Source organism: Dromiciops gliroides, chromosome 2 (assembly GCF_019393635.1).
Source record: "Dromiciops gliroides isolate mDroGli1 chromosome 2, mDroGli1.pri, whole genome shotgun sequence".
Lineage (NCBI taxonomy): Eukaryota > Metazoa > Chordata > Mammalia > Microbiotheria > Microbiotheriidae > Dromiciops > Dromiciops gliroides.
Window position 1 is genome coordinate 210,974,740 of NC_057862.1, and position 511,523 is coordinate 211,486,262.

Genomic DNA, 511,523 nt, shown 5'->3' on the forward strand with positions numbered 1-511,523 from the left:
GGGTTACAATCTATCTGCAAAAACTAGCTAACCAGAACGAAGTATTCCTAACCCTAATTTCCATAATTATTCTTTGGGGTCTTAGCCAATCCTCCCTAATATGGACATAGCTCAGGAACGGACCTAATTGAGACCAGCTCAGAGTTTCCCTGAACCATGTGATTTTGTTTGGGGTGGGGTGGGGGAGAGGAGACTTTTTTCCTCAAACAAGTCTGGAGGAGTATAATTTGAATGGTGACTATTATATTCTTATTGAGAGGAGACCATTCCCCATTTCCTCACAAAAGTAATCTAGATATAGTAGATATGTCATTAAGACATCACTAGTGACCAACTAATTTTTAAAATGCCAAGGATGTTATTTGAGTGGTCAAAAATTGACTAGGCATCAATTATTAATAGTCCCTGGACATATTCAAAATGTTCAGCTAGACTATGCTTTTTATTGTCAAAATGTCATATCACAATGGACATATATCTATTCCTGCTATCCATAGTCAGTATCACTGTGTTGTTTAGTTGTTTCAGTCATGTCTGACTCTTTGTGACCCCATTTTGGGGTTTTCTTGGTAAAGATAATAGAGTGTTTAGCTATTTCCTTCTTCAGCTCATTTTACAGATGAGGTAACTAAGGTAAACAGGGTTAAAGTTACTTGCCCAGGGTCACACAGATAGTATCTGAGGCTGGATTTGAACTCTTGAAGATGAATCATGATTCTAAACCCAGTGCTTTATCTACTGCACCACCTAGCTACCTCAGTAGCATTGTAGACAACTGCAAATGTCATTTTCTCATCTAATGAAGATATAATCTTTTGTCATACAATAGATGTGGGCCAGGCCTACCTAATTCAGGCCACTCTAGTGGTTCAGGCTTGAGAATGAGATGAAATGAGACACTCACAAAAGGGGGTTTACTTAACCATAACATGGGAAAGATATTCTAGCAAGGATAGAGTTGTTGTGGGAATGCAGTGGGACCCCAAGAAACCTAAAGATCTCAATCCCCAAGGAATCCTTAAAGGAAACCTTACCAAGGGAAAAGCAGCTCTGTCTCTTACCTCAGGAATAAAGGGTGGGAGAGCACAACCCTGGTAGCTGATGAGCAAAATCAAGGTCTGCAAGGTGATATGCAAGATATGAATGGGTGCTGCATATCTTACTGATGCTCCATTATTCCAAAATCCCCTCCCTATTGTTTACATTTCCCTCCCAGTTGCTTTGTAATTCCCTCCTCTTTGTTTTGTAAACCTACAAAAGATCCGGTCTTCTCTTACTCCAGTGGGATGGCTTTCCATAGTGATCTGGCCCACCTACCCCCATATAGTCCTCTTTCCTAATAAATCTCTTTTTATTTTACAAGATTCTTGATGAGCCTCCATAACCCACCCACCCCCAGCCCCATCCAGGCTGCAAGTCCCCCCAACAGAGTGAAGTATATGCAGCCCCTGTTTTCTTCATATAGAAATACATCTGGCCAGAAGAGTGTATGAATTCACATAGCTATAAAACATCTATCAAGTCTGACTCTGGGCACTCGGCCCTGTCAAGTGTGGGCACTGATTCCCTCTGGGCTGGCCTCTTTATTATGTAGGTGATTGGAAAGCCTTGCCATTGGCTTAGGCCTTGGCTTCAAAACCAACAGTCTAAGGAACAGCTCCCTTTCATTTAGCCCAGTCTATGTGGTAGGACCGTTAAGAGAAAGTAGACCAACCTCTATTGATGTAGGAAGCAAAAAGGGTTAATAGACAAAACCTAAGATCCAAGCTCTAATTCAGATGTTAGCTCACAAGGGAGTTAGATCCCAGTTAATGGATAACTAATGCTAGGTTATCATACACCACAGTGATCAGTACCCATAATGGGAACAGAGGGACTTAGGCCTTGGAGACCTGAAGACAATAAAGGAATTGACAGCCTATAGAAATTCAGATAGTTCATGAAACTAGTCATGGGAACCAGAAAGAAACCATGCACACAGAAAAGGGACACAATTTTGTCCCCAGATTCACCTTATGACATGTAAACCCCCAAAACACACCTCCACGAGAAAAAAGGTAACCCATCTGGGGGGGGTTGGCTTAGGACCCCAGGAACTCCAAATTAGGATAGGCCCTCCCCCGTACCTCCCCAAGGTGGAGAATATAATAATGAGTAGGACAGGCCCCCCCTCTGTACCTCCCCAAGATGGAGATTATTATAATGAGACTGATAAATCAATTTATCCATACTATAAATATAACTGTCTTTCCTTTCCTTATTTGAGAGATACCTTTCCACTATTCTGGTTTTCTCCCTGTGATCACCCACAGTATTGCAATAAAATTTGGGAAACTGAGTTACTGAGTCTTGTAATTCTTTTGGGACAACTCAGGATCAATTTGCCAGCCCACATCGCTATAGCTTAGTAGATATTGCTCCTAACACAATGGCATGGTGCATGGTCACAATTAAGTCTCTTTGGATGAGATTTGAAATGTTTGAGGATTGTTGCCCATGCTTTGCCATTAAAGGGATCATATTGACAAATTTAGATACGATCTTTTCTCAGAATTGTCAGATTTTTTCATTGTGATCTATGAAGGACCTCCCACTTTCTGCCAAACATAGAACAATGTCAATCAGTTGTGCTCTGATATAAAACAATGTTCTCTCCTTACTTAGACAGGTAAGATCACTTGCCTTATCCAATAAAAGGTTTCTTTTCATGAAACTATGATCCAAACACATGAAGTGTTTGACAGTTGGTGTTTGATAACAGAAGCTTAAGTAGAACCCCATGCCAGTTTTTTGTCTTCCATATCAATAAAATCCCGGATCGATTGTGACCTTTGCTTACTGTATCATTAGATGCAATAATAAAAACAAAATGCTGCATCCTTTCATGGGCTATATTCTAACTGCCTCTACTTTTTATACCAACTAGACTAAAAACTTATCTGCTGATTCTCTAGTTTACTTTTTTTTTTTTTTTTGGTGAGGCAATTGGGGTTAAGTGACTTGCCCAGGGTCACACAGCTAGTAAGTGTCAAGGTGTCTGAGGTCAGATTTGAACTCAGGTCCTCCTGACTCAAGGGCCATCAGAATGGAATGTTTGATGGCTTGAAACAGGAACTACACTGGCCTGAACTAAGAGACAAAGCCTAGTTTTGTTGTTCATTACTCATCTAATCACATACACTTGAACTGTATCTCCTTCTGATGGCATCCTGCTCATCATTTCTTTCACCGTTACTGTTGCTAACTGTAAGGGAGCTTATATTCTTTTTTTTTTTGAGGGCAATTGGGTTAAGTGACTTGCCCAGGGTCACACAGCTAGTAAGTGTTAAGTGTCTGAGGCCAGATTTTGAACTCAGGTACTCCTGACTCCAGGACCGGTGCTCTATCCACTGTGCCACCTAGCTGCCCCAGGGAGCTTATATTCTAAAAGGAAGAAACAACATGCAGAGGAAACAAAAGAAGTAGAGGGTGGATGGCAAGACCCAGATGTTGGAGGGTACAGCATGGCAAGGCAGATAGTAAGTCCAATATTATAGTAAGAATTCATACTTTTGGTTAGACTTTGTATTAGATTGGGAAGGGAATAAGCATTTATATAGCACCTACTAAGCACTTTATAAATCTCATTTGACCCTCACAACAACCCTGGGAGGTAGGTGCTATTATTATAGTTGAGGGGACTGAGGCAAACAGAAGTTATGTGACTTGCTCGGGATCACACGGCTAGTAAATGTCTGAGGTGGGAATTAACTCAGTTCTTCCTGACCACAGGCCTAGCAATCTGTCTACTACATGACCAGCTGCCTCCTAATTTGTTTAATCACAGAATTGGACAGTTGGAAGGGACCTCAGAAGCCTGTAAGGCTTCAATGACCTCTGAGGTCTCTTTTAATTCAAAGGTTCCATGATTCTTTGTCTTTATGCTACAGAGTAGGTTCCTGCCTAGGGTGGGAGTTTGGATTATAGAATGTCTAAGGTCTTTCCTATTCTGAGGTTCTAAAATATTCAAGGTCTGGGAAACAGATTCTTGCCCAGGAAGAGGAGACAGGAGGCAAGAAGCAAAATATTCTGTCTGTATACCTTAGAGGAGGCAAGCAGATCGGCTAAACAAAAATAGACTTGAAAGTTGACACAGTGGATCCTACTTTAATAAAACTCAATATTTAGAACGAAAATGTTTCAAACCAATAATTGAAAATTTAATTCATGTTAAAAGAGTATCCTTTATAAAAGATTCATAGCCAGTTTTTTTTTGGTTGTTTTTTTGTTTTTGTTTTTAGTGAGGCAATTGGGGTTAAGTGACTTGCCCAGGGTCACACAGCTAGTAAGTGTTAAGTGTCTGAGGCCGGATTTGAACTCAGGTCCTCCTGAATCTAGGGCCAGTGCTCTATCCATTGCGCAACCTAGCTACCCCTACAAGTTTTATTTATTTTATAATAAAGCAATTTAGAATTATGCTTTTTTTTTAAAAAAAAAAGGTGACTAAACTATTCATACCATTTGATTCTGAGATTCTGCTGATAGGCATATGCCCCAAAGAGGTCAAAGACAGAAAAAAAGGTCTCATTTTTGACAAAATATTCATATAGTACTTTATATCATAGTGAAGAATTAGAAACAGAGAAGGTGGCATCAACTGGGGAATAACAGTGATAAATTGGAGAATGTCCAGGGAAGGAAACCAGGAGAGAGAGAGAGAGAGAAAGAGAGAAAGAGAGATGAATGGATGGATAGATGGATGGACGGATGGGTCCGGGTATGTGTGTGTGTATGTGTGTGTGTGTGTGTGTGTGTGTGTGTGTGTGTGTGTGTGTGTGTGTGTACGTGTGTGTGTGTGTGTGTGGTGAAAGGACAGACAGATGAATAGATGAATGGATGAATAGATAGATAGATAAAGCATTTACTAAGTACCTAGTATGTATCAGGCATGGGTTGTTGAAGGACATACAAAGACTGGTTAAATAAGTTAGGTATGTTAAACCTGAAGAAAAGAAGACTTAGGGGGCATTATAGCTGTCTCCAAGTATTTGAAGTGCTATTACAAGGGGGAGAGAATAGATTTTTTTCTTTTGGGCCCCATGGAAGAACCAGAAACAATGAGTGGAAGTTGTAAAGGTGCAAATTTAGGAGTGATGGCAGGAATAACTTCTTATCAAGTAGAATTGTCCAAGAGTGGAATGAAGTTCCTCAAGAGATGATGAGTTCCTTTTGCCTTGTGGTTCTTTAAGCAGAGACAGTACACCACATGTTGGGTATGTTACAGTGGGGATTCCTTTTGTGGTTGGCTGCTGAGATGCCTTCTCAAATCTGTGACAAAATCTGTGACCAAACAAATTGCGGTGTATAACTATACAAATGTATAGCACATTTCTTATTGCACTGAAAGAAACAGCAAATGTGAATCAATCCCTGCTACTAGCATCCTCAATACGATCTTCTTTCATCACTCTAACAGATTGCCCCTCTCAATCATTCATTCTCTTTCTTACTTTTATAATCTTCAATCTCCTTATCTACTAGCTTCTTCCTGCCTACAATCTTGCTCATCTCCATCCTTAAAAAAGCCTTCCCTATCACCTGCCATTCCCTTAAACTATTATCCTATGTTACTCTATTTCTCAAGCAAATTCCTAGAAAAAGTAATCACTACATTTATCTCCCTGGCTTTTCCTCAATTCTTTGCAACCCACCTTCCAGATTCAACTTAGACTGATCTGTCTCCAAAGTCATCAGAGTTCTCTTAAGTGGCTAATTTTACTGTCTTGTAATGATGATGATAATGATTATAATAATAATAGCTAATATTTATGTAACATTTACAATGTGCCAGGGACTGTGATAAGTATTTTACAATGATCTCATTTGATTCTCACAATAGCCCTGCAATTATTATCTCTATTTTACAAATGGAGGAAAAGAGAGGTGAAGTGACTTGCCCAGGGTCACACAGCTTCCTTCCTGACCCATTTTCCACATTTGCCACTGTTGAGCACCCTCTCTTCTCTGGGTTTTCAAAACACTGCTCACGCTTGGTTCTCCTATCTGCCTGACTCTCCCTTCTCAGTCTCCTTTACTGGATCATTAACCATGTCATGCTCACTAACTGTGGGAATACCCAAAGACCTGTTTTATGTTTTCTTCTTTCTTAGTGACCTCATCTGTTCCCAGTCATTATGCAAATGAATCCTAGACCTATGTATCCTTAATCTCTCTCCTTGCCCCACACCACCAATTACCTAGTGGACATTTTAAATTGTATATCACCTAAGCAAATCAAACTTATCATGTCCAAAATAGAAGTCATCACATTTCCTCTCTTCTTAACTTCCCTATTTCTTTCTTTTTTCAAGCAACAAACATTTATTTTATTTTTTCCAGTTACATGTAAGGGTAGTTTTCAACATTCATTTTCATCAGATTTAGAGTTCTAATTTTTTCTCCCTCCCTCCCTCCCTTTCCTCCCCCCTCCACAAGATCACAATCAGGTTATATATGTACAATCCACAAGTGTTCTTTTTATCAGTTCTTTCTGTGGGGGTAGATAGTAAGCTTCCTCATTAGTTCCTTGGGATTGTCTTGGATTATTGCATTGCTGAGAGTAGTTAAGTCATTCACAATTGCTCATTGAACAATACTGCTGTCACTATGCACAATGTCCTCCCAGCTCTGCTCACTTCACTATACATGGATGTTCATTAGTCTTTCCAGGTTTTTCTGGGATCATCCTGTTTGTCATTTCCTATAGCACAAGACCATTCCACCACAATCATATAGCACAGTTTCTTCCATCATTCCTCAATTGATGGACATTCCCTTGATTCCCAATTCTTAGCCTCCACCAAGAGTTGCTATAAATATTTTTTGTACAATTTTCCCCATTTTCTATTTTTCATGATTACTATTGTTAACTGTTTCCCTTCCATCCTATTCCCTTCCCCATGTTATTTATTCTATTATCCATCTTCTTTCATCCTATCACTCTTCAAAAGGGATTTGCTTCTGTCTGCCTCCTCCCCCACTCTGTCCTTCCTTCTTTTGCCCCTCTCTCTTTATGCCCTTCCCCTCCTATTTTCCTGCAGGGTTAGAGAGATCCCTCCACCCAATTGAGTGTGTACATTATTCCCTCCTTGAGCCAATTCTGATGAGTGCTGGCTCATTTATTGCCCAGATTAAATAGATTACTCCACCCAGTTGGGTGTGTCTATTAGTCCCTCCTTGAGGCAGCTCTGATGAGTTTAAGGTCTTTGAGCCTTTTCTGATGAGTGTAAAATTCATTTACTGCCTTGCTCCTCTCCCATCTCTTCCCCAACTCCATAGGCCTTTTCCTGTTTCTTTCATGTAGGATTTCACCTCTGCCCTTCCCCCTCCCCCAGTGCATTCCCCTCATCCCTCAATTTAACCCTAAGGATGTCATCATGGGGTAGCTAGGTGACACAGTGGACAAAGCACCACCCCTGGACCCGGGGGGGGGGGATCCCAGCCAAAACCCAGCCTCAGACACAAGACAGTCACCCACTGTACGACCCCAGGCATGTCCCCCGACTTCAATTTTTATAGTTCTCTAGGGTCTTGTATTTGAAAGTCAAATTTGCTATTCAGTTCAGGTCTTTTCATCACGGATACCTGAAAGTCTTCTTTTTCATTAAAGTTCCATTTTTTCCTCTGAAAGATAATGCTGAGTTTTGCTGGGTAGGTGATTCTTGGTTGTAATCCCATTTCCTTTGCCCTTTGGAATATCATATTCCATTCCTTATGGTCCTTTAATGTAGAAGCTGCTAGATCTTGTGCTATCCTGACTGGGGCTCCACAGTACTTGAATTCTTTCTTTTTGGCAGCTTGCAATTTTTTCTCCTTAACCTGAGAGCTCTGAAATTTGGCTATAATATTCCTAGGAATTTTCTTTTTGGGATCTCTTTCTGGAGGTCATCAATGGATTCTTTTTTTTTTTTTTTTAGTGAGGCAATTGGGGTTAAGTGACTTTCCCAGGGTCACACAGCTAGTAAGTGTTAAGTGTCTAAGGCCGGATTTGAACTCAGGTACTCCTGACTCCAGGGCCGGTGCTCTATCCACTGTGCCAACTAGCTGCCCCCAATGGATTCTTTCAATTTCTATTTTAGCTTTTGCTTCTAGAATTTCAGGGCAATTTCCCCTGAGAATATCTTGGAAGATGATGTCTAAGCTCTTTCCTTGATCATGATTTTGAGGTAGACCAATAATTTTCAAGTTATCTCTCCTGGACCTATTTTTCAGGTCAGCAGTTTTTCCCAGAAGATATTTCACAATTGCCCTCTATTGTTTTATTCATTTGGATTTGCTTTATTGTGTCTTGGTTTCTCATAAAAGTCACTGGCTTCCATTTGTTCAATCCTCATTCTTAGGAATTATTTTCATCAGAGAGCTTTCATTTGGCTTTTCAAGCTGTTGACTTTTTTCTCATGTCTTTCCTGCATCTCCCTCATTTCTCTTTCCATTTTTTCCTCTACCTCTCTAACTTTATCTTCAAGGTCCTTTTTGAGCACCCCTGTGGCCTGAGACATTCATAATTTTCTTGGAAGCTTTAGATATAGGGGCCCTGATGTTGACATCTTCCTCTGAGGGTGCCCCTTGGTCTTCCTTGTTACTGAAGAAACTTTCTATGGTCCTCACCTTACTCTGTCTGCTTGTCTTGCCTTTCTTTTACTTGACTTTTGGCTCCTTAAAGTGGGGCACTGTTTCCAGGCTGCAGTATCCCAAGCTTAAGAAGTCTCAGGTGGTATGATTTAAGGAGGATCATGTTCTTCACTTGCCTGGCCTGTTCCCTGATCCATAGATGACCCCAGACCAACTTGCTAATCAGCCACCTTTGTGTGTTGTGATCGTCAACTCTGACAAGCCTGTGCTCCTCCCCAACCTGGGATGTTGCTACTCAAACCTACCTCCTGGTTCTCAGCAGGGTTGAAAAATACAAGTTCTGCCTCAGCACCAGCATAGACCCCTGTAGTCTCCCCCCTGCCCAGGGCTCAGCCCTCTCACCAGACTGTGAGCTTAGTTCCAGATAACACTGGTGCTTCAGCTGATTCAGAGGCTCTGGGGGTCTCCTTCTCTGGTGAGGCCTTCCTGGGACTGAATCTGTGTCAGGGTGACTGTGGGGTTGGGCTCGACTCCTGTATCAGCACAGCAGCTCCCTCCTTCTGAACTTCCAAGCTCTTCTTGGTTAGAAGATGATTTCATCACATTCTTTTGTGAGTTTTGCTCCTCCGGGCATTTTCTTATGGCCTTATTTGGTTGTTTTTGGAGCAATTGTGGCATGAGTTCGAGAGCTCACTGCCTTTCCTCTGCCATCTTGGCTCTGCCCCAACTTCACTATTTCTGTAAAAGGCACCAGCATCTTTCAAGATGTGCAGGTTCACAGTCTCAATGTCATTCTCCACTCTTCACTTTCATTCACCCCATATAATATGCTAAGTTGTCAAATCTTATTGTTTTTATCTCTACACCATTTCCTGAATCATTCTTTTTTATCCATTCATACAACCACTACTCCAGCATAACCCTTCATCACCTCTTGCCTGAACTATTTCTAAAACCTCCTAATCTTCTTTCCTGATTCATGCTTCTCCCCTTTCCAATCCATCTTCAACATAGTTGCCAAAGAGGTTTTCCTAACACATGGGCCTGATTATGCTATTCCCCTACTCCATAAACTTGGTGGCTTCCCATTCCTTCTAGGATCAAATATAAATCCCAGGAGCAGCTAGGTGGCACAGTGGATAGAGACCGGACCTGGATTCAGAAGCACCTGAGTTCAAATCCAGTCTCAGACACTTGATACTTACTAGCTGTGTTGGGCAAGTCACTTAACCCCTACTGCCCCACCAAAAAAAAAGAAGAAGAAATATAAATCCCAGTGTTGACATTTAAAGCTTTTCATGGGGAGCAGCTGGGTGGTGCAGTGGATAAAGCACTGGTCCTGGATTCAGGAGGAACTGAGTTCAGATCTGGCCTCAGACACTCGACACTTACTAGCTGTGTGACCCTGGGCAAGTCACTTAAGCCTCATTGCCTCGCAAAAAAACAAAAAACAAAAAAGCTCTTTATAACCTGTCCCCAGACCAACTCTCCAGTCTTATTACACATTACTCCCCTACACTATGGTGCAACAAAAGTGACTTTCTCACTTTTTCAGTCATGTCTAACTCCTTGTGACCCCATTTGGGTTTTTCTTGGCAATGATACTGGAGTGATTTGCCCTTTTACTGATGAAGAAACTGAGGCAAAGAGGGCTGATTTGCCCTACATCACACAGCTAATAAATGTCTGAGGCTAGATTTGAACTCAGGAAGATGAGTCTCTTCCCATCCAACATTGCATCCCATCTCTGTGTCTTTGCAGTCTGGAATTCACTCCCTTCTCATGCCCATCTCTAAACTTCCCAGTTATGTTCAAGCCTGAGCTCTACTGCTACCTCCTACGTGAGGCTTTTCCTGATGCTCTCAGCTGTTAGTGCCTTCCTTTCCAAATTACTTTGTCTATTTCTCTACACGTGTATATTACTCCCTGATAGATTGTAAGCTCTTTGTAGACAAGGCTGCTTCACTTTTCAACTTATAGCTCTATTGCTTAGCACAGTGCTTGACACACAGTAGGTTCTTAATAACTGCTTGTTGGTTGATTCAGAGAAGCAACTGAGGACTTTTACAAAATTGTGCAGAATGAAATAAAAAAACAAAATATGATATACAAAATGACAATAAAATAAAACTGAGCAATTTAAAGGTATAATGTTCAAACTTAGCACTAGTGAAGAAATGAGAATTTGCACCTTTTTCTTTATTGAAGAGGTGGGAGCCTGTGGATGTAGAATGTTGAATGTGTTGTTGGGTACAATTGACATGTTTGGTTATTTTATCTGAGCTGTTCTTTTCTTTTTTTAAATCTTTGTTACAAGGGAAGTCTTGATAGATGGTAGGGGAGGGAGAGACATTTTTATAAATTAATGTAATATAAAAAATAAAGAAAATCAATTTAAGGAGCAGCTAGGTGGGACAGTGGATGAAGCACTACCCCTGGATTCAGGAGGACCTGAGTTCAAATCTGGCCTCAGACACTTGACACTTACTAGCTGTGTGACCCTGGGCAAGTCACTTAACCCTCATTGCCCTGCAAAAAAAAAAGAGCATTGGGATAGGAATTAGGAGAGCCTAGTGTCTGATGCCTGCTCTGCCACTCCCTAGCTATATGTCCTTTGATGAAACACTTAACATCTCAATCTTGTAGAATGGGGACAGAAAAGTTTCCCTTCCTACCTGATAGAATAATTGTGAGGCAAGATGCTATAAAAGAAGCAAAAGTATTTCAAAAAGTATGCAATCATTGCAAAAAATAAAGTTTTACTGAAATAATATTTCAGTTACAAACATTTTATTTACAGGTTAATTGTGAAATGAATGCTCCTATTGCAAAAAAAGAAAAAAAATCAAGGTCCATCTATGTTTACTGACTAATAATAGAAAGATATACAGTTGTCTGTTGGAAATGGTCTGTTTTATGCAGGGTTGAATCCCAGTAGAGACATCAGCAACCCTGAAGCTTTGAAAAACTGTCATTAATTGGAAAGAGAAAGTGAGGTGAAGGGGGTGGGCATTAAGGGGCAAATCATAAAACTTGGTTTTATTTTATTTATTTATTTTTAATTTGCGGGGCAATGAGAGTTAAGTGACTTGCCCAGGGTCACACAGCTAGTAAGTGTCAGGTGTCTGAGGCTGGATTTGAACTCAGGTCCTCTTGAATCCAGGGCTGGCGCTTTATTCACTGCGCCACTTAGCTGCCCCATAAAACTTGGTTTTTACCACATTATTATTATACAGCAAAGTAATTTTTTCAGCTGCCATCAGTGTACGGCCATTAAAAAGGTCACTATTTCAACTGTAAAATTTATATAAAACAGCAATTGTGATGTCCCTTCAGTTTTCCCTTTCATAGTATTTCCTCTTCATTGATCACAACCTGACCTTCTTTGGGATCATTTGCTTCCATAGATAATTTCTATGCTGCTCTCCCCATTAGAATGTGAGCTCCTTGAGGGCAGAGATTATATTTTTGCCTTTCTTTGTATCTCTAGATTTTAGCAAAACTTCTGGTGCCTACAAGCATATGATAAATATTTGTTAACTAACTGACTTTGAACCACAATTCCAATTTCTGTTTCATGACTCTTACCCGGATCTCTGGATTCTTCTTTCCCCAGTAGTCTTTTTGACTTGCCTCTGGTATAACATTCTGATGAGTCTTTTAGATTGTGGCTAAGATAAAGTCCTTTTCCTTCAAAATAATGATCTCCCCGCTTTAGGGTCCTTAATCAGCAGCATGAACGTCCCCATCTTTTTATTGGGCAAAGACCTGATAGTGATGTAATTTATTTTCTAACAATAATTCAGCAATAACTGGGCTATATAATTTAATTCCTTGCAAGTGCAGAGAGTAGGTTCTAGACATTTATTCTTCTCTGGCCTAAGGAGCTAGGATGATGATAACTGATGATGATGATGAAATTAGCAAATATATGCCTTGTGTCTGAGGCGTTTTTCACTATATATTTTATTTTATTTATTTTTGCAGGGCAATGAGGGTTAAGTGACTTTCCTAGGGTCACGCAGCTAGTGTCAAGTGTTTGAGGCTGGATTTGAACTCAGGTCCTACTGAATCCAGGGCCATTGCTTTATCCACTGTGCCACCTAGATGCCCCCATGTCTGAGGCCTTTACTTGACCCTGAACAAGTCAGGATCACACAAGCTAGTAAGTGTCTGAGAATAGATTTGAACTCAGCACTTCCTGATTCCAGGCCTAGTGCTTTATCTACTAAGCCACTGACCTGCCCCCAAACATAGGTAGTATAAACACTAAATAAAGGTTTTCTGATTGATTAAATGAATGACACTGCTTAGTATGTTAACCCCCTTTCAAACGTCCAATTCAGAAGGCTCAAAAAAATGAAGACGTTAAGTCTAGATGACTAATAAGGTGATCCCTTGTAGCTTTAAATTTATCATCCTCTGGCATAGAATCCATATCAGGGCATATAAAGAACCCAGCTTCTACCATTAAATAATCCTTCTTAAAGTTCTGTTATCTCAGTCACTTTGAGCTATGCTGAGGACATGTTGTCTCCGGTTGGCTATTCAACATAAACATTTAGTGATGTTTTTCATAGCCCTCGCTGTATGTCTGTAAGTTAATCCACAATGATACTTCCCTTTGCTATTTTTCATGGGGAAAAATGTCAGTCTCTTCCCAGATTGTTTCATAGTCTCCCACAATTTGTTTTTGTTTTTCTTCATATCTCAAGTTCTTAGTGTCTGGTATGTAGTTTATTGTCATCGTTGTTGTTCAGTCATTTTTAGTCATGTCCAACTCTTTGTGATCCCATCTGAGATTTTCTTGGCAAAGATGCTGGGGTGGTTTGCATTTCCTTCTCCATTTAATTTTACAGATGAAGAAACTGAGGCAAGGAGGGTCAAGTAACTTGCCCAGGGTCACATAGCTAATAAGTATCTGTGACTGGATTTGAACTCAGAACTTCCTTCATGTAGGTCCCTTACTCTATCCACTTTGCCACCTAGCTATCTTTTGGTACATAGTAAGCCCCTAATAAATTCTTACTAATTGACTGACAATTCTCTTTGCGATGTGGGTAATGTTATGCAAATTACCTAGGGCTGTTTTGGCATTGCCCTATACTTGAGAGAAGGTATGTGTGCATATGTGTATATGTGTGTGTAACCTTTTATGGTTACAAGGTATTTTCTCATAAACTATCTAATTCAATCTTTATAATGCAATGCCACATACTAGGGTGAGAAAATATTTGTACATATGTATCTATATACACATATATCCTTTTATATATGTGTGTATATTTGTACTTGTGTATGTATACACACAAATATCTTTTGTGCACATATATATCCTCTTATAGTTACAAAGTATTTTATGAAAAATTATCTAAAATGTCTAATACAACGTACTTTATCATAAATTATCTAACAGCCCTTTGAGGCAGACAGTGGAAATATTACACCTGTTTTACAGATGAGAAAACTGGGGCTCCAAGAGGGTAAGTGATTTGCTCAAGGTCACACAGCAAATGTTAAAGATTTAAACACAGATTTTCTGACTGTAATAAGTACAGTGTTCATTGCATTACAATATTCTGATTCTACCCCCACCTATGTCATAGAATCACAGAATTCCATAATTATTAGATGTTTTCTAAATCTTCTAGTTCAGCTCCCTGCTCAATACAGGTATGTTGTTTAGACTGTCTCTGACAAGTGGTCATTCAGCTCTAAGACCTCCAGGGCGATGGAGAATTCGCTTCATAAGGCAGCTTTGTTTTTGGCTTGTTAGGAAGTTGTTGGGTTTTTTTAATACTGAACAGAAAGTTCTTTTTTTGTAACTTCCATTCATTGGTCCTAGTTCTTTCCCCTGGAATGAAATAGAATTAAACCTAATCCCTAATTTCACATGAATGCCTTTGACCTTTCCTTGGGATTCGGACATGCTAAGTAGCATTCCTCGATTGTACAAAAAACACCCATGCATGCAAAACATTTGTGCTTGGAAATCTATTGCATCTGGAGATGGAGCTAATGCCCAACCGAAATACATCATTGAGTTTAAAATCATCCATCAGCAGCTGCAGCAGTCCTAACTATCCATCAAAACCATTTGGAGTCAAGTTCTTGGCATTCAGAATGACAGCCATTTTTCACAGTCTCAGGGCAAGCATCTGAAATTAAAATGTCCAAAGATCAGAAAAACAGAAGGTGACATTTTGTTGGACTTCACAAGTCAATAGTTTCTGAGACACGAGAATTTCTCAGTGTGTGTGTGTGTGTGTGTGTGTGTGTGTTTGTGTGTGTGTGTATGTGTGTATGTGTGTGTATGTATGTATGTATGTATGTATGCGTATTCATATAGAGGAGGATGGGGGTGAAGGAATTTAACAAATAACTGAAACTCCAAACCAATCTCATCTTGAACACTTGCTAAGATTTTGCTACGAACGTCAAACAAATAGACTTCCTGTTCAGCTTTCTTCAATATAAACCAAGCACCTTCCTCCATGTCATATCTGTGAGTATAATACAGTGCTTAGCATAGTCAGTGCCTGGCATATAGCAAGCACTTAATATATCTGTATTGATTGATTAATTGATGCAGCCAGGTATGTCACAACATACGGTATTATTTTTTTCTTGTTTTGGGGGGAGGGGTGGTGGTAAAGATGCCTTAGAGATTCCTTGAATTCAAGGAATTCAAGTTTCCTTGAATTGTAGCAGGAGGTTAGAATCTGGTAGCTAATTCATTTAGATAATTTATTAAGAGTAGCTAGCTGGTTTAGAAGAAGCTAAAAGGTGAGAAAAAAAAAATTCAGGTTCCCATAGGAAGCTATGGGCATTCTGTGATTTATAAAATGTCATACACATAGTAAGCATCAGAGGAATGTTTTGAATCTATGTCCTCTTGAGGTCATTCACAGAATCACAGCATGTCAGGGTTAGAAGAAAACTCAGAAGTTATTTTGACATTTGTCCATCCCTTCAACCTTAAGGGTGGTTTGAGGCTCCCTGATGTTATTGCATGGTGTAGTAGAAAGGGTTTAGTAATCCAAGAATATCTTCTATAATATCTGTTGTGAAGTCTCTCTCTATAAAATATTGTAATACCATATATGCTATTATAATGTCACATATGTTAATATGTGATATATATTATATTACTATGTAATATAATCAATCTATTAGTCCAAGAAAACCTTCTACAATTTTGTGAAGTCCGTCATTGTCTCTTCTCCAAACTCAGGGCCTCTCTATATATTCCACCATCTTTTTTTCTCTTCATTCTGGTTTCAGAGGCTGAACTGACCCTCTCCTTTGCCAAGACTAACTTCTCTACCAGGGGCTCTGATCCCATCCACTCCCTTCTCCTATGTGACCTCTAATGACCATTCGTTCTTGTTTGGTCATCTTCAATATCTCCCTCTCTAAAGTACCCTTCCTCTCTTCTTACAAATACACTCAAGTCTCCTCTACTCAAAACAAAACAAAATCCACCTTCCTTTGACCCTGTCAACTCTTCATGCTATCATTTTATTCCTTTCCTCTTTACTGCCAAACTTCTAGAAAGAGTGGTTTACATTATTGTCTGAACTTCTGTATCGCCCACTTATTCTTTGCAATTTGGCTTCTTTTTGTTTTTTGTTTTTTTGTGAGGCAATTGGGGTTAAGTGACTTGCCTAGGGTCACGCAGCTAGTAAGTGTTAAGTGTCTGAGGCCGGATTTGAACTCAGGTCCTCCTGACTCCAGGGCCAGTGCTCTATCCACTGCGCCACCTAGCTGCCTGCAATTTGGCTTCTTTCCCCACCATGTGAGCTAAAAAAACCTCTCTCTGACCTCTTCATCACTAAACGCAGTGGCTATTTTTTTTTTCCAGTTCCCATCCTGGATGTCTTCTGTGCTGTGGTTGTACTGAGAACCCTGTCTCACGCTGTACTGTCAGAATTTGGGTTAATGATGATGATACTTTTTTTTTTTTTTTGGTGAGGCAATTGGGGTTAAGTGACTTGCCCAAGGTCATACAGCTAGTAGGTGTTAAGTGTCTGAGGCTGGATTTGAACTCAGGTCCTCCTGACTCCAGGGCCAGTGCTCTATCCACTGCGCCACCTAGCTGTCCCTGATGATACAGTTCTAAAACAACCTAGGGATACATAGATGATATGGCATTTGTCCATCCCTTTAACCTCCAGGGTGGTTTGAAGCCCCCAGACATAAAAGCCTGGTGTGATGAAAAGGGTTATGGATTGAATGCCAAGCCCTCTGAATTTGAATCTTTCTTCTTGATTTTATTAGCCAGGTGACCTTGGGTAAGTCACATAATTACTTTAATCTTCTGACTCCCCATTTATAAAAAATTATGTCAACAAACATTTTCTTTAAACACCAGTCTCTCTCCCCTTCAGTACATTCTCCATTCAGCTATCAAACTAATCTTCCTAAAGTATGATACTGACCATTTTGTCCCCCTATCCAATCAACTCCAGTGGCTCCCTATCACCTCCAGGATAAAATATGAAATCCTCTGTTTGACATTCAAAGCCCTTTATAACCCGGGACCTTCCTACCTTTCCAGTTCCCTTACATTTCACTTCCTGTCATATGCTTAGATCCAGTGACATTGGCTTCCTTGCTGTTCCTTGTACAAGATGCTCCATCACTACACTCTGCATTTTCACTGTCTACCTGCCTGAAATGCTCTCTCTTCCCACCTCTCTCCTCCCTTCTAGCTTTCCTAGATTTCTTTTTTTTTGGGGGGGGGGCAATGAGGGTTAAGTGACTTACCCAGGGTCACACAGATAGTAAGTGTCAAGTCAAATTTGAACTCAGGTACTCCTGAATCCAGGGCTGATGTTTTATCCACTGTGCCACCTAGCTGCCCCTCCTGGATTTCTTCAAGTCTCAGATAGAATCCCACTCCTACAGGAAGCCTTTCCTAATCTTCCCCCTCTCCCCAGAAAGGGCCAACGGCCCAGGGTCACATAGCTAATTGGCAGAAGAGCTTGGATTTGAGCTGTTATCATTTGATCCCCAATCCAGCCTTCTTTTTGCTATGCATTATTTGCTCTGGTTCATTTATTATGATTTATGTCATTATTTTACAGTCAAACCTAGTAAAATTATACCAAGCATCATTTCCCCTTCTCATTGGGATTGTTTCCCTTTTTTTACATCTTTAGAATTTAATTCCTGAGCTTATCCCACCACTCCTGGTCTGACTTCCTCTCAAGTATTTTAGTCCATGGGAACATCTTCGTTTCAGGGAGGGCTAGTACCTCTGCTGTGAGGATGTGTCGAGCCCTTTTCAGGGCTGCTTATCCACCTTTCTTTTTTTGTTTTGTTTTGTTGGGTTTTTTTGGTGAGGCAATTGGGGTTAAGTGACTTGCCTAGGGTCACACAGCTAGTAAGTGTCAAGTGTCTGAGGTCAGATTTGAACTCAGGTACTCCTGACTCCAGGGCCGGTGCTTTATCCACTGTACCACCTTGCTGCCCCCTGCTTATCCACCTTTCATGTCTACCTGTCTCCCCAACTGTCACCTGGAGCTCCAAGAAGGTGTACCATGGGTAGTAGCCATAGCCTTGTAAACTTTGGCAAACAGGTAAATCAGGTTGAGGGTAACTGACAAGCCCCAAACCCATCAGTGAGTTAGGGAGATGCCTGACCCAAGCATGTGGCAATGTCCCCTGGTAGAATGGGCGGACAAGAGCAATTTGTTCCAACAGTTATGAAGGCGGCTGAAGCAGGAGCGGTGGAGCACTCAGACATTGAAAATGCCAAGGTCATCCACTGCATCCTGGGCCATCATCAGTGGTTCTGACTTTTGTCCTGCCACTCATCTTGGATGATTCTGAAGGAGAGAGTGAGGCTGATGACTTCGTGCATCTCTGCCTCACTTAAATCCAATTCACGTGCAAGTCAAACCATCACCTTGTGATGTCACTGGTCCTCTTTGAACATGAAGGACGGGGGCAGCTAGGTGGTGCAGTGGATAAAGCACTGGCCCTGGATTAAGGAAGACTTGAGTTCAAATCCAGTCTCAGATACTTGACACTTACTAGCTGTGTGACCCTGGGCAAGTCACTTAACCCTCATTGCCCCACAAAACAAAAACAAAAACAAAAAACAACAAAAACAAGAAAATGAAGGATGAACAACAAGCACTGGGGATACAAAGAAAGACAACAGCAGTGCCTGCCCTGGAGGAGCTCACAATTTCTTAGGGGAGACAACTTGCAAACAGCTATGTACAATTGAGATTTACAAAGGATAAATTGGAATTAATGTCAGGAAAGGATTTTTTTTGTAGAAGATGGGATTTTAAGTGAGACTTTTTTTGTTTTGTTTTTGTTTTGTTTTGTTTTGTTTTTAGGTGAGACTTTATGGAAACTAGAGAAGCTGGGAGACAAAGGTGAGAGTGGAGAGAGTTCTTGAGATGGAAGACAGTCACTAAAAATACACAGATATGAGAAATAGTGTCCTGGATGAGGAACAACAAGAAAGTGTGTCATTGGAAAGGTAGAAGGAGGCTGGGTTATTAAAGGCTTTAAAAGCCAAGCAGAAGATTTTATATTTGATCCTAGAAGTGATAGGGAGCCAATGGAATTGATTGAATAAGGGGTCTGACTTGGTCAGACCTGTACTTCAGGAAGATCAATTTGATAGCTGAGTGGAAGATAGACTAGAATGAGGAGGGACTTGAAACAGGAGACCAACTTATTTTAATTGTTCAGGCATGAGATATTAAGGACCTCTATCAGGATGGTAGCAATGTCAGAAAAAGAAAGGGCTTACATACATAAGGTCGTAGACTATGAAATAAAAAAGATTGGACATGGGAGAGCAAAGTGCCAAAGTTGAAGGGGCAGCTAGGTGCACAGTAGATAAAGCACCGGCCCTTAATTGAGGAAGACCTGAGTTCAAATCCAGCCTCAGACACTTAACACTTACTAGCTGTGTGACCCTAGCCAAGTCACTTAACCCTCATCGCCCTGCAAAAAAAAAATGTAATGAGGAAATACTTGACAAAATAAATAAAAGTACAAGAAAACATAGATGACAAAATTGAAGATGACACCTAGGTTGTGAGCCTGGGTTATTGGGAGGCTAATGGTACCCTTGAAAGTAACAGAGAAGTTAGAAAGAGGGGAGGTTTTAGGGGAAAAGAGAATGAGTTCAAATATCCACAGGACATTTAGCTCAAGATGTGCAATAGACAGTTGGAGAATCAAGACTGGAGGTACAGAGAGAGGTTATGGATAGATAAATAGATTTGAGAATCATCTGAATGGGGATGATAATTGAGTTGATGGCAGCTGGATCACCAGCTTAAAGATCATGAAATGAAATAGTGTAGAGGGAGAAGAGAAGACTCAGAAGAGAGCCCTTGGAGACATCAACAATGAGCAGGTATAACCTTTATGAAAATCCAACAGAAAAGAGCTCATTCAGACAAGTAGAGGATCCAGGAGAAAGAAGTGTCTTAGAAACTTAGAAAGAAAAGAATGTCAAGGAGAAGAGGTGAGAGCATCAAAGGCTGTAGAGAGGTCAAGAAGAATGAAAATGGGCGGGGGAGGGGGCAGCTAGGTGGTGCAGTGGATAAAGCACTGGCCCTGGATTCAGGAGGACCTGAGTTCAAATCTGGCCTCAGACACTTGACACTTAATAGCTGGGTGACCCTAGGAAAGTCATGTAACCCTTCATTGCCCCACAAAAACAAACAAAAAAACAATGAATGAAAATGAGAAAAGGCCATTTTGTTTAGGAATTAGGAGGTCACTAGTAACTTTGGAGAAAGCAGTTTCAGTTGAATTTAGTCTAGAAGACAGGCTGCAGAGAATTAAGAAGAGAGAAAGAGAAGAGGTGATAATTCCTGACCTTCCTACCTCAGAGGGATGAAATTAGATAATGCACATGAAAGTGATTTGCAAACTGTAAAGCATTATCATAGTACACCAAGTAATAAGTATTCAATAAAGATTTCTTGATGGATTAATAATTGATTGAGGTTTGATCACCCAATTTCATATATGCCATCCAAAAAAAAAATTGGCAGTGTCCAAAGATGAAGAAGCAGGAAAATTGGAAACTCTGTACCGAGTGTCCTCTAGAAAAAACAGACTGAAATCAAGATTATGTTTAGGACAAATTTAGACATTCCTACATCCCAGGACAGTTCAAAGTACATAGATTTTCAGTTTTCTGGTGACCCATATGGCAGTAGAGAGAGACACATGGTGGGTGTGAATAGACTGCACATTATAACATAAAAAATGACTGACTGGAGAAATAGCGTAAAGAAAATGAATTATCACTAAAGAAAGAGGTAGGCAAGGTATATGGCAAAAATAAGGAATAACAACAGATGGACAGCCTAGGCATTGCACTAGTATCCATGAAACATTAAAGGAATTAGAGGGAGGCCTCCAGTGTATTAGGTGAATCATCCAAGCAGGTTTTATAGAAAAACAGTCAATAATGACCAAAACCCCAAACAACGCCCCCCCACCCCCGCCAGTTCTCCCCACCCCCACCCCCACCCCTCCCCCTGCCTCAAAATCAACCAGGCATTCAGTATCCTATATGTCAGAATAGGGACGTTTTGAGTTTGTGCTTAACATAATGACCAGGATTTGGCACATATTAAGCCCTAAATAAATGGCTGTTAACTAATTGATTGGTTGTGATCCAACAGTGAACAAGAGACTATTGCAGAGTTTATCTGAGAGATGGAAGAACTGAGTTGGCTACTATTCAATCCCATCTCACCTGTGAAGGTTTGGAACAGAATACAAACCTCTTACTTGAAGAAGGCTATTTTCCTAATTACTGAGCTTCCTGATTTTGAGGATAAAGAGTCTAACAAAGCCTATTAAAACATTGACAAAGACTTCCTGAATATCAAATAACTTTGTCCAAGAAGTATTTCAATGATTTATGTGTAAGAAACCCCAGAAATGTATGTTTTTAAATACCCATGTGCTTCTCTCCTTACAACTCCCATTTTGCTACAATCATCCCTCTTCTCTTCTTACTATATAGCATCTGACATTCTCCATGGCTGATTCCTATTTTTCTTAATTCTTTTATTCTGCTTCTCTTTTTACCTGTCCTCTTCCACTTGAGTTAACTGCTTTCTTGTTTTAAATCCCTTCTCAAAATTCTCTTCCTCTGTATGGTCCTTCCCATCTGTTTTTTGTAAAAATTCTTTAAAGCATATTACTCTGGCTTAAAAGCCCACATCTTAAATTCATCCAGGCTCCAACTAGCAGAAGTGGTACATATTTTTTCTTCAGGGTTATGAAGTAGGCAAAGCTTCCTCCACTAAAGTCCTCTTCTGATACCTCACTGTGCCTTGAAGGTGATCCTGAATTCCTAAAGGGTCAGAGGAGTCCAAGTTCTGGCAGAATCAATCTTAAAGCATTTCTTTTTTTAAAAAAATTTTATTTCTTCTTTTCCTTTCTTTTCTTTTTTTGCAGGGCAATGAGGGTTAAGTAACTTGCCCAGGGTCACACAGCTAGTACTTATCAAGTGTCTGAGGCTGTATTTGAACTCAGGTCTTCCTGAATCCAGGGTTGGTGTTTTATCCACTGCACCACCTAGATGCCCCCTATAAAGCATTTTATTTAAAAATTTTTTTTCATCATAAAGGTATTTTATTATTTTATAGTTACATGTAGAGATAGTTTTCAACATTTGTTTTTTATAAGATTTCTAGTTCCAAATTTTTCTCCCTCCCTGCCTTCTCTCCCCCTTCCCCAAGACAACAAGCAATCTGATATAGGTTATACATGTACAATCACATTAAACATATTTCTGCATTAGTCATGTTGTGAAAGAAGAATCAGAACAAAAGGGAAAAATCTCAAAAAACAAAAACAAAAACAAAAAACCAAGCAGAAACAGTATGGTTCAATCTAGATCCAGATTCCACAGTTCTTTTTTCTGGTTGTGGAGAGCATTTTCCATCATGAGTCCTCTGGAATTATCTTGGATCACTGTATTGCCGAGAAGAGTTAAGTCTATCACAGTTGATCATCACACAATGTTATTGATACAGTGTACAGGGGCAGCTAGGTGGCACAGTGGATAGAGCACCGACCCTGGATTCAGGAGGACCTGAGTTCAAATCCGGCCTCAGACACTTAACACTTAGAAGCTGTGTGACCCTGAGCAAGTCACTTAACCCCAATTGCCTAAAAAAAATTTTTTTTTTTAAAGATACTGTGTACAATGTTCTCCTGGTTCTCCTTACTTCACTCAGCATTAGTCCACTTAAATCCTTCCTCATTGTGGGGCAGCTAGGTGGCACAGTGGATAAAGCATTGGCCCTGGATTCAGGAGGACCCGAGTTCAAATCCAGACTCAGACACTTGACACTTACTAGCTGTGTGACCCTGGGCAAGTCACTTAACCCTCATTGCCTTGCAAAAAAAATTTAATTAATTATTTTTTTAAAAAGTCTTTCCTCATTTTTCTAAAATCTGACTGCTCCTCATTTCTTACAGCACAATAGTATTCTATTACATATACATACACACACACACACACATATATACATATACATACCTCAGTTGAAAGAAAAATAAAAATGAAATTTGTCCTCAGGACCATTCCTTGCCCAGGCAATGCCATCATATTGTCCATTGTGGTACCTATTGGAGAGGTGAAAGACTATAGGTGTAGAATCCTGTACATGTTGCTGGGTACAGTTGACAGATTGAGACTGACCTCATGATCTTTGAATTTAGATTGTTTTAAGCCTCACACTAATGATTATCAATGTCAATAATTGGGGGGCATATGAGATAAATCTTTTGGGCTCAAGTGAATGAAAATTAATTATACATGAAGCCTAAGACCTTAAAGAGTGAACATACAGATCACCAAAGACCAATGAGATATGAAGCTTTGGGTTCTAATTTTTATCACATTTTATATATATATATATATATATGTGTGTGTGTGTGTGTGTGTGTGTGTGTGTGTATGTATATATATATTATACACACACACACACACACATATATATAATTCAGTGTTAATTGTCTCTGAAAACAGCTGACTGGTTGTGACCATCTTGCCTTTAAAGGCTGCTTAGTCTTTAAATGTCAAGTCCATTTAACACTGTTCTTGATCCTCCCCTCTGGAGCTAAACAGAACAATCCTCATTTCTCTTCCAAAGGACAATCCTTCAGATATTCAAAGACAGCCACCATGTCCTCGTATGGGTTTTTATTCTCTAAGCCAAACATACCCAGTTTCTTTAACCATCTTCATATGCCATGAACACCAGGCTCTTCACTATACTAGTTGCCCTCCTCTGGACAAAATCCAACTTTTCAATTTATTTAACTTGTTGCAGCCAGAACTAAACATAACATTCTATCAGTCTTGTGGTCTCTTCTGGATGCTGCTTGAATAATTTCTTGCACACTTAATTTCTTTTTTTTTTTTTGAGTCAGTTTAAATACTACTTCTTCCTCAAGAAAATAATAGATTTAAGCCTGGGAGGCTTTTCCCAATTCTTTTAGAAGACGCAAAAACACTTGCCTGCACCAGCAAAAGGCATCTCAGGTTTCTATTGTTTTATGACCTCAGCAGAAGAGTCTTTTGAAAGCCAAGGGCCAAGCTCTTTAGAACAAAAAGTAGGGTCCTCTCAGCTATCCCAGCCTTGAGCCTTAGTCTTTTCTTTGAATTTCCTTGTGTGGTCTAGTGGCTTGGGTCCCCTTGTCAGAGATCTCACCCTAGCTCACGGTGAGCATGCCTTAGACTTCCCAGATTCTCATCTTTGAAGATGAACCTATTAACCAAGGGATGGTTATTTGCCCAATAATGACCAAAGAGCTCTAGAGTTCAGAGTGCCCAGGACCTCTTCCATTTTTTGTGCAAATGAGTTAGTAAGAAAAGACTCTACAGCAAACTAAGCCTAGAAGGAAAGATAAGTGACTGGATGCATTCCTGACTCTAGCAAATGAAGATACAGCCAGTCCAAAGCCTCAGAAGGGACTTCCAGGCATGTTCTTATGATCCCTTTTTTTGGCACCTATGTCACATTGCTCATTTACATTGAACTTATGGTTCAATAAAATTCTCACATCTTTTCCAGACCAGTTGTTCTTTAACCATGCCTCTTCCATCCTACACTTGAAATGTAGATTTTTTTAAAGCCAAGCATAATGCTTTACATTTATCACTATTGAACCTCATTTTATTAGATTCAGTTCAATGCTTTTGCATGTCAAGGTCTTTCTGAATCCTGATTGTCAACCTGAGGTTTTAGTTATCACTTCCAACTTTGTGTCATTTGCAAATGTGATAGGTTCAACAACTTTTCTTTATCCAAGTCATTAATAAAAATGCTAACTCAGGGCCAATTCTAGATCTTTGGGGCACTCCACTAGAAACAGCTTGCCAAGATGACAGTGCAACATTAATGGCTACTCTTTGAGTCAATTCATTTAACTACTTCTAAATCCATGGAATTGTACAACTATCTAGTCTATATCTCTCCATTATTTCTACAAGAATAGTATGATATGATTTATCAAATATCTAGCTAAAATATAGGAAATTGACTTCTGCTATATTCCACTGACCTATTAGTTCAGGAACCCTGACCAAACAAATTGTAACGATTGGAATGACGCCACCTGCTGGAGACTTACTGTAGAAGAGTTCTGCCCATGAAGCGAAGGTCTTTGAGGGCAAGACCAGGAGTCTTTTCTTTGGTGTCAGGAAGTGACGCGGGCTAGTGGGAGGAGGAAGGAAGAGACTGGCGCTCAGTCTCGGGCTCTTTCCTCTGGACTCTGGTGGAGAGCGGAGCGAGAAATGCGCTCTCCCTTTAATAGATAGATGAATGTAGGCCTTTCTCTCTCTTTACCAAATTCTTATTCTCCTTAATAAATGCTTAAAAGTCTAACTCTTGCTAAAGCTTATAATTTATTGGCGACCACTCATTAGATATTTTAGACAGACTAGCTAGAATTTTAGCCCTTAACAAAATAAACAAAAAGAATATGGTTAGTCTGATATAATCTATTCTTGTTTTGTTTTTTTGTTTTTGGGGTTTTTGTTTGCAGGGCAACAAGGGTTAAGTGACTTGTCAGGGTCACACAGCTAGTAAGTGTCAAGTGTCTGAGGCTGGATTTGAACTCAGGTCCTTCTGGATCTAGGGTCAGTGCTTTATCCAGTGCACCACCTAGTTGCCCCTATAATCTATTCTTGGCAAGGATATGCTGGCTCTTTGTTATCACTGCTTCCTTTTCTAGGTTTTACTAACCATTTCCTTAATGATTTATTCTAAAAATTTCCCAGGAATCGAAGTGAAGCTCACTAGTTTATGGTTTGCTGATTCTGTGTTCTTCCCTTTTAAAATGAAATATTTGCTTCCCCCGCCCCCCACAAGCATTTAGCATTAAAAAATATTTTCAGATCTGCATTTACTACTACCTTCCCTCTCTACTCTGCCATAATAAGAAAGCAAAAAAAGCAAAACTCTTGTTAACATGTATAGTCAAACAAAACAAATTCTTATACTGGTCATGTCTGAAAAAATAGTGTCTCAATCTGTATTCTGAGTCCATCATTTCTCTATTTGGAGGTAGGTAGTAGGTTTCATTTTGAATCTTCTTGAATTGTGGCAAGTCATTGTGTTGATAATAGTTCCTTAATCTTTCAAAGTTGTTTTTTTAAATAATATTGCTGTTATGTAAATTGTTCTCTGGTTATGTTTACTTCATTTTTCATTAATTCACACAAGTCTTTCAATGTTTCTCTGAAACCACCCCCTTCACCATTTCTTATAGCACAATAGTATTCCATCATACCCTCTCTTTCCTTTCTCTTAAGATTATCAATATATAACAAAATCACCCCCAAGGCCTGTCTATTTAGACTCCCAATTCCTCATCTTAGTGCTGGAGAGTAGGGTTCAGAGGGGACACATTTATCATCTCCCTATATTTGTATGTAAATATTTTATCCTTATTTAGTCCTGTGTGATTGTTTATATGTCTCTTAACTCCTGTGTTTGAACTTTAAAGTTCCTATGCAAATTCTGGTCTTTTCATCAGGAATGCTTGGAATCCCTCTATTTCATTAAAGATCCATTTTTCTGCCTGTAGGATTATAGTTAATTTTGTTCTAAGTTGTTCTTGGCTGTAAGCCTATGTCTTTTGCCTTCTGCGATAAATTATTCTTTTCACTTCTTTATATTATTAATGGTTGCTAAATTATATGTGATCTTGACTATGGCTCCTGAATATTTGGCTTTTTTTCCTCTCTGGCTGTTTTTAGTATTTTTCTTTGATTGGAAGGTCTGGATTTTGGCCCTAATATCCTTCCTTCCTTCCTTTACCCCCTCCTTCCTTTCTTCCCTCCCTCCCTCCTTCCTTCCTTCCTTTCAGGATGAGATGGTTTTAAATGTTGTTTGTTTGTTTTTCATTTTTCTGCTTTGCCCTATGACTGTAAGAGATTGGTGTCTTTATTTTTTATTTTTTTGAGTTTTTGAAATACGATGTCAAGGTTCTTCTCTGCAACATGGGTTTCAAGCAATCTAATGATTCTTAAATTATCTCTCCTAGACCTGTTTTCCCAGTTCAGTTGTATTTGTTATGAGATGCCTTATCTTTTTTTTTTTAGCAACAAACATTTATTTTATTTTTTTCCAGTTACATGTAAGGGTAGTTTTCAACATTCATTTTCATCAGATTTAAAGTTCCAATTTTTTCTCCCTCCCTCCCTCCCTTTCCTCCCCCCTCCACAAGACTGCAACCAGGTTACATATGTACAATCCACAAGTGTTCTTTATATCAGTTCTTTCTATGGGGGTAGATAGTAAGCTTCCTCATTAGTTCCTTGGGATTGTCTTGGATCATTGTATTGCTGAGAGTAGTTAAGTCATTCACAATTGCTCATTGAACAATACTGCTGTCACTATGCACAATGTCCTCCTAGCTCTGCTCACTTCACTATACATTGATGTTCATTAGTCCTTCCAGGTTTTTCTGGGATCATCCTGTTTGTCATTTCCTATAGCACAAGACCATTCCACCACAATCATATAGCACAGCTTTTTCCATTGTTCCTTAATTGATGGACATTCTCTTGATTCTCAATTCTTAGCCTCCACCAAGAGTTTCTATAAATATTTTTTGTACAATTTTCCCCTTTTCTCTTTTTCATGATTACTATTGTTAACTGTTTCCTTTCCATCCTATTCCCTTCCCCATGATATTTATTCTATTATCCATCTTCTTTCATCATATCCCTCTTCAAAAGGGATTTGCTTTTGTCTGTCCCCTCCCCCACTCTGCCCTTCCTTCTTTTGCCCCTCTCTCTTTATCCCTTTCCCCTCCTGTTTTCCTGCAGGGTTAGAGAGATTCTTCCACCCAATTGAGTGTGTACATTATTCCCTCCTTGAGCCAATTCTAATGAGATTGAGGTCTTTGAGCCAATTCTGATGAGTGTTAGGCTCATTTACTACCCAGATTAAATAGATTACTCCACCCAGTTTGGTGTGTGTGTTAGTCCCTCCTTGAGGCAGCTCTGATGAGTTTAAGGTCTTTGAGCCTTTTCTGATGAGTGTAAAATTCATTTACTGCCTTGCTCCTCTCCCATCTCTTCCCCAACTCCATAGGCCTTTTCCTGTTTCTTTCATGTAGGATTTCACCTCAGCCCTTCCCCCTCCCCCAGTGCATTCCCCTCACCACTCAATTTAACCCTAAGGATGTCATCATGGGGCAGCTAGGTAACACAGTGGACAAAGCACCACCCCTGGACCCAGGGGGATACCAGTCTCAGACACAAGACAGTCACCCACTGTATGACCCCAGGCATGTCCCCCAACTCCAATTTTTTATAGTTCTCTAGGGTCTTGTATTTGAAAGTCAAATTTGCCATTCAGTTCAGGTCTTTTCATCATGGATACCCGAAAGTCCTCTTTTTCATTAAAGTCCCATTTTTTTCCTCTGAAAGATTATGCTGAGTTTTGCTGGGTAGGTGATTCTTGGTTGTAATCCCAATTCCTTTGCCCTCTGGAATATCATATTCCATGCCCTCTGGTCCTTTAATGTAGAGAAGCTGCTAGATTTTGTGCTATCCTGACTGGGGCTCCACAGTACTTGAATTCTTTCTTTTTGGCAGCTTACAATTTTTTCTCCTTGACCTGAGAGCTCTGGAATTTGGCTATAATATTCCTAGGAGTTTTCCTTTTGGGATCTCTTTCTGGAGGTCATCAATGGATTCTTTCAATTTCTATTTTAACTTTTGCTTCTAGAATTTCAGGGCAATTTCCCCTGAGAATATCTTGGAAGATGGTGTCTAAGCTCTTTCCTTGATCATGGTTTTGAGGTAGACCAATAATTTTCAAGTTATCTCTCCTGGACCTATTTTTCAGGTCAGCAGTTTTTCCCAGAAGATATTTCACATTGCCCTCTATTGTTTTATTCATTTGGATTTGCTTTATTGTGTCTTGGTTTCTCATAAAGTCACTGGCTTCCATTTGTTCAATCCTCATTCTTAGGCAATTATTTTCATCAGAGAGCTTTTCCATTTGGCTTTTCAAGCTGCTGACTTTTTTCTCATGTCTTTCCTGCATCCCCTTCATTTCTCTTTCTATTTTTTCCTCTACCTCTCTAACTTTATCTTCAAAGTCCTTTTTGAACACCTCTATGGCTTGAGACTAATTCATATTTTTTCTTGGAAGCTTTAGATATGGGGGCCCTGATGTTGACATCTTCCTCTGAGGGTGCACCTCAGTCTTCCTTGTTACTGAAGAAACTTTCTATGGTCCTCACCTTTCTGTGTCTGCTCATCTTGCCTTTCTTTTACTTGACTTTTAGCTCCTTAAAGTGGGGCACTGTTTCCAGGCTGCAGTATCCCAAGCTTAAGAAGTCTCAGGTGGTATGATTTAAGGAGGATCAGGTTCTTCACTCACCTGGCCTATTCCCTGGTCCTAGATGACCCCAGACCAACTTGCTAATCAGCCACCTTTGTGTGTTGTGGTTGTCAGCTCAGACGAGCCTGTGCTCCTCCCCCACCTGGGCCACTGCTACTCAAGCCTACTGCCTGGTTCTCAGCAGGGGTGAAAAACCCAAGTTCTGCCTTAGCACCAGCCTAGACCCCTGTAGTCTCTCCCCTGCCCAGGGCTCAGCCCTCTCACCAGACTGTGAGCTTAGTTCCAGACAATACTGGCACTTCAGCTGATTCAGAGGCTCTGGGGGGGGGGTCTCCTTCTCTGGTGAGGCCTTCCTGGGACTGGATCTGTGTCAGGGTGACTGTGGGGTTGGGCTCGACTCCTGTATCAGCACAGCAGCTCCCTCCTTCTGACCTTCCAAGCTGTTTTTGGTTAGAAGATGATTTCAGCACATTCTTCTGCAAGTTTTGCTGCTTCAGGCATTTTCCTATGGCATTATTTGGATATTTTTGGAGTGATTGTGTCATGAGTTCAAGAGCTCACTGCCTTTCCTCTGCCATCTTCACCTTTTCTTTTTTTAAGTCACTTGACATTATTTTAGTATTTCTTGTTGTCTCATGGAATCATTAGCTTCTATTTAGTCCATTCTAATTTTCCAGAACTTTTATGCTTGGGTAGGGTTTTGTTCCAAGCTGTAAATTCTCTTTCCAAATCTTTCTTTTATAGCTCTCATTTCTTTTCCCATTTTTCCCTGTCTAACACTCTCACTTGGTTTTTTTGAAAGAATTTTTAGCTCTCAAAAAAACCCAAACACCTCTTGCTTCATCTCTTCCAGGATGTCTTTTTGGATTTGTATCCAAGCTATGTTTTACACTAAAGCTTTGCTTGTAGATATTTTAGTCACTTTCTTCTTCTGGCTTGTGTCTTGAACTTCCCTGTCACCATATTGTCTTTTCATGTTGAAATTCTTTTTGTTTGTTTACTCATTCTTCTAGCCTCCTTCCTGACTATGGACTTTATGTTTAGGGTTGAACTCTGTACATTTCTGGAGAAAATTTCTGAACTGATCTTGCTACTGCTTTCTTGGAATATTGAATGTTATACTAATCGAGGATCTCAGGGGTAGCTCAAGCTGGGCACCTATAAGCTTTCAGTACCCTGAAAGTGGTTACATCCAAAAAATAGTCTAACTGTTGCTCTCCTGGGAGCTCTACAAATTCCTGATTTGGGTTGGGGTCTGAGCATCATGCCTATGGGGTTGCACCTGGTTGGAGTTCCAGTAGATTGCTACTGGACTAGACCATTATCAGTCAGCTGAAAAGCTCTGCTGGTTCGGAGTGACAAAAATGTAGACTCCATTTTGGCCTGGTCTTGCTGCCCTGGTTATTTTCCTACAAGCTTCAGACTGGGTTGGGAGCCAGAACTAAGACCTTCCCCCTGCTTCCTTCCCACCCCCAGCTTCTGGGAGCAGAAAAACATTGCTGCTGCTTGCTTCAGAACTTGTTCTTTACTTGGTACACAGCCTAGGGCTCATGATTGCCCTTCACCTTAGAATAATACCTCTAGGTTTAGGTCCCCTCCTCAGTCTGCCATGCATTTGTGTCCTACGACTGGGTAGTAAGCAGCAGTCCTGCCATTCGGCAGCTATTCCTATGACCTGCACAAGTTTAGGCCCCTTTCTGTTGGATTTGGAACCCCTTCTTGCCCTGAAGCACATATTTTTCTCTGTGCTGGAATGCTCATACAGCGTGCACACTCCTGGCTAGATCCCAGTGTCTGCAGACCTCTCTTTCCCTAAGGCAACCTAGGTTGGGGAAAATGACTAACTGTTATTTTTTTCTTGGATTTCCCAATCAGGACTCAGCCTGGTACATTTACTAGATCAGTTTGGTACAGTTGTGGGGGAGCACTTGGCTATATATCTTCCTGCTGCTCTGCCATCTATGATAGTGTATTTTCAAATATTCAATTCTAAAATGCCAAAGAAACAGCTTGTATCATAAAGGGTAGAATGATAGATGTGCATACAGGATGTGCCATGTGTGCCCAGGCACACTATAATGTCTTGAAAATGTTATTTATTTCACTTTTGACTTGTTAAATGTGGTTGTTCATTTTTTTAAAATTAAGTTTAATTTTTTGGTTTGATGAATAAAAATAATGGCTTTTATGATTGAATATTCAATAAATGCTTGCTTTAAAACACTTCCCTAAATGTATACTCTCATGAAATACATTGTACAGTCTTCTGGGTCAAATTTTGGCCTTGGATTTAGAAAGACCTTGGTTCAAGCCTCACCTCCAATGCTTATTAGCTATGTGATCATTGGTACCTCACCTAATCTTTTTTTGATTTAAAAATTTTTTTTTTCACCTAATCTTTCTGAGCCTGGGTTTACTTATCTAACAAATGAGGAGTAATAATGCCCTGTATTGTCTACCTCACAAAGTTGTTAGGAAGCTTAGATGAGACAATATAAGTAAAGCATTATATAAATACAAACCATTATTGCCTGATAAAGAATTCAGTTTCTATATCTCTCCCCCTTCTTCCTTTTGCTCATTTGCAATTAACTTAATGTTTCCTGTGCCCTGCCTATACTATGGGATGGAAATTTAATATTGGAATTAAATTTCTGCCTAATTTTAGAATAGTTTCTTCATTGACACATGGGACTAGTCATTTTATGTACTTTTACTGAATATTTTGAACATTTTCTCACTGGAATGTGGTGATAGAGCAGACTCCCTGACTTTCAGATCTGTATCTAGAGAAAATTCAAATCACTTGGGGTCTCTGAGATTGATTTTTAATGGCAAAAGAAAAAAGGGGACAAAGATTTTTTTCCATTCTTTTTCCTGAAACCCAGTACTAACCTATGGCTCTAGATCTGTGTTCCTAAGACATTCTGATTGATTTAAGTTCCAGAGACAAAATAGCAGTGATCAATAGGCTCTGCTCCTGAGTAGGAGTGGGAGTGGTGGGTAAGGCTAGAGAAATCAGCAGGAGTCAGCCATTTTTCTTTCTGAGAGTGGACTGTGGCAGAAGTGGCTTCAAATGGTAAAGATGCTAAATTTGCCTTTTGTAAAGGGATATGGGGATATAGAGGTGTGAAGTAAGTATAGGTAACTGTGTGGCAAAGGGTAGGTGGGAAGAGGAACAAAAATTTGCCTGTTATAAGGGGATCAGAGTGCTACATTGCTGGGAGGTCAGGTATAGGTATATAGTATGGGTAACTGTGTGGCATGGTTATGTGTGTGGAGATTCCTTCATTGATTTCCTTGCAATGGAGCATGTTAGAACTGTGCCTGAAAAAAACTTATTTGGAAACCAAACTATGTGTGTATATATATATATATATATATATATATATATATATATATATATATATATATAGAGAGAGAGAGAGAGAGAGAGAGAGAGAGAGAGATTTATACATACCCCCCCCCCACACACACACAGTATGGAGGTGTTGCAATCTTCATCAATAGAGGAAGGACCTATAATAATGAAACCATGGCTGACTGATTCAAAATAAAATAAAGTTAACTTTTTTAACTATAAAAAGAATATTCCTTTGGCTGAGGTTTGCAGGGTAGATTAGATGGGTTAGATCCTGGAGGCTAATGAGGAGCTGAACTAGGCTGAGTAACCATGGAAATGGAAAGGAGAGGCAGTGCAGGATAATGGAAAGAGCATTCAACTTATGTGCCTTGGAGCAAATCATTTCAATGCTTTCTGCCTCAATTTTCTTGTAAATTGAGGGGGGATGGGCTATATGGTCTTTCAAGTGTCTTCCATAACTAGGTGGCACAGTGGATAGAACACTGAGCCTGGAGTCAGGAAGATCTGAGTTCAAATTTGGTCTCAGATATTTGCTGTGTGACCCTGGGTAAGTTATTAAAAACAAAAATGTCTGTTTGCCTCTGTTTTTTTCAGCTGTGAAATGGAAACAATACCACCACCTGCCTCCCAGGGTTATTGTGAGGATCAAATGAGATAATGTTGTGCCTGGCACATAGTAGGCAGTGTATAAGCCCTTATTCCTTTCCCCTTCCCCAATGTTCTATGGTTTCATGAGATTAGCTAGCTTGAGGAATGCTTCATAGACTGATAGAATCATAGATGTAGAACTAGAAGGGACCTGAGAGTCCATCTAACCCTTATCCTTCGTTTTACAGGAAAGGAAGCTGAGGTGCAAGGAGTTTGATTTTCCCGGGGTCACACAAGTAGGAAGTATCTATGAGAAGCGGAGTTTGACTTTACCCAAATACAAAAACCGTGCGCCTTCCATGGTGCTATAATTGCCAGAGCGTTATGCCAAGGCATTTTGGGGTGTCCAAGAATAAGAAGAATCCTGGTGTACAGGTGATGTAGTGCTGGCAGAAGCAGGGCTTTGTGGTGAAAGAGTGCGCTATATGATAAAGGACTTGGTGAGGCAAGAACGGTATTGCTGAGAAAGGTAGAGGCTGGGAGCTTTGGTCTTTCAGTCTCAGCTCTCCTCCCTTGGCATCATCAATCAATCATCAATCAATCACTCAACATTTATTAAATTTTGTTTTGTTTTTCATTTTTTGCAGGGCAATGAGGGTTAAGTGACTTGCCCAGGGTCACACAACTAGTAAGTGTCAAGTGTCTGAGGCCGGATTTGAACTCAGGTCCTCCTGAATTCAGGGCCGGTGTTTTATCCACTGCACCACCTAGCTGCCCCCATTCAACATTTATTAAGTGCCTGCTTTGTGCCAGGAGCTGTACTAAGTTCTGGATTCACAATAAGACATAAAAGAAAAAAGTCCTTCCTCTCAAGGAGCTTAGAGTCTAATGGGGGAGACAACATGCAAGCAAATGTATCCAAAGCAAGCTATAAACAGGATAAATAGTAAATAATGAACAGAGGGAAGACGCTCGAATTAAGAGGGATTGGGGTGTGGATGTGGGATCACTGTCATGTGTATGTGAGGCCATTTAATCAGCAAACACCTGTTAAGTGCCTACAGTGTGTCAGGTACTGGGAATACAAAAGCCAGACCAGAATCTTCTTATCTTTTTGGAGTTTATGTTCTGTTATGATTCTATTCTTTCTATGATGATTATGGTTTCTTGGGTCAGACCAGATTCTTAGTTTATATTGCTTCAATACCCATAGAAAGTATGCACTGGGGCAGTGGATAAAGCACCGGCCCTGGATTCAGGAGGACCTGAGTTCAAATCCGGCCTCAGACACTTGACACTTACTAACTGTGTGACCCTGGACAAGTCTCATTGTCCCACAAAAAAAAAAGTATACACCAGTACTGGGGAATCAATCAGTGATGAAAGTTAAAATCAGAAATAGCCTAAAGTATGTCAACTGGATCAGCTGAGTTTGCTTCCCACTCTTTGTCCTAAGAAATGAGTGCCTTAGAACACTTGGCAACCTGTGACTGTTATCCCCCACTTCCCTGCCTTCCCAATCTCTGTCCTTTCCCCTGACCTTTCTGTCTCTAAGAAACTAGGACTTTCCTGATTTTTTGGCAGAAGGTGAAGGGTCAGGACTCCTTGAACCATGAGACACATGTAAGGATTCTCTCTCTTCCCTCATATAAGGATTCAAGTCTAGGCAATAATTTAACAATATTTAACAAACAGTTCATTGTGCCAAGAGCACTGGGCTGTGACCTGTAAGGGATTTACAAAGGGAGAAGACATGATCCTTTTTCTCAATTGGTGCCTCTTCTGAGACTGCCAGCATGGATGCTAAGCAGTGCCAAATGACTTGGTTTGGGATAGGGAGGATCCTCAAACTACCATGCCAGCCAGCTTCAACCATCTGGTCCTCCAATCTGAAGACATTCTAATTCTGTCTTCAATGCATCAATACCATTGTTGGACCATCTCACGCCTAAGTAGGTTGGAACCATCATCTTTCATTACCGCTACCCATCCCTGTGTCTAAACTGCTGACCAGGTAAAGGAGACAGATAGAAGTGGTTCTCTCATTTCTAATCTTGTGGGTAAGTGAGAATGCTTTCTTTTTTCTGTTGTTTGACTGGTGTTTATTTTTCCTTTTTTTTAAAAGCAGGAAATCAGAACTCAGCCAACGATGTAAAATCAGTTCGTTAAATGAGCTTGAACTGGGGGAAAATTTGGAATAAAAAACCCATTCCCTGAACAAATGAAATGAAGAGGCAACCAGGCAAAGCAGGGTAAAAGATGGTTCTCCTTCCCATCCATAGAAAACCCTGACCCTTTAACCCTGATCCAAATGAAACTCATTTTTCCATTTCTTCAGGCCAACAGCTTCTCAGTCTTCATTAAGTTTGAGTGAAACAAGGCATTTTCCTACTTAATACTAAGGGAACCTGGGGGATGGTAGCCAGGGTGTCAGTTTCTATTGGGAAGAGCTTTCAAGCTATTTAAACTCCTGGAAAGACGTGCATCCATATTTATAGAGCTATGACTATACATACATGTTATACATATAAGCCGCTGTCAGAGCAGATAGTACTAAGAAAAAGAATGTGATACAAATGAATCAGACGAAAGAAGACCGTATGTCAGGAAACTGTAAGATTAGAATTTTTTAGAGTGAAACATTGAGTGAGAAAAAGTAATTCGCCCAAATTCATGAAGTCTGATGAACTTACCTGTTTTTTAGCCTTTTTATGTTTTATCTGTCTGAAATCTAGATCCAGAATCATAACCTCAGCCATGAAGCTTGGACCCAAGACCACTGGCTCCTTTCTAGAGGTCATCAGCTAAATGAGTTTGGAAATGGAAGAAAATAGCATGTGTAAACTACTCCAAGAGCCATGTTGATAAGAAATGTGAGGCAATACAGCCTCCAGCAGGGCCAACTCCACCCCCCCCCCCAACCCACCCCATCAAGGCAGCACCAGACACAAAGGTCTCCTATGGTTCTAAGGGTACCATTAGTGAAGCACCAGGTAAACGACCAGGGCCTGTAGCCACTGGAATAAGAAACCAGAGACAGTGCCCCTTACACCTTGGGAGCAGAGCTCAAATTTAAAAGAAAGGAAAAGGGCCCCCCAAAAGATGAGCAAAAAACAATGAAAAAAGTCTAGTCATAGAAAGTTATTATGGTGACAGGGAAGACACAAACTCAGAAGAGGACAAAAATGTCAAAGCACCTATGGGCAAAATCCCAAAGAAAAAAGGAATTAGTCTCAAGCCCAGAAAGAGCACATGGAAGAGCTCAAAAAGGAGCTTAAAATAATTTAAGAGAGTTAAAAGAAAAATTGGGGAAAGAAATTAGAATGTTGCAAGAGAATTATGAAAAAAGAATCAACAGCTTGAAAAAAGAAAGCAATTGCTTAAAAAGTAGAACCGGCCAAATGGAAAATGAAATATACACAAAGGCATCCCCCAAAAGAAAAAAGACCTATTTGTACAAAAATTTTGATAGCAGCTCTTTTTCTGGTAGCTAAGAATTGGAATTCAAAGGAATGCCCATAAATTGGGGAATGGCTAAACAAGCTGTGGTATATGATGGTGGTGGAATATCATTGTGCTATAAGAAATGACAAGCAGGATGACTTCAGAAAGGCCTGAAAGACATATATGAAATGATGTATTGTTAAGTGAGCAGAACCAAGACAACATTGTACACAGAGACAGCAATATTGTTTGATGAAAAACTGTGAACGACTTGATTATTCACAACAATACAATGAACCAAGACAATCCCAAAGGACTAATGATTAAGCATATGATCCACCTCCAAAGAAAGAACTGATATTGATTGAACACAGACTAAAGCATGCTATTTTTTACTTTATTTCATTTTTCTTTTATTCAAGTTTCCTTATATGAAATGACTAATATGGTAATGTTTTACATAAATTCACATGTATAACTCACATCTGGTTGCTTACCATCTCAGAGAGGGGGTAAGGGAGGGAGGGAAGGAGGGATAAAATTTGGAACTAAAAACTATAAATACAAATATTAATTATTAGAAAATGAAAAAGAAAAGGAGATATAAAAATCCACTGAAGAAAACAACTCCTTAAAAAGTACAGTTCGTCAAATGGAAAAGGAAGTACTAAAACTAATCAAAGAAAAGACCTCCTCAAAAATTAGACTTGGGCAAATGAAAGCTAATGACTCTATGAGATATCAAGTCAATCACACAAATTCAAAAGCAGAAAAAATAGAAGAAAATGTAAAATATCTCCTTGGAAAAACAACTAACCTGGAAAATAGATCCAGGCAAGACTATGTTAGAATCATTGGACTATCTGAAAGCCATAATCAAAAATAGGATCTGGAGAGACAAGAAATTATTAAGGAAAACTGCCCAAATAACCTGGAACCAGTGGGCAAAATAGGCATTGAAAGAATCCACTGATCACCTCCTGAAAGAGATCCCAAAATGAAAACTCTAAGGAACATTATAACCAAATAACCATCAGGTCAAGGAAAAAATATTGCAAGTGGACAGAAAGAAACAATTCAAATAGTGAGGAACCACAATCAGAATTACACAGAACTTAGCAGTTGAAACTTTAAAAGACCAGAGATCTTTGAACATGATATTCCAGAAGGCAAAGTAGCTATAGATACAACCAAGAATGACCTACCTGGTGAAATTAATCATAATATGTCAAGGGAAAAAATGGTCATTCAATGAAATAGAAGGATTTCAAGATTTCATAAGAGTACCAGAATTGAACAAAAAAATTGATCTTCAAAATCAAGACCCAAGGGAAGCCTAAAAAGGGATAAAGGGAAAAGGGGGAAAGAAAACATAAGGGATTCAATGGAACCAAATTGTTTATATCCCCACATTGGAAGAGGATTCTTGTAATTCTTAAAAATTGTGCCACTAATAGCACAGCTAGAAGGAATATACATAGACAGAAAGTATGGGTATCAAGTGAATTTAAGGGAATGACATGAAAATAATTAAGGAATGAGAAAGAGGAGTACACTGGTTATAGAAAGAAGGAATAGGTAGAATGAAGAGGCATGAAAAACCTATAATAGTGGAGGGAAAGATGGGAGGGTGGGTGATGGGCATCACTTGAACCTTACTTTCATTAGTATTTGCTTGAAGAGAGAATAAAATGCACAGTTGAATATAGGAATCTATCTTACCCAAAAGGAAAGTATGAGGTGAGGAGATTAAGTAAAGTGGAAGAGGGTGGGGGACTGATAGAAGAGAGGGAAGATGGGGAGAGGAAGTAGACAGAAGCAAAATACTGTTGAGGAAGGAAAGGGTGAAAGGAGAGAGATGACAAACAGGAGGAAAAATAGGATGGAGGGAAATACACAGTAGTCATAACTGTGAATGTGAATGAGATGAACTCTCCCATAAAACAGAAGCCAATAGTAGAGGGGAGCAAAAATCAGAATTCCACAACATGTTGTTTATAAAAAACACAATTGAAGCAGAGAGACACACACAGAATAAAGGTATGGGGCTAGAGCAGAATTTGCTATGCTTCGGCTGAAGTAAAAAAAAAAAAAAAGCAGAGGGTGCACTCCTGATCTCAGAAAAAGCAAAAACAAAAATGGACCTAATTAAAAGAGATAAGGAAGGAAATTATATCTTGCTAAAAGGTACCATAGACAATGAAGTAATATCAATACTAAACAACCATGCAACAAGTGGTATAGCATCCATATTCATGACCAAACTAGAGATAGAGAATATTACTAAATGTAAAAAAGATAATTTTTATTAAGTTAAAAGGCTTTTGCACAAACAAAACAACTGCGACAAAGATTAGAAGGAAAGCAGAAAGCTGGGAAATAATCTTTATAGCAAGTGTCTCTAATGAAGGCCTCATTCCTCAAATACATAGAGAACAGAGTCAAATTTATAAGAATACAAGCCATTCCCTAATTGATAAATGGTCAAAGGATATGAACAGGCAATTTTCAGATGAAAAAATCAAAGTTATCTATAAACATATGAAGAAGTTCTAAATCACTTTTGATTAGAAAAATGCAAATTAAAACAACTCTGAGGTACCATTCCACCCCTATCGGATTGGCTAATATGACCAAAAATGAAAATGATAAATGTTGGAAAGGATGTGGGAAAATTGGGACACCAATGCACTGTTGGAAGAGTTGTGAACTGATACAACCATTCTGGAGAGCAATTTGGAACTATGCCAAAAGGGCAACCAAACTGTATATGCCCTTTGATCCAGTAATACCACTACTAGATGTGTATCCCAAAGAGATGTTTAAAAAATGAAAAGAACTTACATGTGCAAAAATATTTATAGTGCTCTTTTCAGGGTGGTAGACTACTGAAAATTGAGGGGATGCCCATCAATTGTGGAATGGCTGAATAAGATGTGGTACATGATTGTAATGGAACACTATTGTGCAATAAGAAATGATGAACAGGCAGATTTCAGAAAAACTTGGAAAGAATTACATGAACTGATGCAAAGTGAAATGAGCAGAACCAGGAAAATATTTTACTCAGTATCAGCAACATTGTGTGATGATCAACTATGAATGACTCAGCTCTTCTCAGCAACACAATGATCCAAGATAAATACAAAGGACTCAAGAAGGAAAATGTTATCCACATCCAGATAAAGAACTAATGGACTCTGAATTAAGATTGAAACATACTTTTTCCACTTTATTTTTTTTTCATGTTTTTTTCCTTTTGTTCTATTTCTTCTTTCACAACTGTGACTAATATGGAAATATTACATATTACATGATAAAAATATTACATATTTTACATGATTGCACATGTATAATCTATATCAAATTGTCTACCATTTTAGGAATGGGGGAGGTGAGGGAGGGAGAAAAATTTGGAACTCAAAATCTTGTAAAAATGAATGCTAAAAATTGTCTTGACATGTAATTGGGGGAAAGTGCTATTTAAAAAAGAATTATAAAAAAGAGAAAAAAAGAAATGTGAGGAGAAAGTTAAGCACTTGAATTATCATCTGTATCCCCAAAGATATTAGCTTGGGGGAAGAGAAGACAGCAGAGGGAATGTCATAGTGTGAAACTTACTGATGAATACTCTTAAGCATGAGCTCCATATATACCTTTTATCGACATAATTGTTTCCATGTTGTCTCCATGTAAGTTCTCTGATATCAGAGACTATTTTTCACCTTTTTTGTATTTCTTACTAAGTTCAGAGTAGATATTAAGCATGTAGAAAGTACTTGATAAATGTTTACTGAGTTGACACAAACCTTTTTTAATCTGCTTGGTTTTGGGGAAGGATTTCTATGGACCAGATCTTTGATTTTATTGGAATAGGAAACTCTATCAATGTAGAATAATATTTTCCCTTTTTCCTTTTTTTTGGGGGGGGGAGGGGGGCAAGGAGGGTTAAGTGACTTGCCTAGGATCACACAGCTAGTAAGTGTCAAGTGTCTGAGGTCACATTTGAACTGAGGTCCTCCTGAATCCAGGGCCGGTGCTTTATCCATTGTACCACCTAGCTGTCTGATATAGAATAATATATAGTCTTAGATAGTTTCCTAGGCCACTGAGAAGTGAGATGATTTTCTCAGTTTCACACAGTCTATATATGTTGGAGATGGGAGCTCAAACCCAGGTCTTCCTGATTTCAAATCTATCACTCTTTCTACTATCTCCAAAATACTCAATCTTAACACTTATCCCCCAGGTGGAAAGGCCTCCCTTTCTTTCAACCTACAGAAGTACTGACCACCCTTTAAAGTCCAGTTCAAATCTCACATCTTCCAAAAAGCTTCATGAGGCCAGCATAGCTCACTCTGATCTTTATTCTTCTATTGTTTTATGTCTGAATCACTGCGTTGGATGGGAAGGGAAGGAGAAGGGAGTAAGCATTTATATAATATATAAATATATTATTATAAATATATAAATACATATGTGCCAGGCACTATGCTAAACACCTCAAGAATAATATCTCATTTGATCCTTGCAACAACCCTGCAAGGTAGGTGCTTATCCCCATTTTACAATTGAGACAAACAGGTTAAATGACTTACCCAGGATCACTCAGCTAGTAAGTATCTGAGGCCAAATTTGTTTTCTGGGTTGGTTTTTTTTGGTGAGGCAATTGGGGTTAAGTGACTTGCCCAGGGTCACACAGCTAGTAAGTGTTAAGTGTCTGAGGCCGGATTTGAACTCAGGTCCTCCTGACTCCAGGGCTGGTGCTCTATCCACTGTGCCACCTAGCAGCCCCCTGAGGCCAAATTTAAACTCAGGACCACCTGACTCCTGGACCAGCACTCTATTCACTGAGTCTAGCTACCTTTGAAAACTATGTCATCCTGCTTTGCATTGATATTTGTTTGTTTCATGTGCATCCTCAGTCTTGGCTCCTCAGTTTGACTGGGAGTTCCCAGAAGGGAGGGACTATATCTAACATTTCTTTTGTATCACTCTGAGTGCCCAGTTGAGACATACACACAACAACTGCTTAATATGTACTTACTGAATAATTAAATATTCAACTCATGTTGCTGTGCCCTTAATTCAAACAGTGAAATAGGGCTACTTGCTATAGGCTTGGTCACCAGATCATCAAGTTGGTTAGATTTGCTAGAATCAATAGGTCTGGTGAGTGCCTGGAGTGTTCTCCTCTGAATAAAGCATATAAGTTATAGTGCATGGATTTTGTGATCTATCTTTTGGCTCCTGGAGGAGAGATAGAAATAGCATTAAGAGAACAAGATTGGGAAAAGCCAATATATTATACAAAATGTACACAGAAGAGGCCTATGTTGAAGGCAACATAGGTGTGAGGGCATTGAGGAACCCTTTCACAAGAAATGGGAAAGAGGAGAAGATACTAAAGACACTGAAAAATTTCTCCAATCCTATTAATACCAAAAGAAGGGGCCCAAGTTAACATCCAAAACCACTATCCTATATTCCCATTTTCCAATCTATATGTACTTTTTATGAAAATGATATATACTTTGAGGAAGGTATTAGTAGGGAATAGGAAGATTTTTGCATGCAGTATCCCACAGGAGACTATGTCTTTGCCAACATACCATTGACTGAAAGATAAAGGAAATACAAGATCCCACTGTGCTCATTATTTGTTGACTATGAAGAGTTTTTGACCCAGTAGAGGAAAATGCTACCTTAAGTGATCTCTGAAATAAGATGTCTCATATCTATCCTTGAAAGACATTAACAATAGAATGACTTTGGTTGATGATCCTGATAATTAATGTTGGTCAAGTCATAAAGCAAGGAGATCTATATTTGCCAAATGTGTGTTTGAGAAGATTCAGTTTGGAATCCAAATTGAACAGGGATTCCCTATAGATGGTGGTATCCTCTAGATCCTTATGTTTGTGGATGACATCATACTGGCTGCATCAAGTCTCAAAATATTGTGGTGCTTCCTAGACAAGGTAACATAACCACTTAAAAGAGATTGGCCTAACCATCCACATAGGAAAAAAACAAGTGGATGAAGAATGCCCATTGTCCAGATTATAACATGCCATTAGATTGACAACCTCTAGAGCACATCCATCATCAGTTTTGATTCTTGGGCAGATAGTATAAATGGACAATAAGGTGGACCCAAAATTATACATGAGAAAAGAAGACCAGATTGCCTCTGGGAAATTGCAAACTCCTTTAATGACCCCCAAATTTTCCCTTAAACAAAGATCTATCTTTTTGAAACCTATATTCTATTGATTTTGACTCACTCAAAGCTAATCTACTCATGGTTTTGAGTCATGGAATACTGCCCTCTCCAAAGAATTAAAAGTGATTCTCCCCCAAGCTAATAGAAAGGTTCATCGTATATATGAGCGGATTGTGAAACAAAACAAATAAGGAAATCCTCAGAAGGACTGAAGTAATGGATGTCATCAAAGAAATGTATGATTAAAAAAAGACGGGCTGGTCTTGTGGAAAGAATGACAGAAACCTGATGAATAGCCCATGTTATTCTCACAGTGTAAGAAGTGTTTGAGGAAGGTTCACATTTTGTCAGCTACAAACCTATGAAGGACGTGGGCATGAGTCACAAAGAATGCATAGCCTTGATTGAGTTGCAATCTGAATCTCTGAAGGTAATTTCCATATTCTATTAAAAGACCACAGATCCACTCGAATATTTTAGTATACTGCCTGCTATTTTTTAAATAGTAGAGGTCGCCAGATGAGTAAACTCTTGATAAGTGACATGTTAACTGTACTTATGTAATACTTTCCTCTTTTCTCTTTTAAAACAAATATTTATAGTTAAAAGGGATGGGCACAGTGAAAATTATGGAAATTGTTCCCAGTTGCCTTAGGTAACAGGCAGACTCCCAGAGATTCCCAGCTACAACCTGAAGTGTGATCCCTTCTCTGACAGAGACTTTGAAAACTTGATAAGAGTAATTGAACAGTGGTTGAACAATTTCACTTTTTACTTTTGGCAAACAGTCATTCATACCTCTTTAAATGCTTTGACTAAGCCTTCAGAGAGTGGTTCTTGCTATGTTTAACAGAGCTTAATAATCCCATCAAAGATATATTAGAATTATGAAATGTAAAAATATGCAATCGTTTTGTGGGATTCCCCAGAGAGGTCTTGGCTTTGGAAAGATGGAGTTAAATGAGAGAGATTCATATGTAAAGCAGAAACCTAAGACCCACCAATAACTTACATTATTTCAAAAAATAAATTATATATATATACATATATATGTATGTATGTGTGTATATATATATGTGTGTGTGTGTGTATATATATATATATATATATATATATATGAAACAGGGAGGGAGAGAGGCAGAGATAGAAAGACAGAGATAAAGACACAAAGAGTCAGAAAACTAGAGACAGAGGTAGAGAGATGGACAGAAGAGACAAAAACAAAGAGAGACAGCAAAAGAGATGGAGACAGAAGACTGAGACAGAGAGACAGAGTGGAGATAGAGAATAAGAGGCAGAAGAAGCTTTGAGGAGTATCATCTCTGGTATCAGAGAGAAAAACAAATTATGGGTTCAAGAAAGAACTTGCACTGGTAGTTAAGAACCAAGCTGTGGAGAGGAACAGGTACAAAGAGCATAGCTGAGCAACCTACCCAGAAGAGACATTACACCCAGGGGGATGCAGTGTGAGGACCACATCAGAACAAAAAGTACATTAAAATTCCAAACTTCCCTATTCAGACACTTACTAACTGTATCACCCTGGGCAAATCACTTAACCCTGTTTGCCTCAGTTTCCTCATTTGTAAAATGAGCTGGAGAAGGAAATGGCAAACCACTTCAATATCTCCACCAAGAAAACCCCAAATGGGGTCATGAAAAATCAGACAGGACTGAACAACAAAAATATATGCTACATATGGTTTGTATATATTTGTTTCCTTTTTGTCTCCCTCATGAGATTGTGAACTCCTTGAGGGCAAGGACTGTCTTCCCTCTTATTGTATTACCAGTGCTTAGCATGGTGCCTGGCACATAGTAGACACTTGATAAACACTTATTGACTGACTGGCTGGCCCTTCAGTAGCAGAGGGATGAGTTTTCTGGGCTACATGTGTTTACTATGTGTGTGCCTCACTATCAGTACACTCTGATAAATTTGTGTCCAATCCTTCCACCAATGTTGCAACTATTTGTGGGTGAGGCCATCCTAGGTTTATGGGGAAATAGGTTTAAAGCTACTATTCTTACCATGCCATTTGAGTAAATGTCTTTTCTCAAAGTTAATTTTGTCTCCTGGCTGACTATCAAAGGTAAGCTCTCCGTTAGGGTCTTGTGAGTTACAGTGCTAGGGGGTATGAACCTTCATGTAGTAGTCACCTGAATGGGGACCCAAACTGTGACAGTGTCTAAGTTCCTCTAAATGCCAAAGTGTAAAGAGATTCCCAAGGGATACTGCAGATACTTTCAGAAAATGTATATGAAATTTGAGTAGGGTGAGAAGATAGGAAATAGAAAAGAATATACATGATAAAAATAGTAATAATATGACACTTCTATAAATATCATATTATTACTGTTAAAGTTTGCAAGGTGATTTTTCTCTTAAAATCCCTATAAGGTACTTAATATAATTGCTAATATTCCCAATTGTTACCTATGATGAAACTGAGATCCAGAGAGGTTAAGTGATTTGCCCACGGTCACACATCTTGCAAATGTCAGAGCTAGGATTTAAACCCAAGTTTCATTCTAAGTCCAGTACTTTCTATACTACGCCATAGGAGAAGGACCTGATTTTTTCTGTCTCTTTTTCAGTTGTGCCTGATTCTTCGTGACCCCATTTCAGGTTTTCTTGGCAGAAATACTGGAATGGTTTTGTCATTTCCTTCTCTAACTCATTTTACAGATGAGGAAACTGAGGCAAGAAGAATTGCCTAGAGTCACACAGCTAGTAAATATCTGAGGCCAGATTTGAACTATGGAATATGAATCTTCCTGACTCCAGTCTCAGAGCTCTATGTACTGCACCACCTAGCTGCCCTAGATCTGCTGTTCATCTAGCAGTATTTTCATTCTTTCTTTCTTTTTTTTTTTTTTTGCTGGGCAATGAGGGTTAAGTGACTTGCCCAAGGTCACACAGCTAGTAAGTGTCAAGTGTCTGAGGAAGGCTTTGAACTCAGGTCCTCTTGAATCCAGGGCCGGTACTTTATCCACTTCGCCATCTAGCTGCCCCCCTAGCAGTATTTTCTATTGGTTGTTTTGAGATGAAATTATCATTATATGTGATATCTTGGTTCTTACATTCTAGTAGGAATATGCTAAAGAACAGTTAAATCTTACTCATTTGAATTAATTGAAGGGACTGCTAGTTTGAAGGAATGAAATAGAATAAAGAACTGTTGTTTTTCATCTTTGTAGCCTCAGTGCCCCAGGGCACATGGTCTTGCCAATTATAGATACTTCATAAATGATCATTGACTTAAGTTTGTTAAATTGGACTGGAAAATCTGTGTTGTAGTGGAGAGGGTACAGAATTTGGAGTCAAAGGACCTGGGCTTAGACTCCCAGCTCTGCTATTTAATATTTGTGACCTTGGACAAATCACTTCCCCTGCCTAGATCCACATTTCCTGCTCTGTAAAATGAGGTTTTGACTTAGAAGCCTTCTGAGTTCTTCATCAGTTCTAAGTAATACATCCTGCATTTAAAGAAATGCAACTTTAGTGGATTTAGGAATACCCAATAACTGGAACTACAATCACAAAGTATTACCAAGTAGAGCTACTGCTGGGCCAATTTTAATGACTAAATGGGATGAATTTTTAATTAACACATTGTTTGAAAGCCAATAGATGTTGCTCATGGACTTGAAAAGTGTTTTTTCTTCAGTTGGTTAAATATCCCCTTGGCCTGTATGTTTACACTGATAAGAATATGTGTTTATGTGTATGTATGTATAATTTTTCATATATGATGAAAAAGTAAATAGCATCTTAGCTTTCATCTAAAAGATTACAAATCCTGAGGAAGCATAATAAAAAAGGGGGGGGTACTATATATGTCCAGGAATATAGGCACATTGTTAAGACTAATGAAATCATGAAGAGCTCCCTATTAGAGTAGATGCTTCATCAATGACAACATCTGAATTGTTCATTTCAAAGAATGTTACTGAGTTTGGGATTTTTCATAACTATTACCTACCAAGACAGTCTTTTTTTGTATGTCTCATGGTGGTAGTGGTGATGGGTGTATATATTTGTATATGTTTTGGATGCTGGGCTTGTATATGAACCCTCTAGAAATGGGAATACTGAGGGAAGACTCTTTTCCTCAGCCAATCTGTAAATATAACAGCCAGATTCATAGATTACTAGAGTTTCTGAGCTGGAAGTCATCCAATTTAAGCCATGCAGGAACAAGTTTTGAACTTAACCTATGTTCAGATACTAATTATCATCTCTGGCTCTCCTCCCATGACATCACTAAAAAGGATGATCTAGTCTATGCTCGAAGACTTCAAGTGATAGAAACTCACTACTTCCTGAGACAGCCCTCTGTTACTTTTCCATCACTCTAATTCTTAGGAATTCTTCATTTCAAGCCTGAAATCTCTCTGCAACTGGCATACATTGGAAGAGAAGCTACAAAAAGGAATGGAAAGCACCCCTGGCTTTTAATCGGCATTAAATTGTTTAATTTTTTCCAATTATATATAAAAATAGTTTTAACATTCCTTTTTAAAAATCTTGATTTCTAAATTCTTTCCATTCTTGCCTCCCAAGCCAACTCATTCAGAAGGCAAATAATTTGATAAAGGTTATACATGTTGTAACGATTGGAATGATGCCACCTGCTGGAGCCTTACTGTAGAAAAGCTGCGCCATGAGGTGAATGTTTCTGAGGACAAGACCATGCGTCTTTTCTTTGGCGTCAGGAAGTGACGTTTGCTGGTGGGAGGAAGAAGGGGGAGCCTGGCACTCTGACTCACTCTCTTTTTCCTGAGGACTCTGGTGGAGAGTGGAGCTAGAAATGCGCTCTCCCTTTAATAGATAGATGAATGTAGGCCTTTCTCTCTCTACCAAATTCTTATTCTCCTTAATAAATGCTTAAAAGCCTAACTCTTGCTAAAGCTTATAATTTATTGGCGACCACTCATTAGATATTTTAGACAGACTAGCTAGAATTTTAGCCCTTAACAGATGGCTGACCACAAAGAGGAAAGCTGAAACCTCCATCTTCTGATCTTCCAGTTGGGTAAGAAATTTCCCCTACCCTGTCCCTTTAAATCCAAAGTACTGCTGAATTTCGGGTGTTTTCCCTTTAAATTTTTTCAAATGGACCTTTTAAAATCCCTAATTACCCTATTTGTGATTTTAGTCTGTTTAACCAGACAAATGGAAGTTAAGATCATGTTAATGCTTTGTTTTTGTGGATTTTCTATTTTTATTTTTATTTTTGTTGGAGGAGCCAGCAAGGTGCTCACACAAGGGAATATAAATATCCCCCCTCTCTCAGCCATGCTTTTTCAGAGAAACCTCGAATTCCTGCATTTTTTCAAATTCTAATGCTGAGAGGTTCTCTAATTTTGCATGTCTGGAGGCTAGGACCCAACCTCTAGAAGCCTTTAATCCCTTAGCTGTGGAGGAAGTGGCAGAAGGGGAACCCAGGCCTGAGTTCAAAATCAAGTCTGATTCAAATTGCCCTGGTCCCTCCCCTCCTCTCCACACCCCACCTTCTACTCCTCCCATGGCCAAGCCCATGGATTCCCCTGCCGGAAGTCCAGAGATCTGATGCACATGTTCAGATTTCTCTACCTGCATTTGCAGCTTCAGGTTCAGCCTTTCCCCAGCCTGGCTGTGCTTCTGACTCAACCTTAGAAAACCCTTTAAATTCCAGATATGCTTATTTTGTTCATAATTTTGCTTATCTGCTTTTGTCTTTAATTAGTAACCTTCTAAAGCATTTGTATTATGAAAGGACTGACAGACAATATAGAGGGGTTAAAGAAAATAACCTTAAGCTGAATAAGAATGACAATCATCAACATAGTTCAAGACTCCACTTCTTTTGCCATGGAAGGGTATATATTTTACAGAAATGTAGACGTAAGCAGCAAGGTATTGATATGAGTATTGGAGATTTTAGATATCGGAATCAAAAGTGTTCTGAATTCACTCAGAGTAATAGTATCAATTCAGAGGTCACATAGGATTTCTATGCTATTACATCTACATTTTGAAATTAATGGTATGGGTTTATTTTCATAGAGATTTTCATGCTTTTGAGATTGTGTTTTATACTTAGTTTTTTAAAACAAAGAATATTGGTAAAAGCTTTTTATAGTCATGTGATCAAGTTTATGTTTTATAATACTCTTATTAATATTAAGTTCATATTCATTTAGATTTCCCTAGTTTGAATTTCATTGTCTTTTATTGTTCCCATGTGTATTTTCTTCTATTTATTCATCTATCTAATTTAGAAACAATGCAAGATGGTTTTGATTTCATAATACAATGTTAATTCTAGGAGTATTGTGCTCCCATATTCTGAGTTGTTTGTTTTTGCTATTTTTTTTTCCTCTCAACTGATTTGATCAAACTCTTTAAAGCATTTCCCTGGCAAATTGGTTGCCATGGTAAGTGTAAATTGAGTCTAGAAGTATTATTTTTGATAAGCATATTCCAAAAAAAAAAAGAGGGTAACATTTGTAAAAGTTTTCTTTTTTCAAAAAAAAGTTTTCTTTGAGATTGTGTTGTGCTTTAACTTATATTTGAATATGTTTCACTTTTTCACAAAAGTAATTGTATACTAAGTAAAAAAGGGGTATTATTTGAAATTGTTGCATAATTATGTATTCTGAATCAAGCTACATTCACATTTTTTGCGATCACTTATTACCCTCAATTTTTAAATCCATATGAGACTTGAATTATGGGAACTTATCATTTAAGACATTCATTGCCTTTATTCTGAGTTATCAGATGCCAATTGGCCAAGATGCCATCCAATCACAAGAGGAATACATGCAAAAGCAGACACTGAACTGTCACATGAGGGGAGACATGCATGAAGTCAAGATATGGCCGAGGGAATGGCTTTTGACAAATGTTGAGGTTGGATTCTCTTGGTTTAATATTTTATTCTCTTTTCCCCCACAATATTGTAGAGATGGCTGGAAGTATTGATCCCACCCATCTCACTTCTACACCTGGCTTCTATGCCCCCTCCTATACGCCTGATACCATGGACATCTCAATCCCATGCATCTGGTTAAGTCTGACTCAGTTTCCTCCAATATGTTCAGTGGCATGGACATATATTCCATCCACCTATTTTAAGTCTGGCATACTGCATGGGCAGTACATATTGCTCAATTGTGGGAATGCTCATATCCTATCATTTCTCTGCTCTTTTATGGTAAACCCCCATAATTATCTCAGGTGTCATGATAAATACACTGTTGAATTTGGCCTTGACATCTGTTACCAATTATATTAGATTTTTAAATTTCTCATAATGGCATGAGGATAATTAGGCAGATGATGCAAAAAGTGATGAACAAAGAAAAAAATTATTTTAAAAAATTAATATCACAGCAATTGTCTTCTCAATTAACCTTCTACAAGGGGGGACTATAGTAATATTAAGTTTTAGAGAATGTTTCAATTTTTGTTTTATTATATGTTTCATGTGTAACAGCTAAGATTCTGAATTCCCTTAGATGTGTTTTTGAGAACTTTCATTGTTTGAGTTGATTATTGACAAAGCTATTTTAAAGTTGTGTTAAGCTCAATTTTGTAGGAAATGTTCCTAGCTGATTACCAGCATCCACACATCAACTCCCGAAAAGATTTCCATTCCAAGACTACACCTAGAGGACATCTGAGAAAAGACTTTCAGAGACTTTAAATCAACAGTTTTGTTTTGTTGTTGTTATTGTTTTTTCTCTTTCTGTTATAATATACACCATCTGTAACATGTACTCTCTGCAGAGGCCCTCCCTTTGCAAGACCAATGTCCAAGCACCAGTTCATGAGGACAAAAAATCGCCCCTCTGGACAAAACTTTCCTCTCTCCCTTTTCTATATTGTTATTAAAATATTGTTAGTTAGCGCAGGTTATTATATTCTGTTATTTTTGACTGTTTCATCAAGGAAACGCCCCGTTTCTTGAAGAAACAAAGCAGGGACTGTAATGATTGGAATGATGCTGCCTGCTGGAGACATACTGTAGAAAAGTTGCACCATAAGGTGAACATCTCTGAGGGCAAGACCATGCGTCTTTTCTTTGGCGTCAGGAAGTAACGTTTGCTGGTGGGAGGAAGAAGGGGGAGCCTGGCACTCTGACTCACTCTCTTTTTCCTGAGGACTCCATAAAGAGCTAGAAATGCGCTCTCCCTTTAATAGATAGATGAATGTAGGCTTTTCTCTCTCTCTTTACCAAATTCTTATTCTCCTTAATAAATGCTTAAAAGCCTAACTCTTGCTAAAGCTTATAATTTATTGGCGACCAGTTATTAGATATTTTAGACAGACTAGCTAGAATGTGCAGTCTTGCAAAATATATTTCCATATTAGTAATGTTGTGAAAGAAAACACAGACCAAAAAAGAAAACAAGGAAAACAAAGTTTTAAAAAGTGTGCTTTAGGGGCAGCTAGGTGGCACAGTGGATAGAGCACGAGCCCTGGATTCAGGAGGACCTGAGTTCAAATCCAGCCTCAGACACTTGACACTTACTAGCTGTGTGACCCTGGGCAAGTCACTTAAGCCTTATTGCCCTGAAAAAGAAAAAGAAAAAGAAAGTGTGCTTTGATCTTTATTCAGACTCCATCAGTTCTTTCGCTGGAGATGAATAGCATTTTTCATCATAAGTCCTTCAGAATTGTCTTAGATCATTGTATTGCTGAGAATAGCTAGGTCATTCACAACTGATCATTGTACAATATTGCCGTTCTTAGGTACAATATATGGTTGTGCCTACTTCACTTTGCATCAGCTCATGTAAGTCTTTCCAGGTTTTTCCAAAAGCATGCTGCTTATTCTTTCTTTCTTTTTTTTTGGGAGGGGGGGGCAAGGCAATTGGGGTTAAGTGACTTGCCCAGGGTCACACAGCTAGTAAGTGTCTAAGGCTGGATTTGAACTCAGGTCCTCCTGACTCCAGGGCTGGTGCTCTATCCACTGCGCCACCTAGCTGCCCCTGTTCTTTCTTATAGTACAATAATATTCCATCACAATCATATGCCACAACTTGTTTAGCCATTCCCCAATTTATGAGCATCCCCTCAATTTCCAATTCCTTGCCACCTCAGAAAAGGCTGCTATAAATATTTATGTACATATAGCTCCTTTTCCTTTTTTTAAAAAAAAAATCTCTTTGGGATACAGACCTAGTAGGGTTATTGCTGGGTCAAAGGAAGCAGTAACATTAATATTATAAATATGAGCAATTTAAAAGATTTTAATAAACAATTTATGTAATACTATAAAGACAAACAACTTTGAAAGCTAAAATAACTATGATCTATGTAGTGACTATCTAAGATTCCAGAGGACTGATGATGAAGCATGCTATCTACTTCTTGGCTGAGAGGTGATGGATGCAGGGCACAGACTGAGACATCTATTTTTTTTTTTGCAGGGCAATTGGGGTTAAGTGACTTGCCCAGGGTCACACAGCTAGTAAGTGTTAAGCTTCTGAGGCTAGATTTGAACTCAGGTCCTCCTGAATCCAGGACTGGTGGTCTATCCACCTCACCATCTAGCTGCCCCTGACACAACTATTTTTGAATACAGCCAATTAGGGAATTTGCTTAAATATGCATATTTATTACAAGAAATTTGTCTCTTTTTTCAATGGGGTAAAGGGTGGGAAAGAGGGAAAACAGATGTATTTTTATTTTTTAAATTAATTTAAAAATGAGTATTGTAGCCAAACATTTTTCTTCATCTGCAAAATGAGAATAATAATAGCTAATAGCGATAGAGCACCTGAAGGTTTTAAAAGTGCTTTAAAAATATTATCTACAGCTCTCCTTAAATCATACCACTTTGGAAGAACTAAAAACTTAAAAATTCCTAGAAGTATCTCTGAAAGCAGCTACACAACCCCCAGGAATCTTGGGACAGTGCACCCTCCACTCTGGAAGCAGTGCCCCACTTTAACAAATAGTTAAAAGTCAAGAAATAGGCTGGAAAAATGAGCAAACAGAAAAAAATGCTGACCATAGAAAGTTTTGGTGACAAAGAAGATCAAAATATACCCTCAGAAAAAGATAAGGCTTCTCAAAAAATATCAATTGGTCTCAGGCCATAGAATCGCTGAAAAAGGACTTTGAAAATAAAGTAAAAGAGGTAGAAGAAAAATGGAAAGAGAAATGAGAGTGATGCAAGAAAATCATGAAAAAAGTCAACAGCTTGGTAAAGGAGACACAAGAAATACTGAAGAAAATAATACCTAAAATATTATCTAATATAGTTCAAACCTCATGGCAACCCTGTGAAGTAGGTACTATTAGTATCCTCATTTTGTGAATAAAAAAAAACAGGCTAAGAGAGGTTAAGTGACTTACCTAGAGTCACACAGTGAATAGATATCTGAAGCAGAACTAGAAGTCAGGTCTTTCAGAATAAAAATCCAGTACTCTATGCACTGTGGCAGCAACTGCAAGCAAGCAACCAGTAGAATCAACAGCAGCAGCAGCATTGCTACCACTATGAACCTCAAAGTACCATCATTACTATCACCACTAACAATAACCACAGCCATCACCACCAACAAAACAATCACAAACCACCACCAGAAACAACCACAAACCACCACCACCAAACAATAACAAAAAAAAATCACAAAGCACCATCGATGGCAACCCTAAATAACCACACCACCAATAGCCATCACCAACCACAAACCACTACCAAAAACAATCAAACCCACCACCAACAGTAAACACAAATCACCACCACCAGCAACAACCACAAATCACCAATAACAAAAACAATCACAAATTACCACCAACAGCAATCCAACCATAAATCAGCAACAGCAACCATCCACCCAGCCACCACCAAAAACAACAATCACAGACCATCATCACCACTACCACCATCACCAATAACCACAAACCAACAGCAGCAGCAGCAGCAACAACAACAACAACATCTATTTCCCAGGATTCTTGTGGGGATCAAAATGATCCAACAGATATAAGTCATTTTGTAAAACTTAAAACACAGATCTCCCCTTTGGAACCAAGCAGAACAAAGTCAGAGAATCACCAAACACAAGAGCTTAAAGGCACTTCAGAGGTCATTTAGTCTAATCCCTAAATAGAATTCCTCCTAAGATACTTAACTTTCAGATATTTAAAGACAGCTATTGCATTGCTCCTAAAAGTCTTCTCGTTAAGTATACTAAGTTCATTCAAATTATTTTTATGGCATGGTTTCCAGTTTCCTTATTATTCTGGTCATTCTTCTCTAAGCATGCTTTAGATTGTCAAAATCCTTCTTAAAATGTGACTTGTCATCTTCCTCAGACCCCAGGACACCTGTCTCAACCCAAACTCTCTGAATCATTCATATTCTGTGTAGTGGTTGGAGCAAAACAATTTTGCATTTTCCTTAATAAATAATGAGTCACCATGTCTTACCAAAAGAAATAACTTAAAATTCATTACAGACCAGTGTGTGTGTGTGTGTGTGTGTGTGTGTGTGTGTGTGTGTGAAGAGGTGTCATGGAAATTCCATTATAATGAATAGGAAATAGCCGGAGAAAATGGTTTTAATGTATGCTACTAATTAACAGTGCCATAAATTAACCAAGGCATAGGTTAATTTGATGGTCTCTGAAAATACACTGGAATTGGTTCATTATGTTTCTTAGTCATTGCTTCATAAAAACACAATAGAGAAATTGCAGGGACAAGGCATGTGCCTTATTCCCTGGAAGTACCTGGCAGGTCTCTTCAGGTTTTTTCCTCTACTAAATACACTTAGGGCCTATTACTTTAATCAGCAGGGAAATAATTTGATCCCTCTTTAGAGTTGTGGGTTTGTTTGATTTTTGTATTAGTTCTTTCAGCCCATAAGGAAATTACACTTCTGAATAGGATTTTCTACTTTTTTCAAATTATTTTAATACCCATTTTCTAGTTTTGAGAATCAGTTCTTGAGGAATAGGCAGGGAAGGTGTCATTATTCCTATTTGACAGGAAAAGAAACTGAGTCACAGAGAGAATATTTTACTTCTAAACAGTTTGTATATCTATGATATTTATCACACGTATAAAGAGCCTAGAGCTTACTCAGGACATTGAGATATCATATAGCCCCTCCCTCGTAGTGAATTCTCTTCTAATGGTTACAAAAGCATAAATCTAGACAGCCTTCAGGAAGTTAAGGTATTGTTATCCCTATTTTATCTCAGTTCAGGGTTGGGGCCCAGAGAGGTAAGTCTACTTGCCTAGGGTCACACAGATACTAACTAGAGAATGTGGAGTCCTAACATGACACTTTTTCCAACTTCCAGTACTGCACTTTCTTCACAAGAAAAATATGGTAAACATCATACCAATTAATCACCCATCCCAATGTTTTCTTTATCTGACAATCAGGAAATCTTTCCTTATGTCTACTTTATGGAGCACATTTTCCTTAGTGTCTGCCATTTGGCTTTTGCTATGGACAGTGCTGAAAGTGGCAGTAGCAGAAGATCTCTAGCTGATGAGAACTCAAAGGAAGTTGGAGGTCAGGCCTAGTTGCAAAGGGTAGGATGTAAAAGGACCCCCACATCTGTATAACATTTACTTGGAAACAAACAGAGAACTATTTGTCTACCTCAGCACCTTATTGCTTAACTTAGCACCAAACTAGAGAAGTCTGATCCCATTGACCTTGATTCTTATTTACCTCCTTGGACTTATTTGGGGCTTCTGATTTTAACACTGGCTTCTATTCAGATATTAATTGCCTCCTAGGGCCCTCATAGTACTGTTGCAAATGTCAGCACCATGGTCAGCAGTTGTGGCAAAGCTGAGAGAGGCTGATGAATTCAGCACTAAGGCTGGGGATAGCAACATTATTGCCACTATTCACTTTGGGGACCGTATTCCTGGGAGGAGCCTATTAGGAGAACTTCCATTTCAGTAGTTGTAGTGAGTGACCTTAATGCAGTTGTGAATCACTTCCCCTCAGCCATGGTGTACCAGAAGGTAGCATATAGCTAGGATAAGAACACATTTTCTCTTTGATTTAGTCTCTCCTTTACTGTATCCTCAGATTTCCTCAATGTACCTCTCACCTAACTTACATCAGAATCCAATTGCAATTTTTAGTTGTTATCATATTTCCCTGGCTGAGGCAAGTATCCACAGGTATTTCTTTAAACATGAAAAGAAAAATAACTATATGACACTGTGGTGAGGAAATTTCACTTTTTCCATCTTGCCTCTCTGCTCCATGCATATCCCACTTCTTCCCGTAAACAAATTGCAATGTGGTCTCTGATTACTCTACATATTCAAGAGGAATATGAAGTCAGAGAGGTTAAATGATTTGTTTACTGTCATGCAGAGAGTAAGCAATAAAGCCAGAATTTGAACCCAGTTCTCTGCATCCAAATCTAGTATTTTTACACCAAACCACTCTTTTTCACACCATGCCTGGAGCACCCCAAACAGCTATCTTGTCTGTGCCTATTCCTTAACTGCTTAATGGAGTCATAATATTGTGCCAAATGTGTCCATTATGAAATCACATTTCAATAGTTTTCACTGCTGCAGTACAATCATTTAGTCTTCCCTGGATTACTATCATATCACACTCACCCAACACTTAGACCAAACCTCTTTCTCTCTGCTCAGATTCCAGAACCACTCCCAAATGCCTGCCTCACTGCAAATGATCTCTGCTCCTGCTAAACTGAGAAAATCATGGTCATATATCATGAGCTTCCTCTGCATTTCTTCCTCTGAGAATCTCTGGTTTTCTTCAAAATTCAACTCAAATGCCACCTTTTACAAGAAAACTTCAGATCCCTCGAACTCCACTTTGTATTCATTTTGCAGATCAAGAAATGATATGAGGTGAAGAATGCTGACTGGTGAGCAGTGCTTGTTGCTCCATATTGACTGGCCCCCATGTTTGTACTCAAACTTCCTCAGTTCGTCCATTGAGCCATGAATTTCTCCCTAGTCAATACCTTTTGTTCCACCCTTGGGGGAATGTTTCCTTTCAAATATGAAGAACAAGGAGAATAGGAAGTGAGATCCTGTTAATATCTTCTCCCTTTTCTGCCCACTTCCTGGTACTCCTCCTCCACCCACCCACCCTCAGGCCAAGGCAGACTGATGACTCATTGGTTCTAGGTATTGGTCTAGATTAATTTGTTCCCTTCCTTGGGAAGGCTATAAAGTAAGAATCAATAGAATCTCATTTGTTCACTCTAAATCCCCAGTTTTGCCGGGGAAGGTTCTAGCAGTAGTAATATTTCTTTCTCTCTCTTCATTAGGAATCTCACCATCCATTGGCTTTTTCCTATTCCTGATGAGCTTTCTTGCACTACCTACCAACTCTACATCTCTAAACCTTTCTACTACATCACCCATCCTCTCCCATTTTGCTCAAGTTTCAGAAGATGAGATGTTTTCCAAATTGCTATGGTATGACCTAGATTCCATCTTTTCCCATTTCCTTCATAAAGTAACCCATTTAATTATTCTTTTTAATTCCTATATATTGGCTCCTTTCCCACTGTTCACAAGCATGATCAGGTCTCCTTTTTTTGTGGGGCAGTGGGGGTTAAGTGACTTGCCCAGGGTCACACAGCTACTAAGTGTCAAGTGTCTGAGGCCGGATTTGAACTCAGGTCTTTCTGACTAGAGCTTTATCTACTGCGCCACCTAGCTGCCCCCATGATCAGGTCTCTAATGCCTTAATTCACTTGACCCAATGATCCCCTCAAGCTATTATTTTATATATTCTCTCTTTTTTGCTGTCAATTTCCTAGTCATCATGGGCAGCTAGATGGCGCAGTAGATAGAGCACCAGCCCTGGATTCAGGAGTACCTGAATTCAGATCCAACCTCGGACACTTAACACTTACTAGTTGTGTGACCCTGGGCAAGTCACTTAACTCCAATTGCCTCACCAAAAAAAAAAAAGAAAAAAAATTCCTAGTCATCTGTTCTTCAACTTCCTCAACAATCCCTCACCCCTTACAATGAAGCTGCTGACTTTACCATTCCACTGAAATTGGAGAAGAAAATGAAATGAAGGAGGATTTATTTAGTGCTTATTACATGTACCATGCTAAGTATAAGTACAATGCTAAGTACTGAGGATACAAAGAGAAAAGTAAGTGGTCCCAACTCTCAAGGAGCTGGCATACTAATTGGAAAACACATAAAGGACGATTCCATTATTAGTAGATGGAAAGGCCAGGGAGTATTTAGATTATAGTAGGTTCTGTGGGAAGGCCTCAGTGACTTGGGAAGCAATGGCAAGACAGATGGATCAGCATTTTTCTGAGAGTTGTGTCTAGTGTCTAGTGGCAACTGGGCACTGGGACAATGGATGTATGGTTGGAGGAGAGGATCCATAGCTCCCTGTCATGGAATCTGGTGGCATTGGATCTTCTGGTTGTCACTGATCCTGGTCCTAATGGTCGAGTCTCTTACTAGCAAACAGGTGGAAGAAGGGGAGATCTACTAAGTAACAGCAAGAAAGTACCAAACTTGGACAACAGCTTTAAGAGTCCTCTTGGCTGGAGGATTCATGCAAGAAATCCAACTTTTACTTCTGCTTCTTTGTGGTATCTTGATTCCTCTGGGGAGAGGTCCAGGGACCAACAATCTTACTAAATCCATTAGTCTTTTCTCAGTCCTTCCCTTTCTCTTTACTTATATTATAACTGCCTTAATTCAGGCCCTCATCATTTACCATCCTGATAATTCCAATAAACTCCTAATAACCCCCCCCCCACACACACACAAACACATCTAGGTTCTGATTATATTTGTGTAAAAAGTGTTTTGTAATTGTGTTCATATGGTTCCTGGGTTTGTCTTGGCAAGTAGACTCCTGAATATTTTATATTACCTACAGTTATTTTATTTTTTTACCATATTAGTCATTTTATATAAAAAGACTCAAGTGAAAAAAAAGAAGAAAATGCAAAGTAGCAGGCTTCAATCTGTGTTCATTCAATATCAGTTCTTCCTCTGGAGGTGGATAGTATGCTTTATCATTAGTCCTTTGGGATTGTCTCGGATCATTGTATTGCTGAGAGTAGTTAAGTCATTCACAGTTACTCATAGAACACTAATGTTGTCACCATGCACAATGTTCTCTTGGTTCTGTTCACTTCACTATACATCAGTTCATATAAGTCTTTCCAGGTTTTTCCTGAAATCATCCTGCTCGTCATTTCCCACAGCACAATAATATTCCACCACAATTACATAGCACAGCTTTTTCAGTCATTCCCCAACTGATGGGCATTCCCTTGATCTCTATTTTTTTCTTAGCCACCATAAAGAGTTGCCATAAAAATTTTTGAACAATTTTTTTCCTTTTCCCTTTTTCACAGTTACTATTAACTGTTTCCCTTCATCCTATTCCCTTCCCCATGTACAGTTATTTTAAGTGGAATTTCTCTTTCTATCTCTTGCTGCTGGACTTTGGACTAGTCTTTTTATTAATAAAATGCTGGCATTATTAATAAAAGTATTAATTACCAATAAACTGTCTCAGGAACTTTTTATTTTGTTTTTCTTTTGTGGGGCAATGAAGGTTAAGTGACTTGCCCAGGGTCACACAGCTAGCAAGTATCAAGAGTCGGAGGCCAGATTTGAACTCAGGTCCTCCTGAATCCAGGGCTGGTGCTTTATCCACTGTACCACCTAGCTGTCCCCTTATCTATCTCTTTTATCTTTCTCTAATTTTTTATCTTCTTAAAAATCTCATCCCACAAGTCCTTGACAGAGGACCTTACTACGATAGGTTCTTAACAAATGCTCATTGCCTGGAACAGAATTAAATCAGAGGCCTCCAGTAACTATTTCTTCAATAAATGAATGGATGAATGAATGAACATCTGGGTTGCAGTCCTGATTTCCGCACTTACTAGCTCAGATTTCTCTCTGCTACTTTCTGTTTATATGCCTTCAAGCAAACCACTTTCCTTTCTCTGGGTCTCAGTCTCCTCATCTATAAAATGGGGTTATCCTTTCACCACCTAAATTATAGGTTTGTAATTTGGCAAGCACTATAGAAATATGAGTTATTTATAAAGGAAGTAGTGTCTTCTTATATTGCCTTCAAGATTTAGTCCAGGGGGCAGCTAGGTGGTACAGTGGATAAAGCACTGCCCCTGGATTCAGGAGAACCTGAGTTCAAATCCGACCTCAGACACTTGACACTTACTAGCTGTGTGACCCTGGGCAAGTCACTTAACCCTCATTGCCCTGCCAAAAAAAAAGATTTAGTCTAGCATTGGGCTTCTGGCAGTTGCCCAGTAAGTACTCACTGGTTGATAGGGGAATAATTGAGAGGGGAAACCTACACCCTGCAATATGAGTTGTTGTGGATTGACTACTCATAGCCCCAGTTGCTTTGCCATCTGATATGCTGAAATGCGCAATTTTCTTTAAAAAATAAATGAAGTCATGATTAAAGACAATTCCAAAAGACTCATGATGGAAAATGCTCTCCACATCCAGAGAAAGAACTATGGGGTCTGAATGCAGATCGAAGCATACTATTTTCACTTTTTTTGTATTTTTTTTTCTTTCTCATGGTTTTTCCATTTTGTTCTGATTCTTCTTTCACAGCATAACTAGTGTGGAAGTATGTTTAACATGATTGTACATCTATAACCTGTATCAGATTGCTTGCTGTCTTGGGAGGAAGTGGGAGAGGGAGAAAAATTTGGAACTCAAAATCTTATAAAAATAAATGTTGTTGTGTGTTGATCAACTGTGATAGACTTGACTCTTCTCAGAAATACGATAGTCCAAGATAGTTCCAAAGGACTCATGATGGAAAATGCTCTCTAAATCCAGAAAAAAAAAAGAACTATGGAATCTAGATGCAGATTGAACCATACTATCTCTTTTTTTGTTTTTCTTTTTTGAGTTTTTTCCTTTTTGCTCTGATTCTTCTTGCACAGCATGACTAATGCAGAAATGTGTTTAATGTGATTGTACATATACAACCTGTATCAGATTGCTTGATGTCTTGGGGGGAGGGGAGGGAGGGAAAAAATTGAAACTAGAAATCTTCTAAAAACAAATGTTGAAAACTAACTCTACATGTAACTGGAAAATAAAATACTTTTATGGAAAAAATAAATGTTGAAAACTAATTTTAAAAACCTAGTAATTTAAAAAAAATAAGTGAACTCTGCCATGTGTCCACTGCATGCTTCAGAAGGAATACCTAATTACATATTTAAGTGTAAGTCCGGAACCACCTCCCTCTCTTGGGCAAATAATAACCTGCCTAATTGTGTATTGATCTAAGATACATTTTCTCAAGTAAATAGCAAATAGTTCAGAAGCATCCTAATTAGATCTTTACCTCTGAGATAGTAATGGCCTTGCTCTGCTCCCTGGGGTGAATATTAGGCTCTGTATAAGCTCAGACAGAGGATGAAAAACAAAGAGGAACACCCCCCCCAAAAAAAAAATCTCAGTAAATGAACTGTAAGGATGATTCCCATGGGCCAGCCCAGAATATATGGTCAGGTGCCTCGACTCAGGAGGAGCAAGAAGACTGGCCATCCCATTCTGAGCAGGGCAATCCCTGAAGGAAAGTCCCCTGGAGAAAATGAACTGTTGGACTGTTTTTTTGTCTTAAATCTTGCTTGGGCAGAAGTACAAATTTAGAAAAAGACCAGTGGCCTCAAGGGGAGGTGTTTTTTTCTACCCAACTAGCTTTCGCCTGATAGCTTTGTATAAATGGAGAAACCTCATCCAACTTATTCGTTGATGGGGAACTGCAAGTCCCATTGTCTGGAAGGAAGGTAAAGAGGGGGTAGTTAGGTTCACATAGTCAATTCGATTTCTTTTTTTCTCTTCTGTACTTCTTTAAAAAACAACAACCCACTTACTAGCTGTGTGACCCAGGGCAAGTCACTTAACCCCCATTGCCCCACAAAAACCCCACAAAAAACCAAAAACCAAAAACAACAACCTAACAACTCTTGTTTTTATATTACCTTCATTTCCAAATATATCTCCTTCCCTCTTCAACCCATTCCTTGTAATAAAAGGAAGGAAGGAATGAAGGAAATAAGTATTCATTAAACACCAAATATATTCCAGGCACTCCATAAAGCATTTTACAAATATTATCTCATTTGATCTTCACAACAACCCTGGGAGGTAAGTGCTATTATTTGTTCCCCATTTTACAATTGAGAAAACTGAGGCAAACAGAGGCTAAGTGGCTTGCCCAGGTCATAAACCTAGTAAGTGTCTGAGGATTGATTTGAACTGAGGTCTTTCTACCTCTAGCTGTTCAGTTGTTTCAGTCATGTCCAATTCTTCATGATGCCATTTGGAATTTTCTTGGCAAAAATATTAGAGTCATTTGCCATTTTCTGCTCCAACTCAATTTACAGAGGGGGAAACTGAAGTAAACAGGGTAAAGTGATTTGGCCAGGGTCACATAGCTAATAAGTGTCTGAGGCTGGATTTGAACTCAGGTCCTCCTGACACCAAGGCTGGTACTCTATCCACCTAGCTACTGCTTTTTCTTATCTATCTATCTACCTATCTATCTATCTGTCTGTCTGTCTGTCTATCCATTCATTCATTCATTTATTTGTCTATCCATCTATCTGTCAGTTTGTTTTGGAGACAATTAGGCATTCTAAATAAAGACAGAGGCTGCTACAAACTATGACATCCAACTCCTTCTTCTCCAATTTGTGTTGAAGAAATGGTATTTCAGAGTGGGAAGGGACTGTAAAGATAAATAAAGTCCAGCCCTTACCTACTCTGGAATCCTCTCTACATTATCCCAAATAAATTGCTATCTAGCAACTGTGTGAATACCTCCAAAGATGAGAAGGGAAGGGAAGGATTAAGGGGAAGAAATACTCATTTACTGAGCACCTACTATGTGCTAGGCATTGAGCTGTGCCAAGTACTTTGCAAGGAAAAAAATCGTTTAATCCTTACAACAACCCTGTGAGATAGAGGCTATTATCATTCCCATTTTGGTGTATGGAATATGCAGGGAGGACTAGCCTTCTGAGCTCTTTTCAGGGCTGCTCATCCAACCCGTCATCCAGCTCTCATCTGTGACTCCAAGAGGCTATAGCATGTGCAGTAGCCACACCCCTGTAAAACCATCTCAGCAGATGGGCTAAACCAGGTGGAGGGTAACTGACGGGCCTCAAACCTATTGGTGAGTTAGGAGGATGTGTACCCCAAGCATGTAAAGATGTCCCCTGTTAGAATGAGTGGATGAGAAACAATTTGTTTCAGTGGCCATGAAGGCAGTTGAAGCAGGCACTGTGGAGAGACTAGAGCTCGGTCCAATATCAAAGACACCAAGGTCAACCACTGCATCCCAGGCTATCAGCAGTTGTCCTGACTGTTGTTCTGACATTCATCCTGCCAATGGACTTTGATGACTCTGGAAGAGAGAGTGAGACTTATGATTTTGTGTAACTCTGCCTCACTTAAATCCAATTCACAGGGAACTGAAATCATCACTCTGATGTCATTGATCCCCTTCAAAAACGAAGGACAAACAACACAATAATACCCATTTGACAGTTGAAGAAAATGAGGCAGGCAGAAGTTAAGTGACTTGCCCAGGGTCACATAGCTAGTATGTGAGACAGAACTCAAATTCAGATTTTCCTGATTCTGTGCCCATCACTCTATCTATTAAGTCACCTAGTTGTCTATGAGTAATTTACTACTACCTACAGAGGCAACCCCATTCCATTTTTGGACACTTCTAGTTATTAGGAAGCTTTTTATTACCTCAGCATAAGAACTACTTTCTGTAGAACACTTTCTCTAATCCTCCCACCACTCCACATAGCTGTTAGCAACCCCCTCGAATGTGTGTGTGTGTGTGTGTGTGTGTGTGTGTGTGTGTTTACTAGGTGATACAGTGAATACAGAACTAGCCCTGGAATCAGAAAGATCTGAGTTCAAATTCTGCCTCAGGCACTTACTAGCTACATGATCCTGGGCAAGTCACTTGACCCATATTTGCCTCAGTTCTGCAACTGTAAAATGGGTCATATTGGAGAAGGAAATGGCAAACCACTCCATTATCTTTGCCAAGAAAACCATATGGAAAAAGTTCATGGGATCATGTAGAGTCAGACACAACTGAATAACTGAAAAAACAACACACATATATTTAATTTGTGTACATTGGATCATGTTGTCCTTCCCCATAGAAGGTAAATTCCTCAAGATCAGGGACTGTTACATTTTTTTTTCTTGGCATCCTAAACACTAACCCAGTACCTGTTATATAGTAGGCACCTAATAAATACTTGATTGAATAACTGATTACCTTGAGCTGAAGTCCTGTAAGATAGAAATTGTTCTTCCTTAACACCGCTGTCTACTACTTCTAGCTTTATTCTCTAGGACCAAACAGAATCAATCTCCCATAGGAGAGCCCTTCAAATAATGGGAGACAGCAATTAAGCTGGCCCCCCAGTCCCCAAACTAAATATCTCTAACCCAAACTAAATATCCCCAACTCCTTCAACTGACTTATAAGAAATCAAGTCTATCATTTTGATCAAAAGTCAGCAACTCACAAATAGAACTACTTTAAAATGCCCAGTTCTGACTTCTTTCCCAGGTAACCCAGTGCAACCACTCACATTTGAAGCCTTGGGATCCATCAACCCTCTAAGGGGAGGACAGAGCCCCAATGCTGAGACCTGTGGGGATCAGGGCAGCTTAGACCCGGCCAGCTTAGGGAGTAACCCAAAGGCAGAGGCGCCTACTAACCTGCTCCTCCCCTTTTCTCCCTCTAAGGGCAGGAGACTCCTTGTGCATGTGCAGTGGATTCTTAATGAAATGAATTTCCAATAGCATCTTTTTGCAGCAAGTACCTGCTTTCTTCTAAAGGGAAAGAGTTGCTGCTGTTAGGCAGGCTTTGAGCTGCCCTTGGCTAGAAACTCCTTTCTACTCTTTACTTAAAGGCAGTTAGGTGGCATTGTGGATAGAGTGGACTGAGAATTAGAAAGATGAGTTTAGGGGCAGCTAGGTGGCGCAGTGGATAGAGCAGCGGCCCTGGACTCAGGAGTACCTGAGTTCAAATCCGGCCTCAGACACTTAACACTTACTAGCTGTGGACTTCTCTGCAAATACTGCACCTTCTGTAAAAACCAGCCAATGGAAGATTGGGAGGAGGGTTTTTTGACTTGGATGTAGGGTATAAAAGTAGCTGGAGGTGCCTCACCCATAAAGACACCCTTTCTTGCAAGATTGTTCAATAAACTGCATTCCTGCTTATGACATAAGTCGGGTCAAGTGCAACGGTGAGGACCATTGTTTCTCACACTACGTTTCCTTTGTAACTTTATGCATTTTATTCATTTCAAAACATGATTTAGAGAAAGCATTCATAGGTTGTTGCTGGGGTTTTTTCCCCCAGATTGCCCAGAGTGTCTATGTAGGGGTGCGCTAGAGCCTGCTTGAACCAGCTCTCCTGTTAATTGTTAAATTTTCAGTGTGAGCATTTATACCCTAGAAATCAATAAATGCTACAAATTAGAGCTTGATTTATTGTTTTGTTGATTTCTAAACTTAAGAAAGTGTTAATAACACAGATTAAACTGAAAAATGTTTTAGGCATGAGGTTTTTTTTTTTTTTTTTGGAGAACTGGTTATTAAACATTTACTAGAACACCACTGAATTAACCATGACACAAAAAGAGGATAAAAAATCTGAGATAGGGATGGAGTTCAGGGATCCCAAATTATCCCCATCTCCCACCCCCAAATTCCATAAACAACAAACACCTATTCCCTCAATGCCCTGTTGTCAACTTTACTATCTTTTTTTTTTTTGAGGGCCAATGGGGGTTAATTGACTTGCCCAGGGTCACACAGCTAGTAAGTGTCAAGTGTCTGAGGCCGGATTTGAACTCAGGTACTCCTGAATCCAGGGCCGGTGCTTTATCCACTGCGCCACCTAGCTGCCCCCTACTATCTTTTCAAAAATATCTTTTTTTTAGCTTTACTATTTTAAAGGAAATTGAGCTGGCAAACTAATTTATAGTAAGGTATGAATGACTAATAAAAGCTTATAGTCTGATATAATGAAAAGAATATTGGATAATAAAGCTCCATTCTGGTTTTGGACACTTCTAGTTATTAGAAAGCTTTGAGATCTTGTCCAAGCTTTATCACAAACTTACTCTTTGCCCTTGGGTAAGTCACTCTTAGGGCTTTGGGTTCCTCCGTAAAACAGGAAGGTTACCACTGGCCCTCCCTACCTTATAGGGCTGCTGTGAGCATGAAATAGAATAATGTATATGAGGCATTTTTATTCTTACAATTGTATGCAAAATGATGGAATTAAGATGATTTCTTTCAGGTAACATTTCATGGTTTACTTTATGGCTGGCTCACCCTCTCTGGGGAATAGTTGAAAAAAGAGGAAAAATGGAGAAGAAATCCTGACGCATAGACTAATCTATTATGGAAAGAAGCTCTTTATTATAGTGGAAAGATCACTGGTCTGAGAATCTGGAGGACTGGTCTCAAGCTCTGAGTTCTCTCTCAGGTGATTTTGGGTTTAGTCTCTCACCCTCAGTTTCTGATTATTCTACATTTAAAAACTCCAGGAAATAGAGTATGTGTGTATGTGTGTGTATGTTTGTGCATGTAGGGAATGCATTACATGCATACATGTATGTATGTGTGCCTATGCATGTGTGGAATGTAATACATGTGTGTATGTATGCATATGCGTGAGTGTTTGTGTGTGTATGTGTGTATAGCTTTCTGGTAGCCATCATTAAAGGCAACTCTGCTTATGAGTGAGGCCAACCTTCCCCCTAAAGGGTGACCTTATTTCTTAGAAACTGCCCATTGACCAAGAATCATGTATTTTTCCCATCAGTTATTCTACCCCAGGGACTATGTCTGAGTCAATGGAAAAGGGACGGGAAGTGCTAACTTTGAAGATCTCCCTTACAGGAAGCTAAGAACCTCTGGTGCTTTGACCAACATCCTGGTTACTAATAGCAGTGGAGGTAGAGAATATTACAACAAAAAAGTCAAACACTTCTCAGTCAACAGTTTTAACTTCCTCCCTCAGTTTAGCAAACCTAAGCTTATTTGACTTTGGCCTCCCCCACCTCCTACATACCCTGTACCTTGGCCTCTCCTGGTCACTCTCTGAAGGGTGGGAATAAGCTTTAAGGGAAAGCTAGGGCCCACTAATCCCTAAACTGGTTAATCAGGCCAGGAATAATGAAGGGTTGACAACATGGGGTTATGTAGGAGTTTATCTATCCAAAGCCAAACTCAGGGACAACCCTTGGCAAAATTGTGAAGGAAGAGGGATTTTTCTTGGGACAAAATTTTCCTATAATGTCTTTCCCTCTTCTCTCCAGTTTCTACCTCCACTCCCACCTCATCCTCAACAACTTCAGGTATGTAAGTTTCTATCCAAACCTGTTCTCAGAGCCATTATTCACATGAGGTCATATGTAAGGTAAGGAAACTTAGCCAATCAGTTAAGAAATATTTATTTAGCACTTTCTATGTGCCACACACTGTGTTAAGCACTGAGGATACAGAGAAAGGTATAAGATAACCCCCATTCTCAACGGGTTCACAATCTAATGGAGAAGACAACATGCAAATAGCCATGTACAAGCAAGTTATATACAGGATAAATTGGAGATATCAATAGAGAATTAAGAGGGGTTAGGAAATACATTGTTGGTGGAGCTGTGAAATGGTACAACCATTTTAGAAAGCAATTTGGAATTGTGCAAGTAAAGTACCTAAAATTTCTATACCCTTTGAACCCCCTTGTATATAAGTCTAAGTCTCTATAAATATGTCTACTCATGTATTGATTGTCTACTGTGTGAAAAATACCATATTAGACACTGGGGAGATACAACATTTGAATGAGGCATGAGTTCCTGTCTGCATGGAGCTTACAGTCTGGTAGAGGATATGACACATCTAGAAGTGACTATGGTATAATACATGACAAACTTGTATGAGAACTTAGTGGGAACATATATACATATATGTATATGTATCTATCTATCTATCTCTCTATATCTATCTATATCTATAATGCTATATGATAAGCCACAGTTTCTATACTTATGTTGCTTACATTTGTGCTTTAAAGGATAGTTAGTAATTCAACCATATAGGTAAGCTAAATTGAGGTAGGGTAGGGAATGTCAGACTCTCCAGGTATATAAAACAGCATAAGCAAAGGTCCAGAGGTATAGAGAAAAAGGCAAGCCATGTTCAAGGGATAGAAAGCTGTTCAGTTTGGCAGGAACATAGAGTGTGGAGGGGGATAATAAAGCTGGAATAGTAGGATGGAGAGTAGGTGGGGAGCCCTGAATGCCAGATTAAGGGACTTACATCTTATTTGGTAATCAATGGAGAGCCATTGAAAGGTTTTGAGCAGAGCAGAATGCAATGACTAGATTCATGTATTAGAAAGATAAAGAAAGATCAATTGGTGAGGTGAGAGGTGGCCAATCATCTGTGTAGATGCTAATGATGGTCCGGCAGTGGGAGTTGAGAAGGGATGGAGGTGAGAGATATTACAGTGATAGATATACTATTTTAGCTATAATAGATAGACTACATATAATATATTACTTATAATAATGTAATTTATAATTTCAATTTATAATTTACAAATATTTATAATAACAGAAATAATATAATATTTTTTATGTAACATAGGTGCTAATGGGTAGATACTAATGAGATTCTGGCGGTGGGAGAGTAGATAAAGGATGGATGCAAGAGATATTACAGTGATAGATTTAATATATTAGATATACAGTTATCCCTTCCACATTATGGCTTTCCCCATCACAATTTCGATATACCACAGGTAAGCATAAAAAATTAAATGAGAAGGGGCAGCTAGGTGGTGCAGTGGATAGAGCACCGGCCCTGGAATCAGGAGGACCTGAGTTCAAATTTGACCTCAGACACTTGACACTTAATACCTATGTGACCCTGGTCAAGTCACTTAACCCCAATTGCCTTACCAAAGAGAGAGAGAGAGAGAGAGAGAGAGTTTTGGGGGAGTTTTGCAGAAGCCACAGATGACCGACAAAGAACAGCAGATGACACACAAAAAGTTTAGAAACTTAGAAATGCACAAAATATATGCATAGTATTGTATAACATCAACATTTTATCTTTTAATACCATAATAATTCAGACATCTTCTCTGGTACAAAGGGATGGACAAAAAAATTTTACATGAATTTTCCTGATTGTGGGGACACTGTGCCCCTCACCCCCAAAATGTGGAAGGAATAACTTTAATAAATATATATGTACACATATTATAAATTTAATAATATAAATAATAGAATATATTATGTGCATGTGTTATATATAAATATGTGATGTTATAAATAATATATTATGTACCTATTATATATAATATATTACATCCATCTCTGTAATATCTCACGCCCATCCCTTCTCTACCCCAGATCTCATTAGCACCTACTTGAATGATTGTAGTAGCCTCCTTACAGATTTTCCTATCTCAAATCCATCCTCCACCCCACCAATCCAGCCTTCTTATGCTGTTAGACATCACATATATATGTATATATATGCATACATACATATATAATATATATAAAAACATAAGAGATATTAGAATTAGTGATCAATTGGATCTAAGAGGTGAATCAGAGGTAACACTTGGATTCCTAGCACAGAGAGGCATGTCTTGGAGGAAGATGATAAACTTGGTTTTGGCCATGGTGAGTCTGAGCATTGAGTGGAATATTCATGAAGATTTAAATAGGAGTCATGGACTTTAATGAAAAGTGTGACACTTTAGACTTGAGATGAAGGGGAATGAATGGTTTGGGGAAGTATTGGCAGCTACAGGGTTTTTCACTATTCCATGTCTGGGCTCAGGCCCTAAACAGCTTAAGCCTAAACCATTAGCAGTTCTGAATGTCCCAAGAAAGATTTTTACATGTTACTGTTAATGGTTGATGAAGAAAGGAGCATTCTGTTAATTGGAGGAAAAACTCACTAACTTTCAACAGCCAAAAGGTATTAATTACTTCTGGATTGGGTAAGAAAAGGGAGAGATGCCCCTAGCAATGAAGTTAAAGACATGATCCCCAAGCTGCCCGTCCAAAGGAATCTCTCCCAGCAGGATTTACTGCCTCATTCATGAAGCTTGTCAGCATATGGAGCTAACAATCCCTGACCTGCCTCCTTCCCTCATAAGGTTTTTGTGAGGAATAAATGAGATAATAAGTGAGAATACTTTATAAACTGTAAAGCAAAATACAAAAAATGAGAAGATGATTTGTTCATTCAGCAAACATTTATACGCACCTAATAGCAATAGAGCATTGTGAAGGTACTAAGGAAGATGCTAAACATAGATAAGAATTAGTCCCTACCCTCATGAACTTATAGTTAAGTCGTAATTGTGAGTGGGAAGAAATAAAAACATACAATTAAGATTCATCATATTACATAATAGGATAATAGATCCAGAACTGGAAGGAATCTCTGAGGTTAACCCCCTCACTTTTCAGATGAGGACACTAAGTTCAAAGAGGTTAAGTGATTTGCCCATGGTCATACATCTAGTAAACTGGGGGCAGCTAGGCAATGCAGTGGATAGAGCACTGGCTCTAGAGTCAAGAGGTCCTGAGTTTGAATCTCACCTTGGACACTTAGTAGATGTGTGACCCTGGACAAGTCACTTAACCCCAATTGCCTTAAAAACATCTGGGGCCGTCTCCAGTCATCCTGAAATGTATATTTTGCCACTGGATTCAGAAGACTCTGGAGGAGAAAGTGAGGGTTGATGACCTCACACAACCGTGCTTCACTTAAATCCAATTCAGTGCAAGTCATGACATCATCCAATGTCATGGTCCTATTTGAGAATGAAGGACAAACAACAACATGCTAGTAAGCATGAGAGGCAGTCTTAAGTCAGGATCCTTGACTTCACAGCCAGGGCTCATAGGCTTACAGCTATAGATCTGGAAGGCACCTCAAAGGGCAAATAGCCCAATCCTCTCATTTTACAAATGAGGAAATTACATATGAGAAGGTAAGTGACTTGTCTAAGGTGACATAGGTTCTAAGTGTCAGGGGTATGATTTTAACATGAGCCAGTGCTCATTCACTATACCTCACTTCTTCCAGCTACATTGTTGTTCGGTAGTTCAGTCATGTTTGATTCTTCATGACCCACTAGACAATATCATGCCAGTATTATCCATGGGGTTTACATGGCAGAGATACTGGAGTGGTCTGCCATTTCTTACTTCAGCTCATTTTATAAATGAGGTAACAGGCAAACAGAGATTAAATGACTGGCCCAGGCTCAAACAGCTACTAAGTGTCTGAGGCTGGATTTGAACTCAGGTCTTCCTGACTCCAGACCCAGCACACTATTCACTGTGCCACCTAGAAGTTTGCAAATCAAAGTGTCATGTAAGGTCCAAAGGGGGAGAGTTATGAACTACTGGGGGACCAGGGAAGGATACATGGAAGTGGTGGGATTTGAGCTGGGCTTTGAAGTATGGATAGGAATTCAACAGGTAAAAAAAAAAAGAGAGAGGTCATTCTAGGCATTAAGTATAATGAGTGAGGCAATCAATCAACAGGCATTTTGTAGTTCTTGCTGTTCTAGGTGTTGAGCATACAAAGACAAAAATGAAACTGTTTTTCCCCCAAGAGGTTTAGATTCTATTGGGGAGACAATATGTTACAAAAGATACTTGAGATAAATTCCAGGTTAAATAAAATAGAAGGTTAGAGGTAGGGAGAGAGGTAGGGAAGAAACAGGAAAGACTTCATGCAGAAAGAAGTGCTAGAGCAGAGTTCTGGAGGAAACAAGGTATACCAAAAGGCAAAAGTGAGAAGTGCATGCACTCAAGGCTTCCATGGCAGAATGGACAGTGTTGGACTAGAAATCAGTATGGCTAGATAGAGGAACATGGGTTCACTCATTCCTACTGAACTTGATGCTTTAAAGCAGCTGATCATTGGATTCATGCTCATTTGTTATCTGATAAGGAGAATGATTGATTACACTTTAGGTTTGTGGTAGAGCCAGCTTGGGCAAGAGCTGATTGTTAACAAATTTCTACTTCAGTGTGAGCATTTACACCTCTGAAATCAGCAAATACTATATATGAGGGCTTGATATATGAAGAAAGTGATGGGGAAATGTCAGTAATGCAGATTAAGTGTAAAAGTGTGTCCTGACTACATGTTTTTCCTTTACCAGAGATCCAGTTTTTAAATCAACATTTACCAGCACCCTTCGATATCATTTTTCAAGAGTATTTAATATTAGTGTGGGGACCATAGTCAACTAAGCCAGATTTCAACAATAGTTATTTGGGGTTTGCTATGTCCAAGGTGTTGGTACTGTGTCCAACTAATGAGGTTTCAGGGGCTTTGTGGTGCTTCAGTTGTTTCATTCTCAAAATTGCCCTCAAGTATTCCTTTTTCAAGGTAAAGCATCCTGAACTGCCTATGGATTTACATGCATTCTGACATCCCCTTACATGTAAAAAAAAAACCCCAATTTTTTCACATTGATTTTTATAAATGATTCTTAGCTTTTGAAGTGAATTGGACCCCTTTATCAGCCCAATGAAGTTTTTGGAGTCTCTTCTCAGAATAAGAGTTTTAAATAATTGAAAGAAAGGCTGCACTTTAGTTAGAGGTTAGGAAAATAATGATTCTTTTCCCCTTCCAAATTCATACATTTTGTGAAATCTCTCCACAGTCCCCTTAAGGATCTTAGGGACCCCAGGTTAAAGACCCCTGCACTAGGTTAATGGAAAAATACCTGAGCTGGATTGCCCCACTTAGACTGATCAGGTAGGTGATCAAGACTTCCATTTCTCCACAAGTCCATCAGAGAAAAAAACATAAGGGAAATGAGTCATGTCTCAAAGTTCTTTGTCTCCATAAGGTTATGGAAACATTTACTTGAGGGCAGCCTGTAGATCCTGGGACCTCGGGATAGATAAATACTGCCTGAGTGTCCAATGACCACGGAGTCTTACTGCAATTGGGCCCCTTTGTCATCCATGGCCTCTGCCACCCACTCTCAGGTGGGTACAGACTGAGAAGCTGATGGATTAATTGTAATGGTATATGTTGAATAGTGGTGGATCAAAGAGACCCGACTTCAGAGAGAGCCAATAGTTGTGGGATGGGAAGTGTATAAGAAGAGAAGATCCTGTGGAAGAGTGAGAGGAGGCTTTCTTAGTAGAGGCTAGAAGGTATTGTGTTGCAGGAGGGGATGGGGAGGGGCAGTGTATTGCAATGGAAAGATAGCTGACTCACAGAAGCAAAACACTTTTGTGGAGGGACAGGGTGAAAGGAGATAGAGTAAATGTCATGGGAAGGGAATAGGATGGAGGGAAATACAGTTAGCAATAGTAACTACAAAAAAAATTTGAAGCAAGTTTGTCACACAAAGGCCTCATTTCTCAAACACATAGAGAACTGAGTCAAATTTATTAAAATAAGAGCTATTCCCCAATTGATAATCAAAAGATATGAAGAGTTTTCAGATGAAATAATCAAAGCTATCTATAGCTACATGAAAAAAATGCTCTAATTCACTATTTTTTAATTTTTTAAAATTTTTTTGGCAGGGCAATGAGGGTTAAGTGACTTGCCCAGGGTCACACAGCTAGTAAGTGTCTGAGGCCAGATTTGAACTCAGGTCTTCCTGAATCCAGAGTCAGTGCTTTATCCACTGTGCCACCTAGCTGCCCCCTCTAATTCACTATTGATTAGAAAGATGCAAGTCAAAATAATTCAGGGTACTACCTCATACCTATTGGATTGGATAATAGGAGAGCAGAGGGAAATGACAAATGTTGTAGGGGATGTGAGGAAAATGAGACATTAATACAATACATTCATTGTAAACTAATTCAAACATTCTGTAGAGCATTTTGGAAGTATGGCCAAGGGGCTATAAAATCATGCATACTCTTTGACTGTGACAATTGGAGTGATGCCCCCTGCTGGAGAGATACTATAGGAAAGCTCCACCATGAGGAGAAGGCATCTGAGGGCAAGCCATGTGGCTTGGAAGATCAGTTCCTTGGTGTCAGGAAGTGATGTTTGATGTTTCCGGTTTAGACAGAAGGCTTATGGGACAAAGAAGGAATGAGACTCTCTCTCTCTCTCTCTCTCTCTCTCTCTCTCTCTCTCTCTCTCTCTCTCTCTCTCTCTCTCTCTCTCTCTCTCTCGTTCACCAGGACCTCATGGGGAGTGGAGCAAAAATGCTGGCTCCCTGAAATAGATAGATAAGCCTCTTTCTCCTTACCAAATTCTTATGCTCCTTAATAAATGCTTAAAAGTTTAAACTCTTGCTAAAGCTTCTAATTTATTGGTGACCACTCATTAGATTTTTAGACAATATAGCTAGAATTTTAGCCACATAACAGACAGCAACAATTCAGATGGTGACCATGAAGTATTCATTGACCTAGTCACTACTAGGTCGCTATCCAAAAAGAGATTAAAAACCAAAAAGTTAAAGGACCTATATGTACAAAAATATTTGACAGCCCTTTTCTGGTGCAAAGAATTTGAAATTTGAGGAGATGCCCATCAATTGGGGAATGGCTGAACAAACTGTAGGATAAGATTATGATGGAACACTATTGTGCTGTAAGAAATGGTGAGCAGGATGCTCTCAGAAAAACCTGGAAAGACACCAGCTGATGCAAATTGAAATGTACTGATAACAAAGTAACAGCAATATTGTAAGATGATCAGCTGTGAATGATTTAGCTATTCTCATCGACACAATGATCCAAGATAACTCTGAAGGACTTTTGAAAAATGCAATACATCTAACAGAGAAAGAACTGATGGTGTCTGAATACAGATTGAAGCATAATTTTTTAAGTTTCTTTTTCTTAATTTTTTTTTGTCAATTTTCTTTCACAACCTAATATGGAAATGTTTTGCATGACTACACATGTACAACTTATATTGAATTGCTTGTGTTCTTAAGGGGTGCAGTGAGGGAGGGAGGAAGAGAATTTGGAACGCAAAATTTTTAAAATGGATGTTTTGGGCACCTAGGTGGCACAGTGGATAGAGCACTGACCCTGTAGTCAGGAGGACCTGAGTTCAAATGTGGTCTCAGACACTTGACACTTACTGGCTATGTGACCCTGGGCAAGTCACTTAACCATAATTGCCCTGCCCCCCCCCCACAAAAAAAGGATGTTAAAAATTGTTTTTTACATATAATTGGGGAAAAATTCTAAATAAATGGAAAAAAAAAGGAAAGAAAGATAGCTGACTCAGAAACCAACAGAGCTGGGTTCAAATCCTACCTCTGATGTTCATTCCTTGTGTAACTTTGTCAAGTCACTTAATCAGTTTTCTCATATGTAAACTGAGTGATCGGAACTAGACAGCCTCTGAGGTCCTTTCTGAGGTCACCTCCCATCTATTTACATACATACCACAAACCTGCCAAATCGATATTTCTGAGACACAGGTCTGACCACACCACTTCCCTAATCAAGAAAGTCCAGCTACTTCCTTTTGCCTCTAGCATAAAATACAAACTCTTTTCTTGACCATTTCAGGCCTTTCACAGTCTGGCTCCTGGTTTTTTGTTCATTGCTCCTTCACTCAGTCTACTTTCTACTGTTTTACTTGCCGTTCCCTGCCCAAAACATTTCATTTCACATCTCTCTGTATCTTTGCAATAGCCGGTCCCTGTAACCTGAAATAATATTCTCCCTCCTTATTTCTGCCTCAGAGAATTCCTATCTTTAAATCAGCTCAAGTGCTACCTTCTACAGGACATCTATCCTGCTAATCCCTGTCCTTCCCCACCCTCCCACACTCCTCCACTCCCCTCCCCCCCCCACTCCCACTGAAATTACTTTATATGCATATGGTATTGATTTTGCTAGGCCCCTGGGGAGAGGTGGCGTGGGAAGAGGAAGAAGGAAACCAGAGCACTTTCCATCTTTTTCCCCACCAAGGACCCCCTCTCAGCTTTGGATCGAAGCATTTGTGACCTATATCTCCACCCCAGAGCCCCAGAGAAAAGTACTTAAAGCTGAAGTTTAGCCTATGTTTCCTTATCTGTGAAATGAGGGGGTTCCCTTCCAGCTCTAACTGTATGATCCATTGGAAGAAATAAAGAAAAAAAATCCTATCCTTTCAAAGGGGCAGCTAGGTGGTACAGTGGTTAGAGCACTGGGACTAGAATCAGGAAGAGTCATCTTCATGAGTTTGAACCCAGCCTCAGACACTTAGTAGCTGCATGATCCTGGGCAAGCCACTTAACCCTGTTTGCTTTTGTTTCCTTATCTGCAAAATGAGCTGGAAAAGGAAATGGCAAACCACTACAGTATCTTTGCCAAGAAAACCCCAAATAGGGTCACAAAGAGTCAGACATGATGGAAATAGCTGACCAATAACATTCCTTCAAAAGCTACTTTTCTGATTCCCACTTTTTTGTTTGTTTGTTTGCTTTTTAGTGAGGCAATTGGGGTTAAGTGACTTGCCCAGGGTCACACAGCTAGTAGGTGTTAAGTGTCTGAGGCCAGATTTAAACTCAGGTACTCCTGACTCCAGGGTCGGTGCTCTGTCCACTGCGCCACCTAGCTGCCCCGTGATTCCCACTTTTAAAAGTGATTTCTCCATCATCAAATTTTCCAAGAAGGTTTTGGGTCAATCTTCCTCTTTATCCCTATCACGCTGTGCTTTGTTCCATACTTGTTAGTATTCATGTAATGTTCTCCCTCTTAGAGTGTAAGTGCTTTGTAGGGTGAGTAGATAGGCTGGAGGATATATTTGTGGCTTTATTTACAGTTTCATTGGGATGGAGAAAACATTTAAGAAGTTGTACACTAGGTATTATCTCAGGCAAGCTTAATGTGTCATATTTATGACTTAGATTTTCTAAGCCAAAGGCAGTGACCACTATTAGGTGAAGCTATTAAATTTTGGTTGATATTTTTATAGCTGCTTTATGTTTGGAGAAGCCACACTTAGGAGATTCTCAGGTTACTGTAGATTCTGATGTCCCATTGTATCTTGGTAAAGGGTCAGAGTCAAATTGTCAGCAGCTCAGCCTGAAGATAGTACTGAAAACCTCTGTTCTCTGCAATATCAGGGGGTGGGGGCTCGAGGTGGAGGAGGGACAGGGAAGCAGGAATATACAGCCATAGGCAGATAGAAGGCACTTGACATGAGGAGGAAATATCTAGTACCCTCTATAAAGCTTTAGAAAATTCTTTTATATTACTTTAAAAGATCTGTGTCCCTGTTGGTGTAGGGACCCTGGACAACTACGCCAGACTTTAACAATAGCTATTGGATGCCTGCTATGTACAGAAGCCTGTGCTAGGTTGTAGGAGACAAACAATATTTAGATGATCCAGTGATCTGTGCTCCCTTTCCTTATGGAAATTACGGTCTGATAGAGGGATGATATATCAACTTTGTTCTTAAAAGATCTGTCATATTTTAGCAGAGCTGGTACTCCTTCCATCAGTTCAGGCCTCAACACCTCCTATATATAGTCTTTGTGAGTTGCTATGGCCAAAAAATCCATTTCTCTGCATGTAGCCTGGTAATGAGCTTCTCATGACTTAGTCCCGTCCTTAGGCATTGGGCCTTTGGTAGGACCTGCCTGCTGGTGTGGCCTTGGAGAACCTGGGCCCCAGGATGAGGCATCTGACTGGGACTTTGGTAGAGGAAGACACCTAAGTAAATACAATAACATATGGTAAGTGCATTAGAGAGATTCAAAACAAAGTGTGGAAAGCTGGGAACTGACAGGGACAATCAGAGAAGGAGGGAGGCAGTACAGCATAGAATCTGGGACCGGCCAGCAGAAAGCCTTGGTTAAAGCTCTGCCAGGTGTCATCACAAATGCCTTGGCCTTCGTGAACTCTGGCTTTCTGAGCGGTAAAACAGTAGGAGTGTGCTAGATGATCTATCTCTAAGATGTTTTCCAGCTCTAACATTTTATTTTCAATTAAACAAACATTCATTTTCTCTCCCTCCTACTGTACCTCCTCCACTGGAAAAAAAAAGAGAAAGAAAAACACAACTCATCTAACAAATATGCAGAAATGAAGTAAAATAAATTCCCACATTGGCCATGTCAAAAATCTATGCCATTCTATCTTGTGAGTCTGTCATCTCTTGGTCAGGACTCAGGTAGTCAGCCAACAGTCAATAAACACTTATTAAGCACCAGCTGTATGCCAGTCACTTTGTTAAGTTCTTAGGATACAAAAAGGGGCAAAAAATAGTCCCTTCCCTCAAGGATCTCATAATTTATGCTAATGAGTAGCATGTTTGGTGATTGCATTGATTAGATTCTTAAGTATTTCAAAGTTATCTTTACAAAGTTATTATTGTATAAATTGTTCTTCTGATGCTGCTCACTTTACTCTGTATCAGTTCATGCAAGTTGTCTTGGGTTTCTCTAAATCCCTCATTTTCATCTTCTTCTAATAGTATTCCATTATATTATTATACCATGATTTGTTCAGCTGTGCTTCAGTTGGTGGACACCTCCTTGGTTTCTAGTTCTTTGACATAAGACATATCCACCATTTTCTTTTTCTTTTCTTTTCTTTTCTTTTCTTTTCTTTTTTTTTTTTTTTTGGTGAGGCAATTGGGTCACACAGCTAGTAAGTGTCAAATGTCTGAGGTCGGATTTGAACTCAGGTCCTTCTGAATCCAGGGCCGGTGCTCTATCCACTGTGCCACCTAGCTGCCCCATATCTACCATTTTCAAGAGCAGCTAGGTGACACAGCAGATGGAACACTGGATTTAGAATCAGGAAGACTTATCTTCTTAAGTGCAAATCTGGCTTCAGACACTTATTATCTGTGTGACCCTGGGCAAGTCACTTAACCCTATTTGCCTCAGTTCCTCATTTATAAAATGAGCTAGAGAAGGAAATGGCAAACCACTCCAGTATCTCTGCCAAGAAAATCCCAAATGGGGTCAACATAGAATCAGACACGACTGAAATGACTGAACAATTAAAAAGATTTTTCCTGTGAGATATGTGTGTGTATGTGTAAATATATATATAGCATATTTATACACAGGTGTATATGTGTGTGTACATACACACATATGCATCAACTTTCTAGTGATAGGACTCTCTGTACCGAGCTAGACTGATCCTTTGGTGACAGGCATAGTCCATTATTGGCTCTACACTGAAAGCCAAGGACCTGCCAGGGATTATGCTCTGCTAGCATAACCCTTGAGAACCCAGGGTCACCTCTAGGCCACACTGAGGCACTAGAAGAGGATGTTAATGGAGGGAAGTGTTTGAAGACTTCTAATGACATTAAATGCAAGCTTTCAGCTAGTCGATTTACAGACATTGTGACTAGGTTTCATTTAAAAATCCTAGGTACACTGTCCCAGGAAGGTATGGCATTCCCTAAGGTGACGATCTCCTAGGCATGAAGTGATTGGGAAAAGCAAGTCTAGCTTGAATAACATGTCAAAAATAACGATCTTGTTATTTAAAGCTGAATTGAAGTGAAAATCCTATAGAAGCACTTCTGGCATCCCCATTAATACCATGTGGGCTCATTATGATGGATGGTGCTAATAAACACCCAGGGAATAAGAAATGATTGATTAGGCCATTACTTTAAAGTGTTGCTGAAAACTGCCTTGCAAAGTGTACTTGCGTCTCTGTAAATGAAAAATGTATGTTCAAATAGTGTCAGTCGTATTAAATTATCTCCCTTCTGTCAGAGTATATGTAAATTTATGTGCACATCCACAGCGCAAGAGTAAGGTGGGGTATTTTATATGAGCATGCATTTACATGGTTAGGGATGCATCCCTATTTATAGTTACTATGAATAAAGCTGGTGAGCTCAGTTTGTTAGCACACAGTACTTATGAGACCAGTATCTTAGGTTGAGTCCCATATGGACCCTTTAGCTATGCTTTATTTAGTGGCCACAGGGTGTAACCTAATCTCAAACAGCTGTCGTGCAAAAACATGTTCTTAGTCACAAGTGAAAATGAGCAATGGTCTAGGTAGGTCTGTGTCAGCCCTTCAGCACTACCGGAAAAACACCAAAACACCCTAAAGGGCATGTCCTATAGGCAATGGGATATCATCTTTGAAATCAGTAATGTTTAATACACATATTAATGTAATTCAATGGTAAAGACTCACCACAGTGCCTGGTATGTTGTAGGCACTTAATAAATGCTTGCTGACAATAACATCAACTAATGTTTGCTATAGGTAGGAATAATCAATAAAGTGATCAAATATGATTTTATTTACACCACCATTTTTTAAGGCTAACTAGGTTTTTTTAGACTAACCAGGTTTATTTTAAATACGGTTTTCTATCTTGATTAATGAAAACAATGGCCATGTAAATGACAACATATTTAAATGCATATACCCTGCATTTCATACCAACAGGCCAGCAAGACACCAGACAGCCAAACCTTTCATATCATAAGGTTTTTAATATACTATTACCTGTCACAATAAACAAAAGTATTAAAAAACAAAAGCATAATCATTTGTTATTTGATTTTTATGTGAACATTAATTATAATTATAATATGATTCATTAGTTATATTTAGTTACAATTTATATACAGGGTGACTCTGAAGTAAGTCTCATTAGATAATATGTGAGCTGTTCTTAATAGGGCAATATAGTAAGATAACAATAGCAATAATAAGAAGAAAATAATAAAAATAATACAAATATAGTAAGATATCTATTTTCTGTAGACTTAGAAGGGCCCCAAAATTTCTTTATCAATGGAAATGGTATTTTTTTCTTATTCTAGTGACTCCTCCTCTAAGATGGGGGCAATGCCCCTATATTTATTGCTCAGAAATGCTTTGAGGCTAAGTCGAGGAAGAATTTCACATAAGTTGCTAATTGGATGATTAAATTCTAAGGCAGCTAGGTGATACAGTGGATAGAGCGTCAGGCCTGGAGTCAGGAAGACTCATCATATTAGTTGTATGACCCTGAGGAAGTCACTTAACCCTGTTTGCCTCAGTCTTTCCATCTGCAAAATGAGCTCAAGAAGGAAATGACAAACCACTCCAGTATCTTTGCCAAAAAAACAAATAAAACAAAACAAAAACGCAAAAAAACCCAAATGTGGTCATACAGAGTCAGACACAAATGAAAAGAACAACAAAATCTTCTGGGGTTTAGGACATCTGGCTGGTTAGAATCATTTATATGATTGGATTAAGTAGACTTTGTATGAGGACCAATATAAGTAAAGCTAATGAACACTAGCAAGTGAACTTCTTGATAATATTTTGATTCCTCAGAGTCTGGAATTGTATCCATTTTTATCTAAAATGCTTGGTTTTGATTGGGTTTGGATAGGTAAGTTTGATAGACAGACAAGGGGATTCTGGATAAGTGAGGCATTTCTAGATTTATTTTCTAACTGGAAAATGCGATTTCATGTCTCCTTGCAGTACACCATTTCTGTTTAGTTGCAAGAATAACTCATTTCTAAGGCAAGCTAAATGCTGCCTCTCTGGAGTCTTGCTGGGTATATCTAAGCAGTTTCCGGGCTTCACACCAGAAGCATCCGTTCTAAATGTAACACGTTTTACATAACCAGTAAGCTCCAATAGACAACTGGTGCTTTCCTTGGTTCTGGTTCATGGACACTCATACTGAGAACAGGCAGAAAGTACAAGAAAATATAGATTTTAGGATAATTGCTATAATTTATGTATAAAGGTAATAAAACACATGTTTCATGATTAGCTAGGACAGAATGTGAAAAAAAGGAGGTATTTTTAACTTGGACACTGAATGAGCCAATTTGGACCCAGAGAATAATAAAGGTATGAATATGGCAATACACAGGTAGAGTATGATGATGCAATGTGGCATGGTGGATAGGGAGCTGACCTTGAAGACAGGAAGATCTGGGTTCAAGTACTTCCCCTAAAACACATTGACTATGTGACCCTGGGTCACAACCTCTCAGTAGTCTAGGCAGCTCTCTATATTGGTGTAAGGAATGTACTAACCTGGGAGTTCCCTCTCCAAATGAGTCACAGATCTAGTGCCTATTGTTACATAGGTAGGGTATGTGTTCTCTTGGTATGTGGGAAATACTACTTCTCTCCCACCTCTGAATTAACAGGCTTATCTTGGTTAATTCCCCACTCTTCAAAGCCCAGTTCATATGCCATCTTCTCTCTGAAGCCTTGATTGAGGTTCCAACCTGTAAGTAATCTTTCCCTTATCTGATCTCTTAATACTTGGTCTTCATCTTATACACTTCTCCTCCTATAATCATCATCATTTTCTTTACCTGAATTATTTTTATATTTCATGAAAACAAAAGTATATAATTATAGTACCTAGTGCACTGGGATTAAGTGATTTCCAGTCACACATGCACTATGTGTCAGAGGCAAGATTTGAACCTATGTCTTTCTGACTCATAGGTCAGTTTTCCACCAACTACTCCTGCCATCCTTGAAAGGTAGCATGTAGCTGGGCATGGTGCCACACCCATATGATTCTTGCTACTGGGGAGGCTGAAGCTGGTGGACCAGATGAACTTGGGAGTTTTGAGCTACAGTAGGGCTAAAGATGATGGGGTTGCTACACTAAATCTGGCAACAATATAATGAGTCCACCAGGGGTGGAAACTGCTGAAGGAGGGATGAACCAGACCAGGTCAGAAATGGAGGAGAGTAAAGCTTCCTCAGCAATCAGCAGTGGGATCAAGCTCAAGAGTTGGTTATTGCACTTCAAGTCAGGATGAGATGGAGAGAAAGAAGGAAGGAAGGAAAAAAAAGAAAAGAAGAAAGAAAAAAGAAACAAAGAAAGAAAGGTGTGACGAGTAAAATCTAATGTGTGTGTTCTTACCTGCTCCCCCCTCCCTGCCCAGTGTGGGAAGGAAACTAGCTAAGATTTACTTTTTTTTTTTAATTTTTTAATTTAATGGGGCAATGGGGTTAAGTGACTTGCCCAGGGTCACACAGCTAGTAAGTGTCAAGTGTCTGAGGCCGGATTTGAACTCAGGAACTCCTGAATTCAGGGCCGGTGCTTTATCCACTGTGCCACCTAGCCGCCCCTAAGATTTACTTATAAATTAGAAACTTCAGCAATAGTGTTAGGATCTTAAGCATTTATTAAAGAATATTAGAAGTTAGTAAAGATAGAACACGTGGAGTTCAGAAAGATAGCCAAAACCTATCTACTCTAGGGTTCAGAATTGACTCCTTCTTCTTCTTCCCTCAGCCACCAACCTGAGGTTCTGGAAAGAAAGAGGCCTGAGCCAGGGAGCCAGCCTCTCTTCCTACTTCCTGTCTCCCTCCCCCAGAAGGGGAGGTCCTTCAAGCTGATTGGTTGAGGGTGGTCTCCTGTTGAGGTTGTAGTCCACAGCCTCTGAGAACAACACCCCACTCAGGGCTGACCAGGTGTAGTCTTGATTTAATCAACCTTAAGTAGGTTCTCAGTCAGTCTCATCTAATTCAATCAGTTCTAAATCTATCTTCAGGTGGGGCGCCGGCTGCAAAATCCCATTATTTTCTCACAAAGGACAAAAGGAGGGAGGGAAGGAAGGAAGGAAACAAGGAAGGAAAGAAAAAAGGAAAGAAGAAAGGAAGAAAGAAAAAAGAAAGGAAAGAAAGGAAAGGAAAAGGAAAAAAAACCACACAAATGAAGCACTCCAGACGTCCTGTTAATCTCTTGCTCACTGTACAACTCCTTTTTCTAGGTGTATATATCCTGGATGATGTCTTTGATGTTATTTCTTTCTTTCTTTCTCTCTTTTTTCTTTCCTTCTGTTTTGTTTTTTGGTGAGGCAATCAGGGTTAAGTGACTTGTCCAGGGTCACACAGCTAGTAAGTGTCAAGTGTCTGCGGCTGGATTTGAACTTAGGTCCTCCTGACTCCAGAGCCAGTACTCTATCCACTGTGCTACCTAGCTGCCTTGATGCTATTTCTTAAACATAAGTCATTTTTGATGCATTGTAGTTTATTTATTTTTATGTTGCTTTTTGGAGGATTTACAGAAAGACATGGACAAAAGTCATACTAGTGAGCAGGTGTAGATTGGTTGCAATCTGGTCCTGGATCCTTTTACAGTTTTGTCATGCACTTTACTCATAACAACACTGAAAGATATGTCATGCAAATGTCATCACCCCTATTTTGCAGATGAGAAAGCTGAGGCTTAAAGTAGTTAAGCAATTTGCTTCTGGTCACAGAGCCAGTAATTGTCAGAGCTGAATTTAAATTGAGATCTCTTGCTCTAGATAAAGAAGTTGTGCCACAAGAGCTTGCAGTCTAATTTTATTTTCTAATTTTATTTATGCAAGAATTTGTTTACTTATTTATTAATCCATTTTGTTTATTTATTCATACAAGAATAATATAGGCAGAGCAGATGTAGAAGGGCTGCAATCCAGAGGCAATGGCCTGTAGCTAATGGAGAGCATGGCTTGGGGTTAAGAAAATGGAGGTTCAAGTGCTGATTCTAACAAGTGCTGATTCTAACAAGTATTGATGGTGAGTCTAGATAAGACACTTGATATTTCAGGCAACTCTCTTATGACTACAAATTGCAAAGCAGTTGCCAATGTGTGTTGGTAGAGGGAGTTTCCACACCAAGAATTCCCTAAAACAATGGGCCTATTTAAAAAAAACGCATAAGCCTAGTTTTTTAAAAAGCATATCTTTTGCCTTACTAGAACTTATACATGCTTCAAGGGCAGGGGCTGTGGCTTATTCAGCTTTGCATTTTCAGTAGGGTCTCAGACAGTGCATTACATACAGGAGGATGCCAAGTGAATTTGGTTTGTCCTTCTTTTAAATACTGGAGTGCTAACAACCATAGGTAAAAACTATCAATGTAGCTAAATTAGACTTATCTTAAATTCTCTAGTTCTTGTATACTTTGAAAATTATTTCCCCATTCATTAGCTCATTTAATCCTCCCACTAACGCTGGGATAAAGGCTGAGCATGTACTATTTAACAGATGGGGAAAGGGAGGCCCAGAAAGGGCAGAATGACTTGCAACAAAGTGAATTCATGGTAGACCTTTAACTGGAGAGATAATGTGTGACCTGACTCTAGCACATTTTGTACTCTACTGCCCACCCCCCCCCCTCTCTCTCTCTCACACACACACACACACACACACACACACACACACACACACACACACACACACTGATATGCTGTGATGATTGATGATCCAAATGGCAGGTGAACAATAGAGAAGGCACTTTGGCACTTGACGCAGTGCCACCCGAGTTCCAGCAGACCACCTATGGGGAGCAAGCCTTTTCTGCCTCATTCTATGAGCTCTTTGTGGATCAGCTATTGTGCCTGCTTCCCAACAGTTGAGATTAAACCAAGTCCCTCTTCTCATACCTGAGGTAGGGATAGACAATTGGCAATGACAGATCATAGGAAGCATAAAAACAATAGCATTTATATAGCACCTACTCTGTGCCAGGCACTGTGCTAAGCATTTTTACAAGTGTTATCGCATTTGATCCTCACAATAATCCTGGGAAGTAGGTGCTATTATTATCACCATTTTATAAATAGAGAAACTTAGGCAAATAGAGGTTAAGTGACTTGCCCAAGATCACACAACCAGTATCCAAGGCCATATTTTCCTAACTTTGGACTCAGAGCTCTATCCACTGTGCCACCTAGCTGCCCCCATGTCACCTAGCTGCCATTTTATAGATGATTAAACTGAAGCATCTCGATGTGTTCTGCCAAGTCCAGGGGATTGGTCTCACTTGACTCTCTACTGTAGGTATGAAATTGATGTATAGTTAACTCTAAGGAAGACAGATATCTTTGTTGTTATGTCAGGAATTCCAAGAAGAAATTGCCAGCTTTGCCTCTTGCTTCCAATGTTTTTGGTGTCACTGGAACTTTAGGACCACTCACATAACTGACTATGGGTTGTTGGAGACTTGATAGGAGTTGGTAGGATGAATGAAAATTGGTGCAAGTATTTATCCCGCTATGTCAGAGAAATCCTTTATTTTTTTGGAAGGGGATGGATGGACAGATGCTGCCTGTGCCCTGAAGGAAGAGTAAATGAAATTGTTATCCTAATTCAACTAGGAGAAAAGGCTGTCTGGGCATGGTGGTACACACCTGTAGTTCCTATTTCTGGAGAGGCTGATGCTGGTGGATTGCTTGAGTTCAGGAGTCTGGAGCTGTAGTGGGGCTAAAGCCAATCAGGTGTTTGCACAAAGACTGACCGGCACCAGTACAGTCAGCTCCTGGGAGTGGAGGGATGTTAGGCTGTCTAACTAGTCCTGGTTAGATAAGCAGAGCAGTTTAAAGTTTTTGGTGCTGATCATTTTGGGGGTTGGGCTCATGAGTGACCACTGCAATTCCAGCCTAGGCAAAATAGGGGAGACTGAGTCTCCAAGAAAAAAAAGGGACCAAAAAAAAGGACTTGAGGAAATGCTAGTGAACTTCCACAGGGAAGAGTGAGTCAGAGAAGTCCCATAGCTGCAAGAAACACCCCTTTTGCATACCTGTGGGGCTTCTTAATGGGTAAGCTGAAGAGCGTTACTAGCCTGGAGAAAGGTTATGATCCTTTATATAATATATGATAATATAATATATTATATTTAATATGTTATATATTATGTCATAATATAATATATACGGTTATATCTATACATATATGTATAGATACAAACATCCATGTGGTTATAATGCGCGCGCACACACACACACACACACATAAGACATCCTAAGCCAATAGCAATAGTGATGGAAGCCTCAGGGTCAGGGTGGAGACTCACAGGAATGGTCCAGTGTCCAGAGTCCCTGGACCATGCAAAAGTACTTTGTTCTTAAAGATTTCTGGAAATCTATTTCACCTCTCAACAACCAGTGTGGAATGTCATACCTATTTGTGTAGTAGGGACAGGGATACCAAAATGACTCCATTTTAAATTTCCCCCTGTTATTTACCTTGCTATCCTGTTCCACTTAAATTTTTTTTTGCTATTTGACTGAAGACTCTTGCCTGGTTTGTCAAAACCGTTTGCACTAGGATGGGGGCATCAGTCTAATTTTATCACCACAGCTGCTGTGGAACCTGAGTTACAGAGGAATTTCAAAAGTGAGAGAACTACCCATTACACAATCTTTTTTTCCTCCATGCCTATTTGAATTAAAATCCAGTTTACTATCTCAGTTTGGGCCTTTGGCACTTCCCACCTGTGTTACTATAACACAAGAGCAATTAATAATTTTTTCCCAAACTCAGGCATCTCATTTGCTGAGTTCCAAATTGGGTGTAAGAGGCGTGAAATCACATCCTATACTAGAGAGAGAATTTGTTCATATAATTGCTTTGAACTCCTAACCATTCTTGATTTTCTTTGTTTTTAAAAATGTTTGTTTTATTATTTTTTCAAATAACAAGCCTTCATTTTCTCTCTTCCCATCTTTTCTCTCCCAAGTAAACAAACAAAAAACGGCAAGAAAACCCTCACAGAAAACAGAAACTTAAACCAAAGCAAATTGTCACATTGACCCTGTCCAAACACCCTACCCATTTTTTCTGGTAAAAGTATTTTATTATTTTCCAGTTACATGTAGAGATAGTTTTCAACATTTGTTTATATAAGATTTCCAATTTCAAATTTTTCTCCCTCCCTCCCCCCTCCCCTAGACAGCAGGTAATCTGATATAGGATATATATATAACATTAAACATATTTCTGCATTAGTCATGTTATAAGAGAAGAATCAGAGCAAAAAAGGAAAAACCTCAAAAAACAACAGCACCAAAAACAAAAGAAGTAGCATCCATATTCCATAGTTCTTCTTTTTTCCTGGATTTGGAGAGCCTTTTCCATCATGAATCCTTTGGAACTATCTTGTACCATTGTATTGGTGAGAAGAATCCAGTCTATCACAGTTGATCAACACATAATGTTGATGATACTGTGCATAATGTTCTTCTGGTTCTGCTCATCTCACTCATCATCAGTTCATGCAAGTCCTTCCAGGTTTCTCTGAACTCCTCCTGTTCATCATTTCTTATAGCACAATAGAAGTCCATTACATTCATATACCACAACTTGTTCAGCCATTCCCCAATTGATGGGCAACCCCTCAATTTCCAATTCCTTCCCACCACAAAAAGAGCAGCTATAAATATTTTTGTACATGTGGGTCCTTTTCCCTTTTTTATGGTCTCTTTGGGAAAAAGACCCAAAAGTGGTATTGCTAGGTCAAAGGGTATGCACATCTTTATAGCCCTTTGGGCATAATTCCAAATTGTTCTCCAGAACTGTTGGATCAGTTCACAGCTCCACCAACAATGCATTAGTGTTCCAATTTTCCCACAGCTTCTTCAACATTCATTATTTTCTTTTTTTGTCATTTTAGCCAATCTGATAGTGTCAGGTGGTATCTCAGAGTTGTTTTAATTTGCATCTCTCTAATCAATAGTGATTTAGAGCATTTTTTCATATGGAAATAGATAGCTTTGATTTCTTCATCAGAAAACTGCCTGTTCATATCCTTTGACCATTTCTCAATTGGGGAATGACTTGGATTCTTATAAATTTGATTTAGTTCCCTATATATTTTTAAAATAAGGCCTTTATCAGAAGTACGGGCCATAAAAATTGTTTCCCAGCTTTCTGCATCCCTTCTAATTTTGGATGCATTGCTTCTGTTTGTACAAAACCTTTTTAATTTAATGTAATCAAAATCATCCATTTTGCATTTCATAATATTCTCTATCTCTTGTTTGGTCATAAACTGTTCTCCTTTCACCCTACCCATTTTTAAAGGCCACCTCACCTGCCCATTAGGGCCTCACTTAGCCCTTTGCTCCTTTCTAATAGACTTAGCATCTAATTATTGTATACTATCCTTGTTTGTGTCTGTTTTTTTACTCCTCTGTTAGTTCTCTCCAAAAGATCAGTGACCCCAGTTTATCTGTCATATCTTTTGCAGGGTCTTGCATACATTGGGCATTTTATTTTTTTATTACTTTTTTCAATTGACAGGCATTTATTTTCTCTCCTCAATTCCCCCTCTACTGAAAAAAAAGAAAACCAAAATTCTTGTAATACATACATATGGAAAAGCAAAACAAATTTTTACATTGGCCGTGTTCAAGAGTCTATGTCACATCCTGCACCCTGAATGCCTCACCTTTCTGTCAGAAGGTAGAATGCTTTATTATTGATCCTCTAGAATCATAGTTGTTCATTACATTGATTCAAGTTCTTTAGTTTTTCACATGTTTGTCTTTATAATGTTATTTTTTAAATTACTTTAAAATTATGTTATTTTAAAAGTACAAATTATTCATGTTTGGCTTGTTTCACTCTGCATCAGTTTACACAAATCTTCCCAGCTTTCTCTGCAATTATCCCTTTCATCATTTCTTATGGCACAATAGTATTCTCTTATATTCGTATACCATACTTTGCTCAGTCATTCCCCATTTGATAGGAACCCCATGGTAGGCATTATACAAAGTTTGTTAGACAAAACCTTCTCTAAGCCTCTTTGATGTATGATATCTCATTTAATCTTCATGACAACTCTCTGAGATAGCCAGGTATTATCTTCTCCTTTGGACAGTAGAAGAAACCAAGGTGCAAAGAAATAATATGAATTGTCCAGAGGTACACAATGATTTAGTAGTGTTTAGAACTATAAACAAGATCTCACTGAAAACCTGAGACCCATTAGTTATCACTGATTTCAATCTCTTCGTCCTCTTACTCATATAAGATTCCTTTGATTCTTATATGGAATGAATGAATGAGCAAATTAATGAACGAACTAATGAATAAATGAATGAATGAATGAATGAATGAATGAATGAATGAATGAATGAATGAATGAAAAAGTATTAGTTATGCACTTAAAGGCATTAGGCTGGTAGGTGTTGCAGTAGATAGAGAACCAGGCCTGCAATTAGGAAGATGTGAGTTAAAATCTGGCCCCAGACTCTTACTAGTTGTGTGACACTGGGCAAGTCACTTAACCCTGTTTGCCTCAGTTTCTTCATGTAAGGGCCATATTTAATATGGGGAGAGTTAATTGGGAGGCTAGTTGTAATATTAGGGTAAGAGAGGAGATTAACAGCCTCTTTTCAATAAACAAAACAGGGTTTATTAATTGGAACAAATTTAAAACACAAGTGAGGTTAATATAGCTAGGGACAATGAAAAAGGGAATAGGGGAAGAGCCCAGCTAGCCTTGCTTCAACACAGACTCACCACCACCCAGAATTCGTAGTTCCAAAGAGAAACAGCTGCACAGTGTTCCCCAGGTGCATTCTGAAGAATCCCCCAGACCATCATCTCTCTCCCTCTCTCATTCTTGCAAGAGTGAGTGTCTCCTTCCCAGCTTCCTCCCAGAAACCCCCACGCAACTGAAAAACAGGGCTGACCCCTCCCCTCCTCCCCGCACAGAGCCCCAAGCTAATTGGCTAGCAATTTTGATTGACAAAACTAACAGACCGTTCTACAGCTTCAAGCCGACCAGCTTCTGGATGCTAAAGTCACCTGACTTGTCCTCACCAGGCCCCTCAACATGGCAGGGCCTCCCCACAGCACAATCTGGCCAAGCCCATGCAGGCATGCAGGTGTCTGGCACAAGGTCAGCATGCACGGGCACGCCCCAGTGCTTCTCATTTTAGCCAAAGATGGGGTCATAGAAACCCCAAATCACAATCAATTCTCCACACTCATCTGTAAAATGAGCAGGAGAAGCAAATATCAAACCATTCCACTATCTTTGCCAAGAAAACCTCAAATGGGGTCACAAAGAGTCAGGCATGACTGAAACAAATGAACACCAACAAGGCATTGGACTAAGTAGTGGAGATACAAATTAAAAAAGCAAAATAGTTCCTTCCCTCAAGGAGTTTGCATTCAAATAGGAGAATATTATACATATGAGGGGTGGCCAGGGGAATCACAGGGATGATGAGATGATCCATAGGATGGTAAATGAAATAACCCTTTCCAAAAGCAATGGTACCTACTGTTGATTTGATTACTATGCCCAGAGTAAGATGTGGAAAAAGAAAATTGTTACAGGAGAGGAAGGGCAGATGGCAAGATGGCCTGGGTGGGCGGCTGGGTGGGATATAAAGCATAGTCTGGTCTGCTTAGGGACCAGCTAGATATAGTATACTAGATAAGTTATGACTCAGGAGGAATTTGAAAGTCAAGTAGATTAACATGAACATAGATTCAGTCAGTGCACTAATCCAGGTGGGGAGAGGCAGGGCAAGAGACTAGATCAATATGTGACTGGAATGTGAAGCAAAGATCCACACTGAGGAGCAGCTAAGTGGCATAGTGGATAGGGTATTGGACTTGGAGTCAGGAAGACCTGGGTTCAAATCTTGCCTCAGGCATTTATTTGCTATAAGGCCCTACCTAAGCAAGTCACTTAAATTTCTCTGTGCCTCAGGTTACAACCTGTTCCTCCCAAGGATCTCAAGGTGAGATGTGGAGATGGTGGTTGTTGGAGGGACAAGCAGCACACCACTTGGGTTTTGGAATCTTGTTCACCCAGGGGTAGCTACAGCTCCAAGTGCAATGCTCAAGTTGTCCAACTGTTACCCGTACTAGATTTGAGAAGTGGCAATGGTTTAATGCAAAGTTTCTTAAACTGTGGGTCACAATTGTGGGGCCTGCAAAAAATTTGGCAATGGTAAAATGTTATGGATTCCTATTTTATATACCTTTTATATATGTAAAAATTTTATATATGTAAAAATTTCTTAGGTGAAAAGGGTTCATGAGTGGAAAAAGTTTAGGAAGCTCTGGTTTAGTTGATAGAACCTTGGAGTCAAGAAGAGCTGGGTTCAAGTTTTACCTCTGACATATGCCAGCTGGGTAACTTGGGGCAAGTCATTTGCCCTCCCTGGGCTTCTGTTTCCTTATCTGTAAAATGAAAGGGTCATCTTAAATGGTCTCAGGGTTTTCTTCTAGATCTAAATCTATGCTCCAATGATCCTAAAATAACATTTTCAGCATGCCATATCCTTACTAAGGTGCCCCAATCACCTACAGAATTAAAAATAAGACTCCTCTACCCGACTGTCAAGAGTACACATCTACCATAATTTGGGCCAACTCTATATATGCAATCTCCTTTCCTACTATTTACTTATAAGTCTCTCTCTAAACCAGTCAATCTGGTTTCACCAATGGTCTCCGATAGACATACTTACCCCTGCTTGGGTATCTTTGTTCATGTGTCTGGTCCAGCCTAGACTGCCCTTCCACCTCCTTTCCACCTAACAAAGTTCTTTCCAGTTTTCAAGACCTATTTCAAGTTCCAGCTCCTTCTGTGGCAGTCACTGTGAATTCTCCCTTCTCTATTGCATTTACAATTTGAACTTTACCAGGTAGTACTTGATTATAAAGTCTTATATTAAGCTCTAATTACTTTTAATGCACTAATTTAAACTTTTCCAGTTAGGCCATAAGCTCTTTAAGTGTAAAAACCATGTCTCTACTTCCCTTGTGTGCCTCACAACCCCTAACCTAGTGCTGGGCACATGGTAGGAGCTCAGTAAATACAACTTAATTCATTGACTGAATTCTTTCCCCATTAATTAAGATTTCTCTGTTTCATCCTTTCTGGCTCTGACTCTTTAATGACTAATATCTATATAATGCTCTGTGATTTAGTAAAGTCAAGTCAAGCATTTATTAAGTGTTTACTATGTATGGGCCAGGCATGGTTGCTAAACAATGAGGATACAAATACAAGCTGAAAGATAGTCACCGCCCTCAAAGAGCTTATGGTCTAATATGGGAAGACAACACATAAGAGAAAACTGAAAAGGCAGGGGGGGACCTGGTAGAGAAAGTTCAGACAGTCAGGAGTACAGCCTAGAGTTGAAATTTATAAGCCTAATTAAAACATAGCTGGCATGGGCACCCCCTAGAAAATGGAGAGCCTGAAAAAAGGAAAATAATAAATGTTGGGGAAGCTGTAGAAAAATTGGACCACTAATGCATTGTTGGTGGAGCTGTGAACTGATCCAACCATTCTGGAGAGCAATTTGGAATTATGCCCAAAGGGCTATAAAAGATGTGTATACCCTTTGACGCAACAATACCACTATTAGGTCTTTTTCCCAAAGAGATCATAAAAAAGGGAAAAGGACCCACATGTACAAAAAATATAGCTGCTCTTTTTGTGGTGGCAAGGAATTGAAAATTGAGGGATTGCCCATCAATTGGGGAATGGCTGAATAAGTTGTGGTATATGAATGTAATGGAATTCTATTGTGCTGTAAGAAACGATGAGCAGGAGTTCAGAGAAACCCAGAAGGGTTTATATCAACTGATGCTGAGTGAGATGAGTAGAGCCAGGAGAACATTGTACACAGTATCATCAACATTATGTGTTGATCAACTGTGATAGACTTGATTCTTCTCACCAATACAATGGTACAAGATAGTTCCAAAGGACTCACAATGGAAAATGCTCTACAAATCCAGAGGGAAAAAAAAAAGAACTGTGGAATATGGATGCAGATTGAACCATACTATTTCTTTTGTTTTGGTGCTGTTGTTTTTCTTTTTTGAGGTTTTTCCCTTTTGCTCTGATTCTTCTCTTATAACATGACTAATGCAGAAATATGTTTAAGGTTATTTTATATATTTATATATATATATATGTATATGTATATATATATATAAAACCTATATCAGATTACCTGCTGTCTGGGGCGGGGGAGGGCAGGGAGGGAGGGAGAAATATTTGAAACTAGAAATCTTATAAAAACAAATGTTGAAAACTATCTTTAAATGTAACTGGAAAAAATAAAATACTTTTACAATTAAAAAAATTTTAAATTAAATTAAATTTTAAAAAGAAAAGAAAAAAAATGGAGAGCCTGAGAGGAGGAACCATGCAATCAGAAGGAGAGGCTGAAGGAGTGGAGGGTACTTCCAATATGAGAAGGCCAGGAATGAAGTAAAACTTACTGGGTGAAGAGGTTTCTGTGATATATAGTAGAGAAAATCCTGGGTGGCATCAGGAGTTACTGCCTCAAGTGGGATGAAAACAACTGACAAAGGACTGTCCTTGAAACAATCCTGTGAGGTATGTAGTGCATGTATCCTGCCGCCGCCCCCCCCCGCCCCCCCCCCCCCCCCGTTTTACAGGTTATATTTTAAAAGGGAAACTGAGGTCCAGAGAGATCAAGGGACCTGTTGATGGTCACATGGCTTGCAAGGGTAAGAGATGGTGTTCCAGCCCAAGTCAGAAGACATAGGATTTAGAACCAGAAAGGATCTTAGAGATCTTGAAGTCCAACAACCTTATCTCTTTTTTGCCGGACAATGAGGGTTAAGTGACTTGCCCAGGGTCACACAGCTAGTGTCAAGTGTCTGAGGCCAGATTTGAACTCAGGTCCTCCTGAATCCAGGGCTAGTGCTCCATCCACTGCACCACCCAGCTTCCCCCCAACAACCTTATCTTAAAGCTGAAGAAATAGCCTCAGAGAATTTAGACAACACCAAGGTCACACAGCTAGTAAGTAGCAGAGCTAGAAATCAAACTCAGCTCTTTGACTCCAAGTCCAGAGCTCTTTGGGTGACACCATGCTGCTTCTTTAATAATATATGACTTCAGATTCCCCCACCCCCAGCTGCTAGAATAAGTGTCTATGTCAGTGGTTTTTACCTAGAGTGAAAGAGAAGCTTCAACCAGACAGGCAGAAAATGTTGATTCAGGGCTGGGCAGAGGCTGGATAAAGCCCTGGTGACCTCAGACTCATAACCATCCCTCCAGAGTGACCGCCTCATTCCCAGGGCCCCTGCACATCACAGAAGCCAGTTAAGCATAGGGGGCCCCTTCTAATCTCGAGAATCTCCCTGCCCCCTTTGCTACCCTTTTTTTTTTTTTTTCATTTCAGCTCAAAGCCTGCGCCGAGTTGGCAATTAGCTCACAATAGCTTTTGGGGACTGAATGGTAAATGCTGTCTTAGCTCTTAATAACAGGTCAATAATAATGATAATCAGAGCTGACATTTATATAGCTCTTTAAAGTTTGAAAAGGGCTTTACAGGCATTTTCTCGTGTGACCCTCATAGCAACCCCGTGAGACAGGTATGGCAAGTGTTCTTATACCTTTTTGGAGAAGTGAGGAAACATGCCTCAGAGACATTAAGTGACCGGCCCCTGCTCACACAGATGGAAATGCTGGGGGCATGAGATGCCTAGATCTTCCTGACTTCCAGACTGTCTAGAACTCTATACACTGCCTCTTTTTTTTAAGTAAGGCGATTGGGCTTAAGTGACTTGCCCAGGGTCACACAGCTAGTAAGTGTTGTGTCTGAGGCTGGATTTGAACTCAGGTACTACTGACTCCAGGGCCAGTGCTCTATCCACTGCCACCTAGCTGCCCCTATCCACTGCCTCTTAAATAAGGTCAGTCATCCTTACTCTTGCTTAATGTGTGCTTCCAAAGGATCCTGTTGAAAATTAAATATAGTTTTTTGTACCCATCCTCCTACAAGATAATAAACAGGTCAGAGACAGCAATTATATTTCCTACAATTTGTTCACCTAGATCAGAGAAGGCTATGTCTGCCTCTCCTACCAGAAGTAGGTACCTCACAGAAACCAGATCAGAGAATGGATAGGAAAAACATAAATAACAATTTATTTTGTCCCAAGAAGAAATCATGATCATATGGAGACCCTTCCCAAAAGGGCTCAGGGACTCCTTCTTTCTGAGGGTATATAAGGTTTTCTTTGTCCATGGGTTACAGTGTTATCGGTCTCAATAGTATGATAAATTCAACCCAGAAGCAAAGCAGTTTAACAATTTCAGTTATAACAAGTATGGAGGAAATACAGAAGCATCATGATAAGATTCCAGGATTCCAAAAAAGAAAAGGGTTTGGCAAGGATGAGAACGCCCAGATGTCCCCATAAGATAGGGACTTACTATCCTGAGAGAAAAGAAATTACCAGGTAGGGAGTACTAATCTGCTATCCGTCTGGAGTCAGTTTGGAGTTCAACTGAAGGACATTTTGCTCCTATTAATCCTATGAATCCAGGGTTTCATAAAACTCCCTTGGATAATAAGGCACCTCCATCAAATCCAGGTGATCCATACATTCATATTGCCAATCCCTTCTCAGTTTCCCAAGGGCCTGGTTCACCATTCAGTGCCTTTACAAGACTGTTGGATTTTGAGATAGAAAGAATCTCAAAGCTCAATTAGACCAAGCCCTCTCATTCTACACATGTGGAAACAGACCCAGAGGCATGAAGTAATTTTTCCCAAGTCACACAGAGTTGGCATTAGAACCTAGGTCCTCCTATTACAAATCCAATGTTCTTCCCACTAAACCACGGCTTCTTATCTCTCTTAGGGAAGCACTGTGATATAAGGGGAACGACATCAACCTGGATAGATGGGAGAGCTGGGCTCTAATCCTAGTTCTGCCCTTTTCCTTCTCTGGGTCTCAGTTTCCTCATTGATAAAATAGTGGGTGAACTGACTAGATGAATTCTAAGGTCCCTTTCAGATCTAAGATTCTAAAATCTATGACCTTACTTTTCTTTGAATTCTGTTCCTTTCCTTGCTCTTTAAATACTTTCCCTGGAGGATAATAACCAGGTAGGAGCTAAGCACTAACTCATACCTTACTATTTTGCTACTCTGAGAAAAGGTTGATAGGAGTATGGGTGGAAATCATTGGTAGTAATGGGTATTTCTGATTATCTCTTGGTTTCAAATCTCCATGCCACTTGGTCTGGCATCATGCCTCGAATTACCATAGATATTTGCAAGTTGGGTGTAATTCACGACTAGCTAGAGGACTATACAGAAACACCACCAACAACAACATAATTTTAAGGTATACACAGAGGGAGGTGGGGGAGAAAATGAAGATAGGGTTAAGTTTCTATTAAGTATGCTTCATCTGACTTCCAGTGCCCTTCCTTGGAGTTACTATTAGACACAAGTTGGAGACATAATTGGGTCTTTTTTTTCTCCACTCCAGTGTACAACAGTGAAAGAAAGAATAGGCCTGGGAAAGACACCAAGAATGGGCACTTTCTTGTTCAAGTTCTTGCTACACTACTATGGGCTAAAAGCCATTTTGTAGGTCATACTAACAAAAATGCCCTTGAAGAAGGGAAAATAAGACAGACTTGTTTTTAGGTATCAGGTTTGGAGATTTTTTTTTCTCCCCTGACAACCTTTTCTTTTCTCACTGGTGTGAGAGTTCTCTCCACAAATACAAATTGCCATCCCTCCACATTCATGAAAACATAGCGATATAGAGGAAAGAGCAATGAAGTGGGAGTCAGGAGATCTAGTTTCAAATGATGACTCTGATATCTCATAGATGTGTGATTCTGACCTAGTGACTGACTGAAGCCCATATCAGCCTCACCGTATACATTTGTAAAATGGTAATAATAACATTTAGATTGTATTCCTTACAGTGTTGCCATGAGGAAAAGGTTTCAAAAACCTTAAAGCACTATATGAATATGTGAGTTCTTTTCCTTTTCATGAGTGGCTGGTTCCTCCCCAATTCATCATCTGGTAGTTAAGTTTCCAATAATGAGCCTCTCTTAATTTAGCTGTTCTTTAGACCAGAAACACATGATCGAGACTCTTTTTCAATGCCTTCCTAGCTTGTTAGGTCCTGGGAGAGCTTCCCTTCCACAAGCCTTTGACACCTCTGTCCTTAATCATTCTAGCAGAACTGGATGTATAGGTAGATTCTATTACACAATGGGGCAGATGGGAAAGGAATTTTAGAGGAAGCTAATGTCACTCATTGAGAGAGATAGAGACAGAGACACAGAGACACAGACAGAGGCAGAGACAGAGACAGAGAGATAGAGACAGAGAACAGAGACAGAGACAGAAACAGAGACAGAGACAAACAGAGACAGAGAGACAGAGACAGAGACAGAGAACAGAGACAGAAACAGAGACAGAGACAAACAGAGACAGAGAGAGACAGAGACAGAGAGAAGAAATCAAAGGATTCCAGATTTAGGGCTGGAAGAGACTTTTAGAATGATCAGAAAAATGATACCCAAACAGGGAAGTGACTTATCCAGGGAGACACAAATAATAAGTATCTGAGTCAGAATTCAAATCCAGGTCCTCTGGCTTCAAATTCAGTGCTCTTTTCAACTACATTGTGGCAACTTTTTTTAAAAAAATAGGAGGGGGAAGTTGTAGTAAAAAGCCCCTGATGGTATATGTAAAGAGTTCATAGGTATGAGGATGTATGCCACAATTTATTATGCATGAAATAAAGAAAGATTTTTGTTGCAGTACAACCAAACATTACCCTTTGCTTTTTATTATCGTGAACTAGAGACTACCAATGTCTGCCAAGGAATTTTAATGTCAAAATTTTAATGTCAAACCAAGACAGAATAGCAGTTGATTTCAGAAAAGCAATTGTGTGGAACTTATGAAGAAGCTTATCAGCAAAAAATTCCCTGTAGAGACAAATCTACAAATATAAATCCTTCACAGAAGCCCATCAATTATTTTTGTTCATTTCCCAACAGTGGCCTTATGGAGTATGTGCAGTAGAGGTCTAAGACTTCTATCCAACTGGGGTGTAAAGAATAGCTAATATAATTATCATTATCAGTTACTAGGTTTTTTATACTCCAGCATAGGTAAGCTGGAGTGGTACTACCATGGGTACCACTGAGTAATCCTCATTTATGAATGACATCTTAACACAGTCTATCTGGTATACTTCCTTTTCTCTTCTCCTACCTACCTTTCCCTTTCCTTTTTCCCCATTATCCCTTATCTTTGCCTGTGCCTCAGGCAGCTATGCTGTGTAGTGGATAGAGGGCTGGGTCTGGAGTAAGGAGGCCTAGAATTCAAATCTGGCTTCAGATACTGACTAGCTGTGTGACCCTAGGCAAGTCACTTAACCTCTGTCTGCTACTCTTGTAAAATGGTGATAATAACAGGATCTACCTCCCAGGGTGATTGTGGTGATCAGATGAGATGCTTGTCTCCTTCCCTAGACTGGCCAGTAGTGGCTGATGATTCTTGGGCATTATGCTTAGCCCCACTAGTGATACTACAAGCCTAAAACATTATTATATCTGAATAGCTACCAAACTCCAATTTTCTTTCAAGCCTAGGCATGCTGATTCCCCAGCTGCCTCATTGAAAAATCATGCCCACTCCTCCATCCTGCCCTCAAGTGCCACCACCTACAATTCTCTTAACCCCATCCTCTTCAGCTCTATTCCTCTCAGATCTCAGCTCTGCTCATCCTTTCCATCATGCCTTCTGGAAAATATCCTAATTTCTTTATTTTTAAAATGGAGTTAATACTAGTTGTAGCTAGGTGGTACAGTGGATAGAGTGCTGGGTCTGGAGTCAGGAAGGCCCATCTTCCTGAGTACAAATCTGGCCTCAGACACTTATTAGTCATGTGACCCTGGGCAAGTCCCTTAGTCCTGTTTGTCTCAGTGTTCTCATCTGTAAAATGAGCTGGAGAAGGAAATGGCAAACCACTCCAGTACCTTTGCCAAGAAAACTCCAGATGGGGTCACAAAGAGTTAGACATGACTGAAAATGACTGAACGACAACAAATACGGGTTGTATTAATGTCTTCATTAGGTTGTTGTGAGGATCAAATGAAATAATGTATATGACTACTTTATTTTTTTTTATGACTACTTTATAACAATAAAATACAAGTAACTTCACATTTCTGAATCTTCATTTCCTCATTTGTAAAATAAGGATAGTAATACATATACTATCTTTCAAGATTGTCACAAAGAACCTATTTTATAGACCATCCTTTGAAATGCAGGCGGGTATAATGAAAGGAACCCCAGATTTGGAATCTGGAGACCTGAGTTAAAATCTCAGCTCAGTCTTGTACAAAATGACTAATATGGAAATGTTTTACATAATTGCACATGTGTAACCTATATCTGATTGCTCACTGCCTCAGGGAGGGGGGAGGCAAGGAAGGGCAGGAGGGATAAAATTTGGGATTCAAAACTATAAATAAAAATGTTTATTATTTTAAAAAAATAAATGTGACCAGTAAGAAAAAAAAACTCAACTCAGACTCAGCTCTATGTCCACGAACAAGTCATTTATATTCACATATCATAATTGGGTCAACCATTTCCCAATTGTTGGATATCCAGTTTTTTGCCAAAAGAGAGAGAGAGAGAGAGAGAGAGAGAGAGAGAGAGAGAGATGCTATAAATATTTTTGTACATATAGGACTTTTCCCCTTTTTTCAATCTCCTTGTGGGTAGAGGCCTAATAGTGATTATTGGGTAAAAGGGTATGCACAGTTTAGTAATTTGGGGGGGGGGGCTGTGGTTCCAAATTGCTTAATTGGGTTTTTTCTTTTGTTACAAGGGAAGTATCACTGCCAATGGGAGGGTAGGCATTTGGAAATTGCTGTGATGGAAAAATAAAAGGCATCATTAAAAATTAAGAAAACATCTTTTTTTTTTAGGAATGCACATTACAAAACAAAATACTATAGAAATATGAGCTGGGAGATACTGCTGCCGAATAAAGTACCTATTAATGTACCTGAATGAGTTGTGGGAAACAGTGGTCTGGGAAGACTGAACCAAACCCTAGGTCAAGGAAAAGAGGACTTATGCTAAAGAGTCGAGGTGAGGGCCCCTGTTAAAGAGTTGAAGTGACCAATAGTAAGCAAGAGAAATAGCTCTCAAAGGGTTGAACCATATGGAATGTCCACCTCATCAACATCCAGGGGATTTAGATTGTTGCCAGAGTAGATCAAGACAAATGGTCAAAGGGCCAGGCAAATACAACTGGGGGACCAATGAAACTGAGAGAGCAGGGGCAAAGCAGGAAGGAGAACACACACACACACACACACACACACACACACACACACACACACCAGCAACAGAAAAGGAAGGGCTTCAATACTGAGTCGATTCCTTTCCTCAACCTCAACTACCTTTATACTCCTTTCATCCTGGTTAGAACTCATCCTCAATGGGCCTTACCTGGAGACTTGAAGGTGAGGATGTTGGCACACCTGGTTGTCCGGGCACTGGGCATTGAACACAGAGGTGGAAACAAGCAGAAATGTTCTTACTATGTGACCTTGGACATAATATCATAGATTTAGAGCCGAAAGGGACCTTCAAGTCCAACCCCCTCATTTTATAGGTAAGGAAGCAGACTGAGCAAGTTTAAGTGATTTGAGTCAGTAAGCACGTGAGGAAGGTTTTTAACTGAGGCCTTCCTGAATCCAAGTCCAGCCCTCTAATCACTGTATCACCTAGCTACTTCCACATGAGATAGTCATGTATCTTCATAGGCCTCAGTTTCCTCATCTGTAAAAGAAGGAGGCCTTTGAGGTCACATCTAGACCTAAATCTTTTCTCCCATGACAGCATTCATTCTCTTAGTAATCCCTGGGCTGCTCTTTTCCCCCTTTTCTTTGGACATCCTCAAAAGCTAAGCCGTCGGGGCTGACAAAGAGAATATCCTCTTAGAACCTCAGAATCATGACCTTGACGGTTATATTGTCCATTCCCCACTGAAATACTCTTGGGTCGAGTACCAAACAAGGCATATATGAAATAAGGACATCTGTGTGTGAGCACCATCTTGTTACTATTCTAGAGACCCACAGAACCGCAGTCCTCAGGCTCTGCCTCCAAAGTTCCATTTCTTGCCTAACTCAATGTGATAACATTATGAGAAAGTAGAGTTTCTCATTGAGAATGCATTGGGGGAAAAAAAAAGAGAATGCATTGGGGAGATCCTTTCAGAAAGTTTATTCTAGCAGGATCCATAACTTCTCTCCTTTGTACCTATAGGATACAATGACTCCTATGTTTTTTTTTTCGTTTTTTTTTTGCAGAGCAATGAGAGTTAAGTGACTTACTCAGGGTCACACATCTAGTAAGTGTAAAGTGTCTGAGGCTGGATTTGAACTCAGGTCCTCCTGAATCCAGGGCCGTTGCTTTATCCACTGCACCACCTAGCTGCCCCCGACACCAATGTTTTAATGGACATAGGAATAGAGAGAAGCAGTATGAGATAGTGGACAGAGAGTTATCCTGGCACCTAGATTCAAGTCTCACCTCTAACACTTGGGTGATGGTAGGCAACTTAACCCCTCAGTGCCCAGGGCAGCTCTCTCAAACTATAAGTTGCAGAGGTGTCAGTCTACATGGGTAGAAAGGATCTCCTTATTAGAAATTCTCTATACTAATGAGGCCATAGAGCTGGTCCTCTTCCCCACTCCACTCCCAATAAATAAGCCTTTTCTTTGGGTAAAAAGTGTGTAGGAACGATGGTGGCATCCACAGCTCTTTTCAAGAGCAGTAGTCATCTGTTCTGCTACCTTAACACCCCCAAGAAAATCCCCAGCATTGTTGAGTTGAGGCAACATCCAAACCCAATGGTGATAGGCAGGACTAGACCCAGGAAAAATTGTGAGGCAGTTGGGGTGAATTTTTAGGGCTTTTCCATTCATATGAGAGCCCCCCTCCCCTTCTTCCCTTTCAGCACCCATCCATCCCCAGGTATACAACCCTTTCTCCCATTCAGAACTTCATCCCATGTTGGTGCTCAATACTTTGATGCTTCTTTAAAATTATTTAGGTATAGAAATATGTTTTGCATGACTCCACAAGTATAACTTATATCAAATTACTTGCCTTCTCAGTGCAGAGAAGGTAGGGAGAGAATCTGGAACTCAAAATTTTAAAAACCATTGTTAAAAATTATTTTGACATGTAATTGGGGGAAAATAAAAAAAACCTAAATAAATAATTTTAAATTATTTAGTCTCTCCTTTGCCCTCCCCGAAGCCATTCTTTTTTCCTGTTGTTTTTCTCTACTCCATTAACATTTACTAATCCTGTGTCACTTTTCCTGGGGGCTGATAGGTGATATGCTAAATGAATAATAATTTGAGATAAGATTTTAATTATTATAACAGTTTATTCTAAAACCATAGAATACTAGGGAACATTTAGTCCAGCCCCTTCATTTTATATTAAATTCCAGAGGTGCAGAGACTTGTCCAAGGCCAAATAGTTAATAAAATGGTAGTCATAGTAATTAATTTATTCAATAAGCATTTATTAAGTACTGTAATGATTGGAATGATGCCACCTGCTGGAGACTTACTGTAGGAAAGCTCTGCCATGAGGAGAAGGACTCTGAGGGCAAGCCATGTGGTCAAGGTCCTTGGCATCAGGAAGTGACATTTGCTGGTGGGTACTATCTATCAAGGCTACCAGCCAATCAACTTGAGGAGCCTCCCATTTCTGGGAGGAGGACACGAAGTAGGAAGTGGACTCTGGCAGAGGGCTTTTTCCTCTTTTGGTTCCTGACCTCACCATGGCAGGTCAGATGATGGGATCTCTTAGAAATAGTTAGGTTTTTGCCTTTCTCTCTGATCCTAATGCTCTTTAATAAATACTTAAACATTTAAATACTCTTGCTAAAGCTTATAATTTATTGGCAACCACTCATTAGATTTTAAAATAGTATAGCTAGAATTTTAGCCCCTTACAGTACCTATTAATCAAATGAGATATCTATAAAGCACAGTGTTTGGTACATAGTAAGTGTTTAATAAATCCTTTCCTTCCATATTGTGTGCCAGGCACTGTGTCAAGTTCTAGGTTCATCCCCACATATGCTCCAGGGAAAGTGCTCCAATCCAAACATAGCTACAAAGACAAAAATGAGTAGTCCCTGCCTTCAAGGACAGAAGAAGGTGGTCAATGGTGAGGAACAGTGGAGGTGGAGTAGAGGAGAAAAACTGTTCTGTAGTAGAAAAAGCATTGACTCTAAATCTTCCTTCATTTTGTGTAGATTGTCAGTTTTACTGTCATGGAGTTGTGAAATAAATAGCTCCTAATCATTGCTTTTATTTAATCTTCATTGGTTGTGAATTCACCTTTTATTTTTATTTTTTGTGGGGCAATGAGAGTTAAGTGACTTGCCCAGGACCACACAGCTAGTAAGTGTCAAGTGTCTGAGGCTGAATTTGAACTCAAGTCCTCCTGAATCCAGGGCTGCCCACTCATCTTTTCATTTTTGATATTGATAAATTGGTTTCTTCTTTTTTTAATCAAATTAGCCAATGTTTTATTTTATCATTTTATTTTTCAATAAAACAGCTCCTAGTCTTATTTATTAGTTCAATTGTTTTTTGTTTAGTTTCAATTTTGTAAATCTCCTTTGATTTGGGGGATTTTTATTTTGTTATTTAGTTGGAGATTTTAATTAGTTTTCTAATTTTTTAGGTGTATACCCAATTCTTTGATACACTCCTTCTCTCTTTTGTTGAGAAGAAGCTGAGGGTTCATATGCTACCTCTAACACTATCCTTGTCACCTTGGGCAAGTCATTTAACCTCTCTGAGCCTCAGGCTCCTTATCTGTAAAATGAAGAAATTGGACTAGATTAGAGGTTCTTAACCTTTTTGTGACATTGACCTCTCTGGCAGTCTAGTGAAGCCTATGGACACTTTCTCGGAATTATTTTTAAATGAATAAAATAAAATACATAGGATTACAAATAATCAAATTACATTGACAAAACTACCTATTTATATCTATCTAGTTATCTATGTTTATATCTATCTATCTATATCTATTTATCTATAGATAGATAGATAGATAGATAGATATAACTAAATGCATGTTTAAAATTCACAGACTTCAGGTAAAGAATCCCTAGACTAAAATAGTTTCTGGGATCTCTCCCAGATCTAAAACCATGACCCTATGAGAGGTACAAAATACATACAAAGTAAATGAGAGCCAGTCTTGAGTCAAGAGAGTTCAAATTTTGCCTTGGACACATACATACTGTCTGTGGGACCTTGTATAAGCCTGTTTAAGGCTACAAATTATACAGTCATCACAAATCTGCACTGGTAGATAGAATTCTGAACATCAATGTAATAATAGCTCTACACACACACTTGGAAGAGAGAGAGAGGGAGAGAGACAGAGACAGACAGAGGGAGGGAGGGAGGGAGAGAGAAAGAGTGAGAGAGAGGGAGGGAGAGACAGAGAGAGAGAGAGAGGAGGAGGGAAGGGGGGAGTAAATACACAGTAAATCGTAGCAGTTGAGCTGTACCTTAAAAGGAGTCAGGATTCAAACCCATGTCTTCTATCTCTGTTCCCATTGTGCTCCCTGTACTGTCACATTGCACCATCTAATAAAAATGAAGTTCCCAGGGCAGCTAGGTGGCGCAGTGGATAGAGCACCACACCGGCCCTGGATTCAGGAGGATCTGAGTTCAAATCCGGCCTCAGACACTTAACACTTACTAGCTGTGTGACCCTGGGCAAGTCACTTAACCCCAATTGTCCTGAAAAAAAAAACAATTAAAATAAAGATCCCAGCTGATAATTACTCATTAGTGTAATCTGAATACCAGGCTCCTAGGGCAGTGGTTTGTTCAAAGGATTTCCTCTAAAGATCCTTTAATTGTGTCTTAAGCAGTAAATAATTATAAAGAATACGTTAATTCTTTCCCTACTACAAAGTATAATATATTAAATTACCCTAGGGGTTCATGATGAATTTTTGTTGTTGTTGTTCAAAGGGGTTTGTCAGGAACCACTGCCTTAGGGCTTATTTACTAGAGATCATAGAATGGCAGAACTCAGAGGAATTTGTGAGATAATCTAGTCCCTAGTTTCTTAAACTGTGAGTCTCCACCCCATATGGAATCGCATAACTGAATGTGGGGGTGGAGAAAAATATGGCAACAATAAAAGGTTATGTATACCTATTTTATATACCTATATATCTGGGGTGATGTAAAAATTTCTTGGGGAAAAATGGTAGTGGAAAAAGTTTAAGAAACCCTGATCTAGTCCAACCATTCCTACCCTCTGCCCATTTTACATATGGAGAAAATGAAGTTTCCCAAGGTCCTAACTGCTAAGTGACTGTTGTTCAATCATATACAATTCTTCATGACCCCATTTGAGCTTTTCTTGGCAAAGATACTGAAATTGTTTGCCGTTTAATCTCTAATTCATTTTATGGATGAGGAACTAATGTAAACAGGGTTAAGTGACTTGCCCAAGGCCATGCGGTAAATGTTTGAGGCTGGGTTTGACCTCAGAAAGATTAATCTTCCTGATGCAGGCTCAGCATTCTATCCATTGTACTACCTAACTGCTCCTAAGTGGCTGAGCCAGGACCAAAATCCTGGTCTCCTATTTGCCAGTCCTAGCACATTTTATCAATCCACTATTCCACACTAGGATGTAGAGTTAGGGGGAAATACATGTGCCTTCAACAAGGTTTAAAATTATACCCTCTGTCCACTGAAGACTTTGAGCCTTTATTCTAAATAGGGGACTGCATTTATCAAAGTACCACGAAGAGGGAAGAATTTCTTGGCATGTCATATATATGGGCACTTAAAAAAGTCATATCACAAAGTGTCTTTCATTGCACCCCTTGTGGCATCCTAAAAATTTCTCCAGCCTGCCTAGCTGGCACCTCTTTTTTTTTTTTTTAGTGAGGCAATTGGGGTCAAGTGACTTGCCCAGGGTCACACAGCTAGTAAGTGTCAAGGGTCTGAGGCCGGATTTGAACTCAGGTCCTCCTGAATCCAGGGCCGGTGCTCTATCCACTGTGCCACCTAGCTGCCCCTAGCTGGCACCTCTTAAGTGGCTGTCTTCCTTGCTTAACTTAGATCCTAGCTCTGGTAGAATGATTTAGGGCATAGATGTCAAATATGTGGCTGAGAGTTCACACATGGGCCACAACACTACTGACTACTCCAAAGCAGATTAAAATGTAATTGGGAAATGCCTAACAAAATAAGCAAAAATACAACAAAACATAGATAATGTTAATATATGGTTTCCTAAGTCAATATGCAGCTCACATGCATCCTTATGAATATTTTAGCGGTCCCTTTGACACCACTGGGTCAGGGCACTGTCAATTCCTACATCACCTGCTTGTGTCATTGCCTGGGTTGACAGCAGAGTTGGGGGGAGAGGGGAGGGACCTAAGGAACTCCTCTGAGTCAGGGTACCCGTCTTAGACAGGCTAGAGAAATTCTCAGATGCCAGGTCACTGAATACAGCTGGCAAGGGTGTGACTCCTGGGGATTGGTGATGTCTCAGGTCAGGTCACAGTGGCAGAGATGGAACTTTTGGTGTTAGAAAAGGGTAGGCTGTCTTCCTGGGACAGATGCCTGAGTCCTTCCCTGGGGACTCCTCTCTCTCTGCTTGTTTGTGTTCCCTGCTTCACTTGAGGCCTCTGTGAAAGCTGCTAGGTTAATTAGCAGAACAACATATAAACGAGGCCCAGCTCCCTTGAGGATGCTCATTTTCCCTTAGAGTCAGAGGCTGAGTAGACTCCATCTCATGCTCAAGTATTCCTCCTCAGTTGCTGTTACTTTTCCTGGTTTAGTGCCCTAGTCAGCAGTGTAATTGTTCCATTGCCAACAGTCATTTCCCCTCTTATTCCCTGGGAATGCCTCAACTTGAGTATTTCCTATATCGCCTGTTTGCAAAAGAACGATAACCTTGCTCCACTGTCACTTCCATACAAATTAGAACTTTAAAAGGTCTGTTGAAGGGAATTTAGAACACAGAATGTCACAGCATAGAATATTAGCAATGGAAAAAAACTTAGAAAATACATGCCAGAACTTAGGACATTGAAATGTTAGTCGGAAAAGAACTTAGGACTAAGAATTTTTAAAAATCTAACTAGAATGAAACATAAGGGATCATCTTAACCCAACTCCCTTATTTTGCTGATCGGGAAACTGAGGCATAGGGAATTTAAATTCAGCCCCTTCTTTAAATTTGATCCTTTTCTCCTTTTGCTAATGGGCCTTCTTTGGAAACTAGTTTTCATTTAGGCCTTTGTTAATTGCAAAGCAGGTCGACAGTTCGCTGTTCAAGTTCAGCCAATCAGATTTATTTCTTCAATCAAATACACTTCCAAAAGTGTCTCCCTCTTGGATGGGAGGGAGGCAAGAAGACCTTACACCATCATAAGGGGCATCTTTTCTTCCCTGCCTTCCCTGTGTTCCCATCTGGAGGCTACTCACATGTCTTGGATGAGATGGGAGTCATAAACTGTATTCTTTCTGTTGAGATGTGGAACCATGAGGCCTTACCATCTGCCCTGCCTTTACTGCCTCCCCTCTTTCCCTGAGTAAGGGCTCCTAAGCCTCACCATTCTTCAATCCTTTCACCCTTAGGACTTTAACTCTTTCCATCTGCCAGACAATTGATCTTCCTTTTAATGTGTTCTCTTCCCCAGTTAAAGCTCCCAGAGAGTGAGGGACTCTTTCTGCTTTTTTATTCATATCTCCAGAGTTTAGCACAGTACTTGGTACATGGTGAACATTTAATAAATGATTTTCTATTTCTTAATTCATTCATTCACTCTTGAAACAGCTGCAGACATTGTCTCTTCCTACTGCAAAATGAAAGACAGGCACAGGGTAGATCTTAAGTCCCTCTTAACAAATATAGGAAAAGGAGCATAGAACTTCAGTATGGGCTCTTATTCAAGATTATGAAAGTGAATTTTATTGATGTATGCTTTTTTTTCTTGTCTTCTGCAAATGCAGGGTTAAGGACATATGCGTATGTGTTTATATACATGTGCAGTGTATATATAAAATTATAATAATAACTAACATTTATATAGCACTTGCTATGTGTCAAACACTGTGCTAAACGCTTTACATTATCTCATCTGATCCTCATAACAACTCTAGGATGTAGGAATTATTATTATCCTCCTTTTACAGATGAAGAAATGGAGGCAAAGGGGTTGTGACTTGTCCAGGGTTACATAGTATCTGAGTCTAGATTTGAACTCAGATCTTCCTGACTCCAAGTCTAACACTCTGTCCATTGTACCACCTAATAATCATTCTAGCTGCCTAGATAGATAGAGATAGAGATAGAGATAGAGATAGAGATAGAGATAGAGATAGAGATAGAGATAGAGATAGAGATAGAGATAGATGGATGATAGAAATAGAGATAGATGATAGAGATAAAAATAGAGACAGAGACAGAGATAGAGACAGAGACAGAGACAGAGACAGAGATAGAGATAGAGATAGAGATAGAGATAGAGATAGAGATAGAGATAGAGATAGAGATAGAGATAGAGATAGAGATAGAGATAGAGACAGAGACAGAGACAGAAATAGAGACAGATAGATAGAGTCTGGGATTGGGACTTGACCTCTGATTTCATTGATATTGGAAACTCCCTCTCCAATGTAGTTTAATACTTTTTCTATAATTTGTAGTCTTAGAGAGTTGCCTAGGCTAGGGTTTCTCAAACTTTTCCCACTCACAATCCCTTTTCACCCAAGACATTTTTATGCAACCCCAGGTATATAGGGATACAAAATAGGTATACATAACCTTATACTGTTGCCAAATTTTTCATTACCCCCACATTCAGTTATGTGACCTCATATGGGGTCACAACCCAGTTTAAGAAGCTTTGGCCTACACTACTGAGAGGTGCTTTCCCAGGGTTGCACAGACAATACATATAAGGGGCCTAATTTGAATACAGAACTTTCCAACTTTAAGGCTGGCTCTCAATCCACTGCCATGTTACTTATACTTTCCCCTCCCCTCTTCAATGTATGTTTACAAGTTACAGAGCAGTCTTTCATTTGTCCTTTTGAAGGGTTTAATTTTTAATACTAAAAAATGGAGCATTTTTCTATTACTGTGCATCAAAAGACTAACCACTGAGCTAGGAAATGAGAGGGTACAACGGGAACAGCTATTAGAAAAAGCACATCTCTATCCAGGTTCCAAACTAGCTGTCTGGCTCCTATCCATTAGCTAGCTCCAAATGCACAGACTGGGCATGTCGAGGATTTCCCAGGGTCTGGTGGCAGATAAATGTGCCTTAGAACTACAGGACGATAATATGAACTCCTGGCAAATTTCCATCTTAGATAACAGGCCTGGAACTTCTTCTCAGAGGCAAGAATTTTAATCCCCTCTTCAATTCCTCCTGACCAGCGCCACCCCAGTATTCCTGCAGCTAAACTATTTTCACAGAAGCAAACCCAATCATCTCAATGCAAAGGCTAATATATTTGCCCTTGGCTGAATTTCTTGAATGAGACTTAGATCATAAACAGCAAATGAGTGTCTCTTTATCACTGCCCCAAGCCTAACTCCTGTGAACTGAACCACCTTTGTAAGTTAAAGTTGTTGTTGAGATGTTTAAGTCATGTCAAACTCTCCGTGACCCCATTTGGGGTTTTCTTGGCAAAGATAACTTGGAGTGGTTTGCCATTTCCTTTCCCAGATCATTTTATAGATGAGGAAAATTAGGTAAATAGGGTTAAGTGACTTGCCCAGGGTCACACAGCTAGTTATGTGTCTGAGGCCAGATTTGATTTCATGAGGATGAGCCTTCTTGATTTCAAGCCCAGTACTCTATCCACTGTGTTACCCAGCCACTTTTGCAAGTTCCAGACACATTATTTTCACCTTTCTCCAAAGGTAGGTACTGCCTTACAAAGAGCCAAAGTGATCACTGTGAGAACCCCTAAGGATAGATTTATTTACATCTTTTTAGGTTGGGCATTTGACTAAGCCACTAGGATCCAAGGACAAGTTTTTGAAACTGCGTTGTCAGGGACCGCCACTGGTCCTGACTGTGTAATGCCTTTTCCTAATTAAACACTGTGCCCTTCCTTCTGCTGGACCTTTTATTCTAGATGCCAAGGGCCATACCACTAAGGAAAACAAAACAAAACAAAACAAAAACAAACTAGAAATCCTGTCTAATGAGAAATGATGTAGTGAAGAGTATAGCAAAGTACTCAAAAGATACCAGGGAAAAAGAAATGATGAGGCAGCCAGGTGCCTCAGTGGATAGAGCACTGGGCCTGAGATCAGGAAGACCTGAATTCAAATTCAACCTCAGGCACCTAATAGCTGTGTGACCCTGGGCAAGTCACTTAACCTCCAATTGCCTTAATCCACTGGAGAGGGAAATGGCAAATTACTCCAGTATCTTTGCCAAGAAAATCCCACAAACAGTATTGGCATGTCCACATGGTCGTGAAGATGTGGACACCACTGAACAACAACAAAAAGATATAATAGAATTAAAATCTGGAAGTGAGGAACTTAAGAGATCTGCTTGTTCAATTTCCTCTTTTTATATATGAGGAAACCGAGAACCAGAAAGGAGACTTGCCCCAGGTCACAAAGTGGCAAAGACAGGATTCAAATCTAGGTCATTTAACTCATATGTAAACCAGGAAGAAATAGCAATTGAAATAAACCAATTGATCATTTATTAAGCACCTACTGCATTCAGAGCACACAGCTCTACATTAAGAGAAAAGAAAAAAGTTTAGACAAGGCAACTCTTTCTCTCTGGTAACTGACTGCCCAAGACCCTCAAACAGAGAACTATAATATACAATATTACTTTAGTAGCACTAGGAGGTGATGATGAAAGCCAGGCTCATTAATCTTACCATCCAAACAGTCATTCCACATCAGTGTATTCATTAGAGAGGTATATAACAAAGTGCTGTGGACAGAGGGTCTAGGAAAGGGAGAATCAAGAAAAGTTTCAGAGATAAGGAATCATTTGAGAAGGGCTTCAAAGGATGGGAAATGGGCAAAGATGAAGAAGGGACATTCTAGGCATAGGAAATATTCTGAGCAAAGGCATGGAGTTAAGGGACCACAGTGAATGTTCAGAGATTCATAGAGCTATTTAATTTGTCTAGAATATGGCATGCCGGGGGCAGCTAGGTAGTACAATGGATAAAGCACTGGCCCTGGATTCAGGAGGACCTGAGCTCAAACCCGGCCTCAGACACTTCACACTTACTAGCTGAGTGACCCTGGGCAAGTCATTTAACCCCTACTGCCCTGCAAAAATAAAATAGAATATGGCATGCCTGGAGAGTAGTAATATGAAATAAGCCTGGAAAATTATCATGATAGATTATTATTATTATTATTCAGTGAAAATTAACCTTTATTCAGAAAGCAATCAGAAGCCAGTGAAAATTTTTTAAGCAGAAAATCTATTCAGATAAAGGGTTCTAAATCCTTGTAATATGAAATAGCTCTCTAGAAGATGAGGGGGAGAGGATGTAGTAGGGGAATTTAGATCATATAAAAACAAAAGATATCAATAAAACTTTATTTTAAAAAAAACTTCTAGCAGTAGCGTAGAAGATAAATTGGCACAACATGAAAAAAAGATAAGACTTGTAAAGAAACTAGGAGGATGGTAATAAAAGCCTGAACTAGGGTGCTAGTAATGGCATAGAGAGGTGGGAACAGATTCCAGAGATGTTGTAGAGAAGAAACTAACCAAATTCAGTTTTCATAGTATCCAGAAACTTCTTGATAGGTTAGAAGGATTAGCCAAATCTAATGAGATGGCATTTGATAGCTATAAAAGTGCAGTGCTATGCTTGAATCCCAATATCTACTTGACAAGTGTAGAATGGAGGAAGGATGACTAGACAACAGTATATGAAAGCGTAAAGAGGATTTTAGTGGAATGTAAGTTCAAAACGAGTCCCCAATGTGAAATGGTAGCTAATGTGGGCTGCATTAGGTGAGGCTTAGCATTCAAACTGATAATCCTGCTATATTCTGAGCTGGGCAGACCACAACTGGAGTATCATGTTCGTCTCTTGGCATCATATTTGAGGAATGACTTTGATAAACTGGAGTAAGTCCAGAGGAGGATGACCATGATGTCAAGGACACTGGAGACCATGACACAAGAGGAATATGTGAAAGAAATGAGGACCCTACCATCCTCCTAGCCAACAGATCTTGCCCATTGAGTCTGGTCTCATTTTTATCTTTGTATTATTCATCCTGAAGAAGAACAGACTTAATGGAGGCAAATATAGCCATCTTCAAGTGCTTGAAGGTTTTCAGGGGGAAGATGGATTAGGTTTGTTCTGCTTGGGCCCAGAGGGCCCAGAACTAGAAGCAAAGGATTGAAGTAACAGAGAGATGATTTGGACTTAATTCCTTACAATTGGAGCTCTCCAAAAGAGCCTGCCTCAGGAGATGGTGAGGTTCCAAGATTTTTAGATGGAGGTCAAATAACCCACTTATGGGAAAGGTTACAGAAGAGATTCTTGCTCAGGCACAGGTGAACTTCTGAGGTGATTCTGTGGGAGAAATGAAAAATGGTGGAGAAGAAAGACCCGAAAATAACCCCAAGGTTATGGACAAGGGTGAAAAAATGTCACTGGTGACTTTAGAGAGTTGTCTCACTATTGATGGAGGCGGTAACCCAATTTCAAGGGAATGAAGAGAGAGTAGACAGTGGGCAAGTAGAAGCATTAGGTGAAGAGGACTTTTAAGCAATTTATCAGTGAATGGGAAGAAAAAGCTTATTTTTCTAAAGTATAAATCTGACCATGTTACTTTCCTTGCTAAATGACCTCTGGTGGCTCCCTATTGACACCAGGATCAAACAAAAAACTTCTCTGTATGGCATTTAAAGCTCTTAGTAAGCTGGCCCCTTCCTACCTTTCCAGTCTTTTCTTTTCTTTTCTTTTCTTTTCTTTTCTTTTCTTTTCTTTTCTTTTCTTTTCTTTTCTTTTCTTTTCTTTTGTGGGACAATGGGGGTTGAGTGACTTGCCCAGGGTCACATAGCTAGTAAGTGTCAAGTGTCTGAGGCCACATTTGAACTCAGGTCTTCCTGACTCCAGGGCCAGTGCTTTATCCACTGTGCCACCTAGCTGCCCCCTCCAGTCTTTTTTATACTTGACTCCCTTCCACACTTTCTGTGATTCAGGCATGCTGGTCATCCTGCTATTGCACACACAGGACACTCCACCTCCATCTAGTCTCTGGGCTTTTTCACTGGCTGTAACACATGCCTGGAATTGTCTTCTTCTCATCCCTCCCTCTTAGTTCCTCTGGCTTTCTTAAAGACTCAACTCAAGGAGGTCTTTCCCAGCTCAACCTCTCTTCCTGTACCTATGTCTTTTCTTCTGAGTTTTCCTTCCTTCTACTATATATACCTGGTTATTTACAAGTTGTCTTCTCTGTTGGAATATAAACTCATTTACTTTTATTTTTGGTTGTTTTTAATTTTTGCCTTTATTTTTGTCCATAGTGCTTGGCACATAGTAGAACTTAATAAATGCTTCTGGACTGACTAATGGATAGACTAGAAGGATGAAGGGAAAGATTATTTTTTATTTCTTAGATGACCTGAACATGTCTGGGGAGGAGTCAGTAGGAAGAAAGAGACTGAAGATGCATGACAGAGAGGGGATGACTTCTAGAATGAAATTCTAGAAGACAGTGATAGTTCAAGGCTTGAGTAGAGTAAGTAGAGATGTCTTCTATAACCAGAGGGAAGGTGAACAGTGGTGATGCTGAGAGATATTTAGCAATGGAGGAGGGGTGCTGAGGAAGCTCATGGCAGATGGCCTCAATCTTCTTAGTGAAGCAAGGGTGCAGTTGGTAGCACCCAAAAGATTTGGAACAGTCACTGTGGGAGAAGACAGAAGGATTCAATAGGGGTAGAGGAGAAGGCTTGTTGAGCAGCAGGGAGGGCCCAGATGTATTTATGTAGTGTGAATTTGTACTAGCTTGATTTGGTGATTTTCTCCATCAATGCTCAGCGGCCCTGGAACAGGAACAGAGAAACCAAATCTTGGTTGTTACTCAGAGATGACGGTTTTAAGAATATCAGAAGTTTAAGGGATTTTGGGATATAAGCCACTGAGGCATTTAAGCTGTCAAGAATGGATATAGAGGAAAGAGAATCCAGGCCAGAGAAGATGGACTAGGAGAATAGATATTATTTAAGGGACCGAATGTCGTGACAAGGGCAAATAGTAGCTTTAGGGTGACAGTAAATAGGAGGTTAATATGAGTGAGGGAGAGAAAGAGGAAAGGCGGTTATAAAGACTTCAGCGCAGAGTTTATTTGTGAATTTCAAAGTAGAGCTTCTCTTTCCCAAAGCCTGTCCTTCATTTAGACTTCCTTATTTCTATTAAGGGCACTCTTATCCTCCTAATCGCCCTGGTCTGTGACCTCAACTCTTCCCTCCCCTCCAGTTGCCTTGTTGATTGAAGGAGCAAAAACCCTTCACTTCATTCTGAAACCAAAAAGAAACTCCAAATACTGACCATTTCACTCAAAGCCATCCTTTCATTGCGGTGACTGGAGGCAGAGTTCCAGAGCACAGCACCAGGTTGATGTGAGCCCCCTCAGTTGCATATGGGCCAGCAAAGAGTGCTGGTAGCTCACCTCTTGCTAGAGGGGAAATTGGGGAGGGCCAAAGCAGTAAATGCAAGTTGTATGTCAGCTTTGTGTAGGAGAAATGGCATTGGATTTGGAATTGGAAAATTAGGGTTTGAATTCGGCTCTACCATTTGCTAACTGTGTGACCATTTGTAAAAGGAAGAGGTTTGGAAAAAGTGGCTCTAAAATGTCATGTACCTATATACAGCTAAAGAGGGCATCGAAGGACCTAAGTGTAGGTCAATCAGAGGTTGAGAATGTAGCTGGGATATAAAGCAGAAGTGGAGGAATCAGGCAGACAGGACCTGGGAAGCCCCACCTGACTGCATGGGAGCTGATCTGCAGAACTTATCCAGGTCAAATCTACACAGAAGCTGAGGGATACAGGAATAATTGATGAATTTTCCTTCTGTTATTTATCTTTTGTTCTCAGCTAGATCATAAGCTCCCAGAGGGCAAAGATCACATCTTCTACTTTTTGGTATCCTCAGCACTAGGCACAATGGCAGGCATGCTCAATCAATATTTGTCCAATGAATAAATGAATATGATTTATATCATTCCAACTGGTTGACCCATCAACAATTATTAAGAAACTTCTAAGTGCTGATGCCATGGAGGAGTGGAAGTAGCAGATAGAGTCTAGGTGGTACTGTGACATCCAACCCTTCCTTTGAGGCTCAGCTCAAACTCCATCTTCTCTAGAAGAGTCTTTTCTGATCCTGCCAGTGGGTGATCTCCTGCCCCTCCCCCATTTCCACTGTACCTTTCACAGCACTAAGTTGATGTCTCTGTAATAGACTTAGACGTTTTTGTGCCCTATCTTGTTATCTCTACTAAAATGTTAACTCCTTAAAGACAGAGACAATGCCTTATTCATCTTTGTGGCCCCTTTCACTCTAGGACCTTCAATATAGAATGACCTATTTTAAAATCTTTTTTTTTTTTTAATGAATGAATTTACAATTTTTTGACATTTACCTTGACTAGTACTCTTGGTTGGGTTAAACATGAATGGGGGCGGGGGGGGGGAGTGCAGGTGTGGGTGTGGGTGTGTGTATGAGATAGATTGTCAAAAGAAATGGTTGCCTCAGGATAAAGTGTTGAATTTTGTAAGTGATTTGAAAGTCTCAGTGTTCTTTTTTTTTTTTTGGTCAGGCAATTGGGGTTAAGTGACTTGCCCAGGGTCACACAGCTAGTAAGTGTTAAGTGTCTGAGGCCAGATTTGAACTCAAGTACTCCTGACTCCAGGGCCAGTGCTCTATCCACTGCACCACCTAGCTGCCCCCGTAAGTCTCAGTGTTCTTAATCTAAGAGCCTCAAAAATCTCAATTTAGGAGTCATTAACATGTGAAGGCCAAACACTGTTGAAAACTAAATATGGACTTGAAGTTACCCATGATGAATTTTCAGTAGCTGTTCTGCTCTTGGTTTGCAGACATAGTAGGAAAAGCTTATAAACTACCTGAACACTTACAGTACTAATAAATAAGGAACACAATTGCCACTGTCAGAAATGCTGATGGAAGTTGGAGGGGGCCAAGGAAATAATTTGTGCAATAAATCCTGTGAATTCTCATTAAGGTTTTCAGACAGCCTAAAAATAGAAATTCCCAATAATAGCAAGTATACATCATATGTGGAAAACAGAAAGGATAATGTAGAAATTTGTCAGCTAGGAACCCAAAGTTATCTATAAAGTAACAAGCAAAAAGAGGCTATGTGCAGCAATGTTTCCCAGCATACATGGCCGTGTAGGCCAAAGAGCCAAATTTAATTAGACAAACATTTTAAAGTGGAAGTACTGAAAAATTTCCCCAACTTCCTTCTATTTTGAAACATAATTAAAGTCAGTAGGAGAAAGGTCAGGTGGGATTTAATTGTTAGTCATATTCTATATCTATATTATTACATAATAGATGCATAATTTCATTACATATTTTATTATTAGTCCTGTTTTCTATAGCTGCATTTAAATCTATATAACAGTATATAGATATAGTATCATAATATATGTCATTATTATATTATATAATAATTGTGTTATATATCATAGCATAGATATATTATTATATGAAATAGCATACAACAATATTATATGACATAGAATATAATAAAGACATAGTTATAAATGTAGATACAGAGGAACTAATGATCAAATTCTACCTGACCTTTCTCCTACTTACACATACACACATATGTATGTATTATATAGTTGTTGTTCAATTGTTTCAGTTGTGTCCAACTCTTTGTGATCCCATTTGGGGACTGGTTTACAATTTCCTCCTCCAGCTCATTTTACAGAGGAGGAACTGAGGAAAACAGGGTTAAGTGACTTGCCCAGGGACATACAGCTAGTAAGTGCCTGAGGCCAGATTTGAACTCAGGAAAATTAGTCTTCCTGACCCTAATTCTGGCACTCAATACACTGTGCCACCCAGCTGCCCCAAATATATACATATATAAACAAATGCATGCATACATGCATATGTATATGTATGTAATATCCTATTAGATGAAGTGACTATTAGAATATGATTACATATAAACAAAATGAGATATTTGTAAAGCACTTAGCACAGTGCCTGGCACATAGTAGGTACTATTTAAATGCTTCTTCCTTTCTTTCCTTTCCCTTTTCTCCTGAAAGAAATAATGTCTGCCCTGTTCAAATGACTTTGGGGAAGGCTTTTCAGAAGAAACTTTACACGCCCTGGCCTTGTCTCTTCTTTATGATCATTAATGATCTCAGAGGAATATTGTATAACAGAGGAGGTATGTGTGTGTTGGTGTCCTTGGCAAGGTCTCTGGGAGCCAGTTACCATATTTACTGTATTACGTCTCCTACACTTTCCCCTGACATTTTCCATATAAGATAGGGGAATTGTACAAGTGTCTAGAACCTGCTGTATGCACCCTTAACTGAGAGTAAAGGAGACAAAGTAATTTGCTTTAAGTTCTCTGTGTGAAGGTGCCTATGTGTTACCATTTTTTTTTTGTTAAAAAGAGAAAGAGGGATAAAAGAAGAGAGGGATGGGAAAGGGGTCATTTCCAAAGTAAATGGGAAGGAGGGTTACATACAGAATTTCCTTTCCTTTCAAGTTTCAGGCTTTAGACTTAAGTATTTTTAGTTCAAGGAAGGAAGGACCAGTCAAGTGTAGCAGTTCCAATTCATTGTTCTGTCTCCCAGAAAAATTAAAGGTACCTTGTTTCCTCTCTGGTAGTTATCACAGTATATCTGATCCAGTTCAGCATAGCAGCTAAGGGAAAGTAGGTGAGGGGGGAAATACAAAGGAATGGAGCAGAGAGGCAGTTTGGAGAGTGAAAATTAATGAATACCAACTCATTCTCCATTCCCCTGACCTAAGTTATTATTAAATATATTGTCCTCTTTCTTTTTCTTTTTTTTTACAGGGAAAATAATTTTATTAGCATCTGCAGAATAATGAACTTCTCTAGGGTAAATAGTTCCCTTCGACACCCTAAGCCCTCTCCACCCTCAACAGCAGGAATTTGTTGACCATGACTGTACATGTATAACCTATATCAGATTGGTTGCAGTTTTGGGGTCAGGGAAAGGAGAGTGGCAGAAGAGAGGGAGAAAAATTTGGAACTCAAAATCTTATAAAAATGAATGTTGAAAACTATCTTTACATGGAATTGGAAAAAATGAAATACTATTAAGTTTCATTTAAAAAGAAATGTGTTGACATAGTGGCAAAAAGAATCGTTTTCTCAGAGGGCCCCATCTGAAAGACCCCCTCAAAATCCATTTTAGGCTACAAATGAAATTTTAAATAAAAAGTTGTCTTTGGAAGATGTCCCTTGGGACTGAGTTGACTCACTGGTCCCAGGCCAATGGCTGTACCGTCCACTTTCTTGCTGCTGACTGAACCTGGTCTGGACCACTTGAGTGGGTTCAGAGTCAGGGGTCCTTTAGTGTAGAAAGGAGGGGATCCAGTGTCCCAGCCCCTTGGCCCAGGTGGGGTTTTTAATTTTAGACTCCTCAACTCAAATTTTCTTGTTGTTGTTTAGTCATTTTCAGTCATGTACCGAGTCTTCATAACCCCATTTGGGGTTTTCTTGACAAAAATACTGGACTAGTTTGCCATTTCCTTTTCCAACTCATTTTACATATGTAGAAACTGAGGCAAATAGGGTTAAGTGACTTGCCCAGGATCACACAGCTAGTAAGTGTCTGAGATCAGATTTGAACTCAGGTCTTCCTGACTCCAGAACAGGCATTCTATCCACTGTGACACCTACTTGCCAATTCAAACTAAAATTAAGGTACATTCTGCATTATGGGAAGTGTAGTCTTTGTTACTAGATGTTAAATGGATTGATGTTACTAAAATCTCCAAGGAGTATTTGGCAGAAGGGGAAAAAGTGTGTTCCCAGGAATGAATTTCTTTGTACATGTGTATTGGAAAAGGTAAATTACCATTAGATGGGGGCAGGATAGACACAGTCAGATTACCCAACAGGGACATTCAAATCACAGATTTAGAGCTGGAAGAGACCTTAAAAATCACTTGGTCCAGCCCCCTAATATAACAACAAAGAAACTAAGGCTTCAGAAGGTTAGTTGACTAAGCTATAGTCACACAGCTAGGAAGAGAGAGGAAGAAACCAGGAATTAATTTATTTAGTCACTCAATCAGTAAGTCAATATATCCTGACAACCCATGACATTCAGAGCACTGAACGAGGTATTGTAGGTAACATCCAGAAAAAAACAAACAAACCCCAAAACAACAAAGAATAAAATGCTAAGTCCTTCACCACCTTAGAATTTATAATTCCAATTTTACTGTGAGCATGTAGACAGACCTTTGTGTTCTTAGATGAGTCTGTCCAGTGGCAAATGTATGGTGCACAAGATGGGTATAATTCAATATCTCATCTATAAAATGGGCCAGGATGATCTCTAAAGTGTCCTTATTATAAGGACCAAATGCCAACATTTTATAGAATCAAATAATTCAAATTTATCAAATGACACAAAGAGTGATTTCCTCTCAATAACTCCATGAAGTAAGCTGTATAAGTATCATTATCACCACTTTATAGTGGAAAAGCTATGACAGAATCCACACTCTGACACTTATTAGCCCTGTGATGGGAAAATCAGTTCTCTGAGCCTCAGTTTCTTCATTTGTTAAACTGGGATAGTTGTACTAGCTCTGCCTACTTTATAGTGTTATTGTGAGAAAATACTTTGTAAGCCTTAAAGCACTCCAGAAATGGGAAGCATTAAACATGAATTCTGGGAAAACTGAAACTATAAGGAATTAAGCGATTTGCCTGTGGATACACAGCAAATAGGAGCCAGCCGGCAATTGAGAGGAGTTATCAAATTCCTCCCAATGCCTTCCTTTATAGAGGGCAGAAATGGAACTTTTCGGCTTTCCTGCCTCCTCTGGTGTGTTTCCACTTCCAACCCCACCATTAAATTGTAAGCTCCTTGAAGGCAGGGACTGTCTTTTCTTTTTTCTTTTCAGTGAGGTAATTGGGGTTAAGTGACTTGCCCAGGGTCACACAGCTAGTGAGTTGTCAAGTGTCTGAGGCCAGATTTGAACTCAGATCCTCCTGACTCCAGGGTCTGTGTTCTATCCACTGTACCATCTAGCAGCCCCAGTCTTTTTATTAATTGTATCCCCAACCCTTAGCACAGTGCCTGGCTCATAGTAGTTTCTTAATAAATGTTTATTGGAGTAGATTGGATTGGATCCTGTGATTACAAAAGTCTGGTGATCTATATCACTATATCATATTGCCTCTATTCAAAGAACACAGCCACTTTGTATTATAGTATATGATTATACTTCCTGACTCCAGCCCCAGCATTCAGTGTGCTACCTAGCTGCTTAAATGGACAATCTCCTCTCTCTCCACTCCAGGGACCTGTGCTATGGAAACCACCTTTATTTCCTTTGAGAAAGCTGAGATGTTCAAACCATCCCTCCCCTAGTGTATGCTTGTGTGGCTCTACTCAAGAGGAAGGGTCACCTACCATCACTCCTCGAGGTGCCTCTAGTCCTGTCTGGTGCTATCTCTTGCCCTCCTAGCCAGCATCCTGGTCTTTTCCACAGCTGCCCTGATCTCAGTTTTGCCTCATCTTTATCCCTCTTGATGTTTACATTCCTTTGCTCAATGCTTCCTAGCATTTGCCACTTCTCCTCAGGAGATAGGGCCCACTCTGAAACAGATTGCTATGGCAAACCTAACTTGGATGGCAGATAACAATGCTATAGTTCTTTAACACCTCTGGGATCTGACTGGCTCTGAACTATTTATACCTTCTGTTATTTTACACCAATAATCCAGAAACCACTGGAAACCACCAAAAAAAATAGGCTCTGGAAACCACCTTTATTTCTTCCCCCTACCCAAGATGGTTAAACCATCCTTCCCTCCTGCTTGGTAAAAACCTTCCACCAAATCTTTCTTAGAATATGGAAATGAGCTGTTCCCTTTCTATATGCCTATCTGGCTCCTATAATCTCCTAAATGAATGCTCTAAGCCATACAACTGATTCCTGAAACTTCTTTGAGAATCTTGGAGAGAAGACCCTCTTGTAAGAAGCTAGCGACTGTTCTCAGTACTTACATTTGTGATTCTTAACAATGCTGTGAAAAATATGTCTATATTACGCAGAAAGGAAGGCACAATCCTGCCCTAAGAGCAGAGATTCATGCTCCCACTACAATAGCTATCTGTCTTGTATCCCCACCTAGTCTCTAAGTATGAGGTCAGGGACCATATAATCCCTGTATCTCCTCTGGTACCTAGCACAACAATATGCACCCATTGTGCTCTTAATACATATCTCCTAAGTGAATGAATAATGCAATTCTAGGCCTGTCTCCACAAAGTCCTACTCCAATGGTTTCATCACATTGAAGATGTGACCTGAGTTTTTTAAAGCAATGACAATGGAATGCAAGATTGGCGGGTCCTATTATGTTGGAAAGACTTCAAATGTGATACTGGTAACATATTGTATCTGCTATTTGAGAATCAGCCTAGTTTTGCACAGAGGGGCTCATCACTACTAGGCAAGGCATTTAGTGATAAATTGTTCAGCCATGGCAACCCACGAAACAAAGAAAAATAGAAAATGACCTATGTAGCCTCTTCCAACATCTGTTTTGATGGTGGTAGAATAATAGAAATAGATAAGATAGTTCTGACAATCATACTACTTTTACACCTTCTATAAATATTAATTCACTTGTTGGCACTCTAAATATGAGATAAGCCTTGTCCCATGATAAAGAAAGGCATATACTAATGAAGTACCCAAATCCTATTGATTTTGACATTCTTGTTGTAAATGAAAGATAAAGTTGCAACCAAATGAAAGAATGGGATCTTGTAACAATAAATAAAGGAGTGTGTGAAGTTGATTTTAACACGTTTCCAAATTCCATGGGATACTTGATTAGAGTGCTCATAATCAGCATTTGCAAAGAGATGACCATGAAAACAATTTCAGCTTCTGGGCTACCATCTGTTGCAGAAAATGAAGTGATAGAAAAACTCCACGAAAAATTCTTTACCACACACTCCAAATTAAGTCAACATATGCTTTAATACTTGGTTACTTCAATGAAAAGATTGGCCAAAGGGAGAGAAAACTAGGAAGAAGAGCTGGACTAAACAGAAGATAAAGGGAGCTTGAGTCTCTGGTAACAAAATATTGAGGAGGTTGGCAGATTGATTTTCAAGACATCTGTATGAAGGGTGGGTACCAAAAGCTTAGAAAAAAAATCATTAGTATTATAATGCCCCCTTACAAAAAAGAGACCAAAAATATGTTAAAAACTACCAGCTCTAGTGCATGCTCTCCTATCTATGTAAAATCTTTGAGATTTTACACACAAGCACACAAATGTGTGCAAAAGTATACACACTGAGGGCATCTCTTTCAAAGAGAATAGGGAGGCATTTACAAATGAAATTTGACAAAAAAAAAATCCCATCTTTACAATCACATAGTTAACTGTTAGACTCTAGAAAATAAAAGGTAGTACCATTTTTCTTGTTTGTTGACTATTTTTTAAAAAGCCATTTGTTTCAGTAGAGCAAACTGGTGCCTTAAATTTCCTCCTCTGACATCAAATCAATCAATGAGCACTTATTAAATGATGTTATGTGCCAAGCATTATATTAAGTGCTGGGGGCATTTGTTGTTATCTAGTAGTTTCAGTCATATCTGATTCTTCATGATCCCATTTTGGGGTTTCTTGTGAAAGATATCGAAGTGGTTTGCTAATTCCTTCTCCAGTTCATTTTACAGATGATGAAACTGAGGCAAACAGGGTTAAGTGACTTGCCCAGAATCATACAGCTAATAAGTGTCTGAGGCTGGATTTGAACTCAGATTTTCCTGACTCTAAGCCCAGAGCTCTGTCCACTGCACCATCTATATGGGAGCATAAAGAAAGGCAAAAATGATCCCTGCACTCAAGGAATTCACAATATAATGGGGAAGACAATATGTAAATAAATGTAAGATATATACAGAGTAGAGGAAAAGCAATATGGGAAAGGAAGGTAATCACAGCTGGAGGCACTGAGAAAGACCTCCTGAAGAAGAAATTTGAATTAAGTACTGAAGAAAGCTAAGGAAACTGAGAGACAGAGGGGAGGGGTAGAGCATTCTAGGCATGGGGAATGGCCAGTGGAAAGGCAAAGCTATGGGAGGCACAGTGTCACATCTGAGGAGTTGTGTGTGGACTATTCTGGTTGGATAATATAAAATGTTAAGGGGAATAATGTATAAGAAAACTGGAAAGGTAGGAAGGGGACCAGGTTATAAAGAGCTTTAAATGCCAGAGGAATTTATATTTTAGCTTAGAAATAATAGGAAGCCGGGGCAGCTAGGTGGCACAGTGGATAGAGCACCAGACCTGGATTCAGGAGGACCTGAGTTCAAATCCAACCTCAGACACTTAACACTTATAAGCTGTGTGACTCTGGGCAAGTCACTTAACCCCAATTGCCTCACACCCCCCCAAAAAAAGAAAGAAAGCAATAATAGGAAGCCACTGGAGATCATTGATCAGGGGTGTGACATGGTCAGAACTAATGCTTTCCAAAAATCCCCTTGACAACTGGAAGATGATGTGAAATGAGGAGACACTTGAAGCAGAGAACAACCCACTGGGTCCAGATCTCCCGGTGATCCAGGAGATGGCTTGGGCTTTCTTAGGCCTTCTTGCCACATCCTCGTTTGTGCTGTTTCTCCTCTGAGAAGTGTGTGATGAAGTGAGAAACTGTGTGATGGCAGGGGTCATCTGAATAGCTAGCGCCCAGCTCAGAAATTCTTCATTTCTTCCCTATTCTCTCATGTACTGAAGCAGGTGCAGTGGAGCGATTAGAGATTGGCCAGACATAGAAGACACCAAGGTCGTCCACTGCATCCCAGGCCATTTCCTGTCATCTTGACTTTTGTCCTGACACTAGACTTCAATGACTCTGGAAGACAGAATGAGGCTGACACCTTTGCACAACTCTACCTCACTTAAATTCAATTAATGCATAAGTCAAGACATAACCTGGGACATCACCAGACCTCTTCAAAAAGGATGAGCAACAAAACAAACTCACAAGGTTACCACCAGACTTGGAACTATCCCTTTCTCAGGATTGCTGGCCCCTGGCCCCTGCGTTCAGGGAAGAAAATGAAATGCAGAAGAAGGCAGCCAAGGACTCAGGCTCACCAAGGCAAGTACATGTACTCACTGCCAAGTGTTTGCTGCCATGGCTGCTGGGGAGGGAAGGTAGAAGATTTCCCTCCCTTTTCACACCTCCTTCACTGGATTAGAAATCGAAAGGAGAGGAAGTGATGCTGAAGTTCCAAAAAGAAAGAAAGAGCTGTTTCTCCTTAGATTTTCTTATAGCGCATGGAGCGAGTAACTCCTCCTGATAGCATTTACAATGCAATCCCCATCACTGCTGACCTATCAGGAGCTGCTGCATCACCTCAACAAGGCATATTCTCACCCAGAGCAAATGAAAAGTTCTGTGGGTGGTTCCCATTCCATGAGATCAAGGAGTTTCTCTGACTACTCATATTTTAAAAGCAATGTATAAAACAATAATACCAGAAGATGTTTGGTAGTGCCAGGAAGGATAACCAATGTAGAGTCCAAATGGAAAGGGGATTAACTACAGATACTGAAGTCTTCCTGTATTCCTGTTTGAAAAGAAGATGGTTCTTATTGCATGAATCTTCAGAATGATACAGATCCTCCTATTTTTTTTTTTTTTAGTGAGGCAATTGGGGTTAAGTGACTTGCCCAGGGTCACACAGCTAGTAAGTGTTAAGTGTCTGAGGCCGGATTTGAACTCAGGTATTCCTGACTCCAGGGCCGGTGCTCTATCCACTGTGCCACCTAGCTGCCCCAAAATTTTTTTTTTATTTTTTTTTTTTGGTGAGGCAATTGGGGTTAAGTGACTTGCCCAGGGTCACACAGCTAGTAAGTGGTAAGTGTCTGAGGCCGGATTTGAACTCAGGCACTCCTGACTCCAGGGCCAGTGCTCTACCACTGCGCCACCTAGCTGCCCCCGATACAGATCCTCCTAAATGAGAGTCATGGTCTTTCAAAAGAGTTCATCCCAGCTATCCACTTGGGATGCCTAAAGTGGATGAAGCATGCCTCTTGCCCAGACTATGATATACAACTGGATTGGAAAACCATAGACCTAATAGTGTATCATACTTGGACAGACATTGCAGATAAACAATGATCTGGGGGTAAAATCAAATGTGAAGAAAGAATAAGATGGAATGCCTTTGGGAAATTTTGCAGTATTTTAATGAAGCCAAGTTTCTCCCTGAAACAAAGACCCATCTTTTTAACATCAACATTCTTCTGACAGAGCTGCATGACTGTGAGTCACAGAATGCTACAGCTTCTGAAGAATTAAAGTCTGAAGTATAAAGGTTACCCAGAGGGCAACAGAGATGTGCATGGTGGGTATGAGAAGGCTAAAGCATATTACTAAGGAAAAAAGTTACATGTATGTACATACATATATGTGCATATATATGTATGCTTGTATACAGCTGATCAAGGAATTTGTTTTGTTTGATTATGCACATTTCTTACAAGATTTTTGTTTTCCTTTTTTTTTTAATAAGTGTGGATGGAAAGGACTGAAAATAGATTTCTAATATAAAAAGTTTTAAATGGGGGAGGGAGATTGGAATGTTGGGATACAATTATAGAATGTTGCCTGCGCTTTCAGAAGAGGTTACTGCATTGTCAATTTGGCTTAAATGTTTTTTATTAGTGTAAGAGATTTCTTGTGGAAAGGGGCACTATGTAAATATTTGCTATGTAAAAACTTAATGTATCAATAAAACTTAAAAAAAGTTAACATCTCACTCTTTATCTTAGATTATAGATCATAGGTTGGAACTGGAAAGGACCTGAGAGACCATCTAATCCAACCACTCCACTTTACAGAGAGGAAACTGAGACTCTAGGAGATTATTAATTCAATTACCTGAGGTCACCCAGGTAGAAAATCAGAAGGAAGATTTGAAGTCAGGTCTTTCCTGAGCCAAGATTTATTCTACTGTACCAGGTTGCTTCCCCCAGATAATGAATGGATTTTCTGTTGAGGGCTCCTGCTGAATAAAACAAGGACTGAAAATTCAAGCCTTTGGTCTCCAACTTTGAATTATTTGGCTTCTAATCCTATTGCCTCAATTTAAGGCATTAAAGGGGCACCTAGGTGGTGCAGTGTATAGAAGGCTAGGCCTGAAGTCCAGAAAATCTAAGCTCAAATCTGGCTTCAGACACTTAGTAGTTCTGTGACTTTGGTCAAGTCACTTAACCCTATTTGCCTCAGTTTCCTCATCTGTCAAATGAATTGGAGAAGAAAATGGCAAACCATACCAGTATCTTTACCAAGAAAATCCCAAATGGATTTTCTTTTTCAGACAAGACCAAAACAACTGAATAATAACAGCAAAAGCATTACAGCTAGGTCCCAATTAGTAAGAACAATAAATGCTGTGAAATAGTCACATCTGAATTCATACTATTGGAAGTTATAATTGTGAAACTGGTTCTAGCTCAATGGAAATATACAATCAAAATTTGAATAATTATGACCACTTCACAGGATGTATTATTCACAGTAATCCTAGCTACATTTTTTTTTTCTTTTGAACTCCTTAAAATCCCTTAACTGGCACAATGTGTGTTTTGTCTCTGTCTCACAGAATGAGGATTTTAGGGTTGGAAAGGACCTTATGAGCATTGAATCCAATCTCCTCATTTTATTTAATTTATAAAAATCTTAGCACAGTGCCTGCACATAGTAGGCCCTTAATAAATTCTAGCTTATTTCCCCTCTCCTTATTAAAAAAAGGTTTTATTGATGACTTTTGTTTTTATATCAGTTATTTCTTAATTTTTCCTTCTTCTTGGCAGCTTGAAATATTTTCTCCTTGACCTGGGAGCTCTGGAATTTGGCTATAATATTCCTGGGAGTTTTCCTTTTGGGATCTCTTTCTGTAGGTGATCAATGGATTCTTTCAATTTCTATTTTAGCTTCTGCTTCAAGAATATCAGGGCAATTTTCCCTGAGAATATCTTGGAAGATGATGTCTAAGCTCTTTCCTTGATCATGGTTATCAGGTAGACCAATAATTTTCAAATTATCTCTCCTGGATCTATTTTCCAGGTCAGCAGTTTTTCCCAGAAGAAATTTCATATTGCCCTCTATTTTTTTATTCATTTGGATTTGATTTATTGTGTCTTGGTTTCTCATAAAGTCACTAGCTTCCATTTGTTCAATCCTAATTCTTACAATTATTTTCATCAGAGAGCTTTTGTATCACCTTTTCCATTTGGCTTTTCGAGTTGTTGACTTTTTTCTTATGTCTTTCCTGCATCTCCCTCATTTCTCTTTCCATTTTTTCCTCTACCTCTCTAACTTTATCTTCAAAATCCTTTTTGAGCTCCTTTATGGTCTGAGACCCATTCATATTTTTCTTGGGAGCTTTAGATATAGGGGCCCTGACGTTGACATCTTCCTCTGAGGGTGCACTTCAATCTTCCTTGTCACTAAAGAAACTTTCCATGGTCCTCACCTTTCTCTGTCTGCTCATCTTGTCTTTCTTTAACTTGATTTTTAGTTCCTTAAAGTGGGGCACTGTTTCCAGGCTGCACTGTCCCAAGCTTCAGAAGGTCCCAGGTAGTATGATTTAAGGAGGAGCAGGTTCTTCACTCACCTGGCCTGTTCCCTGGTCCATAGATAACCCCAGGCCAACTTGCTAATCAACCAGACAGCAAAACTTTGTGTGCTATGGCTGTCAGCTTCGACGAGCCTGTGCCCTTCCCCCACCTGGGCCACTGCTACTCATACCTCCTGGTTCCCAGCCAGCAGGGGTGAAAAACCCAAGTTCCACCTCAGCACCAGCAGAGAGGCCCCTGTAATCTCCCCCCTGCCAAGGGCTCAGACCTCTCACTAGACTGTGACCCTAGAGATGGCTCTAGCACTGCAGCTGATTCAGAGGCTCTGGGGGGTCCCTTTCTCTGGTGAGGCCTTCCTGGGACTGGATCTGTGTCAGGGTGACTGTGGGGTTGGGCTCCATTCCTATCTCGGCCCAGCAGCTCCCTCATGCTGACCTTCCAAGGCATCCTTGGTTGGAAAATGATCTTAGCACATTCTTCTGTGGATTTTGCTGCTTCAGGAATTGTCCTATGGCATTATTTGGAGGGGTTTTTTTGGAGTGATTGTGTTGTGAGTCCAAGAGCTCACTGTCTTTCCTTCACCATCTTGGCTTCTCCCCAGAACTCCACTCCTAGAAAATTATATGGATCTATATCAGTTATTTCTTAATTTACTCACTTCTTCCCAAGTCATCAAATTTTTCCTTTTAATACAGAAACACAGTTAAGCAAAACCACCCCTTGAAGTGACTATATCTGACAGTGTATGCAAAATTCTGCAGCCACAGTCCTCTACCTTTGTACAAAGAGAACCAAAGACTAACAAATTTAGAGATAGGAAGGGACCTTAAAAGTTGTCTAGTCTAACCCCTTCATTTTACTGATGAGGGAATCGAGGCCCAGAGAAGTGATATGACTTGTTCAAGGTAGCAACACCTGGATTTGGATCCAGGTCTTCAGATTACAAATTCGAAGTACTTTCCCCCGTGTCATCTCCCAGTATCAAATAGGTGCTCCAGTGGGTAGATTTCTGGGTCTGGAGTCAGGAGTTCAAATCCAGCCTCAGACATTTACTAGCTGTGTGATCCTTGGTCTGCTTTTGTTTTCTCATCTTAAAGATGGCAATAATAATAATAACAACATTTTCACAGGGTTCTTCTAAGTATCAGATGAGATAATTTTTGTAAAGCATTTATCACAATGCACGGCACGTTGTTAGCCAGTTGTTCAGTCACATCCCACTCTTGGTGACCCTATGAACCATACCATGTTAATACTGTCCATGGGGTTTTCTTGGCAAAGATACTGGACCAATTTGCCATTTCCATTTCCTTTTCCAGTGGATGAAGACAAACAGAGGTTAAATGATTTGACATGGGTTACACATCTAGTAAGTAAGTATCTGAAGCCAGATTTGAACTCAGGTCTTCCTAACCCCATCCCCAGTGCTCGATCCACTGAGCCACCTAGCTGCACATAGTAAGCACTTAATAAATGTTTGCTATCTTCCCTTCCTCACCCCTCCCTTTCCCAATGTGAGCTATTTGATCTTTCTCTAAGAATCCATTAATTACCACATTTTGGGCCCAGTTGGTCAATCAATTCTAAATCAATTAACTATACTATCATTCAGTCCACATTTTCCAATTTATCTGATTTTATATTATGACAGTTTTGTCAAGAAATATCTCACTAGGGAGCGACTAGGTGTCACAGTGGATAAAGCACCAGCCCTGGATTCAGGAGTACCTGAGTTCAAATCCAGCCACAGACACTTGACACTTACTAGCTGTGTGACCCTGGGCAAGTCACTTAACCCCCATTGCCCTGCAAAAAAAGAAAGAAAGGAAGGAAGGAAGGAAGGAAGAAAGAAAGAAAGAAAGAAAGAAATATCTCACTAAAATCTAGATATTCTCTGAGACTAAGATTCAACCATCTTAAGCTACAGATAAAGGAAACCGAGGCTGAAAAGGGGGTGTGACTTACCTTACAAATCTCACAGGTTAAGCAAGTAATTTGTACCTAGGTTTTCTGATTCCTTTGTTATTTCTATTGCTCACTCACTCTGTTAATGTTCCCAGATTTACTTTGGAAAGTTTCCTGGAGGATGAATTCAATATTCTTAGTCCAAATTTTAGCAAAAAAACAATTAAAAATCCACTATACACTCTAAAGAAAATTATCTCCCTTGAAGAATATATCCTTTAATCTCTTCCAAGGCAGAGTTTTGTGGTGCTATAACATAATGACATAATACTCTTCATACCAACAGCCTTATTCAGTAGCATTCAAAAATCTTGCAACTTCCTGTTCTTACCTTTCTTATAATTGGAGACTTAATTAATTAGGTAGGTTTAAATGATTTAAATAGCATTTGGTTATTACAGCTAATCAAATATTCCAGAATAATTGCCTCAACCATTTTTATGGGCTATTATCATCTCTAGCATTGTTATGATAAAAATTCCTAGCTCAGATAAAACATTGTTCTATATTATGCACATCTCAATATGGTCAGAGTCAAAATGTACCCGAACCAAAATAGCTTTTTTTGGGAGATTTAGTCACAGCATGTAATCACAGCCAGAAAGAGTGAACCTGCTCTGAAAAGTTCTCCTCTTGTTGATTTGGTTCTACTTGAGAAAATGAAAAGCAAGACTGGGTCTATGGGAACAGCTTCTAAGACAGAAAGTCAGGCCCTCCACTGAGCTGATGTTTGTCCTTCATTCTCGAAGAGGACCAATGGCATCAGGAGAGTAATGTCTTGACTTGCAAGTGAATTGAATTTAAATGAGGCAGGGCTGTGCAAAGTCATCAGCTTCACTCTCTCCTCCAGAGTCATCAGAGTCCAGTGGCAAAACATAGGTCAGGATAGTGGGAGACCTTGGTCTTTTTTTGTTTGTTTTGTTTTTTGGGTGTTTTTTTTGCAGGGAAATGGGGGCTAGGTGACTTTCCCAGGGTCACACAGCTAGTAAGTGTCAAGTGTCTGAGGCCAGATTTGAATTCAGGTCCTCCTGAATCCAAGGCTAGTGCTTCATCCACTGCACCACCCAGCTGCCCCAGACCTTAGTCTTTTTAAGCTAAGGTCTTTCCCAGGTCTCAGTTTGTCTGAGAGAACACACATTCAGTAGTTAAAGGCTAGGTAAGAATTGAGGTAAGAGATTTTGCCTTCACAAAAGAATCAATCAGGACAGGAAGACCCTCAGAGTTTCTGGCCAGAACAGAAATAATTGCTATTTACACTCACTCAGCCATCAAAACCCAAACAATGAGCAAGGGAGGCTTGGGCTGGGGCCTATTATCCACTAATCAGTGAGAGCCAGAGCGAGTTGGCTTTCAAGGCATAGTCAAGTAGCTCTATTTGAATCCCAATGAGCTTTATCAAAGCCTGGCTTTTTAGAGCTATATTTCAAGAAATCATAAATGAAAACTACATGAGACAAAAGTGCTAATTGTCCCAGATTTTTAAAATGATAGAATAAATAAATAGGGAAGAAGAAAATCTAGTCCCCCCAAGATACCTTGCAAACTATAAGCCATAAAAATGTATATTCCTTTGGACAGAAGACTCACATATAAGGGTATGACTCCCCACATCGAGAGAGGAAGAGGAGCCCATGAACTATGCTCTGGTAGAAAAAGGACCAGATGGGGCCTTAGAAAATGTAGGTTCCAGTCCTCACTATGCCACTAACTCACTATGTAACCTTGGACAAGTTATGACGCCTCTCTGCCTTTAAGTTTCCTCAATTTGTTAAAATGAAAAAGTTGGACCAGGTGCACTCCAAAGGTCCATTTTTAGCTCTAAGGGTCTATATCCTAATAATCTGTGTTTTAAGGTTTCTTCCAGTGCTAATATTCTATATTCTAAGTTGATACAGTTAGTGTTCTAAAAATCCCTTTTAATTTTAAGGTCCTGTGGTCTAATCATGTAGTGAAAACAGCTTTGAAATAAAAAAGACTGAAGCTTGAATCCTTTTTCCCCCCTTTCCCTTATTAGTTAAGAGATCTTGGACAAGTTACAATAAAAAACTCATAGCTGACTATTCTGTAGCATTTTAAGGATTTCAGCTAGCAAAGGGACAGCTGATCAACACCTTGTTCTTATGTATCCATATAATAAATGTCATTTTACTCTGCAAAAAACAAAACCCCAAACCTTTAAGCCTCCACTTAAACCTTTCTGTGCTTCATTTTTCTCATCTAGAAACAAAAAGGAGATAATAATACCTGTATTACCTATATCACAGGACTGTTGTAAGAATCCAGCTATATTTATTAGCACCTACTAATAGGCATTGATAGGTGCTAGGGCAAAATAAAACATTCCCTGCTTTCAAGTAGTTTATATTCTATAGGGAAGAGTAACCAATACACTTAAGAGTACACTATAAGGACACACAAAATATCTGCAAAGTGACCTTCAGAGAGAATTCAGGTTTAATAGGAAGGTCAGCTTTTAAATAATAGAACAGGGAATACATAGAACAACAAAAAAGGGTAAAGAAATGTAGATCAGAGATCTATGGCTGGCAGGAGACCTTAGAGATCATTAGTCCAACCCCTTCATTTTACAGATGAGCAAACTGAGGCATAGTTAAGTGCTCTCTCCAACATCCCAAAGGTAGTAGGTATCAAAGCCTGGATTCAAATTTAGATCCTGTGAATCCAAGTTCAACGTCCTTTATATTGTACCATGATGACTCTCTTGAGCAAGATAGGAATGCTAGGAGAGCACAAGTATGAATGGATATGAATCAAATTATATAATATAAATAAAGTACTTAGCCAACCATAAAGTAATACATAAATGTCAGGTATTATTAATTATATATAAATTATATATCACTGTTAATTAACTGACTAATTAATATTAAGGTGGGCATCTAAGTGGCACAGAAGATAGAGTGTTGGGCCTGGAGTCAGAAAAATTCATCTTCCTGAGTTCAAATATGGTCACAGGTACTACCTGTATGACCCTGGGCAAGTCACTTAACCCTTTTTTGCCTCAGTTTCCTCATCTGTAAAACATGCTGGAGAAAGAAAGAGCAAACCACTTTATCTTTGCCAGGAAAACCCCAAATGAGGTCACAAAGAGTCAGAACGTGACTGAACAACAAAAATATTAAGGTCTCTTCCAGTTCTAATAGTCAATGGTTTTGATTCAGGCCCATATCCAGAAAATAGATGTAAGGTTTTATTTTACTTCCTCACTTCACAACATATCTCTGCTTACAGGAAAAATTCTTGGCATTCCTACAGCCTAGAGATCAGTATCTCGCAGGGAGGACGCTGGTAGAAACAAATTGGGAGACTCTTACAGGATATTTTGAAGGCAGGATAGGTTTCGAGTGGCATTTGACACAATGGTATACCTGTTGTTGTGTGGTGACCAGGAAATCAGCATGCTGTGTTCAGTAGACTTCCAGCATTCATTAGAGCTGTGTAGAGAATGATGTGTCAGCTAACAGCTTGCTAGGTTTTGATACCGGAAGACAGTAGTAGACTGTATGGTTATTTCCCCATGGTCTCTTGACAAAGACAGCTGGACCAAAAGAAGGTAATCTTTCATCCACTGAAAGATCATAGGATTTAAATCTGTAAGAGACCTCAGAGATCATCTAGTCAAACTATCAATAAGTAGCAGCATACCCACAACAGGGAATTTTCCTGAGGAGCCCAAATAATAAAGAAATGGATTTTCTAATAGGATGATGGATTGAAGGAACTGGAAATGTTTAGCCTAGAGAGGAGAAGACTCTTTATACTTTCTCAATTTATGTATTGGTAAACTGAGGCCTAGAGAAGGGAATTAACTTGCCCAAAGTCACACAGATAGTCAATGGCAAAGCTAGGGTTTAAAATCCTCAACCTCCACCTTGAAATCCAGGGTTAATTTCCCTTTTCCTTATTGTGTCTATCTTTAAAAACTGTCCACCTCTCTTAGCCACTCTTGGACATCCATCATGTAGGGCTGTCATTACATCTTAGTTGAAAGTTAGGCTCCAAGAGATAGCGTTTAAGATCTGCCAGATTGCAGCAGACATATTTTCTCACTAGTGGGAAAGAAAATCAGAAAGGAAAGCCAGATATTTGGAAGCACTTAATGCACCTGGATATGAAATGCAGAGTGACTTCACAGAAGCATCCATATATCCATCTGCAAGGGTAAGTGACCCCCTTCTGGGGCTCAGTTTCATCATCTATAAAATTACAGAATTGGAGTAGATGATTTTTAAATTCTCTTCCAAACCTAGCTTCTATGTTCCATTGAGTACAATGAACTCTTGATACTTAGTATGTTGTTAATCAGAATTTGACATTTATTGGCACTTCCACAGTCTTACTACATGTTGATAAATGATGTTCATAAGGACAATCTAGAGGTATGAGGTGGTTTTAAATAATAAAGAAGGACTAATATATATTCAGTACAGGTTTCATTGTGAATGTTCATTTAAAAGTTAAAAGAACCACAGCATTAGAAATAATTTTACCTGAGTGTTGAGTGCAGTTTTTCTTGTATATGTTCTAATTCTTTGAAAAATGGTGATCCAGGGGGGGTGGCTAGGTGGCACAGTGGATAAAGCACTAGCCCTGGATTCAGGAGTACCTGAGTTCAAATCCAGCCTCAGACACTTGACTTACTAGCTGTGTGACCCCGGGCAAGTCACTTAACCCCCATTGCCCGGCAAAAAAAAGAAAAAAAGAAAAATGGTGATCCAGCCATGGAATATATGCTAATACCAAATTGGTAAATGCTAAATTAGATAACACTTAATTTTGGATTAATGTCAATTCTCAATCCTGCCTTATCTCAGGCTGCCTAATAAATAGATCAAGGTCAGAAATGCAACAACTTAAAGCTCAGGAGTAGATGAGGGTCTATTCGTGGTTGATAATAAAACACAATAACAAACAAACAAAAAACATCTCCTGAAGCAGCTTTGTTGTTGCTCCATTCTGAAGATGAGGTGAAACAAACATTCAGTTACTATATCTTGTTTAAATATTTGCGGAACTTTCTCAGTGTATAAGGTATTGCTCTTACTTTTGCCTTAGGACCAACCAATAGTGACTTACTTAGCCATGTAGTGGCACCTGACTAATACTTTGATTCCTATCTGTATTTTGTAGGAAATAAATGGGCCTAATAGCTAGGTGGCACAGTGGATAGAGTGCCTGGAGTCAGTAAGACTCATCTTCCTGAGTTCAAATCTGGCCTCAGACACTTACTAGCTGTGTGACCCTGGGCAAATCACTTAATCCTGTTTGCCTCGGTTTCCTCATCTGTAAAATGAGCTGGAGAAGAAAATGGCAAACCACTCCAGTATCTCTACCAAAAAAAACCCCAAATAGGGTCAAAAAGAGTTGGTCATAGGGGCAGCTAGGTGGCACAGTGGATAGAGCAGCGACCCTGAAGTCAGGAGTACCTGAGTTCAAATCTGGCCTCAGACACTTAACATTTACTAGCTGTGTGACCCTGGGCAAGTCACTTAACCCCAATTGCCTCACTAAAAAAAAAAAAAAAGAGTTGGTCATGACTGAAAACAACTGAACAACAATAACAACTTCAACATTTGAGTTGAGAATTCTAAAATGAAGATATCCTAGCTGGGTCAAAATGCTGTGAACTGAAATTAGAGAATTAAAGGGACTTAATCCATATGTGGCCTTCCTTGTATTATTACTTGTGAAAATGCCAAGAATTGGGAGATGGGGCATCTTGTGACACAAGACAGGACAGAATGCTCTTTGAATATGTTTCTTTATACTATTCTTGTAGTTTAACTATATCTTTGTTTCAGCCCTCATCTTCACTATCCCCCTATACCTTTCAGCCTGATTTTTCAGGCTAACAGTATCTTCCTCCTAACAGTGAAATTTGTATTTGGGGTCCCATTCATCTATTTCCACTTATCACCAGCTGCAGTTACAAGATTCACATGATGAAAAGAGGTAAGGTAAAATCATCTTCTTCTTGGGGAAGTAATTTGTGTGCCTGCCATTTAGGAATTATTCTGAGTTCGTGATTTGTGTAAGGGTAGAAAGTGCTCACTGAAATGGAGCTAACATGTCTGATGGAGTCAATTCAATTCATCTAACTTATAACATGCAAGGCCATCTCCAAACTGGAGGGCTGTTTCATAGGGAATAATACCATGCTTCCCCCTGACTTCTAGTTGGGTCCTGACCCAGGAACATCTGGGCAATAAGGAGGAGCATTGCAGGGAATGACCAGACCCTTTCCCCAAGTCTCCTTTCTCTCCCCAGGCTTCCAGGGCCCTGTCCAAGGGTCATCTCCAGTGGGGCCTTTCCCTGTAAGAACAAGATCTCCTCCCTCTCCTTGATGGGTATTCATACCTTCCTCTTCTCCTACTTGTTTTGACGTGGGCCTTCAGGGGGCCTCACGTGACACATCACCACCTTCCACCTCAATAGAAGAAACAATGCAATCATGTGCATTTTTCAATGAACCTCTCACCAAAACCTAATATTCTGCCTGGACTCATTCCTCAGTGATTAGTGTAGTACATGTGTACTCTGCAGGGTCCTTATCCTAATTCACATTCACATTGATGAATCATGTCACGAGACTTTCTACTGTGTCTCCTGAGCAGCCTAGTTGTAGCTCTGAGAGGATGGGAATATCTTTCTAGTGCTAAAATTCACAAGCCCCCACTAGTGCACCTCCTACCATAATTATCAATTGATATCATTGAGTCGGCCCAGACTAAATTAACTTTTTTGGGGGGGGGAGGGCAATGAGGGTTGAGCGACTTGCCCAGGGTCATACAGCTAGTAAGTGTCAAGTGTCTGAGACTGGATTTGAACTCAGGTTCTCCTGAATCCAGGGCCAGTGCTTTATCCACAGCCCCACCTAGCTGCCCCCTAAATTAACTTTTATAAAGGAGTGTTTACTAAGATGGTAGAATGAGTATAGTTGGTATAAAATATCCTCCACAAACTCCACAAATATTTGACAAACTCTCTTGCCAATACTATAAAATACAAGGAAAAGTGAACCCAGGTTTAGAGAGCAAATATGTTAAAAGGGTAATTAACATCTCCTGGAAGTCCTCTTGCTAGAGTCCTTAAATGAGGAGTATTACTCCCTTTATGTATGGTACAATATTTATACCAGGCTCTCTGGAAAGCTTATCTCTTGCATCTGCCTTTCTTCAGTGTATCTTGTTTGTTTCTAGCTCCCAACGCAGAAACTGTAAATTGTTCTTGTATGCTGCTATGACTACGAAGCTGATAGGAAAATCTAAATCTTCTGACTTCTAAAGTTCATTAGGATTTCCTCCAGCCAAGGATGGAGGAACAAAGGTTGGGGATAGGAAGGAGAACAAGGAAAACTAGGTTAAGGCTGGGGAGCTCTCCTTGACTCCCAACCCCAACCAATTCTTCTCTCTACCAAATATTTGAATCCTTGGGTTTTGAACTAGCTTCTGGCATGATGAAGTTTCTCAACCAATCTGAATATACTTCCTTTCATACCTAAGGAGATGTTCAGGTCTTGTTCACACCAAATGCATAGTTCTTCCTCACCTGATAAATGTATCAAGTTTTAACATCTAGATACTTATTTTAAATGAGGTGGGGGATTTGATTTGATTTACTCATTTGACACCCCCCCTTATACTATCATAATCCCATCTCCTTATAATTGCCTCATCTGCATGATTCTGATCCCCTGGTGACTATGGAAAACCCATCCCTAACCTCAAGTTCCCTTATTCCTATCTTCTGTTGTTGTTGTTGTTGTTGTTTAGTCATTTCACTCATATTTGACTCTTCATGACCCCATTTGGAGTTTTCTTGGCAAAGATACTGGAGTGGTTTGCCATTTCCTTCTCCAGCTCACTTTACAGATAAGGAAACTGAGGCAAACATGGTTAAGTGACTTGCCCAGAGTCATACTGCTAGTAAGTGTCTGAGGCCAGATTTGAACACAGGAAGATGAGTCTTATTGACTCCAGGCTCAGCACTCTATTCACTACCTGCCCCTACTCCTATCTACCTCAACCCTAACCCCAAATTTTTCACTCTAGATTTGCCCACCCTTCTACTGTGCCCTCTGTAATGCCTGCTCCAAAATGATCAAGCTTCCTTTCATCTTAAAACTTTTCCCTACTCACTCATCTCATCTTCTGACACTAAGATCTGGCTCTCTCCTGAAGACATTGCTTTCTTTACTGCCTTGTCCAGCACTGGCCATGCTTTCTCTCATACTCTCTGACTCACTTGGTTGCAGTGATGCAGTTAGAATTGTTCCCCATTACCACTTCCAAACTCTCTCTAATTCCTTCACTAAGTAATCTCTTCCCCTTTGAGGTTGCACTATCCAAATTTATCATTGAATCCAGATCCTAGTTGCTGTTAACCATTGACCCTCCAAACAATTTCCTTCTATCACAAGTCCAGTGCCTGGTTCTTGCCCCAACCCATTTTCTGCTCTAATAATAGTGGACTTCAACAACACATTGAAGCTCCCTTAAATATCTCAATTTCCCATTTTCTCAATCAACTCAGTTCCCATTACCTAGTCCTCCCATATGCCTCAGCATATAGGAGATGGTCATATTCTTGATCCTGTTATCATTTGTAAGTGTTCCATTTTCACATTCACAAAGTAACTGATCATATGCTCTTATCATTCCATCTCTTCTTATTCCTTACTTCTCCTAAGATCTTTGTTCTCACCATGACCTCCAAATCCTTCACCCCTCTTTTATTTCCAAGGTCATCACACTGCACTGGTTACTGTCTGCTCTGTTCTTATCGTGAACCTTTGGTAAGCCAACTTAACTATTCTTCCTCTACTTTTGAATTCATTATGCTTGCTTCCTATTGTTTCTCACACCTTAGCAAACCCATCATGTTCTACTCCCAACATGTACTCCTTCACTCTGAATAGAACTAGAAGAAATCACAAAACCATACTAACTGGGTCCACTACAAATTTGTTAACTAATTTTATGGGCTCTCACTATAGTAAGGCAATCATCCTATTCCTGCCTAATCCATTTGCTATTCTACTCCACAGCAACTATGCCAGCCCTTGTTGTCTCTCTTCAAGTCTGTAATGTCACCTTCCTCCCCATCCTCTCAGTAGAGAACCTGATACTTCACTGGAAAAAAAAAACACAAACTTAAGCCAATTAGAAAGACTTTCCTCTTTTCTCTTCCTCTCATATCACTCAGATGTCTCCTCCTTCCCTCCTATGTCTGATGAGGAGGTGGCTGCTTCTTACTCAGGCAAAAATCTCCAGATCCCATCTCCTCTTAGAGGGGTATATTGGAGCCAGCTCTAACTAGGTAATGTGAGCCAATTGTTACATTTTGAATATGAGCATTTACACCTTAGAAACGGGCATCACTCTAGATCAGGGCTTGATTTATTATTTTGTTGATTAACTAGATGTAACAAAGTATTAATAAAGCAGATTAAACTTTAAAATGTGGGGGCATTCCCCTCCTAGACCCTAGTTGTTAAACATTTACCAACATACCCCTATATTGCTCTATAAACTTTAATTGAGCTCAGAAAGAGAAATCATCACCAGACTGGAGGCCTATTGACTGACTGGGGGCTATTGTAGTAGCAATAGTAGTAGTAGCAGCAGCAGCAGCAGTAGTAAAAGAAGAAGTAACAGCAGTAGTAATGGTATCAATATTAATAATTAATAATAATAATAACTGGCATTTATATAGCCCTTTTAGATTTGCAAAGTGTTTTACATTCATTATTTCAGTTGAACCGTCCTGAACAGAACTGTGCTCTCCTGCCAATAATGCAATTTCTTCCATCTGAGCCAGGGAATTTGGTGTTCAAAGCTGGAGGGGGAAAAAGCAGTGTGTCCAGACACTCAGGGGGCCTGAGTTTAAATTTCAACTCTGCTTATTACTATTTACGTGACCTTGAGCAAGTCACCATTTCCTTGGGCCTCAGTTTTCTCATCCATAATATGAAATACTTGGGTCTATGAACTTATGTTTTTAAGTCACTTGCTTGCTTGGTTTCTTCCAGAATTAAATGTGGGAGACTATACATGTATAACCTATATCTTATTGCTTGCTTTCCCAAAGAGGGGTGGGGAGGAAAAAAGGGATAAAATTTGTTATTCAAAGTTTTAAAAATGGATGTTAAAAATTGTTTTTACAGGTAATTTGGGGAAAATGCTAAATAAAATATTAAGAAGTAAATGGCGGTTAGCTAGGTAGTACAGTGGATAAAGCACAGGCCCTGGATTCAAGAGGACCTGAGTTCAAATCCGGCCTCAGACACTTGACACTTACTAGCTGTGTGACCCTGGGTAAGTCACTTAACCTTCATTGCCCTGCCCCCCCCAAAAAAAAAGTAAATTAAGGGGTTGGGCTTTATGAGAATTGGTTGAAGGAGCTGATGATATTTAACTTAGAAGAATCTAGTGATTAGACTTATTCTTGGTTACATGTGACAAAAGTAGGGCAGAAGTTGTAGGGAAATAGATCTAGGTTAAGCATGAGGAAGGTCTTCTTGATGGTCAAAACTGTCTGATAACAGTAGTGTTTCTCACAACACCTGGCATATAGTAGGCACTTAATAAATAAGTGTTAACTGATTAATTGACTAGCCCCTTTTTTCACCTCATTACCACAAAGGATTTTCAAGCAGAAGATGAATAACCACTTCTTAAGGAAGTAAAAGGGATAATTCATACTCAGGCACAGGATGAATCAAGTGACCCCTTGAAGACCCTTTCAAATATGAGATTACATAATTCTATGATTTTTCTACTCAATGTTTATTCAACAGTATCCATTCCACAAACAAGTTAATTTTTTGGCTTCTATAAAAGATACACATTTATTTTCTTCTCCCAACTCTGATGAGAACTTAAAATATCTCCAGGCAAATTCCAGCCCAGTTAGTAATGTTCAAGGGAATTTTTAAGGTAAGTTTTTTTTTTAATCTATCACCCTTAGTGAATGGATAGAGACTGGACCTGTGATTTCATTGGCATGGGAAACTACCTCTATACCTCCTCTTCCATTTTTAGTCTTAGAGAGTTTCCCAGAACACTCAAGAGATTAAATGGTGCTTAATGTCACCCATTCAGTATGTGTCAAAGACAGGATTTGACCTCAAGTTTTCCTGGATTTGAGACCAGGTCTCTAACTACTACAGCATGCAGTATCTCTTAGTGAATGGAACCTCAATCAATCAGATCTGCCAAGAACTTTTTTTTTTTTGGCAGGGCAATAAGGGTTAAGTGTCTTGCCCAGGGTCACACAGCTAGTAAGTGTCAAGTGTCTGAGATCAGATTTGAACTCAGGTCCTCCTGAATCCAGGGCCGGTGCTTTATCCACTGCGCTACCTAGCTGCCCCAAGAACTATATTAAAGCAAAGAGAACATGTTCTTTTTTCCTAGTCAGGATGTCACACTGTTTCACAGAGAGTTGGTCATAACCATAGGTGGATTGGTACCAACATTGTTCTTTTGTCTTTGACCTGAGTTTTGTGCCTCACAGTATTGTCCTAATTTGTACTATTATAGTCATTTAACATGTTGTTTCTTTCTTCCTGTATTTTTCTGAGTTCTTTATATTTATTATTTCCTTAAGGGTATAGTGTTCTTCCATCATGTCCATGGGCCACAGTTTATTTAACCATTCATCGATCACTGGACACACATTTTGCTTCATTTTTTTTTTGTTATTACAGATAATGCTGCTTTGAAAAAAATGTAGGAGGATCCCACTTTTGGAGTGATATATGTAGCCTGATATAGTAGAGAGAGCATTGTACCTGGAATTCAGTCCTAACTCTGAGTGAGCATATAAGTATGTACATATAAGTGTATCTATATACACATAAGTACATACCTATGTACATATAAATATACATGCTCAACCTCCATGACCTTCAGTTTTGTCATCTCTTAAATGGAGATGATAAATGCTTGCATTTCTGACTTCACAGGGTTGCTGTGGGTAAAAAAACTCTAAAAATGATAAAGCCAATAAGGAAATGTTATCTGTTCTTGTACTTAACAGTAGTTATGGAACTTAAGGGATTTCACAAAAGAATTGGGCAGGTCAGTAAGTCATAAAGCAATAGGTTTTTCATTACAGCATGTTTTAATTGAAATGAGAGAAGGCTCGGGATCTAAAATAAAACAAGCGTATCAGGGAGCTAATATGAGCAGAGGGATTTAGGGTAAAATATACAAATGGGTCTCAGTCTCTTTAGCCTCTGAGAGCCTAGAGTGAAATTGTCTTCAGGTCACAGCAAGAAGAGGAGGTTTAACAGTGGTTCTCAGAGAGGCCTTCCCAGGATTTGGCACACCCAGCTTGGCCAAGCTCTGACACTCCTCCAGAGTATGTGGGATGCTGTGTCTGGTTAGCAATCACCTTCATTCCAAGGAAACTTACTGAGGCAACCCAAGGTTATGAGTTTTATAAAAAGAGGCAGGTGCCCACTCAGGCTCCTCTGATGTCACAGGCAACAAGATGCCAGGAACTGGCTGGTATTGGGGGTGGGGTGCAAGCAAGGATTATGGAAGTTTCCAGAAAATGTTAGGGAGAAGGGTGCTAGGCAAGAAGGGGGTAAAAGCCAAGTGTTCAAAGACGGTCTGCCATAAATGAGTCCTGTGAGTCTAAGAGAGGCCCATAAGCCTATCCAATGCTCTATTTTTTTTATTATCATTAAAGCCTTCATGTTTCAAAATATCTCCCCCACCAGCATTCCTTGTTTGAAAAAAATAAAGACAATCTTTTGAGCTGATGTTCTAGAATTATAGATAAAAGGAAATTCAGTAAATCTAACATTTCTAACCTAAGAAATATTTGTGGAAAAGGCAAAGTTTATTTTTGTTGTTGTTTCCTCCAGTCTCCCCAAAGGATGTTGCACCCCCTCTCTGCAGCAGTGGCTGGGAATGGTAGCTTAAGGAGACATAAGGCATTCATTCTCAGCAGTCCCCACCCTCCTTTGGGGGGAACCATTCTTTCCCAGGTCCTCCTAGGCTCCCCTGTAAAAGTGGCTTTTCCTCAGTCTGCAAGAGCTGAGTGAGGTGCTCTTTAACCTGCTGGGGGTAGGATAGTGAAAACAATAGAACTAAATTTGCCTGGGGCCACTGCCTCAGAGGATCTTTCTTGTGCTTCTACTTTCACCAGAACTTTGAGGATCAGTGATCCAAAATTATTTAATGATCAATGAATCCAAAATGATCTAGATTCACTTAATTCCCATCCTCCCCCACCCCCCACCCCCTGCTTTGGGGAGTGATGATGATACTGATAATAATAAATAACAACAGTAATAATAATATAATATCTGAGACATACATCACTTTAACATTTGCAATGGACTTTACAAATATCATCTCATTTGATCTTCACCTTGTAAGGTAGGTAATACTATTATTCTCATTTTACAGATGAAAATTGAGGCTAGAAGGTTACATGACTAGCCCAGGACCACAGAGATAAGTAAATATCCAAAGCTGGATTTGAACTTGGGTCTTTCTGACTCCAAGTCAAGCCCAGATGGGCTTGGAAAGTTTCCTGAAAGATAGTCCTGTGACTCCCTAATGTGACTTCAGATTGGTTGGTTGAAGATTTAAGATAGGGGGGAGAGAGAGAGAGAGGGAGAGAGAGAGAGAGAGAGAGAGAGAGAGAGAGAGAGAGAGAGAGAGAGAGAGAGAGAGAGAGAGAGAGAGAGAATATGCCCTGGAGTCACAGGCATGTGGGGAAAGCTGGCACTTCCCAAGTGTCCCTTGATTTCCAGTCCCTGTTTCCTCAGTGACTGTTAAAAACAGATTTCTGGGGTAAGGTTGTCCTATAACTATTTGAGAGGTTGGGCCACAAGACACTGTAGAGGCAGGGTTTATCCCAGGACCAAGACCAAAATCTCTTCCTTACAGTGAACATTCTTAGAACTGCAAGGCTTTGAAGAAACTTTCAACATTCTAAGGATGCCCAGCACAATAATAACCGTCAATGAACGGGGATCCCTAAATGTTTCTTATAGGCTGCTGACTCCTGGGACTCCTGCAAGAACACTGCCTGTTGTAAGTAGCCCTCAGTAACAACAGCTATACTTTGGGGACAGCATGTTATTCTGCTGAATGCAAATACGTGATGGGCTCTCCTTGTCAGCACCATGGCCAGGGGCTCACTCCAACCCACAGCTGCTGACAAAGTTCATCTCCAAAGTTGTATAAAACTACATGTAACTGGGACAAGGTAACACACTATGCATAGAACTACTTATCAGATTAGCAGACCATCACCTAGTGTGATCCTACACCTGAGCTAATATATGCAGCACAGGTAAATTTTTTTTCAGCAATAAACATTTATTTTATTTTCTAGTTACATGTAAGGGTACTTTTCTTTTTTTCTTTTTTTTTTTTTTGAGATATTTTATTTTTTCCGTTACATGTAAAGATAGTTCTCAACTTTTGTTTATACATGCTTTACAATTTCAGATTTTTCTCCCTCCCTCCCCTCCCTCCCCCCTCCCCTAGACAGCAGGTAATCTGATATAGGTTATATCTATATATCTCTATACATATACATATAGATATATATATACACACACATATATATATACACATAATAACATTAATCCTATTTCTGCATTAATCCTGTTACAAGAGAAAGAATCAGAGCAGTGATGCAAAACCTCAAAATAGAAAAAAAAAACAACAGCACCCAAAACAAAAGAAATAATATGGTTCAATCAGCATCTATACTCCACAGTTCTTTCTTTCTTTTTTTTTTTCTTGGATTTGGAGATCCTCTTCTATCATGAGTTCCCTGGAACTCTTCTGTGCCATTGCATTGGTGAGAAGAATATAGTCCATCACAGTAGGTCAACACTCAATGTTGATGATACTGTGTACAATGTTCTTCTGGTTCTGCTCATCTCACTCATCATCAGCTCACGTAAGACCCTCCAGGTTTCTCTGGACTCTTCCTGCTCATCATTTCTTACAGCACAATAGTATTCCATTGTATTCATATACCACAACTTGTCCAGCCATTCCCCAATTGATGGGCACCCCCTCAACTTCCAATTCCTTGCTACCACGTAAAGAGCAGCTATAAATATTTTTGTACATGTGGGTCCCTTTCCCCCTTCCATGATTTCTTTGGGCAAAAGACCTAAAAGTGGGATTGCTGGGTCAAAGGGTATGCACAGCTTTATCGCCCTTTGGGCATAATTCCAAATTGCTCTCCAGAATGGTTGGATCAGCTCACAGCTCCACCAACAATGCATTAGTGTTCCAATTTTCCCACAGCCTCTCCAACATTTATTATCTTCCTTTTTTGTCATTTTAGCCAATCTGATAGGTGTCAGGTGGTACCTCAGAGTTGTTTTAATTTGCATCTCTCTAATCATTAGAGATTTAGAGCATTTTTTCATATGGGAATAGATAGCTTTGGTTTCTTCATCAGAAAACTGCCTGTTCATATCCTTTGACCATTTCTCAATTGGGGAATGACTTGGATTCTTATAAATTTGATTTAATTCCCTATATATTTTAGAGATGAGGCCTTTATCAGAAGCACTGGCCTCAAAAATTGTTTCCCAGCTTTCTGCCTCCCTTCCAATTTTGGATGCATTGCTTCTGTTTGTACAAAAATTTTTTAATTTAATATAATCAAAATCATCCACTTTGCATTTTATAATATACTCTATCTCATGTTTGGTCAAAAACTGTTCTCCTTTCCAAAGATCTGATAGGTACACTATTCCTTTCTCTCCTAATTTACCTATGGTATCACCTCTTATGTCTAAATCATGTATCCATTTTGACCTTATTTTAGTATAAGGTGTAAGATGTTGGTCTAAGCCTAATTTCTGCCATACTATCTTCCAGTTTTCCCAGCAGTTTTTGTCAAATACTGAGTTCCTATCCCAGAATCTGGAGTCTTTGGGTTTATCAAACACTACATTACTAGTGTCATTTACTACTGCATTTCCTGAGCCTAGCCTATTCCATTGATCTACCACTCTATTTTTTAGCCAGTACCAGATAGTTTTGATGACTGCCGCTTTATAGTAAAGCTCCAGGTTTGGTACCGCTAACCCACCTTCCTGTGAATTTTTTTTCATTATTTCCCTGGATATTCTTGATTTTTTGTTTTTCCAGATGAATTTTGTTATTATTTTTTCTAGCTGTATAAAATAGTTTTTAGGTAGCCTGATTGGTATGGCACTGAATAAGTAAATTAATTTAGGCAGTATTGTCATTTTTACTATATTAGCTCTGCCTATCCATGAGCAATTGATATCTTTCCAATTATTTAGATCTGATTTGATTTGTGTGAAGAGTGTTTGGTAGTTGTGTTCATAGAGTTCCTGGGTTTGTCTTGGCAAGTAGACTCCCAAGTATTTTATATTACCTACCGTTACTTTAAATGGAATTTCTCTTTCTATCTCTTGCTGCTGGACTTTGTTGGTCATGTATAGAAATGCTGATGATTTATGTGGTTTTATTTTATATCCTGCTACTTTGCTAAAGTTGTTAATTGTTTCAAGTAATTTTTGACTTGATTCTCGAGGATTCCTTAAGTATACCATCATATCATCTGCAAAGAGTGATAGTTTTGTTTCCTCCTTGCCTATTCTAATTCCTTTAATTCCTTTCTCTTCTCTGATTGCTAAAGCTAACATTTCTAGAACAATATTAAATAATAGGGGTGATAATGGACATCCCTGTTTCACCCCTGATCTTATTGGGAAGGCCTCTAATTTATCTCCATTGCATATAACACTTGCTGATGGCTTTAGGTAGATACTGTTTATTATTCTAAGGAAAGCTCCCCCTATTCCTAAACTCTCTAGTGTTTTTATTAGGAATGGGTGCTATACTTTGTCAAAAGCTTTCTCTGCATCTATTGAGATAATCATATGATTTTGGTTGGTATTCTTATTGATGTGGTTGATTATGTTAATAGTTTTCCTAATGTTGAACCAGCCCTGCATTCCTGGTATAAATCCCACCTGGTCATAGTGTATTATCCTGGTGATCACTTGCTGTAATCTCCTTGCTAATATCTTATTTAAGATTTTAGCATCAATATTCATTAGGGAAATTGGTCTATAATTTTCTTTCTCTGTTTTTGCTTTGCCTGGTTTGGGTATCACCACCATATTTGTGTCATAAAACGAATTTGGTAGAACTCCTTCACCTATTTTTCCAAATAATTTGTATAATATTGGAATTAATTGTTCTTTAAATGTTTGGTAAAATTCACCCGTAAACCCATCTGGCCCTGGGGATTTTTTCTTAGGGAGTTCATTAATAGCTTGTTCAATTTCTTTTTCTAATATGGGTTTATTTAAGGATTTTATTTCCTCTTCAGTTAACCTGGGCAGTTTGTATTTTTGTAAATATTCATCCATTTCATTTAGATTGTCAAATTTATTGGCATACAGTTGGGCAAAATATTTCCTAATTATTGCTTTAATTTCCACTTCATTGGTGGTAACATCACCCTTTTCATTTTTGATACTGGTAATTTGGTTTTCTTCTTTCTTTTTTTTAATCAAATTAACCAATATTTTATCTATTTTATTGGTTTTTTCATAAAACCAGCTCTTAGTTTTATTGATTAATTCTATAGTTTTTTTGCTTTCAATCTTATTGATTTCTCCTTTAATTTTCAGGATCTCTAATTTAGTGTCTAATTGGGGATTTCTAATTTGTTCTTTTTCTAGCTTTTTAAGTTGCATGCCCAATTCATTAATCTCCTCTTTCTCTTTCTTATTCATGTAAGCATTTAGAGCTATAAATTTTCCCCTAAGCACTGCTTTGGCTGCATCCCATAGATTTTGGTATGTTGTCTCATTATTGTCATTCTCTTGGATAAAGTTATTGATTGTTTCTATGATTTCTTGTTTGGCCCATTCATTCTTTAGAATGAAATTATTTAGTTTCCAATTGATTTTCATTCTACTTTTCCCTGGCTCTTTCTTACATGTCATTTTTATTGTATCATGATTTGAGAAGGATGCATTTACTATTTCTGCCTTTCTACATTTGACTATGATGTTTTTGTGCCCTAATACATGGTCAATTTTTGAAAATGTGCCATGTACTGCTGAGAAAAAGGTATATTCCTTTCTATCCCCATTCAATTTTCTCCAGACATCTATCATGTCTAACTTTTCTAGTAATCTATTCACCTCTTTCACTTCTTTCTTATTTATTTTTTGGCTAGATTTATCTAATTCTGAGAGGGGGAGATTCAGATCCCCCACTAGTATAGTATTACTATCTAATTCCTCTTGTAACTCATTTAACTTCTCCTCTAAGAACTTGGATGCTATACCACTTGGCACATACATATTCAATATTGATATTACTTCATTATCTATAGTACCTTTAAGTAAGATGTAATTTCCTTCCTTATCTCTTTTAATGAGATCTATTTTTGCCTGCACTTTGTCTGAGATAAGGATTGCTACCCCTGCCTTTTTTACTTTAGCTGAGGCATAATATATTCTGCTCCAGCCTTTTACCTTTACTCTGTGTGTATCTCTCTGCTTCAAATGTGTTTCTTGTAAACAGCATATTGTAGGGTTCTGGTTTTTAATCCACTCTGCAATTCGCTTCCGTTTTATAGCAGAGTTCATCCCATTCACATTCACAGTTATTATTACTGACTGTCTATTCCCCTCCATTCTATTTACCCCCTTTGTACTTTTCCCCCCTTCTTTCACCCTATTCCTCCTCACCGACGTTTTACTTCTTACCCCTGCCTCCCCCAATCTGCCCTCCCTTTTTATCACCCCCCTCTCTTTTCTTTACCCTTTTCTCCCTTGCTTTTGTCCTCCCTTCTATCAGTCCCCCCCCTTTCCCTTCCCCTTTTGTTTCCCTAAAGAATGAGTTAAGTTTCTTTATCCCAATGAACGTATATGTTATTCCCTCTTTGAGTCAAATCTAATGAGAATAGGGTTGAAACCATGTTCCCCCCTCCTTTCTTTCCCTCTATTATAATAGGTTTTTTTCCACCTCTTCATATGATATAATTCATCGTAAGGGTACTTTTCAACATTCATTTTCATAAGATTTAGAGTTCCAAATTTTTCTCCCTCCCTCCCTTTCTTCCCCCCTCCACAAGATCGCAATCAGGTTATATATGTACAATCCACAAGTGTTCTTTTTATCAGTTCTTTCTATAGGGGTGCCTAGTAAGCTTCCTCATTAGTTCCTTGGGATTGTCTTGGATCATTGCATTGCTGAGAGTAGTTAAGTCATTCACAATTGCTCATTGAACAATACTGCTGTCACTATGCACAATGTCCTCCCAGCTCTGCTCACTTCACTATACATGGATGTTCATTAGTCTTTCCAGGTTTTTCTAGGATCATCCTGTTTGTCGTTTCCTGTAGCACAAGACCATTCCACCACAATCATATAGCACAGCTTTTTCCATTGTTCCTTAATTGATGGACGTTCTCTTGATTCTCAATTCTTAGCCTCCATCAAGAGTTGCTATAAATATTTTTGTACATTTTCCCCCTTTTCTCCTTTTCATGATTACTATTGTTAACTGTTTCCCTTCCATCCTAGTCCCTTCCCCATGATATTTATTCTATTATCCATCTTCTTTCATCCTATCACTCTTCAAAAGGGATTTGCTTCTGTCTGTCCCCTCCCCCACTCTGCCCTTCCTTCTTTTGCCCCTCTCTCTTTATCTCCTTCCCCTCCTATTTTCCTACAGGGTTAGAGAGATCCCTCCACCCAATTAAGTGTGTACATTATTCCTTCCTTGAGCCAATTCTAATGAGATTGAGGTCTTTGAGCCAAATATGATGAGTGTTAGGCTCATTTACTGCCCAGATTAAACAGATTACTCCACCCAGTTGGGTGTGTCTGTTAGTCCCTCCTTGAGGCAGCTCTGATGAGTGTAAAATTCATTTACTGCCCTGTTCCTCTCCCATCTCTTCCCCAACTCCATAAGCCTTTTCCTGTTACTTTCATGTAGGATTTCACTTCTGCTCTTCCCCCTCCCCCAGTGAATTCCCTTCACCCCTCAATTTAACCCTAAAGATGTCATCACCTAGCTAAGTGACACAGTGGACAAAGCATCACCCCTGGACCCAGGGGGATCCCAGCCAAAACCTGGCCTCAGACACAAGACAGTCGCCCACTGTACAACCCCAGGTATGTCCCCCAGCTCCAATTTTTTATGGTTCTCTAGGGTCTTGTATTTGAAAGTCAAATTTGCCATTCAGTTCAGGTCTTTTCATCACAAATATCTGAAAGTCTTCTTTTTCATTAAAGTCCCATTTTTTCCTCTGAAAGATAATGCTGAGTTTTGCTGGGTAGGTGATTCTTGGTTGTAATCGCATTTCCTTTGTCCTTTGGAATATCATATCCCATGCCCTATGGTCCTTTAATGTAGAAGCTGCTAGATTTTGTGCTGTCTATCCTAACTGGGGCTCCACAGTACTTTAATTCTTTCTTTTTGGCACCTTGCAATATTTTCTCCTTGACCTGAGAGCTTTGAAATTTGGCTATAATATTCCTAGGAGTTTTCCTTTTGGGATCTCTTTCTGGAGGTGATCAGTGGATTCTTTCAATTTCTATTTTAGCTTCTTCTTCTAGAATTTCAAGGACATTTTCTCTGAGAATATCTTGGAAGATGGTGTCTAAGCTCTTTCCTTGGTCATGGTTTTCAGGTAGACCAATAATTTTCAAATTATCTCTCCTGGACCTATTTTTTTGAAAACTATTGGTCTATTTGTTGTTGATTATTCAGTCCTTCAAGGCCCAATGTATGTTTCATAATGCCTTTCTTGATCTCTCCTCTTGCAGAGCTCCCAGGAGTGAAAATTATCTTTCTCTCCTCAAACTTTTCTTTGAACTTTGCATAGACTTTTTCTTTTCACTTATCATACCCCTCCTTTTTATCATATTTATTTATATGCACACCATTATCCTCTATAAGATGAAAGCAGAGTCTGTGTGGGTTTCCATCTCTATCCCCAGTGCAAAGCATAAGTTCTTACACATAGTAGCTACTCAACAAATCTTCCTTGAATTAAACTAGACTCCCAGAGTCAAGGATAAACCAGGTTTAAAATTTCTAGAGAAGTTAATCAAGTATGGGAGCCCAAGGTTGTTAATTAATTTGAAAGTTTGCTGTGCTCAGCACATGCTAAGTCATCCTTTTAGGGGCCGACTTCCCTTTGCTGTTATACTCTCTTCTTTTTTTTACACATTAGGAAACAGGCATAGAGTATTAAGTGAATTATCTATGGTCACTCAATTCAGTCCTGGAGTCAGGATTTGAAATCATATCTTCTGATTCCAAGTTTTTGCATCTTATATATCATTTGTTATATTCGCTTCTTGAAAGGGCAGACCTGTCAGATGTTAAGATCTATTTTTAAAAGATTACAAAAACCTTGCCTTGCAAAAGCTTTGACACTTAATATTAACTAAATAATCAAAGAAAAAATTAAAATTAAAGGGGTAGAATAGTACTCCATAGACAGTCTTCATACCTTCACAATCTCATTAAAGAACAGTTTCCTAAGTTAGAAAATGTCGGAATTTACTTGAAGTTCCTTCTCATAAGTAAGTGTTATTGTTTTTAATCAACTGGTAATCAAGAAGTAGTCTTCTCCATTTTCAAAAGAAGGGCCATGTATGGATATTGGTAGCCTGCCCAAGAGCATGATTTTTTTCATGGAAAGAAGCCCAAGAGTATATTTCATGTTTAATATTGGATAGTTTCCCTTCCTACTGAGTTACCATCTCGCTTCACTGTTTCTATGGCAACATTCCTCAAACATTACTTTATACTCTGAATACACAAAGTAAACACAATCTGCAGAAAGGAATGCTTGCCTAGTTAGTTGACTAAAACCAAAGCCTGCAGGCATTACAGCACATACATCCAGCACCTGGAAATAGGTTCAGAGACTATTCGCTCATCGGATGCTATCTCCTTCTATATGTAGTTGAGGATCCAATGTTTAAACTGTGGGATTGTGAGATTTAAAATTGGATATTAGATCATAAATCTCCCCTACTTAACCCTTCCCTTAATTTATCTCCCAGACTAGTAAATGGAAGAAGCTTCTGGTTTTCTAGATAGAGCCTTTATTGTATACAAGGTGTTGTTGATTAGAAGGATAGGAAAATAGAAATACAGTACAAATCGTCTTAAATCTAGGCTTAGTCTATATTCCTTATAAAAACTCACCAAACCGATTTAGGCCACCTTTGGAGTGAGTCAGACCGTCTGTGCCGCGCCGCCAGGAGTCCCGTCAAGCCGGTAAAAAAAAGCTACTCCTTCCCAAGCTGTTTTTGGAAGCTTATTTATAGATCTGGAACAGAGGCGGTCCTTACACACTGCTTCAAGGTTATTGGTTGGCATCATCCAAATCCATTGTCTTTGAAGGTGTTCTCAAGTTGAGTTCACAGTCTAGTTTCTGAGAATTACACCTTCTTAAGGGATAGCCAGGTATGATCACAATCCAATTAACTTGATACAATCCAATTAACTTGAAGTAGGCTTAATCAGCAGTCAATCACTCTCACTTGATTTAATCAGTCTTGATTAATCTCCAGGTGGGTCTTTGAGTATCTGCTAAATCCCATTATTTCATCACATTCCCCCCTTTGTTTCTTCTAGGAACAGGTGTTCCTTGATGAAACAGTAAAAAATAATTAAGTCTTTGGAAGTCTTTTCTCAGTTCTCTTGTCTTCTTGGAGTGGTAAGATGTCATCAGGAGGAAGCTGGATTCTGGTCTGGAAAGCTGGATTCTTCTTCTTTAACTGAATTGCTGGATTTTTTACTAAACCTTAGCATAGCGTTGTCAATGATCAAATTTAGTACATTCCATTACAGGATGAAATATGACCTTATGCTTTTAAAACAATAACTGGACCACAGAGTCATGGAATGTTGATTTAGAATCATAGCCCACAGACTGTTAGAGTTAGTGAGAAGGGACCATAGAATATAGAATGTTAGCACTTAACATATTAGAACTGAAAGGGACCTTTGGAGAACCAACCCCCTCATTTTACAGAGGTGGAAAATGAGTCCTAGATAAGACAAGTTAGTACATAGGGGCATACAACCTAATTAGTGGTAAGGGCAGAGCTTGGATGAGGATCTTTGACTCCCAAATACTATCCTGAGGCTGAAAACTGAAAAACATTTGAATTACTTCGAATTAGAAGAAATGGGGGTGGATTTAGATTTTTAATATAAGAGCTCAAAGCACTTTAAATATCATGGACTTTCACCATGTATAGGTAGTTTTGGTTGATATACAGCAGGTTCTTAATTGTTCATGCTAATGAGTAATTTTTAAAAAATTTGATAATTCAAATGATCAGAACTATTTTTTTTTTTTTTTGCTTTTTAGAGCTGTGTACTTCCAGAGTGTCCCTGTAAAGATATATATTTTTTTCAGGACAATGAGGGTTAAGTGACTTGCCCAGGGTCACACAGCTAGTAAGTGTCAAGTGTCTGAGGCTGAATTTGAACTCAGGTCCTCCTGAATCCAGGGCTGGTGCTCTATCCACCTAGTTGCCCTCCAAGATATTCCTCTTTTCATGATAGATTTAAATGTCAGCACCCCCAAATGTGCTAGCATAAATTACTATATTTCATTCAGTTAAACATTTATTAAATGGTGCAAGGCAGGAGGTACAAATTTTAGATACAATATGATCTCTGCCCCTTGGGAGTTTATAATCTAGTAGCTGGTAAATACCTAGTGAAAATAGCCCAACATAGTACAAAGATGGCTAGATTTCGAGTCAGGAATCCTGGGTTCAACTCATTTATTACTTATTAATAAAAAGCTTTATAAGTAATAACACAGGGGCAGCTAGGTGGCGCAGTGGATAGAGCACCGGCTCTGGATTCAGGAGGACCTGAGTTCAAATCCAGCCTCAGATGCTTGACACTTACTAGCTGTGTGACCCTGGGCAAGTCACTTAACCCCAACTGCCTCACTAAAAAAAAAAAAAAAAAAGTAATAACACACATTATTGCAGAGATGTGGTTGAACATTTACACCTCAAAACCCAGAAAATGCCAGAAATCAGAGCTTGATTTATTGTTTTGTTGACTGTCTAGACTTAAAGTTACGGAGAAAATGTTAATGATGCAAAATAAATTTAGAAGTGTGTCCTCCTGGGGCAGCTAGGTGGCACAGTGAATAAATCGTTGGCCCTGGATTCAGGAGGACCTGAGTTCAAATCCAGCCTCAGACACTTGACACTACCTGTGTGACCCTGGTCAAGTCATTTAACCCTCATTGCCCCCCAAAAAAATTAATAAAAAAGAAGTGTGTCCTCCTGCCTTCATTTCCCCCCCCTAGAGAACTGGTTGCTATATTTACCAACATGCTACTGCTAAGGAAGTCAATAACCTTCACTGAGCCTCAGTTTCCTCAGCTGTAAAATAGTGAAAATGCTTTCACCACACAGATGTTAGCCATGTGAACACGAGTATGTCAACCACCTTTACTGAGCATTAGTTTCCTCAGCTATAGGATGATAATAATGCTTGTACTACCTAATTCACACAATATTTTTTTGATCAAAGCACTGTATAAACTTTAGAGAATTATACAAATGTTAGATTTTGTAGTTGTTGTCATTGCTACTACTGTTTGAGGGCAAGGTCCATGCTTTAGTTATCTTGTATCTTCCATATCTCAGTACATGCCTTTCACAAAGAGAATTCTCATTCAGCGTTGAATTTATTTGATTTAGTATCATAGAGGGGGCAGCCAGGTGGATCAGTCAGAAGTTCAAATCAGACCTCAGATGTTTACTAGTTGTGTGTGCCTGGGCAAGTCACATAATCCTGTTTGCCTTAGTTTCCTCATCTGTCAAATGTACTGGAGAAGGAAATGGCAAATCACTCTAGTATCTTTGCCAAGAAAACCCCAAATGGAGTCACAAAGAGTTGGACACTACTGAAAAATTACTGCACTGACTGGTTATCACAGTAATTCACAAAGTGGATAATGCATACCCCCAGGGTTGAGGTGACTTACTCCCCTCAGACTCTATTCCAAACCTCTTTTCTTGTCAGTCCCCCAGTTCTGCTCTCATATTGTCCCTTGCTGAGCAGATCACTTACTACTTTGCTCATGTGGAGGCCATTCCTAGTGAGAGCCTTCATCTAACCCTTCCTTTGAGTATTCTAACCTCTCTGGGATTTTAGGACACTGCTCTTTTCAATTTCATTGATCTCATTTAACTCTATAAGTATAAAGATCCTCCAAGGCTCTGTCTTAGACCTTCTCATCTTCTTCTACATTTCTTCCCTTGATAATCTCATTCATTCCCCTTGGTTCAATTATTATCTCTATGCAGATGAACAGCAAATCCATAAGGCACTTAATACATGGTTATAGATTTGAATTCGCTATACATCCAAGCTATTAAAGTCATGATGGAAAAAAAGAATCAGCTCTGCAATACTCACCAGTGACAAAAACATGGAGAACTCGATATGATGCGGAGAGGTAGAAGAAAGATGAGTGAGAAAGGAAGAAAATGGGGATATATTGAAGAAAGAAAGGAGAGAAAGGTGGGAGAAAAAAGAATTAAGAAGGAAGGGAAGAATTAATTCAAAATTACCACAAGAAGAGAAAGAAAGAATGAAGTTTAGGGGCAATTAGGTGGCACAGTGGATAAAGCACCAGCCCTGGAGTCAGGAGGACCTGAGTTCAAATTCAGCCTCAGACACTTGACACTTACTAGTTGTGTGACCCTGGGCAAGTCACTTAACCCCAATTGACTCATAAAAAAAAAAAGAACGAAGTTTGGAGGATCTGCGTTTAAATTCTGCCTCTGACTGACTACAAGTGTGACTCTGGACAAATCATTTAACCTCTCTGGGGCTAGTTTCCTCATCTTTAAAATGAGGGAATTGAACCAGATGGCCTCAGAGACCCCTTCCAGCTGTGAAGCTGTGATACTATCATAAACTCATAGAATTTTAGAACTCTTTAGAACTCATAGAACTGTAGAACAGAGACCTTGAGGATGTTAGAGCTGAAAGGGACTTTAGAAGATGAAATCTTAGAACATAGAATGACAGAATATTATAGTTACAAAGACATTAGAATATGGACTATTAAAAGTAAAAAGAAACTTTAGGACCTGAGCTAATAAAACAGAGAATCCTAGGTGTATCTTTACCCTTCTAATATCTTGCTTCAAGTAGTCTGCCTATACTACTCCCTTCAGTTTTACAGGGACATGACCGGATTTTCCAGGGTGGAGTCAAGATGGTGGAGGAAAGGCAGTAAGGTCTCAGAACTCATGACAGCATCTCTCCAAAAAACCTCCAAATGATGCCATAGGACAATTCCTGGAGCAGCGGAACCCACAAAAGAACGGGCTGAGACCATTTTCCAGCAAAAGATAGTTTAAGTGGGTATACATGATTTGGCAGGACTCTACTTTCAAAGGAGACTCAGAAAGTGTGTCCTTGGAAGTTCAAAAGAAGGAGATGATGTTTCATTAAAAAAAAAAATCCTGAATCATTTTTGTAACTATTATACTTGTGCATAGCTTGTAAATAAGGAGGAAATTATAAAGTCTAAAAACCTTCATGTATAATTTCATGCTAATTTCATTGGGTTTTGGTTAGCAAAAATTAACTTCCTGTCCATTGCAGAAAAAATAATGACAAACAGGCCCAAGTGAGGGACCGTAGGGTAGTGGAAAGTGCATTGAAATAGGAGGTAGGAACCGTGGGTTCTAATCACAGTTCTGTCACCAACCAACCAGCTGTGTGCAGGGGAGTGCTGGAGCTACTTTGAACTGGCTATCAGGAGCCAGTTGCTGAACTTTCAGCATTAGCATAATTGAAATGGGCAAACTACAGATCAATCAGGGTTTGAGTTATTGTTTTGTTGATAGACTTGCCTTCAGAAAATTGTGGAGCAAATGTTAATAATGCAGATTAAACTTAAAAGTATGTCCTGAGGAAATTTTTTCCCTGAAAGCTGGTCATTAAATATTTACCAACACACTCCTGGCTTCATCCCAATTTACCAGATCTCTCCCTCTTCTGAATTCCTGTAGCAAAGATATCAATACAATTCACTTGTCAGTTAAGCCTTTTGGCCTCAGAGCTGCTCTTCTGTTGCTTTCTTGGATTGTTATTGAAACATTTTGTGGTTGTTTAACTTTCCATAAAAAAGCAATGTGGAGTAGTGGATAGAGACCTGGCTTCAGAGTCAGAAAAGGTAAATTGAGTCCTGCCCCTGACACTTATTAATTCTGTGCCCCTGGATAATTTGCTTGACTTTCCTGTGCTAAAGACAACTTTCTAAGACTTGAATGTGCCAAGCAAGTGTTTATCTGTATCAGTAAAAGGAATGTCCTCACCTGGGAATTTCCTACAGAAAATCACAGGCCCAGCCACCATTCCTACTTTTTTTCCTGTGGATGTGTTTTATTTCCTAATTTGTAACTGGTCTGTAAGCTCCTTGAGGTATGTAGCCACATACCCTTGTGTCTGCCACAGCACCTAGCACTGGAGGCTGCTTTTAGCAGGTGTTTTGTGGATATTTGCTGATTTGATTACATCCATCTGAAGGGTTCACTTTCTTCCTATTGAACTGCCTCAAGGTAATGCTGATGCAGCAGCAACAGTAGCAGCCAAGGCTCACTAGAATAAAAAAACACCTTCTTGGGCAAGGAAATTGCTTAAGTAAAACAAACTATCCTTTTGCCCACTACCAAAACACCACTCTCTTCTGTAGCATGTCTTCCCTGAAAGTGTGAACGTCCCAGCTTTATAAGGCTGCTTTGTCTCTGTGTCTTCTTCCTGCTTCTCTTGTCAGATTTAATGATCCTGGTGAACTTTTGGCTTGACTTGGCATGACTTCATGTTTATTTTCCTTCAAATAATGCCCTGGACCTTTTATCCTTTTTAATATCAGGAGGATTTTTTTCCCCTCAGGTCCTGGTAATTACCTTAATTCACATGTGGGCCCCATTTCAATCTTTAGCATTATTCATTCATTGCATGCCCACTCTCGACCAAGAAAAGTCACTCTCTAAAGTTGGACTGAGTCACCAAAAAAGATTATGATATCCCTTCTCTGGCTTTCCCCTCAGATCACACAGGCCCCTGGAGATCTTTTTAAAATAATGAATTAGGGGCAGCTAGATGGCACAGTGGATAGAGCACCGGCCCTGGAGTCAGGAGGACCTGAGTTCAAATCCGGCCTCAGATACTTAACACTTACTAGCTGTGTGACCCTAGGCAAGTCACTTAACCCCAATTGCCTCACCCCCCCCCAAAAAAAATGAATTAGAGACAAAAAGCAAATAAATTATCAACTCAATTTAGGTCAGGTATAAATACATTTCCCCCTTTTCTTGTCTAATATGGACCTGTGATTTCATGAGCATGAGAAACTCCCAGTGAGGTACTCCCTCTACCAATGCTGATAGCCACTTGCTCTGTAACTTAGAGTCTTAAAGAGAGGTACTTTGAAGTTATGTGACTTGACTAGGTTCACACAGTCAGTTTATGTCTGAAACGAGACTGAACTCAGGTCTTTCTCTCTCTCTCTCTCTCTCTCTCTCTCTCTCTCTCTCTCTCTCGTGTGTGTGTGTGTGTGTGTGTGTGTGTGTGTGTGTGTGTGTGTGTGTGTGTGTGTATGTGTGTGCATGTGCATGTGCATGTGCATGTGCGTGCATGCATGCAATTGTGCTGGGAAGCAGTGTCAACTAATTGGCATGGAACAGGGTCTTAGGAAAAGCTAGCTCAGCTATTCTGGTAGGGGATTCTAGTAGGTAATATTGCTCCTATCACGAGGAGAAAGACATGTCTATAAATAGACTATGATACATAGGATCACTATATACATATGTGTGTGCATCACCGTATTATTAATTGGCTAGAATGCAGATTTATTATTATTATTATGTGGCTGGAATGCAAATTTGTCATCCCTTCATCCTCAGTATAACCATGAGATTTTTAAAAGATTTTTTTAATTAATAATACTCGTTATTGTTTGTTACTTTCTTAGAAATGAACTGATCCTATAAGTTTTGTAGACATTTTACTAATATTTTGTTCAATGCTTGCATCAACCTTTTTTATATATTGAGGACATGTCTGATGAAGGCTGTGGATCCTTTCTCAGAAAAAATGTTTTTAAATGCATAAAATAAAATACATAATATTATAAAGAAAACCAATTATGTTAAAATAGTTATAAAAATGTTTTTAATTCACAGATCCTGGGTTAAGAACCTCTGGTCTATGTATTCTTTCTTTGAATTATCTCTCCCTGGTGTAAGTCTCTGAACCATACTCATCACATAGGAAGAGTTTGGTAGTATACCTTCTTCCCTTCCCCCTACAATTTATGTAATATTATAGTTAATGGTTCTTTGAATGTTTGATGGAATTAAGTTATAATTTTATCTGATGCTAAGTTTTTTCCCTTGGGAAATTTCTTTATGACTTCTTTTATTTTTTTCCCCAAAATTGGGTTATTTAAATTATGCATTTCCTGTTCTGTTGTTCTTGTGTGTTTTATATTTTATAAATATTCATCCATCTCATTGAAATATCAATTTTGCTAGCATTTACTTGGGTGAAATAGGTTCTGGTAATTTTCCTTGTTTCCTTTTGTTGTAAATTGTCCTTTTCGATATTGCCAATTTGATTTTCTTCCCTTTTATTTGATAAGCTTAGTTAATGGTTTGTCTAATTAATGTTTATTTCTTCAAGAAAACAGTTTTATTAATCAATTTAATAAATTTTTGTTTTAATTTTTAAAATCTCTTTTTTGATTTTCAGAATTTCTATCTTTTGTGTTTGGTTGGCTTGTTGTTGTTTTTTTTCTGCTGCTGCATTTCTGGTGTTTTTAGTTACATACCCAATAAATTTAATGTTTTCTTTCTCTCTTTTGTTGAAGTATTTAGAGATATACATTTTTCTGTAAGGACTATTTCAATTATATCACAAATATTTTGGTGTGTTGTTTCATTGTATCATTTAAATGAAATTATCTTTTGTTTACATAACTTTTGATACACTGTTTCTTTTTCTTTCTTTCTTTCTTTCTTTCTTTCTTCCTTTCTTTCTTTCTTTCTTCCTTCCTTCCTTTCTTTCTTTCTTTCTTTCTTCCTTCCTTCCTTCCTTCCTTTCTTTCTTTCTTTCTTTCTTTCTTTCTTTCTTTCTTTCTTTCTTTCTTTCTTTCTTTCTTTCTTTCTTTCTTTCTTTCTTTCTTTCTTCCTTCCTTTCTTTCTTTCTTTTTCTTTCTTTCTTTCTTTCTTTCTTTCTTTCTTTCTTTCTTTCTTTCTTTCTTTCTTTCCTTCTTTCTTTCTTTCCTTCTTTCTTTCTTTTTTTTTTTTGCAGGGCAATGAGGGTTAAGCCCAGGGTCACACAGCTAGTAAGTGTCAAGTGTCTAAGGTCAGATTTGAACTCAGGTCCTCCTGAATCCAGGGCCAGTGCTTTATCTACTGTGCCACCTAGCTGGCCCTGATGCACTGTTTCTCTAGTATTAAATAATTTGTTCTCCATTTAAGTTTGATTCCTTTCAGATTCCCTTTATTAATTAAATTTCTTATATTTTTGCTTTTCTGCAACTGTTTATGTGGTTTTTGTGCCCTAGCACATGTGCGATTTTTGTAAAGGTGCCACACATTGCTGAACAAATGCCATAGAACTATCATAGCCAACTTTTTAAAAATTCTACTCAGGTCCTTAATTTCTTTCTTTGTCTTCTTATTATACTTGTCTATGTCTTAAAAGAATACATCAAGATCCCTAACTATCATAGTTTTGCTATTTATTTCTTCCTAATTTAATATTTTCTTTTAGTAGTTAGACACTATGCCATCCCATGAATATATGTTAAGGAGTGATGTTGTTTCATTATCTTTGAATTACCTTACACATAATGCCACATTCTTCTTTATCTCCTTTAATCATTCTATTTTTATGAGTGCTATATTTTAGAAAGAACTTTGACATACTAGACCTTGTTCAAAGGACGATAAACAGGCTATTGAGTACTCTAGAAACCATTGTGTCATTATACATGGATAAGTGGAAAGAACTTATGAATGCTTAACTTGAAGAAGAAAAATGGTGGAGAGATCATAGCTGTGCTCAAGTGTTTGAAGACTTTTCATATAGAAAAGGGATTGGATTTGTTCTACTTAGCCCAAGAGGACATAACTAAGTACTATGTATAGAAGATGCAGAGACAGAATTTGGCACAATATAAAGAAACATTTCCTAATCATTTGAGCTACCCAATTTCATTCAACTTCATTGTTAGTAAACTAGCTAGTGAGTTTCTTGTCACTGGAAATCTTCAAATAGAGGCTGAATAACCATTTTTTGAGTATGGTATAGTGGGGGAGAGGGGGTTCTATTCAGGCATGAGTTGGAATGGGTGACTACAAAGGTACCTTTCAACTCTGAGAGTCTGGTGTATTTTGGGTTTGCTTGTTTTTTCAGAGACAAAATGCTATGATTATTATGCCCTTCCCTAAAAGAAGGCAATGAAGATGAGAGTAGTAAGGAGCATAACCTTTGGTCTTTTTTACCTTAAGGTATGAATACTATTTAGCTTTAAGAATTTCCTATATATTATGACAATGGTAGTTAAGCATCACATGTGTAGAGAACTCTCTGGAAGGTCCTCACAAAGCTCATTGTAGAATTTGATGTCAGTGATACCAGGAAGGCTTCACTCAGACCTTGCCCTTGGTCAGACCAATTTGGGTTGCAGTGAAAACTTGCAGGTCCCCAGCCTGAGCTGTTCCTGAGATCCTGGAATAACACAACACTCAATGCCCTAAGAAAGCAGCAGCAAGAACCAAGAGGATGAAGCAATGCCCAGCCATTCCTCCCAAAAGTGCACAGAGCCTGGCACTAACATGAAGTCCAAAGTTAGGAAATAAGACTGGAAGAATGGACAAACAAAAAAATAATCCAACTATAAAGGGTTATTATGGTGACAGAGTGCCTCAAGAGACAAACCCAGATAAAGATATCCAAAACATCTACACGCAAAGCCTCAAAGAAAAACAGAACATGGGCAAAAGTCAAACTGGTATTTCCAGAAAATATGAAGCAGGAATTTTTTTAAAAGGAGCTCAGAATTATTTTACAAATTATATGAAAGTGCTAGAATAAACAAGTGGCAAATAAATGAACACTAGTGGAAAATGAAAGCTTTCAAAGAATGAATTGGAAAGACGATTAATAGCTTGGCACAAGAGGTACAAAACCATGTCCAAGCAATTGAATCCTTGAAAAAAAGAATGGATCAAATAGAACTTGACTCCATAAGATAAGAAATATTAAAATGAAAGTCTAAAAATGAAAGAAAGTAAGATAAATTGTTTTAAATTGGCATGGAAAACAAATTAAAGAAAGATCATTTAAGAATCATTGGACTATATGAAAGCCATGACCACAAAAAGAGCTTAGACATACCATTTCAAGAGATCATAAAAGAAAACTGCCTAGAAACTCTTAGAACTAGAGGACAAAGTGAAAATAAAAACATTCCACTGATCACTTTCTGAAAGAAATCCCAGAATGAAAACTCCCAGAAACATTATAGCCAAAACCCAGAGCTTCCAAATCAAAGAAAAATATTGCAAGTAGTCAGAAAGAAAGAATTCAAGTACCAAAGGAGCTAGAAGCTAGTCAGGATCACACAAAATTTAGCAGCCACCACTTTAAATGAATAAAAAATAAGAAAGCAATATTTCAGAAGTCAAAAGAGAGAGGCTTATAACCAAGAATGTCTTATCTAGTAGAACTGTGTGTAATCCTTTGGTGGGGAGGGAAGGGATGAATTTTTAATGAAATAGAGGACTTCTAAACATTTTTGATTAAAAGACCAGAGCTATGTAGAAACTTTGAAATACAAACATAGGAGTTAAATGAAACATAAAAAGGTAAATATGATTGAGCAATCATAAGGGACTAAATGGGGACAAACTGGTTACATTCTAATATGAGGAGATAATACAAGTGTCCCCTCAGAATCATCATCAGGGTCATGGAGGGAGTTGATACAAAAGGACTGGGGGTGGTATTTTTCTTATGTGTAGATGACATTAAAAGAAGAATGGATAGTGAAGGATAAAGGAATACATTGGAGGGAGGAAGAATGAGGGTGGGGAAAATGATCTCACATAATTTGGGTGTATAAGTAGAAGACTATACAAACAAGAAAGAAGGGGTTGGGATTGTGGGCAACATTTGAACTTCACTTTTGTCTGACTGGTATGAACTGCTCTTTCATCTGAAAGGAGAAAAGACTACATGTACACATAGTTGGATGTAGAATTACATTCACTAAATTGGGAAACAGGAGGGAAAGGGGAAAGGGGGTGAAGAGGGTAAAAAGAGTGAGGATAGGTTAAGAGAGGGATTAGTGCTAGGGAAAACAAACTCTAACCATGGAGGATGATGGATTGAGAAGATGGGTTTTTCTTTCTCTTTTTTGTTTTTGTTTTTTTGGTGAGGCAGTTGGGGTTAAGTGACTTGCCTAGGGTCACACAGCTAGTTAGTGTAAAGTGTCTGAGGTCGAATTTGAACTCAGATCCTCCTGAATCCAGGGCCAGTGCTCTATCCACTGTGCCACCTAGCTGCCCCGAGAAGATGGTTTTAGAAGAAAAGAAAGGATAAGAACCTGTGATTGGGCTCTGGGTGAGGGAAAGAGAAGAGGAGCAGGGAAACAGAAGCAGATTGCAGAAAACCTGGTGCCTTGACATTCCTTTCTCACCATCTGAAGTGTAAATAGCAATTCCCCTCTGGCCAGAACTCTGAGGTTCTCCCCACCCCACCCCACCCTCTAGACTGCTTCCTTTAAGAAAGCAAACTAGGCCATCCTTTGACTCATTTCTTACCTACCTTTTAATTACTGAATGGGCATTACTTGAGACAAACTGTGACCTGGGAAAGACCTTAGCTTAAAAAGGCCTACTACAGGGGCAGCTAGGTGGCACAGTGGATAAAGCACCGGCCCTGGATTCAGGAGGACCTGAGTTCAAGTCCAGCCTCAGACACTTGACACTTACTAGCTGTGTGACCCTGGGCAAGTCACTTAACCCCCATTGCCCCGCCAAAAAAGAAAAAAAGGGCTACTGCATCCTACAGCATCCAGAGTCATGGCCAGTCATCCTGACCTGTGTCTTGCCAATGAACTTAGATGACTCTGGAGAAGGGAGTGAGTCTGATGACTTTACACAGCCCTGCCTCACTTAAATCCAATTCACTTGCAAATCAAGACATCACCTTCTAGGTGCAGCTAGGTGTCGCAATGGATAGAGCACTGGCCCTGGATTCAGGAGGACCTGAGTTCAAATCCAGTCTCAGACACTTGACACTTACTAGCTGTGTGACCCTGGGCAAGTCACTTAATCCCAATTCACACACACACACACACACACACACACACACACACACATACAAAGACATCATCCTTTTGATGTCACTGGTCCTCTTCGAGAATGAAGGACAAACAACAACCTCACCACCCCCTTCTTTATTAAGAGGGGACAGGGAACTCTGATCAACACAATGACTAACCACAATCCCAGAGGATTCATGACGAGACGTGTTGCACCCACCAGCTCACAAAGAGTTGATGAACTCTGGATGCAGTTTGAGACATGTCTATTTTTGGACATGGCCAATGTGAGAGTTTGTTTTGCTTAACCATGTATATTTTTACAAGCATTTTGTTTTCCTCTTTCAATGGAGGTAGGAGGAGGTGAGAAGAAGAAAAGCTAGATTTCCATTAATTTAAAAAAATTAAATTAAATAAAAAGAACAATGGCAAAATGAAATTGGGTTGGTTTATATAATTAGAGAAATGGATTTACCTTCCTCTTCCTCTCTCCATGCTTTGCTTCCCCCTCCCCTGAGAAGAGAAAGCCTAACAGCCAAGAAAGTACATGTAGGTATCTAAATATTCATGGTAAGATTTTTACATTTTTTAAAAAGCATATGGATTTAGATAACAGATCCAGTTAGCTAACTGGATTTCGACTTGTGAATCAGATTTTATTTGCTCCAGTTTTGTTTTCTATATTGAGGTTACAGTCTGATAAGCAAATTAAACTCCCAGGTAAAGATAGACAGCTTAGACAAGGGAAGAATAGAGAGATCGCCGGAAATCAGTGGCAATAATAATAATAATAATAATAATAATAATGTGAGTAGATCTAATTATACAAGATAACTGGATTACTGTTTGTGGATCAGCTTCTGTTTGTTCCTGTCTGCAGTAATGTGTGTATTGCCAATTAAAGGCACTGAACATACTGCATCATGTAAACTTCCAGGAAAGGGACAAAACTTGCCCTTTGTATCAAGTATCCTTATTCAGGAACCCCCTGAAACTGAACCCTTTAATGTAGGGGAAAAACCGAATGAGGAGAAGGAAGTTTGTCACAGTAGTTAGCTCTAGGGATTAGCCAAGAGAACTACCTCCCCCCCCCCAAAAAAAAAAGACAAAAATTCCTGTGGAACTTGTTTTGAGCGGTTATTGATGGGAAGAGAATTTGCTGAGAGTATTTGTAATAAGTAATTCTTATGTAGGCACACAGTGAAAGCTGGTCTCCAAACTAGAAGAGAAAGTGAAAGGGCTTAAGGAATGCACCTCTACTTTTCAAGCTAATAAAGTGCTCCTTGAAGGAATGGGAGAAGAGCTCAAAGAAGACAAAAAGGAGGAAAAAAATATAGGAAAAAGGCAGAGGGAAATTCTATACTATATCAGCAGATTGATAAGAAGGAAAGGTAGGTGGTGCAGTGGGTAGAATGCTGGGCCTGGAGTCAGGAAGACCTCTTTCCCTGAGTCGAAATCTGGCCTTTGACACTTACTATCTGTGTGACCCTGGGCAAGTCACTTAGCCCCTTTTGCCTTAGTTTCCTCATTTGTAAAATGAGCTAGAGAAGGAAATGCAAATCACTCCAGTATCTTTGCCAGGAACATCTCAAATAGAGTCACAAAGAGTCAGACATGACTGAAAATGACTGAACAACAACCACAAAGGAGCAGGGATACCTCTTCATGTGAGACAGAGGTGAGGGAGTGTACAAGTCCAAAACTGAACTCATAATCCTTTCCCCAAAACCCTCCCAACTTCCAAACAAAGCAAGGAATAAGTGGATAGATCTGGAGAGGAGCACTGAAAGAGTAGAATTGACACAGGAGAAGAAGAGCAGGCAGTAGGGGACAGTGAACTGAGATTTGTACAATGACTTGTGGGGGCTCAGGATCACTGGGACGGGGAGAGTATGACAGATGTGGGAGTGTTCCCCTTGAGTAATGAGCTCATTCATTTATTTTAATGGTATACAACTGCTTTATTCCAAATTTCAGAAACACATGACAAGTGGCACAACTTTCTCTGAGGACCAACTTTAGAGGTTTTTGATTGACTGGCGGGATGAATAAAGGAAACTCCTTATCTAGTTTGGTTTGAGAGAAAGCTTCCTTCAAATCCTCAGTGGTCATCTGTTCAAATGGAATTATATCACTGATCTGGTCCAGCTATTTCTCAAGTTCTACAATCCTAGCATTTGAAGCCTCTGGGAAAGCAGAGTCATTTTTCCCTCTGTCTTCTTGTTTTTCAGCATTCCCTAGGGCAGTGAATTTCTCCTCTGGCAAAGAAACCTACAGAGCACTGTACTTCTTAGACTCATTCAGGACCCCAACCTTTGTTACATCATCCTTGTAGAAAGACCAGTTGCTGATTAGCAGTTTCTCAATCAGGGAAGCTAACCCAATGGTAAGATATTCATGATGGGATTTCAAGCTGTGAACTCCCCAAATGCTAGCCAGTCATTATTTTTTAGAATATGTTTTAGCCCAGCCATTTTGGAACTCTTCCCTTATGCTATCAGTGCAAAGCTCTGCTATTTTATGCATTTTAAAATATTCTAAGAAGGGGAAAGTATCCATCACCAGACTGCTATGGGAATACATGACCCCCTCCAAAAAAAAAAAAAAAGATGAAAAACCCTTATTCTAGAAAGTAGGCTTTATTCAAAAAGAACAGAATATGTTTATTACATACAATAACAACTTCAAATAGTGCTACTTCAAATACATGCTACCACTTCATAGGATTCATTATCTGCCCTAATCAAGACGTATTCTATAGATAGAGGTGGATATGTAACATGGTCTATAAGAAGATATATTCCTGTGATGAAATCCAAGAACCTGAAGAGGGCAACATAAGATAATAGGATTAGAGATTTAATTTTTTAAAAAAAGAAACCTAAAGGTCATTTCTTCCAACCCTTTAATTTTATGAATGTGAAAACTTAGATATTGAGAGGTGCAGTGACCTCCCAAGGTCATTCCATATATACAGGTAAGTAGGTGGCAGGGCTTAGGTGTGAATTCATGCCCTCTATAGAAAAGGAGGAGTATGAATGGAGAGAATAGCAGAAGCAATATTCTCATGGGGGTATACTATAGACAACCTGGACAGAAGGAGGAATTAGATGAGGAGTTTGGGGACCAATTCAAACACCTAGAAAAGAAGCATAATACTGTAGTAATGAGATATTTCAACTAGGCATTTGTTAGAGTACTCTTTCTGTGAAAAGCAGAATGGTCAGTAAATATATGACTTCCTGAAGTGATAATTTCATATTTTTAAAGGTGGAAGATGCAACATGGAAAATTGCTATTCTGGACCTGATGCTGAATAGCAAGGAAGAATGATTTGCTGACACAGAAATAATGGGAGCCTTGTGGGTGAATAACTCTTTGATCATGGAGTTTGAAACATAGAAAAAAGCCAGGCTTTCTTCATAGGGAAGAGAGTAACTATATGTCATAGTCTGACATATTCCCAAGATTTTGGCAGAGCAGATTTTAAAAGAGTTCTGGAAAAAATTGGATCCGTGGCCTAAATTTTATAGAGAAATTTGACCCAACAAATATGCGAAACTTTCAAGAATAAAATTGCTGAAGACAAAACTGCAAATAATTTTATGGTGAAGAGGGATGATTAAAAATAGTAATATGATTCCTTCACAAATTCAGATTTTAAAAAAGACATTTATAGAAGATAGACATAAGGAGAAATAACTGAAAAAATGCAAATAATAGCATGGTCCTCTGTGAGAATAGAGTCAGGAACACAGAACCTCAGAAAGAGCTGAGGTTGGTAATGAATACTAAGCATGATGGAAAGGTATTTTGGATTTATTTGGGCATTTAAAAAAGCTATTTTCAAGACTAAAAGGATCCCCAAAAAGGGAATAAGAAAGGACTGCTGCTGGATGGATAGGATGGTAATATATGAGCTTACATTCCAATAGAATGTAAGTTCTTAAAGTCAATGGAAGATTTCATTTTGTCTTTGTGTCACCAACACCAGGCATAAAGCCTTTTATAGAATAAATGTTTAATATGTATTGGTTGAGTTGAATTAGGTGGCAGGATGTCTACAGCATTGAACTTGGAGTCAAGAAAACCTTAGTCTGAATCCTGTGTCAGACACTTGCTATTCATGTAACCCTGAGCAAATCACCCAAACTCATTGTTTCCTCATGTGTTAAAAAAAAATGTATAATACCACCTATCTCATAGGATTGTTGTGAGGACCAATTGCAATGATATATGTAAAATGCTTTGCAAACCAGAAATCACTATGTAAATAATTATAATTATTATTATTTCACTTCTATGGTTTCTTCCAAGGGGAATTATCTTTGAAGTGAGAAAGGGAGATAAAAATGGCAGCAGGGAATGAAAACTGAGGATAAAGTGATGGGAAGACAAAACACTATCTCTCTTCCCTTGGTGAGTACATTCCTCAGGTCTGGACAAACTATATCCTAGAGGAATGAGAGAACTGACAGAAACCATTATTGAGCCACTGTGGGTGATCTTTGAGAGATCTTAGGGAATGTGGGAGGTGTCATAGTCCTGGAGAAGGGGAAATATTTTGTTTAAATTGTCAAAATATGAAGTCTTCTAGCTATAGTTTGTGAGCTTGATTTAGATTCCTGGAACAATTCTAGAACACATTATAAAAAAGGAGGGGGAATAAATTAGGTGGTACAGTCAATAGAATGATGGACCTGGAGTTAGGAATTCCTGAGTTCCAATCTAGTCTCAAAATTTACTAACTGTATGACTTTGGGCAAGTTACTTAATCTCTGTTTGAGTTTCCTCATCTGTAAAATGGGGATAATTACAGCACCTAATCCTCAGGATTGTTGAGAGGAACAAATGAAATAATAATTGTAAAGCACTTAGCACAGTGTCTAGCACATAGTAGATGCTATATTAAAAATGTTAGCTATTATTATTGCCTGCTATGTCCTCAGTACTATGCCAAGTTCATTATTTCATTTGATCCTCGAAACAACTCTGCAAGATAAATTCTTTATGCCGATTTTTACAGTTGAGGAAACTGAGACCACTTTTGTCCCGATCACACAGCTACTAAGTGTCTTCAGCTGGATTTGAATTCAGGTTTTCCTGATTCCAAACCCAATGTGCTATCAGTTGCCTCAGGGATAATTTGTGAGTATTTATAAAGGGGAACAATGATCAATAAAAAATTAGAATGGTTTCAGTGAGAACAGAAAGTGTTCAACAGTTTCGTTGATGAATTAGATGAAGACATAGAAGGTATGCTTGTTAAATTTGTAGATGACTCCCTAATTCCCCCAGTTGTTTGTCAGTGTCCTCCTTTATCACTGTATATTTAGTGTGTGTGTGTATTGTTGTTCAGTCATTTTTCAGTCATTTCTGACTTTTCATTACCCCATTTTCTGTTTTCTTGGAAAAGAGACTAGAATGGTTTGCCATCTCCTTATACAGATGGGGAACTGAGGCCAACAGGATTAAGTGACTTGCCCAGGGTCACACAGCTATCATGTGTGTGAGGCCAGGTTTGAATTCAGGAAGATGAGTCTTCCTGACTCCAGACCTTAGTGGAACCTAGCTGCCCCTGTATGTATATATAAGTATATACATATCTATGTGTACATACAGAGAGAGAGAGGGATACTTATTTAATTTATACAAGCATTGTAGTAGAATGTAAACTTGTGGGAAGGGACAGTTGGAGTTCTATATTTGTAACCTTAGCACCTAGCATAGGGCCTGGCACAAAATAGGTCATAAAATATTTGTTGACTAATGCCATGAAGCTGGGAAGTATGAATAAAGTATCTGATAATATATTAAATGTTTTAAATGTCTTCGAGAGGCTATGATGATAGCTCACATCAGATAAGATGAAATTTTAACATGGTTAATTGTAAAGGTCTATATTTGATTTTTTTTTAATCACCTGCAAAAGTACAGGATGGAGAAATTTTGACTAGAAATCAATTCTAGTGAAAAGATCTGGAGCTAGTGAAAAGAATGGGGGAGGGTCAGATTTTTAAGGGTCTCAAATTGGCATCCCTGCCTCCAGAATCTACTGATTCCTATATATCTTCCTCACAGATGCCAGTGATTTTCATAAAGCATGCACCTCTCAATGAACTCTAGGAACTCTTTTAAATCTACAGTCAAATACAATCTCCTCTGTTTGGCATTTAAAGCTCTTCACAACCCAGTCCCAAACTACTTTTCCAAGCTTATAGATACAAAATTCCCCTTTCACCTACACAGTGATCCAGCCACACTGACATGGTATTCCATCTCCTCTATTCTGGCCTTTGCACTCGTTGTCCCTCATACTCAGAATACATTTCCTTCCTCCTCAACTTCAGCCCCTCAGACTCCCTCATTTTCTTCAAGACTCAACTCACGCATCACCTTTCCCAACATTCTTAAATCTGAGTCCATAGCCCTTCAGGTGGATAGATTTCAGGATGTCCATGAATCCTTGGATAGGAAAAAATGAGATTTTTATCTTCACTAATTTTTTTTTAAGTGAGGCAATTGGGGTTAAGTGACTTGCCTAGGGTCACACAGCTAGTAAGTGTTAAGTGTCTGAGGCCGGATTTGAACTCAGGTACTCCTGACTCCAGGGCCGGTGCTCTATCCACTGCACCATCTAGCTGCCCCCTTCACTAACTTTTAACTGAAATTTAACCATTTCCTTCAGTTATTTAAGAGCATAATTCTGAGAAGGTCATAGGCTTCACAAGTCTGCCCCAAAAAGGTTCAGAACCCCTGTTCTACAAGAAGCCTTTCCTTCTTCCCTGAGTGCAATGGTTCTCAAAGTATGGGAATCCTCAAAGCCCTTTTAGGGGATCTACAAAGGGTAAGGCTATTTTTATAATAATATTAAGACATTTTAATTTATAATACAGTAAATATTGACAGGGCAGTTAGATGGCACAGTGGATGGAAAGCTGGGCCTGGAATCAGGAAGACTTCTCTTCCTGGGTTCAAATCTGGGCACTTTTTAGCTGTGTGACCCTGGGCAAATCACTTATAACCCTGTTTGCCTCAGTTTTCTCATCTCTAAAATGATCTGGAGAAGAAAATGGCAAAACACTCCAGGGTCTTTGCCAAGAGGACTCCAAATGGGGTCACGAAGAGTTGTACACAAATGAAAAATGACTGAGAAACAACAAAATATGGATAGATACAACTCACCCCCCCGGGTGTCAATAATTTTTGTGTAAAGGTGTTCTAAGTATAAAGGTATTCTAAGACAAGTCTGAGAACCACTGCGCTGGCTGCTATTGCCTTTGACCCCAGTTTCTTATTTATCTATTTTGCATAAACTTATCTATGTACATGCAACCTTTCCCACTCTGTCCTTGCCTAGTTTGTTCTACATATCCCCAGCACTTCGCAAGTACCTGGCCCATAGAAGGTGATTAATAAATGTTTGCTTGATTCAATTCATTTAATGAACCATTCGGATGGTTCATTGATTGAATGCCAGGTTAAAGAGTTTCTCTAATTTTTTTAGTGATCAATAAACACCTTACCAGCAGAGATTAGGAGGAATGAGAGCCTAGATAGGGCCTCTGTTGTGGAAGGATGCTTAGGAAGAAGGAATAGAGTTCTGGGAGATGGGGAGACACCACAGAAATACACAGGTCAGAGTGATCTGCTTCTGACGCCCACAGTGCCTCCAAATCCCTTCCCCCTCTCCTCATCTCTCCCACTAGAAATCATCTCCTGCGGTGCCGCAGGTTGCCAGCCCCTGGTAGAGAATATGAATGCCAGGGAGCAGGTAGGAAATTGCTGACACTTTAGAAATGTTTTATCTTTTTCAGGTCACTAGGGTCCCATTTATTAAGTTACTGCTTGAGGGCACTGTTGTTTTGAAAGAAAAAAATATATCTCCCCAAATGTCAGCAGTTTTCTCTCTGCGATGCCAGGAGAAAGGTGCTTTTAAGCTGAGAAATGTGTGCCAGGTTTAACTTTGTAGTTGTTAATAATAATATCTCACATTTGTATGAGGCTTCAAGGCATATTCACATAACATCACATCTCATGGAATGTTGGATTTGAAATCAGGAATACTCCTCTAATCCATACCTCTCTGTACCGGATAGCTGTGTGATCACAGGCAAGTCATGTATCTCTCTGAGCCTGAGTTTCCTTATCTGTAAAATGGGAATAATAACACCTGTTTTATCTGCCTCAAAGGGTAGGGATGGATGTCTCCATTTTACAGATGAAGTAACTGAGTTTGAGACAGGTGAACTGAATGACTCAGGATCACCTAGTTAATAAGTGGAGGAGACAGCACTCGAACCCCATTCTGACTATGGTTCCAACTACATCAGTTGCTTCAGTTAAGGAATCCAGACAGTACACATGATAATCTTTCATTAAATCATCAGAGTATTTATGAGGTGCCCAAGAAGAACCAAATGCATTATTCCTCAAACTAAAAAGAAAAGAGTGTCTAGAGAAAGTTATTCAATCGATATATAAATCCAAAATGTAGAAGGAAAGTTCCAAAGTTCATGATTCTGGCCATTTAAGAAGTGACTTTTCATTGCTGGCCTTTGAAACAGAATACTAATCATATGTTTATACATTGGTATTTACTAGAAGCCTGAGGGATTAAAGGGAGACCAGGCTTTGAACTGCCCCATGACTGCTTCTTACACATGATTGAGGGGAGGTTGGTTTCAGCAGCTGGTCCTGGAGTATGTGTTTAAATCACAAAAGAGCTCTTCATTCCACCCTCTGAGTCCCTTCTCTCTCTTCATTTTCCCTCCCCTCATCCTTTCTCCCTTCTCTGTTCCTTTCTTATTCCCTTTTTTCCTTCTCCCCCCCTCTCCCTCCCTCTCTGCATCTTTTTTCTCCCTTTCTCTCCCACCCTCCTTTCCTCTGTCTCTGTTTTTGTCCCACTCTCCTTCCCCGGTCCCTTTCCTGTACCCCTCTTCTGCCCCCTCTGCTTCTCTCTCTCCTTCTCCCTTTCCTTCCTTCCTTCCTTCTTTCCTTCCTCCCTTCTCTCCTCCTTTTTCTTGCCTTCCATCCTTCTCTCCTCCTTTTTCTTCCTTCCTTCCTTCCTACCCTCCTCCTCCTCTTCTCTCTCTCCCTCTCTCTCTCTGTCTCTCTCTCCTCCCCTCTTCTCTTTCATTTTTCTATTACTTTACTGCTTCATTTACTTCACACTACCCTATGTATCTCTACTATTCACCTCAGTCAGTATTCTAGAAAGTTTGAATTTAAAACCTTTTTTTGAGAGAGAGAGAGAACAAAATAACAACACAAATCCAACCACCAATCCCCACCAAAATAAAAAATCCTTTAAATTAATTTTAAACGCTGAGTCATTCAGAACACACCAACATTACATAACCACCATTAAAGCATTAGTATTACTACTGGGGGCACTTGATTATGCAACTGAATAGTAAATCTCCTATGGGGGACTCTTTTTCAAAAAGAGTTTCAATTCACCAATTTATTTTCAGGCTGCTAGCGATCATTTCAGACTCCCTTTTAGCTTTTTTGCTTCAGGGAGAAGGTGGGTAGGCCATCCTTTGAGATAATACCAAGAGGCTGAAGTTTCAAGGAAGTCATACATAATAAGTTTTTTTTTTCTTTCTTTCCAAAGCACTTGAGAGCCAACCCCATTTTCAGGGCTGTGCTGGCTGAGAGTAGAGTGACCCTAGCTGAGACCACCTGAAAGCAGGCCGAGCCTTCAGCTCTCTTGCCCCCTTCAGATGTTAGCTGGATATCTGGGCCAAAGGACACAGTGTTCTTTGCTTGTATGTCCAAGGAAGGCCTACCTGGCATTGAGGCAAACTCCCTGTGGGCAGCTGCCCAGAGCTGGCACTGCTGTTCCTGTTGCCCTCTGACCTCTAGACAATGGTCCATGGTAGTTCTACCCAGATGCCAAAGGGCCTTTCTGAGGATTCCTGGGCAGCTGTCCATGTTCAAAAGACATTAGTTCAGTCCTCTGTTCCCTCTCTTCCTCCTCCCCCCCAAAAAAGTTTCAGCCTTCAGACTACCAAGAAAGCTGGAATTTGTAGGAACATTTTATAGCTACTTCTAAAATAAAGTAGAACCTCTTTTCATTATCTGCACCTCCTCCCACCCCCTACCACTCGACCTCCAAGCTCTCCAAGTTTAGGATGTACTAGAGAAATTCCTGCCACACGTAGTTTCTGGGAGGGAGTTTAATTATAGACTCATGATTTCCAGTAGTCCTGGTGTTGTTAGATAATCTCATGTGGCAAGGGGAAAATTTTCATTTGTCAATAGGCCAGTCTTTTGAAAGAAAAGAACCTGGAAAAGTAGTTGTAAAAATTATACAAGGCCCCTTCCAGCTCCCACATGTCTGTAAACATAACAGTTTACATTTGCATGGTGCTTTAATGCTATAAAGAACTTTTATTTGTATGTTAATTTTTGAATGATAAATGTTATTGATGAGACAACATAGTATAGTGGACAGAAAGCCGTCCTTTTATTCAAATCCTACTACTAAAATCTACTGCTATATAATCCTGGATTTAATCTCTCAATACCTCCAGGTAACTCTCTAAAACCCTAAATTTCAGATATCGATCAGCATTAATAAAGAAAATTCCTCACAGGGTCCTCCCTACAAAATCTGGCAAAATCTCAGCCCCAGTCAAATACAACAACAAATTGATGCATAGTCCCCTAACTCTCCAACAAAAGGAGCAAAGTACATTTCATTTCCATAGTTTTTAGAGCCAGAGATAGGTTGAACAGCTCAGGCAGGGACCATATCACCAATGCTATCTTCTAGTTTTCTTTTTTATTTAAATTTTCAATTAAAGTCAACAAACATTTATTAAGTGGTTACTGGTGCCAAGCTAGAAATATAAATAAGGCAGTGAGGTCAGGGAGGAGTTAGCAGTTGATTAAGAGGTAAGGCCCTATTAACCTATCTCGTAAGTACGGTATATTTTCAAAGCATAATGCATTTTTCTAGTCATCTAAGAGTAATTAAAAAGCAGTTCTGAGGTCAAAATTTAAATGGCCACAAGGGAGCAATCCAAGGAACTCATGAGCAAAATGAAGTCTGGGTTTCAGAACAGCAAATCCAAAACTGGGGGTGGCCCATACAGAGCTAGGTCAATTAAACACCATGGAGAAGGAAACTAATGAAAACAATTTTCATCAGTTAACTAGTTCCCCATCCAGCTAATGCATCATAGCCATGGGTTCTCTTGCAGGATAAGTCAAATATACAAAAAACTATAATATAAGTGATGGTAAGTGCATTCAAGAAATCCAAACAAAAATGAGAATAGATAGATTGTATAAAACTAGGGAAATCTTGGAAGGCTTCCTGGAGAAGGTGGCATCTGAGTTGAGCCTTGAAGAAAGAGGATTCCAACAAGCAAAAATGTTGCCAAATGTATTATTCATAAAACTGAGAATAAAAGAAAAGTGTCTAGAGGAGTGATTAATCAATGTATAAAATCCAAAATCTGAAAGATAAGTTCTAAAATTCATTTCTAAAATAGGGGAAATAAAAAATATCTTTACATGTAATTGAGAAAAGTTAAAAATAAAATAAAATAGGGGAAATAACATAACGAAGAGGCAAAGATGTGATGGGGGGACAAAAAACGATGAGGTTATGGCAAATATTAGTTTGGATGGAAGAAAGAATATGTCAAGGATAGTAGTATTATGAGACAAGGAAAGAAAGTTAGGTTGAGACTAGATTGCACAGGACCCTGAATGCTAGGTTAAAAAGTTGGTATTTTATCCTACTGTCAATGAGGAGTCATGGATCTTTGTGGGGGGAGGTGTTTGCATATGTGTGAATGGGGTGGGGTGGAGTGGTTAGAGCTTCAGGAAGATTAGTAGGGCAACAATATGAAGTTCAGAGTGTAGAAGAGACTGGAAACTAGTACACTATAGTTATCCCTTCCATATCACAGGGCAGGGGGGTTAGTGACATGGTACCCCCATGATCTGGAAAATCCCTTTGTACTAGAGAAGTCTGAATTTTTATATTTTTCTTTTATGGGGTGTTTACATTACAGTACCTTATTGTAAAATTTGGGTTCAGCATTTGGTCATAGCCCTCTGTGTCATCTTCTGGTCTTCGTGGGTTGTCTGTGGCTTCCGCAAAACTCCCCCCAAATTCCCATTAATTTCTCATGCCAACCAGAGAAATATTGAAACCACAGTGGGGAAAGTCACAATGTAGAAGGGATAACTGTAGTTAGCCTATTAAAATACTCCAAGTGGGAGATGCAGGCCTAAAGTGCATGGTAACAGAGTGAATGGAGAGAAGAGGAAGGATGCAAGAAATATTACAAAAATGTACTACTTTCCAGGAATAGTTTTGAGCCTGGGTGAGCTTACCATTAAAAAAAAAGAATTAATAGAGTAGATGAACTAGTTGACATTCAGTTCTGATGGGATGAGATGAGTAAATGAAGGAAAAATAGCTTCTATTAAATGTTCAAATCTAGGCAGCTAGATGACAGTGGACAGAGGCGTGGAGTCAGAAGACTTTGCTTGCCAGACTGCCTGTGACACTTTGTTGCTGTTCAGATGTGTGTGACTTTCCAGAACTCCATTTGGGGTTTTCTTGGCAAATATACTGGAGTGGTTTGCCATTTCCTTCTCCAGATCATTTTACAGATGAGGAAACAGAGGCTAAAGGGGTTAAGTAACTTTCCCAGGGTCACACAGTTAGAAAGTGTCTGAGGTCAGATTAGAACTCAAGAAGATGAGTCTTCCTAATTCTGGGCCCCTTCCTCACTGCCCTACCTCTGACATAAGTTAGGGTAAGCTAGATGGTGCAGTGGAATAGAGTACTGGCCCTGGAGTCAGAAGGACTTGAGTGCAAATTTGATCTCAGATACTTACTACCTGTGTGACCCTGGGTAAGTCACTTAACCTCATTTGCCTCAAAATATGTGGGGCCATCTTCAGTCATCCTGATATATATCTTACCACTGGACCCAGATGGCTTTGTAGGAGAGTGAGGTTGGTGACTTTGCACATCCCTTCCTGACTTAAATCCAATTCAGTGCAAGTCATGACATCACCTCTTGATGTCATGGTCCTCTTCAAGAATGAAGGACAAAACAACCACCACCACCACCACCAGGTCATTCTACATTTGCAAGTATTGAGTTCAGTTCTGGGCCTTACAGTTTAAGAGACATTCCCAAGATGGAACATATCCAGAGGAGAGAGACTTGGATGGTTGAGGGCCTTGAGGTCATGTTATATGAGGGCTGGTGGAAGTGACATGGAATGGTGTCTAGATAAAAGAATAAGGGAGGATATGGCATCTGTCTTCAAGCATGTGAAAAGCTGTCACATGGAAGAGGACTTAGGCTTGGTTTGGCCATGGTGAGGAAAAACTGGAATAATATGTGGAAGTAGAAAAGAAGATAGGAGGACCTGAGTTCAAAGCTCACTTCAGACACCTACTAGCTGTGTGACCCTGGGCATGTCACTTAACCCCAATTGCCTTAAACATGCTGGGCCATCTCCAGTCATTCTGATCTATATCTCACCATTGGACCCAGATGGCTCTGGAGGAGAGAGTGAGGTTGGTGACCTTGCACAGCCCTCCCTCACTTGAATCCAATTCAGTGCAAATCATGATGTCACCCTGATGTCACGGTTCTCTTCGAGAAGGAAGGACACACAACAACAGCAAGTCAACCTCAACCCCAGTTTTTCATCTATAAAACTGGTATCATACCAGCACCTATTTCCTAAGGTTGTTGTGAGTATAAAATGGGATAATGTATGAAAGCACTGAGCAAACCTTAAAACACCGTGTGAGTGAGCTATTATTAATATATTATGTATTAACCACTGTGTTTAATTCTGGGGATATAAATGAAAAAGCAAACCAGTCTCTGCCTTCAGGGATCTTTCATTCCAAGGAGAAGGAGACAACACATGTAAAAGTGAGTAGTGACCTCAGAAGGATACTTTGATTTATGAAGACACAGGGATAGTGATCCACAGAGGAGTTGTTTCCAGAAGCAGAAGTATGCATCTGATTAATCCTCATGGAACAAGAGGCAGAATGGAAAGACGGCAGAAGGATGGCCTGGTGGACTAGGAAGGATGGTCTGGGGTCTAGAGGTCTAGAGTTGGTTTGTGATAACTGACTTACTAATGAGTACAGCACAATCCTATTAGTGGTGGTTACAAAGCTGAGTAGGGATGGGGTTCAGGCTGTCTTGGACTGTGGGCAGTTTTCAGGTAATCGAGGGCTACCTGGATTAAAAGGGACCTTTGGGTGAATGTCTGGTCATGCTGGTGGTAACGGAGAGGCACCAAAAGAGGAGTGAAGACTGATCTCACCAATTCCACAGTTTTGCCAATGGCCACCCACCCCTTCAGGCCAAATAAGAAATTATCTCTGCCTGGCTACTCTTTGTATTAGAAAGATAATTTTTAAAGTAATACGAGATAAATATAATAATAGCTAATTGGTAGCTAGCATTTCTATACAGCTTTAAGGTTTGCAACACACTTTACAAATATTGTCTCATCCTCACAACAACCCTGGGAGGCGGGTGATATCATTATCCCCATACTGCAAGGTAAACGCCCATTTTACAGTTGAGTAAATCGAGGCCAACAAAGGTCAAGTGACTTGTTCAGGATCACACAGCTAATAGGTATCTGAGATGGCATTTGAATTTAGGTTCTACTGATTCCAGGTCCACTGCTCTATACACTATGCCACCTAAGACTGTTATTTCATTATAAAAATTAATAGATATCCATTATTGCCAACCCACCAGGAAAGTAAAGTGATAGGTATACAGAACTGTAATGAACCTGGGAATTGATGAAGTTTTTTTTTTTTTGGTGAGGCAATTGGGGTTAAGTGACTTGCCCAGGGTCACACAGCTAGCTAGTAAGTGTGTAAAGTGTCTGAGGCCACATTTGAACTCAGGTCCTTCTGAATCCAGGGCCGGTGCTCTATCCACTGTGCCATGTAGCTGTCCCTGAATTGAAGAATTTTTTAAAATGTTATTCTGAGAGATATCATCAACCTGTAGATGAGTCCATTCTCGCCCAATGGATGAAGTTTAGCCTAGAAATATTGCTTAATAATGGTCTGGGATTCATCAACAATTTTGACTCATACTCTAAATCAGCTTTTCATTTGTATTTATCTTATTTCCCCAACAAAATGGTATGCTTTTTGAGGGCAGGGAGTCTTAGTTTTATATAAAATTCTCCCCTTTACCCTTCAGCTGACCAGCACAATGTAGTAGGGTCTCAGCTATTATTTGTTGGAGGAAAATAAGTATAAGACTAAGTGAGTGCGAAGGCCCCTTCCAGCTCTGACAATTTGCATTTTTGTGAAGGAAGGATGACTAAAGATGGTTGATACCGACATTGTAGGATTAAACAGGATCTTGGTTTGGTAACTTTCTCCACCCAGGCTAGGCAGTGGAAGATGACCTGTGAACAACTTCAAGCTGAAATAAAATTGGGACTGGTAATAATTTTTTAAAATTGCCTCTAAATAAAAATAAACTCCAAACAAATTAGCAAAAGAAGAATAAAATCATACAAAAATAAATTATAAACAATGTGCCAATTGTTTTTAAAATGTATGTATTAACTTTAGCAAAATTATGATATTGTTGTTTAGTCATTTCAGTCATGTCTGACTTTTTGTGACTCCATTTGGGGTTTTCTTGGCAAAGATACTGGAGTGATTTGCTATTCCTTTTCCAGATCATTTTACAGATGAAGAATTAAGGCCAACAGGGTTAAGTGACTTGCCCAGGGTCATATAGCTAAAAAGTGTCTGAGGCCAGATTTGAACTCAGGAAGTCTTCCTGACTCCAGGCCCAGCACTCAATCCACTATGTTACTTAGCCAGTAAAATAGCTGTAAAATAATTGTAAAATAGCAAAATTATTTTTAAAACAAAATAATTGTAATGATATATTTAGCTTTATTATTTTTCCCTTCTGTGGATGTCTATTTTATCTCTCTCTCTCTCTCTCTCTCTCTCTTTCTCTCTCCATCTCTTCATCTATCTATCATCTATCAAGAGATACTTAGGCTTCCAACTGCCACCCTCCCTTAATACCTCATTGTTGTATAGAGGAGAGCTAAGTTCTCAAAAGCTATGTTAAAGAAGTACAGGCCTTGGCAGCTTCTACTAATCCAGAAAGACTTGGAGTATGGAACCAGAGATGGAATGTCTCATCTGTAACCCAAGAAGCAGCCTAGCTAAGTCTGGAGAAACTCATCCCTCCTTCTCAAGTTTTCAGACTTGGCAAAAAACTATGGAAAATTATTTTCCAGATGCTAGAGGGGGTGCAATCTATATGATGGAGGGAGCATCCACATGGAAGGAGACAGCTCTCTAAAGCAGTAAAGCAGCCGTAGTATGTGTAGATGTGTTTGCTCTGGTTCTGCTTTCTTGTCTCATCATTACTTCATGCTAAGTCTTCACACATTTCTTTATGTTCTTCATATTTGCTGCTAGAAGGTCAATATCTAGCTTGGTCCCATATGTCAGTTCTTCAGCAGGGAACCTGTGACTTTCCCCTAGCAGGTAATCCAAGATACCCACCCAGAAACTCAAGAAGGGAGTTTCTATGAAAATGGCGGCAAGCCATAGTAAATCATAAATCTTCACTGGCATCCAATAATGGAAAAAGATGAAAATTGGAAACAAGAGAAATTCTTTTAAAAAATTCTTTTCATCCAAGCTTTCATACACATCAGAACTGAACAAACTCCCTTCAGATGATTAGTTACATTGGGTGCAAAAGGTAGGCCTTTAGAGTCATTTATTATTGGGCCTGTGATGTATACTGTCTTCAAACTTTAGTTTTTGGAGTGGAACGGAAATGACCTTTTTTAAGCACTTTGCTACATGCCAAACATTGCACTAAGTTCTAGGGATACAAATAGAAAAGCAAGACAGTTCCTACTTTCAAGGAACTCACATTCTAATTTGGGGAGACACATACAGGGAGTCGCAGCTGCAAAGGAGATGGAAAAGCCCAGGGGTCCTTAGGATGGTATGGCAGAACAGATTTCAAAGCCCAGGAGAATGCAATGGTAGGTCAGATGCAATGTCCAGGGGTCCAAAGGGCAGATGGCAAGGTCCAGTAATGCATGGTCTTACAGAAAGGATGACAGATGGGGATGTCATACTCATTTAAGTGGTGTGGGCAGCCTTGTCTCTAACAATTGTTGGAAAGAGAGTGGTGGCCTAATGGGGGTAGAGCAGAGCCTTGGGGTACCCAGGTGGAAAAGAAGAGATGATCAGCATCTATTTAGGAGTCACCCTCTTTGGGCCTCAATTTCCGTATCTATAAAATGAAAGAGTTGGATCGGATGGTCCCCTCCAGTTCTTAGTCTATGATCCTCTGATTTCAGCTAAAAGAGTCAGTACAATTTAGGAAGAGAGAGCCCCAAAGTTCAGGGTCAATAGCCTTCAATGTTATGTAACAAGAAGTTCTAGATCTAAACAGATTTAATCATGTACATAACCCAAGATGGCCTAGGAACTACTTTTCCATGTTTCCAGGTTCATGGGTTCAGAAAAGGCTTTTGCATTCCTTGAACCTGAGAAGTACTGAAAGTCAAATTCTGTTCTGCTGCACTGAGTCCTTAGAACTTCTGATGATCCTTAAATGAAGCAAAATATACAGTTTCAAATAAATTGCTTTTTAAACTGTCAGATAACATGACTCCATTTGTGCATGTGAAGTGATTTAGAGGATTTTTACTATTAGCTGAAAGCAAGCAAGCAAGCAAAAAAAAAAAATCTAAGAACAGGGAAACACTCCTGAAAGGAATGTGAATAATAGTGACTTTCACTTCCATTATTTGTTTAAGATTTTGCTGAAGCACTTTCCTCACAACAACCTTCTATGATGGGGTTAGAATGAACTAATGGGGAGAAATGATTTCTCTTCATTTTGCAGGATGAGAAAACTGAGGATCAGAGAGGGGAAGTCATTTGTTCAGGGTTACACAAAGAGTGTTATGGGCCAAGAGTCAAATTCATGTCTTCTGACTCCAGGCCCTACTTTCTGGAAATTTTTTGGTAAAAAGTGTAGTCTAGAACATGGACCACAAAGAATATAAACTCTGAACTTCCTATTCATAAGACCCTAGAAATTCTTTTTCTCTCTCTCCTTTCTCCTCTCTTCTCTCTGTTTGTCTGTCTGTCTCTGTCCCTCCCTCCTTCTGTCTCCCCTCCCCCCAAAATGCAGATATTTTCCCACATGATTATACCCAGGCCCCAATCACAAGTGTTTTTACCGTCTTCCTTACACAATCCCAACCTCCCTAGTTGTGCATGTATATGTGTGTACACACATACATGGATATATATACATCTACACACAACTAACATATACACAAATGTATATGTGGAGAGAAAGAAGGAGAGAGGAAGGGGGAGAAGGAAGAGGAGGAGGAAAGACGGAGGGAGGGAGAGAGAGAGAGAAAAAAAAGAGAGAGAGATCCTTTTCTCGCTTCCTCCTCCATGCAATTTTTCATAGATGAGGCATTTTGTTTTGCAATCCCCAGCACCTAACCTTGTGTCTTGTGCATAGTAACCACGCAATAACTATTTGGTGGGATGAATTGATTTGAATGGATTATAAGGGATTCCCCAAGATGATTTCTGAAGTCCTTTCTAGCTCTGAGATTCCACAAAACATTGTGGTTACTTTCCTTTGGCCTAAAAGTTGTTGCCAAGATCTGCCTGCTAGCCTTCCAGATGGCTTTCTGTCTGTTGCCCTGTGATTTTCTAGTTCCTCTTCTTTAAAGGAATTACTGAATAGAAGACTGAAGAGAAAAGTCTTCAAAAGGTATAAGTAGATGAAGGCCATTTATTCCATTTCCACAAGAATTTATTAAGTGCCTTTTATGTCCAAAGCTTTGTTTTTGGAATATGTGTTTAATATATGCAGAGAGATAGCCAAGTGGCACAGTGGATAGAGCAATGCACCTGGAGTCAGAAAGACCAGAGTTCAAATTCATTTTCAGCCACTTACTATGTGACATCTGTTTCAGTTTCTTCATCTCTAACACAGGGATAATAATATCACCTATCTCCCAGAGATGTTTTGAGGATCAAATAAGATTTTTGTAAAGCGCTTTTGCAAACCTTAAAGAATTATATAAACAACAGTTATAATAATAATAATAATATGTATCATGAGTGAAGGCTATTTGTACAAAGGAATGCATTTTAGACCAAAGGAAATGAATTCATTTTGTAGGGTAAATAACAGATGACCCCATAACCAATTAATTGGCAAGTGTTGTTTTTTTAAACACTGCTTCTCTCATTGTTTCTTATCTGGATCGTTTTAATAGCCTCATAATTGATCCCCCTGCTTCCAGGCTTTCTTTTTTCCAATCCATCCTCTACACAGTTGCTAAAATACATTTGATTCTCCAATTTAAGAAGTTTCAACGTCACAAGGATTCAAAGTCTCTATTCCCCCTAGGATTAAAATATATGTAAAGTGGAAGATCAGATGGATTCACTGAATCGTTTTTGATGAATTCTCCACTCAACCTAATGAGATTCAATGAAACTATTCCCCAATCAATTTAATGGGATCTATGGGGTACAGAGGTGGGCATGGCTACTGGTACCTTGTCGATGTGGTTTCAGAAACCCTAGGTGAGGGGCAACTAGGTGGTGCAGTGGATAAAGCACCGGCCCTGGATTCAGGAGGACCTGAGTTCAAATCTGGCCTCAAACACTTGACACTTACTAGCTGTGTGACCCTGGGTAAGTCACTTAACCCTCATTGACCCCCCCTCCCCCAAAAATCCATTAACCAACAAACAGAAACCCTAGGTGCCTACAAGATGATTGTCTGTCTGAGACTCGGGAGACTCTCATCACAGGAGCAAGCCTCCACTTGACATAGGCAGTTTCTCTCTATGCCCCTCTGTCTCTGTCTTTCTTTCTCTTTGTGTGCCTATGTACACTGTCCTCCCTCCTGGGTTCAATTGACCATGACTTTTGAGTGAAACCTAGCCAGCAGTGCACCGACCAAACAGCTGGCTCAAGAGGGGAGTTTCTAGCTAACATCTTCTTTTCTATTTCTTCTGGGTACATTACAGACCAGAGATGTGAAAGTAGCTCAAGAGCTGGGGAACCGAGAGATTTCCTTTGGAAGCAAATGGCAGAAACAGATATGGACATGCTTTTTCTCCCCTTTGATGGCCCTGTGATCCCCATGATGTCGGTACTTCCCCCATCAGTTCAGGCTGTAACCCATCTATGTCTTTTCATTTTATGTGACTCTTGTCATTGCTTTTCTATGTATCTCAAAGGATATCTATTAAATGTACTAGTCTTCCTCTGGCTCTCTGAACATTTATACTGCCAGTATAGCATTTAAACCATCTAATTACTACTCCTAGCTCTCACTATGTAATGAGCCTATGCCCTTTTCTAGTTATACATGTCTAAAATATGTACACACACAAATATCTCATACATATATACAAATAGTTGATACATATAAGTGTGTTAAGTACATAGGAGAACTCGGGGGGAAAAGCCCACAAGAAATTTGAATATAAGATTTCTTCCAGATGTAGAGAGTTAAGGGTATTTGTTATGGGGTGGGGGGAAAGGGGCAGTGAAAGAGAAGCCAAGGAAGACTTCATGGAGGAAGTGGTACCTGGCTCCTTCTTTTTTTTATGTGCATGTGATCACATAATCTTCTTCTTCTTCTTCTTTTCAGGGCAATGAGGGTTAAGTGATTTGCCCAGGGTTACACAGCTAGTAAGTGTCAAGTGTTTGAGGTCGGATTTGAATTCAGGTCCTTCTGAATCCAGAGATGGTGCTTTATCCACTGCGCCACCTAGCGGCCACCCACATAATCTTTTATGCATTTGTGTTTGTATATCCTTGGCCCTTGGTGAGAAATACCTACAGAAGGTATCTAAGTAATTTGTCTATTCACGAAATAGAATACAGTGGCCCACAAACACAAGGTCAGGTTTAGAAATAAATCCTGATTCTACATATGACTAGACCTTTATGTTGAGATTACAATCTGAATGGCAAGCCATCATTAAGATGAAAGAAAAAACGAAAATTTTAAAAAGATGTGAAAGAAACATCATTGTATGTTTCTTTTTGGGATAATTTTTTAAAATACCATACAAAAATATTTTTAATAATTTTAAGAAAAAGAAATTAATAAATGTAGCATATTAGTTGCTCTAGAATTTTCTGTGAACACAACTAATTTTCCACGGCATTAGGTTTGAAGAAATATTTTAAAAACTGAACTTGTGGAATTCAAAGACTACATTTCAATGTACATACATTCAGGTCTGGGAACTCATAGGCTTCTAATAGTGTGGGCTCTTTTAATGATGGGCACTATTACTACACTCATTCGTTTCTGTGTTTAATATAAAATAAGTCAAATGGAAGAGGAGTTTCTATTGGACATTATGTCTATGCTAATGACATGGATGCTACTTTTTCTTTTCTTTTTCATGGAGTTTTTCTGATCTATTCACTTGTATGTCAGTAAATCCAGTATTTTTTGTAGGCTACTAAAGAAGTTTTGTGCTACTGCAAATAATTATGGCCTCTGTTATATGCACCAGTGAAATCGCCTCAAGGAAATTGTGGAAAATGGGTAAATTCCTGCAGATAACCAGCATGGTATACTAAGAAGGACACTAGAGTTGGTGTCAGAGGGTCCCAGTTTGAGTTTAGCTTTTGCCACCTCACAGCTCTGTAATCGTAGGCAAGTCATTAAACCACTTAGAGACTCATTTTCTTCCTCTGTAATATGAAAGTTATATTCACATGTTCTACCTCAAAGAGCTGCTGAGAGGAAAGCACTTTGTAAACCTGAGAGTACTATGTAAATGTGAGTTATTTTTCTGGGTTTCAAATGAGACAGTATATATAAATCAGATATAAAGGTGAGTTATTATGAAAATCTGAATTGTTAACTACCTTGCATTATAAATATAGGATCTTGGACCTTTCCATTAAATTAGGGGGGAAAGGACCTTATTGTGAAAACTCTTCTGCAGAAATTTTGCTGCACCATTGTTTACAATAATACCACTGATTGAATGAAAACATGTGATCAGAGATGCTGTTTTGTAATTATCTCCCCTTCCCCTCCCTACCCCTTGGCATTTTTTTCCTCAGTCATTTAAGATTTAGAAGTTTGGGTCTATCACTGAAAACACACAGGCTTGTGAGCACACACATACAACCCTTGAGAAATAGAAAGACTCAGAAGCTTGAGAAATCTTCGGGCTTTCTCTCAGTGGAGTATGTAAAACTGAGTCCCAGGGACATTTTAGCCAGATCTGTGCATTGGCTTAACTCAGCTTCACCAACAGAGTATCCCTTTGGGAGAATGCCTTAGGAGGCCAGTGCTGATGTTTTCTTGATGGAGTGCTGTTTGTTAGCAAAGTTCATATCATTTATTTTCACTTCTTCCTCTTGTACTCCACTCTACTCCTACATTGTGTTATAGTAGAAAGAATCCTGAATTTGAAGGCAGAAGACCTGGGTTCAATTCTGTGTGACCATAGCAAGTCATCTATCCTCCCTAGCACTCTGCTTTATCTGTAAAAACAAGGGGGTTATATTAGATAGGTATCTTCCAAGTCTTAACCTTATAATCCTAAATAAGAGGGAAGCAATGGAAACTGAATTTGAGAATACCAGACATAGGAGTCACAAGTTTGGGTTGGAGTTTTTGTTATTGTTTTTGTTATTTTGTCTGACTCTTTGTGACCCCATTTAGGGTTTTCTTGGCAGAGATACTGGAGTGATTTACCATTTCCTTCTCCGGCTCATTTTACAGATGAGAAAACTGAGGAAAAAAGGGTTAAGTGACTTGCCCAGGGTCACACAGCTAGGAAGTGTCTGAGGCCAAATTTGAACCTAGGTCTTCCTGACTCCAGGATCCACTGAGCCACACTAGTTGGCAAATTTACTAGTTGGTTCATTTATCTTCTCTGGGTCTCAGCATCCCTATGCATAAGTAAATGGGTTGAATCATAGTATTTAAAGCCTGAAGGGACCATAGGTTTCATCTAATCCACTCATTTTACAGATGAGGACAATGGGGCACAGAAAAGTGATTTTCTTAAGGTCATGCAGATTTAAGTAGTAGAGCCAGGGATTTAAGACAATGTCTTCTGATTCTAAACTCAGTGCTTTTTCTAGAGTATCTAAATGACAGCTAAGATCCCTTGCAGCTCTAATGGTCTATGATATTTTCCTCATCAACTTCACTAGGCTGCTGCAAAAATAGTATAGTGAAAAGAGCTTGAATTTGGGAGTTAAAGAGCATTTAGCTTCGTATCTCAGCCCTACTATTTACTACCTTAAGCCAACTGAGACTAATCGCTCACCAGCTCTGAGCCTCAGTTTCCTTATCTGTAAAATGAGGGTTCTGGACTAGAATATTTCCAAGGTTCAAATTCTATGACCGCCCCCTAAGATGATCCCTCGTAAAGGGGTTTGCTCTAAAACCTTAAAAATTATCCTAATATAAACTAAATAGGTCCGGGGTTTGGGGGTGGGGAGCACTGCTAGTGGTAAGAATGAGTCCCTGGGAGTGAGAGCTACTCTGCAGAAATCTCAAATTCGAGATCTACTTAAGGTTAAAAAAAAAAGAAAAAGCTGCAGCAGCCGAGGATTGCACAGAAACATTTCATTCCTTTACCAGGGGGCGGGGGAGGGGGGGGGGGAAGGAGGTGAGGGGGGGGGAAATGAGAGGGAGATTATTTACATTGGTCACTAGCTAATCCTGGGGGCGGGGGTATGGGGGAGGGGGCGGAGAGAAGCGAGAGGGAGCCCTAAGGGAGTACACACGTGTGTGTGTGTGTGTGTGTGTGTGTGTGTGTGTGTGTGTGTGTGTGTGTGTGTGTGTGTGTGTGTGTATGTGTGTATAGACACAGGGAGAGGGAGGGGAAGAAGAGGGAGGGAGGCGCTGAAGCATCTCAGACGCAGGCGCGAGGAGTCGGGGAACCTTGTGAGAAAGTTACCGGGGGGAGAGCAGGGGCCGGAGGCAGGAGCTTGTCACCTCCCACCCCTCCCCGAAGAAAGCCGCTCGCGGGGTTGCCAGGCAGGAATCGTGCTCCGTCCATCAGGCCCGGGTCTTGTTACGGGCGCCAGACCGAGCCCCTCACCCCCAACCACCCAGTCCCCCGGGCCATTTTGCCACCTGCGCTTTGCACACAGGAGGCAAGCAGGAGGAAGCACGGGCGAGCTGGTGGCTAAACTTGGAAGAAGGATGCTGACCGCCAGAGGGGGGACTCCCGGGCGGTGAGCCTCGGGCACCCCTTAGGGCCGCCAGCCCCAGGACCCCTCCCCTCCCGGAGCAGGCTGCGGGGGCCGTAAGCTAGCTGCGATCGCGCCCTCCGGCTGAAGCCCGAGCTCCCCGGGGGAAACCAGCGCGCTCCCCTCTGCAGCTTGGCAGCTCCGGAGCGGCAGCGCCAGCGGGGCCAAGCTAACGGGAGGCGGAAGGTTGGGTCGGGCAGGGCAGGTAGCTGGGGGCGCCGGAGTGAACCCCAAGGGCTCTCTGGGGAGCCGCCGGTGCCGCCGCCGCGGGTGGCGACTCCTCCTTTTCGTCCCGGGGCCATGGCTTGCGTAGGGCGCAAGGTGGCAGCTGGGCTCTGAGCGCTCTTCGCGCTCGCCTCTTTCCCTTTTGGACTCCTCTACGGACTTCGCCTCCGGGCCATGAAGACCTTCCCGAGAGCTGCTAGCCTCTGAGACCTCCCTCTCCCTCTTCTTCCTTTCCCCGAATCCGCGGTTTGGCCTCAAGGGTCCCTCCCCATCTCCGACCCGCTCCGGACCGCGTGTGCCCAGGCGAGGCGCTCGCTCGGGGATGGCGCCGCTGCCGCTGCCTCCTGCGCGCCGGCTCCAGGGGCTTCTCCAATCCCGGAAAGTTCACAGGAGGAGAGAGATGTGGCTGCAGCAAGTTGGCTTCATCTGCGGGGTCCTGTCCTTGGTGTGCTGCGCGACCAGTCTGCTCAGCAGCCTCGGTAGGTGGAGGAAATAGGAAAGTGGTCGGGGGTCCGTGTGAGTGAGGGGGCCGTGCGAGGGGGGCGGAGTTTGGATCCCTGAAAGGGCATCCCCGAGGTCACCCCTTGCCTTAGTCAAGGTGTTCATCCACTCCTCCCTCCTGGGTTTGTAAACCGTGGGAGTGCATGGGATTTAAAAGATATGAAAGGGATGATCTTGTCTAACGGGGGCATTTGTTTTTTGTTTTAATTTTTTTTCTTGAACAAAAGGGGAAACAGAGGCTGACAAATTGAGGGACTAGCCCAAGGTCATACAGGTAGATCGAAACTAAGGTCTTTCAACTCCAACGTCCCTTCCACTATAGCAAGCCCTAGTTTGGCGTTGCTGAGTTTGCCTGCTTCTGTCTAAGCACCACCTCCCATCGCCCACCACCATTTGATATCCTAGTGTCTATGTTTACCTTGAAAGGCAAACCTAAAAGCCTCTCAGATGCCCAAACCCAGACGTCGTTGAGGTTCAAGCAGATGTGTCCTGGTGGTTGTGATCCTAGCTAGGGTAGTATCCAGATGTGAGAATCTTCTTCAGGGAAAAGTCAAGGTGAAGGTTTCAGACATCGCATTTATTGCAGGATCACCTTTCCTTTTTGCTCTACCAAATAAAGAGAACCAAAGGGACCCTTGCCACCTTCCCCATTAAAGTGCACGACCAAAGGGAGATAGACGGTCTTGGAAACTGTCATATTTAATTCCAGAAGTTGGTCATCAATTTGGAGTTGGAGGTGTGGGGAAGGGACAAAAGAAATCAGGCAGGGGCAAGGAAGGGTGTATAGATAACTAAATTAATGAAATATTTCAAAGTCCCTGAAAGCCATGCCCCAATGCTTCTGTCCCTATTGTTCAATGTTCAAGAAAGGCGGAGTGATATAGCCATTGCCAAGAAGTGTAGGTCAGTCACCTAGAATTTATTAAGCACCTACTATGTGCAAGACACTGAAAAGCTCTAGAGAAACAAGTCTTGTCTGCTTTTCAGAGAAGATAAGTCACAGGGATCATAAGACTGGGGGAGAGAGTGAAATAAGGTGGGACACACACTAAGCTGTTATGGCTAGACCCTATTTTAAACTACCTGTACTAGATAATTTGAGGACACTTAGTAAAAAGTGGTTTTCTCAACTGCAGACAAAAAACCAATTGTTTGTCTTCTACTGGAGTAATCTATTAAGTACATTGACAACTGCTTTGCAGTTGGATGCACGTGATGCCTTTTCCATCGAGTTATAAACCAGAAATAATAAAACACGAAGGGCAGTTAGACATTAATATTTATTCTGTATCCTCACATTTAACTTAACAGTATTGAATCAAAGATGCTTAAAACTGAAGATCTTAGATATTGTTTAGCCCATCTGTTCATTTTACAGATGAGAAAATTGAGACCCATAAAGAAGAAATTACTTACCCAGGGTAATACAGTTAGTTAGCTAATGGCAAAAACAAGGCTGAAATACAGATTTCGTAACAGTTGGTCCAATACTTTTGTCCCCCACTTATCCACCTAGAGAGAAAAGATGAGCATTTTACATTAAAGAGAGAATGATGTTAAATGGTCATTTTAAATATAGATCAGGAGTAACTCAATATGCTTAAGAACATTTATACAATTACTTCCATGTATATAGACTAGTTGTTATAAATCAATGACTATGGGCATATTCTATGCATAATTGTTTTAAAAGAATGTACTACTGGTAGACCAAAGCAATAAAACCATATTATATTTGCAAGAGAAGTAGCTATGAGTCAATGGAAAGAATACTTTTAACTAGAGTAGAAAGACCCAGGCTTGACTCTTGTCTCTGCCATTTTACTAGCGTTGTGATTGATTTGTGGCAGTTCACAAGAGTGCTCTCTGAATCTCACTTTCTTCTCTTTTAAAATGGGAATGATCATCCTCAAGATGTCTATCTCCAAAGGAATGATGGGAGAAAAGGACTTTGTAAATTGTAAAGTACTGTAGAAATGTGAGTGGTTATTCTACAGATGAGATTATAAATGACCAAATTTTGTGACTCTAGGGACCATGCTGAGACGTGAAAACGGAGCTTGGTGGCACACTGCATAGTGCCAGGTCTGGGATCAAGAAGAACTGAGTTCATATCCAGCCTTAGACAATTATTGGTTGTATGACTCTGGGCAAGTCACTTAACCTTTGTTTGCCTCAATTTCTTCATCTATAAAAGGAAGATAATAAGAGCACCTGCTTCTCAGAGTTATTGTGAGAATCAAATAAGATAATAACTGTTTAATACTTAGCACAGTACCTGGAACATAGTAAGCACTATGTAAATATTAGCTATTATTAATATTATTATTTGTAAATAGGAAATGAAACAGCTTCCAAAGGCAAACATCGATTACCTGAAGTATGGAGGAACAGAAAGCTGATGGCATCAGTTAATGGAACTCAGGCAGCTAAGAACTGCACAGATCCTGGTAAGAAACCAAAAATCAACCGCAAGGCATTTAATCCCTTGGAAAGACCATATATGGTATAGTTATGGTGAATAACCACAACATCGAGTTGTGGTAAAAGATTTTTTAAGAGTCAAACGGTACCTCTTTGAAAGGTAATCTATAAAGAGTATAATTCCGTGTGCTGCTAAGCAACTCAGATACCTTATTCAGCAAGTGAAAAGGTCATATGCAAGAGCACAAAAAAATTGTATTTATTCTCACAATGCGTCTAAAGGCTGTGTTTTCTCCATCCTCTTGGATTTACTCTTGTGTGTGTCTGTGTGAGTGTGTGGTGGTTTTGCCTTTTGTTCATCCTGTCCATTTGCCCTTCTCTCCAGGGGCATCCAAGCAGACAATATTCATTTCAGAAGCTAAACTGTTCCCTTCTCTTGTCACTGCCTCTGTGAATATGTATGAGCCTAATGCCTGGAGTGAACTCCATCTTCCTCTGTTGAAATTTCTTTTTTTTTTTCATGGTACAGTTCGGGTGTTAATTCTTCTGTGAAACCTTCCTTGACTCTCCAAGGCACTCAGTTCCCTCACCCATCACTCTGTCCTTGCTCCACAAAACAGAGAGAGAGAGAGAGAGAGAGAGAGAGAGAGAGAGAGAGAGAGAGAGAGAGAGAGAGAGAGAGAGAGAGAGAGAGAGAAATAGTATAGGATGATAAGATTTAGAACTGGAAAGGACCTTTAGAGATTATGAAGTTCAACTCTGTTTTAAAAATGAGGAATCCTGTGTCCCAGAGAAGGGAAGCAATTTACCCAGTTACAAAGAGCTGGGATTTGATTGACTATAGCTGCGACTATAAATACAGTCCACCATCCTGGGACTTCTCTACTTCTCTCCTCAATTTCTAGAGAACTTTGACTCTCTCCTTTGTCCCTGTCACGTTCTGTGTGATGTGGTACAGTAGAAATATTGTCAAATTTGGATTCATAAGAACTGGATTCAGATACCAACTCGGCTACTTACTAGCTGTGTAACTTTGGCACTTAACCTCTTTAGGCCCCGGTATGGGGGTGAGAGGCTTGGACCAGATGGTCCTATGGGGGTCCCTTCTAGCTCTAAATCTAGGATTCTCTGGTTTCTTACTCCTGCTTACACCATCCTTATTTGTGTGTATATACAGTGTATATACCATATCCTCCCTAGTATATTGAGAAGAGGCCCAGTTTCATTATTGGGACTGACTTGTTATTCTCTGGCAGCTAGTATAGGGCCTGGTATATATAGTGGATTCTTATTAAGTATTTGCTGAATGCCACGTCAGAGTGACCATGGCATCCTCTATGAAGGACTGGGTGTTTTGGGTGAGGATAGTTTCTGTCTCTTAAACAATTTAATTCGTGTATAATGAAACTTAAAAATTGATCTCTTCATCTCATACTATTAGACTGGCTCCATTATTAAGGCAACGGCTGATTATTTTAAAAAATAATTATAGGGGCAGCTAGGTGGCGCAGTGGATAAAGCACCAGCCCTGGAGTCGGGAGTACCTGGGTTCAAATCCGGCCTCAGACACTTAACACTTACTAGCTGTGTGACCCTGGGCAAGTCACTTAACCCCAATTGCCTCACTTAAAAAAACAAACAAAAACAATAATAATTATAGTCCAAATTTTAAAGAGTACTTTATGGTTTACAAAGTGCTTTCCTAAATAGAGGCAACATCAAAGAATCAAGAAAATAATGGTGATCAACAGCATGTGTCAAGTTTGGTATAAGGAAGGCCTGGGTTCAAATCCTATCTCCAAGGCTGGTGACTATTGGCAAGTAATGTAGAATTCTCTGACCCTTAATTTCTCATCCTTCAAATAGGGTTAATAATACTTGTAGTATCTGTCCCAGAGAGGGTTATTGTGAGGTTTAAATGAGATAATACATGTAAAGCTCTTTGTAGAATTTATAGTGCTATACAAATGTCTATTATTAGTAGTAATAATATTTTCTCTGAGGCAGGCTTTACCTAAACTACCTTAAGACAGAAGGTATCCTATTTTTCATATAGAAGGATTCTTGTTGTTGTTGTTGTTGTTGGGGGTTTTTTGTTTGTTTGTTGATTTGGTTTGGTTTTTTTGCAGGGCAATGAGGGATAAGTGACTTGCCTAGAGTCACACAGCCAGTAAGTGTCTGAGGCCGGATTTGAACTCAGGTCCTCCTGAATCCAGGGCTGCTGCTTTATACACTGTGCCACCTAGCTACTCCCCATATAGAAGGATTATACCAGGAAACAGTGTGGTATAATTAAAAGAGCACCAGAATAGGAGTCAGGAGTCTTGGGTTGTAATCCTGGCAAAGTCACTACCTTGATGTCATATCAAGATAGGCTAGGTGCCCAGTGGATAGGAATCAGGAAGATCTGAGTTCAAATTCTGCCTTAATCACTTATTTTGTATGATTCTGGACAAGTTACTTAACCTCTGCTTTCCCAAGTTTCCTTAACTTTAAAATGGGGATTATAAGAGCACCTGCCTCTCAGAGTTATTGTAAGATCAGATGCAATAATTTTTTTTAAAGATCTTAGCATAATGCTAGACACATAGTAGGTAGGCTCTATATAAACTCTTGGGGGCTGCTAGGTAGTGCTAGTGGATAGAACACCAGGCCTGAGGTCACAAAGACTCATCTCAGTTCAAATCTGGACTCTGATAGTTAATAGCGGTGTGACCCTGGGCAAGTCACTTTAATCCTGTTTGCCTCAGTTTCCTCATCTGTAAAATGAGCTGTAGAAGGAAATGTCAAACCACTCTAGTATCTCTGCCAAAAAAAACCCCAAAAGGAGTCACGTCAAGCATGACTAAAACAACTCACCAACAAAAACAACAGAGCTATTCCCTCCCCTTCTCTCATATTGAACAAGTCACTTTCACTTCTTTTGGATCTTGGTTTGCCCATCTGTGCAACTAGGGGAAGAGTATAACACCTGCCCAATCACTCTGTGAGTGTGTGTCAAGGGATAAAGAAAGAGAAAGAACCCACAAAATTGCTTTCATTGTTATTCGGTTGTTTCAGTCACATCTGACTCTTCATGGCCCCATTTGCGACCTGCCCAGGCTCACACAGCTTTGACGTGGCACAGCTAGTAAGTGTCTGAAGTTAGATTTGAACTCAAGAAGATGAATCTTCCTGACTTCAGGCCCAGCACTCTATCCACTCTGGCTGGCCCTACCCAAAAAACTATAAAAATGCTATAAGAATAAACATCAGGCATATTATTCTATAACCTTTCATAGCCCTGGCCAGAACATTTGTGCTTCATTTGATGTTCTAAGTAGATAGCTTTCCTTGCCCACTGCCAACCCTCTGTGGGTGAGGAAGGGAGGGAAAGATATCAAAGAAGATAAGCCCTGAGAGAGGCTACTGGGCCACCCCAGAGTGTGTGTACTCTCCTGTCTGTTCAGGGCCCTCTATTTCCCCCAATTATCCTATTGCCTCCTTATGACTTAGTCAGCTGTAGCTCTGATTCTGTCACCTGATTTTCCCCAATGCGTGTTTCTTCGCCAGCCATGAGTTGGTGGGTGTATGTGCAGAAGGGAGAGGCATACTGCTGAGGGCGTCAGCTCTGCAACAGTGAGAGCCCCAGCTTGGAAGGAGGGGGATGAGGGAGTGCCGGAGCCTTGCTGAATCACAAACCCCCTTTCCTAGTATCATACCCCAGGGCCAAGAGCATGAGATGTCTATTCCTTCAAAATCTAAGTGGGGAAATTCTTGCCGGACTCAATAAGAGGAGATGTGAGCAAGGCCAGTGCTCTTCAGAGTTTACATGGGAGTGGGTGAATGGGGTTGACAAAGTGGCCTATTAACTTTTCTTCCTTTTGTCTGATTTTTTTATAATTGGCAAAATACTTTCACAAACCATACCTTTGTATCTCTTGATCTTTACAACAACCCTACGAGGTAGGTAGGACGTGGATTCTTCTTTTTCTCATTTTTACAGAAGAGGAAACTGAGGCTCAAAGATGCAATAGACTTGTGCAGAGTACATAGTGGGCAAGTGGCAGACCTGAGGCTTCATGCCTGATCCTCTGTTTTCTGTTTCAGTATTCTTCCTACCAAACTTTCCATCCTTCCCTCTGGCCTAAATCCAATCTGTAATGTGTTTGGGGAGGGGGTATGGAAAGAAATCTACTTCTGTGCCTCTTTGGTTTCTCCTTTCTGGCTCATTATTACCTCCTGAGCTGGGCAAAATGAGCTTTTCTCAAGTGACAAATGTAGTATATATCCCTGTAGTTTAGCTTGAGCATGTCCATTCATAATGGGCATATCTGGGGGCAGCTAGGTGGCACAGTGGATAAAGCACCGGCCCTGGATTCAGGAGTACCTGAGTTCAAATCCGGCCTCGGACACTTGACACTTACTAGCTGTGTGACCCTGGGCAAGTCACTTAACCCCCATTGCCCCGCAAAAAACAAAAAAACAAAAACATAATGGGCATATCTGAAGAGCATTGTTATTGTGAGCCTTTGTTCCTATATCCATGGTTCTCGGTGCAATTTTCAATCAAGTTCAATCAATTTACTAGCTCTTAAAACACTGACACTAGGCAGATAAAAGGCATTAATTCTTTCCTTTTTATGTTGGGGAAACCAAGGTAGCAGAGGGGTGAGTGAACAGTTGCATAGCCCAATCACAACCTGCTGTCTACCCTCCCAAGTCTTGCTTGCACCAGTGCCAGGAGAGACAGCATAGGCTAGAGGAATGTAATTGGTCCTTAGAGTCAGAAGATTAAGGTACAAGCTAACTTTGTGACCCTGACCAAGTCCCTCTACTTTTGAGATTCCTCTTCTGTATTATTAGTGCAAATTTTAGCTACCTTCAGAGGATGATTGTGGGGGGAAAGTACTTTACAAACTCTATAGTCCCAAAGAAACATATTAGTGATATTATTAGTGATTAATAGTGATTATTATTAGATGATATCTATTGGTTGAATTGATTCAATAAGTTAATTACTTATTGTTGATCTGATCAGGGAGAACTAGGACATTGTCCCTGCCTGCTAGGAGTTTATTGTTGTTCAGTCATTTCAGTCATGTCTGACTCTTCATGACCCCATTTTGGGTGTTCTTGGCAAAGATACTGGAGTGGTTTCCTTGTCCAGCTCATTTTACAGATGAGGAACTGAGGCAAATAGGGTTAAGTGACTTACCTAGGGTCACACAGCTAATACATGTCTGAGGCTAGATTTGAACTCAGAAAAATGAGTCTTCCTGACTCCAGGCCTAGCAATCTATCCACTGTGCCACTTAACTGCCCCAGGAGTTTAAAATCTACCATATTAGGCTGAATAAAGATTGTACTTTTCTCCCCAAATCTGACTTGCATAAAGCCTGAATGTAGCTTATTATTGATTTTTTTTTCAGTGTATACTTTTATTATGCCCCTTTCAAATAGATCTCATTTTAGAAAAGAGCTAAAGGCAGGATAGGAGTATCGGGCAATTAGGGACACAGCTAGGTGATTCAGTGGATAGAGCTCTGGGCCTGGAGTCAGGAAGACCTGAGTTCAAATGTAGCCTCAGATAGTTAATGGCTGTTTGACCCAAGGCAAGTCACTTAAACTCTGTTTGCCCCTGGAGAAGGAAATGGCAAACCAGTCCAGTATCATTGCTAAGAAAACCCCACGGACAGGATTGGCATGGTGTGGTCCACAGGGTCAAGAAGAGTCAAACACTACTCAACAACAACAACAAAGGCAATATAGTTATTGCTTATATTTGAAAAGCCAATGGGTATTGCCTCTATTTGAACTAGCAGTGGAGTTAGGAAGACATATATAGTAAATTAAATAATAAGGAAGATGTTAATGATTGATTAGACCAGATGATAAATGCTGTAGGAGTTCAGAAATGGGGAGAGATCAGTGTGGGCCACCTCCGATAGCCCCCTTTCTGAGTAGTCACCATGGGGTTTCTTGCTTTACATATGAGTCATTTATAAAGATGAAGAGAGAAAACCATAGGACCAGAAACATCCAATGAGTATACTAAGGGACCTTAGAGGTTATCTAGTCCAATCCTTTAATTTTACAAATGAGAAAACTGAGGCTCAGGGAGGTTAAGTGGGTTAAATGATTTGCCCAAGGTCACAGAGATAGTATCAATGGTGGGATTTGAATCCAGATCCTTTTTACTCCAGGACCAGTGTTATTTCCTCTGTAGCACATTAATGAAACCACTCACAGAGCTATACCCAGGGTTGTACATCATAGAGTTTGCTACCTTTTTATCATTTGAATTCCCAGCCATCCAGGGGTGTCTGGAGCCAGCTTCTACCAGCTCATTAGATCCAGTGGTTAAATTTTTAGGGTGAGTATTGACAGAGAAAATGCTACAAATCAGGACTTGCTTTATTGCCTTCTTAATTGTCTAGATTTAAGAAAGTAATGTAGAAAAATCTTAATGATGCAGATTAAACCTAAAATTGTGTCATTGGCTCATTTTTTTCAGGGGAGCTTTTAAACATTTACTAGCACATCCTTGTAACTGTCCTTCAAGGATGGGTGACTCAAAGGCCACTTCTATGTAGCCCACTCTGAATCCTCCCCTCCCCATTAGAAATGATCCTTTTCCTTGAACTCTCAGGGTATTTTGTATCTCTTCTTATGCAGTCACACTTTTAATTATATTTTGCATATGTCTTATCCCCCAATTTAGACTGCTAACCCTTTTAGGGAAGGGATCATGTCTTATTTTACTTTGAATTTCCCCTCTGTGCCTAGCTTAATGCCTTGCCCATTGGAGGGTAGGGAGTAGAGAGCATTCAGCAACTCTTACTCCTGCCTTTCCATCCATCCCTTATGTATTTCTCTAGCAAAGCAGGAATAGTTTTTTGCTTTGCTTTGTTTTGTTTTGTTTAGTGAGGCAATTGGGGTTAAGTGACTTGCCCAGGGTCACACAGCTAGTAAGTGTTAAGTGTCTGAGGCCGGATTTGAACTCAGGTAACTCCTGACTGACTCCAGGGCCGGTACTCTATACACTGCTCCACCTAGCTGCCCTTTTTTTCTTTTTTAAAAGCAGGAATAGTTTTAACGCCTTCCTGTGGATAGAGGGCTGGACCTGGAGTCAGGAAGACCTGAGTTCAAATCCATCTTAAAGACATGTGACCCTGGGCAAGTCGTTTAACTCCTTTTTTGCCTCAATTTCTTCATCTGTAAAATGGGGGTAATACTAGCATCTACCTCTCAGCATTGTTGTGAGGATCTTATGAGATAATTGTAAAGTGCTTAGCACAGTGCCTAGCGCATTGGAAGCACTGTGTAAATGTTTGCTATTGTTATTAGTCACTGCTTGACAGCATTTGTACCTGGATGTTCCTGCTGGTCCCTCAGATTCCAGCTCTCCATTGGATTGTAGATTTAGAACTAGGAAGAATTTTAGAGATCATCTAGTCTGGCCCTCTTAGTTTGAACAGATAAAGAAATTGAGTCTCAGACAGTCTGAGTAATATACCCAAGATTACACAGATAACAACTCAGAACCAGGATTTTAATGTCCTTCAATTCTCTTCAACCACCCTGTTCTTCCTCCCTAACACTGAAGTCATAGCCTCTCCTCCTAAACTCAACTTTCTTCCTATTTTCCCTGTTTCTGTATAAGGGAAATCATCATCCTTGAGCCAGTTTCCCAGGCTCAGAATCTCAGAGTCCTCTCTGGCCTTTGCCTCTCCCCCAACATCTAATTGATTCGTTCTGTCATATTTGACCTCCATAGCTTTAAAGGGGAGCAAACCATGTGGAGACAGGGCCTGTCATCCCTATACTGCAACACCAACTACTGGCAACTGTCACTGATGAGCATTTATTCAGCATTTCCTCTGTTCCAGGATGCATACATATATGCCAGGTAAGCTCAGAAACCCCAGGAATAGCAATCCCCGCCCAGACCTTCAGCTCTGCTACCAGCCCAATGCTCTCAGCCATGGTCCAGGGGAGCTGCTCTCATGGAGAGGTGACCTGTTGCAGTCCCTGTCTCCTCAGCAGCCACGGAGCTACTGATGATCAGGGGAAAAAAGTTCTCACCCCCAAGTACATGCAATTTTTTTTTCTGCTTCTCACCTACCTAGGTTAAAGCTTAATCACCTCTGGCATTGAATATTGTGAAGCCACTTAATTTGTCTTCTTGCCACCAATCTCTCCCTTCTCCAATCCATCCCTCAAATAGATGTCAAAATAACCTTCTTAATTGAGGGTGGAGTGGGAAGATAATGGATATGGGAATAATCTCACTACCTGCCCCTCCGTATTCTGCAACAGAGTTGTTATGGGGAAAACACGCTGGTGGTCCTCAATCGCCGTATAAACCTGAGGAATTGGCTGTTCTTCATTTTCAGGTATTCTCCAGAGGAATTAGCATTCCCCTGTTCAAAAACTCTCAATGAATGAGTAAATATATAAAAAAGCATTTATTAAGTGCTTACGATGTGTCCAGCGCTGCGCTAACTTTTGGGGATACAAATAGAAAAACAAGGCAGTCCCTGCTTGCACAGAGCTCACACCAACTGTGGGAAATTGGGGAAATGACACACAGAGGAAATTTGAACAGCAAGTCAGATGGGAGAGCCCCACAGTCCTTAGGGTACAACAACAAAGCCGATGGTAATGTCTCCTCTTCTATGTGACATCTATAGATAAAGCCATATGTATTTCTGAAGTTCAGTCCCTTGACGATTCCTGTGCCCCCTCAGCAGCTCCCACTACTAAAGAGTTGGACAAGAAAATCCTCACCTTGCAACAGGCATCATCAAGGTCAATTCTCCTTAAGGATTCCTCCCCTAGGTCATGGCTGAGAGAGTTGGGCTAGTAGCAGAATTGATGGTCTGGTGGCGGGGGGGGGGGGGGGGGGGGGGGGGCTGCTATTCCCAGGGTTCTTGGGTTTACTTGCCCGATGGTGACAGTTGGTCAGTGGTAAATGTTGGTGGAAGCAGGGATGGCAGGGTCCTCCATAGGGGATTCATCCCCTTCATAATACCTGTGGGGGTCAGGCTAGAAGCAGGTTTGGAAGTGGGGACTGCAGTTCCTAGGGCTTTGGGGCTCTGGGTCCTGGCATTATTTTATACCTTTTCCCTTAATGAACTGATTTGAGGCCATGGTGTGTGTGTGTGTGTGTGTGTGTGTGTGTTAGATTGTTCCTTCCAGGAGTGTCTTTCTAGTAAACACTGATAAAGATGTTTTGTACAAAAGCATACAAAAGGGCAGTGACATCAAGCCACATTCTGTTATTTGGAACCTCTCATCAAGTGCATCTTCTTTTGGGGGCTGGCAGCAGCTTTAGAAGAAAATGAAGAGGCCTTAAAAGATGTAGGGTTAAAAGCATCTCCTAACAGATCTGGAGTGCTTTCGGGAACACACTTGTGAGGTCACGGTAAGAGCTAAGCATCCTGTTGAAACATTTCTTTCTCTCCCTACCTGGAAATGTTTCAAGGTTCTGGTTTTGTCTGAAGGGAAGGGGATGGCAGAATTCACTAAATTTTAAGAACTGGCTGTAGGCACCAGTGTTCAAAAGAGAAACGATAAACTGTGTTCAAAAGAGAAATGATGAACTGGGGGTGTGTGATTTAGAGGTGGTAGGAACCTCAGAGACCATCTAGTTCAACCTTCCCTCTCATTGTTATAGAGGAAGAAACAGTCACAAAGAAGTTCAGTGACTGGCCTCAAATGCCTCAGATCACACAGGTCATAGTAGCAGAGCCAGGACTCGACCCCAAGTTCAAACCTCTTTCCTCTGTGCCACATTGATGGTGATTCTGGTTGGAGCTAGAAAGGAAGTTGTTGGGTTTTTGCCTTTCCAATAATCTGAGAGGTTGGAGAAAACTAAACTCACCAGAAAAGGTCCATGATCTGATACCTAGATCGTTGAGTCAATTGATATCGTGAAACAAGTCCATCTCTAAGCCCAATTTATGCAATGCAGGTGTAAAATCATAAAATATCATAGCTGGAAGGGACCTTAGAGATCAATTTCTTAGCTTGTGTGTGTGTGTGTGTGTACTCACGCATGCATGAGATGGACCCCTTTGTCAGTCTGATAAAGTCTGTAGACTCCTCAGATTAACACATAAATAAAATATACAAGATTACCAAAGGAAACCCATTATATTGAGATACAGGTAATAAATTGTTTTCACTTCACAGACCCCCAGGTTAAGAACCACTAGTACCTAATCCAATCCTGTCATTTTACAAGTGAGGAACTGGAGGCCCAGAGAGAGGAGGTAACTTATCCAAGGTCACCCAAGGACTAAGTAGAAGAGCCAGGACAGGGATAGCATCACTCAAAAAAGGAGGCTAACCTGAAAGGAGTAGAAGTATAATTTAATTGATTCTGCTATGGTAAACCTATTGAAATATATATGCCCGGGAGAGTATTGAGAAGTAGGTGGGGAAGAGATGTTAAGAATGAATGAACTTGGGTAACAGTGAAGTGTAAGGCATGGATATGGAGGTAAGGAGGAATGGTCAGGGGCAGCTAGGTGGCACAGTGGATAAAGCACCAGCCCTGCATTCAGGAGGACCTGAGTTCAAATCTGGCCTCAGACACTTGACACTTACTAGCTGTGTGACCCTGGGCAAGTCACTTAACCCCAACTGCCTCACCAAAAAAAAAAAAAAAGGAGGAATGGTCAGAAAGGTCAACTTTTTACTACTTCTTATGACTTATGAGGGGCCTGATTCTGGAGGATTTATAGATCCAAATCTGAAAGAAGCAGTTAAAGGTGACCCCCTCATTTTAGCAATAACAGATGAAGCCCAGAAAGGCCAAGGAACTTGTCCAAAGTCATGCAAGTAGGTCAGAGGCGGGATTTGAAGCCAGGCCCTGTAAATCTAGAATCAATTGTCTTTCCATTCCCCCACTTGGAAAGTCCTAGTTTGGGCATGTCAACTGTTAGGCCATGGTCCTGGCCAGCTCTCTCTTGATTGTTACATGAGAGCAAAGCCTGATGTACAAGAGGAGGGTGAAATGTAGCTACCCCAGAGTGACCTGAAGCTGCCCTCCCTGAGGAAACTCTCTTTTTGTTTTTGGTTTTGGTTTTTTTTGCAGGGCAGTGAGGGTTAAGTGACTTGCCCAGGGTCACACAGCTAGTAAGTGTCAAGTGTCTGAGGTCGGATTTGAACTCAGGTCCTCCTGAATCCAGGACCGGTGCTCTATCCACTGTGCCACCTAGTTGCCCCCCACGCCCCCAGCTGAGGAAATTCTGAAGGAAGGAAAGTTATTTCAACTAAAACTTGGGCAATTCTGGATCAGAAAAGTACCATGTTTGGTGGGGCACCCTATGCCGTTCTCTGATTATATGCCATATTTCATCTCAGGAAAGGTATCACATAGATACCTTGAAAATTCATAGACCATAGCATTAAGAGCTGGAAGGTACCTTAGAGATTAGGGCCAATTCTATTATTTTACAGAGCATAAAAATGAAAGCCAGTGAGTGGAAGTGATTTGCTAGGATCACACAGCTTATTAAGGGGCAAAGCAGGGATATGGATCGAGGTCTTTTGAATCCAGATTTCCTGCTGTACCTCTTGATATGGGAGATTTTAAAATGACCGTGACCCCGTAAGAACCATCATCAATAGGAGGGGGCTATCTTCAGTCGTCCTGATGTGTGACTTGCCATCTGACCCAGGTGACTCTGGAGGACAGAGTGAGGCTGGTGACTTTGCCCAGCCCTCCTTTACTTAAATCCAATTCACTTACAAGTCCTGGCATCACCCCAATGTCATGGTCCTCTTCTAGAACAAAGGACAAACAACGTGAATAGAAAATATTTTCCCTGGTCAACTAAAATGAAAAAATGGGTAGTCAAATTTTTTCCTTGGAATGTTGTCTTAATTGGGATGAAATCAACTGTAAGTCAAGAGATATGGCCTCCGGTCCTGGCTCTGTCACAGATTTGCTATATTAACTTGGGCGGGTCATTTCCCTTCCTCATTTTCTTAATATATGAAATAGAGGGGCCAGAGAAGTAATATGGAATATTGAAGAGGGGATCTGCAGTTAGAAGTTGTAGGTTTGAATCCCTTCTCTGCCACTCACTACTTTGGATGCTTTGGAACAAGTGGGTTAATTGCTCTAACTCTTCCTCGTCTGTAAAATGTGGAGATTAGAGTAGACCATTTTAAGATACCTTCCAATTCCAAACTTCATGACTCGATAGTCTCTTCACCTTTCAAAGCTGACATGCAATAGTTCTAACTAGATTGGGGGGTCGGGAGACCTGGGTTCTTGTCTTGACCTTCCCCTCTCTGGGTCTCCATTTTTCTCATCTCTGAAATGAGTTTGGACTATATGAACCTCCAAGGTCCCTTCCTGCTCTTTAACAGTCTATGGTCCTAACCCAAGGTAGAGGAAAGGAAGGCTATACAAACAAGTTTCAGTCCCTAAAACTTTCCTAGGTGCTTGTCTCATGTGTGTGAAATGCCTGTCCATTATAGCAGTGAAAGCATCCGCGTGGGTTGGGTTTCTTAGTATGTTTCTAATACCGATTTGTTTGCAATCAAAAGTTTTTTGCCTTATCCAAACTATCAGTGCCATCTGCTAGCAATCTCCCCAGCTTACAGGCCCATCTGCTAACCACCAACTTACAGATTCCCTGCTCCGACTGCCATGTTGCTTACCTCCCTAGATTCTGAGCTCACCCACTCTGTTTGCTGCAGAACTCTGAGGAGCGGTTCTCACAAAGCTAAAAATGGAAATCATTAAATATTACCATGTGTTGTCTTAGGTGGACCTGATCCAGGCCTGATCTGAGTACTATTAGAAAAGTAAAACAATGGAAGGAGGATCTCTTATTAAGTCATCGCCCATTATTAATTAAATTGGCTGCTTGGGCATGATATTTGACGTATTTGAAGTGTGAAGCATATTTGAAGTATGAAAAATAAATGGACCAGGATAATTTGCTGTTCCTGATGAAAGAGCAGATGCCACTTTTTGAAATGTAAGGAACCTGAAGGTCACTGGAAAGCCTGGAGATTCAGAAGAATAGCCATAGTCTGGGTAAGAGCCCATTGCAGATAATTGAATCATTTAGCTTACATTTATTTAGTACCTTCTAGGCACTGTGCTAGGAAGAAATCGGCAAAATGCTTCCTGCAGGAGGGGGCATTTGAGCGGAGTCAAGGAGGGAGTACATTCCAATTATGAAAAGAGCCTCTGCAAAGAATGGGGATAGGAGACAGGATGTCATATACGAGAGACAGCAAGGAGGCCATGTTAGCTTCAACACAGAACGTGAGGGGGCAGCTAGGTGGCACAGTAGATAAAGCACTGGCCTTGGATTCAGGAGGACCTGAGTTCAAATCCAACCTCAGACACTTGACACTAGCTGTGTGACCCTGGGCAAGTCACTTAACCCTCATTGCCCCACAAAAATAAAAAACAAAAACAAAGAATATGAGAAAAGGAATAATATATCAGAAATCTAAAAAGATAGATTGGAGCCAGTATTTAAGACTGTATGTGCCAGAGAAATTTCTATTTTCTCATGGAGGTAATTGGGAGCCACAGTAGCTTTCTGAGCAGGGGCATAATACGTTCAGGACTGAGCTCCAGGAATATCAATTTGGCAGCTGTGTTAAAGAGGGATTGGATGAAGGGAGAGACCCAAGAACCTCAAACATTGGTGATGCCTCATAAATAGTTGTTTTTTGGTTATATCTGACTCTTCGAGATGCCTTTTGGGGTTTTCCTAGCAAGATACTGGAAAGGTTAGCCATTTCCTTCTACAGCTCATTTTACAGAGGAGAAAACTGGGGGGCAGGTAGGTGGTGCAGTAGATAGAGCACCAGCCTTGGAGTCAGGAGGACCTCAGTTCAAATCCGGCCTCAGACATTTAACACTTACTAGCTATGTGACCCTAGGCAAGTCATTTAACCCTAATTGCCTCACCAGAGAGAGAGAGAGAACGAGAGAACGAGAACTGAGGCAAACAGGGTTAAGTGATTTGCCTAAGGTCACATAGTAGTAAGTGTCTGAGGCCAAATTTGAATTCAGGAAGATGAATCTTTCTGACTCCATGCCTGTTGCTCTATCCACTGATCTACCTACTTTCGCTGAAGCTGAAGGGACTGAGGATTAAAGAGAAATAGTAATTTGAGCAGACCTATTGTGGGAGGGGAAAAAAAACCTCACTAAGCAATAGCAGAATCATTCCCAGTACCTGGAGGAATGCTTACTAGCAACCAATGCGTCTTACTCATTGACTATCCAGGGGTAAAGAGAAAACAAAACATCTCCTAAGATCACTGCTGCACAAGTGTGAATAATTAGGCTTTGGGGACTTAGTGAAGAGTTCAGTTCTCAGCCAATGGAGAAATCTCAGAGCTACAAAATGAATCAGATTGCTTTGATGCTTGGGAGAAGGAAAATGAATTTGGTCCTGTGGATGAGGTGGTCCATGTGGCTAGCCTGTTAAAATGTGTTTACGAGAAGCCAGCTAATTCAGATTCTTTCTTTATTTAGTATTTTTTCCTAATTACACATAACAATTTTTAACATTTTTTTATAACTTTGGGTTCTAAATTTTCTCCTTTCCTCCTTCCTCTCCCCCCTCATTGAGAAGGCAGACAGTTTTGATATAGGTTATACATGTGCAGTCATGCAAAACATACTTCCATATTAGTCATGTTGTAAAAGAAAACACAGATAAAAAAACAAGCAAGAGGGCAGCTAGGTGGCACAGTGGATAGAGCACCAGCCCTGGAGTCAGGAGTACCTGAGTTCAAATCCAGCCTCAGACACTTAACACTTAGTAGCTGTATGACCCTGGGCAAGTCACTTAACCCAAATTGCCTCAGTAAAAAAAAAAAAAAAAAAACAAGAAAGAAAAATTTTTTAAAAGTGTTCTTCGGGAAAGCTAGTTGGCAAAGTGGTAGAGCACCGGCCCTGGATTCAGGAGAACCTGAGTTCAAATCTGGCCTCAGACATTTAAGGAGCTGATATATATTTTTTCCTTTTTGTTTTTTATCTCAGTGGAATAAAGACCTGTTTGTGGTATTTCTGGGTCAAAGGTTACATATGGTTTTATAGCCCTTTGGGTAATTGCTCTCAGAATGGTTGAATCAGGGGGGCAGCTAGGTGATGCAGTGGATAAAACACCAGCCTTGGATTCAGGATCTAAGTTCAAATCCAGCTTCAGACACTTGACACTTACTAGCTGTGTGACCCTGAGCAAGTCACTTAACCCTCATCGCCCCACCAAAAAAAAAAAAAAAAAAAAGAATGGTTGAATCAGTTTATAACTCTACTGACAATGCATCTGTGTCTTGGTTTTCCCCATATCCTCTCCAATATTTGTCATTTTCCTTTTCTGCCATATTAGCCAGACTGATAGATATGGAGTGATAGAGATGTTTTAATTTTCATTTCTATAATCAATTTAGTGTATTTTCTCATATAACTGCAGGTTTAGGTAATTTGGGTTGTTATCCTTCTAAAAGAAATTATGTTCCCTCGTCAGAGGGTATTTTTTTCATTGCAAAGAGACCTTGTGGGTCGTGTAATTTAGGGTGTTAACTAGAAATAGGGACCCTTAATCCATATATAAGGGTCCCTGCTGGCTGCATATTACCTTAGTTTTAAAATATGTTATCTGTGTTTTATTGTATTTTTATTTATTTTGTTAGCTACTTCCTAATAAATCTGGTTCAGGCTGCACTTGAGAGTATTGTGGGTTTCTATGTTTGACATTCCTAATGTAGTCCATCACCATCATACATACTTACTTTTACATATGAGGAAATTTAGGAATGAATACCCAAGGTTAAACAGGTAGAAGTAGCCAAACCAGGATTCCAACCTAGGTATTCCAATTGTAAATCTAGCAACCAATGACCATTTATTAAGCACCTACTATGTGCCTGTCTATCAAAGAAGCATTTATTAAGAGCCTACTATGTACACAAGGTTAAAGTCTTGTTTCTCACCCAGATTAGTTGTGTGACCCTGGGCATGTCACTTGAAATCCCTCGGTCACCTAGATAACTCTATAAGACTATTAAGTTGCAGAGAAGTCCCAACCTAAATTGATAGAGTCAAGTTTCCTCCATTGGGAGTTACTTAAACCAATGAAATCACAGGTCCAACCCCTATCCCTACTATGTGCCTGGCACTGTGTTGTCACACAGTAAAAAAAATCTAAGTCTCAAGTTCTTTTCTACTGTATTGTGCTATCTTTTATGAAGAGCTCCAGGAATTTTCACATATGCCTTTGATCTTTCTTCTTTCTCTGTGAAATAGGGAAGAATAGATATTTTTGTTCCCTTTTCTAAAAAAACAGGTGGAATGCACATGGAGGTTCAGATGCTTGCCCAAGCTCCCACGGGGGCAGGGTAGATTGTGTCCTAGAACCTTGAGTTCTCAACCAGAGCCCACAGGTTGCCACTTGGCCCACAACATTCCAAGTGTGGTCCAAACCAGATTAAAATGTATTTCCTATCTGATCTTAATGTAATGATGCATTAATTTTTTAAAAAGGAAATATGTAAACATATGTGGTTTTCTGAATCAACATGTAGCCCTCAGGGATCCTTATGTGTGGTTGAATGGCCCTGGTTTATGTTTGAGTTTGACACCTCTCTTCTAGCCTATTGGAAAATGCTGTTGTTCTATTTGGGTGATTAGAACCGTGTGAGAAGACTTCTAGAAAGAAAGAACAACCACTAACCATCAGGCATCTTCTGTGTCTTAGTGTGAGGCAGTGGCACTCAAGACTCAGAAACCCCATGGAAGTCCTCTCTTTAGCTTCCCTCTGTTACTATAGACACTCTGAGTCCCATTCTTTCCCTGTGAAATAGAGTGGAGATTTGATTTTCCTCCCAGGCATGAAAAGCAAGTAATACAGCATCATGAAGCTTCTTACATTTGTAACATGTCAAGGCAAAAAAAAAAAAACCCTCTTCTCTCTGATATTAAAATGAGCCACTTTTTAAAAAAATTAACCCTCTCAGTATATAGAACAACAGCATCCTTGGGCAGGCCTTGCGAAAGAGGTCCACTTTCAGGGGGTTTCTAGCTCAGATACCTTGTTTTATAGATACCTCTGTACATTATCTCATCTTTCCAGCTAGAAGGGAAACCTCTGAGATCTAGAGAATCTCTTCTGCTGTGTTAAAATACCATCTCAAGTCAATGAGCATTTATTAAACATCTACCATATGTCAAACACTGTGTGAAGTACTAGAAATATATAAATTTCTGGTGGACCCAGTCAGCATAGTTTTGTGATTTTTCTGTCTTCATTCAGCAGCAAATGAGTAGGAGCAGTGGATGGTAGGAGTAATTCAAGGATGAGAATTGTTATAGCAGCTCTCTTTGTGGTGGCAAAGAATTGGAAATCGAGGGAATGTCCTTCAGTTGGGGAATAGCTAAACAAGTTGTGGTATATGAATGTAATGGTATGCTATTGTGCTGTAAGAAATGATGAGCAGGCAGATTTCAGAGAAACCTGGAAGGACTTACATGAACTGATGCTCAGTGAGAGGAGCAGAACCAGGAGAACATTGTACATAGTAACAGCAACATTGTGTGATGATCAACTGTGACAGACTTGGCTCTTCTCAGCAGTGCAATGATCCAAAACAATTTCAAAGAACTCATGATAGAAAATGTTCTCCACATCCAGAAAAAAGAACTGTGGATTCTGAATGCAGATTTGAACCATACTGTTTCTACTTTGGGACTGGGTTCTTTCCTTCTTTTTTGATGTTTTCCCCTTGTGCTCTGATTCTTCTTTCACAATATGACTAATGCAGAAATATGTTTAATGTGATTGTACATGTATAACCTATATCAGATTACTTTCTGTCTTGGGGAGGGGGGAAGGAAGGGAGAGTGGAAGAAAAATTTGGAACTAAAAATCCTATGAAAACAAATGTTGAAAACTATCCTTACGTGTAACTGGAAAATAATAAAATACTTTTATAAAAATAATTAAACAAAAAAAAAAGATGAGGCTTGGCAGGGCAAGATTGGCACTACATTTTATGATTAGGGCGCAAGGGATTTTAGAGTAAAGGACAATGTAGACTTGAACTGGGTCACCAAGGGACAAAATGAGGAAGGATAGAGAGTGTAGCTGGTTCTGGGGTGATGGTCTAGCAAAGATCTGAGCACCGGAAGAATTAGAAATCTTGGTGAAGACAAAGAATAGGTTCTGGAGGATGCAAGGATGAGGGACAGGTGGAATGACGAGATTGTGATCAGATAAAGAAGGATCATCTTTCTGTGGAGGTGGAGTGGAAGAGTAGGTCATGGGGAATGATACATTTGAGGAGATAGCAATATGCACAGTTCAATGTACAAAAATGGTTCTATGACCTTAAACAATTCACTTGATTTTTCTGGGCTGCCTTCTCCGTAAAATAAAGCAGTTGGACTATATCTGTTTTTCACCTTTTTTGTACTATGGATACAAAGTCTTTGACAATCTGGTGAAGCCTTTGGACCCCTTCTTGAGATAATACATAAATGAAATACATTAGAAAGGAAACCACTTATATTAAAAGATAGCTGATAATCTACCAATCAATAAACATTTATTATGCACCTATTAAGTATATGTTGAGAATACAAAAGGAGGCAAAAGACTTTCCCTACCTACCCTTAGGTAGCTCATAATCTAATGGATCAAAATACATTTTTCAAACAGTTTACAGGCCCCTTGGATTAAATGATATCTCTCCAAAATGCCCTCCAGTTCTAAATTCTGTCATTCAAGATCATGTCCAGATGTGAAATGATCTGATTCTATAAATAAATTCAGTTCTGGCCTCAGTTGTATATACACACTGTATGGCCATGGGCAAGTCAGATAAGTGGTCAATGTTCCAGGCAACTCTCTGACTTATAATTAATAGACAGGTTGTTCGTCTCTTTCAGCAAAAGGTCCATTTCCCTTTCTACTATATCTCAAAGCCTAGAAATGCTCCCATTTGGTCCTCACATCTTTGGGAAATAGAATGTGCAAGTGTTATTGAGCTCCATTTAACAGATCAGAAAAATTAAGGCTTAGAGGGGGTGATGCCAAATTCCCATTGCTAATAAATAGTGGAATGAGACTCAAATCCAGTCCATATACTTTCATGTTGCCTCTCATTGGGTAACCCATTGCCAATTTTAATATTTCAGAAGGAAGGAAGAAAGGAAATAAACATTCATTAAGCATTTATTATATTTTCTTTTTGAAGGAGGAAGCCTCTTCCCAGTGACTAATTTAGGTTTCTTGTGCTATGGTTAAAATTCATTTCTTCTTGGTCTCTCTTCAGTGGGCTTTGTCACCATCCTCAGGATAAGAACTTGAAGTAGGGGTTGTGAGGTGTGGAAAAGGAATGTGGACTAGATCTGTAATTTCCAGAAGATGAAACTCTCTGTATCAGAACAGATATCCCCCTTCTCTTCTAGTCTTAAAAGAATTGCCAAGAGAACTGAAAAGTTGGAACTTGCCCAAGGTCATACAATTAATAAGCAGTAGAAGTTGGACACAAACCCAAGTCTTCCTGGTTTGAAGCCCTCTCCAGCCCCAGCCCCATCCACTATATCACTTTGCTCCTCTTGACCATTATTCAACAATACCTGGATCTAAGCCCTAACTTTGCTAGTAATTTACAGGAGAGTATTGGGTAATAACCTGGGCCTCTGTTTTCTCATAAGAAGAACCTCTCAAGGTTCAGAGGATCATAGTAATTAGTTCTAGAAGGGAAAAAATTGCCAAGGCCTGGAAAAGGACTTAAATTCAAGTGTGTGTGCTTTCCACTGTATCAAGCTGTCTCTCATTTAGTAATGCATCACCATTCTCTAGCCCTGAATTTTAAAAGATGAGGAAACTGAGACCCAGAGAAGGGAGTGACTTGTCCAAGGTCACATTAAGTAATAAAAGTCAGAGTCTTGCGCCACCTAGCCTCCCACCACATTTTGGTTTTTTGAAATGCTTTTTTTCCCTTCTTTGTTATAAGGGATGGCTCTGGATATATTCAGAAATGAAAATTATATAAAAGCAAAAAATATTAATTTTTTTTAAAAAATCATTAAAAATGTAAAATTGTTCATTATGTGCTATAATAGCTGGATCAGGAATTAAAGCCTTGTAGCATCCAGGACAGAGCCTTGGGCATGGTAGACCTTTAGTTAATGTTTCTTTGTTTATGGTCCTGACTTTTGTTTCATTGATGTAGGAACTCCAGGTGGGAAACTTCTTCTCACGGGGTAGAAAAGCAAATTCAGATACTTATACCCTTAGTCAGTTGCCTGCATATAAGGTGACAAAAAACTCCAGTACATGTCAGAAGCAGGACATTGACTCAGGTTGTTCTGATTTCAAGGCCAGCTCTCTGCCTACTCTGCTACCTAACCTTGAATGTGTTTGGAATAACTCCTGATTCCAAGTCGTATAACCTTGAACACTTCTTTAAACTCTCAGAGCTTCATCTTCATCTTTATCTGTAAAATGGGCATTGAGATCATGAACATAGAACTGCTATGAAAACAGCAAAACTCTGCTCGGACTTCATGTAGTGTTATGTGAAAAAGATACCTGGCATTTTTTTAAGAGGATAGAAATAGACTTTGGTTTCCTTTCCATCTCATTTCCTCCCCTCCTATAATCACCATTCCTCTAGAGAGACCCTGGATATATCAGTGGAGGGCTCTGAAGGAAGGTGGTATTATGGAGGAGGACTGGACTTAGGGGAGCTGGACTGAGGTCCTGGCTCGAACACTTATTAGCTATATAACTGTGGGCACATCACCTCTCCTTGAACCTCAGTTTCCTCATCTGTGACAGTGGATAAATGATATTTATTTTACCTACCTCACAGAGCTATTGTGAAGAAAATGCTTTGTAAACTATGGAGGGCTACATAAATGTTTCTTTCTATTATTAATCTCATTTGGTATTTCTATTTCCTTTTGGGACGGGGATAGATAACACAGTATGTGGACCATTCTGCTTGCATAATAAATATATATTGTAGGGGCTGCTAGGTGGTGCAGTGGATAAAGCACTGGCCATGGGTTCAGGACCTGAGTTCAAATCCAGCCTCAGACACTTGACACTTAACTGACTGTGTGACCTTGGGCAAGTCACTTAACCCTCATTGCCCTGCAATCAATCAATCAATACATACATACATACATAAATACATAAATAAATGTTTATTGTAAATAATTATAATTATCAAACAGTAGAATATATAAATACCAGAATGCTATCCCTTCTCATCTTTTCTTCTTGGCTTCCCTGCCTTCTTTCAAGTTGCAGCTAAAATCCTAACTTCTATGAGAAACCTTTCCAATCCCCCTTAATGCTAGTAGTGACTGTTCTCTGTCTCTGTCTCTGTCTCTGTCTCTCTCTGTCTCTGTGTATAAGTTTTTTGTTTTTTTTTTTTAAGTGAGGCAATTGGGGTTAAGCGACTTGCCCAGGGTCACACAGCTAGTAAGTGTTGTGTCTGAGGCTGGATTTGAACTCAGGTACTCCTGACTCCAGGGCCGGTGCTCTATCCACTGTGCCACCTAGCTGCCCCGTCTCTATGTATAAGTAAGTGTCTGAGGCCAGATTTGAACCCAGGAAGATGAGTCTTCCTGACTTCAGACTCAGCACTCTAGCCACTGTGCTAGCTAGATGATATATCTCTCTATATAGATATAGAGAGATATGTATGTATGGGTATATATGTATATATTTATATTCTTTGCACATAGTAATTTGCTTCCCTCATTTAGACTATGAATTCCTTGAGAGACGGGACTTATCCTTTGCCAGTCTTTGAATCTCTAGTGCTTATTACAGTGCTTGGCACATAGTAGGTACTTAATAAATGTTTAATGACTGTCATGGATATTATACAATGCAGCAAAATCATAGAATTTTCGATTTAGAACGGACATCAGCAGCCTCCTAATCCAACCGGAACCCAATACAAAATCTCACTACACATGAGGCTTTGGGTTCACAGTGAGTTAGTTCCCTTAGGATCTTAGTAGTTTTTTCGTAGAACTCAGACCAAAAGAAACACTTGATAGTTTAGTTTATTATATTTATCAAGTATTAGATCCAAATAAATTAATAGCTATTTGAAAAAATAAGTATGAATTAAAAGAAAACTAATGTTTTATTTGATTCTTAAGTAACTACAATTACTTACTGATGGGATATATGAGCCTGTTTGGACACCGCATGACTTCTCAAACCTCGGAATCAAATAAGACTTGGCCACCCTCATTTCCTGTTCCACATTGATTTTCTGGAAGCACTTGTTCTTTTATCACAGAAACCGCCGCTGCCAAAAACCCAGTTTTGCAAAGATATGAGGTCACAAATGAGAAAGTTCAAGGAGTTACTGGTATGGCCAAAGGCATAAATACACAAAAACCTATCTCAAACATTAGAAAATTTCTTGAAAAGGTATGTAGCCTGATCTAATGTTAAAACTGAATGAACTGCCTGAACTGCAGGCATGATGCTCTACAGATGTTGAGTAGGGTTGTGTTTCCCCCCCAAATATAAAATATCATCAGACTGCATGGTTTGGGAATTGTAGCTCTATATTTTACGTCACAAAAAGTCAAATGGAGCCTAAGGTGTGGTCTATTACACATTTGCATAGTTCTAATTGTTGAGAACAGCTAGGTGGTGCAGTGAATAGAACACCAGACCAGAAGTCAGGAAGACCTGAGTTCAAATGTGGCCTCACACATTAGTCACTTAACCCTGTTTACCTCAGTTTCCTCATCTGTAAAATGAGCTGGAGAAGGAAATGGCAAACCACTCTAGTATCTTTGCCAAGAAAGCCCCACATGGGGTCAATTGAGTCAGACACAGCTGAAAAACGACTAAGCAACAACAAATCTTCCCGATGTTTTCCTTGACATCAAGCTTCAATTTGTCTCTTTCATCTTTTGCCCATTGCTACTAATTTTAGCTTTGGGGGAAAAACAGAAGAATTCTAAGCTTCTATCCACAAACCTTCAAACACTTGGAAATACAGGATAGGTAGTATGGTGCGTCGGAAAGAACAGTGAATTTGGAATTGGAACACCTGGGTTCTAGTCCTAGCTCTTTCCCAATTTGTTTGATCTTGATCACTTTCCCATTACTAGGTCTCAGTTTCCTTATCTATAAAATGAGCAGGTTGGACTGGGTGATCTCTAAGGTTAGGTTCCTTCCAGCTCTACTCATTTATGAATCTGACTTATTCTGGGGTTTAGGGTAAAAGGCAGAATTATGAGTTGCCTTGTTTAAAAAAATGTTCTCTTCTGTTTTAGTACCAGCAGGAAGTCGAAATTCAAGGTGGAATTGAAAGAATACCAATAAAGGCGATTAATGGAATAGATAGAATGATTTATAAAGACAGATTAAAGGCGCTAAGTAGCTCTAGCTTCCCTAAGCCCCGGTGAAAAAGGGATATGTTAACAGTGTAAACACCAGAGAGTGTTTGGTGATAATTTTGCAGTGCTGGAGTGGCCTAAAGAGAGAATGAAATCAAATTGAGAGAAGAAAAAAAATATAAGCCGGCCGTACAAATAGCCCCATGATTGAGTCCCAGAATTCTGGGAAAGCCTCCCCCAAGAAAATGGACAAAACTCCCATCACCTGGGATGCTTCAATTAGATTGGACAAAACACTGGAGGATTTATTATAGAGAGCCATCTGTGCTGGTAGGGGAATGAACTGAATGCCCCGTTAAACCTTTTCCAGCTCTAATTTCTGTGGCTTTCTTCTGTGGACCAGAGCTGGAGCAAGCCACCGGAAAGGGCTGCTTTGAAATTTCTCTGCGCATTTAAACAGATTGCTTTCCTTTATCTTCTAAAAATCCCAACACTGTTTGATATGGCAACTATCAAAATGGTTTCAAGGCCTTAGACTGGGAGGTGTGGGGGCAGTAATCTTTTGTTTTATGCATACCTTTGGCGCCTATGGACACCTTCTCAGAGTAAATGTTCTTAAATGTGCATAAAATACTTAATATTACAAAGGAAACCATTTTTATTGAAATAAAGACGTAATTTTTTTCATCGCAAGTTTATAGACATCCTCAGCCCAAATCTTTCCATCAATCTTTTGGGGGTCTGTACATCCCAGGCTAAGAATCTTTGGCCTAAAGCTAGGAGGGAATTTAGGGGCCCTATCGTTCAACTTTCTCGTTTTCAGTGAGAGAAAACTGAGGCAAGGGCAAAGTCAGAATAATCGGCAGACTCCGCATGATGAGCTGATTTTCTTATGTCTGTCCTGTAGAACTGTGTGCCCCAAACTCCCGGCGACTATTTTTCCAATTTGACAATTTACCTCTGCCTTTTTACATTCCTAGCTCTCTTCAAAGCTTAGTTTAAATGCTTCTTCTTACACCAGACTTTTCCTGACTCCAACATGTTGTATCTTTTTTGAATATATTTTATTTCCACATGCAAGTACTTAATGTCTGCTTCCAGTGTAAGGCAAGCTCCCTAAGAGCAGGGTCTTTTGTTTTTGTCTGTATGTTTGCAGTACCTAGCACATGGTAGGTGTTTAATAAGTTCTCATTGAATTGAGTCGGTGAAAGGAAAAAAAACAAACAATCCAGAGCCAAGTACATGTAAGTATTTACTATGTACTGTATTTCTGCCCCAAAGCAGGAAATCTAGGGACATAAAACAATCAGAGGATTCCACAGGACAGTATAGGAGTGCTAGAATGTGTCTTTTGTTGAGCACTCTGGGGAAAAGCCCGAATTTGTGTCCAAGTTCTAGAAGTAATTTGCTGTGTGACTGGCTGAATTATTTTTCCTCTCTGGGCTTTTTCATCTATAAAATGGGAGGGGGGTGGGGCTGGAGGAGATGTTCTCTAAAGTAGGTTCCTTCCAACTTCATGATTCAGTATTTATCCTTATTCCTCTTTAATCCTAGATGATAAAAACTAAAGAATTATATAAACATTTGTGATTTTTGAAAATGGGAAAAATAGTTATTATGTAAACATAGTAATATAATTATTTGTAGTCAAGAAAACCTACAGATTTCTCCAGTTATCATTTTTTTTCCAAAATGAGTTTCTCTTCGACTGATAACGTCATTCCTGTGGTGACACGTGCGGCCTTTTATTGCCTGGGCTCTTACTCAAACGTCTTTTGCTTCCCTTGGGAACAAGCACTACTGAAAGATTATTTGGAACCATTTTAAGTGGGCCTTTTGAGATCAGCCAGCAACAGTTTAAAGGCATATTATTCCTGTTTAATTTCAAAGACTTCAACATCTCTTCTTAAATTTTTTTTAAAACATTTATATAGCGCTTACTATGTAAGCGTTTTATAATTATTATCTCATCTGATCTTCCTTCACAACAGTCCTTGGAGGTAGGTGCTGTGGTTGTCCCCATTTTGCAAATAATAATCATAGTTCCCATTCATATGGTGCTTACTATGTGCTGGGCACTGTGCAAAGTGCTTTACAAGTATCTCATCTGATCCTCATAACAGCCCTAGGAGGTAAGTGATATTATCACCCTCCCCCCCCCTTTTTTTTTTCCAATGAGGAAACTTAAGCAAACAGGTTTGTTTGTTTGTTTAAGTGACTGGCTCAGGGTGACACATTTAGGAAATGTTTGAGCCTGGTTTTGCATTCATGTCTTCCTCACTTCTGGCCTACAACTCTATCTACTGTACCATCAAGCACTTTATGCAGGCCTCATAGATAGAGGTCCTAAAGAGACTTGACAGGACCTGTGATGGTTGCAGGTGATTGTTTTTGTTAGTTGGTTGGTTTGTTTTCAAGTCATCCTTGATTTAGGAAAAGAAACTCATTACCTTGTTTTTGTTGTACCTAAGTAAATTGCTAGAACTATCTCCTACTCTCTTTCTTGGACCCCATACAACTTACAAAGACAGGCAGTTGAAATGGTAGGTAGCCATAAGCCCAACAGATCTCAGCATTTTGCCACAACCTGTCAGGGAGATGCCCTTGGGCGTTGAGATCACAAGATGAACTCTAGGGTAATGCATGCATTTTCCCAGGTCGAAGCAGCTTTGCAGGAAGGCATCAGACCCATAGTAACTGAGCCTGTGAATTAGTTTGAAGCATAGTAACCAAAACCTAACAAAACCAAAGTGTACTTAGGAGAAGAAAAAAGATACTTAAATTCCCTTTTTTTAAATGGTCCTAAAGTGTTTGATTTGGCTGTTGCACAAGGAGCTATTACACCTCTGTTTACTTTTTTTCCAAATGCTTTTTGTGACTAATGTAATTTTATAGAATTGGTTTAAATATTTTTTCCTGAACTGTTTGAAGCAGGAAAGATTACTAAATACATAACCTATTATGTATTAATTTAAGTTGTATTATTAAATTGTTATAAGGTTTCAATATATATAGCCCTGGTGAGTAAAAGTTACAAGGAAGCACATTTCAGTTCCAAATAAAGGTGGAATTTTCTGATAAATAGTCAGTAATCAACAACTGACAAGCATTTACAAAGCACTTATATGTACCAGGCACATCATTAGAACTGACCAACTGTGGAATCAACTGTCTGAGAGATATTGAGTTCTCTGTTATTAGAGTTTTTTGAGTGGAGATCCCTTGTTGGGAATTTTGTACATTTTCCAATTAGTGGTTGGACTTTATGGTCTCCAGGGTCCCTTCCAATACAGAGATTCTGTGAAAAGGGAACATAGGAGTCCCTGGGTACTGTAAGAATCATGGATGGGAGGGTTATCTTAGAACCAGAGATAGGATAACCTAGCCTTAGGAATGATGTATAATATGTAACTGTTTGACCAGGGTCACAAGCTCTCTGGGCTTACATTAGCCAGGTCCAGTCTTGGAAGTTTCAACAAAAATTCAACTCCAGGATTACCTTGGTATGTCTTAAAGTAGAGCTTGAATAAAGCTCATATCTGGGTCTCCATGTAGATGAGAACAATCTATTCCAATGACCAGGAAGGCAGCTGAAGCAGCCACTGTGGAACACTTAGAATTTGGTCAGACATTAAAGATGCCAAGGTCATCCATAGCATCCTGGGTCATCGACATTCATCTTGATTTTTGTCTTGCCACTGAATTTTGATAACTCTGGAAGAGTTGTGAAACTGACCACTTTGTGTAACTCTGCCTCCCTTAAATCCAACTCACATGCAAGTCAAGGCATCACCCAATGATGTTATTGGTCTTGTTAAAAAAATGAAGGATGGACAACAATAACAATATAAGCCCTCAAAGTAACAGTGGATTTTGAGCATGAATCAATTTGCATTTCACCCCATAGAAATTGCAGAAAATGAACTCAGAATAACCCTAAAATAATTGGTACCTTTTTCCTCCCTTCTAATGAGTCCCACTTTTCTCTAGGGCCCTGTAGTTTTGTTTTGTTTCCTTGGGCAATGAGGGTTAAGTGACTTGCCCAGGGTCACACAGCTTGTAAGTGTCAAGTGTCTGAGACCGGATTTGAACTCAGATCCTCCTGAATCCAGGGCCAGTGCTTTATCCACTGTACCACCTAGTTGCCCCCTGGGTCCTGTAGTTCTTGAGACTCATAGCACCACACTATAATTTAAACTCACTTTAGATACCTTTGGATACCTAGACATTCTAGTGAGCTCTACATTCGCCCCCAAGAGCCCACGAAGCATCCAGCCTCGTGGTACTACCCTGAGATCTTGGACTCTTCCTAGAAGAGAAATATGCTTGGAACTGCTATACAGCCTTCCCCGTTGAACCTGAACTGCCCAAATAAATTATGGTAATAACAGAGGGCAAGATCGCACTTTTTTTACTCTCTCATGCTGTGGCATTAGTCCTTAACTACTCATCTAGTTTGAGGGAAGGAGAGGGAGGAAAGGATGTCCCCTAACTTCTCTAGAATGGCATACAGAACTCTCAAATTTGCATTTATTATAATCCCTAGGTCATCCTTGCCCAGGATCTCCATTTTTCTCTCTAAAAGTATGAGGTTTAGGAATTCCAATTGCTGAACCTTGTAGTTCTCTTCTCCTGAAACTACATAATTAAGAGCATATGCTCCTGCCACTGCTTCTCCAAAACTGGGTTTAGTTTCTCAGAGTTCAAGAACAATGGGTTCAGGAACTCCCCAAACTCCTCTACTGCCTCAGCTACCACCATTTCTTTTTTTAAAAAATTATTATTTATTGTTAGCATTCTTTTATTTTTAAATTGAGTTCCAAATTCTCTTCCTTCCTCCCACCTCTCACCCACCCACTGAGAAGGCAAGCAAAATAGTATCAGATATACATGTGGGGGTGCAGTGACTAAAGCACCAGCCCTGGATTCAGGAGGAACTGAGTTCAAATCCAGCCTCAGACATGTGACACTTACTAGCTGTGTGACCCTGGGCAAGTCACTTAGCCCTCATTGCCCTGCCCCCCAAAATTTATTTATATATACATATATATGCACATGTGAAATCATGTAAAACATTTCTATATTAGCCACATTGCAAAAGAAAGAAACAAAGAAAATTAAATTTGCACACAAGTTCATCAGTTATCTCTCTGTCTAGAGGTAGAATACATTCTTTCATCATGAGTTTTTTGGAATTTTCTTGGACCACTGTATTGATCAGAGTCAGCCAAGTCTTTCCCAGTTGATTATCATTACAACATTGCTTTTACTGTGCAAAATGATCTCCTGGTTCTTCTCATTTCACTTTATGTCAGTTCATATAGCTCTTGCCATGTTTTTCCTGAAACCTTGTCATTTGGGGGGGGGGGGGCAATGGGGGTTAAGTGACTTGCCCAGGGTCACACATCCAGTAAGTGTCAAGTGTCAGGCTGGATTTGAACTCAGGTCCTCCTGAATCCAGGGCTGGTGCTTTTATCCAATGTGACACCTAGTTGCCCCTGTCATTTCTTTCTTTTTTTTTTTTTGCAGGGCAATGAGGGTTAAGTGACTTGCCCAGGGTCACACAGCTAGTAAGTGTCAAGTGTCTGAGGCCAGATTTGAACTCAGGTACTCCTGAATCCAGGGCCGGTGCTTACCACTGCACCATCTAGCTGCCCCCCCCCCCGTCATTTCTTATAGCATAGTAGTATTCCATCACAATCATATACCACAGTTTGTTCACCCATTCCCCAATTAATGAGTATTCTCTCAATTGCCAATTCTTTGACACCATAAAATCCCTTTTTTGGGGGGTGGCAGAGAAATGAGGGTTAAGTGACTTGCCCAGGGCCACACAGCTAGTAAGTGTCAAGCATCTGATGCCAAATTTGAACTCAGGTCCTCCTGAATCCAGGGCCAGTGCTTTATCCACTGCACCACCTAGCTGCCCCTATAAAATACTTTTTTAAAAGTAATAAACATTTTTATTTATAGTTTTGAGTTCCAATTTTTATCCCTCCTTCCCTCCCTACCCTCCCCCCTCCCTGAATCTGTAAACAATCATACATGGGTTATATATTTGTTATTACATAAACATTACCATATTAGTCATTTTGTATAAGAAAACAAATAAAAGTGAAAGTGAAAGTGAAAAATAGCATGGTTCAGTCTGCGTTCCATCTATATCAGTTCTTTCTTTGGAGGTGAATAGTATGTTTCATCAATAGTCCTTTGGGATTGTCTTGGATTATTGTATTGTTGAGAATAGTCATAGTTCTTCATCAAACAATATTGCTGTCTCTATGCACAATGTTTTCTTGGTTCTGCTCTCTTCACTATACATCAGTTCATACAAGTCTTTTCATGACTTTCTGAAATCATACTGCTTGTCATTTCTTATAGCACAATAATATTCCATCACCATATGCAACAGCTTGTTTAGCCATTCCCCAATTGATGGACATTCCTTTGATTTCCAATTCTTAGCCACCACAAAAAGAGCTGCTTTAAGTATTTTTGTACAGATAGGTCTTTTCCTCTTTTTGGGGACACCTAGCAGTGGTATTGCTAGATCAAAGGGTATGCACAGCTCTATAGCTCTTTGGGCATAGTTCCAAATTGCTCTCCAGAATTATTGGATCCTTTTACAACTTCACCAACAGTGGATTGGTGTCCCAGCTTTCCCATATCCCCTCCAACATCCAGTATTTTCCATTTTTGTTATATTTGCCACTGTGATAGGTATGAGGTGATGCCTCAGAGTTCTTTTAATTCGCATTTCTCTGATTAATAGTGATCTAGAGCATTTTTTCATATGATTATAAATAGCTTTGATTTCTTTGTCTGAAAACTGCCTGTTCATATCCTTTGACCATTTATCAATTGGGGTATGACTTGTATTTTTATAAACTTGATTTTGTTCTCTATATAATTGAGAAATGAGGCCTTTATCAGAGATATTTGTTTCAAAAATTCTTTCCTAATTTTCTGCTTCCCTTGTAATCTTGGTTACATCAGTTTTGTTTGTGCAAAAATTTTTAAATAATCAAAATGATCAATTTTACATTTTGTTTTATTTTCTATATCTTCTTTGGTCCTAAATTATTCCTCTGCCAATAAATATGACATATAAACAATTCCATACTCTCTTAATTTGCTTACGGTATCATCCTTTATGTGTAAATCATGCACCCATTTTTACCTTATTTTAGTATACGGTGTGAGATGTTGGTCTGTACCTAGTTTCTGCCATACTGTTTTGCAGTTTTCTCAGCAGTTTTTGTCAAATAATGAGGTTAAATACTTTTTAATATAGATTCTTTTTCTTTGATCCCTTTAGAGTTTTATTAATTTGCCTTTCTCTAGTGATTTAGAACATTTTTTTCATATGACTATAGATAGCTTTGATTTCTTCTGAAAACCCCTTGTTCATATCCTTTGGCCATTTATTATTTGGGGAATGGATCTCATTTTTACAAGTTTGACACAGTTCTCCATATATTTGAGAAAGGAGATCTTTTTCAGAGAAACTTGCCATAATTTTTTTATATTATTTTATTGTTTATGATACTTTTTTGTCAACATGTAGTTTTTCTGATTATCTCTTTGAATTAGGTCTGGTTTTGCTTTTGCTTCGTCTGAGATCAAGATTGCTGCCCCTGCCTTTTTTTACTTCAACTGAAGCAAAATAGATTCTGCTCTATCTATTACATTATTTTAACTCTTGGTGTGTGTCTTTCTGTTTTAAGTGTGTCTCTTGTAAACAATATGTTGTTGAGGTCTGGTTTCTAACCCATTCTACTATCCACTTCTGCTTTATGGGTTAGCTCATCCCGTTGATATTCACAGTTATGATTACTAAATGTGTATTTTCTTCTGTCCGATTTTTTCTATTTATCCTTCTCTCTCTCTTTATTCTGTCCCTCTCCAAAAGTCTGTTTTGCTTCTGACCACTGCCTCTTTTAACCTACCTCCCTTTTATCATATTGCCCCCCCTAATCCATATCTCTTATCTCCTTTCCCTTTTATTTCCCTATTGGGTAAGATATATTTCTATACCCAACTGAATATTTATATGTGTTGTCTCTCTTTGAACCAATTCCAGTGAGAGTAAGGTTCAAGCAATGGCTTGCCACCCCACCTGGCATTTTCCCTTCAATTATAAAAACTCTTCCTTGCCTACTTCTTTTTATGTGAGGAAAATTTCCCCTTTTTACCTCTCCCTTCCTCCTTCTCTTTCTCACCCCTTCATGTTTTGAGATCATCTCAATTTAAATAATTCACACTCCTACTCTATGTCTATGGAAACTCCTTTTAACTGCCCTAATAATGATAAAGTTTTGGGGAGTTACGTGTATCATTTTTCCATATAGGAATGTAAATAGTTGAACTCTTTCATGTTTACCTTTTTATGCTTCTCTTGAGTCTTGTGTTTGAATGTCATATTTACTATTCATTTCTGATCTTTTCATCAGAAATGCTTGAAAGTCTTCTATTTCATTAAATATCCATTTTTCCCCAGAAGGGTTATACTCTGTTTTGCTGGGTAGGTTATTCTTGGTTGTAATCCTAGCCTCTTTGCCTTCTGAAATAGCATATTTTAAGCTCTCCACTCTTTTAACATGGAAGCTGCTAAATCCTGTGTGATCCTGACTGTGGCTCCATGATATTTGAATTCTTTCTTCATGGCTGCTTGCAATCTGGGAACTCTGGAATTTGGCTATAATATTTCTGGGAATTTTCATTTTAGGATCTCTTTCAGGAGATGATTGGTGGAGTGTCTCAATTTCTATTTTGCCTTTTGGATCTAAGCTATCAGGGTAGTTTTCTTTGATAATTTCTTGAAATATGATGTCTAGGCCCTTTTTTTTATTATGGCTTTCAGGTAGTCCAAGAATTTTTTTTTTGCAGGGCAGTGATGGTTAAGTGACTTGCCCAAGGTCACACAGCTAGTAAGTGTCAAGTGTCTGAAGCTGGATTTGAACTCAGGTCCTCCTGAATCCAGGGCCAGTGCTCTATCCACTGTGCAACCTAGCTGCCCCCATAGTCCAATAATTCTAAAATTATTTCTCTTCCATCTGTTTTCTAGGTAAGCTGTTTTTCTAATGAAATGCTTCACATTTTCTTCTATTTCTTTTTTCTCTTGACTTTGTTTTATTCTTTTTTGGTGTCTCATGGAGTCATTAGTTTTCACTTGCCCAATTCTAATTTTTAAGGAATTATTTTCTTCAGTGAGCTTTTGGACTTCTTTTCTCATTTGGCAAATTCTACTTTTTAATGAGTTCTCTTGAGTAAATTTTTGTACTTCCTTTTCCATTTGACATAGTCTATTTTTTGTTTTGTTTTGTTTTGTTTTGTGGGGCAATGAGGGTTAAGTGACTTACCCAGGGTCACACAGCTAGTAAGTGTCAAGTGTCTGAGACCAGATTTGAACTCAGGTCCCCCTGAATTGAGGGCTGGTGCGTTATCCACTGTGCCACTTAGCTGCCCCGACATAGTCTATTTTTTAGGGAGTTATTTTCTTCAGTGAATTGTTGTACTTCTTTAACTATTAGACCACTTCTGTTAAGGTGTTATTTTCTTCAGTATTTTTTTATGCCTCTCTTACTAAGCTATTAATTCTCTTTCATAATTTTCTTGCATCATTCTCATTTCTTTTCTTGATTTTTCCTCTACCACTTTTATCTCTTTCTTTAACTCTTCCAGGAATTCTTTTTAGACTTGGGTCCAATTAGCATTTTTCTTGAAGGCTTTGCTTTTAGTTGTTTTATATTGCTTTCTTCTGTTTTTATATCTTGGTCTTCCATGTAACGAAAGTAGCTTTTTATGGTCAAGTTCTTTTTTTATTGCTTGCTCATTTTCTAGTCTATTTCTTAACTTTGAATTTTATGTTAAAGTTGGGTTCTGCTCACCTGGAGGTGGGAAGGCACTGTCCCATGCTTCAGGGTTTTTTTGGTTCTGAAGTTTTCAGAGCTAGTTTGGGGGGGGGGTCGACATTTTTTTGGTGCTTCCAAGGTCAGTGCTCTCTTGGTTTATTCTCGTCTTTACCCAGGAAGGGCCTCTACTTCCCTGAAGTGGCAAGTGCTACAGCTCCACTTGTCCCTGGAACTATGACCAGGTCCCCTGCTCTCCTGTGGCCACAAGCACTAGTGCACCTCTTTGCTTTGGAACTGGTGCTAGGGTTCCTGCTCCCTTGTGACCAACCATAAATGCTCCTCTTTGCCTGGAAACTGTGACCCAGAACTATGTATGGGTAATAGAGTTAAGTTACCAATCAGTGCCAGCTGCATAGTCCCCTGTAATCTCTTTCTGACCAGTTGTTCTACCCCCTTACCATTTCCAAGCTGAGAACTCTTGAAGCTGTTTCAGTAGCTGCCACTGTCTTGTCGTCTCCAGTCTAGTCTGAGCCAGTCAGTCATTCAAATCCAGTAGATGAGACTTAAGGATCTGATCTCATTTTCAGTTTCAATGAAGTATTATTTAGCAAGCTGCATTAGAGATCCACCAATGATCTCACTCAATGTTGTCAATAGGTATAGAGGTATATTCCCCTCCACGGGGAGATATCACGTCCCAAAATCTTACTTCCCTCTAAGTTCATCATCAACCCACTATATACACACACATTTGTATATATAAGGTAATTCAAGCCTATCTCTAAAAGAAACTTTTTTAAAAAAAAGAAAAAAGAAACTTTTTTAAAAAATTCTTTCCAGAGTTACTATCTTTGGCCTCAAAACATTCCACAATGCTGCCATCTCTTTTCCTATCACACATTAAAACTACTCCTATCTTTCTTCTCTCAACCATCCCTATAAATTGGATTTGAAAGACCATCATAAATTAGACAGTAAAACATGAGTATTTGTTAATCCTGGTTTGAGGTCAGGTTAGGACATCTCTATAAAGCTGCTTAATTTTAAAGCATCACAACCATTAAGAGACAGTTTCATGGTACTAGGGCATCCAGTTTTTTAACAGGAGGTCATGAGCAAAAATCTATATGTATTTGGACCACATTCATTTTTCCCCCTTCAGGCCAGACCAGTGATTTCATCATTGTGTAAAAGCCTTTCAGTGCAGAATGATAAATTCTCTATAACTTAGTCTTAGAGAGCTACCTCTGCACAACAAGGAGTTACATGACTTATCCATCATCATAGTCATTGTTTGTCACATTCAAGATTAGAACCCAGGTCATCTCAACTCCAATGCCAGCCCTCTGTCTACTATGTCCCATTGCTTTTGTTCAGTTTTTACAGTTACTATTGAGCTAAGTTTAACATCTTGCTATCTAGTAGGAGTCAGAATATAACTCTTGTGGAATGAAAATTAGGTACTAATGAATGGTTCATCAGTTCACAGGTACTAGCTAATACAGCAAATCATTTTCTGGTCACAAATCTCAGACAGGTTTTATCTCAGCATCAAGTGGACCATATTTGCTTTGCAGATCCTATATTGAACACTCAGACCTGAGAACCCGAGTTTATTAAATCATTTTAATTGACACCATTTCCCACAGGTTGCTATGCTATGTGCACTAAAAAAAAAAAAATCAACAAATATTTATTAAACATTTGCATTGTGCTAAGCACTGGAGATGCTGCACAAAAGTGAAACAGATCCTTCCCTCAATGGGTTTACTACTAATGGTGAAGATAACATATATGGAACATATACAAAATGATGGGGAGGGGATGCTCAATCAAGCAGCTAAGGGGCCCAGGAAAGGTTTCTATAGAAGACAGTGTTTGAGATGAATCTAGAAAGAAACCAGAGATTCCAGTTGACTTAGGTGAAGAATGGATACATTCCCAGGATAGAAGACAAGTCAGTACAAAGGCACAGTAATTAAGCATGGTCTGGGCAAGACAATGAGGAGGCCAGTGTGACTGGATCAAAGGGTTATAATGAAGGAAATAAGTTGTAAGAAAACTGCAAAGCTAGGAAGGGGCCAGGTTGCAAAGAGATTTAAATGTCAAGCAAAGGAATTTAAATTGAATATATTACACTTTTTTTTTTGCTTTATTGTCTTAACAATTATTATTTGCATAGAACTTCATGGACTTAAAATCATTTTCAAGGGGGCAGCTAGGTGGCGCGGTGGATATAGCACCAGCCCTGGATTCAGGAGGACCTGCGTTCAAATCCAGCCTCAGACAGTTGACACTTACTATCTGTATGACCTTGGGCAAGTCACTTATTGCCCCATCAAAAAAAATTTTTTTAATTAAATCATTTTCAAATATGAAAATATAGTGTCCAACTGGATATTATATAGAAGCATATTTTTCTAGAATGAAGGAGGTCCCCCTGTCCTGGTCAAAACACACTGGGAGATTTGGGGAGCTACATATTAGAAAGGATATTAACAAGCTTAAGTAGATCTAGATAACAGTAACCCAAAGCATAAGGGGATTGGAAACTATTCTGTAAGCATCTCTAGAAGGAACTAGAGATGAGAAGACTTAGAGGCATGATAACTGTTTTCATAGGACTATCATGGGAGGGAACATGGCGGTAATATTAATAATAGCTAGCTTTTATATAGTGCTTTAAGGTTTGAAAAGTGCTTTACAAATATTCTCATTTGATCATCACAACAGCCCTAGAAGGTGCGTAGCTACTGTTCTTATCTGCATTTTGCAGATAAGGAAACCAAGGTAGACAATATGATTTGCCCAGGGACACATAGCCAGTAAGTATCTGAGGCTGGTTTTGAACTCAGGTCTTCCTGAGCCTAGGTGCAGTGCTCTATCCATTGTCACCTAGCCACCTCTAGCAAAAAGGAAAGAGTTCTGGGTTTGGAGTCAGAGAACCTGGATTTAAATCCTTACTCTACTACTCACTACCTGAATGACCTTGGACAAATCACTTAATCTCTCTGACCCTCAGTTTCCTCAGTTGTAAAAATAGGAGCCGAGACTAGATGCCCCATCTCTAAATCTATGATCTATCTGCTAGAGGGATTACGTTTATTCTCCTAGTCTTAGAGGGAAGAATCAGAAACAATGAGTAAAAGTTTCAGAGAATCTGATTTTAACTTGATGTTAGGAACCTTTTCTTCATGAAACCATACAAAAAGTGGAACGGACTACATCAAGGGAGAGTAGGTGCCCATAACCAGAGTTCTTCAAGCAGTGGCTAATGAGTACTCATGTAGGATGCTGTTAGGGAGATTCTAGCCCAGGTCCCTTTTGGAGCAGTCAATAACTTTGAAGGACTCTTTCACCTGAGATTCTCTGATTCTAACGTAGAAGCACTTTCATACAGAAAGCAAACAGCTGCTCCTTGTCCTAAGAGGGTGGAAAAATTGAAAATAACCTTCAACTGGAACAGGCTGGATTTAGGTAAAAGATCAAAAAAACTATTATAATCACCACCACCACCATCATCCCTCATGTGTGTATAGTATATAATTTACAATGTACTTTCATATTCATTATCTCATTTGCTCATCATAGCGACTTAATGAAGTAGAGAGGTCAGGATTATTATTTCCATTTTTTAGATTAAAAAAAGGCACTCCAATAAAGTGACCTCCTCAAGGTCACCCAGCTAGTGGGCAACTGGTAGTGAAGTGATTTTTTTATGCAACATCTAAAAATTGAAATTCAGTGCTTTTTCCAGTTTAGATTTCAATTTCCTCTTCATTTTCATGAAGGAATATGTCAGTTATAGCTATATGGGGAAATGTAACTTTGAAATGACTTAGCCAACTCAAGTCCTTGATATTTTCTGTCAGTAATGATTTTTAATTTGCATATGTATGTATTCCTTCACTTTTGTAAGTATCCTTTGTGTTTGAGCTCCAGCAGAATAAATATACATACACGCATATATACTTGAATGTCACTATCTATTTTAATTTTAGCAATTGGATTCCACTTCTGCTTGCATCAGGAAGGATTTGTTTCAATTTCTAGCAGAAAACTGTCATCACTTAGCAATGTTCCGTGTTAATGGGAATGTAGCCCCTTTCTCAATCATCTGCAGCATATTCTTCATTTCCTCTTGGCATATTCTGCCACATGGTATGTATCTAGACAGCTTCCTTCCTCTTTCCCCCCTCCCCTTTACAAATCTGTGTCTGCTTAGGAAAGGCAAAATGAATACTATCCTTTAGCGACACAATCGGGAAACACGGCATTCCTTTGCTGCCCAAGTTTAAAAACAAAAACAACCAAACCAAACCAAAAAAATAAAAGACACTGCTAAAAAAAATAAATAGAAATGTTTATTGGATTCTCGGCACCTCTGTTCTTGCCTGGCAATAGTGTCAGGAGACCCAATTTCTAGATATATAACTAGACATTCTTCTACTTGACTATAAACCCATACCCAGGACAAATGGCAAGAAGTGTTTCTTGAGTAAGGCAGAGAGGAACCTGGCCTATGAGGGATGGGGGAAGAGAGAACTCTAGGCCTCAGGTTCATGGCTGCTGCTGGGAAGGCTGAAATGAGGTAAAAGAGAAGGGAAGGGTAAACAGGTCAGGGGCTCAAACTCCTGTGTCCCTTGGTAGTTTTCTATTTTACCATGTTATTCTTCATAACTCAGTGCTAAGCTCTGCTGTTTATAGGTTGTTGAAGAACTGAAAATAATGTGGGAACTCTCCAGATTTGGTACCCTGATCACCTTCCCTCAATTATGACTCTGTTTCTTTCATTTACTATACTTTTCTGTAAAAAAGCAGTTAGTGCCTAGTCAGGAATAAATGAGTTTGAATCCTGCCTCAGACACAAAATGGTTGTGCACCCCATGGCAAGTCATATATCCTTTCAGCCTGAGTTTCCTCATCTGTAAAATAGGGATAAGCATAGCATCTACTTCACAGGATTATTGTGAGGCTTAAATAATTTGAAATATAGGGCAGCTAGGTGGCACAGTAGATAAAGCACCGGCCCTGGATTCAGGAGGACCTGAGTTCAAATTCGACCTCAGACACTTGACACTTACTAGCTGTGTGACCCTGGGCAAGTTCACTTAAACCTCATTTCAAAAAACAAAGAAAAAAACTAGAAATGACAAGCAGGATGACTTCAGAAAGGCCAGGAAAGATTTGAACTGATGTATAGTGAAGGGAGCAGAAACAGGAGAACTTTGTGCACAGTGACAATAATATTATTTGATGAAGAACTGTGAATGACTTAACTATTATCAGCAAGCAATACAATGATCCAAGACAATCCTAATGGAATAATGATAAAGCATACTATCCACCTCCAAAGAAAGAACTGATCTTGATTGAATACAGACAAGCATGCTATTTTTCACTCTTTCATTTTTTTCTTTCATTCAAGTTTTCTTATACAAAATGACTAATATGGTAATGTTTTATACACTTGCACATGTATAACCGATTGCTTACCGCCTCGGAGATGGGGGAGGCAGGGAAGGAGGGATAGATTTTGGAACTCAAAACTTTAAATAAAAACGTTTATTATTATTTTTTTAAAAATAAAGAAAGAATGGGTATGACTAAAATAAATAAATAATATGCTAGTTTTGCCTAATAAAAAGGTTATTCTGACCATTAAATACTGAGGAGGGTCACCAAGTATTGGGTGTGCTGTTCAGCGCTACTGAATAAATGTTATACAAACAATGTGGAGGTGCTAGGTTGCCTGATATGTGGAGAAAAATGGAAAGCTGGAGGATAGGTTTTAGAATTGAGACAGAGAGGTCATGCCAGGCCCTGGAGGACAATTAGAAGAGACAATATGAGGTACTGGGTCACATTACTCAGCAGTGTGCTTTCTATATTCAGCCTACTGTCAAGCTAATGGAATAGATTCCTTGTGAAAAATCTTCCTATTCTCTTCAAAGAAATTGATCTCGAGATCTCTCTCTCTCTCTCTCTCTCTCTTTCATCTACTCCTTCCTTCCTTCCTTCCTCCCTCCCCTCCTCCCTCCCTCTTTCCCTCTCTTCTTTCCTTCCTTCCATTTTAAAGGGTTATGATATGCTTTATTAAGATAGAAGATTTGAAGCCAGTTATAGAGAAGTCTAACAAATAATAATTAGAGCCATAGGATCACAGAATTATCAATGCTGGAAGTGACTATTAGAGATTATCTAGTCTAATGCTTTTTATTCTGGAGTCTGTGGACTTTTAAAAAATAATAATTATAATTCAAAACAATTATTTTCCTCTGTCACCCAATGTATTTTATTTTATGACTTCACCAGACTGCCAGTGGTGGCCATGACACAAAAAACGTTAATCTAATCCAGTCCAACTCCCTCATATACAAAGGAGGAAACAGAAGCCCAAAAAAGGAAGAATATTTCCTCAAGGTCATATACTTAGCACGTGTTAGAGGCAGGATATGAACCTTGGTCTCAACTTTTAAACCGAACTGAAATATAAGAAAATAAAGGTAGAAGCCAGGTGGGGTTTTTTTCCCCTTTATTTTATTTTATTTTTTTGATAAGGCATTTGGGGTTAAGTAACTTGCCCAGAGTCACACAGCTAATAAGTGTCAAGTGTCTAAGGGCAGATTTGAACTCAGGTCCTCCTGAATCCAAGGCTGGTGCTTTTATCCACTGCACCACCTAGCTGCCCCTTTCCTTTAAATTTTAATTCACCAAAATTCCTTAGGGGGAGTAAAAAGGGTCTTACCTTAATTCTATTGCATATATTAAATCTAAAACTGATTTTAATATTAGATTACATCCATTCATTCATCAGTTATTAAATCTATTAAGAAAAAAAACAGTCTATTCTTGTAGCTGAAAAATAAATTCATGATACCCTTTGCCCCAAGTGGCTTAAAATCAAATAGGGGTGATCAAAGCTCTATGATTATGTGGTTTAATAGATCTAAGATTGCATCATTGTGAGTACTCCCTCTTTTGGTAGGAATGGTAACGTCTTTTTGCCTTCACATCTTGTGTAATTCTTGTGTGTGTATCTTTAATTAATCCTTCACTGAGCATTCTCATAATGCACTGATGGTCTTCCTCTACCTTTTTATGATGTTTCCTAGGTACCAGTGTAGCAGTGAGGCTCCTGTTACATTATGTTTTTTCATACATGGCCCTGATGATGCCTATTCTAACACTAAGCCTCCCAAAATAATATGCTATAGCCTCCTTGTGCTCACCATATAGCTTTCTATTGTCCTATGAGTCACCAGCAATTTTGATTATTCTCATATTGAAGTGTTTCATGATTTGCATGCATGCAGCATCTTAAAGAGAGTAGTAGCGTTAAAAAGTTAGCTTTTGGGGCAGTGAGAGGCTTGGGATCATTGAACAAATTTTGTAATTTCCCAAATGTGAAAATTCTAGGCCTATTCCTTCATCTCTTCAGTTCTGGGACCAACTTATTGTCCATTTGTAGCACCTGTCTAAGACTGACTAGACCTAGACCTATCTATACCTATGCCTATATTATTTTATATGAATAGATTAACTTTAATGGGCTGCCCCTCCAACTGCAGATCTGGGCAACATGTGTTTTTCATCCATTTTTTTTCCCCATTATGTATAGGTAATCTGATTCCCAACACGCACACAAATAATTAAAATAAAAAGTAAAATGTATAATAAATGCATAAAAGGAGGAAAAAGTGCTGATATCAGAGGAGAGAGCGTAAGGCCATGGGTTTAGAGCTGGAGCAAAACTTAGAGATCATCTGACTTTCACAAGGTCACAAGTCAGAGGTCATCTGACATGAACAAGGTCAGATGTAACAAGTCACAGAAATGGATCTCAAACCCTTGTTCTCTGATTCCAATCTATTTTTTTCCTATTCTCTCTATTATGCCATGATAGAAAACCTGATGGTTTCAAGGATCCCAAAGGTAATAATGTTAACAATATGGAACTAATGTTTGTTTGCAAAGTAAGAACTTTCAGCTGGAAGAAATTAGGAAGGATTTCATGGAAAAGGTAACATTTGAATTAGGCCTTGCATGATGGGTAGGCTATTATTGTTCATTCGTTTTCAGTTGTGTCCACCTTTTCGTGACCCCCATTTGGGGTTTTCTTGGCAAAAATAATGGATTGGTTTGCCATTTCCTTCTTCAGCTCATTTTACAGATGAGGAAACTGAGGCAAACAGAGTTAAGTGACTTGCCCAGTGTTATACAGTTATTAAGTGTCTGAGGCCAGATTTGAACTCATGAAAATGAGTCTTCATGATTCTAATCCTAGTGTTATATCCATAGAATTATAAATAGGATATCTTTACTTGTGAAAGTAAGATGATGATATCTTTGAGCTGATTGCACTTGAGGTTTAGAAGATTTTTTATCTTGCTTCAAAAAAAAATTAGTGTAGAGATTTAAGAGGACTTGACTGTCTTGAATGTGGCTGAATATTGTCATGAATATTCTTGGATTATTCACAGGACAAGTGCTGTCTGATCTAAGCTAGTGCTAGGATGGACAGACTGTTGAAGGGGTTAGTTCTTTCCTAATTCCATAAGGTTTTAGTACTACTTAGTCCAATAAAGAGCATCACCATCCATCTGATAACCCAGGTTTGCAACCTAGAACTAATTTTCAACTCTTCACGCTTTCTCTTCCCTCTCCAGGCCCTTTTCTGCCCAACTGTCATGTTCTAAAACACTTGATTTGACTCTCCTGCTAATGAACCTTCGATGATTTCCTATTGCATCTTGGATCAAAGAAAAATTCCTTCATTTGGGATTTAAAACCCTTCACCACGTGGTTCTAACCTATTTGGAGACATTTTATACATTACTTCCCTTCAGATCAGACTGACATACTTGCTATTTCTTATATATAACATTTGGTCTCCCGTATTGGTGGTTTTGCATAGTCTATTCCCCATGCCTCAGTTGCTCCCCTTCTTCCTATTCATCTTGCTTGAACCCCGGGTTCCCTCCAAGACTCAGGTCCAATGCCACCTCCTCTCCAAGATTCCTCCATTTGTCAGTGTACCCTGTCTACTAAATTACTTCATATTTATTTGTATATATTTTGTATTTTTTTCTGCTACATAATTTCAACCATGTGGAATGTAAGTTCTTTGAGGACAGGTACTATTTCACTTTCAATTTTTGTAATAGTGCCTGGCACAAAGGACTAAATACTTATTGAACTGAATTGATTTGAATTGAACTCTGTCATTTTATAGATGAGAAAACTGAAGTCCAGAGCCATTACAACATCAGCAAAGTCACTTAGGTAGCAAGTGATAGAACCACAATTTGGACAGTCTTAAGTCCTTAGTCTGCTTGTTATTACTGTTAGACCATGGACAAGTCACTTAACCTCTCTGAAACTCTGTTTTCTCATCTGAAAAATAGGCATAATAGCACTGGTGATGTAACCATGTATCCAAAATTTGTTATGAGAAAAGTCTGTCAGTTAGTCAGCAGGTACTTATTAAAGGCTTCCTATGTGCCAGACTTTGTGTTGAGCTCTAAGAATACAAAGAAAGGTAGAATGTGGTCTCTGACCTCAAGAAGCTTACATTCTTTTTTTTTTTTTTTGGTGAGGCAATTGGGATTAAGTGACTTGCCCAGGGTCACACAGCTAGTAAGTGTCTGAGGCTGGATTTGAACTCAGGTCCTCCTGACTCCAGGGCCGGTGCTCTATCCACTGCGCCACCTAGTCGCCCCCTGGAAGCTTACATTCTAATGGGGAGACAACATGCAAGTAACTATACACATACAAGACATGCAGTTTAAGTGGAAGGTAATTGAAGAGAGTAGGCACTAATATTGATGGGAATAGCAGGGTATCTGACACACAGTAGGCACTTAATAAATGCTTATTGATTGATTGATAGCTCCAAAGGAAGTAGGTTTTAAGCTGCCTTGTTAATGACCTTTCTCAAACATTTGACACTATAACCTTTACTGTGTTCCATTCCCCCTCCCTCCCCCATACCTAGTCTTACAAATGATAGGGGCTTAATAAAGGTTGGTTGAATTGAATACTAAATCAGGAGAAAAACAGCTGGAAAAAACCTTGCATATTAAGAAAGGCTCCCACAGCTTGATTAAAATTTGGCTTTTGAATTTTCCCAGTTTCAGAATTAAAATCCTAAGTACTAAAAGGCATTTGAAAGGCATGCCTTTGTTCAGGTAGAGTATTTGAAAAGACAAACTTTCATACTGATTTTTTTTTGGAGGGGGAACTTGGGGGTAGGAGCAAATAGAATTTTTAAAAAAGGCCTTTCATAAGAGTTGTTAACTTCTTTTAATTATGTACTTTTCAAATATGATCTATAACCCTGAATCTTATTTCCAATAACAAAATTTCTCCTCATTGAATTATGCATGAAGGGCTTATGCAAACTGATTGTGTTTCTAATGTGGCAATACTTAAGGTAGGTGGGGGGGTTAGGGGGTGGGGGTAGGAAAATGTGTGGAGGGAGGAATTGTAGATGGATGAAATAGTTTCATGAGCCAAAAGCTTTCTACTCTTCTTTTACCTGCTTGAGCAATTTTGGAAATGATACTTTCTAAAGGAACTGTATTTGGAGTCAGAGGACCTGGGTCAGAATCCCAGAACAGTCGCCTTGTTTGTGTGCTCTTGACTGTGTTGCTTCTTCTCTCCAAGACCTCAGCTGTAAAATTGAAGACTTGAACTAGGTGACCTCTAAGTTACCTTCCAGCTCTAAATTGGTGCTCCTATGATCTCATGAAAAGAGTCATTTGGCCTGACATTCAGTGTGATTGTTGATTTCCCTTTAGGACCAATAAACTCTGGCAGCAGAAGAATGAAGAAGACAGTTGAAAATACTCAACAGTAAATCAAATAAAATAACCCATCATTTTTGAGCTCCATAATAATAATAATTAATAACTTGTTTATGTGGTATTTCATACTTCTATCTTCAAAGCAATTGGATTTTTTTCTTTCTAAATTTTTTTGTAGCAGGTACCATGTCAACTTCGGACAAGATATCCTATGGTTTAGTTCAGTGGTTCTCAAAGTGTGGTCTATAGACCCCGAGTGTCCCTCAGATCTCTTCAGGGGATCCTCAAGGTCAGAATTGTTCTCATAATAACACTAAGACATTATTTACAATATTAAAATACTCCTCCCTTTTCCAAATACATTTTCACATGAGGCCACATATCACAACAGATTGAATACAGAAGCAGATACAAGAATTCAGCTGTCTTCTATGAAGCTGGACATTAAAGAGATTTGTAAAGCTATGTAAAACAGTGCCAGTCTTCTCACTAAATGTTTTTTATTTTGGAAAATATAGTTATTTTAATTAAAAATGTTATTTATATTAACATTATTGGGCTTATTATTTTTAATGAATTAATAAATATTTTTAAACAGTTATCATTTCAAATAGAGCAAATATCAATCAATAAGGTATGACTCACATAAACAAAAGTTCTTTGGAGTCCTCAATAATTTTTAAGACTGTAAAGAGGTCCTTATTCATATTAAAGAATGTAAAAGGGCCCTATGACCAACATACTAGAGAAGCACTGGTCCAGGAAAGCATCTTTATGAAAACTATTTGTTGTGTGTCATAATTTTTTGAATGCTTTACAGATTCTTTTTGTTTTATGTAGCATTTCATAATCTCTCCCCGCCCCCCACCAAGAACCCTCCCTTAAAAAAATAAAAACAATCAAAACCAATGAGCATGTCCCACTTTTGGCACAGTGCCTGGCACATAGTAGACCCTTAATAAATACTTGTTGACTTGTGTGACACCAGCTTTATCCTGGTTTTAAAAGTTTGTGGACTTTCCTTTGTAGAGGAGCTCTTCAAACACTTAAGTATGTCCTATGAATCAAGCATATAAAGTGGACCAGGCTTGCCTTTTCGAGGCAAGAATCTCCAGAAGGGATGGGCTCTGCTTACGCTTAGTGATTATTCAAATCCTGTATTTGAAAGTAAATTCGGGGGAAGCTAGGTGGCACAGTGGATAAAGCACCGGCTCTGGATTCAGGAGGACCTGAGTTCTGAGTTCAGGAGGACCTGAGGAGGACCTCAGACACTTGACACTTACTAGCTGTGTGACCCTGGGCAAGTCACTTAACCCTCATTGCCCTGCACACACACAAAAAAAGTAAATTCATTATAATAAGGCTGTATACTATGGACATCAGTGTTGTTGTGAAGAGACAGCATAGTACAATGGGAAGAGTACTAGCTTGGGAGGCAGAGGAACTGAGTTCAAATCCTACCTCATCTGTATCTTTTAATTTCTCTTGGTCTTAATTTCTCCATTGGTAAAATGAAGTAGTTGAAGTAGTTGGTCTGTAAAGTCTATCCCTTTCAGTTCTAAGGAACTTATAATTACATATCTGTAGTCTGTAATTACATAAATCCATATCTATAGTCTGACACCATTCTGGTTGGATAAGGGGAGTTTTTCATCATTGTGTCATCATTTTTATTATCAGGATAGAAAGATGGAAAGCCAAGTGTAGAAAATCCTCTCCATTGTTATTAGAGTCATAGAATTAGAAGATAACCGGGTTGGAAAGGACCTTTAAAATCATCTTGTCTGGACCTCTCATTTTTGTTGCTGTTTAATCATTTCCATCATGTCCAACTCTTTGTGACCCCTTTTGGAGTTCTCTTGGCAAAGATACTGGAGTGGTTTGCCATTTCCTTCTCTAGCTCATTTTACAGATGAGGAACTGAGGCAAACAGGGTTAAGTGACTTGCCCAGGGTCACACAACTAGTAGGTATCTGAGGATGGATTTTGTCATGGGGGAAATAGGTGGTGGGTCTTTAGGTATTCTTCTTTAAAGAATTACACCCTCTCATAAATAGTATAATTAGAATAAAAGTCTTTTATTTAGGTGCTTAGAGAAAGTGACCAAGAGGGAAGCCAAAGACTTCTCCTCAAGGGGAGAGGGTACAGAGACGTGATTCTCTGAGATACCTTTCTTCTTGAAGGAGGGAGGCCAAAGCCTTTATAGAGGATGGATGCTGTGGGGACAGATAGGGTGACCACCTGACTATGGAAGTTTCCCTTTGGGGGTGAGGAAAGCTTGAATGGGGTGGTGGTCCTGACTTCTGGAATTGTCTCTGTCCCTTGGTGCTGATCAGGCAGCAGCCATGTCTAATAGGCTTATTTCCTTTCTTAGGTGTAGGTGTATCTGTTCTTTAGCTAGTAGGCCAGTTTAAACTTTGGGGTTTTTTTGTTTTTGTTTTTGCAGGGCAATGAGGGTTAAGTGACTTGCTCGGGGTCACACAGCTAGTAAGTATCAAGTTTCTAAGGTTGGATTTGAACTCAGGTCCTCCTGAATCCAGGTCCAATGTTTTATCCACTGCGCCACCTAGCTGTACCCCTGTTTAAACTTTAATAGTCCCTGGGGCAGCTAGGTGGTACAGTGGATAGAGCACTGGCCCTGGAGTCAGGAGGACCTGAGTTCAAATCCGACCTCAGATACTTAACACTTACCAGCTGTGTGACCCTGGGCAAGTCACTTAACCCCAATTGTCTCACCAAAAAAAAAAAAAAACACACAAAAAAAACCTTTAATAGTCCCAACCCCCATGTCATTTTGAACTCAGGAAGATGAATCTTCCTAACTCTAGGCCCAGCACTCTCTCCACTGTGCCACCTCTCATTTTAGGGGTGAGGAATGCAAGGTAAAAAGAAAAATATATTTGCCTAAAATTAGACAGTGGGTCAGCAGGCAGAACCAGATCTCAAACCCAGGTCTTCTGGCTCCTAAGTGCAATGCAATTTTTTACCAGGCCATACTGACTCTTATATGATCACTACCTTTAAGAAGTCTGCAGGAGGTAGCTAAGTGATGCAGTGGATAAAGCACTGGCCCTGGATTCAGGAGAACCTGAATTCAAATCCAGGCTTAGACACTTGACACTTACTAGCTGTGTGACCCTGGACAAGTCACTTAACCCTCATTGCCCTCCCCACCCCACCCCCATAAAAAGAATGCAGTCTAATTTCGGGAGACAAAGCAAAAATATACAAAAGGTTAAATAACAATACAAGACTACCACACAGACTTATTGCAAGATAGTAGTAATTGATAAATTGTCAGATGGATAGATAACTTCTCTTGTCCTCAGTTTCCTCATTTGTAGACTGAAGGCATTCTAGAATCATAGTTTAGAACTGAAAGAGCCCTCAGACTATGTAATCCAATCCCACTGAGAAGCTTAAGAATCAGAGAAGTGACCTGGTAAGTCACACTGCCAATAAGCGAAAGATCTAGGATCTGAACCCAGATCTTCCCACCCTAAATCCAGTGTTCTTTCCACTGTACCATGAGGTTGAACTAGAGGACCTCTAAGATTCCATTTAGTTCTATATTGCTTATGTTTAGACAACATTTCTAATTCTGAGCATAGTGCCCCAGGAGCACCATGTTTTTATCTATAGGATAAAAACAGCAACAATTGTTTTTAAAGTTTGGGCTTGACTTGGTCCAAATGAATAAATAATGTAAAAACCAAAGCTGAATCCTAAAGGCAAAACAGACTCGTGAGTTGGCATCTGGGCCCTGGTGCCTTAGTGGTAAGATTAGATTGCTACTGTGAGATGCTTCAGCAGAACATACAATTGGGTCATATGATCATGGATTTTTTATTATGCATTCTTTTTTATTTAATATTTTCCCGATTATATATAAAACAATCTTAACAATTAAAATTTTTTTATTTCCAGATTCTTTCCTTCCTTCCCTCCCCAATCCTTGAGAAGGCAAGCAATTTGATATGGGTTATATGTGCACAGTTATGCAAAACATATTTCCATAAAAGTCATCTTGTGAAAAAAACACAAACCAAAACCAGAAAAATTAAGTTTTTTTTAAAGTATGATTTGATATGCATTCAAACTCTATCAGTTCTTTATTTTTCATCTTAAGTACTTTGGAATTGTCTTGGATCATTGTATTGCTGAGAATGGCTAAATTATTCACAGTTGATCATTGTACAATATTGCTGTTACTGTGTACATTGTTCTTCTGGTTCTGCTTACTTCACTTTGCATCAGTTCATATAAGTTTTTCCAGGTTTTTCTGAAAGCATTTTGCTCATCAGTTCTTATAGCATATATGTTAAAGATTAAAAAGGTCATCTGGTGTAATGAGGAACTATATCTATCTATCTATCATCTCTATCCATCTATTTATCTATCTACGTATATATGAGGAAACTGAGGTATATGGAGATGAAATAACTTGCTCAAGTGTCATATATCAGGATCCTGGTGGAAACAGGGAAGTATGAGTTAATCTCTCCCTTCCTCCCCTACTCCCATCCCCACACACTTCCAAAACACCAGCTGGAACAGTTGTGAGCAAGGAGGTTGTGGTGCACATCTGGAGTATCTGCATTAACTTTGGCCCAGGTGGATTGATCTGGGATCCAGCTATGGGCTAGAACATAGAGTTAAGGAGCTTCAGAGACCTTAGGGAACCCTTCTTGTAAACTTATTTTTTTGGTGGTTTTTATCTTCTTGAACTTCTAAAATTCTGCCTATGGAACTGCTTTTACTATGGGGCGTTTGAACATATTTTTCTTACGTGTGTTATTTGTTTTAACCATTGAGCTCTAGGTGATCCATTGAACCAGATGACAGACTCTGACCTGAATACCAAGGTCACATTTTAGACCTCAGACTCCAAATTCACTGCTCTTTCCACTGCATCACTACTACCCAGCAGAGTTGAAATGGGTGCTCTGAATCCCAGTTAACAACGGGACGTTTACATGTCAGAATGGTTCACTGGAGAGGAAGGATAATGCCTGGAAAATAGACATCTTAATAATACAAGCATGCAGAGACTTTGAGGATAAGACAGTAGCTTCATAAAGAAGCCCAGCTCTCCTACAGAAAGTCCTGCAAATATCAGCAAGATCAGTGGTAAATAAAATCCAAGAACAACAAAAGTAGGCTTCTCCACCTAGTTTAGTACACTAGAGAAAGGTGGCTAGTGGCTGGTAGAAGGGCTATACCAGGGAAACCAGCAGGAGCTCAGATGAACAAGCCAGAAGTCAGTGGAGGTGGGACAAGGGGTAGTGCCATGAATACCAACATGAACTCTGGGGAATGATTGGGAAGTTGGTAGAGGCAGAGAGAGAAGACTTGCCAGGGAAGCTAGTATAAGGTCTAGAAGATGGACTTGAAGCCAGCCTACAATCAGAATAGAGGTTTCACAGGCCAGCAAGAACTCTAATAATAAGGTTCCTGAAGTTGAAACAAGATCAGAAAGAAAAAAAGAAATGAAACAATTTTTAAAATTAGGGTTTGGGAGAACAAAAATGAAAGAATAGCTTAGAAAAGGTGAAAACCTTAGCTGAGTAGTAGACATCCCCCAAAACAAGAATGAATGAAGTGAAACTCAGTAACTCTATGAGACAAAAATAAATATTAGAGCAACATCAAAAGACTGAAAAAATAGGGGAAAATGTAAAGATTGTACTATAAAAAAAACAGCTTACCTGGAAAACAAGTCAAAGAGAAGTAACAGTGAATCATTAGACTCCCTAAAAACCAAGACCACACAAAAAAGTCTGGATACACAAATTGGAAAACACTCAGGAAAGTCAAAGGCAAAAATTTCCACCTCAAAGGAAAAAAAATGCCCTAAGGATCTAGAAAGAAAGAGTTCAAGCTACAAGGACCCACAATCCTAATCACTCAATACTCCACTGCAGTGCCTGTAAAGGAGGGAAAAATTTAGAACATAATTCCAAAAGGCAAAAGATAAAGGATTATAGTCAAGAATAACTTAACTTGTAAAAATTAATCTAATCCTATGGCCCCCCAAAATAGACCTTTTTTTGGGGGGGGTTGTTTTGTTTTGTTTTAGTGAGGCAATTGGGGCCAAGTGACTTGCCCAAGGTCACACAGCTAGTAAGTGTTAAGTGTCTGAGGCCGGATTTGAACTCAGGTACTCCTGACTCCAGGGCCGGTGCTCTATCCACTGCGCCACCTAGCTGCCCCGACAAAATAGACCTTTAATAAAATAGAGGAATTCAGGTAGTCCTTATAGACTAGAAATGAGTAGAAATTTCGAAATGCAGTCAAAAGTAATTGAACATTTAAGCAATTGAAAGGAGATAATGATAAAGTCTTTACATTCTAATAGTGGAGGAAGTGACAAATGTCCCTTTAGAATCCTAATGTCTTCAGAGCCACAGAGGGGAGCAAGTAAAACAGGCTCAAGGCCTGAATGATTTTTTTCTGTTGTGTTTGTTTCAAAAGAGGAAAAAGAGAGAAGGAAATCGGAAGACACTAGGAAAGAAAGGAGAAGAAATGATTTTTTTCATATAAAAGAAGCGACTATTTAGAAGAACATAAAAGAATATACAAATATGAGCAAGTGATGGGCTTCTCATAACCACTCTTTAACTGGACAAAGGAAGATTTAACACACACACACACACACACACAATTTGGTGTAGAATTACTTTAAACTCAATAGGGATATAGGGGGAATCAGAGAGAAGGGAGAAGGGATTATAAAGAGAATAGAATCAGGAGGGAAGTCCTAACTAGGCAAAATAAACTTCTACTTTGGCGGATTGATTGTGAAGAGAGTATTTAAAAGAGAAAATGTTAAGAATTAGTGTTCTGGGCTTGGTGAATATAGGAGGGGCAGAGGAGTAGGAATAAACTACTTCAATGATAGAATAATAGTATAGATTAAAGTTTTCTTTTTTTACCCCCTTCTTACTTGAAAAGAGTGGGGCAGGAGGAAATGAGGAAAATAAAAGTGGTTATGATGAATGAATGAAAAAACATTTTTAAGTATTTGCTCTACACAAAAGCTGTATTAAGCACTAAGGATGCACTTAGAAAGGCAATGTGATTTCTATTCTTTAGTAGCTTTGGATGCTTTGGAAGACAAGGGATGAAGTACCTACAGAGAGGCAGGTGCCAGGATGCATCCCCATTAAGGCTTTTCCCCTGGATGATGGATGAGGGGGCAAGGCTGGTAACAGGATTCGTGGTCTTGGGGTTAGGAATTTGCCTTTCTCTTAACTTTTTGATTCATCTGTTTTTCAGTAGCAATGGGATAGCATTTTACATAGTTAATGGAGGGCATGGTAGATTCCTTTCCCATTAGGATTGCTCCTTTCTATGATGTCTCCAGGAACTGGACTGGAAACAGAACTGGAGGTCTTGGGGTCTTGGGGTTACTGCTATGCCTGGGATTCTTGATGGAGGAAAATACATACTTAACATTCAGAACAGTGAACATACATGGAATGGACTTATTAAAAGATAAAAAGGTAGTGGAATGGGTTAGAAAACAGAATTCAACAAAATGTTTTATAAGAAAGTCACTTGAAACATACAGTCGCAATGGTAAAGTAAGAGCTAGAACAGAATTTATTATGCTTCAGGCAGTTAAAGAAGTGGTAGCAATCACATTTTAGGCATAAAAATTATAATCGGTAAAGGACCTTTTAGTTAAGGATTCAAACTTAAATGAAGACTAGATTATTTTATCTTTAAAAAGGGGTTGGTCAAAGAACCAATCATTGAAACAATAGATAATTTCATTAAAGAAAATGACAAGAGTGAGACAACTTTTGGGATGCAGCCAAAGTAGTCATTTGGGAAAAATTTATATCTCTAAATACTTTTGTCAACAAAAGAAAGAACAGATAAATGAATAGTGCTTAAAACTGAAAGCATTAGAAAAGAATCACATAAAAACCGCAGCCAAACACAAAAATAAAAATTCTGAAAATCTAAGAGGAAATAAAATTGAAAACAAGAAGACATTAAATTGATAAAACTAAGAGCTAGATATTTTAAAATTAAATTAATAAAATAAGCCATTAGCCATTCTGATTTATCTAAAAAATGAAAAAGGAGAATTCACAACAAATGAAGAGGAAATAAAGGAAATCATTAGAAATTATGCTACCCAAATAAATGCCAACAAAACTGATAAGAGCATAAAATACCCAGATGAATAGAATGGGAATTTAAATAATCTAATCTCAAAGAAGAAATGGAATAACCAATGTTTTAAATTTCCAAGAATGACCCACTTACCAAGTGGATTTAGAAGTGATTTCTGTCAAACATTCCAAATATATTTAATTCAAATGTTATGTTAATTATTTGCAAAAATAGGTAAAGAAGGCATACCACCATACTCCTTCTGTGAGACAAATAGGGTACTGGTGCCTAAACCAGGGAGAGATAAAATGAGAAAAGAAAAATATAGACAGTTGTCTTTATGGAAGAGTTAAATGACATATTAAGAGATTATACACCATGATCATGTTGAATTTATTCCAGTTATTTAGGTTTGTTTCAATATTAGGAAAACTATACCTAATAGACCATATTGTTAATAAAATAAATAAAAAGCCACATGATTAAATCAATAGAGTAAAAAAAGGCTTTTGACAAAATATAATATTCATTCATGTCTAAAAAAATTAAGAAGTTTAAGAATTAATTGATCATTCCTTAATATATACAATCTATCTAAAACCAAGAGCTAGCAATAACTCTAGTGGAGAAATGCCAAGGGCCTTTTCCAGTAAGTTTAAGGGTAAAGCACAAGTGTGCATTGTTACCACTACCATTTGTTATAGTTCTAGAAATGCTAGCTACTATCAATAAGCCAAGAAAAATAAATTAAGAAAATAAGCACAGGCAAAGGGGAAATTAAATTATAGCTTTCTGTAGATGATATGATGATTTACTAAGCACATCCTAAGGACTCAAATAAAAAATTAATAAAAAACAACAATTTTGTATAGCATATGAAATAAATCCACTAAATCAGGTCTCTATATTACAAAAAAACCCCACACACACTCACAAACAAAAAAACTTCATGAAGATACAGAAAAAGAAATTCCTTTAAAAATAACTACAGAATGCCAGGCAAGATTGAATATGCCTGGAATCTCTGCTACTAAAGTAGGCTAAGGGTAGTGGATTACTTGAGTTTGGGAGTTCTGAGCTTCAGTAGGGCTAAAGTTGATCAGGTGTCTTTACTAAATCCGACACAAACATCATGAGCCCCCTGGAGTGTAAGGTCACCAGGTTGCTTAAGAACTATGATAGTAGAGGAAAGGGAAAAACAAGAACCAGCCCAGGTCAGAAAAACAGAGCGGGTTGAAACCTCCATGACGATCAGTATTGGGATTGGATCCATGAGTGGGTACTACACTTTCATGTTGATAGAGATAGGGAGACCCAGTCTCAGAAAGAAAAACAGCAACAACAACAATAACACATACCAAATGTATAATCCACCTGGGAATCCAACTATCGAAATACACTCAGGAATTATAAGAACATCACGGGGCAGCTAGATGGTGCAGTGGATAGAGCACCAGCTCTGCATTCAGGAGGACATGAGTTCAAATCGAGCCTCAGATACTTGACACTTACTAGCTGTGTGACCCTGGGCAAGTCACTTAACCCTCATTGCCCCCCCCCAAAGTAGATTATAAGAACATTACTATAAAAATACTCTTTACAGAAATTAAGGCAGATTTTTTTTTTTGTGGGGCAATGGGGGTTATATGACTTGCCCAGGGTCACACAGCCAGTAAGTGTCAAGTGTCTGAGGCCGGATTTGAACTCAGGTACTCCTGAATCCAGGGCTGGTGCTTTATCTACTGTGCCACCTAGCTGCCCCCCAAGGCAGATATAATAATTAGAGAGGTCTTTGTTTCTCATGGTAGGGCTATGCCAATATAATAAAAATGACAACATTACCTAAATTAATTTAGAATCTTAGTGCCATACCAAGCTATCAATTTAAAAACTATTTTTGGTATAAAATTATTCATTTTCTCTTTTGTGATCTGATCTTTGATCCCTTTTTTAAAAACTTGAAAAAAATCATTAAGAACAAAAGGTCAAGAAAAAAAATAAGTGAGTAGGAAGGGAACCCAGCTTTATAAGATCTCAAATCATACAACAAAACAGAAATTCAAACTAACTGGTACTGGTTTAAAAAAGGGAAAAGTCAGGAGGAAAAAATAGAAACAGATTAGATACAGTGAACACAGAAGCAAATATAGTAGCATAGTATATAATCATTTCAAGGACTCCAACTACTAGGATAAGTTCTCACTATTTAAAAGACAACAGGGGGCAGCTAGGTGGCTCAGTGGATAAAGCACTGGGCCAGGATTCAAGAGGATGTGAGTTCAAATCCGGCCTCAGACACTTGACACTAGCTGTGTGACCCTGGGCAAGTCATTTCACCCTCATTGCCCCACGAAAAACAAAAAATCAAAAAAAAAAACACCACCACCACAACAAAAACTGTACTGAAAAACTAGAAAGCTGTCTGGTAGAAACTACATTTAGACCAACATCTTGTGCCATATGCCACTATAAATTTTAAATGGATACATCACCTAGATATAAAATGTCATATCACAAACAAATTAGTGGACCAAGGAGGAAGATAACTTTTATAGCCATAGAGAGGAAAAGAGTTCTTGGCCAAACATAGGTTACAAAGGACCACAGAAGTTAAAATAGACAGTATTGATTACAAAATATTGAAAAATTTTTGCTAAAATAAAATGAATACATTAAGAATTAAATGGGAAATGTTGACCTAGGGGAAAATCTTACAGCAAATTTCTCTGATCAAAGTATAGTATCCAAGATATATATGGAATTGATGAAAAATACATAAAAACAAAATTCACTCTCTCCAATAAACAAATATTCAAAGGATATGAACAGGCAGATGTCAAAAGGAGAAGTCCACGCTATCAGCAACTGAATGGAAATATGCTCCAAATCACTAATAATAAGAAAAATGCAAAACAAACAACGTTGGGGGCAGCTAGGTGGCACAGTGAATAAAGCACTGGGCCTGAATACACTTAACACTTAACTAGCTGTGTGACCCTGGGCAAATCACTTAACCCTCATTGCCCCACAAAAAAAAACAAAAAACAAAAACAAACAACAAAAACAATTAAATTTTTAAAAAATTAAACAACCTTGTAGTTCTACCTTGGAAACCATCAGATTGGCAAAGATGAAAAAGGAAAATTAAAAATTTTTGTAGGATATGTGGGAGAACAAGTACACTATTCACTGTTGATATACAACTGTGAATTTATCTAACTTGGTAAGCAATTCAGAATTATACCCCAAAAGTCACTAGACTGTGCATACTCTTTGGCTCATAATATCACTATTAGGCAGACATATATCTCAAAAAGAAAAAATAAAGACTGAAAGGATTCATATTCACAAATATATTTATAACAGCCTTTTTATTTTTAAGCAAAGAACGTTTTGAAGGCAGAGTCCTATCAGTTGGAGAATGGCTGAACAAATTATGGTATATGATTGTAATGGAATACTATTGCACCATAAGAAATGATGAAAGGGGTGGATTTGGAGAAACTTAGAATGAATTGTATGAATTTATGAAGAATGAGAACTAGGAGAGCAACATTGTAAAGAAAACCAACTCCAAGTTAAAAACTATGACCAATGCAATACCTATCACAACTTAGGAAGACTAATGATGTACCATACTTCCTACCTCTTGGCTGAGAGGTAATGTGAAAAATAAGGTGTACATTTTCAGACATGGTAAATAGGTGGATTTGTTTTACTTGACTATACACGTTAGTTATAAGAGAATGCTTTATTTGAAGTGAGGATGAGGGTGTGGGGCACATTAGTGATAGTGATACTAAAAAGGAAGAAAAGACCATGAGTGAAATATTTTAAAATACAAGAAAGACAGTAGAGGGAAGTGCAGAAAGGGACACAGAGAAGCAAAACAGTGTCAGAACGGGGCAGCTAGATGGTGCAGTGGATAGAGCACTGGCCCTGGAGTCAGGAGTACCTGAGTTCAAATCCGGCCTCAGACACTTAACACTTACCAGCTGTATGACCCTAGGCAAGTCACTTAACCCCAATTGCCTCACTTAAAAAAAAAAATGTAAATATACTCCCAAACCTATAATGTAATCATAAGTGACCTGTGATTTAGACCATCCACAAATATTAGAATCTTTTGATAACTTATCATTTTAGAGAATTTCTTGAGACTCAGAGAGACTACGTGATTTGCCCAAGGCCTTTAAAGCCATTGAGTGTTTAAGGCAGAATTTGAAAATACAATTTTAAATGAAACTCTAAAAGTTACAAGTAGTTTTTTTACTGTCAGGATAGTTTCCCTTGAGGTGTGACCAGTGGGATCATGACAACAAGCTTAAAGCAAGTATAGTAGATTAGAACAGAACAGAAGTGGGATTAGCTATTTGAGAGTTCCTGGGTGGTTGTGGTTTTTTAATGTGCAGAAATTTTTATCCTAGTATTTCACTTTAACATGCCTTCTGACTTGAAATTTAGGAACCAAGTGCTGAGAGTTGTGGGAGGAGAGAAAGTAAGACAGGAGATACCCAAGGGGGGGGGCATAGTGCCCCCAAAACAAAGGACTAAGTGCTGGATAAGAATACTCAGGGATAGAGTCCTGCCACACTGTTAGGAATAGGCTAAGGCATGGTTGGTCTAAGAAAAGGGGGTTAAAGATTTTCAGGGGGAGCCATAATCACTCCCAATTAAAAGCTCTGCAGTGTGTACCAGTCAGTGATTTGAGGCAACAAAAACTCATTGAGAATGTTAAGAAATAGCCTAGCCTATACATGACCAGATTCCCCTTGACAACATCCCAGACAAGTGGCCATCCAGTCTAGTTTTATTTATCTTCTGAGTCCATTGAAGTAGAAAAGTATTCCGTATCAGAGAATAATTCGCTGCTCCCAACTGAGCTTTAGTTGTCTGGAAAGCATTCAAAGACAGTATGAGATCTTATAGCAACACCGTAGCAAACATACTCAGTGCTCAAGTGAACACGCTAATTACACTCCTGTTTATACCAGGAACAATGTTCAATCAACAAACATTCATTAAGCCCATACTCTGGGCCAGGTAGACACTCTGCTTCAGTACCGGGGATACACAAAAGTAAGTCAACTCCTGCCCTTGGGAAGCTTCTAACAGGAGAGAAATGTACATACAGAGGTATAGAAAAAAAAGTGATACAAGATAATTTACCGGAGGAGTTTATAATTGGATCTTTGAATAGAGTCATTGGAGTTTAATAGGGAGAATGACATGGTCAGACATATACTTAAAACAAATTTTAATTTTTTTCTCAATTACATGTAAAATTTAACCTTCATTTTTTATAATTTTCTAAATTAAAAAAATTATCCATTTTAAACTTAAAGACCCCACACACCCGCGCGCGCACACAAAGAACATTTCCATGTACCTAAAAAGAGGATTCATCATAAACCATGAATTTACATTTCACACTGTTTACTTTTTTTGGAAAACTATATAGTAAGTTACTCTTCCTATGCTTCCTTCTACATTTTCTTGTTTGTTCTGCACTTTTTATTGTTTTTCCCTCTCTCCTCCCCCAGCTACGGCTAACATTAGATATAAATATGGATGTATATGTATGTGTATGTGTATATGTGTATATATATATATACACACATATATGTATATGTATATGTTAAACCATACTATGGGCAGTTTAACAACTCTGGGTATACTTCCAGATTGCTTTCCAAAATGGTTGGATCAGTTCACAATTCTACCAACAATGAATTAATGTCCCAATTTTTCCACATCCCCTCTAACATTTGTCACTTTCCCCTTCAATCATTTTAGCCAGTCAGTAAGGTGTAAAATGATATCTCAAGGTTGTTTTAATTTGCATTTTTCCAATCAACAATGACCCAGAGTGCCTCTTTATATGAATATAAATTGTTTTGATTTCTTTATTGGAAAACTGGCTGTTTGTATACTTTTGTTTATCACTTCTTTCTCTGGAGGCAGATAGCATCTTTCTTCATAGGTCTTTTGTAGTTAGTTTGGGCATAAAATTACTTAGTCTCTCAAATTTGTTTTTTAAAACAGAATTGCTGTTCCAGTATACGGCGTTCTCTTGGTTCTTCCCATTTTACTCTTCCTTTTTTCCATTTTTTTACAATTTTTTAGTTCCAAATTCTCCCCCGCCTTCCCACTTCTCTCCTTCCCCATCATTTAGAAGGCAAACAAACAAACAAAAAAGGGAAAAAAAAAAAGAAAAAGAAGGCAAACAATTTGCTAAAGGTTATATTGCAGTCATGTAAAACATATTTCCACCTTAGTCATGGTCAAGCTTCAAACGTATACTTTTTTAAAAATCACTTTATTAGTTCTATGGGGTTGGGATTGGAGTGAGTAGAGACCAGAACTGGGAAACTAATTAGCAGGTTACTTTAATTGTCCAGGCTATTGTTGTTTCTTCTTCCTTGTGGTTTTTTTTTTCCTTTTGTTCTGATTCTTCTCTCACAACAAGACTACTGTGGACATATGTTTAACATGATTGTAATGTATAACCTATATCAGATTGCTTGCTGGCTTCGGGAAAGGAGAGGGAAGGGAGGGAGGGAGAAAAATTTGAAACTCAAAATCTTACAAAATTGAATGTTGAAAACTATCCTTACATGTAATTGGAAAAAATAAAATAAAATACTATTTTAAAAAATAAGAAAAAAATAGTCCAGGCTAGAGATTAGTGAGAGTCTGAACTAATGTGGTAGCCAAGACAAATTCAAGGGATGTCATGGAGATAGAAATGACAATATTTGGCAACTGTTTTGATATATGAGGTAAGTGAGAGTGAGTAGTTGAAAATGACATTGAGATGGTGAACCTGAGTGACTAGAAGGAAAGTGATACATTTAATAGAAATAATAAAGGCCAAAAGGGGTTAACATTTAGAAGAGGGACCCTTTTTGTGTCATGGACCCCTTTGGCAGTCTGGTGAAGCTTATGGGCCCTTCTCAGAATAATAAAATATATAGGATTATGATGGAAATCAATTATATTTACTTTTTTTTAAGTTCATAGGCCTTAGGTTAAAAATCCCTCCCTAGTCTTTGGGGAAAGATAATGATGTTTTGATCACATTAATTTTGAGGGGTCTAGGAGACATCTAGTTCTAAATTTCTGACAGTCAATTTCTAATGGGCAACAAGAACTCAGGAAAGTGAAGAGAACTGGATATACAGATCTGGGAGCCATTGACCTAGAAACGATAATTATCCTCATGTTGGCTGATGAGGTCACAAAAAGATGGTATAGAGACCAATCAAAGAATATCCAAGACAGAAGCCCCACATTTAGGAGACAGTAGATGGAGGATGATCCAACAAGGGAGACTGAGAAGGTGTGGCCATTGACTTAGGAGAAGAAGAAGAAAGCAGTTTCTCCAATTTGGTTGAACCTGTCAGAGTGTATGTTCCACTGGCCTAGACCTCTGAGAACCCAGCATCACCCCCCCCCATCTGCTAGGGCCTCCCCAGTGATACCGTGGAATTTTGTAACCATTTTTCACATACTGCATAACATACATATATTGTTTCTTCTGATAGAATATAAGCTCCTAGGACACTGAGGCCCAAAGATGTTAAATTTCTTCCCTGGTATCAAACACATGGCTAGTAAGTGTAAGAGGAGGGGAACTTGGTGGACCCAGGACTTCTGTTTCAGAGTCCAGTCCTCTTTCCTCGTTCTGTACTCTGTCACCAAGAGAATTTACTGCAAATTTTTTGACAAATGGCATATTTTAGATTTTTGCAGTAATTGATGGTGAAGCTTTTTTTTTTTTTCCTGGCCCATGTTAATGTTTGGAGTAGAATTAATTAATACATTTGCATTTTGCTCCTCTTAAGTCTCTTTTCACTTTATTGAGTACTCATTTAGTAATTACACGCTTCCCTCAGTGTTTGGGCTATTTTTAATCCATTCTGTGTGGATTTAATAGAGCTATTTCATCAACTTTGGCTGATTGATATAACAACATTCTAATTTGGAAAGATTGGCTCACATCATCCCTGGCATTGCTTTAATTTGTGTGTCTGTATTCAGAGCAGTTCAGGTCCAGTGAGTACTACTTTGGTAAATAAAGATGCAGACAAGGAAGCTTTATTTATCAGACCGATACCCTGGTTTATAAACAGAAATTGAGCCATTTAATTGACTTCTATTTAGGAAAATTAATTCTGAGGGCACAAGTGGCTCTACCTTGGCAGTCACTAAAATGGTTTCTGATCCATCCTAGGCAATCTTAGGTGGAATGAATTAAATGAGGAGCTGAAGTAGCCTCAATGACTCTAGCATGGGCATGGCTTATTATTGAGAATTTCATTTACTGAACGTGTCTCAGATGGGTTATTAATGACTTTCTGTTTGAGATTGCTGGGATGGAGTAGAGAGGAAGCAGCGAGAATAAAGCTGGTTCTTTCCTTACTGACAAAGATCCCTTTTACCTGGAGATCATGTTTTCCTATTTTTTGCCTCAAGGAACATAGGGTAGAAAAGATGTGAAGGTAACTGGGAGGAAAGGGGTGATGTGTTTAGATGGGCCATTTATATGTATTCTGCCAGGAAATGTGCTATTTCTTCCATCTAAAGAAGAAAGGTTGGTGACCTTTTTTCAAGAAGAAAATATAGATATATGTTTGGCATTATTACCATGAAAAAAAACAGTTTTGTGGTGGCACAACAACACAAGAATATTATTTTTAAAAGCATTATTGTCTCTTAAGTTGTCCTTTCAGGGAATAAACCTCTTTCCTCTCCCCCTACCAAAAGCAATGTATAGAATCATATAGAATGTCAGAGGCATTCTTTATGCCCCTGAGGTTGGCTAATCCAATTCCATCAGTTCTCAAATGAGGCAACTGAGGCCAGAGAGATGAAGAGATTTGCCTGGAGGCAAATAGGTAGTAAGTAGCTGAGCTGGATACCTCATCATACCACATTGCTTCACCTTCCTAAATCACAAGTCTGACCATTTGTTGCTGTTCAGTCATTTCAGTCATGTCCTACTCTCTGTGACCCCATTTGGGATTTTCTTGGCAGAGATACTGGAGTGGTTTGCCATTTCCTTTTCCAGCTCATTTCACAGATGAGGAAACTGAGGCAGACAGGGTTAAGTGACTTGTCCAGGGTCACACACCTAGTAAGTGTGTGAGACCACTTTTCCTGACTCCAGGCCCTGCACTCTATTCCCTGTGTCACCTAGCTGCCCCTTGTACCACTTGTCTGATCATTTAATCAACTCCAGTGGCTTCCTATTGCTCCCAGGAATCAGGGCAAAATAAAATCTTCTGTTTTATCTGTAAAGCCCTTCATAACCTGCCTCCCCTTCATACCTTTCCAGTCTTCTTAGGCTGCACATCCCCCACCCACCCACTCTGAAATCCAGTAACAATAGCTCCCTTGCTATTCCTTGAGCCACACATTCCCATTTCTTTACCCAGAGCATTTTCACTGGCTAATCCCTTATAATGATAATTTTCTCTCTCATCTCCTTCCCTTCATCTCCCTGGGTTCCTTCAGGTACCACCTGAAATCCCAGTTTCCATAAAAGAAGCCTTTCATGATGAATATGAGTTCCTTCCCTCTTCTATTTATTTACAATTTATCTTCTATATATCTAATTTGTACGCAGCTGTTTTCCAGTTGTTTTCTCCATTACACTGTGAGCTCCTTGAGAGTGGGGACTGTTTTTCCCCCTTTGTATTTGCATCCCCAGTCTTTAGCACAGGGTCTGGCGCATAGTAGGCAGTTAAGATATGCTAGTTCACTAACTGATTGACTGAATTTGCTTTTTTCTCAGTCAAGAGAAAATTTGTGCCACATTATTCGAAAGAGTAAGGAAATTCACATTTAAATATTGAGATTGACCAAGTTCATGGCTGTTTTGTTTAAGTGTTAGAACTAAATGTGTGCTTGCCCTTGAACTAGCAGCTATCTCTGCGAAGTATAACCAGGGTTGTAAAGTAATTAGGAGGTTTGCCTTTTGCTTCTGCCCCACCCCCTCACCCTTACCCAACCACTAAAGTGGAAGCTGGTAACTGAGCTTTTATAGTGGTGTTACTCACACTGTGTGAGAAAATGTTCATGCCAAGGATATTTCACTTTCTAAAATAATACATGGAATAATGCATACATCTAAAATATTTTTATGACTCTTTTTTGCAGTGTGAAAGTAGGTTTCGTTTTCTCTATTTTGTTACAAAAGTTTCCTAAACCACTAATCATTTCTCACCCATCCTTTAATAAACTCAAGGGGATTCTCTACTCTGAGAATCTTCTATCAACTTTTACAGGTTATATCTACATATTTCAAGTCCCAAACTGTTCTGTGGACAAATTAGCCTGGGAAATATTGGCTTCAGTTGTTATCCTTTCCTAACTGCATTGACATTATATTTAATAACAGACTCAAAGACATGAAAGCATTCCAAATAGCCAAAGGATTTGATTTCCCATGAAAGAATTTCCTATACTCTATCAGGGTGGTAAAGGAGATGTTTGGGGAGGCCATTCAAGTTCTCCTTCCATTCCATGACCTACTGCCCTCTAATGAAAGAGAAAGATAGGGGCAGCTAGGTAGCACAGTGAATAGAGCACGAGCCCTGGATTCAGGAGTTCCTGAGTTCAAATCCAGCCTCAGACACTTGACACTTGCTAGCTGTGTGACCCTGGGAAAGTCACTTAACCCCAGTTGCCCCACAAAAAAAAAAAAGAAAGAGAAAGATGTTTCTACATCAAGGGGTTCATAACTTTGTGTCATGGATCTCTTTGGCAGTATGATGAGGCCTATGGACTACTTTTCAGAATGTTCTTCAATAAATAAACTTAATTCATTTTTAAATGATCTTAAATGAATAAAATAAAATCTGTAGGATTATAAACTGATAATGAAATACAGGTCTTGAAATGTTTTTTGGGAGAAAAGTCCACAGACTCTGGTTTAAGAAGCCATTTTATAGCATCTATTGTTCAGTTGTTGAGTCATGTCCGACTCTTTATGACTATCTTGTTGTTACTGTCCCTGAGGTTTGTTGTCAAAGATACTGGAGTGCTTTGCCATATCTTTCTCCAGTGGATTAAGGCAGAGATTAAGTGACTTGCCCAGGGTCACAGAGCTAGCAAGTTTTTGAGACAGGATTTGAACTCAGATCTTTCTGACTTCCGGTCTAGCACTCTATCCACTGCACCACTTAGCATACAAAATTAAGATGAAAATGGCAACTCAATTATGATTCTTGCACCTTCACTGTAGGAAAAGAATTAGAACATAGCAGTTGAGTTCTTTGAAAGATATGTTTCCAACAAAGAGGTGGGTAGAAAAACAGAATGGCCTCATGGGAGGAATTGTGGTACAATGGAAAGAACACTGGACTGCTAATCTAAGATGAGTTTGAGTCCCTGCTCTACCATTTATAAGATTTACTAATGGACAGATCACTGGACATCTCTGAGCCTCAGTATCTATATGTGTAAAATGGGGACTACTATCTTACAAAATGGCATTGTTTTGAGAAAAGTTCAGGTCTGACTATGTCACCTCCCTAATCAGGAAACTTTAGTGGCTCCCCAGTACCTCCAGAATCAAATATAAAATCCTCCATTGCTCAAAGTCTCTTCATACATCTCAATTCCTCCTACATTATCTGTGATCCAATGATACTGATCTCCTTGCTGTTCTTTGAAAAAGATAACTCTTATCTGTAGACCTTTTATTGACTACTCCCCATTCCCGGAATTCTCTTCCTCCTCCTCTCTCTCTTTTTTTTTTTTTTTTGCGGGGCAATGAGGGTTAAGTGACTTGTCCAGGGTCACACAGCTAGTAAGTGTCAAGTGTCTGAGGCCGGATTTGAACTCAGGTACTCCTGAATCCAGGGCCAGTGCTTTACCACTGCGCCATCTAGCTGCCCTCCTCTCTGTCTCTTGACCCTTCTAGGTTCCTTCAAGTCTCAGGTAAAATCCAATCTTCTACAAGAAGCATTTCCCAGTTCCCCCTTAATCCTACTGCCTCCCCTCCATTGATTATCTCCAATTAATCATATGCATATATTGTTTGTGTGTAATTGCTTGCACATTGCCTCCCCCATTAGACTTGTGAGCTCCTTGAAAGCAAGGACTGTCTTTTGACTTCTTTGTAACCCCAACCTTTGGCACAGTGCAGGGCATAGAGTAAACACTTAACAAATGCCTACTGACTTGACTTGTTGACATTTTACAGATTATTACGCTGGTGGTAGTGGGTGATGGTCATTGTCTAAACTATAAAATAGATGACAGCTAGCTAGCCCCCAGTATACTCTCAGGCCATGGTCTTCAAGTGAGAAAACATCATGATTTTAAACCATAGGTATTTAAATGCCTAACAATATGCCAGACCATTTCAGAAGCATTTCCAAAGGTTAATATTATCTGTCACATATTTCTTAGCTAGCAGGAGGTATTGACCACTTGTAATACATACTTTCTGCTAAAGATAGCATTTAAAATTGAGAAAACATAAAAAAACAAAACAAAAAACCCCTGCAGAGTTCAGATATTCTCCTTGGAAAATGTCATAGGGGAGGGAAAGAAGAAAGTGAAAAGCATCACTGTCTAAGAATTTATAAATCACCATATTGATAATAGTCATCTTAAGTACCATTGTAAAATTGATGATTAAAGCAAAATGCAGATGTCTAGATGAAAAGTAAAGGTGTTCTTATTGTAAAGATTATCCAAAAAAAGTCTTGTCTATTTTCATGTTCATAAATCTTTTCTAAGATGATTTTTTGAAAAATGCAGATTGTTTCCTGCCACTTTGTGATAGGTTGAGAATAATTTTACTCTGAATTATTTTCTTTAATTGGCCAGGGTTGAGCTTAGAATCCCTTATGCCTTTTGTGGTCATCACCGAGATTTCTTTTGCCCTTCACATTTAAACTCTTGTAGTCTGGATTTCTTCCATCTGTGAGAAATGGCCTGAATGAAACAATGACTCACTCAGGGCAGCTTTGTGTAAAACTTGGGAAATGATGAGAGATGGAAGACCACTTGATGAAAACTGGTTTTCTGAATGCCTGGGACCCAACTTGTCTATCCACATACAAGCCTGTGGCTGGACCCGTGTCCAGTAGCCCTTATTTCAGCAGAACTATTGTTATCAACTGTAGGCATTTTGTTGAAGGACTGTGGAACTCTTAAAAATTTTACGATTTGTGAGTGAAGAATCTGGTATTTTAATAAAGTAACAGATGGCTGAGAAATGAACTAGAAATATGGTATCAAATATCTTTTTAAAATATGGAGCCCTCAAGATCCATCTCTCTTTTCACTGGGTCCTATCAAACTATTGCCATTTTGCAGCTGTGTTTTTAACTGGCATGTTAGAACTGGAAGGCGCCTTCGAGACACAGAGCTAACAGAGCCTTGAAAGGTCATAACTCCATTTTATACCTTCAAGGCCCAAAGCAGGAAAATGACTTACCCAAGGTTACACTGCTATTAAGTGGTAGAAAATGAAAAAACATCTAAAGTTTTTATGTAAATATCCCATCAATTTTTTTCCTTTACTTATTTAAATTCTATGCTCTGTAAACTATTGAGGATTCGAGGTATAATGGAGAAAAAAAAATTTCTCTTCCGTTATAGAGTCTATAATTTAGTAATAGAGGCACAACTAATCAAATATGGAAACTTAGAGTATATAATCAGTTTGGTGTAGGATTTAAAAGAAGGTAAGATTGGATGATTAGAGAAGACTTTGGCATCCTACTCAGTTTTTAAATTTTTTCATAAAAGGCCCAACTAGGGAATGCTATAAGATAAAGTTGGAAGGCTACAGAGGAATCCAGATTATGGAAGGCCCTGAAAGCATGGTGGAAGAGCTTATGCATCATGTATTAAGAAATATGCATCTGGGGCAGCTAGGTGGCGCAGCGGATAGAGCACCAGCCCTGGAGTCAGGAGTACCTGAGTTCAAATCTGGCCTCAGACACTTAACACTTACTAGCTGTGTGACCCTGGGCAAGTCACTTAACCCCAATTGCCTCACTAAAAAAAAACAAAAACAAAAACAAAAAACAAAAACAAAAAAAACAAAAAACAAAAAACAAAAAAAAAAAGAAATATGCATCTGTTTAAGGTTTCTGAGGGAAGGAATAACATGACCAGAGTGGCAAGTCCTGAAATTTCACTGGGCCTCACTTTCCTTGTCTGTAAAATAAGGGGATTCTAGATGGTTTCTAAGAGTCTTTTAAATGATGACATTCAATGAATCTGCATTGATTTTAGACAGTGGTGTGCGGGATGGGTTTGAAAAGTTAGTCACCGAAGTGTTTGCAGGTTTTTTCATCTTTTCTGGGACTCAGTTTTCTTTTCAAAGCAAAAGACATTGGCCTGGAAAGAAAGAAAAGAAGAGGGGAAAACATTTATAATTACCTACTGTCTGCCAGGTATTATGCTAAGCTCTTTACAGCTGAGGAAACTGAGGCAGAGTAAGAAGTTGAGTGACTTGACCAGGGTCACATAGTGGTTAAGTACCAGATTTGAACTCAAAACTTCCTCTTTTAAAATTGTTTTTAAAAGTTAACTACCTTTGTTTTAAGCTGCATAGAAATCAGTCAGTTCTGGATTATACCATCTCCATTCCCCCTTTGCCTCCCCACCATTGAACCTTCACTTGTTTTTGGTTGTTTTATTTTTGGATTTATTTATTTATTTATTTAGAATTTTCCCCAAGTTACATGTAAAACACAAATTTTTTCACGTTGATTTTTAAAAATTTTGTGTTCCAAATTTTCTTCCTCCCTCCCTCCCCACCCTATGAAATTAAGCAATTCAGTTTAAGTTATATATGTGCAGTCATGCAAAACAGACAAAATACCTTTAGAAGGAGGAACTAACAAAAAATATATGTTTTAATCTATATTCAGATACCATCAGTTCTTTCTCTATAGATGGACTGCATTTTTCATACGTCCTTCTGATAGCATCCTGTTCATCCTTTCTTTCAGTTACTCTTGCTTACTGTATTACCCTCCATCGTATTCCCTCCCTTTGATATTTATTCTATTATCTATCTTCTTTCACCCTATCCCTCCTCAAAAGTATTTTGCTTCTTACTGCCCCCTCCTCCAATCTGCCCTCCCTTCCTTCACTTTCCCCCCTTATCCCCTTGAACCTTCACTTGTAATAAAGAAAAACAGTCGGGGCAGCTAGGTGGCACAGTGGATAGAGCACCGGCCCTGGAGTCAGGAGGACCTGAGTTCAAATCCGACCTCAGACACTTGACACTTACTAGCTGTGTGCCCCTGGGCAAGTCGCTTAACCCCAATTGCCTCACTAAAAACAAACAAACAAACAAAAAACAGTTAAGCAAAAAGAACTAATACAATGACAACATGTGACATTTTATACAGCATTCTGCACTTGCAGTCCATTGTCTGCCATTTTGGAGCTGTTCTCTTTTCTCTGGGACCAACATCAATATCAATAAATATGTATTAAATGCCTGCTCTGTGCCAGGCATTGTGCTAAGTGCCAGAGATGCAAAAAAGAAGCAGAAGACATTCTCTGCCTTCCAGGAACTTAAAATCTTATGGAGGAGATAACATGCAAACAAATATGTACAAAGCAATCTATATACAGGATAAATAGGAATAATTAACAGAGGGAAGGCACTAGAATTAGGAGGGGTTAGGGAATTTTTGTTGTTTAATTGTTTCAGTCGTGCCTAACTCTTCGTGACTGCATTTGGAGTTTTCTTGGCAAAGATATACTGGAGTGGTTTGCCATTTCCTTCTCTCCAGCTCATTTTACAGATGAGGAAACTGAGGCAAACAGGGGTAAGTGACTTGCCCAGGATTGCACAGCTAGTAAGTATATGAGGCCAAATTTGAAGTCAGGTCTTCCTAACTCCAGGCCTGGCACTCTATCCACTGTGCCACCTAAAGATGCATTTAATTGGGACTTAAACAAGGTAGAGAAGTCAGTTGTCAGAGTGGAGAAGGGAAAGCATTTCAGGCATGGGGAGAATGCCCAGATATGAGAGATGGAGTGTCTTGGTCATGGAATAGCTTGAAAGCCAGTGTCCCTGAATTAAAGAATATCTGGTGGTGAGTAATGTATTGTTATTGTTGTTTTGTCCTTCATTCTCAAAGAGGACCGTGACATTGGGGTGATGTCATAGCTTGCACTGAATTGGATTTAAGTGAAGGAGCACTGTGCAAGGTGACCAACCTCACTTTCTTCTCCAGAGTCATCTGGGTCCAGTGGAAAATTATATATCTGGACGACTGATGACAGCCCTGGATGTTTAAGGCAATTTGGAGTTAAGTGACTTGCCCAGGGTCACACAGCTAGTAAGTGTCTGAGGTGAGATTTGAACTCAAGTCCTCCCACCTTCAGGGCCAGTGCTCTATCCACTGTGCCACCTAGCTAACATAAGAATATTGAAGAGGTAGAAGGGGGCTACCTTATGGGCCAATGACTATTGGTTTTTCAATTATTTGAAGTTCAGTTTTCTTTTGGTGATCTTTTCAATTAATATTGTCATCATTGCATGTATTATTCATCTGGATTTGCTTATTTCATTTTGCATCAATTTATACAAAGCATTCCATGTTTTGCTGAAATTCTCATATCCGTCATCTTCTTACCCCACAGTAATATTCCATTACATTCATATACCACAGTTTGTTTAACCATTTTCCAATCAATGGACACCCATTTATTTCTAATTCTTTGCAACCACTAAAAGTGCTGCTGTGAATTATTTTGGTATATTTTGGACTTTTGTTTCTGTTTTTGACTTCCTTGGGGCATATGACAAAGAAAGTGCACATAGGGTGGAGGACAGATGTCAAGGTTGAACAACTGGATGGAATGCGAAGCATGAAGGATATAAAAAAATAAGGAATACATGTAGCTAGGGAATGTGAACACCATCCCCCCATTTTAAAAGGATGTGTGTGTGTGTTTGTGTGTGTGTTTGTGAACAGCCACTGTCTAAGTGGTTCTTACATTTGAAAAGACCAGATGTGGCAGCTAGGTGGCGCAGTGGATAAAGCACCGGCCCTGGATTCAAGAGGACCTGAGTTCAAATGTGGCCTCAGACACTTGACACTTACTAGCAGTATGACCCTGGGCAAGTCACTTAACCCTCATTGCCCTGCAAAAAAAAATAAAAAGACTAGATGAGTATTGATGGTGAGGCAGTTTTAGTGTAGTTGGAAAAAAAGGATTGAACTTGGAGTGAAAACACCTAGATTTGAGTAGTGGGTCTTCTGTTTATTATCTAAGCTTAAGTTTCTTTCATCATCTATAAACATTCAATCAATAGAAATAGCAATTGCAATCTGTGTCCCCACAGCGTTAAAGGAGTTATAGGAGGTCCTATATAAATATGGATTTTATTATTATTATAATGACTACATCCCACTCCATTATGTACATATGGGCATAAACTACTAGTTTTAACAAATGGAAAAAGTGGAGGCAAAAAAACAAATAATTCAGCTACCAATTCAAAACAAAATACTTTTTTTTTCTTTTTTTTTTAGTGAGGCAATTGGAGTTAAGTGACTTGCCCAGGGTCACACAGCTAGTAAGTGTTAAGTGTCTGAGGCCGGATTTGAACTCAGGTCCTCCTGACTCCAGGGCCGGTGCTCTATCCACTGCTCCATCTAGCTGCCCCCCAAAACAAAATACTTATTAAGCACCAACTATGCAAAAACGTATTTAACAAACATTAAGTTCCTACTGTGAGCAAAGCATTGTACTGGGTGCTAGAGATAGAAAGATGAAATTGATGCCTATTTGCATTTTGCATTAATTATTTAGTTACTTTCATTTAGACAAGTGTTTCTTAAAGTATCATTTGGAGACCTCTAAAAGTTCTCAAGACTCGTTCAGGGGGTCTGTGAAATCAAAACTAATTTTCCTAAAAGTACTCAGATGTATTAGTTTTGACAGTAAATATCAATAGATAGAACACACATGAACAAAAGCACTTTGGTATTGTTGATAATTTTTAAGAGTGTAAAATGGTCTCGAGACTCAAGTTTGAGAACCATTGGCCCAAACCGCTGTTAGCTAGGCCAAGGCTATTGAGACTATTTATTAAATCTAGTAGTAAACAAGAAGGTATTTCAAACAAACAGCTTTGTCTGGTCAATTCAGGGGTTTTTAGAGTGGTCATTAAAATACCTGATTGTTTGGGAGGAAAAAATGTCCTTAGTATGAAAATTCTTTCTGGCTTTCAGAAAAGGGATCATGTGAAGTCATGTTCTCAATGTGTATCATAACAGAAGAGGAAAAGAAGAGAGAAAAATTATTTTCCTATTCAGGTTAATCTATTGGTTAATCCATTTATCTGCTCATTACAGAAGAAACTGTTAGTAAAGTCATCCTCCAGTGTCACAGTCCATGAATGGACTTGAATTTCTTAAGTGCTTGCTGTGTTCAAGGACCTGCTGAAAACTGAGTAGTCAGAGAAATAACAACAGCAGCAGCAATAACAAAAACAGTCCTTGCTTACATTTTAATGGGGGAGACAATATGTACCCAAATAGGTGCATAACGACAGATATATACAGAGAGAAGAAAGGTTTTCTTAAAAGAGAAAACACTCCACCAAAAAAAAAAAAAGAAGAAGAAAAAAAAAAAAGAGAAAGCACTCATATCTCAGAGCTTGGGAAAGCCTCCCTCCAGAAAGTGGTTCTTAAGCTGAGTTTTGAAGGGAGTTACCGGATTCTAAGAGGGAGAAATGAGGAGAAAGAGCCTCCCAGGAATGGGATACAACAGATGCAAAGGTAAAGAGTGTTGTGTATGAACAACAGCAATTAGAGCAATGTGGCTAATTGTAGAGTGTGTGGAGTAACTATAAAGTGAGTGTGAGAATATGTAAGAAAATTAGGAAAATAGGAAGGGCTCAGGGTGTGAAGGACCTTTCTTTGTCAAACAGAAATTCCTATTAGATCCTAGAGGTAAATGAAAGCCATTGAAGTTTACTAAGCAAGGAGATGACATGGTCAGACCTTTTTTTTTCTCTAGTAGATAGTATTTTTTTCCAATTACATGCAAAGACAATTTTTAACAGTCTTTTTTTTTTTTTGCGGGGCAATGGGGGTTAAGTGACTTGCCCAGGGTCACACAGCTAGTAAGTGTCAAGTGTCTGAGGCCAGATTTGAACTCAGGTACTCCTGAATCCAGGGGTAGTGCTTTATCTACTGCGCCACCTAGCTGTTCCTTTTAACGGTCATTTTTAATATAAAATTTTGAGTTCTAAATTTTCTCCTTCCTTCCCCTTCACCCTTGCTAAGATGGTAAGCAATTTTATAAGGGTTATATATATGGGATCATGTAAAACATATCTATATTAGTTGTATTGTGAAAGAAGAAACAGAACAAAAAGAAAAAAGACTAAAAAAATAAAGTGAAAATAGTATGCTTTGATCTGCATTCAGACTCCTTAGTTCTTTCTCTGAATATGGATAGCATTTTCCATCATGAGTCTTTTCGACTTGTCTTGGATTATTGTATTGCTGAGAAGAACTAAGTCCATCATAATTGATCATTGCACAGTGTTATTGATACTGTGTACAATGTTCTCCTGGTTCTGTTCACTTCACTTTGTATCAGTGCATGCAAGTCTTTCCAGGTTTTTATGATCAGATCTTTATTTAGGTAAATTACAGTTGAGTGGAGGATAGATTGAAGGTGGGAGAGATTTGTGGCAGGGACAGCTACATCAGTAGTCCAAATGAGAGGTGATGAGGGCCTGAACTAGGTGGTGACCATGTAAGTAGAGTGAGGCAGGAAATTACAAGATTCAATAACTAATTGGACTTGTGAGGTGAATAAGAATGAGGAGTCAAAGATAACACCAGGATCATAAACTTGGGTGACTACTCCAAGGTTGGTGGTTACCTCGACATCAGTAGGGAAGTTCAGGAAAGGAGAGTGCTTGGAGAGGAAAGATAATGAGTTCTCTTTTGGACCTGTTGAGTTTGTGATGCTTTTGGGACACCTAACTTGAAATATTCAGTAGATTTGTGAGTCACTTATGGAAATAGGATAGCTATGGTATAGCCAGCCAAAGACCACCCAGACCATGTTTCTCATCCCATCTCTTTCTTCTCTTTTCCTATCTTCAGCTGAAAGTGATCTATTCCCAGATTTCTTGGGGGGGGGTGGCAGGGCAATGAGGGTTAAGTGACCTGCCCAGGGTCACACAGCTAGTAAGTGTCAAGTGTCTGAGACCAGATTTGAGCTCAGGTCCTCCTGAATCCAGGGCCAGTGCTTTATCCACTGTGCCACCTAGCTGCCCTCTTCCCAGATTTCTTTTTTTTTTTAATTGATTTATTGATTTTTTTGGTGAGGCTATTGGGGTTAAGTGACTTGCCCAGGGTCACACAGCTAGTAAGTGTGAAGTGTCTGAGGTCGGATTTGAACTCGGGTCCTCCTGAATCCAGGGCCAGTGCTTTATCCACTGCGCCATCTAGCTGCGTCCCCAGATTTCTTAAAGATCATTATCTAGGCCTCTGCTTCCCACCCCTAACCCCTATCACATTCTTCTTTTCTTTCTGTTTTTTTTTAATATATTTCCAATTTGATTCTAAGCTCTTTGCAGGGAAGAATTGTGTTGTTTTCCATCTTTGTACTCCCAACATCTAGCACAGTGCCCTGTACATAGTAGGAGGGAAAAGGTGTTTGTTGAATTTAATTGAGCAGATGAGTTCTCTAATGAGAAAGAATATAGACAAAAGCTCTGAAGATTCAGCCTTTAGGAGGGTGAACATATTGGGGACCAAGAAGAGGAAGGCCATCCACAAATAGGATAATGAGTTCTTTTTTTTTTTAATTGAAAACTTTTTTTTTAGTAAGGCAATAGGGGTTAAGTGACTTGCCCAGGGTCACACAGCTAGTAAGTGTTATGTGTCTGAGGCTGGAGTTGAACTCAAGTACTCCTGACTCCAAGGCCAGTGCTCTATCCACTGCGCCACCTAGCTGCCCATAATGAGTTCTTAATAATTAGAATGTGCACAATCCTACTGAACACATTGTATTGAAAGATGAAACCCCATGCTTATGATTTTATACCTGCTTGTGACTGTCCTCACTCTCTCCAAGTATTGGTAAATTCAAATCTCAGCAATTTCCACCTTTTATGTACCTGATTTCTGTTTACAATGCTTTCCATGGGCAAAGTTAAGTGCCTTGGAACAAAATCTGGACCTAATGAGATTAAGAGTCAGTGTCCAAAAAGGTCTTCACATTCTAGAACTTTGAGCTGAATCTAATAAAATGAAATTCAATACGTAATAATGTAAATTCTTACATTCGAGTTAAAAAAAATCAGTATCACAAGCATAGCATGGGGAGAGACATGATTAGATCACAGTTTATCTGAAAAAAACCTGGAGATTTTAGAAGATTGCAAGTTCAACATGAATCAGTAGTGAATGTGACAGGCAAGATAATGATGTTGATGATAATAGTCATGGTGGTGGTGGTGGTAGTGATGATGACGACAATGATGATGATGGAATCCTGTCCTTCATTAAAAGAGGAATGGCTTCCAGAAATAAGGAGGTTGATAGTCTCTCCATACTCTGCCCTGGTTAACCACATTTGGAGTATTTTGTTCATTTCTGGGCACCTCAGTTGGAGTATCCACTGGAGTGTGTAACCAGGATGGCAAATGATTTCAAGACCATGTCATATGGGGATTAGATGAAAAAAAACAAAAAACTTAGAGATATTTAGCCTGGAGAAGAGGAAAATCAGTTGGAACATGATAGCTATGATTGAATATTTGGAGTGCTGTCAGACTGAAAAGGCATTAAATTTATTCTAAAGGCAAAACCAGAGGTAGTGGGTAGAAATTTAACAGTGACAAATTTAGGCTTGAGGTCAGGAAAAACTTCCTCACAACTTATCCTTGTTGTTGTTGAGTTGTTGAGTCGTGTCCAACTCTTTATGACCCTGTGGACCACCTTCTGCTATCAGAATGGTATCATGGGCATATTTGATTTATTATTGATTTGATATTGATATTGATTATCAATATTTCTCCAAACAGTCTTAATTCTAGCTTTCGATTTAGAACTGTCCAAATGTGGAATAGACTGCCCTTAGAGGAGTTAAGTTCTTCCTTCTTGGAGAAATTCAAGCAGAGACTGGAGGACTGTTGTCAGGGATGTTATAGTAGAGATTATAGAGATAGGGCACTGAGGTCTTTTTTTCAAATTCTGTGATTCTGTGTGTAATGGAAAACCTAAAAGCTCTTTGATAATCTAAGGTCCCTAACTGTGACCTTGTTGAGCAAATTAGTTTATTTCTTGGACCTCAGTTTTTACCTCTGAAAAAATTGAAGGCATTGTATTAAATGACCTCTAAGGTACTTTCCGATTCCAACATTGTTTTGAGGTCCCTTTTTAAACATCTTTATTGTGTGTTGTTAAGTCCATTTGAGCTCTAGCTAACATTCTATCTATGGTTTAAGATGTAACCTTTTAAACTGTGGGTCACGACCCCATATGGAGTTGTGTAACTGAATGTGGGGGTCATGAAAAATTTGACAACATTGTAAAAGATATACAGATAGATAGATAGATAGATAGATAGATAGATAGATAGATAGATAGATAGATAGATAGATAGACCTATTTTGTATACCTATATACCCAGGGTGGAGTAAAAATTTCTTGGGAGAAAAGAGGTTGCAAGTGGAAAAAGTTTAAGAAGTGCTGGTATGAGGGATTTTCCAACTCATATTCTATGGTTCTGTTCCTTGGGATGGAACTGATCCTTAGAATAAGAATTCAGAATTCCTTTTAATTTTCCCAATCTTTCTAGCCCCATTTCTGGGCCTTTCCCCTTCCTTAACCCAAAGTCTCCTGAAAGATCTACAAATCTACCGGGGGGAGGGGGGAGGGGGGAAAGGCGGGACAGTAAAGCTTCTGCCAATCAAACTGAAAGAAGCTGGATGCTGTCTTTACCAGGGAGGCATTCCCAGACAACCACTGAGGCTCCACTCCTCTTTTAGTATTAAGCCGTTGAAGAATTACATCTTCTGGTTTAGGTCCCTTTCCTCTTTCTCTTATTCACTTCCTCAGTCTCTTCCTGCTGTACCAATTTGATCCCTTTCTCAGAATGAGATTGTCTAGTCTAACCTTTTATTTGACATATCATGAAACTTGGTCCAGAATAGTTAAATGATCTGCCTGAAAAGCTAGTGTGTGACAGAGCTAGAATTTAAACCCAAGTCATCTGACTGCAAGTCCAGTTGTCTTTCTACTATACCACGCTGTCGCTTCTTTCCTTTCCCCTCTCTTCCTCTTTCATTATATTTTACTTGTATGGCTCAAAAGGCCATTTGGGTCAGATAAGTGACCCATTTGCAAAATATGTTGGGCTGAATATAAATTTAATCCAAAGTCATTAAAACAACAAGACAGCCTTAAAAACAGGGATGAGCACAAAGATTCAGGACGTTTGTATCTAAAGAAATCCAGCGGTGTTCTAAAAAAGAAGTGAAAAAAATGTGGAATTTTCTTTTCCTCTCTCCTTGCCCCATTTCTCTCACTTCTTTCCTTTCCTTTCTGTTCTGTCTCATCTCTTCTCTCTTGTCGGTCCTCTTGTCTTTTCTTTTTCTTCTCCTCTCTCATCTGTCCTCTTTTCCCACTTTTCTCCTCTCTATTCCCTTCCTTTCTTCTCTCTTCTTTCTTCTCCCATCTTTTGTCTCCTGTCTTTTCTCTTCTTTCCTATCATGGTGCTAGAAACTTATGTTTTGAGGAGGAGTGCTGGGATCATTAACCATATTAATAATACAAGAGGGTTGGGGGGTGGAACCTGACTTGGAGTCAGGAGTTCTATTCCCACTAACTCACTGTGTGTGCCCTTGGGCTGTTTAGAGCATCACAGAATGTCAGCACTTGAACAAGGGTCAACTGGTCCAACCCTTTCATTTCACAGATGGAGAAACTGAGGCTGAGAGACAAGTAATGACTTGTCTAAGGTCACGGGGTAAGTTAGGAGAAGATCTGAGGCCAGAGCATAAGTCTTTTGACTTGTAGTTCAGTGCTGTTTCCAAACACTATGCTGATACTTATCTAAGACCTACTTTGCCTTATTGGGTTATTGTAAGGATTAAATGAGTTAATGGGTGTAAACATCTTTTGAAAACTATTAAGTGCTATATTAATATAAGGCACTGTTGTTTTTATTAGGGAAGAAATTATCAATCATATACAGGCAGAGCCATTGAGAATTTGGTGAAGTTAAGACATACAAAACTATTTGCTTTCTGCTGGTAAGGACCAAATAAGCTTTCCTCCAGCCCATAAGAAAGCTGAAATTTGTTTTGTTGTGGTGGGTTGGTTTTTTTTGTTTTGTTTTTTTTGGTGAGGCAGTTGGGGTTAAGTGACTTGCCCAGGGCCACACAGCTAGTAGATGTCAAGTATCTGAGGTCAGATTTGAACTCAGGTCCTCCTGACTCCAGGACTAGTGCTCTATCCACTGTGCCACCTATCTGCCCCTAGAAAGCTGACATTTGGTCTAAAGGAAAGGGTCATAGCTGTCTCCTGAATATTTTAGACACTGGACAATAGAAAATACAGCTTCAGGTGTCCTCATACATCAAATCCAGCTTCTTTATTCAGTATAACTGAGGCCCCAAGAAGAAAGATGACTTGCCCAAGTCACTAGTTAGTGGCAAAGTATGGACTAGACCCCCCTGAAGAAGGAATGGCAAACCACTCTTTGCCAAGAAAACCTCAAATGGGGTCATGAAGAGTCAGACACGACTGAAAACGTCTAAACAAAGTAGACTAGAACCCAGACTTCCTACTTTCCTAAGTCAGTCCTTTCCTCTACACCACTGTGTCTTTTATTTTGAAGATGCATTGTGGGGGCAGCTACATTGCTCAGTGGATAAAGCACCAGCCCTGGATTCAGGAAGACTTGAGTTCAAATCTGATCTCAATCACTTGACACTTACTAGCTGTGTGACCCTGGGCAAGTCACTTAACCCTCATTGCCCTGCAAAAATTTTTTAAAAAATAAAGAAAAAGAAGATGCATGGTAAGCAAAAGATTTTGGTAAATGAGATAGAATTGTGCAGAAAATCAATTTCTATTGATTTTTACTACATTTATTAAGCACCTACAATGTGTCAGGCATTAGGTTAAGCATTGGCAATACAAAAGAAGGCAAAAGACAATCCCTGCTCCCAAGGCACTCACAACCTAATGGGGGAGAGAACATGCAAACAAAAACCCTACAACTAAACAAGATATATAAAGGATCAATTGGAAGTAATCAACAGAGGGAAGGCAGACACTGGCATTAGGGGGAAACAGGAAAGGCTTCTTGCAAAAGGTAGGATATTAGCCATGAGATGGAGATAAAGAGGGAGAGAGAATTCCAGGCATGGAGAACAGTCGGCGTAAAGAATCTTGTACAAGGAACAGCAAGGAGACCAGTGTCACTGAGACTTAAAACCAAGATCTAAGTCATGGAATCATTGTTGTTTTCTTCCTAATAGCAAGTAAGAGGCAGAGGAAACATTGAGGAAAGAGACACTTCTCTGAATTTTTCAGACATTTGGCTAGCTGCCACATGATGTGGATGAATCATATTTCCCCACTTCTTCATCTTGTGCCTTGAGGAAGGAAAGTTTTTCATTAGAACAGTAGAATCATAGGATAGGAAGAAGACTAGGGTGGCTTTGAAATGTGTGGACTTGTGAATGTCATGAGGTGAGAGGTGGAAGGGTTCCCCCGCAATAGCAATTATGCCGCATGCCCTTAAGTATAAAGTGTGGGGGAAAGGTTGAAGAGAATTATATATTTGATCTATCCTTTCTTTTCCACAGAAGGCCTTGTATGTATGTATACCAGAGCTTATTTAAGTCAGCAGCCCATGTTAAGTGTGTGATGTTAAGTAAGTAACTCCTTCTCTGGCTCAGTGACGTCCGTTCTAAGGCCCTTTGGTGTCTAACATTCCGTGTTTTAAGTTATCTTCCTCCTCCAGCATTCTAGTGTTCCATTATCCAATCTGCTGCACGTATGGCTGACCCTACCCAAAATATTTTTAAATCGGCAAATTTTTTTTCCAATTTGCTTATTTTTATTTTTTCTTAATTATGTCTAACAAGTTTTTAAACATTATTTTTAAAAAATTTTGAGTTTGAAATTTTTTCCCTCCTTCGTTCCCTCCTCCCTTCCTGAGAAGGCAAGCATTTTGATATAGATTATTTATCAGCAAATGTTTTGGGTCTTGCACTCTCACCAGGCTATTCTCTTTTCCCTTCTCAGTGGCATCATATCTTTCCCTTCCCAATCATGCAGTGACCTCATTTTCTTTTCTCCCTATGAGCTTCAACCTTCAGGAAGCTATCTCACCATCATCTAATTTTCATTTCCCACAGCTGGGACTACAGTGGCTGAGCAATTTTGCTACTCTCTGTTTTGCACCTGGGCATGTAGTTTGGATCCGGTTCAGTCCTGAGAAATCTGGTCTCCAAATGAAAAGGGTGCTCCCTCTACCTGTTAGCTCATTAAATCTCTGACCCTGGTGCCAAAGGAGATGATTTTACTTCTACCTTGAGTTTGGATCCTTTCTAGAGACTGCTCAAAAAGAGGGAAATAAGTATAAAGATATTTAATAAAAAGTAGAGATCGGGTATGGGACAAATTAATTTATTCCTACATACAAAAGTTAGGGGCAACCAGGTGGTGCAGTGGATAGAGTACTAGCCCTGGAGTTAGGAGGACCTGAGTTCAGATACAGCCTCAGACACTTACTAACTGTATGACCCTGAGTAAGTCACTTAACCCTGTATGAACCTTTTTGCCTCAGTTTCCTCATCTCTAAAATGAGCTGGCAAAGGAAATGGTAAACCACTCTAGTATCTTTGCCCCAAAACAACCCAAATGGGGTAACAAAGAGTCAGACACAATTGAAATGACTCAACAACAACAGCACATATAAAAGTAATGCTAACCACATGTTGACAAGGTTGTAAAAATCTCTGCTTTCTAATTAATGCTTTGTTCCTGTGGCTGTAAACTATTACAACCATTCTGGAGAGAAATGTGCAATTATGCAAATGGAGTGACTAAAATGTCCATGTCCATTGATGCAGAGATTGCACTAATAGGCATATCCCCCAAGGAGGTCAATGATAAAAATAAAGGCACCATGCATACCAAAATATTTATACCAGCACTTTTTTGTTGTAGTAAAGAACTGGAAACAAAGCAGATACCCATAGACTGGAGAATAGCTAAACAAATTTTGATGCATGACTGTAAGGAAATACTACTGTGATGTAAGAAATTATGAACATGGTGAGGACAGAGAAACATGGGAAAACTTACATGAAATGATACAAAATGAAGTGAGTATAACCTGAAAAACAATAAATTTGATAATGCCAACAATATAAATGGAAACAACAACAATCATCAAGCATTTGAAACTGTATGTTAAAAAATTATGAACAAGCTTGACCCCAAAGAAAAGAAGGCACCTTCCCTGATCTTTTAAGAGTTAGTTCACTGATAGAGGACAGTACATAAAACATCAGATTTTTTTCAATGTGCTGAATGGTTTCACTGATAGTTTTCTTCCTTTTTGCGGGGGCAGGGTTGGGCAATGAGGGTTAAGTGACTTGCCCAGGGTCACACAGCTAGTGTCAAGTGTCTGAGGCCAGATTTGAACTCAGGTCCTCCTGAATCCAGGGCCAATGCTTTAGTCACTGTGCCATCTAACTGCCCCAGTTTTCTTCCTTTTTAAAAATTCTTTACTATAAGGAATAATTCTCTAAGATGGGAAAATACAGAGAGAAATGCAGGCAATAAAAAAACAAAAATAGCACACACAAAAAAAGATTTTTAAACCAGGATTCAGTAATAACATTGCTACAGTCTACTGAGAACTTAATGTTTAAACCTCATCAGAATAAAGCAGTACTGCTAAAATAGGCATTTCACCTCATTTCAACACTACCCTTAGGACTTCCAATACATATTTGCTAGAATATGATCAGGCATGGCCAATCTTCTTCTGGTTGGCACCCAACTTTTGCAAGAAGCTGGATCAATAGCCCGAGTGGAGTAGTTGTCTGGGATTTTTGTCATTTTATGCCTTAACACTGTGCCTTGCAGAGAGTAAGTACTTAATATATGCCCATTTGTTGAATTGTCGCTGACTATAGGACCTGGTAACGAGCATCAGATCAGCCAGCCTTAGTATAGTAACCCATAAAAATTACTGAATTGTTGCTGATCACCAGCTCAATCAACCAGTGACATTGATGGAAGGAGGGAATAGTTTTCTATCCTTATATTTGTTTGTATCCAGTCACATTAGGATCATGGATTTAGAGCCAGAAGGGCCCTTAGAAGCCATGGAGTTCAATCTCATTTTACAGATAAGGAAACTGAGGGGAAGGGAGGTGAACTTCATAAATACATTTTTTTTACCCCTGGTGTTTTTGTTGTTTAGTTGTGTCCAACTCTTCATGACCCCATGGACCATAGCATGCCAGACCCTTCTGCTATCTCTAAGTCTGTCCGTGATTTTGTTTATTGTTTCCATGATACTATCTACCCATCTCATCCTCTATCATCCATCCCCCTTTCCTTTTGCCTTAAATCTTTCCCAGTATCAGGGTCTTTTCCAATGAGTACAGTCTTCTTATTATGTGGCCAAAGTATTTAAGCTTCGTCTTCCGTGTTTGTCCTTCCAGTGAATAGCTGAAATTAATTTTCTTTAATTATCGACTGATACGATCTCCTTGCTGTCCAAGGGATTCTCAGAAGTCTTCTCCAGCATCAAAATTTGAAAGAGTCAATTCACAGTGCTCAGCTTTCCTTATAGTCCAACTCTCACAGCCATACATCGTTACTGGAAAACCCCCAGCTTTAACTATATGGACCTTTATTGCAAAGTGATGCCTCTGCTTTTTAGTGAGATGTCCAGATTTATGTTGGCTTTCCTGCTAAGGAGCAAGCATTTTTTATTTCATGGCTGCAGTTGTCCTCTGCAGTGATCTTTGAGCCCAAGAATATAAAATTTAACACTGCTTCTACTACTAGTAAGTGTCTGAGGCCATTTTTTTTTTTGGCGGGGCAATGGGGGTTAAGTGACTTGCCCAGGGTCACACAGCTAGTAAGTGTCAAGTGTCTGAGGCCAGATTTGAACTCAGGTACTCCTGAATCCAGGGCCGGTGCTTTATCCACTGCGCCACCTAGCCACCCCCTGAGGCCATATTTGAACTCAGAAAGAGGAGTTTGCATGACTTTAGGCACAACACACTATCCACTGTGCCACTTAGCTGCCCAAACCCCTGGTGTTATACCTCTCAATATCAATAATATTGTAACAGGTGATCAAACTCATAAACAATACGAATTGATCTGTAATGGTGGAATTTCAGGTGCCATCAATGAGATGGGAATAGAAAGCTTTTAGGGGGCTGGGAGGTCTTCTCCAAGCTTCTGAAATAATACCAGGTAGAAAGTCACCTACTATGATTATTCTCAATCCATTTTGTGTTGAGTATTATACTAGGCAGTATAATGGAGGAGTGAGGAAAAGTATAAAGGTTTTGGAGTCAGAGGATCTGGGTTTGAATCCTGCCTCTGCTACTTCTGCTACTTACTAGTTGTACACCCTCTTTTTTTTCCTTTTTCCTTTTTTCTTTTTCTTTCTTTCTTTTTTTTTGGCTGGGCAGTGAGGATTAAGTGACTTGCCCAGGGTCACACAGCTAGTAAGTGTCAAGTGTCTGAGGCCACATTTGAACTCAGGTCTTCCTGAATCCAGGGCCAGTACTTTATCCACTGCACCATCTAGCTGCCCCCTAGTTGTACAATCTTGACAAGCAAGTCATTTCACTTCTCTGTCCCTTAGTTAATGTCATCTGTTAGATGACAGGGTTAGACTAGATTACCTTCTGGCTCAGATCCAGTGATGGAGAAAGCAAGTAAGGTTACATTAAAAGGCAGCTAGAGGGGGCAGCTAGGTGGCGCAGTGGATAAAGCACTGGCCTTGGATTCAGGAGGGCCTGAGTTCAAATCCGGCCTTAGACACTTGACACTTAACTAGCTGTGTGACCCTGGGCAAGTCACTTAACCCTCATTGCCCTGCAAAAAAAAAAACAACAACAACAACAACAACAAAAAAGGCAACCAGAGGGGCAGCTAGGTGGTGCAGTGGATAGAGCACTGGCCCTAGAGTCAGGAGTACCTGAGTTCAAATCCGCCTCAGATACTTAATGAACACTTACTAGCTGTGTGACCCTGGGCAAGTCACTTAACCCCAATTGCCTCACTTTAAAAAAAAAAAAAGAAGTTAGCAGACTGATAAAAACCTGTCAAGGAGAACAGAAAACACTGTTCAAAGGATTTTGCAAGAATAGGGAACTGTAACTTTAGGCAAGTCTTGACCTTGGTTTCAGGTTCCTCAACTGTAAACTGAATGGTTTATATGAATTTTAATGTCTCTCCCAACTAGGATGCACAACCCCAAGGAATATGTATTTAGTTGGGGAAAGAAGATGTGTGCATGAGAAGCAGCATGGCATGGTAGATGGAGCTTTGAATTTAGTTTGTCAGCCAGGCAATAAGCATTTTTAGGTGCCCACAATTTATCAGGCACCGTGCTAAGTGCTGGGAATACAAAAAGAGGCAAAAAGACACAAAAAGACAGTTTCTGTCCTCCAGGTCGCAGTCTAATGAGAGAGGCAAGAAGCAGACAAATTCATACAAACATGCTACATACAGGATAAATAGCAAATAATAACAGAGGAATTAAGAGGGGTTGGGAAAGGCATCCTGTAGAAGATCTTAGTTAGGACTTACAGTTGGGACTGGAAGATTTGAGATAGGACTTAAAGGAAGCTGGGGGAAACTAGGGGGCAGAGATGGGAAGGGAGAGCATTCTAAGCATGGGAACAAAATGGACAAAATACCCAGAGCCCAGAGATGGTGTTCGAATCCCACTTTGGTCTTTTGCTGGCTGTGTGGTCATGAACAAGTCACTCAACCTCTGAGAATCAGTTTCCTCATCAGGCAAATAAGTTGAACACTTCTACTGACTGCCTGTGTGAGATAGTGAGAGGAAAGTGCTTTTAAGTGTTAGGCAGTTGGTGGATAGAGCACTGGACCTGGAATCAGAAAGTCCTGAGTTCAAATGTGGACTCAGAGACGTAATAACAGTGTGACCCTAGGCAAGTCACTTAACCTCTGTTTTCTTTGGTTTCCTCATCTGTAAAACTGTTATCCTAATAGCACCTATCTCCCAGTATTGTTGTGAGGATCAAAAGAGATAATATTTATAATGTGCTTAAACATGGTGCCCAGCACATGGTCAGTGCCATTATGAATGTTAGCTATTATTATAGTGCTTTGTGGAGGGCAGGAAAGAGAAAAAGAGACAGAGAGAGAGAAAACACATTAAAGTTCTTTTAGGCAGTGAAACGCTGATGTTACAAATACAAGCCAACAAAACAGTGCCTGCCCTCAAGGGGTTAGCATCTTAATGGGAAAAGGCAACACATTTAGGGATGCTGAGAAAGGATCATGGGGGCCACCCACAAGGGAACGTGGTGAGAAGACAGCCAGTAAACAAGGAAGTGGTGTAGTGGCCTAGGCCTGTCAAGAAAAGGCAAAAGTTCATTTATCAGAGTCAGGGGACCCAGGAGCAGAGTCCGAGGGACATCCAGGAATTAGTGTGGAAGCAAAATTAGACAAATGTACTATGTAAATGTAAGTCATTATGATTATGAAAAATTCAATAACAATGGCTAAGCTAAATTAACAATAAAAGGCAATGTAGCCACATTATTAGAAAGAGGGGAGTGAAACAAGGGATAGGCCTGTTCAAGGTGGAAGGGGCAATAGATAAAAGACAATTCTGCTCAATTCTTATGTTGCTTCTGTTTCCTCTGCCATGGAGAATGCTCTTTGAAATGGAAAGGACAGAACAAAAAGACAAATAGGCAGTTAAAAGTCAAGATAAATAAGGAACCAATAAATGAGAACATAGCAATCCTTGATGAGTTCAAGTCATCAGGACTAGAACAGCTATATCACAGTGACATAAAAAATAACAACAGTAACTTATATATGTGATCGTTGTGCCATTATCAGCAATTTATGAAAAATCATGACAACTAGGCAAGATGCTACAGGCACTAGAAAATGGCAAATTTCCTGATTTTCAAAAATGGGAAGAGGGAAGATTATGCAGCTTTTTTTATAAAATTCTAGTACATATTATTAAAGGGATGGCTAATGAACATTTAGAAAAGAAAGCAGGGGCAGCTAGGTGGCACAGTGGATAAAGCACCAGCCCTGGATTCAGGAGGACCTGAGTTCAAATCCAGCCTCAGACACTTGATACTTACTAGCTGTGTGACCCTGGGCAAGTCACTTAACCCCCATTTGCCCCACACAAAAAAAAAAAGAAATCAAAAGAAAAAGAAAAGAAAGCAGTGATCACAAAGATCCAGTATGGCATCATCAAAAGCAGATCATGCCAGATTGGCATTAGTTCCTTTTCTGGCAGGATTATTGAATTGGTAGATAATAAGAATGCTGTAGGTATTACTTATCTAGATTTCTGCAAAGGATTCGACAGAATCTTTCATGCTGTCTTTGTACAAGAAGGAAAGGTGTGAACTAAATAAAAATACAGTTGGGTGGATTTGAGACTGTTTGAATAGCCAGACCCCAAGTTAGTTGTTAATAGTTTGATCACAACTAGAAGGGAGGTCTCTAAGAGAGCCCTGTGCTCCTTTTTGTTAATGACTTGTGTGAAGGCAGAAGAAGCATATTTACCAAATTTGTCCATGGCCTAAAAGTAGGGAGACAAGCTAACTGGTATGGTGAAAAGGTCAGGTAGGATCTTAAAATGGAAATAAAAGATGGTAATGATAAGCATTTGTATAGCTCCTACTATGTGCTGGGCAATGGGCTAAGTGCATTCACAAATATTATTTTATTTGATCCTTGCAACAATTTTGGGAGATAGGTGCTATTGTTATCCTCATTTTATAGTTGAGGAAAGTAAGGTAAACAGAGGTGAAGTTTGTTCATATTGCTTCTAAGTGTCTAAGGCTGGATTTGAACTCAGGTCTTCCATCTCCAGGCCTAGTGCTCTATCCAGTGCATCACCAGCTGCCTCTAAGTGACCTCCCCAGGATGGAATCTTGGATCAAATCTAATGAAATTAAATTGAATAAGGATAAATCGAAATCTTCCAACTTGGGTTAAAAAAAAAAAAGTGAACTTCACAAGTACAAGATGGTAGAAGCAATTTGCCTGGAAAAGGTCTGAGGGTTTTAATGGATTGTCACAATGCTATATCTCAGCCCCAAAAAAGCCAATACCACTTAAGACTATATTAAGACAGACATAATATCCAGAATGCAACATATGACAGTCTCTCTATACTCCGTATTGGTCAAAGCAATCAGGATTATTGTTTTCAATTTTAGGTGTCACACTTTTAAAGGGACATTGATAAGATGGAGGTCAGTAAGGATACAAAGGATCTTGAGATCTATTGTAGAAGCAGTGGTTGAAGGAAATTGAAATGTTCAGGATGGAAAAGCAAAGGCAATGAGAGAGAACATCCTAATTTCCTTCAATCATTAAACTTGCTCTGCTTGTACGAAGAAGGCCTAACCAAGAATGTTAGGTGGAAGTTGCAAAGTTGTCCATTTTAGCTGAACAAAAGGATTAATTTCATAATTAAATCTATCCCAAAGAAGAATATGTTGTCTCCAAAGGTCATAGGATTATACACTTAGAGCTAGAAAGGAGCTTGTTGGCCAGTCATATCTGACTTTTCATGACCATTTGGGGTTTTCTTGGCAGAGATACTGAAGTGATTTGCCATTTCCTTCTCCAGTTCATTTTACAGATGAGGAAACTGAGGCAAACAGGGCTAAGTGACTTGTAAGTGCAGGGTCACACAGCTAGTAAGTGCCTGAGGCTGAATTTGAATTCAGAAAGATGAGTTTTCCTGATTTCAAGCCCACTGCTTTATCCACTGCACTACCTAGCTGACCCCAAGAAAGGACCTTAGAGTTCCTCTATTCCAATGCCCTCACTTTAGACCTAAGAAATGAAATGGGGAACCAGAGAAGTTAATTTAACTTACCCAAAGGCACACAGATAGAAATAAGTATCAGAACTTGAATCTGTACCCATTTCCTCTGATTTCACATGCAACACTCTTTCTATTATATAGCAAATATAAATCCTCTAGAGCCTAGCTTATTTTTGTTTTTTGGTGAGGTAATTGGGGTTAAGTGACTTACCCAGGGTCACACAGCTAGTGTCAAGTGTCTGAGACCGGATTTGAACTCAGGTCCTCCGGACTCCAGGGCCCGTGCTCTATCCACTGCACCACCTAGCTGCCCCCGAGCCTAGCTTCTTAAACTGTGAGTTGAGACCCCCTATGGAGGGGTCACATAACTCAACATGGGGGTTGTGAAAAATTTAGCAACAGCAAAAGATTATGTGTACCTATTTTATAAACCCATATACCCAGGGTTGCATAAAAAGGGGTCATGAGGGGAACAAGTTTAAGAAGCCTTGGTCCAGAGAAGGGTGGAGTGATTCCCAGAATTGCCATAAAGAAAGCTCTTATTCAGGAATCAAATGGCCCCTAACGTCCCTTCCAACTCTGAGATTGTGATTCTTGAGAGTCCATCATGTGAAAAATCCTATGTATGGCAGCATATGCCAAATGATACAAACACTTAAGAGTTTATAAGATTTATAAATTATAACCTAAGTGTTAGAAGAGAGGGAGTGAGAACTGGGCTGACATGTTTTGGGAAAGCTGCATGGTAAAGGAAGGACTTAAAGATCAGGTAGGATTTGGAAAGAGATGAAGTAGAAGAAAGATCCTGGAGGGAGATAGGGTTAACAAGAATAAAGAGGTGTGGGGGCAGCTAGGTGGTGCAGTGGATAAAGCACCAGCCCTGGATTCAGGAGGACCTGAGTTCAAATCTGGCCTCAGACACTCAACACTTACTATCTGTGTGACCATGGGCAAGTCACTTAACCCCAATTGCCCCGCAAAACAAACAAACAAACAACAACAAAGAATAAAGAAGTGTGATTTTGCCACTGCATTTTCTTAAGACAGTAAGTAGACTAGCCTGGCTTCAGGGAATAATAGAACTTACAGATGGAAAAAAGGTAGGTTAGGGAGACTTTATGCGTATTGACTATCAAGAAAGAGGAATTTGGATTTTACCAAGTAGATAACTGTTAAGGGGATCAACAAGAGCTTTAAGAGAGAAGCCCAATAACTGTTAAGGGGATCAACAAGAGCTTTAAGAGAGAAGCCCAACCTTGAAGGGGGCCAAGGACTGTGAAAGAGGGAGATAAGAAAGCACTACATTTGCCATGTAGGAAACAGCTTTTATACCTACATGGAAGGTAGGAGATAGAATGTTAAGTTTGTAGTTCAGTTTGGTAAGAAGTGGTTTTTTGTGAAAGAATACTGGAAAAGAAGGTTAGAGATAGATTTTAGAGGACATTAAATGTTAGGCTGAGAAGTTTACATGTTTATAGAGCTGGCTATGTGACATAGTGGATTGAGCATTGGTCACGGAGTCAGGAAAGACCTGAGTTCAAATTCATCTTCAGATCTTTACCAACTGTGTGTCTCTGGGCACCTAATTTTTTTTAAACCCTCTGTTTGCCTCAGTTTCCCCCACCTATTAAATGGGAATAATAGCAGCATCTTCCTCACAGAGTTGTTGTGAAAATAAAATTAGATAATATTTGTAAAGTGCTTAGCCTAGTGCCTGGCACATAGTAGACACGATATCAATGCTTATGCCAGAGGGTAGATTAGAGAAGATAGAGACTGAAGGCAGGGCCAACTAGAAGTCTATTGCAAGAGTCCAGTTGGTAAATGATGAAGGTCTATATTTGGGTGATGACCTTGTGAGTTGAGGCTCTGGAGGTAACATCTACATCCCTTGAAAACCCATTGAATATGGGGGTGGGGTGGTGATGAAGATGAAGTTGTCAAAGGAGACTCTAAGGATGTGAACCTGAGTGACTAATTCTCTAAACAGAAAAGGGAAAGTTTAGAGTGAGGTGAACTTAGGAGAAAGATGTTCGGGACATGATAAATTTGAGAAGCACACAGGACATTCCCAGTAGAGATGCCCAGAAGATTATTGGAGATGTGAGCCTGGAGTTCAGAAGAGACATTAGGTTTTGATCTATAGATTTTGAGACTTGCATAGAGATGATCACTGAATCCATGGGAACAAATGAGATCAATCACTAAGGGACAGAATGTAGAAAAAGAAGGCCCAGAAAACTGGAAAACAACCCTATTTAAGGGTTGAGAAATGGCGATCATGGAAAAGAGGAAGAAAAGGATAAGTAGATGGTAGAGGAAGAGAGATGAGTGTCATGGAAGACATGGGAGAAAGAGAGCATTCAGGAGGAGAAAGTAATCAACTGTATCAAAAGCTGCAAACGCTCAAGGAAAATGAAACACCATGACATTGAGCAATGTAGAGACCATTAGTCAGGGTGATTTCAGTGGAGGGATAACATTATAAGCTAGATGGTAGGGGCCAAGGAGTGAATGGTTTATAAAAGGTGGGGGGAAAGCAGAGAAAGTAAGTATGGACTGCTCTTTCTGAGTTTGGCAGTGAAAGGCAGGAGAGGAATAGGTGAGAGCTTAAGAGGATTTCAATGTCAGATAAAGGATTTTCCGGTTTAGGGAGACCTGAGGGTATTTTTAGATGGAGATGGTTCTAGATAGGAAGAAATTGAAGAAGAGAGAGGGGCTGATTGATGGAGAAAAATTCCAGAGGCAGGTCCAGCATACAGTAGAGAGGTTAGCATTGGTGAAGAGGTCCATTTTATCCTCAGGTTGGATCAAAGGAGAAAAGGACAGTCGGGTATGTAGCGAAGTATTGAGGTGTAGAATATGAGAAATGAAGGTATTCACAATGCACTGAGACAGCTTGGTAGAGGGGAAAGCAGCCTGGATTCCAGTCTCAGCTCTGTTCCTTAATGTATATGACCTTGGGCAAGTCACAATTTCTCTAGACCTCATTAAACAAGTGTTAGACTAAAGAATCTCTAAAAATCTTTCCAGTTCTAAACCTATCAATCAATCAAGTATTTATTAAGTGTGGGGAAGCTAGGTGGTGCAGTTGACAGACCACTGGACAGGATTTAGGATGACCAGAGTTCAAATCTGGCCTCAGACACTTGCTAGCTGTGTGACCCTGGGCAAGTCACTTAACTCTGTATGCCTCAGTTTCCTCATCTGTAAAATGATCTGGAGAAGGAAATAGCAAACCACTCCAGTATCTTTGCCAAGAAAACTCCAAATAGGGTCACAAAGTGTTGGTGTTGACTAATCTACAAAACAACAAAATTTTATTAAGTACTCATTACTGTGTACTGTGCTAGTCACTGGGGATACAGATCCACAAAAAAGAAACAGTGCCTAATCTCAGAGTTTACACTGTTGAGGAAGACAATTTGTAAACAATCATACACATATGAATAAATATAAAATAATTACAAGAATTAAGAACCTTTGAGGAAGAGCTGAAGATGGAGTATATTTCAGGCAATACACATTTTTATATTTCCCCCAGGACCTACTTAGCTCACTGTTCTGCACATAGTAGGTACTTATTTTTATTGAATGAAATATGAAATAGACAGCTTGGTGTTAGAATAGATAGAGCACTGAACCCGAAATCAAGAAGACTTGAGTTCAGATTTGGTCTCAGACATTAGCCATGTGATCCTTGGCAAGTCACTTAAGTGCTATCTGCCTCAGTTTTCTCATTTCTAAAATGGAGATAATAATAGCACCTACCTCCTAGGGTTGTTGTGAGAACCAAATGAGATAGTGGTACCTATGAGGCACTTTGCAAACCTTAAAGCACTATATAAATGCTAACTATTATCATTTGTCAAATATATCTTCAAACAGACAATCCATGATTGTTTATTAACAAAGTTGGACCAAAATGCCTAGCTACGATTTAAAGTTTGGTCTTGAATTTAGCTGTTTAGTTTTATTGGGTCTTTCCCAGGCTCCTTACTGATCAATAAATCTGATTTATATAGAGCATTTTAATTCTGCAAGCCATTTCATTTTATTTGGTAATATTCCAGGCATTCTTCCCTTTGCATCATGTATCCTTTTTTTTTTTTTCAATAAAAGTGCAGACCCACACATATAATATAGTTTTAGTAGAGGTACTCAGTTCCGTTCTTTATTAACTCCTCGAGCAATGAAGTTCTTCAAATTTAATAACAGAAACTACATCAACAAAAGGATGAGAGGCTGTCATTTTAAGTTTTTCCACCCAAAAAAAAAGTTCATTTGCATGAAAATTTTAAAAATTAGATTCAGCAAATATTTATTATACACTTTCTATGTGCAAATCATGATGATAAGTGGCTCCAGTTTTTCCTAAAAGAGACAATACAATTTAAGGGGACGAAAATTCAGCCAAACACCAGAAGTTGGAGACCAGCAATCTCTAGGGTCTCTTTCCCTTGGGATGAGACCAATTATTCCCTGGGGAAAAGAGGTCTGCTTTTTCCTGTCCAAAGAGCAGTGGCAGTTCTTACCATGCATGTACTATGTAAATATAACCAGTATTTTCCCTCAATATAGTGTCTTTGGCTGGTGTTCTGGCTGTCCTTGGTAAAGGGAAAGACCACCGATGGCTAAGTACCCAAAGACAAACACTGTGCTCTGGAATGATATCAAAGTATGTTGGACCCAGAAGGGAACTTAGATAATAGAATGTGAGAATATTTCTCATAGATGGCTAGAACCCAAAAAGGAGCTTAGAAGGATCTCAGAATGTAGAATAGTAAAAAATAAAACAGGGTTTCTTAACCTTTTTTGTATCATAGAGCCCTTTGGCAGCCTGATGAAGCCTGTGGACCCCTTTTCAGAATAAAGTTGATTGCCTACATTCATAATGGAAAGAAAAGCTAAATTTCATTTAAAGGCTAGTGAAAAGAAATGTCTTTTTCCCCAATCCAAATTTATGGGCCTCCTGAAATCTATTCATTCAAAGATCCCTTTAGGTCCACAGACCTTAGGTTAAAAACCCCTACCTCAGAGCCAACAGTGTGGGAGGTGGAAGGGATCATAAAACATAGAATTAGGAGGAACTTGGGGATATAAAAGGTCACAATATCAGAAATAGAATTTTGGAGCAGGAAGGAACATTAGAGATCTTGTACAACTACCACATGCGGTTTCCCTTGTGTCTCCCTCATTGTAAAAGGGTGTTCAATAAACACAGCTGGTTGACCTGGGACAACAAATGAATAGAACTCAAAGTGGGTGAGGAGGGAGAAGGAGGAGGGATCATGACCTGGACCTAGTCAAGGATCTGTTCTTCTTGCCACCTCCCACTTTCACTCTTACCAGGGTAGAGATAAACCAAAATGACCCGCAGTCTCTTGGTTGCATCCAGTAAATTCTTTTTTTGGGGGGGAGGGGGGGCGGGGCAATGGGGGTTAAGTGACTTGCCCAGGGTCACACAGCCAGCAAGTGTCAAGGGTCTGAGGCCAAATTTGAACCCAGGTCCTCCTGAATCCAGGGCCGACACTTCTGAATCCACTGCACCACCTAGCTGCCCCCATCCAGTTAATTCTACCCACTGCCCCTACAATTTTTGAAATAGAGGACAGAATATCAGATGGAGAATTCCCTCCAAGGACATATAATAATATCACCAAAATTATTCTGAAGTGCTTACTCATGACTGAATTTGTGAGTTTTAGAACAAAAGAGTATAGACTTTTTAGCTAAAAGGAACCTCGGGAAGTTATCATCCAGTCAAATTTCCTCATTTTACAGATAAAGATAACAAGATTTGGAAAGATCAGGACTTACCCCAGTTAGTGAGAATGAAGAGGAGGAGGAGTATCTTAAGGTTATATAGGATTAAAGGAGACAGTATATTTGTATATAGATTATATATACTTTAAATTATATAGTGTGTATATACTTTAAAGTATGTGTATTTATATATGTGTAAATATATGTACGTGTGTGTGTGTGTGTGTGTGTGTGTGTATTATTCCTATTTTCTTTTTAAAGAAATTATTGTCGGGGCAGCTAGGTGGCGCAGTGGATAGAGCACCGGCCCTGGATTCAGGAGGATCTGAGTTCAAATCCAACTTCAGACACTTGACATTTACTAGCTGTGTGACCCTGGGCAAGTCACTTAACCCTCATTGCTCCTCCAATAAAAAAAAAAAGAAAAGAAAAGAAATTATTGTCAATCTGTTATGGGCCTGGGTACCTCATTTAAAGGGCTCTGGGTACCCCAGAAGTTTTGTGGGGTAAATCAAAAGAACCTTCTCCTTGAGAAACTAAACCAAAGGACAGACACACCTAAAGAGATAAGTGGCACTGAATGGGAATGAGTTAGCTCCAGGACCCCCACCCTTCATTCCCCCACCCCTTGGAGAGATAAGATTAGGTGTGGCTGCTGCCTTTGTGGTGTGAGGAGGACAGAGATGGCTTGAGAGATCCAGAGCCACCCCTCACCCAACTCCCCCAGCCACCACCAGTGGGGAATGGTCTTCCCCCAATAAGGGAACTTTTCACAGTCAGATGATCACCCCCATCAGTCCTCTATAAAAGTATCTGCCTGTCTCCTGGAGCAGGAGACACACTCAGAGCCACACTCTGTGCCATGCCCTCTCCCCATGAGAAGTCCAAGGATTTCTCTCTTGGTTTCCTTTCCCTAGACCCTAAATAAACTATTATTTTATTCTAATTGGATTTGTGTGCAAGAGTGTATAATTCTTTAAAGAAGAATTCCTAAAAAAATCCCTACTCCAAACCCCCATCATTTTCCTCCATAACAAATCCAATTCCTTGCTGAATTTTAAGAGACACTCACTAGGGGCTAACAGGTATATTAACATATTAACTGGGTGCCTTCTTCTTGGGTAGTAGGTGCTCACAGAAGATTTCTTTGAGTGCATTGTTACTTCAAGTTAGTCCAAGTAAGAAGTGGCCTATGATGTCTGGTGGTTCAGTTGCCTGAAATAAAAGGGTGAAAGGGTATTGACCAAGGTGACAACACCACCTTAAAATTTCCACAGCTAGGGGACAGCTAGGTGGCGCAGTAGATAAACACCAACCCTGGATTCAGGAGTACCTGAGTTCAAATCCAGCCTCAGACACTTGACACTTCCTAGCTGTGTGACCCTGGGCAAGTCACTTAACCCCCATGCCCCGAAACCCCCCCCCCAGAAAAAACAAACAAACAAACAACAACAACAAATTTCCACAGCTGCCAAGATTAACTTGCTATTTATGTCTTTTGGACTTAGAGGAAAAAGAAAAAAACTGAATAGATCATGGGGATTGAACAATTCCTTAATATCTTTGCTCTCTCTAGTTCAAGGTTGAAGTACGTTGGAATAACACACTGGTTTTAGAGAAGAGGGGATGGAAAAACAAGGGGGAGCTAGTATCTTAGAAAAAACAAGGTTCTCCTGGTTCTGTTCACTTCACTTTGCATCAATTCATGTAAGTCTTTCAGAGGGGAGGGAGGAAGTAAGGGACAGAATTTGGAACTCAAAACTTTCTCCCCAAAATGTTAAAAAATTGTTTTAACATGTAATTGGGGGGAAATGAAAGAAAAAGAGAAAGAGAGGAAGAAAGGAAAGGAAGGAAGGAAAGAAGGAAGGAAGGAAGGGAAATAAAAAAGGGAGAAAGAAAGATAGATAGATAGATAGATAGATAGATCGATCGATCGATCGATCGATAGATAGATAGATAGATAGATAGATAGATAGATAGATAGATAGATAGATAGATGGATGGATGGATGGATGACCTGGGAGCTGGGAGCCCTAGGTTCTACTTTCTGTTGGGCTACTTATTAGCTGTGTGCCCTTGGGCAACTAACTTGACCTCCCTGATTTTGGAGGCCCTCCTCAGAAAAATAGAAATAGTAATAGCTGCACTAACTACCTCTCATAGGGTTGTTGAGGATCTTCTAAAAATATAAATAATAACAGGAATGATAATTGATGTTTGTGGAGTGCTTTAAAGTTTACAAAGATTCCACATACAGTACGAGCTCATTTGAACCTCACTGTAACCCTGTAAAGAACATATTTTAGTTATTATTATCTTTATTTTACAGATTAGGAAACCGAGTATTAGAGAGGTTAAATAACTTGCCTAGAGTCCGACTAGAGGCAAGTGTTAAAGGCAAGAATGTAAACTCACTTCTCTCTGGATTCCAAGTCCAGGACTTGTACCACTACAACATAATATATGCAGTCTTTTGTCATTATACAGTTTGCTATAAGTGTGAGCTGCTATTAATACTAGTTATCATAAAGGAAATTACATAAATGTATGTGAATGGCTATTTCAAATGCTTAGGATATAATACCTTGAAGCATTTAAATAAAGTATTATTTATTTAAGTATTAAAATAAGTATTATTTATTTATTCAAGTATTACAAAGCACTTTCCTTGCAACTTAGGCAACTAGGTGGCTCAGTGGGCAGAGCCTGGGTATTAGAGTTTAGAATACTTAAGTTTAAATCTGGTCTTGGACACTTATTATCTGTAACCCTGGACAAGTCACTTAACCTCTGCTTGATTCAGTTTCCTCAGTTGTAAAATGGGCACAATAATAGCCCCTACCCACAGGGTTGTCTTAAAGATCAAATGAGATATGTTTAAAGCACTTAGCACAGTGCCTAACACATAGTAGGTGCCATTTAAATATTAATTATTTTTGTTGTTATTGTACATAACTAGTTCTTTACAGATTGTTTCGGTTATTAGAACATATGCTCCTTGAGAGCAGGGATGATTTTTCACTTTTCTTTGTATTATTTCCAGAGCTTAGTACAGAATCTGGCACATGGTAAGAACTTAATAAATACTTGTTGACTGACACTGAATACAGTGCTCTTTCCATTATAGCACATTACCTTTCTTGTGTATGAAGCCACAGCTTTGAGACTGATCTGAGATGGTCTGGTCAGCATCACTTTGTTCTATAGTCATGTACCTAACCCTATCCAACTATATCACAAACATACTCACAATGGAAAATGGGCAAGAGAGTGTGGATGAAGCTGTGTACTCTATCCCCATGACTATAAAGCAATAGCAAACGAACAAATAACAACTAACACTTCAGAGCACTTGCTGCATTAACGGTGGGGAAATATTGGTATTTTTTGTTTTGGTGGTTTTTTGTTCTTTGTTTTGTTTGTTTTTGTCTTTAAATATTGATATTTTTGTACCTGAAAGAGTTCTAGACTTGGAGTTATACGACCTGAGTTCTAACCTTGATTTTGCTTTTTATTAGCTATCTGACCTTGGGCAAGTCATTTAAATTTTCTAGACTTCAGTTTCCTTATCTGTAAAATGAGGGGTTTAAACTAAATTATTCTACATCCATATACCTTCCAGTGCTTACTCTAGTCCTTATACCAGGACTAGAAACACAGTCTAGATGTACACATTCTGTCTCTGTGACACCATCATGAAATATGTAGTCACTTAAAAGAAAGAACAAATAGCAAATCAGGTCACTGTAATTAGAAGCTGTTCTGTGGTACATGCTGGCTCACGGAGGGCCCATATATCACCCTGCAGGCAGATAGACTCTAGTTCTGCGCAGAAATCATTTGCACCCAGTTTAAAGAGGTCTTGGAGATACCAAAGAGAAAACTGTCACTTATGAGCAAAGATACTCCTTTCCTCTTCTCCTCTCCTTCTTTTCCTTTTACCTTTTCTTTCCCCTTTCCTCTGCCCTTACCCTTCCCTTCCCCCTTCCTGTTTCTCTTCTCCTTCTCCTTTCCCTTTCCTTTCTCCTTTTCCTTTCTCTTTCTCTTTCCCCTTCCACTTTCCTTTCCCCTTCCCTTTCTTCTTTCCCTTCTCCTCCCCTTCCTCTGGAGGTACAGGTTGTTATTATCCCCCTTTTGCAGTTGAGGAAACTGAAATAAATAGAGGTTAAGTGACTTTCCCAGGGTTGTCCTGAACATCAAATAAGATGATGTTTTTAGAGCATTTAGCATAGTGCCTGGCACATAGTAGGTGCTATGTGTTAGCTGCTGCTGCTACTACCACCACCACCACCATCACTACATCGTAGTAAATTAGTGGCAGAGGCATAAGTAGAACTCAGGCCTCATGACTCCTGAGTCAGTACTATTTCCACTATGCCTTGGTTAGTACTCTAGGCGGAGATAGGTATGAGTTAGTGTTGGCTGCAACTGTTGGTTTTGTAGTAGAGAGACTAATTCATCCTGGGGCAAACTCAGATTTTCTAACCTGTTTTGTCTCACATGCAAAAAAAGATGTCAGGTTCTTGGGATAAAGTTTGGGCCTCTGACAAAGGACAAATCTCTAGGATATCTATGTGAACATGAGATATAGTAGAAAAGTGAAGTAGGATGTTAAAAATCTAGCATGATTTCTGGTGTCTTATTCACTATGTCTCCATGAACCTTCTTTCTCTCCTGTCTCTTTTCAGCTCCCTTTATAAAATGTAAGGTTATTTACTTGTATTCTTAATCTCAGTGCCTAGCAAAATGCCTGACACAGAAAGTACTTAATTCTCATTCTCTCTCTCTCTCTCTCTCTCTCTCTCTCTCTCTCTCTCTCTCTCTCTCTCTCTTTCTTTTTCTCCTGTATCTTTCTCTCCTTCTGTCTGTCTTTCTCTCCATCTAAGTCTCTATCTATTTTAGAGAGGCTTCTGGGAACATATTATAAGTCTACACATCTTGTAAATCTCTTCTTCCTTATATTAAATGATACAGAATAGCTTTGTAAAATGTAGGTGCATTTTTACTGTAATCCATGGCCCAGGTTCTCCTTTCCCCCCTCACTGACTCCCAACAAAATTTCTGGGCTAATGGGGATTGGGTTCAATACTGGTGGCTGACTATAAGAGGGGCATTATTTCTATTTGGCTCATTTCCCTGACCTGGAGTTACTCCAGGAAAATCTAACATATTCAGGGTCTAGTTTATGTCTAGGTTTTCCTGAAAGTCAATGAAAGGGGTCTTAGCTCCCATATAAGCACTTAAGGCATAATACAAAAATTGGCTATAGGACAGGCTTTATCTCCCCTGGGGAAAAAAGGAAAAGATATGAAGGATTTAAAGGAACCCTTGAACAGATCCAGAAACGTATAAAGCATTGAACTAGCCCATCAGCTGCCCCTGGCAAGGAACTGATCTTGGGGTTGTCATTGGGACGGTTCTGTGACATTCTGGTCAAATATCTTTTCCATCCAGAAGATTATACATAGTATCTCCTCAATTTGTAGTGCCATGCCATGGTTTAGATTCCTCTGGAAGACAGCCTTTGGGAATTGCTGAACAAGCAATACCCTTTTATCATACCAACATTATTGGAATAATTCCTTGGCTTCTCTCATCAAATAGGATAGTTGTATAGGAACTATGCATACTCTCCTCTTTGTCCAAGAGGCAGGCTAAATCAGGACATCTCCTTCTCTCTTTAGAAAGTCTAATCTCAATCCTCTTCTTTCTATAAAGAGCATTCTGTACCAGGAAATCCCCTCTCTCCCTAAAAGATCAGATCTCCAAACTCTCCACATTGGGAATTCTTGAATTTAGGATGAACCAGGTGTTATCCATGAAATTTCCCTTCCTTGGTTAAAAGGCTAAATCCCTGAACCATACAGCCTAGGGAATTCAGAATCTCTTCTCTGCCCCTGCCAGGAATCGGGATTCATAGACATTACCTGGAAACTACCCTCTCAGGCCAAGTGGACATAAATAATTTGTTCTGCAGGAAACCAGACCGTTGCCCCAGCTTCTGCCATGTCTTCGGCTGTGCAATCAGATTCTGGTCTCCAACTCTAAGGAAACAAAGACAGAAGGTGGCTAGGGCCTGGAGATCCAAAATCTCTCTTCTCAGGCCACCTGGCCAAGCACATGTGCTTCTGCCAAAAATTACCATTAGTTGCTCTTGGCAGGAAAAAAACCAACCTGTATACGGGCACAGGCTTCCTTTACACTTGTCTACCTTTACCATGTGCTTATGCTGCAAATTATCATTAATTGCCTGATAAGGGTCATGGGGTAAGGAAACAATATAGGTAGGAATTCTCTCCCACACATACCCACACATACCCAAATGCAGGTTTGCTCTACTTCTTTCAAGTATGAGAGTCTGATGGAGAAAGTGAGAGATGCAAGCTGGTCTCACAATATTTTTATGTATCACAGGGAAAGGCTACTCCTCCAGTGAGAATGGGTGGTGCTCAGTCCCCCTCTCTCGAGGCTCAGTTAATCTGAGTTTTCAAGTTCTCTGTGTCTTAGAAAGGTGCCATGCCCACATTCCATGGATAGGTTCACCTTGGATGCCTCAGAAAGTGCCTGGTCAATAATAAACGCTTATTAAGCTCCTATTATACGCCAGGCACAACTACGAAAAAAGAAGGACCATCTCTGTCCTCAGGGAGCTTACAATCTAACAGAGGAAGACAACTCAGAAAAAGAAGCTGAAAGGGTGGGGTAGGAGGACGGTACCCAGTTTGGGAGCATGATGAAGAAGTCCAAAAGGGGGCAACCAGGTGGGAAATGAAGAGATGGCTGACCTGGGTGCCCTCCTTAAAGGAAGTTTTGGGAGGACCTTTCTACTCTGCCCTCCAATCAGAGGAACACCAGGAGCAAAGGGTACTGATGAGTTTGTGATGCCCTATCTTCTCATCATATTGAACTTAAACCTGCTTGCGGTTGGTTCATTTGTTCACTTAGCAAATATTTATTAAGTCCCTACTGTGTTCATTGTACAATTCGAGGTATCATATATATGAGGTGTCACTGACTTAGCTATTACACTTCTGGAACTGGTGGTCTAGTGTAGAAAAAAAGCCACAAATGCCAATTAATGAAAATGTATGAAATTTTATATTATATTTATTATATGCTATGATAAGTACTAAAAAGGTGTAAAGCAAAGTGCTTTATGTGGTCTGGGATTTAATAATCTCATTATTGCCTGGGAGTCAAGGGAGCAAGACCATGAAGGAGAAGACATTTGAATTGGGCTTTAGAGAATGGATAGGAATTTGACAAGGTGACCAGAAAATAGATGGGCCTTCAAATGTATTTTCCCCTTTATAATTTTACTACATCAAATAATTCACCAATACTTTGTCTATGTTCTGGATGAGGATGTATTCAGTGCAAAGTTACTTGGCATTTAGTAAATGTTGGCTAAATTTGTGCTCAAAGGGAGGAACAACCTACAAAATCTATCAAACACTTCCCAGCCTCCTCAAACAGAGCATAATGAACTTTATTGAAACATCAAGAGATGACTCAGAATCATTATGAGTATCCATTTTTATTGTGCTATGTTCTAAAACAGGGCAGCCAGGTGGCGCAGTGGATAAAGCATCAGGCTTGGAGTCAGGAAAACCTGAGTTCAAATTTGACCTCAAATTCTTAGTTGTATGACCCTGGGCAAGTCACTCGACCCTTTTTGCCTCCGTTTCCTCATCTGTAAAATGAGCTGGAGAAGGAAATGGCAGTATCTTTGCCAAGAAAACTCTAAATGGAGTCACAAAGAGTCGGACACGATTGAAACAATTGAATAACAACAAAAATGCTCTAAAACAAGAATTAAGTGCTCTCTCTAGACCTGTTGAGATATGCAGGACTGTTTACCCCTTTACCAAGGGGCTCCAAACTACTAGGCTTTTTTTGTGTTAGTTTTTAAAATCATTTTTGCATTTCATGCCCTCCTGTCAGATAGTCAGCTATCACCTAATGTTGTCAGTGTGTGCCCCTTTTAGCAGTCTTTTCCCTACCCACCTTCTAATCTGCTTTGGGATTGGAAAGCAGCTAAACTAGATTGTTAGAATTAAGAGTCAGTAGGAGATAGTAGGTCTCTGCCCCAAAGAGATCAAAGGAAAGGATCCATATGTACTCAAATATTTATAGCAGCTCTTTTTGTGGTGGCAAAGAATTAGAAACTTAAGGGGATGCTTATCAATTGAGAGATGGATGAACAAGTTGTGGTATATAATTGTGATGGAATACTATCGTGCTGTAAAAAATGATGAAGGGGATAGTTTCAGAAAAATCTGGAAAGACTTATGGAAACTGATGGAAAATGAAGTGAGCAGAACTGGGAGGAGAACACTGGACACAACTACAATATTGTAACAGTGATCAACTGTGAAAGACTTAGCTACTCTGATCAATTGAATGGTCCAAGACAATTCCAAAGGACCCATGGTGAAAAAATGCTGTCCACCTCCAGAGAAAGAGAGAACTATTGGACTGGGAATGCAGATTAAAGCATATTTTTTCCACTTTATTTTTCTTGCTTTTTTTTTTCCAACATGGCTGATGTGGAAATATGTTTTGCATGGCTCCATATATATATAATGGGTATCGTATTTCTTGCTTTTTCAATGGGTGAGGGGGAAGGGTGGAGAGGAGAAAATTTAGAACTGAAAATAAAAATTTTAAATTAAAAAAAAAAAGCCTGCAGGCTCTGAGTGGGAGGTTGAACCTGAGAAGTTCTTCTATGAGTAAAGTAACATGGACTTTGATGTACATACTTTGTAGCATTTATTTTGCTTGCTCAAAAGTGTATTTATTTCTGAGTTTCAACTGAATCCTAGGTAAGGAAATTTTCTGGAAAACTGAGTGTCAGGTGGAACTCAGCCTAGTAATAATGGAACAAATTAAAAAGATATTTCTATTTAAAAAGAGGTCTTGTCCCCTTTTAATATAATCTCAGGGCATTGTAGTATACAGGGAGAAATCTAGAACCAGGACCAATTTGTCCAAAAGTTGTTATAGCTTGTAGAAAATCAGAAACTCTCCTTGTTAACTTTCCAACTTTTCCCCCTTCTACTTTTCATTTCACCAGCCTCCCAACAAATCTTAGTATTATCTGTCTGAAATTTCTTTAAAGGAGAGAAAAAAACTTTAATTCTATCCTAAAGGTTAAAGTTTAAATTTTACATTACCTTGGGAGAGTAAAGTGTTTCTTCAAATTCACACTCAAATTTAAATGTCTCACATATGATTTTTAATACATTTTTTAAAATTATTAAGCATTTTTTCTCCTTCCCACTTCCCCTCCACCTGAAAAAAGAAAAACAAAACTCATATAACAAATATGCATAGTCACAAATTCCCATGTTGATCATGTCCAAAATTTTGTGTCTCATCCCTGTGTATTTTGTCCATTCCCTCCTCTGTCAGGACGCAGGTGGCTTTTCATCATCTTTGTTTTGGAATCACGGTTGTACAGAATTCTTAAGTCTCTCATTTGTTTTTACAGTGTTGTTATTGTATGAATTATCCTCTTGGCTCTGCTCGCTTCATCCTGTATCAGTTCATATTAGTGTCTCTAGGTGTCTTCCCTCTCCTTCATGATTTTTTTTGGTGGGGCAACAGGTTAAGTGACTTGCCCAGCGTCACACAGCTTGTAAGTGTCAAGTGTCTGAGGTCAGATTTGAACTCAGGTCTTCCTGAATCCAGGGCAGTGCTTTATCCACTTGCCACCTAGCTGCCCCATCCCTTCATGATTTCTTATAGCAAAATATTATTCCATCAATTCCTGTACCGTAATTTGTTCAACCATGAGCCTTTCTTGAATGTCAATTTTAATAAGGAATGGCAAATATTGGTTGGCAGGGACTGAGAGGGGTGGCAGGTGGAATTTCCAGAAAGTTGAAGGGAATTTTCATAGAAAGTAGAAAACTAAGCTATATCTTATCCTGGTCAAACCACATCTGAAATACTGTGTTCAATTTTTGGAACCACATTTTAGGAAGGCTTCCTTAACAAACTTGAGCACGTCCACAGGAGGGTGATGAGGATGGACAGGAAACCGAAGACTGTATAAAGGGAGCTATTAAAGAAACTGGAGATAGCAAGCCTTGAAAAGTGAAGATTTGTTATGGGGGAGTGGGGTAATAACAGCTATTTTCAAGTGTTCATAGAACTGTCATTTGGAAGAGGAATTGACTTATTTTGACTGTAAGTCTGCAAAATAAAGCAGAATGACCACTTAGTGGAAGTGTTATAAGAGTTCTTGTTCAGGTACAGGGTGGAATAAGAGGCCTTTGGGGTCCTTCCCAGCACGGAGATTCAACGATTCTCTACTACAGAAAAGGGCGGGGGTCATGAGCAAAGAAGACAACCTTCCAGATTTCACCTTCAGCACGATTTTGCTGAAGGCTGGGATTTTATTAGTAAAGAGAATCATAGGAAATAAGTGTGCAGCTTTAGGTTGTGACCCTTCTCTCTCTTCTAAACCAAGCAAGGCTGATTTTTCTTTTGGTGGTGGTTGTCAAAAAAAATATTCAAATGATTTTCAGAGCTTATTCTAGACTTTGAAACACACAGCCATGGAGCATTCTGCAATGCTTATAAACAGATGGATGCACTTTTATTTTTTCAACAGACTGTTGGATGCTAGAAAGAAAGATCTCCTGACTGAAAATTGACTTTAGTGGTCATCCAGTCCAACCTATTATTGAAAAGGAACCTCTTCTACAACAGCTAGCACCATTAGGCAAGATACTAAACCTTCTTAGGCTTCTTTATGTTCATCTTTAAAATTAGGAAGTGATATTTGATGACCTCTAAGGTCCCTTTCAGCCCCAAATCTATGATCCTGTAATCATCTAACATCTATTTGTAGACATATAGTAATGGAAACTGTAACATATAAATAGAAAAAAAAGCTGATTGGTCTTAACTATAATAACTCAAGCCCCCATAAAATAGAAATAACGATAACAACAATAGTAATAATAATAACAACACTTACTTCATAAGGATCAAATGAGATTATATAAGTTATATTAAGTGCTTTGCTTTGCAAACTTTAAAATGCATAAAACTCCTATTACTCTCTTCCACCAAAGTTGTAACTAGGAATTATTTAATTGAGGGTAAAAACAGTTTTAGGTGGTGGACAGCTAGCAACAGTCAAGTCAACAAACACTTTTAAGTGCCTATTATGTGCCAGGAACTGTGCTAAGTTGATAAAATAAGATGGGAGGACAGTCCAACTTACAGAATCAGGTGAGCAGGGACAAGGGAGTCTGGGGTTAAATGAAAGTAGACTGGAAGGGGACTCCTCCATCAAGGGGATAGTGAGGGATGGCTGGGGGAAGAGGTATTCCACAGGTCAGAGGATGATCTGGAACAAAGGAAAGACTCTGAATGATGCCACAAGGAGGAGTGCTTTGCCTCCAGAGGAGGAATCACACTCTGCCCATCCCTCCAGGAATATCCATTTCCACTTCTAGATTCTGAGCCCTGGAAGAGTTTCATTTGCCTCATACTAATTCCAGCTCTGACTCCTTCACAAAGCTCTCCTTAACTATTTCAACTGACACCAAGCCCTTCTTTCTCCAAATTCCTATAGCACCTTGTGTCTCTCCTACTCATTTGGGCACTTGGCCATAGACTGTCTGGCATTGCCACTTAACAGTTTCATGCGTGTATGTGCCTTGTCTCCCTATAGACATTGTAAACCCCTTTTTTGGAGCAACTATATTTTATATTCCACTTGCATCCCAGTGCCGATCCCATATAAATAACTTGCTGAATTGAATAGTATTGCTGTGGACCCTAAGAAAAGAAGGTAGACTATGGGAAATGACCTTTCTGAACATCACATTTCTTCTACCTTCTGTCTTCCAGTTGTTCTTCTTGAACCTAAACGAGATTCAAGCCCTGTGGTGCCCTTTGTGTTCCATCTTCTACCTATTCCTGTTCTCTGATATTAGGAAAGGATGAATTCCAATTGGTGTAATGCAGGGGGTCATGCTCAGTGGCCAAAGAGGGTCCCGGCTGTGAATAGAAGGAAAGCCCTTGGCCAGATATGTGAGGGAGGGATATTAATTCCAGAAAGCAGCTTGGCTCCCTAAGTCTCTTAACTGGTAAATTGATGTTGACATTTGCTAGAACCTATTCCTGCCAATACCCTGATTTTACTCAGAGAGGAATGCAATTGAGTCAAAGAAAGTTAGAGTTTAAATAAAAATTGTTCCCCTCATTATTTAGTTATTTACTCACCTATTTATTCATTGATAGTTTTTTTCATTGATTTGTTCACCTATATATTTCTTATACAAATTTAGTGAACAGCTGTAAAATGCTATGCTTCAGTTCATTAAATATTTCAATCAAAGGATAAGCATTTATTGCACAATACTACATGGCAGGCTCTGCGCTAGACCCTGGGGACAGAATAAAAATCCCCTGAGACTGGGATTATCAGGGGCTCTAACATGTATACGCAAAATAAGAATATACAAAATATGTATTTAAATGAATGATCTTTCCCATTTTCAAACCAAAATAATGAAATATAACAAGATATAACAGCTAAACATTATTGGATTGTTTATATTATTTAACTAAATAGTATTGGATTACTTATATTATTTTGAATCTAAAATACCCATGTTATTCTTGTATTGTATGGCATTACTATTTTTTTTTTTTGCGGGGCAATGGGGGTTAAGTGACTTGCCCAGGGTCACACAGCTAGTAAGTGTCAAGTGTCTGAGGCCGGATTTGAACTCGGGTACTACTGAATCCAGGGCTGGTGCTTTACCCACTGCGCCACCTAGCTGCCCCATACATTACTCTTTTAGTTCATATCACAGATAGACTGAGGTCTGAGATTCAGGATAATATGCTTTTGCTTATAGTTTTGCATAAATTCAGTTCAGTAAACATTTACTAAGTGCATATTCCATGTCAGGCTAATCATTGGAGTTAAAAAAAAAAAATAAAACCAAAACTGTCCCAGCCCTCAACAAGCCCACATTCCACTAGGGGAATGAGGGTTGGAGAAATAGCATACACAGATAAGGAATGAATACCAAGGAACACCCAGAGAGGAGAGAGTATTTAGGAGAGAGGGTGAGTGAGCAATAGCATATAATGCTCAGGGGGAGGTCAGAAAGGATGAAGATTAAGAAAAGTCTATTAGATTTCACAGTGACGAGATCAATAATAGCCTTGAGGAGAGCTGTTTCAGGTGGATGGTAGGATTGGAAACCATGTTGCCAAGGGTTGTAAAGCAGTGGCATGCTGAGGCTCTGGGGAAAGGGGAAAAGGGAAAACGTTTACAAGATACACTTTTAAATTTAATCTACTCCATTAATATTTTCTTCATCACTTTTGTAAGTCTAGACAATCAACAAAGCAATAAATCAAGCCCTGATTGGAGTTTGGCAATTTCTGAGATGGAAATTTAACACTGAAAATTTAATGAGTCTCTTAAGCTGGTTCGGCATACACCCCTGTGAAGTAGAGACAATGAATGTAGAGCTTCTTTTAGGAATTTGGCATTCATTCATTCATTCATCCATCCATCAAACATGTATTTTCCTGTCTTAGTTGCTACTTATATAGAGATTAAAATAAAACCATGATTTTCCTTAAGGACCTTACATTCTTATTGTCCCTCATGCCTAGAATACTCCCTCCTAATCTCTGCCTATTGATTTCCCTGGCTTCCTATAAGCCCCAAATAAAATTCCACCTTCTACAGGAAGTCTTTCCCAACCCATCCTAATTCTAGTGCCTTCTCTTTGTTAATTATCTCCTACATATCCACGTCTCCCCCATTAGATTGTGAGCCTCTTGAGGGCAAGGACTGTCTTTTGCATTTCTTTCTATCCCCAGTAATTAGCACAGTAACTGGCACCTAATAGGCACTTAATAAATGTTTATTGACTGACTACTGGAAATGACACATAGTGTGGTACAACATGAAGAAAGCACTAGATTGGAATCCAATCTATATGCTCATAGGCAAGCCAGTTTACCTCTGTGTTTTAGTTTCCTTATCTGTAAAATAAAAGGGGGGTGTTATTAAGTTCCTAAAAAAATGTTTTTTTTAATTTTTTATAACCATCAAGTTTCCTTCCAGCTGTTAAAGGGCTAAAATTCAAGCTAGTCTCTAAAATATCTAATGAGCGGTCGCCAATAAATTATAAGCTTTAGCAAGAGTTAGACTTTTAAGCATTTATTAAGGAGAATAAGAATTTGGTAAAGAGAGAGAGAAAGGCCTAGATTCCTATCTATTAAAGGGAGAACACATTTCTAGCTCCCTTCTCCACCAGCATCCTCAGGAAAGAGCCAGAGTCAGAGCGCCAGACTCCCCTCTTCTTCCTCCCACAAGCAAACGTCACTTCCTGATGCCAAAGAAAAGACTCCTGGTCTTGCCCTCAAAGACCTTCACTTCATGGCGGAGCTTTTCTACAGTAAGTCTCCAGCAGGTGGCGTCATTCCAATCGTTACACAGCCCTAAATCTATATAAGTAAAGAGTGAAGAGATATAAGGTGATAATAGACTATCATAGGCTTTAGAGAAGGAAGTGACCTCTGAGATCATTTTGTTCAATCCCTCATTTGACAGATGAGGAAACTGAGGGTAGGAGAGAAAAAATAACTCACCTGCGTTGTCTCACATAGAGACAACTAGCAGAGTCAGGATTTGAACCTGTCTTTCTGCTGGAAATCTATAAGTGTGTCTACCACACCATACTGCCTCTCTTAAAACTTTTGTTGTGTGTACCTACTCTTGTTGAGATCCTTACCAGCTAAAAAGCCTTAATAGGCATTGTACAGGAAGAGAACTGGGAAGTCACATACTAATAGCCGTAGAAGCTCAGGGAAATCAGAAGTTTGAGCCCTACCCATAACATGAATTCCTTTTATGGCCATTTCAACATACGTTCATCATACCTTTGTATAAGGAGCCAGTCATGAAGCCTGGAATGTGCCCAACATAGACTTCCAAGTATAAGGGTTCTCTAAGCTTGAAAAGATAATTAGCTCTGGAATCTCTACAGCTGAGTAACTAATGAGCCAAACTCAAGACTGGAAAATTATGCTATAATGGGTGACCATCTGGGCTAGCCTCCTGGCTGACTTATTGAACCCATTATGTGGGTGGTATAACATGGCATCTTGTGACTGATGGATGGAGCTTTTATAGGAATATCAAGATGTCAGAGCTTGTTGAACTTAGCAGTGGGACACGATGACTCTACTTCACACTTCCCCAAGGCATGTATTCTGTTTGCTGCAGCATGGTAATGACACATCATGAATATGTATAATGGTGACTTCAGAGATCACCTTGTCTGATCCCTGTGTTGACATTTTATGTATTTGTGGGGTAAGCTTTTTAGTTGTTCACTTTATCTCAGAAGTTCAAAGCCAAAAAAGACTTCAAAATTCCCTTAGTCCCAGGGATCACAGATCTCTAGACCTAGAAGGAAACTCAGAAACCATCTAGACCAATCCTTCCATTTTACAGAAGAAGAAATCAAGACTTAAAGAACTATACCATCCAGGGGGCAGCTAGGTGGCGCAGTGGATAGAGCACCGGCCCTGGATTCAGGAGGACCTGAGTTCAAATCCAGCCTCAGACACTTAACACTTACTAGCTGTGTGACCTGGGCAAGTTACTTAACTCCAATTGCCTCACCAAAAAAAAAAAAAAAAAAAGAACTATACTATCCAATCAACCCACCGCCTTGATGGTGGCTATGTTGCCTTTTTATGGATTTCTAATGTTAGGCCTCAGGATTTTAGAATTTCAGACCTAAAAGATACCCAAGATACCTGGGCCAAACATTTCATTTTAAAGATGAAGGAACTGAAGTTTAGAGAGGTTAAGATTCACATAACTAGCAAGCAGAAGAGTTAGGATTTGAACTCAGGTCTTACCCAAACTGGTGCTTTTCACTGTACCATACTGCTTAAATCTTTGTTGTAGCATACAAGCATGTACACGTAGAGATAATATATAGTTTTTTTGTTTGTTTTGCTTTGTTTTGTTTTTAGTGAGGCAATTGGGGTTAAGTGACTTGCCCAGGGTCACACAGCTAGTAAGTGTTAGGGCCGGTGCTCTATCCACTGCGCCACCTAGCTGCCCCGAGATAATATATAGTGAAAGTTTCTTCGTATCTTCACTAGTTAAAAAAGCATAAGTATCACATTGGATCTTCATCCTTTCAGGTGGGAAACTGGGGCCTAGAGAAATAGAGGGTAGTGTGGATTTGGAGCCAGAGACCCTGGGTTCAAATCTTTCCTCTGCTAGTTTACAGTCTGTGTGATTGATCATAGGCAAATCATTTCACTTCTTTGGGCCTCAGTTCAGTAAAGTGACTAAGTGACCTGTAAGATCCTTTTTACTTCTAAAACCCCACAGGATAATAGAATCATAGATTTAGAAGTAGAAAGATGCTTTGTAGATCTTCCAGTCTACTCTTCTCCTTTTATAGATGAGCAGACACAGGCCCAGAGAGGTGAAATGGCTCATTCAAAGCCATACAGCTCGTTAATGTTAACTCAGTATTAAAACTTGGGCCTCGGGGCGGCTAGGTGGTGCAGTGGATAAAGCACCAGCCCTGGATTCAGGAGTACCTGAGTTCAAATCTGGCCTCAGACACTTGACACTTACTAGCTGTGTGACCCTGGGCAAGTCACTTAACCCCCATTGCCCCGCAAAACAAAAACAAAAACAAAAAAAAACTTGGGCCTCTTGAGACTCCCCATCTCATGCTTTTCCCAGAACACCATGAAAATTCCTCTTTAATTTGTGTTAAATGAAGTTAGGAAGCTATAATATAGTTTCTGCCTAGCAAGTGGGTAGGATACTAGCCTTTATCCATCAGTCTTGAATTCTGGTTTTGTCTTTCTGACTGTGTCTTTGGGAACATGACATAATTCCTCCTCTATCTGTGCTCTTCCTATCATCGTTTTTTATAGGAGAAGTTGGTCTTTTTCATCTCTAAATTCCAGGATCTTAGGAGATATAAGATGGTGGATGTTCATAGTATCTAAAGAGAAATGAGCTTCCCATTCTTGGCTAAGAACCCTGTCCATGTTCTTCAAGTAAATAGTTATTTTCACAATTACTTAACAGTTATTGAGCATCTACCATGCTCTTGTTCTTCTGCCTGGCACCAGAGAAGACATGAAAGAAGTACAAAATATGATCCTGATCCATAAGAAGTGTACCTTCTCTTTAGGGCCATATAATAGCACGCATATGATGACACAGAGAAGCAAAGCTATGGAATAAAGTACTCACTTGTGTTATATAAAGTTCCAGACAAATCACCTGTTCCCAGTTCCTGCATCAAAAAAACTATGTTCTGTGTTGTACTACTTAACTTTTATTTGAAAAAAATAACTATGAAGAGAATTTTAAGCTCTAAGTTTCCAAGTTTCCTGAGAGTTGGTTAACATAACAAAAGTGCCTCAATCTCCCAGGTCAATTCCTAGGAGTTGGGGATAGAGGTAGGGTAATGGGGGTGATGGGGGGCAGTGAGTAAAAAAGCAATGAAAAGCTGCTTTAAGTTTCTGAGAGAAGAAATAAATGAGGCATTCGAGAGCAAATGAAGTACTGCTAGTCTTTCCCTAATTCCTTCTGTAACATGCTTTATTCCTGAGTATGACATGACCCCTTCTATTTGTCTTCTTCCACTGGGCCTCCCTGCATTCAAAAAGGCTCATAGAAAGATTTACACGAACGAAAGTAGGGTTAGGTAAATACAATCAGGATCACAATGACTAAAAAAATATAAAAGAAAATAGGTACTTTGTAATGGGCAGTTTGGGTCTCATAGAACTGTTGGTGAAACACAATTTCCACTTCAAGAAGCCAAAATTCAGTCTATGACTTCAGAAAGCCAACTCTGTCAGGCATGATTACCTCTTTGGTTGGTTTTTCTTTCTTGCAAGGTGAGGTGAGTTGATGGAGAGCAGGAACATATCAGGAGATGACTGTGATGTATATAGAAACAAAAGATATCAATACACCTTTTAAAGGAGAAAAAAGAAATAAATATAAAGTGTTTTTTTTTTTTAAAAGAAGCACTTGAGGTTCAGAAAGTTAAGTGACTTATCCAGAGTCACAAGGCCCATCAGCATAAAGGGGAGGATTTGAATCCAGGTCTTCTCAACTGAGAAATCTAATATACTACCTACTAGGCTACCTACTTCTTTTGAGAAAATATACAATAACAAAAAGCTGCTCTGTATTTAGAAATGTTCTTAGAGTAAATAAACCTATATTTTCTTAACATAAAAATACATTTTTAAATGGCTCATAGAATCTCAGAGTTGGAAGGGAACTCATAGGTTTTCAAATCCCATCAGTACCTCAAAAATTAATGTTTTCAGGGGCAGGCAGGTGGCGAAGTGGACAGAGCACCAGCCCTGGAGTCAAGAGGACCTGAGTTCAAGTCCAGCCTCAGACACTTGATACAAGCTGTGTGACCCTGGGCAAGTCACTTAGCCCCAATTACCTAACAACCCCCCCCCCAAATTAATGTTTTCTATAACTTCCCTGACATCCCTCATCCAACTTCTATAAGCTCTTTGAGAGTAGATATTGTTTTTATTTTTTTGTCTATTACCAAAGGGTTAAACCACATAATTCCTGGCACATAGTAGGTGATGGATGGATGGATGGATGGATGGATGGATGGATGGATGGATGGATGGATGGAGGGAAGGATGTAGGATGTATGTATGTATATGTGTATGTATGTGTATATGTGTGTGTGTATATACACACACACACACACACACACACACACACACACACACATACACACTATTTAAAATCCTCCAGTGTTAGGGAACTTCCTACCTTAAGAAGTTGCCTTATTCCATTGTTGGACAGCTCTAAGTTCTTCCTTGTGTTGAGTAGAAGATGATTCTCCTGCAAATTCCATATTTTAATCCTCATTTGGAGAGAACTGCTTCCTCTGAAGCTAGGTATTTATCATAACATTTACCATAGTTCTAGGCTTTTCCATATTTCTTTCAATAATTTTTCCTTATTTTGTGCTCAGAAACTTAAGAGGTAGCTTGAGCATTATGGTAATAATAATAACAATGGGGACAGCTAGGTGGCGCAGTGGATAAGGCACCATCCCTGGATTCAGGACCTGAGTTCAAGTCCAGCCTCAGACCCTTGACACTTACTAGCTGTGTGACCCTGGGCAAGTCACTTAACCCCAATTGCCTCACCAAAAAAATAAAATAAAATAATAATAACAATAGATAGCATTTATATACAGCTTTAAGGTTTGCAGAGTGCTTTGCAAATATTATCTCTTTTGATCCTCACAACAACCCTGAGAGTTAGTGCTATTATTATCTCCACATTAGAGGTGAGGAAACTGAGACAGACTGAGGTTAAGTATCTTGACTGGGGTCCCATTGCCAGGTACTGGCTTTCACTGAATGGCCAATAATAGCTCCAACCCAAGCATCTATGGCTCATTGTCTAGGTTTTAATGGTTTAGAATGGATGTAAATAGCAATTGTTTTCTCTGCTGGCCAGAAACTCTGAGAGTCTTCCCCTCCCAGATGGAAATATTTGTGAAGGTAAATCGAGCCATCTTTTGTCTTAACTCTTACCTAGTTAGTCATCGAATGGTTATGGCCTCAGACAAACTGAAACCTGGGAAAGACCTTAATTTAGAAAGGCCAAGGTCACCCACTGCATCCTGGGCCATCACCAGTCCTCTTGACTTTTATCTTCCCACTAGAGTAGAGTGAGGCTGATGACTTTGCACAGCTCTGCCTCACAGATATCTAATTCACCAGGAAGTTGAGGCATCACCCTGGTGATGTCATTGGTCCTCTTTGAGAACAAAGGACAAATAACAACAATAGAAAATAGCACAAATGCAGATAACTGATAGTAAGCACCCTGCCCAAGGTTCCACAATGAATTAAAAATATTAGGACTAGAATCAGGTCTCTTGACAGATAATCCCATGCTCTTCCCAACTGTGGCTACCATGATGTGTTATTTGATGGGTAAATGAAAATAGTTACCACAAAAGAGCCAACAGATTTGGAGGCAAAAGACTTGAGTTCAAGTTTCGGCTCCAACATTCACTAGCTGTGTGTTTGTAGCTAAGTCATCACACTTCCCTGGTTAGGCCTCTGTTTCCTATGAAAGGGGATAATTATACTTATACCACCTGCCTTACAGGATTGATATGAGGAAAGCACTTAGAAACTGAAAAGTACTATAAAGACATGAGTTATTATCATTATTTTTGAATGAAGAAAGGCAACTAAGCCTCTTCTGCCTCACTATATTGTGAAATTTTAGGGGAAAATTGCATTCTATTGGTAACTCAGATTAAGTTTCAATTAAATATTTAGTTCAGTTTATGAAAGATTGATTAAGTGCCTATTATGTGGCTGCAGTTTTTCTTATTCTTCTTGTTAAAAGGAAAAATAAAGAACCTTTTTTTTTCTTTCGGTCAGCCATGTTTATGCCTCAGCTTAGCTCTTCATATATAAGAGAGATTGTACTGAGCACATTAAGCCCAAGAATACTGTGAAGCCTCCCTGATGAATACAAGAATCACTCAACAGAGTCTGGCCTCATAATCCACATAAAAAAAGGAAGATGAAGAATAATCATTGACCAAACTCTGATATGCAGTGAGACAGACAGCTAGGGAGCTGGTCCATCAGTAAACATATCATGGATAGACACTATGGGTGAACAATTAACTAGGTCAAGAATCGAATGAAACCAAGATTGCATTTTGGAAACTACAATACTCAGTGCCCTAGGGATTGATAGTTAACTGCTTAACATTTTTATCAATGACTTGGATAAAGGTGTCATGGGGAAATAGGTGGTGGGGGTCTTTAGGTGTTCCTCTTTAAATAATTACACCCTCTCACCCACAATTCAATTAGAATAAAATAGTTTTTTATTTAGGTGCTAGAGAAAGGGAACAAGAGGGAAATCAAAGACTTCACCTCAAGGGGAGATGGTTCAGAGACATGATTCTCTGAGATACCTTTCTCCTCAACCAGAAGGGAGGCCAAAGCCTTTATAGAGGATGGATGGTGTGGGGTAGGCTGGGGTGACCACCTGACTATGGAAAGTTCTTTTTGGGCATGGGGAAAGTTTAAATGGGGTGGTGCTCCTGACTTCTGGAATTATCTCCGTCCCTTGGCACCAATCAGGCAGCAGCCACACCTAATGGGCTTATCTCCCTTCATAGGTGTGTCTGTCCTTTAGCTAGCAGGCCAGTTTAAACTTTATAGGCCCAATCCCTATGTCAGAGGCATAAATGGCATACTTTTCCAGATTTGAAGGAAGAGCTAACACACAGGGTCAAAGAACCTGCATCCATAAATATCTTGGCAGCCTATAGAATTGTTTGGACACGTCCAAACAGAAGGTGGGTGGCCTCTTGTTAGATATGTTTTAGAGGGAATTCTTTTAAGATATAAGTTAGAATAGATGGCTGTCTTTGGATTGAGGAAGACAAGCCTCTAAGACATCACTTAATCAAGGATCATAGGCAGTGTTACAACTCTAAATTTCAGAGTCTACTCTCAATGAGTCTAGTCATTGAGAGTTCCTTGTGCTAAAATCACAGGTCTGGTCCCCTTAAAAAAAAAAGTGTGTGTGTGTGTGTGTGTGTGTGTGTATGTGTGTGTGTGTACAGAATATATAATACTTATTGTATTACTACATATGTTATATATAATTTATTATATATACTAATATTACATATTAATATAGCTAGAAATATAGACATAGACATAAATAGATAGCTATTTAAATATATAGATATATATACTCATAGATTTTTAGCTTTTCAGACATTATCTACCAGGCTTCTCTGATAGACCAGTGGCTACCTTTAAATGTGAAGAATCGGGTTATTGTAGGCAAGCCAAGAAACTAGGAAGCCACTGGATGAGTTTATTTCTTTAAATGGAATGCACTGGTTTAAATGTGGTCATGCCTTGGACATTCTGCCCTCTAGTGTTAGTTGTGGGAAGTACACTTTTCTTCCCCTTAGAAACCATAAGTGAAAACTAATCCCTGTGCCTCTCCTTAAAAGATAGGAGGAATGCGGCATATGGGAGGTAGAAGAGGGCATGTCTATAAACCTTGATTCTAGTCCTGGCATCCTCACCTTGTGACTTTGGATGAGTCGTTACACTTTCATGGGTCCCAGTGTCCTTTTCTAAGGTGATCAGGCCTTTCCGGACCACCTCACAAGGTTGTTGAGAGGCCCAGATGAAAGAATAGATGAAAAATCTTTCCATACATTAGTGCAGCCATGATCTCATCACAGCGGTTCCTATCTCCTCCAGTGTGGATTGTAACACATCCATATTAACTCATCCTTCTTCATTCTTGTCAGTGTCTTCATGTAGATCTTTCATAGAGGACTCTTGATAATCTTTAAGGAATTGTGGCAAATAAGAGGCATTAGAAGACTGCAATAGAGTGAATATTGTCCCAGTTCTGAAAGTGCATGTGGATTGGGTTGGGGAGGGAAGGTCCAACTACACAAACTATTACAGAATAGTAAACTTGGTATTAATCCTTAGAAAAAAAATCTACAGTAGATTGCTTTGAAAGAGAAGACTCACTGCCTTGTCATGGCAGTGGGGTTTCCATGGCTCAATGAAACTCTGAGTTATGCCATGTGGGGTTACCCAAGATGGACAGGTCATAGTGGAGAGTTTTGAGGAAATGGCTAACCACTGTTAAGGGCTAAAATTCTAGCTAAACTATCTAAAATATCTAATGAGTGGTCGCCAACAAATTATAAGCTTTAGCAAGAGTTAGACTTTTAAGCATTTATTAAGGAGAATAAGAATTTGGTAAAGAGAGAGAGAAAGGCCTACATTCATCCATCTATTAAAGGGAGAGCACATTTCTAGCTCCCTTCTCCACCAGCGTCCCCAGGAAGAGCCCGAGACAGAGCGCCAGTCTCTTCCTTCTTCTTCCCACTAGCCAACGTCACTTCCTGACGCCAAAGAAAAGACTCCTGGTCTTGCCCTCAAAGACCTTCACTTCATGGGCGGAACTCTTCTACAGTAAGTCTCCAGCAGGTGGTGTCATTCCAGTCATTACACCACTGTAGTATCTTTGCCAAGAAACCCCCCTAGACAGTGGTCCACAGGGTCACGGAGAGTTGGATACAATGAATGAATGAACAATAAACAAGTATGGATTCACTAAAATTAAGTCATATAAAGCTAATCTGATTTCTTTTTTTAGGAGATTGTAATAGACACAGTGTATCCTGATTTCAACAAAACATTAGAAAAAGGTCACATCTTGTAGAGGCAGAGAAATATGTATAGGATGTCTGGTAGTTGAGTAGATTTTCATCTGGTTGAGCAATTATACATAGAAAGTATTGAATAATGGGTCAGTACCATCCTGGAAAGAGGTTTGTACTTGGATTTCACAGGATCGGTATCCTAAGTGCTATATTAACCATGTTCTGCCACCCCTGCTGGCAAAGATTCTTTTTTCTCTAGTCTGTCATATTTTTTCACTCACCAATCTCTCAACAATGTTTTTGAGTTTCCATCACAGCCCAGTACATTTAGAATCTGTATCTTCCTGACTTCCATGCCCTACATTTTATTAAATGCTTTGAATAAAGGTATAAATGACCTGTTTCACAAATCTACAAGTGACACAAGGTTGAAAAAGATGTCTAATGCTCCTTACTCCTATCACCAATCACATCTTGCTAACTCCCAACCCAGGATTACTCCCACCATCCATCTCCTTACCTCCTATTTCCATGCTGCAAAATGGAGCTAGAGAAAGTCACAAAAACCATGTTGATTGGGTTCACTACAAATTTGTTATGTTATCTCAACTGGGACATCATTGCAATAAAAGGAGCTTTCTACTCCTCCCTAATTGATTCTTTTTTGGGGGGAGGGGGGCAATGAAGTTTAAGTGACTTGCCCAGGGTCACACAGCTAGTAAGTGTCAAGTGTCTGAGGTCAGATTTAAACTCAGGTCATCCTGAATCCAGGGCTGGTGCTTTATCCACTGCGCCACCTAGCTGCCCCTCTAATTGATTCTTTATCCCATTCTCTACAGTGGCTGTTCCAAACCCTCTCATCTGTTTTTGTTGTTGTTGTTGTTGTTGTTTGCGTTTTTTGTGAGGCAATGAGGGTTGATTGACTTGCCCAGAGTCACACAGCTAGTAAGTGTCAAGTGTCTGAGGCCGGATTTGAACTCAGGTATTCCTGAATCCAGGGCCAGTGCTTTATCCACTGTGCCACCTAGCTGCCCCTCTCATCTGTTTTTAAACCTCCCACAGTACTCCCTTCCCATCATCATCTCAGTAAACCACCTTCCTGAAAAAATTAAGGCTTTTCACCAGAGATTGGTCTGCATTGGTGAAAATAGTTCTCAAACGAGGAGTTTCCATTTCAGCAATGTAGGGAACTCCTCGTGTGAGAACTTCCTTTACTAATGCTGATTGTAACCCATCTATGACACTAATCATAAAATGTAGATAGTAGGGTTGTAGGACCATCAATTTTAGAGCTAGAAGTGACCTAAGAGGCTGGCCAAAAAGCTAGTAAGTGTCTAAGGCTGAATTTGAACCCAGGTCTTCACAGGCAGAACTTAGGACCAATTCTTTCTGATGCCAAAGTTGGCTCTCTAGCCACCTCACCATGTTGCCTATAGGTGTTTAACAATTGTTTGTTGAAAAAGAATAAAATACCTGTGATAAGAATACTACTGACTTTGTAACCTGGGCAAATCATTTAAACTCTTAGTGCCCCCAGACAACTATATAAGAATATAAATTGCAGAGTAGATATCAAGCTGATATTTCCCTACACCAATGGAATTACAAATTCAGTGTTGTTGTTTTTTAAAGTACCAGTCACTGTTAAAATCTATTAGATTGTAAACTCCTTAAGGGCGGGGACTATCATTTTGTCTTTCCTTCTATCCCCAATGCACAATCTTTTATTAGCCAAGGGTGAAATGGAGTAGGAGTAAATAACCACCAAATTCTCTTCCAATATCAAGAATCATAGAACCACCAGGTCTGTATCCCAAAGAGATCATAAAAAAGAGAAAAAGACCCACATGTACAAAAACATCTATAGCTGCTCTTTTTGTGGTGGCAAAGAATTGGAAATTGAGGGGATGCCCATCCATCAGGGAACATCAGAACAAGTAATGGTATATGAATGTAATAGAATACTATTGTGCTATAAGAAATGATGAGCAGGCAGATTTTAGAAAAACCTGGAAAGACTTACATGAACTGATACTGGATGAAATGAGCAGAACCAAGACAACATTATACACAGTATCAATAACATTGTATGATGATCAACTGTGACAGACTTAGCTTTTCTCAGTAATACAGTGATCCAAGACAATGCCAAAAGACTCATGATGGAAGATGCTCCTCATAGCCAGAAAAAGAACTATGGAGTTTGAATGCAGATTGAAGCTTACTATTTTTGCTTTTATTGGAGTTTGGGTTTTTTGGTTGTTTCTTCTTTCTTGTGTTTTTTATCCCTTTTGTTCTGATTCTTCTCTCACAATATGACTAATGTGGAAATTTGTTTAGTGTAATTGTATATCAGATAGCCTTCTGTCTTGGGGAGGGGGGAAAAAGGGAGGGAGGGGAAAATTTGGAACTCAAAACCTTACAAAAACGAATGTTTAAACTATCTTTACATGTAATCGTAAAAAAATAAAATGCTATTTTAAAAAAAGAATCATTGGAGCACCTAGGTGGCACAGTGGAAAGAGCACCGGCCCTGGATTCAGGAGGACCTGAGTTCAAATTTGACCTCAGACACTTGACGCTTACTAGCTGTGTGACCTTGGGCAAGTCACTTAATCCTCATTGCCCTGCCAAAACCAAAAAACAAAAAAGAATCATAGAACCTCAGAAGTGGAAGGAATTCTGAGGTTATGTAACCCAAACATTCCAGAGACACATATCCCCTCTACAAGTTGTCCTACAAGTGTCTGCTGCAACACTATTTCCTGAGGCAGCCAGTATGTTGAACTAAAAATCTACCTTCTTCCTTCCTGCTCATTAGCCTTGAGGCCAAATAGAATAAATCTAATTCTCACATGTACCTGAGGCAACTAGATTTTCTGGGAGAAATTAAAAGTGCTGGCTCATTTTTAAAAGTTCTGGTGGTTCCTGTCAAAGCCTATGGAATCTTTTCATCTTAAAATTAACCAAAGTGACTGTGCTTTGTTTTTTTGCAGGGAAGATCATTGCCTTTGAAAATGGCTTTGGGTTGTCCAATATGGTATTCTACTAAATGTCGTGGACAAAGTTTTGATGGATACCTGGTAACAATGAAGTTCTAGCAAAAATAAGGCAGAATTAGGCTGAACCAAAGCCCTTAAATTAATTCCAATTCTATAAAAGTAGTTACAAACCAGAATACTAGAAGTCAAATGTGTTTTTGATTATTTCTTGGGCAGGCTTTGTGCGAATATTTCTGTTTAAGACTCATGGTTGCTTAGTTCTTGTTTCTCATTCGAGCATGAAATATCTTCCTTAGCACCTAGGAAGAGCTTGGCAGCCAGTGCCTTTTGGGTAAAGTAATATTGGAAATTATAAACATCAGAAAAGAAAATTACAGGCTTCTTCAGGCAGAGGTTTTAGCTTTGCTTCTGTAATTAAAATTTACTTCAAATGTTAGGGTTGGGTTCACCAAGACTTCAGGGAAAATATATGACATAACCCTTCTTATGCCTCTTTGCAACAGAAAACATTTGAGAGTTGATATTTTCCAAGGTAATCAGCTTACAGATGTGCAATTGAATATGGTACCATATTATGTTAAAAGGGATTTTTGGAAGTCACCTTTCATGCCAACTAAGTCTCAAAACATCTTGTTAAATGACAGTCTTTGATTTTTAAATTAATGAGGGGGCTTGAAAATTATAGATGTGATATGTGCCTTCCAAATATTGTTGATAGCAGCAGATTAACCTGTCCCTTGGGTGTTTAGGACCCAATTCTATTTCTTGTTTGATTATGGAAGGAGAGGTGGATGTTGTGAAGAAAGTGCTTTGTAAAACTTAATTCAATTTGGCACACATTTATTAAATTTCCAGTATGTGCACATCACTAGCCTATACAAATGTAAATTATTGTTGCTAATAATAATAATAAATAAGATGAATAAAAGAATAAAGATAGGTTTCCTCTATGGGGAAACTCTGTAATGACCTTTCTCTGCTTTAACCCTCACATAGCATGAGGTTTGTACCTCAATAGTGCCTCTATTCTGCTTTATTTTTAATTAAAGTTATTGTTTATGCATTTTATCTCTACTCCTCTGTAAGCTCTGTGAGAGCAGGGAGGATATTACATATCAATAAACTTTGTATTTCCCTCAGTGCCTAGCACAGTTCTTTGTACACAACAGGTGATTAATAAATGTTTGCTGAATTGAATTGAACCATAATGAAGACTCTTGACTTGAGGTCCTTAATGGTTCTTAAAGACCTGAATCAAAACTCACTTTTTTCCAGGAAGCCTCCCCTAATTAACCCCCTTAAAATCTGAACTCTTGTCTTCCATGTATATTTTCAGTGCTTCTGTCTTTGGTATGTCTTACTGCATATTAATGTGCTTTCCTTTGTTGTCCTGTGGCTTTGAATACAATCTTCAGTTAACATTTTTTTAAATAGCTAGCATTTATATAGTGCTTCAGGATCTGATTCTCTTAACAATTCCACAATTATTTCCATTTTATAGATGAGAAAACTGAGGTTCAGAGGTCGGTGACTTGACCAGGGTTTCAGAGCTAGTATTAGGGGGCAATAGTTCAGCTCAGGTCTTTCTGAGCCCAAGTCTCACACTATACCTACTACATCCCCTAACTACCTGGTAAATAGTATTTTTTCCACCTATGTCCTCAAGGGCAAGAATTGGGTCTTTTGTTTCTTTAGGTGACATGAATATAACTGTATTTCAATATATTTGCTTTCCTTTTATAGTCTTATGCTATTTGTATACAATAGCCGAAAAGATCCATAGCACAAAAAAGGTGGTACCACCAGAATTTTATCACTAACTATGACCCTAAATGTGACATTATGTATGCTGGAAATCCATGTAACTTGACCTCCTTTTTTAGAAAGTAGTAATTCCTTGGGATGAAGATGGTCCCTTTGACACTAGACCAGGGGCCACATTTGTGAGAAGTCTGTGATGGTGAAGTTGATCACATAGATGGAGACAGAGCTATTACAAAACCCACCCCTGCTCAAAACCAAGGTCATGGCATGGAACCAGGAATGGTTACACAGTTCCTATGGCTTTTGGTTGTGCTTGAGGTAATAACAGAACTTTAGCATTTTGAACATTGTCTGATCATCAGTATTGACACTGGATTAATTCCCTTGGTTCTCTCTTGGGTGCCTCCCAACAGGACATCATGATGAGTGATGTCCCATGTGACCTCTTTTTAGCGTAGTGTAGACATTGACACTTGCCCATTTAAATATCGTAGTCTAGCTGCCCTGATATTTCAATATGACTAGAGAAGCACCTGGAACATAGGTGGGGCTTTATCTTTTCTCCCCTCAATATGTTCCTTTAAGTCTCCACTTTGGGACAATGAATTTTCCAGGATACCTTTGATATATAAATCACTTTGCAAAGTGAGATAAGCAGAACCAGGAGGACAATTTATACCACAACAACAATATTGTGGAGACAAACAACTATGAAAGATTTGAGAACCTTGGACAATATAATAACCAGTCATAATTCCAGAGGATTCGTGATAAAACATGCTACAAGCCTCCTGGTAAAGAGGTTATGGATTCACAGTGCAGATTGAATCTTATCTATCTATATGTCTGTCTGTCTAGAACAAGGACAATGCAGGAATTTGTTTTCCTTGACTATAAATGTTTGTAATGAGTTTTATTTTCCTTGCTTTCTTTAACTTTCTTTTTTTTTGTTTTTTGTTTTGGCCAGGCAATGGGGGTTAAGTGACTTGCCCAGGGTCACACAGCTAGTAAGTGTCAAGTGTCTGAGGCCGGATTTGAACTCAGGTACTCCTGAATCCAGGGCCGGTGCTTTATCTACTGCGCCACCTAGCTGCCCCTCCTTGCTTTCTTAATGGGGGAAGGAGGAGAAAAAGAGGAAAGAGGTATGGAATTTGGACCTGAAAATAAAATTAAATGGCATTTTAAAAAAGATAAATGGGGGCAGCTAGGTGGTGCAGTGGATAGAGCACCAGCCCTGGAGTCAGGAGGACCTGAGTTCAAATCCGGCCTCAGACACTTAACACTTAGCTGTGTGACCCTGGGCAAGTCACTTAACCCCACTTGCCTCACAAAAAGAAAAAAAAAGATAAATGAATCACTAACAGGTAAAAAAAATAGAGCAACTGTTTTGTGTATCATGTGGATAGGAGAATTTCTGCTTTAAAATATACAATCAACCAAGGAACACAAAAATAAAAATGAAATGGTCTCAGGCCTCAAGAAAACTACATTCTATCAGAGAAGAGAGTATGTACATGTAAAAACATGTTAGATAAAGGAGGTTTTTCTAAGAGGGAAATGCACTAGGAAATGCAGATGATGTAAAAACAAAATATATTGACATTTAATTTTATTTTGAAAATACATATAAGACATGCAAAATAAGTACAAGATATTGGAGGCAGATCTAGAAGATAGGGGGGGGCAGGGAACAGAAAAGTCTTCATATAGAAGGTGGTACTTGGAAGTTGAGAAAGTACATTCTGGACATGAAGGATGGTCTTTGCAAAAATGACATTGGTCACCATGTGTGAAGAATAGCAAGGAGATCAGTTTAGCCAGATTATTTAGTGTGTGAAAGAGAATAATGTAAATGATGGTGATAGAACACTGCTGTGCCTTAAGAAATGATGAGCTTGATGATCTTAGGAAAACATGGATAGACGTGCATGAAATAATGAAGAGCAAAATGAGCAGAACCAAAAAAATGTCATATACAGTAACAGCAATATTGTTTCAAGAACAGCTTTGAACAACTAAGTCATTTTGACTATTATAAATACCCAGATTAACTACAAAAGACATATGAAGGGAAGATGCTATCCGCATTTAGAGAAAGAACTGAAAAGAGAACTATGTATAGAATAATTTTACATATATATGCATATATTTCTGTCTAATGGTAGCCATCTCTAGAGCAGGGGGAAGGAAAAAAGTTACATGATAACTTTATTATATATTTAAAAGGAATAGCAAGTTGTACATAATAGATTTGCAGTTTCATGTGCAATCAGTTTTTCTATTCTACTTTGTTATAGAAACGCTTGTTTTGTTTCTTACATTCAGAATAAAAAAAATTTTAATGTATAACAAGGTTTGAAAACTAAGTTGAAGCTTTTGATACCAGAGGAATTTATTTTTAATTCTGGAGGTAATAGGGAAACACTGGGATTTACCGATTAAGGAAGAGACATGGTTAGACCTGTGCTTGAGAGATAGCACTTTGGCAACTATGTGAAGATCAGATTGGAGAAGAGAGGGAGTAGAGGTAAACAGACCAATTAGGAGGTGATTACAGAAGTCCAGGAGAGAGATAATGAGGGACTGGAACTATCACAATTGGCCATATGAGCAGAGACACAGAGATGGGTGCAAGAAGCATTGTGAAGATAAACTAACAAGACACGACAACTGATTGAATATATTGGGAAAATGGAGAGTTGAGGATGACTCTGACTTTGTGAAACTAGGTTACTAGAAGGTTGATGTTACCCTTGAAAGAAATAGGGATGTTTGGAAGAAGTGTGAGTTTGAGGAAAAAAGATAATAGGTTCTGTTTGGGAAATGTTGAATTTGAGATGCCTGTGGGACATCCCATTTGAAGTGCCCAATAGGCACTTGGAAATGTGAGACTGGAGTTCAGGAGAAAGATTAAGGCTGGGTATAGAGATCTGGGAATCATCTGTGTTTCAATTTTTATGATTAGTTAGGACTGTTACTAGGTGTCAAGCCCCTTCCAGGTTTATGCCACTACATTCCCTGGAGTCACTTTAATTGCTATTATTTCTTTATTTTAATACATTTTATTTCCATGGGGGAAAAGGATATAAATGGTAAATTTAAAAATATTGCACAGTTACCAAATTTAATTCCCCCTCTTTCCTTACATTTCTTTGTAGAAAGACTATAGCAAGGGTATCTGCTTCTACTTTTTTAAAAAAGGCACACTTTTAAAAAATAATAATAAACATTTTTATTTATACTTTTGAATTCTAATTTTTATCCTGCCTTCCCTTCTTCCCCTCCCTGGGGTGGTAAGCAATCAGATATAGGTTATACATGTGCAACTGTATAAAATATTACCATATTAGTCATTTTGTACAAGAAAACTTGAATAAAAGAAAAAAATGAAAGAAAGTGAAAATAGTATGTTTCAGTCTGTGTTCATTCAATATCAGTTCTTTCTTTGGAGGTAGATACTATGTTTCATCATTAGTTCTTTGGGATTGTCTTGGATCGTTGTATTGTTGAGAATAGTTAAGTCATTCATGGTTCTTCATCAAACAATATTGCTGCCTCTTTTCTCTTAGTTCTGCTTACTTCAATATATATACAAGTCTTTCCAGGCCAAAAAAGGCACACTTTAGTGTCATGATTCAGTAACAGTAGGACCATCATATGGGTCTAAAAGGTCCTTTTTATCTATTTCCCAGTGAAACCTATTGTCATTTCATAAAATTGAATGAATGAAATAAGATTTCATAAAATTCACTTCTGGTGTCTATCTGTCATGAACATTCTAGTATAAAATATTAGTTTAAAAGTTTCAATTAATAGAATCATAGATTTTCTAACTAAAAGAAAACCTAGGGGTTACCTATTTCATTCTTCTACCATTTTATAAATAAGAAACTGGAAACCCAGAGAGGTTGTGACTTGCCCAAAGTCACACAGTTCTAAGAAGTTATTGCAAAGCCTTCAGTCCAAGGCATGCCTCCAGTTTCATGTTGCCTACACATATTCTGGAGCCATTTGTAGTCCATCTGGCCCTAAAATGAATTCCAAGAAAGGCAACGAAGGCATATTTTACTAATTTGAAGTATAAACAAGGTGTTGCTACCAGGTAAAATCTTCCCTTATGTGTTCTCATTAGTGTTGTGAAAAATACAAAAATAGAGGGGCAGCTAGGTGGCACAGTGTATAAAGCACCAGCCCTGGATTCAGGAGTACCTGAGTTCAAATGTGGCCTCAGACACTTGACACTTAATAGTTGTGTGACCCTGGGCAAGTCACTTAACCCTCATTGCCCCACAAAGAAAAGAAAAAAATACAGAAATATCAGCAATATCTGTAAGAACAGATTTATCCAGAAGATTATTAAAGATAACATCACAGAAATATTGAAAGGTTGCTGAGGTATTGATTATTCCAAAGGGCAAAACCCAATATCCCCATTGTCCAAATCTAGTATGAAAGGCTATCTTCTCATTTATCCCAGACCCTCAATGTCATTTTTATTTATTCATTTATTCCTTCAACGAGCATCTATTAAATGCCAAATATGTGTAAGGCATTGTCTTGGGTGCTAGGGATATACATTAAACACCAAAACAGTACCTGTCCCCAAGAAGTTTGTTTACATTCTACTAAGGAAATTGAACAAATACATAGCTAAGTAAATGTGAAATATATACAGAGTTATGTGTGATTGGGGCAGGGGAGGTAAGGGGGGGCAGGTGGGGACTAATGTGATGATCAGGAAAGATACTGCATAGGATTTGCCATCTAAACTGAACCTTGAAGGGAGCTGGAGATTCCAAGAAACAAAAGTGAAGGAGAACCTTCCCCTGAAAATATAGTATATTATAAACATGGGTTGTTTGTTGTTTGTCCTTCATTCTCAAAGAGAACCATGACATCAGGGTGATATCATGACATTGGAGTGATATAATGACTTGCACTGAATTGGATTAAGTGAGGGAGGTCTCTGCAGGCTCACCAACCTCACTCTCTCCTCCAGAGCCATCTGGGTCCAGTAGAAAGATATACATCAGGATGACTGGAGATGGCCCTGGATGTTTTAAGGCAATTGGGGTTATAAGTGACTTACCTAAGGTAACATAGCTAGTGTCTCTGGTGAGATTTGAACTCAGGTCCTCCTGACTCTAGGGCCAGTGCTTTATCCACTGTGCCACCTAGCTGCCCCATAAGTGTGGGTACCCTTCCAGGAATGTAGGATAGCATGTAATAAATAATTTGGAAACATTGTTTTTTAGTCCCCCATGTAATCCATACAGGAACACAGATGGCTCCCCACCCTCTACCCCACCCCACCCCCACACACACACACCTTTCTTAGGAACAGAAGAAGGCATCTTTTCCAGTAATTGAAGTTGTGAAATAAATTCTTTATTCACATTTTCTGCAATATTTGCTCATAGCATTAATTTTTTTGAGCATTTGGGACAGAGTTGTCTGAACACAAAGCAGAGATGCCCCAAGAAAGTCACTGGGGAGGGGGCAGCTAGGTGGTGCAGTGGATAACGCACTGGCCCTGGATTCAGGAGGACCTGAGTTCAAATCTGGCCTCAGATACTTGATACTTACTAGCTGTATGACCCTGGGCAAGTCACTTAACCCTTATTGCCCAGCCAAAAAAAAAAAACAACTAGTCAGTGGGGGTAATCATAGACCTGATGAGATGGAAGCTGAGTCTCTGTTTTGGTTAAATATATCTTACTAAATCTAGAACTTAAAGCATATCAGGGCTCCCTGGCCCTTAGTTGTAACTATCAGGCCTAGGCTTCTTGGATATCACCAACTGTAGTTGAGAGAGGTTGTTTGCTTGGGGAAAGTACATATACATATATCAATGTCCCATTCAGTCTGATCACCATCCCAGAATCTTAGTGTTATCTCTTCTCAACAACCCTGGGAGGTAGGTGCTATTATTATTCTCACATTATTTCCAATAATTTCCCATTATTATTCCTCATTTCCCATGAGGAAACTGAGGCAGACAGAAGTTGTGATTGTCTTACACAGCTAATAAATGGCTGAGGCCTGGATTTGAACTCAGGTCTTCCTGACTCCAAGCCCAGAGCTCTGTACCACCTAGCTGCCCAAATGATACAGGTTATGCCATGTCCTATATTCTCACAGCCTGGGTGACTAAGGAACATAAGATTTAGATTTGAAAGTTGCAAACATCCTAGTGGAGCTATGCAAAAGTAGAATGGGCTACCTTGGGAGATGGTACGGTTTCCCTTAATGAAATTCTTTAAAGAAAGATTAGATGTGACTACTCGTTGCATATATCGTAAGAAGGGATTCTTACACATTATTGGCCTGGATCACCTCTAAAGTCTCTTCCAACTCTGAACTACCAAAAATTTTATTTCCTCTATTTTGAGACAAGTCTGATTAGCGTTATTAGTGGCCTTTTGTTCACATTACCAAGTGAATAGGAAGGTATGGTAGAGATGTTAAACTGTTGTTGATTTCTACCATAGACAAAATAGGCTTCAATTTTAGTTGGAGAAAATAACGTTAAAGAAAAGGAATATCTTATGGTTATTAAGTTTATGATTTAATTCCATAATGGAAACAGAATAGACATTGGTCCATCATGGTGTGCCTATAAATGGATGCAGTCAGTCATTTAGTATTTATTAAGTACCTATACACCAGGCTTTATACTTAGTGTTCCAGAGAGGAAGATTCCATCTCAGAATGACTCCTGAAGATTTCTTTCTCCTGAAAGATGCATTCCTTTTTTTGTGTGTGTGAGGCAGTTGGGGTTAAGTGACTTGCCCAGGGTCACACAGCTAGTAAATGTCAAGTGTCTGAGGCCAGATTTGAACTCAGGTCCTCCTGAATCCAGGGCTGGTGCTCTATCCAGCACCACCTAGCTGCTGCTCATTCCTCTTAATTTTATTCCTTTTAGGGATGTAAGGTATATGTCCTTGAGAATTTGAATAATTTTTTTGTCTCTCTGATCTTTTGCTGTTCAGTATTAAGGGATTTTGTGGGCAAGTCAAGACTGTCTTTTATCCATGTTTATAAAATGGAATATTGTTAGAAAACAAATCCATTGAGGTATCTGAATGAGAAACAATTGGTATCCACCTGCCTAGAAGCTTTAAGACATTTCTGTGTGACTTAAGTTTTTGTTTTATATTTCAAGTAGTATTTTTAAATAAGCTGAGTGTCTATTCAGGTCTACTCAGCAAATAATTATTGAATGCCTCCTGTGTCTAAGGCGCCATTCTAAGCTTTGCAGCTAGACAAAAATTAAGAACGTAGCTTTTGGCTAAACAAGCTGTGGTTTATGAATGTGGTAGAATACTATTGTGCTATAAGAAATGATGAGCAGGTAGATTTCAGAAAAACCTGGAAAGACTTACATGAACTGATGCTGAGTGAAGTGACCAGAACCAGGAGAACAACAGTGTGCAATCAGCTGTGATAGACTTGGCTCTTCTCAGCAATACATTAATCCAAGACAATTCCAGAGCACTCATAATGGAAAATGCTCTTCATCTCCAGAAAAGGAACTATGGAATTTGAATACAGATTGAACCATACTATTTAAGGGGGATTTTTTTTCTTTCTTGAGATTTTTCCCTTTTGTTCTGATTCTTCTTCAAACATGACTAATATGGAAATATGTTTAATGTGAGTGTACATATATACCCTATATCAGATTGCTTGCCATCTTGGGGAGGGGGGAGGGAAAGAGGGAGGAAGAAAAATTTGGAACACAAAATCTTATAAAAATAAATGTTGAAAACTATCTTTATATGTAACTAGAAAAAAATACTATTAAGACTTTTTTAAAAAAACAACCAAAAAAATGGGCAGCTAGGTGGCACAGTGGATTGAGCACCAGCCCTGGATTCAGGAGGACCTGAGTTCAAATCCAGCCTCAGAAACTTGACACTTACTAGCTGTGAGGCTCTGGGCAAGTCACTAAACCCTCATTGCCCCACCAAAAAAAAAAAAAAAAAAAGATGAAGTAAAAAAAAAAAAAGAATGTAGCTTTTTTCCACCCTGTATTTGACATTTAAATCACACTGGACTTGAAGTCAGAGGACCTGTATTCAAGTCCCAGACTGAGGGTTCATTAGCTATATGACTTTGGGTACATCACTAAGCCTCAGTTTCTATAACTGTAAAATTAAGATATTAAGATTTGATCATTTCATAGCATGGTTGCAAGGATCAATTGAAATAATAGGTGTCGGGTGACTTTTAATCATAACCATAAACTTCTATACAGATTTAGACTACAATTATCCTTTCAGTAAAATGGTATCTTAATTATGTCTATGCCTATTTATACATTATGGTTTGACTGTTTGAGATGGGGTGAGATTTCCAAATTTTTCACTAAAGAATGGAGTTTTTTTCTATTTCTGTGGATAATTATTATCCCACATTTATGCAGCATTTTATAGTTTACAAAATAGATAGTTCAAATATTATTGTTCATTTATATTGTCTTAATGGGATATTTCAAGCTATTTCAAGATATTTCAAGTGAGTTTCAAGCTAAACAATTTACCCCCCAAATCATTCAAACCTAAGGCTTATTAGTATCTTGTGATTCCAGGTTCTACTACACGAAGGTTTGGTGCCTGCTTCATAGTACATATAATTGTCTTTCTGAAAAGTTGTATGTAGAGTGAATTATTTCCAATGTGTTAATTTAAAAGGACTCCAAGGTTCTTACATCCATATTTTCTTCATGGTGGCCTCATGAAAGAAATTTCTAGAAAGGAAATGGAAATCACGACCCCTCTCACAGAGTCAGCACAGTTATCTTCTGCAGGTACTATTATCCCCATTTTGTGGATAGAAAATTGAGGCTCAGAGAATGGGAAATGACTTGTTCAAGGTCACAAGATTACTAAGTGATGGAATGAGGGCTCAAACTCAGGTCTCCTTATTCTAAACCCAGTGTTCTTTCCAGTAAACAGTTTCACCCCAGTACAAAACAAACTACTTCATTTAGGGTCACAGAATCATATACCATTGGATGGATCTTTAACGTCACTTAATCTACATAAGAGGGAAGATAGGTAATGATTTGCCATAGGCCAGCTCCTTGAGAGCAGGAACTGTTTGTTGTGTTTCCCTTTCTTTATGTGTCTGGAGCATAGTAGGTGCTTAATAAATGCTTGTTGTCTGACCAACAGGTCACAAAGCTAATATGTGGCAGAACTGACACTAGAACTGGGCTTCATAACATCCTAGTCCAGGGATCTTTTCCTTGGGCTTAGGGGACAAAAATGTAGATTCAGGTCTATTGTTCTTCCTGATATTCCTCTTCTCATACTGGTTTTCAGAAAGCATTGGTCTGTTCCCTTTTTTTAAGTACCAGCTACCATTAAGGTCTCCTGCCACCCATCTCTTCTTAGATTCTTCTCAGCACCTTTCCTCTCCAACCTGACTTCATTCTTAATTGTCCTGCTTCTGGTATACATCCTTTACAAAATCACAGACCTAGAGCTAAAAAAAGGGACATGTAATTCATCTATTCCAACCCCCTAATTTTGTCAGTGAGGAAGCTAAGGCCTACAGAGGTGAAATGACTCGTCTAAGGGCTACGTAGCTAATAAGTGCCGGAACTGTAGAACTAAGGTCTGCTGATTTCCGATTCATAACCCTTTTCATTTACCCTACCCTACTAGCAACCATCCTATATCTCACCTCTTTTCTACATCTATAAATGAGAGCCATGGCTTGTGATCTCATCATTTGAGATCAGAAACTTCTCTCTCCAAAATCACCTGTGATCTCTTAACCCCCGAATCTAATGGTCCTCTTCTCAAGCTTCATTCTTCTTGACCTCTCTGAAGCCTTTGACACCATTAATCTCCCTCTTCTCCTGAATGTTCCTCTTTTCTGGGTTTTCATGATACTCTTCTCCCTTTTCTCTTTCCATAAATCTGAATGCTACCTACTTCTCAGTCTCCTCTGCTGATTCTTCCATCTAGGTCATACCCATGAACCCCGGATGCCCCCTAAGACTCTGTCCCGGGCCCTCTTCTCTTCTTCCTCTATACTGTCTTGTTTGGCGATTGCATCATCTCCCATAGGTTCGATTATCATGCCTATGCAGATGATCCTCAGGTCTCCAGCCTTAGCTCTAAACCTATATGTCTTCACCCTCCAGCTCTCTTACAAGTTCCAGTCTCACATCACCAGCTGCCCATTGGACATCTTGCCATTGATTCCCATAGCCATCTCAAACTCAACACATCCAAAAAAGAAATTATCATCTTTCCTCCAAAAAATTTTTCCTTCTTCCAGACTTCCCTCTTATGGTCAAAGGCATCAACATCCCCCTAGTCACCGAGGTTCCCAAGTATTAGCATCATTCTGAATATTTTTTGCATACTCACTCTATATATCCAATCTGTTTGCCAAATCTTGTTATTTCTATCTCCTCAACATCTCTCATATGTCTCCCCTTCTTCCTACTGACATAGCCACACCTCAGGCCTGGTTTGTTGCAATAGCCTACTGGTTGGCTTCTCCCTCAAGTTTCTCCCCACTCCAATCCATTTTCTATTCAGCTACAAAGTAATCTTCCTCAAGTCCCAATCTAGAGATTCACCTCAGTAAGCTCCAGTGGCTCCCTACTATTTCAAAGATCAAACGTACAATGTTCTGTTTGGCATTTAAAGCTCGTCACCACCTGACCCCTTCTTACCTTTCCAGTCTTCTTACTTGTAAGAATCTTACAGTCTTCCCTTCATGTAATTTCTATTCCGGTGACTTTCTTGATAGCCCTAAAATACAACACACCATATTCCATTTCGGTGTCTTTGCACTGGCTCTCTACAGTGCCTGGAAAACTCTCTTTCTTGGGGCAGCTAGGTGGCACAGTAGATAAAGCGCCGGCCCTGGATTCAGGAGGACCTGAGTTCAAATCTGACCTCAGACATTTGACACTTACTAGCTGTGTGACCCTGGGCAAGTCACTTAACCCTCATTGCCCCACCAAAAAACAAACAAACAAACAAAAACCCCTCTCTTTCTCCAACTCTCCCATATGACTTCATGACTCAGGTCAAATTCTGTCCCCTTCAGAAGGCCTTTCATCCCATCACTTGTTATGAGATTGCCTCCCATATGCATATATCTTGTACAGATGGAGTTGTTTGCATATTGTCTCCCCCATTCGAGTGTGAACTCTCAGAGACCATGTTTTTGCCTTTTTTTGTATCCGCAGCACTTAGATAAGTGCTTGGTCCATAGTAAGGCTTAATAAATCTTGTAGACTTGACTGTTGATAACTGGCTTATTTTACATCATCCCTTTATTTTATGCACACCCTGATTATTCTCTTCTCCCTGGATTTTTGTCCCAGATCTTAGTTTCATTTACCCAAACACTCATTGTAAGATGAAGGGTTTGGGGCCATATGATCTTTAAAGGTTCCTCTGAGTCTAAACCTTAGGATGTTTTTTCTGACTCTCTTCCTGTCCCTTCTATTTTCCTTACCCTCTAGTTGTCCTTTTCTTCCTCCTCTCCCTCCTCCTCCTCTTCTTCCTTATCTTCATCCTTCCCCTTCTCTTCTTCATCCTCCTCCTCCTCTTCCCCCTCCCATTTCTTTCTTTCTCCCCTTCCTCCTCATCTTCCTCCCCTTCCTCCTCCTCCTGTTCTTCCTCTTCTCCTGCTCAGTCTGCTCCTAGGACTGTCTCTTCACAGCCCTAGGTTGACAGCTCTCTCCTTCCCTCAACTCCAGCACATTTAGCTCCTCTCTGTGTTGAGGATTGCCCACGCCATCGTCTGTGTCAGTACTTCTCCCAAGCAGAGAGGCCACAGAGACTGTCAAACAGGACCCGAATTCCTTGCCTCCCACTCGGCTTCATCAGCCTGTCAGCCTTTATTCATTTCAGATATTTTTGAACATTTTCAAGACTTTTGCCGTGTTTTTTTTCCTTCTTAAAATGTGGCTCATCTTACAGCTTCCCCCCCCTTCCACGCCCCCCTGCCAGCCGATTAAGACATAACTATATCTTCTTTTGCCATGTGGTGTTTCCTTGAAAACTTTTCTTTCCTTAGTTTCTGGTCATGTCTCTCATCTATTCTCTTTATGATATCATAAATAATTTCTACTCCTCCTAGAACTTTAATGTCCTCACTTTCTTTTTCCCCCTGACCTTGGGAGCATGGCTTCAAAATGTTAAATAAACATTCCCTGATCCGTCACACCTTAACAGGTATTAACAGCATCAACCCAGTTAGGTTCACGATAGCATAGCACTGGGCTAGCAAACTTATTAGCTGTTCCCTCAGAATGGCCTCGCGAGATGGGTACTATTAATTTCCTTTTTTTTAATAGTTGAGGAAACTGAGGCAGACCCAACTCTTCACGCAGTTTTAAGCTAGTCGCTTTAATAGCTTAAAACTATACTAAGGCTTTTAGGACACCTTGTATTAGGAAGCTTCAGCAGTGAGGTGTACTTAGTTGTTGTGTTGTTCAGTCATGTCCAATTCTTCAGTGACCCTGTGAACCATAGCTTGCGTATACTGTTCATCGGGTTTTCTTGGCAAAGATACTGGAGTGGTCTGCCATTTCCTTCTGCAGAAGTGGTACTTAGGGGCAGCTAGGTGGCTCAGTGGATAGAGCACCGGCCCTGGAGTCAGGAGTACCTGAGTTCAAATCCGGCCTCAGACACTTGACACTTACTAGCTATGTGACCCTGGGCAAGTCACTTAACCCCCATTGCCCCGCAGGGAAAAAAAAAAACAAACAGGTCATCTAGTTGAACTCCTTCATTTTGCAGATTAGGAAACTGAGTCCCAGAGAAAGGAATGGGAAGAGGGAAGGGAATAAGCATTTATATAATGCCGATTATATGCCTGACACTGTCAAAAGCACTTTTTACAAATATTATCTTACAAATTACAAATATTGTTACAAATAATATTGAATCCTCACAACAACCCTGCAAGGTGGATGCTATCTGTCCACCAAGAAAATGGGAGAAATAAATAAATGTAATAATGTACACAGTATACTTAACCCCAATTGCCTCACCCAAAAAAAAAATAATAATGTACACAGTATCCGGGGGACATGGGTCAGGGTGAGAGTAGTCTACCTGGTATGAGGAATACATATAGACAGGATTAGGAGAAAAGGTTAGCGAGGTAGACTAGAGTTGAATTGTCCAAGGCCTTAAATCCCAGACGAAGAAATTTTACTTTCTTTCGGTAGTCAAAGGGGAGCTAGTGCAGGTTTTTTGTTTTGTTTTGTTTTTTAAGCAGAGAAACATCATGATAACAGTAGTTTTTTTGTTTTTGTTTTTTTTGCAGGCAGTGTGGGTTAAGTGACTTGCCCAGGGTCACACAGCTAGTAAGTGTCAAGTGTCTGAGGCCGGATTTGAACTCAGGTACTCCTGAATCCAGGGCTGGTGCTTTAACCACTGCACCATCTAGCTGCCCCAATCAATGACAGTAGTTTTAAAGGAAGAAAAGTTTGGTGATATCTGATACAGGGTGAATTGGAAAAGGCTTAGAGAGGAAAGTAAGAAACTAAAGGTTGAAGACCATATGGAAGACTATACACACTTTTTATGAATTAAGATCACAGATTTCAATCCAAATGGAACTTTAGAGAACACCTTCATTTTATAATATGAGGAAACAGGCCCAGAGGGGTTTAGTGACTAACCCAAAGTCACACAGGTACTAAGTAGCATTATCCCCCAACTAACTTGGAAGCTCTATGTGGCCAGGGACTTAGTCTTATCTATATTTTGCATCTTTCCTCAGAGCAAAACAGAGTGCCCAGCACATAGTAGGTACTTAATATTTATTTGTCTAATGAACACATAGTAGCTACTTAAGTAAAAAGAATATTTTCATAATGCTATATTGACCTTTAGTGGACTGAAATAGCACCTAGCACTATAGTCCTTTGCCCATAGATGATAGGCATGCACATGCAATAATATAGCCTTTCATCATGTGATCTAGTCCTGAATGTTGTTGTTTAGGTGTTTTTCAGCCATGTCTGACTCTTTGTGACCCCATTTGGGGTTTTCCTGGCAAAGATACTGGAGTGGTTTGCCATTTCCTTCTCCAGCTCATTTTACAGATGAAGAAACTGAGGCAAACTAGGTTAAGTGACTTGTTCAGGGTCACACAGACTGGTAACAGTCTGAGGCTGGATTTGAACTCAGTCTTTCTGACTTCGGGCCCAGCACTCTATCCACTGTTCCACCCAGTTGCCCTTTGTCATGAATAACCAAAAATAAATGCAGTAGTGCTGACTCAGGATCTTAGGGTCAGAGGTGGGAAGGACCCTAGAGACAGACCATCATTCTTACCTCCCTCATTTACTCAAAACCCAAGTAACTTAAAACAAACTTCTTTGGTATTTCTGGCTTTATGAGAAGTAATATAATATAATACCAAGAATATTAAACTTGCATTCCCCAATTAAGAAATGGTGAAAAGATATGAACAGGCAGTTTTCAGATAAAGACATTAAAGCTATCTATAGTCATATAAAAAAATTTTCTCAATCACTATTGATTAGTACTACCTCACATGTATCATATTGGCTAATATGACAGAAAAGGAAAATGATAACTATTGGAGAAGACGTGGGAAAATTGGAACACCAATGCATAGTTCATGGAGTTGTGAACCGATCCAACCATGTTGGACAGCAATTTGGAACTATGTCCAAAGGGCTATAAAACCATGTATTCCCTATGATCCAGCAATACCACTACTAGGTCTATATCCCAAAGAGCTCATAAAAAAGGGGAAAGGATCCACATGTACAAAAATATCTATAGCTGCTCTTTTTGTGGTGGCAAAGAATTGGAAATTGAGGGGAAGCCCATCCATTGGGGAATGGCTGAACAAGTCGTATATGAATGTAATGGAATACTATTGTGCTGTAAGAAATGATGAGTAGGCAGATTTCAGAAAAAACTGAAAAGACTTACATGAATTGATGCTGAGTGAAATGAGCAGAACCAAGACAACATTGTACACAGTAACAGAAATATTGTGTGATGATCAGCTGTGATAGACTTAGGTCTTCTCAGTGATACAGTGATCCAAGACAATTCCAAAAGATTCATGATGGAAAATGCTCTCCACATCCAGAAGAACTATGGAATCTGAATGCAGACCAAAGTATACTATTTTCGCTTTTTTGTTTTTTGTTTCTTCTTTCTTGTGGTTTTTCCCTTTTTGTTTTGATTCTTCTCTCACAATATGACTAATGTGGAAATATGTTTAATGTGATTGTACTCTATAACCTATATCTGATTGTTTGCTGTCTCAGGGAAAGGGGAGGGGAGGGAGAAAAATTTGGAACTCAAAATCTTACAAAAATGAATGTTGAAAACTCTCTTTACACATAATTGGGGAAAAATAAAATTCTATTAAATGGGGAGGGGAGAATATTGGACTTGGATTAAAGACACCTAGGTTCCACTAGCCCTAGAGTCAGGAGGATCTGAGTTCAAATTTGGCCTCAGAAAGTTACTAGCTGTGTAACCCTGGGCAAGTCACTTAACCCCAGTTGCCTCCCTCCCCTCACCCCCCCCCAAAAAGATAAGATTCAACTCTCAGCTCTGACATAATATTTATGAGATTTCAACCTCAGTTTCTTGATCAAGAAAATGGGAATACTAATTAATGCTTGGATTTCCTATTTCGAAGAGATGTTAAGAGGAAAGTGTACCATAAACTATAAACTACCATAGAAGTTTGAGCTATTTAATAAAAGACCTAGAATTTGCACCCAGGTTTTCTGACAAGGGATTCATTCAGATCATGGCATAATTGCTCAATTCCATGTGTGCTAAATTAAAAATATAATCTAATGTGGTCTGACATCATAAATTTGCTTATGTGTTGCCTTGATTTTGATATATAGGAGCTGAGGGTAATTGGCTTAACATGAAAATTAACCTGAAAACAATGGATTAGTAGCATCTAGATCTCCTTATTCCAATAGAGATCAGGCTTAAAAGCAAACATCTTTTTAAGAATAGGAGCTATGAAAAATGGGATAGGCAAACTTGGGAGTTAGAGAGCTTTTCTTTCACTAGAGCTATTCAAAGAAAAATTGGATAGGGGCAGCTAGGTGGCGCAGTGGATTAGAGCACCAACCCTGGAATCCAGAGGACTTGAGTTCAAATCCAGCCTCACTTATTAGCTGTGTGACCCTGGGCAAGTCACTTAACTCCGATTGGCTTCCTCCCCTCCCCACCCCCCCAAAAAAAAAAGAAGAAAGAAAAGAAGGTTGGATAACTATCCACTTATAAAGAATATCGAAGTGGATTTTCCTGCTTTCTTTGGGCTTGATGACCTTCTAGGCCAAACACTAAGATTTTGTGAGCCTATGAGATGCATAACTTAAGAAACCAGAGGAAGGAAGTTGGTTTGTCACCAAAATGGAACGGAAAATAACTTCTCAGAATAGATCATTTTGCAGCTGCCTTTCAGTTGAAAAAAAAAATTATCCAAAAGGCTTGATAATGTTTCATGGAGTTGACACTTAAATTAAATATTTCCCTATCTTTTGGTCGGAATCTTTATTGTCTCCTGAAAGCAATTCTCTCATCCAGGAGTGCTTGAGGTTATTAATAGTGGAGTTTCCATCTCCAAGACTCGTATGTGATTGGTTGGTCTAGAAGCTCTGTTCATTAGCAGGTGGTTTGGGGTAGCAGTAAGCAGCACATTTATTCCTCTGATGCCCCATAACAAATTCTTGCAACTAAACGTTATTTCTACAGGATGAGGGAGTTAGTAGAGTGTAAGATGCTAAGCACACAATAGGGCTAATGAGTGCGAAAGGAGTTAGAAGAGAGAGACAGAGATCTGGCGACTAGAGGGATATATTTCATGAGCTTGAATGGGACCCAGCAGGGTAGTGTGCACAGGTGGGTGGAGAGGGGAGGGGGAGCAGTGTAGGACAGTCCATACACAAAAGCAGTGGATGCAGTGTTTTTTCTGTAATTGATTTAAAAAACCCACCCTAAAACAAAAATTAAAACATACAGACATTGATAGATTATGAACCAGTTTCTCCACTAAAGTCTTCCTCTACTACTAACGTGAAGTGACCTTGTATATAAACATGCCCTGGTAGGCCCTCACAAGATAGGCTTCAGGTACAGGTTTGGCAACTGACTTGTGTGTCTGCCATTCAATTCAATTTGACAAGTATTGATGAAGCACCTGCTGTTTCAAGGCACAAGGTATAGAGGGCCCCACCTTAGAGTCAGGAAGATGTGGGCCTAAAGGCTGTCCCTGCTATATACAAGCTGTGTGAGCCTGAGCAAGTTACATAATCTTTCAGTGCTGATTAATTGAGTTGCTCGCTTCCATTGGTGGAAGGATTTAATACACCACACCAGGCAATCTCAATGACAATAAATTCATGTCTGAACCACTTGTCTTACTCCATCCTGTCCCCAAAGTTTGCAAGTCTGTATGGAATAGTGGATTTGGAGTCAGGAAAATCTGAGTTTAAATCCTATCTCAAACATTTACTAGCTGTGTGACCATAGGCAAATCACTTAACCTCTTTCAGCCTCAGTTTCCTTATCTGTAAAGTGGGGCTAATAATATTACCTGTTTTCCATGGATGTGAAGATCAAACAAAATCATGAAAGACCTTTGCAAATTTTAAAGCATCCTATGTAATAAAAAAAATAAAAATGAATTACAATCCCTGCCCACAAGAATCTTGCTTTCTACAGGGGGGTACACAATGAAACAGATAAATAGAGATGGTTTGATGAGGGAGAAAGAGAGGGGACCAGAAATGGTTTCCAATGGGAGGTGACACCTGGATTTGAACCTTGAAAGTTTTTGTATAGTTTTGTATAGACACACCATCAGAGCACCTTCCTAGCTAAATTTAGAAGCTCATTACCAAAGCTCTGGCCACTAGCCATGATATTTTTGGTAATAAATATTCATGAAAGTGGTGTGCTGAGGTATAGAGGAGAGCATTAGTTGACATAATACCAACACTAAAGTTACTGGCCCTTGAATTATAGTGAAGTAAGTAAGGGCAGCTAGGTGGTGTAGTGGATTGAGTGCCAGACTTGGAGTCAGAGAGACTCTTCTTCCTGAGTTCAAATCTGGCCTCAGACACTTACTAGCTGAGTGACCCTGGGCAAGTCACTAAAGCCTGTTTGCCTCAGTTTCCTTATCTGTAAAATGAGCTGGAGAAGGAAATGGCAAACCACTCTAGCATCTTTGCCAAGAAAACCCCAAATGGGATCCTGAAGAGTCAGAGATGACTGAAAAAAACAGTTGAACAACAATGGCATACTTTATGTTTCATAAAGTAAACCAGCTTTGCAAGACTCAAATAAGCCAGCAATAATTAGAATGAATTGGCTCACTATTTGGGGGCAAAGTATGTAAACCATAAAGTTGTTCATCCAGATAAGACAACCATCTTGTGTGTGTGTGTGTGTGTGTGTGTGTGTGTGTGTGTGTGTGTGTATCTTTGGAAGAGATACCACCTATGTCAGAGCATTAAGATTTGCATTCTGTTAACATTCCCCCAAATGTAGACCCTGGTCACCTGAGATAGGTCCAGTAGGTCTCTCTCAAAGGAGTACAGGAAGTGAGGTGGAAAGATGCCAAACACAAACTTGACATATTTTGAAATTTGTTTCTGTGAGTCCCGAATACAAGGGAATTTAGTTCAATAAAATTAAGCATCTGCTGTGGTAGATGATGACTGTAATGGTGACAAAAACAAAACTACCCTTGCCTTCAAGGAACCAGCATTCTCTTGAGGAGACTCTACCTTATATACAAATAAGTGAAAACATGTACCAAAAAAATTCAGAGAGGGAGAGAATGCTAACGACTGGAAGACTCCACAGAGAGCACACACCTGAGCTGAGCTGAGCCTTTGAAGTAAGAGCTTAGGGACTGCCTTTGAGGTAGGAGGGATGACTTTGCTAGAAGCAAAGATGCTGAAGGGGAACGACTTTAAAGTTTGGAGAACAGCAGGTAGGGAAAAGAGCAACTCATAGAAAAGAAGGAAATTATTTTTTCCTCCTTGATGCTCTATCCTTCCATCTCCCCTGAATGGCCTCCTTAGCTCATAGAATTCAAAACTTGGACTAGTCTTACACTATTCATTCCAGCTTTCATAGACTTTATGGGTTAAGTCTTCTTGAGAATGGTCTGGAAATCCAAGCACCATTTGTAACATTATTTCTATGACTGAAATGATTCCCACTTTTCAAACACTAGACTTACAAATAAACTCAGGAGACACAAAGGAACCCCTTATGTCTGTTGAGAACAGGAAGGCATATTTGTCTTCTTTAGTTGGTTTGATTCATGCACGATGAAATTTTGGGGTAGTTGCAAATATATTTGATGGTCTATCCTGATTTCTATTTGAGGATAAATGACTTAGAATGTGAGACAGTTTAAAATGTAGTAATAAGATCTAGTATATTTCCTGACTATATCAATTAAAAAGTTGACAACCATAGTAAATTAAGTTGTAATTACAGTAAACATCTAATAACTTTGTTTGCCTCTGATAAGTATTTTTAGGAATGCATGAGAGAGAATTTTATCTCCTGCATTTGAATTACAGCGTCTTTCTTCTGGCAAACATTTATTTCAGGTTTGCCCTTGTTTCAAGTGAGCATTGCTAAAAGCAGATAAATGTTTTCCTGTAGCCTTGATTCACAGAGTGTAGAATACTTAAATGATTTCAAACTGATGAGCTCTGTTGTTTTGAACTAATTATTAAAATAAGCAGATGTTCACTGGCCTCTATCCTCATTTTAAAAGAAACTGAAATCGGCCAAAAATAGAATCCCCCCCCCCATTAGCGGAGCATCCTTCTCTGATACTCCATTTCCTCAGCTATAAAATAGAAGCTCATTGAGAGTAAAGAATGTTTTATTTTTGTCTTTGTAGCCTAAGCATCCAGTGCTGAACATAGTAGGCATTTAAATGTTTGCAGACTTGAATTTGGCAGGGGCTGTCTTTCCCCTCTTTTTGCATCCCGGACACATAGTAACCAATTAATAAATGTTCATTGAGTGAATTGAGGGGTTTAGACTAGGTAATTGCCAAGTTTCCACACTACTTTGACATTCTATAAATGTGTTTTACCCCCTTTCCTTCTCCCTCTTATAGTAAATTTAAATGATGGATAGAGAGATAGAACATTCATTAAGTGCTTAATATGTGCCAAGCAACGTGCTAAGTGCTGGAGAAATGAATACAAGCAAAAAAGACAGTCCCTAGCCTCAAGGAGGTTAATAGTCTAATAGTCATAGGCAAAACAGAGCAAGGCAGCCAAAGTAAAAGCAAAGTGGGCAAGAGAGTGATCAGCGGACTCAGTGCTTGAGAAACTGCATGTTTTCTCTTTTTTTTGGGGGGGGGGGGGAGGGTGAGGCAATGAGGGTTAAGTAACTTGCCCAGGGTCACACAACTAATAAGCATCAAGTGTCTGACGCCACAGTTGAACTCAGGACCTCCTGGATCCAGGGCCGATGCTCTATCCACTGTGCCACCTAGCTGCCCCCTTGCATGTTTTTTCAAAGTAAACATCCCTGGCCATTTGGTCTAGTCACCCCAAGAAGAGGATCAAAAACAGCTTAGAGGATTCTAGTGCCTTCAGACTATAATAATTACACTTATCAGAGACTTGAATAAAGGCTTAGCCAGGTTTGCATTTAGCACAAAGCTGAGTAAGAGTAGTTAATAAATCAGATAGCAGTCAATATAATTAGCTAATATTTATATAACATTTACTATGTACATGGAACTAAGTGCTTTACAATTATCTCATTTGATCCTCATAACACTGGGGGGGGTAGGTGCTATTAATAACCCCCATTTTACAGATGAGGAAACTGAGCAAAGGTTAAATGACTTGCCCAGGGTCACATAGTTAATAAGTGTTGGAGGGGGCAACTAGGTGGCACAGTGAATAAAGCACCGGCCCTAGAGTCAGGAAGACATGAGTTCAAATGTGGCCTCAGACGCTTGATATTTACTAGCTGTGTGACCCTGGGCAAGTCACTTAACAACAAAAAAAGTGTTGGAGGCTGGATTTGAATTCAGGTCTTCCTTACTCTAGGCCCAATGCTCTATTCACTGTGCCACCTTACTGCCCTAAAGATCTCCATATGCTGCTGTGGCACTGAAGTTGACAAGATTAAATTTATTTGGAATAGCAGTTACATCCTGCACTTGGGTTGAGAAGTCAACAGTGCAAGTACAAACTGGAGGAGATGGAGCTAGAAATGTTCTCCTCTGACAACAGCATAGGGCTCCTAGGAGACTGAAAGTTTAATATGAGTCAATAAAAGAAAAGAAAGTTAGTGTGATCTCAAACCACATTAGTAGAAAATGTCCAAATTTAGGGAGGTAATAAATAGTCCTATTGTATGGTACCACCCTGATCAGGCCACATCTGGAGGATCATGTTCAGGTCCCAGTGCCACATTTTAGAGCAAGGGGTCTGTGAACTTTGATTGGGGGGTGGGGGGAGGGAATGTATTATAATTTTTGCTAACCTTTGATTTTCTTTGTAATCCTATAAATTTTGTTTTATTTATTTAAAAACAATTATTCTGATAACGAGATCATAAGCCTCTCCAGACTTTCAAAGGGGCTCGTGATGCAAGGTTAAGACATAAGGTTGATGGGAACAGCTAGGTGGCTCAGTGGATAAAGCACCAGCCCTGGATTCTGGAGGACCTGAGTTAAAATTCAGCCTCAAACACTTGACACTTACCAGTTGTATGACCCTGGGCAAGTCACTTAACCCTCATTACCCTACCAAAAAAAAAAAAAGGCATAAAGTTGGCCTGCTGGAAACATGTCCAGAAGAAGATGTTTATGATGTGGAGGAGACTAAAAACTAAGTTAAATAAGGATTAATTGAAGAAACGGGGGATATTTAGCCTACAGAGATGATTGGGGAGAGGGGCAAGAAGCAGGGAGAGCATGATCCCTCTCTTTAAATATGTGACTTATTCCAGTGGCACTAGAGGGTAAAAGCTACAATTAATAGCCATGGCTGTTGATAGATTTGCAAAACTCTTCATTTAACTTATCTCAGATGAGCCCTTCAACAACTCTGTGAAGTGCTACAGGCATTATTAACCCCATTTTACAGATGAGACCAGTTTTGTTTTGTTTTTTTTACTTTGTACTTTTTTTAATCTTTTTTTGTTTTTTGTGGGGCAATGAGGGTTAAGTGACTTGCCGAGGGTCACACAGCTAGTAAGTGTCAAGTGTCTGAGGCAGGATTTGAACTCAGGTCCTCCTGAATCCACAGCCGGTGCTTTAACCACTGCACCATCTAGCTGCCCCAGAGACCAGTTTTTTTAATAAGCTGCCCCATCACATAGATAAGTCTTTGTTCCTAGAGGTCTTTAAGTGGAGCCTGAATTCTGACTCTTTTAGGATACTGTAAACAAGATTTCTAATTTGGATGAACCTTGAACTTGAAAACCTCTAAGATCCCTTCCAACTTTGAGATCTATGATTCTATGAAAAGAAATTATCTTAGCCAGTGTGGTTGAGATCATTGTAAGTTTAGCTGCCTAAATCACATTTCTGAGTGTAATTGATTTTTAATACTCTATACAAAGCTGGAAAATACCTAGAGAGATGTGGTTCTTTATCATCTTTTCTAATCCTCACATTTTCTTTATGCCCTCATAGAATGAAATGAGAGGATTAACGTTTTGGAGTGAGTCATGCAGCTAGAAAATGAAAATATTTCTAAACAAATCATTTTCACTTCAGCTTTCACTCATGTTTCCTGATTTCCACCTCCCTTCCCTCTCCCTCCCCCCCATTTCCACCGAGTAGGTGCACACAGAGATACTTAGGAATGGTTTTTTGGGTTTTTTTTTAGTCAATAATGTTTTTGACAACCAGCTTTCACATAGCTCAAAGTGCCTTGGCAATAGCCACTTTCTGTACTGTGGTCCAATCCCAGCCCTGTCATACTAAATGGATTATGTTGAAATAGATGAAGATGGATCATATTGTGCTCTTGTTTTATGGATGATTTATGTGCCTCATTCTCTTACACCATCAGTATAGATGTCAGCAATTTTACCAGAGTTTTCTCACCTCCAGGATTGTCAGATTTGGTTTTGAGCCAGGGGCAGCCCTTAGCTTGAGAATGGTCAGATTTACGTCTATCACAGACCTCATCTTTGCCTACAGTGGCTCAGCCAACAACTGGAGAACAAAAGATCACTCTTTTTCACTCCCCTGATGCCTGTTAAATTTGTAATAGCAACAATAACAAAAATAATAATAAGTCATGTTTATATGAATTTTTACATGCATAATGATTTGAGACTCACAACAAACCCATGCAAGAACTACTAATAGCGTTCCCATTTTTATAGATGAGGAGACTGAGACTCTACAAGGTTTACAGAACCACATGTTGAGATCTATAAGGGCCCTCAAAGTCAACCCCCTTTATTGTACAGATGAGGAAACAAAGGTCCCAAAGAGTTAAGTGAATTGCCCAAAGTCCCACAGTTAGTAAAGGATGGACATGGGATCTGAGCCCAGCTTCTCAACTCCAGGTCCATCCTGCTTCCTGTTTTACCATATGCTCTTTTCTTTTCCTTTCTTTTCTATTCTTTTCTTTTCTTTTCTTTTTCCGGGGCAATGAGGGTTAAGTGACTTGCCCAGGGTCACACAGCTAGTAAGTGTCAAGTGAACTCAGGTCCTCCTGAATCTAGGGCTGGTGCTTTATCCACTGCGCCACCTAGCTGCCCCCTACCATATGCTCTTGAGGGATCTGCCTATGGTCACAGAGCCAGCATGTGTCCTGGCCAGGGTTTGAAACCACATGTCCTGGTTCTAAGTATGGTGTTCTTTTCAGTCTACTCTATTTGTTACATAGAAAAGCATCTGTCACTTACTTTACATCTTGAGGTGACCTTGACCTTGCTTCCTTGAGCAGATAAAGTCTGAACTATCCCGGGAACATGGAAAATCTTTTTTTCTATTCCCTTGCTCACCTCCCCTGTCCTCTGCAGACTTCTGCAAAAGTAAATATAATATACATAGCATCTGAGGGTAAAGTGGATATGTGATGAAAAATGAGTATGTTCATGAAAACCCAAGTTATAGGTGATAGCTATTTCCATAATATCCCTGGGGGTGTTCTCTAGATTTTTAGAAATGAAAGTTAGGGAACTTTAAAATTGGAAAGGAATATGGATTAACCCCACTCCTGCTTAAATGAATTCCTTCAATACTGTCTTTGATATGCATGGAGGGGGAACTGCCAGAGAATGATTGTAGCCTTTAAGTATTTGGAAGGTGGTTTGGTGGAACAGGGATTGGGCTTGTCCTCTTAGACCCAGGAGAGAAGGATTATCCACTGGTTGGAAGGAATTCTTAAAGAGGCCAGATTTTGACTCAAAATAAGAAAAAAAAAATCACAAGAATAAGAGGTGTCCAAAAGTGCAATGAACTGGCTTGAGGTGGGCAGAACAAATTCCCCATCACTGGCAGTGTTTAGGTAGAGATTGGATAATTGCTTATTGGGGATATTGATGTGATTCATGATTTGGTTAGAGGTTAGGCTAAATGACTTTTGAGGTTCATTCCAATGTAATAGTTCTAACTGGTTTGTGGTGTAAATATGACATTGACTGAAATAATCACCCAATGAAATGCATTGTCAGCACTGTCTCACTTTTCCCAAGTGGATTTCCAAAATGGAACCAATAAGAAGGAAATGCTGTTGGGTTAAAACTTTGCCCTGGGAAGCTATCTCTAAGTATTTCAAGGACTTTGATGTACAGGGTGGGCCAAAAGTCACAATGTTTTTGTTTTTTCTTTCTTCTTCACCATTTACATTTCAGAAATGATTTTTCACATGTAGTATAAATTCATTTCCTATATATATTATATGTGATGCTATAGTATTATAAATAAAAACAAAAAATAAAGGTGCTATTCAATATTGAAACCCCTTTGTGACTTTTTCCCACCCTGTAGAAGAGGGCTAAACTTGTTCTTTTTCAACTGAGAAGACCATTGAGTGGGTGGAAGTTATACAAAAACATTTTCTCTTGACATAAGAACAATTCCCTAACAATCAAGAGATATACAAAGTGAATGGGCTGCTTCAAGAGATAGTGAGTCCCCCATCACTGGATATATCCAAATGGAATTTGGATGACCAGTTGGGGAAGGGGGAGAACAGAACTTGTTTGGGTATGGGTTAAACTAGGTAGCTTTTGGGCCCCTACCCTGTGAGATTTTTCTGATAGACATATATGTATATCAACATATACATGTGTATTTTACATATATTCAACTTATGTGTATATGCATGCAAAAGAACACTAGACTTGGAATCACAAGACCTGGTAGCAGGTCTTGGTCTTGAGGATCCTGGCAGAACAACAGAATTTTTATCAACAATTGCTTCAGTTAACTTCAGACTACATTGACAAAAATCTAAATTTAACTCTTTGAGGTACTGTTAGGTATAGCATTGATACATTAAATTATATATTAAATGACCAAGCTTCTCAAAGCTTCAGAAATGGGCAGTGGGAGGCCAAGGGGAACAATGAGAGGGAATGGGAACTTTTGTTAAATAAATTTTTTAAAAGATACAAAATTAGTTGTAGCTTAGAATGTCAACAAAAACAGAAAAAGATCTAAATTTAACTCTTTGCAGCCCTGTTAGGCACAGTGACACATCATCTTTCTTCTGGGCGATTGGACTCCATGAAGACATCAGTCACTCTCACTACATCAGATTCTAATACCGAACTCAACAAGCTTTTAACCTGGAGTCAGAAGCAGATGGTGTGGTGCTGATATGTGGACACCGCTGCTCATGATACCCCCAAGATAGAGTGGCCTTGGGCTGTTTACCCTTTCCAAGCAGAACTTAACCAACTTTGACATTTTTTTTTCAATGAAGATATTGTAGGAGGAAACCAGGTGGCATTTGACACAACAGAACAAAAAATTTGAAATTCCAGCTCTGCTATTTATAAACTTGTGTAACTTGAAAAAGTCAGAAACAGACAGAGGGATGGACAAACAAGATGAACCAGAGACAGAGAAATAAAGTACAATATTTAAACGTTTACTAAGTGCTAAGTGCTGGAGTTATAAATATAAGTAAGCAAGACAGTTCCTGCCTATAAGGAGCAGACATTGTAATGGGAGAAGTCATAACACATAAAGGGGAGCTGGCCAGGGATGGAAGCCGGGGACATGTTGTGAATATGCCTGGGAAGTGCCTGGTTTGGGACAAGATGAGACAAAAACTAACCTATCAGAGCATGGCTTCCCAAGAGCAGAGTCCAAGTTTCCCGTGGAAAGGACATGAAAATAGCTTCAGGGTGTATATAAAATGAAGAGACTGGAATCATAGATTTGTGTGGCCAACTACTTGAACTGCTTCATTTTTACAGATGAGGAAACTGAGGCCCAGAGAAGCATGTAAGTGACTTGTCCAAGGTCACACTGCTGGCAAGTGTCAGGGCTGGGATTTGAACCAATGTCTTCTGTCTCCTTTTTTCCACAGCACCAGCTCTGGGTACCACATTCTAGCTCTAACCATTAAACTCATCTATAAATATATAAGTATATGTGTACATCTCTATAAATGGGTGCCTCTGTAACTCACATTTATCTGTATGTATCTATACCTATATATCTATATAAATCTGTATCTGGGCGGGGGGGGGGGGGGGCAGCTAGGTGGCGCAGTGGATAGAGCACCTGCCCTGGAGTAAGGAGTACCTGAGTTTTAATCTGGCCTCTGACACTTAACACTTACTAGCTGTGTGACCCTGGGCAAATCACTTAACCCCAATTGCCTCACTTAAAAAAAAAAAATCTGTATCTATCTATCTATAGACATTTCTAATTGTGCTTTATACACATGCCTGTGTTTACTTAGACATAAATATATAAAACATCTGCATGTATATACATACATGTATTACATATTTCCACGTGTGCTTTTTAGGCAGGATAAATATGCTTTCTTTTTCCTATACACAAGAGGAAACAAGAGTTAGAAAAAGAAAAGGTGACTTAACCTTTCCGAGATTAGCCTTTGTTATTACATTCATCAAGTTAAGCTTAGTCCTCTGGGTTTATTTGTTTAAGGAAACAAGTGATCTAATTATTTTACAAGGTAAACCAAGAGCACCTCACATTTACATGTCCGTGATTTTCTAAGCTACCACTAATTCTGTACCTTTTCTTTTAAACAAAAGGTTCCCCCTCCTCCAACACCACCCCCCATCTCCCCTACACACACTTCTGAAGTTTTGACAAGCTTGGTAATTATTAATTTATGGAATCCTAGAATCTCAATGTGAAGGGACCTTAGAGGTCATAAAACGTTTGCTTGGATCATAGACTTTTATGAGTAGTCCACAAATTTCTCCTCCATCTCCTTCCAAACCCGGCTTCCCTGGGCTGGCTCCTCCATTGTATGTACACATACTTAGGCATAAATGTACACTCCCTTGTAAAACAAGAAGAATGATTTCTATTAGTACCTACCTCATAGGGTCCTGAGGATCAGTGAGATAATGCATGTATGCATGCAGAGGACTTTGTGAACCTTAACAGACTATAGAAATGTCACCCTCTTCATTATTATGTGGCAAGTGGAAAGCCAGACATTAAGCAAGCCACACTACAGATAATAAAGATGGATAAAAATTCAAGTACAGTATTCAAGCGTGAATGTCTTACAGCAGAGGTATCAACAGACCCTGTGTGTCCCACACATTCCTGAGTCCCTCCTGAACCAGATTAAAATGTAGTTCCTGGGGGCAGCTAGGTGGCGCAGTGGATAGAACACCGGCCCTGGAGTCAGGAGGACCTGAGTTCAAATCCGACCTCAGAGACTTGACACTTACTAGCTGTGTGACCCTGGGCGAGTCACTTAATCCCCCATTGCCCCACTAAAAAAAAAAAATAGCCAACTAGAAATTAGCCTTGAGGTTTAGAAGATTTATATTCAAATGCCTTCTACAAATTAAAAGCAAGGGAGTATGGTATTTTTATGGCTGAGTGAAAAGAGGTATGCAATGAGTAAAGAGTCTTTGGTTCTGTTCCCAACTTTATTGCTGTGTGATCCTAGCTGAGCAACAACCTTTCTGTGTCAGCTTCCAGATCTACCTCCCCCTCAAAAAAACTTTATATCCTTTGCCCTACCTATCCCCCCATGCTGGTCATCAAGATCTAATGTGATAATGCATATAACAGCCGTTGAAAAATAAAAAGCATTTCACAGATTCAGAGTTTTTGTTGCTTTCACTACAGTTAAATTTCCCTCTGATGTTTGTGGTATGGGATGTTGCTGAAAATCGCCAACTCCCCTATCTGTTTAGTTTTATGACTTTTCATGATTTTATTCATTCATAGAATTGTAGGATTTAGAACTGGAGAGGACCTAAGAGACACTTTAGTCCAATCGCATTTTACAGAAAAGGAAACTGAGGCTGAGATTATACACAGTAGTCAAAGCAGTGGAGTTGGGTTTTTGAACCTTATTTTTCTGACTCCATATCAAGTGTCCTTTTCACTACAGTGCCTTTGTTCATTCACTTATTTATTCAACAAGGGTGATTTGAATTTATGCAAGTCTCTTTGAGGGTGACAGAGTTGTACAAGGTAGAGAACTTGCCTTCTAGTAGGGAAGATGAGCCAAATATACAAATATCTATAATCTAATACAGTCTGTACCTGGCCATCACAGCAAAATCATACTCATGAAGTGACCTTCCATGTCCACAGAGGTCATATTACTTGGTCTTGAATGGACAATCAGTAACGGGCATTCATAGCCTTGAAAGGGACACTACTCCCCTTCATGCATTCTCCAGTCCAAAATAACAGCACCTATCCCCCTGATTCATCATTCCTTTTTCTCTGTATCTCTGTATTTGAACTACTGTTCCCCATACGATAATTACTTCTTGTTTTCAGTCTTGCTTATCCTGTCTTCAGGGCCAAGCTTAGTTGTCACATCCTCCCTGAAGTCCTCCCCAATCCCCCTGTCTAGAAGTGATCTTTTCCTCCTGAAATCTGAAACTTCTGTGCTCAACCACCTCATGTTGCTGCCATTACCATTGGCAAAACCGGCACTTATTCAGCCCTCTGTCACCCTGAAGAAAACTGGCATAGTTTTCTTTCTGTAGCTGATAAAGCCAACACATTTCTTCACCACCTACTCTACCTTTTGTTATCATAGGACAACATATTACCTGGAATTGTACCTCCTTTACCACATGACCTTCCCAGTTTTCTTTATCACTCACCCTCACATCCTCTGTTACGATCAGTAACCCACTGGTACTTCTCCTGGCTAGGGTTAGCAAAAATTCACTTCCAGCTCTCTTAATTCCTGATTCAGAATGAGGAACAAGTTGTTGTTGTTCATTCATTTCAGTTGTGTCTGACTCTTCATGACCCCATTTGGGGGTTTCTTGACAGTGATACTGGAGTGCTTTACCATTTTCTTCTCCACATCATTTTACAGATGAGAAAACTGAGGCAAACGAGATTAAGTGACTTGTCCAGGTTCACGTAGCTAGTAAGTGATTGAGGCTGAATTTGAACTCAGGTCTTCCTGACTTTGGGCCTGGTGTACTATTCACTGCACCACCTAAGTGCCCAGGGAATAAGTACTATGGGTCAAAAACTGTAAATACAAATACAAAAGTGATGCAGTCCTTGCTACTAAGGAGCTTACATTCTGATAGGAGTAGGGACAATACAAAAACTCCTTAGCAAGACCCACTGTAATTTGCTTCCAATTTACTTTCTCATACATCTTCCCTTCACATATGCTACATTCCAGCCACATTGGGCTCTTCACCATCCCTATACATCTCCCCCATTTCCTGCCTCTGTGCCTTTTTCTTTTCCTTAATTCCCACCACTGATATTTGAGCTGAGTTTTTGGACCCAGATCAAATGCCACTTCCTCTATGAAGCCTGCTCTGATTCTCTGAGATAACAGTGATTTCTTCCTCATAAAATCTCACTTTATGTCTCATGGCCTAATTTATATTCTCTTTATCTGTGTCCAGATTGTAAGTTCTTTGAAGGCAGGGACCATGTCTTATTCTTTTGCATTTGACCAGTACATTTTAGGAAATTTTAAAAGTGAATTAGCAAATGAATCAATCAATCAATCTTCAACTGAGTGGTCTTAGAATCTCTACAGGGACTAATATAGATCCTCTTTCCTACAGGCTCTTCCATTGCAGAGAGAGTTTCTGCCAGTAGCTAACATTTTCCATGCTCTGCCTGAGGTCCCTGCCCCATATCCTAACCATCTCTGAGACCAAGTAATTCCCTTCTTTCATTTAGACTGTTACCTGAAAGGTATTTATAGTTGATGTTCCCCTGAGTCTTCTTTCTCTCCTAGCCTAACCTGCTCATACAAGACAGAACAATATCCCTGTAGTTTGACTGTTGGGTTTGGATTCCCCATAGTTTGCCTTAGCTCTTAATTGGTAGAACCAGAAAGATCTACATTGCTCTCTGAAGGTTGGTTTGTTGTTGGTTTTTTTTAAGTTTCATATAAGTTTGTCTATTTCCTACCCTCTCCCTCCATCTATAATCCGGGGAGAGAGGGGCAAGGGTGGGAAGGCAGAAATAGAGATTTGTATTTTTCCTCTCCTGTCAGAACACAACCCTCCCTTAACTCACTGTATATTCTCCTGGACCTAAATGCTCACACTTCTGTCGGTAGATGATAAAAATAGATTGCTGTCATAGAATGTTTGTGTTGGAGGAAGCATCACGGAATCTTCGAGTGGGGAGGGTCCTCAGAGGCTGCATAATACAACCTATACCTGAAAAGGAATAACTTCTAAATGATCCCCCCTAAAGTGAAAATCCAGTCTTTATCTGAAAACTTTTAATGAGGTCTACCTGCGACCTCCTCAGTCAGTCCACTCCACTTCTGGAGAGCCCAAATTATTAGGAAGCATTTCCTTACATTGAAGGGAAATCTTGCCTCTTTCCAGCTTCCGCTCATTGTTCCTCGTTATGCCCACCCCCACCCCACCACTCCTGGCTCAAAGAGATCAATCATAATCCTTCTTCCACCTAACAATGTAGCCCTCCTGGCTACATTCATTGCCATTTTACAGATGAGGAAAAGGACACCCTAGAGGTTGTGTTTTGTCCAAGGTCGCCCAGGTGAACTGGGCTTCCCCATCCTGGTTCTCTAACTTGAAACACAATGCTCCTTCAAATATATGAGGACCTTAGAAGATAGTGCATTAGAACATGAATCATTAGAGCTGGAAGGAAACTGACAATATAAAACTTCAGTCCAAAGCAATAGAAAACATCCATCCGAAGCAACCTTGAAAATTGTCTTGTCGGGTCCCTCATTTTTGAAATGAGGGCACTGAGATAGAGAAACTTCTTTTGTTCAGTCACATCTGGCTCTTCACGACCCCATTTGGGGTTTTCTTGGCAGAGATATTGGAGTAGTTTACTATTTCCTTCTCCGACTCATTTTACAGATGAGGAAACTGAGGCAAACAGGGTTAACAACGTCACACGGCTAGTAGGTGTCTGAGGCTGGATTTGAACCGAAGTCTTCCTGACAACAGGCCTGTCACTACTCCACTGTACCACCTAGCTGCCCCTTGTGAGCTATGACTTTTTATCTGTGTCTTTCCCACTCTACCACACTGCTTCATTTGTATCTGTCTTCAGTGTATATGTTATAGCATAAATGTGGAAACTGGTCCATTTGCACATTTTTCTTACCTAAATGCCAAGAAACATTTAGGCCATTTAAGCTTATTGACTTTGACTTCAAATAAGCAGGATAGGTAAAAATAGGTCACATTATATACCGTGGTGTATTTCCAATGAACCTAGAAACTTAAGATGTAGTATACTGAGGGACAGCTAGGTGGCGCAGTGGGTAAAGCACCAATCCTGGATTCAGGAGGACCTGGGTTCAAATCCACTCTCAGACACTTGACACTTACTACCTGTGTGACCCTGGGCAAGTCACTTAACCCTTATTGCCCCACAAAAGAAAAGAAAAGATGTAGTATACTAGATATTATATAAAAATGTGTCATCAGAAAAGGAGATGAATTAATCATGTAGAAAACAGTGGGGAGGTGAAAATGTAGATGGACAGCTTTCATGTTGCAGGGGCATCACAAAATGTTTGGGGGTTTTTTTGTTGTTTTTAAATCCTATGGGAAAACTTTCAACGTGGGTAGAGTTTCTGTGAAAGTTCTGTTGGGAAACATGGACAAGAATAGCACTGGATGAAAAAGTAAGAGTGAGTTGCAATTCCCATAGAGGGAATACCCACTCTGATCAATCAGTAAGCATTTATTGTTCATTTATTATTATTATTATTATTGATTAATTATTTTTTATTTTATTGTCATTTATTTATTTAAGCTCCCTTAATTCCTCTGATTCAGAATGAGGAACAAATTGTTGTTCAGTCTTTTCAGTTGTATCCTACTCTTCATGATCCAATTTGGGTTTTTGCTGGGAAAGATAGTGGAATGTTTGCCATTTCCTTCTCCAGCTCATTTTTATAGATGAGGAAACTGAGGCAAACAGGGTTAAGTGACTTGCCCAGGACCTCACAGACAGTAAGTATCTGAAGCTGAATTTGAATTCAGGTCTTCCAGAGTCCAGGCCCGGTGCTCTATCCACTATACCATCTAACTGCCCTTACACATTTATTAAGTATCTACATGTGCTAGGGACTACACTAAGTGCTCAGAAAAGCAAAAAAAAGTACATGAACAATCCATGCTCTCAAGGAACCCATAATCTAATGGTGGAGACAACATGCAAATAACTACATACTGACAAGATATACAGGATATATTATATTTAATCAATAGAGGGAAGACACTAGAAGGAAGAGGGATCAGGAAAAGCTCCCTATAGAAGATGGGGTTTTAGCTGGAACTTGAAGGAAGCCGGGGAATCCAGGAGGCAGAAATGCAGAGGAAGAATATTCTAGGCATGAGAAATGCAGTGCCCAGAGTTGGGAGACGGAGCATCTTGTGTGAGGAAGCTGAGGTCACTGAATTGTAGGTAGGGGAGGGGAAGGAGGGAGATTGAATGTATCAAAGATCCATTGAAGTTTTGAAGAATGACCATAAGGCCATAAGTCACCCTTAGATGGCAGTGATTTGGCCTGGCTAGTCCCTACCCAGGACAGCCTGTGCATAGGGCCATCTGTAGACTCCCTCTACCAAAGTGGCCTGGCCTGAGAACCCTACCAAACACAAAGCTTCCCAAAGGGAGACACTGGTGCACTATGCCCCACTAACACCAACCAAAAGATGAAATACGTTTTAATTTAAATTTCCATCATATGTACTCACATACAAATTGTGGGGACTTGGAATAAAAATTTGCCAATTGTAATCCATTTGTCCCCACCTAGCAATAAAACTGGGAAACTCAAGTTTTCACTGATCTAGTTTTTCAACTACTGACTATACTAGCAGTTGGAAACAAATAATAGCATTGACATAGCCAACAAATACTTTTTTTCTTTTTTTTTCTTTTTGCAGGGCAATGAGGGTTAAGTGACTTGCCCAGGGTCACACAGCTAGTTAGTATCAAGTGTCTGAGGCCGCATTTGAACTCAGGTCCTCCTGAATCCAGGGCTGGCACTCTATCCACTGTGCCACCTAGCTGCCCCCGAACAAATCAATAGAGATCAAATCAATAGATAAAGGACTATTAAAGAAATGAAGATGGTATTGGTTGCAATCTTGGATAAGCATAGTAACCTTTTGCTACCTTCTAATAGTAGTCTGAGACTCCAGTTCCTCCAAACTCTCAACTCAAGTGATAAAAGAATGTGGTCGGAGGCAGCTAGGTGGCGCAGTGGATAAGCACCGGCCCTGGAGTCAGGAGTACCTGAGTTCAAAGCCAGCTTCAGACACTTAAGACTTACTAGCTATGTGACCCTAGGCAAGTCATTTAACCCCAATTGCCTGACCTAAAAAAAAAAAAAGAGAGAGAGAGAATGTGGTCTCTGACCTAGTAATTGGCAGTATGCCTGGATGGCCCCAGGCCGGAAACCTTCAAGGAAGAGCATTGTCTGTGTCTAACATTGCCTGCTTCCCCTGCTTTTCTGCAGAGGACAGGAACTATCCCCATGCAAGACCCTAATTCATCCTTCCGCTCCCCTCATCCATTACTCCTCCATCCATGGTAGAAACAAAATCTTTCTCCCTGATCACTTCACAGAATGTAGGGGTCAATGGACATTCAAGTCCTCTTCTGCCTTGGCACAAAAATTCCTTCATTCCCTTCCTATTTCCCCCTTCCTTCTGCCTAATGTGTGAATCCCACTCCCTTATGGGCATAAAGGCAAAAAAAGAGATAGGGAAAGTAGCTGATGGCTAAATACTTAGTCCTTTATCATTTCGAAGCATTTTACCTACATTATCTGATTTAATCCTCACAATAGCCTTCTCAGGGAGGTGTAGAAGAAATGTGGTGCTTATTTTACAGAGGAAGAAGCGAAGACTTATAAAGGGTAAGAGATGGGCCCAAACTTAAACAGCCAGTCAGGACACCAGTCTCCTCTCCCAGTGTCCAGTCTAGTTCTTTCCACAACACTACAGTGATTTACCCATAAATCACAGGATTTCAACCCAAAAGGGGCCTTCTGGATCTAATCCAACCTCCTTATTTCACAGTTGAAGAAATAGAGTCCAAAAAAGCTAAGAGAGTTGCCTAACATCATATGCATAGTAAATAGAAGAGTTAGAATTCAAATCTAGGTCTTTTTATTGGAAACCCAGTGTTCTTTTCATGATGTTGCCCCTAATATGTCTCCACATTTAGGCAGGGATATTGAGCTTATTTGTAGTTTTGTCATTCTGCATTGAGAAAAACCTGCTTCGTCATTGGGACTTGTAACATTTATCATGGCTTCTCTCTGTGTATTTTTATTCTAATCTTCATCAGAGTGGGCATAAACTGATAACTCCTGGAGGGTGATGATGGTGTCTATTAATCTCTGTGTGACACCACCAAAAATAAAAAGTCAATCAAAGAGACCAGCTAAACAAAACAAAACAAAAATCCTTGAAAATAGTATGGTTCGGGGCAGCTAGGTGGCGCAGTGGATAGAGCACCAGCCCTGGAGTCAGGAGTACCTGAGTTCAAATCCAGCCTCAGACACTTAACACTTACTAGCTGTGTGACCTTGGGCAAGTCACTTAACCCCAATTGCCTCACTTAAAAAAAAATTAAAAGAAAAAAAAAGAAAATAGTATGGTTCAATTTGCATTCAGTTCCTTTTCTGAATGTGGAGAGCATTTTCCATTATGAGTCCTTTGGAATTGTCTTGGATCACTATATTGCTAAGAAGAGCCAAGTCTATCACAGCTGATCATTGTACAATGTTGCTGTTACTGCGTACAATATTCTCCTGGGTCTGCTCACTTCACTCAGCATCAGTTCATGTAAGTCTTTCCAGGTTTTTCTGAAATCTTCCTGCTTCATCATTTCTTATAGCACAATAGTATTGCACCAAATTCCTATACCACAACTTGTTTAGCCAAAAGCTACGTTCTTTTTTTTGGGGGGGGGCAGGGGTGAGGCAATTGGGGTTAAGTGACTTGCCCAGGGTCACACAGCTAGTAAGTATTAAGTGTCTAAGGCCAGATTTGAACCCAGATCCTCCTGACTCCAGAGCTGGTGCTCTATCCACTGTGCCACCTAGCTGCCCCTAAAAGCTACGTTCTTAATTTTTGTCCAGCTGCAAAGCCTAGAATGATGCCTTAAACACAGGAGGCATTCAATAATTATTTGCTGAATAGACACAGTTTATTTTAAAATATTACTTGAAATATAAGACAAAAACTTAAGTCAGACAGAAATGTCTTAAAGCTTCTAAACAGGTGGATACCAATTGTTTCTCATTCAGATACCTCACTGGATTTGTTTTCTGACAATATTCCATTTTATAAACATGGATAAAAGACAGTCTTGACTTGCCCACAAAATCCCTTAATACTGAACAGCAAAAGATCAGAGAGACAAAAAAAACAAACCATTATTCAAATTCTGAAGGAAATATCCCTTAAATCCCTAAAAGGAATACAATTAAGAGGAATGCACTTTAACCATTTCAGGAGAAAGAAAATTTCAGGAGTCATTCTGAGATGAACCCTTCCTCTCTGGAACACTAAGTACAAAGCCTGGCACACAGGTGCTTAATAAATGCTAAATGACTGACTGATTGTACAAAATAGTGATAAATTATTTAATAAATAACAAATTATCACCCTCCCCCCCAAACGTATGTTTTGTAAAGAAAATTGTGCTGACCCAATCTCTCCATTCTCAGAGACTCCCAGCATACTACCTAGACTTTTATCACCCATCACTGCTTGATTCCACAGTACTCACTATTGTCCAAAAAAAAAATCCTAGGACACCTATGTGTATCATAAAATCCTCTTCTGATGCCTTATCATGGCATGAAGACAACCCTGGGGACCCCAAGAATGGACCAGTGGAGTCTGATCTTGAGTTTGCAGCTTGCTGAGCTGGAGAACTTTTGAGTTAGGGCCAGGTGACTGACAGTATCCCTATTGTCTGAAAGCCAGCCTAGTCAAGTATGAAGAGACTTGCCACTGGCCAGAGATAAAGTTTTTAAGCATTTTATGAGTCTGCACACTAAGGAATGGAGGGGTTGCGTTCTTCAGAAGAGGAGAGAAATATTCACACCAGGGTAATTAGAGATTTTTGAAAGTTTACGAACATATTTTGTATATAATGCTTAAAGGTAAAACAAATTTCACTTAGTACTAAAATGTTTGGCAACTTTCTTGCTTCTGGGGAAGCCATAATTCTCTGGAAGATCACTGGGTTTGGGAACAGAAGCCCTGGGTTCAAATGCAACTTTTACCACTTATCCTCTTCACACCTATTTTCTCATTATAAAATGAGGGAGGGGCAGCTAGGTAGCACAGTGGATAGAGCACCGGCTCTGGAGTCAGGAGTACTTGAGTTCAAATCCGGCCTCAGACACTTAACACTTACTAGCTGTGTGACCCTGGGCAAGTCACTTAACCCCAATTGCCTCACAAAAATAAATAAATAAATCGAAATAAATAAAATGAGGGAGTTGGGGGGCGCAGCTAGGTGGCGCAGTGGATAGAGCACTGGTCCTGGATTCAAGAGGACCTGAGTTCAAATGTGACCTCAGACACTTGACACTTACTAGCTGTGTGACCCTGGGCAAGTCACTTAACCCTCATTGCCCTGCAAAAAAATTAGTTTAAAAATTTTTTGAAAATGAGGGAATTGGATTAGATGATCTCTGTAAAGCTCCTGCCAACTCTAAATATAATGATCCCGTAAAGGTGATGTTCCAACATCGAGTTGTTAACAATTTAAGGTTAAGAATCATCATTTCAGGAATTATACTAATGGAAACCAGTATATATGTATGAAACAAACAGATGGTGGAATAACCATATGAAATTAAGACTTAAATGGACAGCAGAGTATTATATCTCACATAGACTTAAGACAACAAAAAGGGGGTGTTACCCGAATACTTTATGATGTGGTCTGAGTCAGCTTAATGAAATTTGGAAGTAAATTACAATTTCCTCCCATTATGTGTGGTCATCCTCTACTCTTCCGTCAGGTCAAATGTGGCCTCAGACACTTATCGCTTACTGGCTGTGTGACCCTGGGCAAGTCACTTAACCCCAATTGCCTCACCCAAGGGGGGAAAAAAAACTACATTGCATAAAGTTCTTTACAAGTCTTAAAGTGTTATAAAATGTTTGTTAGCTATTAATAGTATATTATGCTACAAGGCTTTTAGTGAATGTATGTTTTTGCCATACTCACCGTCCTCTCTGATAAGATAGATCCATGTTACTTCCAAGATCAGTGGAATAGAGGTCCGGGAGTCAGAAAGACCCGAGTTAAAATCTAGCCTCAGATGTTTAGTAGCTTTATGATCCTAGGCAAGTCACTTAACTATTGTCTGCTTCAGTTTCTTCATCTATAAAAAGGGAATAAAAATAGCACCTAACTCCCCAGGTTGTTGTGAGGATTAAATTATAATATATACATTTTTATATTATATTGCATATATTAAATGAGAATATATACAATATATTTGTATGTTATATATTAAATAAGAATATGTATGTATTTATAAACTTTATATTATATAGTTACATATTTAAAAATACATACTTGCAAACTGTAATGTTAATTATTATTAGTTTAAGAGTAATTATTTTCGGGGCAGCTAGGTGGCGCAGTGGATAGAGCACCGGCCCTGGATTCAGGAGGACCTGAGTTCAAATCCGGCCTCAGACACTTAACACTTACTAGCTGTGTGACCTTGGGCAAGTCACTTAACCCCAATTGCCTCACTAAAAAAATAACAATAATAATAATTATTATTATTTTCCTTCTTGAAGGATTTCTTGAAATTATTTAAGCGGCTACTTTCTTCCCTTAACTCAAAGTTCTTGGAAATGTGTACATCCTCCAGAGTCCTGTGGGAGATTTCCTGGAAAAGTGTGTCTCCATGGTTTCTTCTTTATGAATTATTTCATTCCCTAACATCTATCCCAATTGACACACACACACAAAATCTCGCAGGGAAACCTCACAGAGACAGCTTTTCTGCAAAGCAACACCTGGAGTAGACAAGGCACATTACATCCATTCACATTATATTCAACATCCTGGTTTCAGAAACCAAGATTACTTGCTTCCATGGCTGGCAGGCAGGGTGCTGTGAATCTTGGGTTAATTTGAAGGATTTGCTTATATAGGAACCAGGTCTTTCCCACTGTTATACCTAGTAGGCGATTCACATTCAGCAAATCATGACAGGTCCCATAATTCAAGAACTATAACGTTTTTCTATTTCATCATTTAATTCTCAGGGAAACTTGAAATATGACAACTTTACATCCTTCCAGGAAATGGAAAGCAGATAAACTGCCCTTTTTGAGAAAGAGAGTTTAAAAGGGTCACTAACAAATCACTTGCATTTATAGAATTTATACTGGATGGACAGCAGAATATACTGGTGTTTCCCTGTACTTGAGTTTGAGGGGTTTCCCTGAATCCTATGACAGTTTATCTAAAGTATTAGTGGGTAAATTATAGAATTCAGCTCTCATTGAACAGGTGTACATATATATATATATATACACATATATACACATATATATACATATATACACACATATATAAAACATGGAGTATACATCATCTAATATATATAGTATATATAATGATACAATATACATGCATATTGTATCATTTAGAAGCTTTTATTCCAGTCTTTCCAAAACAAACTTCTTATACTCGTCAGAGACCATTCTAGTCCACCTTTCTTATTTTAGAGAGAAGGAAACTGAAATCTAAAGGGAGATATATAAAGGAGAGGTGTCTTGGCCCACAGTCACATAGCATTATTGATGAAGAAAACCAGAATGAAATATGGTTCAGTTCAGAAAAAAATGTTGATATTTTATTCTGGTTGTAATTGAAAATAGATATTGAGTTATAGAAAATTAGAGTTCAGAAAGGGACCCTAGAACATAGCATGTGAAAATGGGACCTATATTCCCCAACTCTGTTGCAGAGGTGGAAGTCCATAGGTATGAAACATTGCATATAATCTCAGATTTTTTTCTGTACACTGATCGATTTTGCTGATCTTTTTCTCTTCTTTCCCCTTTTATTTTGTTTTTTTTTAAATTATCTTTGTTATTAGGGATGGCTGCTTGGAAGACTGGGAAGGGATATAGAGGAATAGATATGTGTGTATATATACATACAAACACAAAATATATATACAAAACATTAGCAATATTTACTTTTTAAAAAACATGTCAGTAGAGCTAAGTAGTGTGTTGGATGATAGGATACAGAATATTGGGCCTGGAAGTAATCTAGAATCTAGAAAATTAGAAGAAGAAGAATAACATAAAAGAAAAATAGCACTCGTTACCCTAAGGCAGCTATTGAAAGATTAATTCTTCAGCAAAAAAGGAGGAAAAGAATTGATAGATATGCTTAGAGCACCTGACAAACAGGTCAAAAGCTTGCAGAAATACGTTTGGAACGAGCAAACATGACTTCTTTGAACGAGAGCAAAGGCTTTTAGTAGATACATTCCATTGGATTTGTCAAATGTAACTGAAAGTGGTTTTTACCTCTGGATGGAGCCTGTGAAATGGCTAAGATCCAAGAATGGAATCAAAAGGCCCTCCATGGGGGACATCTGCATGAGCTCAGCCAACAATATGTTGACAGAGAAGTATCAAACAAATGGTTTAGTCATACAGATTTGTCTGTGGAAACAGTGATTTATGATCACAAGTCGGTATCAAGTGATTGCCGCTAGAAATTAGAGAAAGATTATTTATCCTTAAGGAGGAAATGGTTGAAATGGTGCAATAGATTCTTCAGGCTGTAAAGAGTTAACCCCAGGGTAGCTAGGTGGCACAGTGGATAAAGCACCGGCCCTGGATTCAGGAGTACCTGAGTTCAAAGCCAGCCTCAGACACTTGACACTTACTAGCTGTGTGACCCTGAGCAAGTCACTTAACCCCCATTGCCCTGCAAAAAAATTTAAAAATTAAAAAAATATATTTTTAAGAGTTAACCCCTACTGAATATCTAGCAAGACCATAACCTATTAGCTAGAATTATCTATCAGAAGCTTATCTTTTATGAATTGACAGATGGCAAATATGCATGCTAACAAATTCAGACCTCAAGATGTCCTGGGAAACTCAGCATACTGTACTAGAACCAGACCATTATCAGGGACCAAACTGTTGTCCACAATTGCCTTGATAGAACATTGATCCATAAAAATTCAAGTGCAATATTATTAATGGATGTCGCCATGCCAAATACTCATAATCTCAATTTAGATAGCACGAAAAGTTTTCAATATCTAGAGATGCAGCAGAAGAGATCAAAATTATGTGAAAACAGGATGAAACACGAATCATCCCTGTTTTCTTGTCTGCTACTGAGTTTATACCAATGATTCTTTCAGACACCCTATAGAGGATCAGCTTAGGACCAGATGCTTTTTATTCAACTGTAAAAAAGCAGTTATTTTCTCTATCTGTGCAATAAATAACCTGTAAAACATTAAATATAAAAGAGTAATGGCAGGATAGTGACTCTTCCTGTAGCTCTTTTTGTCTAAGCTCTGTCAAAAAAGGCAAGAAGAACAAGGTTCTAAAAATAGCCCCCATTTCTATAGGACTCTATAATTTACAAAGTGCTTTCCTCTCCACAATAGTAAATCAGCAATTTGATTTTTATCTCCACTTTGTAGGTTAGTTATCCAGACCTCAGAAGTTGCATAGATTGTTACAGCACTGTGGGGCCTTAAAGATCATTTTATCCAGCAATTCTTAAGTTGTTGGGGTTTTTTTTTTCATGGACCCTTTGGTCTTTTGATGAAAACTAAGGGCCTCTTCATAGAATAATTGTTTTGTTTCCTGTCTTCACAAATTAAGAACACACTCAATTTTAGATAGATGTTAAAGAGAATAAAGATGTAATTTTTTTCTGTCCAAGTTCATGGGCTTTCCCCACCTCACCTCACCTTGAAATCTTTCTACAGAGGCAGCTATGTGGCGCGGTGGATCAAGCAACAGCCCTGGATTCAGGAGGACCTGAGTTCAAATCCGATCTCAGGCACTTGACGGGTACTAGCTGTGTGGCCCTGGGCAAGTCACTTAACCCCAATTGCCTAACCAAAAAAAAAAAAGAAAGAAAGAAAGAAATCTTTCTATGGACTTCTTGGTAGTCTGTGAACCTCAGGTTGATAATTCTTAATCTAATTGTACCTTTTGATTTAATAGATGTAGAAACCAAGGCCCAAAGAGGGGAAGTGATCACAGGCATATTTGTAATCAAGTTTCATATCAGAAGTTTCAAATCCCATCTTAGGGAAGTTGCTTAGTTCCTCTGGGCCTCAGTTTTCTCACCTATAAAATGACTTAGACTTCTAAATCCCCTTCCAACTCTCAATCTATGATTTTGTGATCCTTTTACTGAATTGTACAATTCCTAGTCATTTCTTCTGGATTTTTAAGGTCTTATGTAAGCTCCTCTACACAAAATAGCGGTAAGAGGGCAATTAGGTAACACAGCAGATAGAGTACTGGCCCTGGAGTCAGGAAGATACTTACTAGCTATGTGATCCTAGGCAAGTCACTTAACCCCAATTGCCTCTTGGAAAAAAAATAATGGTAAAGAACTTTTTGCTAGCCACATAGTGCCATGAAAGACCAGAAAAGGGAAGGAGGAAGACAATAACCTAGATCCTTAGGTTTAGGTTTTGTGCTTTCCCCTCTTCATTCGTATTGCAGCCATAAAGCATTTGGGGTCTCCCAGGATTCTACAAGGGTTCAGACCCTTATATAACTCTAAGTTTTCTTTGATGGACCCCCCCCAAGTGGGTTTGGGAGCACCAGAACCACATAAAGAATTAAGTATAGTGGCGCAGTGGATAAAGCGCCAGCCCTGGATTCAGGGGGACCTGAGTTCAAATCTGACCTCAGACACTTGACACTTACTAGCTGTGTAACCCTGGGCAAGTCACTTAACCCTCATTGCCCTGCAAAAAGGAATTAAGTATAGAGCTACATGAAATTCTACCAGGTGATGTCAATACACTGGTCCCACTGGGTATTGCTCCCTACTGGTCTTTCCTGGTAACTGCTCAATCATTCAGGGATCTGTGGAGCACAGAGTTCCTCTTTGCTTCCCGTTTCTGGCTTCAGTTGCAGTCCTCAGCTGGGGTGTGACCTTTTCCTTCATAGGAGGAAGAATGGGCTCCTTCATTGCTCTACTATAAAAGCTAGAGTTTTTAATTCTGGTAAATAATTCTACTAGGGCAGAAACTCTAACATACCCAGTCATTAGACTAGGGGAAAATACTCAGTGACTTTTCTCCCATTACAAAGTTTATTTGAGCCTTGGCAGTAATAAGAATTTTATACCACACAGAGATTCCTTGCCCTAGATGATAAGGTGTCTAGAACTCTAGAACCAGAACCATTCCAGGTAGCTGTGACTTTAAGCCAACATTTATTTTATAAATTCAAACTCTTCATCACCCTGAGCATCACCCGGCTCTATCAGAGATCTCACTCTGCTTTAGGGTTAAAAATTCCACATAGATACTTGCTTAATTCTTCCTGGGCATCTTATGCTCCAAAACCAATTTATAGGGAGTTCTGCCTAGGAAACCTTAAAAGGGTACTCAAAATTCCATGTCTTTCGTGCAGATTGCATTTTTCTGACATAACCTTTGAAAATCCAAGGTCACTTCCATATCATGATAAGGCATCATGGAGAACTTTAGTAGAAGATAATAATAAGAGTTCAGGTTTCTATAATACTTTACAGTTTACTCTGCTCATATAAAATCCCTGTGAGTTAAGAAATACAAGATTATCATGACTCTTTTACACATAAGGAAACTGAAGCCTATCAATGTCAAATGACTTAACTAAAGTCAAAAATCAATTTAGTCTCAGTTGGAATTGGATTCTTACTCACTTAGTTCTAATCCTTTTTGTTGTGATTGGCACATACTAAATGTTTAATAAATGCTTTTTCATTCATTTATTCCATTATAGAAGAGTGTCCAGGAAAGGGGGGACAATGGGGTGGTGATTCTCTACTCTAGCCATAGAGCAGAGAAAGAAGATACAAGTATTTCCTGACAAAATGCCCAAATTGATTATTATAGTAATAAGACATGAGGGAATATGTACTGTATGATGCAAGTCATAGGATGATGGGGAATGTGTGAACTTGAATTTTTTTTAACACACTGATGTCATTGTATCCTAGTTCTGCATCTTCAAGAGAGCTAGATCTTTCCTGACTCTTGGTTCTACCTTCCCTGAGTCCCTGATGACATGACAAGGAGAATCAGAGGATCATAATATACACTCAGAGTTGGAAGGGACCAAGTCAAATTGAGGAGATTGCACGGGTTTCTGAAAATCAATCTTTTCCTTCCTTATCCCTTCATTGTTAACCTCACCCTTAGTCTCACTTCCCACTGATCCAACTTGAGTCTACAGCTACTGGGCTTACAGAAACAGTCTATTGCTGCTTGGTGAATGTAAAATCACTTGTCTGAGGTCCCATAGAATTCATTTAAACCAAATTTACTAATTAGTGTTAATTTTTACTCAAGATAATCCTTGCCTTTATGAACATTTCCAGGCAGATCTTAAGCAAAATTCATTAACGCAAGACCTTTACAATACCTGTGTTAAGTGGATTTAATAGTTGAATCACTGGGTCTTTTTATAAGCTGCCACACAGTGCGGCTGAGATAACCATACTTGTCTGCCTCTCCTCAGGTTGATCCAAAGAAATTGAATTAGTGCGCTGTCAAGAACAGATTTGTTAGTGATTCCCCGCTGCTTGGCAGAGCAGAGTTAGTCTTAAAAGAAAAAAAAGAGATTGTACTCTCTTTGCCCTATGGTACTCTTTTTATAGGTAAATTGGCTTTGATTTCTGCCCTCACATAACATCAAGCTGATCGCCTGTGAAACACCCATAGAAGCATCACTTGACCGTGGGCTGAGTTTCTGTGTGTTTTTATTATCTAGGCTCTATAGTCGGTCCTGCTTTTGTAGAGAATTACAGTGTACTTGCAGAGATATAAGCACATAGAGGGGAAGCTTTTCCTGCTTCCTCACCCCCCACCCCTCCCATAGCCATGGGTCTCAGCTTCATCTTCCTCCATGGGTGTGTTAAGCAGTTCCTGTCCTATCATTTGCCCCCTCCACTGCCATAGTGCTAGTTGAAATATTCTGTATTGTTGTTGCATGGAAGTTTTAATGATTGTTTTTGAATGATTGTTCATCCCCCCCCCCAAAAAAAAGATAGCATTTGTGTTATTTCAGCTGAGTTTACTGTAGGTGACTAAAGTCTCTGTTGGCTCTTGCCAGGAGAAAGATGAAGACCATTCAACTTTCCCTCCCTTTTTTCTCCATTCTAGTTAATATTATTTTTAAATCTAATTTTTAAAAAAAAATTCTATTCATGATTGAGGGGGAAGAGGGAAAGAGGTTATTATAAGATGTTCAGACTACTGCTATTAAAATGTACCATTAACTCTTAGAGAAATTGTTTTTAAAGATATAATTGGAGGCAAAAGAATGATTTTTTTTCTTTGACTTTGTAGAACATTTAGCTTTCACAGTTCTGATGCTGCTTCATGATAAGGGGAAGATCCTGTGTGACCTCGGAGACTGTTCTAGAAAAAAACAAACTGACAGGTCCTACTCAAACTGAACCCAGGGACATAAGTTTATTATCTAAGAACCAGCCTAGTTAATCAATCAGTCAACCAATCAACAGTGGATGGAGCATTGGGAGTGAAATCAGGAAATCATCTTCCTGAGTTCAAATTCAGCCTCAGACACTTACTAGTTGTGTGATCTTGGGGAAGTCACTTAACCCTGTTTTCCTCAGTTTCCTCATCTATGAAATGAGCTGGAGAAGGAAATGGCAAATCACTCCAGTGTCTTTGTCAAGAAAACTCCACATGAGGCCCTGAAGAGTCAGACAAAACTGAAAAGACTCAACAACAACAAAAAGTGTCAGTCGCTGTTTTTATTTCTGGGGATGAAAGTGAAACAGCCCTTGCCCTGAAGGATCTTACAATATAAGTTCAGAAACGCTCTTCAAATTAGGTTGAACACCAGATGGTGAATGTTTTTTAAACATAGCAAATTACAAAGACCATCTATTAAGACATAGGTCAGAGTTGTCATTTTTTGGGGTTGAGTTTGGAGTTTTTTTGGTTTCTTTGTTTGTTTTTGTTTTTGCGGGGCAATGAGGGTTAAGCGACTTGCCCAGGGTCACACAGTTAGTAAGTGTTAAGTATCTGAGGTCAGATTTGAACTCAGTTCCTCCTGAATCCAAGGCCAGTACTTTATCCACTGTGCCACCTAGCTGCCCCTGTGAAGTTCTTAACTTTGTTAGTGTCATGGATCTCTTTGCCAGTGTAGCAAAGCATAAAATAAATTACATAGAAACCAATGATACTTAAATGGGGTTATCAGGTTTTTTTGTTTATAGATCTCAGTTTTAGAACCTCTGAAATAGATCCTTCTCTAATAACCAACATTTACATACCACTTTAAGGTTTGTAAAGTCTTTTTTAAATGTTGTCTCATTCTATGTCTATCATTTGATATTCTCAAGCCTAGGCAAAAAAAAAAAATGGTGTCAAACTCAAAGGGCAACTAGATGGTACAGTGGATAGACTGCCATGCTTGGACTCATCTTCCTGAGTTCCAATCTGATCTCAGATACCTACTAGCTATGTGACCCTGGGCAAGTCACTTAGCCCTGTTTGCCTCAGTTTCCTCATCTGTGAAATGAGCTGGAGAAGGAAATGGCCAACCACTCCAGTATCTTTGCCAAGAAAACAACAACCAACAAGCAAATGGAATCATAGTCAGACACAACTGAAACAACTGAACAAAAACAAAAAAAGTCAAACAAACAAACAAAAAACCCCAACACCAGGGACCAGTAATCCATACATAAGGATCCCTACAGGCTACATATTGACTTAGTTTAAAAATGTAATATTATATGTTTTAATGTATTTTTATTTATTTTGTGAAATATTTCCCAGCTTTCTGGCCTCTGAACCACTGTACACTCTTAAAAATTATTGAGGGCTTCCCTCAAAGAGCTTTAGTTTTGCATGGGTTACCATATTAAAATGACAATATCTTAGTATTATTATGAAAATAGTGTTGACCTTATGGACCACATTTTTGAGAACCACTGCATTAATTAAAGATGGGCAGATGGAAGTCCTTCCCACATAAAGAGTTCCCTATATTACCTGATCCTTGGCATATACATACTGATTGGATTATATGGCGCCCTTGGTCTCTTATAACTCCAATATTCTGTGAGGGGATCAAATCATCCATTCCCCTACCACTGGACTCAGATCCTTGAGGTATTAAGATGTACTTTCATATATATGTGTGTGTAGATGTGCATATGTGTATGTATGTATATATGTGTGTATATATGTATACACACATATATAATAAATATATATAGACAAAAATTATGCTTGTGATATTTGAATTATGATTAATTTCATAAAACTGGAAATTGTTTTCTTCACAACAGTCCTATGAGGAAAGTAGTCCATTATCATTACTCCTATTTTACAGTTGAGAAAGCTTCAGGTTCAGGAGTGACCTGCCAATGGTCACACAGCCAGTAAACATCAAAATTGATGCTTGAACAACCAGGTTCTTTGATTCCAAATCTATTGCTTTTTCTGATATATCACATGGGCCCAACTTCCCAGGTTTATTCTCATAGATTTGTAATACTTTTTTTCTACAGGGCTTAGAGTGTGGGTTTTTTTTATCAGAAGTAAATAGTGACAACAAATGAGATGTTTCAGGGAGTTTTCTCCCCACTTTAAATATTTCATTAACGGCCTACATTCCCCAAAGGAAATCAGACTAATTAAAAGGTTTCAGAGGTTCAGTATCTAAGAGAAAGAACATCTCTATTAAAAACTTTACATCTCATAAAATATCTTCATTCATCATAATAGGAGAAATCATTGGGGAAGGAGACAACAGAGAAAATTATTCCTTCTCCACTATCTTGGGCAGATTCCCTTTTGCAAAGCTGTGGTTCTCGTCACTTAAGTAGTCGGAAAGTGTGTATGACATCTGAGAAAACAAAGTAAAATCAAGTCATTGATTGTCCTCATCCATCAAACAGTGTGTCACCAGCCTCCTTCTAATCACTCCCTTTTGCCTTCATTTAGTTCAGTTTTGGTCTAATTCTGGCTGAAATGTGTGTGTGTGTGTGTGTGTGTGTGTGTGTGTGTGTGTGTGTGTGTTTATATGGGTGCATGTGTGTATTAATGGTGGCATAAGTACAAAGGAACAGATAATACTTAACAAGGGCCTAATCCACTCGGTATTTTCCTCACTACCACAGCAACCTCTAAAACCTAGTGAGACAGGCAAGGGGTGGGAAAGGCAGTTTCTTTTTTTTTTTTTTTTAGCGAGGCAATTGGGGTTAAGTGACTTGCCCAGGGTCACACAGCTAGTAAGTGTTAAGTGTCTGAGGCCGGATTTGAACTCAGGTACTCCTGACTCCTTGGCCGGTGCTCTATCCACTGTGCCACCTAGCTGCCCTGGGAAAGGCAGTTTCAAGGAATGATGACAATAATCTCACATTCCAAATTTACCTCTACAGATTCCAAAGTCTTCCACATACTTTTAGCTTTTTTGGTCCTCACAAGACCCCTGTGAGAGAGGCAATATTATCCTCATTTTATAGCCAAGAGAACTGAGGCTTAGAGAGACTAAGCAGTCTTGCCTGTGGTCACATAGCTGTTAAGTGACAGAAGTGCCTGTTGAAACCAGGTCTTCTGACCACAAAGTCAGTGCTCTTTACGTGTCACTGTGAGGCAGTGTGGTACAGTGGAAAGTACATTGAACCTGGAGTTGTCAGGCCTAAGTTTAAATTCTCTGCTCTGCCATTTGCTATATATGTAACCTTGGGTAAGGCCTCCTTGTATCTTAGTTTCCTCATTTGTCAAATCGAACACATCCTTCTACCACCACCCATTTCTTTTTCTTATATTAAATAGAACATTAGTTAGTGTAGGGTTTCTTAACCCTTTTTGAATGTCATTTACTCCTTTGGTAGTCAGGTGAAGCCTATGGGCACCTTCTCAAAATAATGTTTTGAAATGTATAAAATATATAGGATTACAAAAGAAACCAACTGTTATGTTGAAATACAGTGATCAAAACAGTAAAACAAACAATAAACAAATTCATAGACCATAGGTTAAAAACCCTTGAGTTAGAGCAATATGGCAAAGTAGATCGAATGCTAGGTTTCTCTTGATCAAATCACTTAATTTCTGTGTGCCCTAGTAAACTTACTCAGATCTTACTCACTAAGTCAGTGGTTCTCAAATTTTTTGGTATCAGGACTTTACACTCTTAAAATTTTTTGAGAGCCTCCCCAAAGAGCTTTTGCTTATATGGGTTATTGATATTTACCATATTAAAAATTAAAACATCATCGTCATCATCATTATTAAGACAATACTGATTTCATGTACCACACTTTGAGAGCCATTGCATTAATTGAAGATGGGCAGGTAAAGGGTGTTCCCACATGGAAAGTTTCTACTGTTATCTGATCTTGGTTAGAGCACAATGAAAATGCTGAGTAAGAAAACATAGTATGTTTGCTTCAGGGATCCCTATTTACTAAGTAGCATTGAAGGATTATACACTATTTCCTGAAAGAGAAAGTAAAACAGTAAGGTTGTGCATGGGAGGATATGACGATGATGAGCACCTACCAAGGAGTCGCAAATAAATATATGATGCAGACAATCCAATGGTTTGTTGGATTTTTAAAATTGTTTGTTTATTTGGCTTTTGCATATTAAATCAAATGAGATAACTTCTGCAAAGTTCTATGTAAATTTCTATTGGCTATTATTAACTATATAAATATTAGCTACCATTATTATTGTTGTTATTGTTATACCTCTTAACAGTGGTTCCTCTCTAAGAGGTCACAGTAGGAAATCTGAAGATACAGGAGGTAGTACAGTACAGCGGAAAGGACTTTGGATTTAGAGTCAGAGAACCTTGATTCAACTCTCAACCCCTGAATCCCAGGCTGACCACTTACGAACATTGATCAAGTTACTTAGCCTCTCTGAGCCTCAGTTTTCTCATCTGTAAAATAAGGGTGTAGGCTTTCTGGCCTCTAGGGACTCTGCCATCTCTAAATCCTATATTCCCTATGATTTTCAGTTCTTTAAGCAGACTGCAGTCCTCGAATGGTTGGTCCCATGTTTCTCATTGCCAGTGGTAGCATCAAGAAGAAATAAATCCCTTTGCCCATTAACTGAGGAATGACTGAACAAGTTGTGGTAGATGATTGTAATGGAATATTATTGTGATATAAGACATGATGAACAGGATGATTTCAGAAAAACTTGGAAAGATTTAAATGAACTGATGCAGAGTAAAGTTAGCAGAACAGTGTGAACATTGTAGATAATAACAGGAATACTGTATGATGCACAAGTGAATGACTTAGCTATTTTCAGTAATCCCAAAGGGCTTATGATGATAAATGCCTCTCAAGAAAGAACTGATAGTATCTGAGCACAAACTATAGCATTTTCCTTCCTTTCTTCCTCTTTCTCTCTTTCTTTCTCTCCCTCCTTCCCTCTCTTCCTTCCTTCCTTCCTTTCACAAAATGACTAATATAGAAATACGGTTTACATGATTGTACATGAATAACCTATATCAGATTGCTTACTGTCTCAGGGAAGAGGGAAGGGAGGGAGAGAGAGATATAGTATTTGAAACTCAAAACTTTAAAAGCATTAAAATTTGTTTTAGGGGCAGCTAGGTGGCGCAGTGGATAGAGCACTGGCCCTGGAGTCAGGAGTACCTGAGTTCAAATCTGGCCTCACTTAACACTTACTAGCTGTGTGACCCTGGGCAAGTCACTTAACCCCAATTGCCTCACTAAAAAAAAAAATTGTTTTATATGGAATTGAAGGGAAAATAAAATATTATTAAAGGGGGGAAAAGAAAGAAATCACATGCAAAGTAGGTGTATGAAAATGTTGTTGCCTTAAGAGGTTTGCAGATATCTTGGCTGACTTCCCTGAGTCAGATAGGCCCTGAAATGTGGGTCTTATCTGACATAAGAATAAGAAGATACATGATATAGCATAGAAGTGTCAAAACATGGTCCACAAGCCTCCTGCAGCCCTCAACACCCCTGAATGCAACTGAAACCCGATTAAAATATAAATGTGAAATATTTAACAAAAATAAATAAAAATACAATAAACATGAAAAGTATTACATTTTAAAACTAAGTCAGCATGCCACTTATACGGATCATTATGTAAGGTTTAGTGGTCCCCATTTCTTTTGGAATTTGACACCATTGATTCTAGCAAGCACCAAATCACACTTAGAAGGAACTTTTATTGACACTTACGAGCTGTGTGACCCTGGGCAAGTCACTTAACCCCCATTGCCCCACAAAAAACAAAACAAAACAAAACAAAAAAAAAAAAAGAAGAAGGAACTTTTAGTGATCATCTATTTCCATTCTCCCTTTTTACTCTTTTTTTTAATGAGGCAATTGGGGTTAAGTGACTTGCCCAGGGTCACACAGCTAGTAAGTGTGTTTTAAGTATCTGAGGCCGGATTTGAACTCAGGTACTCCTGAATCCAGGGCCGGTGCTCTATCCACTGCGCCACCTAGCTGCCCCCGCTTTTTACTCTTGAAGAAGCTCAGGCCTAGAGAGATGACCTGATGAAACAATAATTTATAATTACTAGTAATTATAAATTATTAACTATTAATAACAAATAATTACTAGTAATTATTAATAATGGTAATAAGTAACAAAGGTGGGATTCTGACCCTAGTCTTCTGGCTCTCTCCACTACAAGTCTACTGCACACACTCAGTTCTGGCCTATACAAATGTGCTAGGGCTTTGCTTCTCCACTCCTGGTATTGAACTATTTGTCCATCTTGTCCCTGGTGAGGGACTCATCACTTTATGTGATTTTAAGGTTACAAGTTTAATTTAGAGTACATCTAAATGAATACTATCCACTTCAAAAAAGTGCCCTTGGGGGACCATAAATTTATTCCAGTTATCAAATCCAGTTTGGAAGTCACTCAAAAATCCATTCTTGTTCCTTTGCATTTATACCTTTTGTTGAATCAGGTAGTAGCACTGCCCAGCTTTGATCACCAATCTTATCCACCAGACTTGGCTCCTAATGATTTTTGGCCATCTTTAAAAATTAGAATTACTTTCTGGCACCAAAAGTTTGATACCATTGAACAGAGGGATTTTCCTCATTGAATAATAATTTCTTAGACCTGAGGGGGACCTCAAAGGTCATTTTGACTAATAGATGCCTAAATCATGAATTCCATATACAGCATCCTCAAAGAGTGGTCCATCCTCCATTTCCATATCTCTAGGTTTGGAAGACTCATGATCATGTTAACTCATTTGAGTTTTGGGTTTAGATAGCTGTGATTTTTAGGACTTTCTTCCCCTTTATTAAAATCTGCTTCTTGGGGCAGCTAGGTGATGCAGTGAATAAAGCAACAGCCCTGGATTCAGGAGGACCTGAGTTCAAATCCAACCTTAAACACTTGACACTTACTAGCTGTGTGACCCTGGGCAAAGTCACTTAACCCTCATTGCCCCACCCAAAAAAAGAAAATCTGCTTCTGAAGCTTCTAGCTGTTGCTCCTACTTCTGTGATCAGGGGCCAAGTAGACCATTCACGCAAGGAAGCATCTAGACATATTTGGGGTAATGACAACTTCACTGGAATAAGTCCACAGCTCCTAGGTTGACTATTTTAAAGTGGACAACACTAATTTGGAGATAGATGTTTCTGAATATTAGGGAGTGGGGGGGGGGAGTAGTCATGTCGTTTTGTCAATTCCATCCCAAAGGGAATGAGCCTTTTTCTTTGGGAAAAAAAAGTGTCTTTTAAAAAAACATTACCTTGGTTTCTTTGTTTTTGGTTGTTTTTGGTTTGTTTGTTTTTGCAGGGCAATGAGGGTTAAGTGACTTGCCCAGGGTCACACAGCTAGTAAATGTCAAGTGTCTGAGTCTGGATTTGAACTCAGGTCTTCCTGAATCCAGGGCCAGTGCTCTATCCACTGTGACACCTAGCTGCCCCTCTTTCCTTGATTTCTAAATAAATCCCTATACTCTCCCTTAGCCAGTGTACTATTAATAATCAATAACAATAATAATAAATAACTAGTATTTATATGGCACTTTATAGTTTACAAAATACTACAAATATTTCATCATTTTATCCTTACAAACAACCGTAGAAGGCAGATGCTATTATGAGCCTCAAATGAAATAAGATTTATAAAGTGCTTTTCACAGTGCCTGGCACATAGTAGGCACTTAATAAATGTTTATTCTCTTCTCCCTTTTACATATGAAGAAACTGAAACAGATAGCAAATAAGTGACTTGTCCAATGTCACACAGTTAGTGAGTGGCTGAACCTGGATTTGAACTCAGCTCTTCCTCCAGGCCCTACACTCTAACTACTCTATCCCCTAGCAGCCTCAAGAATCCCTGTTAACAATTTTTAAAAGAAAGAGGGGGAAAAATATTTTAGCAAAACTGATCATATCATCTGAGTCTGGCAGTACATATAATGCTCCATGTCCAAGATCTTCTACCTCTACAAAGAAGGGAAGGAGGTAGATTTTTTTCATCTCTTTTCTGGGGCCAAGCTGAGTCATAATTACACAGTATTCAGTTTCATGTCATTGTTCTTTTCTGTTTACATTGTTGTTCTCATTGTATATATTGTTTTCTTGGTTTTGCTTATTTCATCCATTCATAGAATTCTGATCAATAGAACTGTAACTGTGTACATATTTGTTATGTTGCTATGGAATCTTTTTATAGGAGAAGGAAAAACTTGGGAGAGTAAAAAAGAAAATAAGGGGTCCTTTTTATCATAAAAGTATTTTATTATTTTCTAGTTACATGTAGAGATAGTTTTCAACATTTGTTTTTATAAGATTTCTAGTTCCGGGGGCAGCTAGGTAGAGCAGTGGATAAAGCACTGGCCCTGGATTCAGGAAGACCTGAGTTCAAATCCGGCCTCAGACACTTGACACTTACTAGCTGTGTGACCCTGGACAAGTCACTTAACCCCCACTGCCCTGGCCAAAAAAAAAAAAAAAAGATTACCAGTTCCAAGTTTTTCTCCCTCCCTCTCTTCCCTTCCCCCTCCCCAAGACAACAAGCAATCTGATATAGATTATATATGTACAATCACATTAAACATATTTCTGCACTAATCATTTTGTGAAAGAAGAATCAACACAAAAGGAAAAAAAAACCTCAAAAAAGAAAAAACAAAAACAAAAAAAGTAGAGACAGCATGATTCAATCTGCATCCAGATTCCATAGTTCTTTTTTCTGGATGTGGAGAGCATTTTCTATCATGAGTCCTTTGGAATTAGCTTGGATCATTGTATTGCTGAGAAGAGGTAAGTCTATCACAGTTGATCATCACACAATGTTGTTGATACTGTGTACAGTGTTCTCCTGGTTCTACTCATTTCACTCAGCATCAGTTCATGTAAGTCTTTCCAGGTTTTTCTGAAATCTGCCTGCTCATCATTTCTTACAGCACAATAGTATTCCATTACCTTCATATACCACAACTTGTTCAGCCATTCCCCAATTGATGGGCATCCAAAAATAAGGGGTTCTTTATCCTTGGGACCTTCCATCCCACTGACCTCATTCCCCCTGTTCCTTCCCCTGCAATCCCAGGGCTTGTTATATAGAATGAACATGTGAACATAGTAAACTTCTACTGGTCCCAAGGCATGTGTCTCATTATCCAGACCATTTAATGTGACCATTAAATGTGTACTTGTCCAACCTCCTGAGTGGTACAGAAAAGATGTTCTCTGGATTCTCTTCCAAAACTAAAATTCCATGTTTCCATGAACTCAAGAAAGAAGAAAAATGAAAAGCAGGATTTTATAGAGGGGGAAAGATTCTGGATGCTTTGTGATTTCTTAATAGACATTTCAATAAATTCATATGCTGTTTTAGAAGTAGAAGGGCTTTTAAAATATAGAATTCTAGCACTGGGAGAAACTTAAAATTTCATCTAGTCCAGAAGTTCTTAAACTGGGATCTGCATACCCCAAGGGATCTGTGGATGGATTTCAGGGGATCCATGAACTTGGATGGGGGGAAATTTACATCTTTATTTCAATATAATTGGTTTCTGAGGGGTCAGCTAGGTGGTGCAGTGGATAAATCACCGACCCTGGATTCAGAAGGACTTGAGTTCAAATCTGACCTCAAACACTTGACACTTACTAGCTGTGTGGGCAAGTCACTTAAGCCTCATTGCCCGGCCAAAAAAAAATTTTTTTTTAATTAAAAAAAAATATATATATATATATAAAATTGGTTTCCTTTAAAATCCTTTGGGGGTCATCTAGGTGGCGCAGTGGATAAAGCACTGGCCCTGGAGTCAGGAGGGCCTGTGTTCAAATCCAGCTTCAGACACTTAACACTTACTAGCTTGTGTGACCCTGGGCAAGTCATTTAACCCCAATTGCCTCACACAAAAAAAAATCCTCTGAACTTTAATCATGTGAATTTAAGACCACTATTTGGAGAAGAGAGTTGATAGGCTTCACCAGACTGCCATCAGAGGATCGTGACATTCCCCCCCCCCAAAAAAAGGGTTAAGAATCTCATTTTACAGAGAAGGAAGACTGAAGGCGCATAGGACTGAAATGATTAGCCGGAGGTCACCCAGCTAATGTCCTGTGTCCCAACCCAGGGCTCTTGCCTCTTTGTCCTCAATAATCCATGAAGAACAGAAATTCAGATTTCCATAGCACCATGAGGTTTAGAAAGCACTTTCCTCCTAAAAACCCCACAAGTTAAGTGGCCCATGTGTTCATTTCCCCCAATTTAAAACTGTGGAAATTGAGTCTCAGAAAGTCAACATAATACACCAGTGATCACACAGCCAGTAATTATCAGAACTGGCATCTGAAGTCCCCAGACTTTGAATCCAATGCTCTTTCCACGCTACCCCTCAGCTTTCATATTTAGCTTAAAGCCAAGTTCGTCACACACCAGCTCTCTATGTGTAGACTGTGAGGAAAGAGTGAAGCTATGGGTCTGACTTCTGCCCTATTACTGTGAGATAGAGTCCATTTTCTAGGAGAATTTTGCCTCCATTCTTCATAAATATTTTAAATGATGATGTTTTGACCCCTGCCCTTAAGGGAAATGAACAGGAGAACTGAGAGAGTGTGGTTTCTTGAAATAGCCATTAACCATTACTTCTCAGCCTCATCTTCCTCCTTGCTCAGGCAGCAACCAGGCCTAATAGCAGGATCAGGTGGGCTTTGTTCTCCCACTGCAATATTTGTTTTTCAATCACAGAAGAATAATCTCTCTGAGCCAGCTTCCCCCCTTCCTCCCTGCACCCAGCTCCCACCTCCGCACTCCAACTGAAATTGATGCTGGCACAAAGGCTCGTCCCAGTTACTTTCATAGCCAATGTGATTGATGGGCTAAGGTGCACTTACATGCAACCAACTGAGGTTCATAGTTGAAATTACATCATCTTGTCTCTGGACAAGCATCTTTGAGAAGCCAACCCAGTTCTTAGCTTGGGTCCAGGAATTTCTTTCTAATAGGCATAGCCTTGAGAAAAGGAAGGTTTTCTTAGCAATATAAGATAAAATCCCATTGTCCTTTTAAATTTTAATGTGCCCAGCCCAATCTTTTCTTTCTCCTTTCAACTGTATCTCCCTTTAGTTTCATTTTTTTTTAATGCGCCTACTCTAACTTCCTCATTTTAAAGACAAAGAAGAAAAGCATAGTATAGTTGGAAAGAAAGAATGCGGGGCTTATTGGATCCCTAATTAATTGTGTGAAGTTGTATGACTTTAACTGGGCAAATAAGTCATATTATTTATCCCTTGTGGGTACAATGGGAGGAATGATTAATGAATGAATGAAAGGCATTTATTAAAAGCTGTGCTAAATATACTAAATGTGCTAAATGCTGGGAATGCAAATAAAAACATGACTCCCTCTTTCAAGGAACTCACATTCTAATAGGAAGAGACAATACACAGAAGAGGTTCCCACTATATATTAGAAGGAAAGGCCCCGTAGGGTAGAGTTCAAAGAAGGTAATGCTGCTTCTATAATATCTTTCTATTAAAAAATATATCCAGGGGCAGCTAGGTGACACAGTGGATAGAGCACCGGCCCTGGAGTCAGGAGTACCTGAGTTCAAATCCAGCCTCAGACACTTGACACTTGCTAGCTGTGTGACTCTGGGCAAGTCACTTAACCCCAATTGCCTCACTAAATATATATATATATATATATCCATTTCTAAACTTGAATCGTTTGACATTGCCAAGGACTTTGATGCCGAGATCTTTATTCTCCTGGTCTTCGGTAACTGTGACTGCTAAGAGTCCAGGGCTGCAGTGCCTACAGAAGCAATTGCCAGCTTCCATCTGCCTGGATGCCAGGACTAAGCTGGAATCAGATCAAGGGGGTGATCTGGAAGAGGAAAGGGGCACTGCTTTTCCTGGGACTCTTGAATTCTGAGCTCTGGGCTATCTCCATCAGGCTCTGAAGAGAGCTGATGGTTGCAATGGGGAAAGTGAGTTGATTTGCCTGGCATATCCAATCACCTTTTTTGCCCTCATGGTGCCTTGGTGCTTCAGCTAGGCTGGTACACCTGTCTTGTGGGTTGACCTTTGGTCCTCAATGGATGAGGATGACCATTCCCTTTTGCATAGTACTTGCTTCCTTCCCTGGATGATGGCTGCATGTGCTGACTGGGAAGCCCAATGGTCTAAGTCAGAAGGGAGGGAAAGGAATGCTCTTGGACTGACCGGCCCATCAATGACAAGTTGATCCGTGGTGGGTATTTTGGTGGTGACCAAAGAGATGACTCCTCAGTGCCCTTCCAAATACAAAATTCCATGAGTCTTTTTCTAAACTGAAGCCCCAGGTGACTGCCACAAAATCACTAGAATACTAATGATAGAATGAAGGCACGTATTTCCAAGAAAGGTAAAATAGGAGGGGAAAGATGGGATAAGAGAGGAATGCTACATATGAAGTCAGGAAACCTGAATTTGGATCCTGCCTCAGATATTGATCTGATGTTTGATCCTAGGGAGTTCACTTAACCTCCAATGAACTGTGTTTCCTCCAGGGTAAAATGGGAATAATAATCTCACCACCTACCTAGTAGGGTTGTGAATAAAGTGCTTTATAAACATTTAAGTGCTATAAAAATGGGAGTTAAAATTCCCAGCCCGATGTTCTTTCTTTTCTTTTCCCCTAGAAATCAACTTTTATTTTCGGTTAAACAATAGATTGGTATAGTGTCAGCAGCAGTAGGGAGAACGAGCCATGGGACCTAACCTGATTCAGAGTGTTTTCACTGGCTGTCTCCCATACCTAGAACTCCTTCCCTCCTCAGATCACCTCCTGGCTTCCAAATCTCAGCTGAAGTCCCACCTTCTGCAAGAAATCTGTCCCAGTCCCCCTTGAACTTAGTTCTGTCCCTCTGAAATGACTCCCAATTTATCCTGTATATATCTTGTTCGTTTGTAGTTGTTTGCATGTTGTCTCCCCCAATAGACTATAAGCTCCTTGAGGATAAGGACTACCTTTTCTCTTTCTGTCACCAGTGCTTAGCAGAGTGCCTAGCACATAGGATGTGCTTAAGAAATTCTTATTCATTGGGGGCAGCTAGGTGGCACAGTGAATAGAGCACTGGCCCTGGATTCAGGAGGACCTGAGTTCAAATCCGGCCTCAGACACTTGACACTTACTAGCTGTGTGACCCCAGGCAAGTCACTTAACCCTCATTGCCCTGCAAGAGAGAGAGAGAGTGAGTTTAGAGCATCATAACAGGATAATAGCAAAAAAAAAAAAAAAAAGTGAACTATATATGGCAAGAGTGAAAGATGACAGGTAGGTAGCCAGAAGGTGCCACTGGCACCCTGTCTGGCAATAACAGGATAAAGTGAAGAAGCTTTGTGTACCTTAGGTGGACCCCCCTGTGTTGAACTTTGGGGAAAACATGGATGAGCGTTTCACAGGACGGGCAAGCATGGATGGGTTGCAATCTGTGTAATTGGATGGAATTCCCAAATTGATGCACTCACAGACCCATATTAGTATTATAATCATATTCGTATTGGTATCTTGTTTCTACTTACTTTGATTTGCATCTGTTTATAGAAGTCTTCCCATGTTTCTCTAGTCCTTATATTCATCATTTCTTATGCTCTTATAACATGCCATTATAACTTACTAGCTGTGTGACCCTGGGCAAGTCACTTAACCCCAATTGCCTCACTAAAAAAAAAAACAAACAAACAAAAAAAAAAACCATGCCATTATATTCATGCACACAGTTCATTCAGCTATTCACCAGTATTGGCACCTACTTTATTTTCAGGCTTTTGCTACTACAAAGAGTAATGTTATAATTAATTTTCCCTCTGTCTATGATCTCCTTAGAATATAAGCCCAGTTGTAGCATTACTGGGTCAAAGTGTACATGCAGTTTAGTCCCTTTTCTAGTATAAATGTTGAAAATTGTTTTCCAGAATGTTTGGACCAGTTCATAGCTCCACTAATAGCCTGTAAATGTTCCTGACTCCCCACAGACCCTCCAATGTCCAAGATTCTTTTCACTATATCCACACTGCAAGTGTTTGATAAACCAATGATTAGTTTTCACATTAAGTTGGAGGTTTATGAAAGTCTGAGAAACCTTGACTTTGATCAATTTAAATTCACATATCCCACACTGCTAAATTATTACTTACACATACACGCACACACGCACACACACTCTCTCTCCCAGCTGCAAGGAACGATGAAGAAAAATGCATCTCTCTCTCTCTCTCTCTCTCTCTCTCTCTCTCTCTCTCTCTCTCTCTCCCCCTCCCTCCCTCCCTCCATCCATCCCTCCCTCCCTTTCCCCCACCCATAACCCCTGAAAAGCAAATAAATTTTTCAATAGAATTCTATCCTTGAGCTGACGAAAGCAATTCTGATAGTTTCATTATAACATGAAAAGGGAGTGTATGTGTATATGCATATATATACACACACACATACAGATATATGTATATACATATACACATATCTACATATGTGTATATGTATAAGAATACAGATTGAGAAAGAGAAAGAGAGAGAGGGAGAGATTCCTTAAAAGACAGTGAATGGGGGGCAGCTAGATGGCGCAGTGAATAGAGCACCAGCCCTGAATTCAGGAGGACCTGAGTTCAAATCCAGCTTCAGACACTTGACACTTACTAGCTGTGTGACCCTGGCCAAGTCACTTAACCCCCTTTGCCCTGCCCCCCCCCAAAAAAGACAGTGAATGGGGGCGGGGATGGAAATTCATCAGAGGATCTGAGTTGGAGTTCTAGCTCTGTGACTGTGTTACTAAGTAGATGTCTTTTCTTGAAGCCTCAGTCTCTTCATCTGAAAAAACAGGAATGATAATCCCTGTGCTGTTTACCTCACATGGATGTTGTAAGGGTCAAATGAAATATAATGTTTGTGTAAATGTTTTGAGACCTGTAAAGTCCTAACACATGTACAGTTAAATTATTTCTTGTCATTTCAAGTAAGAACATTTTTTGGAAGTGGTGGTTATAGAATTTCCTGCTGCTTCTTGTTCCTTTTTTTTTTTTTGAAGGCTTACAGATGGCTTTTGGTTTTACTTCATGGTCGTTTATGGATAATGCACCCTTTCTCCCATCCACTCATCCAGTGAGCCTCCCTTTAAAATACAGAAAAGAAGTTTAGCAAAGCCAACTAGGACAGCAAGGACATCTAAGAGCATTTGCAACATTCCACACCAAGATTGCACCACCTCATTGTATTTCTTGTCTTCTCAAAGGGTGGGAAAGGGGCTGGAGGGTAGGAAAGAATTTGGAATGGAAGGAAGGAAGGAAGGAGAAAGAAAAAGAAAGAAAGGAAGGAAAGGAAACTCTAGTTAGAATCATATAGGACATGAGCAATGGAGAAAAAAATTGGAATAGTATTTACTTAAAAGTAAAAATAATAATTTGAGCCAAAAAAATTACAATAATGTATCCTGCGAAATTGAAAATGAATGAACTTCAGTAAAATAAATGAACTTTAAATTTTAAAAAAAAGAGTCCACTTCTTGACCAAAAAAAGGATAGAAGTGTATTTCCTCATCTCTTCTCAAAGGCTAAATTTGGTCATTATGGCTTCGTTTTAGTGTTCTTTTCACTTACAATATTGTAGTTACAGATATTGCCTCTCTTGTTCTGATTATTTCCCTCTGCCTCGGTTCAAACAAGTCTTGCCTTACTTCTCTGAATTCTTCATAGTCATTGTTTCATACAACACGGGACTATCCTATTACATCCATAATCCATGGTTCATTCAGTCATTACCTAACTGATAGGCACACACTTTTATGCTTCCAGGAAAAGCACTGCCATCAATATTTCTGCAAATATCACCTCCTTCTTTAGGTCTTTGACATCATGTTGTTTTCCAGAAGGGTTTTGTTGATTTATGACTCTATTTAAAATGTATTTGTCTGCCTGAATTTCCACAGCTTTGCACAAGAAAATAATCATGTATCTTTCATTGCCTTTTTTCTTCCTATTTCATGCAAAAGAACAGGAACCTCTTTGAGAAGCATCTTCCAGAATCCATTGTTACCAAAATGCTTAAAAAGGCACAAGGTGGTAGATGAACCTTGTGTATCTAATCACAGGACTAGAAATGACCCCCAGGGATTGCAATTAATTCTGAAACACCTTCATAAAAATACATTTTGAAATTAGATTCCCTAAAAGGCCTTGTACATCATAGGTACTTAATAAATATTTGAATGAACAAATTTTAAAGAAACTTTTGTATTTAAAGAAATATAGCAATGAATCTGCATTTTCAGCAAGTAGTGATCTCCTGATTTATCTCTTTTGGAAATCTGAGCTTTTTTGTTCATTCATTCATTGTATAAGCATTTATTAGGCACCTACTATGGTCCAAGACCCTAGAGGAAGATACAAAGAATATGACATTGATCCTGCCCTACAACCTTAAAGTGGGAGATAAGGCACTTACACAGTAGCCATAATTCAAAATAGATTATAAGAGCATCTAGTAACTTTCTATTGAGTTTCCCTTAAAGGAGATGTGCTTGTCATGTGAAACACTGTAATATGACCAAGTTACTGATCTTCAGAAAGATAAAGCAATCCACAGATACCTTTTGAATATCTGCCAAGCTTTGATCGCAATGATCAGACCACAATATACAATTATTTTTCAGACTTTAGATTGGTGGGGTTTGGGGTCCCTTATTCACAGTAAGTCCTCTTTTCCTCTCTTTCAGCAATCCATGAGTTCCCTACAGATTTGTTTTCCAATAAAGAACGGCAACATGGAGCAGTCTTGCTACACATTCTTGGAGTAAGTTAACTACTTTGGTTTTGGTCCTGCTGTTATGGGGATGGAAGGGCAAGGCGAGGGGAGGAAGGAATTTCATCTTCTTTTCTATGGGACACAGTGCAGGGCAAACACCCTACGATGGTCATTTCAAAACAGGGTTCATTGTTTAACACCTAAATTACACTGATAAGCCAATATTGAGGGTGCAGGGAGTTACAGAGTTGGATTGTCGATTGTCCATTTTGGACCATCCACAGCAGATTGTTTTTCGTCCTTTGTTCTCAAAGGGGACCAGTGACATCACAAGGGTAATGTCTTGACATGCTCATGAATTGGATTTAAGTGAGACAGAACTGCACAAAGTCATCAGCCTCATTTTCTTCTCTAGAGTCATCAAAGTCTTGTGGCAAGACAAGTCAAGACAACTGGAGATGCCTCAGGATGCAGTGGATAACCTTGGCCTTTCTAAATAAACCCAAACTAACTTCCTCTGACCATCTAGGGGCACCAATAGGGATGTGCCTAAGAAATGAAAACCCTTTAAAATTTTTAGCCTAAACAGAAGGAAACACAGACAAGCAAGACAGCTTTGAAAGTTATACGTTGAATTTATTATATATTTAAAAGAAAAAGCAAGCTCTACATAAAAGAGATGGACAATTTGATGCATAGCCCACTTTTTTTCATCTATTTTATTATGAAATGCTCATTTTATGTGGGGTTTGTCAAAGTCAGATTTTTTTTTTAAATCCTAAGCAAGCTAAAATAGTTTCAATAAGATAAGAGCATCACAGTTGCAAGGGACATTGGTCTGGTAAGAACACACACATAAAATATTCTAAAATTGAACTAAAAGGATTGGGGATTAGCCATTCTTTTTGTTCCAGCTGCATTAGTGAAGATAATCAGGAGTTAATTACATTTGTGGATACTGCTTGTATGCTTCAGAGGAACTATATGGTCCAATAGGAAGGGCACTGGACTTGGTATCAAGAGAAAAGTTCAAGGCCCAGCCCAGTTAAGCCTATCACTTTAAGCTAGCCATTTAATCTCTCTGAGCCTCCATTTCCTCATCTATAAAATGGGAGGATAATTATCCTTTTATAACCTGGCTCAAGTAATATAAATTGCAGTTCCCAGTCTCGCTAAAGCACTATGATCCACAACCTAACACTTTGTGTTCTATAGTCTAACATTGTATACTCTAGAGCTTCTTTTAATTCTGTGATTACTTTGACTTTTTTTTTCTTCCCTAGACTGACATGCATGAGTCCTCACTGACCTCAAGAAGTCCATAATAATATTTTGGTTTTTAGTGTCAAAGACTAATCATTCTGATCCTCAGTAATGATTTAATGTTGCTCCTAGATTGAAATGCAGATTTTTTTTTTTACTAGACTAGGATTTGAATGTACTTGGGAAAACAGCTGTATCTTGCTTTAGGCTATAATTCTATTCCTGAAAATGTGCAAGTAGGATGGATTTTTTAAAATTAAACCATCTTTTAGGTATACACATAGAATTCACTATTTAAAGGGGATCCTGTGGTGAATCCCTATTGTAACAAGTGGATCAGTAAATTTGCCACCAAACTTTCAGTTAAATCATATTACTCTTGCTTCATTTTCTTAAAATGAGTTCTACACAATGAATTTGAGCCTCCACATACAGAAAGGAAGCTGGAGATATGTGTGTGTTTGGGGGTAGAATGGGAAGTGGTGAATTTGGAGTCAAAAGACCTAGAAGTTAGGGAACAGCTAGGTGGCCCAGTGATACAGCACCAGCCCTGGATTCAGGAGAACCTGACTTCAAATCTGACCTCAGACACCTGACACTTACTAGCTGTGTGACCCTGGGCAAGTCACTTAACCCTCATTGTCCTGGGAGGGGTGGGGGGAAGAAAAATAAAAGACTTAGAAGCTAGTTCCAACTTGGCTACTGACTGGTTACATGATTGATCCAGTCACTCTACTCCTGTGGGCCTCAGTTTCTCCATCTATAAGATGAATTACTCAAGTTATCTGAACTATCACTAAGGGGAACCATTTACCTTTGATGTTCTGGGTTCTAAAATCCTCTGCCTATCTCAGTGGCCTTCTGCATCTACAACCCTTTCAGGCTTTAAGATCATTAATGGAGGATTTCTGAGAGGAAATTCTTTTTGTTGGCAAGAGAGATATTGGTAAGTAGTTGGTGATGGAAAAGTGAGGAGATAGGACAGATGTCATAATTACTGATTGTTAGACCTGAGCTAAACTACATAAGAGTCTCAGTACATAAGGGTAAAAGTTCATGAAATTGCAACTGAAAAGATAAAATAATCAAAGCTAATGCTATTCTGTGAAATCTATTTTGAATTCTTTTTGAGAGGCCTATCAATTAATAAGGGCAGTTACATGGTACAGTGGATAGAGCACCTGGCCCAGAGTCAGGAAGACCTGAGTTCAAATGCAGCCTCAGATACTAGCTGGGTAACCCTGGGCAAGTCACAACCCTATTTGCCTCGGTTTTCTCATCTGTAAAATGAGCTGGAGAAAGAAATGGCAAACCACTCCAGTGTCTTTGCCAAGAAAATTCCAAATAGGGTCATGAAGTGTCTGAAATGACTAAACAACAAGATCAGTTCATTATCTAATTGAGTTATATTTCTATTTTCAAGTGGTCTGAGACCTGCTAATTGCCCATCTTTCCACAGTGCATCTTAACCTGGTGCTGTGGGATATCTGTGGATAATCTCTGTACTGCTCAGTAGGGTCCAACGAACAAGGAAAAGATTCACTATCTCCTATTACAGCTTCAGTTTTATGTTAGGGGAAGTGGTGGTTTGTGGTCAAAAATATAGTTGAAGACCACAAAATCAACTTTCTCCCTGGCACTAAAATCTCTGATGCCATCCTCTCCTGTCAGCAAGATTGTCACATCCTCTCATTGTAGAAAGGAAAGCTCTATAGGGCCCAAGAGTTTCAAAAGAATGGATGATTTATTGAAAAGCAATGAAACGAGTTTCACAAGCCAGGAAGACAGCATAATACAGTGGCAAGATTGTTGGTTGTGATATCAAAGGTCATGAGTTCAAATCCCACATGTGATGGGACCTTGGGCAAAGTATTCCCTGGGATTTTATTTTCCCATACGTAAAATTAGGGGTTTGGAATATATGATTCCAGAAATCCCTTCTAGTTCTAATTCTGTGGTCCTGTGTTTATGGAAGGGTGCAAATGGGAACCTTCTGCTTTGCATGGGTGCTTCCCTCAAAGATTTCCCCAGGGAAAGAGCATCAAGCGGAAGTTGATTGTGTTATCTCTCAGACACAGAGTTTAAGGAATCCAGTAAACGGGTAGGCTGTTGATATATATTTTTAACAACCCACCTAGATTTAGTGAAATAGTATCTAGTGTGAGCAAAGGAAGGAAAAACAGCTGTGTTTTAAGTGCCAAGGGAATTGAATATGAAGCCAGAGCATATGGGTTGGAACCCTGTGCTATTTGACATCTGTGTGAATTGCTTCACCTCTAGGCTTCTCCTTTCTCCTTCGTAAAATGAGGAAGCCTTCCAGATGTTCTCTAAGGTCCCTTCCAGCTCTAACGCTTATGAGGGCTGGGGAGAGGCCCAGGATAGAGTGGTGGCACTGTCCTCAACCATTTCCCACTGCAATGTGTGGTGGATACTTATACCTTCAACACAGGTGTGCTTATTCAGGGTGTACTAGAATTGGAGGAATAAATAATGAGTAAATCTGCGGTCAGATCCTTCCTTGAGCTATGTCTCTCAAAATTATGCCAGCTGAGTTTATGATTACATGATGGTCACTAAGATCAGAGAATTTTAGAGTTGAAGCACATGTGTGCTGGTAAAATGTTTAACAACCAGCCCTTCCTCACCCTCTTCCAGAAAAAAAAAACCCAAAGGACGTACCTTTAGGATTAATTTGTATTATTTGCATTTTCTCCATCACGTTTTTAAGTCTAGACAACGTACAAAACAATAAATTAAGCCCTGATTTGAAGCACCTGCTGATTTCTTTGTTTTGTTTTGTTTTGTTTATGCGGGGCAATGGGGGTTAAGTGACTTGCCCAGGGTCACACAGCTAGTAAGTGTCAAGTGTCTGAGGCCAGATTTGAACTCAGGTACTACTGAATCCAGGGCCGGCGCTTTATCCACTGTGCCACCTACCTGCCCCACACCTGCTGATTTCTAAGGTGCAAATGCTCACAATGGAAATTTAACAATTGGCCTGGTCAACTCCAGCATACCCCTGATTAGGAGAGATCCACCAGTTTGTATAGCACTCACATGCCTTCTACTTCAAAACCACCAGAGATGTAGAACTCATCACCTCCCAAAGTATCCCATTCTCCTTGTGGACAGATTTTATTATTAGGAATGTTAGGCTGCCCCCTTGTAATTTCTACCCTTTATTTCCTGTTCTGCCTTTTGAGGCAGTGTGGGTACAGTGGAACACACATTAGATTTAGAGTCAGACTTTGTTGTATCCAACTCTTCATGGCTCAATTTGGGGTCTTCTCAGCCGAAATGCTGAAGTGGTTTGCCATTTCCTTCTCCAGCTGATTTTACAGATGAGGAAAATGAGGCAAACATGGTTAAGTGACTGGTCCAGGGTCACAGCTAATAAGTGTCTCAGGCCAGATTTGAAGTTGGGTCTTCCTGAGTCCAAACCTGGTGCTCTATCCAATATGCCACCTAGCTGTCCTGACTGCTCTTTAGGTGATTGATATTATAATGTTATATTGAGGAGCCAGTCTCTAGTGTCAGCAACAATTGGAGTGAACATTCATGTGGATAAAGGGTCACAAAAAGTTTGATCTAGGAAAGCCCTTATCAATCATTTAATCCAGGGGTTCTTAATCTTGGGTCCATGGAGTCTCATGGATATTTCCTGGGGTCATAAACATAGATGGGATGGGGGGAATGCATCTTTATTTTCATTAACATTTGGAATCTTGTATATTTTGATGTTATGCATTTCTATACATTATTCTGAGAAGGAGTCCATAGGATTCACCAGATTGCCGAAGGGATCGATGATGCAAAAAAGAAAGGTTAAGAACTTTTGGATAAAATTAATCCCTACCTTTAAAGACAGAGAAACTACAGCCCAGGAAGAAATCCCTTGCTCAAGGTCACGCAGCTAATTAATGTCAGAGCTGGGACAAGATCCCAGGGTCTCCTGGCTCCTGGGTTAGTGCTCTTTCCCCCTGTACCCCACTTCATCCCATTTACATATCTCCGAATACTTTAAACAAGGGAAACAATCAAATGTCACTTCAGAAGATATAAGTTCAATGTTGACTCTTAAAAACACAGAGACTCTTTGATGACCTGTGAAAACAATACTCTCCCTGAGCACATGGGAATGGGGCAGATCAGAATTTTGGAATCTTTTTTTTTTAAATCAACCAAAGCTTTTCCCTCCTCCCCTAAACATTTCCTTCCTGGCCCCCATTAAAGGTAGTTCCAGATCTCACTTTCTGTTGTAACAGTCTGATTGCTGGAATAGATGTTCCCTTCTCAAAGGATAGGGAAGTGTCATGTGAGAGGAAGCTATTCTGTTCTAATATTCAAGGATTACTGCCTCAAAAGGTTCTGTCCTTATTGTTTGTCCTTCATTCTCAGAGGACCATGACATCAGGGTGATGTCATGTCTTACACTGAATTGGATTTAAGTGATGGAGAGCTGTGTAAGGTCACCAACCCCACTCTCTCCTCCAGAGCCATCTAGGTCCAATGGCAAGATAAATATCAGGACGAATGGAGATAGCTCTGGATCTTTTAAGGCAATTGGGGTTAAGTGACTTGCCCAGGGTCACGCAACTATTAAATATCTGAGGTGAGATTTGAACTTAGGTCCTCCCAACTTCAGGGCCAGTGCTTTCTCCATTGTGCCACCTGGCTGCCCCTGGTTCTGTCCTAAGGATTCAGGAAGAAAGTGCTTAGAATTAAAGTTTAAATGGTTTTAGAAATAGTTGTGATTGATTTGTGCAAGTAAATTCAATAAACAATGATTGAGTTCCTACTATAAGCAAGTTAAGCACTAGTGATACAAGAACAAATTCCCTTTCTCCCCCTTCCTTTCATGTTCTGTAAGATCAGTTTCCCCAGGGCACCAAAGAGCTTCTATTCTTGGGAGAGACAATATTATTTCTCTACCAACATGGACAAGACAGTTTTGTCATCAATAAAACAGGTCAGTCAGTCAGTCAATAAACATTTAATGAGTGCTTAATATTCGCCAGGCACTGTGCAGCACTGTGAGTTGGGAATGTAACCAAAGGCAATGAGTGTCCCTGCCATTAAGAGATTCTCATTTTAATGAGGGAGACAACATTCACACAGTTACCTACGGAAAGGATAGATACGGGATTGACTAGAGGCAATCTCATTAGGGAGGCACTAACACTGGGGGTCTGGGAAAGGCCTCTTGCAGAAGATAGATTTTAAGCTGATTCTTGAATACTTGTACTTCCAACCTCGTAGGATTTTTAGGAGGAAAGAGCTTTTCAAACCTTCAAGCACTATACAAATCTGAGATCATGATGATGCTATTTATTAGCCTTTGAAGTGCCACTTAATTTTAACTCATGCTTAAAATGTGGGGGAACCTTTTCAAAGGAGAGAGCACCTTTGAAATGGAATAATCACTGGACTGAGGGTCAGAAGACCCAAGTTACAGGGCCATCTCTGCCACTTAGCATGTACTGTAGAGCATCACTTCACCTTTCAGCCTCAGTTTTCTCCTTTGTTTAAAAAAAAAAAAAGTAGGATTAATTGAGAAGTTCCCAAAGGCCCCTTCTCCTCTAACAGTCTTATTCTTATCTCTATTATAATCCATTTTCTTATTCACCTTCCACTTAGCTTCTGCCCCTAGTTACTTGGACATTAAGTTACTAATCACAATACATAAGTGATCAAGTCATTCCCCCCTCCTTTTCTTTTTCAGGCACTTTATATGTTCTATGCCTTGGCTATAGTGTGTGATGATTTCTTTGTTCCATCACTGGAAAAAATCTGTGAGGTAAGTGAAAAGACATTTTGAGTGGTTTGGTGAAATGGGGGGGGGGGCTGTTAGATATCAAATTTTAGAGGACAAAAGCATAGAAGACCATGACAAAATATTTATCACTTGGGGCAGCTAAGTGGCACAGTGTATAAAGCACTGGCCTTGGATTCAGGAGGACCTGAGTTCAAATCCGGCCTCAGCCACTTGGCACTTACTAGCTGTGTGACCTTGGGCAAGTCACTTAACCCTCATTGCCCTGCGCCAAAATATCTGTTTATTTATTTAATTATTTATCATTAATTTTGTCCAGTGATAATGAATGCATCCACATACTGCTCTTGTGCTATCTAGACAGCATGAAATTCCTCAGTCTGGAACTCAATGTGTTATTTTAGAATGTATTTTTTTCAAATTTTGAAGAACGGACGGAAATTCAATAGGTTGAGTAGGATTTGGGGAAGAAAAAGAGAGTAGGCATCCTAGCACTAAGAGACAGCATGCACAAAGACACAGAGGGTGGAAGAGCACAGAGCATGTAGGAAGAACAGCAAGTTCCCCAGAGTGGTTGAAACACAGGGTACGTGGAAGGGACTAACACACAGTAGGCCTAGAAGACAGAAAAACACAAAATTAGAAAGAGCCTTGAATGTCAGGCTTGGAAATTTCAACTCTACTTGGGAGGCAGTAGAAAGACATTGAAGGGTTTTGAGCTACACATGTGATATGTGTACCGTGCATTTCCACATCTATGTATAAGGAAGGTTACTCTGACAGGTCTTGGGAGTAAGGATTTGGGAGGGGAAGAAAGCTGCAGAGAGAATGGAAGCCTTTACTCTACCATTTCCTGGACCCCAAATGGTCTCTGTACACCACTAGAACAATAGAGTAGATGCCAGATTACAGGTTGCTCCCTCTAGACTAAGGAACTCTATCTAGTTCTTAAAAGAATAGGTATTTAAATGGGAAGACCTCCATGCACTGATGCAAAGCGAAGTGAGAAGAACTGGTAGACCATTGTGCACAGTAATAGCAATGTTGTAACGATGAGCAAATGGAAAAGACTTGGCTACTCTGATCAATACAATGATTCTAGATAATCCCAAAGGACTCATGATGAAAAATGCTACTTCCATAGAGAGAACGGATGAACTTTGAGTGCAAATTGAAATATAATTTTGTCACTCTATTTTTGCTGTGTTTTGCAATACAGCTAACACAGAGCTATGTTTTACATGATTTCACGTGTATAATTGATATATTGTTTGCATTCTCAGTGGGTGGGGGAGGGCTGGGAGGAAGGGAGAGAGAGAATCTGGAACTCAAAATTTAAAAAGAAAAGAATGTTAAAAAGAAAAAAACAATGTAATAGGGAAATATTTGACAAAATAAATTAAAATGGAAAACAAAACAAAAAATAGAATAGGTATTCAACAGAATGGGAAGGTGTCTTGCTAAATGGACCATAATATTGGTTTACCCTAACCCAATAAGGCCTCTAGCAAACCCATTGATTTTTCAGTACAAGAACCATTTTTTTAAACTGATAGACCCTAATGGGGGTATTAAGCTGTTGTTGTTTGTCCTTCATTCCCAAAGAGGACCGTGACATCAAGAGGTGATGTCATGACTTGCACTGAATAGTATTTAAGTGAGGGAGTACTGTAAAAGGTCACCAACCTCACTCTCTCCTCCACAGCCATCTGAGTCCCATGGTAAGATACATCAGGACTAGTGGAGATGGCCCCAGATGTTTAAGGCAATTGGGGTTAAATGATTTTCCCAAGCTCACACAGCTAGTAAGTGTCTGAGCTGAGATTTGAACTCAGTCCTCCTGACTCCAGGGCCAGTGCTCTATCCACTGTGCTACCTAGCTGCCACCAGAGGTAGTAAACAATTTCAAAGGCAAGGTATGCTAGAATAAGAAGTGACACAGTAGTATAATGTCAAAAGCACACTAGGCCAGGAGTCAGGAGGTATGGGTTCTGATCTTCACAGTGTAACTAACTTGCTATATGGCCTTGGACACAAGTAATTCCTTCTCTTTCCGTCCTAGTTTCCTCCTTGGTGAAATAAAGGGATTCAATGAAATGATCTCTTAAGATTCCTCCTAGTTCCAACATTCTATGACTAAACATTTACTTTAGGCCTCTGGAACCTATAATCCTGATGTGTGCTGGGTTTCCAGCTGATGCCAAGACCCAATAATTTAATTTCCTTCTTTCCTGGGCAGTCATTGTCCTGTGCTTTCCCACACTGTTTCTGAATGTCTCATCACAGGTCAGTCCCCTGGAAGTCTGATCCAGCTTAATGATCTTATGGGCATATTTGTTTCAGAAACTGCACCTGAGCGAAGATGTTGCTGGGGCCACATTTATGGCTGCGGGAAGCTCTACTCCAGAGCTCTTTGCTTCTGTCATAGGTAAGAAATCCACCCTCACCAGTATGTATGTACTAAATACAGTGATGCAAGAGCCCAGGAAGACCCAGCTTCTCTCAGCCTCAGTTTCATCATCTGAACCATGGAATTGATACTACTTTGCCCGCCTGCATCACAGAGTTGTTGTGAGAAAAGCACTCTGTAATCCCTAAAGTGCTGTAGAAAAGTGAGTTGTTATAGACAGCAGTCTGTGTGTGGTTTATAGTGCAGCCAACTAAAAGTAGAACAGGAAGGGGTGCTTAGGGAGATGGTGGGAGGCAAATGTGGTAGGAAGAATGCTGACCTTGGAGTGAGAAGATCTGGTTTCCAGTCCCGGCCCTGACATTCCCTAGCTACATCACCTTCAGCAAATGGTGATGGTGATAGTTGCTACCGTTAATGTAGCATTTACTATGTGCCACAAACTGTGCTGATGGCTTTAAGATTATTATCTTGATTTATTATTTGTTACTTTTATTATTTATTATTATTATTCATGTGATCTTCGCCATAACCCTGGAAGGTAGGTACTATTATCATTCCCATTTTAACAATGAGGAAACTGAAGCAAACATGGGTTTAAGTGATTTGCCCAGGGTCAGACATCCAGAAGTGCTTAAGGTTAGATTTGAACTCAGGACTGCCTGATTCCAGGCCCAGTGCTCTATTTACAAAGCCACTTTAACTTGGGATTCATGAACTTTTTTTAAAATTTCAATAACTATTTTAATAACAATAATAGCTAACATTAATATAGTATTTACTATGTGCCAAGCACTGTCATAAGTGCTTTGTGATTATTGTCTCATTTGATCCTCACCATAACCCTGGGAGGTAGGTGCTATTATTTCCAATTTATAGATGGAGAAACTGAGGCCGACAAATTAAGTGATAAAGCTAGTAAGAATCTGAGTCATATTTGAACTCAGGTCTTCCTGACTCCAAGCTCAGCATTCTATCTAGTAGGGAAAGGAATAAGCACCTATTATGGAATAATAGGAATAATACCTATTATGTGCCAGATATTTTATAAATATTATCTCATTTATCTCTACCACAACTCTGGGAGATAGGTACTCATCCCCATTTCACATATAGGAAAACTAGAGCAAATATGGTTTTAAGTGACTTCCCCAGAGTCACATAGTAACTACCTGAGGTCATATTTGAACTCAGGTCTCCTTGACTAAAGGCTGAGGGCTCTAACCACTGTGCTACCTGGCTTTCCCATAAAAGTAAGTCACTTTAACTTCTCAAAGTTCACAGTTTCCTCTTCCATATAGTAGAACTAATAAGGCCTGCCCTGCCTACCTCACTGACTTCTTATAAGGTTTGAATTCAATAAGGCATAAAATGGGATTTATAACCCTAAAGTACTTTATCATCTTCAGATGTTATCATAGGATCTCTTCCTTTGGAACAGAAGTTCTTAATTTGCGACCCACCAATTCCTCCAAGGCTCCATGGATAGATTTTAGGAGCTTCATGAACTTGTATGGAGAAAAAAAATTACATTTTTATTTTCACTTACCTATGGTTTTCTTTGTAATCCTTTGTCTTTAATGTATAAAACATTATTCTCAGAAGGGGTCAGTAGACTTCACCAGACTGCCAAAGAGATCCATGACACACACAAAAAAGTTAAGAACGACTGCTATAGAGCATCTTTTAAAATTTAATAGATTCTTGTCACTCTGAAATAGCTGAAGCAAAGACCTCTCTGAGGACAAAAGGGTGAGCTTGGTGACCTGTCAAGTCCATACCTATTCATGCCTGTTTTCCAAATTCTGCTCCTCATTCACGGTGCCAAACATTGATCATCCCTGACTCAGTTTTCTCATCTATAAAAATGAGGTGAAATATTACAGGTTATTATAAGCATAGTATGATGGTAGATAAGGACACTACCCCCCATATTCATAGTATTCCTTAGAAACAGGCAGTGGCCTAGTGGATAGAGCACTGGGGCTAGAATCAGGAAGACCACCCCAGTTGAAATCCATCCTCAGACACTCACTAGTTAATGAGACCTTGGGCAAGTCACTTAACTTTTGTTTGCTTCAGTTTCTGCACTGTAAAATGGGGGTATAATAGCATCAACCTCCTGGAGTTGCTGTGTGGCTCAAATGAGGTAATATTTATAAAGTACTTAGCACCGTGCCTATCACATAGCAGTTATTTTTTATTATTATTATTATTATTTATTATTATTATTATTATTATTATTATTATTATTTGGTGTCTTCTGACCTTACCTTGGAGTCATTGTTAAGAAGAGGGCTTTCTAAGGAGATTGGTTAAAAAAGAAAAATATGGTGGCCTGGTTGATGGTTCAATGGGATAACAGATGGGCAGCCCACATTCTTCCTTGGCATCCACACAATGTCAAGAGAACTGGAAGATTTCCTCTCCCCCCGCCCCCCCAATACATTGGGGTAAAGGAGAATCCCATTGTAAGGCTGTTGAAAACCAATGCTACAGCTTTTTGGGTCATGGTAAGGGATACACCTTACCATCACATAGAGAAACATGCATTTACTAATTCTGGGTTTGGTAAAACACAAAGCAGCCACACAATGCAAACAAATTCAGAAAGCCAGACAGCCTGGGTTCAAGTAGTGATTCCCTCACTCACTAGCTTGTGACATTGAGTAAATCTTTTTCTCTCTCTGGGTCTTAGATTCTTTCTTTCTGAAATGGAGGAGTTTGACGTGATAATCTCAAAGGTCCTTGTGAGCTCTGACATTCTTTGTTTTAAAGTCCCTTCCTTCTCTATTGCCCTATGATCTGAAATGTCTATCATCACTGGCCCTCCTTCACTGTTCTGAATAATCAGTGCCCATCCATTGGACATGCCACTGCTGGATGGACGTTGACAATGCACAGCATAGTTACAAGGGTGATAGAAAACACATGTGTTCCCACAACTCCTGGCACATAGAAGGAGATACAGGTAAGTATCTCATCTCTCTCTGTCTCTCTCTTTTTCAGGTGTATTCATCACACATGGAGATGTAGGGGTTGGTACTATCGTTGGCTCTGCTGTTTTCAACATTTTATGTATAATTGGAGTCTGTGGATTGTTTGCAGGACAGGTCAGTGATGGTCTACACTTCCTCCTGTTGACAGTTTGTATTTCATTAGGATTAGTTTATGAGTCCTTTAACCTTTGAGCTAAGGGTGCCATATTGGAAAGAGAATTTATTAAGAGTACAGAGACTGGGCAGCTAGGTGGTACAGTGGATAGAGCACCGGCCCTGGATTCAGGAGGACCTGAGTTCAAATCCAGCCTCAGACACTTAACACTTACTAGCTGTGTGACCCTGGGCAAGTTACTTAACCCCAATTGCCTTAAAAAAAAAAAAAAGAGTACAGAGACTTGGGGCAGCTAGGCAGTATAGTAGATAGAGTGCTGGGCCTGGAGTCAGGAAGACTCATTTTCCTGAACTCAAATCTGGCCTCAGACACTTAGTATATGTATGACCCTGGGCAAGTCACTTCCTCCTGTTTGCCTCAGTTTCCTCATCTGTAAAATGAGCTGGAGAAGAAAATGCCAAACCACTCCAGCATCTTTGCCAAGAAAATCCCAAAAAAGCTCACAAAGAGAAACAACTGAACAACAACAGACTTGCCTTCAGGACCTGGTTCTTCTACAAACTAGATGTATAAAATCCTTGTGTAATTTTTTCATCCCTCTAGACATCAGTTTCCTTAACCTGCAAAAAGTAGAGGGGGGAAGAGTGACTAGATTGGGTGACCTCCAAAGTCCTTTTACGGCTCTAATAGTCTAGGGTTCTTTGATCTCCCTTCAGATCTTCCTGAAAGAGAAACTTCTCTCCCTGTTGAAATCCTTATTCATTTTTAAAATTTAATTTTTTAAACTCTATGATTCCAGGGGGCAGTTAGGTGGCACAGTGGATAAAGCACCAGCCCTGGATTCAGAAGGGCCTGAGTTCAAATCTGGCCTTAGACACTTGACACTTACTAACTGTGTGACCCTGGGCAAGTCACTTAACCCTCATTGCCCCACCAAAAAAAATCTGTGATTCCTCTAGTGTGGGCATTCTTTCCCCTAATACCTATCACAAACATCTCCATAACTTAATAGAGGATTTCATGAATTTCTATGGCCAAAAAAAAAAGTCATCTATAACTCAAGCAACCATTTCAGTACTTGGGCTCTCATAAGTATCTTGAAATCCCCTGCATAAAGGGTAAGGATATTACTGGGATCCATCAGAGGGGACTCTGCAAAGTTAACTCTTCCTCCAGGGAGCCCTCATATATCACAGCTCAACTCTTCTCATGGCCAACATCTGAATATACTCCAGCTTGTCAATGCCCTTCCTAAAACATGGCCTCCCAAAATGAACACAGAAATCCATTTGGGATCTAGCCAAGATAGTACACATCAGGAATTTCCCCCTGGATGCTATAGTTCTGTTAATTCAGCTTAACATCACCTTTATCCTTTTGCCTACTGATTCGTATTGAGTTTACAATCTACTAGAGCAAGTCTTTTTCACATGAACTCCTTTCTAGCCATAACTCCCACATTAGGTACTTGTGAGGTTGATTTTTTTAATCTAAGTATAGAACTTATTATTAGTCCCATTAAGTATTAGCCCCATTAAATCCCATCGTTAGCTTCCTCTAAAAAAAAAATCCAACTGTATTGTATTATGTCATCCCATCCTTGTCCCTGTAAGTAGTATCTATGTAAGCAATGGATAACCACTATTTATAGCCATCCAGGGTTGAATAGCCTATTTTTAAATGCATTGGGACATATTTCCCTTAACTCTTTCCTACCCAATGGGATCCCAGATTGTGCTCACTCCTAACTACCCAGTTCTTTTTAGTGCATCTGAGCCATTGAGAAGGATACAAAAAAAAAAAAAAGAGAGAGATTTACAAAACAGGATTGTCCTTATTCATTCATTCAATAACATTTGAGTCTCTACTATCCTCTCCCAATTCAGTTAAATTCAACAAGCATTTGCTAAATGCTTACTTTGGCCAATACTCTATGTCTTATCCCCTCCAAGTGCCCGTATTAGGCACTTGGGATATAAATAAAAAAGGGTCCTTTCTATTCTGAATTAAAAGGATTGAGGTGAACTAGAGACATGTCCTATCTCCACCACTTACTAGCTGTATAATCCCAGGACAAGTCATTTAACCTCCCTTAATCCCAATTTCCCTCTGTCCTAAATTGAAGATGATGACATTTGTCCTATTAACCTCATCGAAATGCTGGGTAATGAAATGATTTATAGAAAGTGATTTGCAACTATAAAACAATAAAGAAATGCAAGCTATTGTCATTGTTATTCTGGGACAATCTACTCAGTGAATCTGTGAGAGGCCAGGGTAAGGCACAGGTGCCACACATGACAGATTGTTGAGATGGCAAACACATGGAGCTGGGAACACGCTTACCCCTGGAGCAATCTGCTTACTCTCCAGAGCTTGAGATTTAAATACTTAAAGAAATAGATGGCTTTTGTGAAAACCACTTATGAATATTACTCGGTTTCACTTCATTCCCCAAATAAAATTAAGAGAAAAGGCACGCTTTGAAGACTAGCAGCTAAGCTCATTTTGCTTCTTGTGAGAGGCAGGATTAAAATGGTATCAGTGAGACATGTGTTTTCCCCTGAATACTGGACCAGTTCTAATTATGCAAATAGGAACCTTTTAGTGCATCCTCTCCCTCACTCCTGTGAAGTAGCTAACCCCTCCTTGTTTTGTAGGTCGTCCATCTGACCTGGTGGGCAGTGTGCAGAGATTCTGTATACTACACCCTGTCTGTCATCGTTCTCATTGCGGTGAGTTTCTCCCCCTATTCTAAGCTTCACTTTCACCAGTGGCCTAAGATAACACTCTTTGTTAGTTAACAGTCTGACACTTGACCAGGATTTTCTTTAATATTTGAAGAGTGTGTGGTTGCATTGTTGTGAGTTCTCCCTTCACTAATGATGACAACAGTTCTTCTTAGTAGATGGGTTTGGAGACTGGCCATGATCCAAAAATCTATTATCCTTTCTGTACTCTCCAAATTTACCAGTGTTAGTTCTCAGATGATGGCCTACAGGGGCCCTACTCCCAGACTTTCCAGTTTGTTGTGAGACCTTCCAGAGATCTTGTGTGCCTTTGGTATAGCCTTCAAGAACCCAAGTTCACCTCCCTACCATCATGAGACCTAGCAAAAGGACTTTAGCAGAGTCCAAAGTCCTGGGTTTGAATCCTGGCTCTGCTATTTATTCCCAATATACTCCCTGGGTCTTTTCAAGTTGGTAAGAATTATGAGTTTATATTTGTCATACTTAGCTTTTGAGAACCCAGAACCAATGGGGGAGTTTAATTAGGTGATAGTTAAGATCCCTTTAGCTCTAAATCAAATGGTCCTTTGTAATAAAGCTTGGTAGGCCTGATTATAAACCATAATCCCAATGGCCCATTGCTATGGAGGCTACAGGAATAAGGAGCTGTCTATGCTCCTTGACAACAGGGACGTGCTAATCTCTGGCTTGTACTAGCTCAGCAACTGTGGCCCTAAAGTTATAATTTAGGCCCATACTAGTGAGAAAAGTAAGTGCTTCTAGGTATTTGTAGCATGGGAGTAGAAGATTTGAGGCTCTATTTGCTGTGAGGCACTGCCAGGAAGCCTAGTACCCCAAGCCTCCCAGAAATTTGAAATACACCAGCCAACTTTGAGAGAAGGGATGGGGCATTTTTCTCTTGGTGTTTTCCGAGGGTTCTTTGTTCTGTTCTGTTTTTGTCAATGGCACAACATAGTGGAAGGAGTCCTGGACTTGGGGTCAAAAGACTAAGGTTCTAGCTCTGACCCTGTGATTCTTTGTACGACCTTGGGAAAATCTTTAAATTACTCAGTGCCTCAGTTTGCTTATCTACAGAATGACCATGAAGATCCCTACGATGCTTTTAAAACCAACTCAACTAACTTTTCTTTTGTTGTTGTTGTTGGGTTTTTTTTATGAGATATTTTATTTTTTCCGTTACATGTAAAGATAGTTCTCAACTTTTGTTTATACATGCTTTACAATTTCAGATTTTTCTCCCTCCCTCCCCTCCCTCCCCCCTCCCCTAGACAGCAGGTAATCTGATATAGGTTATATCTATATATCTCTATACATATACATATAGATATATATATACACACACATATATATACACATAATAACATTAATCCTATTTCTGCATTAATCCTGTTACAAGAGAAAGAATCAGAGCAGTGATGCAAAACCTCAAAATAGAAAAAAAAAAAACAACAGCACCCAAAACAAAAGAGATAATATGGTTCAATCAGCATCTATACTCCACAGTTCTTTCTTTCTTTTTTTTTCCTTGGATTTGGAGATCCTCTTCTATCATGAGTTCCCTGGAACTCTTCTGTACCATTGCATTGGTGAGAAGAATATAGTCCATCACAGTAAGTCAACACTCAATGTTGATGATACTGTGTACAATTGTTGTTGTTTTTTAATATTTTTATTTTTTTAATATTTTTTCTTTGTATCCCCAGTGCTTTGCACATAGCAGGCACTTAATAACTGTTTATCATTGTTGATTTTTTTAAAAACCTCTGCTCAGGCTCAAATAAGAACAGTAGCTTTCTTGCTGACCACAGCAGATTTGTGAAGTCCAGTGATGTCCTAATCATTTATTTTGCATGTAAAATAATGTATGTAATCGGGCTACATTTTGCAAGTCTTACTGCTATCCCAAGTTTCTTGTAGGGTAGCTGCAGAGTTGGGAAATAATAATAGCTAATAATAATTGTTAACATTTATAGAGGGCAGTGTCTTCTCAAAGCATAGTCTAGGGATCCTGGGGTGTCCCTGGGACCCTTTCAAGAAATCTGTGAGGTTAAAACTATTCTCAGAATAATACTAAGATGTTTTCATTTCTAATAAGGTCAATGTCGATACACATAACCCACATAAATAAAAGCTCTTTGGAGGAGCTCACATCCCTGAGTAAATTTTAAAGGTGTCCTGAGCCCAGAAAGTTTGAGAACCATTGATAGGGAGCATGGTGGTTAGAATTCTAGGGGCTGAGTGAGAATGGACCAGATGATGTTCTGGGAAGTGCACAAAACGGCCAAACACAAACAGAACAAGTTATATGAGGCAGAAGGAGGCTGTACGATCCTCTAAGCTCTAACATTCTATATTCTATCCCTTACTGTGTGACTTTGAGCCTGCTACCTCCTGGGCCTCCATTTCTCCATCTGGAAAATGGAAGGAGTTGGATTAGATGCTCTCTTGAGGGCAGATAAGTTCTACCTCTCAGAGGAGAAGATGGGGACAAATTATCGCCAGTGACCCTTCCAGGGCCTGCCTTCTCTATTCTAACATGCTCGGCTCTAAGCTCCTTTCTAAATCTAACAGTCTACAAGTCTATAATTCCCCAGATGCTGTATAATCCACATCATCTTTTATTTTATGGCGAGTAATGAATGGATTTTATTTTCATCTGTTTCTTTGCCTTCCAGTTCATCTATGATGAGGAAATTGTGTGGTAAGTTTTTACAGTTTGTTTTCAGCTGTGGCATAGCCCTTCTCTGTGCTCCTCCTCTGCCAGTGTCTAGGAGCCCTTGTTAGCTCAATAAATCTCTTCGCTTTGATAAACAATATAAACTTAGCAAAATCCCCTCTGAAAATAAAAGCTGTGCTATGTTAAACAATCGTGGCTTTGTTCTTTTTTTTTTTTCCAAAATAGAAATCATTCTTTAACACTGGCTCCTTTTTTTAATGGGGCCTGGTACTATTCAGGGCACTATTCGGGGGCTTAAGAAATACTCTTAAGGGACAGCTAGGTGGCACAGTGGATAAAGTACCAGCCCTGGATTCAGGAGGACCTAAGTTCAAATCTGGCCTCAGACACTTGACACTTACTAGCTATGTGACCCTGGGCAAGTCACTTAACCCTCATTGCCCTGAAAAAAAAAAAGAAAATAAATACTCTAAGAAGACAATTCAGAATTTGTGCACTCTGCATGATAAAATTTTAGGAAGAATAGTAATTGGTCCAGCTGGCTAAGAAAACCAAGCTCTCCATCATAGAGTGCACTGTGGTATAATGGAAAAAGCACTAACCAGGAGGTCAAGATGATACTATCCTATGTTGACAATAAATAATAATAATAATAATAATAATAATAATAATAATAATAGCTAGCATTTATATAACACTTTACAAATACATTTCATCTTCACGATAGCTATGGGAAGTAGGTGCTATTATTATCCCCATTTTACAGATAAGGAATCTGAGGCAATACAAAGGTGAAGTGACTTGCCCAGGGTCACACAGCCCATTAGTGTCTGGAACTGGATTTAAACTCAGATCTTCCTGACTGAAGGTCCAGTGTTCAATCCACCACGTTACCTAACTGCTTTATATTAACATTTGAAGGTTTGCAAAACATTTTCCTCCGAACTCTGTGAGACAAGCAGGGCATCTTTTATTACTTCTGTTTTATGGATGAGGGAACTTAGGCCCGGAGATATTAATTTATTTTCCCAATATCACAAAGAAAGTAGATACTAGAGCTGGGAATTGAAACCAGATCTTCCAACTCTCAATCCAATGCCCTTTCCATTATATCATTTTGTCTCTTAAGACAAGACAAGTTGTAGACCTGTGTTGGCAGAAGGAGTCAACTCATCTGAACATTCCCCGTACCAGTGAAAATCATAGGCCCAGTGCCTGCTCCTACCATGTACCAGGCTCACATGCCTCACTATGGGGTGGAAGCGACTCTGGGTTCTTGAGGGCTATCAGAGACAGATAGATGCAGGTTCTGGTAGGTCACAGTGTGAGTCTCAGATCAGTCACTAATCAGCAGTGTGATCTTAAGCAAGCCACTTCAGACCTTTAAAATCATTGGTAAATGACCACTATGCTCTTTCCAGCTCTAACATCCTCTTATCTGTGTTAGCAAAGGAAAGGTTTTTGCCTTTTTCAGTGGTCTACTGTTAAGAGAACATAATCATAAGTCTGACCTAGCCAAGAAAGGGTATTTCTTGAAAGATAAATCATAAATGTCTCCCAAATGGTACATTTCCATTTGATATCAACCAGTCATCTGGACCATTTCTGGGAATTTGGGTTTCCATTTGTCATTTAGCATAGACCCCTACAACAGGATTGTTGGTAGATCTGATCAACAACAACCCAGAATCTTAAGGTAATCAGCAACCCTTTTCAGGGTTAGATTAGGAGAGGAGGTAAATTGGTGGGGATTCTACCCTGACTCCTGAGCCAACTCTTGGATCTACCTTAGGTAGAAGACAAGTCTAAGTCCTCTTTTCCTCACACTCTAACCCTAATTCCAGCCATCTTGGGGAGCTTTGTGGAATTTCTGATAGCCATGGGGCAGCTAGGTGATGCAGTGGATAGAGCACTAGCCCTGGAGTCAGGAGTACCTGAGTTCAAATCCAACTTCAGACATTTGACACTTACTAGCTGTGTGACCCTTGGCAAGTCATTTAATCCCAACTGGCTCACCAAAAAAAAAAAAAAAAAAAGCCATGAATTTCTGATAGCCTGGGATTTAAAGAAACCCTGAAGCCAGTATCTTTGCTAAAGAAGAGGAGAGAGCAAAACCCTCAAGCTTCCTTTTCCCTTCTCCTTCCTCTACTCCCAGCAGGCATTATCTCTAAGACTAGAATGATTAACCCTTTCTAGAAGACTAGAGTCTTGAGACGGTCCCACAGTGTGAACAGCCTGGGCTCATGTCCCAGAAACACTCATGAGGTTCCGAGGTATTAGCAACAGATTATGTAGCTGATTGGCTAAAAGCCAGGAAGTAATACCTCCATCTTCAACTCTGGATTAACCTAGATTCCTTATTGAGTAGCAATGTAGCATAATAGGAAAAGGATAGGACTTAAAAATCAGACTCTGTGGGCTTGGGTCCCATTTCTGACATTTAACTGTGGGTAAAACATTCTTCTGGGTCTCAGTTTCCTCGTGTCCAAAATGGAGATAACAATACCTTATGCTATTTATCTCACAGCGGTTAGGAGGAAAATGCCTTGTAAACTTTATAAATTTAAAATATCATTTTAATATTTCAGGGATGCATGATTTCATGCATAGGGTCACTCCTTCCCTCCTTTCCCCAATAGATGGGCTTAGAGAATAACTATGCCTAAACAATTCATTATATGCTATATGTAGTTAGCTTGGTGATAAGCCTCTCTGATTTTTGTCCAGCTGGTCTTCTGAGGACGGACACATAGCCCATTATTGGGCCCATACTTGACTGTATTTCTAGCTCCCTAGGACCTACCAAAATTTGCATCTCTCTGTTATAGCCATCCAGACCTCAGGGTCACCTCCACACCACAGTGAGGCATGTGAGCCTGACATTTAGTAGGGACAGGGGCTGGGCCTGTGATTTCATTGGGACAAGGAACTTTCAGATGAGTTCATTTCCTCTGCCAGTACAGATCTGCATCTTTTCTGGAACTTAGGGGCTTAGCATGGCATATAAAACACCAAGGGGTTAATGACTCGTCCAGGGTCATGCAATGACATGTCCAGGGTCTGTATGTCCATATGTCTATCCTCGGAGGACCAGAGAGACAAGGTTCAGAGAAGCTTGTTACGAAGTTAACCACAGCATATAATGAAATGTTTAGTATGGCTCTAAGGCAGGACTCGAACCCAAGTCTTTCTGGCTCTGAAGCCAGCTCTTATCCACCATAACACCATGCTGCTTCTAGCCTTGTACATAGTCAACATTTAACTAAACAGTAGTAATCAGCTGGTACAGTGGCTAGAGTTCTGGGCTTGGAATCAAGAAGCCTGAGTTCAAATCCAGCCTCAGAAATATCCTTGCTGTGTGATCTTGGGTAAGTCACTTAACCTCTGTTTGCCACTGGAGAAGGAGATGGCAAACCACTCTAGCATTTTTGTAAAGAAAACCTCATGGACAGAGGTCCATGAGGTCATGAAGAGTCAGACACAATTGAACAGCAACAGTGTATTTAATTGAATTATAATAGCCACCAGATAGATACCTACCATAGACTCAGACACTACCTTCTACATGAGGACTTTCAAGATTCCCAACCTTCTAGTGGTCCCCTCATCCAAAAAGCACATTGTATTGCTTTTGTTCATATACATACACACATACATATATATATACACATGCTGCCTTGTTTGATAATATGTAAGATCCTTGAAGGCAAGGATCCCTTTTGTTTTTGTATGCCCAGTAGTGACTTAGCATAGTGCCTGGCACACAGTCTGTGCTTAATGCATGCTTGTCGATAAATTTTAACAGTTCAATTTATTCATATCTGGCTTTAACTTTACAACATAACCCCCCGGACAACATGATTAATTAATTTCCTGTTTCTTTCTTTGAGGTGGGAAGGTCTGGTGCTCATCATTATGTATGCATTTTATATACTTATCATGAAGTAAGTTCTGTATCTTTTCTCTGTTCTGCGCTATTCGGTTTTATGAGTTCATTTCATCCCATAACCTTCTAGGAGGCTCAAAATCAGTCCTGTCAGGTTTCTGCCACTTGAGGGGGCAGAGGCAAAACTTGGAAAAATTGATTGGGGGAGGGTGAGAAGTTGTTGGGAGGGGAAGGGAACAATATTTCCAAATGGTTTGAGGGTAGTATTGCTGAATAGATAGTCACTGGGAAGTTGGGAAATGGTACTGAAGGAAGATTATTGGCCAGAATAATTCTCTACTCCTCCCCTTCTCTCTTTCTTGCCTTAGAGTCATAAATTTATTCAAAAAGTTTTTATTCCTCAAAGCCAGTGCCTTCCCTTTTCCTTCTGCTCTATTCCTCAATTTGGACTGACCCTGGGGGAAAAAGAAGATAAATTTAAGAGCAGCCCTAGCTCCAGGACCTTACCTTCCTCAAGGGCAAAGGAAGCTCTAACCAGCTCTAGGCTTCTTTGTATAAAGCAATCTGACCTCCTTTCCCACTATCCCCAGATAGAACTCCTAGAATGGCAGCTCATCAGAGATGCTGAGGCACGTTATTGTTTTATCTTGCCCACTTGTGCTCCCCCTGGAAATAAAATCGTCTCTGATGGTTTCTAGGAGGGCATAAATCACTCCCACGCTGGTTTATGAAAAAGGTAATAGATAAATGTGGGCATTATGGAGTAAACAGTCCCAGATGATCTCCCCCACAGAGGACATTTAAACTGGGAGGCCAGTATGAGGGACTCACTTTGCAAATAAGAAAAGAGAGGGGAGCTCATGGCTGATGCAGATGTCAGGAATGTTTTTATGGAGTAGGGGGAAAGAGCACCGAATCGGGAGTCAGAGGGCCTGAATTCTAATCACAAATCTCACCACTTATTCCCCGTGGCACCTCCCCTCATCTATTAAGTGAGTGGCTTGGGCCAGAAGCCATCCCTGACCCTTCTGACTCTAACAATGGATAAGTCCATGGTTTTTAAAAACCTCTGCCGAACTTGCCATCCTCAACTTGTCCTTGCCACAAAAACATTCTGCATATCTTCCTATGTCACAAGGTCATCATGAGTGACACACAACCCAACATATGGAACTGGAGGGGAGAGACTAGAAGGCTCTTTGTTGCCATCAATCAGAGCGCTTACTGACTCGCCTCTTGGCTCTTTTAGGTACAACGTGAAGATGCAAGCCTTTTTCACAATCAAACAAAAAAACATTGCCAATGGAAACACAGTGAACAGTGAGCTGGAGGATGGTAATGATTACTATGAAATTAGCTCTGATGACCCTTCCGTGCCATTGCTGTGGGAAGGTAAGGCTGAGCAGACAGGAGTTGGAGGAAATAGTGAAATACAGCAGCTCACACACGAATCCCCCTCAATTGTCATTGGATCAGGATGACCTTTAGCCTAACAGCCAAAATAAACGGGAGGGGCAGCTAGGTGGCACAGTGGATTGAGCACTGGCCCTGGAGTCAGGAGTACCTGAGTTCAAATCTGGCCTCAGACACTTAACACTTACTAGCTGTGTGACCCTGGGCAAGTCACTTAACCCCAATTGCCTCACTAAAAAAAAAAAAATGGGAAACACTGGGATGTTTGTAATGTCACCTCAGTTTGGGGCTTCTTTTTTTATGGGGAAGAAGTAGAGGGGTAACTAGGGATCAGGGATTAGAAGAGAAGGCTTGCAATCAAGTCTTTGAAAATCCTTCCAAGCTTCTCCAGAAAGATCTAAGCACCTACTTGGCATTTGACATGTTTTGTTACTATATCTCACTCAGTGATAAAGTAAATTAGAAGACCTTTGAAAGAAAGAGCAGCTAGCTTAGCACAGTGCAAAGAACACTGGATTTGGAATCAGAGGGCCTAGGTTTAAATCCTAACCCTGCCATTATTGTGTGACCTTGGTTAAGTCATTTCAGGCTCATTCTGTGGACCTCAGTTTGCTTCTCTCTAAAATGATGGGAATGGTCGGGCTAAATTATCTCTAAGGTCCTTTGCAACTCTGTATCCTATGGTCCTGTAAAAAGATGTTTGTATTTAGGGAACTTATAAAACAATAACTGACTTAGAATTGGAGGTAGAATTGATAGGCAAGGAATGCTATGCAAAAGTCTGCCCTATGGGCTTTTAGGTCTGGGAATGGGTATAAGCATTAAAGTGAGTGGGGGACCAGGGATCAGAGAAAGGAAGCCTTAGGTCACTGAAGAACAGTGTCTCCTTCACCCCTTGACAGCCACCCACCTGTTTCATTGGAGCCCCTGGAAGCTAGACCTCTTTCTTCAGTCTTGGGCTTCTTATCTAGAGAACAAGGGGGAATCATTGCCTTTTGGGCCCCTCATCTGTCTCTCCAAAGACTTCTGGATCACTGGGTGCCATTTAGAGCTACTTCTGCATCCTTTCTAGCAATCCATGCAGTTTGCCAAGCAGCTTCTGCTATAGGACAGGCTCAGCAAAGGTCAGTGGAGACTTATCTCAACACTTCAAGGATCCATGCTTTCAATCAGTCTTTTATTAATCACTCACTATGTACTAGGCACTGATCTTTCACCTGTGTGGGGTCACTATGTCCACACAGATCACAGCCCCTCTACCTATCTAGAGAAAGGTATGACATGGTTCATCCCTGGCAACCAGCTTGGTGCTACTGAACCTCTCTCTGTGCCTGACTAGGCTGGTCCTCAGATAGGCAACGTGACCCATCGCTAATGGGCCCAAACTTAAAGCCTTTTCAGCATGTCAGGAAATGCCGCAACAAGTTTCCCTGGAACAGCCTTTGAGAAAGCAGGGCCACCTCCCTGAAGAGACACCAGAAGGGAACTTTTAGGAAAGAATTGTTTGACATGGAACTTGAAAAAATAAAAAGTTTTAATTTACCTTTGAGTTCAATATACTTAGGTATGTATAAAGTGCCTACTTTGAGCACTAGGGGTACTGTATCCTTTGACCCTTCTGTTCCTGATAGTGGGGCAGCTTGGTATAGTGGGAGGAGCACTAGGCTTGGAGAGACCTGGGTTTGAATCCTACACTCACTCTCTGTGTTACCATGGCCAGGTACCTTACCTCTGTGAGCCTCAGTTTTCTCATTTATAAAATGGAAATAATAACTGTTGTGCCGGGACAGCTAGGTGGTGAAGTGGATAGAGCACCGGCCCTGGAATCAGGAGTACCTGAGTTCAAATCCAGCCTCAGACACTTAACACTTACTAGCTGTGTGACCTTGGACAAGTCACTTAACCCCAATTGCCTCACTTTAAAAAAAAGGCAAAAAAAAAATAATAATAACTGTTTTGCCTATCTCCTAGGGTTGGGGGGGGTGGAGCTTTGCAAACCTTGAAGCACTATATAAATGTACAAACTACCCTATGGGGTAGTTGAGAAGAAGGGGCTTTGAAGACCTTAAGGCACCATATAAATGTGAGTTATTATTAAATAGGGTAGAGAATTCCTCCCCCACTCCAACAACCCTGAGACTTTTATTTTAAGCAGTTGAGCTTTATTCCCCTTCTGACTCGAAAGACCTGAATTTGAATCTTGGCAAAGATCCTGGAATGGTTTCCCATTTCCTTCTCCGGCTCATTTTACAGATAAGGAAACCGAGGTAAATGGGGATAAATGATTTGCCCAGGATCACAGGCCAGATTTGAACTCAATTCTTCTTGACTCCAGGTCTGGTGCTTTATCTACTGCACCACCCAGCTGCCTTATTTGGAGTCTTGGCTGTAGCACTAACTAGTTGTTTAATCTTGGGAATGTCATTTAGCAAACATCTGCCCTATTATCATTTGTTAAAGGAACTCCTTCCTATAGGAAAATTGCATCCTGGGTGCTTGGGGCTGTGTGACAGGGTTACAGCAAGACCATCTACAGAAGGCACAACTGAAAAGAACAGTTGGCAAGGTCCCGAGGAAGGGAAGCTCACGTGCAATAAAGCTTTGGTGTGGGCGTATGTTTATCATTTTCATGGGTACCCACTGCCAAACCATAAAAGCTCCTATTACTAGATTTTCATAAAACATAAAGCTTTCCATCCTGGGAGAAACTCTGTTTCCAAGACAACTTCTTCATAAGGGAAGGAAAATGATTTGTCCCCTGGCTAATGCTGTTTAATATTCCAGCAGGTCAAGCATAATGCTTTGGTACACTTGTTTTGATGGCATTGACCCTTGAGGACTCTCCAAAGACCTAAGTTTTATTACTCCCTCCTAAGGCAAAGCCTGGGTTAGATGTCTTGTGTTCTCAAATTCCCATGAGTAGCTTACTGATGAGCAGCAGAGAGGCATTCTAGTGAGTTGTTTGTGTACATGTCTCCTCAGAAAGATGATCATCATAACTCATGTTTATTTAATGCTCCTTAGAATCTACAAGGGGCAACTAGGTGGCACAGTGGATAGAGTACTAGACCTGGAGTCAAGACGACCCACGGTGGATAGAGCATTAGGCCTGTAGTCAGGAAGAACTGAGTTCAAATCTAGCTTCAGACACTTACTAGCTGTGTGACTCTGGGCAAGTCACTTAACCCCCATTGCCCCACCCCCCCCAAAAAAAAAACTATATAGAGGAGATTGCACAGCCTCCAGTGGTAATATACAACAGTGTCTCTCAGTTCTAATAAGAGGGTGTCCCAAGTAAATAATCAAAATTCCTTTCTTAAAATCTAGACCTTTGTCTTCAATAGGAACAGGGAAACCATTTTCCACTATTCATACAAGATCCTCTGATTATTTAAATATTGATGCTGAATGTTGATTAGGATTCTGTTTGCCAAAGCCAAATAAACTAATTTCCTTTCCCTTTTGCTCTTTGGGACTATTTTCCAAAACTTTGATCATTTTGGTTGTTCCCTGCTGCTTCTTTTACAAATTTTCCCTATCAATTGCCACTGTGGTACTTGTATAATGGGGGGTTGAGGACTAACTGGGCATCCTGCAATTTGTCTCAAGCCCCAATTAACATTCAGAACCAGAGCTCATGCTCTCACAGTCTCCCAGTGCTGAAGCTTGAAGGTTCATTCTTGTTCCTGCTTACTTATAGATCCCAGAACTGTGCTAGCTTTTTTAAGCACCATCACCCCATAGTGGACCGAAATTTAACTTTACTTAGCCCACTGTGACCACCAGGTGTCTCACGACCAAATATGCACTGAGCCCATCCTGACTCTGTTTTGTAATTTGTTCTCCCCTCAAAAAAAGTGGTCACCCTTTCCTTCATCCCTCTTAAATTCCATCTAATTTATTGTAGTGCTTTTCAATACTGTCCTGGGTAATAGTCTCCCCTTTTCCTTCTGAACTGAAACTTTTACTTTTGGGTGTGCCTTCTCTTACCCTTAATTTGGCCAATGGCTATAATTTAGCATGCCTTTTCTAATGCTATTCAGTATTCCACACCATCTAGAATCCCCACCACCAAAAATATTCTGGGAGGTGGGGGGAAGCATGCTGTGGAAAGAGAGGGGTTTTCTTTATCATCACTTCAGACATTCCCATGACCCACCCTGCTCTGAGCAGCTGGCAACCTAACCAAGGCTGACCAGCTAAGTCCCCTCTAGGATCCCACTCTTTATTGGAACCCAAAGACTACCTGTTGTTTCTCCATGAGGCCAGAGGAATATAACTAACTGACCAATGCTTCATTCAGTCAGATACTAGAAGCTGCTTGTAATATTTCTGCCTCCCTCTGAGAGGAAAGAAGGATCTGGTGCAGAGTAGGTGAAATATCTTGCAGCTTAGGGACCTAGAAGAGGAGGGGCCCTAATGCTAGGCAGTAATAGGGAAAATCAGTATTTGGCCAAAGCATGTGCATGAAGGCAAGCTGTAGGTTGGAGCTTTCATGGAGCAGACTCCTCTGCAAGAGGACCCTGGTTACTAATGTCCTCCTTTTAGATACCTACTCCAGCATCCCTTTGGCAAACAAGCAAAGATGCCTCGATCATCCCAGCTGCATTTGAGCCAGATGACAAGAATGCCCCCTTCCATCATGGGTCGTGGGGAATGAATGTTATTTTTTCCAGGCCAGGGCCTTGGCTCCCACTGCACACTAATCATTTCTGGCGGTCACTGTTTGCTTTTGTCTCCTAAACTCTCCTCCTCCTCCTCTTCTTAATTGTAAGTAATCTGCTCACATCCAAGCAATAACACAACATTTAAAAACAAACACACGTAAACAAACCCCAACCCATTGGAATGTTTCCCTTGCTTCCAGGTTAGTTTTCATCTTGATTCAATGCATGGTATCTCCGGCTTCCTTTTTTCTAACACGACATGCCTCCTGTCTGCTGAGCCTTGCTGTGTGCTTGCTTGTGTGTGTAGTGTCGAGTGTGTGTGGCCACACTTGCATGGATTTGCTGTTTACAGTGGTTTAAGGGGGTGAATTTGTCCTTCATGCACAAAACATTGGGAACTAATAACTAACATAGGACTGATGTGTGTTATTTTAGGAAAATTGAGCCTGCTTGTGTTCTAATTAGTAGATGAGGGATTGGTCAACATTGAGAACCACTCTGGGCTTTGGGGACCAAATTTTACAATTCTCCACATATACGATTCATTTGTTCATTTATTCATTCATTCAAAAGCACCTACTATATAGAACAGTATGCCAGCTTCTGGGGAGAGAGAGAGAAAGAAAGACATGGTCCCTACCCTCAAGAATTTATTATCTTAAGGGATATAAAATATGAGGGTAGAGAAATATAATGCTATATCAATCTTGATCATGTTCAGGAGCCCACGTGTTCCATTAGGTGTTAAGGGCTGGGAGTAGGAAGGTATCCGTCATTGTTACCTTAGAGTACCACTGTTAAAGGGAAGGTTGGTACTACTACTAACTCACTGTGTGACCTTGGGCTAATCACTTCCCTTCTTGGGCACTCCAGCTTGCTCATTTGTAAAACTGAGGAGATTGGGCAGCTAGGTGGCGCAGTGGATAGAGCACCAGCCCTGGAGTCAGGAGGACCTGAGTTCAAATCCGGCCTCAGACACTTAACACTTACTAGTTGTGTGACCCTGGGCAAGTCACTTAACCCCAATTGCCTCACTAAAAAAAAAAAAAAAAAACTGAGGAGATTGGACTAGACAGTCTTTAAGCACCTTTTCAGCTCTGACTTCTTTGACCTGTGGCTGCTTTCTCAGGCGCTCCAAAAGAAGTGCCCTTCCACCTAGGGCCATGGAGTAGTCCAAGTATCCCAGGCATGCCCTGGCACAATCTAATATCTCTAAAAAATTAGAATTTTTAATTGCATTTTTGCGTGTATTTTTTAGTAAAGTTCAGTTGTTATTTTTTAATAGTTTCATTTCTTTAAAATAATTATTTAATAGTTGTTTAACTGGTTTAAAAAGTTACATTTCTTTAAAAAAAGAGTTACATTTCTTTTCTTTAGTTTGATTTTTAAAAAGTTAAATCCTTTTCAATTAAATATTCGACCTATTAAAAAAGAAAGGAAGTAAGAATGATTGAAAAGTAAATGTCCTGGGTGGCCACCCTATAATGAAATGTGCTGCCCATGCCTCTGCCTGAGAACCTGTTGCTATCATCTAAAAGAAAAAAGCCAAAGTGGTCGTCCAGAACATACGGCTATATGAGTGCTCCAACTTGCTTCTTCAAATTTTCATTCCAAGGAACATTTGGAATATAGAGTCTAATTTTGCTGATAAAAGGAAAGACAAGAATAGAGGCTCTATCCATTGATACAAATTGGTGTAAGATCAAAGGGAAGGTCTTTGAAAAACATGCTGATCTGTAATAATGATAAGAAATAAGAAGGGAAAAGAGGAAGCAAGTTAAATATGCTCAAGGCACTCTAGTAATAGTGGTCAGCCATTCTCAGGGCCCTTAAATTAGGTACCAGGTTGCATGCTCATTTAAGCAACTTTTGAATTGGGTTAGAAGGGTGGAAGGATATTGATTGACAGGGTGAAGAATGTGTAGAATATGGCAGAAACACCTGATAGCACCTTTCCAGAAAAGCCCAAGCTATTAGGTCACACCAGGCAAGCCTTCACAACTTTTTCTCATCCCACTGCACCCCACACATGAGTTTTGACACACTCTTAAACAAGAAATAGCCATTCTAGTCTTGTGAGTCATTTTAGGAGAAATATTACCCTCTGGGGAGTTTTTGTGAAGACATCTTGCAAGAATCCCAAATGCTTTGCTGAAATTCAGATGTGAGGCCCTTGGGGAACATCAGCTGAGAGCAGTCAGCCAGCCTCAGAGATTTTTGGGGTAGTGCAGACACCACTCACTCATTGTAGATGACACACACACAGTCAATGAGAAAAGCTCAAGCAGCAATATACATGTAGGGGTTGGGGATGGGAGATGGATCCAGCACATAAATGTTCCCTCATGGAAATTCTAAGACTAACTGTCAATATTGTGATCAATAGTGAAGGAGAAGCCACAATATGGCAAAAATCCAGTGGTGATGGTGGATGAAATCATGAACTCCAGTCCTCCCCAATTCAGTTTCCCTGAGGCCGGATTACGCATAATGATCACTAATAAATTTGGGCCCAGGACCAGGCTACGGATGGCAAGCAGGATCATAATCAATGAGGTAAGTCTACTTCGAGACCAGCTCAGTTGAGCTGAATTCGTGTTTATTCAGTGCCTTATGTATGCAAGCTCAGAGTTGTTCAAAGTCATTGTTCATCCTTCATTCTCAAGAGGACCAATGACATCAGGAGGGTGATGTCTTGACTTGCAGGTGAATTGGATTTAAGTGAGGCAGAGCTGTGCAAAGTCATCAGCCTTAAAAAGCAATGAAGAACCCTGACCAATGATGAAAAAGGGAAAGGTCCATTCGTGTTAGGGACTAGGGTATAAAAGAGGGCCTGTGAGCCCCCTTTCTGGGCACCCACTAGCTGCACACTAGGGTGCCTCCTTCTCATGAGAAGAAAATAAAGCCTTTGTCACCTCAAAAAAAAAAAAGCAATGAAGCACCTTCCCTTACAATTTGATAGCAAGAAGAGGAAATAGACACAAATACAGTATATGTATAGTATATAGACACAAGTATAGTACAAGTAAAAAGTACCAAGGAATAAGAACCAAGGAAAGACCCAGAGTGCTCTAGAAAAATATGAATAGGAAGTGATCTCTTTTAGTTGGGGGAATGGAAGGAAGGGTGAGAGGGCTTGTGAGTTGAACCTTGAAAGAAGAGAAGGATTTCAACTGATTGAGGCAAAGAGGGAGTACTTTGGGGTGGGAGAGAGTTTGAGAATGGCTTAAATAAATGCATGGAAAAGGGAGAGGAGAGGACCAGGCCAAAGAAAGGTGTCATAGTTGTTTGGTTGTTACTTAAAGTGGATAATGAGGAATAAGGTCAGCAAAGTGGAAAGATAAGGGAGAGACAAATTGTGATAGGCCTTAAATGTCAGGCTAAGAAGTTTGTATTCTATCCTAACAATAACAGTTCTCATTTACATAGCACTTGAAGGTTTGTAAAATGTTCTACATATGTTACCTGATTTAGTCCTCATAGCAACCCTAAGAGGCAATTGCTGTTATTATCACCCCTTTTAACAGATAGGGAAATTGATGAAGAAAGATGTTAAGTGACATGCCTGTGGTTACACAGCTAGGACTTGTCTGAAATAGGATTTGAACCCAGGTTTTCTGACTCTATGTCTAACACTATCCACTGTACTATCCTCTTGCCAAAGGGAGTTTTTAAAGATTTTGAGGGCATAAAAGTGATGAGATTAGACCTTAGGGAGATTATTTTGGCAGCAGTATGAAAGATGGATTGAAAGGAGGAGAAAGGAGGGGAATGGAGACTAGTTAATAATCCATCTTAGTAGGTGGCTCAGTGGATAAAACACTGGACCTAGAGTCAGAAAGACCCGAGTTCAAATCCAGCTTCAGACATTTAGTAGCTGTGTGACCTTGGGTGATTCACTTAACCTCTTCCTGCTTCAGTTTCCTCATCTATAAAATGGGGATAATAATAACATCTACCTCCCAGGGTTATTGTGAGGATCAATACATGCTAAATGCTTTGTAAAACTTGAAATGCTATTCCAATCTAGAGATGATGATGATGATGATGGCAACAAATGTTATTCTAAGGAGTCTACACCGGCAGCTAGGTGTCGCAGTGGATAAAGCATTGGCCCTGGATTCAGGAGGATCTGAGTTCAAATCTGACCTTAGACACTTGACACTTACTAGCTGTCTGACTCTGGGCAAGTCACTTAACCCTCATTGCCCCACAAAACAAAAAAACAAACAACAAAAAAAAAAGGAGTCCATAGGCTTCAGAAGACTCTCTATGTACAGTACCTTGTTCTTTGCATTAGAATGTAAATAAATGGGACAATGGGATTTGACTGAAGGTTCCCCACTCCCCCTCCTCCAGGAATATATGTAAAAAACAAGGTATACTGTACATGTCTATTTGTCCTTCAGTGTGGGTTCTGTGAATCTGTGGTACCACAGCTCAGCTGGACGATAAATCCTCATGACTACAGGCCTGGCACTCTATATCCCCTGTGCCACCCCCACAAAACCATATAAACCAGTATCTTTGCCAGGAAAACCCCATAGACAATATGGTCCCCCAGATCACAGAGTCAGATTTGACTGAACAGCAACAAAACCATACAAAAGGATCTCCGTGGGTGGTATTGACTTCAAAACCACTTATTAACATCATCTATGTTGTATTGGACTTTTGTTTATTTTGTTAATCATGTCCCAAGTCATTTTAATCTGGGGGGGGGGGGGCGCGGCTTTGCAAGTGACTTGCAGGCCTGCCCACCTGAATTTAACACCTCTGCCAAGGCTAGCAAGATTGTTTAGTAGAAAGAACCTTGGATTTGAAGTCAGAGAGCCTGATTTCTAAGCCCGTCTTTGCTACCAGCTTCCTACTCCTTTTTCCTTATCTACTCCCCTGAATCCTCTCTTCTTCCTCATATACCTTACGGAATATCATAGGAAAGACAACCTGGTGCACTATAATGAGAACAAGATTGGTAGTTAGACAATCTAAGGTAAAATCCAATCAGCTACTTACTACGATGTATGACATTGGGCATGATATTTAATCTCTCTGGGCCCCAGTTCCCTCATCTGTGAAATAAAATGATTGGATTAGATTCATGGATCCCTCTGAGAGTCCGAAGAAGCCTGTGGACTCCTCAGAATAACGTTTGTTGCCTACCTTCATAATTGAAGGAAATGCTCTGTTTCGATTAGAAATTAGTGAAATTAAAGTTTTAATGTTTTCCCTTTTCCAAGTCCATGGAACTCCTGAAATCTTTCCATGCACCCCTTCAAGGTGATCCAGGTCAGGAACCGCTGTCTTTCCCACCTCTAAATCTAACAGCATCCTATATCCCTACAGGCTTCTTACTGAGATTCTCTATCCTGGATCTGCACATTTCTTTGAACCATAGTCCCTGGGTCATTTAAAGAGGAACCTTTTGGCAAATCCCCCTAATCCTTTTGTAATGCAAAAACCTTTCCTCCCTACCCCCAACTTTGCCTATTTAGTAGATTAAATTGGTCATGCATCTTAGTAGTGCTTGATACAGGAATCCTAGGCCCCTTTTGGAAAAAGAAATATATTCTAGCCCCATTGCTACTAACAATTCCTGAAAGAGATTTAAACTTAAGAATTCACAAGCAGGGGACAGATAAGTGGTGCAGTGAATAAAGCACCGGCCCTGGATTCAGGAGGACCTGAGTTCAAATCCGGCCTCAGACACTTGATGCTTGCTAGCTGGGTGACTCTGGGCAAGTTACTTAACCCCCATTGCCCTGCAAAACAAAAAAACAAAAACAAAATCTAATACTCTTTCACCACCACAGTTGCATCTTTAAGAGATGAGGATTCTTGTTTTCATCAGTTCCAAAGTTCTGTGATGGTGTCTTGATGATGAATCATTGACTGGTATAGAGTCCCACGCTGGAATAAATTAGATAGAGGGAACTGACAAGAGCCTAGCAAATATTTAACCCTTGTATATTCAAACAATCATGGAATCTCTAGATAGGAAGGAACCTCAGAGTCGAATCTCCTGTAACACTAGCATTTCCATCTGACTGGAATTTTACGAAGAATCTCAGGGTTTGATTGCTGAGGTGGCATTTTCTGGTCCTCTCCTCATTTTAGGTGTAGTTTTGGTAACCCTGTATCCAATATCCTCAAAAAGCAATCAACCAGCCTCTTATTAAAGTACTCTTGTGTTGGGGCACTCTCAATCAATCAACATTTCTTAAATGCCTGCTATGTGCCGGGTACTGTGCTAAGCACCTTCAAAGACAACCCATTTTATTTCAGGACCGTTCTAATTGTGAGAAAGTTAAGATATTGATATGTTTATAGAAGGGGGGAAGGAGGGAAAGGGAGGGAGGATGGAGGAGGGAGAAGGAGGGGAAAGGGAGAGGCAAAGGAATTGGAAGCCTCAGTGAAGGAATATATAGAAAATACTTCTTTGAAGTGTTCCTTTTCTACCTTCCTAGTTTATTAGTGTATCCCAGGGCCCGTCTCAGCTATTACTAGGTTCATAATACTGCTGGAGTACTCATCTATTCAAATTCACAGCTGAGTCCCAACTGATATATCTCTTTATACAACAAGAAGCCAGACGACAAATTAATTCAAAGCAAAAGGCATTTAATAAAAAAAGAGACTGGCAATGTAAAAGCAAGGAATTGAACAAGGTATTAAATCCTGCTAGAGCCCACTCTGATATAGGGGCTTCTCCCAGCATGTCTCACAGGAGTTCTCATTTCGGTTCCCAGGTAACCCCTTGGGCTTCCCAACACATTAAGAGAGGAATAGATCAGTGAACTCACTGATAAAGGAGCCACTTTTGTGGCAATCTTAGGAGTGCTGTTTTCTCTGAAAGGCAAATAAAGTTTTAGAAATTAAGAATGATCCATCCCGACATAGCAGCAGCAGTTTGGAAACCCCAAATATTGTCAGCACCTCAATCTGGGGTATACCAAGATATCCTGGCTTGGAAAGTATAGACGAAGATGCCATTTTTCTTGTCTCTTGCATAACTTAATTTTTATGAGCCTCTCACTCCCCAGCCTTTGAAAATGCATATTTAAAGCACACCAATTGAAGCAGAAGATGTTCTGGGTAGCATCACCATGCTGAGGGGTCCCATGTAATCCTCTGGGAGATGCGGTTCAAAAAAAAAGAGAGAGAGAATTCCATCTAATAAGTATCTCTCAGCCCCAGCCATTGTGGAAACATGGTATCCACACACAAACAGCATCCCCCAATACATTAGAAATAGAAAAACTCGTCATGGGGCAAAGGATATTTGACCCAACTCATTGTCTGACTACTATAGGGACTACTATATCAATTTAAAGAATATTTATTAATCTCATACTATGTCTAAGTGACTGAATTAGGACATGCTGCTAGAATGCCTTCATCAGGATAGATAAAATGACCACTCATTGAGCTAAAGTATACCTGGAAGTCCAATAAAGAAGGATCAAGCAACCTTAATGACCTACTGAAAATCATCAAGTGCTAAAAGACCAGATACAAAGAATAATACAGGCAAAATCATCATTGAATGGGGAGTTAATTCCAAAAGAACCATGGGAGAGGTTTGGCTGTAGTTTATTAACAGTTTTATATTACCTTGGTCAGGACATTGTTAGGTGGGACATACTGTACCTATAAATTGCTCAGCCAAGATCGTTCCTGTCCCATCTCATGTAGAGAGAACAACATACACCTGTAATTTAGGACACTCACCTAGGCTGGAATAAAAACCTGGAAGTGTTACCTGGGGAAAAAGGAGTGGTTTTTAAATTGGGGGGGGGGGGCAGCTAGGTGGTACAGTGGATAAAGCACTGGCCCTGGATTCAGGAGGACCCGAGTTCAAAGCTGGCCTCAGACACTTAACACTTACTGGCTGTGTGATCCTGGGTAAGTCACTTAACCCCTAATTGCCTCTCAAAAAAAAAAAATTGGGATGCAAGTAAGCATAAATCAAAGGCCTACCTGGCCAAGTAGGGAACCTGAGCTTCTGTGGATTGATGAAATCCAAAAGGGACAGAAAATTCAGTACAGAAACTGAGATTACAAGCAAGGAAGGTCAGCACAACACCAAGAGGCAACTATAGGGAATATCTAGAAATTAACTGACACAACCTGCCTCAGGTTTTAACCTTTTAAGGCAGCTTGCCCTGCACCCAACTGCTCTGGCCCTACGTCAGCTCTATCTCCTTCTGATAAGGTCCCAGGGATAATCCGGTTTGGTATCTGGTAAATCTATGCTTTCATTATGTGAATTAGATCTGGAGAATGGATGGGCAAAAGTTACTGGGAGGCAGGTGATTGCTCAATATGAGAGAGAAATCCCTAAGGCCATTCATTCTTCTTTGTGCAAATTTTGATTAAATGCAATTTTCTATCAGAATTTTTCTACAGCTCCAGTGACTTGTAGGTAGTAGCTGCAAGGCAATTGTTGTTATTTGTTAAGTGCCTTATATATGTCTTTAAATATTTGACCTGAAAAATATGTGCCTCTGTTGTTGTCTATAGGGAAGTAAAATGACAGAGTCTACAGGAGCACAAGCCAATTAATCAATGCACATTTATTAAGCACTTGCTATGAGCCAGCTACAAGGACAGGCTTCCACCCACCCTGAGTATATATCACAAACAACAAGAGCATATTCACATGAGCAACACTTAGAGAAAAGAATGAAATTGATTGGTGAGTTTACATAGAATTCCAGTGGTGGCACATAGGCAGGCAGCAGAGGTGTAGTCTTTACCCTCTGGTCAATTGTCAGAGGTCAAATTGGACAAAAGCTGTAGTTGTTTTGTGCAAAGAGGAAAAACTGGGGGCAAGCCAGTCTTTTTTGTACAACAGCATCCTCTTTGCTCATGTTATCCATAGACTGGCTCAGATGAATAAGTAGATGAATAAGAGTAGAAGTAGTTCTCCAGGTGCTAGCAAAAGGCCATGTGGGGAACATGCGAGATTCCTTGTACAGTGGACACACAGCCAGGCACCCTTTTCCATATTCAGCAGTTAGTCTTAGGATAGGCCAGTTCTGAAATACTAACCAGGGGTGACTGGTCTCTTGAAGGATAAATGAGAAGAAAGTTCAGAAACTGTAGACCAGACGGTCACATGTCTGGCAGGACAATTCCTTTGGTCATTTCCTCTAGCAACATCACCATAGGGCCTCTTGCATTTTACAACTGCTATTGCAAGGGATGATAGGATTTCATCTAACTATGCAAGAAAGATCTTAGAAAGCATTACTGATCTGGGTACCAGAGGAAGCAAGGAACCCTGTCTCTTTCCAGATTTGATCAAAATCATATACGAGACCAAAGAACCAATATTAATTGGTACAATTTGTTCTTTGATCAGAATGCTGGAGCTAGTGAGTGCAACAATTTCAGCAATTTGGGAGAATAGGCATGATGGAATGAAAATGCTTCCAACATAGTGTTGAGTGCAGACAGAACATCCTGTAACCAAATGTCCTTTAGGGTCCCTGAGATAAGAGCTTTCTACATAGAGGATGAAGGCAGGGCCCTGCAGGGGAACATCTCCTAGGTCAAAGGTTCTCAGTGTGCCTTGTGGTCTGGACCCTGTTGCCAGTCTGACAAAGGCTAATTCTACTGTGGTTTGTTGACTACATTTAAAATTAAAGGAATTGTACATTTCAGTTAGAGGTTAGTGAAAATAAAAATATACTTTTCTCATCCAAGTTCACAGATAACCTGAAATCTATCTGTGAATTCCTTCAAGGTCGGTGGTCACCAAGTGATGAATCCCTACTCTAGGGCAAGTTTAGGGGTAAATAGCTGTGCAGTAACAGAAATAGAGTTAATGATGGTTGCTGTCAGAGGATTCAGCACTGCGGAAGGGCAAGCAGGTCGGGGACCGTGGAAGCTCCTAGTAGAAAGTTCTCACATTTAGTGACCCTAGAGGTACAACTATACTGGGTATCCTTGTAGAGGGAGAGCTATGACCCTATGCGGAATAGTACCTCTCAAGGTTTCTTAATAGCAGGCTGGCCACAGTGGGGCAGAAGTGTTGATGGATCAAAGACAAGCTGGCTACCACAGGGTCCAAGACAGACCTAAAGTAGGATAAGTTGGCTCTCACCATGAGTCCAGAATACACCATCCTTTTGAAGACAGGACAAGGTGAAGATGTGTGTGTGTGTGTGTGTGTGTGTGTGTGTGTGTGTACGTGCAAATATAAAATATATGTACTGTCATATATGAGATATAGTACACATGTACATATACTGTGACATGATAGTACATGTATTTTATATGTGTATATATACATATATTTAAGATATTTATGATAGTAGATAGTATTTCATATACTTTTATATATGCTATCTTATATAAAAGTATATGATGGCATATACATATATTTAAGATTGTATCATACCATAACATATATCTTATATATTATTATATCATATCATATCATATTCTAATTTGGAAGAAGAAAGACAGAGGCTGAGGACAGGGTTTATTTTCAAAATGATTAATGTGACCTCAGCTTCCCTGGACCAGGTTAAAGATGAAGAAGTATTGTTATAAATTAGTTCCTACAGGACTTTTGCTAGAGTAATGTAACCTAAAGCCAAAGTACAATAACCAGGTGTGGCAAAAATTCTTCATATCCGTTTAATATTAGTGGAGCAAGATATTAAGAAAAGTCTGAACTCTGTCAGTGTAAATCTACTTGGAACGTACTGTCAGTGGAAGTGTATCATGGCCTAAATAAGTGTATGGACAGCTAGGTGGCACAGTGGATAAAGTGCCAGATCTGGAGTCAAAAAGACTCATCTTCAAGAGTTCAAATCTGGCCTCAGACAATAGCTGTGTGACCCTGGGCAAGTCACTTAACCCTGTTTGCCTTTGTTTCCCCATCTGTAAAATGAGCTAGAGAAGGAAATAACAAACCACTCCAGTATCTCTGCCAAGAAAACTCCCAGTGATGTCACAAAGAGTTGGGCGCAACTCAACAACAACAAAAAAAGTGTATACAGAAGAGACAGCTGAAACTTCCTCCCAGAGACCTTATGACCTCTAACAGTCACCACCTAAAGGAAGTAAAAGTATTCTTTTTACATACCTCCAGGTTTGGAGATGCTTCAGTCACCCATATTTCTGAAAAGGGTAGATCCACCAGGGAATGTCGTAGAATTGAGATCATTTTTGAGGATTAGGAGAAACAGAGTTAGGAACTTAGGGTAGCATTAGGGGAAACATCGTTCAAATATACTTAAGTGACTGGTAGGTAAATGCAAATAGGAAATGATTCTCAGGGTGTAGAAATATGGAGAAGAAGGTAATGCAGTGGTCTACCACCATGAAATACTTGGCATTCCAAGCAGGTGCAGGAAAACATAGTGTCCTGGGTTGGGAACTATGGGAAAAGTGGGCAGGATGGAAGTAATCACATGTGGGTCCTGGAAAAAACAACAGATGTCTTTTTTATGGTTTATTGAGAGGGAAGGTAGGTGTGGTAAATAGAAAACAGGTGGGAACAATAATTAGCTGTTTGAGAAGAAAGGGAATGACTAATTGAACACCTTCCTTAAAGAGAGGGAATTGTGAAACACACAAGGGAGCAGTCTGTTTGGGCTCAATGTCATGTAAATCAGTTAGTGGTTAAGGAGAGGGCCAAAGCTCATTTGCAAGAGTGCCTCAAAGGTAAGGTGATAATTGTGGACCACAATTCCTGTTATGAGGAATGGTTGGCACCAGGGTCCCTTTCTGCTAGGAGTGTCAAAACTTATTCCCCACAATTCAAGAATATCCAGATAAATCCACAGATCACATATCCCAACTTAGAAGTGAGATCTTCACTAAAAAAAAAAACAAAAAACAAAAAACAAAAGGGGCAGCTAGGTGGCACAGTGGATAGAGCACCGGCTCTGGAGTCAGGAGGACCTGAGTTCAAATCCGGCTTCAGACACTTAACACTTACTAGCTGTGTGACCCTGGGCAAGTCACTTAACCCCAATTGCCTCACTAAAAAAAAAAAAACAGAAGTGAGATCTTTTCTCAATAAGTTAGCAGGAGTAAAAAACAAAAACAACAACAAATAAGTTAGCAGGAGTACAAGGGCTAAGTAAAAAGGCCTATTTATTATATATAGGGCCACTAGAAATTGTGGTAGGGACAGAAACTGGACAAGGAATAAGTTGTCTTCCTTATACTACAGAGATCACAACTTCAGAGAATTCTGAGGTTTGCAGATGGAATGAGAAATTCCAGTAAGATAATTGTCCAAGAGTTGGAACATTATAATATAGGGACCAGATATAGTCTATAAGGACTGTGGGAGTGTCGATAGCACAATCACTTACAGCAAGATTTCTCAAAGAATGGTCCCTAAGACCCTTTCAGGGGGTTCTGTAAGATCAAAATTATTTTCATAATAATACCAACACTTTATTTGCCACTTAACCCCCATTGTCCCACAAAAAAAACAAAAACAGAAACACATTATTTGCCTATTAAAATACTCCTCCCTTTTTAAACTACATATCTGTGTGAGGCCAGATTGTCTTCATATACTTCAACAACGTATCACAACAGATTGAACACAGAAGCAGATAGAAAAATCCAGATGTCTTTTGTTAAATTAAAGAAATTTGTAGTAATATGTAAATGTGTAAATAAAACAAAACCACTCTTTTCACTCATTGTTTGTTTTAGAAAATATGTTGTTTTCATTTTTAAAATATGGCATTTTAATATACAATAGATTTATTTTTGGTATTTCAAATTAATGTTTTCATAATTTATCTGTTTTATTTTCTAATGATACATATCAATAAATATCACCACACAAACAAAACATAACCAACAACATAACATAAACAAAGGCACCTTAGTGTCCTCAATAATTTTTAAGCATGTAAAAGGATCTTAATACCAAAAAGTTTGAAAATCACTGGTCTAGAATATGATCTTTTAGGCCAAGAAGTTGGTAGTTGGGTAGAGTCAGGAAAACCTAAGTTCTTTCTGATGTTTATAAAAATATGAGAATTGGCTGAATCCTCTCACATACTCACCACTCATACTGGGTCTTCTCAATGGACTCATGAATGTTCGTGGCTGTTCTATGAATGAATGAATCAATCAATCAATCACTCAGTATCCATGGACCACCTACTATGTGCCAGATGCTAGTTGTTGAATGAAGCCTTTAGCCCATTAACTACATTGACAGGGAGGGTTTCCTCTCTTGTAGTTCCTCTGGTGACTAGTAAGATGAGGCTGGCTGAGTCCTTTAAGGATGCTGCTCACATTCTAAGATTTTCCCCTTTGGTGAATTTTATGATCCAAATAGAAACTTATTTAATGTTTAAATTCTTTATTATATTTATTGCATACATAGAGTTTCTCAGCTTTGTGTGTCCTTTGATGTTTTGACAAATGATGGAAATTTATGTTCCTTTCCACTTATGGGAAGGTCAGGACATTCTGACTTACTGGATTCTTCCCACTTGTGGTAATGATCCTGATGGCCATAATTATAGACTTAGAATTAGAGAATTATAGTATTCCATAGATTGTGCCCTCAGGGTCTGTTTCTTTTCCCTCAATCATGATTGATCATGATTATTATTTTGAGGTTGTCTTTGATCCTGGAGCTGTGACATCTGCGACTTGGAGTTGTCCAGGGTCATCAGCTTGGATTCTGTGGTCTTCTTAGACCACTGTGATGAGAATAAATTGCTGCTATCAGTACTTTAGTTAGGTCTTTATCTCCCCCTCCTATTATAGCATCCCAGAGTTTCTCCTCTCCTAAAATTTAAACCCTTGAATAGAAAATGCTACTGCTGCATAGGCTGCCTGCAAGACAGTCACCCATTTCTGATTGACACTTAAACTGTTTCTTTAAGTCTTTCTAGATAATCTCCTTGGTACTCACCCTCACTTTGTTTTATTTGTCTTAGTGCAGTCTGTCCTTATGGGTAATATGGCAAGGAGAGCCTTGGCTGATCCCTCTCACCTATCAAAGGGTTCCTATTTTGGAGGTCAGTTGTAGGCTACAAAAAAGAACTGCATGGTTTCCCTGAGCTTAACAGATCTCATTGATTAATAGTGGCCCAAGCTAAGTGACCATAATTTATAATAGTTTATAACCTCTTAAAATTTCTCTTGATCTTCTGTAATCTCAGGGAAACTTTGGGCTAAATTGTAAAAGCCACCTGGCTTCAAAGAGACATGAACAGTAATGGCGTTGCTCCCAGGAGTTCCAACCCAGTATTTAGAATGCAAGAATGTTAAGGGGATGTGTTCGAAGACCCCAGTGATGGAGGTTGTGAGGTTGAAAGGAATGGGGACAGGGGCAGCTAGGTGGCGCAGTGGATATAACACCAGCCCTGGAATCAGGAGTACCTGAGTTCAAATCCGGCCTCAGACACTTAACACTTACTGCAAGTCACTTAACCCCAATTGCCTCACTAAAAAAAAAAAAAAATGGAATGGGGACAGAGAAGCTGAGATTGGGGAATGGAGTAAAAGAGATATTGGGAGTATGAAAGAAAAAGTCCTCATGGATCTTTAAACACACTGATGGGATTAAGGTCCAAAGACGGTGATAGCAGTGTTTCATAACTAGAATAAAGAGGATGGTCAAGAGGTGTGACATATAAAAAATTCGACAGACATAGTTTCTGGATAATGAGTCATTTGATCAATCGTGCTAGCATATAATTAGGTAAAAAAATTAATAATTTAACTTAATCTAATCTAATCTGAAAAAATTATAACTGTACTTCTATGAAAAATTATATCTATAGAAAAATTATTATAACTGTACTTCTATGAAAAATTATATCTATAGAAAAATTATAATTGGGCTGTAAGTCCTGCAGCGGTCACCATTCAATTGTAAGAATATTTTAACTGACTTGTGGCTAATTTAACTTGCCTAGATCCTAATTTGACTGGGGGACTGATCTAACTGGGGGCCTAATCTAACTGGGGGACTAACCTGGGGACTTTTGACTGGCTGGCTATCTGACTGCTATTAATTTCCTAAGTCATTCTGTTAGGGCGTTTTAAAAATTTTCTCCACACTGCTCCGCTCCCAAATTGATAAGCAAAAGATTAAGAAGGCTCTTCCAATTTAACAGCAGAGGGTTTATTTATGAGATACAATTTAAAATTAAGAATACAGGAAAAGGGGGCAGCTAGGTGGCGCAGTGGATAGAGCACCAGCCCTGGAGTCAGGAGTACCTGAGTTCAAATCCGGCCTCAGACACCTAACACACACTTACTAGCTGTGTGACCCTGGGCAAGTCACTTAACCCCAATTGCCTCACTAAAAAAAAAAAAAAAAGAATACAGGAAAATAAAATGTGCAACCTGAGTGCTTTCTGGCACATCTCTCTACTGCCGCCTCTTATGCTTACTCCCTGCGTTCCCCTCACTGAAAAGCCCCCTGCTCCATACTCCTGCAAGCCCCCAGCATCTCTAATGTCTCTATATCATAGCCCTTTCTCACTTTCTCTCTCCTTGCTTCTCCCACTCACCTTTCACTGTCTAACTTCTCAGTATATATCTTCCTTCTCTGCCCTCAAACCTCGGGCTCACTGCGCCCCCTGCACACGCCAAGTTAATCTGCCAGCTGCACTAGCGCTGTGGCCAGGCAGGGGCTCAAGTGTCCTGTGCGTACCACACCCAGGGCTCCAGGGGCCCGTGCCCCCGCTGCAAGCCTGAGACCTCTGCACAGGCTATGAGCCCAGGATCTCTGAGATAGATCCCCTCAGGGCGGAGGGAGCTGGGGCTTTTTCCCCCAGCCATCTAACCTGGCTTCTTGTAAAGCCCACGGGGCTTTTTGGCTCAGCTGAAGTGGGGGAGGGCACCAGCCCCTCTTACACAGAAAAAACCCCTGAGGGCCTAAGGCTTTTTAATCTCAGCCCAAAGCCAGGGTCCCCAAATCAAAATAAATTTCCACAATGAATAAAAGGGATCAGTGACATTCCTGCATGGCAAAGACCCCTCACCTACTCAACCTTTGTATACCCTTGGAAGAGTGGATGTTCCTGAGGGTGATAGTCAACCTTGATTGGGTTAACAAGTAATATGAGGGGGCAGCTAGGTGGCGCAATGGATAGAGCACTGGCCCTGGAGTCAGGAGGACCTGAGTTCAAATTCCAGCCTCAGATACTTAACACTTACTAGCTGTGTGACCCTGGGCAAGTCACTTAACCCCAATTGCCTCAAAAAATTAATAATAATATTTTTTTTAACCAAGTAATATGAGAATGAATGTTATAATGAGAGGTAAGTTTACTCTAATGAGGGGCTGGGGGAAAGTGACCTTGGTCATGTCATTTACTTCCAGACCACCCCCACCCTTGGGCAATCTGATCAAAGAATTTATCCCCATCCAAGCCTGAGTAGAACACAGTGAGCCAGAATTCACTTCAGATTAAATTCTTTGTAAGCTTCTCCAGTTGGGTGGGGCAACAACTCCACCTAGATGTCTAGGTGGGAAAAATTTGGGGGAAAGGTCAGATCTCCCCAGTAATTTATTTAATAATCATTTCTCTCAAAGGACATTGTCTGGATTGGTGAGTATAAAACATCTGACCAATCAGTGGGTTTAACTCCTTCTACAGGGTTTGAAAAGAAGGTCTACACTTAATTTGGGAAGCAGTTTATTTCTCCCTTGCATCTTTTTATTATAATTTTAGTTTCTCTTGTGATTTTTTTGTAGCTTTTATTCATGGCTTCCTTTTTTTATGTTCAGAAGCTTCTGAATACCAATCAAAAAAGGCATCCCATTAGTCATTATTCACTTTTGATACAAAAGTCTGGAGAGCTCCCATAAATATGCTGTTTTGCCAACATCACATGGTCATTCCACAGAGAATAGCTCAATGGGGTTGTTTTTAGTATACCAATTCCCACATGTCCAGAAATTGCAAATCTTGGAAGAATGATAATCAAACATATAACGAGCTAGAGATCCCTTGGAGGCAACAGAAACTTGCTTGGGATGACCTCTTGCCATCACAAACACAAGGAAGAAGCTTACTCAGAGTGCCCACTTGTCACTTTTCAACCTGCAGACTATGTCAACAAAGAGAGGTTCACCCCATGCAGATTGGCCACTGAGACTACACTGTGCTCATGGTGAAGTTTTAGCAAGTCAGGGCTCAGAATTATCAAACAGGTTCATAATCATAGACCTGCACAGAGAAAGAAGGGGTGCAGATAACAGACAGCAGGGACAATCATGCTGATCTGCAAATGCATAGTACCTGAGCCTTCAAATTCTGAACGTGATGGCTTACGTAGCAGGCACCTGGTGGCTGATGGGAGCCCCTGGGGTGTAGCCTGAGGAGGTACCAAGACCCTTCCAAATCCCCTTATACACAGATCAAGTAGATAGATAATACAGACGTCCTTCCCACAACTTCCACTTCCCAAACTGAGGTCTAATGTACTTTGTTGCTTAAGGGCACCCAAACAGTTTCTCTCTACAGGATTCCACTCAGGAAATTAGCTGGCATGGAAACAGAGACAGGCCTGGAAAAGTTACTTCTGAGTTCTAAAAAAAAGGGAATCCAATAGCTTGGAGTACACAGGCAGCCCTGCTCTGGTACCCCTATTAGATATTTTAAAGGGAATCTCCTTATCTTTGGTGTGGCACCAGATGTTTAAAGGGTAAAGGTAGCCTGAAGCATCTGCTCACATGGTTCATGCACTGGATTCTTGGCCAAGGCACCATATTTTGTGATGGTGGCAATTCTGACCCTCAGTTTAGGGTCTGGATCAGAGGATATTTTGTTTAGAGAGACAGAGCTATAGGAGGCTTCAAAAAGAGGAATCTCCCTGAACACACAACAGGTTTTTCTACCCTAGAAAAGGCAATTCGTTTCTCTCTCTAGTTTACTACCTTGGGATCAGGAACAGGATGTGAGTTGAGGTGAGCTCAAATTCCAACAAAGACAGGTGACTTTGTTTTGCCTTAAATGGAGATAAATTCTCAAAGTGTAATCTTTCATCAAGAGAAGAAGATAGGCAGGCAACTAAGTGGTGCAGTGGATAGAGCACTGGCCCTGGATTCAGGAGGACCTGAGCTCAAATCCAGCCTCAGACACTTGACACTTAACTAGCTGTGTGACCCTGGGCAAATCACTTAACCCTCCTTGCCCTGCCAAAAAAAAGAAAAGAAAAGGAGATAATCCTTTTCTCTGGGCTTCTACAAAGGCTAGTCTAGACCCTTATCACCTCTTGCCCACACTATTGTATATGCCTCATGGTTGGCCTCTCTCCTTTCTACAATCCATTGTGCACCTAGATGTCAATTTGGTATCCTAAAACACAAGTCTGATCATGTTACTCCTCTGCTCAAGAAGTTTCCAAAGCTCCCCCTGTGCCTTTAGGATAAAATGCATGCTATATGCAAAAGTTTGACATGTAAAGCCTTCCTCACTCTCTCTAGTCTATGTTTCCTGGCTAATTGTACATTACTATTCATCACAGACTCTACATTTCAGCCAAACTAGCATAATTGCTATTCCCAGTTCGTAACATTTCTTCTCTCCTACCATCCATTGCACAGGATGTTCCTTGTGCCTGCAGTACCCTTCTTCTTCATTTCTGTCTTCCAGAACCGCTGTCTTCCTTCTTAGCTCAATTCAAGTCACTTTTTTTTTTTTTAAGTGAGGCAGTTGGAGTTAAGTGACTTGCCCAGGGTCGCACAGCTAGTAAGTGTTAAGTGTCTGAGGTCAGATTTGAACTCAGATACTCCCGACTCCAGGACTGGTGTTCTATCCACTGCGCCACCTAGCTGCCCCATCAAGTCACTTCTTTCAAGAAACCTATCCTGATCTCCCCAGTTGTTAATGTTCCCCACCAAATTACTGTATATTTGTTTTATATATTATGTATTTACATAGCTATGAACATGTTTATGTGTATATACACACATATATAAACATTATTAATTAAAATATTGTTTGTATGTGTATATATGTGTGCAGACATGTGTGTGTATAGATGTGTGCATGTATGTGCATATACATATGTGTGAATACATACACCATCCTTATAGAATATATTTATTGAAGGCTGGGACTGTCTCACTGTAGTATTTGAGTCCCTGGCACCTAGCACAGTACCTGCCTAGCAGAGAGTAGGCCTTTATATGTCTTTTGGTAGTTGGTTAATACAGATTTCCAGTGGAAGAAATCTGTTATGAATTTAAGTCACCATAATTTAATTTCCTTTGCCACCACAAGAGGGGTTGTAATGCAGTTCCCAAACAACTCGGCAAAACTGTACTATTCTTTTCAGTTGGGACACATTCAGGCTAGGAACCAGCATGGCATGGTAGAAAAAGCACTGGACTTGAAATCATGAGACCTGAGTTCAAATCTTGATTTGGACCCTAGAGTTTTGTGAGCATCGGAAGTCACTTTATCTCTCTGTGCATCAGCATCCTCATTTGTAAAATGAGAATAATTATGCTTGTACTATCTATCTCTCATCTTCAGTTATGACAGAGAAGGAAATAGAAGAGCAAGTAGTAGTGGGCATTCATAGACCACAACATATTATAAATAGGAAATTACAAAGGAAAACCTGAATAATGAGGATCATCCCATTGGGTCAGTTAGGTGGCTCAGTGGATAGAACACTAGGCCTGGAGTCAGGAAGACCTGAGTTCAAGTCCTGCTCCATACACTTACTAACTGCATGACTCTGGGCAAGTCACTTAACTTCTGTCTGCCTCAGCTTCCTCATCTGTAAAATGGGGATAATAAAACCACCTACTTCCCAAGGTTATTGTTAGCATCAAAAGAGATATATAGAGGGCCTAAAACAATGCCTGGCATATATATAAATATTAGCTGTTATCTAAGAAATGGATAAACAACAATCAAGCAAGCAAGTATTTTTGTTTTTTTTTTAGTGAAGCAATTGGGGTTAAGTGACTTGCCCAGGGTCACACAGCTAGTAAGTGTTAAGTGTCTGAGGCCAGATTTGAACTCAGGTACTCCTGACTCCAGGGCCGGTGCTCTATCCACTGTGCACCTAGCTGCCCCACAAGCAAGTATTTTTATAGAGTATCTAGCATGTGCCAGGGACCGTAGTAGGCAACGAGGATATAAGAACAAAGAATAAAACTCTCCCTACTCACAGTGAGCTCACATTCTAATGGACGAGATAATAAGTACATGTTAAAATATATGGCACAAATACAGTTAATAAATATAAACATGTGAAGAATACTCTAGTTAAATACAAAGTCGTTTGGGAGAGAGAACACTAGCAGCTAGGGAGACCAGGAAAGGCTTCCAGTCAATGGTGTTTAAGCAGCATCTTAAAGGAAATGTAGGATTCTGTGAGGTGGAGGTGATAAGGGGAATGTGCTCCAAGCATGGGGGGATGGCCAATGCAAAGGCATGAAGATGGAAGATTGGTAGATGGGAGTGCCATGTGTGAGGAAGAGAGAAGAGGACAGTTTGGCTGGATTGCAGAGGGAAGGAGGGGAAGTAACACCCACTGAGTCTGAGAAGGAAGATTGGAACCAGTTTATATCAGGCTTTAAAAGCCAAACAGAGGAGTTTATATTTTATCCTGAAGGCAATAGAAAACCACTAGAGGGGGCAGCTGAGTGGCATAGTGGATAAAGCACCAGCCCTGGATTCAGGAGGACCTGAGTTCAAATCCGGCCTCAGACACTTGTCACTTACTAGCTGTGTGACCTTGAGCAAGTCACTTAACCCTCATTGCCCCACCAAAAAAAAATTTTTTTTTAAACCACTAGAGTTGGTCAGATCTGAGCTTGAGGAAAACTATTTGGGCAGCAATGGGTAAGATGGACTAGAGTGGTGAGAGACTTAAGGCAGGGAGACCAATTAGGACGCTGTTGCAATAATTAAGTTAAGAGGTGATGAGGGGGGGAAAGGGACCCACATGTACAAAAATATTTATAGCTGCTCTTTACATGGTGGCAAGGAATTGGAAGTTGAGGGGGTGCCCATCAATTGGGGAATGGCTGGACAAGTTGTGGTATATGAATACAATGGAATACTATTGTGCTGTAAGAAATGATGAGCAGGAGGAGTTCAGAGAAACCTGGAGGGTCTTGCGTGAGCTGATGATGAGTGAGATGAGCAGAACCAGAAGAACACTGTACACAGTATCATCAACATTGAGTGTTGACCTACTGTAATGGACTATATTCTTCTCACCAATGCGATGGCACAGAAGAGTTCCAGGGAATTTGTGATGGAAGAGAATCTCTAAATCCAAGAAAAGAAAAAAAAACTGCGGAGTAGAGATGCTGAATGAACCATACTATTTCTTTTGTTTTTGATGCTGTTGTTTTTTTCTATTTTGAGGTTTTTCATCATTGCTCTGATTTTTTCTCTTATAACATGACTAATGCAGAAATATGTTTAATGTTATTATGTATATATATATATATATATATATATATATATATATATAACCTATATCAGATTACCTGCTGTCTAGGGGAGGGAGGTGGGAGGGGAGGGAGGGAGAAAAATCTGAAATTGTAAAGCTTGTATAAACAAAAGTTGAGAACTATCTTTACATGTAACGGAAAAAAAAATACTTTATTAATTAAAAAAAAAAAGAGGTGATGAGGGGCTGAATTAAGGTCCTGGAAGCATAGAGAAGAGGTGAGTCAGATGTGAGAAATGTTACAGAAGATAGAAATGGCGAGATTTGGCAACTGACTGGACATGTGGGATGAGGGACATGACAGAGTCCAGGATAATTCTGAGATTATGAATCTGGTAAACTAGAAGGATAGTAGTACCTTCAACAGAAACAGGGAATTTTGGAAGATGGAGGAAATAACAAGTTCAATTTTGGACATACCGAGTTTGGTATGTCTTCAGAATGTCTAAATTTAAATGCCCAGCAGGCAACTAGTGATTTGTGCCTAAAGCTCATGGGAGATATTAGGGCAGGAATTATAGACATAGAGTTTGATGAATCATCTGCATAGAGCTGATAGTTAAATCCATGGCATCTGAAGAAGATGGGCTGGTTACTCATTAAGAGTGAACTTGGCAAAAAAAAAAAAAAAAAAGAATGAACTTGGCTATTCTACTGATATCCTCAGTACTTAAAGAGAAATCAACAAAGGCCTCCCAGCATGTTGAGTAGACCAATTTGGTGAATCAGCAGTGCAACTTTGATTGCTTACTGCCTGTGTGACCTTGGGCTAGTCATCCATCTTCTCAAGGCTTCATCTATAAAACGGGGGAGCTAAGCTAGCTAACTTCTGAGATCCCTCCCAACCCTTAATCCTAAAATTCTGTGACTTGAGAGAGCAGGGATTCTTATTCTTAATCTGGAATAGGTAAATTTATCGAGAAAGGGGAAGAGAGGAGAAAGTGAGGGGGGGGAAGAAAGGAGAGAGGGACAGAGAGAGATAGTGTTTCAATACAGTTGGGTTTGGGAGTTTTCTTTGGTAATCCTGTGTATTTTATTTTATGCACTTAAAAACATTATTCTGAGAGGTCTGTAGGCTTTGCTAGACCACCAGAGGGGTCCATCTCACACACACACACACACACACACACACACACACACACACACAGGCGAATGTTAAGAATTTCTGAAGTCTAGATTAACCCCTTCATCTTTTGGAGGAGTCAATGAGGGCCAAGAGGGGTTACAATATTAGCCAGTCCCAGAGCACATCTCAAAACTATTGCATGGTGTGGCCCTGGGCAAGTCATTTAACCCCCATTGCCCCACAAAAACAAAAACAAAAAAGCCCAAAAACTATTGCATGGGAAACTATTTCAAGATGGGAATTAATCAACCCAACCAAGTTGTCATGGAGCTAGACCATTAAGTATTTTGTATGGACTCTTCCGAGCCAAGGACAGTTTTAGGTGTCTGCATGCTGTTTTATGCCCCAAAGAAGAAAAAGAAAATAGAGAAGCAGTGTACCTGTGCCGTTGTCTCTTGTCCAAGGCTCAGTTTTGGTTTCCCTTATCTCCTTCCCCGTGCAGCGCCAGAGACTGATTAACTCTGCCAACGGTGTGAGTAAGCCACTGCAGAACGGGAGACATGAGAACATTGAGAATGGGAACGTGCCAGTGGAGAACCAAGAGGAGCAGCAACCTCAGCAGCAGCAGCAGCAGCAGCAGCAGCAGCAGCAACAGGAACAGCAAGAGCCTGAGTCGACAGAAACAGATTTCCTTTCCCCCTTTTCCATGCCAGGTGAGTTCTGAGCAAGAGAAAAAGAGTTTAAAAAATTTTAATTAAATTTTATATTTTTTTCTATGAATTAAAAAAAAAACTTATTTTCTCTCTTTCCCACATCCCCCAACCCCAAATTGGGAAGAAGAAAAACAAAGCCTTATAACAAATGTGCAAACAGGACGTTCCTCCATTGGCCATGCCCAAAACGTGCCCCAATCCATTACCTCTCCGTCAGAAAATGAGTATTAGCATGTTTTATCGTGGTCCTCTGGAGTCATGGCCGGTCTTTACATTGATTAGAATTCTTTAATCTTTCAAAGTCATTTGTCTGCCCAGTGGCATTGTTGTCGAAATTGTTCTCCTGGTTGAGAAGGACCAGAATTATAAACGATAGTGAAACCCACAAGGCATTGGTATATACAAAGGAGCAGAAGGTAGAATTAGGTCATTGTTTGGTCGGACCCTTGGGTTAGGTATAACTAAACCCAGAGGTCCAGGATGAAAGGTCAGAGCTGGCCAAAATGGGTTTTCTTAAGGATCACAGCTTTATAGAAGGACAGGAAAGCAGCGTGGCTGGGCTGAAGGCCTGACAGCTGACAGCATAAAAAAGATGGGTAGTTATATGAAATAACCTCTACCTGTTCACAGAGATGGGGTGGCCAAAGGTTTATTTGAAAATAGCCCTGCTGGAAGTTTTTAGAAGTGAGCTTGAGGCAGAAAGGGGTTTTGTTGTTGTTCGATTGTGTCCAATAATTCGTGACCCCATTTGGGGTTTTCTTGGCAAAGATACAGGTGGTTTGCCATCTCCTTCTCCAGCTCATTTGACACATGAGCAAACTGAGGCAAACAAGGTTAAGTGACTTGCCCAAGGTCACACAGCTACTGTCTGAAGCTAGATTTGAAATCAAGTCTACCTGGCTTCAGGCCTGGCATTTTATTCTTTATTCCACCTAGCTACCCTCAGAAGGGGGATAACCACAAGCAATGAAAAACCTAAGTTCAGGACCATCATTTAACAAATGTACTGGTGATGATGATTTTGGTACAAAGTGTATAGAGTACTTTCTATTCCCAAGCCCTTGATGGGGCAAAAATCACTTCTGCCATTCCTGGTGTTTCCCAATTATTAGTGATCTCTCACCCCCTGAAATTACTTCTTTTCTCTGAGCCTCAGTTTCCATATCTGTATAATGACACTTGAACTACTTACCTCCATGGTTCTTGTGAAGATAGAGCACTTTGTGTAAACCTTAAGGCCCTATGTAAATGTGACCTTCAAAGCGAGAAAAGCGGGGCTCCTATACATCTCACCCTTCAAGGCTCAAGTCAGGTGCTACTTCCCAGAGGAGACCTTTCCAGATGTCCCCAGCTGTTAGTGCTCCCCACCCTCATGAAATCACTTTGAATTTACTTCACATAGGTTTTGCATTTATTTCTCTGAATATCCCCCCATAGACTGTAGGCTCCTTGAGGGCACAGAATCTTTCATTTTCATCTTTATGTCCCCAACATCTAGCACAGTGCCTGATAATTATCAAACACTTGCTGAATTGAATTGAACTGTTTCATTCAGATCCCCGTGGAAAAAGAACAATAGATGAAAATCAAAGTTCTTTGGTGGGTTTTTTTGGTTTTTTGCGGGGCAATGACGGTTAAGTGACTTGCCCAGGATCACGCAGCTAATAAATGTCAAGTGTCTGAGGCCGGATTTGAACTCAGGTCCTCCTGAATCCAGGGCCAGTGCTTTATCCACTGTGCCACCTAGCTGTCCCCAAAACAAAGTTATTTGAATGCTATGTTTAGGCATAGCAAGCCTAAAAGGAAGAAAATATTGGACCCTAATTATAGCACAGGAAAAAATGTAAATGAAAGAAAGAACTCCATTCTCTGCGGGTCATTGGTTCAAGAAATATTAAGTGAATTCAAAGCTCTGTGCTACTCACTATAGCGGATTACAAAAATGAATAAGATATAGTCCTTGCCTTCCTGGAGAATACAGTCTTCTAGAGGGAGCTAGATGGCACAGGGATAGAGTGCTGGGTTCAAATCTGGCCTCAGACACTTACTAGCTGGATGACCCTGGGCAAGTCACTTAACTCTATTTGCCTCCATTTCTTCATCTGTTGAGAGAGAGAGAGAACACAGAAAGGAATGATAAACGACTGCAGTATCTTTGCCAAAAAAAAACCCCAGGCATGACTGAAATGACTAAAGAACAACAAAAATGAGAAATAGACATATGCCAGTAACTATAACCTGAGGTTGAATATTACATGTAGTAAAAGGGAGGTAAAGTACTAAGGAGTTTAGAAGAAAGAATGACCCTCTCTTGCTGAAGGTTTCAGAGAAGGATTCATGGAGAAAGTTTCATTTGAGTTGAATCTTAATGAGTAGACCTTGGAAGCAGAGCTGGAGGTGGCAGGAACAGCATGAGCAAAGTGATGGGGTTAGAGTGGGGATACTAAGGGAGGGAGCAGGTGGCATATTTAGGGAATGGCTAGAGCATGTAAAAAGAAAGAAGTAATAGTAGATAACGACAGGAAGTGGGATTTGGACAAAACATGTAGGACATTGAATAGCAGGGGAAGGAATATAGAGATTTAATTAGGTAGTTAATGAGATACTTTAAGATTTTTTAGTAGGAGACTGGAATATGTCCCAGTCAGGATTGGAATCTTCCTTAAAATGCTGCTGCTCTGGAAGCAATGTATGTCTGGATTGTGAAGGAGGAACCAGAGGTGGGTAGACCAGTTGGCTGCCTGTCATACTAATCCAAGTGAGAAGTAATGGAAGATCTGGGTCTTTGTTGATTGAAGGATGAGGTTGGAAAAAAGACTGGAGAATTAAGAAGAAAGTGAGGAGAAGAAGTGGAGGCACCACTTGTGACCATAGGAAGTCATTTTACAGTGATTTGGGAATGGAAAGGAATGAATGCATGTGAGAAATAGTTTTTTTTAAATAGAAATGACAAATGAGAAACTAATTTTGGATATAGAAATTAACTCCGAGCCCTAAAAAGCAAAACACCAATACTCTTCAGGGACTCATAACGAGGGTACACAAAAATCAGAATCCAATTAAGCCTACAAAAAGCAGCCCCATCCCTGCCTTCAAAGTACTTGCAATGTAATAAAGCAGAACCTTATAGTGTAGATGCATTTCTAGACCATTGGCTGTTGGACTTCCATAGGCTGTTGGCCAGTCTGCCCACCCACTGAATATCTGTTGGAACAGGCCTGTACTCATTTAGAATTGTGCTGTATAGTATCTCAATTTATATGCTCTAAGAATACCACTAAATAAGCCCTGAAAGTTTAGCATCAAATAGATTTTAACTTCTTTAAAAAAAAAAAGAAAAAAGAAACCACCCTCAAATTCCTTAGGTCTCTGAGTGTCCATTTGCAGCCTTACTTTGTAAAACAACAGGGCTCTTTGTTGCCAATTTCAAAATATTACTCTGCCTAAACTGAAGTGCCCAGCAGGGCACTGGGACCTTAGGATAAAGTAATGAAGAGGAAGCTTTCAGCAGAATGAGAGAAAGTTCAAGCCTGGATGTTGTTTTTCTTTAAATGTTTTCTCCAAGATGAAAAAAAACCCACAAAACCCAACTGAAGTACTTTCATGAAGGAACAATGCCCCAGATAAGGAGTATGATTCAGGAGAGTAAAGACTAAACTGAAAGAATCAAAATGGTGGCGGGGGCAAGGTTGGGGAGAGGTAATGTTCTAAGCCCTTGTAGTTAATTTTACATTTTTTATTACTCCTGTAATTTTCATGAAGAAAATTCCCTAGTTATCAGATATTGGTTCATCCTCTCCAATAAGCCTCATTTTGGTTCTAGTTCTGGCCCTAAAATGAATTAATGGTGTGACCTTGGGTCTCACATTCCTCATTTTATAAGATCAGAGGCCTGGCCTAGATCCAGGGTACTTAACTTGAAGTCCATGCTTTTCTTTTAATTTAACAATTTTTTTTCCCTTCATTCTGTTGCTGAATATTCTCTAAAGCCACAAAATAGAAGAATTTAAAAAACAAACAAGCAGTTATATACTGGGATGGCAATTCAGGGGAGTTGGTTGAAAGAAAAACAAGAATATATATTCCAAGGAGGACCTGAACTTGGATGAGAAAAAAAAAATCTTTATTCCAGTATAATTTGTTTCCTTTGTAATCCTTTGTATTTTATTTTATGCATTTAAAAAATAATATTCTGAGAGGAGGTACATAGACTTTACCAGTTCCCCAGAAAGGTCCATGACCTTAAAAAGGTTCAGGATCCCTGTCCCATAGTAATCTCTAAGTTCCTTCTACCTCTGACATTCTGTGTTCTGTTTTCTAACATTCTGCCAAGGTCCTTCCTAACTGACAGCCTATATTCTCTAATACACTGTTCTTCTTGAAGTTGTAGAGCAAACATCAATGCATAGGATGAAATTCTGTTGTTTGGAAATATTAAGAACTTCTAGTTAATTGAAAGCAGCCCCTGGGAGGGGTGGAGGAGATATTTGATCCATCTCTCTACTATATGCCTTCTTCATTTTCATATGAAAGGAAGAGAAGCCGTCATTTCCCTGAACTTGACTCCAAACTTGAGGGAATCAATAAGGTGAAGTTCACTACTTCTATAAAATAACTTAATTTCAGAAACATGAAGACAATATTGCTGACTCCATATTTACAGAACTCTGAATGTTCTTATCTTTGACTTAAAACAGTAATGCGGGTATAGAGTGATACATATCCTTAGATTTAATTGTGTCTATGGAAAATGAAAATTTACCTTAGTTTGTAGGATTATAGATTTAGTTCGAGAAGGTTCTTAGAGATCATCTAATCCAAGCCCTCTCATTTTACAGATGAGAAAACTGAAGCCCATGAGATGTTCTGCCACTTATTAGCAATGTGGCCTTAAGAAAATCACTTGACTTTCTTGAACTTCAGTACCCTCATCTGTAAAATGGGAAGAATAAAACTCATACTATTTCCAGGAGTGATTGTGAGAACCAAATGAGATAAAGATGGTAAATAAGATCCTATATGGAAAATGTTTTTCATTGTCAATGACTCTTTTCTGACTCTTCATGACCCCATTTGGGGTTTTCTTGGCAAAGATACTGGAGTGGTTTGCCATTTCCTTCTCCAGCTCATTTTATAGATAAGGAACTGAGGCAACCAGGGTTATATAAGTGAATTGTCCAAGGTCACACAGCTAGAAGTGTCTGAGGCTGGATTCAAACTCATGAAGATGACTCTTCCTGATTCCAAGCCCGGTGCTCTTGCCACAGCGCCACCTAGCTGCCTCAGGGAAAATGCTTTGCAATCAATCAGTAAACTTTTATGAAGCACCTACTAAACATAACTAAAATGTGAGTAGGTATTGTGGTGGTGATGGTGACGATGAGGACTGTAAAGTCCTTTCTAGCTATGGCATTCTTTTAGTTGGTTGGCTACTCACCTACATGGGGCAAAGCACTGTTGCATTGGCACAAGGTAGGCAGACAGTCTTTCCTCATACAATTCAGAAAAATAACTAATAGCCCAGAGGAAGAATTCCTGATAGATTAAGTGAGAACGTGACTTTCAATAATTTTATATATGTTTTTGTTTATGTGTGTGTATATACATATACATACATACACATATATAATTATATATAGATAGATATAGATATAGATATAATTACAGTGATTTCAAGTCCTGCCTCAGATATTTACTGGTTGTATAAACCTGGAAAAGTCACTATCAGCCTCAGTTGCCTCATCTGTAAAATGGCACTTACCTCTTAGGGTTGTTATAAGGCTAAAACAAGAAAATATTTGTAAAGCACTTGGCAAGCCTTAAAATGCTATGTAATTACTAACTCTTACTGTTGTTCTTCTTCTTATTATTCTTATTATTGTTATTATTATTATTATTATTATTATTATCTAGCAAGGCCAATTAATTGTCCCCTTAATACATTCTTATCTCAAATTCCCCTCGTCCATACACAGCTAATAGAATTTCTAAAATCAGTGCCTTTACTAACATACACAAAGGTGGGCAGCTGAAAGATGCTAATTTTCCAAATGCCTTATCCCTGTTGTTTTTCAGTCTTTCTTATTTGAATATTTGAGTACCTATTGTATATAAAATCTTTTGCCAGGCACTATGAGTTGACGTAGGGGAAAAACCTGTTCGAGCCTTGAGGATGCAACCCATAGCCATATGGGGTGGGTGAACTCAAGAAATGTCAACCCAGCAATTCAGAAACATGTATTAAGTACCTCCTAGGTTGCAGGCATTGTGCTAGGCCCTGGGCATACAAAGGAAAAATGACTGAGCCCCTGTTCTCAGTTTAATTGGAAAGGTGGTGGGGAGGCTGATGAGGCACTCATGAAAATGGCTCATAATGGCATTAAGCTAATCATGTTCAGGGAACTTAAGGAACAGAGATGTAATCATTCTCAACTCAAGCTAAATACGTTTATTGCATAATAACCTATACTTCTGTAGTGCTCTACTGTTGTCGTTCAGCCATTTTTTAGTTGTGCCTGACTCTTATATGACCCCATTTGGGTTTTTCTTGGTAGAAATACTGGAATAGTTTGCCATTTCCTTCTCCAGCACATTTTACAGATGAGGAAACTGAGGCAAACAGGGTTAAGTGACTTGCCCAGGGTCACACAACTATTAAGTGTCTGAGGCCAGATTTGAACTCAGGGGGATGAGTCTTCCTGACTCCAGGCCTAGCATTCTATCCACTTCGCCACCTCCCTGCCCCCAGTGTTACACTGTATCATATCTAAAAGGTATAGGATGTGTATGTTATCTATTTATTTCATTGCCATCCCTGCTTTGGCTGGTGTGGAGAATAGAAGTCACGGGAAACCAGTCTGGTACTATATGGCCGATAGATGTTAGGGGTCTATGAGAGATTTTATGACCATGTGATAGACCATGTGACTGAGTATTCCATTATGAGGTAAGCAAATCCTAATTGCTTTCAAAGGCTCTAATTGTGAGCAGGTCAAATAAGCTTAACAAAGTTGGTAGAATTCCTGTGGAAGCAGGGCATGTAGCCATGGGTATCGGTCACTCTGGCTCTTTCTATCCAGATGTTCCCTCTCACTTTGTGGGTGAAGGAAGGCAACAAGCATTTTTTAATTACTTATTATATTCCAGGCACTGTGCTAAGCAATGGGGAGGCAATTACAAGCAAAAAGAAAGACAATCTCAACTTTAAAGGAGCTTACAAGGGCAGCTGGTGGTGCATGGATAGAGCACCGGTCCTGGGGTCAGGAGGACCTGACTCCAATTCTGGCCCCAGACACTTGAGTCTTTTCAGTTGTGTCTGACCCATTTGGAGTTTTCTTGTCAAAGACACCGGAGTAGTTTGCAATTTCCTTCTCCAGCTCATTTTACAGATGAAGAAACTGAGGCAGAGTTAAGTGACTTGCCTGGATCACCCAGCTGGTAAATGTCCAAAACCAGATTTGAACTCAGAAAGATAAGTTTTCCTGACTCTAGGCCTGGCACTCTATCTACTGTGTTACCTAACCACCTATAATTATTTGCACATTGTTGTTTGCATATTCTCTCCCCCATTAATTTGTGAACTCTTTGAGATGTTAAGGGCTAAAATTCTAGCTAGTCTGTCTAAAATATCTAATGAGTGGTCGCCAATAAATTATAAGCTTTAGCAAGAGTTAGACTTTTAAGCGTTTATTAAGGAGAATAAGAATTTGGTAAAGAGAGAGAAAGGCCTACATTCATCTATCTATTAAAGGGAGAGCAGGTTTCTAGCTCCCTTCTCTGCCAGAGTCCCAGAAAAGAGAGTGAGACCGAGCGCCAGTCTCTTCCTTCCTCCTCCCACTAGCCCGCGTCACTTCCTGACGCCAAAGAAAAGACTCCTGGTCTTGCCCTCAAAGACCTTCACTTCATGGGCGGAACTCTTCTACAGTAAGTCTCCAGCAGGTGGCGTCATTCCAGTCGTTACAGTTAGCAAAGATTGTCTTTTGCCATTCTTTGTATCACCAATGTTTAGTACAGTGCCCAGAGCTCTTAATAAATACATACTAACTACTGAGACAGCCTCAATGGATGGCAGGATGAGACGTGAAGCCGGAACATGTTTTGGTATCTAGGCCAGTCCAGTAGATATAATGGACTTGAGTGGGCTATTTCATTCATATTCAGTCACCAGTCAAATGGGTTGGTTCCCTAGGCTCAAGCTCCAAAGATGAGTAGATTAACTTCCCCAGAACTATAGTGTAATTTCCAGAAAACTTGGTATGGAGGTCCAGGCCCCATGTCAGGTATGGAGGAGGATGCTGGTTCAGCTTTGTTTCCACTTCTGTGAAACAGAGGTGTCAAACACACAGCTTGAGTGTGGCCCAAACCAGATTAAAATGTAATGGAGGGGGGGGAGGGTAGCTAGGTGGCACAGTGGATAGAGCACTGGTCCTGGATTCAGGAGGACCTGAGTTCAAATCTGGCCTCAGACACTTGACACTTACTAGCTGTGTAACCCTGGGCAAGTCACTTCACCTCAATTGCCTCACCAAAAAAAAAAATGTAATTGGGAAATTTTTTAACAAAATAGATCAAAATATGATAAAAGATAATATTATTACATTTTGAAACTAAGTCAATATGTGGTCCACAGGGATCCTTATGTAAAGTTTAGTGGCCACGGCCCACCCACCCCCATTTCTATTTGACTTTGACACCACTGCTCCAAACTAAACATTCTCCTCACTTCCTCCATCCTTAATCTTCCTATGACAGGATGTAGTCCTCAGTCCCATAGCTAATTCGATCACTCTACCCTCTCAACATGGTTAGGGGACCAACTTCAGCTTGCCTGTGTCCTTATTAAAATGCAGCCCAGAGAACTGAGCACCAGTACTTCAGATGTGGGTCTGACCTGGGCAGAGGACAACATTAAGGGACATTGTCCCTTGTTCTACACTCCAGCCTGAGCTCCCATTAGCTTTGGGGCCTTCTGGATTACAGTCATCCAGCTGCTGAGGAAATGTAGAGTCAAAGTGTGATGGGAAAGGGAGTAGAATCCATCCATCAAGTTTTTAGCATGGCTTTAGAGCATTGGAAGATTTCATTGATTTGTACAGGGGGAGTTTCTTCCCAGCCTGAGTTCCTAATGAACCTCCATCTATCACAGAAGGTACCAGAGCAGTCAGAATGTGCTTCTTTCCTTTATTTCTCCCAGTAACCTTGAAATCAGTAACTCTGTAAGGTTGTTGTCCCTGATCAGTTTTTAAGAGAAAGCAGTACTCTTCAATTTCCTGTACTGAAGGAAATGTAAAGGAGGGCAGCTAGGTAGCACAGTAGATACAGCACCAGGCCAGGAGTCAGAAAGGCCTGAGTTCAAATTTAACCCTGTGTGACCCTTGGAAAGTCACTAACCCTGTTTCCTCAGTTCCCTCATCTGTAAAATGAGCTAGAGAAGGAAATGGCCAACCACTCCAGTACCTTCACCAAGAAAACCCCAAAAGGAGTCATGAAAAGTTGGACGTAATGGAACAACAACTAAACAACAACAACAAACAACATAGTGGAGAAGGAGAAAATATGGTACCAACAATGAAGTCACTGAATAAGAAAGGATGCTCAACTATTGTCTATATTTCCTTCTCTGATGGAAATCCTGATAGACCCTGAAGTGATGAGGGAGAGGCCATAGTGAAGGATAAGTGAGGCAGGATCACAGTTACAACATTAACTTGGAGACCTCCCTGGCAAGTCTTTAAAATTCAACAGGGTGACCTTAGGAAACTTACCTTCCCTATTAGGGCCTCAGTTTCCCAGCTCTGTCTGTAAAATGAAAAGGTTGGCATCTCCACCCATACCAGAGTAATTGCAGGAATATCATTCCTTTACCTTGCCCAGTTCCCTATCTTCTTTAAAATTCCTTGCTGCTCTAAAAATTTTTAATTTTCTTCTATGTTTTTTATCTTCTAAGTCCCCTTCTAGCCCTAACATTCTGTGTTCTAAGGCCCCTTTGAGTTCTCTATTCTATTATACTACTAGTGAACTTTAAGCTACTCATTGGCAAATCTTGTTATGAGGCATTATATATGTTTTCCTCCACAATTCAATATCCCACAAAGAGCTACTCCAGCTGCTATGCCACACAATTAAAAAAACAAACAAAACAAAAACTTGATCTATAGTGCTTCCTCTCTTAGCTTCCAAGGAACAAGGAAGTACCTATTTTTAATCCCAGGGCCACAAAGAATGAGTGGGAGTTTTCTGGTGTCCCTGTGGTAAAAACTCTCTTTGTGACTCTGTGAAAGTACAACCTTTTGAAACCATCAGTTATGTCCTTAGTTTTTAGTTTATCAGGAGCAAAGGGTTGAAAATTTCTCTCTCCATCTGCTTCCCGTTTATTTTTGTTTAGCAGCCAATGAGAAAAACCTCTGGTCTGTGTGCTCCAAGTCAAAACGAAATTAATGAGAAGTAGACAGTAGCCCTAATGAAAATTTCAGTGAAACTCCCACCCTGTCCCCATATCTCCTCCTTGTTCCCCTTTTTCTTCTATCTTCAGGATGCAATGAGCATATGGGCAGCAAGTTTGGGTATATGTGTTGCAAGCAGGGAGATCATAGGGTTCATGATTTATTGGAGCTAAAGGGACCACTGAAGTCAACTAGTCCAATACCCTCGTTTTACAAGGGAAGAAAATGAAGCCTTGATTGCATTCTCTTATTGTAGCATCTGCAGAGCAGAAGAAACTAGAGATAGCACTGGAGGGGGAAGGAGAAGGGAATGAGCATTTACATAGTGCCTGCTATGTACTTGGCACTTTTTAAAAAATATCTCATTTGGTCCTCACAACCCTGGGAAGTAGGTGTTATTTTTTTTTTAAGGGCAATGAGGACTAAGTGACTGGCCTAGGGTCTCAAACAACTAGTAAGTGTCAAGTATCTGAGACTGGATTTGAACTCAGGTCCTCCTGAATCCAGGGCTGGTGCTTTATCCACTGCACCATCTAGCTGCCCCGGTAGGTGTTAGTATATCCATTTTACAGTTAAAGAAAGTGAGGCAAACAGAACTTGACTTGCCCAGGATCACACAGCTAGCAAGACCAGATTTGAACTCAGGTCTTCCTGACGATAGGTCCAGTGTTCTGTCCACTGCACCACCAGGTGCTGGAGAGCAGTATCAAGTGTACAATGCTAATAATAAACTTTGAGATTCTTGACTTTCAGCACAGGTCTCTATCAACATAACTCCACTATCTCCTCTGTTTACCTCAGTTTCCTCAACTGTTAAATAGGGATAATAATGGCATCTACCTCCCAGGGTTGCAAGGAACAAATTCAATTCAGTAAATATTAAGTGCTGACTATGTGTCAGGCACTATGTTAAAAGGCTGGAGATACAAAAAAAGACAAAAAATTGTCCCTGCCCTTGAGGAGCTTACAATCAATCTAATGGGAGTGACAACATATAAACTAATATATACAAACAAGCTATATATGGGATAAATAGGAAATAATGAACAGAGGGAAGGTACTAGAGTTAAGAAGGGTTAGGGAATATTTCCTGTAGAAGTAGGATTTTAGGGGCAGCTAGGTGGCACAGTGGATAGAGCACCGGCCCTGGATTCAGGAGGACCTGAGTTCAAATCCAGCCTCAGACACTTAACACTTACTAGCTGTGTGACCCTGGGCAAGTCACTTAATCCCAATTGCCCCGCAAAAAAAAAAAAGAAGAAAAAAAAAAAGAAGTAGGATTTTATCTGCGACATACAGGGAGCTCAATAGTTGGATTGTAAAGCATTCCAGGGATGGGAGATAGAGAAAATGCCTAAGAGCCAAGAAATAGAGTGTCTTGTTAGTGGAACTACCAGGAGGCCAGTGTGCTCTCCATCTTATTTGTTTTTTGGTTTTTTGTTTGTTTTTTGTGGGGCAATGGGGGTTAAGTGACTTGCCCAGGGTCACACAGCTAGTAAGTGTCAAGTGTCTGAGGCCGGATTTGAACTCGGGCACTCCTGAATCCAGGGCCGGTGCTCTATCCACTACGCCACCTAGCTGCTCCTATGCTCTCCATCTTATAATTACTTCACAAATACAGAATACAGGTTGTCCTAGAAGTCTAAGTATAATTAAAAGTTTTAAACTGCAAGCAGACATTTGGGACACTTTATATATATTTTATATTTTATTATCAGTGTACATCTTGTATCCCCTTGTAGAATGTGAACTCCTTGAGAATGGACACTTTGGTTTTTGTCTCTGTATACTTAGCAGCCAGCACTTAATAAGTTTGTTTAATTGAATTGCCCCAGGAGATAGTATTAATGAGACATACATAAATGCACACACATACATATGTGTATGCATGCATGAATGCATAAAGTCTGTCAGTCAAACAAATATTCCTTAGGTGCTTACCATGTACCAGGCACTGTGCTGAGCCCTGAGGGTACAAAGAGAAGCAAAGGGGGGCAGCTAGGTGGCGCAGTGGATAAAGCACCAGCCCTGGATTCAGGAGGACCTGAGTTTAAATCCAGCTTCAGACACTTGACACATACTAGCTGTGTGGTCACTTAACCCCCATTGCCCTGCAAATAAATTAAATAAATAAATGAATGAATGAAAGAAAGAAAGAAAGAAAGAAAGAAAGAAAGAAAGAAAGAAAGAAAGAATGAAAGAAAGAGAGAACGAAAGAAAGAAAGAAAGAACGAAAGAAAGAAAGAAAGAGAGAAAGAAAGAAAGAAAGAAAGAAAGAAAGAAAGAAAGAAAGAAAGAAAGAAAGAAAGAAAGCATTATATAAATGTAAACTCCCCATCACTAGAATGAGGTATTTAAGCAAGGCCGAACTCAGAGTGGCACATGACGGTTTGCCTTTTCCCCAAGTTGACATATGCTGGCAGCCCACTGCCTCTCTCTACAAATAGCTTCAGAAGCCTCCAAGCAACATATGTGTTCCCAGGCCTGGGAAAGGTTGAAGCCATGGATTGCCCCGATGGAGGATTAAAACATAGGCACAGGGGCAGCTAAGTGGTGCAGTGGATAGAGCACTGGCCCTGGAGTCAGGAGTACCTGAGTTCAAATCTGGCCTCAGACACTTAACACTTACTAGCTGTGTGACCCTGGGCAAGTCACTTAACCCCAATTGCCTCACCAAAAAAAAAAAAAAAACCAGGCACAAAGAGGAAATTGGACTCATCCTGATGGCTCCTCTGTACTTCCTACAGGTATTAAGCAATGAAGATTGGCCCCATAGAGAAGAACTAGGGAGGAAGGGATAAGGTAGAAGATCTGGGCTTGTAAACACTGGAACAATTCAGAAGTGAATAGTTTTCACTTGTCTATGATCAAATGGCCAGCATGTGTCAGAGATGGAATTTGAACCCAGGCCTTCCTGGCTACAGACCTAATACACTTTGTATCATACCATGTTGGAAGAGTGGCACTGGGTGGCGATGGGGATAGGACCAGGCCTGAAATTAGGCCTGTGTTCAGATAGAGCCACAGACACTTGGGTGACCCTGGGCAAGTCACTTCACCCTGTTTGCCTCAGTTTCCTCCTCTGTAGAATGAACTGGAGAAGGAAATGGCAAACCACTGCAGTATCTTTGCCAAGAAAACTTCAAATGGGGTCACGAAGAGTTGAACACGACTGAAAAACTACTAAACAACATCAAACTGTTGGAAGTAGCTCAACACTTGAACTCAGGAGAAATCTAAGGTCAAATTTTCTCTTGTCTCTAAATCATCTTAAGCAAGCTGCTCACTGTAAGGTTGTCCCACAGTATAGCAGTTGATGAGTGGATGGATTAATGGAGGATGTCTAAAGTTAATACCAAAAAAACCAAAAGTTTATCCAGAAGCATATTGATTGGAGGGGAAAGGGAAGAAGGAAGAAAAGGGAAGCTGCTGATGATTCATCTATTTCAGAAGTCTGTGGAGTTCACCATTAGCACCCACATGGACATGGCAAGACTTGAGTTGGTCTGCTTCAGTTTTTGTTGTTATTCAGTTATGTCTTACTCTTCATGAGCGCATGGACCATAGCACGCCAGGCCCTTCTACCCTCCACTATCTCCCAAAGTCTGCCTAGCTGATGCTCATTGCTTCCAACTGCATCCATAATTTATCAAGCACTTGTCCATCAAATTGATGTTTGTTTGGGGAAATAGCCCACTTCAGTGGTAAAAAAAAAAAAAAAATTTTAAAGGCCTAGGTTGACTTTCTGGATAGGCAATACGATCTGTAAAACTTAAAAAATTAGGCTAAAGACAGAGGATGTACCTGGGAGATGTGTCCAAGTGTCATAGAACTCAGAACACTTGGAAATTATTTGGGGAAAAAAATAATGGGGAAACATCTCTGCATACCACTATCTAGCCACATCTATAGCTTACTCTTTTTTTCTTTTTTTTTAGTGAGGCAATTGGGGTTAAGTGACTTGCCCAGGGTCACACAACTAGTAAGTGTTAAGTGTCTGAGGCCGGATTTGAACTCAGGTACTCCTGAGTGGCCAGTGCTCTATCCACTGTGCCACCTAGCTGCCCCTATAGCTCACTCTTTAAATGACTTTAGTCACCATCCCTTTGAAGGGGCTGGCAAGCTAAGTTTTGAAACAAAGCCAGCCAGAATTATCTTCTCTCTACTTTTTATATAGTTGATAGCCTGATGGGTTTTGTTCATAGGGTACGCTGGATATGACCTTGTCCCAGTGACCTCCCCTCTCTCCAGCTCAGTTTCCTCATTCATAAAGTGAGTGAGTAGAACTAGATTCTCTAAAGCCCCTTCTCTCTCTCTCTCTCTCTCTCTCTCTCTCTCTCTCTCTCTCTCTCTCTCTCTCTCTCTCTCTCTCTCAGGATTTCTGATTCTGGGTTATTGATATATTCAAGTTTTAGCAATATTTCTAAAGTTATCACTCCTGAAAGCAATTCCTCCATCCTCACATTCCTCAGACCCCTTTCCTTGGATTTCTCCTTTGCCTTTACTTCATTGTATCAGGTATTTGAACAAGTGATGAATTCACAGGTAGTAACATGGGATGGAATTTAGTTCAGCTACTTAGTAACTGTGACTTTAGGCAAGTCATTTAACCTCCCTTACCTCTAATTCTTTTTTCCCCTTTCTATTTGAATAGTGTATCTTAAAAAAAAAAACTTATTAATGACTTTAGTTTTTACAACACTTTACATCTCATTGTAATTCTTCCCACTCCCTCCCATCCCCTTATAAAAAAGACTTTTAAAAGAGTAAGAAAAAAATTCAGCAAAACTGATCATATTGAAAAAATCTGACATTATATACAATGCCCCATTCCCATGGTCCCCTATCTTTGCAAAGAAGAAGAAGAAGGTGTCTTCTCATATATCAGCTTTGGAACCAAGGTTGGTCATTATAATTTCACAGTATCCGTAGTTTCCATTACTATATTGTTGTTCTTTTTCATTTACATCACTGTAGCAACTATGTATATTGATTTCCTGACTCTGCTTATATCATTTTGCCTCAGTTCGTTTGTGATTCCATGTTTGTCTGAATTCATATTTTTGTTGTTTTTCAGTCGTTTCAGTCACGTCTGATCCTTCGTGACTCCATTGGGTGTTTTCTTGGCAAAGATACTGGAGTGGTTTATCATTTCCTTCTCCACCTCATTTTACAGATGAGGAAACTGAGGCAAAAGGGTTATGTGACTTGTCCAGGCTCACACACAGCCAATAAGTGTCTGAGGCTGGATTCGAACTCAGGTCTTCTTGACTCCAGGCCCAGCACTCCATCCACTGCACTACCTCACTGATGTATTCATATTATTCAGTGATATTCCAAGATAGTTGTACACCACAATTTTCCTAGCCATCTCCCAGTCAACGGACAACTACCACGTATCCAGTTCTTTGCTACCACAAAAAACCTTTCTTTTTGTCATTGACCTATTTGGGGTATATGTCTAATGTCCTGTATCTGAAGACTCTGACCAGTCTGAGTCACTTTCTGTCATCATAAACCTCTGCTGCCACCATTTGTCAATAGGCAATCACAACTTGATGAAACTAATGTGAAAACTAGGGTTATTAAAAGAAAAATGACCATTATCTGGGTCAAAGTGTATGGACAATTAAATCATTTTTGCCTCCATGTCTTCTTTTTTTTTTTTAAGTGAGGCAGTTAGGGTTAAGTGACTTGCCCAGGATCACACAGCTAGTAAGTGTTAAGTGTCTGAGGCCGGATTTGAACTCAGGTACTCCTGACTCCAGGGCTGGTGCTCTATCCACTGCGCCACCTAGCTGCCCCCCTCCATGTCTTCTTCATCCAAAAAAAAAGTTTTGACCCAATGCTTAGCACAATGCCTGGGAGATAGTAGGTACTTAATAAATATTGATTGATTGATTGCCTGGATGATTTTCAAAGTTACTTTCCAGCTCTAAAACCTACAACTCTGTGAACAGACCCTTCTTCCCTCCCAAAATTACCTGTATGCTCCTTGAAAGCAGGTTTTTAGCATATATATCTTTGTGTACCTTGTACATCGTAGGTGCTTTTAGCCAAATTTCGTTTGGGAATTGAACCAGCAAGGAGAAAATTGGAGAGTTTGGGGATTTTATTTTTTACATATTTTATTTTTCTAGGATTTTATTTTGTTACCTCTATCACTGCCCTATCCCTCAACCAGTTCATGTTCCTTGATTTAAAAAAAAAAAAATCACTTGTGCAATTAGAGCTTTTTCATTATCCAAAATTCAGTGAGGGGTTAGAGAATGAAATGCCTGCAAACAGCCACATCTACCCTTTGATCTTGGCTGCAGTCTGAATGGGTAATGGAACCAGAACAACCGCTAGGAGACAATTTAGCCTTTCTGATTGGTTAATTTACATTATTAAATTTCATACGCTGATCCAATCAGCATTTTGCTCTCTTCCCCCACCCCACCCCACCCTGGATAATTCTTTTTAGTGGAAATGTACTTGTTCCTTTGGCTGCTTTCAGATCTACCAGGTAAACTGTACACTGTTTCACATCTCAAGGTCCAGATGGAACAAAATGTTCCTATCACTTGAAGCACTGATGTACAAGTAGAAAGCTTAATTAGAGCCCAGGAGAATTTTATTTAAAAAAAAAAAACACTATTAGACAGCTTTAAAGAGAAGAATTTTCCTTTTGAATCCAAAGCAAAGGTAAATACAATAGATTTAGAGCAAAATGGAATTTAACAGCCATCTAGTCTACTCCCTCATTTTACAGTTAAGGAAACTGAGGCCAAGGGAGATTAACTGATTTGTCTGAGATCATACAGATACTAAGTAGCAGGTGGAGGCTTTAAGCTCAGGTCCTAGTGACCCCAAAATTAAATATCCTGTGTCTTATATACTGACTTTACCAATTCAGTCCTATTTTTTTAGAGAATTCTAAGCAAACCATGGGAGAAAAATTAGGAAGCCTGATAATGGTAGAAGGGGCTCTAGACTGACACTGAGTTTGAATCTTGGCCCTTGTATCTGCTTACAAAGTGACCTTGGGTACATCATTGCACTTGCTCAGGCTTCTGGTTCCTTGTTTTGCATAATACTCATGCCACTTTGTAGGACTAAGTATCATCTAAATGTGAGATGATATTGCTAATCCAAGAGCACGGCTGAGACACGCTGAGGCTATGACAGTAGAGTGCCAGCTCATGCAGAGGAGAAGGAAAATAGCATTAACCACCTGGATGTTTTACCCGTGTAATGCCAAAACAGCCACATGTTGGCAAGCATCTAGCTGGCATGCTGAAGGCTTCACTCTTCATCTGGATGTTTTCTGTTAAGTATGTGCCAATTAGTTAGCACATATGGAAGGCCCACTCGGCAGAGCCCTGTACTGGCACTGTGGGGGAGATTCGGTTCAACAATTTAAAAAACACATAAGATGTGCCTGCTGTTTTGTAAGGCATCTGTTGGGTTCTGGAGATACAAAGACAAAAACAAAATCATTCCTACCTTCAGAGAGCTTACATGGGACAGGGGGGTGGGGTGAGCTCAGAGGAGAAAGGAAAGATATGATATGTACATAAATAAGCATAATATCAATAACTCAGCATGCACATATGTTGTTGTTCAGTCTTTTCAATCACGTCCGACTCTTTGTGACCCCATTTGAGGTTTTCTTGGCAAAGATATATTGGAGTGGTTTTCCATTTCCTTCTCCAGCTCATTTTAAAGATGAGGAAACTGAGGCAAACAGGGGTAAGTGACTTGCCTGAGGTCACACAGCTAGTAAGTGTCTGAGGCTAGATTTGAACTCAGGAAAATGAGTCTTCCTGACTCCAGGCCTAGTAATCTATCCACTGTGCTACCTAGTTGCAATTATTGAGCTCCCATTAGGTACCAGGAACTGTGCTCAGCACTGAGAATACAAAGACAGGCATGAACTAATCCTTCCCCTCAGGGAGCTTATAGTCTGTCAGGGGAAACAACAGTACAAGTATAAGTATGCCCAAAGTAAATACAAATTGAATTGAGGAGGGAGAAAGTACTAACAACTGGAGGAATCTAGGATAGCTTCATGGAGGAGCTGAGCTGCACCTTGGAGGAAGGCAAGGATTCTGAAAGGTGAAGATGAGATGGAAGGGAATTCGAGGCATGGAGGGCAACCTCAGTAAATGAACCCATGGAATGTTAAATGTAGGGCTTCAGTCAATCAATAAGCACTTGAGACGTCCCTACAATGAACCAGGCCATGGGCTAGAAGCTACACCTGCTAGGAGTCCACTTTGGCAGAATCCACTCGTTAGAGCTACAGTCTGGGAAGCTGAGTGGTATAAAATAAAGCTGGAAAGGTAGGTAGGTAGGAACCAGATGCCAGGCTGATTGCATCCCATTCTGAAGGCAGAGTTAAGGCAGTGAAGGTTTTTCAGCAGGGAGGTGACATAGTCATTCCCATGCCTTAGAAGGATTATTTTGGAAGCTCTGTGGGGAATGGATTAGAGAGAGGAGAAACTCAAAGATGAGAAATCAAGAAAGGGACTGTTACAGAAAGATAATGAGGCAAAGGGTGAATGTGTTTGAAAAGCCATCAGCATTAATATTGACAATTAGAAGGACATGGTTTGGGATAGAGAAGATTATGGGATAACTACTGAATTTCCTGCTACTAGAGAGAGAGAGAGTTAGGAAAGATTCATCTTCCTGAGTTCAAATCTGGCCTTAGACCCTTACTGACCATGTGATCCTGGGCAAGTCACTTGACCCTATTTGCCTCAGTTTCTTCATCTGTCCAATGAGCTGGAGAAGAACATGGCAAACCCCTCCAGCATCTTTGTCAAGAAAACTCCAAATGGGGCTCAGGAAGAGTCAGACATGGCTGAAATGACAGAACAATGAGGGGGGGGGACAGAGGGAGAGAGAGATGAAGTGAATAGTGATGCAATCTCTACCTTTTGAGGTGTTGACAGCCTAGTTCAGAAAACAGTATATAAACATGAGTGTGACTTACAGCATAAAACATTGGAAAATTGCTATCAGTGTGACTCTTGGCCAGTCATTTCACCTCTATGGGACTCCATTTACCCTATCATAAAGATTAACAGGACAGCACTACATTATTTTTAAAGTCTCTTAACAGCTGTCAGTGTTATAACTCTAAAGTCCCTTTCAGCTTTAGCTTTCAATTAAATTACTATTTATCAAGCTTGTTGTCTATGACTAAGGCATTGGTACTGTTCTGATTCTAAATGTCTTGTAGAGCAGGGCTTCTTAAACTTTTTCCACTCACAACCCCTTTTCACCCAAGAAATTTTTACATGACCCTGGGTATATAGGTATACAAAATAGGTATACAATTCAAACATTTACTGCCAAATTTTTCACAACCCCCACATACAGTTTCATGGCCCCATGTAGGGTCACGACCCACAGTTTAAGAAGCTTTGTTCTAGAGTACCATTAACTATTCTTTCTTGTTTTTTGGTTTTTGGGGGGGTTTCTGCGGGGCAATGGGGGTTAAGTGACTTGCCCAGGGTCACACAGCTAGTAAGTGTCAAGTGTCTGAGGCCAGATTTGAACTCAGGTCCTCCTGCATCCAGGGCTAGTGCTTTATCCACTGCACCACCTAGCCACCCCAACTATTCTTTCTTGACCTCACTTTACTTATCTGTAAAATGGAGTTGGACCAGGTAAATTCTTAAAATCCATTTCAGGTCTACCAGAGTCCTTTCTCCGCAGGCTACTTTTTCTAGCAATAACTCTTTTTTTTTCTTTCTTTCTTTTTTTTCAGTGAGGCAATTGGGGTTAAGTGACTTGCCCAGGGTCACACAGCTAGTAAGTATTAAGTGTCTGAGGCCGGATTTGAACTCAGGTACTCCTGACTCCAGGGCCGGTGCTCTATCCACTGCGCCACCTAGCTGCCCCTATTTTTTTGTTTGGGTTTTTTTTTTTTTTTTGGCAGGGCAATGAGGGTTAAGTGACTTGCCCAGGGTCACACAGCTAGTAAGTGTCAAGTGTCTGAGGCCAGATTTGAACTCAGGTACTCCTGAGTCCAGGGCTAGCAATAACTCTTACAGTACTCTTCCCCCCATTACAACATTCACCAGTCCAGGAGAGGCAAGCTGGGTGAATGGGGATGGTCAGCATGCAAACCAAACAATATTGTAATTTTCCCTTAATGGCAAAAGACAAAGGTTGGCGAGGAACATCATGACAGTAGTTTGGTCATATGAAGATATGTTTCATCTTATGAAAATCCAGTGTACCAAAACCAATCTGAATTTAAGTAGCAAAATGGTAGGTGGTCATGTATAATTTCTTTTGCATAACTATAAGGTTCTTCACCTTAGAAAAGATTTTGCCAACATCAGAATTCCTTTTAGAAAAGATTTTATTTTGAGCATTTAAAGTTGATTTCAATTAATTACAGAATGCTCTACAGTGTATTCCAGCATTTCAGACAATAGCAGGTCCCATAAGGTTTTAAGTTTAGAAAGCACTTTCCTCATAACAACCATGAAAAATAATTTCTGTATTATTATTCCCATTTTACAAATTAAGAAATTGAGTCTTGCAGAAATGAAGTAATTTGTCTACAGTCACACAGATGGTGTTTAAGCTAAGATTCAGAGGAAGGTTTTCTTTGTCTAAATCCAGCTCTCTCTCTCTCTCTCTCTCTCTCTCTCTCTCTCTCTCTCTCTCTCTCTCTCTCTCTCTTCCTCCCTCCCTCTCTCTCTCCCTCTCTCTCTCTCTCTCTCTTCCTCCCTCCCTCTCTCTCTCTCTCTCTCTCTCTCTCTCTCTTCCTCCCTCCCTCTCTCTCTCCCTCTCTCTCTCTCTCTCTCTTCCTCCCTCCCTCTCTCTCTCTCTCTCTCTCTCTCTCTCTCTCTCTCTCTCTCTCTCTCTCTCTCTCTTCCTCCCCCCCTCTCTCTCTCTCTCGCTCTCTCTTCCTCCCTCCCTCTCTCTCTCCCTCTCTCTCTCCCTCCATCTCTCTCTCTCCCTCTCACTGTCGCTCTCTCACGCCCTCTCTCCCTCTCTCGCTCCCTCTCTCTCTCTCTCCCTCCCTCCCTCTCTCTCTCTCTCTCTCTCTCTCTCTCTCTCTTCCTCCCTCCCTCTCTCTCTCCCTCTCTCTCTCTCTCTCTCTCCCTCCCCCCCTCTCTCTCTCTCTCTCTTCCTCCCCCCCCTCTCTCTCTCTCGCTCTCTCTTCCTCCCCCCCCTCTCTTTCCCTCTCCCTCCCTCTCTCTCTCTCTCTCTCTCTCTCTCTCTCTCTCTCTCTCTCTCTCTCTCTCTCTCTCTTCCTCCCTCCCTCTCTCTCTCCCTCTCTCTCTCTCTCTCTCTCTCTCTCTCTCTCTCTCTCTCTCTCTCTCTCTCTCTTCCTCCCTCCCTCTCTCTCTCCCTCTCTCTCCCTCTCTCTCTCTCTCTCTCTCTTCCTCCCTCCCTCTCTCTCTCCCTCTCTCTCTCTCTCTCTCTCTCTCCCTCCCCCCCCTCTCTCTCTCTCTCTCTTCCTCCCCCCCCCTCTCTCTCTCTCGCTCTCTCTTCCTCCCCCCCCTCTCTTTCCCTCTCCCTCCCTCTCTCTCTCTCTCTCTCTCTCTCTCTCTCTCTCTCTCTCTCTTCCTCCCTCCCTCTCTCTCTCTCTCTCTCTCTCTCTCTCTCTCTCCCTCCCTCCCTCTCTCTCTCCCTCTCTCTCCCTCTCTCTCTCTCTCTCTCTCTCTTCCTCCCTCCCTCTCTCTCTCCCTCTCTCTCTCTCTCTCTCTCCCTCCCTCCCTCTCTCTCTCTCTCTCTTCCTCCCTCCCTCTCTCTCTCTCTCTCTCTCTCTCTCTCTCTCTCTCTTCCTCCCCCCCCCTCTCTCTCTCTCGCTCTCTCTTCCTCCCCCCCCCTCTCTCTCTCCCTCTCTCTCTCTCTCCACTCAGCTTCAAAGCACTTAGGATTCTTGTGCACATAGAATATACTTAATATGTATAGTTGTTGGATTGTATTGGACAAGTGACTTAGACCTGAGGGTCTGCAAACTATGATACAAGGGACACATCTGATTTGTCACCCATTTCTGTAGGGCCTATGAGCTCATCAGGTCATGGTTTGCCTGCCCCTGGCTTGGACAAATGACAGTATCTTGGACAAAGGTCTTTTTACAGGTGAGGCAACTGAAGTGACCAAGACCTATAATTAAGTAGAAAACCCAAGGGTAAATCCAGGCTACACAATTGTGAAGAATAGTTTGTCATTTTGCTGTACTTGATAAGCTCTGGGATGGAACGAATAAGTAGCTTGTTAAGGACTGTGTGGTACTTTAGCAACTGATGAGAAATAGCCCCAGGGACACAGCCTGCCTGCTTTATTGACATGTCCAAGACCCATAACATGAAAGATAGTGGATTGAGAACCAGAAAGGCAGATTACTGCTAACAACCTAATAAAGAAAGTTCATTTCTCTAATGAGGGGTTAGAGAGAGAAGCATGCATACTTCTCTTCCAATCACTGAATCTCAGAGTCGAAAAGGACCTTAAGAATGTTCTAAGCCAACCCCTAATTTAGCAAAAATCCATTCCCAATTTAACATCCCTGATGATAATCATCCAGTCAATTCTAGCAGAATTCCAATGATTGAGAAACCACTACCGCCTCAGAAAACTCATTCTTTTTTAAAGTAACTCATTAACCCAGAAGCTCATCATTATATAAAGCCTCAACTATCCCCCTCCCAATTTTCACCCATTGCTCCTAGTTCTCTCTGGGGGCAAACAAAACATGTCTAATCCCTTTTTATTTTTGTTTCCTTGCTTCCTACTTTCCCTCCCTCCTACCTTCCCTCCTTCCTACCTTCGCTCTTCCTTCCTACCTCCCTCTCTCTTTCTTTTGTTCCTAACTTCACTTCCTTCCTTCACACCTTTCCTTTTTCCTTTGTCTTCCTTCCTTCCTGTCTTACCTCTTCTCTGCTTCCCACCTTCCCTTCCTTCCTACCTCTCTTCCCACTTTCTTTCCTTCCTACCTTCTTTACCTCCTTCCTCTCCTTCCTATGCTCCTTCCTTCTCTCATTCCTTCCTTCTGTCTTTCTGTCCTTCCTTCTCTCCTTTCTTCCCCTTCCTTTCCCTTTCCTCCTTCCTCCCTTCTGCCCTTCCCATCTTTTTTCTTGCCTCTTTCCTTCCTTCCTTTCTGCTTTTCTTCCTTCCTTTTTCTCCTAAGTAAGGGACCTCAGAGGCCATACCTGCACAATCACTCCCTCTACAGCATATTCCAAAAAAGGTCATTCAGCCTTTTCTTGAAGATCTTTAGCAGTGGGTGGGGGGAACCCTCTACCTCCCAAAATAGCCCACTTCACTTTTATATAACTCTACTAGTTAGGGAGGGGAGAAAGAAAGTCAGCCATGGTGCTGTTGTGATAATTACCTAAACCAAGGGACATGAGAATATTGTGTAAAGTGCTATACACACATAAAAATCAAGAGGACCTAGTTCAAATCCTGACACTGCCACTCACTTTGGGGGGGGGGGCGGGGAGCTTTGGACCACAATTCCTTCATCTACAGAATTCAGGAACTGGACCAGACATCCTCTTAGGTCCCTGCCAGTTCTAATTATTTCCTTAAAGTGATAAGAAAAGGGGGCAGCTAGGTGGCTCAGTGGATAAAGCACCAGCCCTGGATTCAGGAGGACCTGAGTTCAAATCTGGCCTCAGACACTTGACACTTACTAGCTGTGTGACCCTGGGCAAGTCACTTAACCCCCATTGCCCCGCAAAAAAAAAAGAAAAAAAAAAGATAAGAAAAATCATTTCCAGAGTTAAAATACAGAGTTGTTTTGAGGAGGCAAAGTAGAGGGGGGTGGATGGTGCCTTGGCTTTGGTTTGGTTTGTTTATAAAAGGCAAGAGCATGAAAAGTCACACCTTCCATAGAAATTGGTTTCCTAAAAATTCAAGTTGGGAAAAATTGCCAGGGAAACAGTGTGTAAAAGACTTGGCTTGTCTGGCTTGGGCTCAGAAGCAGCAGCATTTCAGATGTGCCATCAACATAATTCTCAAGGGGTGTTTGAGAGCAGAGACTCAGAATTCAGAGAAGCCCAGAATGGAAAACAGGAGGCTTGGATGTGTTATACATATAGCCTGTCACGAACATTCTGTCATTTAATCCTCACAGTAATCCCGCAGCACTAGGCAAAGGCAGGATTAGAAATTATAAAACTGAGGCAGGACTTTTGAGAACATAAGAGTGTCTTCGATTCCTTAGGTGGACCTTGGCCGATGGCCCCCTAAGTATACAAGGTTTATTGAATAACAGTGGAGTTGAGGAGTAATCAGAAAAGGACTAATTTGTTTGTTTCTCAAATGGAAGGGAAACCTACTACTCTGACGTATATTCTGATCAAAGAATCATGTTGTGTCAATGTTAGAAGAGACCTTGGGAAAATAAACACAACGATTTATCTAAAAGGAACCTTAAGGGGGCAGCTAGGTGGTGCAGTGGGTAAAGCATCGGCCCTTCATTCAGGAGGACCTGAGTTCAAATCCAGCCTCAGACACTTGATACTTACTAGCTGTGTGACCCTGGGCAAGTCACTTAATCCTCATTGCCCTGAAAAAAATTAATAAATAGATAGATAGATAAATGAATAAATACATACATACATACATAAATGGGACTTTAAAATGATAGAACCATAGAATGGTTGAGGTTAGAGACAGTTTTCGTTTTTGTCTGTGTATCCCCACCCAGTGCCAATCACAAAGCCTTGTATTCAGTAAGTACTTAACAAATGTTTGTTGAATTGAATTATTACATTAAAAACTTTTTCAGAGTGAGAGAAGACATGGGTAAACTCTGTACCCTCCCATGCTGAAAAGATCCTTAGGATATAAATCACAGTTGATGGAACATGGAATTATGACTTGTGGGAGATAGCACTGAGACCAACCCCTGTATTTACAAAAGAGGAAACCAAGACCCAGAGAGAAAAAGTGTTTGGTGACAGGTCAGGGATTAGGATATTGGTCCCAACTCTTAGCTCAATATTTTTTCCACTAATCCCACACTGCATTGTTTGGGGATTTGCAAGTCCTGAATTGAAGTGATGGAAAAAGGAGATGTGTGCAATATTATAAAAGCATGAGATAATATACAGCTTATAATTCAAATCAGCCAGCATTTATTAGGCATCCGTTTTGTGCAAGGCATTAGGGTAGGTTGGATCTAGGAATATAAAAACAAATACACATAGATGTACAAATACAAGATATATCTAGAGCAATTTTATAACAGGTGTGGATTACTAGGAAAGGGCTTATATAACTTGAAGGAATTCTGAAAATCAGAGGGACAGCCTCTGCAACAGCACCAAAGGGGGAAGATATAGAATAAACAGCAATTAGGCCAGTATGACTGGAGTATGGAATCCATATGGTGGAAATGTTATGAAATAAGTCTGGAAAGATGGAATGGAGCCAGATAGAGAAGAGTCTTAAATTCCAAACAGAAGATTCTATCTATTTTATCCTTAAACTAGCTGGGAAATATTGAAGCTACTTAAGCAAAGGAGTGGCAAGGTCAGAGCTGAGTTCAAATCCAGCCTCAGACACTAGGTGTGTAACCCTGGACAAGTCACTTAACCTTGCTTGCCTCAGTTTCCTCATATATGAACTAGAGAAGGAAATGGTTAAACCATTCCAGTTTTCTTTGCCAAGAAAACCCCAAATGGGGTCATGAAGAGTCAGACATGAAACTGAAACAATATAATGAGATACTAATATATTGATTATTGTAATTGTTGTTTTGTTTTTTTTTTAAGTGAGGCAATTGGGGTTAAGTGACTTGCCCAGGGTCACACAGCTAGTAAGTGTTAGTGTCTGAAGCCAGATTTGAACTCAGGTACTCCTGACTCCAGGGCTGGTGTCTAATCACTGCGCCACCTAGCTGTCCCTATAATTGTTTTTAATAAAATAACTTGTTACTATTTCATTATAAATATAGATTAAGACCTTAAGCAAAGGGAATGAGGCTGTAACAAGAAAGTTTATCAGCAGAAACTTAGAGAAAGTATGGTATGGGTTAGCAGGGCCTTCACTATGTTCCTAAGTCCTGCCCTTTTCAGTATAGGACAAAATGTAATAATAGAGCAATTGACTGGAAGTCATGAGATGTGAACTGTGAATCTTGGGCAAATGACTTCACCTCTCTAAGCCTCAGTTTCCTCATCTGTAAAACGGGAGGAAAGGGTGGCATTAGATTAGATGATCTCCAAGGCCCCTCCCGGCTCTCCGATTCTAGGAGGCTCTGTTGTCTTTCTACTTTTAATGATCACAAAATGATTCCCATGTGCAGTAATTCAACCATTCCCCTAATGGAGTGTTTAATTAGTTAACGGTCCAAATTAATTTGGTTAAAATTTTTAAATGGCAACTACATCTGCTGTTAATTCTTCCCCCTCCAATATGATTAGCCATCTGCTTCATGACAGCTCATCTAAAAACATTTTTCACATAATTAAATTGTCATTTTCCACTTCAAAGAAGAGCCCTCTCTCTGCTGAGGAGAAGGAACAGCTACATACGGTGTAGGAACCTGTATCACCATTGTTTATTTTCAGGTATCAATCAGTTAATTAACACTGGTCTTTATCCAGTGCCTTCCCTGTGACCTGGCCTAGATTAATTAGGTGCTGTGGAAGATCAAAGAAGAACAACATGGGGCAGCTAGGCGGCGCAGTGGATAGAGCACCAGCCCTGGATTCAGGAGGACCCGAGTTCAAATCCGGCCTCAGACACTTAACAATTACTAGCTGTGTGACCCCGGGCAAGTCACTTAACCCCAGTTGCCTCACCAAAAAAAATAAATAAATAAAGGAAGAACAACATGGTCTTTGTCCACAAAGAGATTATAGTCTAGCAGGACAGAAAAGATATGCTTACACATGTGAAGGATTTAGTAGATAAGTGTAGAGCATGATGGAACACTAGCAGGGAAAGGGACCCTTTAAGACCACCTGCTCCATCCAGTCTTTTATAGAGGCGGTAACTGACACCCTGTTGGTGCAATTTTTATGGATTCATAGGATTTTTCCCTAAAATAAAAAGGAGACTAGACCCTTGTTCCCTGTGCATTTTAATGCCAACATTTAATGTCATCTGCCTTTCTAAATGAATGATTTTGTAGTAAATCAATGTTCAAGATAAGAAAGGGAAAAAAGAAAAGCCATGTACAGAATTTACGTTAAGGTTTTCAAAGCGCTTTTTACATATGTTAATTCATTTTATTCTCACAACTCCCATGTGAGGTAGGTGCTGTTATTATTCCTATTTTACATATGAGGAAACTGTTCCACAAAGAGACTAAATGACTTGCTCAGGATCCCACAACCAGTCAGTGCCTAAGGTAGAATTCGAACTCAGATCTTCATGACTTCCAGTCCCACACTTTATATACTATGCCCCCTGCAGCTAGGTGGCAAAGTAGATACAGCACTATACCTGAAGTTAAATAAACCTGAGTTTTAAAATTCTATTAGTTCTTTGTTGTATGGTTGTTTTCAGTCATATCCAACTTTTCTTGACTCCATTTAGGGTTTTCTTGGCAAAGATCCTAGAGTAGTTGGCCATTTCCTTCTCCAGCTCATTTTACAGATGAGGAAACTGAGGCAAACAGGATTAAGTGACTTGCCCAGGGTCACACAGCTAGTAAGGTCAGATTTGGACTCAGGAAAATGAGTCTTCCTAACTCCAGACCCAGAACTCTATCCACTGTTCCAGCTAGCTGCCCCTTAGGATTGCTCCCTAGCTTTCTCCTTCTATATAGTAAGAGAGCTATCTCTGACATCTGTCAGTGATATTTCCACCTATTTCCCAACCTTTCCAGGGGCTTTCTGGGGCAGTGATTGCTGAGGAAATAGATAGCATTTATAAACCTTCACATTTTGAAATCTTTGAGCATTGTAACTGGCTGAGGGGGCAGTAGAGTGAGAAAAGAAAAGGAGAGTCTGACTCATCTGTCTCTGATAGTGGGCCTTTTCTCATGAAAATAGGAGCCTGTTCTGCATTGACATGACTAGACTTTAAGAATTTTTCCTAGAACCCAGGATTTTATTCCTTATACAAGTCATTAGCTTAGAGCAAACCTCATGACAAAACAAAAAATAAAGGAACTATTTTTTTCATGTCCTGAATTTCTGGTTTAACTCCTACCTCTCCAAAACAGGCTAATAGTCACTCAGAGATTTTTTTATTCAATAATTCCAGAGAGATGGAAAGACAGATTAGATAGACTGGATGGATGGATGGATGGATGGATGGATGGATGGATGGATGGATGGATGGATGGATGGATGGATGGATGGATGGGTAGATAGGTAGGTAGATAGGTGAGAGTCAGAGAGAAAAAAGAAAGCATTTATTAAATTCTTCCTGGGTTCCAGGAACTATAGTCTTGCACCTATGAGGTAGGCAAGGAAGCAATTACCAGGGGGCTATGCCCTAGCACAGGCTCAGTGTAGGAAAATGATTTGTCCAAGGTTATACAGTTAAGTGTGGCAAAGGCAAGTCTAGAATTTGGGTCTCTTGGCTTCCTGACCAGTAAGTAGTCTCACTACTATGCCATACTGATCCTTGCTCTCTGTCTCTCCCATCTATCATCTTCCTTATATTTCTGGCTCTAGACAGATGTGTAAAAGATTCAGAGAAACAAGTTTAGATTTAGTATAAAGAAAAAGTTACAGTTAGAGCTGTCACAAAGGAGAGCTGGCTACCTTAGGAAGTATTGGTTCTCCCTCTCTGTGGACTTTCAAGAGGAGGATATATGTTAGGAGCTCCTGGAACTCGTGTTTGGATTGAACTTGGTGATGTCTATGGTCCCTTCCAAGGCTGAGATTCTGTTTCATTTGGTAACAGCCTAGGAAGGATCTCATTCACAAGCCCCTTGGATTGTTGTAATAAACTTCTTTCCCCCTGCTTTTGGAATATATTAAGGTGTCTTGCCCAGTGTTACACAGCTAGTAAGTATCTGAGGCTAGATTTGAACTCAGGTCCTCCTGACTCCAGGACCAGTGCTTTATCCACTGTGGTACTCTATCCACTGTGGTACTCTATCCACTGTGCCACCTGGTTGCCCTTCTAATAGGGCAACCTCTGCTCTTGAATCCATTCTTCATATGCTGTTACACTCATCTTCCTTAATCATAGTCCATGTCACTCCTCCACTCAAAAGCTTTATGTAGTTCCCTGTTGCCAACCAAAGCCTATGAGGCAGGTACAGGGGATAGAGCACTGGGCCTAGAATCAGAAAGATCCGAGTTCAAATCCAGCCTTAGACACTTACTAGCTGCATGACCCTGGTCAAGCCACTTAACCTCTACTTCAGTTTCCTCAACTATAAAATGGGCATAATAACAGCATGTACCTTGCAGGTAATATTTGTAAAATCACTTAGCACAATGCCTGGCACATAATAGGCACTATAATTTAAATGTTTATTCTCTTCCCTTCTCCTTAACAAGTAAATTTCAAACTTCCCTGCCTGGCTGCCCACAAACAAGCAACTTCCTTTCTTTCAGCTTTATTTAATAACGACACCCTCCACATACTCTGCAAATAAGCCAAACTGGACTATATTTCAACTCTCACATGCACCCTATACTTTCCCTTTTCCATCTCTTTGGCCTATGTTCCCTGTATCTGTAATGCATCCTACTCCACCACCAACCCCAGACTCCAATTTTTTAATTCATCTTGGAAAACCCAACTCAAAAATCACCTATTATAACAAGTCTCATGTGCTCCAAATAGAAGTGAATGACTATTTCTTACATCTCTCATATAGATTTATCATGTAATAGTTTATATTCTCATTATCTGTGAATGCTTCATATTCCTCTACTAGACTATAGTCTCTGTGAGGACAGGGATCATACCTTATCTATAATATCACCACCATGTATGTATTAATAAGTGCCTTCTGTGTGTAGATTACTGTGATAAGCATTGGAAAAAATACAAAGTTAACATAATATATGGTGCCTGCCTTCATGAAGCTTACAATCAAATATATTATTAGTGTCATATCTCTGCCAATACAAAGCACAGTGTACATCCCATAGTAGGTGTTTAATGAGTGCTTAGTGAATATTTAAAAATTTTAATTGCTCATTGTAAAGCATTACAAAGAACAGGTTAGAGACTAGATGTAAACAAGATCAGTCATTGATTAGAATAGAGAGAGGTGTAGAAAAGTAAAAAAAAATAGTAAAGGGAGAGATTAATGTGACTTAGAGTCATCAAAGAAGGCTTTAAAGAAGTGAGACTTGAAGTTAACATTCAAGAATAGGTAGGAAGAGCTGGGTGGCACAGTGGCTAGAGCACAGATATTGGAGTCAGGAGGACCTGAGTTCAAATCCAGCCTTAGATATTTTACCAGTGATATGACCTTGGGCAAGTCACTAAACCCCAGTTGCCTCTTTTTAAAAAAATAGAAGAGATAGGATTTAGTTCACAGAACTGAGGAAGTCAAGGTTGGGGAAACTGAGAAGCTGCATGAGCAAAGGAGTAAATGTAGGTGAGCACGGTGAGTGGCAAAGGCTGGTCTTGTAGGAACAGAGGAATCCTCTTTGGCTGGAGTGGGTGATAAAGTTGGCAAAGTAGAATGAGGCCAGATTTTAGGGCGTTTGAGAAACCAAGCATGGTAATCTATGTAGGCAGAACCTCATTTTAAAACCGCCCTCAGAATAGCTGATATAACTTGATATGGGAATCACACAGTTGTTACTCTTTGTTTTTAAGAAACTCAGGGCTACATTATTCATCATGATGAATTAGCCTAAATATAAGGAACACTGACTTGGAAGCCAAGGGACCTGAGCCCAAGTATCAGCCTTGCCCACTAGTTGGCTGTGGGTAACCTTGTATGAAGGACCCCCCTCTCAGGTTATCAATTTCTTTATGTATCACAGTAGAAGGTTGGACTAGATAATTTCAAAGAACTTCGTCAACTTGATGATTCTATGTCAGACTTTCTATTTCTCTCCATGGAGGCTTTATTTAGGGGGATAGAGAAAGGGAATAAATGCTTCCATAGAAAGACCACTGAATTTTGGAGAGCAAGAAGCTGGGTTCAGATCCTACTACTTACCATAAATGGGTCACTTAGCTTTTCTAGGCTTCAGTTTTCCTTGTCTATAAAATGAAATAGGGAAGAAGAGGTTGGATAAGGGAAAAGTCACCTGGGACTCCAATGTTTCTTTTTTAATATTTTGATAACTGGATTTCAACATAATTGGTTTCCTTTGTAATCCTATAGATTTTAGTTCATGCATTTTAAAACATTATTCTGAGAAGAGAGCCATGCTCAGATGCCAAAGGAGCCATAACCCAAATAAGGTTTAAAAATCCCAACAGATCTGATGATATTTAAAGTCCTTTCCAAATCGGGAGGCAGAACACAGGAAATATTTAGATCATAACTATTTTTTAAGGGAAAAGGCCACATTACTATGTTTTGGGGTGGGTTTGTTTGTTGTTTTTTAGTAGCCAAAAGTTTAGCACAAACACACATTGATTCTCAGTCATTAACAAAGTCATCTCTGCTCTATTACATCAATATATGCAGTTTGAAGCCAGGCACTGGCCTGAATTCATGGCCTAGGAGGCAGAGGCAAGGTAAAATGAAAGAAAGGCAACAGGGGGTTGTGGAAGGAGCAGTGTGACTCTGATGACCTTGGGGGAGTACCTGGCCCTCTCTGGACCTCAGGCTCCTCATCTATAACACAATGAGGTTAGACAGTGATCTACAAGGTTTCTTCTACCCCTAAACCCTCGAATTCTCAGTGCCTCTCTTGCTCCTCATTTCTTTCTCTGCAGAGGCACCCATGGACCGAGCAAAGTGGATTTTCACCTGGCCCCTGATATTCCTCCTGTTCATCACAATCCCAAACTGCAGCAAGCCACGCTGGGAGAAGTTTTTTATGGTCACCTTCGTTTTCTCCACCCTTTGGATTGCTGTGTTTTCCTATTTAATGGTGTGGCTGGTAAGTCATCAGTTGTTCAGTCATTTCAATTATGTGCAGTCTCTTGACCCCATGTGGGGTTTTCTTGGCAAAGATACTAAAGTGGTTTGCCATTTCCTTCTTCAGCTGATTTTACAGATGTAGAAACTGAGGTAAACAGGGTTAAGTGACTTGCCCAGGGTCACACAGCTAGTGTCTGAAGCCAGATTTGAACTCAGGAAGATAAATCTTCCTGACTCCAGGCCCAGCACTCTGTGCACTATGGCGCCACCTAGCTGCTCCTGAATACTTCCAGTGGTGGGGAATTAACCTCTTTCCATTTTTGAACAGTTCTAGTTGGTAGTCATTTTTTCTTTATGTTGACCTGAAATCTGCCTCCCTGAAACCTTTACCCACTGCTTCTAGTACTATCTTCTGGAACCAAGCAAGAAAAAAAATCAAATCCTTCTTCCGCATGACAGATCTTCAGATATTTGGAAATAACCATCACATATGTCCCTGCTCCACTTTCTCTTCTCCAGTTTTCCTCAGTGCTCTCTAAACCAAAATGAAAGGCTCAGAATGTCCCTGCTAGGCTGTGCACATGCAGAGCTGGATACCACTTTTTTAAAAATTAAAAATTTGTTTTAAAAACTTTAAAAAACCCTACTCCCTATTGGACTATACACCTCTTATTTGCTGCCTTATGATCCACCTTGTGCCCTTGTGAAACACCTTCGATTCTCTTGCTTATTTACTCTGGCTGGTTCTTGACTCCTCTCCAAGGTGAGTTGAGATGGGAAGTCATTGAAGAGGGTTCAATTTGGTGGGAGGCAGGAAGGGCTATGGGACCCTGACAGGCAGCAATATGGAATGGAAACAGCCCTGGAATTGGAGTCATGCAACCTTAGTTTGAATTATGCCTGTGCTGTCACTTTATATCTCAGACTCCCAGTTTCTTGATTTTTGACAACACACCTAAGAATCAAAAGTGAATACCTATTTATAAAGAAACTTGAAAAGAATATATAATGGTATAAAGATATTTTTTAATGAGTGGTTCAACTAGAAGGACTAGAAGGAACCACAGCTAGCAATTTTTTTTGTGCCCAGAGTGAGCACAAAACAAACCCGCGGTGGGGGTAGGGGTGCTGTTAGACAGCAAGCACACTGGATTACCACAATGTCTGCAGAGGAGGCTACTACAGAAGGGGAGCAAGAGAAGAGTGGGCCAAGGAAAAATTCACCAAGGGTGTGTCTATTGTCAGGAAGAATGGAAAACACTTCCTAATAGCTTCCTATTTTACTTTGTTATTCTTGCTCACCAGTGACAAACTCAACTGATCCCAAGCTATTAAAGGACTAGATGTGTGATCAGCATCCCCTCTATATTTATCCACCCTGAGCCAAAGTCCTGATCACCCTGTCCTAGTTACAGTTCAGGAACTACATGATCTCTTAAGTTCCTTTTCAGTTCTGAATCCTATGAGGTAAATGATTGGATCATAGAATCAATTATCTAGACAGGAAGGGACCTTCAAGGTCATCTAGTCTAACCCTTTTATATTACAGCTGAGAAAACCGAGGTCCAGAGAGTTTGTGACTCATTCAAGGTCACACAAGTAGTAGTAAGTGGCAGAGCTAGTATTCCAACTTGGGTTTTCTGGTTTCAAATCCATAGTCATTCCCATTACACTGTTTTCTTAGGCTAAAGGGCAGAGGCCGCTGTTGACTTTGAGTGTTGAAGATCAGCAAGGGTCAGTTGAAAACAACCACTGATCAAGAAATGATACAACATTGTGCATGGCAAGGATGGGAATGGGGGGCAGGGGGTTGCATGCTGTCATATCTGGCATTCTGTCCTCAGGTGGAGTTGAAGCAGATGGTGGTGAGTTCTAGTTCATTGAAGAAGGGCCAGATAATATGAGCTAAGAATCAGCATCAAGAAAATCTAGACATGGGGGCAGCTAGGTGGCACAGTGGATAAAGCACTGGCTTTGGATTCAGGAGGACCTGAGTTCAAATCTGGCCCCAGACACTTGACACTTACTAGCTGTGTAACCCTGGGCAAGTCACTTAACCTTCATTGCCCTGCAAAAGAAAATAAGAAAATCTAGACATGGAGAAGGCCATTATAAAAGGGATCAGAGAAAATAGGCATGGTTTCCAGAGGACTCAAGAAAAGGGATCAAACATGGGGAATATTAGGACAGAGGCTCTGGTAAAGTCATCAGGATTCCACTGTTTCTTCCATCTTCAAGATGTTCTTTGCTTAATTACCACTGCCCAGTGATGCCTCCAGAGTGGTCATCTTGACCACACAGTGTTGGCCTGGACTTGGGCCAAAATTGGGAAAGAAAGCTTGGTTTTGTCTTCTTGCCTCCCTTTCTGAGCCCCTGATTTCCCCCCTTCATTGCCTTCATCATGCCTGAACTGTTCCAACCAACACCCAAGGCAAGCTTGCAAAAATCCCTTGTGTCTCCACATTATCTCTTCACCCTTCCTTGCCACCCACTCATGCCCTCCAAGAATTCTCAGGCTTTCAGGACGGTGATCTCAGGTTTTAGAAATAAAACAAACTAGAATTCCAGAAGTGGAGCCAAGATGGCGGAGTGAAGCCAGGAAGCTGCCTGAGCTCTCAGATTTCCCACAGAAACAACATTAAATTAAGCCTCTCAAGAGATTCTGGAGTTGTAAAACCTACAAAAAGTTTGAGTGTAACAATCTTCCATCTTAAGATAATCTAGAAGGTCTTCAGGAAATGTCTGTCTCACCTGGGTAAAAAGGGAGCACAGCTCAGTGCAGAGGGTATTTGGGCAATCCAGCAAAAGGCTCTTAGCCACAGCACAGATCAGCAGCCGAGGACCCTTGGCAAACTAATGGCACAGAAGACCAATTGTGAGGCCCCCAGCCCCAATGCAGAAGGCCAGCTGGGATATCTGCTACCCAACAGGCCCAACTAGGCTGGACCACTCCAGTGCAGTGAGCTAGCTGCAAGTACCTGAGGCCTCAGAGCAGTGACTGGAACCCTGGCCCCCAGCAAAAGAAGCTTGGAATGTTGAATGCTGTACCACAGGAGCAGAATTCAATTTAAAAAGGCACAAAAGAAGCTAAAATATGAATTAGAAAAAGAAAAGAATCCTCATTACAGAAAATTACTATGGCAACAGGGCAGATCAAAACATAAACTCAGGGCAGCTAGGTGGCGCAGTGGATAGAGCACCGGCCCTGGAGTCAGGAGTACCTGAGTTCAAATCCAGCCTCAGACGCTTGACACTTACTAGCTGTGTGACCCTGGGCAAGTCACTTAACCCTCATTGCCCCACCAAAAAAAAAAAAAACATAAACTCAGAGGAGGACAACAATGTCTAAACACCTACATGTGAAACCTTAAAGGGGAAGAGGAATTAGTCTCAAGACCAAAAAGTCCTCTTGGAAGAGCTCAAAAAGGATTTTATAAACCAAATAAGAGAGGTAGAAGGAAAATTAGGAAAAGAAATGAGAGTTATACAAGAGAAAGTCAATAGCTTCAAGAAAGAAAATAATGACTTAAAAATACAATTGGACAAATACTGGGTGGGGGAAATAATTCATTAAGAATCAAAATTGGGAGGCAGCTAGGTGGTGCAGTGGATAAAGCACCGGCCCTGGAGTCAGGAGTACCTGAGTTCAAATCTGGCCTCAGACACTTAACACTTACTAGCTATGTGACTCTGGGCAAGTCACTTAACCCCAATTGCCTCACTAAAAAAAAAAAAAAAAAGAATCAAAATTGGGGGCAGCTAGGTGGCGCAGTGGATAAAGCACTGGCCCTGGATTCAGGAGGACCTGAGTTCAAATCCAGCCTCAAACACTTGACACTTACTAGCTTTGTGACCCTGGGCAAGTCACTTAACCCTCATTGCCCCACTGAAAACAAACAAAAGAATCAAAATTGGGCAGATGGAAGCTAACAACTCAATGAAACAACAGGAGGAAGTAAAGCAGAATCAAAATAATATAAAAGTAGAAGAAAATGTAAAATATCTCTTCAGAAAAACAACAGACCTGGAAAGTAGGTCCAGGAGGGACAATTTAAGAATAATTGGACTACCTGAGGACCATGATCAAAAAAAGAGCCTGGACAGCATATTTCATGACATCCTCAAGGAGAATTGCCCCAATATCCCAATGAGAGGAAATAAAACCAACCTAAACTCATTAAATTCTTTTTTTTTTTTTTTTGGTGGGGCAATGAGGGTTAAGTGACTTGCCCAGGGTCACACAGCTAGTGTCAAGTGTCTTGAGGCTGGATTTGAACTCAGGTCCTCCTGAGTCCAAGGCCAGTGCTTTATCCACTGCACCACCTAGCTGCCCCTAAACTCATTTAATTCAACAAACATTTAGCAAATGGCTTCTCCCATAGTTCCCTTTCTAGGCATTATTATTGTTGTTGTTGTTGTTCTTCTTCTTCTTCTTCTTCTTTCTTCTTGCTCTTTCTTTTTCTTCTTGTTCTTATTTATTTCTTGTTTCTTCATCGTCTTTCTTCTTGTTCTTGCTCTTTCTTTTTCATCTTGTTCTTTCATCTTGTTTCTTCATCATTAGCATCATCTTGTTGTCACGTAGTAGTAGTAGTAGTAGTAGTAGTATTCTGTCATTCAGGCTTGTCCAATTCTTCATGACCCCATAAATCATAGTACACCAAGCCCTTCTACCCTCCATTGTCTCTTGATGTCTGTCCAAATTCATATTCACTGTTTCCATAACACCATCCATCTGTCTCATCCTCTGCTGTACCCTTTTCCATTTGCCTTCAATCTTTCCTCACATCAGAGTCTTTTCCAATAAGTTCTGTCTTCTCATTATGTGGCCAAAGTATTTAAGCTTCAGTATTTGACCCTCCAGTGAAAAGCCTGAATTAATTTCCTTAAGTATTTGGCTGTTTTGATTTCCTTGCTGTCCAAGGGACTCTCCAAAGTCTTATCCAGCACAGCAATTTGAAAATGGCAATTTCAAAAAAAAAAATTATTATTTAAAATAATTTAAAAAAAAAAGAAAATGGCAGTTCAGTGGCAATCAGCTTTCCTTGTAGTCCAACACTCACAGCCATATATTGCTACTGGAAAAACAATAGCTTTGACTAGGCATTAAGAGAGATGCAAAAGTGAATGAGAATCCCTGTCCTCTTGTAGCTTATAGTCTAGTGAGGCAAACAAAAACAAACCACTGATACCCAGAACATTGAAAGTATATGGTTGGGGCAGCTAGGGGGTGCAGTGGATAAAGCACCGGCCCTGGATTCAGGAGTACCTGAGTTCAAATCCAGCCTCAGACACTTGACACTTACTAGCTGTGTGACCCTGGGCAACTCACTTAACCCCCATTGCTCTTCAAAAAAAAAGAAAGAAAGAAAGAAAGAAAGAAAGAAAGAAAGAAAGAAAGAAAGAAAGAAAGAAAGAAAGAAAGAAAGAAAGAAAGAAAGAAAGAAAGAAAGAAAGAAAAAAGTATATAGTTGGTGGGGCAGCTAGGTGGTGCCGTGGATAGAGCACCGGCCCTGGAGTCAGGAGGACCTGAGTTCAAATCCAGCCTCAGACATTTGACACTTACTAGCTGTGTGACCCTGGGCAAGTCACTTAACCCCAATTGCCTCACCAAAAAAAAAAGTATATGATTAAAGTTCAGAGGAGTAAGGTAGATCTGAAGAGGAAGGAATTATTTCCTGCTCTTAATTCTACTGAGATTCTTTTTTGTGAACCCAAATGAAATGGTAAATATCCTTTGATCAATAATTCAGAGATATCCAGTGGCTCTGCCTTTCCATTTTTCCAGCAGAGGCCACCCACACTCTGGGCCTTCTGAGACACTCAAACCTTGGACACTCTTTCCCAATATCTGCCCCCAGATCAAGTGCATCAAGCTCTGCCCACTACCCTCCCAACACCACCAGAATATCTAGGCCATTGGTTACCCCTGATAGAAGAGCAAAAAAAGCTCAGCCACTTAGATCCCCTTAGATTTTGTGACTAAGGATCCTTTAGAAAGACCTTGTAGGATCATAAGATTTAGATGTAGAAAAGACCTTCAAGATAATATGCTCTGCAGAACCAGAAGAACATTGTACACAGTATCATCAACATTGAGTGTTGATCTACTGTGATGGACTATATTCTTCTCACCAATGCAATGGTACAGAAGAGTTCCAGGGAACTCATGATAGAAGAGGATCTCCAAATCCAAGAAAAAAAAAAGAAAGAAAGAACTGTGGAGTATAGATGCTGATTGAACCATATTATTTCTTTTGTTTTGGGTGCTGTTGTATTTTTTTTCTATTTTGAGGTTTTGCATCACTGCTCTGATTCTTTCTCTTGTAACAGGATTAATGCAGAAATAGGATTAATGTTATTATGTGTATATATATGTGTGTGTATATATATATATCTATATGTATATGTATAGAGATATATAGATATAACCTATATCAGATTACCTGCTGTCTAGGGGAGGGGGGAGGGAGGGGAGGGAGGGGAGGGAGAAAAATCTGAAATTGTAAAGCATGTATAAACAAAAGTTGAGAACTATCTTTACATGTAACAGAAAAAATAAAATATCTCATAAAAAAAAGATAATATGCTCTGATAGACTGTACATATTTTATCAGCAAAAGCTATGAGGTAAAAAAAACAAAACAAAACCTTTCCCATGAACCCCATGTTCAGGGTGTGAAATCAACTTTTCTGCAAGTTTATTTTATTACAGTACCAAACTCCCTTCATTTATGTTGGGTCTTCACAATGTTACCTACTGAGCATGGTTGTCCATTCAAAAATAGAGAGAGCACTGATGATCATTTCCATGCTGTTCTACCTGTTGTCCAACTTTAGACAATCTTAATTATAATCTTATCAGTCCAGGGAAGGGTGGAAACATTTATTAGTGTTTTCACAGGTTAAAGCATCTAAAGCTACCTAACATATATATATATATATATATATATATATATATATATATATATATATATATATAAATGCTTTAAGGTTTGCAAAGTCCTTTAGATGTGTTACCTTATTTTATACGTATAACCCTGTGAGGTAAGTGCTATTATTAGCTCTATTTTACAGAAGAGGAAATTGAGGCAGGCAGAGGAAATTGAGGTAGACTTGCTCAGGATAACACATCTAGGAACTGTCTGAGACTGGATTTAAACTCAGGTCTTCCTTAGGTGCACCCCTTTATCCATTGTACAACCTAGCTTCCCATTTTTGTCAAAGATTTTTGTAATGGTCCCCTATTCCCTGAATGACAATCATAAATCCCCAACTTCTCCTGCCCCAGTACTGGCCATGAAAGATACTCCTTGTCATCTGTCATAATATATTAACACAACCTAGCTTTGACATGTAGATTGTGAATACCATTCAGCACCCCAGGAATGGCTCTACATCCCCATCCTCTAACCGACCCATCCCACTCCCTTACCAGTGTTCAAAAGCCAGAGCTATTTCTCATGTATAGACAAAAAAGTCTGGCAACTGGCTCCTATTATCTCTCCTTCATCTGATCTTCTTGAATTCCTGGTAATCTCAAGGTTGGTGGTAAGTGTTGGTGGTTTATCCAAAGAGAGATCATTTGGACAAAAGCTAGATTAGGTTTTTTTTTTGTTTGTTTGTTTTACTCCTGCCTACCTTTCTCATTCCAGCTACTTTATGGTCACCTCTTGGTTAGCATAACATTCATAGCAAAGAATGTTTCCTCATCTGCTCTGATGATAGTGAAAAACTCTATAGATTCCCAAATTCGGGTGAGGACAAAGCGTATAGAGCAAAAGTTAACATCTAAAATGCCAGGTTAATCATGTAAACCACTGTCAAAAGTATTTTGACTGCCTATATTAATGCAGTTATGTTAACTCAACAGTGGAGTCATCTTTTTTTATTTAAAAATCTATAAGTATTTCATTCAATTTACATTCCTTCAGCATAAATTGGCTCTTGCTCAAGCACCCTCCCAAAAAGACATTAGAAAAAAATCATTTGCTGAAGCTTCTATAGAAATGTTTGAATGTGAGGATCAGAAAAATAAAATTAATGAAATCATGAATGGCACCTCTCTCAAATTTTCTCTAAAAATAAATGACTGTTCAACCAGTTTGTATAACTAGCTATACAGAGAGGTACATTCAATGTTTCATTAAATCTGAACAATAATATTTAATAACATTCGAAATCCCAAAGGCCAGGGATTATCTACCCCACAATCTAATTTAAAACAGTAATGGTAAGTGATTTTGCTCTAAGAGAAAGAAGTAGGAGTTTTAATATTCATGGTGGCTGCCTACTTATATAGAAGTACAGTTGCCATAAAGCTCTCCACTTTTGCCCCACTCACTTTTTGGCACATTACACCCACACAGACACACACCTCTGAGCAACATTCCATCCATCTATCTGCATGCAACACTAATGATATTAATAGTCATACCTCCCAGTACCATACGTTTGCATAGGACTTAAGAATTTCCAAAGCACTTTCACCTTCATCATTTCCTATGAGCCTCACAGGCACCCTGGGAAGCAAGCAAAGTTAGGGTTTGGTGGGGTTTTTTTGGTACCATTAAACAGAAAAACCTGAGACCTAAGGATGCTATATGGCCAATTAGCTGTTAAGTTTAGGCAGCACCATATAGCAAGTCACTTAAAGCTCTCAACTCACTTAGATTGTAATCCACAGAGAAGTTGCTAGGTGCAGTGGACAGAGTGCTAGAGCTTGAGTCAAGAAGATCTGAGTTCAAATCCTACCAGACGCACTAGCTGTGGGACCCTGGGCAAATCACTTAACCCTGTTTGCCTCAGTTTCCTCAACTGTAAAATGGAGATAATAATAACACCTACCTCCCAGGGTTCTGGTGAGGATCAAATGAGAGAATATTTGTAAAGTACCTGGCACACAGTAGGCACTTAATAAATGCTTGTTTCCTTGCTGCTTTCCTTCTCCCAGAGCTTCATCTGGTAGCCCCTCTATGCATTTCTAGCCTTCACAATCCTTATCCACATCTTCCCATCATTCCTCCATAGAGGATCTACCCAGTGCCCTTGGAAGCCTTCCAGCTTCTGTCTCCTGCTCTGACCACAAGTCATACTAAGCACTGAGGGTACAAAGAAAGACAAATACACCACAATCCTTGCCCATAATGAGCTCACACAATCAGATTGTTTTTGTCTTCATATACCTAGTGCTTTACTCAGTGCCTGGCACATAGTAGGTGCTTCATAAATGCTTATTGACTTAATTTGAGACAACATGCAAACAACTATGTACAGACAAGTCACATATGCAATAACCTGGAAATAATCTCCAAGGGTTTTTTAACCCTAAGGGTAAGGAGGCCCAGGAAGGACTTCTGGCAGAAGGTAGTACATTAGCTGAGACTTGAAAGAAGCCAGGCAAGTCAAATGGAAATGAAGAGAGAGAGAATTCCATGCCTGGGGGGACAGCCAGTGCAAATGCCTGGAGTCAGGAGATACAGCATCGAGCTGTGTGTGAGCAACAACAAGGAGGCCACGAGTCCCTGAATCGAAGAATATGTGGGGAGGTGTAGGTGTGGGAAGACTGGAATGATAGTAGGGGGGCGGGTTTTCAAGGCAAACAGAGAATTTTATACTTGATCCTGGAGGAAATCGGGAAGCACCTGTGCTTTAGGAAAATCAATCTAGCAGCTGGATAGAAGATAGACCAGAGTGGAGAGAGACTTGAGAATTAGTGGGGAGAGTCCGCAGAACTATGCTACCACCTTTTCTGATGATATTGATGGTAGCCGGCTAAGGAGGTTGTTGTGTTCTTTCTCTATTCACTGAAAACAAAACAAAAAGTTTCCAAAGGCGTCAGTTTGTTTTGTTCTTCTTCCGCAGGTGACTATTATCGGATACACACTTGGGATCCCTGATGTCATCATGGGCATTACTTTTCTAGCAGCAGGAACAAGTGTACCAGACTGCATGGCCAGCTTAATTGTGGCCAGACAAGGTATCATAAGTGGCTCGGGGGTGGGAGGGAGGAGCCCTGAAGGGCAAGTCAGGACACCTGGTTTCTAGTGCCAGTCATGCTGCCACATGAGCCTTAAGTCGTTTTGACAATTCACTTCCATTCTCTGGGCCTCGTTTTTCTCTTGTGTATCATGAGGAGGGGTGGACCAAATGATGGATCCCTGACTGAGGCTCCTCTGGTCCTAACATTCTCTGATTACATGTTATTGAGACACCACTGGTCACCCTGGATTTTGAGACAAAGAAGACCTGGGCTTGAGTCTTGCCTCTGTCAGTAGACTACTACTATCCCCATGACCTTGGATAAATCATCTCCCCCATATTGGGTCTCAGTTTCCTGATATGGAGATCCAATGGGGGTGAGGAGAAATTCAGCATCTCTAATGTCCCTTCCAGTTTGGAATCCCATAATCCTAGAAGGTCCTTCTTTCAGCTTTCTGAAGTCATCCACATCAACAGGTAGCTTTTTTCCATTACCCAAAATTATAATTGAGAATCATTAATGGGACTAATATGTAGGCCCAAGATTATCTGAAAATGTCATTTATTATATTATACAGCACATGGGTAAAATCTCATAACCATGCATCAGTCATCAGTCAGAAAAGCATTACTAAGCACCTACTATGTGCCTGATACTGTGCTAGGCTCTGAGGGTACAAGAAAATACAATACTTACTCAAAAGAAGCTCACTTTTTTTTCTTTTTCCTTTATTTTTACATGCATTTCTAATCTGTCCTTTCCCTTGCCCCTCCAACTGAAAAAACAACAACAAAATGAAAATTAAAATCTTCACAATAAACATGCTTAGGCCAGCAAAACAAATTCCCACATTGACCACACCCAAAAATGTATATCTCTTTGTACACTTTAAGTTCATGACCTCTCTGGCAGGAGGTGAGTAGCTTGTTTCATCTTTACTCTTCTAGACTTGTATTTTCTCATTGTATTAATCAGAGTTCTCCTATCTCTCAAAGCTGTTTTTCTCGACTGTATCTTTGTCATTGTATAAACTATTCTCCCAGTTCTACTCACTTTGCTCTACATCAGTTCATAGAGGTCTTCCAAGTTTCCTCTGAAATGATCCATTTGTCATTTCTTATGACACGATAATATTCCATTCATCACATTCATATACCACAATTTGTTCAGCCTAATATTCCCCAATGGGAAGACACCCTTAGTTTCCAACTTTTATCTACCATGTAAAGGGCTGCTATGAATATTTTTGTCCATAAAGGTTCTTTTTCTTTCTTTGGTCTCTGTAGGATAGAGGCCTGGTAGTGGTTAAAGGCAGTTCACATCTAATGGAGAACATAACAAGTGCACATAAAAATATATACAGCATAAATATGTGGATAAAGACAAATATATGCAAAGCAGTTAAATACAAGGTAATATTAAACTATAATAGATCTCCAAATTGTGTTGGGGTAATAAAGTTCTGTTAAATTGAGTATCTTGGGGCAGCTAGGTGGTACAGTGGATAAAGCACTGGCCCTGGATTCAGGAGGACCTGAGTTCAAATCTGGCCTCAGACACTTGACATTTACTAGCTGTGTGACTCTGGGCAAGTCACTTAACCCTCATTGCCCTGCAAAAAAAAAAAAAATTTTAGTATCTTGCTAGAAATAGTGTTTCTAGTCTTTGGAAGAAAGCTTGTGCCCACCCTTTCTTCATAGAGTTAAAAAATGAAAAGTCAGAGCCCAATAGGTAAATGTTGGGAAGTGTTAGGCCCATACCACCCTCTTTCCTTTCCTTCTCTAAGCTGGAGCTTCTTGTCAATTTATTGGTGGTGCTGTTTTTCTATTGGAGAAGGAAGGAAGGAAGGAAGAAAAGGAGGGAGGATGGAAAGAAGGGAGGGGGGCAGCTAGGTGGTACAGTGGATAAAGTACCAGCCCTGGATTCAGGGGGACCAGAGTTCAAATCCAGCCTCAGACACTTAACACTTACTAGCTGTGTGACCCTGGGCAAATCACTTAATCCTCATTGCCCCGAAAAAAGAAGAAGGAGGAGGAGGAGGAGGAGGAGGAGGAGGAGGAGGAAGGAAGAAATAAAGGAGGAAGGAAGGAAACAATTATTTACTAAACACCTACTATGTGCCAAGCTTTGTGCTAAGTTCTTTACAAATATTTGATCCTGACAACAACCCTCTTTTTGTCTAGGTGAACTCTGATTAAATCAGTCCCATAATCCATCAGTGTCCAAAAAAAAAAAAAAAGCCTGACCTGATCTTTGTTGTTTTCATTTAGCGGCCATTAATTAATTAGTTAGCTAGCTAGTTAATTAATTAATTCTAAAGCAGAAATTACCTTTATGTGAATGGCAAGAGGCAACATAGGACGTGGTTTTTTTTTTCAAACACTAAATTTTTATTTAGAGTCCTGCAGTTTCACAAAATAATAATAATAATAAATTGTAGCCTATCTTTTTTTTAATTTTAAGATTTTCATTTTAACACCATACTTTCTTCCCAATGTAACTCTCATCACAATTGAGCCTTCTCTTATAATAAGCAAATAAATTGACCCAGAAACTGTATCTGACAGCATATGCCTCATTTTATACCCAAAGTCCTCCACTCCTCTTCAGAGAGAAGAAAAATATGTCTTTGACTCATCATCTCTCCTCTTGAACCAAGATTGCTAATCATAATTAAAATTCTACAGATTTTCAGCAATATTTTTGCTTATATTAATTTTTAACACTGTGTATAGTGCTCTCCTGGCTAAACATACTTGATTCTCTATCAGTTCTTACTTTTCTGAATTCTTCATATATGTGATTTCTAGACACCTACGTGGTACAGTGGATAAAATGCTGGGCCTAGAGTCAGGGAGACACTGGAGTGGTTTGCCATTTTCTTTTCTAGCTCATTTTATAGATGAAGGAACTGAAGCAAACAGGGTTAAGTGACTTGCTCAGGGTCACACAGCTAGTGTCTAAAGCCACATTTGAATTCAGGTCCTCTAAACTCCAGGGCCAGCACTCAGAAAGTTTTTAGGCTGAAGCATTACACTGTGCTTTATGAGGTTTGTTTTGGCAACTATGTAAAGAATGCAGTGGAGAGGGGAAATGTAAGCAGGAAGAGCAATTGGAAGGCTATTATGATAATCCAAAGGAGAAAAGTAATGAGTAATTTAAGTAGGATGGTGGCTATGTGAGAAAAGCAAAGCGAACATGCCAGAGATGTTGTGGCGATAGACTCAATTAAAAAAAAAAAAGATATGCTAGACTTTGCATGATTACTGAATGGAGTATACCAATCCTTCAGTATTGCAGAGTACTTTTATAAAAATTAACCTTTATAATAAGGCACAAAGCACTCATAAATACAGAGATAGAAATCAATAAGATTTGGCAATTGGTTGGATGTGGTAATTGAGGTAGAGGAAAAAGTTGAAGTTTTCTCCAAGGTTCTGAACTGGGGTCACCAGCAAATTAGTGGTACCCTCAATGGAAAAAGGGAAATTTGTTGGACGGACAGGTTAGTAGGGGAAAGATAATTCCATTTTAGACAAGTTGAATTTAAGATACCTATAAGACAAGAAGAAAGATTCAGGAGGCAGTTGATGTGGGTCTAGACCTCAGAAGAGACATTTAGGGCTTGATATATAAATTTGTAGTCATCTACATAGGGATGACAATTTAAGCTAGGAGAAATGGGTGAGTTCACCAGGAGAAGGCATGTAAAGAGAAGAGGGTAGCTAGGTGCTACAGTGGATATCAGAGATGTTTTAGAGGTAGAAATGATTTTATTGGTCTTCAATTATGTCCAATTCTTAATGACTCTGTGGACCATAGGACACCAGCATTGTCCATGGAGTTTTCTTGGCAAAAATATTAGAGTAGTTTGCCATTTCCTTCTCCAGTGGATTAAGGCAAACAGGGTTAAGTGTCTTACCCAGGCTCACACAGCTAATAAGTGTCTGAGGCCAGATTTTAACTCAGGTCTTCCAGACTCTGGGCAGCTAGGTGATGAAGTGGATAGAGTGCTGGCCCTAGAGTTCAGAGGATCTGAGTTCAAATGTGGCCTTAGACACTAGCTGTGTGACCCTGGGCAAGTCTTGAGCAAGAAAAGAAAATGGCAAACCACTCCAGTGTCTCCTTCAAGAAGACCCCAAATGGGGTCACAAAGAGTCAGACACAATTGAAAATGACAGAAAACCACAAAGAGAAGAGGACTTTAGAATGGGAGATGAAGATCCAGCAAAGGTGACTGGAAAAGAATCATTTAAGCAGTTAGGTGGAGAACCAGGAGAAAGCAATGTCATGAGAGCCAAGAGAGAAGAAAGTGTAAGGAAGGAGGTAGGTGGTCAGCAGAGTCAAAAGGGGTCAAGGACTCTGAAGATGAGAAAAAAAAAAAAACATTGGAATTAACAGTTGACCATTTTAAGTTCTAAATACTCCATGTTCTAGTGTCCCATCAGCTCTGGCATTCTATGCTTATGACAACAGTGCTTGGCTTGGTTCCTTTAAGTGACAAGCCACCTGCTGTGCATGTGAGTTTCTGTTCAATACCCAGAAGACACCTGTGGGTGGCTATTCCATCATTCCTTTGTTTAAACTAAATTAAAGGAGAAAATGTATTCATACATCTCACACTCAGGAGAAGAAAAGCGATTTAATAATAGTGCTTCAAGGGGTTTCAGCTCCCATCTCTTCAGAGATGGAAACTTTAGCACCAGGTGACAGCTTTTGCATACTGAGCCCATTCTTAAGAATTAAATCCCCGGAAGGAAACCTATAATCATTCCCCATAGAAAATAAAATCCTTTTGTGCCGTCCAGGGTATGTGAAAGTTATAGAGAATTCAAAGTACTGTCTATCTTAATATAGAAAGCTTCCTTTTTGTTAAAAGAATTTCCATTATCCAACTTTAAGGCAGTGGGCTGATTTCATCTTCCCTAAGATCATGGTGTGGAGGAGGGGTACAAGGACAGAGGGGCTCTTTTCCCCTGGGTAAGAACTAGCCCAAACTGGATTCTGTTTACATTCTAAACGGAAGTTAGGTCTCCTAGTTGTTCAAGATCAAAGGGTGTATTCCTTGAGAGCCAACACAATCTCATCAATCAGTCATGTCTTTCAGGGACTTTTTACAGGGGCTGGGCCTTAAATGAGGAAATAAAGGAGGAAAGCCTGGATCCCAATTTAATAATTGGTTATTGATACAATAGGAAAATAATTCCTCTCATTTTCCTTCTCTGTAAAATGATGAGGGTTGGGGTAGTGAGGTGAACTAATTGACACCCAAGGACCCTTCAAATTCAAAACACATTAAATACTTGAAGCGAACTTTATTTGCATCAAAAGTGTCCAAAAATCCTCAAAATTTTGGCTTGAATGGTGGCCAGACTCAAAGACCCACAGGGACCAGATTTGATTCTGAATCCACAAGAGTCTTTCCATCTGCACTGAACAAGTTCTGCAGGTTTATGGTGGATTAAAATTGTCTTTATAGCTGTTTTCTCCTTTTATTGGCCGTTTTTAAGGATTGGATATGTAATATGACTGATTTCCTCCTCATAACCATACAAGAATTGAACTTGAGCATTGTACTTCCAAGTGGTTACCTTACTTGATACATATATAGGATGCTTTACTTAGAAATTACTTTAGAAGGGGCAGCTAGGCGACACAGTGTATAAAGCACCTGCCCTGAATTCAGGAGAACCTAAGTTCAGATCCAGCCTCAGACACTTGACACTTATTAGCTGTGTGACCCTGAGCAAGTCACTTAATCCTCATTGCCCCGCAAAAAAAAAAAAAAAAATTAGAGTGAGATTACCAGTCATATAATAAAAACAGAGTCAGGAAACCCAAGTACTAGTCCCAGCCTGACATTAACTGTGTGAACTAAGGCAGATCAGGCCTCTTTGGACCTTAGTTTGCACCTCAATAAAATAATGCAATTGAACTAGATAATTTCTAATTACCATGAGCTGAAATCCATTAATAATATTTATTGGGTGTTTGTGCCAAGCACCATGCTAGGTAATGGTGTACAAAGATCAAAATGAAACTGTCCCTGTCTTCAAGGAAATTACTTTCTATGATGGGAGATTACATAAACACACAGAAGTTATAGACAAAAGCATATAGAGTAATTGTGAAAGGGTGGCATTAACAGCTGAGGAGAATCAATCAATTCATTAAGTATCTGCTATATGCCAAACACTATACTAAGTTCTGGAGATACAAAAAGAGGCAAGAGACAGCCCCTACCTCAAGCTTATAATCTAATGGAGACAACACGCAAACATCTATACAAAGCAAGCTATGTACAGGATAATTAGGAAATAATTAAAAGACTGAAAGCACTGGAATTAAGAAAGTTTAGAGAAGGCTTTCTGTAGAAGGTGGGATTTTAGTTGGGACTTAAAGGAAGCCAGGGAGAGCAGTAATCAAAGTGGAGGAAGGAATGTTTCAGTCATGGGGGACAGCCAAAGAGAATTTTGGGAGCCAAAAGATCAAGTCTATTGTCCATGGAACTTCAGGAGGCTAGTGTCACTGGATGGAAGAGTAGCTGTTGGGTAGTAAATTGTAAGAATGGGGGCAGCTAGGTGGCGAAGTGGATAAAGCAACGGCCCTGGAGTCAGGAGGACCTGAGTTCAAATCTGGCCTCAGACACTTGACACTTACTAGCTGTGTGACTTTGGGCAAATCACTTAACCCCAATTGCCTCACCAAAAAAAAAAAAAAAAGTAAATTGTAAGAATGGAAAAGTTGGAGAAGGCTAGGTTACAAAGGGCTTTAACTGTCAAACATTATTTTTTATTTGCTCCTGGAAACACTAGGAAGCCACTACAATTTATTGAATGGGGCGGGGGAGGGAGGGGAAGCGTTGACATGATCAAATCAGTAAAGATTTCCTCTAGGAGACAGTGTTTGAATTAAGATTTAAAGGCAACTAGGGATGCTAAAAGGCAAAGGTGAGGATGGAGTTTCTTCCAGGCATGATGGATAGTGCGTGCAAAGGCAGATTGAATGGAACAGAGAGAAAAGAGATTGATGTCATGCGTGAGGATAGTGGGACAAAGCTTCACAGAGAAGGAGGGGCATGAACTGGGCTTTGAGGGACAAGTGGTAGTCAGTATTCCAGTTAAGGAGGACCAGTCTACGTGAAATATAAGTGTGCAAAAGGGCCCAATATTGGCTTTGGACCATCCTGAAATCTTAGTAATAATGACCTTCCAAAAAAATTTTTAAAAATTTTTTTAAAATAAAAATGACCCTCCTCTGACACCAAAGCACTATTGTGGTTACCAACATTTTTAGTGACACTGAAATGTTATGCAAATCGAAAGGTTACAAGTTACCAGTTAAGAAATAGACCACCCAAAAAAAAGAAAAAGAAAAGAAATAGACCATCCACAAAGGATATGAATAGGCAGTTTTCAAATGAAGAAATCAAAGCTATCTATTGCCATACAAAAAAATGCTCTAAATCACTATTGATTAGAGAAATGCAAATTAAAACAACTCTGAGGTACTACCTCACACGTATCAGATTAACTAATATGACAAAAAAGGAAAATAATAAATGTTGGAGAAGCTGTGGAAAAATTGGAACACTAATGCATTGTTGGTGGAGCTGTGAAGTGATCAAACCATTCTGGAGAGCAATTTGGAACTATGCCCAAAGGGCTATGGGACTATTCATACCTTTTGACCCAGTGGTACCACTGCTAGGTGTGTATCCCAAAGAGATTATAGAAGAGGGAAAAGGACCCACATGTACAAAAATATTTAAGCAAATCTCTTTGTGGTGGCAAAGAATTGGAAATTGAGGAAATGCCCATCAATTGAGGAATGGCTAAACAAGTTGTGGTATATGAATGTAATGGAATACTATTGTTCTGTAAGAAACAATGAGCAGGAGGATTTCAGAGAAACCTGGAAGGACTTACATGAACTGATGCTGACTGAGGAGCAGAACCGGGAGAACATTGTATGCAATAACAGCAACATTGTGTGATGATCAACTATGATAGACTTGGCTCCTCTCAGCAGTGCAATGATCCAAAACGATTTCAAAGAACTCATGATAGAAAATGTTCTCAATATCCAGAAAAAAAGAACTGTGGATTATGAATGCAGATTGAACCATACTGTTTCTACTTTTGGGCTATTTTTTTCTTCCTTCTTTTTTGAGGTTTTTCCCTGGTGCTCTGATTCTTCTTTCACAATATGACTAATGCAGAAATATGTTTAGTGTGATTGTACATATATAACCAATATCAGATTGCTTTCTGTCTTGGGGAGGAGGGAGGGAAGGGAGGGTAGGAGAAAAATTTGGAACTAAAAACTTATGAAAACAAATGTTGAAAACTATCCTTACATGTAACTGGAAAATAATAAAATACTTTTATTTAAAAAAAAAGGAAAGAAAGAAATATACCACCCAACCCAAGGTTAAGAATTTAAATTTGATGCCATGCCTCAAAGTTCCCTGATATTTAGCTATCTATTGTATGCTTAGCATACAATATCTTTTACAAAGATGTAAAAGACACAATTCCCTGCCTTCAAGGTATCTATTATTTGATTGGGGAAAGGATGCTTACTCCCAGGAGAAAAACTAGTAATAGATAAACTAGCTTGAGATCAAATGTTTGATTGTAAACCCCAGATGAAAGTGATGAGAAACATCATTTTGGGCCTGAGTAGTTAAGGATGGATTCATGGAGGAGGTGGGGCCTTAAGTTAGTCTGAAAAGAAATAGTAAATTTGTTTACCCAGCAAGAATAGTGAGCATTTGGGTAAGTGAACCTGTTAAATATAGATATTAAAGTTTATTTGCTATTTTTTTTTCATTTTCTCTTTTAACAAAAAGAAAGGAAGGGGCAGCTAGATGGCGCAGTGAATAGAGCATTGGCCCTGGAGTCAGGAGTACCCGAGTTCAAATCCGGCCTCAGACACTTAACACTTACTAGCTGTGTGACCCTGGGCAAGTCACTTAACCCCAATTGCCTCACTAAAATAAAAATAAAATAAAATAAAAAAGAAAGGAAGACTTCCTTGCTTTGATTAGATAATTATTGAAGGACATGGCCAAAAATTGCTTGGGATAGAAAGGAACAAGAAGGGTTAAGAGCTATACCAGTGAAGGAAATACCTATACTATTCAGATCACAAGATTCATTAAAGCTGTGTTTTGATTAATGAAATCTGGGGATTTTTTTTCCTAGGCCTTGGAGATATGGCAGTATCTAATACCATAGGGAGCAATGTATTCGACATCCTTGTAGGACTGGGAATACCATGGGGACTACAAACCATGGTCATTAATTATGGATCAACTGTATGTATACTTTTCTTACCTTTTAAACAAATTGTTTCTTTGCAATATAAAACCAACTAAAAATAAGAAATGACAGGTCAGTTCTCTCTTGGGTATGAAGAAAACACCCCCTCCCTCTTCCCACATACCACATACCTGCCCCTAATTCTGACATTTCTTTTTACAATAGCATAATGTCACGAAAAAAGCATAGAATTTGAGGTCAGGGGCCTTGGGATTGAATCCCAGCTCTGACACTTAGTAGCTGTATGACCTATAAAACATTTCAATTAGCCTCTCTGAGACTCAGTTTTCTCATCTATAAATAGTTTCTAAGAATGTCCACGTTATCTACCTGACAGAATGTTTATGAAGAAAGTGCCTTGTAATCTTAAAGCATTATATGGGGGCAGTTGGCGGCACAGTGGATAGAGCACCGGCCCTGGAGTCAGGAGGACCTGAGTTCAAATCCGGCCTCAGACACTTAACACTTACTGGCTGTGTGACCCTGAGCAAGTCACTTAACCCCAATTGCCTCACCAAAACAAAACAAACCAAAAAAAAGCATTAGATGGATGGATGGATGGATGGATGGATGGATGGATGGATGGATGGATGGATGGATGGATGGATGGATGGATGGATGGGTGGGTGGGTAGGTGGATAAATGGATGGATAAAAAAGCATTTATTAAGTGTTTACCATATGCCAAGCACTGTACTATACAAATGATAGTTACCATTAGTAGTGTAGTTCCCCTGAAACTGGTGACATAGCTTCCTCAAGCCAATATAAGAACTTTTGTGACCTCTGGGTCTTCTTTCCCCCTCCTCTCCACCAGATTGACTGGTTAGGTGTCCCTCTGAAGTGTGGACACTTTAGGCAAGATGTAAGTTCAGTAGATGAAGCTTGGAGAAATCCCACCACAACATGATTTGTGAAAAGACACCCCCCCATCCCCATCTCCTGGCACTCTGCTCTTCCCCTACACTCTCTTTCTCCCTCACCCACCCTCTTGTTCCTACTTCTAGCCAATGGCTGTTCAGAGACATCACTAATCAAAGTCCATAAGACAGAACTTCATTAATCAAGCAAGCAAGCAACATTTATTACATACCTACTGGGTCAGGCACTGTGCTAAGGACTCCAGACACAAAAAGAAGCAAAAGATAGAACCTGACCTCGAGAAGCTGACAATTCAATGTAATGTATTCCAAAGGCAGCTAGATGGCACAATGAATGGAGTGCTGAGCTGGATCTTCCTGAGTGTCTGACCTCTGACACTTACTAGCTATGTGACGCACCCCTCCCCCCAAAGTCATTTAACCATGTTTGCCTCAGTTCCTCACCTGTAAAATGAGCTGAAGAAGGAAATGGCAAACCACTCCAGTATCTTTGCCAAGAAAACACTAAATGAAGTCACAAAGAGTCAGAAACGACTGAAACAATTTAACAACAAATTCCAAAGAGCGCCAATTCAATACAACAAACATTCATCATCATAATAATAATAACTCAAATTTTAGTGATTTTGTTGGGGAGATTTGTGACCTGGATGGGGGGGGGGGCTAGCTCACCCAAAGAATTGGAGGCTCATCACGAATCTTGTAAAATAAAAAGAGATTTATTAAGAGAGAGGAATAATGGCTGGGAACAGATCACCATGGTGACCTGGTCTTTTGTATCTTTATAGAACAAAGAAAGGAGAGGGAAGGGCAAGATAACTGTGAGGGGATCTGTAAATAATGGGGTATCAGTAGGATATGCAGCATCCATTCATATCCTGCATATCATCTTGCAGACCTTGATATTGCTTATTAGCATACCAGGGTCATGCTCAGCAGCCATACCTTACTCCTGAGGTGCTTTTCCCTTGGGAGAGTTTTAAGGATTCCTTGGGGGTCAAGATCTTTAGGTTTCTTGGCGTCCCACTGCAACTTCACAACAATTTCAGTTTTACAAATTCCTTTCCTCAAAATAACCCTGCGGGGGCAGCTAAACAACACAGTAGATAAAGCACTAGCCCTGGATTCAGGAGGACCTGAGTTCAAATCTGACCTCAGACACTTAACACTAGCTGTGTGACCCTGGGCAAGTCACTTAACCCTTATTGCCCCGCAAAAAAAAAAAAAAATACCCTGCAAAGTAGGTAATGCAAGTATCAGTATCCCCATTTTACAGATAAGAGAACTGACCTTTAGAGAGGTGAAATGATTTAACTATTTATTAAGCATTTCCTATACATGAGGACCTTTCAAGGTCAGGGAGAGATACAAAGATAAAATATGTTCCTGTCCATGCTCTCAGGGAATTTAGAATTACTTTCCCATCTATCATTACTTATAGCCTGTCTAGGCAGCAAGGACAGATATTAATCTCCCCATTTTAGAGACAGAGAAACACCCAAGAGATAAAAGCAATGGATGAGAATGGGCAGTTTGATAGATTCAGTCAGAATTATAATGCCTAAGCAAATTCCTTTTTATCTAGTCCAAATCATTCTGACTAGTGACCTTTATAGCTGAATATATGTTGTTAAACAGAACAGAATTTAAAACTTCCCTGTTTCTATTACAACTAATTGTGTTTGTTGGGGTTTTTGTTGTTGTTGTTGTTGTTGTTTTTAAAGGGATAGTACTGCCATTGAAAAGTAATAAAATGTATGTCACTATTCTGGATGAATGGTGGACAAGGCAGTTACCTTCTTTATGTCAATTTCCTCACCTATAAAATGAGGAAGAGGAACTAAATGATGTCTATGGGTCTTTCCAGCTGTAAAAATCGGTGAGTGAACAAAGGAGACAGTACTGTACAGTGGAAAGAGTATTGGATTTGGAGAGGGTCAGGGTTCAGATCCTGGACATCATTTCCTTTCTCTGGGCCTCACAGGGCTGGACAAGGAAACTCCTAAAGAGCTCCTTTCCAGCTTGAAAATCCTCAGATTGTGTAAGATCTAAAATGTTTAGGTTATAGGATGATTTGGGTGCAATGTTTGGTTCTGTTTTCTTCTGTAGTACTGACTGGTCAAGCTCAAAGATGTTTTTTCCTTTTGTTTTTCTAGGTAAAGATAAACAGCAAGGGGCTAGTCTATTCAGTTGTTCTATTACTCGGATCTGTTGCTCTTACTGTAAGTTTTTGTTTTTGTTTTCTTTGTTTGTTTTTACTGTAAGTTTTTAGAAACTTAAAAGATTTTTATGTGCCCTTATCTTCATTTCTGGTCTCAGATGAATATTTTTATTTGTATGCTGCCACAGTAATGGTGAGCCATTGATCATCTTCCCACCAATTCCCAGTAATCTGTCATGGTAATGAGGGTAAAGCTAACTTTTTTTTTTTTTAACAAAACATTCGATTTTAATGGTATCTTGTTGTTATTCATTTGTTTCAGTCACATCCAATGACCTCAAATTGGGGTTTTCTTGGCAAAGATACTAGAGTGGTTTGCCGTCTCCTTCTCCAGCTCATCTGACAGATGAAGAAACTGAGGCAAACAGGGTTTAGTGAATTGCCTGGGGTCAGACAGATATTAAATGTCTGAGGCTACTGAGTTCTTTGAACTCGGGTTCAAAGAAATTTATCATAAAAAGCACCCTGTCATTGAAGGACAGCTAAATGGCACAGTGGATAGAGCCCTGGACCTGAAGTCAGGAAGACCTGAGTTCAAATCCTACCTGAGACTTACTACTGTGTGACCCTGGGCAAGTAATTTAACCCTGTTTGCCTCAGTTTTCTCATCTGTAAAATGAGCTGGAGAAGGAAATGGCAAACTTACTCCAGTATCTTTGCCATGAAAACCCTATATGGGGTCACAAAGAATCAGACACATGTGAACAACAAAAGGAATTCAATACTCAAAGAAAAGAAGCAAAGGTGTTAGTTGTATTTAAGTGCTGACTACATAGTAGATACTAGCTAAGTGCTGAGGATACAGAGAAAGGTAAAAGACAGTTCTTGCTGTCAAGAAGCTCACAGTCTAATCACTGGAGACAACTTGCAAACAGCTATGTACAAACAAGATATAATCAGGAAAAATTGGAATTAAGGGGAATTAGGAACAGCTTCCCATAGAAGGTGAGATTTTAACTGGAACTCGAGGGAAGCCAGGAGCCAGGAATGAGGTGTGAGGGGAGGAGGAGCATTCTAGGCAAAAGGGACAGCTGATGAAAAGGCCTCAAGTCAGGAGGCAAAGCATCTTGTGTGAGCAACAGCAAGGAAACCAGTGTTACTGGATAGCAGAGCCCATGGTGTGGTATGCAATGTAAAAAGATTGGAGAGGGGGGCAGCTAGATGGCGCAGTGGATAAAGCACCAGCCCTGAATTCAGGAAGACCTGAGTTCAAATCTGGACTCAAACACTTACACTTACTAGCTGTGTGACTCTGGGCAAGTCACTTGGTCCCAATTGCCTCACACCCCACCCCACCCCCCAAAAAAAAAGAAAAAGAAAAAAGAAAAGATTAGGCCATGGGGTCAAAAGCTGCAGAGGTCAGGAAGGCCAAGGACTGAAAAGGGACTGTTGGATTTGGATATCTGAAGGTTATTGGTACATTTTAAACTACTCTTCTAAATTATCCAGTAGTTTGGTTTGTTCAAGAAAATATGCCGGTCACCCACCCTTCCTACATTCACCATCAGAACATGGTTACTGAGTCCTTGTGGTCCTTGTACATTTTCCCTTTTAGTTGATATTTTCATTTGAAAGGGCTCATGGCTCCTGATTCCCTAAGAGGCCTGACATCTTATTTCTTTGCTTCCAGGTGCTCGGTATCCATCTAAATAAATGGAGACTTGACAAGAAACTCGGCATCTACGTGTTGGTGCTCTATGCCGTTTTCTTGTGCTTCTCGATAATGATAGAATTTAACGTCTTTACTTTCGTCAACTTGCCAATGTGCCAAGAAGATGACTAAAGGAAAGCCACTGCCCCTGGGAGGGAGACCAAGCTGTCTTGGAGACCTTATGAAGAAGACATTTTAACTTCTCTGAATTTCCATCCCCAAATATGAGCGTCTTTCCTCCATCACCAGCTAGCAGTCCACTCTTTTACTTGCTGGAAGGAGGAGCAAATGATGGATGACCTTTGGTGTGTTACAAGAACTTAAGGTCCCTGAGGTCTTTCTCTCCTCTTTAGAGTTTCTCTCTCAAGGTGGCCTGATGTGAAGGAAAAGGTATAACGGGAGTCTCCCAAAGCACTGAGCCACAGGGTCAAGGAGGGACAGTTAGGGTTCTCCATGTGCGCACTACAATGAGTGAGACTAGTGTGTGCCCCTTTCCTCCAACCTCTGTTATTCCCCAACACACAGCATTTTGTCTTTCCTTGCCTCGAATTAATGCTTTCAGAAACAAAGCAGCCTAGTAAGTCAGAACTCTCCTTGGCTGCATTCAAAATACAAACATTGCTCTCAAATTTAACTGCTGGACTGGGAAGCCAAATTATATTACATGGCATGCACTGTTGAAAACTCTTACTTCCCCTGGAAAGGCTTGATTTGTGGAGGCCTGCATCATCAGCATGTTGGAGCATTCAGCGATGACATTGAACACACCATTACTTGTCTTGAAACCTTCGAAGAATATGCACAATTCTCACAGTGGAAGATGAAAAAGTGGTGACTGCCATCACCTATGATGATGCACCTGGAGCATGATCTGTGAAATATTAAAAAATAACACCTGTGCAGATAACCCCAATTGAATATGTCATGCCACCTGAAAGGAACATGGTAGAAAATGAAAAAAAAAAAAGTCATGCTTGTGGGAAAGCAAGTCTATCTGTAACATTTTCACTGGCACTAAAAATCTAAGCTAGAGATAGAGAAGACAGTAAAAAAAAAAAAAAAGAATGAAATCTAATTGGGTGCTAACTCAGTAATACAATGGTAATTGTCATGAATAGCTTAAAAGTGTGTTTCTTACTTAAACACACTCTGTATCTTCTATATGACAAGTTGCAACATCAATTTGGGTTTATCATTACATTATTAACACTCTATATTGAAACTAGGCCATTTGTCAAAACATTTAGTTGTTGAGATACTCCACCAATTTATGATACACATCTCCACGCTATGTGAATCAGTGCCATGATTAGTGAACAATGACAAGGATAGAGATGTCCTGGCCCACAGATCCTTTCCTCTGTGTAGGTAGAGGTAACTATTAAAACCATAATTTAAAGACCCAAGTTACTCAAACCTCATGGTATATTTTATGTGAGATGCCAGAGATGGTCCATCAATTTGAAATAGATTCAACAGTATAGTTAACATTTTTTTTTAAACTGCTATGTAGCTCTGAAATAGTTAAACGATTTATTAAAATAAACCATTCAAGCTTTCTTAAAAAAGAGCACAATTAATTTTCTACATAGATTTTTTTTATTTTTTTAATGTTTATATAGCCAAAGTCTATATCAGATTATTAAATATTTGATGCATTTTTAATATTTGAATATTTTGCACTTAACAGTAATACGAGCTACCCAGGATCATTTCAAGAAAATCATATTTTAAAAGCCCACAAGGAAATAGCCCTCAATGAGAAAAAGAGTGAGTTTATATCAAATAGGGAATTCCTAAAGACTTTGCCCTGATCTATATATTATTCTTAAGGGTTTTAGGGGTTTTTTCATGGGGGGGAGGAGGGAGATAATTAAAGGCATGACCACATTTTCCTGTGCCTCATCTGAATTTCAGTAGGCTCAGTTTTCATAGGAAGAAGCATTCATGTGCTTCTCTCATCAGTTCCGTTTAGCATGTATGGGTCTAAGGGAGTGACTGATGCATTATCCCATTCTCCCTTCTGATTCTAAATCAGTATTAGTAGTCACACCGAGTAGAGGCTTTAGGAAGGGCAGTATCTTGACACCGGACCATCCAGTCCATTAGTTGACCAGAAGGCTCTGTAAAATAAATCATTGTATAGAGAGCTGAGGATCTCTTCCCTGTGGTGAATGATAAAAACAGATGACTTTTCTCAGAATAGGGAAAACTTGTATAATTTTAATTTATGGCTTGGTTCCTGTGGGAATGAACCTCTCAAGGTCACATCCTACTATGGTTCCTCACTCAAAGATCTTGATGAGAACTGAATAGATTTTTAGCAAAATGTCAGAATAAAACCCTGGCTACATGGTCCCAGCCAAGAGGGGACAGTGTGTTGATATGGAAAAATGTCCATACTGGAGCAACATAAAGAGTTCTGAATTTAGATTTAGCAAACCTGGGTTCTGCCGCTAACTTGCTGTGTGACCTTGGGCAAATCACTTCCACTTTCTGAGCCTGAATTACCTCATCTACCAAATGAGAGAGTGGAACTAGAAAATCTCAGAGATCAATTCTAGTTCTAACCTTCTATGTTGTAGAACTTAGTTGTCACACACCACCATCCAATTGCTGATCTTCCTTAACAAAGTTCAGTTTTGAGGAAATTCTAATTATAAATCTCCTCAAAAAATAAATTTGAGGTCGTGGGTGTCGTTTGTTTGTTTTGAAGTAGTTTGTTATTCTTTTAAAATTATAATTACAAGTACACTATGACTTCCAAGTAGAAAATAACAAATGTGTTTAATTTATGATGTCTTTGTGTTTAGTTTCCTTCTGAATTCAGTGTGCCAATGGAACCCCCTTCCAGCCTATATACCTTTGTTGTACATGCATATACATACAATTTAGGCGAACGTATTATTTTTAAACTGAAGCATAAATTAAGCACCAGAGCAATACATATCAAATGCAAATTTGAAAGAATTGTTTGAATAATTAGGATTTCATTTTTAAAACATCTTTTACCACAGCCTTTATTTTATTCCTGGAGCTGAAATGTCTGTTCTGTAAACAAGGAAAATTAAAGATATATAGATTTCTAGGCTTAAGGAAGAAAAATAGCTCATTTTAATAGTATAGAAGTTGCCTATAATATAGAAATCTAGCCATTCTGTCACCTCTGCTTCATGATGGTGTGGGACTGTTTAAGAAGTACTAAATTTAGAATCAGAGTCATTTGGATGTCCAATCCTGGTTCTGCTATTTCTTGCCTGAGTCACCTTTAGGCCTGACCAATAAAATCAGGAAGTTGGACTTGGTTAAAGTACCTAATAGTTCCTTCCAATGCTAAAGGCTGTAGACTTATTACAGCTGTTCCCTATACTTGGTATAGGGAGTTTTAGGGGTGAGGGTGGTAAAGGGTGGTTTGAGGATCTGGCCTAGAGGGGAGTTCTGGACCAGGAGTAATAAGCAAATTTGACACATTGTACAGTTTTCTCCATTGTTTGAGTTAGCACCAACTCTATTTTCTGTCATCTTCCAATAGTATGCAGTCTTCCCAACAGAGGGTCCAATCAATCTCCGTCTTGCCTTGTTAGCTTTCCTTGTGAAAGTTCCTTCTTCTATCTAACATTTTGATTGAACTTGTTTGGGGTCTGGCATGGTGATATATGCCTATCAGTCATCCGTGCTAATGGGGAGACTCGAGGCTGGTGAACCAAAAACTCAGGAGTTCTGAGTTGTAGTGGGTTGAGTCTATTGGGCATCTGTATTGTTTGGCATTAATATAGTGAGGGGAGGAAGGAGGGATATTAGGCTCACCTAAGGAGGAAGAAACTAGCCTAGGTCAAAAACTGATGAGGTCAAAGTTCCTGTGCTGTTCAGAGTGAGCTCAGCCAGTGATTAGACCCTGCACTTCCAACTGGATGAGAGAAAAAAACTCAGCCTTTTTTTGTTTGTTTGTTTGTTTTTTGCAGGGCAATGGGGGTTAAGTGATTTGCCCAGGGTCACACAGCTAGTAAGTGTTAAGTGTCAGGTGTCATATTTGAACTCAGGTCCTCCTGAATCCCGGGCCGGTGCTTTATCCACTGCACCACCTCGCTGCCCCCAAAACTCAGCCTTTAAAAAAATTTTTTTTTTTTAAAGAAGAGGTCCTTAAGCTGTTTGGTTAATTTGTGTTGTCATTGTTTCCTCTCATTTCTCTTTCTGTTGCTCCTAGGCCTAGCAGGCAGAATATTAAGTAATCACCAAGCATGCTCACCTGACCAAAAAGAGACAGCTGTGGCATAATGGCAAGAGTGAGGAAGAGGGTTCACATTTCATCTTTACCACTTGCTTGCCACACATGTGACCTTAGATAAACCAGTTCAATTCTTTAGGCCTCAGTTTCTTGCTCTGTAAAATGAAGAGGTTCAATTAAATAACCTGAAAGTCCCTTGAATTGATGATCCTAAGTTTGCCTTTCTTTGGTAAACTTTTCAGTGATCAAGTACAGAATCTACTTCATTATCAGAGCAACCCCTTAGAAAGCACCTTTAGGCAGAAAGTGAATTCTACCAGAAACTGATCATTGTACTCTGTAGGGCCCAGACACAGGAAAGATTTAAGATTTCCAAACATATTCATTTCCTTCCTGTGACAATTATTTATGGCAATATGCAAGGCAAGAGGAAGAATGACTGGTGCTATCCCCTTAATGCCCAGCATCCCGGCTTCCTGGGGAAAAGCATATTTCAGTTATGGTAAGACTGAGAACCATTCACAAGGGTCCTTCCTTCCTTTCTGCTTGCCTCTTTTCCGTGGAACTTGGTTCATCCCAAATAGTGAGCTTGGCAGTTGTGGAGTGTTCCAGAAACAATGAACCTCAAAGCATACGCAGATGGCCTGAAATGGTGAATGAATCACACTCCCCACTCTAGTTTGGGGGATGTGGGAGAGAGCCTGGCACCTTTACGGATCTTTTTGAAGTGAATCTACTCTTGTCCTGCCTATGCCTTTTGTGTATATAAAATTTATTTGTGTTATTATTTAATTAAATTCAACTTCAGGGTCTCCATTTCCCCATTTTGAAACTTTTGCTCCATGAGGTTGATAAGAAGGCCTTTCTGTTTTTCTTAGAAAGTCAGGTTTCTTGCACTCTCCATGTTGATCTCTGTTCATTTCTTCATGGGTCCAGGGAATAAAAATATAACTAAATACTAGAAAAAATTGTTGCACCCTTTTCTCCATTTCACATGGAATCAGAAGACCTGGGTGTGAATCCTAACTCTTCTATTTACTAGCTGTGTTACCTTGGGCAAGTGACTTGGTCTCTCTTTACTTTAGTTTCCTCATTTTTAAGATGTAAGTGTTGTTTTGACTCTAAACCTGTGGTCCTAATGAATAACATTTATGTCTGATAGGAACAGAAATCTCCTGGAATTCCAAGCACCTTTCTCTTGTGGTACATCTTCCTAATATCCAAAGATATATCTAAAACCCCTGAACATCATATCTGTAAACATTAACATACTAATCAGAGTAAGGTTTGCAGGTATATTCCAGGTACTTTAACAAGTTCATTACCATATTTTCCCCACAAACACTTAAGTCCCAGCATTTTTATTAGAATAGCTTTGGGTGAGCTTCTACTCCAATCCTACAGTTCTTCCCCACCTCATACCTACCATTTCCATGATAATTATACCCCCAGCATTTAACATGCCAATCTGAAAAGTATCTCATCAAAGTTCCTGGCTTAAGGAGTTTAAGAATTCATGATTTCGGGACAGCTAGGTGGTGCAGTGGATAGAGCACCGGCCCTGGAGTCAGGAGGACCTGAGTTCAAATCCAGCCTCCGACACTTAACACTTAACTAGCTGTGTGACCCTGGGCAAGTCACTTAACCCCAATTGCCTCACTAAAAAAAAAAAAAAAAAAGAATTCATGATTTCATCCTGATGAGTAGGATCCCCAGGACTTAGAAATAGAGAGAATCTCAGAAGTCATGGTATCAAAGAGGAAACAGAGATCTGTGGGTCAGAAATGATACTCCGATCCAAGGCCCTTGACTCGTAATCCAGCACTCATTCAACTGTAGCATGTTTGTTTTCTGTTCTTCTCAGTCAACCATGCAAATCCCTCTCTGTGGAGAAACTTGGTTAGCAGCTTCCTCAAAACTGTAAGAAGGGGCCTCTCTAAAAACCACTAATTTTGAATAATCTTTTCCAAATGTCTGTGATGCAGTCAGTACTGGAGTGAGAAGAGATGAGTTTACCCCACATCCATTTTGATTCTTGTACTCTTAGTGAAAACAAGCTTAAGTAGCTTGTCATCGATGTCCTTTGTTGATGAATAAGAACTTCTTTCCATCAAAAGTAAGCTTCCAAGTTTGATAACAAAACATTAGGTTGCCACGTTTTGTTCGGTTGTGACAAAAGACACATTCGTTAATGAGGACCCCAATCTAACAAGAAATTTTGGTTTGGTTGTGGTTAATTTGTTTAAAAAGACACCACAGACTTGGATTTCAAGCCAAAGAATTTTGGTTCAAATCTTGGTTCTCATATTTGCCTATGTGGCAAGTCAATTCCCTCCGGCTTCAGTTTTCTCATTCCTGAAATGAAAGAATTCATAAGATCAAAGATTTAGAGCTGAAGTTCAGTCCCCTCGTTTTATGGATCAGAAAACTGAGCCCTAGAGGGAGGGGTTAAGTGATTTACCCAAAGACACAAAAAAGTATACTGAGATTGAGGTGAGATTTGACCCTGGGTCCTATGACTGAATTCTGTGCTCTTCCCATGTTACCATACTGCTGACCTCCAATGTCCCTTCCCAAAGCACATCTTACAATCCTACAAGTCTAAATGGAAAGGCTCAAATGGTAGTCTATCATGTTGCTTTCAAACACAGGAATTCTGTGTCCATGGATTACATCTTAGAGGAATAAACATTTTAATCTTGATACAGCTACCATTCATTTGCCCATCCCCACTCTCAGTATTTTGGTACCCTTATCAAAACAAAGAGAGCTATATGATATTGATGATCAGATTGTGGGTTTTTGTTTCTTGTTTGTTTTTGTTGCGGGGCAGTGGGGGTTAAGTGACTTGCCCAAGGGTCACACAGCTAGTAAATGTCAAGTGTCCGAGGCCAGATTTGAACTCAGGTCTTTCTGAATCCAGGGCCAGTGCTCTATCCACTGCACCACCTAGCTGCCCCATCAGATTGTTTTTATAGGGTCATGCTTCTGAAAAAACTTTAACACTTAATGGATCTGTGATTCCATAAATATGGGGAGTCACACAACTCTGTTGTTTTCTAAAGTTGCTAGGTCTGAAAGTTCACATAGTGGCCAATCATCCATGATGAGTGTCTCAGAATTTAGCCAGGCTGGTTCTTGAGTGACAGGTATGCAGATTTCAGGCCCATCCTCAGTATCTCTCTATCTTAGAATCTACCAGAGCTAGCACTGATGGCATGCTCTTCAATGCCATAGTTAGGGTCTACCTGCCTTAGAGGAACATGAGATCCTAGTTTTTGGAGCTGCAAGAGAACTTAGGAGTCTTCTAAGTTCTAACTCTCCACCCATTTTTCAGATGATGAAACTGAGACCGAGAAGTTGAGACTTACTCAAGGTCACAACAGATGTTAAGTAGCAGAACCTGGCTTCAAAAACCTAATTCCAAAGCAAGACTTTAGTGGAGGTTTAAAACAAAAATTCTTATTTTTAACTAAAAACTTTGTAGCTCTTGGAAATTTTGTTTTTAATGATCTGTTGCATTCCTTTCATGCCTCCTGTGACTTCTTCCTTCACTGCATATACCTCTACCATAGGCTTATTAGCTATGGCTTATAACAGTATGCTCCTTTCAGCTTCCTGAAATGCTGTGTTTCTGAAGTATTCAGCTCATGCGTGGCATTAGTGTCCATCACAGGGTTCAGTGAGGGCTTGCCCAATTTGCACGTCTTCCTCAGTTCCCTAGGTACCAGTGGCTGTTGGGGGAGGGGGAGGGGGAGGGGGAGATGCTTGATGTCTGAACTGATTAGCACAATGTTGAGAGGAAAACATAAATTTATAGGAAAATTAAAAATAAATTCTGTGCCCATGGGAAATTAAGGAACTTGACTGTTGGAGTTTAAATTCTGGAATCATCTGTTCTTCAAATTCTTAAAATAACTATCAATTTAATCTATAAATAGTTCTACTGTTTGCCAGAATTCATGAATAGTTTCTTATTAGCTCCCTTGGCCAGGACTTTTTCAGTGATGCATCAAGAAGGTATATGACCCTAGAAAGTACATTCAAAAAAAAGAAAAGAAAAGAAAAGAAAAAAGGAAAATATTGCAATTTATTGTTGGGATTTTTTTTTATTCACATAAGATTTTTCTAGATTTATCTTTATCACCCAAAGAAACACCATTTCACTAGTCAATAAACACTTAGCCTTCCCAGTTCCTAACCTAGATCCCCATGTTGATGTGTTTGTCCCTTATAGTCAGGAAGAACAAAGCCATCAGCCATCCTGAGACCTTGAGATCCATCATAATGTCATATCATAGATTTAAAGTTTGAAAAGAACCTCAGAAGCCATCTACTCCAAACACCTCATTTTACAGATGGGGAAACAAGCCAAGAGAGGTAGAGACTTGCCCAAGATCACCCATGGAGTGAAAGAGGCAGGATTTGAACCTGGGTCCTCTGGCTTCTATTGAAATCAGTGGAATCGTTTAAGTAATCTTGAGTAATTCGCTTCATCTCTCTGGGCCTCAGTTTCTTTCTCTGTAAAATGGCAAAGTTAGATTAGATGACTTCCTCTAACCCTAAATTACATAACCTTGTAAGTGAACAAAACTTTTCCACAATAGAAGGTTCCAAAAGTTTTTAAGCCCAGAGCATCTTTAGCATGTTATCTTTTACGTCCCCTTCTAGGAATAGAAAGATTGCAATGCAATTGCAGTCACCCTGCCAGGCTGTCCCTCTTCTCCCCACCCCACCCTTCCCAATGGTTTCATTATATGAATGGAAGCTCAAGAAACTGCCGGACTGAGCTGTGGTTGACCTATTGACTTGGGATGTGGGAGGAGGAGAATGGAAGTAGTTTCACTGAATGAGCTGTTTGTTTTCCATGCTGTTTCAGAGATGCTGCTGGACCTTCAATGCAGCGTACTTTGGGAGGGGGTGAGGGAAAGGGAGGGGGAAGGCAGGGTAGATTGGCTTTTAAGTCTCCGGACAGTTGCCAAGGTGGAATTATTACTCAGCACTTCGGATTACAAATAAAAAGACTCTCAATGACCTTCAGGAGATGGAGAGCTGCCTTCCAGATGTGACAACTCCTGGGCATTAGGGGCAGAACCCAAAGAAATAAGGTTTGACAAATGTCTGAAATTCAGGCACAGAAGGTCTCCACAGGGGGCTCCCCTTAACACTCCTGTCCTAAGGGCTCAAGCAGCAGGGAACAGCTGTGTACCATGAACGGGCTGGTCTGAGCCTCTGCAGAAACCCACTGATTTACCAAGTAGCAATTATGTGGCATGAGATGACTTGGATTCCACCGAGTACCAAGGATACAGCTCTTTCCAGAATCTGTTCGTTGCAAGGAAAGAACTGTTTATAAAAATGCAGCTTCTGAAGCCACCACACACATCTTTTTTGTGGGGTTCATCCAGGCCTTTCTGTCTGACACGCTGGACTGGACTCAAAGTGCAAGATCTCTTTAATAAGCAGGCAGGGGACAATAGGATAGGAAATGACATAAATGCATCATGTTATTTATTTTTTCAATGACTGTGACCTGCACTGTGAATACTCTGTGATATGGGGTCCTTAGTTTAAAAAAAATAGCTGTCATTAAATCTGAATGAATTAATGTTCTTGATTTTAAAACATTGGCATGATTTTCTGATTATTTTTCTTGTGAAGAAAAAAAAAGCATAGAATAAATATGAATTAAGCCTTTCTAAGACATCTAGCGGTCAGTATTGTGATGCAATAGCTATATCAAAATCTGTGCACTCTCAATAAAAGGAATGAGCATAATCTGTGTTTTCTGCGTTGTGAGGGGGTGAGCTCTCCATCACTGGAAGTCCTAAAGCAGAGCCTGAATGACCACTTGTCAAAGAAATATGAGATTCATACTGTAAGTCTGAGTTGTTAGCTGATTTCTAAAGTTCCTTACAGCCCTTGGATTTCATGTTTCTCTAGCATACATTTTTTCGGGTCAGATAGATAAGGTTTTTGGTTTTTAATTAAAATGCAAGGCACCTCTTGGGGGTCATGATTGTTAGAAGCATAATTTATATTTGTATGGAGATTTTTTTAAAAGATGAAGGTTAGAGCATAATAATAATAAAACTAATCAAAATCCTGATGACTTAATTTTGTCAGAATGAGTGAGTCCAAAACAACCATAAGCCATTCCTGCCTAATCAGGACTGTGGTTGAGTTAGCAAAATCACATTCATTCATTCCTTCAACAGACACATGTGAAGCAACTAATATGTTTATTCAAGATACTGCGCCAGATGCTGAGGATACAGAAAATAAATAACTTGGAAGAATAGAAGACCAAGGTTGGGGAAAGGCTTTAACATCATAGGATTTACAGCTGGAAGAGACCTTAGAAAACATCTAGCCTAAATCCCCTCATTCTAGGTAAAGAAAACTAATGAGGACTTGATTACTATGTTCAAATTTTTAAAGGACTATCCTCTGGAAGGGGAATTTGACTAATTGAGTTCAAATAAGGCCTCCAGACACTTCTTAGCTGTGTGACCCTGGGCAAGTCACCACCCTGCTTGCCTCTGTTTGTTCATCTGTAAAGTGAGCTGGAGAAGGAAATGCCCAACCATTCCAGTATCTCTGCCAAGAAACCCCATATGGGGTCACAGAGTCAGGCATGACTAAAACTACTCAATGACAAATTGAGTTCAAAAGACAGAACTAGGAGTAATAGAGGCAAGGGAATAAGCATTATTAGGCACTTATTGTGTGCCATGTGCTAAGCTAAGTGTTGATGATACAAACATAAGCAAAAAGAAAAATCTCTTACCATCAAGAATATTACATTCTAATGGAGAAAGATAACATGAAAGGGGTCGGGGTGGGGAATAACCACAAGCAGATCCTGGAGGGAAATGATGGACAGCCAGCCTGTGACATTTCCCAAAACTGAGGCCTCCAGAGGAATTCACCAATGGGAGAAATGAGACCAGCATTAGAGAAGGAATGTTGTTGGATGAGAAGATCCCAGGCACTGAGGAAGACCCTAGGGTAAGACAGCAATTGAGGCATGGAGGCAAAGTCCAAAAAGTCAGAGGTACAGCTGGGAGGGAAATGAGGGATGAAATACATTGTAAGTTAGTTACAGTCTAAATAGAAATAGATTCTGTATAAGGGGGAAGAGTTCTTGGAAATTAGAACTGTCCAAAAATAATATGGACTGCTTCCCAAGGTAGTTAATTGCTCATCACTAAATGTCTTTGACTAGAGGCTGGCTACATTAGGGGGAAGTGGGGGGGGGGCGGTGTTGTTAATCATAGGAGTTTCTCAGAGATAGTTTCTACTAAATGACCTCTGAAGTCTCTTCCAAATCTAAGACTCCATGAGGCACAACTTTCAGAATGGAATCATCAGGACAAAAGCAACAATCCCAGGGTACTCTGACATGGTCAGCTAAGTGGATGGAGCACCAGTCCTGGAGTCAGGAAAACCCGAGTTCAAATCTGGCCTCAGATACTTAGTAGCTGTGTGACCCTAGACAGGTCACTTCCCCCTGTTTGCCTCAGTTTCCTTATCTGTCAGATGAGCTGGAGAAGGAAATGGCAAACCACTCCCAGTATCTTTACCAAGAAAACCCCAAATGGGGTCACCAAGAGTCAAAAATGAGTCAACAACAACAAACTCTCACATGGTCAGACCACTACTAGAGGATTGTGCTTATTCCTGGTTACTACATTTTAGAAAGAGCCTTGATAAGCTGGATAGTTCAGGGGAGAACAACTGGAATAGGAAAGGGTCTCAAGGTTATGCCCTCTGAGAATCTGTTGAAGGAACTAAGGATGTTCAGGAAAGAGAAAGCTTAGGAAGTACATGGTGGCTGTGTTCAGAGGTTTAAAACTTTGTCAACTGAATGATTAGATGAGGTGTTTTGGTTTGGTTTGGTTGGTTTTTGGTTTTTGGTTTTCATTCCCAAAAGAGCAATGGATGGAACTTTCAGAAAGCCCTGAGTTCAAATGTGACCTCCAACACTTAGTAGCTGTGTGACCCTGAGCAATTCATTTAACCCCTGTTTGCCTCAGTTATTATATTAATGCAGATATTAATAGCACCTACCTCATGGGGTGATTGTGAGGCTCAAATGAGATATTTATAAAAAGTGCAAGCCCATGGTAGGCGCTATATAAATGTTTATTCCTTTCTCTTCTTCCTTCTCCCTTCCTCTATTTCCTTTCCCCTTGCAAAAGCAAAAACAAAAAACAACAACAAGAAAAAATGGATTTAGGCTTGAATCAAAGAAAAAGTGGAATTGGCTGCCCTCTGGAGGTAATGTGTTCCCCCTCAGCGAAGGTCTTCACACAAAGGCTAGCTAAACACCTGGTCACATATATCATAAAGCAGATGCTTTGAGTTAGCTAGCCATTGAGGGGGAGATACTTTCCACCTGTGAGACTTTGGGATCCTCTGACAACACACATCTCTGCTTGGTTGGACTGCTGCCAGATTTCAGCCACATCAAAGAAGAATCTGTGTCCTACTCATTCTTTGGAAAGCCCGGGACACTGTTTACAGAATTTGCTGCTTTCTTTCTTGTCTAAAGGCAGCTCAGTGGCACAGTGGATAAGGCCCTGGATCTGGTGTCACAAGAAAACCTGAGTTCAAATGTAACCTCAGATACTTACTTTGTGATCCTGGACAAATTGTTTCACCTCTGTTTGCCTCCATTTCCTCATCTGTGAAATGGGGATAATAATAAGACCACCTCCTGGGGTTGTGGTAAGGATCAAATGAGATAATTTTTGTAAAGCATTTTGCACATCTTAAAGCACCATATTAGTATTACTACCTCACAGACTCTTTGTAGTTCACTTACAAAGTCTGTGCTGGTCATAAGTGTGAGTTCTTCCTAGAGACACACATTGCAATTATACAGCCAGGATGAAGTACAAGCAAAGAGGGGACAAGCAGGTACATAGAGTCTCAGAGCTGCTAAGGTAGGAATTTGGGTGAGAAACCACATGGATTTCATTCCTCAGGAGGAAGCATCCACACATAGGAATATTCAATCTGCCTTCATTTCTAGAGGTAGCATGGTAAATCAGCAGATTGGCAGCTGGAGATGTAGTGGGCAAAGCTTTGATTTAGGCCTAAATGTCTCTGTGCTACTATGGATGGATGGATGGATGGATGGATGGATGGATGGATGGATGGATGGATGGATGGATGGATGGATGGATGGATGGATGGATGGATGGATGGATGGATGAATAACATTTATTGCAGTTGCTATGTCCCTAGTACCATGCTAAGTACTGGGGATGCAAATAGAACAGTGAGACAGTACCCAATCTCAAGGAAATAACTTTCTTTTTTTAATTATAAAAGTATTTTATTATTTTCCAGTTACATGTAGAGATAGTTTTCAACATTTGTTTTTATAAGATTTCTAGTTTCAAATGTTTCTCCCTCCCCCCTCCCCAAGACAGCAAGTAATCTGATATAGGTTATATATGTACAGTCACATTAAACAAATTTCTGCATTAGTCTTGCTGTGAAAGAAGAATCAGAGCAAAAAGGAAAAAACCTCAAAAAAAGAAAAACAACAGCACCAAAAGCAAAAAAAATAGTATGGTTCAATCTGCATCTATATTCCACAGTTCTTTTTTTTCTGGATTTGGAGTTCCTTTGGAACTATTTTGTACCATTGTATTGCTGAGAAGAATCAAGTCTATCGCTGTTGATCAACACATAATGTTGGTGATACTGTGTACAATGTTCTCCTGGTTCTGCTCATCTCACTCATCATCAGTTCATGCAAGTCCTTCCAGGTTTCTCTGAAATCCACCTGCTCCTCGTTTCTTACAGAACAAGTAGGAAATCACTTTCTAACTAGAGGAGACAACTCACATAAGAGGATTCAGGTGCAGGGCACACAAGCAGAGCCCAGGAATTCAGAGGGCATAGTGATAGGGTAGATATTAAGGTTTGGTGCTCTACCATCTTACCTGAAGAATTATAGTTGGTGACTCTCTGTTCATCTTATCTTTGCCACTCACTCATTGTGCTAACCTGGGCAAATCAGTCTACAAATCATTCAACAAACATTTAAATTTTTATTTTATTTATTTATTTTTTGTGAGGCAATTGGGGTTAAGTGACTTGCCCAGGGTCACACAGCTAGTAAGTGTTAAGTGTCTGAGGTCAGATTTGAACTCAGGTCCTCCTGAATCCAGGGCTGGTGCTCTATCCACTGTGCCACCCAGCTGCCCATTCTTTTTTGTTTTTTTTTTAAACACTTATTTTTAAAAACATATTTCCACATTAGTCATGTTGTAAGAGAAGAATCAGAACAAAAGGGGAAAAAACACAAGAAAGAATAAACAAGAACAATAAGAAAAAAGCAACAATAAAAGTGAAAATAGTTTGCTTCAGTCTGCATTCAGACTCCATAGTCCTTTTTCTGAATGTGGAGAGCATTTTCCACCATAAGTCTTTCGGTATTGTCTTGGATCATTGTATTGCTAAGAAGAGTTAAGTCTATCACAGTCCAACAAATTTATTAAGCACCTACTATGTGCCAGATTATATATATATATATACATATATGTATACATATATGTATATATACTAGTGCTTACACTGGAAATACAAAGACAAAAGTAAAATGTTCCTTGCCTTTAAGAAGCTATGTGGAGGCAGCTAGGTGACGCAGTGGATAGAGCACTGACCCTGGATTCAGGAGGACCTGAGTTCAAATCCAGCCTCAGACACTTGACACTTACTAGCTGTGTGACCCTAGGCAAGTAACCCTTATTGTGTCACCAAAAAAAAAAAAGAGAAGAAGAAGCCATGTGTGTGTGTGTGTGTGTGTGTGTGTGTGTGTGACTATATGTACGTGTGTGTATATTAGGTACAAAGTAACCTAAGAAAGCAAGGCAGATTGGGAAAGGGGCTGGATGGGAAGAAGTTGGGGACCAAGAGAAATTTTCTGCAGGAGGTGATATTTAAGTTATTTCCTGAAGAGAACCAGAGCATCCACAAGGGAGGAGTGAGGAGTGGGAGCATTCCAGGCATGGGGAATAGCTCTGAGCAAAGGCATGATGGGAGATGGTGTGTGATCTGTGAGAAAGAGCAAGCAGATTGCAGTGAGATAGGGGACCAGGTTGTGTAAGTAAGGGTAGTAAGTTGTGTCATAAGGGACCAGGTTGTAAAGAGTTTTCAAAAGAGAAAAAGAGAAGTTTATATTTGACCCTAGAAGTAATAGAGAATTCATTGGTGGGGCGGGGCAGGGTTGGTAAGGTCAGATCTAAGCTTTAGGAAAGTAATTTTGATGACTCTGAGGAATATGGACCACACTAGGGAGAGGCTTGAGGCACTTAAGAGGTTATTTCAATAGTCCACCTGAAAACAGATACAGACCTGAGCTTGGTAATGGCTTTGTAAGTGGAGAGATGGGAAAGATTTGACAATTGGTTGGATTCATGGGATGAGTAAGAGTGAGGAATCAGGGATGACATAAAGGATACAGACCTAGATAACTGGAAGAACGGTGGTGCCCCCAAAAGGAAAAGGGACATTAGGAGAAAGGGTGAGTTTTTAGGGTTGTTATTATTATTCCCATTTTATAGTTGAGGAACCTGAGGCAGATAGAAGGGAAATGATTTGCCCAGGGTCACACAGCTAGTCAGTATCTGAGGCTAAAATTGAACTCCAGTGTTCCTGACTCCACCTTCGGCCCTTCTATCCACTGTTCCACCCAGATGCCTCAAAAGTAACTTCACAGAGAATAGTCTCAGTAGTATGTTGAGGCTCGAAACCAGAAGAGAATGATGTGGAGGAACTGGATAGTTTTTCAAAGAGTTCAGCTAAGAATAGGGAAAGAGATATAGGATAACACCAAATAGATATGGTAGGATATAATGAGGGTTTGGTTTTTTTAGGATAAGCAAGACTTGGCTGTGTGTATAGGAAGCATAGAAGGAACCAATAGATAGGAAAAGATGGAAGATTAGTGAAAGGTGGGGAAGATGGTTGGGACAATCAGCTAGAGACAACAGAATGAATAGGTCGAGTATAAATGGAGAAGTGTTGGCGTTGGCAAGGAAAAGGAGGGATGATGTCAGGGAGCTATAAAATGAAGAGAAGAGGCAGTTCACAGCAGTGTGTCCTTGATTGTATTATTGTATTGGGGGGAGGGCAATGAGGGTTAAGTGACTTGCTTAGGGTCACACAGCTAGTAAGTATCAAGTGTCTGAGATCGGATTTGAACTCAGGTCCTCCTGAATCCAGGGCTAGTGCTCTATCCACTGCGCCACCTAGCTGCCCCTGAGCTCCTTGATTTTCTAGCTAAAGTTTGGGAGGTTGTTCTCAGTTGAGAGTGTGGGAAGGGATGTTGTGAGAGGCTTGAAGGGGCTTAGAACAGCCATCATGCTGTCTTTCTCTGGGCCCCAATATCCTCATCTTTAAATGAGAGGGGATCAATTATTCCTAAGGTCCCTTCCAGTTCTAACATTCAAATACAATAGGAGCAGCGATAAGACCAAGAACATAAGCTATTGAGAGAAGGATTCTTTATTTGACCAGAGCTTCTAGGGAAACTAGGAGGCAGTTTGTCAGATATTAGGTTTGCAACATATGTCAAAATAGGCTCTACATGGATAAGAAACCTTAACATTAAAAAATCATATTAAACACCCCCATCGCCAACCCCCCCACACACACATACCCCTAGAGATGAACAGAAGGAAATACCTTCCAAATCTATGGGTTGGGGGAAAAATTAATAACCAAGCAAGGAATAGAGATCACAAAAGACAAAAAACAATTTTGCACTAACAACATCAATGCAGCCAGTATGAAAGACAGGAAGGAAGGAAGGAAGGGATTATAGAGCTAGTAAGGGTCTGAGGTAGGATTTGAACCCAGGTCTATCCTGACTTCAAATCCAGAACTCTATTCTTATACCATATAACTTCCTTTTCTCAGTAGAAAAGTGGTAAACTATAGGTGCACATTTAAGCATATGCTAATAGACATGGTTAACATGACTTGCTTTTGCTTAATTGTACTTCCTTATTTACAAGGATGGATACTATTGGGAGGGATTATTGCTTGAGGTTGTTGGGAGGGGTAACTGGGAAGTGGTAATGGAGGGAGAAGAAAACCAAAATCAATATATTATTTAAATAAATAAACATAACGGGAAGGGCTAAATAGTGTGGCATGGTATAAAGAAATCATTTTCAGCATTTGTCATGATTAACAGTTTAAAAAATGTCATCATGTATAGTATGGGTAACTGGGTGGTTCAGCCTGGCACTTTATCATCCTTCCGTGTTCAAATCTGGACTCAGACACTTAATAGCTGTATGACCCTGGGCAAGTCACTTAACCCTGTTTGCCTCAGTTTCCTCATCTGTAAAATGAGCTGGAGAAGGGGTAACTGGAAAGTGATAATATAGGAAAAAACAAAATAAAATCAATTCATTTAAATAAATAAATATGATGGGAAAGGCTAAATAGTGTGGCAAGGGATAAAGAGGACATTTTCAGCATTTGTCATGATTAACAACAATAACAAAAAAAATTAATCATGTATAGTAAGACCAGGATAAATATGGCCTTGTTTATCAGGCCTTGAAATACTAGAAGAGAACGTATCTTGAGTTTGAGAGAGATAAGTTTAGAAACAATGGAAGGAAGTCTCACAATGCACATCTGGGAATAAACGTATGACCCCCATTCCCCAAAATTATATGTCCATTCAATACTGATTTAGAGAAATTCACAGATGACTAAGCCATGATGACAAAGTGAAACTGAGGAACATAGCTAACTTTGACATCAAGGTGAACACCTGAGCTCTTCCACAAGTCATTACTTGGTGCTATACACACCCATGAACTTTCTATCCCAGAAACTTAGATGTTAGACACCAGAAAGTATGTATGAGCTGTCACACTTAAAAAGGCCTCAGTCTGGTGCAGCTGGGTGGCGCAGTGGGTAAAGCACCAGCCCTGGATTCGGGAGGACCTGAGTTCAAATCCGACCTCAGACACTTGACGCTACATCTGTGACCCTGGGCAAGTCACTTAACCCTCATTGCCCCGCCAAAAAAAAAAAAAAAGGCCTCAGGCTAGGAAACTCAGGAGGGAGCAAATTCCATCATTGTATTGTAAATGCTTTTGTAACAGCCCACTTATCAGTTGTTTTTCAGATATGTCCAGGTGGTCTGATTCTTCTTGACTGGCCTGTGAACTACATCCCACCAACACTGTCCATGGGGTTTTCTTGGCAAAAATACTGGAGTGGGGCAGCTAGATGGCGCACTGGATAGAGCACTGGCCCTGGAGTCAGGAGTACCTGAGTTCAAATCCGGCCTTGGACACTTAACACTTACTAGCTGTGTGACCTTGGGCAAGTCACTTAACCCCAATTGCCTCACCAAAAAAAAAAATTCAAAAAAAAAAATACTGGAGTGGTTTATCATTTCCTTTCCCTGTGGATTAAGGTAAACAGAGGTTAAGTGACTTGCTCAGGGTCATAGAACTAGTAAGTGTCTGAGGTCACATTTGAACTCAGAGCTTCCTGACACCAAGCCCCCTTCCTGACTCCACTGTGCCACCTACCTAGCTGCCTTCCTTTTATCAGTATATTTGTTCCATTCAGTTTAGTTCTTCACTCCCTCCCTCACCTCAGGCTTACTAGAATCCAATCCAATTGAAAAATTATTTTTGAATACTATGTACAAGGAATTGTGTTAGGTAGCGGGGGAACAAAAACAAAAGCATAGCTTAGGGCCTCACTTCCTAAAAGAATCCCATCTTAATTTTTCCCACTTGTCAGTTCTCTCTCCATCTTTAAATGTCTTTGTATGACTTTATATTTATACTTATGTAACAGGGGACCAGAAACTAGGGTTCAGTCTTTGGAGAATATACAATATGCCCTCCCTGGCATCAACCCAGGCTTGGTAAGCCTGCTTCTGGGTATGTGTAATAGAGGAACTTTACCTCCCCTCTTCAGAGTGTGGGAAGGCATTTCTGTCAGCTTATTGCATGATGATGCAAAGCCTTTGACTGACTACTGAGCCAGAACTGAGTGTGTACACAAAAGGCACCAACAGATGAAATTTCCCTTCCCTGGTGGCCAGGGAAGCAAAAACCAATTGCTGTAAGCCTCCAGGTGGGGAGAGAGAGGTAGGAGGTAATGCTGCTGGCTGTGCCATGTGCTGCCTGTGTTTCTTTTGTCCTGGTTGTATCCATTCTTTTCTTATCTTAGGTGAATAAGCATCCAGGACAGAAGAGACCAGATCACATCCTTGTGAGTTTCAAAAAACTCATAAACCCCATCAGAGGTCCAACCAACAGGAGTCCATAATTGTTGTAGCAGTTGGTCCCAGGGAGGAACTAGACCTGAACAGCAACATGCTTGACCCAGCCCAACAGTGAACTGATGCAGCCAAGATACCATTTCCTACAAGCCAAGGAGTGACTCAACCTTTGGCTAAGTCCTAGAAACACAGAGATGAAAGCAAGATGGTTCTTGCCCTCAAGAAGCTTAAACTGGGACAGCTCGGGGACAGCTAGGTGGCGCAGTGGATGGAGCACCGGCCCTGGATTCATGAGGACCTGAGTTCAAATCAGGCCTCAGATACTTGACACTTACTAGCTGTGTGACCATGGGCAAGTCACTTAACCCCAATTGCCTCACACACACACACACACACACACACACACACACACACACACACACACACACACATCTGGGGCAGCTAGGTGACGCAGTGAATAGAACACTGGCCCTGAAGTCAGGGGGACCTGAGTTCAAATCCAGCCTCAGACACTTGACACTTAATAGCTTTGTGACTCTGGGCAAGTCACTTAAGCCCAATTGCCTCACCAAGAAAAAAAGAAGAAACAGCTTAAAATCTAATTTTTGTTTTGTTCAGTGATCAATCATGTCCAAGTCTTTGTGAGTCTTTTTGGAGGTTTTAAGGGCAGTTAGGTGACAAAGCATAAAAAGTGCCAGGTCTGGATTCAGAAAAACCTGAGTTCAAACCCAGTCTCCTCATCTGTAAAATGATCTGGGCAAGGAAATGGCAGGCCACTCCAGTATATTTGTTAAGAAAACCCCAAATGGGGTCATGAAGAATCAGACATGACTAATTCACTAAACAACAACAAAATGGCCAAAAAAAAAATTAGTTATATTGCACAGAGGGAGTATTCACTAGTTGCACATTAGGGAAATGTGAGGAAGAATTAACCTGATTGGGGCTCATAAATAATAGTATTAGGAATACTGTCCTCCCAACCCCTGAGGGTCACCCCTGTATCACTAAGGGAAGAAGTAGTAGTTTTGTTGTGGGGACCCAACCTTCTAGTTTGAATAAGAGTAGAGAGAGTAACTCAGGGCATATGTGCTACACACTAATACCAGGCAGAGTATGTCACACTTGCTTAAGGACTGAAACTTCATTGGCCAGTCACACCATTACATTTACTTATGTCATACACATTGCAATCCCATCCCCTCACCTCACCCCTGTAGAATGTGAACAGAAAAGCTAATTAAAAGGTTATTAAAATAGTGGAGGCAAGAAGTGATTGATAAGAGTCTGAAATAGGACCATGGCTGTGAAGGTAGAAAGAAGGATACAGATGGCACAAATATTTTACAAGCATTTCATCCTGTGGTGTTGTTCTGCTTATCATATCACCTCCCTAATGACCCTTGATTCCCACTTGCCTCTTTTACTACAGGCAATGAAAGGTGCTCCTGTCAGAGGTAGAGCACTGGAATAGCACATGGCTTTGAGCTGCTATAATATCTAACCACAAATACAGTTTATGCTTCATTAATTTGATGAGATACCTGTTAATTCCTTTTCCCCACAAATGAACATACCAAGCCTCTGTCAGTCTTTATAGTTAAAGATATTACACCTGCTAATGCTACCACTTCTGGGTTTGTTTAAAAGGACAATTTTGTGATCTGATAGCTTTCTTAAACTGGCCCATTTATTGCAACATGACTATTTTTAGTAAATCCTCTGAATTTGTGGTGTGTAGAAAAAGGGTTGAGGAAGCTGGGTTGATTTTCATAGGAAGTAAGCATCCCAACAAGAAGAAGTGAGAATATGGAAACAACCAAATCAGATCAAACCGACAAAAAATGTATTTAGTATTATGTGAGGGAACCCTGTTGAGTACTGTTGGAGACAGGTTTATTAACAAGACCAAGTTGATCTCTACAATGACCCTATGTTTTACTTGGGAGATCAGTAACAACAACAAAAAAGAATGAACAGAATAAGAATAAGGATAACCAACATTAATGTAGCAATTTAAGGTTTACAAAACATTTTCCTCATAACAAACCAATGAGGTTGCTAGTGAAAGATTAATTGATATGCCCTTGGTTATAGATGTGACTAAGACTTTTGGGTATTGTAGAAAAAACAGCTGCTAGGTGGCACAATGGATAGAGCACTGGGCCTGGAGTTAGGAAGACCTGAGTTCAAATCTAGAACTCAGACACTTACAAGCTGTGTGACCCTGTGCAAGTCACTTAATCCTGTTTGCCTCAGTTTCTCATCTGGAAAATGATCTGGAAAAAGAAATGGCAAAATCACACTCCAGAATCTTTGCCAAGAAAACCCCAAATTCAGTCACAAAGAGTTGGAGCCACTAAGCAACAACCCAAAGACTCCAAGATGGAATCATAAGAGATGCTTATGTTTTAAGTATTGATAACCTTGATAAATTTCTCAAGTAACAGAGAGAGACAACTCACATAGATCAGGTTCATTTTCCTCCTAGGATAAAACAAGTCATTCCTTGTGATAACCCTTGCTTAGTCAGCAAAAGAAAATTCCAATTTCAAAAGGGAAAAGGGAGGAGGGATTAATTCAAAAGATTTCTCTAAGGCTGTCTAGTGGGAAGAAAAACATATGACCTGAAAGAATCTGTCCACCTATCCCCATTAATCAATGGGAAGAGGGAGTTAGTAAAAGGCAGTTTTTGCCTAATCCTTCCCAGCCCTGCCTCACAACAACTGCTGGTTACAAACAGTTAGTGATTGTCATAATCAGGATTTGAACCCAGGACTTCTGATTCCAAGTTCAGTGTTTTTTTTCAAGATATATATATATATATATATATATATATATATATATATACACTTTTTGTATAGTTTCCAAAGCTCTTTTGCATGCATTATCTCCTTCAATACTCACTACAATCCTGTGAAGTAGATAGGGTCCTGCCTCTGTTAATATTTGTTGTCCCTGGCGCCTCCAAATTCTACTCATCCTTCAAGGCCCAGTTCTTATACTGCTTCTTCTATAAAGTCTTTTCCGATCTCCCCCAACTTGAAACAATCTGATCCTCCTTTCAATTTTTTTTTTTTTCAGGGCAATGAGGGTTAAATGACTTGCCCAGGGTCACACAGCTAGTAAGTGTCAAGTGTCTGAGGTCACATTTAAACTCAGGTCCTCCTGAATCCAGGGCCGGTGCTTTATCCACTACACCACCTAGCTGCCCCCTTCTTTCAATTTTCATAGCCGTTTTTTGTACATTCATAATGGCTTTTATCACATTTTGCCTTGTAATAGAAAACCTACTTGTGTCTCATACTGAAACAAGTGACTTTCCAAAGTTCACTGAACATTCGGCCTTCAAGAATACTGATCTCCCGGGGCAGCTAGGTAGCACAGTGGATAAAGCACCGGCCCTGGATTCAGGAGTACCTGAGTTCAAATCCGGCCTCAGACATTTACTAGCTGTGTGACCTTGGGCAAGTCACTTAACCCCCATTGCCCCGCAAAAAAAAAAAAAATACTGATCTCCTTCCTTGTCATATCCAAAAGACTACCCTTGCAGGTAGGCCTGGAATAACCAAGTCTCTAACCTCACAACGCCACCAGGAACATTTGATGTCCTCTCTTTTCTTAACAACCCCACCCCTAGAAATCCACAGTTGACATGGTTTGGTTTTTCAGCTGCTTAGGTAGCTAGGTGGCAGAGTGGATAGTGTGCCAGGCCTGGAGTCAGGAAAATTGAAATCTGACTTCAGATACTTACTAGCTGTGGGACCCTGGACAAGTCACATAACACTGTTTTTTTTGTTGTTGTTGTTGTTGTTTTTTGCTGGGCAATGGGGGTTAAGTGACTTGCCCAGGGTCACACAGCTAGTAAGTGTTAAGTGTCTGAGGCTGGATTTGAACTCAGGTACTCCTGAATCCAGGGCCAGCGCTTTAACCACTGCGCCATCTAGCTGCCCCCCTACATAACACTGTTTGCCTCAGTTTCCTCCTCTGAAAAATGAGCTGAAGAAGGAAAAGGTGAACCACTTTAGTATTTCTGCCAAGAAAACCTCAAATGGGGTCATGAAGAGTCAGACAAGACTGAAAGGACTGAAAAACAACAACTAGCTCAGGGAAATCAATGAAGGTCTGTCTAACTAGGCTTGCTCCTCCCAGGTTAGGCTATTTGGCCGTGAGACATTTGCTAAAGAGTTGGGCCAGGCATTTTGCTTAGCCACAAGACTCCCTGGGTTCTCTCAGATGGGCAACAGAAAATCTCCTCTTTCAACCTCCAGTTTGGCTGTTCAGTTGGACCAGGAGGTGTTTTTTGTTTGTTTGCTTTTTGTTTTTTTGCAACAAACATTTATTTTTTCCAGTTACATGTAAAGGTAGTTTTCACCATTCATTTTCATAAGATTTAGAGCTCCCAATTTTTCTCCCTCCCTCCCTTTTCTCCCCCCTCCATAAGACAGCAACCAATCTGATCTGTGTTCAATCAATATCAGTTCTTTCTACGGGGTGGATAGTATGCTTCATCAATAGTCCTTTGGGATTGTCTTGGATCATTGTATTGCTGAGAGTGGTTAAGTCTTTCACAATTGCTCATAGAATACTGCTGTCACTGTGCACAATGTCCTCCCAGTTCTGCTTACTTCACTATACATCAGTTCATATGAGTCTTTCCAAGTTTTTCTGGAATCATCCTGCTTGTCATTTCTTATAGCGCAATAATATTCCATTATAATCATATACCACAGCTTCTTCAGTCATTCCCCAATTGATGGACATTCCTTTGATTTCCAATTCTTAGCCACCACAAGGAGCTGCTATAAATATTTTTTGTACAATTTTTTCTCCCTTTTCTCTTTTTCACAATTACTATTGTTAACTGTTTCCCTCCATCCTATTCCCTTCCCCATGATATTTACTCTATTAGTTATCTTCTTTCACCCTATGCCTCTTCAAAAGGGATTTACTTCTGATTGCCTCCTCCCCCAATCTGCCCTCCCTTCTTTTTCCCCTCCCTCTTTATCCCCTTCCCCTCCTTTATTCCTGCAAGGTAAAATAGATTACTCCACCCAATTGAGTGTGCACGTTATTCCCTCCTTGAGCCAATTCTAATGAGATTAAGGTCTTTGAGCCAATTCTGAAGAGTGTTAGGCTCATTTACTGCTCAGTTTAAATAGATTACTCCACCCAAATGGGTATGTGTCGGACCAGGAGTTTTTAACCTTTTCTGTGACATGAACCTCTTTGGAAGTCTGGTGAAACCTATGGACCCCTTATCAGAATGTTTTTAAGTATATAAAATATGTGGGATGGATTACAAAGGAAACCTGTGAGAAATGGGTAGTTGTCTCCTCTCAATGTGGATATAACAATCAGTCATACTTCCCTGACCTGTTTGTAGGACAAAGGTCTCAGATCCCCTCTTCCCCCTCAGGTTAGCAAGGTCACATGGGTCAAGGAGCCCTGGTCTCAATTAGGTCCTCTCCAGAGTTCTGTCCATATAAGGAAGTATAAGGTCCACTCCTGAGTTATGCCCATACAAGGAAGAGGGGTGGGAATACTGCGTTCTGATTAGCTAGTTTTTCCCGGAGATTGTAACCCCAACCAGTGATGAAAAAGGGGAAGGTCCATTCGCGTTAGGGACTAGGGTATAAAACAGGGCCTGCGAGCCCCCTTTCTGGGCATCCACTAGCTGCACACTAGGGTGCCTCCTTCTCATGAGAAGGAAATAAAGCCTTTGTCACCTCGCTGCTGAGTTCCTGAGAATTATTGAGAAGAGGGTGGATTTTTCCCTCACAAAACCAATTACTTAGAAATACAATTATCAAAAAAAGTTTTGTTTTGTTTTTTAACTAAGTCCAAGGACCTCAGGGTTAAGAACCCCTGATCTAAAGTATTGGCATGTTTTATTTTATATTTCAGCTGGAATGCCATGGAGCTCTTTCAGGTAGGACAATCCTTAGGTTAGGATCACAGAAGTCCCTTCTCTTTGACTTCTCTAGAGCTTCAGTTTGTCTCCTCCAGAAAGCAGTGGATAAAGTCCCAGGCCTAGAGTCAGGAAGGCATGAGTTCAAATGTGACCTCAGACACTAGCTGTCGATTCACCCCTTTTTGTCTCAGTTTCCTCATGTGTAAAACGAGGATAGTAACTACCCCTCCAAGGGTTGTTTTGTGAGCATAAAAGGTGTCATTTATAAAAATGTTTTGCAAACCTGAAAGCTTTACTCTTTTTTTTGTTGTTTTTTTTTTGGTGAGGCAATTGGGGTTAAGTGACTTGCCTAGGGTCACACAGCTAGTAAGTGTGTAAAGTGTCTGAGGCCGGATTTGAACTCAGGTCCTCCTGAATCCAGGGCCGGTGCTCTATCCACTGCACCACCTAGCTGCCCCTGAAAGCTTTACTCTTGGTGACCCCATTTAAGGTTTTCAGAGCAAAGATACTGGACTGATTGGCCATTTCCTTCTCCAGCTCATTTTATAGATGAGGAAAATTAGGCCAACAGGATTAAGTGACTTGCCTAGAGTCACACAGCTAGTAAGTGTCTGAGGCCAGATTTAGACCCAGGAAGATAAATCCTTCTAACCCCAGGTCTGGCACTCTATTCATTTTATCACTTAGCAGCCCTTTTGTTTGTTATTATTTAACAGTAATTAATTTGTAAGTGCTAAACTCTTTTTATATGTTAAATAATTTAATCTTAAATCTTACTTCTTTTCCACAATCCTGCAGGACTAATAAAACCTCTCCCCCAGTAAGTCCTTCCACCTTACTTTAAGATGATTAGTTTCTTTTTTTTTTTTTTTTTTTTTTTGAGGGGCAATGGGGGTTAAGTGACTTGCCCAGGGTCACACAGCTAGTAAGTGTCAAGTGTCTGAGGCTGGATTTGAACCCAGGTACTCCTGAATCCAAGGCCGGTGCTTTATCCACTGCGACAACCCAAGATGATTAGTTTCAATTTAGTCAATTTCACCTCCCATGATCCTTCTGGAATCTCAAAAGTCTGTGGAATCAGATTTTTGGTCTCCCTGGCCTCTTCAAGCCTCCTGCCTATTTGTGGAATGATTAATGCATATTTTACATGTAACATATTTCCCCCCTTTCCTTTCAGTTGCTATAGACCTCTGGTTTTTGCTGAAGTCTCACTGGGCTACTCCCTCTTATGCAAAGGGTCAAGGCAGATGTTCTTTCTCAACTAGACCCAGGATGTATCAATTATCTCAGCCTCACTGTACAAGGGAGTGACAGTAAAAGAAAGAATAATATCACCAATAACAAAAATGATGGTTCAATGTCTCTTGAATGTGTTCTCATCAATGTGGCTACTCCCTCCAATGGTGTAGCTCAGTTGTGTCAAACTTAAATAGAAACAGGGACCAATAAACCCTACATAAGAATTCCTGCACATTGACTTAGAAAACCACAAATTAACATTATCTATATTTTACAGTATTTCAATTTATTTTGTTAAATATTTCCCATTTTTATCTGGTTGTGCTGTCAGTGTTGAAAGCCACACAGGGTCCAATTGTTTAACATCTCTGGTGTGGATTAAAACTCACCCTTACCTTTTCTGCCTATTCCATTTCCTATATAGGTCTTCCGCACATACTGGAAGACTTCTTGGTCATAAAGCTAGAGCAGGAAGTGATCTCAAAGATCATTGTGTCCAATTCCCTCATTTTACAGATGAGGGATCTAAGGCCCAAGAAACTGAAGCAACTTCTCAGTGATCACCTGGATAGTAAACATCAGAGATGGGATTTGAACATAGGTCTAGGTGGCTCATCATGGGCAGCTAGGTGGCACAATGAATAGAACACAGGGCCCGAGTCAGGTTGTTTGTTTGCTTTTTGTTTTGTTTTTTGAGGCAGTTAAGTGACTTACCCAGAATCACACAGCTAGTAAGTGTCTGAGGTCTCAGACACTGCCCTTTGAAACCCCTTGCTCCCTTCAAATATCAGCTCAAGTGCTACCTCCTAGAGAAAACCTAACTTCATTCCCTACTCCCCAACTCCAAAGTGGCTTGAACCCCTTGAAATTACTTTGCATGTTTTATATTTACACCTGTTAATTTCCTCCTCAATGGAAGGCCAGTTTTTTGAAGGTGTTTTTGTATTCCCAGTTCCTAGTACTAGTAGATGAATAATGAATGCTGGTTGAGAATTGAATTGGAAATTAGAAACAGTAATACTTAGAGGAGAGGTCATGTGGTTTAATGGAAAGATAACTGATTTTGGAGTCAGATAAACTGGATTTGCTACATACTACTTGTCTGGGGCAAATTTTTTTTTTCAATTTAGCTTCTCTATTTGAAAAATAAAGCTAAACTAAAAACAAAAAGCCTCCCTTCTGGTCATTTCTGTCTCCAGCCAACAGATTTGATATAGTAAAGCTGTTAAATGACTCTTCTGGAACAATCCACTTCCCCTACTCTTAGTTCCGGGTATGTAATTTACGTCCCTGGCCTTACTATACATTAACAAATAAAATTGTTGATGTAATTTGTTGTTACTCAGTCATGACCAACTCTTTGAGACCAGATTTAGGGTTTTCTTAGCAAAGATACTCGAGTAGTTTGCCATTTCCTTCTCCAGGTAATTTTACAGGCAAACAGGGTTAAGTTGTGTGTCCAGGGTCACACAGCTACTATGTATTTGAGGCTGGATTTGAACTCAGGTCTTCCTGACTCTAGGCCTGGTACTCTTTCTGATGTGATGACCCTAATTCCATCCCAAATCATTTCCACATAGCCACCTAGCTTCCCTATCTACTCAATTCACATTTATTAAGCGCCTACTATGTGTCAGACATTGTGTTAGGCTCTAAGGATACAGAGGCAAAAAGAAAATATACAAACAATAACAAAAACAAAAACAACAGTTCTACTCTCAAAGAGTTTCCAGTGTAACGTGGAACTATGTACAGACAAGATAGAGGGTAAATTGGAAATGGTCTCAGAAAGAAGGCACTGAGAGTGGGAACAGCTGGGAAAGACCTCTTGTAGTCTCTCAGAGGTGATGATTTCTTGGGATAGGTACAGGAGATGGGCAGTGAGCCACTGTGGAGGCAAGGCAGCTTAGTTGTAACTTAATTTGAGTAGGCAATATAACTTGAATGGGTGGAAAACTCTAATATCAAGTGAAGAAAGACACTCGAAAAGATTTCTCCAGATTCCCCAGGATCTGGGGTTGCTTGGATTGTTGGAGGACTTGTGAGCGTGCTGAAGTATAGCTCTATTACCTCGGGTCTGTTAAGGATGAAATTATGAAAATGGGGTCTCAGAAGATACTGAGTCCCCATTATTGGCAACATTCAAGCAGAGGCTAGATAACCATTCATCTGTGATGTTGCAATACACTGCCCCCACAAGGGGTTTGACAAAAGGCCTCTGGCATTCCTCCCAACTCTAAGGTTCTATAAACACGAGAATGACACATTTATATGTCACTATAATGCAAGTGTAGCAAGGCAAAGCCTCTTTACTAGGAACTGCAACACTCCAAATACTGGGTCTCCTA

The 511,523-nt window shown here is 39.7% G+C and overlaps 1 protein-coding gene across 2 annotated transcripts; it reads left to right on the forward strand.

Annotated features, from left to right (window-relative positions):
- Window positions 1–189,991: 189,991 nt before the first annotated feature.
- On the forward strand, window positions 189,992–483,598 carry SLC24A4 (solute carrier family 24 member 4). Of its 2 annotated transcripts, none has more exons than XM_043984988.1 (17): window positions 189,992–190,174; window positions 192,536–192,646; window positions 374,859–374,935; window positions 381,873–381,947; window positions 384,267–384,351; window positions 387,340–387,443; window positions 390,105–390,179; window positions 392,870–392,895; window positions 396,762–396,815; window positions 398,007–398,149; window positions 405,224–405,393; window positions 425,850–426,060; window positions 458,304–458,470; window positions 468,313–468,427; window positions 477,640–477,752; window positions 480,793–480,858; window positions 482,488–483,598. In XM_043984988.1, exons 1-17 carry the CDS (start codon window positions 190,018–190,020, stop codon window positions 482,638–482,640), a joined length of 1,902 nt encoding a protein of 633 aa, XP_043840923.1. In that variant the 5' UTR covers window positions 189,992–190,017; the 3' UTR covers window positions 482,641–483,598. The 2 variants fall into 2 exon arrangements, with proteins under 2 accessions (XP_043840923.1, XP_043840924.1); XM_043984989.1 differs by having other exon boundaries at window positions 398,007–398,092.
- Window positions 483,599–511,523: the final 27,925 nt, after the last annotated feature.

Bases quoted from the DNA above. Each gene is read 5' to 3' on its own strand.
- SLC24A4 (XM_043984988.1), top strand. From the start codon at position 190,018: ATGGCGCCGCTGCCGCTGCCTCCTGCGCGCCGGCTCCAGGGGCTTCTC. The intron at 405,394-425,849 runs GTAAGTCTACTT...TTCCCCGTGCAG, and splicing joins GCAGGATCATAATCAATGAG to CGCCAGAGACTGATTAACTC. The intron at 426,061-458,303 runs GTGAGTTCTGAG...CTTTCTCTGCAG, and splicing joins TTCCCCCTTTTCCATGCCAG to AGGCACCCATGGACCGAGCA.